The sequence below is a fragment of the Mobula birostris genome, chromosome 1 (genome assembly GCF_030028105.1).
Source record: "Mobula birostris isolate sMobBir1 chromosome 1, sMobBir1.hap1, whole genome shotgun sequence".
Lineage (NCBI taxonomy): Eukaryota > Metazoa > Chordata > Chondrichthyes > Myliobatiformes > Myliobatidae > Mobula > Mobula birostris.
In genome coordinates, this window is record NC_092370.1 from 115713941 (window position 1) to 116271559 (window position 557619).

The following is a 557619-nucleotide window of genomic DNA, read 5'->3' on the forward strand; positions in this document are numbered from 1 at the left end:
TGTTTAGCAAGCTGCTCACCTGCCATTCTAGCTTCCTCCTGGAAGCTGTGCTAGTTTCTCGAGTATTTCATCCCTCAGCCATAATATTTGAGGTGAAGCAAACTGTTTGCATAATGTTCACAGCAGAGCCTTCTGCAGATTCCTCACCTACACACACCTACTGATCAAATTGATCACAAACCAACCCCTTCCATTTCTGTTATCTCTTATCCTACCCCTGTTGTCTCCTCCACCCTGGACAAACTATTATTTCTCCAGCAACACACACAAAATGCTGGAGGAACTCAGCAGGCCAAGCAGCATCTGAACAGTAGATTGTTTTTCTCCAGTCCTGATGAAGGCTTTTGGCTTGAAACATCAATTACTTTTTTCCATAAACGTTGCCTGGCTTGCTGAGTTCCTCCAGCAGTTTGTGTGTGTTACTCGAATTTCCAGCATCTGTAGACTTTCTCTTGTTTATTATATTCCCAGAGTACTTTTTCCCTACTAGCAATCCTGAACTCACTCCTTCAGTCCACCAAATATCCTGCTGTGCCGGATCTCAATCCCTGAATGAATCATTTTTCAAATCATCTTTTACCTTGCAATCCATTTCTGGTTTTCCCCCTTTCCTCGCTTGTGACATCCTACAAACTATCTCCCAAACTGTTCTGGCTCAAGTTATGTGGGCTCTGAGCTTTGGAAGCTGCTTTATCTCTCCTTCAAACCCACTTCCCTGACTACGCTCTACTGGTATCTTCTTGGTTTATGTATTGTTGGTCCAGCACCATTGGTCTAAAATAAAAGCAACACACACAAAGGAACTCAGCAGGCCAGGCAGCATATATGGAAAAATAATTACAGTTGACATTTCCGGCTGAAACTCTTTGGCAGGACCAGGGATGATGAGGAAATTCTATATCCAGAGGGCAGTGAATCGATGAAATTCATTGCTACAGACAGTTGTAGAGGCCAAATCATTGGGTGTATTTAAAGTGGAGATTGAGAAGTTCTTGATGGGTAAAGACTACTGGGAGAAGGCAGGAAAATAATGAGAGGGACAATAAATCAGCCATGATGGAAGGGCAGAGCAGACTCGATGGGCTGAATGGCCTAATTCTGCTCTTATACTGTAGACTGGTAGAGGGTGATGGGTTATTGATAATGTTTGTACTGTTCTCTCCCAAGTATTCCTTACACTCATTAGATAAGACGTTTATCAGTGTAGTTCACTGCAGGATATTTGGAACTGCTGCTGGCAACTTACCACAAGTACTTCCTTCCTCTTGGCAGTTCTGTGAGATATTTTAGTTCAAAGTTGCTGCCCATCGCTTAACTCTATCATAAGCTTATTTGATGAATTATTTTCTGCTGTTGGGAGGATCCAATAAACTGTCAAGTATTTTTGGGAAGTTTAGCTAATTACTAACCCATTACAATTAGCATTAATTATTGCCTGTGCCTGTTGTTCTGTCAGCAAACTAACAAATTGGTTAAATTTGAAAACAACTCTAAATATTTTATTTGACATTTTAATTGAACTCTTCACTTAGAAGCAAGTTCTTTAAGTTTTTAAAAAAACAGAAAAGATAAAATGTGAGGAATTTTACTGGAGGATGAGAATGGGAGGAACAGGCAGACTTCATGTCTGGATCCTGTCTTAATTCAGTATTTCCTGTCTCGGCAGATAGCCTCCCTCCCCAGTGTCCAGATGTGGAGAGACCAGATGACTGAGATACCAGGAAAACAAGGCTGCTTCGCTAAACGCTGAAAGGAGCAAAGTTTCATACTCTGCACAAGGTATTCTATGGTCATGGGGGAACAGTTGCGGTTATTGGTGAATACAGATATGACAATGAGCTTCAAAATATTTAACCTGTTTAAAAAAAAAGTCACAATTACTGTGATGTCCTCAGATTGTCCATGATTGTTAAAGCTCTGAGAAATTTCAGATGTTCTGTATCAGGTAATCTTGTTGGCATATTGTCCCAAAATCTGATGTACAGTACTGTGCAAAAGTCATGGGCACATGTATATAGCTAGGGTGCCTAAGACTTTTGCACAAAATAATTCATGACATGAGAGTGATGCTAAAGCTGATTCTGATATGGGACTCTATCGTGGACTGAGGGCGAGAAGGGGGCTGTGAAAGGGGAATCATGGTTGGGATAAGGGAAGGGAGAGGGGAAGGAGCAGGAAGCGCCAGAGAGACATTCTGTAATGATCAATCAGCTAATTGTTTGGAATCAAATGACATTGCCTGGTGTCTCAGGGCTGGGTCTGTATGCACCTGTGTCACCCTCCACCCTGTCATTCCTCCTCCGCCACTGTCCACCTCGGCACTCCTTCTCCACCACCTATCCCACACCCCTCACACGGTGCTCCACCCTCACCATTCCCAACATCCTGTGCTCCTGTCAGATTTGCAGTTTTGCTCTCTGCTGCACATTGACAAATACAGTACTGCGCAAAGGTCTTGGGCATCCTAGCTATATATATGTTTCTAAGACTTTTGCACAGTACTGTATTTACATGTTATTCCTGTTTGTGCCTTCTCCTCTGATGTAAAGCAACTCAGAGTCAAATGTTCCTCACTTCATCTTCAGTAGACACTGAGGTTTGGTGAGGAATTTCTGAAGTCTGGCATTCCTGGGTCTACTGTTTGCATTAAGTTACACAGCTGTAATCTGCCAACAGATCTGGTCATTTATTTGAAGTATTCTTTTACTGGATCTTGGGTCTGAATTTGCCATCTGTCTTTCTCAAATGGTTGATGGCAGAAGACTAACTGGGGAAAAAATTGGAACTGGTGGATTATTGTTGGGTAAAGAATATCAAAGGGTTGTGGATACAGACTTAACATTCAGCTTTGCCACAGTTCAGTTATATGTGGAACAGGGTTACAGGTTCACTGTGATTATGCTGCTCTGTTGTGAAAACTGTATATATAGATCTTGTGAAATGTCACAAACCTGTTACAGCTGCCAGTGTCACGTTCATTTACCCAGAAGAGTTTTATTTATTTATTTGGAGATAACGTGTGGACAGGCCCTTCCAACCCACACCGCCCAGCGACCCACCTACTTAACCATAGCCTAGTCGCAGGACAATTTACAATGACCAACTAACCTAGTGTTTGCTGTGTGGGAGGAGACCGGAGCACCTGGAGGGAACCCACACAGTCACGGGGAGAACGTACAAACTCTTTACAGCTGGCACTGGATTTGAGCTCCAAACTATGGCGCCCTGAGCTGTAATAGCATCATGCTAACCGCTACGCTGCTATGGCACCCGTAACTGCTCAGCTACTGTGGCACCCATGCCTTGTGATGTAATGATAAGACAAGACTCCTAGCACAGAACAGGGTATTCACTGCTCTTCCCCAAGCTGGAGTGTCTCTTCCACTCATATGTCCCTCCTATTCTCCTTGGGTACATTAATGCTGCTTGTCTGGGCTGTTCCCCGCTTTCCCCTTCTGTGGGTGAGGCAGTTTCCCTTGAATTCCCTTTGGATTTATGGGTGACTGCCTTTCGCTAGCGGTGTACTTATGGCAGCAGTTGGAGGATCCTGCCTATATCTGGACCATCAAAACTCCCATAACTCTGCAAAGGTTTATCAGGGAGCCCACAGGGACCCTTTTTATTTTTGAGAGGGATCTTTCTTGCCTTCTTGGAGTCAGCCTTGTGTTCTAAAAAGAAGCTCCAGAGGTCCTGAGTAGCTGGGGAAAAGGGTGAGAAGAACTGATGCACCTGCAGAGCGTGAGAAATCCCTCGAGTACGTGAGGTAGATAGAAGGTTTAATTTCTGCTTGAGGCGTAACATGGATTGGAAGTTCAAAGAGAATTTTACAAGTGTGAATTCTGTAAGCCACCGGATCATACAGCACAGAAACTATCAACCACCCATTTACCCTAAACCTGCATGTATTTGGAATATGGGAGTAAAACCAGAACATCCTGGGATCACAGGCAGAACATGTCAACTCCATGCTGAGTGGAACCTAAGGTCAAGCCTGAACCAGAATCTCCAGAGCTGTGAGGTAGCAGCTCCACCTGCTGTGCCACAGAGCTGCCCAGGTCAGTTCACAGATTTAAAATACTCCTCCGTTTGTTGTATCTCTCTAGCTAGCTCTTTCACCAGACCTCTTTCAAAACGCAACAATCCTAAAAGAGATTCCCTTTCCCCTGTCCATCCCTTCCCCACGATTCATTTCACTTTAAAATCGTTTTTATTAATTATTGTTGAAGATCAACAAAAAATACATTAATCAAGTCGACATGTCAATATGTATAATGAGAAATTAAATTGTCAAATAACTGATTAACAAAGCTAAACAATATATCAATAATAATAAGAAAAAATAAAACGTTAAAACTATTTTTTTGGAAAAAAGAAAGAAGGAAAAAAAGAACCCCTACTAACTAAAGCAAAAAAAACCCCTACTAACAAAAAAAAACTGGAAAAAAAACCCATTGGGAGCACAATCCCGGAGTTATATGCCATACAAACTTCCATAAAAGAAAAACATCAATTCACCAACTCAACTCCATTTAAACAAGAATCAGAAGGGAACCATCTTAATTAACTCAAATCAAATGACAGTAAGTGGGCAAAAGAACCCCACCTTTTCTCAAAGTCAAATCGAGGATCAAAAGTTCGACTTCTGATTTTCTCCAAACTAAGACATAACATCACCTGAGAGAACCATTGTATCAAAGTGGGAGCAGAGGCATCTTTCCATTTCAATAAAATAGCCCTTCTGGCCAATAATGTAACAAATGCAATTACATGTTGATCTGATATAGAAATACCATGAATATATTGAGGTATTATACTGAACAAAACTGTCAATTTATTAGGTTGTAAATTAATTTTTAAAGCTTTAGAAATTGTAGAGAAAATAGATTTCCAAAACTGTTTCAATACAGAACACGACCAAAACATAAGTGTCAATGTAGCTGTCTCAGTTTTAAATCTATCACACTGACTATCAACATTAGGAAATATTTCAGACAGGTTCTCCTTTGTCAAATAGTAACAATGTACAATTTTAAATTGTATTAAAGAGTGACTGGCACAAATCAAAGAAGAGTTAACCAACTTCAAAATTCGCAACCAATCCTCTGTTATCAAGGTCATGTTAAGCTCTCTTTCCCAATCTTGCTTAATCATAAATAAAGGATAATTGTACTGTTGTAATAGTAAATTATAAATTTTCCCAATAAAACCTTTCACGAAAGGATTCATTTTTAAAATAACGTCTAACAGGTCAGAATCTTGTGTATATATGGAAAATTACTTAAATATTCTTGTTAGAAATGTCTGACCTGAAGATATTGCAAGAAATGTGAGCACGAGAGAGAGTCTCAAAAAACATCAATTGGCCTTCTTGGAACAGATCCATGAGGGAATAGACTCCTTTAATCCTCCAAAGAAAAAAGGTAGGATCACTAAGTGAAGGTTTAAATAAATAATTTCGATAAATTAAACTAAGAAGGTTAAATTTTTTGAGATTAAAAAAATTACAAAACTGGTACCAAATTCGTAATGACTGCTTAATCGTAGGATGTAAATTTAGATTAGAAATTTTGGCCAGTTGTACAGGTAAAGAAGCTCCTAATAACGAAGTTAAGTAAAATTGTTTCACAGCTTTCAATTCCAAATCAACCCAAGGTGGCTTGTTCATTTTTATCAGTCCAATATAACCAAGAACACACATAACGTATATTAACAGCCCAATAATACATTCTTAAATTAGGCAGAGCAAGACCTCCATCCTTTTTTAATTTTTGTAAATGATATTTTCCAATTCTTGGTCTTTTATTATTCCAAACAAAAGATGAAATAATAGTGTCAACCTGATCAAAAAAACTTCTTAGTTTAAAAAAAATAGGAATATTTTGAAATACATATAAAAATTTTGGTAAAATCATCATTTTAACTGCATGAATTCGGCCAGCTAACGAAAGTGTAAGTGGATTCCATCTACAAAATAATTGCTTCATAAAATCCACTAAAGGAACCAAATTAGCTCTATAAAGGTCTCTGTAATTTTTAGTGATGATAATACCTAAATATTTAAGAGTCTGTAACTTTAAAAGGAGTGTCATCATATATAGAAGCAGAATCATTTAGAGGAAATAATTCACTTTTATAAAGGTTTAGTTTATATCCTGAAAACTTTCCAAATTCACTTAATAATTTCAATAAATTAGGAATAGATTCTTCAGGATTCGAAACATAAACAAAGATATCATCAGCATAAAGGGAGATCTTATGAATAGTCCCATTTATGGAAATTCCATGGATATCTTCAGCTTCATGAAGTGCAATGGCCAAGGGTTCCAACACAAAATTAAATAACAGGAGACTTAATGGACATCCTTGTCTTGTACCCCGCGAAAGTCGAAAAAAGGAGATCTGCAATTATTAGCAATAACAGTAGCAATAGGGCTTTTATATATCATTCTAATCCACTTATTAAAATTAGTACCAAAGTTGAATTTCTCTAAAACGTTAAATAAGTATTTCCATTCAACTCTATCAAATGCCTTTTCAGCTTCAAGAAACTCCCCCACAATTAATACAATTTGCAATTCATTTGCTGTTGGTTCAATTCCCTGTTCTGGAGAAGGGTCGTTGACCTGAGAGTTTAACTGTTTCTCTCTCCACAGATGAGCTGACCGTTTACAGCATTTCTGCTTTGCTATCTCTTTGTTGCTTCCTTATCTTCCTTTCATAATGCACTTTCCAACCTCTCTGTGTATAGTGGGAAATTTAGCAACCATACCTTTGGTTTCTCATCCAAACATTTCTGTCAGTTATGGGCCAACACTGACCCCTCAGGTTCACTGCTTGTTACCTGTTGCCATCCAGTAGCAGTCACATTTATGCCCGGTCTCCAGTTCCTGTTAGCCAGCCAGTCTCCACTCCACATGTCACCAACAACACTATGAGCTTTTAGATTCCCAATAACCTTTGACACTGCACCTTATCACACACCTGGGAATCCAAGTACCGAAACTGGCCACTTCCTTTTATCCACAGCACAGTTACTTCTTCAAACATCCCTCTTTCACAAAACCACATTGATATTGCCCGGGTGCCTTGAATTCTTCCTAGAGTAAAGTCTTTAAAAACAGAGTCTAACACTTTCCCAATGATGGTCATTGTCCTAGCTGGCCTGTAGTTTCTTGCTTTCTCCCTATTTGAATGAGGAAGTTACATTTGCTGCTTTCTAGTGAAATGGATCATTTCCAGAAGGTAGGGAATTTAAAAAATTAAATTTAATTATCTCTCCAGTCACTTCTGTCCAGACCCAGGGATGAAGTCTTGTCAGCTCCCAGAGTGTGGGCAGCTCCTAGCACTTCCAGTCATTTCTGACATCTCCAAACCTGAATGCTTGAAACCGCAGCGAGCAAAACCGCTCTGAGTTGCCTACTGATTATTTCTCACCCAATATCAATGACAAAAATCACCGCTTTTTGAACACAAACATATGCTATTTAAAAACTGTTCACCTTGAAGCACAGTGTTGTGTCTGGCAGCCACACGACCGACACTAGTTAGAAACTGTTCAGCAATAGACTCCTGCCCCAGTTAAGTGGCTTTGTGTCCCAAGTAAACAAAGGGAATTCCAGCTATTTTCTCGGGGTTTTTTTGCTCTTTAAGAATTGCTCCAAATAAGTGTCTGTCCCTATTACCCGATGGCACAATTAACTGGAATTGACTGTATTTTATATTCAGTGTTGTCTGTACCTATGTGCTGTGATGCAGCTCCAAGCAAATCTTCCATTGTTCCCGTGTACCTATACCTCACCATACTTGTGTACATGACAGTCAATTCTATTTCTTCCAGCCAGTTGTACATGAGACTGCGAGACTGTGTAACCACCTCTTACTTCATGGCTGCATTGCTTAAAGAGGAAGTATGCGGTATAGACTCGTACCAATAATTCAATACATTCTCTTACAATGAACAAAGAGGAAGACTGCTGTCCTGGCTGCAGTTACTGTGCAGATATTGTGAACAAGGTATATTTCTGAAACACACAGGTTAGGTAGGTTTTACATTCTGTCTTAATCTTGTTGGCTTGTTCTCAAACGTGAAGATTACCAGTTATAAAGCAACGTTGAAAAGGAAATTGCTTAGGGTGCAAAGTGCAGCTGAACATCCTGTGGTCTGTGCAATGTTCTGCAGACTCCAAACATCAGTTCATCGTTACAAAACTGCTGTGGATGAAGCACTCTCACTGTCTCACAGTGAGTAGTTGGTTTGTGAAGAGTCTGCAAACTCAGACAACCGTGCTCGGTAACTGACGGGACACAGTTATGGTTCCGGCTTTCTAACCTCAGGGACACAGCTGTCTAATGGCAACTCAGCTTGCAGTGACAACTACTAATGGTGAAGGAAGTTTGTCTGTTCTCTATTCTGCAAGTTCACTGTTGTAGACTGGTGCTTTTCTTTAAAGAGGTGACCAAAGTGAGGAGCGGGGTTAGGCAAATAAAGACACTGCTTACAGGGGAGAAGTTAATTTGGTCCAGTTGCCTCTTCTGTTCAACAGCTTATGTGACCTGTTCAGACTGCAGAGTCCTTTTTCAGCTCAAGGCACCTGTTCTTTGTCCTCCGCTCTCTGGGGTGGGATTGAAATCTACAGTCACTGTGAGGCTGAGAATGAGTGCAGCACAGTTGGATGCTGAGAACCCCTACGGGTGTTCAGAGCCTGGGCCTGCTTGTGTTGAAGATGGCTCAGCACAGGTGGTGAGGACACCACCTCCTGCCTCTGGAGGGTTGGCTTCTCTGCAACATCTGTCATTGCACAGTGATGACGAAGGGGAATGAGGCCAGGGAGAGGTTTCATGAATACATTGATTCTACATCTGTATCCCCATCCATCCAATCTTTGCAACCATTTCAACACAGCATCAAAATCTTCAGAAAATTTATTTATCAGAGCTGTTGCTATGACATTGAACATTGATATAGATATATAATATTACACTACAATTATTTTGATTTAATTAATGCATTTTAACATAATAGCTAGTTATTACTCGTAATGAAAGTCTGAAATGGTGAGAAGTATGGGAAGTGAGTTCTTGGTCTGTGGACTGCACTCAGGATGAAATTAAAATGAATGTATTTTAATTTGTCTTGCGCCATAAAATGCATGAGATTGTTTTGGATTTGTGTTTCACAGAAGTTGTGAGCACTAGGTGAAGGTTGAATCTAAACCAAGAATGTCCAACATATCTGGTACTAAATAGTTAATGATAGTTTACTTTAAACTGACAATGAATTCTGGAAATACCTTTCATTTGTGTTTTACTCTCAACAGGTCTGCATGATCTCATGAGCTTGAACCAGTTTTGCCTTTCTTGCTGCTCTTTTGCAGGATGTAAAAGGTTGGAAAAGTGTGGAAGACCATAACTAGTAGGTATCAGTCAAAGCGCTGGATCACGAGCAGGCTTGGGATAAGGTTAAACTGGTGGATATCTCCATTGTCTTTGGTTCCACTGAACTCAATAATTACTGGCTGTTGGTACAGGGAACAAGACACCAGGAATGTGAGGGGGCTTCAAAGTAGAAGAGCTGTTTGTGTGAAGGGTCAGCGTGGGAAGTCTATGCCACAGACCGACGAAGCAGACTTTATTGAAGTAATGTGATCAGGCAGCACCCTCAGCAGCTCTGTGAAGTTGTATGGAGTGAGAAGAGAATGGGATTAGACTAGGAAGGATATTAAAGTTTTTGAGAAGAGAGTGGATATTATGGAACACGGAGAAATATTAGAGGAGTAATTAATACAGAGGCTAAAATATCAGGATGTAGCCTCTTTGCCAGAGCATTCAATAAATCTGTATTAATATTACTGTGGCACATTGTCTAGAAATAGCTCAAATTCACATCATCTGACCAGTGTACTCAACATATAGAACATTACCAATTGAAACGTAATCCAGAACTGAGGAAAGATTTAATCATCATTTAGGATTTTGCATTCAAGGAAAATCACATTGAAAATCATTGTCAGGCCGCATCTTCATTCAGCACAGTTGCTCATTCGTCCTGAGTTCTATCCAAATTCAAAACCCGTCATCTCTACTTCAGCAATGGGAGCGACTTCCACCTGTAAAACTATTGGTTATTTCACTTCACCATTAATTCACATCACCAAAAATACTCGAGTAGGAGGAGAACTTCTGGTCACAAGTGGTCTGAATGAGTCCCGTGAGGTTCACACAAACGCAGGCAGATGACAGATGGTGGATTTAGTGTTTCTGAAGAAAGTTTTAGTTGCTACTTCCATTGCCCTTTGAAGGAAGGAGTTTTGAAGGCTCCAAGAGTTGAAATGTAGATACAATAAGCAAGGTAAATGAGATGTGACAGGGATGGAATACAGAAGGGAGGAAGTGTATGGGGCTGTGGTGAAATCAGATACTGAGGGCGATTAGCCCTGCACTTGAGGAAGTGTTTTTAAGTCTGGGATGAATGCATTGTGGATTTACCAGCGGTTGTACGAAGAGTAGGGTGGGAAGCTCATATTGTACACACTTCTGTGAAGTGGTTTGGTGGTGCCAGACAACTGAGGTCACCAGTGGACAGGGCAGTGAGGAGAGAGTCTCCGCAATCTCTGGCATTCTCGTCTCAGGCTATACAGACTCAGTTGTTGAGAAAATGCTTGGTTCCAGATGAAAAGGTTCTGGAAGGTGCAGGGAATGTAACTAATTGGGGATTGAGTGGGAAGTTTAGAGCACAGGATCATCCAAATGCAGTACTGACTATTCACCCACCTGCTCCAGACTGAGAGGTATGGTCCACATGAAGATTGTCAGTTCATCCAACCCTACACCTCTCCCAGACAGGCCCACACTTATCTTCATAGAGAGACACAGCATGAAAACAGACCCTCTGGTCCACTGAATCTGTGCCGAACATCACCCACCCACCCACCTCTCTCACCCTTTGGGTAAACCCTCAGACTGCTCCTGTCTGTCTGTGGAAGATCCTTGCTGACGCTGGGTATGTTATTGGTCAGTGTGTGTGGGGAAAATGTAATAAAAGTTGGTAACTCAGAACAGGGAATAATTACCGTTCCGAGATCGGTGAGCTGTTAGCTGTGCACAGGGGGCAGGGTGGGGGCTGTTCTGGCGACAGCTGCGATTCTTCTGCTCTGCTCTGCCCATTTTCCTGAAAGCGAGGCAACTTTTGACCTGTTGGCTGCAGGTAAGATAGTCAGGGTCAGGAAACAAAGGGAGGGAGCCTGTGCTCAATAACCCCCACCCCCCCATCCCAATCTCATCTCCTGCCCGATTCACCACTACCTGTTCCTCCCCCTCCCACTGGTCTCCGTCCCACGCACTTCCCAACGCTGCTCTCTATACGGAGGGGGTAAGTGTACACGCTGGCAGGATCGAAGAGAACAACTGGAGTAAACATTGACTGAAACCATTCATGTCCTAATCATCAATCCTACCACCACTATGGGGACTTGCCCAGGTTAGTCCTACAGCACCTCCCCCACCAAGGTAGCAGCATAAAAGACACCACCACCTGCATGTAGCCCCCTCCCCACCCAACACATCATCATGACGGGAATATACTGGTCGTTCCTCCACCGTCAGTGGGTCCAGACCCTGGAACTCCCTCCCCAGCAGCTCTATAGGAGAATTTCTCCGGGAGGGAGACAGCGGCTCAACAGGCACTGAAGGAGTAGAAGGCAACAGGGCCCCGAACACTGTGCTGGTGGTGCCTGGCAGCCAGCATTTGCCCCGGGGAATCCCATGCTCCCACCTGTCACTTTCCAGGTTACAGCCACAGCGATGCTGATGAGCAGGAGGCCTCCCAACGTGGCACCTGCAATTATTCCGCTGCGTGAGTCAAGACTGGGGCTAGAGTCGGAATCAGGATCTTCTGGAGATTTGTGTTCTGAGCCCACCGAGAACTCATGGGACTGGGCCTCCAACGACCTCAACTGGAACCTCAGTCTGTAATTGGTGCCTGTCACACAATGGTACAGCAGAGGCCTCAGATAATGCACGAGAGTCACTCCCCAATCATCACAGCCTAGTGCTGTCTGCGTATTCCACCCCACCCAGCCCCTCTGTCCACACTCCAACCCTACCAGGTCTCTGGAACCTAAGCTTCACATTCTCTCCACTCGTCTGGTGAGAGGAGCAGACAACTGAGGAGCATGGATTCCTATCCTCTCCCTCACCCTTGCCAACACTAACCTTAAACCAAAATCTCACCCACACAAGCTCAAATACTAACTTAAACTAACCCGAAGCCTAAACCTCGTCCTTGCCAACCCTAACACTGAACATAAGCTTAACTCTCACCAGTTCTAAAATTGAACTTGTCCTCATGCTGACCTGAACCAGCTCTAGCCCCAAACTTTGCCCATACCAACCCCCACCCTGCCACTCACCAAACCTAAACTTCACTCCAACCTTTTCCCTCACTTCATCCACACCCTCCCCAGGACAGCCATGGGAAGAACACACAATTCATGGGCAGTTGGCAAACTTGAGGTGTCGCAGACAGTGTGTGAGTGAGTGTCACACAGAACAAATTCAAGGAGGAAAGTTTCTGATCATCATTTGGGACCAAACATCCATCACCCCCGCCCCCAAAGACCCTGGGGTCCCAATCTAGCTGGACTTTGGGGGAAATTAACTGCAAGAGATTTCACCATTTTGAGAAACTTCATGTTTTTTGTGGAGCTGTGCTTTGACCGGCTCTGCCATGGAGGCATCATGTCTCACCACAGATAATTACCATGGCAACTGTCCCAGTGGCTCAGACTGACAACCTCCTCTGGCCCAACCTCTTTCTCATGTCATGGTCCAGTTTCACATCCCAACACCTTGGTTTAAAAGCATCCACAAGTGATTCACTCACTTGCAGACAAAGCCCAGCCAGGCCAGGTGATGAAATATTGTCAGTTCTTGCTGATCACTGAGCTCCAGGCACCTTTAACATTCACAGCTAAATTTGAGCAGAAATACATCTGGAAAAACCACAGAACCACCCTGGCTGTGAACTCCACCCTTTGTGAATTTTCAAACCCATGTGGAAAACATTTGAAGTGAGAGATGACCAAATGTTCAGTGACATCACAACACAGCAACTAAAGGTGTGCCTGAAGAAAACATGTGCAACTGGGCTGCCCGGCACTGCACACTGGCTCGGGAACAAATGGCTGAGATTCCACAGAGGTGACTAATCGTTTTTGATCCATTTAGGGAGCGTGCTATCTGTTGAAAGATCTCTATCTTCACTTTTCTTTGTCCTATTATTATTCCCCATCTCCAGGGCAAGCAAACTCGAGACATTGTCTCACTAATGTTTATCTACGGATTCCACTCCAGTAAAACAAATGATAGCATTATTTCAACCGACACATACAAAAAATGCTGGTGAACGCAGCAGGCCAAGCAGCATCTCTAGGAAGAGGTACAGTCGACGTTTCGGGCCAGGAGTAACTGAAAGCTGTGTACATACATCTATTGACGCTTCTGGACGCATCTTCAGTGAAGTTCCGGGAATCATCGGGTGTTTCGGGTCTTTCAACATCATACAACCTCCTCCAGGTGACCCAGCCGGGGCCGATCAGACCCCAGCTTGTGTCCAGATGGCTAGCTACTTATGACTCCATGGCTCCCCTCTTTTGAGCCACAGCCATCTTGAGGCCCTCTCTGCCGCATCGGTGGTACTGCGGATGGCTCTCCTCTGCCTCTCTCCCTCGATGCCGAAGATGGCTGTGGCTCAAAAGAGGGGAGCCATGGAGTCATAAGTAGCTAGCCATCTGGACACAAGCTGGGGTCTGATCAGCCCCGGCTGGGTCACCTGGAGGAGGTTGTATGATGTTGAAAGACCCGAAACACCCGATGATTCCAGGAACTTCACTGAAGATGTGTCCAGAAGCATCAATAGATGTATGTACACAGCTTTCAGTTACTCCTGGCCCGAAACGTCGACTGTACCTCTTCCTAGAGATGCTGCCTGGCCTGCTGCGTTCACCAGCATTTTGTGTGTGTGTTGCTTGAATTTCCAGCACCTGCAGATTTCCTCGTGTCTGATAACATTATCTATCAGTTTCTCATCCAGTGACCGATTTCCATGCACATCTCAAACTTCTATCACAGGGAGGAATTTTCCATCTGCGTTAATAACAGGTGAGGTACAAGACGACTGGAGGATAGCGAATGTTGTTCCTATATTTAAGGACAGCAGAGCCGAGCTAGGGAACTACAGGCTGATGAGATTTACATCAGTGGGAGAGGAAGTAGTGAGATAGTGTTCACGGGTTCAATGGCCCTTCAGAAATCTGATGGTGGAGGGGAAGAAGTGCCCTCTTCCACTTGTTTCACTTTAAGTCACATGTCAGTTTCACACTGCACACCGACTCTAGTGTGAGGACATGGAACAGTGATGATGCTTAAAACTGTGATTCGGTAGGTTCGAGCCTCACTCTGGAGATTTGAGTACCCAATGCGGACTGGTACTGCTGAAGAAATGCTGTGTTGTTTCTGACAGTGACTTAAGTAAGGACCGGACCACTTCCAGACAGCAGTACAGGAGGATGCCTTTGCTGTAGATTTCACTCACCATTGATGCTGATGGAGAGATCAGTGAATTTAGCCCAACAACCCTCGAACAAGATCCTGGTTGTTCCATTGAGACCTGGGACTGGCATACCCTGGGAATTCACCAGCACAGCGACCAGCTCCCACGAGGTAACTCCCACTGACACACATTTCCCCTGGGACACAAAACAAGGCAATCAGGATAACATCCTGGGCCCAAACCTCACTGACCATCTTACACTGTATCCCCTGGCAGATTTGGCTCTACACGAAGGATCAGACAGGCACTCCACTGCACCAGGCTTCCAACTCAATGGGACAGGACACACCAATCCTCAGGCACTAGCTATTGTGGAGAAAGGAGGGAATGAGGTTATATAAATGATGGATCAGCTTCAGGAATGTGGGAAAATTTGACTGGCTGGATCACTGAACAAAAGAGCTAGTAGGTCCAATGACCTTTGCAAATGCAGAGTATAGGAGACTGGGAGGTGTACAACATCACAAGGGGCATAGATAGGGGGAATGCACTCCCCAGGGTTGCAGAATCAAGAACTAGAGGGCTTAACTTAAGGTGAGAGGGAAAGGTTTAATAGAAAATTGAAGAGCAACTTTTTTTCCCCCACGGAGAGTGGTACCTCTGTGAAATAAACTACTAGAGAAAGCAGTTGAGGTAGCTATAATAACTTAAAGAAAGACAGTTGGGTAAGTATATGGATTGGAAATGGTTGGGTTAGGTATGAGGCAAAGTTGGGCAACTGGGACTAGCCGGATGGGCCATCTTAGTTGGTATGGGCTAGACGAGCCAAAGAGCCTCTTTCCTTGCTAGATAGGTTTGGAATTCTATGGCTGCAGATTCTTGAATTTTTTTTTCCAAGCGGTGTTCCTGTATCCCAATAAAATACAAATAAAGACATACAAATCACACCAGTAATTGTTTTTGGACAGAGCAATTTCATCTGCTTGCAAACTTACATCGAAGTCCACTGCCACGAGACTGGGCTGCTGTCTGAGCACTTGCCCGGGGTCTCCAGCTATCGGTTCAGTCACCACGACTAGGCCTGCCACAGTGGCCACGTGGTTCTTACTCACTTTCTCTCTCTGCACTGGTTGTGTGGCCACCTACAACAATTGAGATTACAGAGTGAAGCACAAATTGGCAAATGCTGGAAATACTCAGCAGGTTAAGCAGTGTCTGTGGAGAGAGAAAGAGAGAATATGCTGATTTTAACAGTTTTACACAAACTGGAATGGCTAGTTATCTTAAATTGTTAAATTCAGTGTTGCACATGAGGGCTGTGAAGAAATATTGTTGCTCAAGCTTACAAAGGAATTCATTGGAGCAGCACAGGGATCATAGGGGTGAACAACAGGAAACTCAGGGTCACCCTTGGGAAAGTACTGGTGCTTCACGGAAAGAAGTCACCCAAAATACGTTTTGCTTCTCCGGTGCAGAAGAGGTCACATTGTGAACATCACACTAGATTGGAAGAAGTGCAAGTGAAAGCTGCTCTTCTGGAGGGACTCTCTACACCCCTGCTTGAAAGGAAGGGGTGTTGCACATCTCAAGGGTGCATGGGAGAGTTGTGAGAAAGACAGCGACTGGTGGGGACAGTCAAACAAACCAGGGAGTCACAGACAGAAGTTTCACCTCAAAGCTGTGTGGCAAAGGTGTGCCCGGTGTGTTTATATGGCACTGTAAATGGAACACAAGCTAAGACACTGCCACAGTGTTAATGAACACTGATCCACATAAAAGGCTATTTAGAAGGTGACCAAAACCTCAATCAAGAGGTTGGGGAGGGATCTCCAGAGATTGGAGGTGGAGCTACCTTGCGTTTGAGATTGGCTGAAAGACAGAAAGGGGGGTAGGCAGAGCAGGTGGAATGTACAGAGGCTCTGAGTATTATCACCAGCACTGATAAGGTGGAACATCCAGTCAACAACAACTTGCATTTATATAGCCAGCCGAACCATTTGTTTGCAGGGTGCGATACTCAGAGCAGAATGCAGGAGCATTACCTGGGACCACTCTGGATCATCTGGAGTTGGAAATGGGCCAGAGATGCCCAGGCCAGAGATCTCAAAGCCCAAGGAAGAATTCAAGTTTCCAGTTAACATGGCATCACCAAGGCTGCTGGCAATTTCCTTCAGGTCAGAGTATTTCAGTGTACCTATACGAGGCGAAGTGAACAGTGGTCAGTTCAGGAGTAACACTTTGACCATTTCACGCACTGATGTGTTGCTTCATCTAGAGAGCAATCCGAGCAACACGTGTCCTGGTCTATGGTAAGATACTTGCCCTTCACTGAAGTGACAACACCCATAACTTTGGTGCAAAGCCACAACACCGCCACCTGCAGGTTCCCTCATACACCACACTCCATCATCATCGAATCTACACCCCAGCACTGCAGGTGCACCTTTACTGGGGTCTGCAGCTCACCCCCTCCCTCTCATGGGAATTCAGGACAGGCAATAACTGCTAGCATTTCAATGATGACCACGCCTGGAGTACTGTGTGCGGTTTTGGTCTCCAAATTTGAGGAAGGACATTCTTGCTATTGAGGGAGTGCAGTGTAGGTTCACAAGGTTAATTCCCGGGATGGTGGGACTGTCATATGTCAAAAGATTGGGAGCGAATGAGGGTTGTATACTCTGGAAGTTAGAAGGCTGAGAGGGGATCCTATTGAAACATATAAGATTATTAAGGGATTGGACACGCTGGAGGCAGGAAGCATGTTCCCGCTGATGGGTGAGTCCAGAACCAGAGGCCACAGTTTAAGAATAAGGGTTAGGCCATTTAGAACGGAGTTGAGGAAAAACTTTTTCACCCAGAGAGTGGTGGATCTGTGGAATGCTTTGCCCCAGAAAGCTGTGGAGGCCAAGTCTCTGGATGCTTTCAAGAAAGAGATGGATAGAGCTCTTAAAGATAGCAGAATCAAAGGTTATGGGGATAAGGCAGGAACTGGATACTGATTTTGTGGATGATCAGCCATGATCACAGTGAATGGCGGTGCTGGTTTGAAGGGCCGAATGGCTTACCTCTGCACCTATTGTCTATTACTTGGAAATGAATTTTTAAAAACTGCATTAAGGACAGATTCATACTGGGTGTGGTGGGGGGTGCATTTTGGAAATGTTTCCAGTAACATTGGATACTGGCAACTATTTCACCATGGGAAATGAAAAAAAGATGGGTAAAAGGCCGAGATAAGATGCGGCCAGTTAGATTGGTGGAAGGACTTGAGCGATTGCTGTTTGTCCCCACATTCTGGGCATATTGGGGGATTGCAAGCCTCAACTCCAGCCAACCAATCACCACACAAATTGTGTAGCCAGCCTTGCATGGTTAGTGATCCATCACAGTCTGGATTATGGGTCTAACATCAATCTGTCATGTTTTATACGTACAGATCAAAGCCACAGCTCCTGAGTTTGTAACAGAGCTGCAACAAGAAAGGCTTGACACGACTAGTAAAAGTTCATCCATTTAATTATAATCTTGGATGAAACAGCTGGTCCAGAGACTTGGGTTCAATCCCGACCTCAGCTGCTGTCTGTTTCGAGTTTGCATGCCCATCCTGTGACCATGTAGGTTCCCTCCACGTCAACATAGACATAGACCAGTTCAACCCAGTTCGACACAAGGTCAGGTCCTTGCAGTGACACCTTCGCAAGGGCATCCAGCTTCCTCTGAACATTTCTCAATCTCTCATTTGTTTCCTCTACGTCACTTTTCCATATTATGCTCCATTTGTCATGCTCTTCTCTGCTCACTCTCTGTACACCCTTTTCATTACTTATGCTCCCACGCAGTAGACTAGGGAATAGGATATTCGGTCCCCTCAGCCAAATCAATGAATCAGTTTGCGAACTGCTGAGGTTCAAGCACCAATCCCTGCAGGAGCCCACCTGCCGACCCAGTACAGTCCAGTTTATTCCCACTTTGTGGTTTCTTTCCGTGAACCAGCTCTAAGTCCACACTGGTGTCTTACCCAAATTCTGTGTCCTCCCATCCTGTTCACAGTCTCCTGAGTGGGACCTTATCAAGTGCCTTCTGATTATCCAAATCCACCCTACCACTAGATCTGCATGATCTATGCTACCAGTAACAACCCAACAAACTCCAATAAGTTTATCAAACTTGATATCCCTGTTGACTCTGATCCATAGTAGTGTAACTGTCCTTCCTTAACAACTCAGGATTCAAGATTGTTTAATGTCATTTCCAGTACACAAGCGTAAAGGAGAATGAAATAATTGTTACTCCGATCCAATGCAGCACAAAAAAAAACACAATAAATATAAATACACAAAATAGCTTGTATACATCGATTGATTGTATGTCCATAAAATGACACTAGGCACTGGGTTGTCTGTACATAAGCTGACTCTGACAGGAAATGATAAAGTAGTGGTGGTGGGACTTGTGGAGGGGTGTGTTAATGAGAGAGGGTGTTGATCAGCTTTTCTGCTTTGGGAAAGTAACTCATTTTGAGCCTGGTGGTCCTGGTGTAGATACTACATGGCCTCCTCACTGACGGGAGAGGGGAGGGGGGCAAGAAGTCCAGGATGGGTGGGATCCTCCATGATGTTACTGGTGCTTTTCCAGCATCTTTCTGTATACATGTTCTTAATAACGGTAGGGTGCACCATGCCAGGAGTATGTACTGCAGTATGTTCCCAGTGTCAAAGTCAACCTAACAAGCCTGTTGTTTCCTGCTCTCTGCCTCAACTTTCTCTTTCTTTTCAAATCTTTTTATTACTATTATCCAAAATTAACATGAGTACATTGAAGTAAGCAACACTTACAATGTCTCAAGAAAAAAACATTATTTTAAAGATTGAAAAATTTTGGTGATAATAAAAAAAACACTACTAAGCAAGGAAAAGTGGGGGAAAAAACCCCATTAGGTGTTCAACCCCGGAGCCATGCGTCATACAAACAGCTTCTAAAGACAAACATCAAACCACCAGCAAGAAAAAAAATGTACCAAAAATTTACAATTAGATCATGGAGGAAATCTATCAATTAACTCAAATGATAATAACGCGCAAATGAACCCCATCTTTTCTCAAAATCAAATATAGGTCCAAAGGTTTGACTTCTAATTTTCTCCAAACTAAGACATAGCATCACTTGAGAGAACCATTGTGACAAAATGGGAGCTGATGTATCCTTCCATTTTAACAAATGCAATAACATGTTGGTCAGACACAGTGATACCAAGGATATTTTGAGGAATTATTCCAAAAAGCACAGTTAATTTGTTAGGTTGTAAATTAATTTTAAGTGCTTTAGAAATTGTCAAAAAAACTAACTTCCAGAACTGTTCCAGTACAGGAAACTTTCTCCAATATTAAAGTTAATGGGTGATCACCGTGGGAGCATCAGTGACTTCACTGGGCTTCCACCTTTCCGTGAAATGACATTCAGTTTCATAACTTCCACTGGAGGGGCTCGAGCCCAGGACACTAACACATACCATCACACTTGGATAGCGAGAGGCGAAAGTACAAAGCGGTACTGGGTGATGTTCTGTGGGATATGAAGACGAAAGACTTTGTTACCTGCAGAGGTGCTTGTACTGTTCTTTGACGATAACTGCCCATATGGAGGGTCTCCGATCTCCACTTCCACCGTGATCGACCTAGCCCGCCTCCTGAGCCACGCATCCTCCCGCACAATCTTGGTGATGCGGATTTTATTTGCCGGCACGTCCAGGAATAGGGCGAGGTTGTTTGCTAGGTCTGGGCCGTAGAACTCATCCACTGTCATTGAGGGTAAATCAAAGGAAATGAAGAGTGTGGGGGCTGTGTGGATCTCAACTGGAATCGAACCCCTCAGTAAAACATTCAGCATCTGGTATTTTCTGTCAAAATAGTTTGCTCCATGGACCGGGGATTTTAACTTGGGAACAAACTCTCCTGTGAAGACACAACGAAAACCGCCAAGAAAACAGCGTGTTAAACTTGTGCAAAGCATCGTTTGTGCACAGTCGCAGTCTTTACATCAATGGGTTAGACTGCACTGGAGCACTATGCACTGTTTCAGTCTCCATATCCCTAGGTAAGACCATACTGGGAACATCGTGCACCGTTCCAGTCACCCTATCCCTGGGTTAGATCACATTAGGGGCACCGTGTACAAGTCCAGTCCCCATATCCCTGGTTAAACCAGACTGAGAGCACTGCGCATGTTTCTATCATCCTTATTAAAAGGCACACATAGTAGCATTGGGCCATTGAGAACATTCATTAACCTGAGAGGTTTCACCCTTCGGATAGGCTAAGCAGGCTGGGCTTAAGTTCTCTTGTTGAGTATACCGAGGGGTGGCCTCAATGAGACTTGACCAAGTGGGGCACCAGACCAAAGAATCAGGAGAAAGTCCTTCTCCCAGAGAGTGGAGGTGGAGTGAGAATTGGAGTTGTTCCCATGGGTGATTCCTGTTTTCCCTGAAATGGGGGAGGTGTGTGGTGGGGACGGTAGAAATTATTGAACATTGAGCAGATGAACGGCAGGGAAAGGTACCGCTGCTGGTTTACCTGGGTAGGTGGGTGCCCTCAGGGTGTAATCTGTGTGTGCACTGTTCCATTCTGCATTGGTTGGAGGAACAAAGGTGCCATTGATATACACATCCAGGCGTTGTGGTAATGAGTAATAGATCAACAAGCGGAGGGCCTTTATGGGAAAGATAAAGAATCTTAGCTGCAGAATTTCACTCCGAGATCTCAGCCGAGAACCAAGTCAGCCAAGCGTACACCAATGATAACTTACTTTTATCTGGCCCCTCTAATACAGTTAAACGTTCCCCAGTTACTTGGCAGGAACATTACCATCCGAGCAGGTGAGGAAGCATTTGTTCAGGTGAGCAAAGCTGGTCACTGAGGCAAAGCAAGAGTTAACGGAGAAATGTGGGCAACTTTCGGGAATGAATCACAGAGTATAGAATCCAGCAGAGGGGGAGCACAGCGGGAACCACGTGCGTTCTAGTGTGGAGGAGATTTTGGAGGCACTGAGGCCATGGATAGATTGGAAACTTAGGACTAGGAGCTGGTGTAGGTCAGTGAGTACGGTGGTGAGATGTGAATTTGATTGTGAACTCGTCAAATCAGACTATTCCTCTCTCAATATCCGGTCTAGCTGTGACACAGACAAAGCTGTAGAGCAGGTGAATCATAATGTCATCGCTGTCGGCGCATAGAGGCAGAAACTTGGCAGAACTCCTACCCCCAAGTTCAGCACAGAAACAGACTCATCTTGTGACTTTAGTCTTTGCACTGAGCTGCTGCCTGCAGAGTAGAACAAGCTGCTCGGGTTAACCAAACTTCCTGCAGACTAACAACAATTGCTTCAGAGTTATACCAGCAAGAAGGCTGCAGTTTCCTGATTAGCGCCAGAGATACCACCAGTCTGTAAGGCAAACCCTTTGGCCATTGAACTCACTTGCTCTGAGGCTCTTCTCCCACGTGCTGCTCATTTTAGAGGGGACCAACCTGGTCTTCCTCCATCCTACCATTCACAAAGTCCCCTGCGAGGCTGTGACCTTCAGTCCTTCACCAGACATCTCAAGTAATAGATACAAAAACAAATTAAAAATCCAGCCCCTACCTCTGTGTTCGTGGAGCCAGCGTTTTGCTGTGTTTGTGGAGCTCACGTCTGGTGCGGGCAGCTCATTAGCTTGGGGACAATTGGTCTAACTGGGAAATTAGACCTTTACACAAACACCATCTCCGGCTTTGCTCCCTCACTCTGCTCACCAACTGTTTGATCACATTCTTTTCTCTCCCTGGGAGAAATGGAGCTTGGTCACCAGGCAAGAACCCCATAGGAAGGTGTGTTTTCCCTTCAGTCGGAGTAATTTAACTGCCCGATTCACGGGCGGTGGATTCGGTTTGAGTAATACCTCACCGTTTCATTGGTTTGTTTCTGAATCCTACACACCACCACCATCTAGCCACCTCTCTCTGCCTGCCCACCAACAAGCTCAATGGGCAGTTACTGTTCCAGTGAAGTCAGAATAGACCGATAATTGTGGGGAGCGGTGTGGAGAGAGGATCTGCGAACGGCTGGGTATGGTATGGGCACTTCCTTACCCTGCTGGCATTAGCGATGGGCATCAGCAGACGCAGACTCTGCGGACTGGTGCTAGTGAAGTAAATGTCACATGACTTGTTGGTGGCCACGATCCCGAAGAAAAGCGAAATCCTCTTATGGCACGTATATCCAGTGCACCAACCATGGTCCTGGGGTCCTGTCACAGCAAGACACAAGGCCAGGTATAGAGTCAGAAACAGGTGCAAAGCAAATCCCAGAGTGGACTTAACCATACTGGCACAGCAGCAGCTTTTTTTGGTGAGAGTAGTTTGAACTCCCAGCAACTAGTGTCTCCAGAATGAATCATTCACTTTCAGTTTATCTTTATCAGTGACAGAGAATAATGCCTACACTTTGGGTCAAGACATTCTGAACAGAGCAGAGCTCCCTCATCTCCCTCACTAACCAGTTTCTGTCAGAGTCCAGAGGAGTTCCTGGCCCTTGATGTCAGATAAACCATAGAAACTACAGCACAGAAACAGGCCTTTTGGCCCTCCTTGGCTGTGCCGAACCATTTTCTGCCTAGTCCCACTGACCTGCACATGGACCATATCCCTCCATACACCTCCCATCCATGTATCTGTCCAATTTATTCTTAAATGTTAAAAAAGAACCCGCATTTACCACCTCATCTGGCAGCTCATTCCATACTCCCACCACTCTCTGTGTGAAGAAGCCCCCCCAATGTTCCCTTTAAACTTTTCCCCCCTCACCCTTAACCCATGTCCTCTGGTTTTTTTCTCCCCTTGCCTCAGTGGAAAAAGCCTGCTTGCATTCACTCTATCTATACCCATCATAATTATATATACCTCTATCAAATTTCCCCTCATTCTTTTACGCTCCAGGGAATAAAGTCCTAACCTATTCAATCTTTCTCTGTAACTGAGTTTCTCAAGTCCTGGCAACATCCTTGTAAACCTTCTCTGCACTCTTTCAACCTTATTTATATCCTTCCTGTAATTGGGTGACCAAAACTGAACACAATATTCCAGATTCGGCCTCACCAATGCCTTATACAATCTCATCATAACATTCCAGCTCTTATACTCAATACTTTGATTAATAAAGGCCAATGTACCAAAAGCTCTCTTTACGACCCTACCTACTTGTGACGCCACTTTTAGGGAATTTTGTATCTGTATTCCCAGATCCCTCTGTTCTACTGCACTCCTCAGTGCCTTACCATTAACCCTGTATGTTCTACCTTGGTTTGTCCTAACAACGTGCAATACCTCACACTTGTCTGTATTAAGCTCCATCTGCCATTTTTCAGCCCATGTTTCCAGCTGGTCCAAGTCCCTCTGCAGGCTCTGAAAACCTTCCTCACTGTCTACTACACCTCCAATCTTTGTATCATCAGCAAATTTGCTGATTTAATTTACCACATTATCATCCAGATCATTGAAATAGATGACAAATAACAATGGACCCAGCACTGATCCCTGTGGCACACCACTAGTCACAGGCCTCCACTCAGAGAAGCAATTCTCTACCATCACTCTTTGGCTTCTTCCATTGAGCCAATGTCTAATCCAATTTACCACCTCTCCATGTATACCTAGCGACTGAATTTTCCTAACTAACCTCCCATGCAGGACCTTGTCAAAGGCCTTACTGAAATCCATGTAGACAATATCCACTGCCTTCCCTTCATCCACTTTCCTGGTAATCTCCTCGAAAAACTCCAATAGATTGGTCAAACATGACCTACCAAGCACAAAGCCATGTTGACTCTCCCTAATAAGTCCCTGTCTATCCAAATGCTTGTAGATTCTGTCCCTTAGTACTCCCTCCAATAACTTACCTACTACCGACGTTAAACCCACCGGCCTATAATTTCCCAGATTACTTTTCGATCCTTTTTTAAACAACTGAACAACATGAGCCACTCTCCAATCCTCTGGCACCTCACCCGTCGACAGCGACATTTTAAATATTTCTGCCAGGGCCCCCGCAATTCCAACACTAGTCTCCTTCAAGGTCCCAGGGAACACTCTGTCAGGTCCCGGGGATTTATCCACTTTAATTTTCCTCAAGACAGCAAGCACCTCCTCCTTTTCAATCTGTACAGTTTCCATGATCTCACTACTTGATTCCCTCAATTCCATGGACTTCATGCCAGTTTCCTTAGTAAATACAGACACAAAAAACCTATTTAAGATCTCCCCCATTTCCTTTGGTTCCGCACATAGCCGACCACTCTGATCTTCAAGAGGACCAATTTTATCCCTTACAATCCTTTTGCTCTTAATATACCTGTAAAAGCTCTTTGGATTATCCTTCACTTTGACTGCCAAGGCAACCTCATGTCTTCTTTTAGCCCTCCTGATTACTTTCTTAAGTATTTTCTTGCACTTCTTATACTCCTCAAGCACCTGATTTACTCCCTGTTTCCTATACATTTCATACAACTCCCTCTTCTTCTTTATCAGAGTTGCAATATTCCTTGAGAAACAAGGTTCCTTATTCCTATTCAATTTGCCTTTAATCCTGACAGGAACATACAAACTCTGCACTCTCAAAATTTCCCCTTTGAAGGCTTCCCACCTACCAATCACATCTTTGCCAGAGAACAACCTGTCCCAATCCACGCTTTTTAGATCCTTTCTCATTTCTTCAAATTTGGCCTTCTTCCAGTTCAGAACCTCAACCCTAGGACCAGATCTATCCTTGTCCATGATCAAATTGAAACTAATGGTGTTATGATCACTGGAACCAAAGTGCTCCCTTACACAGACTTCTGTCACTTGTCCTAACTCGTTTCCTAACAGGAGATCCAATATTGCATCCCCTCTAGTTGGTCCCTCTATATATTGATTTAGAAAACTTTCCTGAACACATTTTACAAACTCTAAACCATCTAGACCCCTAACAGTATGGGAGTCCCAATCAATGTATGGAAAATTAAAATTCCCTACCACCGCAACTTTATGTTTCCTGCAGTTGCCTGCTATCTCTCTGCAGATTTGCTCTTCCGAGTCTCGTTGACTATTGGGTGGTCTGTAATACAATCCCACTAATGTGGCCATACCTTTCCTGTTTCTCAGCTCCACCCATAAGGACTCAGTAGACAAGCCCTCTAATCTGTCCAGCCTGAGCACTGCTGTAATATTTTCCCTAACAAGCAATGCTACTCCCCCACTCTGCCTCGACCACATCTGAAACATCGGAACCCTGGAATATTAAGCTGCCAGTCCTGCCCCTCCTGTAGCCAAGTTTCACTAATTGCTATAACGTCATAATTCCGGGTACAGTTTCCCCTGCAAGGCAGTCGAAAACCAGGGACACTCAGGATAAAGTCGGGGGATGTGGGATTGTGCAGGAAGGGGGTCCCAGAATCGCTGCTGCAGTGGGTTCAAGGACAAGGGTAGCCTTGCCTGCAATAAGACCCGAGTTACAGGAAAGTGGTCGAATAGGTTCGGACTTTATTCCCTAGCAGAGTGAGGGGAGATTTGATAGAGGTAAACAAAATTACGAGAGGCATAGATAGGGTAAAATGCAAGCAGCCTTTTCCATTGAGGTTGGGTGATTCTAGAACTAGAAGTCATAGGTCATGTTCCATTGTTCAAGTAGGAATGTTACTGGAGAGAATTCTTAGGGAAAGGATTTATAAGATTTGGAAAACAGTGGCTTAATTAGGGAGAGCCAAAATAGCTTTGTGCAGGGCAAGTCGTGTTTTACTAACTAGATTGAGTTTTTTTGACAAGGTGACGAGGGTGATTGATGAAGGTAGAGCTGTGGATTACATGGATTTTAGTAAGGCATTTGACAAGGTCCTTCATGGGAGGCTCATCCGGAAGATTAAGATGCAGAGTTGGCTGTTTGGATTCAGTAATGAGCTTGCCCATAGAAGGCAGAAGGTGGTGATCGAAGGGACTTTTCTAGCTGGAGGTCTGTGAGTAGTGGTGTTCCACAGGGATCTGTACTGGGATCTCTGCAGTTCGTAATGTATATAAATGACTCGAATGAAATTGTGGATGGGTGGGTTAGTAAGTTTCCAGATGATACAAAAGTTGGTGGTGTTGTGAATAGCATTGAAGACTGGCAAAGAAAACAACAGATATAGATTAGTTTCAGATGTGGGCAGAGAAATAGCAGATGGAGTTTAACCCAGCCAAAAGTGAAGTGTTCTGCATTGGTAGGTCAAATGTAAAGAGACAGTACACTGTTAAGGGCAAGATCCTTAATGGTGTCAATGAGCTTGGTGTTCAAGTTCATAGCTCCATGAAAGTGGCTGGACAGGTTGATAGGGTGGTTAAGAAGGCATATGGCATGGCTGACTTTATTAGTTGAGGCATTGAGTTCAAATGTCAGGAAATTTTGTTGCAACTTTATAAAACTCTAGTTAGGGTGCATCTGGAGTATTGCATACTGTTCTGGTCTCCCCATTATAGGGAGGATGTTGAGGTTTTGGAGACGTTTCAGAAAGTTTTACCGGGATGTTGCCAGCATGTGCTATGAGAGGTTGGACAAGCTTGGATTGTTCTCTCTGGAGTGGTGAAGGGGAGATTTGATAAGAGGTTTGTAAGGTCTTCAGAGGTATAGATAGAGTAGACAGACAGTATCTTTATTTCAGAGTTGAAATGTACAATACCAGAGGGCATGCATTTAAACTGAGAGAGGGCAATTTCGAAGGAGATGTGAGGGGCAAGTTTTTTTTACACAGAGAGTGGAGTGTACCTGGAATGCACTGGCTGGTGTGGAGGTAGAGGCAGGTACATTAGGGACTTTTAAGAGACATTTAGATAGGTAAATGAATGTGAGGAAAATGGAGAGATATGGGCTTTATGCAGGCAGAAGAGATTAGTTTAGTTGGCCATTTGATTACCAGTTTAACTGGTTCGGCACAACGTTGTGGGGCTAAGGCCCTGTTCCTGTACTGCACTGTCCTATGTCCTTTGTTCTAAGGAAGAAAAGTAATTTCAGGCCGTATATTGTATACACTTCTCTAACATTAAATGTACCTATTGAAAAGTGTGAAAAGTGGAATGTTTAAGGGGCACATGATGGAAAACTCCTTCATTCAGGGGGCGGTGAAAGTGTGGCCTGAGATGTCAGCGGTAGTGGTGGATGTGGGTTTGATTTCAACTGTTAGAAGAAATTTGGACAGGTATACGGATGAGCGGGTTATGGTCCGGAAGCAGGTTGATGAAACTGAGCAGAATACGAGTTCAGCATGAACTAGGTGGGCTGAAGGGCCTGTTTCTGTGCCGTAATACTCTATAACTTTAAGACCATTCAGATTCCAACTCCCACTTAAGCAAACTGTTAATTGATTGTTTTCAGGGATTTCTGGATATACTAATCACTCTGAATGCAAAGGAAACATGGCAGCTGGGGCATCAGGGTACGGGAGGAAGATGATTGGGGGAAATATTGCAAAGCTCTTGAAAGAACCTTTGACATGAGATGGTTACATGAACACTGAAAACTGGTCAACACAAACTGTATGATGACCGTTGTTAGATTGTCACCAGTGAGAAGGCAAAGACAAGATGTGCCCCAAACACAAGACTTCCCTCCATCTTGGAATTCTTGCAGCTCCTTTAAACCTTATCAGGGGTGATGATGACTTAGTATTGACTGGACACAGCTTACACACAAAGCTGTAATAACGCTGAAGAAAACCCTGAGCTGCTGGAGAGTCATACAGTACGGAAACAGGCCCTTCAGTCCATCTCATCCATGCTGGCCGAGATGCCCACCTGAGCTAGCCCCATTTGCCTGCGTTTGGCCCATGTTCCTCTAAACCTTTCCTATCCTTACACCTGTCCAAGTGTCTTTTAAATGATGTTAATGTATAAGACCATAAGATATAGGAGCAGAATTAGGCCATTTGGCCTATTGAGTCTGCTACGCCACCTTATCACCTTTCCCTCACAACCCCATTCTCCTGCCTTCTCCCTGGAACTTTACACACCCTGACTAATGAAGAATCTATCAACTTTGGCCTTAAATACACCCAATGACCTGGCCTCCATAGCCACCTGTGACAATGAATTCTACAGATTCACCACCCTCTGACTAAAGAAATTTTCCTTATCTCCATTCTAAATGGACGTCCCTCTATTCAGAGGCTGTGCCCTCTGAACCTAGACTCCCCCACCATAGGAAACGTCCTCTCCACATCCACTCTATCTAGGCCTTACAACATTCAATTGGTTTCAATGACATATTGGCCGAGAGCCGTCAATCAGTTCTCGTACCCGGAATCATTCTTGTGAACCTTCTCTGAACCCTCTCCAATATCAGCACATCCTTTCTTAAGTAAGGGGCCCAAAACTGCTCTCAATACTCCAAGGGGAGCCTCACCAGTGTCTTATGAAGCCTCAGCATGACATCCTTGTTTTTATATTCTAGTCCTTATGAAATAAATGGTAACATTGCCTTTGCCTTTCTCAACACAGACTCAACCTGCAAATTAACCTTTAGGGAATCCTGCACCAAGACTCCCAAGTTCCTTTCCACCTCAGAATTTTGAATATTTTCCCTGTTTAGAAAATAGTCTACGCTTTAATTCCTTCTACTAAAGTGCATGACCATACACTTCCCAGCACTGTGTTCCATTTACCACTTTGCCAATTCTCCTAATCTGTCCAAGTCCATCTGCATCCTTCCTGCTTTCTCAACACCACCTTTCTTTTTATCATCTGCACACTTGACCACAAAACCATCAATTCTGTCCTCCAAATCATTGACATACATTATCAGAAGAAATGGTCTCAACACCGACCCCTACAGAACACTACTAGTCACCAACAGCCATTCAGAAAAGGCTCCCTTTATTCTCATTCTTTGCTTCCTGCCAGTCAGCCAATTTTCTACCCATGCTAGTATCCTTCCTGTAATACCATGGGCTCTTATCTTGTTAAGCAGCCTCATCTGTGGCACCTTGTCAAAAGCTTTCTGGAAATTCAAGCACACAATATCCACTGATTCTCCCTTGATTATCCTGCTTGTTATTTCCTGAAAGAATTCTAACAGACTTGTCAGGCAAGATTTTCCTTTAAGGAAACAATACTGACTTTGGCCTATTTTGTCATGTGCCTTGAAGTACCCTGAAACCACGTGCTTAACATTGACTCCAACATCTTCCCAGCTACTAAGATCAGGCTAACTGGCCTATAATTTCCTTTCTTTTGCCTCCCTCCCTCCTTGAAGAGTGGAGTGACATTTGCAATTTTCCAATCCTCTGAAACCATGCCAGAATCAACTGATCCTTGGCAGATCATTACTAATGCCTCCACAATCCCCTTAGCCACCTCTTTCAGAACCCTCAGGTGTAGTCGATTGGTCCAGATGACTTATCTACCTTCAGACCTTTCAGTTTCTCAAGCACTTTCTCACTAGTAATAGGAACTGCACTCACTTCTGCCCCCAACATTCTTGAACTTCTGCCATTCTGCTAGTGTCTTCCACAGTGAATAATGATGCAAAATACTTATTCAGTTCACCCATTACTACCTCTCCAGCATCATTTCCCAGTGGTCTATTATCTATTCTCACTTCTCTTTTACTCTTTATATACCTGAAAAGACTTTTGGTATCCTCTTTGATATCATTTGCTAACTTACCTTCCAATTTAATCTCATCTCCCCCCCACATCTTATTTAGTTGCTTCTGGTGGTTTTTAAAAGTTTCCCAATCTTCTAACTTCCCACTAATTTTTGCTCCATTATATGCCCTCTCTTTTGCTTTTACGTTGGGTTTGACTTCCCTTGTCAGCCATGATTGCATCATCCTGTCTTTAGAATACTACTTATTTGGGATGTATCTCTCCAGTGCCTTCTGAATTGCTCCCAGAAATTGCAGACATTGCTGGTCTGTTGTAATTCCTGCTACTGTCCCCTTCCAATCATCTATGGTCATCTCCTGTCATGCCTCTGTAATCCTCTGTATTCCACTGTAATACTGATACATCTGACTTTAGCTTCTCCCTTTCAAGTTGGAGGGTAAATTTTATCATATTATGATCACTGCCTCCTAAGGGTTCCTTTACCTTAAGCTTCATAATCAAATCCAGTTCATTACACAACATCCAATCCAGAATAGCTGATCTCCTCATGGGCTCAAGCACAAGCTGCTCTAAAAAGTCATCTTATTGCCAATTTACAAATTCTCTCTCTCGGGATCCAGCACCAACCTAATTTTCACAATCTATCTGCATACTGAAATCGCCCATGACTGTTATAACATTGATCTTCTGACATGCATTTTCTATCTCCCATTGTAATTTGTAGCCCACATCCTCGCTACTGTTCAGTAAGGTCTTTTTACCCTTTCAGTTTCTTAACTTGGATGTGTATCCTTGGATATTGAGCTCCCAACTGTAAACTTCTTTCAGCCGTGACTCAGTAATGCCCACAACCTCATAGCTACCAATCTAACTGAACTATAAAATCATCTGCTTCATTCTCTATACTGCGTCCATTTGAATATAACACCTTCAGTCCTGTCATCATCACCTCTTCTGATTTTGTTCCCCTTTTACACTACAACTCATCCCACTTGTTGCAATTTTGCCTGTCCTTCCTGACAGTCTCACTGCACACTGCCTCTGCTTGTAAACCAAGAGCCATATCCTCAAGCCTATCACTCTGGTTCCCATCCCCCTCAGTCTGCCTCAATCACTTCCCCTGGCAGCTTGTTCCATATAGAGATGGTCCTTGATGGTGAAGGAGTTGCACCTCAGGTTCCTTTTAAGTCTTTCCCCAACCTGGGGTCCACAGACCTTTTGCTAAATGGTCCATGTCATTAAAAAAAGGTTGGGGATCCCTGCCTTAAACCTATACCCTCTATTTTTTGGTTCCCTTTCCGTGGGGAAAAGACTGTGTGCATTCACCCTATCCACGCCCCTCTACAAGGTCTGCCCTTACAGAGCTACATTACCGACAGAAAACATTGGAAACACTTTGCAGCTCAGGTAGTGTGTGTGGTGGGAGAAGCGGTGAGTTCAGGTGCTGGGATCTCTGGAGGTACACAGTGAGGACCGGATGCAGGAGTCTCTGCCACAGGCAAGGAGTGAGATGACCGGCTGATGACTGGATCGGATGTCAGGACTGAATTCTTGGCTTCCACCACTGATGAAAGAAAGCAGACGCACCATTGATGAGGTCCAAGTAGCCATCGCAGAGCAGGGCCACCGGGGACAGTCTCCTGCGTTCAGTATCGGAGTCCAGGCTCTCAATAACCAGCAACTCATAGTTCAGCCCAAAGCACTTGTAACTTTGCCAGTCAGGTATGTAGGTACAGGTGGAATCTCTGATAATCCCTGTGGGAACAAAATCAGAGGCATTAAAGGCAGTTTCTGAAAGGGAAGGAACAAAATCTAATTGTTTCAACACTTCCACATCATACCATCTCCAAATGCAACCTCCACTCTTTACACAGGGGTTATAATCTATTACATCATAGATAGAGGCCATTTATCACATCCAAATGGCCCCCCCATGCTCATCCTCCACAGCTCATGGGTCCCAGCACTTGTCAGTATGTCCCCAGTTTCCTGAACCCCCTTGACTGCTCTTCTGTCACCAGAAATAAATTCTCTCTCAAAACTGTTTGTAACTGAAGCACTGTTCTCCCTGCAGCTCGGCACGGAAGAACTGGCCCAGATTTAGACGGCTGCTTTGTCAGTGACCTGACTTCTGCCCACAGATGTGGTGCGCCTGTCATGGGTGGAGGGGAAACACCTGAATCCTGACTCTTCTGTCACCTGTAGAAGAAGGAGGAGAAAGCCCTTAACTCCGAGTGGAGTCATCGGGATGCCGTCATGATGGCGTTTTTCTTTTATCAGGCTTTCTTATTTTTACGAGGCCGAATTGCTACCTCGACGCTCAACCCAGCATGGATGGAAAGTGTGCAAGGGGGCCGGCTGGATTCGAACTCGGGAGCCTTTGCTCTGAAGTCCGGCGCTGATGCTACTACGCCACCAGCCGGCTTTCTGTCACCTGTACCGAGGTAAAATGTCATTGACTTCAGTGGTTGGTATGTGGAACTTGCTGCCAGAGAATGTGGAATCGGATAGAGTCACAGAATCACTCTATGGAAAAACAGGCCCTTCGGCCCATTGTCCCATCCAAGCAAGTCCCACTTGCCATCGTTTGGCCCAAAACCTTGCAAACCTTCGCTATCCATGTACCTGTCTGTCTGCCTTTTAGTAATTATTATTGTACCTGCCTCAACCACCTCCTCCGGCAAAGCATTGTGTAAGACCAGTTTCCCCTCAAGTTCCTGTTAAATCTCTCCCCTTTCACTTTAAACGTATCCCCTCTAATTCTTGATTCTCCCACCATGAGGAAGAAGATTGAGTTCATTCACCCTCCCTGTGCTCTTCATGGTTTTATACACTGTAAGATCACCTCTCAGTCTCCATGCTCCAAGGAAGAAAGTCCTAACCTGTCCAACCTCTCACTTCAGTTCAGTCCCCCAATCCATGGCAACATCCTTATAAATCTTCTTGAACTCGCTCTAGTTTAATAACAGTTTTTTATAGCAGGATGACCAAATCTGAAGACAACACATCGAGTGCAGCCTCAGCAGCATCCTATACAATCTGATCATGACTTCCTAGACCGCTGCGTCCTCCTCTGTCTCCCCCAGCACATGGTTCTGACCTTTCTGTGGCGCCACTTGGGATACAGGAATACGGCTCCCGTTCAAATATGTCAGCAGAACTTTTGGGATCCGGTAATCACCGAGCCCACGGCGTTTGTCTCCATTCCACTCATACTCCGACTGTGGGATGACAGCTCCCACTCCCCCCAGGAATGAGCCATCGAGGTCTTTCAGCAGGGCTTTCTTCTTGCCATCACAGTCCATGTCCACACAGTCATTGGGGTTCACCTTACTGGAACAGAGACAGGGGTGATAGGAGGGGCTTTCCCAGCAACAGTAGATCCCAGGAGCACAGAAGGCTCCTGAAGAAGGACTTTCAGCCGGGAACATTGTCTCCGTTTCTCTCCCCACAGATGCTATCTGGCCTGCTAAGTGATTCCAGTATTTTGTTTTTTTTTTAATTTCAGATTTCCAGCGTCTGCAGCTTTCCTGAGAACCTGAGACTCAGTCAGGGTTTGTTTGGGGACGGAGGAGAGAGGGAGGAGTTCCACTTTGGGATGTCTAGCTCCGGATGAAATAACAGGAAATAGAACCATAGGGACAGGGAGGAATGTTAGATATACACATACACTGCCAAGTATGTGCACAAACTCAGACATAGCCACAGCCGGGCATACAGGTGCATAGTCACACAGGTATGTAACCCCAACACACAGGTGCCCCTTTGGTGAGGGAAGAGCAGGGGCAATATTACTTGATCAGTTGTTGAGAGTGGGTGCTTTGCTGGCCGAGGTCACACTGGGGGAAGAAGGAGTCTTTGTCCCAAGAGCCACAGAGGGGGAGATTAATTGAGAACAACCCCCTGTTGGATGTATGAGGAGGAGGAAAGGGGGCTGACAGCAAAATCCTGCAAATGCCTGAAATCTGAAAGAAAGACGACGTGGAGAGAATACTCGGCAGATCAGACAGCAGTTGTAGAGAGGAAACTGAGGCTGATCGGCCTTCATCAGAATGAGTGACTTGTAATTGAACTGGTTCGCTACCCACCATCACACCCCCTCTCGCCCCACCCACCAGTCAGTGGGAAGGCTCCCCGGGTTCGAGCCTCCACAGTGACAGTCCCTAACTCACGTGACATCAGGCCTGTGTATGAAGACCTTCCCTCGCTCCTCACTCTGGTCGATGGTGATCCCCTCCACCAGCACAGGGTGTTGCATGTCCTCGTTGTTAGGGTTACTGATAAACATGGTGTTCAGCTCCTTGGAACACACACCCCGGAAGCCCACAAACGTTGTGTCTTTGGGGAAAGGAAAAGCAGGAATGTCACTGAAGTAACAAACGTCTAATTAAACAGCATTAACATCTCAGCTTGTCCAAAATATCTCTCTGGATGCCTCAGGGGACCCAGAGAACAAATGCTCCTTCTGATCCCAACCCCTCCCTCCCTTCCCACCCCCTCTCCCATCCTCCCACCCCTTCAAGCACAAGCTCGCTCACTCAAACCCCTCCTTGTCACCCCACCCCTCCCCATTTCTCTAGCCACCACCCATGATGACACATTCCCTCCTATCATCTACCCAGGACGCAGTTGCCCCTCTCCTGGCGGTTTAGACTGGAATAACTGAGGATGTTCTATGAACCGAGACCACATTCTCAGCTCAAAGACATCCCATGGGGTTACGGAGATGACAGAAACAGAAACAAGCCCTTTGACCCATCAAGTGCGATCGTCATCCCTCAGATAAACTAAACTCATTTTATTCTCCCTGCATACCCATCCACTGCCTGCAATTCTACTACTCACCAAAACTCCATGGGCAATTTATGGTGCTAATTAACTTACCAATCATTGGTACATGGGAGGAAACCCACACATATACAGGAAGAACATGCAAACTCCACAGGCAGTACCCGAGGTTGGGACTTAACCCGGGTCTCTGGGTCTGTAAGACTGTGGCTCTACCCACTGCTTCACTGTGTCACTGGTCACTCACACCTGCAGCCTCTGACACGATCCCTTCACTTACTCTGCACCATCATTAGCCCACTAATGGCTGGGTAGCTGACCAGCACAGAGTGCTGGTGTCGAGGTGCAAAGTTGCTCGCCGAGGCAAATGTTGGCCAACAGATCCCGCTCCTTCCTGTGGCAGGGAGAGAGCACACTGATTAGACCGAGGCCTCCCACAAAAAAAAAACACACTTTCACTGTTCTTTGAAAGGACTGTTCTTACCCCAAGGCTGTCTGGAACTCCACTTGTTCCCTGCATCGGTTGAATCAGAATTGTTTTGCAGAGTATCTGAGCAATTGAAGCCGGGGCTAACACCAACAATCAGGGCATTCTTTCGGGAAAAAAAATCAACATGGAAATTAACAAAAAATTACTGCGATTATCTGTATGTTCTGCATAGAATACCTCTGGATAATTTTCCCATTTCTTGAAGAAATACCAAGGTCTATCTAATCCCATCCTACTAAAATTGTCAAGGGCTGCTCATTGATCAGTGCACCCAGCAGACACAGCCTTGGGGGCAAGGGGTCATTGAGGGGTGCGGATGAAAACTCTGGTTGGGAGAACTTTGGAACTGGAGGTCCATGGCTTAAGTTTTCAAACAATGCATCCCAAAGGGTGATGTATAATTTTAAGTGATTGGAGGAAACTTTAGAGGGGAAGTTAGAGGCAAGTTCTTTACTAAGAGACTGGTGAGTGGTGGTCGAGGCAGATACATTAGGGACATTTAAAAAACTCTTAGACGGGCACATAGATGATAGGAAAATGGAGGGCTCTGCGGGAGGGAAGGGTCAGATTGATCTTAGAGAAGGTTATAAGGATAGCACAACATAGTGGGCCAAAGGGCCTATGCTGTGCTGTGCTGTGCTGTAGTGCTCTATGTTCTATAAGTGAACCAACATTACCTGCTTCCCCCCATCTTACTGGGGAGCCAGTTCTGACCTTGCACTGAGTTATTCTCTCCATGCATTTGACCTGATTTGTTACAAACCATGTTCTACAGTGTGTATAAAACCAGACACAGGGAGCTTCGTAACCTCTCAACAAGAGCGAACCAACTCAATTAGCACTCAGTATGTTGAGCAAGAATGAGCAAAGCTTCACTTTGGCAACCTATGCCATGGCTCTGGACAGATTAATGCAGCGGAGTGAGAGCACTTACAGTAACATGAACAGTTTTATTGGATATCTGATGTGAGAGTGCAGGAGGTCCATAAATCATTGGAAAAATACCCAGTCCGTTGTCCACCAGAGTCACGTTAGAGACTTGCACAGAACCTTTTACCTGTAACAAGGACAAGTTAGTTTTCAAGCTGAACAGAAACTGATACACACTCTCCAACTGGAGGACATTTCTCACTCTGACCTGCCCTTGCAGCTGTCACCCTCAGGTTCAGCTGGCCGCGTTAGTCAAGGGGAAGACAGTCTCTGAAATCTCGTTTGTGTGGATGCTGCATGATGTGTTACCCTGTTACAGATCAGTACCATGAAATATCAGACAGTACACCATATGCAATTAAACAATTTATCTTTACAATTCTTAATTTGACCAGAGGGTTAGTAAAGAAAAGCAAAAAGAAAAAGGGCCCATTTTAGTGAAACAGTCTAATGTGCACGTTGGAGCTCACGGTTTCCCGTCCCTCAGTCCTCCATCGATTTCCCCTGGGCGTCGTCGACCCCAGCACCCTCACTCCAAGTCCACTCCGTCCTACAGTCTACAGCCTCTCCTTTCTTGCGTCTTCTCCCTTCATCTCTCACCGAACAAAAGACCGCGAATACCTCGTTCTCAGGTACACAAGAAGAAAAAACACTCCCCTCATTGGACGCCGCACATTCCAAAGTCCCCGGTAGCTCTAGTCATAACCCAAACACTGCTGCTACAGTGAAACCCTTACATTGGCAGTGAATCCTTTCCCAGGGCATTACACAGCCATGGCTGGTACATGTGAGTTTCTAGTCCCTGGTTGGTCAAGGCATGAAATGTCAAGGGTAGGTATTAGACAGTCTGTGTTTGGAGCTAGACACTGTTTGGCACTTATGTGGCCTGAATGTTACTTGTCATTTATTAGCCATGCCCGAGTGTTGTCTAAATTTTGCAGAATGCAGACATTTGTTATTTCACTTGGGAATGGAAATGATCATTGTGCATCATTAGGGGACATTTCCATATTGGATCTTATAATAAAAGCAAGGAAACAGTGGAGAGGACAGGGCTAAGAACATTGACTGCATTGGCACTGCTTCCTGCATGCATGCAGAACTCGTTGACTTTATTAACTTTGCCTCCAACTTTCACCCTGCCCTCAAGTTTACCTGGTCCATTTCCGACACCCCCCTCTGCTTTCTAGATCTTTCTGTCTCTGTCTCTGGAGACAGCTTATCCACTGATGTCTACTATAAGCCTACTGACTCTCACAGCTATCTGGACTATTCCTCTTCTCACCCTGTCTCTTGCAAAAACGCCATCCCCTTCTCGCAATTCCTCTGTCTCCGCCGCATCTGCTCTCAGGATGAGGCTTTTCAGTCTAGGATGAGGGAGATGTCTTCCTTTTTTAAAGAAAGGGGCTTCCCTTCCTCCACTATCAACTCTGCTCTTAAACGCATCTCCCCCATTTCACGTACATCTGCTCTCACTCCATCCTCCCGCCACCCCACTAGGAATAAGGTTCCCCTGGTCCTCACCTACCACCCCACCAGCCTCCGGGTCCAACATATTATTCTCCGTAACTTCCGCCACCTCCAACGGGATCCCACCACTAAGCACATCTTTCCCTCCCCCACTCTCTCTGCATTCCACAGGGATCGTTCCCTACACAACTCCCTTGTCCATTCGTCCCCCCCATCCCTCCCCACTGATCTCCCTCCTGGCACTTATCCGTGTAAGCGGAACAAGTGCTACACATGCCCTTACACTTCCTCCCTTACCACCATTCAGGGCCCCAAACAGTTCTTCCAGGTTCCAGGTGAGGCAACACTTCACCTGTGAGTCGACTGGGGTGATATACTGCGTCTGGTGCTCCTGATGTGGCCTTTTATATATTGGCGAGACCTGACGCAGACTGGGAGACCGCTTTGCTGAACATCTACGCTTTGTCCGCCAGAGAAAGCAGGATCTCCCAGTGGCCACACATTTTAATTCCACATCCCATTCCCATTCTGACATGTCCATCCACGGCCTCCTCTACTGTAAAGATGAAGCCACACTCAGGTTGGAGGAACAACACCTTATATTCCGTCTGGGTAGCCTCCAACCTGATGGCATGAACATCGACTTCTCTAACGTCCGCTAAGACCCCACCTCCCCCTCGTACCCCATCTGTTACTTATTTTTATGCACATATTCTTTCTCTCACTCTCCTTTTTCTCCCTCTGTCCCTCTGAATATACCTCTTGCCCATCCTCTGGGTCCCCCCCCACCCCCTTGTCTTTCTTCCCGGACCTCCTGTCCCATGATCCTCTCGTATCCCCTTTTGCCTATCACCTGTCCAGCTCTTGGCTCTATCCCTCCCCCTCCTGTCTTCTCCTATCATTTTGGATCTCCCCCTCCCCCTCCCCCTCCAACTTTCAAATCCCTTACTCACTCTTCCTTCAGTTAGTCCTGACGAAGGGTCTCGGCCTGAAACGTCGACTGCACCTCTTCCTACAGATGCTGCCTGGCCTGCTGCGTTCACCAGCAACTTTGATGTGTGTAACTAAAAGTTCATCCTCATTTGCCTGTGCTAATCACTCAATTAATGAAAGCTGCACCTACTTCAACTGGGAAATTTAGTTCTGTTGTTACTGGAGGCTCTTGCATTTAGCACAGCGGACCAAAGGTGAGATTCATCAGTCTCTGTAGACCAGCAGCATGGTCCATACAGGCAGCCATTACCTCAGGTCAATCACCGTACACTTCCAAAGCTACAGGTGAGGTGAAGTGTAAATAGTCAAACGTTACCTGGGTGGTCACTCAACTGACTCAAGGCAGTGACTTCCTGGTCAGTCCCTGGCACCAGTGAGTGGACTGAGGAACAGGGAACAAGCGTCCTTTGAGTAAGAGGAACTCAAGGGCCTGAAAGTGAAAGGTGACTTCTTACCTGGAAGTAGATGCCAAAGTCCTGGCATTTCCAGACGATGAAACCTTGGATAAGGGAGCATTTGGGGAATCCATCTCCATTCATGTAAACACCAATCCGTCCTCCACGGACCTCGTTATTAGCCCAAGGTTCAGCAAGGTTTGGTTGTCCTGCAGACAATGGCCAGTGGTTACATCATGCACGTGTTCCCTAACCCCGTTCAGCAGAGGTCTCGTCTGAAAACTCCACTCTTGTTTCAACCTAGAAGCTTCTTCCGGGTCTGAAACATCTCCTTTTGGTGACTTGTAGCTCCCACTCTCACCCCACTCACTATTCACCAGCTCCTTGTTCTCCCTAGCCCAGATGAAGGCTATTCTTCCCCTTCAGCCGGTCCCAGGTTTAGGGTAGATGCTGACTTCAAGCCACAGATCCACCAGTTCTCTCCCTTCATTGTACCTTGTAGGCCCACCGAGTGAAATTGACTCCTTCAGATATCATAGAGACACAGGTAGTGGCTAGCTCCCAACACTGCTTGAAACACTGATCATACTTGAAAATGGACAGGCTGTAAATCTGTTCCTCCTTTGCTCCTAATCCTCCCAACCAAGGAACAATACCCCTCTATTCATTCCCAGAGTCAGTTTCACACCAATACCCGAGCCTTTGAGGTCTCACAGTGTTTCTGCAGCTTCTCGCCGTAATTCAGCCCTTTGAGCCAAGTGGAGGCTTTGGGAATTTTCAGAGCAGTCCGCTGGTTGAGATCACAGATGCTGGGTTCCTCGTGCAGCCCTGTGGGCTTGCTTTCCGAAGGTCTGGATGACAACGGTAATGTGTGCACATCCAAGGCAGTTATGCTGGGGACTCACCGGGACATGGCTCTCCATTAATGTGATAACCAATCTGCTCAAAGCCGACAATGATGTTCTCCCGTAGCACAACCTCAGAATCTTTATTCACCTGGAAAATGAGAATCACCGACATGTTGACACGGGGAGTAAGGTGGAGGGGTCAAATGTAAGAACCCCAGCAGGGAATGCCTTCCAGACCCAATGTGTGTCACTAACTACAGCAGTCAAACACCATCCACCAACGTACCCCCCTCCTCAACCCACCACTCAACTCAGACTCCCGGCTTGGCACTCCCTTCTCAGTGTTGAGGCAGGACTCTGAATGAAAACATTGGTAATTCATTTTCCCCAACAGATGCTCCCAGATCCTCTGAGTTCAGCAGGTTGTTTGTTGCTATCACTTGCAGGTTGTGCAGACTGTAGGCTGGGTCTTGGAGTCAGGAGAGAGTGGGCCGCAGATTTGACAGAATAGGATTGGGGAGGGGGAACCAGAGCGGCTTCAGAACTGAGCAGAGATGGGTAGATGTTACCATGCCCTTGACCATGAGGAAATGCCTATGAGTTGATAAGAGGTAGGTACTCCTGGTTAGTCAGCCTGAACCCACAGAGGACACTCCCCAGAGGGCAGTGAAATGAGAGACTAAGAGAGATAGAGAGTGAGAAACTCCCTCCACTGCCCCTCCACAGATTTGATCAGAGAGTGCTGCCATCATGAACCCTGGGATGAGGGTATGTCTGGGGTTGGGTGGTCTACAGATTGGAGCAGAGTTTGGGGTGGAGGTGGGACATGTCTTGTCTCTTGTACCAGAGGACCTAGGTCATTTCAGAGTACGATACGATGGGGAAGCTCGGGGAGGTACTGAAACCCCTCCCCTCCCACGTACTTCGATAGCTGCTGTCCAAGAGTTGAGAGTTGCTGTCGACTTGCTGAGGACCACCAGATTCCTCCTCACTCGGTTCCGGCTCCCCCACACTTTGATACCTGGAGAAGGTGAGAGGATGCACGAGTTATGCAGGATTTCTCTGGAGAGAACACATAAATCATACATGGGCATTCCTGGGAGAAATGGTAAAGGGCACCTCCACTCGGCGAGGACGATTTCATTACAAACAGTTCCTCACGCCCACCCTGCTATTCATCTGTCCTGATTGATTACTTCATCCAAATCCCAAACATCTGTCAGTACCAGCCTTGAGCACACAGCGACTGAACTCCACAGCTTTGTGAGGGAGAGAATTATGCAGTCATTTCCCTCAGCTTTGTCCTGAATGACAATTTCATATTCTGGCAATGTGACACCCAGGCAGGAATTTCTAAGTTTCAGTAAGATCATCTCTCATTTTAATATGTAGATATGCAATCTCTCCTCGCGGCTCCAATGGATCTTGTGAACTTTCATTTGTTCAAGAACAGCTGCATGTTTTCATCCTTTCATTTCTAGCACCGATCTGAAAACGCTGATCACAATATCAGTCCAGCAACACTCTGATCACCTTGCACTACAGTCGACCTCGTTTCTGTTCTGTGTTCTTTCCTATAAAAAAGCTCTATGTAATAGAGGTTTCTGTGAATGATGCTTACAGTGGCATGCAAAAGTTTGGGCACCCCTGGTCAAAATTTCTGTTATTGTGAATAGCTAAGTGAGTAAAAGATGAACTGATTTCCAAAAGGCATAACATTAAAGATGACACATTTCTTTAATATTTTAAGCAAGAAAACATTTTTATTTCCATCTTTTACAGTTTCAAAATAACAAAAAAAGGTTGGAGAGGGGTTCTTTTCATGAAATTCTGCACCCTTATTTCTCTAAACATACCTTTGCTCATTTGGCCAAAAAGTTCTATTCAAAAGGTTCAAAGGAACATCTGAAGAAGCCTGATGCATTTTGGAAACAAGTCCTGTGGACTGATGAAGTTAAAATAGAACTTTTTGGCTGCAATGAGCAAAGGTATGTTTGGAGAAAAAAGGGTGCAGAATTTCAAGAACCCCTCTCCAACTGTTAAGCACAGGGGTGGATCGATCATGCTTTGGGTTTGTGTTGCAGCCAGTGGCACGGGGAACATTTACTGGCAGAGGGAAGAATGAATTAAATTAAATACCAGCAAATTCTGGAAGCAAACATCACACCATCTGTAAAAAAGCCGAAGATGAAAAGAGGATGGCTTCTACCACAGGATAATGAACCTAAACACACTTCAAAATCCACAATGGACTACCTCAAGAGGTGCAAGCTGAAGGTTTTGCCATGGGCCTCACAGTACCCTGACCTAAACATCATTGAGAATCTGTGGATAGACCTCAAAAGAGCAGTGCATGCAAGATGGCTCACGAATCTCACAGAACTAGAAGCCTTTTGCAAGGAAGAATGGGCGAAAATCCCCCAAACAAGAATTGAAAGACCCTTAGCTGGCTACAAAAAGCGTTTACAAGCTGTGATACTTGCCAAAGGGGGTGTTACTAAGTACTGACCATGCAGGGTGCCCAAACATTTGCTTCGGGCCCTTTTCCTTTTTTGTTATTTTGAAACGGTAAAAGGTGAAAATAAAAAAAAGTTTTCTTGCTTAAAATATTAAAAAAATGTGTCATCGATAACTTTACGCCTTTTGAAAAACAGGTCATCTTTTACTCGCTTAGCTATTCACAATAACAGAAATTTTGACCGGGATGCCCAAACTTTTGCATGCCACTGTACATGATGCTATATGCCTGTGATGTTACTGCAAGTTAGATTTTTTTATTGCATCCCTCCAGACACATTTTGTCTATATGACAGCAGACTTGACTTTGATTTCATTGCAGTTATCTATCCAGCCCTACACATAATATTCTAGATGCCATCTCGCCAGATACCAGTATAATTGGAACAGAATTTCTCTACACTTCTACTCAAATCCACTTGCCAACACTGTTCTCTCGCCGAACAGTGTGGTATACCCACAGTCCGACCCCTCTCACAGTCTGACACTCCCTTAACCTGCACTACCACAGTGTGACACTCCCTCTGTACTGTCCATCCCACAGTGTGACAAACCATCAGTACTGTCCATCCTACAGTGTCCTCAGTACTGTCCATCCCACAGAGTGACACTCCCTCAGTACAGTCCCTTAGCACCGTCCATCCCAAGGTGTGACATTCCCTCAGTACCGTCCATTCCAGTGTGACACTCCCTCTGTACAGTCCATCCCACAGTGTGACACTCCCTCAGTACTGTCCCTCCCACAGTGTGACACTACCTCAGTACTGTCCCTCCCACAGTGTGACACTCCCTCAGCGCCGTCCATCACACAGTGTGACACTCCCTCAGTACTGTCCATCCCAAAGTGTGACACTCCCTCAGCACCGTCCATCCCACGGTGTGACACTCCCTCAGTACCGTCCATCCCAGTGTCACACTTCCCCAGTACCGTCCATCCCACAGTGTGACATTCCCCCAGCACCGTCCATCCCACGGTGTGACACTCCCTCAGTATTGTCCATCCCACAGTGTGACACTCCCTCAGTACTGTCCCTCCCACAGTGTGACACTCCCTCAGCGCCGTCCATCCCACAGTGTGACACTCCCTCAGTACTGTCCATCCCAAAGTGTGACACTCCCTCCGTACCGTCCATCCCCCGGTGTGACACTCCCTCAGCACCGTCCATCCCACGGTGTGACACTCCCTCAGTACTGTCCATCCCACGGTGTGACACTCCCTCAGTACCGTCCATCTCAGTGTGACACTCCCTCAGCACCGTCCATCCCACGGTGTGACACTCCCTCCGTACTGTCCATCCCCCGGTGTGACACTCCCTCAGCGCTGTCCATCCCACAGTGTGACACTCTCTCAGTGCCGACGATCCCACGGTGTGACACTCCCTCAGTACCGTCCATCCCAGTGTGACACTTCCCCAGTACCATCCATCCCACAGTGTGACACTCCATCAGTACTGTCCATCCCACAGTGTCCTCAGTACTGTCCCTCCCACAGTGTGACACTCCCTCAGTACTCTCCCTCCCACAGTGTGACACTCCCTCAGTACTGTCCATCCCACAGTATGAAACTCCCTCAGTACTGTCCATCCCACAGTGTGACACTCCCTCCATACCATCCATCCCACGGTGTGACACTCCCTCAGCACCGTCCATCCCACGGTGTGACACTCCCTCCGTACCGTCCATCCCCCAGTGTGAAACTCCCTCAGCGCCGTCCATCCCACGGTGTGACACTCCCTCAGCACCGTCCATCCCACGGTGTGACACTCCCTCAGCACCGTCCATCCCAAGGTGTGACACTCCCTCAGCACTGTCCATCCCACAGTGTGACACTCCCTCAGTACTGTCCATCCCACAGTGTGACACTCCCTCAGTACCGTCCATCCCACAGTGTGACACTTCCTCAGTACTGTCCACCCCACAGAATGACATTACCTCTGTACTGCCTCAAAAGCTGAAGATCAGCCCCTGCTCTGTGTCTGGAGATAGGGCCCCACATACCTTCTCCCAGGGTGTTATAAATGATATTGTCATCGATATTGAGGCCATCTGTTCCAAAGACTCCGATCGCAGGAGCAAATCCATTGTGTATAGCACAACCCTGTATATACGAGTTATTCCCTTGAATCTGAGAGAGAAAATTCCAGCTAATCTCAGGAATGAAGTCCTAATGCTTCAGTCACAAAACCAAACATATCAATTTCTACCAGTAATTGTGTTTTCTTCCCCACTCTGTCTCCCTCTGCCCCTAGCTGGACTTCACACCCATGGGGTGGCCAAGTCTCTCGGCCAAGATTTCCTCCGCAGCAGGAGGAGCAGATCTCAGATCCTGCTGGGGTGGAACATCAGTCTCAGTGCATTCAGTGGCTGCCATCAGTGCAATCATTGTGTGTCTCCTCTCCTCACCAAGGTGGATTGGAGGTTGGCTAACGTTGTCCCTCTCTTCAAGAAGGGAGGAAGAGAGAAAACAGGGAATTATAGACCGGTTAGCCCAACGTTGGTGGTGGGAAAGATGCTGGAGTCAATTATAAAAGATGAAATTACGACACATCTGGATAGCAGTAACAGGATTGGTCCGAGTCAGCATGGATTTACAAAGGGGAAATCATGCTTGACTAATATTCTGGAAATTTTTGAGGATGTAACTATGAAAATGGACAAGGGAGAGCCAGTGGATGTAGTGTACCTGGACCTTCAGAAAGCCTTTGATAAAGTCCCACATAGGAGATTAGTGGGCAAAATTAGGGCACATGGTATTGGGGGCAGAATATTGACATGGATTGAAAATTGGCTGGCTGACAGAAAACAAAGAGTAGCGATTAACGAGTCCCTTTTGGAATGGCAGGCGGTGACCAGTGGGGTACCGCAGGGTTCAGTGCTGGGACCGCAGCTGTTTACAATATATATTAATGATTTAGATGAGGGAATTAAAAGTAACATTAGCAAATTTGCCGATGACACAAAGCTGGGAGGCAGTGTGAAATGTGAGGAGGATGTTATGAGAATGCAGTGTGACTTGGACGGGTTGGGTGAGTGGGCAGATGCATGGCAGATACAGTTTAATGTGGATAAATGTGAGGTTATCCACTTTGGTGGTAAGAACAGGAAGGCAGATTATTATTTAAATGGAGTCAAGTTAGGAAAAGGGGAAGCACGACGAGATTTAGGTGTTCTTGTGCATCAGTCACTGAAAGCAAGCATGCAAGTACAGCAGGCAGTGAAGAAAGCTAATGGCATGCTGGCCTTCATAACAAGGGGAATTGAGTATAAGAGCAAAGAGGTCCTTCTGCAGCTGTACAGGGCCCTGGTGAGACCACAGCTGGAGTACTGTGTGCAGTTTTGGTCTCCAAATTTGAGGAAGGACATTCTTGCTATTGAGGGAGTGCAGCGTAGGTTCACAAGGTTAATTACCGGGATGGCGGGACTGTCATATGTCGAAAGATTGGAGCGACTGGGCTTGTATACTCTGGAATTTAGAAGGCTAAGAGGGGATCTTATTGAAACATATAAGATTATTAAGGGATTGGACATGCTGCAGGCAGGAAACATGTTCCTGCTGATGGGTAAGTCCAGAACCAGAGGCCACAGTTTAAGAATAAGGGGTAGGCCATTTAGAACAGAGCTGAGGAAAAACTTTTTCACCCAGAGAGTGGTGGATATATGGAATGCTCTGCCCTAGAAGGCAGTGGAGGCCAAGTCTCTGGATGCCTTCAAGAAAGAGATGGATAGAGTTCTTAAAGATAGTGGAATCAAAGGTTATGGGGATAAGGCAGGAACTGGATACTGATTGTGGATGATCAGCCATGATCACAGTGAATAGCGGTGCTGGCTCCAAGGGCTGAATGACCTACTTCTGCACCTACTGTCTATTGTCTATTGTAGCAGCCAGAGACCCTGCCTACTTAGATCAAAACGCAAAATCGTCTCAGTGCTGGAGATGGAATATACTCAGAATACACAGTGAGTCAGGCAGCATTGGTGGAAGGAGATTACCATTGATCACTCTGAACCTGGGGTGAAGATGTTTCCCACCCAAGGGAGGGATGTTGACATTTACAACAGGCACATTACCTGTGCCTGAACCTTTTCACCTGATAGTTGAAGGAAGAAAGGCAAAGGTGTTAACATAAGGGCAGATAAGCCCACCTGTAATCCCAAACATCCCTCTCCTGAGACCTCCTCGAGGAAAGGAGATGAGGCATAAACACAACTGTGGCATGGAATGATTGGGTCATAGGGAACCTGTGCAGGTAGGCTGGGCTGCACAAGGACGTACTGTGTCCAAATTCCTAACATTCACACCCAGAGAAATTCTGGAGCACAGGTTTTCCAGTGTGATCTCCTGGAAAACCTACGCTCTTAAAGGAAAACTGGAAAGATGTCCAAAATCTTCCCACAAACCTGGCCAAGATTGAGAAATGCCACAGAGTAACGTGGATCGAAGTAATCCCAGTATCCATTCTGTCCACTGTGGTAGAATTCAACATCCTTTATCCTGGCGTAACCTAGGCAACAAATACAGTGTGCATGGAATATATCATAAGACATTGGAGCAGAATTAGGCCATTCAGCCCATTGAATCTAATCCACCACTTAATCATGGCTGGTCCATTTCCCTCTCAACCCCATTCTGCTGCCTTCTTCCCATAACCTTTCACTCCCAGACTGATCAAGACTTTATCAGCATCCGCCTTAAATATACTCTTTGACACGACCTCCACAGCTAAAAAAAAATTCCTCCTCATTTCCATTCTAAATGGAAGCTCCTCTATTCTGAGGGTATGCCCTCTGGTCCAAGACCCCCACCACTAAAGCAAACATCTTCTCTACATCCACTCTGTCTAGGCTTTTCAACAGTCAATAGGTTTCAATGAGATCCTCCTTCATTCTTCTAAGTTCCAGCAAGTACAGGCCCAGAGCTGACAAATGCTCCTGATATGATAAGCCATTCAATTTTGGGATAATTTTCATGAAACTCCTTTTAATCTTCTCCAATATCAGCACATCCTTTTTTAGATAAGGGGCCCAAAAATGTTCACAATACTCCAAGTGAGGCCTCACCAGTGCCTTAAATCTCTATTTTTATATTCTAATCCTTTCAAAATGAATTGTAACATCCGATTTGCCCTCCTTACCATTGACTCAACCTGCAAATTAATCTTTAGGGAATCTTGCATGAGAGCTCCCAAACCCATTTGCACATTGAAATTTAAAATCTTCTCCCCATTTAGGAAATAGTCTATGCTTTTATTTCTTCTACCAAAGTGCATGACCATACACTTCCTGATACTGTATTCCATCAGTCGCTTCTTTGACTATTCTCCTGATCTGTCTATATCCTTCTGCAGCCTTCCTACTTCAACACTTATCTTCAGATCATCCCCAAACTTGGCCACAAAGCCATCAATTCCATCATCCAAATCATTGACATATAATGTAAAAAGAAGCAGGCCCAATACCAACCCCTGTGGAACAACACCAGTCTCCAGCAGCCAATCAAAAAAGGCTCCCTTTAATCCCACTTCTTGCCTCCCGTCAAGCAGCCAATGCTTTATCCATGTTAGTATCTTTCCTGTAATACCATGGGCTCTTATTTTGCTCAGCAGCCTCAGGTATGGCATCTTCTCAAAGGCCTTTTGAAAATCTGAGTGTGCAACATCCTCTGATTCTCCTTTGTGTATCCTGCTTGTTATTTCCTCACATAATTCCAACAGATTTTTCAGGCAAGATTATCCCTTATGAAAACCATGCTGACTTTGGCCTATTTTATCATGTGCCTGCAAGTCCCCTAAATCTCATCCTTAATAATCAACTCTAAGAGCTTCTCAACCACTGAGGTTAGGCTAAACGGCCTGTAGTTTCCTTTCTTCTGCCTCCCTTCCTTCTTGAAGAATAGAGTGACATTTGCAATTTTCCACTCCGGAACCATGCCCAAGTCTGGTGATTCTTGAAAGATCATTATTAATGCCTGCACAATCTCTTTAAGAGTCCTGGGGTGTAGTCCATCTGGTTCAGGTGATTTATCTACATTTAACCTTCCAGCTCCCCAGCACCATCTCACTAGTGATAGCAACTGCACTCACTCTGTCACCGACACACTCAAATCTCTGGCATACTGCTAGTGTATTCCACAGTGAAGACTGATGCAAAATACCTATTCATTTTGTTGGAAAAATTAATTTCCTAAGAAAATTAATTAAAGTTGGTCACAAGTAAACTGAACATGAACTTTGAAGTGATGAGAAAATACCTTTATTCATGAATAAGGGAAGAGTGGCTCACTAGCAGTGCGATCGCCAGGTCTTCCAAAAAGCAATAGTCATAGCCTTTTTTATACATTTTCACAGAAAGGTGCTTACGTCAGCCATAGTTTAAAAAAATCAGTCCTGTGTCTTATTGCATCCTAAAATTTGAAAGATAGCCTGTCCTGTCTCACAGTTTCTTATACCTACAACTCAGAGATAGGTTGTTACTCATCCATGAGGCTAAGGTAGATTATTGCAAGTATAAGAACCCAAGGCTGAATTGTGAATCTTTATTTATGATATATATTATAGGAAGTTCATTACATCCTTAAATCCATTAAGTTCATTAACGTACAAAGGTACGATTTGTTTTACATGTTAGCAACTGACATGTGAAGGAAAACCTGGATACCCCTTATTGGTCAGAGTCTTGAGAGCCCACAGAGTCTTCCCCACAATTTATGACCTTCACTGTCTTCATCTTGTTTATGTTGGTGTGTTATGCACTAAGGCTTAGGCAGATGGTTTGTTAATTAAAGGTGGGAGGTGTTAGCAACTCAGATACTGGTTAAAATATCTGAGTTGCTAACTCAGAATTTTCTTCCACACAGTTCATCTGCCATCTCCTTGTCCCCCATTACTGTCCCCACAGCATCATTTTCCAGTGGTCCGATATCTACTTTTGCATCTTTTACTCTTTATATATCTGAAAAAAACTTTTGGTGTCCTCTTTGATATTATTGGCTGGCTTAAGTTCATAATTCATCTTTATGTTCATAATTCCTTGTGGCCTTTTTAGTTGCCTTTTGTGGTTTTTTTTAAAAGTTTCCCAGTCCTCTAACTTCCCATTAATTTTTGCTCAATTATATGCCTTCTCTTTTGCTTTTATGTTGGCTTTGTCTCCCTTTGTCAACCACAATTGTATCATCCTGCCTCTTGAATACAACTTTTTTTGGGATGTATCTATCCTGCACTTTCTGAAGTGATGCTGAGGATGTTCTATGAGTCTGTGGTGGTCAGTGCTATCATGTTTGCTGTTGTGTGCTGGGGCAGCAGGCTGAGTAGCAGACACCAACAGAATCAACAAACTCATTCGTAAGGCCAGTGATGTTGTGGGGATAGAACTGGACTCTCTGATGGTGGTGTCTGAAAAGAGGATGCTGTCCAAGTTGCATGCCATCTTGGACAATGTCTCCCATCCACTACATAATGCACTGGGTGGGCACAGGAGTACATTCAGCCAGAGACCAACACAGAGCGTCATAGGAAGTCATTCCTGCCTGTGGCCATCAAACTTCACAACTCCTCCCTTGGAGGGTCAGACACCCTGAGCCAATAGGCTGGTCCTGGACTTATTTCCTGGCATAATTTACATATTACTATTTAACTATTTATGGTTTTATTACTATTTATTATTTATGGTGCAACTGTAACAAAAACCAATTTCTCCTGAGATCAATAAAGTATGAGTATGACTACGACAATGAATTGCTCCCAGAAACTCCAGCCATTGCTACTCTGGCCATCATCCCTGCTAGTGTCCCCTTCCAATCAACTTTGGCCTGCTCCTCTCTCAAGCCTCTGTAATTCCCTTTAATCCATTGTAATATTGATACATCCGACTTTAACTTCCCTCTCTCTCAAATTGCAGGGCTAATTCTATCATATTATGGTCACTGTCTCCCCAAGGTTCCTTTACCTTAGGCTCCTTAATCAAATCCAGTTCATTACATAATCCAGAATAATTTATCCCAGTCTACCTGCATATTGAAAGCCCCCATGACTATTTATAACATTGCCCTTTTGACATGCATTTTCTATTTCCTGTTGTAATTGTAGCCCACATTCTGGCTACTGTTCGGTTATTTAACTCCTATCAGGGTATTTTCGCCCTTGCAGTTCCTTAACTCTACTCACAATGATTTTACATCTTCTGATCCTATGCCATCTCTTTCTAAAGATTTGATTTCAATTTTTACCAACAGAGCCACCCCACTCCCTCTGCCTCTCTTCCTGTCCTTTCGATATAACATGTATCCTTGGATTTTAAGCTCCCAGCTATGATCTTCTTTTAGCCACAACTCAATGGTGCCCAGAACATAAACAACAGGAATTCTGCAGACGCTGGAAATTCAAGCAACACACATCAAAGTTGCTGGTGAACGCAGCAGGCCAGGCAACATTCGTAGGAAGAGGTGCAGTCGACGTTTCAGGCCGAGACCCTTCGTCAGGACTAACTGAAGGAAGAGTGAGTAAGGGATTTGAAAGTTGGAGGGGGAGGGGGAGGGGGAGATCCAAAATGATAGGAGAAGACAGGAGGGGGAGGGATGGAGCCAAGAGCTGGACAGGTGATTGGCAAAAGGGGATACGAGAGGATCATGGGACAGGAGGTCCGGGAAGAAAGAGAAGGGAGGGGGGGAACCCAGAGGATGGGCAAGAGGTATATTCAGAGGGACAAAAAGGAGAGCGAGAGAAAGAATGTGTGCATAAAAATAAGTAACAGATGGGGTACGAGGGGGAGGTGGGGCCTTAGCGGAAGTTAGAGAAGTCGACGTTCATGCCATCAGGTTGGAGGCTACCCAGACGGAATATAAGGTGTTGTTCCTCCAACCTGAGTGTGGCTTCATCTTTACAGTAGAGGAGGCCGTGGATAGACATGTCAGAATGGGAATGGGATGTCATTCTGACATGTCTATCATACCTGCCAATGTCTAACTGTGCTACACAGTCATTTACCTTATTCTGTTATCCACGTGTATTGAAATATACTCCCTTCAGTCCTGCATTCATCACCCCTATCTATTTTGTCCCTGTTACACTGAAACTCATCCCACTCACTGCAACTTTGCCTTATCATCTGCCTGACCTTCCTGACAGTCTCACTACCCATTGCCTCTGCTTGTATACCAACCGCCGCATCCTCAGTCCTATCACTCAGTTGTTCGTCCCCATGACAAACTAGTTTAAAAAACCTTCCCCAACAGTTTTAGCAAACCTGCCCACAAGGTTATTGGGCCCCATTGGGTTCAGGTGTAAACCGTCCCTTTTGTACATGTCATACCTTCTCTAGAAGAGATTCCATGATCCACAATTCTGAAACCCAGCCCCCTGCACCAGTTCCTCAGCCATGCATTCATCTGCCAAATCCGCATGGCACAGGTGGCAATCCTGGAGGTCCCACTGTTCAGTTTTCTACCTAGTTCCCAAAGTTCTCTCTTCAGTATCCCTCCCTTTTGCTACCTATGTCATTGGTGCCAATACGTACCAGGACTTCTGGCTACTCACCCTCTCCTTTTAGAATACTATGGAGCCAAGCTGAGACATCCCTGACCCTAGCACCTGGGAGATAACGTACCATCCGGGGTCTGTATCACGTCCACAGAATCTTGTGTCTACTTTGCTAACTATGGAATCCCCTTTCACCACTCCAGTCCTCTTCTTCCCCACTTCCCTTCTGAGCTACAGCACTAGTCTCAGTGCCGGAGACCCAGTGAGTGCAGCTTCCCCCAGTAGGTCATCCCGTCAAACAGTATCCAAAGCGAGGGGAATGGCTACAGGGGTACTCTGCGCTGGCTGCCCATTTCCTTTCCCTCTCTCGACAGTCACGCATTCACCTGCCTCCTGCAACTTAGGGGTGACTACCTCTCTGCGGCTCCTATCTATCATCTCATCAGTTTTCCGTATCAACCCAAGGTCAGGAGCTGCAGTTCCTTAACGTGTTCTCTGAGGAGCTGCAACCCAATACACTCGGTGCAGGTATTTATCTGAGAGGCAGGAGGTCTCCTAGAATTCCAACATCTCTCACAAAGAACACAACACAGCCCCTGGAGCCATCCTCACTGCTCTAACTATGCACTAACAGATGAAGAATGAAGAAGAAACTTACCAGATACTTATCTTGCCCAAGCCTGATGAGCCAAGGCCTCCCCATTCCAACATTGGTCCACTCCGACAATGGCTGTTCCACCTGTTGATATTATTTTTATTTGCCCTTGCTCATGAATCATGATTTGATTGGACCTCCTGAAAACACCACTAGTCCATGAGTGCTCCTTTTCAAATCTCACTCATGGACCTGTGAGTTGCTTCCTCTCTCGCTCCCAATAGGACTGGGCCACCAGAAGCTGCTTGTCCCCTCTGCACCCAGCATGATTATGGTGAGACATTCAGAGGGCCACGATGGTGACAAATTCACTGGTGATAATTGAATCCTTGAAGAGCCACAACATTGGAGGGTGGCACTGTGGGAGCGTCCGTACAGACCTCATACCCAGCACCTCCCACACCGCCCACAGTCCCTCTACACTGCCTGTCTCAGGGCGTAGTCCTCTGCAGTGTGAAGGGGAAGGTGTCAATAAGAGGTAGGGATACCTTTGATCTCCAGGTCATTGTAGAAGAAGGAACTGATGAGCACGCGGGCTCCGAACTTCTGCCGCTGCCAGCCCAGGAAGTCCTGGCCCACGATCTTGATGTTTCTGCTGAGGAGAGCAACGTCTGCTGCCAGGCTGTAGCGCCAGTCTCTTCCCTTCATTTCCTGTGTGTCCACTGGAACCAGAAGAAAACCTTGGTCACATTGGTTCACAGATTCCAAAGCAGCCCAATCGCACCGACCGGGTACACCTCCCCCGGCAGCTCACACCACCTGGGGGTGCATGGGCTACACACCGACTGGGGGTACATCCTCCCACACACACTCACCAGTGACACATCCATTTGACCTACACACCAACCAGAGGTACACACCCTTGCATCTCCCCCTGCGCCCCCACACACATGTACACACCCCCCAAACACCAGCCAGGGGTACACCAAAGGTGCACAGATGTACCTCTGGCCTCCCGCGCTGTGCAGGAAGGTGCCGTGTGAGCGGTACACTCACCCACGTGCGCGAACGAGAGTGGCCGGTCCAGGAGCAGAGACATCCTGTCGTGCGAGATGGAACAGATCCTCCGAGATTCTGTCTGCTGGGAATCATAGCTGGTGCTCGTCACCAGGATTTCATCACCCTCCTGGCACAGAGAACAGGCGTGTGTCATGTCAGTGGAAGTGAACAGCAGACACTGGGCATGTATGAACGCAGTCATACGTGATGCATACACTGAGTGTGCATGCACACAGCCCCAAGTAACACAGACACCAGATGTGTGTGTACACAGTCCCGCGTAATACAAGTACTGGGTGTGTGCTGATGGAGCCGAGGGGAGTCAGGCTGCAGTTAAGAGTGTGGAAGGATGAAGTATGAAATGGAATTGAATGTATCTCAGTATAATTCACAACACGGATGCACAATGAACATCAGGGAGCTTGTGTCAATCAGGAGTCAATACTGTGGTCAACAAGTGCCCAGGATGATGTCATTATTAGCCAAGGCACTGCGTACAAGAGTGGCAAGTCTGTGCCCACCTACAGTAGTGAGGCCACAGCTGGACGACTGAACACAGGGCAGATGTGACTGCTGAGAGGATGCAGAGGACATTCACCAAGATATCGGCAGGATTAGATTAGAAAACCAATGTCATAAAGGAAGACTGGTGAGAACTCTCTAGAACAGAGAAGACCATGGGAAGACTTATGGTGGGCAACATTATAAGATCCTCAGACAGAGTGGACAGAAAAGGCCCCTGTGTCAGCAGAGGATCAAGTATCAAGGGTGTGAATGTGGAGGGAGAAGGGTTTCGCCCCTTGTGTTGGAGTTTCTAACCCTGACACCAACCCTACTATTGATCCCACCCCGTCTACCCCCTGAGCCCTGATACCAGCATGTCTGCATATTGGGAATTCACTGTTGTCGGAGCATAGAGTGGCTGAGGCTTTATAAAACCACATTTGAAGTATTTTGAGTGGTTTGGTCTCGTACCTAAAAAATGGATGTGTTTGCCTTGGAGAGCAGAGGACGTTCATGAGAATGATTTTAGAAATGAAAGGATTAATGTATGAGGAGCATTTTATAGCTCTGGCTTTGTACTTGTTGGGAGTCTAGAAGAATGGGGGGCGGGGAGGATCTAATGAATATTGTTAGATGTAGATAGAGTGGATGTGGAAAGGATGTTTCCATAGTGAGAGTGTCTCGGACCAAAGGTTTCAGCCTCAGAATAGAAGGATATCCCTTTAGAACAGAGAAGGAATTTCTTTAGCCAGATGGTGGTGAATCTGTGGAATTCATTTCTACAGACAGCTGTCGTGGCCAAGATGCTGGGTATATTTAAAGTGGTCGACAGGTTCTTGATTAGTAAGGGTGTCAAAAGTTACAGGGAGGAGGCAGGAGAATGGGGTTGAGAGCAAAGATAAATCAGCACGATTGAATAACAGAGCAGACTAATACTGTTCCGATTCTGGTCTTATGGGCAGTGTCAGCACCATCCCAGGCGTAATGTTTGAAAGCCCCATGAGCTCACTCCCACACCCACTGAGGCCCCACATCACAGGAAGAAGGGTATGGGAGTCGCTGACGTTCCCGCCCTAATCCATCATCACCCCCGCCTTGTGTGGGATCTTGCTCTGCATAAAGGGTCTTGTATTTTCTATATTATGATGGTGAGCACACTCTCCATTAGAGCCAAGTCACCTCTTCTCCCTCCCCTCTGCCCACAGCAGAGTTCCCCTAATTCCCTGCACAGGACCCCGGCCTGTACCTGCCAGTCGACGACGGCTGCCAACGTTAGGTTGAGGGAACCGGCCGGTGCTGTCTGCCCTAGCTTGGTCCTGTAGAGCCGGTGAGGGATCCCGTGCAGATCCAGTCCTCCGAACACACCTGCAGAACAGGAGAGGGGAGGGAAGCCACGGTCACCTGGGGCTGCAGGCCCACTGAAACAGGCATGAGATGTTGGGGTGGGGGACACAAAGTGAAGCCAGGAGGATGGTGTGAGTGTGGGACTGTTCCCCCAAGGCACTGGACCCTGAGGCTGGTCGGACCATCCTTCTGTGTAGCTTGTGGGGTGAGGCAGAAGGGACGTCATTGCCACGGGCCTTCTTGGTAGAAGCTGGAGGACAGGCAGAACATCCAGCCTCCCGGCTGCTGGGTTACCCCAAGGCTACATGGAACCTCAGTTCGCTCACTGTGGGCTGCCTTTGGCCGTCAAGTATCGGATTGCCCATCTCAGAGATTGATGTATTTGTTTAGGGATCCAGCCCCTCCAGCCCAACAAGTCCACACTGCCCAAGCACACCCACGTGACCAATTCACACCTTTGCAATTTGGGGGGAAAGTGGACAACCCAAAGGCACTGGGAGAAGAAACTCCCGACAGACAGTGGAGGGAGCTGAACCCAGGTCAGCGGCACCACGATAGCAATCTGCTGATTATCTCACTACCATGTTGCCCCCCCCCCCCCCCAGTGAACTCTGTGGGAACTCCATAATTCTGATGACAGGTGGAGGGTCAGCTGTGAAGAAACAGCCTTGAGGGGTTGAGGGATGTCGTGTTCCTGTTCTCTGTACGAGCTGTGACAGAGCGAGGTGGCAAGAGGATGCACAGCACCGGGACTATGTTTCACTCGGTGCTCTCACTGACCCACTCACCCAGCACCTTGGCCCCCTGGTTAGGGCCATCCGGTAAAGGCCAGTCCGGGGTCAGATGGTCTCCTCGCAGAACGATCAGGAGCTCTCCTCTGAACGGTTTCTCCGGCATTCCTGCGATGAGCCTGCCTCCCTGCCAACAACACGCCTCAGTCAGGGCACCAGAGCAAGGCCGGAGAGCAATCTGCATTCTAGCTGCACAAACAGCACCCTCCTCCCTCCCTGTCCTTCCCCACTCTCTCCCTGTCCAACCCCACTCTCCCCTCACTCTCTCCTTGTCTGTACCCACTCTCCCCTTACTCCCTCCCTGTCCAACCCCACTCTCCCTCTGTCCAACCCAACTCTCCCCTCACTCTCTCCCTGTCCGACCCCACTCTTCTGCTCCATCCCTATCTGACACCACTCTTATTTCACTTTCTGTGTCTAACCTCACTGTCCCACTCCATCCTTATCTAACCCCAGTGTCTCATTCCATCCTTATCTGACCCGTGTCCCATTCCATCCCTATCTGACCCCACTGTCCCACTCCATCCCTATCTGACCTCACTGTCCCACTCCATCCCTATCTGACCTCACTGTCCCATTCCCTCCCTATCTGACCCCAGTATCCCGCTCCATCCCTATCTGACCCCAGTATCCCGCTCCATCCCTATCTGACCCCAGTATCCCGCTCCATCCCTATCTGACCCCAGTATCCCGCTCCATCTCTATCTGACCCCAGTATCCCGCTCCATCCCTATCTGACCCCAGTATCCCACTCCATCCCTATCTGACCCCAGTATCCCACTCCATCCCTATCTGACCTCACTGCCCCATTCCATCCCTATCTGACCCCAGTATCCCGCTCCATCCCTATCTGACCCCAGTGTCCCGCTCCATCCCTATCTGACCTCATTGTCCCACTCCATCCCTATCTGACCACAGTATCCCACTCCATCCCTATCTGATCCCAGTATCCCGCTCCATCCCTATCTGACCCCAGTGTCCCGCTCCATCCCTATCTGACCCCGGTGTCCCACTCCATCCCTATCTGTCCCCAGTGTCCCACTCCATCCCTATCTGACCCCAGTGTCCCGCTCCATCCCTATCTGACCCCAGTATCCCACTCCATCTCTATCTGACCCCAGTGTCCCACTCCATCCCTATCTGACCCCACTCTCCTTCCCATTGTGACCATTGTGCAGATCTTACCACCCACACATTCAATTTCTTAGACGCCCTTGGGTGCCCGGCTTCAGCAGGAACAGCTGGCCTGTTTACTGCTTCTAACCCTGAGTGCCCAAGACAACAGTCAGCCTCAGACCAGTCAACCTCGACCAGCTCCCTAAGTGTCGTGTTACCTGGACTGAGATGTAGGTAGCATTGAGGACAATGCTCATGTAGGGTGAGGAATTGTGGTCCGATGTTGTATTCTCGTCCTGAACTTCCAAAGTGCCATAGATGGTAAGTTTGAAGAGCGGTGGAATCTTTATGTCGACCAGAAGCCAGACCCCTACAACAAGAATGCATTTACAGAAGAACTATCAGCTGCCAGGTTCCTTAAGGTTGTCATAGCCAGAGGGGGTAGTGGGGATAAGCTCCCTCTACCTATTAAATGCTCCCAATATCGTGCATCTCAAATAGCCTTTGGCACCCAAGTCCAGCTCCTGCCTTCATGTGTGGCTTAGCTTCCAAGTCCAGTGGAACCATTCCTACTGACAGGAGAAGGGGCAACGGCGGGTTATTGGTGCCTTAAAACCAGTTGCTTCGGGCAAGTGGGGCTTGTCAGTTGTGGTTGGCAGCTCATCTGGGAGAGGGAAAACTCTGACATCAAACCTCCACTGCCTTGTGGCTAAACCCACTGATGAGGAATGGTTCAGGAGTAAACCCCGAGGAAAAATCCTCAGCTGGAGCCCTTAAGGCAGTCTTATGTTGAGTTCAACGCTGACTGGCAACTCCTGTGATGCCACTGGTGCCAAACTCTACCCGTCTCCGCCATTCCTTTGAATTCATCAGTTGCGTAGAGAGAGGGAGCTTGCGGCGTGGGCAACAGCTTGCTCTCCATGTCGCACTGGCTTGTGCTTCACGCAGACAGCTGGGATGCAACATCCGTGGTCAATACCAAAGGGGGGCCTCTGCATAAGCTGAAATTCACCAACTTGCCTTAACAAGAAGGCACATATAGGAAATATATTCATTTTTACAACATTGACTCTACCTACTAATGTTATTGGTAGTATCATCCATTGTCAAAATCTTCTTGAATTTTTTTCAATAGTGGTAAACAATTAAATTTATATAAATTCTTTACATCATTATCAAGTCTTATACCTAAATACTTTATACCATTTACCGGCCATCTAAATTGGGTTACTAATCAACATTGACTATAGACTCCTTTAGTAGAGGTAAAATTTCACTTTTAACCCAATTTATTTTATAACCTGATACCTTCCCATATTCATCCAATCTAGAAGATAATTTATGTAACGAATGTTGTGGGTTTGTTAAGTAAATCAAAACATCATCAGCAAAAAGATTAATTTTATATTCCTCCTGATTAACTCTAAAACCCGTAATATCTGGATCAATTCTGATTAGTTCTGCGAATGGCTCTATCGCCAGTACAAATAAAGCAGGTGATAATGGACAACCTTGTGCTTTCGGTGTAATCAAGAAATTGGTACTTTTTTACATTCTACTTGGTCTTGTTTTAAAATTCAACCCTTTTGGATAAATTTAAGAGTCTTATTGGAACAAATTACTGGAACTCAACTTCCACATAACCCTGTATTATTTCTATTAGGTGATATTGAAGGGATAAAGCCGAAACTTAAATTGAATAAATATCAGAAAGGATTTATAAAAACTGCATTGGCAGTAGCTAAGAAGACTATAGCAGTTACTTGGAAATCTGATTCGTATTTAAGCATGGATCGTTGGAATAATGAAATGGCTAGTTCTATTCCACTCGAAAAAATTACTTATAATTTAAGAGATAAATATGTAACATTTTTGAATATTTGGCGCCCTTATTTACAAAAGATAGGATGGCATATTTAAGTGCTCCGATAAAGGTCTTGGTCCCTTGGGGAAAGTAACGAATAATTATACCAAATTTATTTTGAATCCCATGAATCCCATTCCAATACCCAGGCGGCTCTTCTTTTATTTTCTCTTCTTTCTTTTAGGTAGGACTATATATGGGGGGGGGGGTTAAGGGGAGGGGGGGAGGGTAGATTTTATCTTTTCATGTATTCTTTTTGAAAACTCAATAAAAGTTATATTATATATAAAAAACCAAGAAGGCACATAACTTTTCACACCTTCTTGGATAAGATAATGGATGGGAAAGGATCGGAGGGCTTCTGGCCAAACACGGGCAAATGCCACCAGCTTAGATGGGCACCCTGGTTGATACAGTTGGGCCACAGCACGTGTTTCCCTGCTGCATTTCTCCTTGGTGCTATGAGATTAAATTTTTCAAAACCTACCTCATCCTTTACACAGAGCCTACATCTGATCTGATCTTACTATCCTCAAACAGTCTCTCAGATGTGTGTGCAAACGATAGTGTTAATGCCTCCTCATCCCTGGGATCTCCTTAAACCATGAAGATTCTGACATTAGAAGGCCATTGCCAGTGAGCTCCATCGCGGGAAATCGCTTTGACCAGCTTGGATCGTACCTTGGGCTATGACCACACTGTCACCTTCTCTGGGAACTGTGAAGTTGTTTTCCGGAGAGGATTCCCAGAAGGAGTTGTTCGACCACAGACTGCAAAGGAGAAATTTTGGGAGTCAGTGATATACACAAGAGGTAAATGAGAGGTCGATTTCAGATGCAGAAGGAACGATTCACTTACAACCAAGGGAGCCATGGAGTGGATTCTCAGGGTGATCGGTGGATGCCTTTACCATAGCGAGGGTCAAAGGGAATCAGAAGCACAAGGACGAGTAGTGTACAGAGAACAACTGGGGGGTTTGGGAGGGGTGGACTGGAGAAAGGTGGGAATAGTGGGTGGGAAGGAGGTGTGGGGGAGGGTGAAAGGACATGGGGGAGCTAGAGGGTTGGGAGAGTGAGGGAGAGATCCATAGTTATGGGGAAGGGTGGGTGGGCTGGCAGGCAGAAGCCAGACCACAGGGGAGGTAGAAAGACTCATGCATTGGTTAGGACCTATTAGGAATTCTAAAAGAGCTGGCAAAGTAAGGTCAGGCCAAATACCCCGTGTTGTTGTGCACCTTGAGTTCTGTGTGACGGCTAACAAGAAATGGTGCCTAGTTGGGCAGAGCTGATGTCCAAAGGGACGTGCTTGTGTCTGTACAGACGGGCACTGAGTGGTTACAAATGCAGGTGGTATGTTGCCTTAATTCTGAGGAGAAGAGCAGAGGTTTCTCCTGGGCCTTGATGAGGCCCCGTCAGGATGAAGAGAATTTTCGTCTCCTCGTGTAAGACTGGTAGGTTTTCCACATGGAAAACCCACCCTTTCCACATGAGGCTGGGACTGTGTTCTCTGGAGTTTGGAAAATTATTTTTAGGGTCTAAAATGGGAAGGATGCTGCCCCAGGCAGCTATTTGCATATTCTTCCTGTGACTGGGTGAGAGGCAGAAATTTAAAGGAGATTCACGAGACAAGATGGTGTCAGTGACCAACGGTGACATTTTTCAGACACCTCACAAAGTTACTAGAATCTGTAAAATATATACTTCTTTTGAACTGCAATCGCTGCAGTCTGCAGCCTATAATTTCCCTTTTAAGGATGTTCACTTGAACTGACTAAACAATCTGGTGCTTTTGTGATCTCCCAGGGGATTTGGCGAACTAGACTCTCAAGAGTGCAGGTCTGGTCAGGGTGGACATTACCAGGGGTGGAGTTTGTGTCAAGGCTTGATGGCAGGAGGTATCATCAGCAGCAGGCAGAGGTGACCCTTCAGATAGTTAACGGACCCTCCTTCTCCATTTCTTCTTTTACTTCTTCTTCCAAATATGATTCTTCTCCTACTGGAACCTGTGACTTACATTTTGATGGCGTACTTTCGGGCCGTTTGAGTGATCTGGTGCTTCGCTGTCTCTGAGGGAGTGTGGTGAGCTTTCGAGCGGAGTGTGCGAGCCCATGACAGACTCCATTTCTTGCTGATCTCGCCGATTAAAGCGTTGAACAAGATTAAAATCAAGGAGCATAAGAGCAGACGGTGAGTGGGTGTTCAGCTCAGCCTGCCTGCGTTTGACTGGTCTCTCACTCTCCTTCTCACTTGATACTGCTGGAGTCTTGGGTCTTGGACAAGGTTTAATCGATGTATCCACATGGTTTGTGGACTGGACACTGCAGTTCATGTTATATGTGTTTCTGGTCTCTGGTTACCCCTTTTATTTGTTGCTATTTTGTGCAATTTTGATCAGGGCAGATTGGCTCTGCACCCTGCAGTCAATGAACGACACACGATAAATTGAAATGAACTGAACTAAACCAAACACTCAGACAGTTTCAATGGCTCTGTGATTTGAAATGTAATACTCTGTGTTTTTTGCTTATTTCTTGACACTTGCATGATTTGTTCTTTTTCTTAACGTGTTTTGGGTGTTTGACGTTTCCTTTGAACGGGTTCCATGGTGTTTCTTTGTTTTGTGACTGCCTGCAGGAAGACAAATCTCAGGGTTGTATATTGCATACATACTTTGATAATAAATGTACTTTGAACTTTGGTAGACGAACTTGTGGTCAGCGCCATTACTCTGCGCTGATTAAAGTGTCGTGCAAGATTAAAATCATCAAGGATGAAAGCAGAAAATGAAGAGGTATTCAGTGCCTTCTGCCTGCATTTACCGGTGTCCTTCTCTTCTCCCTACTACCATTAGGCAGGAGTTACAGGTATCTTGGGTCGCGTGCCGCCAGGTTTGGGAGCCGTTGTTACCCTGCAGACATCGGGTTCCTGGATGGGTTTCACTCCCCTCAGCGCCGAACGGGCTCTGCAGCTGTGGACTCACTTCTGCAATTCTGCAGTTCATGCTCATTGTGTTTTTGTTTCATTTGCTTTTGCTATTTGCGCAGTTTGATCAAGGTGTCAAGTCAGCGGGTGAAAGATGAACCACTGTTCTGTTCACCACCCTGCGAGGTTTTCACACGTCAGTGCTGAACTGCCTCTGATTCTGTGCAGTCCCTGCGGTTCATATTCTATGTGTTACTTGTTTGCACAATGTGTTCTTTTTTTAATCACATTTGGTGTCTGGTGGTGCGTGTGTGTTTGTTTGTTTTAGATAGGTTATATTGTGTTTCTTTGTATTGTGACTGCCTGCAAGAGGACATATCTCAAGTTGTATACTGTATACATACTTAGATAACAGATGTACCTCGAACTTTTGCTTTTGCACAGAGAGTGGAACAGGCTGTCAGGGGAGTTGGTGGAAGTAGAGACAACAGTAACATCTCAGAGTCACTGAGACAGGCACGTGACAGGTAAGGAATGGAGGGATGTAGACCATGAGACTAGTTTGATTTGGCACAGAGTGATGGGTGAAAGGGCCTGTGTCTTTGTGGTATTGATTTGTGTTGGTTTTGGATGTGGGGAGGATGTTTCCTATAGTGGAGGAGTCTTGGAACAGAGGCTACAGCCACAGAGTAGAAAGATGTCTCTTTAGATCATAGATGAGGAAGAATTCCTTTAGCCAGTGGGTAGTGAATCTGTGGAATTCATTGCTACTGGTGGCTCTGGAGGCCAAGTCATTGGGTATATTTAAAGCGGAGGTTGATGGGTTTTGGATTAGTAAGAGCATCAAAGGTTATGGAGAGAATTGGGTTGGAAGGGATAATAAATCAGCCATAATGGAATGGTGTAGCTGACTCACAGAACATAGAAATTTAAAGCACATTACAGGCCCTTCAGCCCACAATGTTGTGCCAACCATGTAACCTACTATAGAGGCTGCCTAGAATTTCCCTAGCTCATAGCCCTCTATATTTCTAAGCTCCATGTACCTATCTAAGAGGCCCTTAAAAGACCCTATTGTATCCGCCTCCACCACTGTTGCCAGCAGTGCATTCCACGCACTCACCACTTACCCCTGACATCCTCTCGGTACCTATTTAACTTAATGGGTCGAATGGCCTAATCCTGCTCCTATGTCTTCTAATCTTATGACAAAGATGAAGATCAGATCTTTCACTCAGGGCGTGTTGAACCTTAGAAATGCTCCAGCCCCAGGAGGGTATGGAGGCTGATAGATCTCTCCACAAAGGATCTCGAGACAGACTCAAAGGGTCGGCTCCTGCTTCTTCATGAAACTTTCCATACAGATGAGCAGGTTCAGATCCTCTCTCACAGCTCCAGTGACCTGACTGTGTGGAGTATGCACGTCCTCCCTGTGACCAAGTGGGCTTCCGTATCACACAGGTGTGTGGGACTGGCGGGTTAACCTAGTGCCCCCAGTGTGTAGGTGAGGGGGAGAATATTGGGGGAGTTGGCTGGAATGCTGAGAGAACAGGTTACAGGGAGATGTTAATTGGGGAACGGGTTTGATGTGGGCCAGCACAAACTAAAGCAGCTGAAGGGCCTCCCCTATACTGAACATATAGCCAGCATGAGGTGAAATGGGCCAGTCCACACGTGCCACTCCTGTAGGTGAACCGCTGTTACCTGTATTGGGAAGCTGAGCTGACGAAGGGCGGCAGAGTAGACTGGGGAGGAGACGAGCAGTTCTGGTAAAAGCAGCGGAAGACACGGAGGTGAACGTTTACATCGACCATGGTCGGGTCCAGACTTGGATAATGAGGGGCACCTTTCCCTGAAACTGGAACAGTAAATTCTGTTAATAGCTGCTGCGCTCTAGCTTGACAATGGCCAAGAGGAATAAAATAAAATCAGAAATAAAACTCATTTGTAAATGCTGAAGTATACATTTTCTTACCATTAAGCAAAGCTGTTTCTAAGTTGAAAGGCGTGCAGAGGAGATAGAGGAGGAGGATGTTGCTGGGACTCAAGAGACTGAGTTATGGAGAGAGGTTGGGCAAGTTGGGAGTTTTCTTTCAGGAGAATGAAGAGTGATCTTTTCAAGCTACATAAAATTTTGAAGGGCATAGATAGGAGGAAGGTACAGACTGTTGTCCAGGACTTTGGGGGGGGGGGGCAGAATCAAGAAGTAGAGAGCACAGATTTAAGTTGTGAGGGAGGAGATGTAAAATTACCTGACTGCCAAACTTTTTCCACCCAGAGAGTGGTCAGTAAGTGGAAGTGGTTGAGGCAGGTATATTAACAACTTTTAAAAGATACTTGGACAGGTTCGAGGATAGAAAAGGCTTCGAGGGATATTGGCTAAACGGGAATAAATGGGAATCTTGGTCGCATGGATAAGTTGGGCTGAAGGGCTGGTTTCCATGCAGAGTGACATCTAATGACTGGTGCTTTCCTTTTCTCTCCAGTCCTGATGAAGGGTCTCGGCTCGAAACGTCAACCGTACTCTTTTCCATAGATGCTGCCTGGCCTGCTGAGTTCCTCCAGCATTTTGTGTGCGCTGCTTTCAAATGGAATCAACTTTTAGTTGCAGTACCACTAATGTTCCCAAGGTGGCAACAACGAGCCACTGTATAGGTGGGTGAGCAGCAAACTTCCTCTCCTGATACAGTATCAGGCCAGGATACAGTTCCAAAATAGAGGACAGAAGGTTACTCCCAGTGAAGTAAGTCACATCTGGGGGCTATCAGTGATCTGAAACTCAGACACATACACTATGCCTAGAGCAGGTCACTGACTGGGAATCACTTGTCTGCCAACACCCCAGGTCTCTCCACCAGTCAGGAGTATGATGGAGATAAATATTGAAAGACCTAGAGAAAGTGGACATAGAGGGGATGTTTCCTATAGGAGGGGAGACTTGGAATGGAGGACACACTCTCAGAGTACAAGACTGTCTCTTCGGAACAGAGGTGAGGAGGAATTTCTTTAGCCAGAGGGAGGTGAATTTGTGGAATTCATTGCTACAAACGGCTGTGGAGGCTGTCATAGGGTATATTTGAAGTGGAAGTTGATGGGTTTTTGATTAGTAAGGGTGTCAAAGGTTACAGGGAGAAGGCAGGAGAATGGGGTTGAGTGGGATAGTAAATCAGCAAATGATGGAATTGCGGAGACTCAATGGGCTGAATGGCCTAATTCTGCTCCTATGTCTTATGGAACAGGCTCCACTTGCTTAAGCTCTTTCAATGCCAACCGGGACAAAGCAGCCCACTCGCTCTGCACCCCAGCCACCCTCTTGAACACTCACTCCCTCTACGACCAGCACACGGTGTGCACCAACTACAAGGCACAATGCTGTTACTCGGCAAACTACTCTGACAGTACCTGCCAAACCAGAAGGACAAAGTGTAAAGGAACACTTCTCCTGCAGATCCCCCAGATCTAGCACCCTGACAGAATTACATCAGCAATCCTTCATAATCCCTGGGTGTAAACCCTCCTTAACAGTTCTGTGGGAGACCTTCACCAGGACTGCAGACTTCTCAGTGAGGTAGTGAATGAACTGATCTCTCCGTTCTGCCACAAAAGTTAAACAGATGGGTGTCTTGACTGTGGTTACCAAGGAGACATTAGGATAGAGTTGGATTACATTGGCCTGCTAAAGCACTGAATGGAAGATATTTCAGAACTCAGCAGAGGGCCAACAGAGTAATAGAACACGGTGGCAGGGACCATTAAAACTGACTGTAAACCCTTCTGTAGATATGTGAAAAGATTACTGAGGAAAAATTAATGTCAACCATGGGGGGGGGGGACCTTTGGATGGAGAAGAAAGTGATTGACAGACAATTGAACAAATGGTTCACTCAGTCATCAGAAAGGTCACAGTAACCTCCCAGGAATGACAGTAAGATGAAGGAGCTGAGTGAAATCAGTATTAGTAGGAAGAGCTGTTAGGGAGAGTAATGGATTGAAAAATAAATCCCAGGGCTGGGCAGTCCGCATCCCAGGAAGTGTAGGAAGACAATCCCGGAAAGAGTGCTGGTCACTTTCCAACATTCTTTGGATCTGGGATGAGTTCCAGTGGATTGGAGGATAGCTAATGTAACCCTAATGTTTTAAAAAGGGAGTTACTGCTGAGTTAGCCTGACCTCCGTCATGGGGAAATGCTCCCGTTCAGTTTGAATGCTGCAAACGGAGAATGGTGGCAGGATCTGAGTCAGCGTGGATTTAGGAAAAGGAAATCAAACCCTAATGCTTGAATTGGGTCGCCCCTCCCCTGGGAGTCACTCCTGCTGCATCCACCCCCCACCCGTCAACCTGGGAGTCACTTCCATCCACCACCTTCACCTTTCAACCTGTGGCTCATCCACAATCAACCCCCCACCATTACACGGGGGTGGGGGTGTTGCCTTCACTCCCACCCTCCATCCCATTCTTTATCCCAAAACTGAGGTGCTCTGTGTCATCCACTGCAGCCCTCTGTCTCGGCAGCCTCCTCCAGTCCCATTGAGCCCCCAGGCCAGTGGAAGCCTGGAGCATGTGTAACCATGCCGACTTACTTACCCAGGTAGTACAAGGTCCTGTTGCCTGCGTCAAAGTACCAGTCACCATTCTGGTTGTGGGCCCACCCCAGGGGTTGGAGGGAGGCGGTCCGTTGTAGATCTGTCACCTGGACATGGTCGGGGTGTTGTGTCAGGTTGTGGGATATTACAACATGGTCACTGTCCTGTAAAACATCACGGGCAAAGCTTAGTGTGGCCAGAATATGTGACCAGTCTCCTTACCCAGGACTGGACATGCGACTGCTCTCCCACCCGGGACTGGTCACGTGACCCCGCCTCCCACCCGGGGCTGGTCACGTGACCCTGCCTCCCAATGACCGGGCCTCCCACCCAGGACTGGTCACGTGACCCAGCCTCCCACCCGGGACTGGTTACGTGACCTGGCCTCCCACCTGGGACTGGACAAGTGACCTGCCCTCCCATATGATCTAGTTTCTACTATTTCCCCTTGCCCAGAGGGGAGGGACCATGCTGAGGATGATGGCTGGGGACTGGGATAAGGAGCCTGTTTTTGGGCTCCTCAGTTGCAGGAAGTGATGTCTTGATGCACTTGGAAATGGAAGTGCTTAGAGTGTTGGAACGTTTCCCTGGTGCTGCATCAGCCGAGCTCTCGACTACTGGGAAGTATTGTTTCTCCTCTTCTCCTCTCCCTCTGTCCTCCACTGACTTCTCCTGTGATCAAGTTTCCAAAACTTCTCTGACCCATTCTGTCAGAAGGTAACACAGAAACAGACCCTTTGGCCCATCAAGTTCATGCCGACCAATAACTCATTTACAAAACTCTCATGTTATTCTCTCCACATTCCCAACAACTACCCCCTGCCACGGAGCCACACATGAGGGGCAATTAACCCAGCAACCCATGTGTCTTTGGGAGGTGGGAGGAACCTGGAGCACCTGGGGGAAACTGACGTAGTCATGGGGAGAACATGCAGACTCCACACAGACAGCATGGTAACTCAGGAAATAAGTTCAGCCACAACAGAGTGTTCCTGGAAGGAACCAAAACGATATCAGTCTGGACCTATCTGTCCTTCTCAAGCTCCTGCCACAACTTCTGACTCCTTCCCATCAGTCCCGGGCTATACTTGCCGGCTGGTGACCCAGGTCCCATCCCATCCTATTCTACCTCATTCCCTCAGCTCCAGGCTGGAGCGGGACGTGAAGCCCTGACCTTGTTGACCAAGCCAACCCCTAGTCTCCCTGCACCCTCCCCACCTCTTTGTCCTGCTTGAGCCTAGGCCTAACCCCGAACCCAGGCAATGTGTCCCATTTACACCAGGTCCCTTACAACGTCCTGCCAGTACCATGAAATGATAAAAGGTGGCCCTGTAGGAGATCTCCGTGATGTGATCCATGTCCTTGAAGTGCCAATTAACAGTCTGATTGTTAGGTATGAGGGCCATCCAGCCTGGTCCATGGTTTAGCCTTTCATGCCAAAAGGAGAGACTGCTGCTTCCTGTGTGAACACACATCAAAACATGTCAGGCTATCATTTGGTTTAACCATGCAAAACAGTTGAATCCTCCTCTCTTCCACTGACAACTTCTTTTCCAGCTACAATGCTCTGTAAAGCAGCAATTTAGAAGCCTCACTTTGCGATGGCTTTCAGTAACTAGAGGATATTCTACCTGGGCAGTGTACAACATGCTTCCTTAAGGCTATTGTAGCCAGGGGAGGTAGTGTGAATAAGCTCCTGTGATCAATTAAATGCTCCTGATGGTGTGTGTCTCAAATCGCCTCTGTCAACTGGCTCCTAGCCTTCACGTGTGGCTTAGCTACTAAGCCCGGCAGAACCGTTTCTACGGAGAGGAGAAGGGGCAAAGGTGGGTGACTGGCACCTTAAAACCAGTTGCTACGGGCAGATGGGGCTTATTGTCCGTAGTTGGCAGCTCATCCAAGAGAAGGGAATCTCTGATCCCTGTCCTCTGCTACCTTGCGGCTATACCCACTCATGGGGAGGGCTTCGGGTGCAGACCCTGAGGAAAAATCCTGAGCTGAAGACAGTCCTACACTGAGTTCAACGCTGACTGGCAACTCCTGCAATGCCAGTGGTGCCAAACTGCATCGGTGCCTGCTGTTCCTTTGGATTCATCAGCTGCTTGGAGAGGGGGAGCTGCTACATGGGCACCAGCATATCATGTGGACAGCTGGGATGGAGTATCCATGGGCAGCCCTGACCAGTGGAGGAGAAGTCTACAACAGAATGACATCGAGGAGATCCTCAAGAGCAGGTGGCATCCATCATTAAAGACCCCACCGTCTGGGACTTGCCTTCATGTTACTACCAGCAGGGAGATGGTACGGAGGCCTGAAGGTCCATGCCGAGCTTTTTAGAAAGTTTCCTCCCCTCCGTCATCAGATTTCTGATCAACCCATGAACACTACCTCCTCATTTGTCTTTTGCACTCTTTACATATTTTTCTAATTTATAGCAAAATTTATGTCTTGCTCCGTATTCTGCTGCAAAACAACACATTTCATGACTGATGTCAGGTGATAATAAAGATGATACTGATTCACTGAATTCTCCATTTTTCAGGTAAACTGCTACCACTCCATCACTTTTCTCTCTCCTCTTGATTCACCCAGTTCCTCCTACACTCACCCCAGTTTCCCATCACCCGGTTTCTTCCCCCTTCACCTCTCACCTTGCAACCTCTGTCACTCCTCCTTCCTGCAGCTGCCCATCCTGCCTTGTCAGCTCACATGCCAGCTCTCTCTCACCTCTTTAAACTGGCTACTTCCCTCTACCTTTCAATGCAGATAAAATGTCTAAACCTGGTCTATCAACTGTCCCCTTCCCTTTACAGACGCTGCCTGACCTACTGATCCTTCCAGCAGTGTGCTCATTGGCAACAGCTCATATAGTGCCCGACTATGAAACACCTTTCAAAGCAATTTCCAATATAAGCAACTGTGAGATACGAGGTGGTGATAAAACCCTAATCGTGTTTCTGATGGAGGAGGAAGGAGCATCAGAAATTTGTGACATTCAGAATAAAACAATTCTATAAAGATACACACTCATCAGAGTCAGGGTATCTTCCCAAGCAAATTTCCCAAAACCTTGTTGAGTTCACCAGTTGTATACTCTGCAGGCTTTAGCAGGAGGCCACCGGCTTGGAAGGTTGTGCTTTCCATGCAAGGAGCTAGATGGAGAAGGATGATGCCTGTGAGTCTAACCTTTCCTTATCCTATCGGAGACTCTAGTCTGCTGGCAGGTCCCATCACTCCACCAGTACTCATTCCACCGACTGGGGAGGTTAACATGCTGGGAACGGCCCTCGTAGAGCCTCTTCCACTCATTCTACCACAACCCTCTCCCATCCTCTCTCTTACTAAAAAACAACCTGCATCTCATTCTTTTGAGAAAAGGAGGCCAAGAGACGACTTGATAGGGGCGCACGAGATGATAAGAGGCGTGGATCGAGTGGAAGCCAGAGAGGGTGGAAATGGCTTATATCAGGGGGGCATACTTCTAAGGAGATTGGAAAGTATAGGGGGATGCTGGAGGTAAGTTTTGGTTTTCTCACACAGAGAGTGGTGAGCACATGGGATTCCTGCCAGCTGTGGTGTAAAAAGAAATACAATAGGGGGACTTGAGAGAATCTTTTATAGGCACATGGATGATAGAAAAATGGAGGATCATGGTGGAGGGAAGGGTTAGATTGATTTTAGGTTTAAAGGTCAGTGCAACATTGTGGATCTAAGGTCCTGTACTGTGCTGTAGGGCTCCTTGTTCTTTTTCAGTGTTGACACACGTGTGTGAACCTGATACTCGGACACTCTCTCTCTATCTTCCTATCTCCCTCCCTCTCTCCAGATGCTGAGAGTTTGTGTTTTTATTTCAGCTGCTCTATTTCTGATTCCTCATTCTGCTCAGTTTGCACAGGGCTCTGAGCCACGTTCAACAGAACTGGTCAGGGGACAAGTCCATACGATAGTTATAATCCTATCTAGGCCATCTTCTCCGGCAGCTGCAGCCACGTAGATTCCTCATGCTCTCACCCTGGGGAAGTGCCTGAACACCAAACCGCTCCACTCAAACCCGCCTGAGCACACTGCTCTTCACCTGAGAGTAACTGATATGTTGGTGGAGGAGGGGGTGAAAGGGAGAGAGTGGGAGGGGGCGTACCGTAAGCGTTGGACAGGATGAGCTGACGCCCCCACAGGGCAGATGGAGAGGGGCTGTGAATAGAGACATGATGAAAGCTGACAGTGGAGTCGCACACAACACCCGGAAATTGCTGGCTCCATTCTTCTGACTGCTGGCACCGTGCAGGGTCCAATAACCGACTGTAAGGAACCACCTTGTACCCAGCACCACCTGCAAAAGCAGCCCGAGTTATAGTTAACGCATCCCGCTGTGCGGTATTCCCTCGGTACTGTCCCGCCTACTGTGTCCCGTTCCCTCGGTACCGTCCCTCCCGCCGTGTGGTGTTCCCTCCCACCATGCGCTGTTCCCTCGGTACCGTCCCTCCCACGGTATGGTGTTCCTTCGGCGCCGTCCCTCCCGCTGTGCGGCGTTCCCTCGGTACTGCCCCGCCTACCGTGTGGTGTTCCCTCGGCCCCGTCCCTCCCGCCGTCACCAGTAACATTCAGGGGCAATATTCCCCAGTGAACGGGGATGTGAGAATTACTCCCAGTAGGAGGGGTTGAGGGAAAGTCCAGTGATGGAGCATATGGGGTAGCTTGATAGACCTACAAGGCAGGGACATTATCTTGGTGCCCACCCCCCACTCAACATGGTTTCTGTATGTTCTTCCAACATCAGTTACAGTGAGTAGGTAACTACAGTCATTTCAAACCTCCTCCCACCCCGAGGCATTCTCGAGTTCACAAGTGCCCTCCCATCTCCCTGCCCCTTTTCCACACTACCCACCCTGTTCCCTTTTCCAACCATCTTCTCTCCGGGTCCCCATTTACCTCCCACTCCTTGCCCCCATGTCGTTGAGCTCCCCTCGTCACTTCTCCCGTCTCACTGACCTCCCTTTCCTTCACCCACCACCTTTCCTTCCAGTAACCCTCCCATCTCCCTCTCCCCATCTCCCAGTTCTGACGCGCTCTGCCGCTCAGTTTCCAAACTCCTCCCACTGTTCGAACCCCACCCTCCTGTCCACTCCACTCATCACCCACTCAACCTCTTCCTCCTAATGGGAACCCCCACTGCCCTTTTCCTCATCCTGGGTAACCAGTCACCCAGTCCCACCACCTTCTCCGCAGGGTCACCATCCTGCCGGTTAGAACCATTCCCTTCCCCTCCCCAACACCCAGTTCCACCTCTCTTCTCACCTGCAAGGGAGCCATCGGTGTCATGCAGCACAATCTCATGCTCCAAGTGGAAGGCGGCCTTGTTGGAGACATTGGAGTAGTGGACTCGATTGAACCTGACACTCCAGCCCCCGCAGCCCTTTCTGCAGCTCCCAGTGATAGATGCCAGCCCCAGAGCCGCGCAGCCAGGCTGGTCAAAGTTCACCAAGCGGAGCCCATCCACGGTCAGCCCCTCGTCCAGGGGCAGGAGCAGGCCAGTGCGTGTGCAGAGCCGGGGGTCCAGACCCCGGGCATGACCCACCACAGTGAGGTTGCTGAGCAGGGCCCCTGCAGCCAGGCCCCAACCACCGACGTGGGCCCTCAGCACCCGGCGGATGTCCACTCCCACCTCCTCGTTGTTGACCAGCAGGAAGTCGTGGAACTGGAGGGCCCCTGCCTCCGTCCACTCGGCCCCCTTCCTGCAGTTCCAGACAGTGAGAGAGTAAAAGGCCGCCGGCTGGGAGTTCCCGCCCGAGCACCTGCCCTCCCTGTTCGGGTGATAGGCCGGGAATATCCAGAGACCGTACCAGCCCTGGGAATGGACCGAGTTGTTGAGGAAAAGCCCGAGGGGGAGGCTACGCGGGCACAGGTTCTGGTCCCACGAGGCCCCATCTGGGTGCTCTAGCAGCCGGTACCAGAAGCCAAAGTGGGTGCCACCCACCGCGGTGTTGCCCTGCAGGGTGTTGCTGGGGTGGGTCACCCAGAAGGCGGCCGGGGTGAGGTCGTCGTTCAGCAGGCTGGTGCTCTGGCGCACCCGCACGGCCAAGTTGTGGCGCAACACGTTGTCCTGCTCCACTCCATCGTCCAGGAAGAAGGCCCCTCCCTTCACGTTGAAGGCCACAGTGTCCTCCACCAGCAGCTGGTGCGTGCCATGGATGGTGACGGCGCGGTTAAAGGTCTGGTGGATCGAGCAGCCTCGCATGTACGAGCCGAAGGACAGGTCCCCCAACAGGTGCCAGTGGACGGGATAACGGCCCACGCGGAAGGCCTGTCCAGCATGGTACACCTGGGGAGGGGACAGAAGGGTAGGGATGGAGGGGAGGGGAAGGGGAAAAGTTCTGTTACGTGTATGATTCAAAAATCTCAGATAACCAGTTTTTCCAGTTTGGAATGGGGGATTGGTGACTGAACGAGGCAGGGTTGGTGTTGTATGGTGTGGACACGATTGACTGTGAGGATGGGGAAGGAGGGTGAGGAGAGATAGTGTGGGGTAAATTAGGGGATGGAGGGAAAGATGGGATAGCGTGGGGTGAGTTGGGTGGGGTAGGATAGGGTGAGGACGGATGAGGAGGGCGAGGTAGGATAGGGTGAGGGTGGAGTAGGCTGGGAGTGGAGGTTGAGATATGATACAATGGGTTGATGTGGACAGGAGAGGTGGGGAGATTAGGGTGAATTACCTCAACGTATTCTATCCGGCCCTGCACCAGCCCCTGGTCAGGATGTGGGGAGTGGAACATGATGCAGCCTCCATACTCGTCGCTTCCGATTTCCTCTCCCAGCCGCCCCTGGAAGCAGGTCTGGGTGGTAAACTCACCTGCAGAGAGAGAGGTGGGCCTTAGAGTGGTGGGAGAGTGTGTGTGTGAGTGAGAGAGAGAGTGTGCGTGCGTGTGCTTGTGTGCGGGTGTGTTTGTGTGTGTGTGTGTGTGTGTGTGTGTGTGTGTCTGTCTGTGGGATTTGGTGTGGGCAGGCTGGATTGGGTCAGGTAGGTTGGGGGAGGCTTTGCAGTGGGGGGATGGGAACTAACGTTCAGATTTCTCCCCCCATGGGCTGAGGGGGTGTGATGTGTGAACACTCCCTCACCCACTCTACCATGCTGCCCAGCAAGATGACATCCCCCCATGTTGGGACTCCCTCCGTACCAGTGTCAAACCCGTCCGGACACCGCTCGATGCGGTCATTCCACTCCACGTTGTTGGAGCCTCTCACCACCACGTTCCGAGTCAGCAGCCCCACCTCAGCCCGAGCCTCCAGCACAGTCCCAGGGAGGGGCAGCACTGTGCCCAGGTGTCTGTATCTCAGCCCCTCCGTCAGGTACAGAGTCCGCCCGTCCATTGACACGTTCCCGACCGTTCTCTGCTCGCTCTCGCCCTGGCTGTGTCTGCAGATTGAAAGGTGGGGTTAAAGGTTGTAAATGTGGGGAGGGGAGGTGGAGGGTGAGGGGTGGAAGGAGGTGGAGGGTTGGGAGTGGGGTGGGGTAGAGGTTGATGTAACCCAGGAGTCACAGCCGCACTTCAAGGTCTCAGTACAAGTGAACATCTTCTTGTATTGAAACATTGGAACAAGCAGAACCAAGCTCCTCCCAGTGACACTCCCTCAGTACTGTCCATCCCACAGTGTGACACTCCCTCAGTACTGTCCATCCCTCAGTGTGACACTCCCTCAGTACCGTCCCTCCCACGGTGTGGCACTCCCTCAGTACCGTCCATCCCACAGTGTGACACTCCCTCAGTACCGTCCGTCCCACGGTGTGACACTCCCTCAGTACCGTCCATCCCACGGTGTGACACTCCCTCAGTACCGTCCGTCCCACAGCGTGACACTCCCTCAGTACCGTCCGTCCCACAGCGTGACAGTCCCTCAGTACCGTCCGTCCCACAGTGTGACAGTCCCTCAGTACCGTCCGTCCCACAGTGTGACACTCCCTCAGTACCGTCCATCCCACAGTGTGACACTCCCTCAATACTGTCCATCCATAGTGTTATGCTCTCTTAATTTTGGTCCTCCCTGAGTTTGATGCTCCCTCCGTACCACCCGTCCTACAGTGCAACAGATTCCCTCATTTCAGCCTATGAGGTCCCAGTGGTGGGCTGAGGTCCAGCTCTGGACCTTGGTGACCCTGACGAGGTTTCACATGTCCTGCCCAGCCTTAGCTACCCAAGTACAACAACACCATGGACTTACCTGTTTCCAGTTGTTGCAATGACAATCTGGTCCCCTGCCTGCCAGCTCACAGGTTTCTGTAGTGTTATTGTTGAAGTGCCCGCCTCTGCTGTCTCAGACAGGTGAGTCCACGTTACAGGGACTGGCTGACCTGAACGAGGAGAATGGGAAGCACAGCAGTCAGAAGAGCAAATCCAAAACCTACAAGTGTGTACGGACATCCCCTCAAAGGATTGGGATAGATGCCATCTAAAGGACGAACTTACATTCCTTATACCTACATATTTCTGTGGGAATGAACTGTTCTGAATTTCTGAGGATGTCCTTTACCTGCACTGCATTTCTCTGAAACTGTAATATTCTATTCTGCATTCTGTTTTCTTTTTACTATCTTGATGTAATTACGTTTGGCATGATCTGTTTGGATGGCACCAAAGCAAAAGCTGCTCACTGTATCTCAGCGCAATATACCAATTCCAGACAAATTTCGCAGTGTCCCACTTGGTCACCTCTCTGAGAGGTCTTCACTCTAGGTTTGAATATCGTTCTGTAAAGGGCCCTGTGATGTTTAATTGGGGTTAGGGTTCTGCTGGGGTGCAGGGTGTTCACTGGAGTGTATTGTGGAAGCTGCTGTGTGCACTCATCTCCTGCAGGCTTACCGTGGAGCTCCAGTGTGCCCTCTCGAACAGCCAGCGTCTTGGATCCGTACAGGGGCAATTCCCTGGAGCGCAGGTGGCCGTGAAGGGTGATGGTGGCTTTGTGTTGGAAAGGAGTGGAACTTGTTCCCACCTAGCCCAGGAAAAAAGGGGGAAATAGTTTAATTGATGAGCACACCCCCACCTGTCGCTCAGTATCTCAGGCAGGGATACTGGGGACAACTCTCCTGTGGCTGGACTCCCAAATGTGTGTCCCGAAGGGGGGACCAGTAGAATCCCCTTGATTTGTCCGGGAGCTTTTACTTTCCATCTCTTGGAGTGTAGGACCTGAGAGCATGGGCCTGTGTCTAGAACCTTCCAGCAGATCGGAATGTAACGGTGTGATAAAGTGACTGCGGAGACATTCGGACTGAGCCACAGCTGAGGGGATGTTCATTCCGTCTCCACACAGCAATCCGTGGTGACCAGACCCACCCCCACTTGGTCTGACTGCATGTTCCCACTGGTCTGGCACCCGTGGTCAGCAGATGGCCAGACAGAGTGAGAGCCTCTTTGTACTGCGATTGCCCGTGACTCAAGCCACTTCAGCAGAGAAACTGGGAGCCACAACGGTGGTGGTGGTGGTGATGTTGTGTGAGGTGGAGCTTCCAGGTTCCTGCAATGGACCACTCACACCGAGATAAGTCCTTTCATCCGGACGGGGGAGCACCCAGGATTTCCCTCCTTGGTGAGGGGGAATCCTCAGGTTGTTCCACCTTGGTGGCTGCAAGTCTTGACCAAGTAGATTCAGGGCTAATGTCCGTGCATTGCTGCAGATGAGGGAGTCAGGAAATGAAGCCCAGCAGTCGTCATGGTCACTGAGTTGGTGAAGGGCGGAATGGCCTCCCTTGGCGTTCACCTGCTCCAGCTCAAGGCTCTTCGAGAGTGCTGGGCTGGTGCATCCAGCTGGGTGCATTCCTGATGTGCCGTCACACGACAGAAGAGTTCCCAATCTTTAACTGTTTCTCCCTCCACACGCACTGTCTGTCCTGCTGGGTGTTTCCAACATTTTCTGTTTTCAATTTATCTGCAAGTTTTAATTGATTTACATCCTATTGGTTGGGAATACGTCCATCTCTGTGATGGACAACCCAATTAGCCAGCAGTGAATCAGAGGACCCGCAGTCAGGAGGAAGTCACAGCCACTTGGCCAGGAGGAGCACCTACACCAGTCGCAGATCTCTCTTCACATTGCGCACATGCTTTACCCTGTATCACTGAGCCGTGGATCTGAGTTCTCCCAATCCCCCCAGTATCCTGACACCTTCCTTCCCCAGTACCCTGAAACCATGCTGTCCCCAGTACCCTGACACCATTCTCCTCCAATACTCTGACACCATCCTCCCGCAACCTGCATTACCTGGAGTAGCCCACCGTCCGTGATCAGAATGTTCTCGGCCTGGAATTCAATGTCGACCTCATCGAAGATGAGAGAACCACCTGCAAACAGGTTAAGGGCAATGATCTCAGTGATCTCTAACCTCCTCCACAGCCCCACCCTCCTGCCCGCACACAGCCTCTTTGAGTAAATACACAGGAGAGGGGGTGGTGGTGGCAGAAGATGGAGACACACACCAACATGGAGCAGAAGGCCAAGTCCACCTGTCCTGGTGTGGTCTTGTACAGTGTGCTTTTCTGAGGACACACACACACACACACACACACACAGGTGCTGGGGGAACTCGCAGGCCAGTCAGCATCCATGGAGGAAAACCAGCAGTTGATGCTCTGGGCTGAGACTGGAAAGGAAGAGTGGTTGAAATAGAGGGCTATGGGTAACCCTGGGTAATTTCTAAGGTAAGGACATGTTCGGCACAGCTTTGTGGGCCGAAGGGCCTGTATTGTGCTGTAGGTTTTCTATGTTTCTATGAATTTAGAACATAAAGGTGTGGAGGAATGGGGGAAGGGGAATGAAAGGGAATGATGTGGGAAGCTCGAAGGTGACAGGTGGATGAGCCAGAGGATTGAAGAAGGAATCTGATAAGAGAGAACAGAAGACCTTGGAATAAGGGGAAGGAGGTGGGGAACTAGAGGGAAGTGACAGGCAAGTCATGAGGATGGAGAGGGGAAGAGAAAGGGTGAGAGGGCTACTGGAATGATGGAAAACAAAAGGGTGTGTGTGCGTGTGTGTGTGTGTGTGTGGAAAACAGAGGGGAGTGGTTACTGGAAGCAGACAAATCAATGTTCATGCTGTCAGGTTGAGATCAGCGAGACAGAATATGAAGTGTTGCTCCTCCGGCCTGTCTCTGGGCTCACCATGGCCGTGGACAAACGTGTTAGTGTGGGAATGGGAAGTGGTCTCCTGGAGATCCTGCCTTTTGCAGTGGGTAGAGTGAAGGGACTTGGCAAAGCAGTCCCCCAGTGCTCCAGCATTCTGTGTGTGTCGCTCCACTGTCGAAATACACGTGATTCAAGGGTCTGTGCCTGTTTTAGGAGCTCCTGCCAAATGGTACACGGGAGTCTGGGCAGCTTCAAATGACTCCGGTAGGCCCCTGAGTTGCCAGCACTGTGACTGCTGTGTCCCCATTCCCTCGAGCCCAACTCCATTTCACTCTGCGTCGGCAGCAGGAGGGCTCTGAGTGCGGTCACCTTGAATAAGCAGCATCTTTAGCACGGGCGTGCTTTGGTCCAACAGGATGGTTTGGCCCTTGGTGATGACCACCAGGGAGCCCTTCTCAGGGGGTGGCTGACCTCCCCACGTGTACCGTGATGACCACACATCGACATAGTAGTAATCCGCAAAGTCCTGCCAAAAATAACGAACAGAAGGTGAGGAAAGGAAAAAGGCCATTCAGCCCATTCAGCTTGTTCTGCCATTTCTACCTCAATAGCATTTCCTGTGACTCCCATTAAGATATCAACCAGAATCAGGTTTATTATCACCAGCCTGTGTCATGAAATTTGTTAACTTAGTAAGCGTAGTTCAATGCAATACATAATACGGAAGAAAAAAGTAAAAATAAATAAGTAAACCAATTGCAGTATATGTATATTGAATAGATTAAAAATCATGCAAAACCAGAAATAATATATATTTAAAAGGTGAGATAGTGTCCAAAGTTTAAGTGTCCATTTAGGAATCAGATGGCAGAGGGGAAGAAGCTGAGTGTGTGCCTTCAGGCTTCTGTACCTCCTAGCTGATGGTAACAGTGAGAAAAGGGCATGCCCTGGGTGCTGGAGGTCCTTAATAATCGACGCTGCCTATCTGAGACACCACTCCTTGAAGATATCCTGGGTACTTTGTAGGCTAGTACCCAAGATGGAGCTGACTAAATTTACATCCCTCTGCAGCTTCTTTCGGTCCTGTGCAGTAGCCCCCTCCCCCATACCAGGCAGTGATGCAGCCTGTCAGAATGCTCTCCACAGTACATCTATAGAAGGATCACCTCTCATTCCTTTAGACTTCAACTGGCTTTTTACACCGAAGCTATTGTCTCCTAATACGGCCCACTTCCATCTCAAAATTTCCAGCCCCCTTGCACTGGGACAACATCATCTTACATTAGGATATTACTGATCCCTGTGTCCCATCCACCCTTCTCACATTCTCACTCTTCCAGATCCCATCCATACTTCTTGCATTCCATCTCCTCATGTCTCGTGTTGGGCCCCTCCCCACATTCCTACCCGCCCCCCGCCGGACAACTCTCTTTCTTTCAAAGACCATGAGTCCCTCACCAGTTTGGCGATGCCATTTCCCTTTACGTTGACCTTGACCTTGGTCTTCTGGGAGGGTGATTGTGCACCGGTGATGCAAACAATGTTGGTTTCATTCACAGACTGGATCTCACAGGCAGCTTCAGCCACAGTGACAGAAGTCTCATTTATGCTGGAAGTACAAGAGGAACCATCATTGTGGGAGGTGCGCAGGTCTACAGGTGAGCATAACTGCAGAAAGGTAGGAGTGCTGGGTGCTCTACTTGCACCTATTTCTTGGGATCTGAATATCACTGGCAAGCCCAGCATTTACTGCATGTCGCATCCCAATTGCCCTTGAGAAGGTCTAGTGAAGGTGCACCTGTAGTCCTGTTGGGAGGGAGATCCAAGAGTTAGACAGTGGTGAGGATGAAACGAGGAACATTTCCAAGGTGGGACAGTGAGTAACAGGAGGGCAATCTGTGCTTGCTGCCCTTGTTCTCTTGGTGGTAGCTGTCAAGGATTTGGGAGGTGCTGTTGGTGGAATCTGGGTGAGAAATTGCAATGCATTGGAAGAGGGTGAACACTGTGTGTTGGTGGTGGAGAGAGTGTGTGTTTAGGGTGGTGGATGGTGTATGGGGAGAAGGCAGGAGATTAGGGTTGAGAGGGATAATAAATTAGCCATGAGTGAATGGCAGAGCAAATTCAATGGGCCAAATAGCCTATTTCTGCTCCAATGTCTTCTGGTGATAGGCAGGAGGAGAGAAAGCAGTGCACCGCGCGTGTGCAGTCCTCCAGTGAAAAATGATATTGTATCTGTTAAACAGGGGCTGTGGACAATTCTGATTTGATAGAGAGGGGTGTGAAAGCACAGAGGAACATCTGGAAAAATTTCTGAAACACTCGTTCGCTGCTGTCGTTACTGCGCGGTCGGGAATCTTTCTGAGGGAAGGCCTCAAAATCCCCGGCTTTGCCTGCTGTTGGCGACCGAGAAGGAGGTCGATTCGTTTGGATAGTGATGGCGCTCAGTACTCGGTGTTGGAGAGCTGATCAGAGCTCGAAGTTTTCGGATGAATCAGAGTCAGGTATGGCAGGGAGAGTTTTTCTCCCTTCACCCGTCTGCGTGAGATATGGGACATTTGAGAGACTTTGAACTTTTACTGTGCTCATGGACTTTTTCATCAAGTTATGGTACTGTTGCATTGTTGTAACTATATGTTATAATTATGTGGTTTTGTTTTTTTTTTCCAGTCTTGGTCTGTCCTGTGTTTTGTGATATCACACCGGAGGAAATATTGTATCATTTCTTAATGCATGCATTACTAAATGACAATAAAAGACGACTACGTGTCTTCATAACCTAATCAACTGGGCTGCTCTGAACTGGTTGGGGTTGAGTGTCTTGACTGTTGCTGGAGCTGCGCTCAGTGGGCACTGAACGTTCCTTCACACTCTCCACATGGGGGGGTGGGGGCACTGGAAAATACCCTGTCTCTGGCCTGCCCCTGCAGCCGCAGTCTTTGTGTTCCTGGTTCAGTTGTGCTTCTGGGCAATAGTGACTCCCTGAATCACTATTCAGGGGCAGATTATTGCAAGAGCTGGAGGTCCACTAACTCCTCTCCTTGTTTAGGGTTCACTCTCCACACAACATGGATCAAATTTCTCAGGGATGAGAGTAGAAACCTAAACTGGCATTGCCAGACTCCCTACAGATATTGTTCAGAGAGTGATGCAGAGATGGCAGTATAAGTTTGATCTGCCTATCTCACGCCTACAAGTGAGAGCTTGTGTGAGGACTGGTCAGGCTAAGGATACTCACACTGAGGCACTGGGTAGCAAAGTGGAAACGTATCACAGCAACAAGATAGTTAGTGGGAACAGTCGTTCCATAATACATGATATCCCTTTTGTTCCATACAACAAAAGTATGCTGTTTAAGAATAATTATTATACCTGGAAATGAAAAGTAACATGTCTCCTGAGAATGACACAAAAGTGGACAGGTTCTTCCGAACGTGATATCCAATTGGATTGGAACCTACACTCACCTGAAGCCTGATCCCGTGATGGTCAGTTTGGTGCCTCCTGCTGTTCCTCCTCGCCTGGGCTCAACGGCGGTCACCACGGGGGTCAAAGCTGACGTGTAGGTAAAGGCGTTGAGCAGCTGGATTGAATTTTCACTGTTTACAACAGTCATGCTGCATTGCTGCTGAGACCCAGTCCCTGGACAGGCAGGTGACATGGGGTCAGTCCACATCACTGTACCCAACCTCATTGATCACTGGTATTCTCATCTTCTCTAAATAACCAAAACTACCCCGTCGACATCCGCAGCCACATTTGTGGCTTCCCAGAACATGCTGCTGTTCTGTGACGTGTTGGGAGAATTGAGTGTAAACCTCCTCCCTTCATCGGAGGTTGATGCGGTGTGACCTGTGCCTGTGCTCTCAGCGGCTGTGCAGGAAGAAGCTGATCCAACACAGATTGGCAATGTTGACAAACGAGCTTATTTCTGCTGAACCCTCCACCCCACACACCACACTCTGCACCAGTGAAACACTTGGTGCACTGTGGACACAGACCTTCTGTGGGAAATAAGGGATGTTAACAGTGCTGGCAGAGACATGAAGTGTTTGGATCAGTAGATCTTGCATTCTCCAAGGTCTGAACCAGAGGGTCATGCCACAGCTAACCCCAGAGCATTAAGTGCAATACTTAGACTTTCTGGTGTGATATTGAGGGAGTGCCATACTGAGGTGTGGCACTAATGGGAATGCCACGCTCTGGGAGGGGTGTCACTGAGGGAACGGCACACCATGGCACAGGTGGCACTGAGAGAATGCCACGCTGTGGGAGGGGCAGTACTTGAGGAAGTGTCACAAATGAATGGACAATTTCCAGATTTGTGTCCAACCAGAACTGATAATGCAGCTGCGGAAGCAGATTGATTGGTGTGGGGATGGGGGGAGGGACGGAGGGAGTGAATCCACTACCCCTCCCCTCCTCAGAAGTGCAAGAGGCCAGTCTGTGGTGGGATTCCCAGTCTGAAGTGGACCAAACCCAGGGCATCTTTCTGAACTGTGGTGTGTGGGTCCTCACCATTATTCAGAGGCAGGTGGCAGTGTAGGCTGCTGGAACTGGAGGTTGCTGGCTCCACCCTGCATTCACTGTCGCACACAAACACTCGCGATTTCTGTATGTCAAATCCAGTGCCCTTCACCATCAAGATCAGGCCCCCACCGAAGCTGCCTGGGAACCGGGAGAATGTGCATGGTTAAAATGAGGCTCCAGAAACAAGATCTATTGTCACTGCTGTGTCCAACCCTAGAGAGGGTGCAGGAACAGAGACTCACAGGGCAGGGTGGGTTCACAGAGCAGTGCGAGAGTGCTGGTCTTTGTAATTCAGGGCAGCACAGAGCAAGGATACCCTGAACAAACTCTTGGTTTAGCTGCAGATGGAGAACGGGTGCTCAGCAGCATCAGGACGTGAAGCTCTGGAGGAGGTGCGGAACGGAATCACTGGGTTGGCTCAGGGACGGGCAGACAGACATCTCCATTGGTGTTAGAGCCACCGTCTCATAGCCCCAGCTCAATCCTGACCCCTGGTGCTGGCTGTGTGGAGTTGGGATGTTCTCCATCTGACTACATGGGTTATTTGGTATCCAAGGAATACAAGGGTAAGTGGGCCATTGATTGAAACAAATAATCTGAGAGACATTTGGAAAGGAAGTTTCACCTTGTTAGATGGAAGACTTAAGAAATCACCTTAAAAAAGAAGGGATCATCTATACAGGGCAAATGTTCTCTTGGGGAGTCTTGAGTCTTTGGAGCTCTCTCCCTGAGTGGGTGGTGGAAGTCTGCTTTGGATAATTTTCAGCAGTGACAGGATCTTGATGAACAAGGGATGAAGGATAACTGGGTGTACACAGAAACGTGGAACTGAAGTTACCAAATAATCAGCCACGATCTTATGAGATAGGATTGAGGGGCAGAATAGCCTCCTTCTGCTTTTAGTTTACCTGTTCAAAGCATTAAAAGGATTCAAGTATCTATACATGCCTTCAGCTGGAGAGACAGAAGTTATGTTGAGCTGGTACTGAAACGAGAAGCCAGAGTTTGCGTATCCTCTCCTGACATGTTCCAGCAGGATTGGGAAGTTGCCCCCAGCGTGATGTCCTACAGTGCACTCCACACAGCTCTCATTAGCCATGGTCACACTGCACAGGACGCCATCGATTGACACCATGACCTCAGAGACAACAGATCCCAAGCTTTGCCCAAGAATGGTGAGTCTTGTTCCACTTACACCTAAAACAAATGACGGAGTTGTTAAAACATCTCCTGGGTTCAGTTTGATCTAGGGGATGTAGAATGATCATTAGGAACAGGCTGTGAGGAGCTTGGAGATGGGTTGTGAGGAAGGAGAGTGGTGGTGAGCTCATGCAGAGCATTGGGCAGGATGGTCTAATTCTGTGTGCAAACTCAATGTAATTCTAACCAACCCCATCATCCTGCATTGGGCAGGATTGCCTAATTCTGTGTGTAAGTTCTATGTAATTCTAACCAACCCCATTGTCCTGCACTGGGCAGGATGGTCTAATTCTGTGTGTAACCTCTATGTAATTCTAACCAACCCCAACACCCTGCACTGGGCAGTATGGTCTAATTCTGTGTGTAAACTCGATGTAATTCTAACCAACCCCATCATCCTGCACTGGGCAGGATGGTCTAATTCTGTGTGTAACCTCTATGTAATTCTAACTAGCCCCATCATCCTGCACTGGGCATGATGGTGTAATTCTGTGTGTAACCTCTATGTAATTCTAACCAACCCCATCATCTTGCACTGGGCAGGATGGTCTAATTCTGTGTGAAAACTTGATGTAATTCTAACCAACCCCATCATCCTGCACTGGGCAGGATGGTCTAATTCTGTGTGTAACCTCGATGTAATTCTAACCAGCCCCATCATCCTGCACTGGGCAGGATGGTCTAATTCCGTGTGAAAACTTGATGTAATTCTAACCAACCCCATCATCCTGCATTGGGCAAGATGGTCTAATTCTGTGTGTAACTTCTACGTAATTCTAACCAACCCCATCATACTGCACTGGGCAGGATGGTCTAATTCTGTGTGTAACCTCTATGTAATTCTAACCAACCCCAACACCCTGCACTGGGCAGGATGGTCTAATTCTGTGTGTAAACTCGATGTAATTCTAACCAACCCCATCATCCTGCATTGGGCAAGATGGTCTAATTCTGTGTGTAACTTCTACGTAATTCTAACCAACCCCATCATACTGCACTGGGCAGGATGGTCTAATTCTGTGTGTAACCTCTATGTAATTCTAACCAACCCCAACACCCTGCACTGGGCAGGATGGTCTAATTCTGTGTGTAAACTCGATGTAATTCTAACCAACCCCATCATCCTGCACTGGGCAGGATGGTCTAATTCTGTGTGTAACCTCTATGTAATTCTAACTAGCCCCATCATCCTGCACTGGGCATGATGGTGTAATTCTGTGTGTAACCTCTATGTAATTCTAACCAACCCCATCATCTTGCACTGGGCAGGATGGTCTAATTCTGTGTGAAAACTTGATGTAATTCTAACCAACCCCATCATCCTGCACTGGGCAGGATGGTCTAATTCTGTGTGTAACCTCGATGTAATTCTAACCAGCCCCATCATCCTGCACTGGGCAGGATGGTCTAATTCTGTGTGTAAACTCGATGTAATTCTAACCAACCCCATCATCCTGCACTGGGCAGGATGGTCTAATTCTGTGTGTAACCTCTATGTAATTCTAACTAGCCCCATCATCCTGCACTGGGCATGATGGTGTAATTCTGTGTGTAACCTCTATGTAATTCTAACCAACCCCATCATCTTGCACTGGGCAGGATGGTCTAATTCTGTGTGAAAACTTGATGTAATTCTAACCAACCCCATCATCCTGCACTGGGCAGGATGGTCTAATTCTGTGTGTAACCTCGATGTAATTCTAACCAGCCCCATCATCCTGCACTGGGCAGGATGGTCTAATTCCGTGTGAAAACTTGATGTAATTCTAACCAACCCCATCATCCTGCATTGGGCAAGATGGTCTAATTCTGTGTGTAACTTCTACGTAATTCTAACCAACCCCATCATACTGCACTGGGCAGGATGGTCTAATTCTGTGTGTAACCTCTATGTAATTCTAACCAACCCCAACACCCTGCACTGGGCAGGATGGTCTAATTCTGTGTGTAAACTCGATGTAATTCTAACCAACCCCATCATCCTGCATTGGGCAAGATGGTCTAATTCTGTGTGTAACTTCTACGTAATTCTAACCAACCCCATCATACTGCACTGGGCAGGATGGTCTAATTCTGTGTGTAACCTCTATGTAATTCTAACCAACCCCAACACCCTGCACTGGGCAGGATGGTCTAATTCTGTGTGTAAACTCGATGTAATTCTAACCAACCCCATCATCCTGCACTGGGCAGGATGGTCTAATTCTGTGTGTAACCTCTATGTAATTCTAACTAGCCCCATCATCCTGCACTGGGCATGATGGTGTAATTCTGTGTGTAACCTCTATGTAATTCTAACCAACCCCATCATCTTGCACTGGGCAGGATGGTCTAATTCTGTGTGAAAACTTGATGTAATTCTAACCAACCCCATCATCCTGCACTGGGCAGGATGGTCTAATTCTGTGTGTAACCTCGATGTAATTCTAACCAGCCCCATCATCCTGCACTGGGCAGGATGGTCTAATTCCGTGTGAAAACTTGATGTAATTCTAACCAACCCCATCATCCTGCATTGGGCAAGATGGTCTAATTCTGTGTGTAACTTCTACGTAATTCTAACCAACCCCATCATACTGCATTGGGCAGGATGGTCTAATTCTGTGTGTAAACTTTATGTAATTCTAACCAATCCCATCGTTCTGCACTGGGCATGATGGTCTAATTCCGTGTGAAAACTTGATGTAATTCTAACCAACTCCATCATCCTGCATTGGGCAAGATGATCTAATTCTGTGTGTAAACTCAATGTAATTCTAACCAACCCCATCACCCTGCATAGCTTCTGCCTCCTCCAGTTCATACCTCCAGCTAGGTCCTCGAGGGCGAGTTCAAGTTCTAGAGTGAAAGGCCACTGACAGCAAAGATCTGACCGTCGTCACATCCAGGGCAATGAATTGGGTGGGTATTGGGGAAAGGCGAGAATGGGGTGAACGGGTGTTGAGGATGGTTGGAGAAAGGTTGTACTTTATTGGGATGGATGGTTTGGGATCAGGTGGGATGGCGTGGATTGGATGGGAGAGTGTTGGCTAAGGGTGGGATGGTTGTGAATGGAAGGGGGTGGTGTGGAATGGGTGCAGTGTACTGGGCTGGTATTGAACTGGGCACTGGAGGAAGATGTTCCAATGAGCACTCACCGGTGGTTGGAGAGGCAGCGAGAATAGCGGGCGTCTCCGTTTGGTTGCAGGTGAAGGTCAGGAGTGGATACACCGTGGAATGAACTGTAACCTTTACTTGGACGATGCCTGGGCCGCAGGCCGGGGAGACACACTTGACTTCTCCCGGGGTGCTGGTGAGAATGCGGCAAGTGGAGCCATCAACCGTCACAGTGGTGGCACCCCGGACAAAACCGTTCCCCGTGATGGACAACGTGGTGCCTCCGTTAATCCCTCCTGAGGCTGGGAGCAGAGAAGCTGTGGCAGCACTGGTGAGCCACAGAGTCTCGGCAGATAAACCCTTGTCCAAGATCAAGACCCTGAGGGGGTGTTGACCAACAGGCAGGGGTCCCACAGTCGTGTTCAGACTAGTGTCTGAAACATCAGTGGGTCTATAGCTGGCAGTTCCAACTAAAATAAGAACCATCTCGACTTGGCTGCCAAATCCTCGGCCACTTATGGTCACATCAGTGTAGACAGTGTCCAGGACATCTGAGGAGACAGTCAGCACGCTTGGTGTGATGCTCTCAGTGTAGGTGAAGTTACAGGAGCCTGTACACGTGGCCAAGAGACCTCGTACCCAAATGCTGACAATCCCACTGGAGACAACGGAGGCGGATGAATCACAGGAGATATGCGTGTAATTCACAGATACAACCGTGCAGGGCACAGATGCCAGCTGCACCTGGATGGTACTGGGGGACTTTCCAAAGCCTGAGCCGGTGAGGGTGACCCTGGTCCGTCCTGTGGTGGAGCCCAGGCTGGGGGTCACCCTGTCCAGGTGAGGGAGCAGCACAAAGTGGCGGCTGAATTCGTCAGAAGGCGTGGAGATGGCAGAACCATGATTGTGGACATTCACTGACACCAGAGCTGCCACTCCAACTTCCATCCCTTCCTCCACATCCACATGGCATAGGATCTCCCACTCCGTGCTATGTTCAATGATGCAACGGTGCTGCCCAACTCTCACCTGAAACAAGACAGAACAGCTGAATGAGGGCTCACGCCGGGCAACAAACTTCCAACCTGCACTGTCCGACTGAACTCAATGCTGGTATCTTCCAATCTGCAATTGCCTGACCCAAGGAAATGTTAAAGGCAGGGAGGAGAAAGAGAAGTGGGGAGACACAGTGAGATGAACAGTATGGAGAAATGGAGCGGGGAGGGCAAAAACATTGACAGATAGAGAGAGAATTATTTTACCGACTGTAAAAGATTCTGGATGTTTCCTTCAGTACAATATAATTAAAGAGATAAACGCCCTGGTAGTTACATTGATAAATAGGGGCTAAATTAAAATTTTGCTGTGAATGGTTGTACATTAAAACACAACATTGGCACCGAATTGAAAGTGTGGAACTCTGTTCCCAGCATACCATGGAAATATCATCAGCAGCAGGTCACACGTTTGAGAAGGTGACCCACCCAGTGTGGACGGACAATAGATGTTGGTCTGGCCTACAATGCCGAGGAAGGAGTGAGGGTGAAACGATATTGAATTACCTCATTAGCACAGGTGACGTTGCTGAATCCAGTGCCCACGATGGTGAGTTTGTCGTATATAGTACCATTAGATGGCGTGAAGCTGTTGATGGTGGGGGAGTAGCAGGGAGACAGGAGAAACGTGAATCCATCGCTGTCTGAAGTGCTGTTGCCCGACTGGGGACAGGTGGGCTTGGCTGCTGTACAGTCACCACCATGATCTTGTTGTGACTGTGCCGTCTCCAGGTGTCCTGGGGACGGAAGAATATGTTGTCAGCCCAGGGAATGGGGTACAAGGAAAGCAATACGTCGAGACCAGTACCTCCAGCTGGATTCCTGGACAGCAGTTGTCCAGAATGGTTCCATTTCCTCAGTCTGCTGGTGTCCTTTCTAGAAGTTTGCTGGGTGAACTCTACCTGCCCTAGTCTGGCAAGTCCTTGTTTCTACAATTCTCAGTGCAGCTGAAATCTTGACCTGCAACTGTCCATTTCCCTCTACAGGTGCTGCCTGTCCTGTTGACTCCTTCCCTCAATCTCCCATCTCCATAGCACCCTGCAGCTCCTCTGACCTGGCAACAAGAAATAGCAAAAAACTGGAGCACCAGAAGACAATTGGCCTTTGAATCTTCTGCACCATTCAATATGATCATGGGTAATCCTCTTATCTCAACATCCAAGACCTTGAGTCCAAAGCTCTATCACCTCCTTATGTATATAAACTGACCTGGCCAAATGTGAGAGAGAACTCTAAGTGTACCGCACTCTGGTGAAGAAATCCTCTAGGTACGAAATTCTGAGACCATGACCCAGCCACCCTCCACCTCTACCAGCTCTCTTCTCCAGGCGGGAAACCATTCTCCCCACATCCAAACTATTGAGCCCTGTCAAGTATTTTAATGAGAGTCAAATTATCCTTCTGATCTCTAATGTATGCAATTTGAGTCAACCCAATTTCTCCTCATACAAAAGTCCCATCATCCCACGAACCAGTCTGGTGAACCTTCACTGTACTCCCTCCATGGCAAGGTTATTCTTCCTTCAATAAGGAGACCAAAGCTGTGCACCGTACTCCAGGTGTCAAGCCTCTGCATAACTGTAGAAGCACATCTTTACTCCTGAGCTCAAGGCTTCTGGAAGTCAACATGCCATTTACCTCTCTCAACTATTTTCTTCACTGCATAGTTGCTTTCAAAGAAGCTAGTTAAATTCAGAGATGATTACAAACCTTGGTTCAGAAAGATCACATTCACACACAGATTTCAAAGAATCTGAGGAAGTGGTAGCAAGTGTTTCAGTGCATTTATTGAATAATTTGTTCGCAGTGGCAGAGACAGAGGACTGGTGGATAGCTGAGGTAGTACCTGTGCTTCAGAAAGGGGACAGAATATGTCCAAAGAATTATTGACCCTTCAGCAAACATTGGTGATGGAAAAGATAACAGAGTGCCACTAAAGAGTAGAAGAATGTCTGGGGATGAAAAGTATAATAATCAATAGATTTCAAGGTGGGAAGTTTTGGTCTACCATATTATGTTCTCAAAGTAACAGAAGGTGAAACAGTAGATGGAACTTATCTAGGTTTTTAAGATTAGACAAATGATCATGAATATTAAGTTAGAAGAAGCAGCAGAAAAGATTGCTGACTGTCAGAACAGAGAGTTGGGAGTATAGGATAGCTCATCATAGAACTATAGAAACATAGACATCTACAGCACATTACAGGCCTTTGGCCCTCAATGTTCTGCCGACCATGAAACCTAGTCTAGAAACTGCCTAGAGTTTCCCTACCGCATAGCCCTCTATTTTTCTAAGCTCCATGTTCCTATCTAAGAGTCTCTTAAAGACCCCATTGTATCCACCTCCACCACTGTTGCTGGCAGTGCATTCTACGCACCCACTACTCTCTGTGTGAAAACTTACCCCTGACATCCCCTCGTACCTATTTCCATACATCTTAAAACTGTGCCCCCTCATGTTAGCCATTTCAGCCCTGGGAAAAAGCCTCTGGCTATCCACATGATCAATGCCTCTCATCATCTTACACACCTCTATCAGGTCACTTTTCATCCTCTGTCGCTCCAAGGAGAAAAGGCCAAGTTCACTCAACCTATTCTCATAAGGCATGCTCCCCAATCTAGGAAACATCCTTGTAAATCTCCTCTGCACTCCTTCTATAGTATCCACACCCTTCCTGTGGTGAGATGACCAGAACTGAACACGGTACTCCAAGAATCATGGAAGATTCTAAAGGAGGGGATGTAGAGAGCAAGTTTCTACGTGTCAGAAAGTGCTGAACTGCAGGGTGGCATTGTCAGATGATCACCACAAAATCCCACAGGGAATTCAGGAGAAACTTCTCCATCCAAAGATCAGTGAGAACATGGGACACGCTCCTATTGGGAGGGATCAAGATAAATGGTCACATACATGAGTGGGGAGGAACACTTACAGATTTAGATGCGGAAAGGCAGGAGGAAGTTCAAATGGATCACAAATGAAAGTATCAACTGGCAGGGCCCAATGGCTTTGGAGCTGTGGCTCATACAGAAACTTGACCTGTAGCAGTTGGGCCTCTTGATCACCCTGGATTTCAGTCACTGGTGGCTGCAGCTTCAGCTGCCTGGGTCTACAGTTCTGAAATTGTCTTCCAAAATGTTATGCCAATCTAGTAAATGATGTGAGAATGTTCCTCTTTGCTCTGGGGGATCTCATACTACAGATAAATTTACAATACACAGGATTCCAGTTAATAGGGACACATTGAGACCAATACATTTTGGCCCATTTAAACAGCTGTCCCAATTAGCCGAAGCTTCACGGAAAAAGTAACAAATTTATGTACTTAAGTGAAATACAGAACAAATTAAAGCACCATCAATACTAGTATGGTACTATAAAGCTGTGTATTAATTCCCAATTGTTATCGACGGAGGAATCGTAAATTCTAAATTCAACCAGTATATCTGTATGCTGCATACGCCTTGTGTAGGTAATGGATTGCCTTCACACAATGCAATTTGATGATTGCATCCTCCAAATCATCACTTTCATTGTAGCGTTCAAGGTGATTGTTAATACCTTCAAATTATTTATAGTTTGTAATCTGCTGAAGTAATGAAATTGTTTCATTTTCACTCCCGGCCTAAATGCTTGAAACCTGCACTGAGCAAAGCAGCTCTGAATTGTCTTATTGCTTATTTCTTGCCAACTATCAGTGACAAAAATCACTGCTTTTTGAACACGTGTATCCAACCGACACTATTTAAAATCTGTTCATTCTAAGGTAGGTGTAGTATCTAATGGCCACATTAGTGCAGTCGTCTGACACTAGTTAGAAACTGCTTAGTAGCAATCTTCTACCCCAATTAAGTGGCATAGCATTCCAAATAAATGAAAGGAATCCCAGCTATTTTCTAGATTATTTTTGTTCTTTAAGAGTTGTCCCAAATAAATGGCTAACCAATGGCCCAATTAACCAGAATCCACTGCATTTACATTTATTACAGATATTCTATGCAAGAGACACATCCATTACCTTCTTTAACCTTGCACAAAGTTACACCAAGCTATAAAAGGAAAGGTAATATGGGAGAATTTTGTTTAAAGTTTCTTATTGTTTAATTGCTTTCGACGGTTATGCTGTCTCAGTCTTATACAGTATGGTAACACTTGTCTACTGAGTCCACACCAACACTTTAAACACTATTTACTCTAATTCTATACTAATCCCATTTTTTGATTCCCATATTCCCATCAGCTCCCCATGACCCAGGATTTCAGCTCTCGCCCCCACACCAGGTGCAATTTACTGTGAACAATTAACTCACCAACCCACACGCCTTCAGGGTGAGAGAAAGTGGAGCGGCTGAGAGAAGTCACAGGGAGAACCTGCAAACTCCACAGAGACAGCACCTGAGTTTGGGACTGAAACCGGAATCCATCAGCGCTCAATATCCTTGTGGGGGACACAATCCACTGGTGGTGGAAGGCCCCACCTCTCATCCAGGGCTTGAGCTACCGAGTCTGTGAGGCAGTGTCACCCACCTTATGTGCTTAATGCCGAATAAGGGTCAGCAGATATTTGAAAAAGGAAGACTCTGTTTGAAGCCCTACTTCACAGGTTACACCCTTTGTTCTCACCCAGACACTCTCTGGAAAAATCATTGACTGACAGATTACAGTGAGGGGCCTGTCATCCCCATCCCTAGATTCACTCATGCTTGGTTGTGTACTCTGAGATTTCTTTCTGCTTCATTGCGTTTCCTATTAATGGTAAAACACAGCAGATACAATGGATGCAAATACGTGTTGATAATTGTTTGCCACTATCTTGGTCACTGAACAGCTGTAATGACAGGGAACTTCATGATTGGAGAACATTGGTCCCCGTATCTACAATGTGTACTCTCCCGAAGTTAGCATTTTTTGCTCAAAGAAGTTTTAGCCACATCTTGAACAAGCAATGATGTCTATTGGGCAATACTAGTGCCTCACTTAATGGGTGACCTCTTTAATAGCAACAAACCTAACCCAGCCAGGGAGCTGAGAGGATCTGGGACATGTCCTCTTCTCACTACTAGCATTAGGGAGCCAGAAGACCCCCACTCAATGATTTAGGAACACCTTCTTCCCCTCCACCATCAGATTTCTGAATGGTCCATGAATCCATGAAGATGACCTCATTAGTTTTTGCACCATTGATTTATTTTGTAATTTATAGTAATTTTATGTCTTTGCTCTGCTGTAAGATAACAAATTTCATATCATATAAGACATATAAACCTGATTTGGATTTCTGTTAACCTGGTCCTGGTACTGCCTGAAAATCTGCAGACTGAAAGTGGATGAGCTCACCAGATAGGTATTCTGCCTCACTTGCAGCCACGGAAACGCGCAGGTTTAAGGAGTTCTCCTCTGCTGCCCTCACATGCACTGTGCCTTGTAGGAAGATCTTTTTGTTCTGGTCGATGTAACCACTGCTGTAGAAAAACGAGCCAGGGGAGGTGAAGCGGTGGGAGAAAAAGCCTACATGGAAAAAGGGAGATTTCTTGGTCAGCTTAACCAGCATAAAGAAAGGAAAACTCGGGCATTTATGTATAACCTTCTGTGATCTCGGGATCTCCACAAGCAATTGACAGCCAGTGAAGGTCTTCTGGCAGTAGACATTGTGATAATGTGGGAAGCAGGGTAGAAAAGTTTAGGAGACCCTAAGGACTGTAGGAGTTGATTGGGAACATGAAGAGAATAAAAGGAAATGAGTGTAGGATTGGTGCAGAGACTAAGTGCTTGAAGAGGAGCAGGAGAGTTCTCCCCATGCTCTGATTCCCCGTCCAACATCACTTCAACTGATCATCAACTCACTTCCACAACAACCTTTGAGAGATTTTTCTGTTCTCTACAGTGATTACACTTCAGAAGGACCCTGTGGGCTGGAAAGTTCTTTGGGACATCCCGAGGCTATGTTAGGTGCTGGAGAAAGGCCAGTCCCTGCTGAAACATTTCCCCATGTCCGAGCTCAGTTTTGTTCCACAGTGTGAATGAAATTATTAGAACACCCAGAAGAAATGCTGTTAAATCTGAAAAAGTAACCAAGGTGAGCACAAGAGATTTTGAGGCTGCTGGAGATCCAGAGCAACACACATAAAATGCTGAAGGGAACGTCTGCCAGAACAGGCAGGACTTCCTGGTGGCCACCCATTTTAATTTGACTTCCTATTCTGATGCGTCGGTCCATGGACTTTTCCACTGCCACAATGAGGCCGCACTCGGGTTGGAATAGCAACACTTCATATTCTGTCTGATATCAACCTGATGGCATGAACATCAATTTCTCTCACTTCTAGTATTTCTATCCCCTCAGCATTCTCCCTTTTTCTGTTTCCCATTCTGGCTCCCCTCTTACCCTTTGTCTTCTCACCTGCCCAACAGCTACCCCTGGAGTCCTCCTCCTTCCCTTTCTCCCTCTCCTATCAGATTCCTTCATCTTTAGCCCTTTACCTTCTCCTCCTCTCACCTGCTAGCTTCTCACTTCATCCCCTTCCCCTGGCTTTACCTATCACCTGCCAGCTTGTACTCCTTCCCCTCCCCCATCTTCACATTCTGGCTTTCTGTGCATCCCCCCTTCTTTCCAGTCCCAATGAAGGGTGTCAGCCTGAAATGTTGACTGTTTGTTTCCCTCCATAGATGCTGCCTGACCTGCTGAGTTCCTCCAGAATTTTGTGTGTGTAACAAAGATGAACTTTAGACATATGACAAGGCCCTATCAGCTGGGTTATACCAGTTAAATTAAATGCACAGATGGGGTACTTGCCTGATGGAGTGCCAGTATTTCCACTTATAAAGCCCCTGCCTTTGTAATCCACATCACTGGATTTGGAGACACTGAAGACTCGGTAGCTCAAGCCCTGGATGAGAGGTGGGGCCTCCCACCGCCAGTGGATTGTGTCCCCTACAAGGATATTGAGCGCTGATGGATTCCAGCTGTACCCAACTCCTAGGGCTGTTCAAAAGGAAAGCAGTCAGCAGAGTAGCTCAAGAGATAAAACCAATTTGAATAATAGGATTAGCAAATCAGAATTTGCATAATTTTAACCTTAATCTCTAACTTTCTTTCAGTAGAGAGAACTATATAAACTCTCAGTGCAAGGGCTCTCTCCCTAAACAGAACACACCACATTAAACAGATTACACATTTTTTTTGACACTTGTCACCAAGCTGATTTTATGGAATCCAGAAGATGAAGGGATGGTCTTTGAATTTGATTCAAACCTTTACTCAGGTAGGGGAGAATGCAAATCTGGAGCCCTTCTACTCATGGAAGGAAGGAGAGAGAGTTACCAACCAGTTGGCTGATTCAGTAGAAGAGAGAATGTTGTTAAGGAAGTGATTTCAGGGCACTTGGAAAATAATAGCAGGATTAAGCAAAGTCAACACGGCTTGATAGAAGGGAAATAATGTTTGACTGATCTGAGCTTCTAGAGGTTGTAACTAGCAGAATAGATACATGGGAAGCTTGTGGATAGGGTGTAACTGCGCTTTCAGAAAGTCTTTGACAAGGTGCCACACAGAGCACATGACATCGGAGTGGCACAGGGTGAGGACTGGTTAAAGGATAGAAAGCTGAGAGTGTGGATGAATGGGTCACTTTCTGGCTGGGAGGCTGGGAGCAGGTGTCACAGATTCATGCTGAATGCTCGGCTCTCATAGATTCACAGAGTCACAGTTCAATGCAGCCAGTCAACCCGACCAGTCCATGTTGACCATGGTGCCCAACAGCTAGACCCAATTTTCTGCACTTGGTCCCTTCAGCCTGCCGTTCCATGTACAGTACCTATCCAAGTGTTTCCCAAATCATACCGTTGGACCTGCCTCAGCCACTTCCTGTGGCGGCTCAGTCCATATGCTCACTACTCTTTGCATGAAAAAATTGCCCCTCAGGTCTCTCTTAAATATGTTCCCTCTTACCCTAAGCCTGTGCCTAGGACCCCCTACCCTGGGGGAAAGATGGGTATCATGCACCTTATCTATGCCTCTTAATTTTAACTGTTCACAATCAATGAGATGAAATGATGGGGCCAGGTGTGGTGTCTCTAGATTTACAATGTTATAGAGCAGAGTGAAGACAGGGCTTGTGAGGAAAATAGGCGGTGAATAGCTAAATTCACGGAGGCGGAAAATAATCTGAAAATGTAAATCTTTGGTAGAGGAACATTGAAGAACAGTGCACATTTAAAGTGAGAGGTTGCAAGGTGCTGGTTTTCAAAGGGATCCAGGTGTCTTTGTACACAAATCACAGGGAGTTAACGCACAGATACGCCAAGCAGCTGGGGAGGTAAATGGACTATAGCAGATGATTGAGTACAAGAGGAGAAAGTTCTTGCTCCGATTATATTGAGTCCAAGTGAAACTGTTCCAACGACATTGTGTACAGATGAGCTGTCCCTACCTGAAGAAGGATACGTTTGTGATAGAGGGAGAGTCATGAAGGTGCACCAGATTGATTCCTGAGCTATCTGATTCGTCATGTAAGCACGCATTAACCAGACCCTGATCCAGTTTTCTATAGAAGTCTGAGAGGAAATCTCACTGAAGTACACAAAGCTCTTAAGGAGCTCGAGAATGTAGGTGCAAGGATGGTATTTACCCTCGCAGGGATGTCAGATCAGAGACCTTTCAGGTGGTGAGAAGACATTTCTGTACCCAGAGGTTGGTGAATTCTTTGGAATTCTCTCCCACAGAAGGCGGCAGAGACTCAGTCGCTGAGTAAGTTCTAGACTGAGATCGTTAGGTTTTCGGATATTCAGGGAACCAAAGTGAAGAGAGTGATGTTGAGAAAGAGAATCGGGAGATCTGAATGAGGCGGCGGCTCTGGGGGCTGAAAGGCCAACTCCTGCTTCTGTTTCTAATGTTGTTCTGTGTTCTCTCCCCAATGGGTTGTCAGTCCAGGCGACCAGCGGGAGTCAACGTTATTAGGCTCTTGTAAATTAACTGCTGCAGAACTAAGGCAGATCAGTGGCGTCAACAGGACAAGTTATTAGAGTCAGTGGAGTCAACGAGGCAGGCTAGTGGAGTTAAGATTTAGATCCGCCAGAACCTAATTGAATTACAGAATAGGGTGAAGGTGGAGTGACCTGTTGCACTGCTCCTAGTTAGAACATGGAGAGACGGTGGGCTAGACAGGAACCCTCGCGACGTTACTACCTACTTGGATGGCTGCCATTGTTGGTGATGATGAAAGTTCTTCCAGTTGGACCAAGAACACACTCAATCACATTGGGTGAAGCAAAGGTAACGGGACATTGAATGGAGCCTGTAAACATCAGCGATGCAGAACAAAACAAAACAATGAGATTAGGTTTTATCAGAACAGGGTTAAAGTGGAAATTCAGGTTAACAGAATAAAAACAGCCCGGTGAGAAGCTTTCACTGAGAAATAGAGCAGCTTCTCACAAACTTACCAAGCTGGACAGTGTTCTCTTCTGGGGTGGCACTGAAACCAGCCCCAGAGATGGTGATTGCTGTGCCCCCATAGAGCGAACCCAGCCAGGGTGTCATTCCTGTTACGCGCAGGATGTACTTAATGGAAACATTTGTAACGCTACTGTGGAGAAAGATAGAGACCTTAAGACATGGAGCAGAATTAGGCCATTTGGCCCTTTGAGTCTTAAAAGACAAAGGGGTAGTATTCATGTTTCATGTGTACTGGTGGTGGAGAGGAACAGTACCTGAATTCTGAAATTTGTTTCCACTGACATGGTACAACACACAATTACTCCTGTGTCACACATTCAATATTTTGCACCCCAGGGTGAGGTTCTACCTTGATTTGTGTGAAGGTGCTAATCCTGTGCTGTGTGAACCGCAAAAAGGCTCGTCACAAACACGCCAGTCTCAGTCAAAGTGTCAATCAGCACTTGGGGGAGGGGGTAATTTGAACTCAAAATTGGTGAAAATGAGTATAAAACCAAATGGAAGTATTCTGCTGGGATACAGAAGCCAGGTTCAGGAGGTTTCGAACCATTCTTGCTTGTGTCCTTGCAGCCAAAGGCTGTGATGAATTAGCTTATCTATAGTCGAGTAAAGGGTCTCATCCCTCTGAAGGAGGGCTGGATGTTGTTGGGAGGGGGGAATGTGAGAGATAGGGGAGACAGGAATTGCAGAGGCTGGGTATCTAGAGGATCAAGAAGATGGGAGGGGAGAGAGTGGGAAGGAAGGAAGTGTATGCAGGGATGGAGACGGAAGGTGAGAGTATGTGTTTGGGGTTGGAGATGAAGGGGATTCTAAATGCACCGTGTGTAGAATGTGTCTGATATTTTGCTTATCTCCTACAGAGAATCCGAAGGCCTGACCTACCTGTCAGGGGCATGTGTCTGTACGGTGTACACTCCGGGGGGCAGGCTGGGCAGCCGACAGGTGATGTTGTTGGTCCACCACTGGAGGATCGGACACTCAGAGTTCCCAATGAATACACGACTGGCTCCAGATCGGTTGCCAAAGTTCGACCCATGGATCGTCAGACTAGAACCACCTATCAAGGCAATTTTTAATGTGGTTAGGCTGCTCTTTTTCACCTGGTTCAAAGATGATCAGTCCATCAGCGACCCCTGAGATCACTGCACCTATTGACCGCAGTTTGATGTCCTCCTTCCGCAGTCTCCTGGCCTGATCCCCTCTTCCTCCCAGACCCCCAAGCCTATCCCAGTTTGATGTCTTCCTTCCGCAGTCTCCTGGCCTGCTCCCTTCTTCCTCCCAGACCTCTGACCCTATCCCAGGCCCCTCACTTTGATTTATTTCATTTAGTGATACAGCACGGTGTCTTTCTGACCACCGATCTGCGCCTCCCAGCAACCCACTGATGTAACCCCTAGCCTAATCACAGGACGACTTACAACAACCGGCTAGCCTTCGAACTGATATGTCTTTGGACTGTGAGAGGGAACTGGAGTATGCAGAGGAAACCCACATGCACACGTACAAACTTTCTAACAGAGGGCACTGGAATTGAACTCTGAACTCCGACACCGAGGTGTAATAGTGGCACCCTATTAGAGTTAAGATGGCGCTAAACAGTGACTCCTTTACTTGCATCTTTGCAAACAGCTCTATTTCCATCTTTAATATCTTTATTTTGCCCTTTCAGGGTTCTTTTGAAGACCCTGACCTGGAGTTACATGCAGACTTCAGCACTTTGCGGGAATTGGACCCATTCTCAGGGTTTCAGGACCGGCCGATGTTTGGCAAGCCAAGCGTTTGGCCTGAGAGGCGGCCTACTGTTTGGAAGCCTAAGATCTTGGGGACGGGCGGATCGAGGGTGGGTGTCACGGCAGGAGACTCATGTGTCATCGGGGAGATTGGAAAATCTTTCGCTGTGGGCCCGAAGACCTGAGATTTTTGTGATCTTCGGGCACAGAGCTTGAAAAAGAGATAAAATGGGCTTTTTAACATCGTAAATCAGTGGGTTGTTGTTATGTCTCCTGCTCACTGTGAAAATGGGGGTCACCTCCCTCTTCCTTATTAGGGAGAGAGAGAACCTGTGGGTTGCCGAATGCCAAATGAAATGCACTAGTCTTTGGGATAACTGCAAGGGCTGTGTCTTTGCTATCGCTCAGCTCACGCTTGTGCTCGGTAACGGGTGCACGTTTTTTTTGCTGGAGGAGGGGGGATTCGTTGCCTTGCTGCCACTTACACGCGGGGGGGGGAAACTGGGGGAGACTCTGGAGTTCTCACATTTAACTTTGGTTCATTCTTTGGAGCATTTCTCTGTTTTCATGGATGTTTTGCAAAGAAAAAGCATTTCAGGATGTATATTGTATACATTTCTCTGACATTAAATTGAGGCTTTGAACCCTACTCCTGGCTTTCTGCTCTCACCTCAACCTCCCACTCTGCAGCCTCCCGCCCTCGGCTCCTTGCTCCCTCTTAAGGTAAAAACTCAAATTCATTGGAGAGCAGACAAAATTGATTGCAAGCATGAGTCATGGGATACAGAATAGAGAGAGGACATTTGGCCCATCCACACGATCCTCGCACACAGAGAGAGGACCTTCGGCCCATCTACACTATCCTCGCACAAAGAGAGGACCTTTGGCCCATCCACACTATCCTTACCTGTCTGCATTAGGACAATACACAAATATGCCTCGCCCACTTAACTCTGTGCTTGACTGCCTCTTAAACGTCTTATTCCTCAGCCTCCTCTGGTAGCAAATTCCCGATAGCAACCACAGTAAATCTGTGCAAAACAAATATACCCATCAAATCCCCTTTAAATCTCCTTCCTCTCAACTTCAATCCACACCTCTTGTTTTTGATATCCCTACAATGGGAAAATGACTATCTGCCCTATCTCCTTCCTTACCTTCTACCTCCTACCTAAGATCCACAAACCGGACTATCCGGATAGGCCTATTGTTTCTGCCTGCTCCTGCCAACTGAACTCGTGTCCACTTACCTTGATTCCATTTTGTCCCCCTTGGTTCACTTCCTTCCTACCTACATCCATGACACTTCACATGTTCTCAATCACTTCAAGCACTTTAAGTTCTCTGGCCCTGATTGCCTAATGTTCATGATGGACATCCAGTCCCTATGCACCTCTATCCCCCATTAGAAAGGCCTTAAAACTCCCCGCTTCTCTCTGTACAACAATCTCACAAGTTCCCCTCCACCACCACCCTCCTCTGTCTGCCAGAACTGGTACTCACGTTCAACAATTTCCCTTTTGGCTCCTCTCAATTTCTCCAAACCCAAGGTATAGCCGTGGGCACCTGCATGGCCCTAGCTATGCCTGCCTTTTTGTTGGCTTTGTGAAACAGTCCATGTACAAGCCTACACTGGTAATGCTCCCCAATTCTTTCTAAGGTACATTGACAACTGCATTGGTGTTGCTTCCTGCACCCATGCAGAGTTATTCAATTTCGTCAACTTTTCCCTCAACTTCCACCCAGCCCTTAAATTTACTTGGTGCATCTCTGAGATCCCTCTTCCTTTTCTTGATCATCTCAGGAGACAGACTATTTATTGATATCTTTTATAAACTTACTGATCCTCACAGCTATCTTGACTATACCTCCTCCCATCCTGTCACTTGTAAAAATGCAATTCCCTTTTCTTTGTTCCTCTGTCTCCACGGCATCTGTTCTCAGGATGAGGTTTTCCATTCTAGAACATCTGAGATGTCCTCGTCCTTGAAAGAATGGGGTTTCCACACCACCATCAGTGGTGCTCTTGCCCACATCTCTTCCATTTCCCACACATCTGTCCTGAACCCATCATCCTCCTGCCGTAACAGGGATAAGATTCCTCTTGTCCTTACCTAGTCACCCACAAGCCTCTGTATCCAGCACACCATTCGCTGTAACATCTGCCACCTGCAATGGGTCCCTACCACAAAGCACATCATCCTCTCCCCTACCACTCTCCGTTTTCCATAGGGACTTCTCTCTACATGTCTCCCTCTTTCCTCCCTCCTGGCGTTACTGAACCCTGCAAGTGGAGCAAGTGCCACATCTACCCCTACAGCGGTCACCTGCTTATTCCCATCTTGCAGTATTCTTTGTGTGTGTTAACTACCCGATCCATGCCTTTCACCAGCTCATACACCTTTGTCAAATCAGCCCACTTCTTCCTTTGCTCCAGGGAAAACAAGGCTAGCCTATCCCGTCTTTCCCCATAACGAAAGTCCTCCAGTCGAGGCAACAACCTCCTGAAGACACAAGAGGCTGCGGATGCTGGAATGTGAAGGAACAATCTGCCGGGGGGACTCAGTGGGTTAGGCAGCATCTGTGGGGATGGGAGAATTGTTGATTGTTCAGGTGAAGACACTGCCTCAGGCCACACTCTTTATTACTGAATGCCCTGGCGATTCTCCTCTGCCACCTCTTCAGAGCTCCTGAAACATTTAAGGCCAGCCACCGACAGACCTCGGACCCTATGCAAGTGACAGACGTACCTGCCACACTGCTCGCTGTGGGAGTTACTTTCAAGATTGCCGGCATTTTCACCTCGGTGTAAGTGAAATTGAAGGGCAACGTGCTATGTGTTTCATTGGTGAACACAGAGATATTGGCCACTCCAGCCGCTGCCTGCAGAGAAAAAGGAAGGACAGGGAATTAAAAGCTCTCTCGTCATTTTCCCCGAGCAGATGAAATGTAATCAAAATGGCAAGATTAGTAAGCTTCAATAAAACCCTGAATAACTTCAACTACCACACGAAGTCATGTTGCATTATAATTAACATGAAGCCTACACCAGGAAATTTGATCCTAGGATTAGTGCTGGCACCTAATTTGAAACCAGGGCTGTGCGCATTAGTCAGTCTACCTGGTAATTGTTCTCATGAATCTTACATAAGGTAGAACTCCAGCAGAACCTGTAATTCACACTATTAAATATTTATACCTCCTCTGAGCATGCTTTCAGGGATTGTGTGTTCGGGTGAAGTTAAGGACCAGCAGATGGGTTGTGACTGTAATTTATGACATCCAACAGAATTAGTTCCCCTTGCAGCTCCCCACGAGAGCTAACATTTATTATGCCTCGACACAATTATATCATTCCAGACATTTTCTAACAGGGCTGAAACTAGCTATTACAGAGAGTCATCCTGAGATGACGGGGCTCTTTATCCAAGGCATTCTCTGTCCTTGTGTAACACTGAGTGAATGCCAGGTAAATGTCAGTGTGAAATTCCACGTACGCCGGTTACAGGAAGTAGAGCTACGAGGACTTGATGTTTCAATCCCTATGGTAAATTGGCACTCTCGATGTTGGCAGTGGGTTTGGAGTGGTGACAAGGAGGGAGGGTAGGCACGTCATCGGGGTCATCAGGTGGGCACCCTCCTTCTTTGACGTTTTGTTGATAAGTGGAGTATCCCCCAAAAATAAATGGGTTCATTTCATTGCTAAAATCGCAATCATTCGATATAATTACATAGACAGGAATGTGTCTATTGTGTTCCAGAATGACATCAATAAATTACAGTTAGATATGCACTCTTAGTAAGTAAAAGGATGTAAACAATGGGGTTGCTATATCTGCATCCCAGTGGGATTGTGAACTCGCAAGGTTGCTCTATTTGGAGGAGGGATGCTGTAGGGGCTTGGAGCCGGTTTACACCCAACATTCACTTGTACATAGCAGGCGAGGGGGAAAGGGGAGCAGGCATAGTGAGACCCAGAAGCCAGTCACACTCCAGCACACACATATTCCTCCACTCAATCCAGACCCACTCCTCCACTCCCTCCAGGGGCCACGGACCACTCACAGCCGGCGTACTGCAGGTCACCTCACTGGGGCTCAGCGTGAGGAGGCGGCAGGGCTTCTTTCCGACGAGAACTGTTGCACCGGGAGGGAAACCGGAGCCGGATATCGTCAGGACGGTCCCACCTGGAGCAGAAACAGAAAGGCCAGCAGAGTTGATGGTAGCCTGGGCTCAAATACCAGTGCTGCCACTCACGGCCCACCCAGGGGTTGGTGCTGTAGGGAGCATTCAGCCCTTTGAGCTATCCTGTCATCGTACTGGACCCACTCCAGTGATCCACTCTCCGGCTGTGTTCCAATCTCCACATGTAACAAACAAATTACCAACCTAACACCCAGACATGCATCACTCTGACCCTCAGCTCCCATTAATTAACCGTCACTTCGGGACTGTCCAGATGTCCACCACCTTGGAGTGAAGGCCAACACTGAGAAGGGTCTGCAGTGGAAAGAGTGAGCTGCCTCATGTGCCTGGGGGTGGGTCAGAACTTCAGAGCATCTGTCTTAGTCAGCCATGAAGATGGCACATCAGCATCTCCACTTCCTTAGAGGTTTCGTTGGCATTGGAACTGGTTCCTTATTGTCCACGTGCCGGGATACAGCGAGCAGCTTTTCTTGCACACTGTTCATACAGACACATTCATTGCACAGTGTGTTGTAAACAAGGTAATCGACTGACAATGCTGAGTAAATGGATAGGGAGGGAGTGCAGTACGGGCGGACAATAAGGTGTAGGCTCATAATGAGGTAGCTTGTGAGGTCAGGTTTCTCATTTAAAATTTACCAGGGAACTAACTAAAACTTTTATAACAGCAGGGCAGACCTGTCCTTGAGTCCGGTGTTATGTGCTTTCAGGCTTTTACATCTACTTTCCAATGGAAGGGGAAAATGAAAATGGCTGGGGTGGGTGGGTCTTTGATTAAGTTGACTGCTTTACTGAGGCAGAGAGAAGTATGGATATGGAGGGTTTCAATGATGCACTCAGCTGTGTCCACAACTCTCTGTGGTCACTTGCAGAGTAGTTGCCACACCAAGACATTAATCATCCAGAACTTGAATTGATCTGTATGAATAGTGTGCAAGAAAAGCTGCTCACAGTATCTCAGTACATGGACAATAAGGAACCAACTCCAATGCCAATGAGACTTTCTATGGCGCGTCAATAAAAATTTGTAAGGGTCGACAGGGATGTGCCAAATTTCTTCAGCCTTCTAAGGAATTAGAGGCATTAGAGAGCTTTCTTGGCTGTGGTGTCTACATGGTTAGATCAGGACAGGCAATTGGTAATGTTTACTCCTTGGAACGTGAAGCTCTCAACCCTCTCAACTTCAATGGAGACAGGAGCACATGCACCACCCCTTTTCCTAAAGTCAATGACCACTTCTTTAGTTTTTCTGACATTAAGGGAAATGTTGCTTAAGGAGATCCAGTTGTCGTTGAGGACTCTGACAAAATGTACAGTGGAAAGCATTCTGACTGGCTGCACCACAGCTTGGCATGGGTACTCCAATGTACAGGAATGCAAGAGGCTACAGAGAGTGGTGGACATGACCAGTTCAACCATTGGTACAGATCTCCCCACCAACAGGAACATCTGCAAGAGCCAACGTCTCAGAGAGGCACCATCCAGACCACGCCCTCTTCTCAATGCTGCCATCAGGCAGAAGGTGCAGCAGCCTGAAGACTCACACAGGATAGTTCAACAATAGCTTCTTCCTCATCACCACCTGTTTCTGGAACCAACTTGAAAAACCTTAACACTAGCTCGGTCTATATTTCTTTCTTCCCTGCCTCAGTCTTACACAAGTGTGATTGTTTATTATATCATTAAGTTATGTGTATAATTTATGTTAACATCTGTTTGCTGTGTTTATAATGTTCTGCAAAAGCTAATTTTCACAGCATTTATACACCTGGGTCTGTATGCCATGGAGATAAAGTTAAACTTGATCTTAGTCTTCCCTGACATCAGTGTGAGTAACCCCAGGCTGGAGTTGATGGGACAGGCTGCACATCAAAGCACTAAGATCACATCTTTCTCTGCACAGTGAGTTTGCTATACTGTGGTGTCTGCAGAGTTCACTTGAGATCTGGAGGCCAGTAATGACTCTGTAAAGGACAGGTCTTTGTGAGCTTTATTCATGATTGGGAAAACAATCTACGTGTTAAAAAAAAATCACTTTTTTGGGTCAGGGCCTGGGCCTCAGTGGATAAGAGCCATTAATGGCAGTTATTCAAGTGGAGGAACCAGGAGCCACACACAGGTTAGGCTAGGTACAGGCATTTGTAGTCATTGACAGGGCAGGCAGATACAGACATCCAGGAGTCATAGAAAGACCAACACTCTGATTGTACCTTTCTGCTGCCTGTAATTAATCACCTGTACCCTGTACACCTAAATCCACAATTAAAAAGGCCGTCCATTTAAAGCACGTTTACTACAGTAGAATCTGAGGCAGGGTCTCAACACAAAACTTTGACAATTCATTTCCCAACTCTCACCCCCACAGATGCTGCTCAACCCTCTGAGTTCCTCGTTTTTGTATTCAATAAAGTGTTAATGGATGAGTAAATATTAGCTGGAGTGAAACTGGTTGTATACAGCAAGACAACACTGAGGTTTCTGAAGTTCATCCTCTGGAAGATTTATTACAATGTCTAGCATGGTTTGATCCTTGGCACACTTGGTAACTACATGTATCACACACTAAATGCTGGAGAGACTCAATGGGTGAGACAGCACCTCTGGAGGGAAATAGACAGTTGACTTTATAGGTTGAGATGAAAGGTCCCTATCCAAGACATCAATTGTCCACTTTTTGGCTATTTGTTGCAAGTTTAGCCACCTTGTTAAATTGCTGCTCTGTTTCACAGTGAAATCTGATGCCCAAGTGAAAGCAACTCACATGTCCTTGTTATCTTAGAATTATGCCTCAATCAGAATGAAATAAAAAGCTCGTGTTATCGAAATTTTTATACAAAAGCTGCCAGAGGCCATATATACTTCCAGCAAGTCCAATGAAAACAGGTGAACCTCACACAAAATGTAGTCCGCTGGAAACTTCAAACTCAATATTAATAATTTTTGGTCAACTTAAGTAGCTGTGCACCACTCATGCAGAGGTATAAGTATTGATGAACAGTGAATTAATTGGCTGCTCATTTATTTTACTGTCACTACCTTCAGCACTGCCTGTGGAAGGGGAAATGCCGGCAACCTCCAGCTCATAGGTGAAAGTGAATGTCTGGTTGCCTGAGTGCTTTGCCAAGCCAAGTGCGGCGATGTAGACAGTAACTGGAGCCACTGTGATGTTGGGTGGCCCGATCAGACAGGTCATTTCAGTATCTGATGGTAAAACAAAAGAGCAATCAGGTCATCAAAATCAATCAACAAGAGGTGATTCTTCCCATTACTATAACCCTCCAGAGTGAATTTAAGTGCTACTCCAGCTACTTAATTGCCCAGTCTGATTTCCAACACTACTGCCCCCTTAGCACCTTCCTCTGAGCTGTCTCTACCTTGTCTTCTAGCCTATAACAGAACTCCCCTTGTGCTCTTCCCTAACTTCTTTCTCTGCATGTTAATCTCCAATTTAGCTCTAGTTCTGATGAGAAGTCATTGACGTGAAACGGTAATTCTCTGTCTCAGCAGACACCCTGTCTGGTCTGCAAGCATTCCCAACATTTTCTGGCTTCACTTCAGATTTACAGAAAGTGCAGGACTTTGCTTTCATGTTTGAATAAGCCACAAGTCTCTATTAATATCCACAATGCGTCTTGGGATCGCATCGTATCTGGCTTAGCCTCTCTGGTATGTCTTGCTCAGTTGCAATCCTGTATATTCACTGTTTGTTGATGAAGTGTGCTGTCATACCACATAAAAAGTCACTTGTTTAAGTCATGAACCAATTATAAAAGGACCTCCAAGAATGGCTGAATAAGTGAGTTGAAGAGCATCACCAACCTGTCCAGTGACCCACTCCACAATTTCAAACCCAAATGATCCACTCCTCAGACCCAGTAATCCACCTGCCTGATCCCATACCCAAAGATCCACCCCTCAGTCACAGCGATCCACTCCCAATCCAGGTGATCCACTTGCCCAATCCCAAACCCAATAATGCACTCCTCAATCCCAGTGTTCCGCTCACCTGATCCTGAGCTCACCAATACACACAGAGGGGGAGTGGGGGAACACTGTTACTCACAGGCCGAGTGTGAATGGTGTGATCTGCCACAGAGAGAGTCAGGGACAATCACACCTTCAATGGGAATTTGAAAACATTTGGGGTTCAATGAGATGCAGACAGCATAGGGGCATGGGATCACTAAAGGCAGCTGACTGATGGAAATGTGGCCTCTTCCTAAGCTTCTAAAGAAACCCAGGAACAATTCCTTCCAGAGCTGCCTAGAGTTCACCATCCCAGACTTGCACCTGTCCCACAGGAGGAAGGATCCACTGTACTGACTCCTGTATGTGGCGAGACACCGGTTCCAGGATTTACCCCCACTCACCCCAGTGGCTTCATTGGCTTTAAGCACCAGCTCACCAGTCAGTCCTGTGATTGGACATTTGGCTCCTCCAACCAGAATGCGGGTGGTGTCAGTCTTTGAACTGTTGGTGAATCGGAAGCCTGATATAGTCAGGACTGTGCCTGAAACAGAGGAACCTGCGGGAGCAAAGGGCAAAATTACTCTTTGGTCACAGTCACTGCAGGCTTGAGGGGGCGTACTGAGGGCTGTGCCCACGGTGGAAAGCGACGAACCTGGAGCTGGAACATAATAAGAGGAAACACGACAGGAGTAGTCTATTCAGCCCCCCAAGTCTGCTCCAGTGACCTGGTCATGACTGCAATGCCAGTCTCCCCTCACAGTCCCCCAGAACGTCAGTCACTGGCCCCTCCTCCGTAGTTCTCTGGGCAGAGGATTCACAACCCTTTTGAGACGAGAAATTCCACCTCCTCTCCAGCTGAAATAGGTGATTTCTTCGGCTGACATCCTGCCCCTAGTTCGAGAGGCACAGGGCCGAACGGCCTGTGCTGTGCTGTACTGTTCCACGTCCTGTATGCTCATCGCACAGAGTAGGGCCGAAATCTGGGGTAACCCACTGGGACAGGTGCAAGAGGCAGATTATTGATCAGAAAGGGTGTTAGTGCTGTGAGACAATAGCGGTATCCGACAGATTAGCCATGGTTTAATTGAGTGGTGGAATCTACAGGGGAAAATTGGCCTCTCCCACCCCCATCCCTTGTGACAGTCACCAGTGTTTTAAGGGTACACCTGCTGCGAGTAGCTCAGACACAACAGGCCTTCGGACAGTCCCTGAATTTACACATACCTCTGCTGGGGCTGATGCCTGTAATGACGGGGGTTTTCGCAGAAGTCCATCTGTATCCACAATCTCCAGAGCATTTGCTGGGAATGCTGTTGATGAAAACTTGAACCTGTGGGGAAGGAAAGGACATGAACGACCAGGTGGTCCTGATAGTTTGCGTCACTGCACCGTGAAGCCCACAGGCGCCAGCTGTTGTGAAGAGACACAAGAGATTCTGCAGATGCTGGGAACCTTGAGCAAAACACTCAAAGTGCCGGAGGAACTCAGACTCTATGCAGGAAAATGAACAAGTGACGGTTCAGGCCGAAACCCTTCATCGACTGTTTATTAACCTCCAGAGATGCTACCTGGCCTGCTGAGATCCTCCAGGAATTTCTGTGTGTTAGTTGTTATGAAGCTGGCATTCCTGTGGGGCAGCTGCGTTCACCACTGATCCACACTGTGACGGTGAGCACTGCTGTCTCACAGCTCAGACACTTGGGTCTGATCCCAACCTCTGGTGGTGCCTGTGTGGAGATTACAAGTTCTCCCTGAGTTTTCCTCTAGGTGCTCCCATTTTCTCCCACATGTCAACAACATGTTGGTGGGTTAATGTGCCCTAGTGTACAGGTGGGTGATAGAACCCACCAGTTAGGCCAAGCTCTTCTCACTGCTGCCTTTGGGAAGAAGTTACAGGAGCTTTAGGTCCCACACCACCAGGTTCAGGAAAAGCTCCTTCATCCTGAATCAGCATGGATAACTTCACTCATCTCAACTCTGACCAATGGACCTACTTTCGAAGGCTCTGCAACTCATGTTCTCAGTATTATTTCCTGTATTTACTTAATTACTTATTATTAGTGTTGTTGCTTTTTACAGTTTGCCTTCTTTTGCACATTGTTTCTTTGTCAGTTTGTGTGTGTAGTTTCTATTGTTTTCCTTTGTTCTAATGCCTACGAGAAAATGAATCTCAAGGTAATACATGGTGACATATACAAACTTTGATAATAAATTTACTTTGAACTTTAAATCTGGGAGGAGTTGATAGAAGTGAAGGGAAAATAATTCACAGGGATAATTAATAGGAATGTGATTGCTCTGGGTATTGTCGTGTGTTTATTGGACCAAATGGGCTTTTCTGCTTTGTAAAGAGCTATGGAGTATTCTCTGTGAGACTGGAAGGTGAGCTGGTCATGGTGAATGTTCAGAGATGGGTAGAACTGGTGAACTCCCCTGCAGGGACTGAAAACCTCTGCTTCCCAACTCAGAAACCTGATTTGTAGATCTAACACAGACCTTGTCAGTTTGGGATGAGGATTATTTCTAACAGTTAAAACTACGATCCACCAGATCATCCAGGAAATGTAACCCAAAGCAGACCCTGCAGCTGCTGGCAATCTGAAAGAGAAAAGAACACTGAAAACATACAGCGGGTCAGGCAGTGTTTGTGGAGAGACAAAGACCTTTCGTAGAACTTGAAACGTCAGCTCATTCTTCCTTTCCAAAATTGCTGCCGGTCTGTTGAGTGTTTCTGAATTCTCTGTATATTTGAGAGAAGGACAAAGTGTGTGCACGTGGATGTTCTTGTTCATTGCTGGAGACCTCAGAGCATTATTAGAACCCTGCAGTTTTAGAGGACACTGACCTAGTTCGTGGTAAGGCGACACATGCTTTCTGCACTATGGGAAACAATGGCAACAAATGGAAGTGAAATGCTCAGCTCCCAGTTGCTTCGGGTGTGAGGTGTGTACAGCTGTATGGCGCTGTGCTTTGCATCTTCGAAGGGTGAAGGGATTTGATGGTTAGGTGGGGATGGTGTGCGACGAGAGGATGTATGGAGAGGATGCACAAATATACGTATATCCATATCTCCTTACAAAGCAGGCTTGAAGGGCAATACAACTCTAACCCTACCTCAGCAACAGAACACTACAGACCACTCACTGCATTACCAAGGACTTGCCTGCTTTTTGTTGCACTAATACTTTGTTTTTCTCTTTACTGCTTGGTACGGTTTACGTTCTGTGTGTGGTCTACACCTCTGTGCCTGTGGTGTTGCTGCAAGCAGGTTTTCCACTGTACCTGTACCTCCCTATGTCTGCACACACGACAATAAACTCAACTTGCCGAGGTTCCCTGCCTTTGTGTGGCGAGGTTGCTGAGCTTACCTGGGGCAGAGCGTGTGGTGTGCGGAACAGGTCTCCAATCAGCCGCTGACTAAACTGACCTCCGCGCTTATTCTCAGTGACGGTGATTCTTGCATCGACGCCATGAACATTTGAATCATTAACCTGCAACACAGGATCAGCAGATATTTCAACATCTGACACTTTTAGTGTCGCGATCCAATTGTGGTTATTTGATTTTATCCAAGAAATTCCACCAGGAGTTCCTGGCAGCAGCCCCATACATTCCCATAATCAGGATCTGGGGATTTATGGTGAGGCCAGCATTGACTCCCATTCTTGACGCCTTTGAGAAGGTGAGGGTGAGTTGCCTCCTGGAACTGCTGGAACCCTTCAGGTGAAGGTGCTCCCACAATGTCATCAGGTAGGGAATCCCAAGATTTCGACTCAGTGATGGTGAAGGAATGGCCAACATGCAGAAGGACTCGGAGGGAACGGGATACCTGAGCACCAGCTGTCTTGTTCTCCAAGTGGGAGAACCATGGATCAAGAGGTGACACATGATAGGATGGAGAACCACGATTGAGAAGTGACAGTGGAGTGACTCACTTAAAGTGAACAGGGGCCAAATAGGACCCTCACAGTTATGGCCAGTGTTTAAAAACCTATCCCCACCCTCCCGCCTCAATCACATCCAATACATCTGGTCAGACCAGTTGCAACATTGGGCAGTGTTGAGAAGCTCATGAACTGGGCTTGTATACACTGGAATTTAGAAGGATGAGAGGGGATCTGATTGAAACATATAAGGTTATTAAGGGATTGGACACGCTGGAGGCAGGAAGCATGTTCCCGCTGATGGGTGAGTCCAGAACCAGAGGCTACAGTTTAAGAATAAGGGGTAGACAATTTAGAACGGAGTTGAGAAAAAACTTTTTCACACAGAGGGTTGTAGTTCTGTGGAATGCTCTGCCTCAGAAGGCAGTGGAGGCCTATTCTCTGGATTCTTTCAAGAAAGAGTTAGATAGAGCTTTTAAAGATAGCAGAGTCAAGGGATATGGGAAGAAGGCAGGAAAAGGGTACTGATTGTGGATGATCAGCCATGAACACAGTGAATGGCAGTGCTGGCTCGAAGGGCTGAATGGCCTACTCCTGCACCTATTGTCTATTGAACACAACAGGGATGTGACAAGGGTGAAGCCACTCAGACCCTTGTCCAGATCTGCCTGTCACCTGGTTCCACTGTAGTCAGAACAGGAGATTGGACGATGTGTTGTTTTTGTCCCACCTGGGTCTGCCTCTCACCTGGAGCAAGCGCTGATTTCCAACCTTGTTCAGCCACGTCACTATCCAGTCGTAACTGGAGCAGCTGCCTCCCCCCTGCACGGCCACAGTCCCAACCTCAGGAATGCTTTGCAAGCTGTACTGCATTTCCAGGGTAGAGATATTGACTGGCAATCCTTCAAAACCAAAAACAGACATCAGAGTGGTACAGAGGTCCAGGAGTGTATGGCAATGCATCTCCTCTACAGCCCAGTATTTTCTCCTCCAGTATCTCTCCAGCTCCCCAGTGACCAGCACCCTCTCCTCCAGTCACTCCCTCACTGTGGAAGTGTCTGTTCTGGTCCTGGCAGCTGGTGAGCTGGGGTTTGCCGTTGGAAATGTTCTTCTCCCCCTCACCTTGTCTTACTTACTACTTTCTCAGGAACAGCAAAGGTCCTCATGGTTGTTAGTGCTAACCGTTCAATCCTAAAATGATACCTAACACAGGTTCTATCCATCCAATCACCTGCTAGAATATCTTCCCATTCCCAGGGGGCTGAGCACTCTTTCTCTCTCGATTCCACCTGATTCCTCTGGTAACTCCAGTAGGTGGGTTGGTGGCTCGGGTATCTGTTGAGACTGTGGCCCCACCTATTCCCTCTTTCATGGCAAAGGACTGACTGGACAGTTTGTCATGCTGTTTGTCCAGGCTGAGGGTTCTCTGGTGTGCTGGGGGTGGGTGCTCACTCTGTAGTCTTAGCTGGGTTATAGTCTGACTAGTCTGCAAGCACTGACCACAACCTGCCTGGACAGCAACCACAAGTTTCAGGAGTACGAATTGAACTAACAATGCACAGGCTCAGACGTCAGGGAACAGGATCAGATTCCAAGCCTGAACCCCAGCAGGTGATAGAGACGGGCAAGGCTGTACTGAAGTGAGGCAGAAGGTAAAACTGAAGCCAATAACTCTGAGGTTTTACCAGGAAACAAAGCAAATAGACCTTGTTTGCTGTTCCTTTGTAAACTGCTGTGTGTGTCCCGGTTTCGTCCACAAGACATAAACATTGCCAGCTGGGTGTGACAGGACACACCTCCCACAGGCCCAGAGGATGATAGGTACGTGGAATGAACTGCCAGGGGTAGTGGCTGAGACAGATACAATAACTTTTAAAAGACAGTTGCACAGGTATATGGACAGAGAAGGTTTAGAAAGTTATAGCCTAATGTTGGGAAATAAGGTGAGCTTGAAGGAGGCACTTTGGTCAGAGCGGACCAGTTGGACTAAAGGCTTGTCTTCATGCTGTATGACCCTGTAACTCCACTACGCCAGTTTACCTGCAGATCCAGAACTATCCCAGGGTGTGGGACTTTACCAATGGAACATCCCAGATTTAACCATGTGACAAAGTTTCCCAGCAGGTAAGCAGATTCAGAGCTGGTGTCCAAAGCCTTCCAGCCCTCATAACTCACCCTTCAGCAGCTGACCGTAGGCCTGAATGTCCATGGTGCCAGTGATGGGAGGAGATGCTGCCTCTCTTCTCCACACTCTTATAATGGACTCGCTGGGCCAGGTGGATCCCCTGTAGGCAGCCCTGTCCTTAGAGCTGTTGAATGCGATCTAGACAAACAGTAACTGCATGCGTTATACTTCCTAGCACAGAATTCTGACCCTGTCCAGGGCTTCTCCCAATCTCCACTCAAACAGAGGTGGGAAAACCTGAGAGCCGCAGTCTGTCACAGCCAAAAATACCAGTGTTGCACAGATCCACAGGGGGGCAGTAAGATAATAGGGAATGTCCTGGGAATTTTTGCTTGGAGGGAGGATGCAATGAAACACTGGAATCAGAACGGAACTCTTACACCAACATGTCATGCACACCATCAGTGGCTGGCAGACACATTTTACGGTTCCTGTCCCAAAATGCACCTTGTATCCACCAGCTCCAGGATAATCCCAGCAGTCCGCTGCAGAGAACTGTCTCACAGTTGCAACTCTCCTCCACCTTTGCCAGTGCAACTCAGAGCCCTCTGGCAGAAGGAGAGGAGTGTAAAATGGTGCACTCTGTGGTGTACAATGTAGGCCTGGCCCTGTTAGGTCTCCTGTGCTCACCCAGGTGTCTCCACCTTACAGGGGTTAGCTGGGAGATTGGGATCATAGAGGATTACAGTATGTCATGGTCCACCCTGCCACGTTAATTCTGGAGGTGAGTAGACAAGAAGAGTATAATGTGGAAACCTGCTCAGAGATTTAACAGCTTCATAGCCATGGAAATTTTGTTCATAAAACAACTTCTCTTGGAAATGAGATTGATAGGGAAGCAGTTCATAGGAAAGAGGAAAGGTAGGACTAATTTTAGTGAAAAAGATGATTACCAGCTGCGGATGGAATAATGAGAAGTCCATGGCAGTGCTTAGAAGGAGCTGGGATAAAATGGAGTTTGCAGATGGGAAGGTGGTTCTGGAGCTGTCAACTCCAATAGCAAACAGGAGAGTTGCCCTAGACCCACCAACTCCAGTAATGGTCATGAGCGAGGTTCTCGTCCCATCATCTCCAGTAACGGTCATGAGTGAGGTTCTCGTCCCATCATCTCCAGTAACGGTCATGAGTGAGGTTCTCGTCCCATCATCTCCAGTAATGGTCATGAGCGAGGTTCTTGACCCATCAATTCCAATAACAGACAGGACTGAGTTTCTAGTCCCATTGACTCTAGTATCAGCTACTTCAGGAGCACATGGATCTACTGCCTTGGGTTATGCAGTGCAGGTGAAGGTGCTCCCACATGCTGTGGAGCAGAGTTCAGATCAGTAACAATGAAGGATGATATACTTGCATGGGTTGGTGGTGGTGGTGGGGGTTGGGGGGGGGGGAGATCCCTGCAGGTGATGATATTCCCTTTACCTAACAGAGGCAGCAGGTCTGGGAGGTGTTCCTGCTGTGTCTGCACTTTCTGCAACCCAGTGTTGGCGAAGTAAGTTACGATTATGTGCGCTGTAGGTGTAACACAGTATAGCCACTGAGCGGAAGTTTTGGGTGTAAATGCAGCTGCTGTGTTAGAGTGTTAGAGCTACACTTAGAAGCAAGTAGGAAGTATCCCTCATCTTAAACCTGAGCTTTGTGGTTTCCATAGGGTCCATGTCAAACTCACCTGAGCAAAGCCAATCTCTAGCAAAGGAAAGTTGAAGCTACAGTTGAAGGGAACCATAGTTATCTCATATTCAGTGGATGAACCGTCATTCATGTTTCTATTCTCTGTCACGATGAACTTCTGAATAATAATCCCTCCGGCAATCAGTGGTGGGAGTGTTCTCATCGGAGAATCTGCAAGTTAAAAATGGCACTCACCAACAGCACAGTATACCAACAGAAACATGGTAACAGCACAACTGGGAGCACATGGTGAAACATCGTCAGTAGTCCGGCTATCTCACAGCACCAGAGGACCAGGTTCATTCCGGACTTCTGGTGCTGTGTGTGGCTTGCAAGTTCTTCACCTTCACCCCTGAGATCGCATGGGCTTTTCTTGGCTGCTTGAATTTCTTCCCACATCTCATGGAAGTTGAAAGGTTCATTGGCTGCTGTAAGTTGCCTCTTGAGAATAGATGAGGGGTAGAATTTGGGGAAGTTGATGGGAATGTGGAGTAAATTTAGGGTTGGGGGGCTAATGGTCAGTAGAGACTGGTTGGGTTGAAGGGCCAGCCTCTGCACCCGATGATGTTTCACCTCAATCATGAAACTGTGAATTGGGTACTTCAGACAAGATAGCTCGCGAAGTGTGGGCCTCCGTACAGGAACAGTATATGGCAGCCGTGAGCACCATGGTCTGTGCTCACCCAACACAGACAGGACTCAACAGTCCACAAACCGCACCGTGGCAGCAGCTGGTGGATAGCAGGAGGCCATTCAGCCCCTTGAGCTTGCTTCAACACTCTATTAGACCATGCCTGATGTTAAGGTATATTCCATTCACCCACCTTTAGTATAATTCCTGGGAAACTCTGACCCAACACCACAGGGTCAGTTCCTCATCCTGTACCATGGGATGCATGGATGATGGAACTGTGCCTTAGCTGAAGAACCATGCACATGGCAGAGAGCAACAGGACTCTCTGTATTTGAAGCTCCTGTTGTGTGTTTCTAAGGTCAGGGTTTGTTATTAACATTAACTATACTAGTAAAATTCTGCATTATGTGGCTACTCTGTCCAGCATTAGTTTGTCACTCAGGTTTGTAAATACAAAATACCAGTACCTTCTTGACTGCTGGTCGTAGCATGCTGCCCGATGTAAACAGTATCCACAAAGAAATCCTGGCCTGATTCCCTCCCCAGATGGATCGTTCTCAGCAAGAAGTTGCTCCCTTTCGGAAACATGGCTTGTACAGACGTGAGCAAATTGATGCAGGTATAGGACCACCTGTAAGCAGGAGCACTCTGTTATGAGTCTCACTGTTAGACTTAAAATCCACCCCTACCCAGTATCACAGCCGCAACGATAAGCGGGCAGTCTCCAACCGGTCGATAGGGCACAAAGTGATATTAACGAACAGAGGGTTTAGCGCAAGGGGGAAGATTTAAGAGGGTCCTGAGGAGCAATCTATTCCACACAGAGGCTGGTGAATAGATGGAAAGGGCTGCCAGAGGAAGTGGTATAGGCGGGCACAATTACGACATTTAAAAGGCATTTGGATGGGTACCTGAATAGTAAAACTTTAATCTGATATTCAGAGATGTTCTTCTGCACACCACTGTTGTAACAGATGGTTATTTGGGTTACAGTCACCTTCCTGTCAGCTTGAACCAATCTGGCCATCCTCCTCTCCTCCTCTGACTTCTCTCATTAACAAGGTGTTTACGCCCATAGAATAACCTCTCATTGACTTTTGTTTTTTTGCATCGTGCTCTATAAATTGCAGAGGCTGATGTGCATAAAAAAATTCCAGGAAATCAGCATTTTCTGAGATACTCAAATCACCCTTTCTGGTACTAACAATCATTTTACAGACAAAGTCACTTAGATCACATCTCTTCTTCATTCTGATGTTGGGTTGGAACAGTAACTGAATCTCTTGACCAAGTCTTTATGCATTGAAGTCCCTCATGATTGACTGGTGAGAAATTTGCATTAATGAGCAGGTATACAGAATAAAGAAGCTCAGTTAAGCAACTTGGTCAGCACAGACTTCGTCAAAGGGCATGCTTCTGTGATTTACAACTCTAAGAAAGACTGTATAAGAAAGATCAGGGAGAGTCCTTCATCTGGAGATTGATGGCCTATCCAATGAGTTTTTCAAGTGATTATTCAGGAAGCATTCTCTACAGTTGGAGGAATACAAGGCTATTTGAAATGGATTCTGTTCTGAATCTTTTTCACAGACTCAGGTTGTCCTGGAGAACTTTACAGCTGATAATGTTTTCCACAGTAGTCATTGTATAGAGAGCATGCTCACTCACACAGTGCCTTGGTACACAACCAAAAGCCCAGGTCAGTTTTATGATCATTTTTGGGATCTGGCCAGCATTTATTGCCCTTCCTTAACTGTCCTGGAACTCCACCATGGATGATCCCAAGCCCAGCGGTGAAAGGAGGAGGTTTGGGCACAGGGTTAGCAACACCATCCCGTAAAAACCCAGAACTATAGAAACAGCAACAAGAGCTCCAAAGACCTCATCCCTGGAAGAGGAAGGATGCATCAAAAAGATGGGCTACTGCTGGGGATAAATTGAAAGACTGGCCCAGGATAGAGAGCTCCTGTGAACTGTTGTCAACGGCCTTTGCCCCAATAGGAATGACGGATTTAAGGAAAAGAACTGTCTGGAGGAGTTAGGTCTAATGGTGCATTTTAGAAACTCTGCAGCTCAGAGTTTGTAGATGAAGTTCAAGGAGTTAGACCTGGCCTTTATTTCCATGTCAGTTTGGGATGGGTTTACTTGGCTGAGGCATAATATTGGCTGGGAATCCAGGAGGGCAGCAGCTGCTGTTCACTGATCAAGGCCATGGGAGTTGGGCAAGGCTTCAATTCAATGACACATCTGAAGAACAGCATCTCTGAAAGTGTGCTACCCCTTCTGCACCGGTTATAGACTGCAGTTTCCTGAGGGGAACCGGTATCTTTAGTGCTCATGTGGTCTGGGATGCTCTGAAGATTTGAGAAAACTGAAGGTGTAAACAATCTCCACCACCTTTTTTTTTTATAACTGTTGGTTTTGTTATGGTGCATTTCCCAGTGAGAAAGAGTAACTAATTGTCAATAAGTCTTTAATGTCAATGGGTCTAATGCTGAGTCTATCAGGAATCCTCCTGTGTGGGCCTTCATGCTAATAGGGTTGTTGTAAACTTACCTGTACTCAATGACCCCACCCACCACAGACATTCTCACTTCTTCCCCTTCTATCAGACTAAAGACAGAAATGATTGAAAGCATGTACCACCAGGCTCAAGGACAGTCAATCCCACTATTATAAGATGGTCCCCATACACTAAGATGGACTCCTCACATCACAATTTACCTTTCACCTTATTGTCTGCCTGCACTGCATTTTCTCTGCAACTGTAACACTTCATTCTGCATTGTTATTGTTTCCCCTTGTTCTACCTCAATGCACAGTTGTAATGATAAGATGTTTAGATGTTTAAATGTTTAGGTGACATGCAAATAAAGTTTTTCACTGTCTATCAATACCCATGGCGATTTCAACCCAATTATAAAAATAATAACTTTGTTTCTCAATGGCTGGACAACAATCTCAAATCATTTTACTGTTTGTAAATAGCATTTAGAACATGCAATTTATTAAATGATTAGTTATGTTATTACCTGTAACACTTAATGTGTAAAATTAATCTCAAATTATTAAAATTTAAGAAATACTTACTGATACCCTTGAGCAAAGCTGTACGATACCAAAAAATATTTGGTTAGTGTTTTGCTTTCTTCTTCATAACTCAATGAGAGCCAAATATAATTTCTCAAGATTCCTTTGTATGCAAAACAAAGCTGAAAGCATAGTTAAACTCACATTAGCTACACTTCTATTTTCGCTATTTCTTATCTCAGAATCTGCTTTTTAAATGTGAAATAAATTACTATGTGCATCTGGTAATTGGTACTTAACCCTAGAGTAGAATATAGATCTGTCACCTGATTAAATTAATTCATAATTAAAATCATACATAGTTTGCAAGCATTTAACTGCAGAGTCTTGAAATTTTTCCTTTGGAAATACATCCACATTGACCCTAGTTCAGAGCTACAGCTGAATACCTTTCTAATCTCTTTAGAACACTTGCAGAAGGGGAATTATCTTCAACAAGAGTGTGAAGTAAGAGCCGGAAACACAGACATCAATTCTGGCTCAGAATTTTCCTCCATTTCTCTCAAACTCCTTTCTTCTTCTCCAGTCCTTGCCCTTCCCCATGGCACTTACATTTTTCTCCATGTGAGAGACTGGACATCAAACACTGATGGGGTGTTTACAAGAGATGATCTCAACTCCTCAGCAATTATTAGGAATCCAGTTACAGAGTAAACAGTGACCCAGTTTCCAAGAATTCAGTGTATTCCAGCAGACAAAACACAGAACTACTTAGTCAGGCTACAATATATTAAACATAAAATGAATCCAATTACTGTGGAGTTTGGAATCATTTTGCTGATGTGCAATCTTCTCAGAAGGGTAGAAGATGAGAAGACATTAAGCCTAGCTGGAGATCTTGGAATGGCAGATTTAAGATGCTGATGAGGAGAAATTTCTATGTTCACATGGCAGCATATCAATGTGATTCCTATCCCAGATGCTATTTGTTCTCATTTGTTAAATGGATCAAAGGTATAGGGACAGTGTGGGAGAGAAGAGTTATTGAGATCAACCATGACATTAGGAAATGCAAGAGCAGAAGGGAGCAGCATGACCTGCTCCTAAGCTGGGCTGAACCCTCACACTACCAAGGACCAATGATTTTGAAGCTCTACAAATCAAATGGAAGGAGATTAAGTAGCTGTGGTCTCACCTGCTTGTAGGTGTTTAACAGGACAGGTCGATGGGATTGAGCAAAGTCAAACAGATAATACGGGTTTTTGACAGAGTGTCGTCCGCAGAAGGCATCAGTCTCCACCGTCACCTGGCCACTATGATAGCTGTAGCCCTGCAAGGGGAAGAGCAAATTATATTCTATTAACTGACCAGGGTGAGAATCTGGAGCATGTGGATTCAAAGTTGGTGGGGATAAATGTTCAGGCCTTGGGTAGAATCAGGTCAGGCCCGGGAGAAAGGGTGACGTCAGCCTTGGGGGCTGCTAGCTATGGTGAAGATCCAGCCATCTAAGAGCATACTGTCCTTGGCCACTCTGGGCCAACTTGAACTCCAGACCATGTCAGTGGTGTTGTCTTCTGTGTGTGGAGCACTCGTTGGGAGATTCACCTGCTTTCCTGACCAGGCAAGCTGTGCCTCAGACAAACACACAACTCTGGGACTAAGAGACCAGTATTCTGCCTGGAAGCTACAAGAAAGTTATGTTCAGCATGAAGTGAAACTTACTGAAATTGCAATTCGATTGGCTGATGATTCTTATTAGGATACGTACCCCATCTTCAAAATCATCAAAGTACTTGACTGCATACCCGCGGCTATAGCCAGCAATGTGTTCAGGACACTTCACACCCACCAGTCCTTCTAACGCAGCTTTCACCTGTGGGGAAGAGACTGATGAAACTCCTTTCCTTGACCTATTGGCAAACCACCCTTAGTCTCTCTGCTTCTTTTCTGAGTATACATAGTTACCACATCGTTTCAGGCAAGTTATTTCCAAAAAAACCTGGTTTAGTTCTTCACAAATGCACACACTGGTGACCAAATTCAAAAAGAGCTTTAAGGTGTTGGCTGTTACCACATACAATTGTCCAAGAATTAGGACAAAGGATGGGACTGCCATGATTTCCAAATTTTCGCTATTTGCAGCACGAGTTATATTGGTTGGTAAGCAATATGTTAACCCCCTATGAAAATCTCCACTCTGTACCCAGTCAGTCCAAGCCTGTGTTCCCACTTCCCCACATGGCAGATCTCTTCCATCCATAGCAACGACCGCAGTGGAATAATACACAGACAAATACAAGCGTACTGAACGAGATGTGACACACCTCATCAGCAGTAGCTGCACTTGGAAGGGGCCTGGAATTGATCCCGTCCAGCCTCAGTGTGAAAGTGTCCATACTGGGTCTCCCCTTGACTTGTTCCACCACTTCGATGGTGATTTTGCTTCCTACCAACGCCTCGTGCTGGAGTAAATCAAAATCCCCTTCACAGGAACAATGAGAAAGCAATGTTAAAGAGGCAAGAGATTCCATAACATTGATTGGATTCCACTGCTCTGCATTCTCCCTGTAGAAGTATGAGTGCACAGAATTAGAGGTGTGTAAACGACTGTGTGTGCCCATGTATAGAGATGTGTATTTGTGCCTGTGTGGGCATGAGTGTAGGGAAGGGTATGTGGAGCAGGAATATGTTTGTGCATGCATCCATGTGTGTGCTGTGGCTGTGTTGGACCAGCGTCAATATATGTTTACGTGCACGTGTATGTATGGGTGTGTGGTGCATGAGTGTGTTTGTGGACATGGTCATAAATTAGTTCGAGGGGAAGGTGGTCACTCAGACCTGGGAGTAAAGCAGCTTTAGGTTGGAGGAGGTGGGCAGGATGAGGGATGCTTCCAGGACAATACCTCTCAGCCAACACGGGAGTGTTCTCAACGAGGAGTGGGCAAGAAATTTGTCAGCTGGGCTGGGCCAGTTTACTCACCACCGAGAACGTGTGTGCATGTTGAAGCATTGTTTACCTCTTGTGGAGATGAAAGTCACTGTGTGGGCAAAGCCCTGGCTGATTGCTGTGCTTGACACTTTCACTGTATCAGGTTTAATCGACCACAGATCATTTAAAGCCTGCTCAATCTGTTCACCCGAAGCATCTGCGGGAAGAAGTCCTGGGGGGGGGGAATAGTCAAGAGTCAATAACTCAAAGTAAGGAAATGATCCCCAAACCATTGTCCCTGACCTAAATCTTGTTCAAGGAAAGGCATTGTTACACTCAGCATATGTAAAGAAAAAAAATGACCATTTATTCATATTTCCAGAATATCCCAAAGCACGTCACAACACACAAATCACTTTCAGGTGTTGTTCTGGCAAATATGACAACTCGTACAGCGCAAGTTTTCACAGAGGATGAACGGGATCTGTGACTAGATACAGAAATTAAAAACTCTGCAACCACTGGAAATCTGAATTAGACAGGAAACGTGGAGATACTCAGCATCTGTGGCGAAAGAAACAGAGTGACCCAAAACAGCACGTCCAGAAAGGTCACAACTTCTGACGAAAGCTCACCAACCTGAATCTGCTTCACTCACCGCAGTTGCTGCCTGAGCCAGATTATATTTTAGCTATGACCAAATGGGCATGACTGGAGGCTGATTAGTGAGCAGGACATGGGGTGAATACTGCCCTGCTCCCCCAGTCTATAAGTAAACCTGCTTATACAACACATATACAAGAGAGACACTAATTCACGTGTTGGATTAGAATACTGTACCCACAACTTCTACCAGAGAGCCAGACATGTGGAGTGCAGCCTCCAGTACCTGCCGCAAGAGTCCTTAAATATGGGCAATGAAATTGAGATGGGTCTATTGATTACCACCACAACATGACCAGAGGATAACTAATCAATGCATCATTTGAAATCTACAGTCTATATAATTTGTCCTCAGTAATTATGCAATTATTTAGGATTTGATCTATTAACAGTGACATTAACAGTTGGAAGCATTTGACAATGCTTACTGGCAAGGTCATACAGATGTAAAAGGATTAATTTGGACCAGAATCTGGATAGGAAATAGTTAAACCCCAGATATCAGAGAAACAACTATGGGCGTTTCACTGGGCTTCTTCTATAAAAATGCACAAAGACATATTCTGGAGGTTGCTGGTGGAAGAGTCCAACTGGACTCAAATAATATCTAGCTCCATGTGATAATGGTTACACTGTTCCAATCAAGACAGTTAACTCCAAACAGGGATGAATTTAAAAAATGAGAATCACAGAGGCTATCCAATGGCTCACCTTTGGAATGATTTACCTGACTGTGGGCTGCTTCTAGTTCATTTGTAACCTACAAAAACAGATACACAATGGAGAACAATTTGCAGGGACTTGGAGAAAGCTGCTGAGTTGGATTAGCTGTGTTACTCTCTGAAAGAGGAGACAGATTCAATGGGCTGAATACCCTCCTCCACTAAAGGTATTGATTTATTGAAATAACTTCCCCATCCCTAGAGTCTCGTAATTATTCCTTTTCCACAATTTTTCTAGTTCTCACTTGAACGTTCCTGCTGGCATACCTGTGAGCTCCTGGTTGTAGATGAGCCGAAACCAGTGGAATGAGCAGGAGTCAGAGTCCCAGCAAGGACTGGTGATGGTGACCAGCTGAACCTCACTGACCGCTCTTCCTATTGTCCAGTTCTCCAAGGTTACAACCTAAAATTGCAAGATAAAATAGTGTTAAATCAAATCCTGTCAGATGAACTTGTACAAAGTGCTTCAACAAATGAATACTAGACTATAATTTGCTTCCATTCTGTCTCCATAAAATACACATTGCCAGAATCTAGTTTGGCACTAGTTTGCAAAATGTTTGTAAAAACCAATTGCCAAACAACTCAATTTTCCTGATACAATGAAATCCTCTTTATCCAGGACTACTGAGATACACTGGTGCAAGGCAGTGATTTCAGCATCACTCCAGAGCGAGGACTGAACCCTCACCCTGGAGTGACCGAGTGACCACGACTGGAGATGACAACTTAGCTTTGTTAGTGCAGTCCACTATCGAATGATCCTTGCTGGGTGGCTCACTTTGTAAAGATGCCTACTGCTCTCCAGCCTCGGAGTACAGCCCACTTGGGAGAGGGTTCTCCAAAGTGACAGGGGGTGCAGAGGGGAACAGTTCAGCTACCGTTGAGAGAGCTGAGAAACCTTTATGATCAGCACTTATCAAGTCAAGTCAGGTCACTTTTTATTGTCATTTCAACCATAACTGCTGGTACAGAACATAGTAAAAATGATACAATGTTTTCCAGGACCATGGTGCTACATGAAACAACACAAAAACCACACTGAACTATGCAAGAAAACACCCCACAAAAACTACACTAGACTACATACCTATCCAGGACTGCATAGAGTGCACAAAACATTGCAGGCATTACAATAAATAATAAACAAGACAGTAGGCACAGTAGAAGGTATAGTACGTTGGTGTCAAGCCAGGCTCTGGGTATTGAGGAGTCTGGTGGCTTGGGGGAAGAAACTGTTACATAGTCTTGTCGTGAGAGTCCAAATGCTTCGGTGCCTTTTTCCAGATGTCAGGAGGGAGAAGAGTTTATATGAGGGGTGCGTGGGGTCCTTCATTATGCTGTTTGCTTTGCCGATGCAGCGTGTGGTGTAAATGTCTGTGATGGCGGGAAGAGAGACCCCGATGATCTTCTCAGCTGACCTCACTATCCACTGTAGGGTCTTGCAATCCGAGATGGTACAATTTCCAAACCAGGCTGTGATGCAGCTGCTCAGGATGGTTGGGCTGAGTGAACAGACTGAATTCAGACCTGTGGGTGGACCTCTCCCACACTGATATAACACAACTTGCTTGCCCCTTCACTGCATGATAGCCCAACCATTACAGACCCATGCAAAAACTAGGGGCCCGTTAGAGTGATTTTTTTGGGTTTAGGTCATTTACATTTAGCAAATGGCTTTGGCTACCAGTCTTCTGTTCCTTGACAATGTATTGTGGATTTAATTTGGAGCAATGCATTTCCTAAATGCTGTGAATCCCAATCCAGATGCTGCTGGCATCTGTGGGATGGATGCGAACCAGAAGGTGTGAAGTTTGCATGTAGCTTCAAAAGAAAGCATTGTCTATACTTTGTAAATATGGAATTGTCCTTTGTGTTTACCAAATTAATATCAAGCCCCAGGTTGGGCCAGCAGACCTTAACACTGAAAGCGTCTCCGTATGATGCCAGTTGTACCTTGTTTTGTCAAACAAAGAAGCTGCTTTGTATCTACCAGTAATTTTCTCCAGCGATTTCATTCACATAACAACATTTTGTGTCAGAAGTGGGATACCTTTCTGACCAACCGTGTGGCCAACCTTCTTAGCACTCTAAGTGGGTGAGTATTTTCTAATATAGCACTCACACTTGGATCTGTTCGGGTCGGTGGTACACGGGAACATGAGGTATCACAAACGCAGAGAGCTGAACTGGTAGATATAAAAGTAGTGTGTGCGCGTGCATGTGTGTTTATGTAAGCAAGGAAACTTTGAGTGTTAATTTGCTCAGACGGAGCCACCAGTTGCGAAGGGTAGTTGCTGACTGTTCGGGTCGTCAGAGTGGGGGTGTGTATACCATTCGGGGAGCTGCAGTTTAGCGTACACGTTTTGCCAGTGTGATGCAAAGGAAAACCGCAGGCATCATGAGTTCAGGTGCTCAGAAGTGGCAGATTGCGGAGTACATACTCTGCGGTTTTAAGTATGTGCTGTTTAACTGGTATTTTGCGTAGTGTGGGAATTAATGTGAGGTATTTCAGGGAGAGGTTTTACCTGGATATATATGTCGCGATGGCACCTATTGAGATCAAGAAACGTCAGGCTGAGAACCCTGATGATCCAAGCCAGCCCTTGACAATGATTACAACTATTCATAAGCCCTTCACTGCGGGGAGAAACAGAGCATTTTGTCAGAGTTGCCCTCACTTAAAGTCGCATGTGGGAATTCAGAATTCTGGTGTAAGCTCGAGGAAATGGTGGAGATCCACCAGATACACCCTAAAGATATACACGTGTTGGTAAAAGCGAAGTGCCTGAGGAATATGTGGGACAGTATGGCCCAGGGGATGCGGGATGGTACATGGGCAACTACTGGGAAAGCCAGCAATGAAGAAAGATATTGCTTTTTTCAAGGAGAAGTGAGGCAGTGACTGGGGGGAGGTGAGAGTAATTGGGGAATGATAATGGCAATGATTCAAAAAGCTAATGAGACAGCCATGGATTATGCAGAACATAAATATCAAGTGTATGAAGAGTATTCTGGGTTGGATAATCCAGGGAGGGACGACCAAGTCTTCCTGAAAATGCTGAAGGAAGGCCTGAGCTCAGCCCACCAGGAAGTTTTAGATTTAGGCATAACAGTGGGGTCGAATCACTCTGTGATAGTTTCATGGGCTTGTGAGGTAGACCAAAGAAGGTACAAGAGAGATCACAAAGTGACTATAGTGGATGCAGCAGCTGTGATGTCCCAGACAGTTCGTTTTGTTTGCCGGCGACCACGGCTCGAAGCAAGGAACTGCTGAAATAGACGTGGGAGGGTCAAGGAGTTGATATGCTACAGGTGCGGCCTACTGGGACCTGGTTGGAGGCACTGTCCAAAAAAAAAAAAGACGGAAGAAAAACAGGTGAACATCACAGCAGACACACAATCTCCCACCCCACCGGTGCCCAGTCTGAACAATCTGGCTGCCGATCAGATTATAGAGCTAGTAAATATGGCTCCTAGGACAGGAAGACGATGTGGCAGCAAGCCCCACTGCCAGCGCTGGTGACCCACGGATGTACACAACAGCATTGTTGGGGGGGGTGGGCAATGCAGTATGTTAGTGGACACAGGGGCATCGGTATCAATAGCAGACCTACCCTTGACAATAACCAGACAGGCCATTTTTATTAGGGGTGTAGGAGGAAAAAGTGAAAAGCAGAAAGAAGCAAGTCGCAAATACTCGAAATTGGGGGAGTGCAGCTTCCAGTGTATTTCTGGGTATTTCCAAATAATGAGGGCACCGTCCTTGGAATTGACATCCTAAGGGAAGCAGGGGCCATAATCGATTTGGGAAAGGGAGAAATCACATGGACAGTCAGGGGCAGCGAATGGGTACAACCAACAGAATACACAACCTGACTAGCATAGTCGCAGCTGCCCCAATCACCAAGATTGTGGTGGAACCAGCAGTTCCCAGTTGTGTGGGCTAGACACAAGCAATATTGTAGTGAAGTAAACATAAACACAATTAAAATAAATGGGGACCTGCATAAACTCCATAAGCAGTAGCCTATAAAATCTGACACTCTGACAGCTGTCCAGGGTATAGTGAAGGAACAAAAACATCAGGGGATACTCAGAGAGACTGCAGCCACTGCTAACTCGCCTATATGGCCAGTTAAGCCCAGTGGATCATATCCCTTAACAACAGCCTATACCGCCCTTAAGACCATGCTGAGACTGCTTTAACCTGAGTCCAGTGTTTCCACTGGCTGCCTCGCCGAGTCCACACGCAGTCACGAGTATCAGTGGTTGATTGCCTGGTCTAATGGGAGCTGTGCCCCAGGATACTCATGGTTCAGAACTGACCTGCTTCTCGTAGACAACCTGGGAGAGTGACCTGATGTACTGCTGTTCATTGATGGAGTCAGCTGTCTGCTGCTCGGTGTAAGAGGTAGTGTTGCGGTACACAGCAACAGATACAAAGGATGATGATGTGGTTTCCTGCAGGAGCACTTCCATGTAATATCTGTGAAGCAAACAGTTCCTCCTGTCAATCTATTGCACATTGGATGCTTGCCAGTCTGTGGTCGTGTATAGTTTGTCATAAATTCTATTGTATTTCTTTATTTTGCTGCAAGAAAACAAATCTGAGTGTAGAAAAAGGTAAAATACATGGTCTTTGACAATAAATTTACTTTGACTTGATAGCCCCTCAGCTACTGCTGAGAAGCAATGAAAATGGACCAATCTTTAACAGGCCACACTACTTCCCCCAATTCCACTACTATTATAGGTTGGTTGGGCTTCCCCACAGGACTGAAAACTATCACCTTTGTGCATAGACATAGGAGAGAGAATTCTGATTCTTCGATCTCCTCCTCCCTCCAACCGCCACCCCCCACCTCCCCCCACGACCCCTCCATCAACCCTTGGGCTCATCATCCAGGCTGACATTCCAATGCAGCACCTAGAATTGTGGTTGTGGCTGTAGTTTCTTTGTTGGGAGAGTCTCAACAGGGGATACAACCACAGGGGATCGGTCATTTCAAACTGGGAAATGTAGAACTTACTTCTTTGAGAGTGGCTGGTGGCAGGTCTCGAGATCAGCGGTCCCCAACCACCGGGCCGCGGACCGGTGCCGGGCCGCAAAGCATGTGCTACCGGGCCGCAAGGAAACAATATGATTTGGCGATAGGAGTCAGATGCACCTTTCCTCATTCCCTGTCACACCCACTGTTGAGCTTGAACGCACGCGAGGTCATTACCCACGCGTCATCCACGTCAGCGCAGGAAGGAGATCAACTCCTCGAGCTTGCAAATGACAGCGGGCTGAAAAGTATGTTTGACATAACATCTCTGCCGGCATTCTGGATCAAAGTCAAGGCTAAATATCCTGAGATAGCCACGAAAGCACTGAAAATGTTGCTTCCATTTCCAACATATCTCTGCAATGAATGCAACGAAAACTAAATTGCAGAATAGACTGGACATAAGGAACCCCCTTCGAGTATCGCTGTCTCCCATCACCCCTCGATGGGACCGTGTTGTCGCAGGAAAACAAGCCCAGGGCTCCCACTGATTCAGCAATATTGGTGTGTTGCAATATTTTATATGTTCATACGGGGAAAATATGTGCTGTGTGTTTAATATCCAAACGTTACTTAAAATGTTACGATGCTATTGACTTATAAGTGACTTATATAACCATATAACAATTACAGCATGGAAACAGACAATCTCTGCCCTTCTAGTCCGTGGTGAACGCTACTCTCACCTAGTCCCACCGACCTGCACTCAGCCTATAACCCTGCATTCCTTTCCTGTCCATATACCCATCCAATTTTTCTTTAAATGACAAGATCGAACCTGCCTCTACCACTTCTACTGGAAGTTCATTCAACACTTACTTCAAGCTCCCCTGTCCTCCCCTGATAATTGACTTATCACTATATTCATGCGTGGAAAATATGCGCTATGTGTTTAATATTAAATTCGTTAGATAAACCCTTTTAGAAACGAAATTGAGTGTATTAGCCATTTATCACCTATACAGTACTGTCTTCCGGTCGTGATTAACACCGCCCCCTGCCCCCCCCCCCCGCAACCAGAATCGCAAAAGACGATTTGTAGAAAAAAATGGGCATGTACACACATGCACAAGGCACGCATGCGCACTGGTGCCCGCGCAAGGCTTCATGGTCATTGTAGTCTTACTTTGGGTAAACCCAACGTATTTGACAGCTACTCTTGTCTGTTGGCAACCCCCCCCCACCGGTCGGCCGGTCCGCAAGAATATTGTCAATAATAAACCGGTCCGCAGTGCAAAAAAGGTTGGGGACCCCTGCTCTAGATTCTCTGTCTCAGAGGGTGGTGGGCAGATCATTAGAAATATTTATGGTGGGGGTAGACAAACCGAGAAAGGAAGATCAGGAATTGAGGGTGATGGACAGCTGGCACAGAAGAGTTGAGGTCAGCATAGATCAGAATGTCAGAACAGCTGTGAGGGATTGAGTAGCCTCTCTCACTCCCAGTCACACATTTCTGCTCAGCTCTTGAGGACCTTGCAGGCAGAGCAGTTTATGTTCACTGGGATGGGGGCTCTCACTTTAAATCCCGCTTCCTGTGGCCAGTTCTCCCACAGCAAAAAGAAGTTCTGATCGACATTCTGTTTATTCAAAAGTTAGGCTTGATGTAGACTTGTAAACTATATCATCCTTTGGCCTCAATTTTGGGAGAGTGATGTTGTATTGAAATGTCCCTGCACCTCTCAGTATATGATCAGCATGAAAGTGTTGGGCCAAAGGGCTGGTTTCTTTGCTGTATGACTATTATTCTTTCATGAGTGAGATCTCAAGGACTGTTTCTAACATGTGTTGTGGGATCTTACTTACTCAGGCCCAAGCTCATTGACCCACTGAGGAGCACAACCAGCTAGCGACCGTGTGAAGCAGCTAGAAACAATTATCAACAATTTTAATATCCCAGGACCAAAATCTGATGACAGCTTTGCCCAGTTTTTAATCACAGAATGGCACAGTGGAGTGGGGTGGGGGGATACATGATGTGGTGAGAGTGAGACAAATACATTCTGCTGTTTTGAACTTTGCATCAGCTGATGGTTTTATAGGTTGAAGTATACTCAACTCCTCTCCTTGGTATGCTGTGATTCCTTAGCATTCTCAACAAGATTTCAGAGTTATTATTTCCAAAGAAATTTTAATTTCCTATTTCTTAATTTTAATCTTAAAATAGACTATATACAAATTTTCAGTTAAACATGGAAAATACACATGTAAATATGTAATCCAACAATTCATTGATGTAAATTTTATGAAGTATGCATAAGTTATGAGGGCAAATGATTAGCTAAATGTGATCAATGCACCACTTGCAAATTGGCAGATATAAATTGTATTCACTATTTTAATTGTGTGAATATATTTTGTTTGTAATTTCACAATTGTTAATATAGAAGTTTTAGAAGACTTGAAGAGTTAGATACCCACTCTTTACTTTCTTCTAGTTGCAGTATATCAGAGGCTTGGCTGGAGAACCATGTGTAACTCCAGGTCTTCCTGGAGCCATAGGCAATTTTAACCTAGGGAATGATGCAAAGGTGGAACATATGTTATTAGTCTACACAAGTTCCTTCTTTATTTTTAATTAGAGGCAGCATCTACTAGTTCTCAAATGTTGTCAAAGTGACCAGTTTGTGTGCATGCAACTTATCAGACGTCATTATTTGAAGTCATTCTTTTCCAGTGAAACAGGGATGTGCCCCCTCCCCCTCACTGTCAGATTACTGCTGGGCTCAAAGAAACATCACGTATGGCTTTACTGCAGAGTACTCAGGAACATGTAAAATGTGACTCTCTAACTAGATCAAGGCAGACCTCAAGCTGCTCAGCATCACACGAAGATGCAGAACAAAACAGGCCCTTCAGCCCATCAAGTCCCTGCTGACATTGGATCATCCATTTGCACTAATCCTAAAAAAAATCCCACTTTTATTCTCCCCACATTCCCACCAACTCCTCCCAGACTGTACCCCTCACATACACACTAGCAACCAATGAATCCACTAACCTGCTTGTCCTTGGGAAGTGGGAGGAAGCTCGAGCACCTGGAAGAGGCCCCCATGGTCACGTGGAGAACATCCATGTTGCACACAGACAGTGCCAGAGGTCAGGATTGAACCCAGGTCTCTCTTGCTTTGAGGCAAATGCTCAGATGCATCACTGCTACGGATTTCAGAGCCCTCACTGCTCCTGTATTTTATGCAGTCATTCCACAATCTAACTATCTGCAATCTCACAATCTAGCACTCTATATCAATCTGTTACCATCCTTGTCCACTCTGTCTCTCAATAGCATCCCGGTGAAGATATTTTCCCAAAATACAGATTCAACTCCACTCGATACATGCTTCTAAATTACTTGCTCAGGATTGGAAGTGCTTCATTTTAAAATTTATTTTCCACAAATATACACATTTATCAGGATACCTGAGGGACAAAATTCTGTAACCCCATTCCCAGTCACGCACATCTGAAGCAACTTACTGAAGACCTGCATTGTTATTGAATATGACTCTGTCCCACTGGTGTCAGGGAGACTCACCCATTCTCACAGCTATAGTCACATTGTTAAAACTGATAGCAGTTCTCATCACTATCGTTCACATGTATGAAACCTCAACATTCACAAGGATCTATTGGCTGTTGTTAAATTCATACGAAAGCCAACAGAATCGGTGAACATTCAAGCATGATTACAAAATATCTCTTTATATACCTTATCCTGAGGATGCCCGGTTAAGCTAAGGAAAAGTTCGTATACACCGCTCCCTCTGATGTAGAAACGGTAATCATCAGTCACTGGAGCAACAAAGAATCCACTAAGACGGGTAACAGATGGACTCCATGCTGTGGAGGATTTATAAAAGGCCTCATCAACCCATGATGCTGAGTATCCCACACTACTTTCATTGTAGTTTGGCAAGTCACTCAGGGTACCACCCTTCCAAGTTTCCACCTTCAAACCTCTTCCTCCTAAACAACAGATAATTGACAAAGTCAATACTTGCAAAGAAAGACTGATTTTAATTTGTGTCCTACTAGTAGCAGTACTGTAAACAGTTATTGGCCCTGTAGAGTTCATACCACAAACATCAGAGTACAAATGTACAATTCTGAGGCCGGATGCACTTCACACATGGCTCCTCAGCTTTATTGTAACTTAGGGAACGTACGTTTCCAGGTGAAAATACTCAGAAAAGTGTCTGAATTTATTTATATACTTCATTTTAATGTTAAAATATGGCACATTAAAGTGTTTAAATTACATACATTTAATTTTCTTTAATTACTGAAGCCTAGATGGACTGTTATTAAATATCTCTGGGTCATGTTACAATGGCTCAAAAGCCTCCTGTAGCGGTGAACTGGGCCAGTTTCAGAATTCACAGTGTCTGATGACAAATGTTTTACTTGTTCCAAGTGTCACTGAAGCAACCAAAGTCAAGTTTATGGCCGTATACATAGGTGCAATGAAACACTTACTTGCCACAGCATCACAGGCACATTGCATCATATAAGCAGCAGTCACAAGAGAAACAAATTATACAGAAGGTTTACAAAGAAGTACACAATTAAAAAAAAAGTCCCTTGTCATGCAAACTGTAGTGATTAGAGCTTGGCCTGTTGGTTCAAGAGCCGAATATTTGAAAGAATGTAGCTGTTCTTGAACGTGGCAGTGTGGGACTTCAGGCCTCTGTACATTCTGCCCAATAGAAGATGTAAAAAGATGGCGTAGTTCATTTAGTGGGGTCTTTGATATGGACGTTGGCATTTTGAGGCAGCACCTCTTGTAGCTACTACCAACGGTGGGGAGAGATGTATCCTTAATGTATTGGGCAGGGTCTACTACTCTCTACAGCTTAAAGCCCTACACATCCAATTGCTATACCAGGCCATGAAGCAACCAGTATACTTTCAACAGTATATCTACAGAAGTCTGTTACAGTGTTTGGTGATGACACCAAACCTCCTAAGACACTGGCACACTTTGCTTATGACTGCAACTGTATGCTGGGCCCAGGATAGTCACCCAACATATTAAGCTGTGTGTGCTTACAATAAAAACAGCCACCTTGCCTCAAAGCTTCCAATCAGAGGAGATTGTAGTAACTAGGCAGGATAACTAGTACATAGTAATAGCAGCAGAGAGAAAATAATTTAACTCAAGGGTCTATGCAAATCTCCACCTACTTCCCTTTTTCCAATGAATATTTTGCCCATATGTGCCTCCCTCATTCATCTCACATTGTGGCAGCAAGTCCACTCCTGCCCATTGACTAAAGGTGCAGAATTGTAGTTGATTTAGAAGTAACTACCTTATGCTTATGCCTCATATGTTTTTATTCCCCAGAAATAAAAACTTCAGCATGTGTACTCCTAATTCTAAAGAACTCCATCAAGGCAGTCTTCAATGATCCCTTTCATTCAAGAATATATAAACAGAGGCAGTTGGCCACTCAGCCCCTCCAGTCTAATCTGCTGTTCAATAAGGCCATGAGAGATCCAATATTGGCCTCAACCCTCACCTTCCCACTCTCTCCCCATCCCTCAATTCCTATTTAGTTGAAATGTATGTCAATCACTATTATCAATATATTCACTAATTCCACTGCCACACTCAAATTTAAAGATTCACACCTCAGAAAAAAATTCCTTCTTCTCAGTCTTAAATGGGTGACCATTATTTTGAAACCATGCCCTTCCAGATGTAACCATTCTCTCAACACCCAGCCTGCTGATCCACCTCAGAATACTAAAAGTTCCAATACAAATAACTTCCATTCTTCTAATCTCCAATAAACATCTCAAAGGCGTGCCTATTCTTTCTCCCCAGAAATAAACCAGTTGAACCTTCTTGGCACCATATCCAATGTAAGCATGGAGACAATATCATACAGTTGCATCAAAATATCCCCATTTTCAATCCCCCATTGCATTAGAGCCAACACCCAGTTAACCTCCCTAACAACTTCTTTGCAGAATGGATAACTTTACATCTTGCCACATTGTATTTCATTTGCAAATTTCATAACCACTCACTTAGCTTACCCCTATCCTTTTGTATCTCCTCACAACTTACTACCTTTATACCACCAGAATGTTCACCACAGTACGCTCAATCCCTTTATCCAATTTATTTTCATGCATTGTGTGTTCCTGAGGATCTAGTACTGATTCTTCTGGCATCCCAGTAATGACTGGTCTACAGGTTACAAATAATCAACTTCCCCTGAATCCATTTTCTCCTTGTTAGCCACTCTTCTTGTATTGTACCAACTTTGCCATCTTATCTTAACTTTCATGTGGCAATTTATCAAATACTTTCTAAAATCCAAGAAGATTGCTACAATGGGATCATCTTTATGCCCCCTCTCAGTTGTTACAATGTTCAAAGACCTCTAGAACATTTTATCAAACACCATTTTGCTTTCATAAAGCTGCATTTACTCTGTTTAATCCAAGAGCACACATGTTGTTCAGAACAGAAGCATAATTAGCTTGTGTGCTGCTGCCCTTGTTGTTTCCAGATACAGAAGAAGCTAACTGACCCACCTACATGTTCTCAGTCCTGAAATCTCATGGGTTTGTTCCATCATACTTTCCCCAACTAATTGACTAGTTCAGATTGAAACCAATGAATGAATCCCTACACTAGACTGGAGAGCAGCTGCCACACTTAGTTTGATACCACTTAACTGCAGGAAGAGAGTGCATTGTGGTAACAACAACAAGGGACTGGTGTGATTAATTAGATTGTTGATTGATTCCTGCTTGCTCCCTTGGAATTCCTTGTTAAACAAACCACATGAAATAGCTTTGTGTCTTATTTTCTCCTTTCAGCGAATTGTTTAGAATTTTTTTTTTGTCATCTTTGTTAATTGGTAGAGGCACCTATAAATGTTTGTTTGGAGCTAGACTCAGAAATATCTGATTGAATCCATATTTCTTTGGGACATCGTAAGGCTAGGAAAGGTACTGCAGAGAAGCTTGTTTTCCTTTAGGGTTTATAGAAGAAACTTTGAATTGGTCTAATAGAAGACTCCTTTCCCCACCGTGCATGTGAGACAGCATTAGTCAAGGTGAGGAGGTTGTTCAGGGACTCACAGATCAGAATTTATAATTTTAATTTGTACTCATGATGGTAAAATCAATCCCTGTTGTCCAACGTAAGCTATATCTGAATGTAAGATGTGATTCTGATTAATAAAGTTTATCTAATGGAAAATGTTGTGAAGCCTTGTTATTCAAGGGACTGAACTGAATTCTGCCCACTTACCATAAGGATAGTCTACAAATCAGTCTGACAAGCCTACTATGCAAGTGGCACTTTAGCTCATAGGCAACACATGATTCAGAAGGTCAGGTTACTCCAGAAACATGAATATAGGCCTATAGTTGAAGGAAGGTCAGGTTGTCTGAGATGCTAAACTAACGACCTATTCAATAAGATGGACTTGAATGATTCAGAGGATTATATTAAGCAATTGGTTACACCATTAATCAGATCACTTATGGCACAGTCACCTCTGGGATTGTTCTCTGAATAGGTTTGTTGTTATGTATGTCTCCGTTACAAAAACATCCAGAGCCTTTACTAGCGTCAAACTCCCCAAAGCATCTCACTGGAGACATATGAGACTAAATAGTATCCCATGCAAGGAGATGAGGATGAGTGACCAAAGGCTCGGCCAATCAGGGATTAAGCAATGTCTTGAAGCAGAGCTGAAGGTATTGCCATCAATGGTGGAGGAAAGGGAAGTTGCTATGACATTGAAAATATTAAGTTGGCCATAAAACACTCCATCTCTTGATAATATACAGATTGCTCCTAGACATGTCTTTTTTTGTCATACCATTTGAATTACCAGATGATTGGAGATTGGCAAATGTTATGCATTTGTTTAAGAAAGATAATAGGGATCATTTTGGGAATGGATGAATGTAGAACAGTGGATGTGGTGTATATGGATTTTAGTAAGACGTTGGACAAGATTACCCTCATTAAATTGATTCAGAAAGTCAGGAGGCATGGAATCCAGGGATACATCACTGCGTGGATTGAGAATTGGCTTGCCTACAGAAAGCAGAGGGTGGTAGAAGATGGAGGAAGGATATGCCTGTGTATGCTGGAAAATGTTAACTATTTCTGAGGAAGAGTATTTGCAGGTTAGATGCACTTGAACCACCCGGCTCTTCTCTTTAGTTAATTTGTCCAACATAAGCTCGAGCCAAGTAGTTGGGGTTTGTGTAGGATTGTGTGCCATGGTGACTGAGATTAAGTGTGCTGATATAATTAATATTATAGAATTAATCTAGTTTAGGATACCAACCACATGAACTAGATTAGAAATAAGTGGCCAGTTATAGTACCATGAATATCTAACACATTGTCCTGTTTATGCTTAATGCAATCATATCTACTGTCATTAACCAATACTTTAATATTTATGTCATTTAACATCATCTAAGAATATATTAATAATTTGATATACTTACCATATTACATTTTTGATGAAAATATGTTAATTAAAATAAACTACCTGGGAAAACTGTTCTGGAAAAATTGCTTTCTTTTGGCACCTGGCAGATTATTTGACTTGCGTTGAGCCTGAGAATCTCACAGGTTTGGTCTGCTTAAGACAAAGAATAAAACAAAAATAACTCAAAAATATCAGAAAGATTTTAAATCTAAATTCAGCTTGAATGCACTTTGCTGAACAGTACAGTGGATGATAGGTTGAGCACACAGGACGGATATTTTCAAATGAATGGAGGTTAACATCACTAGCTATAAATTGCCCTCTCTGTAACTGTATATATTATAATTTTCAAATTGTGAAAGGTGTTAAAACAATGCTAGATTTAAGAAATGAAGCTTGCACAATAGAATAGATTGTGGACTGAGTCAATAGGGTCAAGTTTAATATGCAGTTGGTTTCAGAAGTCTATGACTCCTTCCATTGGATGCAAACTCCCAGGTACGTTGATCTGTCTACCACAGTCACTTGTCAATAAATGGAACATATGCCATTGCTCTCATTTGTCTCTCTGAGCCAGAAGGTTATGGAATCTTCCCTGTTCAGACAATTCAGCATTACAGCGATGCTTCAGTGTGGTACTGGGGGAGCACTACACCTCCGTTCCACATCGAAGTATCATTTTGATGGTGATGTATACCATCTTTCAAGGGTTCTGTTTTTCTGACGAGTTATTAGTCAAGCATCATCTGCTCACTGAATTACCCCAGAGAACAGAAGGAGCAGGGTTCCCCTTAATCACTAACTATTCCTGAACCAATGTTACATGGCTGCTTGTGGGAGCTTGTTCTGCAAAACTGGCTGCCGTATTTTATGTATTTTTATTTAGCGATATGGTCCTTCCAGCCCCTCGAGCCATGCTGGCCTAGCAACCCCCGAGAAACCTGATTAACCCCAGCCTAATCATGAAACAATTTACAATGACCAACATCTTTGGACTGTGGAGGAAAGCAGAGAACCTGGAGAAAACCCACACATTCCACAGGGAGGATGTACACAGACTTCTCACACTGTAAGGCTTACAGGATGACAGTGGAATTGAACTCCGAACTCCGGAACACCCCAAGCTGTAATGGCATCACACTAACCGCTATGTGACTGTGGCACCCAAAAAGCTGGAAAAGGGTTTTGTGTGGTTCTGAGGTTGTCAAGGGCACTGTAGGTAGCGTCTCGGCACTGTTCTGGCTTCCCCAGTACATACCTGCCACAGTAACTCTGGCTGGGGCATCCGTTTCATCAAAGAACCTCCCTTTCACTGTCAGCTGAGTGCCTCCTTCCATACTCCCTTCAGACGGGTAGATGCCAGTCATCTCTTCGAAGGAAGAAATGCAGCATTTAACATCACCAACACATATCAAATCTTCTTTCATTCTAAACTATAAATGATATAATTAAAACAAAAACATATCTTGCTCTTTAGATTTAGCAATCATATGAAAACTGAACTCTGGAAATACTTAACAGGTCAGGCAGCAGCAGTGGAGAAAGAAGAAGCATCAACATTTCAGGTTACTGACCTTTCATTAGAGAGTTATTATTTCAGACTACCAGCATTTGCAGAATTTTGTTCTGTTTATATTGTATTTAATTGGCTTCGGCCTCAGTTCAGGAACTAACTTATCCAGAAGGAGACTGAGATTGACAAAAATCACAGTGTTACAAACGCTAAGATCCTGAAATCAACAGAGAAACTTCCGGAAACATTCCAAGATAGGTGAACAGCAGCACAAAAGACAGACACAGAAACACATGGTCTGCTTGATGTGGCAGATAATTTCCTCTCATAGAATAATTGCAAATGGCCTTTCCTCTGGCCTGATGCTTGGAGATGGATTAGCCACAGCTATCCATTGATGCAAGAACACCTGCGGCATATTTGGCTTTCAGTATTGGGATTGGGAGACATATTGGGCCTTGTGGAGGAAGATGCACAGGAACAGGCCACCTAGCTCAAACTGTACTCACCTTTCATATGGTGTGGCTCACATTCACTGATCCTGTCCTTCAAACATCCAGCCAGTTCTGAGTTTCAATGTAAACTGGTCAGTATTTGGACATTATCTTCATACCACTGCCTCTCCTGTTCTCAGTCCTGATGTTCTGCTATTTGGTCATATATCTATGCTCACTACTCTTGATTCCTACTCTCAGCCTATTGCTTCCTAATTTCAGACTCCTCCACCAAGCTCCCTACTTCAACGCTTGCAAGGATCGCTGTGACTTTGGGATTTAGATCTGCCTTTGGAAAGCTACTGAAGTTTCCAGAGAGAAAAGTAAGCAAACTTCAGCAGTTGAGATGCTGTCCCAACTATCACATAGGAAGACCAAAACTCCTCTTCCAAAAGCCCTTGGCCTACTTATGGTATACCGTGATTCTATCTTCAGCTCTGTTTTTAGATTCAATAATAATGTGAAGGTTGGAAGTGTAGTGCTTATTGAGAAACAACTTGATTTCATGTTAGTTTGCCGGAAGGAGGCAGCCTAGAATGTTGCTGCTCACAGCTCAGAACCTCAGTGGATGACATTGGGGGAGAAGTTATAAAATTTTGGTTCTTTGAATAGATCAATGTTAATCAGATCCTGCCTGAGCCTCACACGTTCTGATATCGAACACAAGATTGACTTTGGATACCAGTCCCAATTCAGTGGGTTTTTGGGGATAAATTAGCTACTTTAAACAGGAGTTGATAAAACATTCTCTGTGGATCCTGAGAGAAAGGGGAATGATGCAGTGAACTAGATCTTTGTAGGTTTGTATTTCTTTATCAGCAGTGACTGACATGGAACCACATCTCTGCCTGCAGGCTCAGATACCATTAACTACAGCAGCTGCTTCAATCCAATTACCCAGATGACATTTTTACCACTAGTTATATTTCTGCTGGAATTTTTCTGACTCTTGATGCTATTTCACAAACAAAACCTCTGTACCTTCAACCAATAAGTATTTTTATAGCTGCCTAATAAATCTGCCAAACTTGAAGTAAATTAAGGAAGCTAATAACCTTTCCCAAATATATGTCTGCATATTTAGTTACGCATAACCTCCAGAGCACTCCCACATTTTGAGGTCTCTCAGGAGCATCCCTTGTCCTTCCTCTTCCCGCCTCCACCTCCCATTTTCATCCCTTTCTGTGTCCCAGCTGCACTCTCGCCCCAGATCTTCCTCGAAGCCCAATGGCAGAGCAGGAGCCTGCCGAGATTCCCAGCACTCACTGGGAGCTCAGGCCTGGATCCTGCAGCTGGTTATACCGGGCAGGGGATTCACAAGTCCATTCATTTGGGGGAGTGACAGGTCGAAGGGAGTAGAGCAGTAAAATGGTGCAGGAGGTAGTGCTGCCCTCTCACATCCCCAGGGCTCCAGGTTCAACCCTGACCTAGGACACTGCCCACGTGGGGTTTGCACTTTCTCCCTGAGTTAGTTCTGTGTGTTTGTTCCCCCACCCCATAACTCAAAGACTTAGGTTGATAAGTTAATTTACCATTGTAAATGACCTCTTACTGTGGGGAGAGGGTTTGCAGCAGAACTGAGATGGAGTTGGTGAGCAGCTGAGAGAGAATGAGTGATGGGTGGCCACAGGGAGAGGAACTAATGGAATTGTCCTGTTGGGAATCAGCATGGACCCAATGTACAGAATAGCCTCCTTCTGTGTTAATCAGTAAGTAACAAAGGGATAAAGGCCAATTATACATACTAAATTATTTACTGTTGTTTGTTTTAATTTATTATTTAAAGTGCTTTAGCTAATTTTGTTTTAAGGGTTAATAATGTTCGAGTCAGGATTTGCAAGCTGCAGAAAGCCGCAGATGTTCCGGTGGGGGATCTTGTGCTCTCGACTAGCTACATTCCACAACATTGTTCCAGACACTGTCACTGCCCCCGCACTGCCCCGTGCCAATCCTGGGAAGAGAAGAGAAGGTGGGTGGGAGAAAGGGGCTCCAGAAGGGATCTGGGAACCTCAGATGTGGAGTAGGGATTTGATCAGTTTCCTTCCTCTTGCATGTGTGTAATTAGTCCAATAAACAGTTCATCATTTCACCGCCCAGTGGCTGGGACTGCATGGGAAAGACTCCACATTGTACCCAGACTCTTCCTTGTCAAGCAGTGTGCATGTATACCCATGTATCTGGACTGGAAACTGTGAACCAATCTACACTGAGTATGACTCTTGAAGGAGGTTGGGATGACTGAATTCACCTTCTAATGATCACAATCTCATCCTGATTTACAAATCGCTCCTTGACCCACCATTCCCTATCACAAACTTGTCCGATACCGTAAAATTCTAACATCTCTGCTCCTTTCTCATCCCAGAATTTAATTACTACTCCATTCATTTTCCAGACTCCTGGAGTTCCCTCCCAGAACCTTCTCCTTAAAGCCAACCCTCTTGACTTTATGGTCATTGGACCTACCATTTCCTGGATGACAGTATGCTTGATATCACTTGTATGAAACAGCTGTTGAGTAATGAGGGTAAGGTCCGCCCCAGGATCACAGAGATGAAGGCAATGGAAAAGACTGTCACTCCTTAACTCACTAATCCTAATGAACGGTGGTGTCCTTACCTGCGTAGGTTTGGAACATGCTGAGTTTATTGAGAGAGGAGACAAAATAAGCTTTCGCAGTAGGTAGAGACCTGCAGTGGGAGTAACAGGGAACACACAATTTTGATCTAAAGGTGAAAACTGCACCATAAAAGTAATGTATTTTGGAATATAGTGCTTGAAAATTTACTTAATAAATGTAATATTTACATACAACATACAAATATGTTATGCTGAGAGAGTTGTGTGCATGGGTGCTCAAGATGCGACATACTCATTTAAGCATGCTATGTGAAAAATTCCCACCTAGCCCAAAAATATCAAGTCTGCTCTAAAAATTACAAAACATTAGAAGTTTGATTCAGAGTTTATTTGAAGTACATGAAAACCAAATAGCAAATTAATGCTATGTAATTATCAGCGGATAATTGCACAGAAACCAATACTTGGTGTGCACACATGAAGCCTCCCTCAGTGACATTGGCTCTACAGCTTCCACTGTGTGATTTTAAGTTAATTGGTTGAAATGTCTTACCTTCCATAGCCATTATCCAAAATGAAGCTCATATTATGGTGACCTGAAATCGGCAATGAGAAATTGAAATGCTATGCCTGTTCCAGCTTTGACAATGTCTTATAGATCATTAATGAATCTTACCTATGTATGTACCAGTCATTCTGCATGTCATAGTGCCTTTATTCCCGGAGTTAAGTTTCAAACCATACCTGCAAGTTTAAAATCTTTCATTGTATTCAACAAAAATATTAATATTGCAATCAGTTTACAGGAAGGTGAAATCTACATGGGAAAATAGTTCTCCCAGGGCAATATGAAACTTCAGAGTGATCTCAATGAGGCAGAAAGTTTCTTGGCAAGGTTCCTTCCATGACCAGCCACCAGTCACGAAGTTTCAAAACTTCAGAGTCAAAATAAACCTGAGGGATGAAGTCCAAAGTTGATGATGGTAAAGCAGCTCTTCAGATGATGGTAGACTGTGGATTTGAAGCTGTTACCTTGCTCCACTACCCAAGACCAGTTCACCTGCATTTGTTGAAGGGTGTAAAATATAAGGTAGGGCAGCTTGTGGTGTAGGCCGGAGTCCTAAGTGGAGTGCTGAGGAGTACTGAGTGTCAGTAGTCCTCCAGTCACCAGGTCCTGGATCTTACCATCAGTAGCGGTGCAGCAATGCGGGTTGCTAACTTTGGAAGAAGCAACCTCAAAGATCCAGTGACGGCTAACCACTGGGAATTTAATTACAAACACAAAAGTCACACCAATAGGTTATGTGTATAAACAAAGGGACAACTTTTCAGATTGGATTAAGCGAGGACTACCTCCAGAATTGTAGAAAGCAACTAAGAAAGTTCAGAATGAGTTGGTCCAAATTTGGGAAGAAAATGACTGAGTCACTTTAAGCAGATATCACAGTGGGCCAGACTGAACCAAAACAGACTCAACGAAACATCCTCACTCACAACCTCATTACATTTAGATAAACTCACAAGTTATCGGAGTCCGGATGAAGTAAGTCACAGAGCTTTCCTCCAGCATAGACTCTAGGATTAGAAAGATGTCACATAATTAATCAGTCAGGGTTAATGGTATTTGTAATCTCTGCTTACAACTAGACTTTAAAAGATATCCATTGTAGATTCAATAAGTTTTACAAGGCAGATAAATATGCAGTGCTTGCTACATTACCAAGCTACAAATGCAATCATACCCAGTGTACCTTCAAAGGGAGGACATGGTCAGGACAAAAAGAGGATCTTCTTGAGAAAGATCTGGTTGAGTGATCATGGATGGATGCACTGCAAAAGCTTTGTCTTGTTTTCCCTTCCCCTCCCCTCCCCGTGGTATTAGATGTTTGAAAGTCTCAGAAAACTACAAAACATGGAATTCCTTTTCTTCACCATGAGCTCTGACCACACATAATCATCAGCTCCAGAATTAAGATTCATTCAATTTTCAAGATTGCTTAATACCGTTTCCAGTACTCAAGTGTAAAGGAGAAGAAAATACAGTAATTGTTACTCTGGATCCAATGCAGCACAACAAAAAAAACACAATAAGGTAAAGAACATAATAATAAAAAGCACACAATAAATATAAATACATAAGATAGCTTATATATATAGATTGATTGCATGTCCATGAAGTGATGCTAGGCATAGGAGTCTGCACATAAGATAAAGTAGTGGTGGTTGGGGGTTTGGAGGGGTGGGTTAGTGGGTTGAGGTGTTGATCAGCCTTACTGTTTTGAGCCTGGGATGAATGCGACATAGCCTCCTTTCTGATAGGAGTGGGACAAACAACCCACAAACAGGGTGGGTGGAATGCTTCCTGATGTTACTGGCCCTTTTCTGGCACCTTTCTGTAGATACATATGCCCTTGATGGCAAATGGGCTGGTGCCGGTGACGCGTTGGGTAGTTTTGACTAGCCGTTGTAGAATCTCACTGTCTGCTGCAGTTTCTGTACTATGCAGTGATACAGCATGTTGCTGTTGTTGTTGAGTGACTCATGGCAACCCTATGGACACTGTATTTCGTGACATGGAAGTAGATCGTCAGGCCTTTCTGCTGCCTAAGTTGGAACCCGGCTGGATTCGAACTCAGGACCATCTGTCTCGGAGTCCAGTGCTGATGCCACTACACCACTGGCCGGTAACAGCATGTTAGGATGCGCTGTTGTGCATCTGTAGAATGAGGTGAGCATAGACGTGCATTGTCCAGCTCTTTTTAGACTCCTCAGAAGGTAGACGCTTTGGTGAGCTTTCCTGATTGTTCTGGGACCATAAGAAGTTGTGCGAGTTGTGCAGTCCCAGAAGTTTGAAACTACTCAGTTTCCACCGCTGTGCTGCTGATGTAAAAAAGGCCCATGAAGGTAAAAAATTACAGATCAAACTGTGCCTCATCCTAATTATTGTCAAGAGAACACCTCATCTCAGTCTAAGCCTGATGGCTAAGCAGTTTTCATTTAAAAGACAAGAGAGGAACACCAAAGCAGTTCCAAGCTGTGCTGTGTTTTACTGGGCTGACCTACACAGTTGATTCACTCATCTATGTTACCTTACAATCTTGGTGTTGCTGTGACTGGAATCCATTGGTTTATTACTGCCATAGACATCAGTGAAAATTTTCCCTCGGATAGTAATCAGTTGGCCTAGGAACCAAAGGAAATCAGAAATTGTTGGAGAGGTAAAGAGCTGGAACAATGACCTACAATTTGCAAAGTTAGAAGAATGTAATGCAGGAACTACTCTTAGAGATGTTGGTTCAAGTCTCACTCCAGAAACTTGATCACACAATCTTGGTCAATGCTCTAGTGAAATACAGAGAGAGCGCAGCACTGTCAGAAGTGCAACTTTCCTGTTAAAGTGCCGTCGAACATAGAACAGAACAGCACAATACAGGCCCTTCAGTCCACAATGTTGTGCTGACCTTAGAACCTGCTCCAAAATCATTCTAGCCCTCCCCTCCCACAGTTTTTCTTTTAACCATGTACCTATCCAAGCATCTCCTATATGTCCCTAATGTATCTGCCTCTTACACCACCCCTGGAAGTGTGTTCTAGGCACTTAACACTTTAAAAAAAAACACTGACATCCTCCCTATATTTTCCTTCAATCTCTTTAAGAAGATGTCCACTCATGTTAGCCATTGCCAGCCTTGGATAAAGATGGTGGCTGTCCACTCTGTCTATGCCTCTTATCATTTTAACATCTTATGCATCTCTATCAAGTCTCTTCTCAACAGAGTCTTCTCTCAAGTTTTCTCTCCAAAGAGCAAAGCCCCAACTCACTCAAGCTCTCCTCATAAGACATACTCTCTAATCTAGGCAGCATCTTGGTAAACCTCTTCTGCACGCTCTCTAAAGCTTCCACATCCTTTCTATAATGAGATGACCTAAACTGAACACAGTACTCTAAGTGCGGTCTATTCAGGATTTTATAGAGCTGCAACATTATCTCGCAGCTCTTGAACTCAATGCCCTGACTAGTGAAGGCTTTCACACTGTACACCTTCTTAACCACTTGCTGTGGACTTGGACTCCAAGATCCCTCTGTCCCTCCACACTGCCAAGAATCTTGCCATTAACTTTGTACTGTGCGATCAAGTTCAGCCTTTCAAAGTGTATCACTTCACACTTTTCTGCACTGAACCTCATCTGCCACTCCTCCACCCAGCTTTGCACCCTGTCAATGTCTTGTTCCACACTACATTATCCACAACACCACCGACCTTTGTGTCACCTGCAAACTTACTAACCCAGCGTTCCACTTTCTATTTAGGTAATTTATAAAAATCACAAAGAGCAAGGGGTCACAGAACAGATCCTTTCAGAATACATTCCATCTACTGCCACCCTCTGCTTTCTGTATGAATCAACACAGCCAAGCTTCCCTTGATCCCATAACTGCCGACTTTATGAATGAGCCTTCAAAAGGAGGATCCTTTTGGCCTCTCAAGTTGATACAAAGGACCCAGGACTGGAAATGAAAGATGGGCCAATTGTGACATGTTGAATCAGCAAGTTGCTTTGGATAGTACATAATGGTCTTAAACAGACTGTCATGAAACAGGAACGGCACCAATATGGCAGGAGTTTGGTAAGAACTTGCAATACATGGAATAATGGAATTACCATGTAACTCCTAGATTTCTGAGTTTAACTATGACTGAGCAGATTCCTGAAGTTGCTGCTGGGTTTGTTCATGTTAACAATGAGCACAGAAGACATTCCAATCTCAGAGAGGCCATTTTTCATGAAAAGCACAAGGAACCGGTAATGTGAGCAGAATCTCAGGATAGGAAAGACAATAGTCATCTCCCAGTTGGCTAAACCTGAACATGAAGATTTAGAAGATTGAGGGGGATCTTATTGAAACGTATAAAATTCTAAAGGGATTGGACGGGCTAGATGCAGGAAGATTGTTCCCGATGTTGGGGAAGTCCAGAACGAGGGGTCACAGTTTGAGGATAAAGGGGAAGCCTTTTAGGATCGAGATGAGGTAAAACTTCTTCACACAGAGAGTGGTGAATCTGTGGAATTCTCTGCCACAGGAAACAGTTGAGGCCAGTTCATTGGCTATATTTAAGAAGGAGTTAGATATGGCCCTTGTGGCTAAAGGGATCGGGGTATGGAGAGAAGGCAGGTACAGGGTTCTGAGTTGGATGATCAGCCATGATCATACCAAATGGCGGTGCAGGCTCGAAGGGCCGAATGGCCTACTCCTGCACCTATTTTCTATGTTTCTATGGGCCAATGAGATCATCAGTTTCTGTGTTTAGGGACAGGCTAGTGGCTATCTTCTCTTTAGTTCAAACTTGGTCCTGATTAAATGCCGTTCCCATGGGAAAGTGGACATGTATGATATTGTTGTGGTAAGATTTTGCTGTCTGACTGGCTGTGAAACTAGGAATACGTTGATGCACAGACCTGGCAATCCAGACATCGGTGAAATCTCCTCAATGGTTGGGGTACGGTAGTTGCGTGCCTGCGAAAGGAAACATCATAAATTAGCAATGGTGTTGAACTTCAGCTGGAATGAGTGATTTTGCTTTTACTTCTGACACCCAGTCTTTCTTGGGACGCAATGGGGAAGGAACGGTTCCTATTACTGGTAAATGAGACCCCTTTTAAAACACTGCCCAGGCAGTGAAGGTAGAGACCTGCCCTTTATTCCTTCCACAAGAAGATGCCCAATGTCTGACCACTGAAGGTTTACTTCCACTAAGATGGGAAAATGTTTTTCATAGAATGTACATGGAACAGTACATCACTGGACAAACCATTCAGCCCACAAGATTATGCTGATTCTGATACCAATTTATACTAAATGTTCTTTTCCTGCATGTAATCCATATCCCTCTACTCCCTGCACATTCATGTTTCTATCCAAAAGCCTCTTAGACTCCATCAAACTGCTTGTTTCCATAGCCATTCCAGGCATCTACTGCTCTTTGCTTATAAAGCTTGTCGTCAGACCGCCTTCCCTCTAACCTTAAAATTGCATCCTCTGGTGTTTGACATTTCTAACCTACGGGAAATGTTCTGACTTGTCTACCTCATCTATGCCTCTAATAACTTGAAGAAACTCTATCAGATCTCCCCCAGCCAGCCTTTGATACTTTAGGGTGAACAACCCAGGTCTGTCCGATCTTTCCTTATAGCTCATACCCTCTAATCCAGGCAGCTTGCTGGTAAACCTCTTCTGTAACCCCTCCACAGTCTCTGCAAGCTTCCCATAGTGGGGCAATCAGAACCACACTCAATACCCCACGTGCAGTCTGACTGAAGTTTTATATACAGTAGCTGCAGTGTTATTTCCTTACCCTCTCACAGAACACCCCTACCAATCGACTTTCTAAAGACAATAGTCCCAAACCATGATTCATTGTTATTAATTTGGATTCATTGTTACTGATTAAGATCTCTGCTTCAAATTTTCCCTTCTCTTGGCTGATGTGCTGTAAGCAGTACGTGAGAGTAAAAAGTTTTCACTCACATAAAACTTTATCCATCGGTTAACAATAGGAACCCCATCCACACTCACTACAACAACATAGGTGTCATATGGAAGAGGCCTGTAACAAGGAAGAACATTCATTGAAATCGGAGTAACAGCTTCTTCAAGGATCACCAATGCAAATACTTCAAAACAAATTTTTTAAAAATATTGAAAATGTTTCAAATCAGAAACAAAGCACATTAGCCATAGAGTACCGGAACAGTTCCTTTAGTACTGTGAGTCTGTACTGACCATCAAACACCCACTAGCACCAATCGGACACTAATCCCATTTTATTCTCCTTACATTCCCATCTAACTCCCCCAGATTCTATCTGCCACCAGAGGCAATCTAGTTGTCAATTAACCTTGCAACCCACTGTCTCAAGGAGCTGCAAGGAAAGTGGAATACTTGGAGGAAATCTACAGGGAGAATGTGCGAACTCCACAGAAACAGCACCGGAGGTCAGGGTAAACCTCACGTTGATGAAGCTGTGGGGTAGTTGCTCTACCAGCTGTGCCACTATGTCACCATAGAAATACTGAGCATACCCCTCCCCCCCATCCCCTCCCTCCATCTTATCATTAGCTTTTATAAGGTTCCAGTGAATGGGTATCAAACTGAAATGTTAACTGGTTCTTCCTCCAGAGCTGCTGCTTGGAGAACACGCTATTTCCAGATTTGCTTTGACCACCTGGTTCCTAAATCTCCAAATTGTGTGCCAGAGCAAATCCACCCAGGGAAAACTAATCGGAGTAAGGATCCTGCACCTCGGTGGTTTCGGACTGGCTGTAGACTGTGGCTCTGCACCTTCTCCTGCCCTGGTTAAAGGGAACTGCAGAAAGACAGAGACACATTGGCTGAATATGCTTCCTGTACTTTGTAGGGATTTAACCTGATGGAAGATGTCTGCTGAAATGGGTCGTAATTGATATTAAAATACAAGCAGGGACAAATCATACAAGACAGCATTTGTGAGGAAGGAGATGCTGAGAAGCAGTTAAACCCAGCGTGAAGTATTGAACAGATAGTTACCACCACATGCCCATGGGTAGGAATTTGATGTGACCCAGCAGTGTATGTCTGTTGGGTATAAACCTAGCAAGGTCAAAGTGCACATATCAGAGTTCACTAAGTCTTGGATACAACAATCTAAGGGAATGTGATTATCAAGATGATACCATTCTAGATAGGATAAACTCCCTCAAGGGCTCTAGCTGACAGGAAATAGAGATTGAAGGTGAATAGTTGGAGTTCCCTCAGTAAAGCAACCAACATAATCAAAGATCCAACCCAATCCCGGACATTCTGTCTTCTCCCTCCCATTGAGCAGAAGATACAAAGCCAGCAAGCATGTATCACCAGGCTCAAGGACAGCTTCAGTTCCACTGTTACATTGAATGGTCCAATATAGAATGAGATGGACTCTTGACTTCAGAATCTACCTCCTGTGGCTTTGTACCTTATTGTCTGCCTGCACTACACTTTCTATGTAACTGTAACACTTCATTCTGCTGTCTTTTATTGCTTTTCCCCTGTACTACCTAATGTACTGTTATAACAAAATGATCTGTGTAGATAGACCAAAAGACCATCAGATATAGGAGCAGAATTAGGCCATTTGGCCCATCATCTGCTCCGTCATTTCATCATGGCTGATCCATTTTCCCTCTCAGCATCAATCTCCTGCCTTCTCCATGTCTCTTCAGGCCCTGACTGGTCAAGAATCTATCAACCTCTGTCTTAAATATACCCAATGACTCAGCCCCCACAGCTGCCTGTTCCAACGAATTGCGCAGATTCACCACCCTCTGGCTAAAGAAACTCCATTCTAAAAGGACACCCCTCTATTCTGAGGCTGTGTCCTGTGATCTTAGACTCTCCCACCACTGGAAACATCCTCTCCACATCTATTCTATCGAGGCCTTTCAACATTCAGTAGGTTTCAATATGTTTCTGAATTCCAGTGAGTAGAGTCCCAAAGCCATCAAATGCTCTTCATATGACAAGCAAACATAGAAACATAGAAAATAGGTGCTGGAGTAGGCCATTCGGCCCTTCGAGCCTGCACCACCATTCAGTATGATCATGGCTGATCATCCAACTCAGAACCCTGTACCTGCCTTCTCTCCATACCCCCGATCCCTTTAGCCACAAGGGCCATATCTAACTCCCTCTTAAATAAAGCTAATGAACTGGCCTCAACTGTCTCCTGTGGCAGAGAATTCCACAGATTCACCACTCTCTGTGTGAAGAAGTTTTTCCTAATCTCGGTCCTAAAAGGCTTCCCCTTTATCCTCAAACTGTGACCCCTCGTTCTGGACTTCCCCAACATCGGGAACAATCTTCCTGCATCTAGCCTGTCCAATCCCTTTAGGATTTTATACATTTCAATAAGATCCCCCCTCAATCTTCTAAATTCCAATGAGTATAAGCCTAGTCGATCCAGTATTTCATCATATGAAAGTCCTGCCAACCCAGGAATCAATCTGGTGAACCTTCTTTGTACTCCCTCTATGGCAAGAATGTCTTTCCTCAGATTAGGGGACCAAAACTGCACACAATACTCCAGGTGTGGTCTCACTAAGGCCTTGTACAACTGCAGCAGTACTTCCCTGCTCCTGTACTCGAATCCTCTTGCTTTTTAGCCTTTTAATCCTGGAACCATTTTCGTGAACCTCCTTTGAACCCTCTCCAATGTTAGCACATCCTTTCTTAGAGCTGCTCACGATACTCCAAGCAAGGCCTCACCAGTGCTTTATAAAGCCTCAACATTACTTTCTTGCTTTTACAGCAGGCAAAACAATGTTTTTCAGTGCAGCTTCGTACATGTGACAATAATAAACCAATTTACATTTGCAATTTTAACCTGTAGCACCCTAAGTTACTGTTGAGTTTATGCCAGATGTGATAGTGCCTCGGGAAGCAGTCTCTCAGATTTCAGAGAGATTGTCTTCCCACTGGAAGAATACTTGAGACTTGGCCACAAGATCTCATCGTGAGTCTTGGCATAAGATACTCCACTCACTATCCTGATGCAGTTTTTTGACCCAAAGTATTGACAATTGTTTTCCTCCACAGATGGTCTTTGGCAATGCACCCACCCCACCCGAGTTCCTTTGTTTGACTCTTTGTTGCTCCAGATTCCAGCATCTGCAGTCTCCTATGCCTCAATTAAACTATTTTCTTGTTCCATATTTGCAGAGTGAGTCAAGTCACTCTAATGAGTTGAAGTCAAGTACCTGGTGTAACAGATAATCTGTGTTTCATGGCTGGATTCCCTCTCCACATCACAAGGGATGGACCTGGTATCCGATACCAGCTGCACGCTGTTGCCCAACTTTTCATCTTCTGCTCCAAAGTCAAATTGATGCCCCACTGAGAACCCTGCCAAGACATCCATAGTGGATTAGAAGCAGTGAGGCGGGGGTATAAGCTAGCTCAGTGAGAAGGAAGAGACCCTTTCTTACCTTGCCCTTTGATTGTCAGCCTTGTTGCTCCATTCTGGCCTCCATGGTTAGGATAGACACTAAGAACTTTTCGAACAACTTGGGAACCTACAAAATAAATAAGTATGTCAATACACAGGGAAAGTTAAAAAAAAGTTAGAGAGAAGGGCAGTGATATTAGTTTATTATTGTCTCATGTACCAAAATACAGTGAAAAGCTATTGTTTGTGTACAATCCAGACAGATCTACATAAGTACATTGTTCAAAAGCAAAACAGAATGCAGAATATACAGTTGTGTTACAGTTATTGAGAAAATTAAACAGAAGTTAAACAGAGACGGACAAAATAGGAAATAAAATGGGGAGAATGATGACGAAGAGACAGAAGGGGAGAGTGAAAGTGAGAAAGAGGCAATTTATGGAGGAAGAGGGGAATTCGAAACAGAGATGAGCAGATGATAAGTTAGATAAGGTGAGGTGCGGAATTGGGAAAAGATACATGTGGAGAGAGACAGTAGTTAATAAAAGTTCAAAGTAAAATTTATTACCAGACTACATACATGTCACTACATACAACTCTGAGATTCTTTTTCCTGCAGGCAAACTCAGCAAATCGATAGTAAGCAGGATCAATGAGCAAAGAAATAAATAGCAATAAATAACGAGAGCATGAAATAACAGGATAAAGTGTTCTTAAAGTGAGATCATTGGTTGTGGGAAACCAGAAATAGAATGGGTGTAGTTAACCTCTTTTGTTCAAGAGCCTGATGGTTGAAGGGTAGTAACTGTTCTTGGAGCTGGTGGTGTGAGTCCTGAGGCATCTGTACCTTCTACTTGATGGCAGCAGCTTGGCCTGGGTGGTGAGGATCTTTGATGATGGATGCTGCTTTTCTACAACAACGCTTCATGTAGACGTGCTCTATGGTTGGGAGGGTTGTACTTGTCATGCACTGGGCCGGATCCACTACCTTTTGTAGAATTTTCCACTCAAAGGCATTGGTGTTCCCATATGAAGCCAGTCAATACACTTTCCACCTCACATCTATAGAATACATCCTTTAATAAACGTTTCATATTGCCTTGATAAGAGTGCAGCTTGACACTCAATAAATGTGATTTGGTTTTTTTTTGCTTTATTAAGATACAGCACACAATAGGCACTTCCAGCCCTTCCAGCCAAGCTGCCCAGCAATCCCCTGATTCAATCCCAGCCTAATCGTGGGACAATTTGCAGTGATCAATTAACCTACCAACCAGTACGCCTTCGGACTGTGAGAGGAAACCGGAGCACACGGAGGAAACCCATGCGGTCACAGGGAGAACGTACAAACTCCTTACGGGCAGCGGTGGGAATTGAACCTGGGTTGCCTGCACTGCAAAGCGTTGTGCTAACCACTACACTGCAGTACCACCCACTATGTTTTGATAACACTTACGACACAGAGACGAGTAAGATCTTGTGCTCACCTGCCAACTGCCATGAGCAGAGATGGAGTGATATCAGCAGGCTCCAGGGCATGAGCCAGCCAATCATTCTGCCCCACGGTTCCCGATCTTTCAGCTTCGGAATACTGCAAGTAGAGAACGCATTAAGCACATCATTCAAGAGTCAAGCACTGTAGATTTTACCCATCTGAATATAAGCAGAACATAATTCGCTATCCTGATGCAGGGTTTTGACCCGAGGTGTTGACCGTTCCTTTTCCTTCACAGATGTGCTCGAGCTGCTGAGTCAGAGATGAGATACAGACAAGGCAAAGGCAGAGAAGAAAAATACCCTCTGCACAGTCACTGTGTGTTTTTAATCAATGAACTGTGTATTCAAGTGTCTTTAATTAATATCAAGCAATATTAAGCTGCAATTAGTGACAAAATGCATAAAACAACACCTCTTAAATGAACAAGGACTAGTGAGAAGTACAAACAGAACAAATAGAAAGATTTGGGATGGGATAGACGCTGTAAAGATGAATTAACAAAAAGAAAAATCATGTCATGTGACAGGGATTGGGAGAAGAGATAAAACAAAGGCTAAGCCCAGAGGATGAGTCAATCAAAAACACAGATTTCTTTTTCCTGGTAGATGTTAAATTAGAAGTAACTAAAACTGAAACTGTTGAACTTGGGAAGACTTCTAATATCAAAATAAAATCAGAAAATGCTGGAAACACTCAATAGATCAGACAATACCTATGGAGAGAGAAAAATAGTGTTTCAGGTCAAAACAAAAGAAGTGATTCTTCATTTTGATTAAAGGACTTCAACTTGAAATATTAACTCTGTTTCTCTTTTCGCAGATGCAGACCGACTTGTTGAGTATTTCTAACATGTAAAAGCTCTGAAATGCAGGTCAGAATTGTAGGGTAAATGACAAGCAAATCTGACAATCTAAATGGAACGGGTAAATCTGAGTTAATATTACAGATGGATAAAAGTCAGTCAGTCCAGATAAAAACTAAAAAAAAAAATAGGTGAGTCACCTAAAATTGTGGAAATGACTATTCAGTTTGAAGTTTGCAGCTCTCCGGACTGAATATCAGGTGCTGTTCCTTGAGTTACACTGGGTTTTCTTAAAATTGTGCAGAAAAATCCAAGTGAGCATGTGAGGAGAATTAAAGTGATAGGCATCACTTTAATTTCAGAGGAAATCAATTTTTGAATCTCCTTTGTTCCTAGCTTTGCTCCAAATTACAAGACTTAGATCTATGACTTCTTGCTCAAAAAAGGGATTAGCTTTCTGAAAACATAACTTAAGAAGTTATGCTCTTAACAAACATTGACCACAAATCTTAACTCAGTTTCTGTCTCCACAGGTGCTGAGTATCTCCAGCATTTTCCATTTCTATTTCAGAATAACAGCATCTGTGACTTTTTTTTCCACCTAGAGTTGTTTTCTTCTTTTTCAATCTAAAGTAAACCAGTGAGGAATAATGTTAAATGGTGACCTGGTCAGTCCTTTCAGGTAATTATAAAAAGACCTCAATAGAATTATTTTGAAGAAGAGCAGGTTTTTTCTCTCTAGAGTTCTGTGCCCAACATTTATCCCTGAACCAAAATAAAAAAACTGAATGGGTCCAAGTAGGAGCTTGCTGGCATAAATCGAAGGATAAACTTTGTCCTTTACTCTCTTTTCCAAAAGTACTGACTTGATTGAACAAATTTTGAAGCTTCCATACTTTGTAAATATAATATTTCTTTATATTAATTGTATATCCATATAATACAGATTTGCTTCATATTTACGATCACACTTAATTTCTTCTACCTTCAAGCTTATTATAGATCTTTTCTTTTGTTCTTACCTCCCCCTTTCCCCGTGTTCGCACCTGCATAAAACACGTTCTGTAAAATTTTTCACTGCTCTGTTGAATAATCCCTGAGCTATTCCTCTCTGTACAGATGCTGTCAGACCTGTGAGCATGGTCCAGCAATCTCTGTTTATAATATGGTCTTGAGTTGTCACACAATAGATTCAGCTAATTCACTTCTGGATTACAAGTACAGACATGTTTGGAGTTGAGGACAATAAAAACTATGCAAATTATATCCAGGAATACAGCTACTCATTACAGTAGTTCTTGCTGGTTATAACATTATATCAATAGCTAGCATGTTTAGACCTGATTCACTTCCTGTAATTAATACAAATTGCCGTTTATGATGGTTTTCCTATTCTCAGCTGCTATTGGTGCTTGTTACAAGAAAGAATAACTGGAGGAATGAAGAAATGAAACTGGATATCTGCTTCCACACCTTCAGACTCGACATAAGATTACAACATCAACAACTGACAATAATATCCCATCACAATGAAATTGCTCAAAAGTGTATTTTTTGGGAATATCCCCAAATTAAATGTGGAAGAACCCCAGCTACTGGGTGAATTTCATCCATATTGATCAGTCAACATCAATAAAAAGTTATACTGTTGTCATCTCATTACTAGCAAAGTTCTTCCAGGAGAACGCCTTTGACCACAAGGCCATCAGGCAGTGGTCGGCACGAAGTGTCCTGCAGGCACTGCAGGAGAAGGACGTGATGGACACAGTGGGGTGGTTCCCTGAGCAGACTGTCCAGTTCATCTGGCAAAATGCCTCATCGCCAGATCTCACCAACAGGCACCAAGACCTCGCCTGGCTGGCGGTGAGAGGGGCCCTCCCAGTCAGAGCCCTCCTGTACGCCCGGAACGTCGTCTCCGCACCCCACTGCCCACGGGAGGACTGCAGTGAGGAGGAGTCTGTGACCCACCTCTTTGCACACTGCCAGTTCGCAAAGAGGGTGTGGAGGAGGATGGACGGGCTAGTGTCACGTTTCATCCCCAGCAGCTGCGTGACAGAGGACTCTCTGATCTACGGGCTGTTCCCGGGGACGCACACGGAGACCAATATCCGGTGCTGCTGGCAGATCATCAACTCGGTGAAAGACGCTCTTTGGTCAGCCCGAAACTTGATCATCTACCAGCACATGGAGATGTCCGTGGGAGAATGCTGCCGACTGGCACACTCCCGGCTGCAGGAGTACGTGCTGAGGGACGCACTGAAACTGGGTGCAGCCACCGCAAGGGCCCGGTGGGGAAGGACCACAGTATAGGTTTCTCCACCCGTGGGAGTGGGAGGGGTCGGTGGGCGAGGAGTATACCCCTCAACAATGAGATGCTAAGCTGAACTACTGGAGTGCCACGTGGGTGGCTATAAACACGGGTATTTTACTGAGTATAATGGAAACGTATGTAAAGGATGAAAAGTTATTGAATGGTTTACTGTATATATTTATTTTTGAATAAAGTATATTTTGAAATAAAAAAAAAAAAAAATTACTATTTGGATGCTATTGTGAAGATGTAGCAGCACAATTTGGATATAGTGCTTAAAGGGGATACCGGCACTCCATCCTAAAAAAAGGGCATAACCCTCCTTCATAGATTACTCAGCCATATTTTTACATTGAATCTTGTTGGATGACACAGACATTCCTCCCAAATAAAATGACGATTAGATCAAAAATTGAATTCGTTTGATGGACATTGCATTTTTATAATTGTATGGTGACTCTCTGCTCAAGTTCCTCATAGAAACTTACAATATGTTCTTAATTCTGGATTCCAATGATTTGCCAGAAGTGTTGGGTTAGCAAGTCTATACTTTCTTTGATTTCTTTTGTATTCACTGCACCTAAATAAAGGACTTGTTTTTGTAATTTTTCAATTTAAAGGAAGATCTCTGATAGATAATGTTAAGTATAGACCAGGTCTCTAAGAGTGGTCAGTTGTCCCTCTCCTGCCTCTGTTTTTTATGTTCTTAGTTTGTCTTGAGCAATTAGACACCAGAAGAGAGCAACCTACCAAAGAGGGAAACTGTACCTTCACAATGACCACACTCACCTGCCTGCACTGTTCTCGTGTGACCACCTCACTCAACTCTAATATCAAACAGCAGCTACAAGCAGTCAGATTAATCCTTGCAATTTCAGCCAGGGTGACTGGATACCAAAAGTGACAGAATATGCTCATCAGGTCAAGTAGCATCTATCAAGCATTAATGTTTTATATTAATCACCTTCTGCTAGAATTAGGAAACAAGAAAATGAATTTCAAAATGATATCTTTTTGGTCTGAAACATTCCTTAAACATCAAAATGAAAAATTAAGAAGAATGTGTTGAACTGACACTTCAGATTGTGAGCATTTCCATTCACAGGAGTGGAATGCTTCCTGTGTGAGGGAACAAATCATTCAAAATATCAATACCATGGCAACACTTGTGGAGGCCTGGGAGGAAACCCTGGGCATTTAACACCCAGAGTCGTTTATTAGTACTACTATCTCTCCCACCTCTGCCAATCTGTTCAGGTTAGATTTCTATTAACTTGAACGAATATACAGTAAATTCAAGGGCAACCATTTTATTTGTTTGTAAAATGGATTGTGTGTTGATGCTGAAATGGAGAAAGTCAACTGACCAGTAAAGAAGTGGAATAATTCATTAACAATGATGGTTTAATAAACTTCTGTTCTTTGTGGATTAATAATCCATTCCCAATACCTGCAATAACCCATTAATGGCATTGTAAAATAAACTGAGAAATTAAGTCAACAAAACTGTTGAAATAGAAATAACCTATAAACGTTTATTTAAAGTTCAAAGTAAATGTATTATCAATGCACATATATATATTACCATGTACATCCCTGAGATTCATTTCTTGTAGACATTCACAGTAGATACAAAGAAATACCATAGCCATGAAAAACAGCACCCAAAGACAAACAACCCATGTGCAAAAGACCACAAACGGCAAATACAAAACAAATACAGTAATAAAAAAAAATAAGAAATAAATATCAAAAATATAGGTTGTGGGAATAGTTCAGTGCTGGTGAGTGAAGTTGAGTGAAGTTATCCTCTCTGGTGGTTGAGAGGTAATAACTGTAACTAAACCTGGTGATGTGGGTCCTGAGGCTCCTGTACTTCCTTCATGATTGCAACAGCGAGAAGAGAGCATTGCCTGCATGGTGGGCATCCTTGATGATGGATGCTGCTTTCCTGCAACAATGCTCCTTGTACATGTGCTCAATGGTGGGGAGGGCTTTATTCGTGATGGACTGGGCTGTACACATTTTGTAGGCTTTTCTGTTCAAGGGCATTGGTGTTTCCATACCAGGCCGTGACACAACCAGTCAGTATACCCTCCACAGCACATCTATAAAAATTTGTCAGAATTATAGAAGACATGCTGAATTTTCACAAACTTCTAAGAAAGTAAGGGCACTGTTGTGCTTTCTTTGTAATGGCACTTATGTGCTGGACCCAGGACAGATTCCCTGAAATGGTAACGCCGGGGAATATAAAGTTGCTGACCCTCTTCACCCCTGATCCCCCGATGATTACTGGCTCATGGACCTCTGGTTTCCTCCTCCTGTAGTCAATAATCAGCTCTTTGGTCTTGCCAAGCCTTGCCTTGGTGTAGCCATCGGGCACAGCACTCAGTACAATGTCTTCATCATTCTCCACAAAGACAAGACAGATCAATCTTTTAAAGGGAGAGGAGCTGGAGTATGCTTTATGATTAACTCATCGAGGTGCACAAACGTGGCAGAACTGTCTCAGTCCTGCTCACCTGATCTGAAACATCCAGTGGTCAAATATTGTCCATTTGATTTGTTGAGGGAGATTTCTGCCATCGTCCTAGTAGTGGGAAGGCAAACATCAGGCAGGCACTGGAGGAGCTGAGCAACATAATCAGCAGGCATGAAACTGCACACCCTGATACCTTCCCTGTCATTGCAAGAGCTTTCAACCAGGACAGTTTGAAGAAGTCCCTGAACAACTACCACCGTATGAGGAGCCAACACATTTGACCACTGTCACACCACCATCAAGAAAGCTCATTGTGCTATCCCACACCCACACTTTGGGATGTTCGATCACCTGGCTGTAATTCTACTCCCAGCATATAGGCAGAGACTGAAAACGGCAGCAGCATCAGTGGTAAGGACCAAGAAGGTCTGGCCAAGGGGTAGGCAATGCCTCAAAAAGGTGGCATGCGTCATTAAGGACCCATCACCCAGGACGTGCCCTATTCTCATTGCTGCTATAAAGAATGAGGTACAAAAGCTGAAGACACATACTCAGTGTTTCAGAAACAGATTCCTCCCCTCCACCATCGGAATGGACAATGAACCCATGAACAATGAACCAATGAAACCAAGTACTTTTTTTCTCTTTTTTTTAAACGACATATGCCAGTGATTTAAATCTGATTCTGATTGTGACATTGAAAGAGAGGTTGTTGTGGCACCATTCAGCCAGATTTTCAATCTCCCTCTTGTATGCCGATTCATCACCACCTCTAATTCGGCCGATGACAGTGGTGACGTCACAATCTTAAATGTGGCATTGGATCTGTGCTTAGCTTTACAGTCATAAGTATAAAGTGAGTAGAGCAGGGAGCCAAGCACACAGCCTCGTGGTATATCTGTGCCGACGGAGATCGTGGAGGAGATGTTGTTGCCAATCTGAAATGATTTGGGCCTGCAAGTGAGAGGATCGAGGATCCAGTTGCACAAGCAGATATTGAGGCCTTGGACTAGGAGTTACTGATTAATTTTGAGGGGATGATAGTATTGAATGCAGAGCTGTATTCAATGAAGAGCATCCTGATGTATGCATCTTCACTGTCCAGATGTCCCAGAGTTGACTAAAAAGCCAATGAAATGGCATCTGCTGATGAACTGTTGTGATGGTAGGCAAGTTGGGTTGGATCCAAGTCACTCATCAGGCAGGAGTTGATCACCAACCTTTCAAAGCACTTCATCACAGTGGATGTTGGTACTGTCGGATGATAATCATGGAGGCAGGTTGCCACGTTCTTCTTGGACACCGGTATAATTGAAGTCTCCTTGAAGCAGGTGGGTACCTCAGACTGCTGAAGCAAGAGGTTGAAAGCATCATTGAATGCTTGAGTTTACTGCTAACAATGGGTTCAGAATCAAAGTTGGGTCTAATATCACCAGCATATAGTACGTCATGAAATTTGTTGTTTTGTGGCAGCAGTACATTACAATAGATAATAATAAAAACTTTAACTTACAATAATTATATATATATATATATATATAAAATAAATCAAACAAGTTGTGCAAAAAGAGAGCGAAAAAATAGTGAGGTAGTGTTCATGGGTTCTTTGTCTGTTGAGAAATCTGATGGTGAAGGGGAAGAAGCTGTTCCTGAAACATTGAATGTGTTCCTTCAGGCTCCTAACCAGCACCTCCTCCTTGATGGTAGCAATGGGAAGGGCGCATGTCCTGGATATTGGGAGTCCTTAATGATGAATACTGCCATTGTACATCTATTATGGCAATTGGCAAATTGCATCAGGTCCAGGTCTATGCTTAGGCATAAGATGATTCTAGCCAAGACCAACCTCTCAAAGCACTTCATCACAGTAGATGTAAGTCACTAGGCAATGGTCATTGAAACAGATCACACTGCTCTTCTTGGACACTAGTATGATTGTTGACCTTTTGAAGCAGGTGGGGACCTCCAACTGTGGCAGTGAAAGACTGAACACACCTGCCAGTTAGTTGGCACAGGTTTTTACAGTCCTACCAGATACACATTAAGACCTGACGACTTGCAAGGTTCACTCTCTTGAAAGACATTCTAGTGTCAGCTGCCGAGACAGAGATCACAGAGTCACCATATGCTGCCAAGACTTGCACAGATGAAGTTTTATTCTCTCTTTCATAGCATGAATAAAAGGTGTTGAGCTCATCTGGGAGTGAAACAACACAGTCATTCATGATGTTAATTTTGCTTCATAGGAAGTAACGTCCTTAAACCCTGCCATGCAGACATGCATCTAATTCTGCCTCTAGCCAGTTGTTTTGTTGCCCTTAGAATAGCCTTTCATAGGTTGTAGTTGGATGTCTTGTATCATTTTGGATAACTGGTTTGAAATGCTATGGATCTAGCCCTCAGCAGGCTACAAATCTCCTGGTTCATCCACAACTTTTGGTTTGGGTATATGTAGTCTGTTTTTGAAAGCACACAGTCATCCACATAGGTCTTGATTAAATCGGTGACAACTGTGGGAACTTCCTTCAGACTTGAAGATGAATCCCTGAATATTTCCCAGTTCCTGACCCAAACCAGTACTGTAAGTGTTCCTCTGCCTCCCTTGACTACATCTTCTTCATCTTCCCCACTGGCGCTGTGGTCTTTAGTCTTTGTCTATATGTTGGGAGAAAATGTACAGCCAGGTGATCAGACTTCTCATTGTTAACAAACCCAAGATGTGTCCGATGAGGCAGACATCTACACAAACTTCACTGTTGTATAGTGGTGTTAAGGTACTTTACATGTCACATGAACTGCTGCTCTGAATGAACTATGCGCAGTGTGAGGTCAGGTCTCAGGGCAACCAGAAAAATTTAATTTGGTTAAAAAGCTCGAAAGTGGAGGTGAAAATGTTTCCATTCGTAGGAGGTTCAAACAGCAGAGGACACAGAAAAATGAACTATTTCAGTCATGGAAAGATGCTTCTAAGCAGTGGTGAGTTGTAGTCTAGAATAAACTACCTGGAAATAAAGTGGATAAGGATTCTGTCAGAAATTTTCAAAGGAGAATAGAATACATATCTAAATAGAAATTAAAAGGACGTGACTTTAATCTCTTGACCGGGGTTCAGCAAGAGGTCATTTAGGGGTTCCGCGAGGGATCATGATTAAGAAAAACATTGTTTATTGAACTTCACATGATGCATGATGCTAGCATTTGCAGTGGTGGGCAGTGAGCAAGCAGCCCCATTAGCAATCTCGTTGCAGGTCTCTCACGCAGTAGGACCATCTTTATTTGGTTGAGTTTTCTCCCTCCCAAATTAACTCCCCCAACTTTCCCTTACATGCCACCTACTGACTTATGGGAGAGAACAAACTCATCAGTGTAGCAGAAAATAGGAAGGAAATTTTCATTTTAAAGACAACCCAATATGGTGATATTTGAAGAGGAGATTACAATCTTCTGAGTTATTTCACTGCATTAGTGCAACAACGGACACAAAAAAAATCTGTCCTTACAATGAAAGCTACTTATCAATGTATTTTACATGGACTGGTGATCCAAATTGTCCTATTCCATTGTGTCTAGACTGTGGCAAACAATTTCCATGTGTAGCAATGACTCCAGCAAAATTGAAAAGACATTTAACTACAACTCACAGCCATATAACATGTAAAAGTGCTGATTGCTTTAAACGACTATTGGAATCTCAAAACAAACAAAGTAAAGATTTTGTTAATAAAATCACAGTCAGTAAATCAGTAAGCAAGTTATTTAGTGGCAGAACTTATTCAGAAAAGAAAAAGTCACATAGTTGGTGAGAATTTAATAATGCCAGCATGTAAAATTATAGTGGACAAAATGCTAGGACAAGATGCATTACCAGAAATTGAAAAGGTTTCACTTTCAAACCGTACGATAAACCAACATATTGATGACATGTCACATGATGCTGAAGAGGTTTTGTATAATAAACTGAAAAACAAGAGCTTCTCTATCCTGGTTGATGAGTCAACAGTTTTCGCCAGTAAGTGTCACATTGTAGCATTGTAAGATTTGTAAATGATGGCGAAATTCAAAAAAACTTTTTTCTGTTCCAAAGGGCAAAGGCCAAAATATATTTAATGTTTTGTCTTCATATCTGTAAACAAAAGGTCTGTCTTGAAGGAACTGTGTTGGCATCGATACTGATGGTGCCCCATCAATGGCTGGCTCCATGAGAGGTTTTATTTCTATAGTAAAAAAGGAAAACCCTGACATTGTCACAACACACTGCTTTCTTCACAGAGAGGTGCTGATGTCAAAAACTCTTGGAGATGAAATGAAAAAAGTTCTGGATGATGCTACAAAAATGGCTAACTTTAACAAAGACCAGTTCACGCGAGAATGTTTAAAAAAAAAACTGTGTGAAAACCTGGACAAAGAGCACACCAATCTCCTGCTACATACAGAACTCCAGTGGCGTAGCAGAGGAAGAGTTCTTAACAGGGTGTTCAAGCTGAAAGGTAAATTGCAGGAGTACTTTCAAGAAAATAGTACACCAGATTTTGCTGAGTATTTTTAAGATGAAGAATGGCTGCAGAAATGAGCCTACTTAGCAGATTTTTTTTTATTTATATGAACTAGTCTCTGCAAGCCCTGGAGAAAATGTTTTGACTTCAAGTGACAAAATTCTTGGATTTAAAAGGAAACTGAATCATTGGAAAAAATCATATTACATAAGGAAATCTTAAAACGTTTCCACTGCTGCTTGGGCTTGAGAATGAGGAAGGATATCAGAAAGTCTCGAGTCTTATTGAAAATCACCTGGAAGAATTTCAGAACAAAATTGAACAGTATTTTTCCTCTCTTTCAACACAAGTGTATGACTGAGTGAGGGACCCTTTCTCTGAGTCTTCTGCTCAGCCTGAAAACTTTACTTTGAGAGAAGAGGAAGAACTTTGTGAGCTGCAGTCTGATCGTGCATTCAAGATGAGATATACTGACTTGCCCCTGGACAAGTTCTGGATTTCAGTGAAAGAAAGGTTTTCTGCTGTTCATGAGAAAGCAATGAACATTTTGCTGCACTTTTCAACTTCTTACAAGTGTGAGCAAGCTTTTTGTTGTTTAACAAGCATCAAGAGCAAGGATAGGAATCGCTGAAGATGAAACCTGTATTTGCTTATCTCAAGTTCAACCCAGAAATGAGTATTTGTGTAGCAAAAAACAAGCACAGCTTTTACATGCTTGGCCTGTTTTTTCAACGCCTTGTATAAAACTGTGTCTTAGGCTATATTTTTATTCATATTGCTTTGGCTTATGCTTTGTAGTAACTTTACTATTCAACATTGTCAATAAGTTTTCATGTTGTAAATAGCATCAATTAAGATCAGTTTACAACCTTTATTTAAATTGAATCTATTCAGCCTACCTTTAGAAAGATTAATTTCAAGAAAGATAAGCTAAGCTTAACTACAAGTTTTTTCAAGAAAGGTAGGCTGAAAATTCAGACTCTACTCAAGAGAGCATTGACAATTATTTCAAGGGTTCCTTCAGGGCAAAGAGTTTGAGAAAGGCTGCTCTAGAGTGTGTAAGTATCTCCATTCTAAAAACTTTTCAAATTTAACATCAATACATTTAACTGAGGAACAATATTTGAACACTCCGATGGTCAATATCTTGAAAAGCTGTACAGTATGCTCTCTAAAATTTCAATATACTTTCTAAAATTAGTTAAAAGTTTCTTTCCGAACTCCAACTAACCACAGGTTTATCAGTGTTTTTGTATTCTTGTACAGTTTCATTGATCAATGTTATTTCAACAAATATGTCTTAAAAAGAAATATGAGTAGATACTATGGTTTTGAGCATGCATCAATTTTCCAGCTGCATGCAAAACCAAAGTCAAACACTATTAACGCAAACACGAGGAATTCTGCAGATGCTGGAAATTCGAGCAACACACATCAAAGTTGCTGGTGAACGCAGCAGGCCAGGCAGCATCTCTAGGAAGAGGTACAGTCGACGTTTTGGGTTCTCGGCCCGAAACATCGAATGTACCTCCTCCTAGAGATGCTGCCTGGCCTGCTGTGTTCACCAGCAACTTTGATGTGTGTTGTTCAAACACTATTAATATCTCCTACTCAAAGCTTTGCAGCAATTTATTATTCACATATAAAATGTCCTCCCAGTTTCTTTTCTGGAAGTATCTTATAGGATACAGAACTAGTATATAATTTAAAATATGTGAATTAATTTTTCGGAGAATATTAAAAATATCCCCAGGGACTAACAGCTTTCAAATATAACCATTACAAAATTGCCGTGAAAGATCTTATTGCACTCCATAGAACCCAGGAGGGAATTGTTCATGGATTCTCTGAAGATTTCTTGAATCTACAAAATGATTTATCGAAATGAATGAAAAAGACTAGAGAATTTTCCATTCTCAAACAATTCTTAAATGTCGATTATACGGAAAAGTTTGCCCTGAGCTCTGTAAGATTCTGCCAAACAATTTTGCTAAGATATTAAAAGGTTAACAACTTTGCAATGTAGGTCAGATGGGTCAGTATTTCAGTAGTAACATTCACAAGAAATAAAGGCGCAGCCAGATCTCTGGGCCAATGTGCCTACTCCAACATTCATTCAGACCTTGGCTGATTTTTTACCTCCTGCACTAATCCCATATCCCCTGAACTTCTTAAAACCCAGAAGTCACCAAGCCTCTGAAACTCAGCAAAACATCCTCTCCTCTATAAAATTTATGTTTCCTGCTGCCTCAGGAAAGCAGCCAACATAATCAAGGACTCCTTCCACCATGGTCACTTTCTGCTCTCCACTCCCTCGCCAGGTAGAAGGCACAAAAGCTTGAAGGCACATACCACAGGCTCAAGGACATCTTCTGTCCCATTGTTATCCAGACTCTTGAATGCTAAACAATGAACTCTTGATCTTCCAGTCTACATCACCATGGTCCTTGCATTGCATTTGTCTATCTGCACTGCACTTTCTCCACTTTGCCTCATTGTAAAGTCATAGAGCACTACAGCACAGAAAGATCACTCAGCCCATTTATTTTGTGTCAAACTGTTTTTCTCCCCAGTCCCATTGTCCCTCACCTGCACTATAGTCCTCCATACCCTTCCCATTCATTCCCTAAACTTCTCCGAAATGTTGCAATCAAGTACACGTACACTACATCTGCTGGCAGCTCGTTCCATACTCGCACTGCCCCGAATGAAGTTCCCCCTCATGTTCTTCCTAGATATTTCACCTTTTACCCTTTACTTATGATCACCATTTCTAGTCTGTTGGATTAGTCTCTATAATTGTTATTTTCTTTGCACTTTAACTTTCCCATGCCTACTTATATCCACATAATTACCAATGTAGATGCAACTGTTCAGTGTGTCTCCTAATGGTTACAGGTATAAGAAGAGCAGAGCATGTTGGATTGCTATCTTTCCTTTCTTCTTTGTTTTTAGACTCTCATTATTCTTCCTTTCTGATCTCCTCCTTATTCTCTTAACATTTAATGAAATGATCATGAAAGAACAAGTTTCATGCCTCTTTTTTGACTTCCAAAAGAACCTAGGTTCAAAAACATCAGAATCCGACAATTTGGCACAGTCAGCAAGGATGGTTGCAAAAATTTAAGGACTCTGAAGAATCAGAATCAGGTTTATTATCACCGGCATGTGACGTGAAATTTGTTAACTTAGCAGCAGCAGTTCAATGCAATACATAATCTAGCAGAGAAAAAGTAATAATAATCATAAATGAATAAAAATAATAATGATAAATAAACAAGTAAATCAATTACGTCTATTGAATAGATTTGAAAAAACAGAAATATTGTATATTAAAAGTGAGATAGCGTCCAAAGATTCAATGTCCATTTAGGAATTGGATGGCAGAGGGGAAGAAGCTGTTCCTCAATTGCTGAGTGTGTGCCTTCAGGCTTCTGTACCTCCTACCTGATGGTAACAGTGAGAAAAGAGCATGCCCTGGGTGCTGGAGGTCCTTAATAATGGACGCTGCCTTTCTGAGACACCGTCCCCTGAAGATGTCCTGGTTACTTTGTAGGCTAGTACCCAAGATGGAGCTGACTAGATTTACAACCTTCTGCAGCTTCTTTCGGTCCTGTGCAGTAGCCCCCCCCCCCCCCCACATACCAGACAGTGATGTAGCCTGTCAGGATGCTCTCCACGTTACATCTATAGAAGTTTTTGGGAGTATTTGTTGACATGCCAAATCTGGACCACGGTCCTGGAGGAACATTGTTTCATTTTTACTGTGTACTGTACCAGCAGCTTATGGTCGAAATGACAATAAACTTCACTTGACTTGACTCTTCAAACTCCTGATAAAGTATAGCCGCTGTCTTACCTTCTTTATAACTACATCGATATGTTGGGACCAAGTTAGATCGTCAGAGATCTTGACACCCAGGAACTTGAAGCTGCTCACTCTCCCCACTTCTGATCCCTCTGTGAGGATTGGTATGTGCTCCTTTGTCTTACCCTTCCTGAAGTCCACAATCAGCTCTTTCATCTTACTGACGTTGAGTGCCAGGTTGTTACTGTGGCACTACTCCACTAGTTGGCATATCTCATTCCTGTACATCCTCTCATCACCACCTGAGATTCTACCAACAAGGGTTGTATTGTCAGCAAATTTATAGATGGTATTTGAGCTACGCCTAGCCACACAGTCATGGGTATATAGAGAGTAGAGCAGTGGGCTCAGCACACACCCCTGAGGTGCACCAGTGTTGATCGTCAACGAAGAGGATATGTTATCACCTATCCGCACAGACTGTGGTCTTACGGTTAGGAAGTCAAGGATCCAATTGCAAAGGGAGGTATAGAGGCCCAGGATCTGCAACTTCTCAATCAGGATTGTAGGAATGATGGTACTAACTGCTGAAAGTGGAAACATTAGTGCACATACAAAAGGAGGTAAGAGTCTCTTCTATAATTCCAAATCATCCAAGATAACCCACCTAGATCTGCTTCAATACAACACCTGGTGGGTTTAAGAGTGAGGAAACTATATGTTGCTATTCTGGAAAAAAACCAGATCTGTAACAACCTAATGAAATTTCATTTGCAATCTAGCGATGTTTGGGTTACAATCTATTTATACTTCCGTTGCACTCAAGTGGCAATATTTTGTTTGCAATCCAAAAATATTTTGGATTGCAGTCAAAGTGATAAAAAGTGCATACAAATTAAGTGTTACATACGACTGAATTAAGACATTGGCCAAAGCTCTTACCTGAATATAAATATCTCAGTTTAATAAGATTAATGGAAAAACCTGGATAAGTAATCAATGTTAAGTTTATTAGGAAGGTATGTGAAAGGATCCAGAGAATGTTTGAGGGAAAGGGAAAAGCTGGAATATGTGAGTTACAGATAAGAACATCTGGTCAGTTTGATTGAATGTGTGATCAAGTGAAAAAGTTAGCAAAGCAAAGTCAAGAAGTTAATTAAACAATAGGGAAAGAAACAGGAAATTTGTGATAACTACAAAAGCAGTATGTTAGACAGTAAAAAGCCTAAAGAGCAAATTTCTACATTCATTGAAGGAGTGAAAAAACAACATAATGAGTGTAATTGAATTGACGTGCTTTGCGCAGAACTTTGACAAACTGAAGCAATATGAGAAAGCTCAGGAGGGTCATCAGGGGGACGGTCCTGCCAGTGAACACTTCTTGGGGAAAAACCCTGACATTGGTCAGTCCATTGAGATAACGCCACCATCTGAACTGTGAGGAATTGCAACCTACTTTGGACAATAGTCCGAGGCATCAACACCATCTGAACACCAAGGAATTACAGCAGAGATATCACAGGCACTCTGCACTGGCCTCTAGTGACTCAAGTGAGGATGACAGTGATGAAGCAATAGGTTGCTCCAATAAAGACCAAGGAAGTGAAGACACGCAGGATTGAAGATGAAACCAATGAAAGGAGACTGACAGTGAATTACTGGGCTGTTAATCAATATATTGACAAGCTAGCCCTGCGAGTGGCAGATCCATCAACTATTTTTAATGTCATGAAGCCATCACACAAGTTGTTTACAGTTATTGACATGGCCAATGGATTCTAGACTGTACACCTGGCGTCTGAATATCAACCGTGGTTAGCTTTCACAGTTGATGGTCAACAATACCAGTGGATGAGGCTACCACAAGGGCTCCACAACAATCCCACTGTCTATCACATGGCTTTGAGACAACATCTGAGGGACTTATCAGCCATTGATTTGACTATCGTACAATATGTGGACGATGTCCTGATTGTATCCGAAGTTGCAGACCAGCATGAACATGCGATTTATTTGCTCAATTTTCTACCCTCCAAGGATCATAAAGCAAATCTAGGCAAGGAGAAGTATTTTGGATGGGGCAGAAAATTTCCCAAGATAAGCAGGAAATCACTGAGGGTCATGCAAAAGCCAATAAGACAGCAACACCACCTGTAATAGTCCAGCAACTCTGATCATTTTTGGGTTTGTGTAAATACGGCATAGCATGGATCAATTCATATGCTGAAATTGTCCAACCATTCAACGATCTGCTGAAAGGCAGTAAGTGCTCAGACCACCCTATGATCTTAATAAAGAACAACTTTCAAGATGCATTTCAAACTTTAAAGGTGATATTGAGTACTGCACCTGCATTATGAATCCCTGATACAGGCAAACCATTTACCCTGTATGTCAATGAGAGACAGATGATGGCAGTTTTAACTCAATAACAAGGAGACCAACATTGTTTTTGTTGGTTATTACTTTGCCAAAGATCTGATTTTGTACACCGATGGCTCCTCAATGATTGGGAGGGAACTTGAATGGCTGGATGCCCAATCAAGAATGGTCAACTAGTATAAGAGCACATGAATGTCATAGAATTGTCTTCAGGAATAGCTGTATTAAAATGAAAAAGCCACTCCAAAATGATTTCAATGAAAAGTTATGGAAATGCATTTGTGGATGAGATTGCCAAAAGGACAGCACGGGAAGGGGTAAAAGAAATAAAAGAAATTTTAAAAAGTTCAAATAATTAAATGAAGTACTGAAAACATATGCAGTAAATTTGACAACTGAAATTATGGAAGCTAAGTTACAAGATATTTGAGAGATGCAAGCTCAATTCTCCAAACAAGAAATTTCGTTCTGGATGGAAAATGGTGGAAGGTTCAACTGTGATGGAGCACGGAGATGTGGCACTATCATAGTCTAGTAGCTCCAACTACATTGCTTCCTTATCTGGCACAGCAGGTACAATACACTGCCTAGGGACACGTTGGAGAGGAAAAGATTATCAACAGGTTCTCCCAATGGTGGTGGAATCCAAAATGCAGAGCACGAGCTCGATAAATGTTTGAAAGATGCATGACATGCCAGAAAACAAATCCTGGAGAAGTGGGAATGCTACCACAATTAACTATTCTTGTCCAACCTGGTCCATTTATATACTTAGAAATGGACTACGTTATTTTTCCTAAGTGTCAAGGATACTCTGATGCACTGGTAATAGTGGACAAGTTGACAAGTTTTCAAGATAGGTGAAAGCTATTCCAGAAAGTTACACACAGCAAAAACTCTGATCAAGGACTCTATTCCTGGATGGGGATTGCTATGTCACATCAGCTCTGATCAAAGAACACATTACACTGGGAATGTTTGTCAGGAATTATGTTGAATGATGAACATTGAATGGTCTTTTCATTGTCCACATCATCTAGAATCATGAGGACAAGTTGAACAAATGAATGGAACCATCAAACAATGGCTAATTACCATGAAGAAGGCGTACCATGGCCTATGACTCTTCCTATGGTCTTATATAGCATCAGAGCAACCCCAACAGGAAAACTAAATTAAGTCCATTCAATAAAGTAACAGGGCATTCTATGACACTGCCGGGAGCTCTTGATCTCAGGGAGGCTGATATACACAGTACGCAGACAGTTTATCAACTGTTGTGTGAAATTAACCCTAGATGTCCAGTCTGCTTCTCAACAGGTTTCCATCACTTGGAGTGATCCAAGAGGAGGAGGACACACCCTGGGTCCTGAGTAGGAAACTGCATAAGTAACCAATGGAAGGCTGATGGGAAGGTCCTTATCAAGTGCTGTTAATGACTAACTCGGTGGTGAAAGTATAAGGTAAAAATAAGTGAATACATAACAGCCACTACAAGCGAGCTAAGGTTGTATCCAATAAGGATAATTAACCTGTGGTTAATGTGCCAGTAACCTTCAACTCAGTGTCTATACAGTGAGCAAATCACTAACCAGCCAGAAGACCTCAAACAGAGTCCACAACTACAGGACATTATGAAGTTTATTCTAATATTATTTGTTGTTATATTTTTGCCAATTTCTCCCATTCACAATGTGCCAATTGAGATCACTCATAATGTATACTTACAAAATATCATATGAATTTGCTGATGCTGTTAATGCCTCTAGCTGTTGGGTATGTCAATATATACCACACACTTCTAGTCATATAAACACTTTGGCTACCAGAGCAGGTCAAAGGCTAGGAATCCTGCAGCATGTTACTTACCTCCTGACTCCCCAAAGCCTGTTCACCATCTACAAGGTTCAGGTCAGGAGTGCAATTGAATACTCACCACTCACCTGGATGAGTGCAGTTCCATCAAGACTCAAGAAGCTTGACACCATCCAGTCCAAGGCAACATACTTGATTGATATCTCTTCCACAAGCATCCAATCCCACCAACGACAAACAGTTGCAGCAGTGTCTACTATCTACAAGATGTACTGCAACAACACACAAAAGTTCCTAAGCTAGCACCTTCCAGACCCACGACCATTACCATCTAGAAGGATGAGAACAGCAGATACTTGGGAACACCACCACTTTGAAATCCCCTTCCAAGTCACTCACCATCCTGACTTGGAAACATATTGCCTACACCTCAGGGACTGCAGCAGTTATGGGCAATAAATGCTGGCTTATCTGGCGATACCCATATCCCCTAAATGAAAAAAAAAATAAATCACCAATGCTAAGCATTCCTACAGATCCAGAACATGCACCCTCTTTCTTAAGCAAAGTTCATTATCATAATCCAGTAATGGCAATATTAGTATTAAGATGATTAATTACTCTCAAGGGAGTCACAATTATACGTTGATTATGCCCCCTATATACTGTCTTGAACGATCATTTATGTAAATATAATCAGCATGATTTAGGGAATCATATCATATCTCACCCTACTGTTTGCGATAAAGCTATTCAGGTATTCGCTATAAAAGTTACCTTTTGCTTGAGTTCAGTAGGTACCATTCCAGTAGGACATAGTTCATGCAATTATACTTTACATTGTACTAAATGAGGTAATGACTCTGGAATATTCATTGACAATATCCATCAGAAAAATATTTCAATTCAACAAGGCTTCTGTCAAGTAATAACAAATGGTATAAATTCATGAAATAATATTCTTTATGTGTGGAAATGAGGTTGATTCCTCTCTACCACATAATTAGTTAGGATCTTATTATTTGGGGTATGTCTTTCCTGCTTTGAGATATATACAGACTTCATCTTTACCTCCTAAGTCTAGAAATAAACAAGACATTTCAGAAGAAGCTAGTTTGCAAGGAGTATAAGAGAGGTTAAAAATGTTGTTGTGGCTTTAGAAAGGGGAACGAATGACTTCTGATGACTTCAGAAAGTAGCAACAGAAATAGTCACCATGCGCAAGATGGTTCTTTAAAATTGTAGGGCATTAGATCTTCTCTTAGAAGTTATGGGGGAGAGGAACATGTGCAAGGAGTGTTGTACTTACATAACTGATGAGTCTGAAGACATAACTGATTTGGCTGATCATATTTGTAAAGAAGCAGCTAAAATACATCAATCTGGTGGAAGGGATTTCTTTGGCTAGATTCATTTAAATCTAGGAAACTGGGGCTACTCATTATTGCAAGTCATATTATTTGTCTTGATATGCTTTATCATAATTTACATCTTTTTTACTTGTAAAGGGTGATCATTAATAGCGTAGTTCAAACTCATGTGAGTGTGCTTACTAATCAACCGAACGACATAACCCTATGAATACACTTCAATATTTCCATAAGTGATGTAGTTTTTGATTACAAACAAGCGAAAATCCACAAATGCTGGAAATCCAAGTAACACACATAAGATGCTGGAGGAACACAGCAGGCCAGGTGGCATCTATGGAAAAAGAGTATAGCTGATGTTTCAGGCCGGGACCCTTCATCAGGACTGATTATTATAAACTTTCCGTAAATACCACAAGTTTATTTGCCTCTGAGTGTTCAAATTCTAAATGTGTGATTTAGAATCGGGAGTGGAGGGGGTGGTACTGGGGAAAGAATTGGATTAGACTCTATAATTGCTTTCTTTCCAGTTGACCTTTCCTATGTTTCCTTGTGTCTATCACCTGTGCATATGCAATTGTTTAGTGCATCCCCTAGTGGTTACAGTTTTGTGTCTTTCTGGAAACTTCTTCAGTATCGCAATATTTGAATAGGGTCTATCTTATTGGTTAACTCTTATCTACAAATCTGAATGGAATGCCTGTTATCTCTGGTTTTCAGAAGAGCAGAGCGTGTTGGCTCGCCATCTTTTTTTTCCCCCTTTCTTCTTTGTTCTTAGATTCTCACTACCTTTTCTTCCCGATCTTTGTTTTTTTTAGTGCTTAATAAACTATTGTGAAGCAACAAGTTCTATGCCTCATTCTTGACTTCCAAAAGAACCTTGGATCAAAAATATCAGCATCCAACAAGTCACACCCAACCTTAATGGAAAAAGCCTGCTTGCATATACCCTATCTATACTCCTCATAATTTTGTATACCTCTATCAAATCTCCCCTCATTCTCCTACACTCCAGAGAATAAAGACCTAACCTATTAATCTATCCCTATAACTGAAGTCCTCAAGTCCCAATGACATCATTGTAAATGTTCTCTGTATTTTTTTCAATCTTATTAATATTTTTTCTGTAGGTAGGTGGCCAGAACAGCACACAATACTCCTAATTTTGCCTCACCGTCATTTACTGTAGAACTTCAACATAACATCCCAACACCTGTACTCAATACTCTATTTGACAACAACACAATAAAAGCTGTCCTTAAACCCGGTGTTATGTGCTTTCAGGCTTTTGTATCTTCTACCTGATGGGAGTGGGGAACAAAAACGAATGTCCAGCATGGTTGGGGTCTGTGATTATGCTGGCTTCTTTACTGAGGCAGCGAGAAGTATAGACAAAGTCCATGTACAGGAGGCTGGTTCCAATCTAAGCTAGTCTGCATTTGGCCCATAAACCCTTCCTATCCATGCATCTGTCCAAATATCTATTAAATGTTATTATTGTACCTACTTCAAGTAATCCCTAAGCAGCTTATTTTGTATATACACACCACTCTCTGTAGTTGCTCCTTGGTCTTCTTTAAACCTTTCTTCTTTGACCTTAGAACTATGCCTTCTACAAATGTAGTTTGGGAATTTTTTTCCCTGGGAATTGCTATGTACTTTTTTATTTTCTCTTCAATCTACAATGCTACTTTTAAAAGCAAATGTGATGGTGTAGATAAATTTGTTAGATTAAAACCAACATACTACTTCTTCTTCCCATCTTCTCCTCTCTGCACCATAAAACAAGCTTCTTTTCTCACTTTTCAGTTCTAATGAAGTGAGTGCTTCCAAGATTTTCAGGCTTGAAACAGATCCTTTACACAGCAACAACTTTACAGATTAAAAACCTAGTGTGATAGGAACACCTAACTATACTTACCTGAACAAAAAGTTTTGCAAGATTAAAGCATATCACAGCAATAATTGTGTCAAAATAATTTTATTTCAACAAACATTTTTAAACATTGTCAGGAAAATTCATGAGGGTGTGTAGAAAACCTACTTAGCTGAGAACGTAAAAAATGAAACATATCAAAAATTGACATGAAAGCACGTCACAAAAATAAAGATGTGAAACCTTAATTGGGAGCCATTTTAATGACTTATTTAATTCATGTTCTGAAATTAAAAAGAAATGGCAATGTAATTTGGTCATTTTAAGCTTAGAGACTGGCATGCTGAGAAAGGAAGGTCCTTATCCTCTGCAAAAGCTCCTTCTTCACACTGTCTGGCACCAGGGCTGAAAGAAAAACAAGCACGTCTGAAACAGAGATCTTTTAAATAAAGGCCAAACCAACGAACGAGTCGTCACGGTTTTATCTTGGAATCAAATTATTTTAAATTTTAGAAGTAGAAACCTTTGAAATATCTATATTTGACTGTCATAACATAAATGTGGACAGCAGGGAATTATTGTGCACTATCTCACCCATCATCTGTAGGCTCTAGAGTGATAATGGAATTGGCTGCAATGTTTGATTCAAAACCAATGCAGCAATGGATTAAGACTAGGTTCCTTTAACCGTGTAACATTAATTCAAATTCAAGTTTATTACCATGCAATAGGGTTTTTTAAGAGACTCTTGGATAGGTACCCTGAGCCAAAGACTCTGAATGACATGGCCTGATGATTGACAAGTATGTGTCGCATGTTTATGTAAGACAGTATAATGTTACTGACACTATAAAAAATAGTATAGATGTGTGAAGCAGCAAAGTTCAAAGTACAAAGTATATACAACCTTGCTATCATCTCCTTACAAACAGCACAAAACAAAGAAACCCACATGGACCCATTACAAAGACCGACAAATACCCAATGTGCCCCAAAAAAGAACAAATTGTGCAAATAAAAAGTAACATTCAGAACTAGAGTTCATGAAGGTGAGTTCACAGCCGTGAACCAATAAAAGGTGAAAAGTGACCAGTGCAGGAGAGTGTGTCTTTGAGTTGGGCAGTGAGGGTGGGGTATGTGGCAGAACATTCATTCAGATAACTCAAGAGCACGGGCTCTCATATGTTTGGCTTTGAGATGGGAATGGAAATCAATTAATTAGGCAGGGTCATCCAAAAAATTGTGAGCAGCATTATTTAGAGAAAAGGAGTTGCGTTAATGTCAATCATGCAATAGATCCAGAATGAAAACTGTAAGCTCCCTGCTTCTTTTCTCAAATTACCCTCCTTCTTCCTACCACTGTGAAAGACAGCAGCAACAGGCCAGAAGTTCAAGGGCCATGGACAGGCATGTTAGTATGGTAATTGAAATCGGTGGCTATTGGGAGGTCCTGGCTGTTCTGGTGGATGGAGTCAGGAGGCAGAAACGAGTATAGTCGCCATTACTGAGGTGAAGGTACTTGGAGGCTGAAAGGTCTGAAGGTAGATAAGCAACCTGGACTGGAAGGACTATAGCCCAGGGTTGTGAAAGACGTAGATGAAGAGATTGCAGAGGCATTAGTAGTAATCTTTCGAGAATCACCAGATTCTGCAATAGTTATAGAGGACTACAAAGCTGTAAATGTCATCCCACTTTTTAAAGAAAGTAAGAAGTTGGTATTCCATTACTTTTCATGTTATCTGGTTGAAGGAATTGATGGCTTTGTGGCCAAGTTTGCAGATGACACAAAGATAGGGAGAGGGGCAGGTAGTGTCAATGGAGCAAAGAGTTTGCAGAAGGACTTAGGCAGATTAGGAGGATGAGCAAAGAAGCGGCAGATGGAATACAGTGTAGGCAAATGCATGGTCATTCACTTTGGTAGAAGGAATAAAAGCATAGCATATTTTCTAAATAGGTAACAAATTCTGAAATCAGAGGTGCAAAGGGACTTGGGAGTTCTAGTGCAGAATTCGCTAAAGGTTAACATAAGCTGAGTTGGCAGTAAGGAAGGCAAATGCAATGTTAGCATTCATTTCTAGAGGACTAGAATATAATAATAAAGGTGTAACATTATAGTTGATAAGCCATTGGTCAGACCATATTTGAAGTATTATAGGTGGTTGTGAGCCCCATGTCTCAGGAAGGATTTCTGTCGGCATTGGAGAGTCCAGAGGTTTATGAGAATGATCCTGGAAATGAAAGGGTTAATGAATGAAGAGCATTTGATGGCTCTGAGACTGTACTCACTGGAGTTTAAAAGAATGAAGGGTATTGCATTGAAAACTATGGAATATTGAAAGGTCTGGATAGAATGGACATGGAGTAAAAATTCTCAGTACTGTAGTTGGAGTCTAGGATCAGATGGTATAGCCTCAGAATAGAAAGGCACCCCTCTGGAACAGAGATGAGGAGGAACTTCTTCTAAAAAAAATTTTTAAAAATCTGACCTAACCTTGATCAGCATACATTTTCATCATTTAGTATTGGAACATAGTGACCCAAGACAAATTAAAAGCTCTGTTCCTCTATGGATAAAAACGTTGCTAAGTCTCAAAGAAGGGGTGGATTAATAACTTTCATAGAAAGCAGAGCAGTAGCATTCCCAAGGATCTTAATGATTTGATTTATGTAAATAGTTTTGGTCATTGTCATGAGATTGTTTAAATTGAATTTTGCTGATTTCTACCAGATATAGCATATTAATCAATTTATAGGATACAGCAAGCTGATTAGCAATGTACAGATTCAATTCAATGTATGGAGCAATTATGTAGTATACAAAGAGAAAATTAAAAAAAAAAATCGAAATTATTCATAAATAGTACATTTTAAGTAGTCACCAGAGTACAGGCATGTTTTGCAACTCGATATGCGCAGTGGGTGGGGCTATGTACAGCATAACTATGTTGAAGCTATGACAAGACCACCGTAGAGAATAGAATGCTGCAGCATCCTGAGGCAGGAAGGGCACAATCAGGATATCTAAAAGAGGGGTAGGTTTCCTAGGGGTCAAAAATAGTACAGTAGAAGGGTTTTACACACTCAGTGCGTAAAGGCTTATCAAATGGAACTCTGTTCTACTTGTGTTATTTATATTTTTTGTGTAAATATTGCTCATATGATGTGATGTGCCCATGATGCTGCTGAAAGTAAGTTTCTCATTGCACCTGTGCATATGACAATAAACTTGCCTTTGACTATAAATTATAATTGGATGAACGACCTATTTACTCTGCGAGTTAATATCCAGCTCACCCATCACTCATTGGCGTCACAAAGCAAATTTGGCATTCTGCCTCCCTGACTTTCATTGAAAAGTTTGATACATCTGGGTAAAGTCCTTAATGGCTTCACCTACTCACCTTTATCTATCAGGCAAACAGCTCTAGGACACAAAACTTGTATCCAAATATTTTTATTTCATTGATAGCCAGCTTGCTAGCTGGCTTAGTCCTACATTTTACAATTCTCTCCTTAAACTTCTCTACCTCTTTATCTTGCATCACCTGGCACAGGGAGATTTAGGTCTCATTCATTTTTATTCTGAATGAAGTTTGGACTTTTGGTTCCTACATTAAAATATACAATATCGATGCTATTAATTGTCATTGTTGATGTACTCAATTTGTTTCAAATTAGATTTGCAAAGCTAAAGAAAGAATACATTTTTATAACCTTCTAGGAAAAGGGCATTTTAGGCATTGTCACAGTACAGTACCATGTGGCTAGCGTACACCATTACAGCTCGGCTGTTGGAGTACAGTTCCAGACTTCAAACGTCCTCTGAAGTGAATGTGTGGGTATCCTCTGGGTGTTCCGATTTTCTCCCACAGTCCAAAGACCTATCAGTTAGTAAGTTAATTGGTCATTGTAAATTGCTCTGTGATTAGGCTAGTGTTACATAGATGTGTTGCTGGGCGCTGTTGCTCTTGGGGCCGAAATGGCCTATTCCATGCTGTGTCTCTAAACAAAATAAAATAAATAAATACAACTATTCCAAAGAATGAATCCCAAAACAGATCCACAGACTAAATCAGGAAGTGATGTTGTAGATTTGCTTATACTTGTGATTAATCTTGCTCCATATAAATGAACACATACAGACCTCTTCCTTTTGGAGTTATTTCTGCCACCAAATCATCTACCGTCACGTGTTCCAGTCCTTTTTCCCTGATCACATCTACAACAGATGAGGAAAGCAATTTCAAAATCACGACAGAAAGCTTTTGTCAAAATTAGGTTGCAAATGAGTCTCTCAACATTCATCTCAAAGCTTCAGACTTTACACTACTGAAATCCAATGGGTTGATTACAATTACTTCACATTACTGAGCATCTGTATATGACAGGAAAGGTTTAAGGGGGATAGGCGCCAAATGCAGATAAATGGGATTAACACAAATATATTAGCACCTTGGTTGGCAGGGATGAGTTAGGCCGGAGGGCCAGTTCCATGTTGTATAACTCTATGACTGTACGTTCTAGTTTAGTTTCTAAAATTCTATAATATTCCCTGTTGTTTTACATTACAGCAATTTATCACTGATTTTGCTCATCAAATGGATCCAACAATGGCAAATTTCGTAACGAAAATTATAAGTGCATATGGTAATAAATTCCAGTAACAGATCCAGCAAACCTGCTTTTAGAACTGAACCTAGTAAAACCCTGGCATATCTGAAAAACAGCCCATAATGGTAATATCTTTCTACAGTCAAGAAGAGCTACTGCTCTGCCAAAAATTCCCTTAAAGAAAACTGCTCTGATGGGATATTATGCTCAAACAGCCCACGTGTTCGCTGAGACCACCAAGTGGTCTCTTTTGTGCTTTGAAGTTTTGGTTGATCTTGAATTTAAATCTTACCCTCAGTACAAGTCCTCTCCCTATTAATTACAGAATTTAGATACATTACCACTGATTAAGATGCATTTAGACAGGCATGTGAACAGGCAAGGAATGGAGGAATATATTGTACTGTAGCTCATGTTCAGGCAGATAGGATTTGCTTAAATTGGCATCATGGACGGCGCAGACTGAAGGGTCTTTTCGTGCGTTGTACTGCTTTATTCAATACGCGATAAAATAGACTCTTCACAACATTGCTATCACAGAAACATACAAAGTCTACTGGAGTGCATTTCTGGCACCATCTGTGGAGGCAAAGGCAGAATCAACATGTTGGGTTTTGAGCCTCCATTAGAGTTGAGAGTATAAAGGGGAGACAGCCAGTATAAGGTGTTTTGTCGGGGCGGGGGGGGAAACAGCTAGGTATCCATGTGAGGAGGAGTTGATGTGCAAATGGAGCCAGGTGGATGGGGTGGGGGAGTTGGAGATAGTGACAAAGGCTGGGATGTGATAGTGGAGATTTTGAGGGGCTGGAGATTAGGAAATCTGAAAAGAAAAGAAGGTGGTGATTGGGTCCAGAGAAGTGAAGGATGTTGAGCAGTTGGGGAAGGGGGAGGGAAAGAGGTATTGTGTAGGTAAAGTGTGTGCGTGGTAGACAGAGGAACTAGGTGGAGGAGGAAACACAGGGAGCTGGGATAGGGGAAAGAAGGGGATGAGTGAGAGGACCTGGGTGGATTAAAAGGATATAGAAAGGAATGGAGGGGTGTGTGGGTTACCAGAAATTGATTGATTCAATGTTCATACGATTAAGTTACTGTCCAGACTACCTGCAGGGGACAGAAAGAAAAGAACAAATCAGGGATCACAGAGAGTGCCCCCAGCTCAAAGCAGAAAGGTCTGGGGAGGGGAAGACGTGGCTGGTGGCGGCGGCATCATATGCAGCTGACAGAAATAATGAAGAATGACTAAGCTTTTGCCTCTTCACAAACAGGAGAAAATCTGCAGAAGCTGGAAATCCAAGCAACACACACACACAAAATGCTGGAGGAACTCAGTAGGCCAGGCAGCACCTATGGAAAAGAGTACAGTTGATGTTCCGGGCTGAGACCCTTCAGCAGGAGAGAAAAAAAAGCTGAGTAAATTTAAAAGGTGGTGGGAGGGGAGAGAGAAACACAAGGTGATAGGTGAAACCTGAAGGGGGAGGGATGAAGTAAAGAACTAGAAAGTTGATTGGTGAAAGAGCTACAGGGCTGGAGAAGGGGGAGACTGATAGGACAGATGGCCATGGAAGAAAGTGGGTGGGAGAAGCATCAGAGGGAGGCTATGAGTGGGCAAGGAAATAAGGTGAGAGAGGGAAAGGAGATGGTGAAGGAGAGGAACAGGGCATTATCGGAAGTTTGAGAAATCGATGTTTATGCCATCAGGTTCAAATAAAGTTGTTCTTCCTCCAACCTGATGGCCCCATCACGACAGTGGAGGAGGCCATGGATAGACATATCAGAATGGGAAGTGGAATTAAAATGAGTGGACACAGAGAGATCCCGCTTTTCCTGGCGGATGGAGCGTAGGTGCTCTGCGAAGCGATCTCCCAATCTATATCAGGTCTCTCCGATATACAGGAGACCACAATGGGTGCACCAGACACAGAATATGACCCCAACAGACTCACAAGTGAAGTGTCGCCTCACTTGGAAGGACTGTTTGGGGCCCTGAATAGTAGTGAGGGAGGAGGTTTTAGGGCAGGTGTAGCACTTGTTCCGCTTGCAAGGATAAGTGCCAGGAGGGAGATCATTGCGGAGAGATGAATCGTCTCTCCCCAGTGATCTCCCTCCTGGCACTTATCCTTGCAAGTGGAACAAATGCTACACCTGTCTCTACCTCTTTTCCATAGATGCTACCTGGCTTGCTGAGTTCCTCCGGCATTGTGTGTGTGAAGCTTTTGCCTATGGCCTGAAGCTAAGGCCTGACCCACTGAATTCCTAGAGCAGCTTTTTGTTTTGCTCCAGATCCTATTATCTGCTATTTCCTCTGTCTCCACTGGTATCACAAGGCTACATTAAATTGTTAAACATATACGTGTCATCATTACAGAAGCTTCATATCAACGGATTTCACATGAATGCTCTCCAAGTTCCCCTATGTCCATGAACATTTGAGAACAGGCCAATCAGAAACAGTGCCCCATTGTGATCCCAGACGTCCTCATTTCTTGGTCTATGTCTCCCCACCTTCTTCTACTGATAGCATTAACTCAGTGTTGACATGAACTCTGTCAGCTGTAGAATCACAGTGTTGTAGGACACGGAAAAAGGCCCTTCAACCCATTACATCCATGACAGCCCATCTACACAAATCCTATTTGCTAGCTTTAGGTTTGTATCCTTAGTGAAGAATAAAGTTCTGCTTAGCAGATACAAATTATAAGAAACAATGATCATCTTTAAAACCAATTTAAAATGCAGGTCACAGAGTTGAGACACTGATATTTTGGCCCACGCCCTTTCTTTCAAGAACGTAAGAAATAAAAGAGAATTAGTCAATCTGCCCTTGATCTAGCACCACCATTGTAATATCAGGGGTGATCTTCCTAAGCAGCAGTCCCACATGATTCTTGATTTTCCTTGGTTCAAACATCCAAGATTTTTCATTTTCAAGATTTAATACACTCAACAACTGAGCCTCGCTAGTCATCTGTGATAATGAAATTATTGCTCATCGCTAAAATAGCTGACCCCTACCAAGAAATGGTCCTGTTTCCTGCTACTCTCACTTACTCTGGCTTTTCCATTTTTCTTCAATTTCCCTATATTCCTTTATCTTTTCCTAATCAATGCGTACCTTTACAGTGTGCTTTCAACTGATCTTTCCATCCACATTCAGTGAGTTTTGCTCTGAGCAGCTCCTTCAGACTGGAGGCAAAAAGGACAAGATTAGAATAAAATGATATTCTACTTATTTAGAACATCTGAAATACATCCACAATGGAAATTCTCTTACCGTTCACGCTCGCCTGTTTCTATCAACTTCTGATTTATAGTTGCTCGGAGTTGTGCGTCTTTATTCATTTCAGAAAGCTAGCAGATAAAATCGCAAGAAAACACTAACATATACGAGTAGAAAAAATGAGGCTTTTTATTTTTACAGCTATGATTCCCCAAGGCTTAGTCATGCAAGCTTGTTATTGACTTTTAGGACATCTGAATATTTCATGATTGGTTGGAACCCAGGGTATAAATGACAGGTGAGAATGTAACTGAGAAATGTCAGAAACTTCAAAGGTGTCAGCCAAAGAATTTATGTCATGAATAAAGTGTACACCTTTTGGCTAGGCACATTGGAAACCATCTACACAAAACTAATGAGCAGATATGTGAGTGGGATAGGAGATAAACAAGCTGCAAGTTAATCAGAAAAATAGTTCCCCACTTTGAGGAAATGCCCATTTTCAATTTGTTTCAAGGTACCTAGATATAATTATTGGGCTTTCGTTATTCTTCAGCCTTCTTTCATTCTTACTTCACATAAAGCATGATGTAGGTAGAAGGCAGTAACAAAGCAGATTGAGGAAAAAATACTGTGACTTGTTGGTGGATATGAGGTTTTGTTTTTCTCTTCCAGTATGTTGTAGTTCCCAACTGTCAGTGGCTTCCAGGGTACAGTGTTAGGGCCATAGTTCAATACCCTAACACTAATATCAGAATACTTCATACAGCTTTACTTAGTATTCACAAACATTGAGGATATTAATGTAACAGATTGACGTACGAGTGCCAGAAGGAATTTAACAAACAGAAGTGCAAGATGACACACTTTGCCAAAAAGGATAAGGAGAGTAAATAAAAATTCAATGGCATAACTCTAAGGAGTTGTTAGTAATGTACCAATGATGCTGAGGTAGGGATAGTAGAAAGCTGCAATTTCCTTGATGTAAATATCACCAACAATATGTCCTGGTCCAGGCGCATGGACACTATAGCCAAGAAAGCACATTAATGTCTCTACTTCCTCAGAAGGGTAAGGAAACTCAGTATGACCCCGATAACTCTTATAATTTTTTTTCCAATAAATGCATGCTTAACTCACTGCTCTACTCTCACGAGAATAATGGGCAAGCATAGTTGAAATGCCATCTATAAATTCACAGATAACACCACTGTTGTTGGTAAAATCTCAGATGGCGATGAGGAGGCAAATAGTAATGAGACTGATTGGTTGGTTGAATGACCTCACAATAGCAGCCTTGCACACAATGGTGGCAAAATCAATGAATTGATTGTGGACTTCAGGAAGGGGAAGATCAGGAGAACATGCACAAGTCCTCATTGAGGGATCTGCAGTGGAAAGGGTGAGCACCTCCATTTCTTGAGTGTCAACATCATGAAGGATCTCTCCCGGGTCCAACACATCGATGCAGTCATGAAGACAACATGGCAGCGGCTCTACTTCATTAGGAGTTTGAAGAGATTTCATATGTCACAAAAGACTTGCAAATTTGGAGATGTACGGTGGAGGATTCTGACTGGTTGCAACACAGCCTCGTGTGGAGGCTCCAATGTACAGGATTGCAAGAGACTGTGAAGAGTTCCAGCCAGCTCCATCACAGGCACCTCCTTCCTTCCATCAAGGACATCTTCAAGAAATGTTGCCTCAGGAAGGCAGCATCCATTACTATGGACTCTTACCATTCTGTTACACCCTCTTCACATTCTTACCTTCAGGGAAAAGGCACAGGAGCCTGAAGACCCTCACTCAATGATTCAGAAACAGCTTCTTCGCCTCCATTATATTTCTGAACTGCCCATAAATGTTACCACATCATTCCAATTATTTTGCACTAGTTACTTTGTAACTTATAGTAATTTTGTTATTGCACTGTACTGTTGCTGCAAAGCAACAAAATTCCTGTCAGATAAGACAGTGATAAACTGCATTCTGATAGTATTCTACCTGGATGCATCGCAACTTGAGTGAGCAGCCAACTAACTGAGGAACCTACCACCCCCCCATTCTCTCTTCTCCCCGCTTCCATTTTGAACAACTGTTATATGCTGATAGATAAACTTTTGAAAATCTCCTAATCTACCTTATCATGACCCTTGCCTTTTATATGCCTACCTCCACTGCATTTTCCTTGTAACTGTAACACCATAATTCTGCATTCTATTTGCCTTTTTCCCTAACTTGCTGTGTCTGGAATGTCTTTTCTGGATAGCATACAAACAAAATTACAGTGCACTTCAGTACATGGGACAATAACAAACAAATTCCTTTTCTAGTAAAAACACTTGGACATAACATAGATCTTATGGACAGTAATTCAAACAAATAGGATCATAGAATTCACCAAAGCAGAGAAGTCTGCCTAGCTCTTATAAGGTCTTATTTATTTCACGACCATAATATGGCACTCGCACTGTTGGAAGGATGCAATGACCCTTGAAAGGGTGCAGGGAGACTTTACAGAAGGGTTCCAGGGATGAGCCATTTTATCTGCAAGGTATGATTGAGAAAGGAGGTTATGCACCCTGCAAGAGTTGAAGGGTGACTGAAAGATTATGACAGTTTATATAGGGCATATAAAAACGATAATTCCCATTTGCTGGCGATATAAAGGACACGGATTTAGGGTTTTCGGTGGGAGATACAGGAAGTAAGAGAACATTTTTAAATGCAGTGATTAGTAATAACCTGGAACTTATTGTTTAGAGAAGAACGTACAACAAAAGAAAATTGGAGATGCACTTGCCTACCCTCGTCCTCTCCCACATCACCTCATAACCACACTCTATTCCCTACTCATAACCCTTTACCTGCAGTCCTCTTCATGCCTCACTCATCCCACCTTTAACTATAATCAGCTGATCCAACCCTCCAACTCACCTCCTCCCAGTTCCCGGTGCCCTTCCTCCTTCGCCGTCCTCACTTCCTCGGCCCCAACAGCTCGGATCCAAGGAGACGGTGTTCAGCCGTACAACTCCCCCAGCACCCACGCTCCTACACGACAGTTCCCAGGCCAGTAATCAACCGATCCACGGCTCACGGCTTGAACGAAGACAAAATATATCAGAAGGGGAAAAGGAGAGAAAACAAATGAAATAATTCTCTTAAGTTGTGTCTCTTAATTTATTTTTACGACCGGGGTAACCGGTGCACTGTTACTAATCTTCCCCTTTACTAACAACCACAAAGAACCTAACCGAGGAAACAACATAGGTTTAAAATAGCAGAAATAATCTTAAATTCAATAATACGTCATTAAGATAAGTGGAATGGTTTGTGGTTAGTAAATAAACGGAGTATTCTTTGGGAACTACAACTCCCGGGAAACCCTCTACCTTGCGCATGTGCCTGGGCGGGAGTGATGACGGAGCGCGATGGCGGCGGCGAACTGCTCTCTCCGTGTGGACAGGCGATTGATCGACGCCAACTTCGACAGTTACCGGCTGTCGCTGGAGCCGCTGCCCACCTACGCCGTGGAGCTGGATGGCGGTGAGTCCTGGGCGTGATACGGGCGGCTGCGCACAGGCAGGAGTTGGATCCCTCTAGCACCCACCTCTGCCCCGTGCAGCGGGATGGGTCAAGGATCCCACCGGCAGCATGGTGACTGGCCGCGCCGCCTCTGCACTGATGCCGGCTATGAGTACGCTCCCCTTACTCCTCCAAATGGACACGGAAATTGCTGTAAACACTCAGCAGGGACGGCAACATCTGTGGAGAAAGTGCAGTTTGGCTTGTATGTTGGAAAGATTGTGGCAGCTAGAGTGTTTCTCTTTGGAGCGGCTGGGATAAGAGGTGATTTGATAAAGGTGTACGATGATAAAGATGGATTGGACAACCAGTGTCTTTTTCCCACTGTGGTTGTAGCTAATAAGAGAGGACATAATTTTAGGGTGACTGGAGGATGGGGGAATGTCAGAGGTTTATTTTTTTTACACACAGGGAGTGATAAGTGTGCATGGAACGCACTGCCAGTGGTGGTAGTAGAAGCAGATAAATTCGGGAGATTTACGAGTCTAACATACGCACATGGATGAAAGCTATATGGGAGGGAAGGGTTAGATTGATTGATCTTGGAGTAAGTAGTATAAGAAGTTGGCACAACATCGTGGAGTGAAGGGCCTGTACTGTTCTATGTTCTAGGTGGAGTACAGGGTCGTTTGCATCACGGTAGACAGACAAGGGGCTTCTGTTTAACGGATCGAATAATAGAAGAAACCACACATTGTTAAAAACCGCCTTGGTGCTGCCCCCTGGGTGTATGTAACAAGCAAGTTTTGCAAGTTTGCTTGCTTAAACTTAGCAGGTCCTCTTAAGCAGGGGTCCCCAACCTTTTTTGCACTGCGAACCAGTTTAATATTGCCAATATTCTTGCGGACCGGCCGACCCGGGTGGCGGGTGTAGGGTTGCCAACGGACACAAGTAGCAGTCAAATACTTTGTGTTTATCCAGATAAAGACTACAATGACCATGAAGCCTTGCGCGGGCACAAGTGCGCATGCGCAACCTTTCCATGCATGTACCTGCCGATTTTTTTGCTCTGCAAATCGTTTTTGGCGATTCTGCTGGGTGGTGCGGGGTTGTACGACCGGAATATAGGTGAGAAGTGGCTAATACATTCAATTTCGTTTCTAAAAGGGTTTATCTAACGAATTTAATATTAAACACACAGCGCATATTTTCCTCACATGAATATAGTGAGAAGTCAATTATCAGGGGAACTTGAAGTAAGTGTCGAATGAACTTCCAGTAGAAGTGATAGAGGCAGGTTCGATATTATTACTTAAAGTTAAACTGGACAGCTATATGGACAGGAAAGGAATGGACAGTTATGGGTTGAGTGCAGGTCGGTGGGACGAGGTGAGAGAAGCGTTCGGCACGGACTAGAAGGGCCGAGATGGCCTGTTTCTATGCTGTAATTGTTATGATTCCCTGAATACAAGTCCAGTCCACTGATTCAAAGCAGTCCTGTAAGCGCTTCTGTGCTTCCTTTGCCCTTGCTTTCTTGGTCCTCACTACTGGTGCTGCAGTCTTCAGTCTCTGCCTCTACTTGGAGTAGAAGCACAGCCAGGTGATCAGACTTTCCGAAGTGGGGGCGTGAAGTAGCACGGTAGGCATTCTTGATGGTGTAACAGTGGTCCAGTGTGTTGTTTCCTCTGGTACTACAAGTGATATTTGATGATAATTATTTAGTGACTTTGTCAGGCTGGCCTGGTTAAAATCCCCCAAAATGATGGTCATGATGGTACCGGTCTTGATCCTTGATCTATGTTGACTTTTTCAAACATTGCTGATCATTTCTTATGAGGCAGCCTCCTGATTTATTGTACCAATAATATACTGTGGTGCAGAAAACAGACCATTTATGAGAACTTATCTATGTGATATCTGTGTCATTCTCTACTTGAATTACTTGTGGAAAATATTTCAAGCTTTATCATCAACTCTGCATTAAAAAGTTTAAACATTGGGAAATCTGCAGATGCTGGAAATTCAAGCAACACACACAAAATGCTGGTGGAACACAGCAGGCCATGCAGCACCCATAGGAAGAAGTACAGTCGATGTTTCAGGCTGAGACCCTTGTTATGTAACTGGCAACAATGAATATTAATCGAGACAGGTTTTATAAAAACAACCAAACATTTATTAAACACATAAATGATAAGGGGAAAAAAAAGGGAAAACTTTGACTGGAGGTTAAACAGGTACGCAGCCGTTCATCAACTCCACTCGGCTCTGGTTCTTAAAGCGTTAAATGCGAAAACAGTTCTTAAAGTGATACAGTCAGATACAGTTCTTAAAGCGATAGCTTCAAAAGTCCAGCAGTTTTACGCATTCAATTGGGAGAGACTTCTCTGGAGAACGATTTCTTCACCGACGCACCTTTACTACTGGTTCTGTCCGCAGGATTCCCGATGCCGAAAATAAACAGTTTAAATCAACTGACCTTAAATTGTTTAGAGAGAGAGCCTTTTGGTGCATGAATTCATTGCTTTATTGCAAGAGTTATTTCAATGCAGCTTCTCTTCAACGAAGACTCAATAAGGTCGATCCGTTATTAAACTGCCAACCGATGCCGACTTCTCTCGATCCTTCACTTTGATGAATTCTTCACTCTCCCTTCAAAACTGTTCGGAGTTGAGTGAATTGGCACTTCCAGCCACAAATTTCCAGTTCAACAATACAAATCTTGTAAGAGAATGCACCTTCCGTTTTAAAAATGAAACTGCGTCACGAAACCAAATACGCAACAGAACCGGAGGCACAACACGTTCTACCGGGAAATCTACAAACTCAGAAACCCTACTGCGTCACCCGAGTTGACCCTTATATAGTCACGGGGCACATGTCATCACGTGACCTCACATCGGCGGGAAAATCACATCAGGTGACCTCCAAAAGACCATTACAGCATTCTCACAAAAAAAAAACAGATCTCCTTGAGCATGTAACACCCTTCATCAGGATTGAAGAAGGGTCTCGGCCTGAAACGTCGACTGTGCTCCTTCCTATGGATGCTGCCTGCCCTGCTGTGTTCCACCAGCATTTTGTGTGTGTTGCGTTAAGAAATTTATTTTGAATTCTCTTCAAATCCTGATGATTTTGAATTTAATGAGCTGCCATCGCAGGTGGTAAAGGCATGGTAGTATAGCAGTTAGTTCAATCACTTTACGGCACCAGCAATCACTGATCAGGGTTTGATTCTGGCCACTCTGTAAGGAGTGTACATTCTCCCTGTCACCTTGTGGATTTCCTCCAGGTGCTCTGGTTTCCTCCCACATTCCAAAAATGTACAATTAGTGTTAGTGAATTGTGGGCATGCTATGTAGGTGCCGAAAGCGCAATTTCACTTGTGGGCTGTGCCCAGCATAATCCTTGGATGGTGTTGGTCATTGAATCAAAACAACGCATTTCACTGTATGCTTTGATGTGCATGTGACAAATAAAGCTAATCTCAAAATCAGATAAAATTACAATGGTGTAAAAACCATTTGAACGGGTACTTGGAAAGGAGTTGGGAGATAATTGATCTAATACAGACAAATGGGGTTAGCATACTCAAACATTGGAGTCGATATGAATGAGTTGGACAAAGAGGCATTTTTCTGTGCTATGACTCCTTTTCATTGACTTGATCAGAAGGAAGTAACTATCTCCTATTTGCTGCATAACCATTTCGAAAGTCTTGAATGTCTCCTATGCAGCAAGATATAGACAAGGTCCAGTAAATTGATGATAATATCCCAAGTGACAGTCCTGAGGAGACACCGGATTGCATAGATGGAGAGTTTAAAAGAAATGAGTGGGGCCAGGCAGCACCTTTTGTGCCACAGCCCCAAGGAGACACCAGATTGCATAAAGGGCGATAGAGTGCAAAAGAAGCGAGTGGGGGCAGTCAGCACTTACTGCACGCCACAGTCCTGAGGCGACACTGGATTATGTAGAGGGTGAGAAATTTAAAAGAAGTGAGCAGAGGCTGTTGGCACTATTTGTGCACCACAGTTTCTGAGGAGAGATTGGATTGCATGTATTTAGGCATTTGGCAGGGACTAATAAAATTAAGTTAGGTGTAAGTGGAGCGGTCATTGTGTGAGTGGGCTAGTGTTGGACTGGGGAGTTGAGGGTTTGGCTGATCAAGGAGAGGCATAGGTGTAGATAGATTTTTTGTTACTTATTTTCTTTCTTTCGTATTGCACATTTGGAGCAGTGGGTTTGCTAGACAGGATAATGAAATACTTCTCTTGCAGGACGTGGGAAGGCGGGGTCCCTGACGACTATACTTGCAAGAAGGCAATCCAGCTGCAGTTTCTAACAGACCTCTTAAGGAGTTGGAGCTGGAACTGAATGAATCCTAAATCATTTGGGAAACTGAGGGTTAATAGACACGATATACAGGAAAGTAGGTACACCCCAGGTACAGGACACATACAACTGGGTGACCGTCAGGAGGAGGAAAGGGGATAGGCAGCCAGTGCAGAGTATCCCTGTGGCTGTACTCCTTAACAACAGGTATACCACTTTGGATACTGTTGGGGGTGGAGGAGGATGACCTAGCAGGGGAAAGACACAGAGGTCAGGTTTCTGGCCCTGAGTCTGGTTTTGAAGCTCAGTAGGGAAGGATAACTGTAATGATAGGGGATTTGTTGGTTCAGGGACCAGAAAGGAAGTTCTGTGGACAAAATCAAGATTCCCTGCTGACTTGTTGCTTCCTGGTTGCCAGGGTCAGGGACATCTTGGATCATGTCCACAGCATTCTTAAATGGGAGGGTGAGCAGCCAAGATTGTGATCCATGTTTGTGCCAATGACATGGGTGGGATGGGTGCTCAGGTCCTGCCAAGTGAGTTCAGAGAGTTAGATGCTAAGTTAAAGAACAGGACCTCCTTGGTTGTGATCTCAGGATTGCTATCCCTGCTATGTGTTAGTGAGGCCAGCAATTGGAAGATCTTACAGTTTAACATGTGGCAAAGCAGTTGGGTGTAGGAGGAAGGGTTTCAGAATTTTGGATCATTGGGCTGTCTTCCAGGGAAGGTGGGACCTGTATAGAAGGGACGTTTTGTACCTGAACTGGAGGGGGATTAATATCCCAGTGGGAAGGTTTGCTGTGATGCACGGGGGCTGGGGCTTTAAACTGGAGTTGCAGGGAAATGCGAAACAGAGTGCCAGAACAGATAGTGGAGAAGCATGTTGCTAAGCCTACATACAAATCAGGAATCAAAACATTGAGCATGGCGGGAATAATGCTCCGAGCTACAAGTATTTCAGTGCTAGGTGTATTGTAGTTGGTGGCTGAGCTTAAGGCATTAGTGAGACTTGATTGCAGGAGGAGCGGACTGGCAGTTCAATGTTCCGGGGTTGGGTGTTATAGACATGATAGAGTGGGACGGATTAAAGGCGGAGGTGTGGCATTACTAATCAGGGAAAGTATCATGGCAGTGCTCAGTCAGGACAGACTGGAGAGCTCGTTTAGTGAGACTTTATGGGGAGAATTGAGTAATATGAAAGGTAATGCAATTATATTATAGACCACCCAACAGCGCATGGGATTTAAAGGAGCAAATTTGTAGAGATAGCAGACTGTTGCAAGAAACATACACTTATGATAGGTGATCTTAACCTTTCACATACTAACTGTAAAACGGCTGGATGAGAAAGAGTTTGTCGAATGTGTTCAGGAAATTTCCTTAATCAGCATACAGAAATCCCAACTAGAGAGTGTGTGATACTAGATCTTCTATAAAGAAATGAGACAAGGAAGGTGACAAAAATTTTTGTGGGGAACACTTTGCATCTAGTGCTCATAATATCATTAGCTTGAAGGTAATTATGGAAGAGGATAGGTCTGGTCCTCGGGTTGAAATTCTAAATTGGAGCAAGTCCTATTTTGATGGTATCAGAAAGGATCTGGCGAGTGTGGATTGGGACAGGTTGTTTTCTAGCAATGGTGTACTTGTTAGTTGGGAAGCCTGAAAAGTGAAATTTTGAGAGTACAGAGTTTGTATGTTCCTGTCAGAGTTAAGGCAAGGGTAACAAGTTAGGGAACCTTGGTTGTCAAGGGATACTGAGGCCCTGGTTAAGGAAAAGAAGGAGACAGGTCTTGGTGGGTAGGAACAAATGAAGTACTTGAGTATAATAAATACAAGATAACACTTAAGGAAATCAGTAGGGCTAAAAGAATGCACGAGGTTGTTCCAGGTGAAGGAGAATACTAAGGACCTCTACAGATATATTGGGAGAAAAAGGATAGCAAGGGACGGAATTGATCCTCGGAAGATCAGAGTAGTTATCTATGCACGGAGCCGAATGAGATGAGGAATATCTTAAATAGATTTTTTCATCTGTATTTACTGGGGAGATGGGCACAGAGTCTATAGCTGTGAGGCAATGCAACAGCGAGGTCATAGACACTATACAGATTACAGAGGAGGAGGTAGTTGCTGTCTTGAGGCAAATTAGAATGGATAAAATCCCAGGGCTTGACAGGGTGTTCCCCTGGACTCTGTGGAAAGCTAGTGCAGAAATTACAGGAGTCCTAGCAGAGATACTTAAAATATCCTTAACCACGGGTGAGGTGCTGGATGATTGGAGGATAGCTAATGTTATTCCATTGTTTAAGAAGGGCTCTAAGAGCAAGTCAGGAAATTGTAGACCTGTGGGCCTGACATCAGCAGTGGGAACATTATTGAAAGGTATTCGAAGTTAAGTGGTGTCTAACCAATTTTATAGAGTTTTTCAAAGAAGATAATAGGAAAGTTAATGGGCCGGCTGGTGGCGCAATGGCATCAGTGCCGGACTCTGGAACAGAGGTTCCCGGGTTCAAACCCAGCCGGGTCTGCTCCCGAGTACACTTTCCATCCGTGCCGGGTTGCGTGTTGAGAGCGCAACTCGACCTTGTAAAATAAAAGGGAAAAATACTGCGAAATGTCTGCGTGAGGAGTGGCGCACCACAGTCTCTCTCTCTCTCTCTCTCTCTCACTCTGCGCCTTGTAAAGGCATGAAAAAGACATCGTCCCGCCAACATCGCACATGCATGCATGCACCAAAAAAAAAGGAAAGTTGATGAAGGCAAGGCAGTGGTTGTTTTGTATATGGACTTTAGCAAGGCCTTTAACAGGCCCTACATGTGAGTTTGTCAAGTAGTATCAGTTGCTGTCAAGTAGTATCAGTTGCTTGGCATGGAAGATGAGGTAGTAAATTGGATTAAACGTTGGCTTTGCAGAAGAAGCCAGAGAATGGTTGTAGATGGTGCCTCTCTGGAGGCCTGTGACTCATGGTGTGCTGCAGGTATCAGTGTTGGGTCTGTTGTTGTTTGTCGTTTATGATCAACAAGCTGCATGATAACGTGCTTAACTGCATCAGCAAGTTTGTGGATGACATCAAGATTGGGGGTGTAGTGGACAGTGAAGAAGACTATCAGAGCTTGCAGAGGGATCTGGACCAGCTAGAAAAATGGACTGAAAAATGGCAAATGGAATTTAATACAGGCAAGTATGAGGTGTTGTACTTTGGGTAGGAACAACCAGGGTGTGTCTTACACAGTGAAGAGTAGGGCACTGAGGAGTGCGCTATGTCAGAGGGATTTAGGAATACAGGTCCATAATTCCTTGAAAGTAGCACCACAGGTAGACAGTCATAAAGAAAACCTGGTACATTAGCCTTCATAAATCAATGTATTGAGTACAGGAGTTAGGATGTTGTGTTGAAATTGTAGAAGATGCTCGTGAGGCCTAATTTGGAATATTGTGTCCAGTTTTGATCACCTACCTGAAGAAAGATGTAAATAAGATTGAAAAAGGAGTGCAGAGAAAATTTACAAGGGTGTGACCATGTCTATAGGGGAAGGTTGAACAGGTTAGGCTTTATTCCCTACAATGTAGAAGATTGAGGGGAGATTTGATATACAGAATTATGAGAAGCTGAGTGAGACTACAGCTAGATGTTATGGATTAAGTGTGAAAGGTGAAATATTTAAGAGGAACGTGAGGGGAAACTTCTTCACGTAGGGTGGTGAAAGTGTGGAATGAGCTGCCTGCAGAAGTGGTAGATGCGGGGTCAATTTCAACATTTAAGAGATATTTGGATAGATACATGGATGGGAGTGGTATGGAGGGGATTATCCGGGTGCTGGTCGATGGGACTAGGCAGAGACTAGATGGGCTAAAGGGCCTCTTTCTGTGTTGCAGTGTTTTATGTCACTATGACTGACGGATTCCACACACAATGGCTGTGTAATGAGAAAATCTAATCAGCAAGGTTTAACATTAATTAAAATTGCTATGAACATTATGGATGGGCACCATCAAACTCAGATTCAAATGAACCAGATGAAATAGACAATGTTTATAAAAACTCAACAGTCAATCAGCATCTGTTAATTGTGAAGCAGTTGATGTTTCAGGTCTAAGGCCATTTTACTTTCCTTTCACTTCTGATATAGACTCCCAAGCCTGAAACGTTATCTCTTTTTCCTCAGATGCTGCCCGACTAGCTCAGTGTTTCTGCAGTTTTTTGTTTATATTTTGGATTTTCAGCATCTGCTTTTTCATTTTCACAAAAAACTAAATACTGTGTATATAGCAGTGGGAAACTTAGTTTTTAATGAATTTACCAAACGTTTCCGCCATTTATAAAGTGGATATAAATTAGGAGTGTAATGGAAGCTCTCCAGTCACTTGGATAAATGCTCAATGTCACTCAAGAATCTCAAAACCAACTACAGTAAAGCAGCTGTCTGAGTTGCCCCACTTCCACTTGTCTTAAAAACCTTTAATTCCCTAAACTACTACACATTATTGCTACCATGTCCACTGTCATCATCACTCTCATCAAGAACCATTTGATAGCTTCACGCAACCAGAATATAAATGGTAGTGTGGACCATTATAACTTAATTGTTTGTTTGTTCCATGTCATCTTTGTGCAGCTTGCATGCTAACTTAAGGCTAGTCATTAATTTCCTTGTGTAGGTATTCCATTTTAATTGCTGATTTATAAACAGAGATTATGTAGTCATGATGGCGCCAAGCTGTAGTCTCCATTGCGGTTGTGGCTTAGCCTTAGTTTCTTTTGGGTTGGCTTTTAGAATCGTAGAGATGGTTTTTGTGACATACAGGGGAGTTAGGGGTCAGGTTAGGGCTTAAGGATAGAGATGTGGGGGAACTGGAGGACAGGCCGGAGTCTAAGCCTCTGCTCTACGTTTGAAGGCCAGTGGCACTGGCGTGGTTGGATGTTGGGCCTGTTTGGGTGTCGTCATTGGCGGGACTGGAATTCAAGGGCTAGCTTTCAGGGCCCCATCATTTGGTGAGTCTGGAATTTGAGGTCTGGAATTCTGGTCCTCATCCAGGGTACTCATAAAACCATAAGGCGTAGGAGCAGAATCTGCTCTGCAGTTCCATTATGGCAGATTTATTTTCCCTCTCAACTCCACTTTCCTGCCTTCTCCCTGTAACCTTTGAAACCTTTGACATCCTTACTAATCAAGAACCTATCAGCCTCTGCTTTAAATATACCCAATGATTGGCCTACACAGCTATCTGTAGCCAATGAATTCCATAGGTTCACCACTGTCTGACTATAGAAATTCCTCATCATTTCTGTTCTAAATGGACGTCCTGAAATTCTGAGGCTTTGCTCTCTGGTCCTAGACTTCCCCACTATTGGAAACATCCTCCCATGTCTGTTCGATCTCGGCCTTTCAATATTTGGTAGTTTCCATCAGATACCCCTCACTCTTCTAAACTCAAGCATGCACAGGCTCTGAGCCGGCATCATTGATTCCTGGGTCAATACTGAAGGTCAAAGCCCGAAGGTTGAACGGAAGTTCAGATCGAAGCCCTGGGGACAAACGGAGTTCTAGATTGAAGCTCGAAGGTAGAGAACAATTCCGATAAGATGGAGGCAGTCTCGATGCAGTGCCTCTCTGGGTCCAACCGAAGATGCAATTGTTCATCCCTTGTCTTTTTCTTGATCAGAAGACACTGCTGGTTATCAGGAATATCAAGTATCGCAGGTTTATCCCACTGGCGACTTGCTGGATAGTGGTGAAACTGGACTTTTTGCGCGCTATGTTACAGACTGCTTCAGCCACCCAGCGGAAAAGGCGTCATAGGTGCTGCATGTGTGGGTAATTGTCTTGGATGTGCCTGCTGTGATCGCAAGAACCTGTTGGACGTTGGTAATGTAGAATACCGGTTCATTGGTGAGACAGTCAGCAGCGGAGCTGTGTGGCTTTGGTTGTGGTGTAGACCAGGTTGCATTCATGCTTCAGAGCTGCCTGTTGTGGCCGCCGAGGAAGGAGCAGCTGGATTCTGCATTGGGTTGGAGGCTACCCTTCAGTGCTACCCTGCAGTGTACATTCAGTGGAAGAAAGAATGAATCAAGAATGAATCAAACTGGGTTGCATTAGATTGTGGCTGGACTGCACAACATGAGGAACTGTTGCAGGCTGTTTGTGCAGAAGCTTGGCTCCAGGACAACATTCATCCATCATCAATCTGCAGGCTGTGACCCTCAGGGACTTGGGCTATCTTATTTAAATTTTTATTGTAACTATGTTTGATTGATGGTAGAGGACAGTTCTGATAAGATGGCAGCACCATTGGATGCAGTGGCCTCTCTGGTACAATTGTTCATTCTTCATGTCTTCTCGGAAAAGACGTCCAGCTTGATAGAGTCGCTAAATAATTATTATCAACATCACCTGTAGTACCAGAGGAAATAACACACATAACAATGTTACACTAAGACCCCACTAAGATGCCTACTGTGCTATCCCATGCCCTCACTTTGCTAAGTCTAATCACCTGGCTGTACTTCTACACCCTGAGTATAGGCAGAGATTGAAGACGGCAGCACCAGTAGTGAGGACTAAGAAAGAATGGACCAGGGAAGCACTGGAGTGCTTACAGGACTGCTTTGAATTGGTGGGCTGGACTGTGTTCAGGAAGTCATCTTCAAGCCTGGATGAGTATGCCACAGTTGTCACTGACTTAATTAAAAACTGTGGGACTGTGTATGTGCGAAGGTGGGTGGGTAAGAGGGAGTAATGGTGTTTATTTGGCCGTCATTACTTTCTTGCTTTGTATGTTCGGTGTTGTTAGCATGCAATGTTGGTGCTTAAATGTGTGATGACACTTGTGGGCTGTCCCCAGCACATCCTTGGGTGTGTTGGTTGTTTATGCACATGACACATTTCACTGTATGTTTTGATCTACACGTGATAAATTTGAATCTGAATGTCAATGACCTTGGAAAACAGTTATCAATTTACAGAACTCAATAGTATATTTTGAGCAAAACTTCTTTGCCAGTTTTATATTTTAGAATCTGTGATATGGTATACTGCAAATACATTTCCAGATTTACAATAGGTTGACTATTGGAGATAATGTAAACAAGTTTTCTTGTTAGTTTACAACATAGAATAGTACATCACAGGAAGAGGTTCTTTGGAATGTGATGTTCTACCAAACTAATTAAATGCCTATCTGAACTAGTCCAGTCTGCCGCTACAAGATTCATCGATGTACCTGTATAAGAGACTGTTAAATGCCTCTATCGTATTTGCCTCTACTAGCAACCCTGGAAGTGTAATCCAGGAACTCACCACTCTGGGTCTGTGTTGAACTTGCACCCTTTCACCAGAAATGCAGGTTCTTTAGTATTAGATGTTTTGACCTATGGGGGAGATGTTGGATATTTTTCTGTATGTGCCTCTCATAATCTTAAAGGTTCTATCAGGTCTCCACTCAGCTTCCACCACTCAAGAGTAAACAATCCAAGTTTGTTTAACCTCTCCTTGTAGCAAATGGCCGCTAATCTAAGCTGCCTGGTGTACCTCTTCTACAATCTCTACAGAGCCTTGACATCCTACCTATGATGGGTTGGCCAGTATTTTATAAAGCTGCAACATAACTTCCCGAGTCTTGGACTAATGATGGCAAGCATGCCACACATGTTCCTTACTCCCCTGTCAACTTGTGCAGTCACTTTCAGGAAGCTATGGACTTGGACAACCATCCCAGGGCGAGTACTTAGGATGTGTGCAGCACAACTGGCAGGTGTGTTTACAGACATTTTTAATCTTTTCCCTCTCCCAGTGTAGAGTGCCCTCCTGCTTCAAATTATCCACCATTGTCCCTGTACCAAAAAAGACCAAGGTAACATACCTGAACAACTGGCGCCCTGTCACACTCACCTCAATAATAAGCAAATGCTTTGAGAGGCTGGTCAAGGATTACATCTGCAGCTTGCTACCACCCAAACTGGACCCCAAACAATTCACCTGCTGACACAACCAGTCGACAGATAACGCGATACCCACTGCTCTACATGCCATCCTTACACATATGGAGAAGGAGGATGCTTATGTGAGAATGCTGTTCTTGGACTACAGTTCAGCATTCAACACCATTGTTCCATCCAGGCTTGACAAGAAGCTCAGAGACCTCTGCCTTGACCCTACCTTGTGCAGCTGGATCCTGGACTTCCTGTTGGATCGCCAGCAGGTTGTAAGAGTGGGCTCCCTCACCTCCAACCTCTGACTCTCAATACAGGAGCCCCTCAGGGCTGCATACTGAGTCCCCTCCTTTACTCTCTGTATACCCATGACTGTCACCACCCACAGCTCTAATCTAATTAAATTTGCTACATTGATTGGCCTTATCTCAAACAATAACGAGGTGGCCTACAGGGAAGAAGTCATTTCTCTGACACAGTGGTATCAAAAAAAAAAACAACCTCTCCCTCAATGTCACAAAAACAAAGGAGCTGGTTGTGGATTACAGGAGGAATGGAGATGGGCTAACCCCTATTGACATCAATGGGTCTAGGGTTGAGAAGGTGAACAGCTTTAAGTTCCTCGGCATCCATATCACTGAGGACCTCATGTGGCCTGTACAAACCAGCTGTGTGGTGAAAAAGGCACAACAGCGCCTCTTTCACCTCAGACAGTTGAAGAAGTTTGGTATGGGTGCCCAAATCCTAAGAACTTTCTGCAGGGGCACAATTGAGAGCATCCTGACTGGCTGCATCACTGCCTGGTATGGGAAATGTACCTCCTTTAATCGCAGGACCCTGCAGAGAGTAGTGAGGACAGTCCAGCGTATCTGTAGAAACAGAAACATAGAAAATAGGTGCAGAAGTAGGCCGTTTGGCCCTTCGAGCCTGCACCGCCATTCAGTACGATCATGGCTGATCATCCAACTCAGAACCCTATACCTGCCTTCTCTCCATACCCCCCGATCCCTTTAGCCACAAGGGCCTTATCTAACTCCCTCTTAAATATAGCCAATGTACTGGCCTCAACTGTTTCCTGTGGCAGAGAATTCCACAGATTCACCACTCTCTGTGTGAAGTAGTTTTTTCTCATCTCGGTCCTAAAAGGCTTCCCCTCTATCCTCAAACTGTGACCCCTCGTTCTGAACTTCCCCCACATCGGGAACAATCTTCCTGCATCTAGCCTGTCCAATCCCTTTAGAATTTTATACGTTTCAATCAGATCCCCCCTCAGTCTTCTAAATTCCATGGAATATAAGCCTAGTCGATCCAGTCTTTCATCATATGAAAGTCCTGCCATCCCAGGAATCAACCTGGTGAACCTTCTTTGTACCGCCTCTATGGCAAAAATGTCTTTCCTCAGATTAGGGGACCAAAACTGCACACAATACTTTACCTGTGGTCTCACCAAGGCCTTGTACAACTGCAGTAGTACCTCCCTGCTCTTGTACTCGAATCCTCTTGCTATGAATGCCAGCATTCCATTCGCCTTTTTCACCGCCTGCTGTAGCTGCATGCCCACTTTCAATGACTGGTGTACAATGACACCCAGGTCACGTTGCACCTCCCCTTTTCCTAATCGGCCACCATTCAGATAATAATCTGTTTTCCTGTTCTTGCCACCAAAGTGGATAACCTCACATTTATCCACATTAAATTGCATCTGCCATGAATTTGCCCACTCACCTAACCTATCCAAGTCACCCTGCATCCTCTTAGCATCCCCCTCACAGCTAACACTGCCGCCCAGCTTCGTGTCATCTGCAAACTTGGAGATGCTGCATTTAATTCCCTCATCTAAGTCATTACTATATATTGTAAACAGCTGGGGTCCCAGCACTGAGCCTTGTGGTACCCCACTAGTCACTGCCTGCCATTCTGAAAAGGTCCAGTTTATTCCCACTCTTTGCTTCCTGTCTGCCAACCAATTCTCTATCCACATCAATACCATACTCCCAATACCATGTGCTTTAAGTTTGCACACTAATCTGTTGTGTGGGACCTTGTCAAGAGCCTTTTGAAAATCCAAATATACCACATCCACTGGTTCTCCCCTATCCACTCTACTAGTTACATCCTCAAAAATTCTATGAGATTCGTCAGACATGATTTTCCTTTCACAAATCCATGCTGACTTTGTCCGATGATTTCACCGCTTTCCAAATGTGCTGTTATCACATCTTTGATAACTGACTCTAGCATTTTCCCCACCACCGATGTCAGTCTTACCGGTCTATAATTCCCCGGTTTCTCTCTCCCTCCTTTTTTAAAAAGCGGGGTTACATTAGCCACCCTCCAATCCTCAGGAACTAATCCAGAATCGAAAGAGTTTTGAAAATTATCACTAATGCGTCCACTATTGCTTGGGCTACTTCCTTAAGCACTATAGTTGTGAACTTCCCATGATTCAGGACACTTACAAGGACAGGTGTGTAAAAAGGGCCCGTAGGATTGTTGGGGACCCAAACCATCCCAACCACAATCTATTCCATCTGCTACCATCCGGGAAGCGGTACCACAGCATAAAAGCCAGGACCAACAGGCTCCGGGACAGCTTCTTCACCAGGCCATCAACTGATGAACTCATGCTAATTTGAGTGTACTCTATATTACATTGACTGTTCTATTTATTATAAACTATTATTGCTATGATTGCACATTTAGATGGAGATGTAACGTAAAGATTTTTACTCGTCACATATGTGAAGGATGTAAGAAATAAAGTCAATTCACTTCAGGGTTGTGCCTTTAACTGTGTGCTGTCCCTTTATATTTGGTGTTCCAAAAGTGTAGGAATTCACATTTGGATGGATTATACGCCATGTGCCATTTCTTTGACAATATCTGCAATACATCTATATCCTGCTGTATACTTTGGCAGTCCTTATGCTGTGTGTAGTACCAGCAATCTCTGTATTGTCTGCAAGCTTATTATTCCACACAGCCATGTTTTCATCCAAGTTATTTATATTTATTATAAACAACAGAGGTCCCACCCAGTATAATCCTTGCAGAACACAGCCAGTCATGGTCTTCTAGCAAAACTAAGCACTATCGACCACTACCCTCCATCTTTTAATCCGAACAGCCACGTCACTATGCACCTCTGTCTTGCCGATGAGCCTCCCATGTAGGATCTTGTCAAATGCATTACAATCCAGATTCAGATTTATTTATTACATGTACATCAAAACATACAATGAAGTACACAGTCAACGACCAACACAGTCCGGAGACCCTATCCTGTATGTCTTTGGACTGTGGGGAGGGACCTGAGAACCCCGAGGAAATCCACGCTCCTCCAGTTTAATGTGGGAATTCAGGATACCTGGTTGTTTCCCTGATGACTACATCTGCGGGAAGTGCACTTGACTAATCGGGTCAAGAAGTTTGAGTTGGATGTACTCAATTATTTGGGAGGCTGAAGATGTTACAGAGGGAACTTTTGAGGAGGTGGTCACAGCCAGAGTACAGGCTTCGGACTGTACACTTAGGGGAGATAAGGAGATTAAGAAGTCAGTGCAGGGTTCCTCTGTGGCCATTCCTGTCAGTAACCAGTACGTACACCTCTTTGGATGCTTCTGGGGGGAGATCAGATCACAGCAGCAGCAGCCAGGATAGTGAGACTGTGACCAGCTCTGGGGCTCAACAGGGAATGGTAAAGTCAGGCAGGGCGGTAGTTGTAGGGTACTCGATGGACTGAAGGGAAATTCTGGGCTGCAAAAGAGACACCAGGTTGGTGTGTTTCCTCCCAGGTGCTAAGGTCCAGCATGTATCAGAGTGGCTGTAGTATATTCTAAAGGAGGAGGGGAACAGCAGAGGTCGTGGTTCACATTGGCACCAATGACAGAAAAGTGGAAGAGGTCCTACACAGTGAGTATATACAATTAGGAAAGGGGCTGAAGAGAAGGACCTCCAAGGTTGTAATCTCCTGATTACTCCCTATGGCACAGGCTAGTGCAGATAGGAATGGGGTATTAGCGCAATGAATGAGTGGCTGAAGAGATGGTACAGCGGGTAGGGTTTCATGTTCTTGGATCATTGGAACCTTTTCTGGGGAAGGGGTGACCTGTACAAGAGGGACAGGTTGAACCTGAACTGGAACAAGTATCCTGGCAGGGAAGTTTGCTGATGCTATTTGGAAGAGTTCAAACTAGTTTTGCAGAGGGCTGGAAACTGGAGCCCCAGGTCAGTAAGGGAAGGATTAGACCAGAAGGTAGGTGTCAGGGAAAGTATTGAAAGGCAAAATCAAAATAGCAGGTATGATGGGTTGGATAGTTTGAAGAGTGTATATTTTAATACTAGGAATGTTATGGATAAAGGTGATGAACTTAGAGCATGGATCAGTACATGGGACTATGATTTTGTAGCCATTATTGAAACATGGTTGAGAGAGGAGCAGGAATGGGTGATTAATTTACCAGTTTTTCAAAGTTTAAGAAAAGATAGAGGAGGAGGTAAGGTGGGGGGGGGAGGAGTTGTACTACTAATCGGGGACAATATCTCAGCTGCACTCACAGGAGACAGTGGAAAGACCAGACCGAGTCCATTTGGGTGGAACTTGGGAATAGGAAGGGTGAAGGGTGAAATCACACTGATGGGATTATACTCCAGACCACCTAATAGCCACCAGGATATTGAGGAACAGATAGATAATCAGATTAAGGAAATGTGTAAAAATAATCGGGTTGTTGTCATTGGAGATTTCAACTTCTGTAATATAAACTGCGACCTTCTTAGTGCAAGGGACTTAGATGGGAAAGTATTTGTTAGGTGTATCCAGGAAGGCTTCTTAAATCAATATGTGGATGGTCCAACGAGAGGAGGGGCATGCTGGTCCTGATGTTTGCTTCAGTATTTACCAAGGAAAAGGATATGGAGGACTAGGAGATCAGTGCTGAGTGTGTAAATAGGGTGTTTAGACGTCAAGGAGAAGGAGGTGTTGGACCTCCTAATGAGTATTAGGGTGGATAAGTCCACAGCGCCTGATGGGATTTGCCCCAGGTTATTTAAAGAAGTAGATGTCGAGATTGTTGGACCCTTGACCAGTATCTTGGTGACCTCTTGAGCCACGAGCGAGGTGCAGGAGCACTGGCGAGTGGCTAAAGTTGTACCTCTATTTAGGAAGGGAGCAAGGGAAAATCTTGGGAACTATAGACCAGTGTTGTTTGCAGCAAAATTGATAGAGAAAATTCATGGGGATAGGATACATGAGCATTTGGAAACCCATGGCCTAATTAGAGAGAACCAGCATGGCATTGTGCATGGCAGGTCATGTCTTACCAACTTGACTGAGTTTTTTGACAAGATGCTGAGAGAAATTGATGAGGGTAGGGCAGTGGATATTGTTTACATGTATTTCAGAATGGTGTTTGACAAAGTCCCTCATAGAAGGCTAATCCAGAAGATTAAAGTGGATGGGGTCCATGGTAAATTGCATAGAAGACAGAGGGTACTGGTTGAAGGGACTTATTCGAGCTGGAGGTCTATAATAAGTGGAGTTCTGCAAGGATTTGTGCGGGGATCTCTGCTGCCTGTGATCTATATAAATGACCTGGATGAAAATGTCGATGGGTGGATTAGTAAATTTGCAAGGTTAGTGGAGTTGTGGATAGTGTAGAAGACTGGCAAAGAATATAGAACAATGTAGATCAGTTGCAGGTATGGGCTGAGAAATGGCAGATGGAGATTAACCCAGATACATATGAGGTGTTGAGCCTCAAAAGGGCAAATGCAGTTCAGGGAAGATCCTTCCCCCTACAGAACTGATGAAGGGTTCCGGCCCGAAACGTCGACCGATCTTTTCCATGGATGCTGCCCAACCTGCTGAGTTCCTCCAGTGTGATGGACTACAGATGCCTAGATACTATGATTACAGTACCTCAGATGAACACAGTGTGGTGTACATGTTCTGGAAATAAAAGTGGAGCACAGGCCTGAGAAACGCAGCCTGCTTTTACTGGAACAATGCCTGTTACAGTTATATTTGATATATGTTGCATGCAACCGGTTATTTGTTTCAAAAATTATAAAAGTATTTCCCAGCTTTCTTACCGGAGAGTACTGAAGTTCTCTGACAGAAAAGGGGTGAAATTAGGTGAAATTTGATCTTGACTGGGCTCCCTTGAAAGAGTATAGAAATAGATTCAATATTTTGAGATGAGTTGGATAAATGCTTTGAGAGATTTGAGCGGCAACCAATCAGTGATCCAAAGCATGAGATGATGTAAGTCACTCAGGTTCATCAATTGAGCATGTATGGCATCAATTTACAGTAGTTTGGTGTTTTGAGCATCAGCCAATCAGCGATCAGACTGATTGGCAAGAACAAATTAAAATTAGGCCGGCGCAAGTGGAGTGGCCTTTGTTGGAGTGGACAGTGTTAGAATGGGGATTTTTGAGGCTTTAGCTCTTCGAGACTTCAGCATGGAGAGGCTTGAGTGAGAGTGGCATAAAAGCTGTAGGTAGATTTTGCTTTCAGTTTATTTATTGTTTTCCTTCTTTATATTTGCACTGTTAGAGCAGTAGGGATGCCAGGCAGGAAAGTTGAATGCTCTTCTTGAGGGATGTGGGAAGGCAGGGAGTCTGCCAGTATCTTTAACAACTACACCTGCGAGAAATGCATCCAGCGACAGCTGCTGCTACTCTGTCTTAGGGAGTGGAACTGAATAAACTCCGGATCATTTGGGAGGAAGAGGCAGTGATAGATAGGGCATGTAGAGATGTAGTTACACCCAAGATGCAGGACACAGGTGACTGGGTGACAGGAAGGGGAAAGGGGTTAAACAGCCAGTGCAGAGTACTCCTGCGGCCATCCCTCTCAACAACAGGTATAATGCTCTGGATACTTTCGGCCGGGGGGGGGTGGGGGGGAGGTTGGTGGTATGACCTAGCAGAAGAAGGACACAGTGGTCTGGTCTCTGGTACTGAATCTGGTTCTGAGGCTCAGAAGGGAAGGAGGGAGAAGAGGTGAACTGTAGTGATAAGGGATTTGTTGATTAGGGGAACAGAAAAAGAGTTCTGTGGACAAGAACACGATTCCCCAAAGGTATTTTGTCTCCCGGGTGCTAGGGTTCGGGATATCTCGCATCGGGTCCTCAGCATTCTTAAATAGGAAGGTGAGCAGCCAGAGGTTGTGGTCTATGTAGGTACCAGTAACATAGGTAGGAAGAGTGACAAGCTTCTGAGAGTATGTTCAGGGAGTTAAGGCACTAAGTTAAAGGCTAGGATCTCCAGAGTTGTGATCTCCGGTTTGCTACCCATGCCACGTGCTTCTGACGTCAGAGGTAGTAAGATCATACAGTTTAACATGTTGCTAAGGAGTTGTTATAGAAGGGAGGACGATAGATTTTTGGATCATTGGGCTCTCTTCCAGGGAAGGTGTGACCTGTACAGAAGAGACAGTTTGCACCTGAACTGGAGGGATCTAATATCTTAGCGGGAAGGTTTGCTAGTGCTGCATGGGCGGTTGGTGGGGGGGTTCAACTAGAGTTGCAGGGGAATGATAAGCTTACATATAAAGTCAGGAATCAGAAGATTGTGTATGGTGGGACTAATGTTCTGAGCTGTGTATATTTCAATGCAAGAAGCATTGTTAAAAGAGCAGATGAGCTCAAGGTATGGGTCAACTTGGAATTATGATATCATAGTCATTAATGAAATGGTTGCAGGAGAGGCTGGAGTCGTAGCTTAATATTCCAGGGTTCTGTTATTTTAGATGCGACAGAGTGGGAGGGATTAAAGGGGAGGAGGTGGCATTACTAGTCAGGGAAAATGTCACGACAGTACTCAGGACAGACTGGAGAACTGTCTAGTGAGGCTTAATGTGTGGAACTAAGGAATAAAATAAGTATGACCATATTAATGGGGCTTTATATAGACTACCCAATAGTCCTTGTGATTTAGAGGAATAAATTTGCAGAGATCGCAGAAACATAAGGTTGTTATAACTAATCAGTAAACTCCAAGACCTGGGCAATCTCCCTTATGTACAAACCCCATTTCCAGAGAAGTCGGGATATTTTCCAAAATGCAATAAAAACAAAAATCTGTTTTATGTTAATTCACGTGAACCTTTATTTAACTGACAAAAGTACAAAGAAAAGATTTTTAATAGTTTTACTGACCAACTTAATTGTATTTTGTAAACATACAAAACCTGACAGCGATGCAGGTGGATGCTTCCCTGGTATCATGGATTCTTGATTACCTGTCGGGCAGACCACAGTACGTGTGCTTGCAACACTGTGTGTCCGACAGAGTGATCAGCAGCACTGGGGCTTGACAGGGGACTGTCTTGTCTCCCTTTCTCTTCACCATTTACACCTCGGACTTCAACTACTGCACAGAGTCTTGTCATCTTCAGAAGTTTTCTGATGACTCTGCCATAGTTGGATGCATCAGGAAGGGAGATGAGGCTGAGTACAGGGCTACGGTAGGAAACTTTGTCACATGGTGTGAGCAGAATTATCTGCAGCTTAATGTGAAAAAGACTAAGGAGCTGGTGGTAGACCTGAGGAGAGCTAAGGTACCGGTGACCCCTGTTTCCATCCAGGGGGTCAGTGTGGACATGGTGGAGGATTACAAATATCTGGGGATACGAATTGACAATAAACTGGACTGGTCAAAGAACACTGAGGCTGTCTACAAGAAGGGTCAGAGCTGTCTCTACTTCCTGAGGAGACTGAGGTCCTTTAACATCTGTCGGACGATGCTGAGGATGTTCTACGAGTCTGTGGTGGCCAGTGCTATCATGTTTGCTGTTGTGTGCTGGGGCAGCAGGCTGAGGGTAGCAGACACCAACAGAATCAACAAACTCATCCGTAAGGCCAGTGATGTTGTGCGGATGGAACTGGACTCTTTCACGGTGGTGTCTGAAAGGAGGATGCTGTCTAAGTTGCATGCCATCTTGGTCAATGTTTCCCATCCACTACATAATGTACTGGGTGGCCATAGGAGTACATTCAGCCAGAGACTCATTCCACCGAGATGCAGCACAGAGCGTCATAGGAAGTCATTCCTGCCTGTGGCCATCAAACTTTACAACTCCTCCCTTGGAGGGTCAGACACCCTGAGCCGATAGGCTGGTCCTAGACTTATTTCATAATTTACTGGCATAATTTACATAGTACTATTTAACTATTTATGGTTCTATTACTATTTATTATTTATGGTGCAACTGTAACGAAAACCAATTTCTCCCTGGGATCAATAAAGTATGACTATGACATACACAAATTTAGAATTTGATGGCTGCAACACACTCAACAAAAGTTGGGACAGAGGCATGTTTACCATTGTGTTACATCACCTTTCCTTTTAATAACACTTTTTAATCATTTTGGAACTGAGGATACTAATTGTGGTAGATTTGCAATTGGAAATTTTGTCCATTCTTGCTTGATAGAAGACTTCAGCTGCTCAACAGTCCGTGATCTCCGTTGTCTGATTCTCCTCTTCATGATGTGCCATACATTTTCAATAGGAGGTAGATCTGGACTGGCAGCAGGCCAGTCAAGCACACGCACTCTGTGTCTACAAAGCCACGCTGTTGTAGCCTGTGCAGAATGTGGTCTGGCATTGTCCTGCTGAAATAAGCATGGATGTCCCGGGAAGAGAAGTCGCCTTGATAGCAACATATGTCTCTCCAAAATCCTAATATACGCCTCAGAGTCAATGGTACCTTCACATACATGCAACTCACCCATGCCATGGGCACTGATGTACCCCCATACCATCACAGATGCTGGCTTTTGCACCTTTGGCTGATAACAACCTGGATGGTCGTTTTCATCTTTGGCACGGAGAACTCGATGCCCGTTTTTTTCCGAAAACTAGCTGAAATGTGGACTCATCTGACCACAGCACACGGTTCCACAGTCTTTCGGTCCATCTGAGATGAGCTCGGGCCCAGAGAACTCGCCGGTGTTTCTGCATAGAGTTGATGTATGGCTTCCTCCTTGCGTAATAGAGTTTCAAGTTGCATTTCTGGATGCAGCGACGGACTGTGTTGAGTGACAATGGTTTTCCGAAGTACTCCCGAGCCCAGGTGGCTATAATTGTCACAGTAGCATGACTTTTCTGTGCACCTTTCAATCTTATTTTAACTCTGTCCCAACTTTTGTTGAGTATGTTGCAGCCATCAAATTCTAAATTTGTGTATATTTACAAAATACAATTAAGTTGGTCAGTAAAACTATAGAAAATCTTTTCTTTGTACTTTTGTCAGTTAAATAAAGGTTCACGTGAATTAACATATCACAGATTATTGTTTTTATTGCATTTTGGAAAATATCCCAACTTTTCTGGAAATGGGGTTTGTAATTGGATTCTCACTTGTAGAGCCCAGCCAGTTCGGATTGGGAAAAAACATCTCCTCCACAATGTCCATCAGCACAGGAGCACCATAGGGATGTGTGCTTAGCCCCCTGCTCTACTTGCTTTATACTTATGGCTGTGTGTCTAAGTATACTGTTGTGGGCTGTATCAAAGGTGATGATAAATCAGCATACAGGAGGGAGACTGAAAATCTGGCAGAGTGGTGCAATAGCAGCAACTCTCACTCAATGTTAATGAGTCCAAAGAACTGATTGTAGACTTCAGGAGAGGGAAACCAGAGGTCCATGAGCCAGTAATCATTGGAGGATCAGAGGTATAGAGGGTCAGTAACTTTAAATTCCTGGGTGTTACTATCTCAGAGGACCTGTCCTGGACCCATCATATAAATATATTTGCGAAGAAAGCATGGCAGCACCTCTACTTCCTCGGGAGTCTGCAGAGGTTCAGCATGTTATTGAAAACCTTCGCAAACTTTTATAGATGTGTGGTGGGAAGTGTGCTGACTGGCTGCAACATGGCCTGGCATGGGAACACCAATGCCGTTGAGTGGAAAATCCTACAAAATGTAGTGGATTCAGCCCAGTATATCACAGGTAAAACCCTCCCAACCATCGAGCACATCTACATGAAATGTTGCAGTGGAAAAGCAGCATCCATCATCAAAGATCCTCACCACCCAGGCCATGCCTCCCACACCTTTCACTTACCAAGTACACCTTTGCCAGAAAACAGCCTGACCCAATCTACACTTGCCAGGTCCAATCTACACTTGCCAGGTCATTTCTGCTCATAGCATCATATGAGCAGCATTCATAAGGAAAACATAAGTGGGACAATAATTATACATAATTTTTACAAGAACAAAAGTCTCAAACACAAAGTATAAAGTGGAAAGTTATCACATTGCTACTAAACTTTTGTGGTTTAGGGTTGTGCCAATTGGCCCAGGAGGTGAATGGTTTAAGGGAAGTAGCTGTTCTTGAAACTAGTGGTGTGGGAATTCAGGTCTCTATACTGCTAGCCTGTGGAGCTGAAGCAGATGGCATGGTCCAGATGGGCATGGTTGGAATCTTTGATAATTGTTGCTTTCTTGAGGTAATGCCTCCTATAGAACACCAACATCTTTACTTTGTTAAGCTGAGGAGGTTTGACTTGTCAATGGACAACAATAAACCTCTACAGATGTAACCTGTTGAAAATATTCTGACCCATTTCGTTATAGTCTGGTACAGCAGTTTGTGCAGGAATGCAAGAAGCTGCAGAATGTATTATACTCACTACAGAACATCACAGATAAGTTAGAGTCATGTGTTATATGACTATAATTCTGTCAAAAGAGTTAAGTAGCTAATATTGACCTTAAGAATGTAAGAGATAGTAGCAGGAGTGGACTGGTTATTGAAACACCATTCGATAAGACCAATGCTGATCTTTTTAGCTCAATTCCATTTATACTGTACTAAACACCAATATCCCTTGATATATTTAAAGTATAAAAATCTTTAAATTATTAGTGTAGGTATAGCATCATGATTTATGATGCAAATTAATTTCTACAGAACTTAATTCCTTACATACTGCCTTTCTTTTCATCTTATAAAGGTTATTTTAATAGTATTTTCTTTACCACCTTAATTCTTTTGTAGAAGTGTTGACTTTCTAGCTTGCTCTATTAAATAAGGTTTTAATTATGGCTCATAAATAAATGTCCAGGGTCAAGTGTGTTAATCTTAAGCATTTTTATGATATATTTAGAGAAGAAATACAATAGCAAGTTCAACTTCTGTTGATTAATTGTTACTGCCCACTACAACACAGGAAAATTGAGGTTGCCTACTTAATGCCAATCTGTCAGCTTTTGTCACTGTCCCTAAATTGGGAATAAATTTCTATAATAACCATATCTTAGAAAAGTGTATATTTAATGCTTAGGCAATATAAATTCACAATCAAAATCTAAATCCATGTTACTTTGCATCCTCTAAGTTCCTTGTACCCATTGGAACAGGGCAGCCAGTAAGATCTTCGTCCTTGATTAAAGCAAAGTATAGAAATCTTGGCTGCTGATGGGAGATAGTGGTTCAGTTTTAAAAATAAGAAATAAGGAAGCTAGTTTGCTTCTTTAACTCTGTAGTAATTGAAAAGCAAATTTATTGCCTCGTGGGTGAAGCCAGGCTTCCCAGGGTGAATTTAAAATTGAAGACTGCCTAGCATGAAAGCCAAGTTTAAGATTAGCAGTTGAATTAAAGATTTCCCCTTTGTGGTTTCTGTTGCTCATTAAAACCTTAGCATTTCTTGCCTGTTGCCAACCTTTGTGTAAATCTTCCTGGTTTAGTCAAGTTGTCAAGTGGACTATCATTTAACTATATACATGTATACCATTAAATGGACCTATACATCTATAGGTCCATTTAAAGGGAGAATGTACATTCTGTGAAGGGAACACGTCTGAGTGGATTCCCCAGTAACTTGCTTCAAAGACGCTTTGTCATGGTGATAATTATGATACATAATTATACAATGAAAAGCTATGCAAAAATAAATTTTTTATATAAGAGTCACATGCTCATCCTTTAATGGGTATACCTATACACAATCACAACACACCTGATCTCAATGCCTTCTATGCTCGCTTTGACCATCAAAACACAGAGGAGCCATCACAAACTCCCTTAGTCCTCGAAGATTCTGTGATTTCTGTCGCTGAGGCCAATGCACGAGCATCCTTCAGGAGGGTGAACCCATGGAAAGCATCCGTCCCAGATGATGTACCTGTCTGACTGCTAAAGTATAGAATACACAGACTGTGCTGACCAACTAGCTGAAGTGTTCACTGAGATCTTGAAACTCTTGTTTCAGCGGTCTGATGTACCCACTTGATTCAAGGTCCTGGACAGTAGTCATCGAGGCAGATTACCGTGTTCTTGGGCTTCAATTATACCAATGACTTAAGAAGGACATGGTAACCTGCCTCCGTGACTGTCGTCCAGTAACACTTGCTGTACATCCACAGTAATGAAGTGTTTTGGGAGGTTGGAGATTAAATATATCAACTCTTGCCTGAGAAGCGACTTGGATCTGCGCCAATTTGCTTATTGGCACAACAGGTCTACAACAGATGCCATCTCATTGGCTCTTCACTCAATACTGGGCCATCTGGACTGCAAAGATGCATAGTTCAGGATGTTCTTTATCAACTACAGCTCAGCATTCAATGTTACCATCCCCTCAGAACTGATCAGTAAGCTTCAAGACCTTGGTCTCAATATGTCCTTGTGCAATTTGATCCTCAGTTTCCTCACTTGCAGATCCCAGTTAGTTCAGATTGGCAGCAACATCTCCACATCTCCATCAACACGGGTGCACCACAAGATTGTGTGCTTAGTCCCCTGCTGTATTCACTTTACACTTATGATAGTGGCAAAGCACAGCTCCAAGGCCATATTTAAGTTTGCTGATGACACTGCTATACAGGTTTCCCCCGCCATCCGAAGGTAGAGCTCCCTATGAAACGGTTCGTAAGCCGGAATGTCGTAAAGCGAAGAAGCAATTACCATTTATTTATATGGGAAAATTTTGTGAGCGTTCACAGACCCAAAAATAACCTACCAAATTATGCCAAATAACACATAAAACCTAAAATAATAGTAACATATAGTAAAAGCAGGAATGATATGATAAATACACAGCCTATATAAAGTAGAAATACTTCTCTACAACGATTGCCTGCACAGATCTCCGTAGTGAAAATCTCACGCAAGCGCTGTTGGCATAAACGCGCTCTCCAGTAACCTTTAAGATATGAAGCTGCCAAATCTACCAAATTATACATAAAAATACACAGGCTGCAGGACCGGATGGTGTCAGTACCAGGGTGCTCAAAGCCTGTGCCCCTCAGCTATGTGGAGTACTTCGCCATGTATTCAACCTGAGCCTGAGGCTCCGGAGGGTTCCTGTACTGTGGAAAACGTCCTGCCTCGTCCCTGTGCCGAAGACGCAGCGCCCCAGCGGCCTCAATGACTACAGACCGGCGACATTGACCTCCCACATCATGAAGACCCTGGAGAGACTTGTTCTGGAGCTGCTCCGGCCTATGGTCAGGCCACACTTAGATCCCCTCCAGTTCGCCTACCAGTCCCGACTAGGAGTTGAGGATGCCATCGTCTACCTGCTGAACCGTGTCTACGCCCACTTGGACGAGCCAGCAAGCACTGTGAGGGTCACGTTTTTTGACTTCTCCAGTGCGTTCAACACCATCCGCCCTGCTCTGCTGGGGGAGAAGCTGTCAGCGATGCAGGTGGATGCTTCCCTGGTGTCATGGATTCTTGATTACCTGACTGGCAGACCACAGTACGTGTGCTTGCAACACTGTGTGTCCGACAGAGTGATTAGCAGCACTGGGGCTCCACAGGGGACTGTCTTGTCTCCCTTTCTCTTCACCATTTACACCTCGGACTTCAACTACTGCATAGAGTCTTGTCATCTTCAGAAGTTTTCGGATGACTCTGCCATAGTTGGATGCATCAGCAAGGGAGATGAGGTTGAGTACAGGGCTACTGTAGGAAACTTTGTCACATGGTGTGAGCAGAATTATCTGCAGCTTAATGTGAAAAAGACTAAGGAACTGGTGGTAGACCTGAGGAGAGCTAATGTACCGGCGACCCCTGTTTCCATCCAGGGGGTCAGTGTGGACATGGTGGAGGATTACAAATACCTGGGGATACGAATTGACAATAAACTGGACTGGTCAAAGAACACTGAGGCTGTCTACAAGAAGGGTCAGAGCCATCTCTACTTCCTGAGGAGACTGAGGTACTTTAACATCTGCCGGACGATGCTGAGGATGTTCTACGAGTCTGTGGTGGCCAGTGCTATCATGTTTGCTGTTGTGTGCTGGGGCAGCAGGCTGAGGGTAGCAGACACCAACAGAATCAACAAACTTATTCGTAAAGCCAGTGATGTTGTGGGGATGGAACTGGACTCTCTCACGGTGGTGTCTGAAAAGAGGATGCTGTCTAAGTTGCATGCCATCTTGGTCAATGTCTCCCATCCACTACATAATATACTGGGTGGGCACAGGAGTACATTCCGCCAGAAACTCATTCCTCCAAGATACAGCACAGAGCGTCATAGGATGTCATTCCTGCCTGTGGCCATCAAACTTTACAACTCCTCCCTTGGAGGGTCAGACACCCTGTGCTGATAGGCTGGTCCTGGACTTATTTCATAATTTACTGGCATAATTTACATATTATTATTTAACTATTTATGGTTCTATGACTACTTATTATTTATGGTGCAACTGTAACGAAAACCAATTTCTCCCTGGGATCAATAAAGTATGACTATGACTATATAAAGTAGAAATAATGTATGTACAATGTAGTATCACTTACCGGAATTGGGAAAACAGCGCCAAGCACACTGATGATTGTATGTTAGACTTGAGTCGTCGCAGGTTGGGTAGCGCAGTGGCCCCCACCCTCCGGGCCGCCGACCGATACATTGCCGCGAAGAACGCAGTGGTAGCCGGGAGGCACACAGCAAATCTTTAAGAAAATAGCTGAAATAAACATGTTAATTAATTAGGTGCTGCCTCGCACGTAAATGTCAGCGCAGATCAGAGGGGATTGCCGATTGCATCGCCTCTGGTCTGAGCCGACAATTATGTGCTAGGCGGCACCTAATTAATTAGCATGTTCATTTCGGCTTTTTTCTTAAAGATGTGCTGTGTGCCTCCCAGCTACCGGTGCATTCTCCGCGAATCGGTACAGTATCTGTCGGTGGCCCGGGGGTTGGGGTGGTGGGACATGAGGGTGTCATCTCATCGTTGATCAGGGCAGGCAGCTCATCTTCTTCTATGACTGCCTGCCTCGATGTTGAAGGTTGAGGTTCATCGTCTGCTGTGGCTGATGTGGAAGGCTTGCTTGACTGCTGAACCTTGCGCATTTTTCTATCACACAGTTCTTTGTAAGCACTCAAACCATCCTGCAAATATCCCCTAAACCTATGTACCCTTTCAAAATTAAAGTCGTACTTTATCATTGCAGAGAAAATCTCACGCATTTGCTTCACTTTCGCTACTGCATTCGGTTTTGATTGTTATCCTTTCCTCTTCCAATTGCATCAGCTCTTCATCTATCTTATCTTGGTCATGGGATGCCAAAACCTTTTCAACATCATCTTCTGGTCTTCTGCCTGCTCTGGAACACCCCGCTCTGGTCTTCTGCCTGCTCTGGAACACCCCGCTCTGGTCTTCTGCCTGCTCTGGATCTCTTTATCGCTACCTGCCGACGGGACATCAACCGTCTCGACTTCACCGCACCTTGTCCCCATTCCAACCTCACTCCTTCAGAATGCTCTGCTCTCCACTCCCTCCGCACTAATCCTAACCTTATTATTTAACCCACCGATAAGGGGGATGCTGTTGTAGTCTGGCGTACTGACCTCTACCTTGCCGAGGCACAGCGACAACTCGCGGATACCTCCTCTTATTTACCCCTCGATCGAGACCCCACTAAGGAGCACCAGGCCATTGTCTCCCACACCATCACCGACTTTATCCGCTCAGGAGATCTCCCATCCACTGCTACCAACCTTATAGTTCACACACCTCGCACTTCCCGTTTCTACCTCCCACCCAAGATCCACAAACCTGCCTGTCCTGGTCGACCTATTGTTTTATCCCCCCTTGTTCAATCCCTTCCTACCTATGTTCGTGACACTTCTCACGCTCTTGAACTTTTCGATGATTTTAAGTTCCCTGGCCCCCACCGCTTTATTTTCACCATGGATGTCCAGTCCCTATATACTTCCATCCCCCATCAGGAAGGTCTCAAAGCTCTACGCTTCTTTTTGGATTCCAGACCTAATCAGTTCCCCTCTACCACCACTCTGCTCCGTCTAGCGGAATTAGTCATTACTCTTAATAATTTCTCCTTTGGCTCCTCCCACTTCCTCCAAACTAAAGGTGTAGCTATGGGCACCCGTATGGGTCCTAGCTATGCCTGCCTTTTTGTTGGCTTTGTGGAACAATCTCTGTTCTGTGCCTATTCTGGTATCAGTCCCCCACTTTTCCTTCGCTACATCGACGACTGCATTGGCGCCGCTTCCTGCATGCATGCAGAGCTCGTTGACTTTATTAACTTTGCCTCCAACTTTCACCCTGCCCTCAAGTTTACCTGGTCCATTTCCGACACCTCCCTCCCCTTTCTAGATCTTTCTGTCTCTGTCTCTGGAGACAGCTTATTCACCGATGTCTACTATAAACCTACTGACTCTCACAGCTATCTGGACTATTCCTCTTCTCACCCTGTCTCTTGCAAAAACGCCATCCCCTTTTCGCAATTCCTCCGTCTCCGCCACATCTGCTCTCAGGATGAGGCTTTTCATTCTAGGACGAGGGAGATGTCTTCCTTTTTTAAAGAAAGGGGCTTCCCTTCCTCCACTATCAACTCTGCTCTTAAATGCATCTCCCTCATTTCACGTGCATCTGCTCTCACTCCATCCTCCCGCCACTTCACTAGGAATAGGGTTCCCCTGGTCCTCACCTACCACCCCACCAGCCTCCGGGTCCAACATATTATTCTCCGTAACTTCCGCCACCTCCAACGGGATCCCACCACTAAGCACATCTTTCCCTCCCCCCCCCCCCCCGCATTCCGCAGGGATCGCTCCCTACGCGACTCCGTTGTCCATTCGTCCCCCCCCATCCCTCCCCACTGATCTCCCTCCTGGCACTTATCCGTGTATGCGGAACAAGTGCTACACATGCCCTTACACTTCCTCCCTTACCACCATTCAGGGCCCCAAACAGTCCTTCCAGGTGAGGCAACACTTCACCTGTGAGTCAGCTGGGGTGATATACTGCGTCCGGTGCTCCCGATGTGGCCTTTTATATATTGGCGAGACCCGACGCAGACTGGGAGACCGCTTTGCTGAACACCTACGCTCTGTCCGCCAGAGAAAGCAGGATCTCCCAGTGGCCACACATTTTAATTCCACATCCCATTCCTATTCTGACATGTCTATCCACGGCCTCCTCTACTGTAAAGATGAAGCCACACTCAGGTTGGAGGAACAACACCTTATATTCCGTCTGGGTAGCCTCCAACCTGATGGCATGAACATCGACTTCTCTAACTTCCGCTAATGCCCCACCTCCCCCTCGTACCCCATCTGTTACTTATTTTTACACACACATTCTTTCTCTCACTCTCCTTTTTCTCCCTCTGTCCCTCTGAATATACCCCTTGCCCATCCTCTGGGTCCCCCCCAACCCCTTGTCTTTCTTCCCGGACCTCCTGTCCCATGATCCTCTCGTATCCCTTTTGCCTAACACCTGTCCAGCTCTTGGCTCCATCCCTCCCTCTCCTGTCTTCTCCTATCATTTTGGATCTCCCCCTCCCCCTCTAACTTTCAAATCCCTTACTCACTCTTCCTTCAGTTAGTCGACTGCACCTCTTCCTAGAGATGCTGCCTGGCCTGCTGCGTTCACCAGCAACTTTTATGTGTGTTGCTTGAATTTCCAGCATCTGCAGAATTCCTTTTGTCAACATCATCTTCGTCGGCTTCCATAAGCCAAACTCACTTTGTCCTTGCTTCGTTCACCAAGATCGAAATGCTTAATTATGTCTAGTTTTACGCTAAGTGTAACACCCTTACGAGCTCTTTCAGGCTCTTCCGACACCTTAGAACTCATCTTGCTAATGGCTGCTCAGTGTAACGTGTTTAAGCAATGCCAGCGAGATTGCAGTTCTGAATCTGGTGGAGAGCGGCTGCTCGGGGTGCCTGCTGCGTTTCATCGCGCACTGCCTTTCTTCGTAACAGTGAAAACACCTTCTGAAAGTGAAAACAGGGTACTAATGTAGGTCTTTGGTAACAGTGAGGTTTCGTAAAGCAAACGTTCGAAAAGCAGGGGACACCTGTAGTAGGTGATGATGAATCAGCACATAGGAAGGAGATTGAAAATCTGGATGAGTGTAGCCACGACTACAACCTCTTACCAAATGTCAACAAGACGAAGGACCTAATTTTTGACTTTCAGAGGAGAAAACCAGAGGTCCATGAGCTAGTCCTCATCAGGGGATTTGAGGTGGAGAGCATCAGCAACTTCTGATTCCTCGGTGTTATCATTTCAGAGGACCTGCCCTAGGCCTAGCAGGTTATTGTAATTATGAAGAAAGCACGACAAAGCCTTTACTTCTTTAGGATTTGTGAAGATTCAGCATGACATCTAAAGCTTTGCTAAACTTTATAGATGTGTGGTGGAGCATATGTTGACTGGCTGCATCACAGCCTAGTATGGAAGCATCAGTGCCCTTGTCCATCACAGGGAAAGCCCTCCCCACCATTGAGCCCACCTATATGGAATTTTGTTGCAGGAAAGCAGCATCCATCATCAGTGACTCCCACCACGTATGTCATGCTCTCTTCTTGTTGCTGCCATCAGGAAGGAGGTACAGGAGCCTCAGGACTTAACACCACCAGGTTCAGGAACAGTTACTGCCCCTCAAACTTCAGGCTTTTGAACAAAGGAGTTAACTTCACACATTTGCCCCATCACTGACATGTTCCCACATTCTATGGACTCAATTTCTAGGAACCTTCATTTCATGTTCTTGATATTTATTAGTTGTTGTGATTATTATGATTATTTCTTTCTTTTTGTATTTGCACAGTTTATTGTCTTTTGCACACTGGAGGTATGCCCTGTTGGTGTGGTCTTTCATTGATTTTATTATGAATTTGGATGTATTGGGTATGCTTGTAACAAATCTCGGGTGTTTGTGTGTGTGTGTGTGTGGTTGCTCATGTCGACCAAATTGTACTTTGTCTGAAAATGATTATGCAAGTGCTTCTTTTTTGATTTTGATTGTTAATATATAATCCAAAGACTGAATTGAGATGAATAAGTATGATGTCTGTATTGGTTTGATAACCCATTGGGGACCCATTTTCTGTAATATATATTTTTATGGACTGGTGCACTGGATGGCGATTTGCAATCACTCCACTTAAGTTTTTGAGTTGCTTTATCTTATTGTATTGTCAGCAAACTGCCTAATCAATCTCATTGACATGGGATGTGGAAATTGTTAACAAACAGTACTTGCTGTTTAATCTTTGCTATTCAGTACATATCCAAATTCTGTTTAAAATTGTCTGCTTTGTTCAAACCAACAGAATGGCACTGTGCTCCTTTATTGCCACAAAATAACTTGTACATACGCAGCACTTTGTGAGGAGGGAGCTACTAAAGCAATTCATCTTTTACTGACAGAGGTGTGAAATTAATCATGCAGGAATCTGACAGGTGACATTTGGGTCATTATACAGATGTTAACAATTTTCTGTGCTTAGAGGTGGGTGACAGAACAGCAGATTAAAAAACAGGTGATTTGCTCTCTCGTGGGATAACCATGTTTCTGATTGAATGTCTAGATGTGCAACTTTTAGGAATATCACCTTTTTTTTTGCAAGTCTTTTAACCATTTTGTTTCTGATATTCCCCTTCACATCAGTTTTTATTTCATTAGATCTTTTGTCCCCTTACTATTGATTACTCTGTCTTCTGCCAGTTTTTTCTTTCCCATCTCCCCCCACCCACCCCATAGTAGAGCAGTTAGAGAACCAGCACAGAAACCGATCTCTTTAGCTGTTCTTCCTGATCCTGTATGATTATAAAAATAGGATTGCACAGCACAGGAGGAGACCAATCTTCCCACTCTCGTGTTGTTGGCTGCAAAATTAATGTGAGTCTGTTCTCTCACCAACCTTGTGCGTTTCTGATTTTCATGTATTTAGCCAGTTTCCTTTTGAAATTCTCGATTAAATCTGCTTCCATGCAGTGGACATCAGTCACGCTATTTTTTTTGATATTTTAAAAAAAACCTCCCCCTTGTCCTCTGGCAACTGAAACAATATATGTACAACACAGGATTTTAGTCGTTGCTTAAAAAAATAGATGGAAGCTGGTAATATTCAATTGACTTCCAGAATGTAGGAATTTTGTATGAGTAGAGATTAAGTAAATAAAGTATTTACTTTAAAGGAATGGGACTGATACAGGATTATATATTTCACCTTTCTACAATCCAACAATGACCACTTTTCCAATGTACTTCATTGAGTACTTGTATTTTATGATATCATCAGGTCATGAAAGACGCTACCTAAGTTTTCTTTCTTTTACCACTGATATCAGTGTAGCATTGTGCAAATACTAGTTACAGAAATTGTCAAATAGCACCTCATATTTGTATTAGAACTTTGTAGTTGGATATAATTCTTTGCAGTTGGGGCTGGAGGTATGGGAGAAACTGGAACATCTGGGAAACCCAGATAGTTAGGGGCAGAATGTGCAAATTCCACATGGATGACACTGGATGTCAGGATGAAACCTGTGTCATCAGAGCCGTGCTTCAGCAGCTCTGCTACCTACACCATAATGCCATAATGAAATGGTGTGCGCGTTATTCATGAGCATATGGATAAAATGGAGACAGCGGTACATCCTAAATAGTTTGTGCCATTGTAGGTTATACTTGTGATACAAAAGGAATACTTTGTGTGTTTATTGGCAATCACTCATTCTACAGGTTTGCAGTGAAGGATCATTTGCCATCTATAGAACCTTATGCCATAGAAACAGGAATTACTGTTTCAGACAAAGGATCTCCAATCTGAAATATTCACTTTGTTTCCCTTTCAACTGATAACGGAGGACGAGCTTGCTCCCAGTTAGGCTTTACAATGCCTCCTGAGACGGTGATGTGCCTCTCATGTGAGATGTGGCAGTCTTGGGGGAACGCCCCTCTCCCGCATAGTCACATCTGCCAGAAGTGCGTGAGGCTTGGCGATATGGAAGACCATGTAAGGGATCTGGAGCAGCAGCTGGATGACCTTCGACTCGTAAGGGAGAATGAGGCAGTCATAGATGAGAGCTACAGGGAGGTAGTCACACCTAGGCTGCCGGAAGCAGGTCGTTGGGTGACAGTCGGGGTGGGGTGGGGAGTGAAGGTGAGCAGACAGGTAGTGCAGAGCACCCCTGTAGCCATTCCCCTGAATAATAAGTATACCGTCCTGGATGCAGTTGGCGGGGACAACCAACCAGGGGTGAGCCATGGTGGCAGGGCCTCTGGCACTGAGTCTGACCCTGTGGTGCAGAAGGGTGGGACGGAGAAGAGGAGAGCTGTCGTCATTGGAGACTCTAGAGTCAGGGGAGCAGACAGGAGGTTTTGTGGATGTGAGAAGGACACCTGTGGGTGACATCCTGGTACGAGAGGGAAAGCAACCAGAAGTCGTGATAGATGTTGGTACCAACAACCTAGGCAGGAAGAGGGATAAGGTCCTGAAGTGTGAGTAGCGGGAAATAGGCAGAAGGCTGAAGAACAGGACCTCAAGGATGGTGTTCTCAGGATTGCTGCCAGCGCACGTGATAGTGATGGTAAGAATTGGAGGAGAGGGCAGTTGAATGTGTGGCTGAGGAGTTGGTGCAGGGAGCAGGGTTTTAGATTTTTAGATCATTGGGATCTGTTCTGGGGAAGGAGGGACCAGTACAGATTGGATGGGTTGCACCTGAACTCGAGGGGGAAGCAATAGCCTTGCAGGTAGGTTTGTGAGCATGGTTCGGGAGGGTTTAAACTAATTTGCAAGGGGGATGGGGCCCAGAGCGATAGAGCAGTGGAAAAAGTGCATGGAGTAAAGCCAGATCTAACATATAGAGAGGCTTTGAGGAAAGAGAAGCAGAATAAAGGGTGTAAAGGTAGTAAGGTAGAAGGGCTAAAGTGCATGTACTTCAATGCACGAAGCATCAGGAACAAAGGTGATGAACTGAGAGCTTGGATACATACATGGAATTATGATGTTGTGGCCATTACAGAGACTTGGCTGGCACCAGGGCAGGAATGGATTCTCAATATTCCTGGATTTTGGTGCTTTAAAAGGGACAGAGAGGGTGGAAAAAGGGGAGGAGGGGTGGCATTACTGGCCAGGGATACTATTACAGCTACAGAAAAGGTGGGTAATGTAGCAGGATCCTCTTTTGAGTCAGTATGGGTGGAAGTCAGAAACAGGAAGGGAGCAGTTACTCTGTTGGGAGTATTCCATAGGCCCCCTGGTAGCAGCAGAGATACAGAGGAGCAGATTGGGAGGCAGGTTTTGGAAAGGTGGAAAAATAACAGGGTTGTTATCATGGGTGACTTTAACCTCCCTAATATTGATTGGCACGTGATTCGTTCCAATGGTTTAGACGGAGCAGAGTTTGTTAAGTGTGTCCAGGATGGATTCCTGTCACAGTATGTTGACAGGCCAGCTGGGGGAATGCCATACTAGATCTAGTATTAGGTAACGAACCGGGGCAGGTCACAGATCTCTCAGTGGGTGAGCATCTGGGGGAGAGTGACCACCGCTCCCTGGCCTTTAGCATTATCATGGAAAAGGATAGAATCAGAGAGGACAGGAAAATTTTATAATTGGGGAAAGGCAAATTATGAGGCTATAAGGCTAGAACTTGCGGGTGTGAATTTGGATGTTGTTTTTGCAAGGAAATTTACAATGGACATGTGGTCAATGTTCAGGGATCTCTTGCAGGATGTTAGGGATAAATTTGTCCCGGTGAGGAAGATAAAGAATGGTAGGGTGAAGAAACCATGGGTGACAAGTGAGGTGGAAAATCTAGTCAGGTGGAAGAAGGCAGCATACATGAGGTTTAGGAAGCAAGGATCAGATGGGTCTACTGAGGAATATAGGGTAGCAAGAAAGAGCTTAAGAAGGGGCTGAGGAGAGCAAGAAGGGGGCACGAGAAGACCTTGGCGAGTAGGGTAAAGGAAAACTCCAAGGCATTCTTCAATTATGTGAAGAACAAAAGGATGACCGGAGTGAAGGTAGGATCGATTAGAGATAAAGGTGGGAAGATGTGCCTGGAGGCTGTGGAAGTGAGCGAGGTCCTCAATGAATACTTCTCTTTGGTATTCACCAATGAGAGGAAACTTGATGATGGTGAGGACAATATGAGTGAGGTTGATGTTCTGGAGCATGTTGATATTAAGGGAGAGGAGTTGTTGGAGTTGTTAAAATACATTAGGATGGGTAAGTCCCCGGGGCCTGACGGAATATTCCCCAGGCTGCTTCACGAGGCGAGGGAAGAGATTGCTGAGCTTCTGGCTGGGATCTTTATGTCCTCGTTGTCCACGGGAATGGTACCGGAGGACTGGAGGGAGGCGAATGTTGTCCCCCTGTTCAAAAATGGTAGTAGGGATAGTCCAGGTAATTATAGAACAGTGAGCATTGTGTCTGTGGTGGGAAAGCTGTTGGAAAAGATTCTTAGAGATAGGATCTATAGGCATTTAGAGAATCATGGTCTGATCAGAGACAGTCACCATGGCTTTGTGAAGGGCAGATGGTGTCTAACAAGCCTGACAGAGCTCTTTGAGGAGGTGACCAGGCATATAGATGAGGGTAGTGCAGTGGATGTGATCTACATGGATTTTAGTAAGAAGGCGTTTGACAAGGTTCCACACGGTAGGCTTATTCAGAAAATCAGAAGGCATGGGATCCAGGGAAGTTTGGCCAAGTGGATGCAGAATTGGCTTGCCTGCAGGAAGCAGAGGGTCGTGGTGGAGGGAGTACATTCGGATTGGAGGGTTGTGACTAGTGGTGTCCCACAAGGATCGGTTCTGGGACCTCTACTTTTCGTGATTTTTAATAACAACCAGGATGTGGGGGTAGAAGGGTAGGTTGGCAAGTTTGCAGATGACACAAAGGTTGGTGGTGTTGTGGATAGTGTAGAAGATTGTTGAAGGTTGCAGAGAGACATTGATAGGATGTAGAAGTGGGCTGAGAAGTGGCAGATGGAGTTCAACCCGGAGAAGTGTGAGGCAATACACTTTGAAAGGACAAACTCCAAGGCAGAGTACAAAGTAAATGGCAGGATACTTGGTAGTGTGGAGGAGCGGAAGGATCTGGGGGTACATGTCCACAGAACCTTGAAAGTTGCCTCACAGGTAGATAGGGTAGTTAAGAAAGCTTATAGGGTGTTAGCTTTCATAAGTCGAGGGATAGAGTTTAAGAGTTGTGAGGTAATGATGCAGCTCTATAAAACTCTGGTTAGGCCACACTTGGAGTACTGTGTCCAGTTCTGGTCGCCTCCCTATAGGAAGGATGTGGAAACATTGGAAAGGGTACAGAGGAGATTTACCAGGATGCTTCCTGGTTTAGAGAGTATGGATTATGATCAGAGATTAAGGGACCTAGGGCTTTACTCTTTGGAGAGAAGGAGGGTGAGAGGAGACATGATAGAGGTATACAAGATATTAAAAGGAATAGATAGAGTGGACAACCAGCGCCTCTTCCCCAGGGCACCACTGCTCAATACAAGAGGACATGGTGTTAAGGTAAGGGGTGGGAAGTTCAAAGGGGACATTAGAGGAAGGTTTTTTATTTGGTGCGTAGAATGCACTGCCTGAGTCAGTGGTGGAGGCAGATACACTAGTGGAATTTAAGAGATTACTAGACAGGTATATGGAGGAATTTAAGGTGGGGGGGCTATTTGGGAGGCAGAGTTTGAGGGTCGGCACAACATTGTGGACCGAAAGGCCTGTACTGTACTGTTCTGTGTTCTATAATGCCTGACCTGAGTATTAGTAGCATTATCTGTTTTTATTTTGAATTCTCAGTTTCTGCATTTTTATAAAAAATTCCATGCTCCATGATATTTAGTGTATGAGCAAGTCTGATATTGATAGACTATCGTATACCAAGGGAATTGAAGCTGATGGGGATTAAGGGAAAAGTAAAGTAGATGATCATCCAGGATCTCAATGTATGAAGCAATAGAACTGAATGTTTATTAATCTCCTTGCATCAATATTGGCAAGTTTACTTCCTCCTGCTACTGTACCTGTAGACAAGGAAAGGGCAAATCATTCTGGATCCCATTACTTAATTGCTCTGCAGTTCCCTTCTGAGGCTTACATATGTCTGGTTATCAGGAAGGGATGTTGTTATGCTTGGTGTGCTTCTATAATGTGCACATGTTTGGTGGTCAAGCTCCAAGGCATTAACAATTTGTTCACCAACATTAGTGGGAGAAGTAGCTTTGGATTTAACATCCACAAAACAAAGATCCTTTAGCAAATTCCACGACACAACAGCGCACATTTAGGATAGCACTTGAGAGTCTCAAGTTCCTGAAGGAGCACGAAACAATTCAGTGTAGCACGTGAAAGAAGCACACCAACTACCTCCCAAGTCAGGTATTTCTTACCTCACCTGTGAAAGGAACTGCAATTCCGTCATCAGCCACCACAGAAGCTACAGAACTCGAGTGGATGTCAGTCATTCTTGACCCTGATGAACTTCCAAAGGAGCTGCTGCTCCCATAGTTGTAAAGAAAAGCTATAAAACTCCATCACTAGTCTCCCATTTTCTTGATTCTTTATCATCTACGTGTTGTAGGTACCCCATGGCATTGTTAGGTAGGAAGTTAATAAAACAGTGTGCTTGAAGAGGAGGAGAAAGATTGTCCTCGTGTGCCTCTGGGTGTGTTTGTATTGTAACAGCTGTTGAAATGAGTCTAGCTTACCTAGCAGCACTCCTGATGTATAAATGATCTAATCTGCCATATTCTAACTACAGCAGGGACTCGCTCATGCTATCCTGCCGTCTGCTGTCGGAAACATGGCCATTACTTGTGCTGAGCAAGAATCAAAATTGCTTATAAGCCATGAAATAATTTGAACATATTCTGTGCAGAAGTAGTCTTTCTACATTCAGTTATCCTCCAGTGGGTTTGGAAGAAGCCTGTAGCAGGCCTGAAATCTTAAAAATGGGGCAGCGGCATGGGGAAATCATCTTTCCCTTGCTCTCCGCTCCCTCCTCGCCCTCCCCCTCAGAGAGCCAAACTTGTTAAAGGCACTTTCTATTGATATTGAAGATTTATAGCTCATGATTTTTTTTACTTTGTTCAAGATGTTTCCTCCCCCCCCAACACTTATTTGCACGCATGTTTATTTTCAGTGCTGTGATGTTGCAAGTCTTTTGTGATGGTGTCAACTTTCTGCCTCCTCATTTTTTGTCTCTAATGCCTTTGTCATTCTCTTTTTAATAAGCTATCTATCTTCTCTAGCATAATTTGTTTTCTTTTCTCTTTGCTCCCCTGCCAAAAGAAGTTACTGAAAGCAGAATTACACTAGAATGTTCTGTCCAGTTCTAATACATAATGTCTAATGTACTGCTGCCATGCCAGTTCTTTCCCCACAGTTGCACTGAAAAAAAATCACACGCAGAGTTTAAGAATTTAGAATAAAAAGTAGGCATAAATAAACCTGGAACTTCCTACCTAAAAATGCCATGAAGTAACTTCAACACATTGACTACACAGAATCAAGAAGATGGGAGATTAGTAATGAACAATAAATGCCTGCTTTGGCAATGATGTATATGCTCATCCCAAAAATAACCCACCTGCCCCATCCAGTAGGGTTTAAAAGATTTTTTTATTTATCACTTCTTTGACCAAATAGAAAAAAAATCAGTTTTATTTTGTTTATTGATGTGAAGTTTAGACCATTCCAGTGCAAATTAGTTGAATATGCCCATATAAAATCAAATATGAATCATAATTGGTCTTGGGTACCCAATATTGGCATTGGTTTATTATTGCCACATGTACAGTGAAAATCGTGTATTGAAAACTGGTTATACAGATCAAGTCATTGCTGACTGCATTAAGCTAGAATAAGGTAAAACAGTAACAATACAGAATAAAGTGTGAAGCCATTGAGAAAGCACAGCGCGGGTAAGCAGTAAAGTGCAAGATCATGATGAGATAGATTGTGAGGTCAGGAGTCCATCTTATTGTACAAGACTTCCATTCAAGAATCCAATAACAGTAGTACAAAGCTGGCCTTGAGCCTGCTGGTACGTGCTTTCAGGTTTCTGTATCTTCTGCCTGATGTGAGAAATGACAAGAATGCCTTGTCTTGGAAAATGAAGCATTAACACCATTGATGTAGACAAGAGCATGTGCACCACTCCCCCTCCCCCACCCCTTCCAAAATCAATGACCAACATGACTATTGGTTTGCAGTACCCATTCTGGTTGTTACTCTATTCTGTGGGTTCTTGTAAGGGACTGCCAATGGTTTTGCATGTTTTGTGCTTTGGTGTTGTCACACCAGTAATTCAATCAGTGTCACAAGACTGGAGTAAGTTTTGTTCAGCCAGTAGGGCAAGCAATCACAACCAGACTGCTGGTGCTGCCAGTGCCTAATGTTCTTCTTCAACTCAGTCACTCTACTAAATAATGCCTAAGCACCTAGTTATCTTGATGTAAACTATGATTTAATAGAAAGGCCTCCTGAATAAAACATTGCACAAAATCTTTACCGTGGCTTAATGGCAAAAAATGAGTTGTATCTGATGAATAAAAATTGCAGCCTGCATTTGGGGATAAAAATCATTGCTTTATTCTTTGCAGTAAGTTTGAACAGTTAAGTTGTATTGCCAACTGGTTTTGTATATTTTACTATGTTAAAGTTACCAATTAATGCAATTTATTTTGTTTGCTTAGTAGGTAATTAGTTTTATTCAGTGCAATGGCAAGTTTTCTTTGTTTTGAATGTACCAGCTTCAAAGCCAATTCAGATTACTGTTGACAAATTAGGTGAGTGGGCAAAGAAAGGGTAGAAAAATAGCTCTTGAAACAGCCCTAATGGGTCCGGAGGAGTAGGTGTGGTTATTATCATAAATCCATACCAAGGCTCCTCAAGTTCTCAGTGAGATACTTTGAGCATCTGCTCTCTTGACTTTGCTTATCCATTTGCTGTTGGAGCCAATAGTTAAAGCTGAGAACTATAATCTAGATAGATATCAACCCACTTCTTCTCAGGCATACGCAAACTATTTTGAAGAAGTGTAATATTTCGGTTCAGGTATTTGAGCATATACCTTTCAATGATGAAATGATTGAATTCCAAAATATTCAAGTTGAGCCTGTATTTATCCCCTACAGTCTTGATTTTTGTAACTAACCATGTCACGATTTATAGGAATGTCTTCAATTATCTGAATTCTGGAGCTTCTAAACCTCCTTGCCTCCTTCACTTAAACATGATATCTGATTAATTTCACATTATTTTTCTGAGAACTTGCTATATTTTATAGATTAGGAAGTAACTGGGCTTCAAAAGTTATTCATTGATTTTAATGTGCTATGGGATGTCCTGGAGTATTGAAACTCACTGGAAAAATACAAATTCATTCATTCTATATTCAGCATATTCCTTCCAATGCCCAGGTATTGTTTCTTGAAAAATGTTTCACCATCTCTTTACTTTTTTTGCTTTTTGAAACATTCATTACAGAGTAAAAATTAATTGTAGATGCCTAAGTATTCTTGGAGTGGGCACTTGCATTCCATGAAGCTTTAGGCATTTCTTCATTATAGCTTTTAAGTTATAGCTCTGTGCTAATTAGTGCCTGTTACTGATTACCGCAATAATTACTACTTAGCAACATGATATGTGCATTAAAATTTGATTTGAGATAGCCTGATAACTTTTCAGTTCATATTCATCGAAACTCTGTGAAAAGTTGTAAAACTTTTATTGAGATGAAGATGTAAAGAGGACAGAAAATGCGTTAAGAGAATTAAAGTCTTTTCAAGTTGCACATAGTCTGTGTTTTAAATTTGGCATAACAATTTTGGGAAGTGATCTGAATCTGTTCTTGACCACTGAAACGGTAAATGAACAGCAGCAAGAACTTCTATTTGTATCTGTGTTCTTGATGTATTGGGAGAGTTATTGTGGAAAATCTAGTACTAAACAAGTAAAGGGAATATCTGGGTAGATAACCTGGCTCACGGAGGAAAAATAGAGAGGGTTTATGAAGTATCTTAAAGAAAGAGAAGCAGGGAGTTTTGATATCCTGGAATTTTAGCATTAAGGCAGGTGATGACTTGACTGCTGGTGATTCAGTTAATTGTTTCATCAGACTTGATTCTCCTGCTGCACAGAAAAAGACAGAAAGGCAGAGGTAAGGTCATAGATTTGCACATGTGTGTGAGAATTTTAAAATCGGGCGAACGTTTGATTGAGACCTGATGAATGTCCTAAAATGATGATGGTAGGTGAACGGAGTTTTTTTTTGCATTAGAACTTGCCAAATGCAAGGCCCACATTGATGGCCCTTGAGAAAGTATTGCTGAGCTTCTGCCTTGAGTTCCTGCATTTCTGCTGAAGGTACTCCTACCATGCCTTTGGATTTGGAGTTAAAAGATTTGGGCCCAGTGACATATTTTAAAATCAGGAAGGACTGTGAGGAGAAATTGTAGAGTTTCAGTACATGGCATCCTCAAATACCAGCTGAACATGCCTTTGGTGGTTGAGGTTTCAGGTTTGGGAGATATTGTAGGAGTAATCACAGAGGCTTATATGGGTGATTCCTGGTTTGAGGGAATTGCTTTTGGGGAAAGATAGGGTAACGTAGGCTTGTTTTCTCTGTTGCAAAGGTTGCTTGTGGGCTGATTTGATATGCAGTGCTTATAAGAAGTATTCACCCCCCTTGGAAGTTTTCATGTTCTATAGTTTTATAACATTGATTCACAGTGGATTTAATTTGGCCTTTTTTGACACTGATCAACAGAAAAAGACTTGTGTCAAAGTAAAAATAGATCTCTACAAAGTGATCTAAATTAATTACAATGATCAAACACAAAGTAATTGATTGCATAAGTATTCACTCCTTTCAGGTCAGTATTTTGTAGATGCATCTTTGGTAGCAATTACAGCCTTGAGTCTGTGGATCGGTCTCTTTCGGCTTTGCACATCTGGAGACTGTAATTTTTCCCCTTTCCGTTTTACAAAACTACCTTCAAGCCTTCCAGGGCCTGCTGCAGTGAAGTATCCCCACAGCGTAATGCAATCATCAACAAGATTCATGATAGGGATAGTCAATTTTTGATGATGTGCAGTGTTAGGTTTATGCCCAACGTAGGATTTAGTCTGATGGCCGAAGAGCTCAATTTTGGTTTCATCAGACCATAGAACCTTCTTCCAGCTGAGTTCAGAGTCTCTGACATACCTTCTGGCAAACTCTAGCTGACATTTCATGTGAGTTTCAAAGTATGTGGCTGAATTGACGAGATTGTCTGAACATGGTCAGTTCAGTGATGAGCTTAATGATGCACTGAGAGATTGTTTAGTTTGTGGAATCTTACAAGAAAGCATTCAAAAATAGCTCCTAACTGAAGCATGATTCTCATTTAAAAGAGCAGTTGAGATTGCTGTATCAATGGAAACAGCAGATAGAAATGCAATTGAGTTGCAGTCAAGAATGAAAGTGAACATAAACAAATTTGCAACATCTCAGCAGAAAACGGTCTGGCCGAATAAATTGTGTTACAGTTGTCGCAGGGGCTCTCATACAACCAGACCAATAAAGGTTTAAAGGTGCAACTTGCAGAGAATGCAATGAAGTAGGACAGATACAAATAACATATCAGGAAGACAAAAATAAATAGACTGCACAGGGAAAAAAATGATTAAAATGTCAAGTTGCAGTTTCAGAAACAGCTCTAACCTGCATGCTGTTGATGAAAAATCTGACAGCGATGTGAGTGACACAGGGCTAGGTAGCCTTGAGATTTATAATATGAAAACTAACATGAAATAAGCAATATGGTTTACACCAGAAACGATCAGCAAATTAATTAAAGTGGAATTGCAAACTGCCTTGGTTGTTTTAGTCATTCCACAAAATGAGTTTGAATGACATTTCAAAGATACTGAACTAAAGCCTGCAGATATCCATTTAAGAACTTATAACACAGAAAAGGTAACTCCTATGGGAATGACATTTATGAAAGTGAAATACAGACCAACAAGCCACGTTGTATGATAAAACAGGAGGGCCAGCATTGTCGAGCTGTGAGTGGTTAAAACAACTAGAAGTTGATTGGAGATCCATCCACTATTTGCATGCCATGTCCCCTGCAATAGAGTCAACAGAAAGCAAATCAAAAAGGTACTGGAAGATGCCACAGCAGTGTTCAAGAATGGCATTGGAAAACTCAAACATCTCAAGGGTAGAATAGTGTTAAATGAAAATGTGTCACCCAAGGTGTACAAAGCCCATCCAGTTCCTTATACTATCCGTGATAAAGTAGCCAGAGAGCTGGGTTGCACAGAGGCTGAAGGAATTCTTTCCAAGGTTAAGTGTTGCCCATGGGCAATGCCAGTAGTTCCAGTAGCTAAGAAGAATGGGTCTTTAGGATCTGTGGTGACTTTAAGGTCACCATCACCCCAGTATGGAAAGTATTCCCTGCCAGGTTAGATTTTATCTTTGCAAGCCTTGCTGGAGGAAAACACTTAAGCAGAGTGGATTTAGCTGAGGCCTACCTACAGATGGAGATGGAAGAAGATTCCTAAGTGTTTTTCACCGTAAACACTCACAAAGGGCTTCATCACTGTAATAGGCTTATTTCTGAAGTAGCATCTGTACCTGCACTCTGGCAGAAAGTTATTGACCAGGTGTTGCAATGTTTCCCAGGCACTCAATGTTACTTGGATGATGTTACCTGGATGACATCGTTGTTACTGGTAAGGATCACAAGAGACATCTCCAAAATCTCAAAACAGTGTTAAAAAGATTAAAAGATTGTGGGCTCAGAGCACGACACAACGTGTGATTCTTGAAACCAAGCATCACATACTGTGGTCACGCTATTGACGCACAAGAATTACACAAGTGTGCTGAGAAAATTCTAGCAGTGGTAGATGTTGCAAGGTCAAATGACGCGTCACAGTTGCAGTCCTTTTTAGGATTTGTCAATTGCAATAACAGGTTCCAGCCAAACATGGCTACTGTGCTTCACCTCTTGAACTCATTACTACAGATCAGGAAGAAATGGCGATTGTTGAAGCAGTGTGAGGAGGCTTTTCAAAAGTAAAGCAAAGGTGATGTGCAACACGGTATTCACACATTATGATCCACATCGTCCAGGGAAGCTTGCCTGTGCTGCCTCACCTTATGCTATAGGTGCAATCATGTTATGAGTGATGGAAGAGGGCATATCCTGGGTGATGGGAGTTCTATGCATCTCATTTCCTTACTGCTGCAGTGAAAAAATATGCATAGTTTGACAGAGGCTTTGAGTCTGGTTTTGTGTGTAAAATGTTTCAACCAATAATTGTATGGGAGTGTGTTTACCCTTATTACCGATCATCAGCCACTGCTGCCCATTTTCAACCCACAGAAGGACAAATGCAGGGATGGGCTCTGTTTCTTAGAGGACACCATTACAAGATCAAATTCAAGAGAACAACTAATCATGGAAATGCTGATGGATTGTCTTGTTTGCCGTTGGAAAAGGAATTACCTGGAAATTTTACAAATGAGAAAATTCCTCTTGGTGTATTCTCCCTAATGCAAATTGAAAGTCTGCTTATTACTGCAGAGATGATCCTAAGGGAAATCAGAAAAGACTCCACACTCTGGTCTACATCAGGGGTCCCCAACCATTTTTGCAACACGGGCCAGTTTATTATTGACAATATTCTTGCGGACCGGCCGACCCCGGGGGTGGGGGTGGGGGTGGGTGGTAGGGTTGCCAATGGACAAGAGTAGCAGTCAAATATGTTGTGTTTAACCCGAGAAAGACTACAGTGACCATGAAGCCTTGTGCGGGCACCAGTGCGCATGCGTGTACCTGCCGATTTTTTTTTTTCCCCCTGCAAATCGTTTTTGGCGATTCTGTTCGGGGGTGTTGGGGGTGTTAATCACGACTGGAATATAGGTGATAAGTGGCTAATACACTCAATTTCGTTTCTAAAAGGGTTTATCTAACAAATTTAATATTAAACACACAGCGCATATTTTCCTTGCATGAATATAGTGATAAGTCAATTATCAGGGGAGGACAGGGGAGCTTGAAGTAAGTGTTGAACGAACTTCCAGTAGAAGTGGCAGAAGCAAGTTCGATATTATCATTTAAAAAAAAATTGGATAGGTATATGGACAGGAGAGGAATGGAGGGTTATGGGCTGAGCGCAGGTCGGTGGGACTAGGTGACAGTAGCGTTTGGCACGGACTAGAAGGGCCGAGATGGCCTGTTTCTGTGCTGTAATTGTTATATGGTTATATAAGTCACTTATAAGTCAATAGCATCATAACATTTTAAGTAACGTTTGGATATTAAACACACAGCACATACTTTCCTCGTAAGAACATATAAAATCATTGCAACACACCAATATCGCAGAATCAGTGGGAGCCCTGGGCTTGTTTTCCTGCAACAAGACGGTCCTATCGAGGGGTGATGGGGGACAGTGATAGTCGAAGGGGCTTCCTTATGTCCAGTCTATTCCGCAATTTAGTTTTCATTGCGTTCAGTCCAGAAAACTCCACTTTGCAGAAAAATATTGGAAATGGAACCAATGTTTTCAGTGCTTTCGTGGCTATCTCGAGATATTTAGCCTTGACTTTGATCCAGAATGCCGGCAGAGATGTTATGTCAAGCATACTTTTCAGCCCGTCCTCATTTGCAAGCTCGAGGAGTTGATCTCCTTCCTGCGCTGACGCGGATGATGCGTGGGTAATGACCTGGCATGCGTAATGGCTCAACAGTGGGTGTGACAGGGAATGAGGAAAGGTGCAGCTGACTCATATCGCCGAATCATATCGTTTCCTCACGGCCCGGTAGCGCATACTTTGCGGCCTGGCCCTGGTCTGCAGCCCGGTGGTTGGGGACCGCTGGTCTACACGGTCACCTAATGTGCAGCAGAAATTCCTGTTACCCTATTTTTACCAGCACCGGAATGTTCAAAGGAGGTTCACTAAAACGATTCCAGGATTGAATGGTTTGTCATATGAAGAGTCTTTGATGGCTCTGGACCTGTATTCACTAGAATTTAGGAGAATGAAGGGTGACCTCAATAAAATCTATCGAATGGTGAAAGGCCTTGATAAAATAGATGTGGAGAGGATGTTCCCTATCGTGGGAGAGTCTAAGACCAGGAGACGCAGCCTCAGAATAGAGGGGTGTCCTTTTAGAATGGAGGTAAGGAATTTCTTTAGCCTGAGAGTGGTGAATCTGTGAAATTCTTTGCCATAAGCAGCTGTGGAGGCTGTCTTTATGTATATTTATGGGGTACAGTGTCCAGTTCTGGTCGCCTCACTATAGGAAGGATGTGGAAACACTGGAAAGGGTACAGAGGAGATTTACCAGAATGCTGCCTGGTTTAGAGAGTATGCATTATGATCAGAGATTAAGGGACCTAGGGCTTTACTCTTTGGAGAGAAGGAGGATGAGAGGAGACATGATAGAGGTGTACAAGATAATAAGAGGAATAGGTAGAGTGGATAGCCAGCGCCTCTTCCCCAGGGCACCACTGCTCAATACAAGAGGACATGGCTTTAAGATAAGGGGTGGGAAGTTCAACGGGGATATTAGAGGAAGGTTTTTTACTCAGAGAGTGGTTGGTGCGTGGAATGCACTGCCTGAGTCAGTGGTGGAGGCAGATACACTAGTGAAGTTTAAGAAACTACTAGACAGGTATATGGAGGAATTTAAGGTGGGGGCTTATATGGGAGGCAGGGTTTGAGGGTCGGCACAACCTTGTGTGCTGTACTATTCTATGTTCTATATTCTATGTATATTTAAGGCAGAGGTTGATAGATTCTTGATTGTTCAGAGCATGAAGGGATACAGGGAGAAGGCAGGAGATTAGGGCTGAGAGGAAAATTGGATCAGCCATGACGAAATGGTAGTGCAGACTTGATGGGCCAAATGGCCTAATTCTGTTCCTATGTCTTATGATCTTATGTGTGAGTAGTGGAAAATTGGTGACATCCATAAACATACTGAAATATGCTTCAGCATCTTTTGGAAGGAGTGATGAATAGAAGTTAGCATTAAAGAAAAACCCTGTGAAGAGCTAGATGCTCCATTATCATCAGAACAATTAAACAAATGAACTGGTGCAGGAAAGTTTAGTTAACCCATCTGGCTACACTTTTCAACAAGTGGAAGAATGGAAGATTCTCCAGACATGTTCAATATACAGTGTTGCATTATGTTATGTCACATGCAGTAATCACAAGAACTGTAGTGTTTTTTTTGTGCAGTAGACATTTTTTTCATTGTCATTGCATTCTGTAATTTAGCTATGGCCAGTATTCCATTTATTAGCTGATCAGAAACAAAATCTTTTAAGAAAAGAATTTGAGTTGTCACTAGTTATTCTGATTATACCTCTGATTTATCTTTTTAGCTGTAGCCGAGGTGAAACTGCGAGAGGACCAGTATACTTTGGACCATATGCGTGTTTTTGGCATGTACAATTATCTGCACTGTGATAGGTGGTATCAAGATAGTGTCTATTATGTTGATCAACATGAGAGAGTAATGCACTTGGCTGTCACGTTGGTAAGTTCCTCTTAATTATGTTTGTTTTTAATGTCTAGGAAATATGTATGTTGTAAGTTTGTGAAGGATGAGAAACTTAACCTCCGTAAAGGGACCTGTCAATTCTAATAACTCTTTCGTAGGATAGATAACAATGAGATAGATATCTGATTGAAAATGAATTGTTATAACTTTAAGCCAATAATTTTCCATCTCTGGGCAGGAAGGAAAAACTACAGCATTAGTTTTAAGGTAAAAGTATTACCTTTTAGCTTTTTGTATAGCTTTATTAATGTTGTGCCAGGATTTTTTTTCCCTTTTCATTCTCATATGAGAGAACTGTGACATCTTAAACTATTTAATCATCATCAGAGAACCTCAGTTAATTCAGAAATGAGACTGAACTTTATCCTGTTCCTTAACCTTCGCTCTTATGTGAACATTCTGCCATCCCAGGAGTCATTCTGGGTGAACTTTAATGCACTCCCTCAATGGCAAGTATATCTTTTTATAGTGAGGACTGCCAGCAGTACTCCTAATGTGGTCTCACTAAGGCTCTGAATAACTGTACAAGTCATCTTTCCTCCAGTAGTAAAACAGAAAATGCTGAAATCCTCAGCAGGTCTGCCGAAATCTGTGAAAAGAGAAGCAGAGTTAATACTATTCTTTGATTTCTAACTTTGTAGTTTAATTTTTCACCTTTGCTGCCACACTTGAATCCTGTCACTATGAAGTGACCATTTGTCACTTTAACTGTTTTGTCTGCAAATTGCTTTTGGTGACTGGTATACAAGGACATATGTTGGTATGCATGGAGTGTATTAGAAATGTTTTCTCTTACACTTTCCATAAGATTGTCCTCCTAACTATGCTGCCAATTTGGCTAAGCACTGTATATGTGGATTAAAGTTTCTGTTAGATCTGATGATGTGTCCATAAGGTTTTTCAGAAGTCAAGAATGAGTTGCAAAACTTATGGTTACAGGTGCTTTATTAGATGCTGATGAAAGTATGGGTCAGACAGTGTCAGCTTGTACCAAAAAGTGAAACGAAGCAACAAAGAACTTGACCTCATGCTCTCCCTTTATAGTGCAAACTGGTCTAAATTCATTCGATAAGGGAATCTGTGAGAAGGGTGCACACCACTAATCACCAGCCTCCATTCTTTGAAACAACCTTCAACCACCACTATCTGTTTCCTACCTTCGAGCTAATTTTGAATATTAATTTTGTTAAATGCTCTTCCAGTTTCTCTGATATTTAGTTTCATAATTTTTCTGCTATTTTTAAATCAGAAAATTTATCAGATCATGGAACTGTTAGAATTGTGTGTGCCAGGCATTCATCATTTTATTTCTACATTCCCAGCTGTTGCTCTTTTTCCTCCTTTACAGGATTTTGATTTTCTGTTTTTTTCATTATTTGGTCCGATGTCCATGGATCTGTTCCCTCCCATATGTATCTTTTGAATAAGACGTTCTGAAATTTCAAATAGATTTCACTGTGGGGTTTTGCTGTGGTTTAGTGGCTGTAGTTTGTTATGCAAGGTCATTCCCCTGCCACATCTGTAAGCTATTTCAAGTTCAAGCTCCATCCAGTCTGCCCTAGCATTACTAAGCCCTTGCTCATCATTTTCTAGAAAGATTATCTGATCATGATTGCATTGTTTATTGGAGCTTGCTGAGTGCAATTTGACTGCTGTGGATTCCACCTTATAATATTAACTCTGAAGTATGTGGGGATCAATGCTGACCTTTAGGTTGCATTATTTGCACAACGTCTTGAGGTCTTGGCCTTTAGATACCCTTACCTAAAATGATCAAAGGTTGTGCTAGTATATTAAAGACAATTGTGAATCTCATCATAGATATCTGCCTTTGCTGAGAGATGACTCCTGAAATATGGGAAGTGGTCTACATTTTTTGTTATATGCAGTGTAGTGGTACAAGGACAAATTGGGAAAGAATGTTTGAACACTCACTGGAAGGATAGGCAAACAAGTGTCAGCATCCTGTTGAGGCCAGCGGCCCTAGGGTTAAAGCCCTAATTGAACTTAGCTGAACTCAACTGGCTGTGCTTAGGGCGGCCACATTATTTGTATGCTTGACTTCTGAAACAAATATTTCTTTTTGAGCTGCCTTGGGAAGAAGATTACAGAGCAGACAGAGAAAAAGATTCAAGATGGTGCTGAATGTTTTTGCGAAGAAATGTAGCATCCTACTGACTCCAAGGAATTGCTGACACACAAATGCCCGAAGTGGAGAAAGAAGTATTCAGAAGGGTATTGAGAACCTTGAGTCTCTATACAAGTGGTGGATGGAGTGCACTTGCTCTCATCTACCATCCCATGAGCCTCCGCATCCAACAATTTCCCTATCTCCCTCCTGGCACAAGTGTCGCACCTGCCCATTCACCTCCTCCCTCATCTCCATTCAGGCTCCAAACAGTCCTTCCAGGTGAGACAACACTTCACCTGTGAACCTGTTGGGGTCGTCTATTGTATCTAGTGCTCCCTATGTGGCCTCCTCTACACTGGTGAGACCTTACCTAGACCACTTGGAGGACCACTTTGAGCACCTCAGTTCCATCTGTAAAAAGTGGAATTTCCCGGTGGCCAACTTTTTCAATTCCTGTCACCATTCCCATTCTGACATGCCGGTACAGGGCCGCCTCTTCCGCTATGATGCAGACGCACTCAGTTTGGAAGAACAACATCATATTTCATCTTGGTGGCCTCCTTGCTGTTTGCATGAACTTCGATTCTCCAACTTCCGATAGTTTTCCCCCTCCCTTTTCCTCCACTTAATTTTCCCACTTTGGCCTCTTACCTCTTCTCCCATGATCCTTTCTGCATTCCCTTTCTCCCATGATCCATTCTTCTCTCCTATCAGGTTCCTTCTCTAGCTTTTTACACTTATCACCTCCCAGCTTCTTACTTCATTCCACCCCCAACCCTCCTGGTTTTTCTCATTACCTTTTAGCTTGTCCTCCTTTCCCTCCTCTTTCTAACATTTTCTCCTTTATGAAGTGTCTTGGACCAAAATGTCAACTGTTTATTCATTTCCATAGATGTTGCCTGGCTTGCTGAGTTCCTCCAGCATTTTGTGTGTTTTGTGATGGAGTGCACGACCTCAAAAAGGACCCTTCCACCCTGTTAATAATTTCTTCATAATGGTGCCATTTTGTCCACTTTTCCTCCATCTTTCAGCACCCTACACCTACTTTGGGGGACTGAATATTTTTTTTTTCATCTTGTTAAGTGTCAATATCTGTAAGTCAATAGATCTTCACTTTCATCTGAATTTTGTGGTATGGGCTATATCAACCAAGCTTAGCAGTATTTGACTCATGAAAATTTGAGTCCAGATTCAACATGCCCCACCTTCTGCCGATGGCATCTGGCAGGTTTAGATGCTGTGTATGCCATAACTTCCAAAGAAATGCAGGGACATCTCCTTGTGGCCTGTTGAGCTTATGCCATCAGCAAATGTGGACAGGTAGTGGCTACCCAGTGTCTTTAGAACCTTACTGTCTGGCAGATTGGTCGGGTAGCTTCCCATGAAACCTCTCAACTTCTAATCAAACATTATGGAAAGGCAATAGTGCAGTAGTTCCCAAAGTTGTTGATTCTAAAATACAGGTTTCCCCCGCCATCCGAAAGTAGAGCGTTCCTATGAAACGGTTTGTAAGCTGAAATGTCGTAAAGCGAAGAAGCAATTACCATTTATTTATATGGGAAAATTTTGTGAGCGTTCGCAGACCCAAAAATAACCTACCAAATCATGCCAAATAACACATAAAACCTAAAATAACAGTAACATATAGTAAAAGCAGGAATGATATGATAAACACACAGCCTATATAAAGTAGAAATACTTTTCCACAATCATTGCCGGCACAGATCTCCGTAGCAAAAATCTCACGCAAGCACTGTTGGCAAAAACACGGAGCAAGCGCTCTCCAGTAATCTTTAAACTATGAAGCTGCCAAATCATACCAAATAACACGTAAAAATACGCAGCCGATAAGTAGAAATAATGCATGTACAGTGTAGTATCACTTACCGGAATTGAGAAAACAGCGCCGAGCACACTGATGATGGTGTGTTAGACTGAGTTGTCGCAGGCTGGGTGGTGCAGTGGCCCCCACCCTTGGGGCCACCAACCGATACATTGTTGCGAAGCACGCAAGGGTCCAGTGGTAGCCGGGAGGCACCCAGCACATCTTTAAGCAAAAAGCCGAAATAAACATGCTAATTAATTACGTGCTGCCCGACACGTAATTTTCGGCCCAGATTAGTGCCGATTGCATCGCCTCTGATCTGGGCTGACAATTATGTGTGGGGCGGCACCTAATTAATTAGCATGCTTATTTTGGCTTTTTTCTTAAAGATGTGCTGTGTGCCTCCTGGGCTACTGCTGCATTCTCCGCAAATCGGTACAGTGTCTGTCTGCGGCCTGGGTGTTGGGGTGGTGGGACACTGGGGTGTCATCTCGTCGTCTATTTCTATTAGAGCAGGCAGCTCATCTTCTCCTATGACTGCCCGCCTCAATGTCAAAGGTCGAGGTTCGTCGTCTGCTGTGGCTGATGTGGAAGGCTTGCTTGACTGCTGAGCCTCGCGCATTTTTCTATCATACAGTTCTTTGTAAGCACTCAAGGAATCTTGAAAATATCCCCTAAACCTACATACCCTTTCAGAATTAAAGTCGTACTTTAACGTTACTCATTCAGTTTCGATTGTTATCCTTTCCTCTTCCAATTGCATCAGCTCTTCATCTATCAGTTCCTGGTCATGGGATGCCAAAACCTCTTCAACATCATCTTCGTCAGCTTCCACAAGCCAAACTCACTTTGTCCTTGCTTCGTTCACCACGATCGAAACGCTTAATTATGTCTAGTTTTACACTAAGTGTAACACCCTTACGAGCTCTTTCAGGCTTTTCCAACACCATAGAACTCATCTTGCAAACGACTGCTCACAGGCTCGTGTTAAAGCAATGCTGGTGAGAATGCCGTTCCGAATCCGGGGAAAGCGGCTGCTTGGGGCGTGCGCTGCTTTTTTTATCGCGCGCTAAATTTTTTTTGTAACAGTGAAAACACCTTCCGAAAGTGAAAACAGGGTTCTAATGTAGGTCTTTTGTAACAGTGAGGTTTCGTAAAGCAAACGTTCGAAAAGCGGGGGACACCTGTATACAGTGGCATGCAAAAGTTTGGGCACCCCTAGTCAAAATTTCTGTTATTCTGAATAGCTAAGTGAGTAAAAGATGACCTGATTTCCAAAAGGCATAAAGTTAAAGATGACACATTTCTTTAGTATTTTAAGCAAGATTACTTTTTTTTAATTTCCATCTTTTACATAAGTTTCAAAATAACAAAAAAGGAAAAGGGCCTGAAGCAAATGTTTGGGCACCCTGCATGGTCAGTACTTAGTAACACCCTCTTTGACAAGTATCACAGCTTGTAAATGCTTTCTGTAGCCAGCTAAGAGTCTTTCAATTCTTCTTTGGGGGATTTTTGCCCAATCTTCCTTGCAAAAGGCTTCTAGTTCTGTGAGATTCTTGGGCCGTCTTGCATGCACTGCTCTTTTGAGGTCTATCCACAGATTTTCGATGATGTTTAGGTCGGGGGACTGTGAGGGCCATGGCAAAACCTTCAGCTTGCGCCTCTTGAGGTAGTCCATTGTGGATTCTGAGGTATGTTTAGGATCATTATCCTGTTGCAGAAGCCATCCCTCTTTTCATCTTCAGCTTTTTTACAGAGGGTGTGATGTTTGCTTCCAGAATTTGCTGGTATTTAATTGAATTCATTCGTCCCTCTACCAGTGAAATGTTCCCCGTGCCACTGGCTGCAACACAAGCCCAAAGCGTGATCGATCCACCCAGTCAAACGGGTTTTGATTTGTCTTTCCAGCAATCCTATGAGCAGTTCTCTCGGAAAGTTTTCTTGGTCTTCCAGACCTCAACTTGACCTCCACCGTTCCTGTTAACTGCCATTTCTTAATTACGTTACGAACTGAAGAAATGGCTACCTGAAAACGCTTTGCTATCTTCTTATAGCCTTCTCCTGCTTTGTGGGCATCATTTATTTCAACTTTCAGAGTGCTAGGCAGCTGCTTAGAGGAGCCCATGGCTGCTGATTGTTGGGGCAAGGTTTGAGGAGTCAGGGTATTTATAAAGCTTTGAAATTTGCATCACCTGACCTTTCCTAACGATGACTGTGAACAAGCCATGGTCCTTAAAAGCTAATTAAGATCTGAGACCTTGGTAAAAGTTATCTGAGAGCTCACATCTCTTGGGGTGCCCAAACTTTTGCATGGTTCTCCTTTCCTTTTTCTCACTCTAAAATTGTAGAAAACAAAAATAATACACTAATCTTGCTTACAATGTTGAAAAGAATGTTTCATCTTTAACTTTTTGACTTTTGGAGATCAGTTCATCTTTTACTCACTTAACTATTCACAGTAACAGAAATTTTGACCAGTGGTGCCCAAAATTTTGCATGCCAGTGTATATTCATGAGAATGTTTGAAAATGGGCATAAGACATTAGACCTGAGTAATACACTAAGTGTAACTAGGGAAATCATTAGGTCAGTGCATTTGGAAGGGCATGATTGACATGCTAATAGACTGCAATAGGTGCTGGATAAATTTAATTTGATCAATTTATTAATTATTCTGCATCCCTGAGTTCTGTTTGTCTAAAATTGTTATGAGGTAGTTTCCAAAGCTAAATTCATTTGTAGCATTTGTTGCATTAGAAGGTGAAAATATGAAAAGCTAGAGTTAAATGACATAAATAATAGACAAAACAATTAGCCTACATTACACACACTTTTCAATACTTCACATATCTCTTTGTGGCATCACTTCCACTTATCATAATATAAGCTATTTCACTTTCTTCACCCATTCAGATTTCTGTTCCTGTTCAATTCTGCTCTCTTGTTCTTCCACATTTTTAATTGCTCCACTATAATATCTACTTTCATGTGCCATAACCAATATGTTCGGGAAATTTTCCCTTCCAATATTTCTGTTTATAGATCTACATTATGAACCACTTTTTGTCATATTTGGTCATGTCCTGATGCTTTTGGTGGTACTTTCCCCAACATGTTTTATTCTTTATTAACATGAAAACCAGGCATTAAACAGTGTCCTCTGTGCAGAATTTGCTCCAAACCCAGCAAACCCCACCCATTTCAGAAGTTCTGAAGTGCCAGCAGACAAGAAGCACTGCTTTGTCACCTGGACATGATGGTAATCTATGAAATGTGGCCTTGGGTAGGACTGGATATGAATAGGCCTGCCTGTCACCTGCTGTCAGGCCACCTTGGTCAGGTACACGAGCGGAACAGTGAGGATATCTCTGCCACAATGCACTAGTACCTCCCTCCCCCTACCTACACTTGGTGACCAAAACCCATGACCAGCATTGTTGGTTTGAAGCGTACCCTGAGCTTGAGAGGCACCCCCTCCTACGTTAAATATTAATTCAGGGTTACTGAATCTCATGAGCCACAGACACCATGAAACACAGACCTGATCAGGTGGCTTGGAGTTTGTGAAACAGATGATAAATCTACTGAACATGATTACTCTACACACTGTTGTCCACCGAGCTCTCCAGTGGAAAGGGATAGGATGCCTACTTCTCTCTGCCAGAATGAACTGCAAGGCTGCAACCAGTTGGTTGGGGAGGAAAGGCAATGGAGTGTCAAATTACCCAGAAGGTCTTTCTAAGAGACAAATTACTTGAGGGTGTTTTCAGGCCAGGGCTCAATAACTAATTCTGCTAGCTGCTTTGAGATGAGTTCATGCTCACAATGCATTCCCACCCCTCTTAAGTAGACAGGGCTTCTGGAGCTACAGCTAATCCTGGGGCTGTACAGCTTGCTGCTCCACAACCAGTCCATTCTTTTGTACTTTGCTGTCCTGTTGTCGTGTGTGAGCACTCTTGACTGAAAGTGACTGGAAAAGTCTTGGTAAAAGACAGACTGGTCCCTCAGAGTTGTGAGCTCATGTTTGCAGAAGAGTCAGACTGAATGTAGTGTCCAGATGCATAAGCATGCCCTACCCACAGGGATCTCTGCAGGTTTCAAAAGTTTAGAGTTGGAACTTGGCTCACACACCAAGGGCAGTAGTTCTGCTATCACCATCACTGTGCAACTATTCTGCTGTTGCCTAACTATCACCATCATTGAGGGTGTTTGTCCTGCCATCCATGTCACTGACTGTGCACCAAAACTGATGGTATACTGTCACCATCAATCCTGTCTTTGCTACCACTGACAGGCAGTATGTTCTACTGCTGACAATGTTGATGATATTGCAGTCTTGATCATGGCAAGTGACAACTGATTTCTAAGTTTTCTTTTATGTGTCACTGTCTTTTTTGCTTGGTCTTGTTTCAGAATCAACATTTAATGGTGAAAACATTGTTCATTGAATAGCTAGATCCTTGAACTGTTTGAATTAAGAACACATGCATCAGGTTGACTGAAAAGATGTAAGCAGCTTTTGTATCTGTGAAAGTGTGCCATGGAACATATTTCTGTGATGTCCCTTGCTTTTTTGACTTGTTTGTATAATTATGTCGCATCAAGTATCTGTTCTGACAATCCCCAAGTGCCTTAGCAGATGCAGAACACTGCTGGTAACGTTACGTGCTATTACTTTAATATGGGATATGATGCTATGTTCACTGAATCCTTTGAGTGACTTCTGTTGACAGATGATCACTGTTAATTGAGTATATATACAAGGATAATGGTTCAGTATGGAATGAGCCATGTGTCTGGAGTCATGTTGGACTGCCCTTGACAGTAAGATAATGTCATCTTTTAACAAAGTAATAAGGAGAAAGGGAATTAAATGGAGGGGCTCAAAGATGATCAGCGATTTTGTGTAAAGAATATCAGCATTTAAAGGTATTCACTTTTATTGTAGGGTGAATCAGTGCACACCGGGCATATTATGCAGTTATACATGAAAATCTTTAAGTCGCCATAGGCTACAACTGGAGACAGAAAGCCTTGCATTGAAAGCTATGTAATGGCATGAAATTGGATAGTTACTGTACTTACCAAACAAATGTTACATTCAGGATCAACTGAATTTTAATGATGTTAAAGAGACAATTATTGACAATCTTTTCAATCCTAATTTTTGTCTTTTGCTTGCACCAGGGTCATCTCATATCTCTTGAAGTTAATAAGTCCTTGTGGTTCAATCTATCCCTTTCATGAGCACAAGAAATTCTGCAGATGCTGGAAATGCACGCAATCAGTGAACGGGAGCACGAGAAGAACCAGTGTTCACTCGGTCTGCAGTTGAACGTTAAAAAAGGCAGTACTTCATGGCAGGTTTTTGAGTTGGACTGAGGCCGAGAAGGAGAAATGGCGATTTTACTTAGGACTGCGATTGAAGATTTAAAAAGGCAGCGTTTCGCTGCAGTTTTCAGAGTTGGACTGTCCCCAATCAGTGAACAGGATTCATTAGAAAGGATAAATAAAAATAAGGCAGGGGTAAGTGAAGCAGCCATTGTGTGAGTAGGCCAGTGTTAAGAGTGGCTTTGGCTCATCAGGCTTGGGGAGGTTAAGTACCTGGTAAGTTTCTTCTTCTTTACTCCTTGTCTGTTAGAGCACAGTTAGTGCAGTAAGAATGGCTCCGGGGCAGTGTTGTGTTCTTTGTGTGAGATGTGGGAATTCTGGGAGACCTCCAGCTTCCTGGATAACCACATCTGCACCAGGTTCACCAAGCTGCAGCTCCTCGGAGAATGTGTTAAGGAACTGGAGCTGCAGCTCGATGACCTTCGGCTCATATGGGAGACTGAGGAAGTCATAGATGGGAACTACAGGGAGGTAGTCACCTCTAGGTTGCAAGAAGCAGGTAACTGGTGACTGTCAGGAGAAGGAAGGGAAATGGGCAGCCTGTGCAGAGTACCACTGTGGCCGTTACCTTCAGTAATAAGTATACCACTTTGGATACTGGTGAGGGAGATGATCTACTGGGGGAAGCCACAGTGAGGCAGTTGGTTTACGAACAAAGGCAGTGTGCAGTGAAACTGCTAACAAGGACAGGCTGATGATAGGGCAAAATTGCAGTCAACGGGCTGTTGCAATCTAAAAGGGGTCCAAAATCGAAAAGGGTGATGAATACAGGACTGAAGGTGTTGTATTAGAATGCATGCAATATATGAAACAAGGTAGATGAACTCGTAGCACAGTTACAGATTGGCATGCATGATGTTGTGGGCATCACTGAACTGTGGCTGAAAGAAGATTATAGCTGGGAGCTTTAACGTCCAAGGATACACATTCTGTTAAAAGGATATGCAGATAGGCGGGGATGGCTCTGTTGGTAAAAAGGTGAAATCAAATCATTAGAAGGAGGTGTTATAGGATCATAAGGTGTAGAGCTAAGAAACTGTAAGCGAAATATAGAGGCTGGACAGCAGCAAAGATGTGGTCTAGAAATTACAACAGGAGATAGAAAATGCATGTCAAAAGGGCAATGTTATGATAGACAAGGGGGATTTCAATATGCAAGTAGATTGGGAAAATCAGGTTGTTGCTGTGGAGTTTCTAGAATGCCTACAAGGTGGCTTTTTAGAGCAGCTGTGGTTGAGCCTACAAGGGGATCAGCTATACTGGATTGGATGTTGTGCAATGAACCAGAATTGATTAGAGAGCTTGAGATAAAGGAACCCTGGGGAACAGTGATCATAATGTGATAGAATTCACCCTGCAATTTGAGAAGGAGAAGCTGAAGTCAGATCTATCAATATTACAGTGGAATAAAGGGAATTACAGAGGCATGAGAAAAGAGCTGGCCAGATTGATTGGAAGGGAATGCTGGCAGGGATGATGGCAGAGCAGCAATGACTGGAGCTTCTGGGAGCAATTTGGAAGGCACAGGATAGATACATCTCAAAGAAGAAGTATTCTAAAGGCAGGATGAAGCATCTGTAGCTGACGAGAGTTAAGGCCAAGGTAAAAGCCAAAGAGAGGGCATATAATAGAGCAAAAATTAGTCGGAAGTTAGAGGATTGGGAAGTTTTTAAAAACCAGCAGAAGGCAACTCAAAAAAAAAAAGTCATTAAGAATGAAAAGATGGAATATGAAGTTAAGCTAGCCAATAATATTCAAGAGGATACCAAAAGTATCTTCAGATATATAAAGTGTAAAAGAGAGGCAAGAGTGGATATTGGACCATTGGAAAGTGATGCTGGAGAGGTAGTAATGGGGACAAGGAATTGGAGGACAAACTGAATAAATATTTTGCATCAGTCTTCTTTAGAGGACACTAGCAGTATGCCAGACGTCTAAGAGTGTCGGGGGGGAGGAGTGAGTGAATTTGTCTTTGCTAGGGAGAAGGTACTAGGGAAACTGAAAGGTCTGAAGGTAGATAAGGCACCTGAATCAGATGGTCTACACCCCAGGTTCTGAAAGAGGTGGCTGAAGAGATTGTGGAGGCATGAGTTATGATCTTTCATGAGTCAATAGATTATGGCATGGTTCCAGAGGACTGCAAAATTGTAAATCTCATTTCAGTCTTAAAGAAGGGATAGAGGCAGGAGAAAGGAAAGCGTAGGGCATGTTATTTCTTCAAAGAATTCCAGCAGTGGTTGGAAAGATGCTGGAGTCGATGGTTGAGGATGTGGTTTCGGGGTATTAGGAGGTACGTGATAAAATAGGCCGAAGTCAACGTGATTTCCTTAAGGGAAAATGTCGGTACACAAATCTATTGGAATTCTTTGAGGAAATAAGAAGCTGGATAGACGGTGGAAAATTGGATTATCAGAAGGCTTTTGACAAGCTGCCATGTATGAGGCTGCTTAACAAGTTAAGGGCCAATGGTATTACAGGAAAGATACTAGCATGGATTGAGCATTGGCTGATTGGCAAAGGGCAAAGAGTGTGAGTAAAGGGAGGCTTTTCTGGAAAACTGTTGATGACTAGTGGTGTTCTTCAGGGGTCGATGTTGGGACCGTTCCTTTTTATGATGTGTGCCAATGATTTGGATGACGGAATTGATGGCTTTTGCGGATGATATAAAGATAAGTGGAGGGGTAGGTAGTGCTGAGGATCAGGAAGCTACAGAAGGACTTAGACAAATTAGGAGAATGGGCAAAGAAGTGGCATTTGGAATACAATATTGGGAAATTTATGGTCATGCACTTTGGCTGAAGAAATGAAAGAGCTGACTATTTTCTAAATAGAGCGAAAATTCTAAATGAGTGCAAAGGGAGTTGGGAGTCTTTGTGCAGGATTCCTTAAAGGTTAATTTGCAGGTTGAGTCAATGGTGAGGAAAGCAAATGCATTATTAGCATTCAATATGAGATGAGTACAATATAAAAGCAAGGATGCAATGTTGAGGCTTTATAAAGCACTGGTGTGGCCTCACTTTTTGTGAGCAGTTCAGGGCCCCTTATCTAAGAAAAGGATGTGCTGATAGTGAAGGTTTTTCAAAGGAGGCTCAGGAAAATTGCTCTGGGATTGAAAGGCTTATCATATGTGGAGCATTCATGGCTCTGAGCCTGTACTCTCTGGAATTCAGACGAATGAGTGAGTGGTCTCATAGAAACATGTCAAATGTTGAAAGGCCTCGATGGAGAGGATCTTTCCTATGGTCAGAAAGTCTATGGTCAGAGGACAAAGCCTCAGAATAAAGGGATGCCCGTTTAGAATGGAGATGAGAAGGAATTTCTTTAGCCAGAGAATGGAGAATCTGTGGAATTCGTTGCCACAGGCCACTATGGAGGTCAAATTATTAGGTATATTTAAGGTAGAGGTTGGTAGATTCTTGATTAGTCAGGGCATGAAGGGAAATAGGAAGAAGACAGGAGATTGGGGCTGAGGTGGAAATGGATCAGCCATGATGAATTGGCAGAGCAGACTTGACGGGCCGATGGCCCAATTCTGCTTGAGGAATTTGGCAGGTTAGGCAGCGTCTATGGAAATGAGTAAACAGTTGGTGTTTCAGACCACAACCCTTCTTCAGGAAGGGGGAAGACATTATAATAAAAAGCTAGGGGGGAAAGGAAGGAAGACAGCTAGAAGGTGATGGTGAAGGCAGATAGGTAGGAACAGTGAAGGGCTGGAGAGGATTAAATCTGATCAGAGAGGAGAGTGGACGTAGGAGAAAGGGAAGGAGGAGGGAACCCGGGAGAGGTGATAGGCAAGTGAGAAGAGGTGAAAGACCAAAGTGGGGAATAGAAGAAGAGGAGAGAGGGATGGGGAATTATTAACCGGAAAAAGAAATCAACATTCATGCCATCTGTTTGGAGAATCAGAGTCCGGTTTAAGTATCACTGGCATATGTTGTGAGATTTGTTGCCTTTGCAGCAGCAGTATAACAAAATACATAATAACAGAAAAAAAATCTGTGAATTACATTAGATATACATATATTAAATAGTTAAATTTAATAAGTAATACAAAAATTGAAATAAAGAAGTCATGAGCTAAAGTTCATGGGTTCAGTGTCCATTCAGAACTTGAATGGGAAGAGGGGAAGAAACTGTTCCTGAATTGTTAAGTGAATGCCTTCAGGCTTCTGTACCTCCCTCCTGATGGTAACAATGAGAACAAGGCATGATGGGGGTTGTTCATAATGGATGTCGCCTTTTTGAGGCATCACTCCTTGAAGATGTCCTGGATGCTACAGAGGCTGGTGTTCATGATGGAGCTGACAAGTTTATGACACTCTGCAGCTTACTTTGATCCTGTGCAGTAGACCCTCTCTCCACTGCGCCCCCCCAACACCTGATGGTTATGTAGCCAGTTAGAATGTTCTCCACAATACATCTGTAGAAAATTTCAATTGTTTTTGGTAACATACAAATCTTTTCAAACTCCTAATAAAATATAGCTACAGTGCTCTATGAGATCTGGTGTGTGTTCCCTCGTCTTACCCTTTCTGAAGTCCACAATCAGTTCTTTGGTCTTACTGATGTTCAGTGCAAGGTTGTTGCTGTGACACCAGTCATCTTGATGATATACCTCACTCTTGTACGCGCTCTCATCAGCATTTAAAATTCTGCCAACAATGGTTGTATCATCAGCAAATTTATAGATGACATTTGATGGCTACCCACACGGAATATAAGGTATTGCTCTTCCACCCTGAGGGTGGCCTCATTGTGATATAAGAGGAGGCCATGGAATGACCTGTCAGAATGGGAATCGGAATTGAAATGTTTGACCACTGAGAAGTTTTGCTTTTGGCAGAGGGAGCTGAGGCGCTCAACAAAGTGATCCCCCTTTCTGTTTCGGGTCTCACCGATATAGAGGAGGCAGCATCGAGAGCACCGGACACGATAACCCACCCTAACAGATTCGCAGGTGAAGTGTTGCCTCACCTGGAAGAACTGATTGGAGCCCTGGTTGGACATGAGGGAGGAGATCAATGGCAGGTGTAGCATTTTGGCTGCCTGCAGAGATAAATGCTAGGAGGGAGATTAGTGGGGAGGGATAAATGGACAATGGAATTACAGAGGGACCGATCTCTGCAGAAAGCAGAGGGCGAAGTAAAGATAGGTTGGTAGTAGGATCCCTTTGGAGATGGCAGAAGTTGCAGAAAACTTTCATTTTCCTTTTTTAATCCTATTTGTTTCTCCTGATCTTTATTCTGCTTTCTGTGGAAAAGTTAAACCTGATTTATAGTTGTTACTTTATGCTGCTTGCTTTACATTGTGCATGTCTCTGTGTGGTAAGTCAGACTAATTGGTTGAAGGGTCCTAGCCTGCTTAGAGATGCCACAGATATCCTGCAGATGTGCCTTTCTGGATTGTGTAGATAGTGCAGGAATTCATTCTAAAGCCTATTAAAAACATCGGCCAGCTCTCAGCAAGTCTGTCTTTTCCTTGTCTGCAAATTTTGGCCAATGTAAATAGTTGGAGGGTTCCATCTTTGGTTGTAGCTGAGTAGGCTGATCCTGATTGCTCATTGTTCATTCTTGTTCTGTAAATTAAAGGAGCTGGCAGACGTAGCCAACACAACTGTTTTGTTTATTTTAAAGCATCCACAAGTTGCTGTAATTATTCTTTCATGAATTCCTTTGTGCACCGCTTGTTGTTTCTTCAGATTCCCTTGAGGGATTTTGCAATGCTGTACTGCCACTATTGATCTATTTTTCCAAAAGTAGGGAGCAGCTACTCGATTTGTTTTGCTTGAGATGTTTTGGTGCATTTGTGTTCTGGGAACAGCAAGTCAGTAACTAGACTCTGAGCCATGTAAGCTCAAAGAGGCAGCTAATTTACTATATCTAAAGGCGATGTTACTGCAGTTCTTTCATATTGAGAGTTGAATATATCAGCGATGCTGGGCTCACCAGTATTTAGTTTCTGAGGCAGTAACAGGGTGATTCTAGTATCATTTGCATAATAGTACAGATAGGGAGAGTGGTAGAGCCCTGCATTCTTGACCATGTGTACAGAATTCTCAGGTCATCACCTGTCTTGCAACATGTTTGATTTTAGCTTGGAAGGAAATGCATAGACATTTTATATGGAGCCACAAATGATTTAACACAAGAGATTCTGCAGATGGTGGAAATCCAGAGCAACACACATAAAATGCTGGAGGAACTCAGCAGGTCAGGCAGCAAATGTCTTGGCCTGAAATGTCTACTGTTTATTCTTTTCCATTGATGCTACCTGACCTGATGAGTTCATCCAGCATTTTCTGTGTTATATGGAGCCACATGCCACTTTGGTGTCAAAGGCAGTCACTTTTAATCTTGGCCCAAGCATGGACAAAAGTATATAATTACGTTTGTAGATCAGTAGTTGAGTAGTCCAGCCAAAGCCCAAACTTGAGCATTAATGTCCAAGCAATTAGTAAGTGCACTTGACAACACTATCCACCACTGATGGTTGAGAGTAAAAGAATGGGCTTCAGAGCATCCACCATCAGTATAATCAATTTTTGTCTTGTTGAATATATCCTAGACAAAGATTTAAAAATTCTTAGGTACTTCAGGAATGTGGATGCCCTTTAGATTTGTGGTTTCATGAGGAAAAACTGACTGTTTTTCATTGCCTTTGTATATATAATAACTGAAATGACTCATCTTGTGTTTTGTAATTTCTCCACATTCGCACAATTTCCCTATCAAAAGAGTGGATGGACCGTTTGTCTAGAACTTCTGTAATCAGCCAACAATATTTGTGGGAGAAACCAATTTACTATGCACACATGAACTACTAGCTTCCACTTAAGACTATAAACCTGACTGCTGTTCTGGGAATTGGCATTACAGATTTTCAGATGTGTTCTTACCATTAAACAACTAATAAACTACCATTGCTGTAGTGTTCTATGGTTCTATTGATGACAGTTACAATATGCACAATCCTCAATGTTTTATGGAATATGTTTGCACGAGGGCTGCTCTCTATTCTGGGCATGTTGTAGTTTTGAGGCTCATTTTAGATCTGGATGGAATGAACATGAGAAGAGAATACTCCTGTAATTTATCAGCTTCTTGGTGATTATTCTTTTATTTCTTGGTATTCCTAAACCAAGCCAGAAGTGTTTCACAACCAGCATTCTGCCAATTGCACCAAGTTATACCTATAAGAAGTTTCTATCACAGGGGGCCATTCTTGCCTTGTATTAAGGTCTGTAATAGCGATTGATTGCTATGTTAAGTCAGCAACTCTGTTATTGTATGTGACTGGATGGTGGATGACAAGCCAGCTGAACCATGGTCTATTTTTCTTGAATTTATGATTTATAAGCTCTTGAAGTCCAGTATTAAGTTACTACCTTTAGTTTTATATTTCTATTTGCTTGATTGTAGCAGATACTGTATATGATGCAAGATATATGCCTTTTACAAGTGTGTATATATGTTCTAAAGTTTCTAATTTCCCGACTAAAACTTCACTGATCCCTTGACTTCTAAAAATGTGTTTATGTTCAAAGGATACAGCAATTAGCAAGCCCAGGGAGGTGTTCCGGCTCTCAGCAGAAATTAAATCATGTGACACCTTGGTCTGTGCTTCGATGCATTTTACATCACCTACATGGGCAGCCTTGTCAGATGGAACAGGAAGGCTGTACCTTCTCAAAACAAACAGTCGTGCACCAAATAACACTGACAAATGGGAGGTGAGAAAAATTTATTTAATCTGGTGACCTATGAATATTCATACACTTTTACCAGTTTGCATTACTGTTTGACATTTGTTTCTAAAGGTGGTGTAGCATTCTCTTGGAGCTGTTGTGGAAGGTGTGTATGAATAGTTACCCTTCCATTTCTTAGAAAGCATCTATGGACTGTATTTCCTCAAAGGAAACCTCTTCAAATACCCTGAGGTAGATTTTCTGTGGCATCTCCCTTCATAACAAGGCTGAAGTATCTCATTATGTCATTTCAACAGACTTCCAAATGTATAATTGATACTTCCATGAGCTGTTCTTTACTGAAAAAGGTCAAAATTGACTTTGCAAAGATGAGTTATTCAAGTTACATATTTTAATGACAGAGGCATGTCCTGGGCCACTCTCCCAGTGGTTTATTCTTTGTGCGCTGTGGTATTCCTATCGCAATGGTCAAAAACAAGATCAGGTTGTGCATGAAGAGCTTTTTAAAGTAGTTCATCACTCATACAGTCGTATGAACTGCTAACAATAAAAAACCTGAAACGTTAACTGCACTTCTCCCTCATGTGCATCCAGCTGAATATTTCTGGCATTTTCTGTTTTTATTTTTTAAAGTGCTTGCTGGTCTGATAACTTAACCCTTGCCTCACACAGTCCCTGTAATTCGCCTTGCTCTCCTATTCTTACCCAAGTACATCATGTTTCTACTTTACTAGGACGACTTCACTTTAATAATGTCCTCATCAGCAAAATGCATTATGAGTTCTGGAGATTTGAAAGATACCGTAGAAATTGAAACTCTTGGCTTTTTTTCCACCTGAAAATTCTGCATTAAGTATTTCCCTAAATCCCTTTTGAAAATTACTGCTGAATCAGCTCCCACCATAAAAGGTAGCTTGCATAAAGGTTACATTTGCAAAGATTTCATTCTTTTGGGATAGTAGCATGTTACTTACTGTGTATAGTCTGAAGAAATCTTTGCATGAGGAAGTTGCGGTTTGTGTGATTTAAAAATTTAACTTTTGAGATTCGTGAAAGTACATATTACAAATTCTTTAAAAGTGTAGCAAACGTGTACATTACATTTCATGTGTTTTCCTATGCCTTGTTTTTCTGTGGTTTCACTTTGCTTGTTTGTGGATGAAATACTGCTGTTTTAGATCCAGTATCTTTATTACACTTTATGTCAGTTATTTTCATATTGGATTATTTTATACCTTGGGAGGCTTTCTGGATCAAAATGAAACTATGAACAGATACCTGAAAATTACTGTGGAACAACTTCATTCTTGAGCTTAGAACTTAGAGTAGTACAGCACAGTACAGTTCCTTTGGCCCACAATGTTGTGCTGACCTTTTAACCCACTCCAACATTCTCACCCTTTCCTTCCATATAGCCTTCCATTTTTCTTTCATCCATATCTAAGAGTCTCTTAAATCTCCCTAATGTATCTGCCTTTACCACACCCCTGGCAGTGTGTTCAATACACTTGCTACTCTAGGGTTAATAAAATAACACCCACCTCTCCCCTATATCTTTCCTCCAATTACCTTAAAAGTAGGTCCTCTTGTATTAGCCGTTGCCACTCTGGGACAAATGCATTGGCTGTCCACTCTTGTATACGCCTCTTCCACCCAGTGGCCTCTTTATTAGGTACACCTGTACACCTGCTCGTTAATGCAAGTTTCTAATTGGCTAATCATGTGGTAGCAACTCAATGCATAAAAGCATGCAAGCATGGTCAAGAGATTTACTTGTTGTTCAGACCAAAGTTCAAAGTAAATTTTATTTTCAAAGTACATATATGTCACCATATAAAACCCTGAAAATTATTTTTTTGTGGGCACACTCAACAAGTCTATAGAATAGTGACTATAACAGAATCAATGAAAGACCAACTAGGGCATTCAACCAGAGTGCAGAAGACAACAAACTGTACAAATGCAAATTTAAATAAATACCAATAAATAACAAGAACATGAGATGAAGATCCTTGATAGTGAGTCCATTGGTTATGGACACATTTCAGTGATGGGGAGAGTGAAGTTATCCTGTTTTGATGGTTGAGGGGTAGTAACTGTTCTTGAACCTGGTAGTGCAAGTCTTGAGGATCTTGTACCTTCTACCTGATGCAGCAGCGAGAAGAGAGCATGGCCTTGGTGGTGGGTGTCCCTAATGATGGATCCTGCCCTCCTATGACAGCGCATCATTCGGTTCAAGTTTAATTATCATTCAGAGATACATGAATACAGCAAAATGAGACTGTTGTTTACAGGGTCAAGGTGCTAAAACGCATTATAGACTGTCACACACAAGAACACATTCACAGAATAGGAGTCCTGATGCAACCTCCACCCCCCCTCCCCTCCCCCCCAAAGTCCTCTCACATATATCAATAGACCTGTACAGAATATCAGTAAAATGCAACAATGCAGAATATGCATAGATACAGCCTGGACCCTCCAGCGCACCGATATCATCCGTCGACCCGACCTGACGCCTACTAGGCAACACCGCAGCTTTGAGGCCTGATCCTTTCACATACAAGTGTGTATATAGAATATTAGTAAATGTACCAGTACGCACAGATTATGCATGTGTATAGACCAGACCTCCCAGTCCATCAAGATCATCATCCGACGCCTGCTAGATGATATCACAGCTTAGGGGTCCAGACTTCACATATACAGGCCCATACACAGAATATTTGTAGAAACACAACCAGACAAATATATATGCATATAGTCCAGACCCCTCAGTTCAAGTGAAATCTTCAGTCGACCAAACCTGCACTGTGCTGCCCCTGGTAAAGCACGATGGCTTGCATGTCTCTAACCCCCCCACCACCGCCCTGCTGGCTGAAAAGCAAGAGACACTGCAGGTTGAGGCCTGAGTCGCCAAAAAATCTTTAGTCAACCACAACAGAACTTGTCTTCTGCCAAGGGAATCTCTGGAAAGGCAGTGCCAAACAATTCTGGCGCTGCATCACACCGCCCCCAGTGAAGCGCAATGGCCTCTTCCCCTCACTTGGAGGCTACAAACAGGCGAGGCCCTGGCTTCAGGCCTAGTCCTTGCTATGACCGAGGCCAGGGACCTCCCCGCCATCTGCCCCTGCTCTCATCCGATAAATCACTGAATCAAGCTTGTGGCGTACTAGATTAATAATGTCCAAAGGGGTCTTGCGATCACAAGAAAAGCAACATAACAGCCACTTGCTATTTGACTGTCAGCCTCCATCGACTTAGGCAGCAGTTCCTTCATTATCTCTGCCAGCAAGCAACTCACTGATGGTGCAGACCTGCAGTACTTTTAAGTTCTTAATATACAGTGAGATCTTACAATCATTAGAAGGACACTTAAGTAGAACGATAGCACCTTCTGTTGACCTCATAGAAGCCACTGTGACTAGTCATGCGCCATGTAGATCTGCTCAATGGTTGGGAAGTCTTTACCCATCATGAACTGGGCCAATTCCACGACTTTTTGTATATTTTTAGTTCAAGAGCATTGGTGTTCCCATACCAGGCTGTGATGCAGCCAGTCAATATGCTCACCATTACATACTTGCAGAAGTTTATCAATGGTTTAAGTGTTATAGTGAATCTCTGCATATTCTAAGGAAATAGAGCCAATGCCGTGCTTCCTTTGCAATTGCATTATTTTGCTGGACCCAGGACAGGACCTAGAAACTTAAAGTTGCTAACCCTTTCTGCCTCTGATCCTCTGAGGAATGGCTGATGGAACTCTGGTTTCCCTCTCCTGAAGTCAATAATCAGTTCCTTGGTCTTGCTGACATTGAGTAAGAGGTTGTTATGACACCACTCAGACTGATTTTCAATCTCCCTCCTGTAAGCTGACTTATTACCATTTTTGATGCGGCCCACTACAATGATATCATCAGCATACTTGAATATGGCATTGGGACTGTGCTTAGCCCACAGTCATAAGTGTAAAGTGAGTAGAGCAGAAGACTGAAGACAAAGCCTTGTGGTGCACCTGTGCTGATGGAGATCATGGTGGCGATATTGCCAATCCGAACTGACTGGAGTTTACAAGTGAAGAAATCCAGGATCCAATTTCACAAGAAGGTATTGAGGCCATGGTCTTGGAGCTTATTGATTAGTTTTGATGGAACGATGGTATTGAATGCTGACTTGAAGTCGATACAGAGCATCCTGATCTGTGCATCTTTACTGCCCAGTTGTTCCAGGATTGTGAAGAACCAATGAGATGACATCTGCCATGGACCTGTTACTCTGGTAGGCAAATTGGAGCAGAGCCAAGTTTTCTTTCAGGCAGGATCTGACCTGTTTCATTACCAACACCTCAAAACACTTCATCACTGTGGATGGTAGTGATTGAGCAGATCACCACACTCTTCTTGGACGCTGGAATAATTGAAGCTTGCTTGCAACAGATGGGTATTACACATTACCGAAGCAAGGGGTTAAAGATCTCAGTGAATACACCAGCCAGTTGATCAACACAGGTCTTTAGTAAGTTCATTCTGGATGCTTTTCGTGGGTTCATCCTCCAGAAGGCAGCCTGCATGTCTGCTTCAGAGACTGAAATTAGAGGATCAACCAGGGATGTGGGAATTTGCAATGGTTCCTCCATGTTCTGACGACCAAAGCGAGCATAGAAGGTATTGAGCTCACCTGGAAGCGAAGCCCTGATGTCTCCCATGTCGCTTGGTTTAACATTATAAGAGGTGATAGCATTCAAGCCCTGCCACAACTGTTGAGCATATCTTGTTGATTCAAGTTCGGTCCGGAATTCCCACTTCACCCGCGAGATGGGTTTCCAGAGATCATACATTATCTTCTTGTAACCTTCTTGGTTGCCAGACTTGAATGCCTCTGCTCTGGCCCTCGGCAGATTTTGGATTTCATGGTTCATCCAGGCCTTCTGATTGGGGAAGACTCTGAATGATTTAATGGGAACACACTCATCCACAGCTGTTTTACAGTGAATGGTGTATTCGTACATCTCTCTAGATGAGTGCTTGGACACACCCTAGTCCACTGACTGAAAGCAGTCCAGTAACTGCTCCTCTGCCTCCTGCAACCACCTCTTTGTTGTTCTAATCTCTGGAGCTTTGTACTTTAGCCTCTACCTTTATACAGGTAGTAGGACAGTCAAGTGATCTGATTTACCAAAATGCAGTCTCGGTGAGGAACGGTAAGCATTCCTTATCTTCGTATAACAGTGGTCTGGTATGTTGGGACCTTGCTGCTACAGGATATATACTCATGGTAATTGGGCAGGGTTTTCTTCAAGCAAGCCTGGTTGAAATCTCTGACTATGATTTGAAATGCATCGAGATGGGCTGTTTCTTGTTTCTGTAAACTGCAGTCAGAATTATGGACAAGAATTCCTTTGGTAAATAGAACTGATGGCATTTGATCGTTTGGTGTTCAAGGTCGGGGGAAGCAGGAGTTTGACAAAGCTGCCATGTCGGAGCACCAATAAGAGTTTATCACAAAACACACACTTCTTCCTCATGCTTTTCCCGAATCAGTAATTTGGTCCATTCTGTAAATCGAGAATCCTTTTGGTTTGACTGCTGAGTCTGGCATGCCCAGACAAGCCTTATTTCAATAAAGCATTCAATGAAACAGGTTCTCAGTTCTCTTTGATACAGCAGTCTTGCCCTTGGATCCACAATTTTGTTTTTCACTGACTACACATTTGCCAGCAAGATGCTGGATAGAGGAGGCCTCACCTGTCCGCGTTTCAGCATGGCTTGGGAGGCCATCTTGTATATCAGCATGAGGAAGAAATGTGATCTAAGTGACGTTGACCATGGAGTGATTGTTGGTGCTAGCTGGGGTGGTTTGAGTATCCCAGAAACTGCTAATCTCTTGGGATTTTCATGTACAACATTCTCTAGAGTTTAGGGAATGGTGCTTAAAAAAAAAAAAAAAAAATCCACTGTGACAGTTCTTTGGGCAAAAATGCCTGGTTAGAGGAGAATGGCAGACTGAGTCAAGCTGACAGGAAGGCAACAGTAACTCAGATAACCATGTGTTGAAATAGTGATGTGCTGAAGAACATCTTAACACATAACACATCAAATCTTGAAGTGGATGGGCTACAGCAGCAGAAGTTCATGAACATACACTCATTGGCCATATTATTAGGTACAGGAGGTACTAGTAAAGTGGCCACTGAGTGTACAATCTTATACAAGTCTCCTCTCATCCTTATTCACACCAAAGAGAAAAACCTTTGCTCACTTACTTTTCCTCATAAGAAATGTTCTCTACTCCAGGCAGCGCCTGGTTTAACTCCTCTATGCTCTCTCTAAATCCTTCCAGAACTGAACACGATATTCTAAGTGTGGTCTAACCAGAATTTTATAGAGCTACAACAGTACCTTGCCGCTCTTGGACTCTGTCCCCCAACTAATGAAGACCTAACTATCCTATTAGCTTGTACAGCAACTTTGAGGGGACTGTGTACTTGGACCCCAAGATCCCTCTCTTCTTCCACACTGCCAAGAATCCTGCCATTACCTTTGTACTCTGCCATCAAGTTTGATCTTCCAAAGTGTTTCACATCACACTTTTCTGAATAGAACTTCATCTGTCCCTTCTCAGTACAACTCCTATCAATGTCCCATTGTAACCTATGACAATGTTTACACTATCGACGATACCACCAACCCACCAACTTTCATGTCATCTACAAACATACTGACCCACCTTTCTACTTCCTCATCCAAGTCATTTATACAAACCATAACGAGCAGGGGCCCATAATAGATCCCTGTCGACCACTAGTCACGGACCTCCGGGCAGAATTCTCTCCATCTACCTCCACCCTCTGTCGTCTTTGGGCAAGACAATTCAGAATACATAGTCAATTTTCCTTGGATCCCATGCCTCTTTTATTTCTGAATGAGAGGGGAACACAAAGGTCGTGGCCAAAGATGCAGCAATCTCTTCCTTGCTTCCTTAACAAATCAGTAGTTTTGTACTTTGGTGATGCACCTTTTTGAGGGTGTTCAATTCTAATCTGATTATTTTTCCCTCTTACAGATAATGTTCCAACAAGAACTGGGAGAACCCTTTGTGATAATCCATAGTCATTCATTTGTAAAAGACAACACTAACTTAATAGATGTTGTTTTACTCAAGACAGAGAAAGATGAATCTAACGTCAAGGGAAGTGGATTTCATTCAGCAATTGATTGGCTAACCATTACTTGTGAGAATAATGGTGAGTTATAACCAGTACAGTAAATTGCTAGTTATTGTGGAGATTATCTTGGAGCATGTCACTGAATACTTATCTTAAAAACAATATTGAGTGGAGTGAATGAAGGTTGGGAAAGAACAATAAAGCACAGTGCAATGTTAGGAATTCATGTCCTGAAGCTCTTCCTCACTGCTGTGAAAAATGATTGATACATATTGGAAAACATTACAGAATAAAATGAAGGAATTCCAGACATTCATGGTTTACATTGATAGTTCTACTGTATATACAATTTGCATTGAATTTTAGGAATTTGAATTTGTACTTGACAAATTTGGTGTCTTGTTACTGATAACATATTAAAGGGCTTATTGGAAATAATACATTTTTGCAATTAATTTCAGATCAGACAGGTTTGATGAGCAGGTGCATTAAGCTCGGGATCAAAACAAGAGTTATTAGGCAGTATAGTCTGAAACCATTGATTAGATCAGTACCTTCTGTTGTCTCAGGGCACATTATTTAATCAAATTGGCATGTTGTGTTGGATTTATTTAGTTTTCCAGTGAATGAAAAAAATACATTTTGCATTGCACTGTACTGCTACCACAGAACACAAATTTCACAACGTATGCTAGTGATGTTAAACATTAAACATATTAATGTTGTGAAATTTGTTGTTTTGCAGCAGCAGTACATTGTGATACAAAGAATTTTTTAAATTTAACGATACAGCGTGGAGTAGGCTCTCTCGGTTCTTTGACTTGCGCTGCCGTAGCAATCCCACAACCCCGATTAACCCTAATCTAATCACGGGACAACTTACAATGACCAATTAACCTACCCAGTACTTCTTTGTACTGTGGGAGGAAACCAAAGCACTTGGGAAAAACCCACTCGTTCCATGGGGAGGATGTATAGACACTCCTTATAGAACAGTGCTGGAAATGAACTCCGAACTCTGGAACACCCCCAGCTGTAATCGCGTTGTGCTAACCACTATAGCACCATGGCACCCAGAAGTATATAAATTTATGATAAGTATATATGAGAAAAGAAAATTTAATTAAATAAGTAGTGCAAAAAGAGAGGAAAATAATACTGAGGTAGTGTTCATGGGTTCATTGACCATTCAGAAATCTGATGGCAGAAGTATCTGTTTCAGCAGATGTGAAGTGCCTGTCTATTGGGGGGCATTCAAGTTGAAGGATCAGCAATAGTTTGAATTAAGTAATGGACTTTCAAGGTTGGACAGTAGAGCATGATTTAAATTTAGATTAATGGACACATTGAATAAAATTACATCAAAGTTAAGAGTAATTGAAAATTTCTTGTATGGTGAAGTATGCCAGGATACAATTCAGCAGTGATAGCTGATTCACTTTCTAACCTTCATTTGACATATCTTGTTGAAACGCTGTGTGGAATATGCCATTTGGGTTCTTGTGGTTGTCAGGTTGGAAGAGATTTACAGCACATGTGAGGGGTGAAGTCGTAGAAATTTCAACACTAGGATAAGAAATTGTATTTCAAGGATTTGTTGGATCAGAAGCCAGTGCAGACTAATGAGCCCAAGACTCTGGTGAGATGTTGGTTTGGTATGAAACAACTTAGTTTGGGATGGGCTTACTCTTAATAGCAGGTGGAAGTGAGAAGTCTGAGCAGAAGATTCAAGATAGGTTAATGTCATTTCCCATACACAAGTTTAAAGGAGTTTGAAATAATTGTTACTCTGCATCCGATGCAACACAAAACAAACCCCAGCAAAGATAACGAGCACAATAGTAATTAAAAAAACACAAACATAAATACTTGAGATAGCTTGTATACATTGTTTGTATGTCCATAAAGTGACACTAGGCCGTACATAAAGTGACTGACAGGAAATAATTAAATAGTGGTGGAGTTAGTAGGTAGAGGTGTTGATCAGCCTTGCTGCTTGGGGAAAGTAAGAGCATTAAAGTGGCAGATTATGAATTTAAGCAAATGTATTTGGGTGTTTAAGGAAGAATAGATTCTTAGGATAAGGAGATTAGGTTTATTGAGTTGAAGGGGAGTACTGAAGTGCAAGATTCCGAAGGTTCTTGACATGATAATGGAGAGTCAGCCATTTAATGTGGATTTTTTTTCTTACATACAGTTCTAAATCTGGATTTCCCAGTACCATAGAGCAGTAAGTGCTGAGTCATTAAATGTATTTGTGGTTGAGTTCCAGTTTTGGAACTTAGTAATCAGGAGCAAAATAGAATTAAAGCAATAGGCCTCCTCGGCTATGATCTTATTGAATAGTTAATCTGTCTCAAAAGGCAATGATCTTATTACTTATGTTCCCATTGTGATTTGCAAGTTGTACATCCTCTTCATGATGAATTTACAAAGAACTCTTCTGTGTTCCTTCTCTTCTAAAATAACAGTATTTGGTACCCTCATGATTGAGCTAGTCTTAGTGTCAGATATATTAAATTTGAATGACAAATAGTTTGTTTCTGTGCTTTAATTGAATCATTTCATAAGTGTTGAATGATGACTACTCCATAGAAGAGGTCATAATTGTGCCCTATGAGAAAACAACCCCAAGAGCTGAGTGGTTAACACTCAGGCCAGACCAAACCAACAAGGAAGAGTAGACCGTAATATAAGTTATTGAGCTGATCTTCTGGGTCATCTTCATTTTCCTGCATTATCTCATATCTCTGATTGACTGAACATTCTCAGGCCTTTTGATGAAGAACTGAAAAGATTTGTAATTCTTTATGGGGGGGGGGGAGTAAGCTCCTCTCAGGTCCTTTCCAGTGCAGTTTCATTTTTATTACTAATTTAGTTGAGTTCACCATGATTTCTGGAGTGCTAATCTGTGACTCCTGTGAGGAAACAGATGTCAAGCATTCAATATTCTTGCCACTTCCACATTTCCCCACTATAATTTCTCTTGTTTCTGTCTATAAGAGGCCATTTTAATTAACTGCAGCAGTTTATATCATCATTTACATCTCTTACTGATTTGCTTTTATGTTATGCTTTCTTATGGGAGGTTCTTTGATTTGGGACTGTTCAAGTGAGTTTTTGGGTGGATGATTCATTTACACTTGAATGACTCTGGCCACCAGTCTTCTATCTGACAAAGTACTGTGGATGAGTTCACAACAATGCATTTCCTAAAAGTTGTGAATATCAGGATACTAGCCAGATGCTGCGGGTGGAAGTGTGAAGTTTACAGGTAGTTTCGAAGATAGTATTAACTATACTTTATAATATTAATTGTCCTCTATGTTAGCACGTAAAATACCAAATAAATGTGTGGTGAATTTGACTTGCACTCCTAAAGGCTATGAGTACCAACCAAGACGTGTTGGCATCGGGAGGAAAGGAGGAAGTCAGAAGGTGTGATGTTTTGTATGTAGCTTCAAAAGGAAGCATTGTCTTTGCATTGTCTATAACTTTTTAAATAGCGATTGCAATTGCCCCTTGTGTTTAGCATATAAATATCGAGCTCACATTGGGCTAGCAGACCTTTCTACCGAAAGCGTCTCCGTCCGTATGATGCCTGCTGTACCTTGTTGTGTCGAATAAAGAAGCTGCTTTGTATCTGCCAGTGACTCTGTCTCTCCGATGATTTCATCCATGCTACAACATTGATTTGGGGCAAGTTGTTGAACTCAGTCTAAGTAGAAGATGCTTCGCCACCAATGATTCGTATCTCCCAGAATTAGTGAGGAAAGAAATAGATGGGCTTCCTGATTTTGAATGAAGTATAAAATTGCTAATCATCTGGGGTTATGAATGAAGAATGAGACCTCCACCCCCCCCCCCACTGAGTTGTAGCCTATGGAAGCAAAATAAGTGAATGTTTTGTAGAACAGTTAAGGGAGCTTTGAGTTTGTAGGGAAGATAGAATTACCTACCTGTATTCAGTGCAAAAGCAGAGAGTAATGCTGTTTTTGTTAATTTGCAGAGAATAAATATGAAGTATCACGGCACAGAACTCTGATTGGAGTACAAGCTCCACACTACGCAGCTGTAGAGCAGGACGGAGCTGGCTTGGTGATAGCTTCTGACCAGCCCTTCAGGTTCATGCAGATTGATGGGAAGCCTGTAGAGGAAAAGAAAGTGGAGAAAATGGACACGAGTGAAAAGAAAGGTCAGCTTTCATGTTGGTGGGATTGGTTAGTTCCTTTCTTACTGTTTGAAACCTGATACGCATTATAATACTGACACTGTAATTTCTTTTTGGATCAATAAAGTATCTATCTATCTACCTTGAAATAAAATGAAAGTGGGAGCAGAGTGACCAGTTAGTTGCTGTTTTACTAACTTTACAGATGCTGATTGCCCTGATTGCATTTGTTCCCAGCTGTTTCTGCATTTTTTTACGTTTATGATCTACTGAACAGATTTGTTTGGCATTTATAGCACAGAGATGACCAAATAGTCCAGTTGCTCCATGCTGGTGTTTATCAGCCTTCAGTATATCATTTCAACACATCTACTCTCAATGGGTGCAAGTTCCACATTGTAGGTCATTTGAGTCAAGAAGTTTTCCTGAATTTCCCAATGAATTTATGGATTGCTATTTCTTACCATTTTTTTCCGCCCTTAGGTTAAGTTTGCAACTTTTGGAAGTTTGCTAAGAAGCTTCGAATTTATTAGACCTTCAATTGCTTTGGACGTTGTCAGTGTAAAGCAAACAGCCTCTGGTTAAGTAAGCCAACCACAGAGTATAAGCAGTGATGGTCTCAATTGGAAATGCTTCTGTGAGGAAAGTTTACTGAGAATGAATTAAGAAAGTATTTTTTTAATGAAACTTTGTAATGAATTTCTTTTGTATGAAATTAATTTTCTTGCAATGATACATTCCCAGGGATGAATTATATTGCATCCTTCTGTTTCTTTTGAAGCTGAAGGCTAAAAAGTATAGACTAATGATGATGGGAAAAGTCATGTTGTTATGAAATGCCAGAGACATGTGCCTCATGCATAGAACTTCAGACTGGAATTTCACACCTCAGAGCACTCACTCATTGTCTAATCTTATGTAGGAAGAGTACTCTGTTAAGGAATCTGTGCGATTATATTCTCGTGAGGAACGTTTCAGTGGGTGGCTGCAACCTTCCATCTTATGCTGAACTATTTTGCTTTATTATAATTCTTCCTGTAGCTTAAATAACTTTATCCTGAATTGGCATGGAGAACATAGACAATGTAAGATTTTTAACATTACTACTAGCTTTGCTGACCTTAAATGCATTTGGCATAGTAAATAGGTTTCTGTGCTCTGTTATTTTTTAATGTTTCTAAATTACTATTGATGGATGTTCTATTTTATGAGTTTCCTATAGAATTACCTCTGACATTTGTTCTTGACCGATCTTGACAGGAGACATTAGGTACAAGATAATGAGAAATGTCAATAACAAGAATAGAGTGTGCCACTTTTACACTGAATGAGCACTGAAGATGAGCTTTTTCTGCAAATAGGTTTTGCATTTGTTGCTGAAAGTGTAATGTGGAATATTGCACATTTCATTTTACTGTAATTTGAGCAAATTGATTCTCGCAGATAATTGTTCATTATAAAGTATCATGTTAACTGATCAATGTGAAGCAGAGGCAGGGAATCTTTTAGATTTTTAATTTAATGAATGAAGATTGTCAGAATTCTGCCAATCAGTTATTACAGAACGAATCTCTGAAATTATAGTTGATTTGTGGTTTAACATATCCACATTAGTATTATGGTTACCTTAGAATTAAAAAGAACTGGTGGTTCTGTATGTATCAAAAGGTATAGAGTATTTGCAATTTTACTTTGTGGTCACTTATTAAAATTAATATTGCAGATGTGTTCAGTTGAAAGCTGCTGTGACAGTAGTTCTTTTCATTTAGCTATTGTTACTAATTATGTTGTAAATTATCCAGTTATGAAACATTGTTGAGAATAGATACTGGTGTTTTGCAGTGGAAGGAATGGAATGAAAAAAAATCCAAAGGTTGGCACTACCAAAATACTCTGCATTTTTTCTTGCATCATTCAAAATTAACTAATAACTGACAGGATGCCTCAAGCTGATTAGTGCAGAAATAAATGATAGAGGAAGACCCACTAATACACTTATAACAATGAAATTATTATTTTTTGTTTTTTTTCTCTCTTGTCTGGAGATGAGTGATACATCGTGTGATTAGGAAAATAAAATAACCAGCTGTGTATCAGGGATCTCAAAAACTGTTAGCAAAGTAGCTGTTAGTGAATAACCTGCGAGACTGAGCTGCTGCAGTAACTACTAATGTCTGGTTTGAAGGCAAACCCTACATCAGTGCCAGAAATCCTAAGAGACATGGAAGTTTCGGAGAACATGTGTCAAGGCCTGTAACGTCAGATGTAGTTGTAATTATTTCAGCCAGAGAGTACACCATGTTGTTTCTCTGCAAAAAGGTTTAGCAATATTCAGTCTGGACTTGCAGTAATGGAGGAAAAGAATGAATTTTTAAAAACTAAAGGAGAACAGTTTATTCCATACGTGGTTCAGATTTGAAACATTTTGCCTTATTGCATGGTGAATGCAGATTCAATCAAAGCCTTCAAAATGGGGGAGAAAAGAAATTCAGATGTATGAGAAAAAGTTGGTCTAACTGATTTTCTCTTCCAAAAAGCCAGTAAAGATTCTGTGGGTCAAATGCCTACCTTTTGCATCATCCAAAAGAGCAAGTTTTTGTTTGTCATAAGAATTAATTTTAAATCTGAAACTGAGAATTTCGCTGTTGAGAAATGGGGGGTGGGGTGGGGGGGGTAGGCTGTATACTGTTAGGTGATAGCGAAAAAGCTGTATACGTTGTCAGCTGACAGGACAACCATGATCTCATTGAATGACAGTTAGGCTGCAGGGGCTGAATGCACTCCTCTTTTTCTAATAGTTCAGCCTAAACTGGTATTTTCTGCTTACAATGTAATGGGATGATCTATCTGTGAAATAGGGCAAGGGGAGAGTAAGCACAGGAACAAAGGAAAAAGGCTTTGAGTTTTGAAAAATGGTGGTCAACACTAGACTTTGCCACAACATGGGTAATTTGATCTGGTATTTGGCAAATCCAAAGGAATAAGATAGAAACACTGCCAGTCCTAATTTTTAGAGGATCTAATTATTATCTCCCGATAGAAAGAACTTGTTAGCCTTTCCATCCTTAAGTTACACTAACTGGAATCATTCCTGGTTTTTTAAAAGAGACCATTATGTCTGAATGCAAAATGAAATTTTGTGGATTTAGAGAATGTTGGCTGCACCTTGCATAATTCTGACCGTTTATGACCTCAACTAGGGTAATAGCTACCCATGTAACTCTTGTGCATTGCTACACACTCAGGAGCAGCAAGTCAAGATTTTTCAACTACAACAATTCTTGATATGTGAAATGGGAACCAAAACATACAGTTTGCTTTCCTCTTTATCCATAATCCAATGATCTTTGCCAGGAAATGGATTCCACCTGTTTGCCACGAGTTCCTAGGTCATGAATTCCTTCTTTCAAATCGTTATCAGATGTTTTGCTGCTAACATAGAAATATAGAAAACCTGCAGCACAGTACAAGCCCTTTGGCCCACAAAGCTGTGCCAAACATGTCCTCACCTTAGAAATTACCTGTGGTTACCCATAGCCCTCTATTTTTCTAAGCTCCCTATACCTATCCAGGAGTATCTTAAAAGACCCTTTGTAACATTACACAAAGCCTCGACAGAGGCAGACTTTTCTACTGAGATCTTTCTCCCATAATGTAAGTCATTTTAAGATGCAGCCACTGGCCACTAATATAACAGTAATTTACTTCTTCAGCAGAACACCCCAGACTTGCAATTCTGCCTCCAAGATAGGACAGCATCAACATTTGGCACACCTTCCTAATCTGTATTCTGTTCCTTCATCATCACTCAGACAGAATCCTGGCCTTTCCATAAAACAGTAGTATGAGGATATCTTTGGCAATGGCCTACGTCAGCTGAAGTCCAAGGTATTCTCAGAGGGGGCCAACAAAAGCTAAAAGCATTAGATAGCCCATAGGCCAAGAATGGAGAATTTCTTGGCTTGCTCAAATAAAGATACTTGTTAAGCTGCTTTCTTTGAGTTTCTGTTCAGTATCATTTCTAGGTTGGGAGATTTGGCATTTGCAACATAAAGGAAAGATCTCCCAAAGTCATATTTGAGCTTGTTGTCATGTGCACAGCTATAATGAAAATCTTACTTGCCACAGCATCGGAGTTCCAACAAGTGAAACACGATGGAATTTAAATTGTGCAAGAAGGAAAACAATTAGAACATACAAAAGTCCATCGTAGTGCAAAGTGGTCGTATTGTTGCTATACTGTGGTAGTGATTAGGGTTTGTACACTTCGGTTTGAGAAGCAAGTGGCTCAAGTTGTTATTGAACCAAATGGTATAGAACTTAATGCTTCTGAGAAGATGGCATAGCTTGGATGGTGGGCATCTTTGATGACAGATGTTGCTTTCTTATGGCAGCACCATGTAGAGATTTCTAGAGGTGGAGAGGGATGCTTCATGATGTTTTATGCTGCATCTGCTTCTTAAATTCTTGTGCACTTGAATTGCAGTGAAAGGCCAAAATGCATCCACTTCAGATGCTTTCAACAGTCCATCTGTAGAAGTTTGTTAGTGTTTGATGACAAGCCAGATCTCTTCAACTTTCAAAGAAAGTGTGCCTTCCATGTAATTTCATTCATTTAACTCTGTTGAAGGAAATGGTCATTGAAATGCAAATATCGCTTGCCATATTTGAGCCCAACTCTAGAAGTTGCTCAGGTCTTGTAATTTTAATTTTAAGTCTTGTAATTTTAAGTTGAATTGCTTCATTATTTGAGAAACTGAATGCCCTGCGAACATCCATGACCATCACCATTCTGACCATGTCATAGTGTGTGCATCATTAATAATGGAGTTGAAGATAGTTAAATCATGGATTCTGTCTGGAGTGTTTATGTACAATCAACAAGGACATGTTTTTCTTTTGTTTAAATAGCTTTACCTTCAACATTTCCCTTGACTACCTGAGGGCCACTGCCTTTACATCCCACAATTCCTCTCCCTCCACACACAACACACGCGCACACACACACACACACACACACACACACACACACACAACAAGGAGAGTGTGCATGCATACTAAGTATTTAGACAGTGCAACTGAACAGAACTCTTAACAATCTCCCATCCTTTTTATAGAAACATAGAAAATAGGTGCAGGAGTAGGCCATTCGGACCTTCGAGCCTGCACCGCCATTTATTATGATCATGGCTGATCATCCAACTCAGAACCCCGCCCCAGCCTTCCCTCCATACCTCCTGATCCCCGTAGCCACAAGGGCCATATCTAACTCCTTCTTAAATATAGCCAATGAGCTGGCCTCAACTGTTTCCTGTGGCAGAGAATTCCACAGATTCACCACTCTCTGTGTGAAGAAGTTTTTCCTAATCTCGGTCCAAAAAGGCTTCCCCTTTATCCTCAAACTGTGACCCCTTGTTCTGGACTTCCCCAACATCGGGAACAATCTTCCTGCATCTAGCCTGTCCAATCCCTTTAGGATTTTATACGTTTCAATCAGATCCCCCCTCAATCTTCTAAATTCCAACGAGTACAAGCCCAGTTCATCCAGTCTTTCTTCATATGAAAGTCCTGCCATTCCAGGAATCAATCTGGTGAACCTTCTTTGTACTCCCTCTATGGCAGGGATGTCTTTCCTCAGATTAGGGGACCAAAACTGCACACAATACTCCAGGTGTGGTCTCACCAAGGCCTTGTACAACTGCAGTAGTACCTCCCTGCTCCTGTATTCGAATCCTCTTGCTATAAATGCCAGCATACCATTCGCCTTTTTCACCGCCTGCTGTACCTGCATGCCCACTTTCAATGACTGGTGTATAATGACACCCAGGTCTCGTTGCACCTCCCCTTTTCCTAATCGGCCACCATTCAGATAATAATCTGTTTTCCTATTTTTGCCACCAAAGTGGATAACTTCACATTTATCCACATTAAATTGTATCTGCCATGAATTTGCCCACTCACCCAACCTATCCAAGTCACTCTGCATCCTCTTAGCATCCTCCTCACAGCTAACACTGCCACCCAGCTTCGTGTCATATTTTAATATGTATATATTAAAAAATTAAATTTGAAAAATTTAAAGATAATTCAAATTTCCATTAGGGACATAGGAATTAGTTCTAATCCTTGAAGTTAATACAATTCTTAAGCTACCAAATGCCTTCACTACGTGCCTTTAACAGCACAAGAGCTGGAGCTCCTTTCTTTGTGAGAAAGCCAGCTAGCTGTTCCTTTGTAGTTGTCCAAGCACAGAAAACTTATCACATGTTATGGTCAAGTTCCTTGATGCTGCTTATCTCTTGATGAAGCCTCTTTTCTGTAACTGGCTTGGTGGATTTAATGGCATCAACCAAAGAGTAGTTATCTGTACACAAGTGTTCTGTAGACTGTCCTTCTTTGGGTCACCATGACAAAGCTCAGAATAGACTGTGGCCAGAAAAACAGCATTGTCAATACCTTAAGACATTGCAAGTGTTTCTCCTGCAAGAGTATTCTGTACAACTCTTCGAATCCCTTTTTGATTGCCAGTAGAAGTGAAAATTTTCCCTCTTCTCCCATCAGTACAATAAAATGTTCCCCTTGAGTACCTTCATCAGGAAGATTTCTAAGTGAGACATCACTGAAGACAACAAGCCTCAGTGAATTATCTTTTCCAAGCTGTTGAAACTTCAAGACTACTTTTTCAGATTGAATTCTGCGCACTATCTTGTTTGCCTCATGTAAAGTTTGTACTGTGTTCTTTTTTGAGCTGGATACCAAGTTGCAGGCATCAAACATGATGTCAGGTCTGTTCTGCCTTGCCACTTATAGAATCTGACCCACCTTTGACCTTATTTGCTTTTCTTCAGCTTCACTGGGGGGGTGCATCCAGTTGTGTGGCAACTGAGGATTCTATGTGGTTTTCAGATGTAGCTTTCTTGGTGCAGTTGCACTGTTCTGTCAACAGCAAGGATGCCTATCCCTGCATAGCAGAATCTGTCATGTTCCTCCCGACTAACCTGAAAGACTGACTAGCTGAGAGATAACTGTTGTGGCAAAGTTTTGTGAGCCTCCCCATATGAAGTCATCTACATGATAGGCAAGTACTTCAACCACATGATATCCTGAATCTTGCCAGTAAAAAAATAGCTGGATCCACTTATGACTCTTCCCACTGGTTTTTAACATTATTTACTTGACCGTTTAACACCAGTGGAGTGCTGTATCTGCTCAACCATACGCACTTTTTGAGATTCCACAGTGTCTCTTTGCTTCTGGCTTCAGGAGGGGCATGCTCCATTCCCTGTAAGAAAGTGGATTTTATGTCTCTGCAATAGGGTTGCCAATGCCTTTAACATACCACTGAGAAAAGTAGTCAGGGAGACTCTGATGCACATGTTGGCGTGTCTTTTCTGAGTTCTTCTATGTTCAGTTCCACAAAACCACTAGCCACCAGACATGTTTTTGGTATAATTCCTGTTGGGATTTCTTTCGGGTACACGCCCAAGTTGTAGACACTGTCTTTTAGCCAATGTCTCTAGCTTCCTTAAACAGTCCATTATTTCCTCTAACTTCTGATTTCACCCTAATTTGCAGATTCAAATGACATCTCTTTAGTTACTAGGACATCTTCATCTTGATACGTCTCAGATGGTCCAGCCTGATCTATACTTGATTCAATATGAAGTCTGCCTACACATGACAAGTTGACTGACCCTGTAGTGTCAGTGACCTTGACTGGTTCTAGGTAATTCAAGTTGTACCAACTTTCATTTCTCCCAGTGGTTTTGCCTGCTCGTCCTAAGACTTCAGCTTTGTATGAGATACCAGTGTTTTGGTCTGCAAATTTCACAGTTTGACCTGTTTTAAGACTGAAACTTCCACGTTGTCTTTGCACTTGTGATAATTTCTGTTCAGGCAATTCTGTTGAATTCTCAACTGCGCTCTCTTCCACACTGTCTGTGCCACTATTGAGCAAGTCTGTTGAGTCCCAACTGCACTCTCCGCATCCCTGTCTGTGCTATGTGACCACGTGCCAGGCAAGTGCTTTTCATTTTTTTGTGTCATTCTCTGCAGAGTTCTGATGGTCTTCAGAGTGACCACAGTCACCTTGCTTTGTGCTAGGTTTAATAACACCCAGTAAAGCTTCTTTATCTCTCAACCCTATTGATATTACTGAAGTTCAGGATGTGATCCATAAGTTACGTGCATTTTCAGGAGGAGTTGTTGAACATTAATTAGAATGAAAACCCAAGAGTTCCTCACACGATTTATCCTCTTGCAGAATTCAGTGTAGTGGAGGAAGAGTTGGGGAGTATTACTGGGGAAGACTTGGAACATGGACTGTTTCACATAGCCAGTGAAAAGGCAGGCATAGCTGGGGCTCATGCAGATGCTCATGATTCCCCATCAAGTCTGGAGAAAGTGGGAGGAGACGAAGGAGAAATTGTTGATGGTGGGGGATAAAAGTGTTTAGGGACTGGGCATCCATGGTGAAAATGTTGCAATCAGGGCCAGGGAATTGAAGGTTGGTGAGGAGATGGAGAGCATGATGTAGGTGGAAAGGGACTGAACCAAGGGGGATAGAATAGAGTTGAGTAGGTTCCTTTTAAATTTGTTTTTAGCTAATTTTAATTATTCATTTTTAAAGCACCAATAAATGTTCCAACATTTCATTGATCACTGAGAAAAAGAATTTGAATTGTAAGATACTTATTTTTGAAGATATGAAGTTTATCTGACTGCAAAATCTACAATGTTATTTAGAAAAAAATATAATATTGGAGTTTCTGTAAAGTCTTGGTGAGATAATACTTTAACAATTCCATGTTTATAGGTGAATAGATAGGAGGGAAGAAGAAGAAGAAATGGATCAGCCAATATATTTTGTAATTGTCCTCAGATTTATTTGGGGGACCTTTGTCAGGATCCATCAATTCAACAAAACTATTAAAACTATGATTCAAATAGTCATTCTTCATAATCGGTGTTTACGGTACTGTTTCTTCTCTGTTGCTAAGCATTGTAAGTGTAGTTCAGTTAAATAACTGAAGCAGTGAATGTTTCTCTGAGAGCCTGTAGCTATGCTGATTTAACATATTCTCTTTAATATCTCTTATTGGGAGTAGATTTTGTGTTAGCTCCAAAGCAAGTTGCTGAGATGATTGGACTTTAAATGTCATATATGAAGCAAGTAAACACATTCTATGGAAGTTTTAAAACTATCTTTAAGGGAAAGAAATCATGAGGGAAAAAATTCCTTCAAGGAGTTGTTAGAGATTAGCAAAACATCCAAATTGCCGATAGTTCAGATCAAAATTAACATAGTAATGAATAAAGCTCAGCTGCTGAGAATACACTCAAGAGTTATACACTTGTGTTTATTTGTGCTAACTTTTATAAATTTGAATTTCAGTACCGTCCTCTTGAGTAACCAAAGTAATTGGAGAAAAGCTGTGAGCCATATTTGTAATCTATGTGTACGATAATCAGGAACTTCTGCGGGGAGCACTGCACAGCAGACTTGCATCTTAATAGTTTAAAATATTTTATTCAAGGAGCAATTATTGCTTGTTATTTGTTATTTATTTATATTTGCAATTGAACAGTTTGTTGTCCATTGTCACTGTTGATAGTTACTATTCTATAGATTCGCTAAGTATGCTCACAAAAAAAGAACCTTGGGGTTGTATGTGATGACATGTATATACTCTGATAATAAACTTTACTTGGACTTAGAATTACTATTTTTTGTGTTCCTGAATTCTGCTTTAAAAAAGAATTCAAGGAATTTATGGGAAACATTGCAAGAGGTTTGGGAAATCAGTCTTGTTTAGTAATGGTGAAAAATGGGATTTTAATTCCACAGAACCAGTGTATTATTGGCAACAAACAGATGAAGACCTGACTGTAAATATTCAGCTAAAAGAAAACACAACGAAACAGAACATCGAGTTCCAGTTGTCAGCGGATCACTTGAATGTTGGAGTAAAAGGACAAGTCGTCTTCATAGAAGGCCAGCTGTTCTCTTCAGTTGACCACAGTGAGAGCACTTGGACCATTACAGAAAATAGGCAAGTACTTTCCCTGCACTTATTCTTAATACTTGCAGTGCTACCGATATAGCTAAGTGGTTAAGGTGATACATTGCTAATCCGTTGTGCTCTGCAGATGATGGTTCAAGTTCCCTCTTCATAGCTATGGCCACTGTGGTCAGGAGTAATTCAAAAACCTCAGGGGTAGCACGATAGTGTAGTGTTGGCATAGCGCTATTACAAACATCCCACCCCGCAAAAAATCATTTCAGGGAGGTAGCACCATCAATTTGCAGGAGACTCCTGGAACTTCCAGGAGAGGTGGGATGTCTGCAATAGAGTAGCTCCTTAGCAGCTAGCCAGCTAGTTTAAATGACGTTTGCTATGCTAATGAACGAATGACACCTGTTAAACTCACCTCAACATGTCTTTTACAGTCTTAACCCACCATGGGCAATAAAAAAGTCACTGTTGCAAATAGTGCAGCGAGCAACACTGTCATTATTTTTGACCCCTATTAGGCAGAGGTACACTTTAGTGTAGTCTGGGGTGACATACGTTTTATATTTTCTTTTTTTGGAACACTCTGCCATGGCGTGTTCTCTTTCTTTCTTTCTCTCTCTCTCTCTCTCTCTCTCTCTCTCTCTCTGTGTCTCTCTCTGTCTCTCTCTCTCTCTCTGTCTCTCTCTATCTCTCTCTCTCTCATTCACTGCTTCAGTTATTTAACTGAACTACACTTACAATGCTTAGCAGCAGAGAAGAGAGAGAGATGGAATGTTTTAATTCCACATCCCATTCCCATTCTGACATGTCTATCCACGGCCTCCTCTACTGTAAAGATGAAGCCACACTCAGGTTGGAGGAACAACACCTTATATTCCGTCTGGGTACCCTCCAACCTGATGGCATGAACATCGACTTCTCTAACTTCCGCTCATGCCCCACCTCCCCCTCGTACCCCATCCGTTATTTATTTTTATACACACATTCTTTCTCTCACTCTCCTTTTTCTCCCTCTGTCCCTCTGACTATACCCCTTGCCCATCCTCTGGGTCCCCCCCCCCGTCTTTCTCCCTAGGCCTCCTGTCCCATGATCCTCTCATATCCCCTTTGCCAATCACCTGTCCAGCTCTTGGCTCCATCCCTCCCCCTCCTGCCTTCTCCTATCAGTTTGGATCTCCCCTCCCCCTCCCACTTTCAAATCTCTTACTAACTCTTCCTTCAGTTAGTCCTGACGAAGGGTCTCGGACTGAAACGTCGACTGTACCTCTTCCTAGAGATGCTGCCTGGCCTGCTGCGCTCACCAGCAACTTTGATTTCTGGTCAATGTTTTTTTTCCAGGAGAACGTTTCCCTTTTCACAGATTCTACATGAGCTGATAAGCATCTCTAGTATTTTCTGTTTTTATTTCAGATTTTCAGCACCTGCAGTTTGTTTTTTGGTTTTCATTTAGCTCTCTGCAAGAGCTCCTCGGGAGTATCCCAGAGTATCCCCCAAATATTTTTGACTGCTTTGTCAAGACCTCCCATCTCTCATGAAAGCAGAAATCAGAATGTTGGGTGATGATTGCACAATGCTCAATTCCAATTGTACAGTAACTCTTCATAGCAAATTGTAGCCATGCTGATGTTCACAATACCTGGCTAGCATTCATGCTTTTGGAAATTGTGCTGTTAGAATAAATATCAAAATATTCTTTTGGGATGTATCCTCAATGAAAAGAGGAGATTCAATGCTCTAGAGATGGTTTCATAAATTATGATCTCAGCCCAAAGCCTTTTGTTGTTTGATTTGACTATTACAGGCCTGAATTATTCAGCTTTGCTTTATACTATGGCTTTTCAATTCTGCCTCAGTTCAGGGGCAATTAGGAATGACTAATAAACCACAAGCATCAACAACAACATCCCTATCCTATGCATTTAAATAAAAACAAAGAGGAGCAAATATTTTCTGAAAGAAATCTTCCAAGAAGCACCCAGGTTTCTCGCTTCTCATTAGATTGCTGAAAGGTTCAAAGGTTTGTTTATTATCAAGCATGTAACCCTATACAACTCTGAAATTTGTATTTTCCTGATAGCCACGAAACAAAGAAAGAACATGACAGTTGTTCAGAGAGAAACATCAAACCCACTGCCCCGTACAAAAAAAAGAACGGCATCCCAATCAGCAACCCCTCTCCCCCGCACAAAACAGAACTAGAACATCGCCCCCCCCACCTGAGAAACAACCCCTCCCCCCACACAAAAAAAACAAACAGAATACTATATCCTGTTGCCTATTGCCTTCCAGTGTCAGTGCGAACAGTATATCTAGCTGGAGTTCCCAGGCTTTATCATAAAAATATGGTATCTTAGATAAAAGTATTCCCCCTGTCTGGCTACTGTACAACTTTTGCTCTTAAGTGCAGGAGAATGTTCATTCTTTTGAGTTAATTAATGGTCACACTGTTGGTAAATGTACTTTCATAAAATTTGTTTTTTTTAATGTTTTAAAGATTGATTATGTTTCTGCATTTCTTTTTCCTGAGACCAAATTTCTACTCCTGTATTCATTTCATCCTCATGTCTCCTTTTCTTTCTATTTGCCATATTATTTATTTAACCTGGCTACCAGCTTTCTTTTCTGTGTACTTTTGAGAACCACCCTGAATATGGAGTGAATCTTCAGTGATCTACCGTTCCAGTCAATTCATATGCCCATGAAAATTAAATATGATAAATGTTATTACAGTAACTACATTCTTCTGAGTAAATTGAAAATTATGGTTTTGTTGTTGTATGTATTCGGTGTATACACTTGACCAGACATTCTTTTTCTTGGTGCATTTTGCTGTTTGGTTTAAATATTAAAACATACTGATCGAAATTCAAGTCTTGTAGTTAGGGCAGATTAACCAGTTAGTTTGGAGATGGACTTGACAGTAGAAAGAGCAATATGAATAAGGTCCTGTCACTATTTACTGACAATGGAAATCAAGATTTCTGCCAGCTTCTCTCATAGCGAGCTGACGGATATGCTGTTTTATAACAACAGGAACAGGCGTCATCAGGATTGGACTCAATTAAAATAGAAAAGGCAATTTTTGAAGAAAATGTTGAAAGGACAAAGACATTTCAAGTGCTTTGAAGGTGTAAACTGTCCATAAGACTATGTTTTTCAAAATGTAATCACTAAAATGCTTCATATATGTTAAGAACACAAGAAATAGGAAGAGGAGTCAACCACTCAGCCCATCAAGCCTATTTCATCATGGCTTATCTGATATTTGCCTCAACACCATTTTCTTTCTTGTTCCTCATATTCCTTAATACTGCTTTAGTCAAAATTCTGCCTGCCTCAGCGTATGTCTTCACAGCTCTTGGGGTAGAGAACTCCAAAGGTATGCATCCCTTGGAGAAGCATCCCTTCTCAGACTCTGAATTATGTGGGCTGTTCCTTTTAACATAGCCATTCCCCTAGTTCTAGATACCTCAACGAGGAGAGTCTTCCTCTAAGTGCCTACCACTTTAGAACATAGAATAATGCAGCACAGTATGGGCTATTTGGCCCACGTTGTGCCAATCTATATAAACCTACTCCATCATCAATCTAACCCTTCACTCTTTCACAGGCCATAACCTTACATTCTTCTTATACCCATGTCATTAGTCCAAGAATCTATTAAATGTTCCTTTTGTATCAGCTTCTACCAGCCCCAGCATTGTGTCCCGGCCACCCAAGCTGTGTCCAGGAAGAAATCCTGACCTGACACAATATATAGTAAGGTCAACTAGAGGACAGGCCATACGGGATCCTGTGCTAGCTAATGAACCAGGTCAGGTGGAAGATCTCTCGATGGGCGAACATTCCAGAGATAGTGACCACAACTCTCTGATCTTTACCATAGCCTTGGAGAGGGGTAGGAGCAGATGGTATAGGAAAGTATTTAATTAGGCGGGGGGGATTATAATGCTATTAGGCAAAAATTTGAAAGTATAAATTGGGAAAGGGAGTACTTAGGGAAATGCACAATGGAAATATGGAGGTTATTGAGGGAGAACTTGCACTGGGTTCTGGATAGGTTTGTTCCATTGAGGTAGGGTAAGTCTGGTAAAATGAAGGGAGCAAGGTTGACAAAAGATCAAGAGGAAGAAGGAAGCATCCTTGTGGTTTAGGAAGCAAGGATCAGAGAGGGCTCTGGAGAATTACAGGGTAGCCAGGAAGGAGCTTAAGAGTGGACTTGGGGGAGCTAGAAGGGGGCATGAAAAGGTCTTGGCAAATGGAATGAAGGAAAATCCCAAGATGTTCTACACATATGTGAAGAACAGGAGGATGACTAAAGTGAAGGTAGGACAGATCAGAGACAGAAGGAATCATATGCCTGGAGTTGGAGTAGGTTGAGGAGGTCCTTTATGAATACCATTGAGAGGGACCATGATGTTTGTGAGGACAGCGTAAAACAGGCTGATATGCTAGAACATGTTGATGTTAAGAAAGAGGATGTGCTGGAACCTTTGAAAATCATAAGGATTAATAAGTCCTTGGGACCTGATGGGATATACCCTAGGTTACTATAAGAGGCGAGGGAAGAGATTGCTGCATCTTTGGCATTGAACTTTGTGTTCTCACTGGTCACAGGATTAGTACCAAATAATTGGAGGGTGGCAAATGGTATTAATTTGCTTAAAAAAGATCTGTGAGTGTACACTCCCTATCTAATACCATTATAATTAGTTATCCCCCAATTAAATACTTTGCCATACTGATTGCTGCTGTCTTGTCCATGGCTCTGCTCACTATCTTCGAAATGCTTGCCCACTGAGAGGTCTGTCACTTGTCAGGTTCATAGCCAAGTAGCAGATGCAGTGTGGCCTCTGCTCTAATTGGCCAGTATACCTACTGCATTAGAAATCTTTCCTGGACACACCCAACGAGTTCTGCCCCAGCTGAATCTTTTGCACTAAGGAAATGCCAGTTAATATTAGGGAAGTTGAAGTCACCCATGACAACCACATTGATATTTTTGCACCTTTCTAAAATCAGCCTACTTACCTGCACCTCAGTGTCACAGTTAACATCAGGAGACCTATAGAATACCTATAGAATCCTTTCCTGTCTCTTACTTCAACTCACACAGACTCAGTAAGTGATCCCTCCTTGACTTCCTCACTTTCTGAAGCTGTGATACTATCCTTGATTAGTAATGCCACTTCTTTCTGCCCTCCTCTCTCCCCCACCCCCCTACCTCCCTTCTTCTCCATTTTGAAACATTTGAACGCTGGAACATCAAGTAGCTAATCCTGCCCTTGTGACAGCCAAGTCTGTCTGATGGCCACAGCATCATAAATTCATGTCCTGATCCATGCTCTCGGTTCATCACGCTTATTTTTAATACTTCTACATTGAAGTAAATACATTTCAATCCATCTAACTGACTGCGTTTATGCCCTGTCCAATGCCTGTCCTTCCTCACAGTCTCTCTACACATTGCATTTAGCTTTACACCAACTGTTCCATCATCTGGCCCATCCTGCCAACCTAGTTTAAATCTTTCCAAACATTAAGCCCCCTTTATATATTTTCACATTTAGACCTACAGCACAGTACAGGCCCTTCTGGCCCAACTACATCCATGTGACCAAAAGACTGAGTAATCCTTGTGCCTTTTGGAATGTGTGAAGAAACCAGAGCACCAGGAGGAAACCCATATCGTAACAGGAAGAACATAAAACTCCTGACAGATGGTGGTGGAATTGAATTGGTTGTTGGTGCTGTATAGCATTACGCTAACTGCTACACTACACTGTCCTCACTCCCCATCCCCCAAATCTTTTTAGTAAGATCTTCTCAATCATCTTTCGGTGAGAATAAATCAAACCTGCTTAATTTCCCCCTTCATTCCAGGAGTAAAGCTTCCGAACTTTCTCTGAACTGTTACCAGTGCAAGAATAACCCTGATCATATTTTATTTTATTTAGAGATACAATGTGAAGTAGTCCCTTCCAATCCCTTGAGCAGCACCGCCCCGCAATCTCACGACAACCCCGACTTAACCCTAACCTAAAGTGTGATTGTTAATGCCTGATTTTCAGTCATTTTGGACCTCATTGCCTCTGATCCCTGTTCATCAAATCCGTTTGATGACTGGCTGGATTGGCCAGCCTATGTAAATGCAGTTATACATTGGCAACTTCTGCTCTTCAGTATGAAATCCAGTATGTCAGGACCATTGTTGCTAGACCCCAGTAGCAGCAGACAAGAACGTTGTTGTATTTTTATAGCCTAAGAACTCAGAAGGCTTGACATTGTCATTGCTGCCCTGAATGAGATGCAATAGGAAAGAAATGATCTTTAAAAAAAAAATGGCATAGGGTACAGCAGAAAAGAAATTGGATTCTCTTGATGTGAGCTGTTCCACCAAGAATGAGATAATGGAGAATGTCAGCAACTCCCCCTTTAGAGTAAGTGAATGCCTCAAGCTTCTTTGGCTCATGTTAATGGGGAGCTAGCAGATGGCGATCATCATCCTGAATTCCTTATTCCTGGCAGTGGCCAAGGGAGAACTCTACATCGACCTTCGTGTGTGTGGGGGGTGGGGGGTGGTGGCTGGGAAAGGTGGAAACGGTGCCTAGCTCCCAAAGGAGGATGAATTGATATTCCTGAGCAACTCCAATGCCAGGGTCAAAAAAATGCAATCCTCTCTGGCAAGGCAAAATCTAAAAAGGTTGGAGTTGAGAAAGTTCACACCAACAGAGTCCTGGCCTGATGAAGTACTCAGAATGTAATCTTGTCACGACCACCTCCCTGATCACAAAGGGACTTGGTCCTTGCATTAGAACAAGACTCCTTATTTGGTTTCATACTACCAAAAAATATTACTGTTGACAGAAGTAATTACCAGGTAATCTGGCAAGCCACTTAATCAACTGTGCCACTGTCACCAATAGGCAGCTTGTTTGCCACTGGCAAAGAAACAGTGCAAGAATAACCCTGATCATATTTTATTTTATTTTATTCAGAGATTCACCATGGAATAGGCTCTTTCAGCCCTTCAAAACTGCGGGTCAGGGTGATGTTAAGTGGATTGCTAAATTCAAGACTTGGATAAAGCTAATAAAGTAATCAATTCTTAAACCTCCCACACCGAATTCCACGTTTCATTCTCTGGAGAATCAGTAATCTGTGGAGGTGAGGTCTGTTCTACTGGCTTCTGTTCCACTTATTTTAATATTATAGCAGCTGCAGGTAATTGCAGATGAAGGTGAGGAAATCACATCATAGATTAACACTGGTCAAAGGAGTTATTCCAAAAACACATTAATTCCTAAAAATCATAAAACCAGCTTGTCAAGTATTAGGAAACCTCCAAACAGGCCCTACCTTTCCCAGGAGGTGCATTTTTGCCCTTAAGGATACAGAAGCACTTTTCAGAGAGACTCTTTATCAGGACCGAGTCTTGATGAAGGGTCTTGCCCCTAAAGCTCAACAGTTCATTTCTGTCCATTGATGCTGTTTGACCTTGCTGAGTTTCCCCAGAAGTTTGTATGTGTTGCTAAAGCCATTTTCATCTGACTTGTATCTACTTTAGGTGCTGCCTGTCCCCACCATATTTTTATTAGTTTGGCCACTTTAGAAAGCAGATCCACAAATGTAATCATGGCTTTATAATCTGTTTAGTGGTATTGCTTGAGGGGTATCTATGGGTTGGGACACTAGAGAGCTCCCGTGCTCTCCTTACATCATGGAATAGTTTCTGCTTATGTTATGCTTCTCCTATATAGATCAAGGTATGTTGTTACTTTAATACCAAGCTTACACTATTTTAGATTTGCAACATTGAAAGAACAGTTTTGAGACATTTAATTTTTAAAATCTAATAGTTAGTATTTCTGCACAAAATGTTATTCTCAGACCTGTACTTCAAAACCTTGGTCTGTATTCCTCCTCTGCAACTGGATCCTTCCATTCCTCTTTGGGAGCCTACAGTCAGTGCAGATCAGTAATAACATTTTCTCCTTGCTGGTAGTCAACACAGTTGTACCTCCAGGATCTGTGCTTAACTCAGTGCTTTACACCCTCTACCCTTGTAGCTGTATGGTTAGGCACAGCTCAAACGCTATAAGAAGAAGTAGCAAATGAAATATAGTGTAGGGAAGTGTATGGTCATGCACTTTGGTAGAATGAATGAAGGCATAGATTATTTTCTTATTGGGGGAAAATTCAAAAATACAAGGTACAAAGGGACTTACGCAGGATATATCTTGCAGGTTGAGTTGGTGGTAAGGAAGGCAAATGCAATGTTTCATTTTGAAAGACTAGAATAAAAGATGCTGAGGCTTTATAAGACATTGGTCAGACGGAACATGGAGTATTGTGAGCAGTTTTATGTCCCTTTTATAAGAAGAGATGTGCTGGAATTTGAGAGGGTCTAGAGGAGATTGACGAGAATGATTCCAGGAATGAAAGGTTCACATATGAGGGGTGTTTGATACTTCTGGGCCTGTACTGTATTGGAATTCAGAAGAATGAGAGGAGACTTCATTGAAACCTGTTGAATATTGAAAGCCCTAGACAAGCTAGATGTGGAGAGGATGTTTCCTATAGTGGGTGAGTCTAGGAACAGGGAGCACAGCCACAGAGTAGAGGGCCACCCATTTAGAACAGAGGTGAAAAGGAATTTCTTAAGTCAGAGGGAGACGAATCTGTGGACTTCTTTGCTGTGGACGGCTGTGGGGGCCATGTTATTGAGTATATTTAAAGTACAGTTTGATGGGTTCTTGGATAGTGAGTGTGTCAAAGAATACGGGGATAAGGCAGAAGAATAGGGTTGAGAGGGATAATAAATCAATCGTGATGGAATGGCGGAACAGACTTGTGGTTTTATTCTTTTGCCAATGACACCACTGTTCTAGTTAGAACAGACAGCCACGAAGAGGTATAGAGGAGTAAGATAGAATGGCTGGTTGAATGGTGTCCCAGAAACAACAATGCACTCAACAGCAGCAACAACAAGGAATTGGTTGTGGACTTAATGAAGGGGAAGTTGAGAGAACACACACCAGTCCTTATTGAGGGGTCAGTGGTGGAAAGGATGGGTAGCTTCAAGCTCTTGGGTGTCAACATTTCAGAGTATCTATCTTGGATCAAACACATTGACTCAATCATGAAGGAGGCACACCTACAGCTTTACTACTTTAGGAGTTTGAGAAGATTTGTGTGTTAGCAAAGACTCTTGCTAATTTCTATAGATGTATTGTAGAGAGCATTCTGTTTGGTTGTGTCATAGGCTGGTTTGGAGGCTCCAATGCAGAGGGTTGTAGACTCAGCCAACTATAATGGGCACACGCTTCCTCATCAAGGACATCTTCACTAGGTGGTGCCTCAAGAACGTGGTGTCTGTCACTAAGTGCCCTCACCATCTGCAAATGCCCTCTTATTATTCCCATTGGGTAGATTCAGGAGCCTGAAGACTCACTCAATGTTTTAGTAACATCTTTGGAATGGTCCATGAACAGAATTTCACTATTCTTCTTTTGCGCTATTTATTTATTTTGTAACTTGTAATAATTTTTAAGTCTTGCCATTTTTATGTCATTATATGCTGCTGCCACAAAACAAATTTTTCTGACATATATCAGTGATTATAAATCTGATTCTGACATTCTCCATCATTTAGCTTCAAGTCTAGTGGCATATGTACCTGCTTAGTATTTCATTATAATTTTATTCAGTATTTGGAATATTAATTTTATTGGTAGTTTCAATGTAGCAAATTAATATGCCATTTTCACCCACTTTCTTTGCTAGCTGCTGACATTATTCTTCGATTACTGGTTATACATTGTTCATCCAGCCCATTCCTCACGCCCAGTGTCTAGAGAACTTTTGAATCAAACTCTCATTCCAAAATGGAGACGAGCTATTAGTGGCTTGTCAGCTTGACTGTCCTCATATATTAGTTGACTGGTATACCAGACTGAGAAACTAAAGATCAGAGTAATTCATGGAATGGAAATGATTATTGGATTTTGGCCAGAAGCCATTCTCTGGCATAACATTGATAAATACTTCATTACTGAACTGAAGTATCACTGTATATAATACATTGTAAATCAGTGCTGCATCATAGTAATTGCCTAATAGTATATAATCTATACTGAGCTCAGAGCAGTGAAGTAATTAATTAAAAGATGTCACATAATGCAACGCAAGACAGGTGAAGCAATTATCTAATAGCTTACTATTGGAATAATCTAGGTCTGTACATTGTGCTACCATATCAGCCGGCTTCATACACCACACCTTCAAGGCAAAAATTTGTATTCACTTTCCATCTTGCTGTCACAGGAGATGGACTGGCACATCTGAAACAGGAAAAACTTGCATAGAAAATGTTGCTTTTATGGGTTGTGACAAGGAAAATAGATGCCAGATAATAGGTTTTGCTTAGCCATGTATTTCACAGAGCTATAAACAAAATAATTTCATAGTTGCAATGCTTAAATATCTAAAAATAATTTAGAATTTATTATTTTGTACTTCACAGTTGAATTTTCTCTATATTTTGGAGGAGAAAATTGCAGGAAATGCTGAGAGTTGAGGTGATGGTGGAGTGGGATGTGATCAGCTCCAAATTTGACTAAGTGGGGCAGGGCAGTGGATGTAGATGGGAGCTTGCATATCGTGTTCCAGAATGACTGCAGAGTTAAATTTACATTCTCAATAAAGTGAACAAAGGGATCTTAGGTTACAAATCTGTATCTCCCTAAAAATGACTATGCAAGTAGATAGAGTGCTAAAGAATTGAATTGAGTTGACTTTATTTCTTACATCCTTCACATACATGAAGATTAAAGATCTTTACCTTACGTCTCCATCTAAATGTGCAATGTGCAATCATAGTAATTTATAATAAATAGAACAGTCAATGTAATATAGAATACACTCAAATCAGCATGAGTTCATCAGTCTGAAGGCCTGGTGGAAGAAGCTGTCCTGGAGCCTTTTGGTCCTGGCTTTTATGCTGCGGTACCACTTCCCGGATGGTAGCAGCTGGAATAGTCATAGTCATACTTTATTGATCCCGAGGGAAATTTGGTTTCGTTACAGTTGTACCAACCAAGAACAGAGTATAAATACAAGTTTCCCCCGCCATCCGAAGGTAGAGTGTTCCTATGAAACAGTTCGTAAGCCAAAACGTCCTAAAGCAAAGAGGCAATTACCATTTATTTATATGCGAAAAATTTTGTGAGCGTTCGCAGACCCAAAAATAACCTCCCAAATCATGCCAAATACAGGTTTCCTCTGCCATCCAAAGGTACAGCGTTCCTATGAAATGGTTCGTAAACCGAAATGTCGTAAAGCAAAGAAACAATTACCATTTATTTATATGGTAAAATTTTGTGAGCGTTCGCAGACCAAAAAATAACCTACCAAATCATGCCAAATAACACATAAAACCTAAAATAACAGTAACATATAGTAAAAGCAGGAATGATATGATAAATACACGGCCTATATAAAGTAGAAATACTTTTCCACAATCATTACTGCACTGTTCTCCGTAGCGAAATTCTCACGCAAGCGCCGTCGGCAGAAAATCTCACGCAAGCGCTGTTGGCAAAAACACGTGCAAGTGCTCTCCAGTAACCTTGAAGCTATGAAGCTGCCAAATCATACCAAATAACACGTAAAAATACACAGCCTGTATAAAGTAGAAATAATGTATGTACCATGTAGTACCACTTACCGGAATCGGGACAGCGCCGAGCACACTGATGATGGTGTGTTAGGCTGAGTCATCGCAGGTTGGGTGGTGCAGTGGCCCTCACCCTCCGGGCCACCAACCAATACCAAACCGCGAAGCATGCAGGGGTCCAGCGGTAGCCGGGAGGCACACAGCACATCTTTAAGAAAAAAGCCGAAACAAACATGCTAATTAATTTGGTGCCGCCGGGCACATAATTGTCGGCTCAGATCAGTGCCAATTTCTGATTACGTCGTCTCTGATCTCGGCTGACAACTAGGTGTCAGGCGGCACCTAATTAATTAGCATGTTTATTTCGGCTTTTTTCTTAAAGATGTGCTGTGTGTCTCCCAGCTACTGCTGCATTCACCGCGAATTAGTATCTGTCCGTGGCCTGGGGGTTGGGGTGGTGGGACATCTGGGTGTCATCTCGTCATCGTCTGTTTCCATTAGGGCAGGCAGGTCATCTTCTATCTCTGCCCACCTCGATGTCGAAGGTCGAGGTTCGTCGTCTGCTGTGGCTGATGTGGAAGGCTTGCTTGACTGCTGAGCCTCGCGCATTTTTCTATCACACAGTTCTTTGTAAGGACTCAAACCATCCTGCAAATATCCCCTAAACCAACGTACCCTTTCAAAATTAAAGTTGTACTTTATCATTACTCATTCAGTTTTGATTGTTATCCTTTTTTCTTCCAATTGCATCAGCTCTTCATCTATCAGTTCTTGGTCATGGGATGCCAAAACCTCTTCAACATCATCTTCGTCAGCTTCCACAAGCCAAACTCACTTTGTCCTTACTTCATTCACCACGATCGAAACGCTTAATTATGTCTAGTTTTACACTAAGTGTAACACCTTATGAGCTCTTTCAGGCTTTTCCGATACCTTAGAACTCATCTTGCAAATGACTGCTCACAGGCACGTGTTTAAGCATTGTTGGCGAGAATGCAGTTCCGAATCTGGGGGAGAGCGGCTGCTCAGGGTGCACGCTGCCTTTTATCGCGCGCTGCTTTTTTTCCATAACAGTGAAAACACCTTCTGAAAGCGAAAACGGTACTAATGTAGGTCTTTCGTAACAGTGAGGTTTCGTAAAGCGAATGTTCAAAAAGCGGGGGACACCTGTAACACATAAAACCTAAAATAACAGTAACATATGGTAAAAGCGGGATTGATATGATAAATACACAGCCTATATAAAGTAGAAATACTTTTCCACAATCATTACTGCACTGTTCTCCGTAGCGAAAATCTCACGCAAGTGCTGTTGGCAAAAACACTCTCTCCAGTAACCTTTAAGCTATGAAGCTGCCAAATTATACCAAATAACACATAAAAATACACAGCCTATATAAAGTAGAAATAATGTATGTACAGTGTAGTATCACTTACCGGAATTGGTTCAGCGCTGAGCACACTGATGATGGTGTGTTAGACTGAGTTGTCACAGGTTGGGTGGTGCAGTGGCCCCCACGCTCCAGGCCGCCGATCGATATATTGTCGCGAAGCATGCAGGGGTGCAGCAGTAGCCGGGAGGTACACAGCACATCTTTAAGGAAAAAGCCGAAATAAACATGCTAATTAATTAGGTGCCGCCCGACACGTAATTGCCGGCCCAGATCGGTGCCGATTTCCGATTGCATCCTCTCTGATCTGGGCCGACAATTACGTGTCGGACTGCACCTAATTAATTAGCATGTTTATTTCGGCTTTTTTCTTAAAGGTGTGCTGTGTACCTCCCGGCTACCGCTGTATTCTCCGCGAATCGGTTATCTGTCTGTGGCCTGGGGGTTGGGGTGGTGGGACACTAGGTGTCATCTCGTCGTCTCTTTCCATTCAAGCAGGCAGCTCATCTTCTCCTATGACTGCCCGCCTAGATGCGAGGTCGAGGTTCGTCGGCTGATGTGGAAGGCTTGCTTGACTGCTGAGCCTCGCACATTTTTCTATCATATAGTTCTTCATAAGGACTCAAACCATCTTGCAAATATCCCCTAGACCTACGTACCCTTTCAAAATCAAAGTCGTACTTTATCACTGCAGCAAAAATCTCACGCAGTTGCTTCACGTTCAGTTCACTACTGCATTCGGTTTTGATTGTTATCCTTTCTTCTTCCAATTGCATCAGCTCTCCATCTATCAATTCTTGGTCATGGGATGCCAAAACCTCTTCAACATAATCTTTGTCAGCTTCCACAAGCCAAACTCACTTCGTCCTTACTTTGTTCACCACAATCGAAATGCTTAATTATGGCTGGTTTTACGCTAAGTGTAACACCCATACGAGCTCTTTTAGGCTTTTCCAATACCTTAGGACTCATCTTGTAAACAGCTGCTCACGGGCACGTGTTTAAGCAATGCTGGTGAGAATGCTGTTCTGAATCCGGGGGGAGAGCGGCTGCTCGGGGTGCGCGCTGATTTTCTTGCACGCTGATTTTTTATCGTGTTGCTTTTTTTCCGTAACAGTGAAAACACCTTCTGAAAGCGAAAACGGAACTAATGTACGTCTTTTGTAACAGTGAGGTTTCGTAAAGCGAACGTTCGAAAGCAGGGGACACCTTTTATAGCCATATACAACCATAAATAATTAACTAATAATATGTAAATGATGCCAGGAAATGAGTCCAGTGTCTGACCCTCCAAGGGAGGAGTTGTAAAGTTTGATGGCCACAGGCAGGAATGACTTCCTATGATGCTCAGTGTTGCATCTCGGTGGAATGAGTTTCTGGCTGAATGTACTCCTGTGCCCAACCAGTACATTATGTAGTGGATGGGACACATTGTCCAAGTTGGCATGCAACTTGGACAGCATCCTCTTTTCAGACACCACTGTCAGAGAGTCCAGTTCCATCCCCACAACATCACTGGCCTTACGAATGAGTTTGTTGATTCTGTTGGTGTCTGCTACCCTCAGCCTGCTGCCCCAGCACACAACAGCAAACATGATAGCACTGGCCACCACAGACTCGTACAACATCCTCAGCATCGTCCAACAGATGTTAAAGGACCTCAGTCTCCTCAGGAAATAGAGATGGCTCTGACTCTTCTTGTAGACAGCCTCAGTGTTCTTTGACCAGTCCAGTTTATTGTCAATTCGTATCCCCAGGTATTTGTAATCCTCCACCATGTCCACACTGACCCCCTGGATGGAAACAGGGGTCACCGGTGCCTTAGCCCTCCTCAGGTCCACCACCAGCTCCTTAGTCTTTTTCACATTAAGCTGCAGATAATTCTGCTCACACCATGTGACAAAGTTTCCTACCATAGCCCTGTACTCAGCCTCACCTCCCTTGCTGATGCATCCAACTATGGCAGAGTCATCAGAAAACTTCTGAAGATGACAAGAGTCTGTGCAGTAGTTGTGCAATAGGTTGTGGTTGGGATGGCTTGGGTCCTCAATAATCCTATGGACCCTTTTTACACACCTGTCCTTGTAAATGTCCTGAATCGTGGGAAGTTCACAACTACAGATGCGGTGGACTGTCCGCACCACTCTCTGCAGAGTCCTGCGATTAAGGGAGGTACAGTTCCCATTCCAGGTAGTGATGCAGCCAGTCAGGATGTTCTCAATTGCACCCCTGTAGAAAGTTCTTGCATTCATTGCTTGAGGCATTGAGTGTAAGAGTCAGGAAGTCATGTTGCGGTTTTGGTTTCTGCATTACAGGAAGGATGTTGTGGAGGCTTTGGAGAGGGGAAGAAGTTGCTCACTAGCTGCTGGGATTAGAGGGCATTGGCTATAAATAGAGGTTAGACAAACCTGGATTGTTTTGTCGGAGCTTTGGAGGCTGAGGAAGATAGTTGGACTTTTTTCTCTGCCCTGCCCCACCCCCCCAGACAGGCATATCAAATACTAAAGGACATAGCTTTAAGGTGAGAGGAGGAATGTTTAAAGGGTATGTGTGGTGTATAGGTGTCTTGCACAGGCTGCCAAGGGAGGTGGTGAGACAGACATGATAGTGCCACTTAAGAGGCATTTTGACAGGCACATGAACCTGTAGAAAATGAATGAAAATAGATCAGAGTTAGTTTAATTTGGGATAACGACCAGTACAAAGATGGTCGGCCAAAGGGCCTGTTCCTGTGTTTTGCTGTTCTATGTTTTATATTTGAAATAAATGAAAAGGTAGAAATGATGAGTTCCCAGTTCTGATAACAGCTTATCGGTTAGAGTACATACCTCTTAAAATTCTTACCTGTTTACAAGAAAAAATCTGCAGATGCTAGAAAACCGCTTTGTCGAGCACCTGCGCTCCATCCACCAGATAAAGCGGGATCTGCCAGTGGCACCCATTTTAATTCCACTTCCCATTCCCATTCCGACATGTCTGTCCATGGCCCCCTGTACTGTCACTATGAGGCCACACTCAGATTGGAGGAACAACACTTTATATTCCGTCTGGGTAGCCTCCAAAGTGATGGCATGAACATTGATTTCTCAAACTTCAGGTCATTCCCCCCTCCCCACCTGCTTCACCATTTTCCATCCCCTTTCCTTCTCTCACCTATCTCCTTGCCTGCCTGTTGCCTCCCTGTGGTGCTTCTTGCTCTCTTTTCTTTCTTCCATAGCCTTCTGTCCTCTCCTATCAGATTCCTCCTTCTCTAGCCCTGTATCTTTCACCAATCAATTTCCCAGCTCTTTACTTCATTCCTCTCCCTCCCAGTTTCACCTTGCACCTTATGTTTCTCTCTCCCCTCGCCAAACTTTTAAATCCACTCCTCACCATTTTTTTCAGTCCTGCCTAAGGATCTCAGGCCGAAGCATTTGACTGTACTTTTTTCCAGAGATGCTGCCTGGCCTGCTGAGTTCCTCCAGCACTTTGTGTTACCCGTTTACCATCCTATTTTTTTTCTGTTTATGTATTGGTTATTTATAAATGTATCTGGAAACACTGAACTTCTAAATGATAACAGTTCTTGCTTAATTGATGACTTGGCAATGATTGCAGGCAAGCTAGCACACATTGAATGAGGTTGTAAACCATTATGCTGATGCTTAGTTAACATTTTCTTTCAAATCGCTAATTAAGCGAGGGGATGTTAATACAAGATAAAATTGCCAGACAGAGCCGAACTGATATGGTACTGCAGGTGCATCGCTCTGCATTCTGTAATGCTTGCCAAATAATTGTCCGATTGACTACTGTCTTGGCTTCTTTAACACATTTCCTGGCATTTTTCTCAACCTTTTTGATAAATCTGAAGGGAGTCATGAAATTTATATCTTCTCCACACAATTCCTGCTTTCCCACCTCAACAGAAATATTGAATGAATACAGTGATTATGCTGTGGGAGGCAAACCTTGTGATCTACGTGTGAGCACATTCCCCCACTCTTCTGTGATTTTGTTTTTAACGTGGGTTGACTAAGTAAGTACAAACAGCAACTATCAGTCTCCGAATGCAATTTAATGCAGAAGCATTTTAAATTGTGATTCGGGTTTGAAATGTTCTGAAACTCTTAATATCACTGAGAAAAAATATTGTTTGACAACTTCTATCAGATTTGTTGTTGTGTCTTTTCACCTCTTCCCCCACCCCCATCTTCCAAGTGTGCGGGATCATCCTCAGCATTGTGCAAATAACAGTACCCTCTAGCCCAGTCTTCAAGAGATTTCTGCTCTCTGTGATTAACTTTTCAAAACACTCTTTTCTTTACATATTCTTTTGCTTGAACTCCTGAATCTGTTAATACTGCAGAATATAATTACATTTTAGCACACATATCTTGCCTGTCACAATGCATTTCCACTGTGTTATACTTCAGATACTACACTATCTTATTATCCTGCACCTATTTTCCCCATTTAGTAAATTATGTTTTTAAAAATCTGCAAATAGCTAATCAAAAATCAAGATTAAATGAGTCAAACCAAAAGCTCTTAGTAACATGAAAATATTTAAAACTGGATAATTTTTGAAGCATTTACCCCCTCCCCATAAAAATTATTTACATCAATACTTAACTTCTTGAAGTCTGTTTCACTGAATGGCATCAATTTCAGTCAATAGCCCAGGGATTGAAGCTGTTGTTCTTTTTTTTTTGCCCCCTATACTGTGACTGAAAGAAGCTGAATAGTCTTGAGGAATGTGGATATAATTCTTCAAAATTGATCAGTAAAAATTCTTTTCCATTGAAATACAAACTATCCCCCTGGTTGAAGGGATTTCCATGCACTGTTGCCTTTCTAAATAGAGAAGATTATCAGCTTTTAGATGTTTGATTTTTCATCAGGAGTTGACTACTATTTCGCTTTTATATTAATGAAAACAACCACTTAATTTGCATTGTAATTGCTGCTTGTGATACCGGCTGATCAGGTGTACAAATAGTTTAACCATTGATAATTGGAATTCAGTGATGCAGTTGCATCTTATTATACAGTTTTTTAAGCTTTACCTTATCACCACACAGATCCAAGCTTGAAAAGTGCAATTATTTGCAAGCAGTAGAAATTGTTTTGTAGCTCTGATGAGCTTTTAAAATTTTTTACCTCTATCTCTGTTCAATAGGAGTTGGGTTCATCCAAGGTCCTGCTGTATGTGTCTTACCTTGTACCAGGTCTCATTTCCCATTACCCATTAGATTTGTTGACCTGCATTGCTTTCTAGGCATTGTCTTGACCTTAATAAAGCTAACTACTGGAAGACCTTAGTAAACTGCGCAACATCTGTGGAAGTAAACAGATGGTTGATGTTTTGGGCAACAGGCATAAAATGCCCGAGGAACTCAGGCCAGGTAGCATATATGGAAAAAAGTACAGTCAATGTTTTGTGCCAAAACCCTTCAGCAGGACTGGAGAAAAGAGGCTGAGGAATAGATTTGAAAGGTGGAGGGAGGGGAAGAGAGAAACACCAGGCATAAGTGAAATTTGGAGGAGGAGGGATGAAGCAAAGAGCTAGGAAGTTGATTGGTGAAGGAGATAGAAGGCCATGGAAGAAAAAAAAGGGAAGAGGAGAAGCACCTGAGGGAGGCAATGGGGGGGGGGGCAAGGAGATAATACGAGAGAGGGAAAAAGGGATGGGAAATTATGAGGGGGGGGGTGGAAGCATAACTGGAAGTTTGAGAAATCGACATGTATGCCATCAGGTTGGAGCCTACCCAAACAGAATGTAAGGTGTTGTTCCTCCAACTTAAACGTAGCCTTATCTCAACAGTGGAGGAGGACGTGGATGGACATATCAGAATGGGAATGGGAAGTGGAATTAAACTGAGTGGCCACTGGGAGATCCTGCTTGTTTTGGCGGATGAGCGTAGATGCTCAGCGATGTGGTCTCCCAGTCTATGTCAGGTCTCACTGACACACAAGAGGCCAACCGGGAGCACTGAATACAGTATATGACCCCAACAGACTGACAGGTGAAGTGTTGCCTCACCTGGAAGGACTGTTTGGGGCCTGAATGTTAGTTAGGGAGGAGGTGTAGGGGCATGTGTAGCACTTGTTCCGCTTGCAATGATAAGTGCCAGGAGGGAGATCAGTGGGGAGGGATGAATGGACAAGGGAGTTGTGTAGGGAGTGATCCCCGCAGAAAGGCGAAGTTGGGGCCGGGGGGGAGGGAAGGATGTGTTTGGTGGTGGGATCCAGTTTGAGATGGCGGTAGTTTCAGAGAATTATGTGCTAGATGCGGAGGCTGGTGGGTGGTAGGTGAGGACAAAGGAACCCTATCCCTGGTAGCTTGGCGGGAGGATGGGGTAAGAGCAGACCTGCGTGAAATGGAAGAGATATGGTTGAAGCAGCGTAGACGGCGGAGGAAGGGAAGCCCCTTTCTTTGAAAAAGGAGGACATGTCTATCGTTCTAGAATGAAAAGCCTCATCCTGAGAGCAGATGCGGTGGAGATAGAGGAATTGAGAGAAGGGGGATGGCATTTTTTACAAGTAGGGTGGAACAAGATATAGTCTAGGTAGCTGTGACAGTCCATTGGTTTATAATAGACATCGGTGGATAAGCTGTCTCTGGAGATAGAGCCAGTGAGATCGAGAAAGGGGAGGTGTCGGAAATGGACCGGGTGAATTTGAGGGCAGGCTGAAAGTTGGAGGCAAAATGGATGAAATTGACGAGTTCAGCGTTGGTGCGAGAAGCAACAATAATGCAGTCATCGATGTAGCGTAGGAAAAGTAGGGGATGGTCACCAGTGTCGGCTTGGCACATAGACTGTTCTACGTAGCCAATAAACAGGCAGGCATAGCTGGGACCCATGCTAGTGCCCGTGGCTACCCCTTTTGTTTGAAGGAAGTGGGAGGACTCAGAGGAGAAATTATTTATAGTGAGGATAAGTTCCGCTAGACGGAGGAGAGTAGTGGTGGAGGGGAACTGGTTGGGTCTGGTGTCCAGAAAGAAATAGAGAGCTTTGAGGCCTTCCTGGTGGGGAATGGAGATGTATAGAAAAAACACTGCACCGGTTGATGTTTTGGGTTGAGACCCTGTCAAAAAGAAGAGAACTTCATGGTTCTCCATCTGTTGTTTCAACTATTTTTCAACAATATTCTTATAAGACTGTACAAGGTTTAGTACCAGGTCCATGTGTTCTTCCTTTGTACACTTGATCGAACCTACCAACCTCTCTGTTTAACCCCTCCCTCTCATTACTGTATGCTGGTAATCTTCTCTATACTCAACAATCCAGATGCATGGTCTTCAATCCAGATACATGGTCTTGATCTAATACTTTGACCATCCCTAGCCTCTACAATCAAAAATAAATATTGCCACCAACAATCCTAAATAATGTATTTAGTACTTAGTTGGCGTGTGTATAATTGTTATCATTTTGAATACCAATTACTATAATAGGTATTTAAAATTTTTAGGGCATCATTGTTGGGCAAAGTTTTATGCTGAGTTTAAGTAAGGAGGTTTGATGGGGGACAAAGAAATGGCAGATGAACTTAATGGGTACTTTGCATCTGACTTCGCTGTGGAAGACACTAGTAGTGTGCCAGAGGTCGGTGAGTGTCAGGGAGCAGGAATGAGTGATATTGCTATTACAAAGGAAAAAGTGCTAGTCAAACTCAATGGTCTGAAGGTGGATAAGTCACCTGGACCTGATGGACTACATCCCAGAGTCCTGAAAGAAGTTGCAGAAGAGATAATGGATAAGGATGAGGGGTAGGATAATTGAGATAATTGGTCATGATCTTTCAAGAATCACTTGATTCTGGCACGGTCCTGGAGGACTGGAAAATTCCAAGTGTCAGTGCTCTCTTTAAGAAGGGAGGAAGACAAAAGAAAGGAAATTATAGGCCAGTTAGCCTAACCTCAGTGGTTTGGAAAGTGTTGGAGTCTATTTAAGGATGAGTTTTTGAGGTACCTGGAGACTAATGGTAAAATAAGTCAAAATCAGCATAGTTTTTGTAAAAGGAAATCTTACATGACAAATCAGTTCTTTGAGGAGGTAGCAAACAGAGTGGACAAAGGAGAGGCAGTGGATATCATTAACTTGGATTTTCAGTAGGCCATTGATAAGGTGCCACACATGAGGCTGCTTAACAGGATAAAATCCTATGGCGTTACAGGAAAGATATGAGCATGGATAACAGAATGGCTAACAGGCAGGAGGCAGCGAGTGGGAATATAAGGGCCCTTTTCAGGTTGGCTGCCGGTGACTAGTGGTGTTCCTCAGGGGTCAGTATTGGGACTGCTGCTTTTCACATTGTTTGTCAGTGATTCAGATAATGGAATTGATGGCTTTGTGGCAAAGTTTGTGGATGATATGAAGATAGGTGGAGGAGTAGGTTTGCTGAGGAAGCAATGAGATTGCAGCGTGACTGAGACAAATTGGAAGAATGGACAAAAAAGTGGTAGATGGGATACAATGTAGAGAAGTGTATGATAATGCATTTTGGTAAAAGGAACAATAGTGTGGACTATTATCCAAATAGAGAGAATGTTCAAACATCAGATGTGCAGAGGGACTTAGGAGTCCTCGTGCAAGACTCCCAGAAGGTAAATTTACAGGTTGAGTCCACGGTAAGGAAGGCAAATGCAATGTTGGTATTTATTTCAAGGTGAATAGAATATAAAAGTAAGGACATAATGCTGAGCCTTTATAAGACGCTAGTCAGGCTGCACTTGGAGTATTGTCAACAGTTTTGGGTCCCATATCTCAGAAAAGATGTGTTGTCATTGGAGAGTGTCCAAAGGATGTTCACGAGGATGATTCCAGGAATGAAGTGGTTAACATATGAACTGTGTTTGGCAGCTTTAGGCCCGTACTCACTGGAATTTAGAAGAATGTGAAGGGATCTCATTGAAACCTACCGAATGTTGAAAGAACTAGATAGGGTGGATGTGGAGAGGATGTTTCCTATGATGTGGGTATCCAGAACTAGAGGGCACAGCCTCAAAATTGAGAGGCAACCCTTTAGAACAAAGGTAAGGAGGTACTCTTTTAACCAGAGTAGTAAATTTGAAGCATGTACTGCCACAGACTGCAGGGGAGGCCAAGCCCATGCATATATTTAAAGTGCAAGTTGATCATTTCCTGATCAGTCAGGGCATCAAAGAATGTGGCATGAAGACAGGTGTATGGGATGGAGTGGAATCTGGGGTCAGCCATGATGGAATGGTGGAGTGGACTCGATAGGCTGAATGGCTTAATTCTGCTCCTCCATCTTAAGGTCTTGTGTTCTGTTAGGCAGAGACTAAATTCTTCAACACAGACTGATTTTATGAACAACTTAAAGAAGGAAAGGGTGATGAGGTTTAGGGAGGGAATTGTGAGCACTGCTTAGGCAAAAAGAAACCTTTCCTTTTTAAATTATACTACTTTGGCAAAATATTTAAGATGGAGTTCATAGTCTTGGAGCTAAACAGCATAGAAACAGGCCCTTTGGGCCAACTCACCCAAGCTGACTGAGATGCCTACTTAAAAGCTAGTCCGATTTGCCTGTGTTTGATCCATATCCCTCTAAATATTTTCTATCTGTATACCTGTCCCTGGATGGTGGTGACTGGTTTAAATGCCATGGGAGGGGATGTTGGATGTGGAGGGCTCACCAAATCAATGAGCTGCGAAGAAACTGGATCTTGCGGAAAGCAAAAACAAATGTGGAGGAGAAGAGGTGGTGAGACTACGTTGCAGCCGGCAGAAATGACGATGAAAGACAAACTAGAGGAACAGCACCGTGTATTCCACCTTGGTAGAATACAGTCCAGCGGCATGGACATTGTATTCTCCAATTTCAGGTAATTCTGTTCCTTTATCTCCCCCAACCTACCCAGGGCCTCTTGCACACCTGTTCTTTCCCACAGCCACCCTCCTCCAACTCCTTCCAGGTGAAGTGTTGCCTCAGTTGCTCTTCCTACAGATGCAGCCTGTCCTGCTGAGTGTTTCCAGTGTTTTCTGTTTTTATTTTAGATTTCCAGTGTCTGTAGTTATTGATTTTCAGATTCTGATATCGTTTGGCCTCTGTTGTTAATGAGGATTTTTGGTGACTTTTGGCTGTAATAACTGAAATTTAATGTTTCATGAAACATTATGAAGTAATGTGTAAAAGGATTCATCATATACTAAAATACTTCAGTTTTGTAAATGAAGTTTTTACAGCTCATTTCTAGTGTTATATATCATGGTGATGTAAATCATCCCAGTTTTTAGCTACCTTTTAACGAGTTGATTATCTGATCGAATACTTGTCCGTGCCGCAGCTCCGACAGCTGTAATAAAAGTTATTTATCGTTTTTCTTTCTCTCACGCAGTATCTGCTAGATGTAGTTTTAAGGAATTATAGTAAGAAAGTAATGCTCATAACCTGGTTGATTATCAATGCTCATTCTAGGGCTTGCATTTATGTATGAATTCTGTTACTTTATATCCTGGAGTATATTCGAAGGTTATATTGGGCTTTTGCAGTATATGTCTCCACAAACATAAGAGTCCTAGAATTAGAAGCGATGATTTAATGTACAACTCATATACTTCTGGTTTTATATTGGAGAATATGAGCCCTTAAAAGCAACAAACTGCATTGATTACATTCATTCACACTTATCTTCAATTGACAAGCTCATCTCTGAGTGAAAAGTTTGTAGATTCAAGATTGAATGCAAAAATGTATGAAGGCTTCACTCAGAGATGGCATCCTCCAGACTAGATGTCAAACCAAGTCCCACCTCATTCTTAGGTGAATATCACTTTTAGGTGAGGGGTATGTGGTTAATGCAGGTGCTCTGACACACTACTGATGTGCAAGTGATGTGATTATTGGTCTTGAAAGTAAACTGCATGATGACTCAATTGCAAAGCCTGCTGTCAACTTCTTTTAGAGTTTTGTTGCCCAATTTTACTGGAGTCCTCACTCAAAGGTGAGCTAATTGCAGTTAAATTTTGCATGGTATATTAGAAGGTGTTTGATTTTAATTTGTGGCGTTAAAATAAGCTTTAGCTTCAGGAGGAAGACCCATTTCAATACTGAATGTTAGACTACACTTGGCTTTTCTTTTGATACACCACTTAGCTTTCGTGGCTACTGTGGAGGACTCCAGGTAAAGCTGAAGTGCAGGATCTCAGGTTCCTTCTCCCTAATGTACTCCTGGCTAATGTCCAGTTTCTGGAAAATAACACTGAGGACCTCAGAGAAAGGCTGAATTACCAGACGGTCATTAGGAACTGTAGTGTACTGTGCTTTGCAGTCATGTAGCTTGCTCTCAGAATTCTGGACAGAGCACTGCAGCCCGAGAGCTTCACCATCCACCATGTGGACCAATGGCATCAAGTAAAGGAAGATGCTGAGGCACTTGCTTCATGATTAACTCCTCATGGGGATCATACGTAACAGTTTGTCTCAGTACTGCTCTCACGACCTGGAACATCTGGCAGTGTAATGCTGTCCATTCTACCTGCTGATGGATTTCTCTGTTGCCATTGTGGTAATGGTGTACATTGCACCCCTGGCAAATGTCAAACTGGTACTGGAAGAGCTGAGAACTGTGATCAACAGTCACTAGATAGTGAACCCTGACACCTTTCTGATCATTATGGGGACATCTATCAGGCCAGCTTTAAGAAGTCTCTGATAAGCTGCCACCAACGTGTCACTTGTAGAATCTGAGAAGCCAACACACTCGATCAAGTGCACTGGTGTCCACATTTTGGCACGTCCAATCACACGGCTGTACTTCTACTCTCAGCTCATAGGCAGAGAGTGAGGACCACAGCACCAGTGGCGAGGACTGCTAACATATCATCAAGGGTAGGCAGCAAAGGATTTATAGGACCGCATTGAATTGATGGACTTAGCCATACTCGGGAATTGATTTTCAGATCTTAATATCCCACGACTGTCACTGACTTCATCAAGGCCTGCGTGGGTGAGTATTTACCTTTGAGAACGTACCAAGTTTTTCCCAAACCAGAAGCCCTGGATGCATCAAGGAATTCGCAGTATGTTGAGGACTAGACCTGTGGTGTTCAAGACCAGAATCCTACAAGGAGGAGTCTAGGTACAACCCCTAGAAGGCTATTGTGAGAACAAAGACGATTGTGTGGGACACAGTTGAATGTAAAATGGCTATTGCAGGATTTGCATGTCATTACATTTTATAAGGATTCTTCACTCCCTGATGAGCTCAATGCCTTTAATACCCGCTTTGAAAGGGAAAATAACACCACACCTGTGTGAATCCTACAGCATTCAATGACCCTATAATATTTATCTCCAAGGCCAATGTCAGAACATTCTTCTAAGGGGTGAACTCTTACGAAGTGTCAGGCTCAAAGGTGTACCAGGTCAGGTACTGAAAATCGGTGCTGACCAACTGCTGGAGTGTTCGAAGAAACTTCAGTCTCTCACTGCTGCGGTTTGAGGTTCCCACCTGCTTCAAAAGGGCAGCAATCATTCCAGTGCCCAAGAAGAGCAAAGTGAGCTGCCTGGATGATTATGGAGATATAGCGCTCACATCTAGCATAATGATGTGCTTTGAGAGGTTGGTTATAACTGGAGTTAACTCCTGCCTCTCAGGATCTACTTTGATTCTTGCTTCTCCCCTGGTCCTGGCTTCTTTCTCTCTCTTTATCCTGCACACAATCTTTCTTTTTCTTTCTCGCATTTCTTCTCTCCTCCTCTTACTCCCTTCTCTTCTCACTCATGTTCTTTCTATCTCTTCTCTCCTTTTCAACTTCTTGTCTTTCTTTTTCCCATCTTTTTTCTTTTAGTTTCTTGTGAATATCTCTGAATTTGCTAATTTCTTGAGAAATTGGGTGTTTATCCTCTTCCATTTCTATAGCACTTATGTCATTCTCCTCTTTCTTTTCCTTTATCTTCTTTTTGGGATGTCCATCTTGGTCTTAAGAAGGTGCATTTAGTTCACTGAAGTAATTTCTTATTAATCCTTTTATTTCTCCCTTTTCGATCTGATTTCTCTTAATTTCCTCATCCGCAACATCACCTGATGAATCACTTATTTACATCTCTCCATTGTCTCCTTTTCTTTTTAGTCTTTGCATCTACTTTTACAGTTTTTCGTCTCCCACTTGAAGTTTATGTAATAACTTTAATGCACGCAGAGTAGAATCTGGTTCTTTATACTCACAAAAGCTAAATGCTTGCAACCTTCCTGAAGCTCCTTGAATTCTCATCCAACTTAAAACCTAGCCACATTTTGTAAGTAACTACCTAATTAACATATCATGAACTTTTTCAGATATGTTGCCTACAAAAACTGTTGTAGTTGGTTCATTGCTTTTGTTACTTTCACAATTCTTCTAAGCACCATCGTCCGTCCTTGGTCCAATATGCTTTCCAACCAGAGGCACAGAGGTTGGCAGCAGTACCTGTTGGCTCACTGTTGGGCAACGGTTCCTGGTGTACAGCTTGGAGACAGCTTTGATATCATCCAGTACCTTTCTTAATTTGCTTTCAGCTCACTCTAATAGAGGGGATGTGGCATGCAAATGGTGGAAAGATTTCCAATGAAATTGTAGTTGTTTCAGCCACTCATGTCTCCACAATGTTGTCCCTCCTGTTTTTACCACATACAAGTTGGTTGTTATATTTTACTTTTATAGATGTCATTCCTATAGGAGTTATCTTTTCTCCATTATAAGTTATTAATTGGATTTATTTCACTGTCTTTGAAATACAGTTCAAACTCATTTTGTGGAATGACTGAAGCAGTTGAGCCAATGTCCCAATTCTATTTTAATTAATTTGCTTTTCACTTCTAGTGTAAGTTGTATTGTTGGTCTATTGTTACTTTTTACATTATAAATCTCAAGATTACCGAGTCATGTGTCTCTCTAATCATTATTAGATTTTTTTTATCAACAGCACACAAATTGGTACTCTTTAAAACTGCGTCTTGATTTTTTCTTTTTCTCTTCCCTACGCAGTCCATTTATTTTTGTCTGTCTAACATGCTCTTCATATGTGACCTATTCTGTTGCATTTTCTGCATTCTGCTTTAAACCTGCATTGGTCTGGTGTATGTGAGCCCTTGCCACAATGGTAACACAAGTTGTTCAGCCAGGCGGTTTCTGTTTAGATATTGCAATTTTGTTTACGTTCACTCTCAATCCTGACTGCATTTCAATTGCACCTCTGTCTGCTGTTTGCATTGATAGAGTTTCAACTCTTTTAAATGTGAGTTAGGGCTGTTTTTGTATGCTTTCTTGTAAGATTCCACAAACTAAATGATCTCTCAGTGCATCATTAAGCCCATTATTCAGTTGACAATGCTCAGACAATCTCTTCATTTCAGCCACATACTCCCCTTCCTTTCGATCCGCTTATGAAACTTAAAGCTTTTTGCAATCAACAATGGCTTCGGTTCTAAGTGTTCTTGTATTACTTTCTCAATATCAGCAAGCTCATTTTGGCTGGTTTGGTTGGAGCAATTAAACTTTGCAATAAACTGTATGCCTTTAAAGCCAATGCACACAGCAGAACTGGTACTTCTCATTGGCTACTCCATGTATTTTAAAATACTGCTCAATCTATTCTGTATACAATATCCAGTTATCTGTTGTGTAATCCTTCTGACATAGCTAGCATTTTCTGCTCTTTTTTAAAATTATCACCTGGTACTTACTTTCCCCCTCCCCCCTCTTTCCCCCTCCCCTCTCTATTCTTCTATCTTCTGCTTTTTAAAAAAACTTATTTGTCATTCCTTTTGCGAAGGAAATGTGTTGCACTTTTTTTTTAACTCAACTGTTTCTCGTCGTGCTCTTTTTTTAAACTTGAGCATCCTGTTGTGCTTCAACAGGTAGTAGTCACCTCAGGTTCATTTAAAGCTTATTCGTCACCACTGTTATGTTTTGTAATTCCAAAACAAAAACTAATTGAAAGGAAGACAAGAGAGCTGGGAATGGGAGTCTAACTTTACTTTTAGCAAACAAGAATGCTTTATCAAACAACATGTTTACAATATTGCTGAAACATTAAATACACGGCACCCTCCACCATCAGATTTCATGATTGCTGCTTCGTTATTCCTTACTTCATAGTAATATTATGTCTTTGCATTGTTCTACTGCTACAAAACAGCAAATTTCATATTATCTAAGACAGTGATAATCAATCTGATTCTGAACTGCAGAGGACTGCATTCACATCATAGTCAGTAATCTATTGTCCAATACACAAGTCTGAGGTGTTATTATCATCTTGATCTGCAGTACATAATACTGACTCCCTGTTAGTCACCTTTAGCACTGTAACAAATTGGAGGCTACTTAGTAGTGACGTAGAAGATGTGGGTAAATGCTGCCTTGGGAAATGTGCTATTAATGATTTAATTATGCTACAAAATATGGATGAGAGCTGCTGTTGTTTGAGCAAAGGAAATGATTATTGATGCCAACAATGAAGTGAATAGATCTTTAAAAAAAATGGTTTGCTACTTTGGTGCAGTCGGCTGGGTTGGGCAATGTGCATCTGTAAAAATGCAAAAATATGCATGTATGTCTATCTACAATGCCCGTTTAAGTTACTACTGAGTCACAAAACCACTGAAACCGATGGCAAAAAATAGCCTCCAGTGAGTGCAGCTACATGTCACCTAGAAAATGGAAATAGTTACTGGCTTGACAGAGTTGATGCATGATTATATCGAGAATTTATTAAATCCATTTTAAGGTTCTTGCAGGAGTGCTTGGAAGTCTTGAATTCATTCCCTCTAGAGAATACTTAAAACTGAATAAACTGGCAGAAGATGATTGCAATGAAAAGCTGAATTTTGCAGGTTTCTTCACCTGCTTTGTATTTTAGTTATAGATAGATCACACTCCATAATTTGTGCAAAATATCTATTATATAGTTCCTTTTATTGTTATTATTTTTGTGATCTATGGCTCATAAGAAATGAAGCCATTCAACTCTCTGGCCTGCTCTACCATTCGGTAAGTTATGGCTGATCTTTTGCTTCACTGCTACTTTCCCAGACTGACTCTATTTCCCCGATGCCCTAAATATCAAAAAATCTAGGGATCTTTGTATTTAATGTGCATAGTTAACAACTGAACCTCCATTGTCTTTTTGGTTGTGAAGTAAAACTTGAACGCAAAGTGTTTTCATTCTCCAGAATAGCACCATGGGAGAGCTGCTCTCAGAAATGTTGTCTTCCAGAGCAGAAGTAAAACCACCCTCCTTGGGTGTCCTAGGTCAATGTGACGTGGTGAGAGGATACAAAAGATTGAAAATACTAGAATCTGCATCAGCAGTTTGTGGTGAGGGTGGTGTGGTTGTTGCAAGTGCCCTGCAGCATTGTTGATGTGGAAGAGTTTATGGTAACTTTGATTCTGAGACCACCTAAGCTCTTTCATAATTCATTCCAGCCTCGTTTTAAGATAGTGACTAAAGATTCATCACCCTGTGAAGAAATTTCTGATCACCTCTTTTCTGAATGCGGACTGCATGTTTTAAAACTATAATGTCTCGATACTTGATACCCCAGCTTGGGGAAACAACAAATTTACATCTTCCCTGTCAGATATGTTTCAATGTGCTCGATTCTCATTCTTCTGCATGTAGGTTTGATGTGCATAATCGCTCTGCAAATGACAAATCCACAATCCCTGGAATCTCTCTAGTGACATTTCATTTCTTGGTTCAAATTTTTATCGTTACTAAATGTATTTTTCAATTTGTTTGTGTGTGTTTTTGGTTTTTTTTCTGCCTAACCACTGTTCATGATTTACTGTGAGCATGATACTTAATTTTACTGCCATTTGAACTTTTAAATGTATGTTGTACTTTCTGCAGTTTAGTCTCTTATGCTGGTGTTTACCTTGTTCTTATTAATTTCTTCATTCTGACCTGCACTTTTGAATTAAAATTATTAATCACTTATCTATGTGATCCCTGTAGGTTAGAAATTTTCATGATAAAGAAGAATAAAGGAGTGATGTGGCCAGAAGTTGTCATTGGTGACAGAGGAGGTGAATGCATCGTGAATCCTAGTCAAACGTCTGAACTGAATGAACGTTTATTAAACCTAACCTCTGAAGAACTGGTAAATAAATCACTTCAAAACTTTGTTGTAATCTCCAACATGTATGTCTATCTGGTAAGGTGGTGTAACCCTGTTTCTTTAAGCACACCATTGTTCGTGATTTTCAAGTTTAGAATGGTCCTTTCTAAGTAAAACCCTTGGACTAATTTGCATTCTTACCATTTATGCATTATTATTCCAAGTTTTAGGTTGATTCATGCTTTTACTAATGAAGAATACATTTACTACGTAGATCGCAAGTGAGACTATCAGAATCTAATTATAATCTTGCATGGATTTATTGGGTGATGTGGATCTTGAAGCATGCAGTAGAACACACTATAGCAGCTTAATATATTAAAAAAGCTTTGTATTCTTAGTACAGGACAGGAAGTTGTACATAAAAGTTATTCTTGCTGATAAAGCAAAGGGCAAATGGTAGCAGAATGGGTTGTGGCTTTGCAAAAATAGTTTTAAGCTTGTAATTTAGCTACAAACAGTCCTTCACAGAGCCACAGGTACTTACAGTGGAAGAAAGAAGATTAGAAAATGAACAATGTTTAAAAGCGGCCAAAGTGCTGCACCTGCCCATTCACCTTCTCCCTCACCTCCATCCACGGCCCCAGACAGTCCTTTCAGGTGAGGCAACACTTCACCTGTGAATCTATTGGGGTCGTCTTATTGTATCCGGTACTCCTAATGCGGGCTGCTCTATTTTGATGAGACTGGTCATAAATTGGGGGGCCACTTTGTCGAGCACCTCTGCTCTATCCACCAAAAGCAGAATTTCCCAGTGGCCAACCATTTTAATTCCTATTTCTATTCCCATTCCCATTCCAACATGTCATTCCATGGCCTGCACTTGTGCCTCAATGTGGCCATTCTCAGGGTGGAGGAGCAGCACCTTATATTTCATCTGGGTAGCCTCCAACCTGATGGCATAAACACAGATTTCTCCTTCTGGTAAACTTTTTTTTCCTCTCCCTTTCCATGTTCTATTCCCCACTCTGCCCTCTTACCCCTTTTCACTTGCCCATCACCTCCCCCGGTGCCTCTCCTTCTTCCTTACTCCTATGGTCCACTCTCCTCTCTGATTCCTTCCTGTGCAGTCCTTTCATCTTTCATACCCTCATGGCTTCACCTGTTATCCTCTAGTTATCCTCCTCCTCCCCCCCCACAACTTTTTATTCTTGTGTCTTCCCCCTTCTTTTCTTGTCCTGAAGAAGGTTCTCATCCCAAAATGCTGACTGTTCATTTCTATAGATGCTGTCTGACCTGCTGAGTTCCTCCAGCATTTTCCGTGTGGTTTTGATCTCCAGCTTCTGCACAATTTCGTGTGTAAACAATGTTTAAAGGTGTTTCATAAGAAGAACAGAAATTGGAACATTTGGCTTATATTTTTATATTTGATAGTTATACTGAAGACATAGTAGTAGGTGTAAAATTTCTTTATCAACATGATCTAGTTTAATCACTGATTGTTGGCATAACAATTTTTCTCATGAGGAAGTGAGCTGTGTCCTGTTAACAAGCACCAGTTTCTGTACTGTGGCTTTACAAGTGTGGATTTATTATTTGTTCTAATTCTATCAATGCATCAAGGTCTGTGTCTTCTGTAAAATGACTGTTTCTATGAATGAGTTCACAGTCATTTTTAAGAGTAATTGCAAGGTGAGTCTCTTAATGTCTGAAGACGGGATTGAGGTGTAAAAGACTGAGCTTTTGTTTCCTACAAACATTGCAGTTAGAGCACAGATTCAACAAATCTTACAGCCTCACTGCTGTCTCCCACCCAAAACCAGGTTTGTGCCCTCTTTTATCACAAGCCTCATAAACTGAGCAACTGTTTGTAAACAGTGTTTTAAAAAGTAAGCTACTGTATTAACATATCCTGCTTTAGCCTTTAATACCTTGGTAAAATTTTTATATAAGATTGATTCCTATGGTAGTATCCAGAAACTGAAGGTACAATATATAATCAGCCTAGATTTAAAAAGGAAAAGTTGGGGTTGATCAACCTTGGTGAATTTGTTGAAGATGCACTGACAAGTAAGAATAAATAATGCAGTAGATGTGATATAGCCAGATATTAAATAAGGTAAAATAAACTCCTTAAAGTTACATTCTCAGTACAGCGTTGGCACAATATCTTTAAATTACCCGATCCACCAGTGTGATTTACTCTGTGGTAACTAGCAAGCTAATCAGTTGAAGGGTAATTCAGGGTAGACAGTAAATGCTGGCATTGCCTCTAATGCACAGATTCTCCCTAAAAATACAATAAAGATGAGGTAGAATGGGTAGCAGGTAGCAACAAAACAAAGCAAGAATAACATTTAAATGGGCTAAGGATAAATTTGCAGTTGGGATAGTGATTGTTCACCACTGGATTTTTCATTGAGAATTTTGGTACAAGGGCAATGATGTCTGCAACAATTACTATATTGACAGTGCCCAGTGGTACTGATGCCAATCAGCATGAAGTGCTTTGAACTGCTCCTGGTAATGGCACATATCAAAAGCTTCACTGCTGCCACACTGGACACTCGCCAATGTGCTTACCGAGAGAACCATTCTCTTGACAGATGCTGTAGCATCCGTCTTGCACCTGGTCCAAACACCCTGAGAAAATAAGGATGCTTATGTCAAAATGCTGTTTCTGGATTTCAGTTTGGCATTCAACACTGTTGTCCCACAGACCTTGGTGATCAAACTCCTGCTCCTCAGTCTCAATACACCACTGTGCAACTGGGTGTTGGACTTCCTAACGAACAGGCCTCAGGATGCATAACCGCTCCTTCCTCTCCATCATCCTCAACACGGGTGCCCCCTCAGGGATGTGTGCTGAGCCCACTGCTGTACACTCTGCTCACACGTATTTGCATGACCAAACACCTGAGCAATCACATCGTCAAGTTTGCCGATGACACGGTGATGGTGGGGCTCATCACCAATAATGATGAGACAACCTACAGAGAGAAGGTGGAAGAGCTCGAGGTCTGGTGCCAGGCAAATACCCTCTTTCTCAGTGTCAACAGGACAAAGGAGATGGTTATTGAATTCAGGAGAACGTGCATCACTCACACCCCTCTTTACCTTGGTGACACAGCAGTGGAAACTGCAAGCAGTTTTAAACTTCTGGAACTGCACATCACACTCAACCTCTCATGGTCCCGGAACACATCATACACAGTCAAGAAAGCTCACCAATGCCTTTACTTTCTGAGGAGGGTGCAGAGTCATAGAGAACTGCAGGTAGAAATGGGCCTTTTGGCCCATCTAGCTCATGCCAAATCATTTAAACTGCCCAGTTCCATCGACCTGCACCCAGACCGCAGCCCTTCATTTCCCCCCCATCCAAACTCCTCTTAAACCTTGCAATCAAAATTGCATCCCGCACTCTCACCACCCTCTGAGTGAACCAAATTGTTGTTGTAGATGACAAGCAGCAACAGACCCGGCACCGATCCCTGTGGCTCTTCACTAGTCACAAGCCTCTAGTCAGAGAGGCAACCATCTGCTACCACTCTCTGGCTTCTCCCTCAAAGCCAATGCCTCATCCATTTTACTACCACATCTTGAGTGCCAGTCGACTGAACCTTCTTAAATGCCTTGCTGAAGTCCATGTAGACAAGTCCACTGCCTTGCTTCCAGGTAATATCTTCAAAAGACTCTGGAAGATTGGTTAGGCATGACATATCATGCACAAAGCTCTGCTGATGATCCTTAATCAATCCCTATCTAAATACTCATATCTGGTCCCTTCGAATACCTTCCAATAACTTTCCCACTACTGGTGTCGGGCTCACCAGCCTGTAATTTCATAGTTTATTCTTAGAGCCTTTTTTAAACAGTGGAACAACATTAGCTATCCTCCAACCCTCGGATACCTCACCTGCCACTAAGGATGATTTAAATATCACTGCTCTGGCCCCTGCATTTCTGGATTTGCCTCCCACAGAGTCCGAGGGAACATCTTGTCAGACCTTGGGGATTTGTCCACCCCAATTTAACTCAAGACAGCAAACACATCCTCCTCTGTAATCTGTATGGGGTCCATGAAGTCGATGCCACTTTGCCTTACTTTTATAGACTCTGTGTCTGCTTCCTGAGTAAATACAGATGCAAAAAATTCACTTAAGGTCTCCCCCATCTCTTGGCTCCACACATAGATTACCATTCTGATCTTCTAGAGGACCAATTTTGTCCCTTGCAATCCTTTTGCTCCTAACATAATTGTAGAATCCCTTAGGATTCTCCTTCAGCTTGTCTGCTAGGGCAATCTCATGCCTTCATTTAGCCCTCCTGATTCCTTTAGCTGTTCTCTTGCATTTCTTATGCTCCTCATGTACCTTATTTGTTCCTACCTGCCTCTATCAACTATGCATCTCCTTTTTTTTTCTTAACCAGGGCCTTAATATCTCCCGAAAACCAAGGTTCCCTCAACCTGTTCTCCTAGTCTTTTATTCTGACGGGCACATACAAGCTTTGTACTCTCAAAATTTCACTTTTGAAGGCCTCCCACTTACCAAGTACACCTTTGCCAGAAGGCAACCTGTCCAAGCGCACACTTGCCAGATCCTTTCTGATACAATCAAATTGAGCTTTCTCAATTGTCTGCACCCTGCAAACCCATGTGTATGACTATTTACAATCAATGGTATGTGTGATGCTTTCTTAACTACTCTTCCTCCTTACAGTCCAGCAGTTCTGCAAATGTTATGCATCCTATTCACTGGATAGATGTTAACAGAAATGTCCTTCTACTCTTAAAATCTACCTCCCCTGTTGCACCACTCCAAGCTACGCTGTTTAAGCTGGCTTGTTTAAATGTGAGATCCCTTTCAAATAAGACTTCTTTCTTAACCAATTTTATTACCTCTACAGACCTTGATTTTATGTTCTTAACTGAGACCTGGTTAAAACCAAATGAACACAGCCAGTTATCTGAACTGTGTCCCTCTGACTGTGACAGTTTGTACCAAGGCCTAGTGGGCGAGGTGGTGGGCTTGCCATCATGTTCAAAAAGCATTTTAGGTGCAATCTACTGTCTGTCAAAATTTTTTTCAAGTTTTGAGATGAATACGCTTAGAATTTGAGGTACAGATCCTGTCCTCTGTGTTATCATTTATTGCCAGTGCCTGTTTTCACTTGGAATCCTCAGAGCTCTTATCCTCTCTTCAAAGGTTCATTTATTATCAAAGTATTCAACTCTGCCATTCTTCTTCCCCAGGTAGCCACAAAACAGAAAAAAGAAAAGAAAGGCAGCATGATCATCAACCCCCAAATGCCCCCTCCCTGCAGTTTAAAAAAAAAACGAGAAAGATTGGGTGAAAAACACAGAATATAAAAAAAAACCCATAAGATTTTAAATAAGTCTGTAGTCCATGTCCTTGCCAAAAACCGGGCTAACATTCTCTGGGCACAGAGGCAGGGTTTTCCTCTCTGGTAGCAGAGCAAAAGACAGGCAATTGGCATTGCCTGGATGTTACAGTCTCCCTCATCGCTTTAATTGGCGCACATTGAAAGCTATAATCGGCGAAATGAAGTCAAACGTCGGCTTGTGCTGGTCCCACGATTTGCCTGCCACGAGATTCTCGTATGCTGCCTCTGCCTTCTAGAATCCTCTCAGAGACTGCAGCGTGCTGGAACACCCAAACAATCTCCAAACAGAAAATCACAGACTCCAATAGTTCCAAAATCACATCCAAGACGAAAAACACACATAAATTATATTATGTAAACTCTATTACATTGAACAATGACAGGATTCTCATCTCTAGTGATTTTAGTATTCAAATTAATTATTTCTCAAATATGACCTCTATGGCAGCTGAATTCATGAGCTTACTAAGCAGGCTAGATCTTACCTAGCATGTCTCTGAGCCCATCAATCGACTTGGAAATGCACTTGATTTAGTAATGACAAAAGGGTTAAATATTATTATTGTCTTTCTGTCTGATACCGCTTTCTCTGATCTTTTTTGTGTACTTTTTGATGCCCTCCTGCCTGGAACCAAGACCACGAAACAAATTACAGTTATAAAAGTAGTTTCTTAATGCTGCAATGCAGCTTAAATTCTCTGAGCTGGCTAGTTTATCTAACCCATGTGACTTAAACTTAGTAAATAAAATGGGTGATTCTTTCAACAATAATTTGGCAAGGATATTAAACACAGTGGCCCCACTTAGGGTTAAATAGAAATTGCTTCACAAAACATCACCGTGATTTGCAGGGGGATGGGAACCAGAGTGCCAGAGCTGACAGTGTGGCTGGGGTGAAAATAAATGATGTTGAAAGTTTAAGCAAATCCGCTGATAGAAAGGTTGTGAGTGGTGGTAAAAATCTTCTGAGGTGTATATATTGCTAGGAGTATTGCGGGGAAGGCGGATGAGTTGAGGGCGTGGATTAACACGTGGAATTATGATGTTGTAGCAATTAGTGAAACTTGGCTACAGGAGGGGCAGGACTGGCAGCTTAATATTCCAGGGTTCCGATGTTTCAGATGTGATCGAGGCAGAGGAATGAAAGGTGGGGGAGTAGCATTGCTTGTTAGGGAAAATATTACAGCAGTGCTCAGACAGGACAGATTAGAGGGCTTGTCTACTGAGTCCTTATGGGTGGAGCTGAGAAACAGGAAAGGAATGGCCACATTAGTGGGATTGTATTACAGACCACCCCAATAGTCAACGAGACTCGGAAGAGCAAATCTGCAGAGAGATAGCAGGCAACTGCAGGAAACATAAAGTTGTGGTGGTAGGGGATTTTAATTTTCCATACATTGATTGGGACTCCCATACTGTTAGGGGTCTAGATGGTTTAGAGTTTGTAAAATGTGTTCAGGAAAGTTTTCTAAATCAATATATAGAGGGACCAACTAGAGGGGATGCAATATTGGATCTCCTGTTAGGAAACGAATTAGGGCAAGTGACAGAAGTCTGTGTAGGGGAGCACTTTGGTTCCAGTGATCATAACACCATTAGTTTCAATTTGATCATGGATTAAGGATAGATCTGGTCCTAGGGTTGAGGTTCTGAACTGGAAGAAGGCCAAATTTGAAGAAATGAGAAAGGATCTAAAAAGTGTGGATTGGGACAGGTTGTTCTCTGGCAAAGATGTGATTGGTAGGTGGGAAGCCTTCAAAGGGGAAATTTTGAGAGTGCAGAGTTTGTATGTTCCTGTCAGGATTAAAGGCAAATTGAATAGGAATAAGGAACCTTGGTTCTCAAGGGATATTGCAACTCTGATAAAGAAGAAGAGGGAGTTGTATGAAATGTATAGGAAACAGGGGGTAAATCAGGTGCTTGAGGAGTATAAGAAGTGCAAGAAAATACTTGAGAAAGAAATCAGGAGGGCTAAAAGAAGACATGAGGTTGCCTTGGCAGTCAAAGTGAAGGATAATCCAAAGAGCTTTTACAAGTATATTAAGAGCAAAAGGATTATAAGGGATAAAATTGGTCCTCTTGAAGATCAGAGTGGTGGGCTTTGTGTGGAACCAAAAGAAATGGGGGAGATCTTAAATAGGTTTTTTGTGTCTGTATTTACTAAGGAAGCTGGCATGAAATCTATGGAATTGAGGGAATCAAGTAGTGAGACCATGGAAACTGTACAGATTGAAAAGGAGGAGGTGCTTGCTGTCTTGAGGAAGATTAAAGTGGATAAATCCCGGGACCTGACAGAGTGTTCCCTCGGACCTTGAAGGAGACTAGTGTTGAAATTGCGGGGGCCCTGGCAGAAATATTTAAAATGTCGCTGTCTACGGGTGAAGTGCTGGAGGATTGGAAAGTGGCTCATGTTGTTCCGTTGTTTAAAAAAGGATCAAAAAGTAATCCGGGAAATTATAGGCCGGTGAGTTTAACGTCAGTAGTAGGTAAGTTATTGGAAGGAGTACTAAGAGACAGAATCTACAAGCATTTGGATAGACAGGGGCTTATTAGGGAGAGTCAACATGGCTTTGTGCGTGGTAGGTCATGTTTGACCAATCTGTTGGAGTTTTTCGAGGAGGTTACCAGGAAAGTGGATGAAGGGAAGGCAGTGGATATTGTCTACATGGACTTCAGTAAGGCCTTTGACAAGGTCCCGCATGGGAGGTTAGTTAGGAAAATTCAGTTGCTAGGTATACATGGAGAGGTGGTAAATTGGATTAGAAATTGGCTCGATGGAAGAAGCCAGAGAGTGGTGGTAGGGAATTGCTTCTCTGAGTGGAGGCCTGTGACTAGTGGTGTGCCACAGGGATCAGTGCTGGGTCCATTGTTATTTGTCATCTATTTCAATGATCTGGATGATAATGTGGTAAATTGGATCAGCAAGTTTGCTGATGATACAAAGATTGGAGGTGTAGCAGACAGTGAGGAAGGTTTTCAGAGCCTGCAGAGGGACTTGGACCAGCTGGAAAAATGGGCTGAAAAATGGCAGATGGAGTTTAATACTGACAAGTGTGAGGTATTGCAAGTTGGAAGGACAAACCAAGGTAGAACATACAGGGTTAATGGTAAGGCACTGAGGAGTGCAGTGGAACAGAGGGATCTGGGAATACAGATACAAAATTCCCTAAAAGTGTCGTCACAGGTAGATAGGGTCGTAAAGAGAGCTTTTGGTACATTGGCCTTTATTAATCAAAGTATTGAGTATAAGAGCTGGAAGGTTATGATGAGGTTGTATAAGGCATTGGTGAGGCCGAATCTAGAGTATTGTGTTCAGTTTTGATCACCAAATTACAGGAAGGATATAAATAAGGTTGAAAGAGTGCAGAGAAGGTTTACAAGGATGTTGCCGGGACTTGAGAAACTCAGTTACAGAGAAAGGTTGAATAGGTTAGGACTTTATTCCCTGGAGCATAGAAGAATGAGGGGAGATTTGATAGAGGTATATAAAATTATGATGGGTATAGATAGAGTGAATGCAAGCAGGCTTTTTCCACTGAGGCAAGGGGAGAAAAAAACCAGAGGACATGGGTTAAGGGTGAGGGGGGAAAAGTTTAAAGGGAACATTGGTGGGGGGCTTCTTCACAAAGAGAATGGTGGGGGTATGGAATGAGCTGCCAGATGAGGTGGTAAATGCGGGTTCTTTTTTAACATTTAAGAATAAATTGGACAGATACATGGATGGGAGGTGTATGGAGGGATATGGTCCGTGTGCAGGTCAGTGGGACTAGGCAGAAAATGGTTCGGCACAGCCAAGAAGGGCGAAAGGGCCAGTTTCTGTGCTGTAGTTTCTATGGTTCTATGGTTAAACAATTCTGTACATGAATTCTGATCATGCAGAGTAGCTGAGAGAAAATGAAGTAAAACTGAACTAGAAGTCCACTATAATATTTTAAAGGAAAACGTAGGCACCTCTCTGCAAGAAAAGCCTATTTCTCCAAGATTATTATGGAGAATAGTGGTCATTCAAGAATATTGTTCTCAACTATAAACCAACTGTTCAACCGTGCCCAACCTATGATGTTCCCAGTCGACCATCTGCCACAAAATGTGAGGATTTTGCAATTTATCAATAAAATTACTTCCATTAGGGAGAGAATAGCTACAGATACTGGTAACTCTACAACCAACCTCTTAAAAAGATGGTAACCATGTCAAAATTTAGAAATATTTCTGATTCAGAACTCTTTAAGATTGTAACAAAGAGCAAGCCATCTACTTGTTGTCTCAACTCTGTGTCTACTAAACTTTTTAAGGACTCTTTTAATAGTGTTTTCAATTCTGTTAGGAAAATTATTAACATGTCCCTTGAAACTGGAGTTTCCAGCTGCCTTCAAAACTGCGGCTGTCAAACTCCTAATTAAAAAGTCAAACCTTGATAGTGAAGTACTAACTAACTACAGGCCTATATCCAATCTTCCCTTCCTGGGCAAGATTCTTGAGAATGTAATTTTCAACTAACTCAATAATTTTCTGAATGAGAACAATATTCCAGAATAATTTCAGTCTGATTGTAGGGCAAGCCATGGCACAGAGATGGCCCTGACCAACATTGTCAGCAACCTAGGCTCAGCACTGATACCAACAGAGTTTCAATTCTAATTCTTCTAGATCTAAGTTCAGCTCTTGACACAATTGACCACTACATTCTCCTTAATCACCTTGAGAAATGCATTGGCCTCACTGGTAGTGCCATAAATTGGTTTTGTTCAGATATCTTAGAGAAATTTATTTTTGTGTCTTGGAGACCAGTTTTCTAAGAGATACAATGTACCTGATGTTGTGGTATTAGCCAAGCTTGGCAGTTAGCTTGTAGATGTTTCATCAGAAGTCGAGGTGCCATCCGCAATGTGTAGTTGTTGTTTCTCTCTGGGAGTGCTCGCGTTTATATAGCCCCCCTCCTGTTTGCTTGTTTCAGTCCTGATTGGCTGTCCCTTCAGTTGACCTTTAAATTCTATTACCTCGTGTTTTTTTGGCCCTTAGGGGTTTAACTGGGACACTGCGGACATTCTGGCAAACGCAAAGCAGGCACAAGAATTGTTAGAAGCATGGCTCTGTTCAGATAACTCCATAAACAAACATGTCAAAATAGACACCATCTATGAACCCCTTCCAAAGCAATCTATTGACAAACTTCAACTCATTCCGAATGCTGTTGCTGGACTTTAAACCAAAGCCAGGATGATGGAACATATCACTCCCATAACTAGTGTACTAGCTACTCTGCATTGGCTTCCTGTACCTTTTTAAGAACTGATTTTAAATTTTTTTAAAATTCATTTTTAAAGCACTTAATGATCTGGGACTGAAGTACGTCACAGAATCATTTTTGTTTTATAATCCTTCTCAAACTCTCAGGTCTTCCTCTGGACTCTTAAATTTAAAGTCTCCCTCAAGAGATAATTGGCAGGTCAGCTTTTCAAACTATGCTCCTAAGCCTTGGAATTCAATACCTCAAACTATAAGGAATGCAGTCTCAGTTGACACTTTTAAATGCCAACTCAAAACCTTGCTTTTAACTAGCATATTTTTGTCTTGTGTTTTCTTGTTTGTACTTTTATCCCATTGTAAAACTACATCATCTATGAAAAGTGCTTTATAAATAAAGTTATTGCTATTATTTTATTCTCCCCATTTTCACATTAATGTCCCGCACATTTTACCACTCACCTACCCACTGGGGGCAATTATCAGTAGCCAGTTAACCTCCCAACCTGAAACATTTTTGGATATGGAATGCAAGCTCCTGTGCAATGCTCCTGGCCCCACAAACAATGGGAAAACCCCATGCAGACAGCACCTAAGGTCACAATCTAATCTGGTCCACCAGCACCGTGTGGCAATGGCTCTTCTACCTGTGCAGCTGTTCAGTTTACATGAAATTGTTTCTGGGTGCTAGTGCAACCACTCCATGGTGCTTGTAAGACTGCCCTTGGAGTAATATGTATAGCTTTTATCTCCTTGCCTAAAGAAAAAAGCGTAGACTCTCCAGAGAAGAAGTTCATCAGACTGGTACCTGGGATGAAAGTTTTACTGTTTGAGAACAGATTGACTGGGCGTGGTGTCTACAGCCTACAGTTTAGATGAAGGAGAAGTAATCTAATGGAAACTTGCAAAACTGTTACCGGCTTGAACGGGCGGATGCAGAGAGAGTATTTCCTGGGGCTTCGGGATCTAGAACTCGGAGTTATTCTCAAAATGAGGGATTGGCCATTTAGACTAAAATGAGGTGAATCTTTGGAACTCTTTACCCAAGGAAGCTAAAGAGGCTCGGTCATTGTGTAAGTTCAAAGCAAAGATCGATAGCTTTCTGGTTTTTAAGGGAGTTAAGTAAGTTGGTTAATGAATGGAGCAGAGGCTGAAGATCAACCATTTCTTATGTCCTTATTTACATAAACAGGAAATGCAATTTCCTGATTTATCCACCCTGCGTCATTCATTGTAATCCGATTTTAATTCAGCCTTTGTTAAAATGTGGGAATAACTTTGTCATTATATTTCAAAAAATTTAATGCTTACGGTGTTTTAAGGATACATACTAGAATCCTACTCCATTGCGTCTTCAATATTGCTCACTGCATGAGGTGGTTTTGAGTCATACAGACCTGGAGATCCTGCTTTTGACTGAAATCTAAATGGGGGAGAATTTGCAAGCAGTCCTTCACCACTCTAGAGTGAATAAAAAAACAACCATCATTAGACAGGTATATGGAAGAATCTAAGGTGGGGGCTTATATGGGAGGCAGGGTTTGAGGGTCGGCACAACATTGTGGGCCGAAGGACCTGTACTGTGCTGTACTATTCTATGTCTATCTATGTAAAGTGGCTCAACATGCTAGATGCAGGAAGATGCAACTGCTATAAACTGTGTATGTGGCGCTTTGACAGTGTGATAGAGTGGTGATGCATCAGTGACTGATTGCCCATTAAAACTCACTGCTTGGCATTACCCAGCAATAGTCAGCACCATCTGTAGAAGAGTAAGGTGTTAAGAGCATGGCAGTATATATCTGCAGACTCTGGAGCCTTGATATTATGTTCTTGTGTATAATTGATTGACAGAATGCAGATCCTGAAAGAGGCAAGCAAGCCTGCAATGCTCAGGAGCTGGAAGAATGTGACCGCTTCCCCGAGGATACCTCCAGTTTAACACGATTTGATAGCAACACCTTGAAAGCAACACATGTGGTAAGAGACACCTACCTGTTTTATAACTGGTGGAACTGGGAGTTGTTGCTGCCCTTAACCGCTTCATTACACATGAACTACTAAATCTTTCACAAAGTCATCGAATGCCACGTGCATTTTAAAAAGTGGTCTGCATTGAATGACAGATATGTTTTCTCTATGATATTATTATTCATGAGTTGTATATCAAATACCAGAATGAAATGTATCACAGAAGCCATTGCATTCAGAATTCCCACACTGAAGCAGTACTTTTAGACCTGGGGCCAGGCCCAGTTCTAATGCTATTTTCAGCCTTTCTGGAAAAAATTTGCTGCTGATCTTTAGATCTTTCTGCAGTCCCAACTTCAGAATGAGCACTAGGGATGGAAGGATAGAATATAGTTGGTAAGTTTGTTTAGAATAAGCTCATACAAAGTGGTTTAAAAAAAATTCATCTGTATCCTAAGCAGTTTCTCTGTTTCTACCAGTGTTACCCTGCCTCACAGATTTTGCCAAACATTTACCATTATTTGGTAAACATTAACCATTTCCTCCTCGCCAATTGCGACATCTTCTGTTCCTATTTCCTTAGCTCTGAAGAAATTATCTGAGATTACTGATTAACATTTGATATATTTTGATATCCTCCCTTACTCTGAAGCTTGGCCTTCTCTAATCCTTTCTATAACTCGTCCCTTTACACCTGGGCTATTCTTGATTTTATCGATCAATTCTGCCGCACTGATATTGCAGATTTTCAGTCTTTGAGCTGTAGTCCAGATGAATATTCTTTGTTCACTATGTTCTAGTGAGGTTATCTCAAGTATTCTTTCAGTCATTTTGTAGCTAAGTTTGACCATTTTTCTCCTGTTCTGAATCCTATTACTACCTTTAGCAATTGCCAGATAATTTTCCAGCAACAAACCTTTCTGATTCTTGGCTGGAAGCCTAGCCTGTGTTGCATATTTTCACATATGTCAGTGTTGAATTGCCAGGACTTTACTAATTCATTAACTTTGGTCAGTTTCAAAGTACTCTATAACCTATAAGTGCTTTAGAGGTCCAGTCTTTGTTGCAGAAACATGACAAATAATTTGCACAGAGGAAACTCCCACAAACAGCCCAACAATCTGTTTTAGTGATGAGGGTTTAGGGTGAATATTAAGCAGGGCACTCAGAGACTAACTCCTAAAGTTAACACCTTTGACAGTCTGGTGTAGTTCTTATGGCCTTGAGGTATCAGCCTAGAATAGATCTTTGCATTAATGTTTGGAACACACTTGCATGTGCAGCCGGCTGACTCAGAGCCATACATGCTGCCCTTTGAAGCATTCTGGGCCAATTATATTGCGTAGTCTGGAGCAGATAGTTGGTTTGATGGCACTGGCAAAGCTCTTTAGCAGGGACAGCATATACTCTTCCCTGGCTAGTCTAAAAAAAATGACATAAACACAAAAGAAATAGAAGGCCATCTGGCCCATCGAGTCTGCTGTGCCGTTCAGTAAGATTGTGATTCAGCTGATTGTGGTCTCAGTTCCACCAACCTGTCATTTCCCCATAACACTTACTTCTCCTACTATGTAAAAATCAACCTAACTATGTCTTAAATATATTTAGAGGGGCAGCCATTACTGCATCCTTAGATAGGGAAATCTACAGATTCTTTACTTTCTGGAAAAATCAGTTCTTCCTTATCTCTGTCCAAGATCTTTGATCTAATATCTTAAGACTATGTACCTTAGTTCTACTCTTACCTACCAGTGTAAACAACTTCCAGCTTTGATCATATCTATCGGTTTTCGTAATTGTGTCTGCTTCTATAAGATCCCCTCTCATTATTCTGAATTCTATCGCATATCATCACAAGAGATTCAGTCTCTTCTTATAGACGAACCCCCTCATCTCCGGGATTAGCCTGGTGGGCCTCCTTTACACTGCCTCTAAAGCCAGTATATAATTTCTTAAATAAGGTGACCAGAACTGTATGCTGCTTCAGGTGTAGCCTCACCAGTACACTGTATAGCTGCAGCATAATCTTCCTGCTCTTAAATTCAATCCCTCTTGCAATGAAGGCTGCCATTTCATTTGCCTTCTTGATAGCCTGTCATACATGCCAGCCAACTTCTTGTGATTCATGCATCAGTGCACCCAAGTGCCTCTGCACTATTTAAATAATTACCTGATTTTCTCTTTTTTTTTCCCTTCCAAAATGAATGAACTCACATGTGCTAACTTTGTACTCCATCTGCCGGACCCTTGCCCATTCACTTAACCTATCTGATTCTCCCTGCAGATTATCAGCATCCTGTCCACAATTTGCTTTTCCACTCAATTTAGAGTCATTAGCAAACCTGGATATGTGACATTTGGATCCCTTTTCCAAATCATGAATGTGTATTGTGAACAGTAGAGGGATTAGCATTGAGCCTGTGGCACTACGCTCACCACTGATTGCCAGCCAGAGAAACACTGACTTTTCCTAATTCTCTGCTTTCTGATGGCCTTGATGATCAGGGTCGACCATAGATGTTGAAGTCAACATGCAAGCCAGGGCAGTACGATATGGAGAACAAGTTGTTGCCCATCCAGCAGGCTCCCCCTCACCACGCAACTGATGAATCCAAAGGAACATTTAAGACCATAAGTTATAGGAGAAAATTGGACCTTTTAGCTCCTCCATTTCATACAAAATGCTGGTGGAACGCAGCAGGCCAGGCAGCATCTATAGGAAGAAGTACAGTCGACGTTTCGGGCCGAGACCCTTCGTCAGGACTAACTGAAAGAAGAGATAGTAAGAGATTTGAAAGTGGGAGGGGGAGACCCGAAATGATAGGAGAAGACAGGAGTGGGAGGGATAGAGCTAAGAGCTAGGAAGTTGATTGGCAAAAAAGGATACAGAGCTGGAGAAGGGAACAAGAGGCCTAGGGAGAAAGAAAGGGGTAGGGGAGAGCAAGAGGAAGATGGACAGTAGGCGAGGAGTGATTGTGAGAGGGACAGAGAGAGAAAAAAAGTGAGAGGAAATAAGGTGGGGGGGGGAATAAATAAATAAATAAGGGATGGGGTAAGAAGGGGAGGAGGGCCCTTCCAGCTGAGGTGACACTTCACCTGTGAGTCGGCTGGGGTGATATACTGCGTCCAGTGCTCCCAATGCGGCCTTCTATATATTGGTGAGACCCGACGCAGACTGGGAGACCGTTTTGCTGAACACCTGCGCTCTGTCCGCCAGAGAAAGCAGGATCTCCCAGTGGCCACACATTTTAATTCCACGTCCCATTCCCATTCTGATATGTCAATCGATGGCCGCCTCTACTGTAAAGATGAAGCCACACTCAGGTTGGAGGAACAACACCTTGTATTCCATCTGGGTAGCCTCTAACCTGATGGCATGAACAATTTGATTTCTCTAACTTCTGCTAGGCCCCACCTCCCCTTCTTACCCCATCCCTTATTTACTTATTAATTATCCCCCCCCCCCTTTTTCTTCTCTCTCTGTCTCTCTCACTATAACTCCTTGCCTGCTCTCCATCTTCTTCTGGGCTCCCCTCCCCCTTTCTTTCTCCCTAGGCCTCCCGTCCCATGATCCTCTCCCGTCTCCAGCCTTGTATCTCTTTTGCCAATCAACTTTCCAGCTCTTAGCTCCACCCCCCGTCTTCTCCTATCATTTCAGATCTCCACCCCCCCCCCCACTTTCAAATCTCTTACTATCTCTTCTTTCAGTTAGTCCTGACGAAGGGTCTCGGCCCGAAACGTCGACTGTACTTCTTCCTATAGATGCTGCCTGGCCTGCTGCGTTCCACCAGCATTTTGTGTGTGTGTGTTGCTTGAATTTCCAGCATCTGCAGATTTCCTCGTGTTTCCTCCATTTTGTCATGGCTAATTCATTTTCCCTCTCAGCCCCAGTCTCCTGCCTCTCCATCCCACCCCGCACCCCCAACCCTTCATGCCATGACCAGTCAAGAACCTATTAACCTCTGTCATAAATATACATAAAGGCTTGGCCTCCATAGCTGCCTGTGGGAATGAATTCCACAGATTCACTATCCTCTTGTTAAAGCAATTCCTCCTCATCTCCATTCTAAAAGGATGCCCCTCTACTCTGACGCTGTGTCCACTGATCTTAGGCATTCCCACCATAGAAAACATCCTCTCCATATCCACTCTATCAAGGCCTTTCAGCATTCGAAAAGTTTCAATTAGGTCACCCCCCATTCTTCTGAATTCCAGTGAATACAGGCCCAGAGCCATCGCACACTCTTCATATGACAAGCCATTCAATCCTGGAATCAGTTTTGTGGACCTCCTTTGAATCCTCTCCAGTTTCAGCACATCCTTTCTATGATAAGGAGCCCAAAACTGCTCACAATAGTCCAAGTGAGGCCTCACTAGTACTTTATAAATTCTCAATATTACATCCTTGCTTTCATGTTCTAGTCCTCTTGAAATGAATGAGAGGAGATCTTATAGAGGTATACAAAATTATGAGGGGTATAGATTGGGTGAGTAGGGTTGATAGATACTTAATTGGTCAGGGCAAGAAGGGATATGGGGAGAAGGCAGGCGATGGGGCTGAGAGGAAAATTGAATTAGCCATGATGAAATGGTGGAGCAGACTTGATGGGCCAAATGGCCTATAATTCTTCTATATCTTATGGAATGCATGCAGGCTTTTTCCCTTAAGATTGGTGAGGTTAGAACAAGAGGTCATAGGTTTAAGGTGAAGGTGAAATATTTAAGGGGAACCTGAGGCAGAACTTCTTTATTCAGAGGATGGTGCAAGTGTGAAACAAACTGCCAGCTAAAGTGCTTAGATGCGAGTTCAGTTGTAATATTTGTTACGTACCCCGTAACTGGGTTGCCAAACCAGCAGAAATGGACCACTCGTTGGAGTCTGGATTACTAGGTACTAATAACATTTTATTAAAGAAATAAGTAACACAGTACTCTAATCGCAAGGATATAATTGCAACAGGTTAGCAATGATATACACGCATGTACACAGAACTAGGGTAATAGGAATGAAACCAAGCTCTATCGCAGTCTAGGGGTAAAATGATCAGTCTTAAGTGACGCAGAGTTCAGTTCAGCTTAGTACAGTTCGCAGTTGTGCCGTTGGAGAGAGAGAGAGAAAGAGATGCAATTTGGTTTCAGGCAGACCCTTTGATGTCTTCTATCCCGCTGTGGTCACCGACTGTGACCCCTCCGTTCCGGATACAACCGTTCTTCCGCGGTGAACCCGGCACCCAGGCAAGGGCGGACACACACACCAGGTTCCCACCGATCGTACCTTTACACCCTGTGAGTCTATGGTCGGTTTCCGCGAACCGGACCTCCAAACTCGCACCAACTTGTGGGGGCACACTGCTCTTCCAGGGTCTCGTTATCTCGTGATCTCGTGGTCTGTCCCGTGCCTTAGTGAATCTGTTCTTTTTATCCCCCTGCTGGGGTATCGCCTGTCCATCAAGCTTCAAACAGTTCAGGTTCAAAGCAACCAGTCTGTCAATATCCTGAATTGTGTTTCTTTTCCGTTAAGCTCTCTCTCCTCTCTCATTAACATTTTGAATGTTTCTCCATTGTCTCCCTTATCTCTCTCATTAGCATCAATCGTCTGATAACTTGGTTTGACGTCACATATTTAAGAGAGGTTTTGGTAGGTACATGGATGTGAAGTGTACAGAGGGCTATGATCTAAATGCAGGCAGATGGGACTAGACTGAAGACCAGGCCAGCATGAACCTGATGGGCCAAAGCACCTGTTTCTGTAATGTAGTACTCTATGATTCTAAAATAGTTGTTCGAAGTCTGCCATTTCCACATTACCCAAAATTAGTTTCCCTTCTCATCTTCCAAAGAACCTATATTCACTTCAGCCATCCTTTTCTGCTTTATATAATAGAATTTCCTGATATCTTTTTATTTGATGCAAGTCCCAGCACACATTAGCACTTTAAATAGACTCATTAACACTCCTTGGACTGCAGCTGTAACATACAAAGGAACATTGTGGAATGACATCTCCACCTTATGACAGCAGGGGACCTGAAAATGAGTTTGTGAGTAATGCCTTGCAGGAGTGGAGACCAGATATTATTGAACAGGGAGAGAGGTCCACTCAGGCCACTAAATTACTATGTACGAGGAGACCCAGAGGCTGATCATGGGGTCTTTTGAAAGAAAAAGTAGCAGTGGAACACTTGTTTCATTACTTGGGTCAAAGCACCAGATAACGAGTAATAGATAACATCCGAAGTGTGATCTTTGCTGGTAATCAAAGTATATTTGCACATCACCAGCTGGAGCTGGAGTTCTAAACTGGAATTATTAGCTGTGTTTTGATTTTTACGGGAGTTTTTAACTGTTATTCTGGTAAAACATCCAAATATTCTGAGGTTGTTTATTTCTGAATTGCAAATCAAGCAGTTATATCACCATGGTCAATGTGACTGATTTAATCCTACCTCCTTTTACACCAGTAATTGAACTGTAGGGGTTTGTAACAGAAAAGGTGACAATTTGGTTCCTGAAAACTCTAATGTACTAAAATTTGATTAACTTTTAAAAAGAACACGTGCTACTGCTTTGGTATTGTATGTAAACATTTCCACATGCTCCAACAGGTCCTTGTCTATTGTTTCTTTATTTCCAGTCTGGGAGAGTGGGGGACTCCTAGCACAACCCACCAGAGGCAGTTTGTCATGGCACAGTGCTTCCAGATTAGTAGCAAACCAGCAAGTGATTTCCTCATTCATCTTTGCTTTGAGGTTGTTTCAGAACTTTGGAACGATCATCTATGCAAGGAGCTTGATTGTTTCTTCTTGCTGAACCTGAGCCACAAAATACACAAGGGACTTATTTAACTGTTTTGAAATAAACATTGTACCTGTAGCCAGAAGAGCTGCAAGCTTCGTTAATTTTTCATTGGAAAACATCACTGTAACTTGAAAACCAAGGGAATCTTTTTTAAGGAAAGCCAATGTTATTGAGAACCTTTGGCTGTAGAATCAGATAATTTGTGATGACCAGTATTGCACTTGAAAATCTTATATAGCCTGGAGTGTTTTAGAAATGTTTTGCTAATGAAATTTATCAGAAAAATATATTCTGACAAAATTATGTCAATTTAATGCCATTCCCAGCACATTGAGTGGCGTCTTCGGCTGTGTGTTTAGATAGTATAGTGTCCTCTCCTGATGGGGTGAACCTTCGTCTAGCAGAGCACACTGGTGAGATGCTGAGTTTTACATAACTGGAGAATGCCAAAGCACTGAAAATAAAAAAGATTGAAAACTGTAAACCTTATTCTGTTCATTTTTACCTTGAGATATCAAATGAAATTATTTATCAACTTGTTGAGATTGACCTGGAATAGAGCAGTCCTGAAGCTAATCGATATCTGCATGCAGAAGCATTATGTCATATGAAAGCTAATCATTTTTGCTGCCAGTTATGAAGGTTCATGTGATGGAGTGTAGAGAAGCCGCATTTCACTGAAATATCACCCTACAGAGATTCAAAAATGATTTTATCAAACATATTAAGATTGTACAATAGAAGCAGTGCAAGAAAACTATTAATGCCTTGTCTTGCAGAGGGAAAACTGATCATAGAATATGCAGAATAGAATATTTATTCATTGATACAATGCAATGTTTTGGTTGTTCAAATGAATTCCTTTCTGGTTCATTAACACAATTCTATTTCATTGAAGTGCCTTTGGACATGTGTGATATCAAATATTGCAATAGCTGAAACTTAATTCTCATGAATTAAAATAGTTGTTTGAATATTCATGGCTTGTTGGTCACAAATCAGTTGCCTAAGTAGAACTGTAATGTTGTGATATGAGTATAAATGACTATTTGTTTTAATTTGAACTGTTTGGAAATCGTCATGTTTTAAGGTCGAATGTAATGAAGTTCATGCATTTAGCTTGTATTGCTACTTGATGAACATTTTTGGGTCTAAATTAAATTATCTTTCTAATTCCAGTGGTAATTTTGCCCAAACCAAGGAGGAATATCTGTTAAGTTCTGCTGTTGCATGCACTGTGTCTTAGCATTGAATATTGTCTCTGGCATTTTAATGTTTGGTTTAAATCAAGTGGTGGAGTTAGTCTGTGCTAATTTAACATGTCTCCAAATAGTTGGTGAATAATAATACTTCTAAAAGCACTCCTCAAAACTATTAAGTAAAATTAGGAGTTTAGTTTTCAAGCTGCGTATACCAGCACCAGTAATTATCTTCAAAATCAATTATCAAATTATTTAGCAAACACAAGATATACAGTACTGTACACAAGTCTTAGGTACATATATTTAGCTAGGGTGCCTAAGACTTTTGCACAGTACTTTAGTAATTTTATGTATTGCACTGTACAGCTACCGCAAAAAAAATTCACAATGTATGTGAGTGATGAAGAACCTGATTCTGATATGGGTCTCTAATGTGGACTGAGAGTGGGAAGAGGGCAGAGAGAGAGCAATCATGGTTGGGAAAAGGGGAAGGGAGAGGGAATGGAGTGGGAAGCGCCAGAGAGGCATTCTGTAATGATCAACATATCATTTGGAATCAAATGACCTTGTCTGCTGTCTCAGGGCTGAGTGTGTCTGTGTCTGTACCTGCACCACCCATTTCCAGCATCCTTTGCTCCCGCCAGATTTACAAACTGGCTGTCTGCTCCACGGTACTGTGCAAAAATCTTAGGTACCCTGCCTAAAACTTTTGCACAGTACTATATATAAAAATGTTTTTTTACCATAGTGTTGCCTTCTAATGGATTTGAAGATTTGACTAATGTCTATTAAAGGCTAATATAGGAAAAGAGAGTTGTTGCATTTTGACCTGCCTGGGGTAGATTAGTGCTGCTGTCTGTGTTCCTGTGTTGTTGTGTCCCCTTCTAGAGGTCTCACACCAGTCATCTCTACTTAGATATTTGCACTTGGTGCCTTTGAATCAAGGTTGGGGGTTTGCATGCCGCTCCTGGTTGGTACACTGGGGCATGCTAACGGAGTCCTGCTCCATCAATGAGGAATATCCAGAGAGCAGTATCTGAACTGAAGCCTTTTGGATCACAAATGCAGCCACTGTCTTGTGTAAGTTCAGACATCCCACCTCTCCCGGGAGTTCTAGGAGTCTCCCGCATATCGATAGCGGCTCCCTGATGCCCGCAAATTATATACAATATCCTGGAAATCGATTTTTTTAGAGAGGGAGAGGGGGGAAAAAAGAAAGAAAGAAAATGAATGAATCCTGCTTGATCCCTCTTTGTGCTAAGTAGACCTATTAATTTTCTTTATGGGTAGGCTTTACAGTTGACCTCTCTCTCTCTTCCATATTCCATCAATTCAGTTACTGTCATCTGTAATGACGCTGAAATGATCCGGACAACTGTTGGTGATGAAGTACAAAAGCCTGGCGGAGAAATTCCCAAGGCTGGCGATGACAACCTGACTACGCGAGGCTGTCCTATACAGGCGGGGTGCGTTGGCATCTTAAAGGGGATTAGAGCGGGGTTTAAATTGGAGCAAAATTCCAAAGTCGTCTGCTAAGACATCTTTAAAAACGTGCTCGCAGCAAGCAAATTCTTCAGGGTTTTTTTCCTGAAGGCTGGGTTTAAGCACAGCCGTTTTCAGAAGAAAAACTGATTTTAATAAATACCCGGCCCCCACCGAGGTCTCGTCATTAGGACAGCAAACTGTTTACCTGTGCTGCACACTTTATATGCATTTTGAATTACACTTTATTAAATAATATGGTACTATATTGTTTTATGTGGTGTGCGTGATATATGTATTGTGGCTACACCGTGGTCCGGACAGAGGTTGTTTCGTGTGTGGACCATCAGCCAGATAACAATAAACTTGAACTTGAAGATACAGAACTTCTAAATCACTCATTTAAAATCCCCCATTTCGATGTAAAAATGTAAGCTCTGATCCCGACTATCGCAGGGTGGGTGTGTGGGTGGGTGTGAGAGAGATACACTATGGACATATACACGATGGGATGTTGTCTGAATGGCCGTTAAGCGGCACACACCTGTAATAAGGATACACCTTATGCTTTTATTTCTTTTAGGGAGGCTAAGCGCAGAGAAGGCTGCTCAAGTATTTCACAGTTCTTTTCAGCAGAAAACCAAAGTCTGACAGAGAAGGTCACTAGAGCTGAGATGTACTTTATATCTTTAATCGTTGAGCATAACCTGCCATTCCAAGTGTGTAAGCCCACAGGCAAGCTGTTCAGGAAAATGTTTTCTGATTCAGAAATATCAAAACACTATGCCTGCTTATCAACCAAGACAGCAGCTATTGTGAATGTGCACATTAAGACAGAATTCAGAAGTCAGCTGTCTCATAAAACACTTGTGAATTTGATGTCTTGCAAAATTAACGAATTCATTGACACAGACTGCTATGAGGTTGAGACTTCCGGTTGAGACCTCCCTGAAATGAGTTTTTGCAGGGCGGGATGTCTGTGTAAGGTTCCAGAGTACTGATCTAAAGAAGAGCTGCACAGGAGCTGGTCAATGTTTAATCCTCAATTAACATCACCAAAGCAGATTGTTCAGTCATTGTGATCACTGTTTGTGAGTGCTTGCTGTGCACAAATTGTCTTGTGTTTGCATAATGACATCAACTTCAGTAATTTTTCTTTGACTGTAAAGTGCTTTGTGACATCCTGACGGGCAGGAAAGATCAGTGGAAATCCAAGTCTATCTTTTGTCTTCCCGCATATTATTGCTCAGCTACTTGCTGACACCTTGAAGGTGAGCCCAGATAATGGTGATTTTGTTTTGAGCTGTTTATTTGCATTACCTCTGCAAGCACTGACTCATGGACACCCTGTTCATTTTGGAGAACAGCAGGTTTAAATGGGGATGGATTTGGTGGGTCTGCAGGCATCTTGAACCGGTGGGAATGGAGTATTTATGCATACCTTTTATGTATGCAGACCCCTCCCAGCAACCCCCCCCCCCCATCCCCCATCCTAAACTGCAAAACTTAGGGGTTTGGTTGGGCCAAGAACAGCCGGGATTGCTGAGCAGATGCACTCGTTCCCTCACTGACTCAGTGAGGCTCTCTTCCCGAGCCTACTCACTCTCCCATCTCAGCTGTTTCTGTGATCCTCTCCCACACTGTATTTTTTTAATTTCTGATTTACAAACAGCTGTCAGAAGTGGAACCCTATTGAAACCTGCGGACTAACTTGTACACTTCCTCACCCTCACAAGTCCATCTGTGTTCCTCCCTTGGTCACTTGCCAAAGAAAGGGGAAAAAGAAAGAACTGGCAATCCTCTATTGTCTTTCACAGGCTCTGAACGTGCCTGAAGTACTGTGGGACCAATGTATGACTGCTGATGCAATTACTGTTGTAGTATCAGAAACAGTGCAATTAATCTAAGCACAGAAATATGCCAAAAACAGCAATGTACTGCTTCAATAGGTACATTTAATGTCAGAGAAATGTATACAATTTACATCCTGAGATTATTTTTCTTCGCAAACATCCATGAAAACAGAGGAGTGCCCCCAAAGAATGAATGACAGTTAAAACTTTAGAACTCCAAAGCCCCCCCCCCCCAGCTTCCCCCTCCCACACACAAGCAGCAGCAAGGCAATGACCGACCCTCCGGTCCCCTCCAGCAAAAATCATCAGCACCTTCCACCGAGCACTCAAACGTGCAGCAAAGCATCAATAAAGACACAGACTTGCTGTACCCCAATAACTACTTGTTCACCAGATAATTCGACACACAGACTCTCTCTCCCTAATAAGGGAAAAAGAGGTGTCCCCATTTCACAGCGAAAGGGGAGATGTAACAAACAACTCGCTGATTTACGATGTTAAAAGTCTGTTGCATCGCTTTTTTCAAGCTCTGCACCCAGAGATTCAGCACCAAAAAGCCGCAGCTCTCCGGACAGACACCCACTACTCCCGATGTTCTGTGTTCTCTTGCGACGCTTCAGTCTGGGGCACTGGCCCAGGATCATTCCCAGAGCCACAAAATTCCAGAACTCTGAAGGCACACTCATCTTCTAGGCTGCGTCCTTGCGATATCAAAAAGCGGTTGGTCGTGAGGCCCTGTGAGCAGATCCCATTCCCACAAAGAACTGAAGTCAGAGTGTAACTCCAGGTCAGGGTCTTCAAAAGAACCTTGAAAAGGACAAAAAGAGATATCAAAGTGAGAAATAGAGCTGTTGCCAAAGATGCAAGCGAAAGAGTCGCCGTTTAACGCCATCTTGACTTGCCCCACCTCCAGGTGACCATATCATCTTTCATGTGGTTACTAAAGAGATAAATATTGGCCAGGACACATGGAATAATTTTTCTTCTCTTTGAAATGTTGCTACAGAGCCATTTTATGTGTGTCTGAGAGAGCAGTTCAACAGACAGCAAAGACCAGTGCAGAGTTTAATGATGCACCAGAGTATCTGTTGTGGTCTTTGTCCTGAAAATTTCAGGCCATGGTTTGGACCCACAATCTTCTAATCCAGAAGCTGAAGTGAAGCACATCTGTCACTTGGGCCTCAGGAATATAGCACTGGCACAAATATCTGATGAATTATTCAGAGGAGTCCACTGCCACTCATTCTTCAAACCAGAATTATTTGTATAAGAAAAAAGATACAACATAGAATAAGATTCAAGTCTTTTTTTTATGAATTTAAAGAGGACTAAGGATGGTTGAGAGGAGATTAAAGAGAAGTGTTCAAAATCATGGTGTTTTGATAAAATAAGGGGAAATAGACTGAAAGGACAGAGCTCTGTTAAATGGTAGAAACACCTCATGGCAAGATAAAAATCTTTTTGTATATCGATTGGTTATAATCTGAAAGAATCGTGGGAGCCGATACAATAGTAATTTTCAACAGGGAATAGGATAAATACTTAATGAAGGATTAATACTATGGTGTCTTTCAAACTTACATTCTGCTGACGTGAAGTTCTTTTAAGTGAAGACACTTTAATAATGTAGAAACATATTCCAGTGAGATGTGAATAGGAGATTGTTGGAATCAGTTGTTTTTTTTTAAATACATTTTATAAGATAGTTGTTGATTTAATGCAAGTCTAAAATCGCAGTTTTAATTGTAGTTTCCTTTTTTACTGGGACTGGTATAACTTGTATTTTTAATAATTTGTATCTTTAACAAACTCGTATTTTTCAGTGTTTCATCTAAACGTACTGGCGGAAGCACAGTATAACGGTTTGTTGTCTTTTCAGTTAGTTTGGCTAAGTGTTACTCACATGCTATGATAGTGCAACTGTTGATTGGATTTTGTTATCTGGACAATAAAGGTGATCAATTTTTCTAAGACGCCATCTCTTTTTCTTCTGTATCTTTCATTTGCTTTGTATTATTGTTCCTCAGTCTGTTTAGTATTTGTTTCTTTGTTTAAACTTTAAATAAGCAATCATGAAGAATCAAAGTTTTTTTACCCATTCTTGAACTCCTAAAAGAACCTTGGGATCGAAAATTATCAAGTTCCAACAAGGGAGACACTAATTGCAGAGGCTGTGGTAGGACAAGGGTTTAATTAGTAGATTGACTTCCATCGAGAAACCCATTTTCTGTTAATAATCTGAAAATTGTTTCCTAACATAAAGTCTTTACTCATGGTAACCATATAGCTACTAGATTTTTGCAAGAAAAAAGTCTGATTTACAGATGCCCATTCTGCCTGGACTAAGTGCGACTGTGGACCCACAGCAAAGTAGCTGATTCTGAAATGGTTTTGCTATAGTGTTGTCACATGTGCTGAGATACTGTGAGTGCCATCCAAACTGATCATTCCATATATAACTGCATCAAGGAAATTGCAAAAGGGAAAACAATGCAGAGTACAGTATTGTAGTTACAGGGAACAGGTAAACAAATAAAGTGCAAGGGCCATGAGGAACTAAGCACGGAGGTCACGAGTTGATCTTTTAGTGTATGAGAGGTATGTTCAAGAGCCTATAAGTAGAAAGGTGGAAGCTGCCTTTGAGCCTGGTGGTTTGTACTTTCAAGCTTTTAGCTTCTCCCCAATGGTAGGCAGGAGAAGAGAGAATGAGTGATGTGAGAGGGTCCTTGATTATTGTTGGATGTATTCCCATGGCAGCAGGAAGTGTGGACAGGGTCAAAGGAGGGGAGACTAGTTTGTGTGATTGGTAAACAAAACACTCATTTAAGGGCAGTTGGGGATGGACAATAAATGTTGTTGGCCTTGTCAGTGATTCCTATAGCCTGAAAATTAGTTTTTTATGGCTTTTTGAGAAAATTGATTTGGGTGTGCTGGATTGAAAGACTGCCTCCTCTGCTGTCAGATTCCATGAAGCCAATTTCTTTGGTTGTAATATGAAAGAATGTAATCCACTTGGTATATGATACCTTGAATACTGATGTCAATAAAAATCCCAGTGAATAAAAGGAACTTTGCTTCAAATAATCCTTTAGGATTTGGCATCATTGACAAGATATGCCTGTATTGTGTTCCTAAGTGCTTTTGAGAACATATTGCTGAACAGCCCTTTTTTTTTGGTGAAGCTACTTCTGTTGGAGAAGGGAGTTCCAGATGTTAGTTCAGTGACCCAGAAGGATTAGTAGTACATTTCTAAATCAGGAAGATGCATGTTTTGGTGGGGAATGCAGACATGGAGGTGATTTCAAAAGCCTGCTTCCCTATTCCTCCTTTTTGGTGGTAGCCATGTGTTTGGCAGGTGTTCATGGAGTAGCTTGGGCAAGTACCTGCAGAACATTTTGTAGATGGTACACACTTACGGCCACAGTGCTCTGGTGTTGTTTGAAATATAGGATGTTTTTAGGTGCCAGTTATTCAAGCTACTTTGTCCTGGATGGTTCAACACAGTCTACGAGAAGTCAGCAAGTGGGGGATATTTGTTTATTTAGAAATTTCTTTACAATTTTTTTTACTTTCAGGTTGTGCGTTGTTCCAGATTACAGCATCCACAATCTCTTGTGCCTCCTTTGCCCTGGATAGTGTATAGCTTGAAGACTGTTCAAGCTGTACTCTTCCAGGCAAGTGAAAGTTGAATCATAATCAGATTTATTATCACTGACGTACTATATGCCATGAAATTTGCTGTTTTGTGGCAACAGTACAGTGCAAGACATCAAAAAATTGCTATAAGTTACAATAAAGAATGAAAAGAAATTGTGCAAAAGAGGAATAATGAGGTAGTGTTCATGGACTGTTTAGAAATCTGATGGCAGAGGGAAAGAAGCTGTTACTAAAATGTTGAGTGTGCATCTTCAGGCTCCTGCACCTCTTCCCTGATGATGGTAATGAGAAGGGGGCAAGTCCTGATGGTGAAAGTCCTTAATGATGAATAGTGCCTTCTGAAAGCACTGCCTTTCGAGGGTCTCCTCAGTGGTGGGGAGTCCTGTGTCCATGACGAGGCTGTCTGCATCCACAATCCTCTGCTGCCTCTTTTGATCCTGTTCACTGGAGCCTCCATACCAGGCCGTTCAAAATGCCCTCAGTCATATATCTGTCAAAATTCGTTAGTGACATAGCAAATCTCCCCTACCTCCTGCTGTAGTATAGTCACTGGAGTGATTTTTTTGTGATTTGTGGATATGTATTTGTAGTAACAAAGTGGCATTTTTGTCTAACAAAATGGAACCTGTACTGCAGGGGTCCCCAACCTTTTTTGCGCTGCGGACAGGTTTAATATTGACAATATTCTTGCGGACCGGCCGACCCGGGGCGGGGGGTCTGGGTAGGGTTGCCAACGGACAAGAGTAGTAGTCAAAAATACGTTGTGTTTACCCCGAGAAAGACTACAATGCCCATGAAGCCTTGCACGGGCACCAGTGCGCATGCGTGTACCTGCCGATATTATTCTCTGCAAATCGTTTTTGGCGATTCTGTTCCGGGGGGGGCGGTGGGGGTTGTTAATCACGACTGGAATATTGGTAATAAGGGGCTAATACACTCAATTTCATTTCTAAAAGGGTTTATCTAACGAATTTAATATTAAACACACAGCGCATATTTTCCTTGCATGAATATAGTGATAAGTCAATCATCAGGGGAGGACAGGGGAGCTTGAAGTAAGTGTTGAATGAACTTCCAGTAGAAGTGGTAGAGGCAGGTTCGATATTATTTAAAGAAAAATTGGATAGGTATATGGACAGGAAAGGAATGGAGGGTTATGGGCTGAGTGCAGGTCAGTGGGACTAGGTGAGAGTAGCTTTCGGCACGGACTAGAAGGGCCGAGATTGCCTATTTCCGTGCTGTAATTGTTATATGGTTATATAAGTCACTTATCAGTCAATAGCATCATAACATTTTAAGTAATGTTTGGATATTAAACACACGGCACAGTTTCCCTGTATGAACATGCGTCATTGCAACACACCAATATCGCTGAATCAGTGGGAGCCCTGGGCTTGTTTTCCTGCAACAAGACGGTCCTATCGCGGGGTGATGGGAGACAGCGATACTCGAAGGGGCTTCCTTATGTCCAATCTATTCCGCAATTTTGTTTCTGTTGCATTCATTGCAGAGATATGTTGGAAATGGAAGCAACATTTTCAGTGCTTTCGTGGCTATCTCAGGATATTTAGCCTTGACTTTGATCCAGAATGCCGGCAGAGATGTTATGTCAAACATACTTTTCAGCCCGCCGTCATTTGCAAGCTCGAGGAGTTGATCTCCTTCCCGCGCTGACATGGATGACGCGCGGGTAATGACCTCGCGTGTGTTCAAGCTCAACAGTGGGGGTGGCAGGGAATGAGGAAAGGTGCAGCTGACTCATATCGCCAAATCATATTGTTTCCTCGCAGCCCGGTAGCAAATGCTCTGCAGCCCGGTACCGGTCCGTGGCCTGGTGGTTGGGGACCGCTGCTGTACTGTACCAGAAAGCTTTGGTAATAGTATTCATGCAACATAATGCCAGTGAAGCCTGACCCCCGACAAACTGCAGACCCAGCATATGTATTACTGGAAGAATGCCAAATATACTGATTAAGCAGGTGAACAGGATGCATCCTGACCTTGAACTGATGCGCCGTAGCTGACACTTGGGTGTATCACTTGACTATACAAGGCTCCTATGCAGTGATGGTCTTCCCTTGCAGCAAGTAAAATAAATGTGCTTATGATTGATCCACTTTGAGTTAATTGTTTGTTATAAGATGTAGCAAAAAGGTGCTTGATAGAACTTGGAGATCCCACCAAGATCACTTGTTTAGGTATGGAAGCAGACCAAGAGAAATCCTGGTGACCATCTGCTCCCGGGAAAACTCCGACAGAGGATGATCACCAACAAATAAGTCAGCTTTTTGTTCTGTGTGACCTTTCCAGGCAAGTAGTAAGTATCGGGTTCTGCCCCGCACCCATTCTGTACACTGCAATCTGTGCTACTGTATATTGAGTGGATTAGTTTCTCTCTCTGTGATTCTGATGCGTCTGGCATGGCGCTTGGCATATGTTGTACAGCACTGTTGCTTTAAAAGTACCAGAGTTTTGGGAGTAAAATGCCATCACTTAGTTCGTGCAAGCTGAGGCTCAATTTGCTCTGCAAGGAATCTCCACCGATGACATCAAATTGTACTCTGTGGCAGCGTTGCTCAGCAACTCCACGACTGCAAGAGTGATGAGTCTGCCTGAAAACCAGCCTGAACACAATAAATACCGATGACTGAAAACTTGTACTTTACAGACTTTTGGAGTATTGGAGTCTGAGCGTGCCAAACAGTTGCTCTCCATGCCCTACATCAGCAAGGGTAAGCCTTTGGAGCTAATAGATCACATGCTGTCTCTCCTGGGAAATGATCATCCTTGTTTTATTTTTAAAGAACTCTTTATGCAGCAAATGCCTGATCAAGTTCACATTGCCCTCACTAACGTACCAGTGATGGACTATAGGGAGCTTGCTAAACTGGCTAATAGTCTACACTCAGCTGGGCAGTGATGCATCATCCCTCCTCCTTTCTCTACCTCAATTAGCACGGTCAGCAAGGCCCTCAACATAAGGATGCCTGCAGCTACAAACCATACATAGCGGGCCTGTGTGCTTTTACCATGAGCTCTTTGGTATGAACGTTCAAAATTGATGATTGCCTTGCAGCTTTGACGGTGCCAGTGCATCAGGACGTCAGAGGTCTGTGAACATCGTGGGTTCCAGCTGCCAGAGTTGTCTACTGTTCATTGCAGATGCCCTTTCAGGGTGACAAGTCCTGTGCGACACAGGTGCTCGAGTGAGTGTGCTGCCGGCATCGCCTATTGATGAGAAGGCAAAGAGCCACTAAACCTCGCTGGAGGCTGCAAGCTGCGGCAAGATACAGACCTACAGGACACGACAGGTGACGCTACACATGGGATTTTGTCCTGGCTAAACTATTGTTCTGTGTCACAAACCTAGTATTATTGATTTGAAAACCTTAATGAAGGTATGCTTAGGTTCTAAATTTGAATCTTATGGGGTTAAATTTCAGGGCTTTCAAGACCACCGTAACAGTGCCAGGCCAGGATCCGTCACTATGCCAAATGAAGAATATGTATGATGCATTACATGCTGCCTTTCCTAAAAAGACTAATTGGTCTAAGATTGTAGAGACACAGTGAGGTAGAGGTGAGTCTGTAGAAGAAGACAGTACAGAAAATGGAACTATATTCAGGACTGCCGAAAGAGCAGGCTATGGGAGCTACAATTAGTATTATTGCAAATAGTCTTTGGTCCAAATTTCATCCTGTCCTTCCCAAACAGGACAGCCTATTAATGTCCCAAAATCAGACCCAAACGAAGTTAGCATAGGGAACCAGGATTTGTATCATACCTTTCTATTTTCTCCAGATGTGCCTTTAAACGTATCTGGAAGAGATTTATTATGTAAAACATGAGCTACTTTTACCTGCACTCCTGAGGGACTTAAGGTGCGTACACCAGAGAGCCATTGGACTATACTATTTCAGTAGTGGTCAGCCTATTTTGTATCAGTGGCAGTTACTCACTACCCACTTAACAAGGAGTTTGGAACATTTTCACAAAGTGTGTCTTGAAAGCCTCCGGTGATTTCTCTGGACTTTGTTTAGATTTACAACTCAAAAGTGGCATTGTTACCTTCACTTAGCTGGAAATGACCATTCCATGCAGCAGAAGTTGGACACCTATATTAGTAAGAAATTGTTCTGAAATATATGTGGGTAACTCAGGTATATGGTGGTAGCGCAACTCCCCCACAAGGTTCAGTGGACAATACGAGGTCAGGAGAATAGGCAACTCCATCTAACTCTAGCAGTTTCCAGAGGTAAGGCGGCAAAGGACCTTGGACCAACGGTCAAGGGTCTGCAAGGACTGCCACGACGGAAGGTTCTGGAAATGACTGAATGGAGTAGAGAGGTAAGGGCTTGCTTCTGACGCTCTCTAATACATTAGGAGTAGCGGCAACCTTCGAACAGGAAGTTGTAGGAGGGTGGTTGTTCTGTGCTTTACTCTCCAAAGTCCCACTTCAGCCTAATGAAACAGGTAACTTGCTCACAGTTGAGCCGCATAAAGTGACCATCAACCCAAATGCTCCACTGCCCCACAGGGTGTACAGTACCCTCTTTCTCCAGAGGCTAAAGAGGGAATTGATAGATCAAACAAATCAAATGTGGTATGCACCTGATGTATCGCAAGCTGTAAATGAAGTTTGTGAACAATGTATATTTCTTTACTCTCCTGTTTTAGCCAGTTTTCAGGTTATAAATTAAACCTACATAAAAGTAAACCTTTCCCTTTGAACAATTTGATAGCAATAAATTCTAACTTTCCTTATAAAATTGTAAGAAACCAATTTACCTATTTAGTTGTAACAATCACTAAAAATTATAACTGTCTATTTAAAGAAAATTTTCTTACTCTATTGAATCATGTAAGTAGAATACTATCAAATTGGTCGCCTCTTTCGTTATCATTAATTGGTCGAATTAACTCTTATCAAAATGAATATATTACCTAAATTTATATATCTTTTTCAGGCATTGCCGGTTTTCATTCCTAAATCCTTTTTTGATTCTCTTGACTATTATATCTTCTCATATATGAAAGAATAAGCATTCTAGATTAAATAAAATTCATCTTCAGAAATGTAAAAAGAATGGAGGATTAGCCTTACCAAACTTTAGATTTTATTATTGGGCAGTTAATATAAGAAATCTTACATTTTGGTTATATTATATAAATCGTGAGGATTGCCCGATGTGGGCATTTTTAAGAAGCTAATTCTGTTAATAAATTCTCTATTATTTCTCTTCTTGGATCCTCACTTCCTTTGTCTTTGAGTAAGTTAACTGATAATCTGGTAGTTAAACACACTATGACGATTTGGATACAATTCCGAAAATATTTTGGCTTATTGAGATTTTCTCTTTCAAGTCCCATTTTTTCTAATTTTTTTTAAACCCTATGATTGATGTGGCTTTTAAAGAATGGGACAGATTAGGTATTAAATGCTTTCAGGACTTGTTTGTAGAGGGAAGTCTTTTTTCGTTTGAACAATTGTCAACTAAATATGGTTTCCCCAAATTGCATTTTTTTCGATATCTACAAATAAGAGATTTTTTATGGTCTCAAGTAAGTACATTTTCTAAAAGTCCTGATAAGAATCTACTAGATGTAATTTTTAATCTGAAACCTTTTTATAATGGATCTATATCTAATATTTATAATATGCAGTTAGGAATGAGAAGTGTTCCTTTAGATAAAATTAAAAATCCTTGGGAACAAGATTTACAGACTTCAGTTTCTGAGGAAACTTGGAATCAAATTTTTAAATTGGTCAACACTTCATAGTTATGTGCCCGTCACTCTCTCCTTCAATTTAAAGTGGTCCATAGGGCCCATATGACTAAGGATAAGTTGTCTAGTTTTTATTTAGATATATCTCCGTATTGTGATAAATGTAATAATGGAGAAGCTTCACTTATTCATATGTTTTGGACATGTCCGAGTCTTGGAAAATATTGGAAAGAAGTATTTCAAACCTTTTTGATACTTTTTAAAGTAAATTTCAAGCCTAATCCTTTGACTACTTTATTTGGTATTGTTGGAGGAAAGGATATTATTTTGGAGCCATCTGATTTGTACATTTTGGCTTTTATGTCTCTTATGGCCAGAAGGACGCTTTTGCTTAAATGGAAGGATGTGGCCCCTCCTATTTACGCCCAATGGTTACACGATGTGATGTCATGTTTAAATTTAGAGAAGATTTGATGTTCAATTTTTGAATTTAATCAAGACTTTCAAACATTGTGGGGACCTTTTCTGAATTATTTTCAAAACCTTTGATTTGCTGTTAAAGCACAGATGATGACTAACAATCCTTTTTCTTTTTTTTTCTACTAATGAGCTTCAGTCTTGGTAGTGGGTTAGATTTTTTTTATATAATAAAATTATTATTTTTCGATGTTACAAACTAATTGACTTGTACGAATATAGGGTAAGGAGTCCTTTTTTTGTAATTTATTTTTTATTGAATTTCATCAAACAAACATTTCCATAAGATGTATTTCAGACACTGTACATATATCATATAATCATATTTGTCACAAATCTCCACATAATATTCATCTGAGGTATACACTTATAGAAAGGAGAGGAAAGAAAGAATAATCAAAAGAAGAAAACTATGTACAGAGTAGGGAGTGATCTTTTTTTAACAACATATTCATTGATTGTGAGAATAAAATCAGGCCTATGAGGTGTTATGTAGTTAAACCATTTTTTCCAGTATGAATAAAATTGATCCACTTATGATTAACAGATGCTGTTATCTTCTCCAGTTTGTAAATGTCCATTGTAATTTCCATCCATACATTTAAAGTTGGGCTCTCCTGAGATAACCATTTCCTAGTAAGGGTCTTTTTTACCAGCCACCAGCAGTACATTCATTAAATATTTATCTCTTTTCAACCATTCTTGAGGTATAAGCCCAAAATATATGGTCTTGCTCTCTAAGGGTATTTCACATTTAAAGATGTCTTGTAGGGCTTTATGTATCTCACTCCAATACTCTTAGATAACGGGGCATTCCTAGAAAATGTGATAATGGTTTGCATTTTGATTTCCACAATTTCTCCAGCAAACAGAGGGGGTTACTATCATAATGGGATTTCTGAGAGGGTGTAATAAAATATTTTATCAAGTTTTTCCACCTGAACTCCCTCCATTTCTGTGAACTGGTACACTTCCATTGATACCTCCATATTATTGTCCAGTCTTCCTCACATTATTAGCCCTCCTTCCTTCTCCCATTTTGTTTTAATGTATGAAGTCGAAGGGTAAGGAGTCTTTATATGCGATTTACTTTAATGTATTGACATATATATTTTCTGTACTCTGTATTCTTATATTAATAAAAATATTGGAAAAGATAAAGACAATGTATATGTATTTGCCAAAATCTAGGGAAATTAGTGAAGGTGGAAGGATCTTGTATGCCACTCTGATGGACTGTTAGTGAGTGCATTTATAGGTGGAATTTATACAATTACCTTCCTGTGAAAGATATTAATATGTATTGCTCATTACTGATTTTTTTTTAACAATGGGATGAAGCATTTCCTTGTAGGAAAGAATGATGCAGTTACAGTAGCTATATATTTATTGCAGGAAATGAAATTGAGGTTTTGGATCCCTTGGAAACTGTTGAGTAACAATGGTACCCACTTTACTGGGAAGGTAATAAAAGAACTATATAAGGCGTTACAGAATGACCAACATTTCCATTGTAGATACCATCCTCAGTCAGCAGGCTTAGTAGAAAGGAAGAATGGCACTATTAAAAACAAGATCAGTAAAAATTGTGAGCAATTGAAAGTTAACAAGGTGAGCTAAGTTTTTTACTAAAGAAAAGGTGAAGATGCGATAAGCTACAAGACTGCGTGATAGAAACAATGAAAAGTCTAAAGAGTAAATCTTTGCATTAACCAAATAAGCAAAAGAACACTAGTTCAATCGATATGCATTGCATGAAGTTTCAAAGCGAAGTAAAACAAAATAGAAAAGTGCCGACGTGACTTCAAGTGGGTGATCCTGCTAGTGACAGTACTGCTGGTGCTCCGCCCTGGGAAACACCTACTCTACACAGCCGGCATCTGAACACAGGACTCTGGGAACAGCTGAACATGACATGGACTCTACAGTGGCCCCTACTGATCTATGTGAGAATGACAGTAATGGCCATGTCAAAGTGCTAATTACTGTTTTGAGAAGCTAGTGGCAGATTATTCAACTGTTGCTCAGCCGCTCAACAATCAGCTGAAGGACAAGAAGTGCTCAAACAACTCTGTGACTCTTAATGTAGAACAATTCAAAGCATTATGAACTTTAAAGGTAACATTGTGTACTATACCTGCATTAAGAATCCCTGATACAGCTGGACAATTCACCCTGTATATCAATGAGAACCACATGATAGTAGTCTTAACTCAAGAAAATGGAGACCAACAGTATCCTCTTGGTTATTACTCTGCCAAAGATTGTATTCTATGCACTGATGTCTCCCCAATGATTGAGAGAGGGATTCAAATGGTTGTTTGTGGAACCAAAGTGTTGATATTAATTCAATTCAAATGTAATTATCAGAATCAGGTTTATTATCACCAGCATGTGACACGAAATTTGTTAACTTAGCAGCAGTAGTTCAATGCAATACATAATATAGAAGAGAAAAAAATAATAAATAAGTAAATCAATTACAGTATACATGTATCGAATAGATTAAAAAATGTGCAAAAATGGAAATACTGTATATTTTAAAAAGTGAGGTGGTGTTCAAGGGTTCACTGTCCATTTAGGAATCGGATGGCAAAGGGGAAGAAGGTGTAAACGCGAGGAAATCTGCAGATGCTGAAATTTCAAGCAACACACATAAAAGTTGCTGGTGAACGCAGCAGACCAGGCAGCATCTCTAGGAAGAGGTACAGTCGACGTTTCGGGCCGAGACTCTTTGTCAGGACTAACTGAAAGAAGATCTAGTAAGAGATTTGAAAGTTTGGGGGGGGGGGGTGGCGGAGAAGGTATTCCTGAATCACTGAGTGTGTGCCTTCAGGCTTCTGTACCTCCTTCCTGATGGTAATAGTGAGAAAAGGGCATGCCCTGGGTGCTGGAAGTCCTTAATAATGGGTGCTGCCTTTTTGAGACACCACCCCCTGAAGATGTCCTGCATACTTTGTAGGCTAGTACCCAAGATGGAGCTGACTGGATTTTCAACCCCCTGCAGCTTCTTTCGGTCCTGAGCAGTAGCCCCCCCATCCCCCATACCAGACAATGATGCAGCCTGTCAGAATGCTCTCCACGGTACATCTATAGAAGTTTTTGAGTGTATTTGTTGACGTGCTAAATCTCTTCAAACTCCTAATAAAGTGTAGCCACTGTCTTGCTTTCTTTATAACTACATTGATATGTTGGGACCGGGTTAGATCCTCAGAGATCTTGACACCCAGGAACTTGAAACTGCTCACTCTTTCCACTTCTGATCCCTCTATGAGGATTGGTATGTGTTCCTTTGTCTTACCCTTCCTGAAGTCCATAATCAGCTCTTTCATCTTACTGACGTTGAGTGCCAGGTTGTTGCTGCAGCACCACTTCAGTAGTTGGCATATCTCACTCCTGTACGCTCTCTCGTCACCACCTGAGATTCTACCAACAATGGTTGTATCATCAGCAAATTTATGGATGTATTTGAGCTATGCCTAGCCACACAGTCATATGTATATAGAGAGTAGAGCAGTGGGCAAAGCACACACCCCTGAGGTGCACTAGTGTTGATCATCAACGAGGAGGATATGTTATTACCAATCCGCACAGATTTTGGTCTTCAGGTTAGGAAGTCAAGAATCCAATTGTGGATGGAGGTACAGTGGCTCAGGATCTGCAACTTCTCAATCAGGACTGTGGGAGTGATGGTATTAAATGCTGAGCTGTAGTTGATGAACAGCATCCTGACGTAGGTGTTTGTGTTGTCCAGGCGGTCTAAAGCTGTGTAGCATTCAACCGTACATGAATACCCATGATTACAGCCAAATAAGACAGCATTACTCCGGGGCTGAGGTGCAAAACATAGTACCAACAGTTATACAGCACAAAGCACACATAGCAAGTACCTGTACAAGATAGCAAGCATATAAAGACATAAGTAAGATACAGCCACACAATAAAGAATTCTAGACCCAATCCATGAATGCCACAGAAATATGCAGTCAACCACAATACTACTTGTCTTCTGCTGAGTAATCACTTGGGTGGGGTGGGGCAGCAGTGGCTCCAGTCTGGGCACCGCACCATACAGGTAACACATCTGTGCAACTGAAAGAGCCAGGGCCCCTATCAGGGAGCAGTTAAGGTACACGTACGGAGCTGACAAATCTCAGTCCTCACTGTCCGCTGAATGGCATTTATTGGGTATGTGGTTCCTGGGCCTACCGCTTGCTGCAGCACATATTCCTTAAGTATGAGGGGACGTGGAGAGAGTCACAGCCTTGGAAGTGTCCCAAATGTGAAACTTGGTGTCACTACCTCACCACCCACTGGTATAGCGGCACGTCATTACAGAGGATGAGAGTTTCTGAATGATTGCCTTTCCGGGATATGGCACTGAGATTTTCCTGGGAACTGATTAATATGGCACTGGCTTTGGAGAAAATAGTGAATGAAACTGCATAAGCCTTTGATCAAACCCAACAAGTATTGACCAAGTTGTCAGCAAACTGATGGCTGTTTGTACAGGAGCATTACAGAACAGGATGGCTTTGGATGTTATTAGAAAGAGGGAGCATTTGTATTGGTGTACTTGCATGCATACTTGACGAATCATAAAATACAACTAATTTGGCAAATCACATCCATGAAGCTACCAAAGAAATTAAGAAAGTCAGGGATCAGTATCACAACCATTACACTCCAGGAGATGGATGGTGGGCAACTATTCTGTATTATGGTACAACTATTGGTATTATAATGGCTATCATTTCTTGTGCGATTGTTGCATGAAATAACAGGACGAAGGAGAGGATATTAAGGAAAGGAATGGGTATTCATTGAAGTGGACGGATAAAAGAGGAATTTTGTGGTTGGGTTTGAAACTGCATCATTTATATGCATATTTCAATGACTATACGGTGAAATGTAGTGTTGTCATGAAGTGACAAAAGGGAGGGAATGTATTTTACTTGTAACAAAATGGCAATTTTATCTCTGTGTTTAAAAAAAATAGAATCTGTATGGTACCAAAACGATTTGCTAATAGCGTTAGTGCAATATTATGCCAATGGAACCTGATCCCTTGACAAACTGCAGACCCAGCAGCTTCATTACTGGAAGAATGCCAAGTACATTGATTAAACATGTGAACGGAATGCACCCTGACTTTAAACTGATGTGCAATAGCGAACATTTGGGTATAAAGGAGTGACTATGCTGTCTGTGTTTTGGATGCTATCTCTGCCTCTTGTGTGGTGATGGTCTTCCCTTGCAGCAAGTAAAATAAATGTGCTTATGATTAATCCACTCTGAGTTAATTGTTTTTTTTATAGACATAGCAAAAAGGTGCTCAATAGATTACATCAATATGTGGGCCTAGAATAGATCCTCTGAGCTATTGTTGCCCAGGAACTTGATGCTGCTCATGCTTTCCACTGCTGACCCATCAATCAGTACCATTGTGTGTTCTCCTTTCTGTTTTAATCTCCTGACTCGTGTCTTACAGATTGTAGAAAGGCTTTTGAGGGTCTTGTTGCAGGAGCCCCTCCTTCTGCTGTTGTAGTTAAAATATACAAGTCTAGCTGATCTTCTGATATTTGGTGTTGATTCCCCTACTCACACACACCCACACCCCGAGGAATGCCCAAATCATTCTGTAGGAATCTACATTAATAACCTTGTTAAAGAACACAGTAACCTGAATGCTAAGCAGATCTAAACATATGAAATATTACACTAGTATATCAGTTTTTATGTTTATGGGAAAGTAAGACAGATGATTGTTGTACCTATGAATTATTAAACATGTCACGTTTGTACCCATCTAATTTTCCCTCTAGAAGGCCTCATATTTCTTAATTTTAAAGCATATGGTTTGTCAACTATTGCCTTGAAACCGAATGAAATTTAAGTTGGACTTCATTTTGTCTGCATGGATCTGCCCAACAAATCCAATCAACTGACGATGTGGACCAAGGGCAATTTATAATTTAATCTATGAAAGACCTATAATAGACTTAACTCAGTGAAGAGTTGTGCCTATATCAAATGTGTTTTATCTAATAAGCAGTGAAATATATTCTCAGGCTGTTTGCCAACCAATGAATATTTCTGTACTTGCAACTAAATTAAAAAGAATCTTTTAGACAGGGACCCAGCTACTACAGCTAGTCCAAGCTGTCATATCTGGTACTTTCTGCGGTAAATCCATTGCTTTGAAATCAATGGTGAGCCCCCATTCTGGAAAGACGACTACTCCAGTATTAATAGCTTTAATGATTAGAGAAAGATGTCATAAGTTATAATCTGTCAGTAATTTGTCATAAAGACCATGTACCCAGTAAAATACACTCAGACCCTACATAACACTACCCCGCTTAGCGCTGGTCCATTACAAAGCGCTTATTCAGTTTTTTACTGAAATTTTTAAAAATGACAAAAATTCATTCTAAACAACACTTAAAACTTCTCAAGAGCATTACAGTAAACATTCAATCAGCCAATCAGAGCATGCTCTTCCTCCCCCGTGTGTGTAAATGTTCTTGCTCCCTTGTCAAGTTATTCCATTTTTTTCACCCAGAATGTCTGGAAAATGGCCTGCAACTTCCAGAGAGGGTGGTACATCTACACATGTCTAGGAAAAGGTTGATGTTGGTGCCTCTTTGAAATTGGCTACATCAACGATCAGAATGGCCCTGAATGGGAGTGAAGCAATAAGACAAAGCAAGGTGTTTGCGACATGATTTCCTGCTACCCAGAACTGCTTCATGAGAGAAAACTTAGGAAAAGGCAGTCAAATTTCGACGTCTGCTTCAAGAAGAAGCCAACGTTAGAGGAGGACCCACAGCCTGGTCCCTTCTCTAAGATGTAGCCACCACCTGATTCCCTCCGCTGCTACTGCGATGTGTTGCTGCTCCACTGATGTACAGGGTTGGCCTATTTCGTGTTTGTTTCTCCATGAATTACTTTGTGTACATAAAATGATATATATCTGGAGTTTAGTTTTGTTTTATCAGGCACACATGTTCATTTATGTAATGTTATAATGACCCCGCACAGCACTGATTTACATAGCGCTCCACCTCTAAGTAGCACATCCTCAGCGTTAAGCGGGGTCTGAGTGTATAGCTAACTTAATCAACACACACAAAATGCTGGTGGAACGCAGCAGGCAAGGCAGCACCTATAGGAAGAAGTACAGTTGACGTTTCGGGCCGAGACCCTTCGTCCTGACTGTACTTCTTCCTATAGGTGCTGCCTTGCCTGCTGCATTCCACCAGCATTTTGTGTGTGTTGCTTGAATTTCCAGAATCTGCAGATTTCCTTGTGTTTGTGTAGCTAACTTAGTATTCACTTTGTTATGTGCATAGTTTGTCATGTGTACTTCAAGTGTTTCAGGCAATTATCAACATGTTAGCTTCTGTATTAACGCAATTTCTCAGCTGTTGTGTTTCTTCCAGATGCCCTAATCTGTTTCTTACAACTTCTAATGAGCGCATTCATAAGCAAGATACGTCGTACTTTGTTCAGAAATGAATTATCATCTTAGGTACTTTATTTTATCTGTGCATATATTTTGTTTATTCCTTCAAGAGGCATGAATGCCCCTGGCAAGACCATTATTTAATGCTATCCCTGGAGGTAAGCCACCTTCCTGAACCATTGCCGTTTGTCTGGTAATGATAGACCCACAATACTTTTGGGTTGAGAGTCTTAGCTTTGGCCCCAGTGTTGCTGAAGTGACTAATTTCATCAACAGAATGGTGTGTGACTAGAAGAGAACATGCAGTGGCTGGTGTTCCTTTGTGCCTACTGACTATGTCCTTCGAGGTGATAGAAGTTGCGGGTTGGGAGATGATGGAACAGCCTATCCTCTCAGCTGGAATACAGTTTTTAAATGGTGCATGCTGCAAACTTGATGCTGTGATGATGGATGTGTTCATTTGTTAATGTGGAGACTAAGGTGTTGATGAAGTGAGCCACCTTTTCAGGCTGTTTTAGGAGCTGCATTTATTCATGTTGCATATTTGCTGGGTGGCTGTTGTTATGGATTTGCTGTCCATAATTTAATTGTAGGGACGGGAAGGTCCAGTGGCCAGTGAACAGACTCAGAGCATTATACTTCACAAGTTATTAACTAAAGCACATTGCTTCACATAGCTAGTCAAGAGAAAACTCTCCTTAGACCTCTAACTTCTATATTTGGTTCAGTTGTAAGGTTCTAGTGGGGAATAATACACACAGAAGGGAAATATTTAAACCTGGGGAAAGCACAAATAAAGAACATCAATCAGAAATTAATGGTTGGTGTACTGTACCTTATTGGTTAAATCATTATTTGTTGCTAGGTGTAAAAAAAAATCTATATTGTGATGTATTGTTTCTTAAAGAAAAACATTGAACTGTTATCCTGAAGGTGAAAATGCTTTACACTCTTTAATTCTGAGGGATAGCTAAAAACCCATTGATTGGTAATGCATCAGAAACAGTTGCTGTTTGCTCTTTGTGGTTGTGTGCAGACTCCTTCTCTCAATCAACTTTGTTATCTCAATATTTCATGTTTTCAAAATCAGCCTCATCCTTGATATTAATTGATAAGTGAGATTTTCATTGTGCAGTTCCTATGAGTACTTCACTTGGTTGTTCTTTGGTGGGAGGCTCTTCTCAGAATTACCTGTTTTGTAGCCCTGGTGACTGTTATTGCAGAGAAAGGGAATAGGCAGTCAGAGAAGGGTACCCCTATGGCTGTTCCCCTCAATAACAAGTGTATCGTTTTGGATACTGTTGGTGGGGAATGACCTTGCAAGGGAAAGTCAGAGACTGGTTGGGTCTCTGGCTCTGTGGCTCAGAAGGGAAAGGGCGGGGTGGGGGGAGTTGAGGCAGGCAGTAGCGATAGGAGATTTACTGATTAAAGCAATAGACACGAGATTCTGTGGATGAGAACGAGACTCCCGGATGATATGTGCCTCCCATGCCCACACTTTAGAAAGTCTGATCATCTGACTGTACTACTTCTGCTTGTGTACGGGCAGAGACTAAAGACTGCAGCACCAGTGGTGAGGACTAAGAACGTATGTTCCAGGAAAGCAGAAGTGTGCTGATAGGATTACCTTGAGTCGGAGACAAATTCAAGGATTCGTCTTCGATTCTGAATGAATGCACTACAGTAGTCACCAACTTCAAGACCTGTGTGGATGAGTGTGTCCCTTTGAGAACATACAGGACATACTCAACCCAAAAGCTGTGGATGAACCAGCAGATTCATAGTCTGCTGACGGCTAGATCTGTGGCATTGAAGACCGGTGACCCAGAACCGGGTCCAGGTACGACCTATAGACAACCAAGAGCGAGAAGACAATTCTGATTGAAGTTAGAGACAGAATTGGATGCATGTCAGCTCTGGCAGGGTTTGCGAGCCATTACTTCCTACAAGGTGAAACCTGACGCCATAAACAGCTGCATGCTTCACTGCCGGCTGAACCTAATACCTTTTATGCACGCTTTGAAATACCTTTTATGCACGCTTTGTGCGAATCCTTGCAGCATCCAGTGACTGCCTTGGAAGCCAACGTCAGGACATCTTTCAAGAGGGTGAAATCCTCGCAAAGCACCAGGTGCTGGTGGTGTACCTGGTAGGGCACTGAAACCCTGTGCCAACCAACAGGCATTTGCTTTCAAGGACCAACTTCAATTTCTCGCCGCTGCAGTAAAGGGTTCCCACTGTCTTCAAAAAGCTGACGATCATACCAGTGCCCAAGAACAGTAGGGCAAGTTTCCTCAATGACTATCGCACAGTGGCACTCATACCTGTGATGAAATGCTTTCTGAGGTTGGTCATGCTAGGCAAAGAGCTGGACCTGCTTGGCGTCGGATCACTTGGACAATAGCAATATCTATGTCATGCTGCTGTTTATTGATTACATCTCAGCGTTCAACACAGTTAAGTGTGTAGTGGAAATAAAATTTTCTCGCTGACAATCAACACTGGCACAGCTCAAACATTATCTATAAATTTGCTGATGACACAATTATTTTTGGTAGAATATCAGATGGTGATGAGAAGATGTACAGGATTGGTTGATTGGTGTCACAACAACCTTGCACTCAATGTCAGTAAGACCAAGGAATTGATTGTGGGCTTTAGGAAGGGGAGATCGAGGGAACACACATCAGTCCTCATTGAGGGATCAGCAGTGGAAGGGTGAGCAGTTTCAAGTTCCTGGGTGTCAGCATCTCTGAAGATCTATCCTGGACCCAACATTATTGATGCAATTACAAAGAAGACACAACAGTGGTCTTATTTCATTTGGAATTTTAAGATAATTGGTACGTCACCAAAGATTCTCGCAAGTTTCTACAGATGTACCATGGAGAGCATACTAACTGGTGGCATCACTGTCTGGGATGATGGGGTCACTGCACAGGACCAGAAAAAGCTGCAGAAATTTATAAGTTCAGCCAGCTCCATCAGGGCTAATAACCTCCCTAGCATCAAGAACATCTTCAAAAAGAGATGTCTCAAAAAAGCAGTATCCGTCATTAAGGACTGCCATCACTCAGAACATGCCCTCTTGTCATTGCTATTATCGAGGAGGAGGTACAGGAGCCTGAAGACACACACTCAACGTTTCAGGAACAGTTTCTTCCCATCCGCCATCAGCTTTCTGAGTGGACAATGAATTTATGTACACTACCTCAGAATTTTGCTTTTTATTGCTCTCTTTTTACACCACTTACTGTAATTTTTTATTTATATTTCTTATTGTAACATGTGGATTTTTAAATTTATATGTCTTGCTATGTACTGCTGCCACAAAACAACAAATTTCATGACATATGCCAGTGATATTAAACCTGATTCTGATACAAGCAATTAAGTTCAAACGATGCAAGTGAGTATGAGAAATGCAAGGGAACACTTGAGGGAGTTTACTAGCTCCCTCAGATTCCCCTGAGGCCCATCTCAGTAGGATAGATTCTCCAACTCAATACCTCGCTAAGCATTGAGCCTGGGTTGCCTGTACTATAAAAGACTGCTAACCACTATGCTACCATACTGCTGTCAATGTGTCCTCAGCAAATTTAGCAGCCGTGTTTCCACCTGAGGCACTTGCATCAGTTGAAATGAGGTCTCAGCAAAGATATCTGTGACACATCTTTCCTGCATCTTGTCAACTAGGAAAAGACTCATTTAACCCTACTCTCTATTTCCTATTAACCAGCCAACTCTCCAATTAATATGCTTTTCTTAAACCATAACCCTTTATTTTACCCAATAACCTTTGCTGTGAAGCCTTATCAAGTATGATCTGATAATCTAGCGTGCCTTATCCACGTTCTGCTTTATCTATGGCACACGTTTCTTCCAAGGGTCTCCAGTATATTTTAAAACATCATTTCCATTTCACAGAATAGTAGTTAATTTTGACTGATTACCTTTCAGTTTTCTGAGTCCCCTTTTATAACACCTTCTAATATTTTTCCTATTACAGATGTTGAACTACCTAACTTATGTATGTTTACTTTCTGGTTCCCCTCCCTCACTGAATACAGAACTTCAGCATATAGTTTTGCCTGAAGCCACAGTGCTCAATTGGGGAATTGCTGAATTGGTAAATGAGAATTTTCTTTCAGATGGGACATTAAACAGAGGCCTTATCTATTCTTTTGGGACATCAATGATTCCCTGCCATTATTTTGAAAAGCAGCAGGCATGTTCTTCTCCCTGTCCTTAGGGCAATATTTATCCCTTACACATGACTGAAATTATCTTATTTTGTTCTTTTTTATGGAATTTGTTCTGTGCAAACTGATTGCTGTGCATTCTGCATTTCAATGGAATCTACACTACATGGCAGTGAAAGGTGCAAACGCATGCAAATCTTTCTTTCCAGGTTTTGTACTCTGAATTGGGACTGCAATAGTTTAGATATGAGCAGTAAGTATTTGATAATGTATCCCATCAGATTCCTTCTCCAGCCCTTACCATTTCCATTCACCGAGCTTCACCTATCACCTTCTAGTTAGTCTTCTTTCTCCTCCTCTTTATTCTGGTGTTTCCACCCTTCCTTTCCAGTCCAACATTTTGTGTGTGTGTGTGTATTGTTTTATAATGTATTTTACTATCTTAAAAAGGAACTGGATAATAGTATATGCATTTCCTATTCATTAATATTTCTGCTTCATCATTTAATGGAGCATTTAATTGTTGGAGGAATCCCAAGCAAAGTTCATGTTTATATGTATTGATCATTAATTTATTCTTGTTACATGGCTTTTCAGATTGTGAGATAGAGTCATAGCAATTACTTTTGTTTTTGTTTCATATTTGTTTTTTGTAATGGAAGGTGTTGTGCAGAAAAGTACTTTAATTAATGTTTAGGCTGTGATATTGTTGGTGATTGGGAAGAATAAGGTGTTTATCCTCTTCCCTTACTCTCTGATAATTGGCATCTATGAGCTTACATTTGTTTCCTTTCTGCCTTTGGTCTAATTTATTTCTGCAGTTGCTAACGTCATAACCCAAATGCTTGTGACTTGCCTGATCATCTTCAGTTTCACTGCCTATCTCTGCAACCTCCAGAGAAAATTAATGATTTCCTGCCACCTTGCCCAAGCAGACTGAGCTCACCAGTGCCATTGCTGGCTGCTTCATAGTCATAGTCATACTTTATTGATCCCGGGGGAAATTGGTTTTCGTTACAGTTGCACCATAAATAATAGATAGTAATAAAACCATAAATAGTTAAATAGTAATATGTAAAATATGCCAGGAAATAAGTCCAGGACCAGCCTATTGGCTCAGGGTGTCTGACCCTCCAAGGGAGGAGTTGTAAAGTTTGATGGCCACAGGCAGAAATGACTTCCTATGACGCTCTGTGTTGCATCTCGGTGGAATGAGTCTCTGGCTGAATGTACTCCTGTGCCCACCCAGTACATTATGTAGTGGATGGGAGACATTGTCCAAGATGGCATGCAACTTGGACAGCATCCTCTTTTCAGACACCACCGTCAGAGAGTCCAGTTCCATCCCCACAACATCACTAGCCTTACGAATGAGTTTGTTGATTCTGTTGGTGATTGCTACCCTCAGCCTGCTGCCCCAGCACACAACAGCAAACATGATAGCACTGGCCACCACAGACTCGTAGAACATCCTCAGCGTCGTCTGGCAGATGTTAAAGGACCTCAGTCTCCTCAGGAAATAGAGACGGCTCTGACCCTTCTTGTAGACAGCCTCAGTGTTCTTTGACCAGTCCAGTTTATTGTCAACTCGTATTCCCAGGTATTTGGAATCCTCCACCATGTCCACACTGACCCCCTGGATGGAAACAGGGGTCACCGGTACCTTAGCTCTCCTCAGGTCTACCACCAGCTCCTTAGTCTTTTTCACATTAAGCTGCAGATAATTCTGCTCACACCATGTGACAAAGTTTCCTACCGTAGCCCTGTACTCAGCCTCATCTCCCTTGCTGATGCATCCAACTATGGCAGAGTCATCCGAAAACTTCTGAAGATGACAAGACTCTATGCAGTAGTTGAAGTCCAAGGTGTAAATGGTGAAGAGAAAGGAAGACAAGACAGTCCCCTGTGGAGCCCCAGTGCTGCTGATCACTCTGTCGGACACACACTGTTGCAAGCACACGTACTGTGGTCTGCCAGTCAGGTAATCAAGAATCCATGACACTAGGGAAGCATCCACCTGCATCGCTGTCAGCTTCTCCCCCAGCAGAGCAGGGCGGATGGTGTTGAACGCACTGGAGAAGTCAAAAAACATGACCCTCACAGTGCTCGCTGGCTTGTCCAGGTGGGCATAGACACGGTTCAGCAGGTAGGCAATGGCATCCTCAACTCCTAGTCGGGGCTGGTAGGCGAACTGGAGGGGATCTAAGTGTGGCCTGACCATAGGCCGGAGCAGCTCCAGAACAAGTCTCTCCAGGGTCTTCATGATGTGGGAGGTCAATGCCGCCGGTCTGTAGTCATTGAGGCCACTGGGGCGCTGCGTCTTCGGCACAGGGACAAGGCAGGACGTCTTCCACAGCACAGGAACCCTCCGGAGCCCCAGGCTCAGGTTGAATACATGGCGAAGTACTCCACATAGCTGAGGGGCACAGGCTTTGAGCACCCTGGTACTGACACCATCCAGTCCTGCAGCCTTGCTTGGGTTGAGACGTTTCAGCTGTCTTCTCACCTGTTCAGCTGTGAAGCCCACTGTGGTGGTTTCATCATGTTCCTCTTCCAGCAAAGCCAGGGCTTGTCTCCTCTATCACCTCAGTTCAGCTCCTGTAACTCACTTCTCCAACCCTGCAGCCTCCTCACTACCCCTGACTTTTCGCCGTGACCTTCCATAAAACAAACAGGCAGCACTGAGGATGGTTGCTTTAAAGCTAATTCCACTCAACTATAGTGATTTGTTATTTGTACTTGAGTTCAGTGTCCTTCCTAATCTCAGATACTTGTCACTGATTTTGCTGTTCTCTCTCTGAACTAAAGATTGTGGCAGTTTACTTTAGATTTTCTTTCTCCTTCACATGGTTTATAAATTATCCTCCAGGTAATGGTGTTAAAGCTATTAACTCTTATCAGTCAATTTGATTTCAAACAGCTGTTTCTGGGGAATATATAGTGAACATTTTGGCAAAAGTACATTCATTCACATATCTTGGTGTGTCGACAGAGCAAAGTGAATCATCTGATCACAGTTATTTCTGTTTGATACCTGCTAAAATATGCTTTAGGCAAAGTGAACCATCCACTATGAAGCTTCTGCAGTGGCAGAATGGCAGCTTAGGATGCAACATTGCCAGTATTTTCCTTTACAAATTAATTTCCAGTAGCTAATTGTCTACCAGAGGAATACTGGAGATTCAAGGTACATTTATTATCAAAGTATGAATGTACGAGGAGCGATTGATAAGTTCGTGGCCTAGGGTAGAAGGAGTCAATTTTAGAAAACCTAGCACGTTTATTTTTCAACATAGTCCCCTCCTACATTTACACACTTAGTCCAGCGGTCATGAAGCGTACGGATCTTGGACCTCCAGAAAGTATCCACAGCAGGGGTGATTGATAAGTTTGTGGCCTAAGGTAGAAGGCGATGAGTTATTAACTTCAAACTTTCTGCATAATCACTCAAAGAGTTGAACTGCACGTGCATGTAATGAGAGCTGTATAACTCATCTCCTTGTACCTTAGGCCACGAACTTATCAATCACCCCTCGTATGTACCCTGAAATTTGTTTTCCCCACAGCCATGAAACAAATAAAACTATGGAACCCATTCAAAGAAAAACACCAAACCACCTCCAGAGCGCAAAAAAAAAATTGTGCAAACAGCACCAAGAAGATGAGCAAAAAACACAATGTGAAATATAGAATCAAAAGAGTCCAGGCATATTCAGTTCAGCTGAGTGTTCACTATGTGCCGGCTGCAGCGATCAAAAACCACCCAAACTAGCAAAAAAAAGCAACCAGAAGCTCATCATATCATGAACCACAGAGTGCAATCCACAAACTGCGCAAATTAAAACTTGCTGAAGACCCAGTTGCCTGGCACCATCCTCCGACAGCATCGTGGGAGAGAGAGAGAGTTTGAATGCAGGAATCTTCCTTTGGGAACAGCAAGCGTAAGGGAGAGAGAGGCTGGCAGACGGCGCTGAACACCTGCTCCCGTCTCGATGGAATCAATCTTCCCCAGTGCTTTAATTGGTGAGATTGGTGACAAATGGAGTCAATCATGCACTCACACCCTGTCTCTAGGCTTCTTGGCCTCAAGGCTGCATGCTTTATTCAATGCTTCCTGGAACCTTCACAGAGACAGTAAAGCACCAGATTGCTCAATCGACCAGCAAAATTTAGATCTCAGGCTCCAACAGCAGCAGAACCACACTTGAAAGAAAAAGGAGATGTGGAAGGAGTAGATTTGTGAACCGTATGGAGGATGTCACCATTGGTCACGTTGTTCACTGGCACCATCTTCTTCTGGACTTAGCAACATCTCTGGCCCTTGATGTAATATGCAAGGTTTTCTTTAGTCAATTACTTTCAAATCAGATTCTCACAACCCATTTTGCTGGAAACTGGTCTCCTGGCTTTGAAGGGCCATGGTTTTTCAGCTGAATTTGAACATATTACTTTGGGAGCAATTTGGCCAAGTGAGATATCGTATGTGAGGACTTCTTCCAGTATACTCACTGACTGATCTAGCAGAATAATTATTACTCCATGCACCATTATTATGCTGCTCCACAGCATTTTAACACCTTCACTAATGATTCTTATCTGCCTTGATCCGATTCTGTTTCACCTACACTGTACTTGTGGTACTTGGTTTGTCTTTCAGTGGCTAGCAGCCTGAGCTCAATCAGTGATGAATTTCAGCTGCCTTTGACTTATTTTATTGCAGATTATATTTGACTCTTGTGAAGGCCTCTGGTAGCTGCTTTGTTTGCTGTACTAGTTTAATATCATTTGTGTGTATCACTTGTTTGTATTGGGTTTCAATACCTAAATCATTTTCATAGAATCATAGAAATCTACAGCACATTACAGGCCCATTTTTGTAGAAAAGAAACGGTAACATTACATATTATCAGTTGCAATTATGTTAAAGCACTTTGCTGTGGTCATACTGCCTTTTGGGTTCTGCTGGTCGTATGGAACAGGTAGTTAAGTGGAAAATGCAACCAGTACAGTTTCCTTTTGAATGTGTTTAGCAAAATATGTAAGTCATTGTTAACTGATAGTACCTCAGAGATATAGACACACCAGTACAAAAACAGAAATTATTGCTTTGCTTAGGAGAACTGGTTACTCATTTTTACATTTCCCTACATAAATTCTATAGAACAAATTTTATTCCGTATCTCACATTTTTAGGGGGTAATTTTGTGAAATCTGCAAAGACAAATTTCCATTAACTGGATTGGTGCAACGCCTGTATCAGCATAAAACATAAGCTCTTTAATTTTCCTGAGAACTCTTGCTGTTTGCAGCTAAGCCACCTCTCCCTTCCTATTACCAAGGTAGTAATGTTTAAGCGTGTTTTTAATTTTGGGTTTCAGGTGAATCTGAGCAGTCATCAGTACCTGTTCACGGCTGTGGTGAATCCAGCCGAAATGCCATGCTTGTGCCTGCGCCATGATGTCGATGCACTTCTGTGGCAGCCGCACACAAAACAAGAGGACATGTGGGAGCACATTGGGACGTTCAATGCACTGGGTAAGTGAAGAACAGTCACTAGTGCACCAGCCCTTTCATACCCAGCTTGTGTTACAAGGTATAAGTGATTTTTAGGAAGGATATGTCAGGAGGCATCTATGGAGAGGAAGAAACAGTTGATGTTCATTGGGACTGCAAAGGGAAGGATCAGAAGCTAGAAATAAGAATGGTGGGGAAGGGGTAGGAGTACAAGTTGACAGGTGATTGGTGAAGTGGGAAGCTGGGAGGTGAAAGGAAAGGAGGAGGGGTACCGGGGGAAGTGATGGGCGGGTGAGGAGAAGAGAAGGGGTAAGAAGGGTACCAGAATGGGGAATAGAAAAGGAGAAGAAAGGGTTTGGTGGGGGAAGATGTAACTGGGAATCAGAGAAGTTAATGTTCATGTCATCAGGTTGGAAGTTACTCAGATGGAATGAGGTTTTACTCTTCCAAACTGAGAGTAACCTCATTGTGACATGTCAGAATGGGTGTGGGAATCAAATTGAAATGGATGGTCACTGGGAAATCCTGCCTTTTGTGGCGGATGGAGAGAAGGTGCTTGATGAAATGGTCCTGCAATCTACACTGCGTCTCACCAAAGCAGAGGATGCTGCACCGGGAGCACTGGATGCAGTAGATAAACCCAACAGTCACAGGTGAAGTGTCACCATACCTGGAGGACTTTTTTTTTCCCTCCAGTAAGATAGTGGCCACTTCATGGTCAATCAAAGTTGTTTTTACCTTTTTTAAATGTCGTTTTTACAATTGCAAGGCAATGCTGGGCATGAAACATTTTGAGTACTGCAGTTCTGCCACATCAGTGAGCTGCTTGTTGCTGGAGGAGTGGAGGAGATATACTTGGCACGCATCATATTACTGTCTGCTACAGAGAAGCATCGCAGTTCGTAACTGTAGACTGTGTGTGTTCTAACAGCGAGTGGTTGTGTTGGATGTTTCTCTTGTGATCACAAGGCCCTGTTGGACATTGGTAATGTAAAATGCTACAAATCCGTTTACTTTGTTTATTGGAGAGACAGACAGCGGAAAGCTGTGTGGTCTGGGTTATAGCAGGGACTAGGCATCAAGTCGCGGGCTTGCCTGTTATAGCAGTCCGGGAGAGGAGATGCCAGAGGTGTTGTAGTGTGGTGTCCATGCTGATTGGGGGCTGCCCTCTCCCACTGGTGCTGCTCTCTAGTGTTTGGTCAGGGGAAGGCAAGCTGGATTGAGTGCATGGTACATTTGTCTATGGATTGCTGAGAACTGCTTGTTCTTGCAGATAACACGAAGCACCATCAATTTGCAGAATGTGTCACTCAGGGACTTAGGATATATATGTATTTTTTGTGAGACTGTATGTTTACTTGCTCTGTTATATCTGCTATATGAACCTTGTACTGTGCAGGATTGCTGATACTGTGTGTTGCACCTTGGCCCTGGAGGAACACTGTTTCGTGTAGCTGTATTCATGGGTGTTCATGTATGGTTGAATGATGATTGAACTTGAACTTTTAACTTGTTTGGAACCTTGAATGGTGGTGAGGGAGGAGATGCAGGGGCAGGTGTGACACCTGACCTGCTTGCCAGGGTAAGTGCCAGGAAGGAAATTAGTAAAGAGGGATGAGTAAACAAGGGAGTCATGTGGAAATCGATCCCAGTAGAAACCGAAGTGTGGGAAGGAGGAAAAGATGAGGTTAGTGATAGCATTCCATTGAAGATAGCAGAAGTTAGTGAGAATGATGTGCTGGATATGGAGGCTCGTAGGGTGGTAGGTAAGGAAACAGAAAACCTACAGCACAATACAGGCCCTTCGACCCACAAAGCTGTGCCGAACATGTCCTTACCTTAGAAATTATCTAGGGTTACTTATAGTCCACGATTTTTCTAAGCTTCATGTACCTATCCAGGAGTCTTATCGTATCCACCTCCACCACCGTTGCTGGCAGCCTATTCCATGCACTCACCACTCTCTGCGTAAAAAAACTTACCCCTGACATCTCTGTACCTACTTCCAAGCACCTTAAAACTGTGCCCTCCTGTGCTAGCCATTTCAGCCCTGGGAAAAAGCCTCTGACTATCCACACGATCAATGCCTCTCATCATCTTATACACCTCTATCAGGTCACCTCTCATCCTCCATCGCTCCAAGGAGAAAAGACCGAGTTCACTCAACCTGTTCTCATAAGGCACGCCCCTCAATCCAGGCAACATCCTTGTAAATCTCCTTTGCACCCATTCTATGGTTTCCACATCCTTACTATAGTGGGGCAACCAGAACTGAGCACAGTACTCCAAGTGGGGTCTGACCAGGGTCCAATGTAGCTGCAACATTACCTGTCAGCTCCTAAACTAAATCCCACGGTTGATGAAGGCCAATACACCGTATTCCTTCTTAACCACAGAGTCAACCTGCGCAGCAGCTTTAAGTGTCCTATGGACTCGGACCCCAAGATCCCTCTGATCCTCCACACTGCCAAGAGTCTTACTATCAATACTATATTCTGCCATTAAATTTGACCTACCAAAATGAACCACCTCACGTTTATCTGGATTGAACTCCATCTGCCACTTCTCAGCCCAGTTTTCCATCCTATCAATGTTCCGCTGTAACCTCTGACAGCCTCCACACTATCCACAACACCCCCAACCTTCGTGTCAGGACAAAGGGAACTTTGTCATGCTGGCAGGAAGATGGGGAGAGGCCAGATTCTCTGCATTGATGTTGCATGACCTGTTCAGTTCCTCCAGCTGTGTGTGTGTGTGTTGCGTGTTGCTTTGGATTTCTAGCATTTTCAGAATCTCTTGTGTTTAGAAAGGTATGTGTTAGTTTATATCAAGAACATAAGTTGATGACATCTAAGGCAACCATGTTGATTGGTTCAATTCCTCTGTGTAATGAGTCCATGGCAGGTTTACTTTGTCTAGCTCATTGGCTATATTTCTCCCCATGAGCAGTTCAGCAATGCATAGTATTTCATTTCAATCATCCATAAACCCAAGAGCCTGCTCTAGAAGAAGAATGCAATTCATGATTTTATTTATTCAGTTTTATATGTTGGATTAGTTTTGCATTAAGGTTGCCATCTCAAGTACATAGTGAATTTGGTGGTGCAGCTTGATACAACATTGGTTAAGGCACATTCGGAGTACCGTGTGCTGATATGGTTGTTGCACTGCGGGGCAGATGTAATGGCATTGGAGAGGGTGGAGTGGCGATTCATCAAAGTCTTACCTGTGGTGAAGCATTTCCACTATGAAGAGAGATAGGATAGACAGGGCTTGTTTTCATTGGTGTAGAGGAGGTTGAGGGGACACCTGTTAAGAAGTATAAAACATTCTGAGGGGTATAGCTAATGCAGATAGCAGGAAATGTTTCCCTATAGCAGAAGTGACTAAGACAAGAGGACGCGAGTACTGAGTAGAGTTTAGATGGGATTTGAGATGAACCTTTTTGGCCCAGAGGGTAGTTGTAATGTAGACACACTGCCTGAGAGGCTGGTGCAAGTAGGTACTGTCAAATGTTAACTACCTGAATAAGCACTGAAAAACCAAATATGCTACAGACCAAATAGTGGCTAATGTGATTAGCATGAACGGGTACTAGATGGTCAGATTGGACATAGTAGCCCAAACGGCCAGTTTCTGTACCGTTTGATTCCATGAATGTAAAATGGAATATATATCAGATTAGTGACCCATCAGCAAGAAGAGCTGTTTTTGGGAAAGGGGTAATTATAATGAATATATATTGTGTGTTTATTTTTACTGTTGGATTGAGAACAACCCCATGGAAAATATTCCCTGTCCCCACTTTCATAATATTGTCTGACTCGGCCTCTGTTGCATCCCACCTGTTGCTAAAACGCTCACCTTTGTTTTTGTTACATCATGAGATGACATTCCACTCAGACACCTGCATATCCATTATCTCAAGGTCATCTAAAACTCTGAAGCCTATGTCCAAGTTGTACCCACCATACCTCTGTGCAGAAAACTTGGGAAGCAGTACTGAGATTTTTAATTTTGTCTTTGTTTTCAAATCCCTTATAGCTGGGCTCTTTATTCATGATATCTGCTCTTTCAATTCCAGACTGCTAAGCATTTCGTAACTATTTTGCTTTTTTCTTTCCCCATCTTGGTTCCAACTGTGAGCCTGCAGATCTGTGTGTTTATTCTAGAAACTGTCTGATCTTTAAAGCTTGACCTTCAAACCAGACGAAGCCCCAGATTTGGTATTAGCACTTCATGGGTCCTTCCTTTGATAGTATCAATTCCAAAGAAGAAGCATACAAATTATCCAGAAAAAGTGGCTCACCTGAGGACTGGGAGAAATTCAGAGTCCAGCAGAGGAGGACAAAGGGCTTAATTAGGAAGGGGAAAAAAGATTATGAGAGAAAACTGGCAGGCAACATAAAAACTGACTGTAAAAGCTTTTATAGATATGTGAAAAGAAAAAGATTGGTTAAGACAAATGTAGGTCCCCTACAGACAGAAACAGGTGAATTGATTATGGAGAGCAAGGACATGGCTGACCAATTGAATAATTACTTTGGTTCTGTCTTCACTAAGGAGGACATAAATAATCTTCCGGAAATAGTAGAGGGTCCAGTGAGATGGAGGAACTGAGGGAAATACATGTTAGTAGGGAAGTGGTGTTAGGTAAATTGAAGGGATTAAAGGCGGATAAATCCCCAGGGCCAGATGGTCTGCATCCCAGAGTGCTTAAGGAAGTAGCCCAAGAAATAGTGGATGCATTAGTGATAATTTTTCAAAACTCTTTAGATTCTGGACTAGTTCCTGAGGATTGGAGGGTGGCTAATGTAACCCCACTTTTTAAAAAAGGAGGGAGAGAGAAACCAGGGAATTATAGACCGGTTAGCCTAACATTAGTGGTGGGGAAACTGCTAGAGTCAGTTATCAAAGATGTGATAACAGCACAATTGGAAAGCGGTGATATCATCGGACAAAGTCAGCATGGATTTGTGAAAGGAAAACCATGTCTGACGAATCTCATAGAATTTTTTGAGGATGTAACTAGTAGATTGGATAGGGGAGAACCAGTGGATGTGGTATATTTGGATTTTCAAAAGGCTTTTGACAAGGTCCCACACAGGAGATTAGTGTGCAAACTTAAAGCACACGGTATTGGGGGTAAGGTATTGATGTGGATAGAGAGTTGGTTGGCAGACAGGAAGTAAAGAGTGGGAATAAACGGGACCTTTTCAGAATGGCAGGCAGTGACTAGTGGGGTACCGCAAGGCTCAGTGCTGGGACCCCAGTTGTTTACAATATATATTAATGACTTGGATGAGGGAATTAAATGCAGCATCTCCAAGTTTGCGGATGACATGAAGCTGGGCGGCAGTGTTAGCTGTGAGGAGGATGCTAAAAGGATGCAGGGTGACTTGGATAGGTTAGGTGAGTGGGCAAATTCATGGCAGATGCAATTTTATGTGGATAAATGTGAAGTTATCCACTTTGGTGGCAAAAACAGGAAAACAGATTATTATCTGAATGGTGGCCGATTAGGAAAAGGGGAGGTGCAACGAGACCTGGGTGTCATTATACACCAGTCATTGAAAGTGGGCATGCAGGTACAGCAGGCAGTGAAAAAGACGAATGGTATGCTGGCATTTATAGCGAGAGGATTCAAGTACAGGAGCAGGGAGGTACTACTGCAGTTGTACAAGGCCTTGGAGAGACCACACCTGGAGTATTGTGTGCAGTTTTGGTCCCCTAATCTGAGGAAAGACATGCTTGCCATAGAGGGAGTACAAAGAAGGTTCACCAGATTGATTCCTAGGATGGCAGGACTTTCATATGATGAAAGACTAGATGAACTAGGCTTATACTCGTTGGAATTTAGAAGATTGAGGGGGGATCTGATTGAAACGTATAAAATCCTAAAGGAATTGGACAGGCTAGATGCAGGAAGATTTTTCCCGATGTTGGGGAAGTCCAGAACAAGGGGTCACAGTTTGAGGATAAAGGGGAAGCCTTTGAGGACCGAGATTAGAAAAACTTCTTCACACAGAGAGTGGTGAATCTGTGGAATTCTCTGCCACAGGAAACAGTTGAGGCCAGTTCATTGGCTATATTTAAGAGGGAGTTAGATATGGCCCTTGTGGCTAAAGGGATCAGAGGGTATGGAGGGAAGGCTGGTGCAGGGTTCTGCGTTGGATGATCAGCCACGATCATACTGAATGGTGGTGCAGGCTCGAAGGGCCGAATGGCCTACTCCTGCACCTATTTTCTATGTTTCCTTCAATCAGTGTTGATCTGTGGCAGCAAATCTGCTTCACCTCAGTAAAAAGAATTGCTATTTCAATTCCTACCCTAAGATTCAAACATCTCCAGAATTTTTCAGGTACTGAAAATTGTAACTCATTTTTCTTTAGGCTGGAATAGTGTTCTGTTTTGATTTCTGTGTTCAACTGAAAGCTGGACTAGTTTTTAGATGAGCTGACAACAGCAGCTTTTCCTTCATATGTTGAATAATCTCAAAAATGTGCACATTCTTTTCTGGCCTAATAATTCATTAAATTACTTAGAAATGTTGCCCACTTTTGGTCTTTCTTCACAGATGGCCTGGGATTAATTGCTGTTAATTTCCCTTCCATTGATTATCCAACTACAACAACATAAATGAATATAGCATCTTTAATGTAGTAAAATTTCCAAGCTCTAACACAAGATCATTATCAAGCAAAATTGCCACCAACTACTCAAACCAACATTAGAAACTGTGACCTAAAACTATTGCTTCCTAAAGGGCAGGAGGAAAGATGGAAAGACAAGTGGAATCTAATGTGGAAGAATGCGAGGGTGTGCACCTTGGTAGAAAAAAAATTAAAAGGTGGAAGATTTATTTTTAAAGGTCTGAGAGGGCTGTTGTGAAGGATGTGGGTGTCCTGTCCTGTACATGAATCACTGCAAGTTTAGCAAGCAGTTGGAATGGCAAATGACATATTGGCTTTGGAGACACAAGATTGCAGATGCTGGAATCTGGAGAAACCATTGAACTGCTGTAGTAACTTAGTGGGTCGAGCAACATCTGGGAGATGGAAGAAACTATTAATGTTTCAGTTTGAAACACTGCATTAGGACTGGAGGAGAGGCGAGATGGCCAGTATAAAGAGAGAATATCGCAAGAGGATTTGATAACAAATAAGGAGACCTTGTTTAGAGACTTGGTCATATTTGAAATTGTGTGTCTAATTTCCCTGCTTAATGAACAATATACTTGTGATAAATGAAGTGCAATAAAATTCATTAGAGTGGTAACTAGCATGGGCATTTGACCTTTCAAGAAAGATTAAATGGTCTGGGTCTTTGCTCTAGATTTTAGAAGAATGATCTCTTGCCAAAATATGTAACATCTATAGAGGGTCTGACAGGGTAAATGAGGATTTGAAATTTCCTAAAGCTGCAATGTATAGAACCAGGGACTTTTCATCTCTAAATAATGGTTTGGTCTCAGGATAGAGATAAGATTTATTTTTTCACCCAGAGGAGAGCAAATCCCCTGAAATTCTCTGCTTGAGTTGGCTATGAATTCCCATTTGTTCACTTTATCCAAAATAGTTCCAAAGACTTTTGAGTATTTAGGAAATCATGCAGATATGGGGTTAGTGTGGAGAAACAGTACTGAAGTAAAAGATAACCCATAATGTTTTTGAAAGGCAGAGCAGATAGGAAGAAATGAATTACATAGACCTGCCATTTCCTATATTTTTGTTTTTAGCAGGATTAGGGATGGACTTCCTGAGTTTGAGGCCTAATAGGTTCCTCCTGGGATCCCCAAAAACTCCAGACTTCAGCCAGTTCAGTGCACCTTCATTTTATCAAAAATGGCTTGACACCATTATCTTGAGGATAATAAATGAAGAACGTGCCAGCAACAGTTTTAAAGCTGAAGACATGAAAGCTGTTGGTGGAGTATTTAAAACTGGGAGTATATAATCAGCCACATTTAAAAGATCACCAAATTCTGATGGAGACATAAGAGACTGCAGAAGCTGGAATCTGGAGCAAAACGCAAGATGCTGGATGAACTTGGTAGGTCAGGCAGCATCTGTGGAGGAAAATGTGGAGTCAACATTTCAAGTCAAGGCTCTGCCTTTGGCCTGGATCTGTGATGAAAGAGAAAGATTTTGAGGAGCTTCTATAAAGCAGCTGGAAAGGCAGATGGAATATAAGGTGGAAGAATGTGAGTTTATGCATTTTGTAGAAAATTCCAGATGTAGAGTCTTGTCTTGAAGCATTGACTGTCCATTTCCCTCCATAGATACTGCCTGAACTGCTGAATTCCTTCTACTCTTACAGAATTCTAATGATTGCTGTTCAAGGAATTTTAAACCATGAATGAAAACTAACTTTAGAAACAAGCTGTACTTGAAAATAGTATCCTATTGTTTGGTAGTATCACTTCTTTCCATTGGATCCAGTGCTGCACCTTGGTTAAGTTTTCTTTGCTGGTCTGCTCTCACACATAAAAAACATTGCCTGTCACATCTTTTGGCATGATTGATATGACATTTCCCAAGCCTAGATTCATCCTTGCCCAGACATTTGGAAATCTGTCTGCCTGAATGGGTAAATGCGATTTCACAAGTGTCAGCTTCTTTCTTCCTGCTTCTCTGATTTTTACACTAATCACTCCCTTCCCTGACTGTCTTTTTCTGCCAATGGTGACTCCCTTTTCCATCCCTTGTGTATGCCTCTGGAGAAGAGAGCTGAGTTTAATAGTTAGAGTCATAAAATACTACAGCACAGGAACAGGCCTTTCAGCTTATACAGTTCATACTGAACTGTTATTCTGCCTAGTCCCATCAACCCGCATCTGGAACATAGTCCGCAATATCCTTCCCATCCATATACCTATCCAAATTTCTCTCGCTTTGCAATTGAATTCACATCCACCATTTCCTCCGGCAGCTCGTTCCACACTCACACTCGTGAAGAAGTTTCCCTTCAGGTTCTCCTTAAATATTTCACCTTTCATCCATAACCTGCGTATGACCTCCAGATCTAGTCTCACCCAACCTGAGTGGAAAGAGCCTGCGTGCAATTATCCTGTCTATACCCCTCATAATTTTGTATATATCTATCAAATCTCTTCTCATTCTCCTACACTGCAGGGAGTAAAGTTCTAACCTATTCAACCTTTCCCTATAACTCAGATCCTTAAGTCCTGGAAGCATACTTGTAAATTTCCTCTGTACTCTTTCAGTCTTATTGATGTATTTCCTGTGAGTAGGTGAGCAGAACTGAACACAATACTCCAAATTTGGCCTGACCAACGTCTTAAACCACTTCAACATAACAACCCAATGCTGTACTCAATACCCTGATTTATGAAGACTGATTGGTGAAAGGCTCTTTGCAATCCTATCTACCCGTGATGCTACTGTCAACAAATTATGGATCTGTATTTGCAGATCCCTTTCTTCTATCACATTCCTCTGTATCCTTCTCACTGTGTAAGTCCTTATCTGGTTTGTCCTCCCTAAGTGCACCAGTGGTGGATATATGGAATGCTCTGCCCCAGAAGGCTGTGGAGGCTAAGTCTCTGGATGCTTTCAAGAAAGAGATGGATAGAACTCTTAAAGATAGCAGAATCAAAGGTTATGGAGCTAAAGCAGGAACTGGCTACTGATTGTGGCTGATCAGCCATGATCACAGTGAATGGCGGTGCTGGCTCGAAGGGCCGAATGGCCTACTCCTGCACCTATTGTCTATTTCACACTGATTTGCATTAAATTCCATCTGGCATTTTTCAGCCCATTTTTTTTTCAGCTGATCTCACTGTGAGTTTTGATAACCTTTCTCACTGTCAACTGCATCCCTTACCCCTTCTTGATGCCACCCACAAATTTGCTGATCCATTTCACCACATTATAATGCAAATCATTAATATAACTGACAAACAATGGACCAGCACCAGTCTCTGCAATGCTGTGTTTATCTCCCACCTAATCATGCTTTCAATAAAGGTCGTACTCATCAAGCTGATTAAATTATTAGGACTGAGAGGAGAAAAGATTTTTCATTGTCTTGACTACCAAAGAGCTCAATTCTTCGGTGTATTCAAGATTAAGTTTGTCTGGGCCTGACCAAATAAGTCACCAATGGTACAAGAGATTGAATTTGGATCATTGTCTCAGCTAATTTAGAAGTTTACTGGGTGCACATTGGCTGCTATGATTCGCTCATTGCAACAGAGCCTAGACATCAAAGAATGCATGTTGGATATGCTGAAGATATGTAAGTCTTTTCAGTTCAATGTTTAATCAAAGTAAAACCTTTCCCTGTTTCAGGCTATGTCCAAGCATCCAAGCGTGAGAAGAAGTTTGCCACTTGTGCTCCTGACCACTCGTATGCTGCTCTGTGTGAATGCTTCCGACGGGTCTTCATCTATCGTCAGCCCTCACCTGTCCAAACCGTGCTGTACAACCGAAAGGAAGCCAGGCATGTAGGGCAGGTTGCCAAGCAGCAGGTTGCAAACTTGGAAACCAATGACCCAGTATTGGGCTTTCAAGCTACAAATGAGAGGCTGTTTGTTTTAACAACAAAAACTTTGTTTGTAATTAAAGTAAATGCTGATGGCCCTCAGTAAAACCATTGCGATAATTCACAGGCTTTGGGACTATGTAAAGCCATTTGTTACAGTTCTAATTTAGATAAGCTTTCCATAATTACAAAACACATGCTGTTATCTGTTCATGTAGCTCTGGTTGTCTGAATTATTACAGGCTTTATTCCTTTCAGCAGATCACTGCACAAATGCAGCAGATTGTGTTACTTAAATTGCACATTTTAGTGATGCATAATTAAAAGTGGTTTCACACTTTGAAATGCAAATATGAAGTTTCAGTTTGTGCACCAAAAATGCTATGTGTACAACCCTGCTGCCTCAGAGTAGAGAATAATGTATCTGTGGAGTCTGTACCTCTTCAAAGTATGATGTATGGCCTCTCAAGACCCAGAGATTAGTCTAGCTACTACTTGAGGCTGAAAATTTAAAAAAAACAAACTGCAGATGCTGGAAATCTGAAATAAAACCAGAAAATGCTAAAAATTCTTAGTAGGTCAGGGAGAAACTCGTGAAAGAGAAACAGAATTAACAACGGAACTTTTATAAAGATAATGCTGCACCTGTGCGTGCAAATGTTGCCTGACTTGCTTAGTATTACCAATATTTTCTGGTATTCCTATACTACTTGGAGCTCCTAACAACTGGTATACATCACAGATCCTTGATTTTGCAAAAACTGCGACCCTGGTGCCCATTAAGGACTATGTCAGTGTCAAGCACCTTTCGCTACTTTTTATAGCAAACAACAATTAACTCAGATTGGATCAATCAGAAGTGCGCTTATTTTACTTGCTGAAAGGGAAGACCATCACCGCAGAAGAGCTGGTGATAGCTTTGGGGGGGAAAAGGACCACATAATCACTCCTTTATACCTAAACGTTAGCTTCAGTTCAAAGACATCTGCATAATCAGTGTTCTTGGCATTCTTCCATTAACATAATCTGCTTGTCTTTCTGCATTTTGTCATATACTCAAGATCCATCAGTATAATGTTGCATGAACACAATTAGCAAAGCACTCTGGTACAATACAGGTTCCATTTTGTTACTACAAGTAAAATACATTTTCACATTCCCTCCTTTTTGTCATTTCATGACAACTCTACATTTCACCAAATACAGTAATTGAAATATGTATATACATATATAGCAATGATGCGGTTTCAAAGCTCTTAAGTGTCTAATAATTCTCTAATAATTCTCTAAGAATAATTCTCTAAGGTAATTCTCTAAGAATTATCTCTCTTTATCTGTCCACTTCAATGAATACCCATTCCTTTCTTTAATATTCTCTCCTTCATCCTGTTATTTCACACAAAACTCGTAAAAGAATTATCAAACATTATTATAATACCAATAGTTATACCTTTTGCCCTCCCTGGGCCTCCTTTCCCATGATCCTCTCATATCCCTTTTGCCCTCCCTGGGCCTCCTGTCCCATGATCCTCTCATATCCCTTTTGTCCTCCCTGGGCCTCCTGTCCCATGATCCTCTCATATCTTTTTTGCCCTCCCTGGGCCTCCTGTCCCATGATCCTCTCATATCTCTTTTGCCAATCACCTGTCCAGCTCTTGGCTCCATCCCTCCCCCTCCTGTCTTCTCCTATCATTTTGGATCTCCCCCTCCCCCTCCCACTTTCAAATCTCTTACTAACTCTTCCTTCAGTTAGTCCTGACAAAGGGTCTCGGCCCGAAACGTCGACTGTACCTCTTCCTAGAGATGCTGCCTGGCCTGCTGCGTTCACCTGCAACTTTGATGTGTGTTGCTTGAATTTCCAGCATCTGCAGAATTCCTCGTGTTTAAGTTATACCATAATACAGAATAGTTGCCCACCATCCTCCCAGCGCTTTGAATGGTCACTATCCTCCTCGCTGAGTATAATAGCATTCTTTCTGCATTGCTACTGTACAAACAGCCATTAGTTCTGCCGGCATCTTGGACGTAATCAAGGGCAAATGTAGTTTCATTCGCTAACTTCTCCAAAGCTGAAGTTATGTTAATCAGTTCCCAGGGCAATCTCACAGTCCCACATTCCAGAAAGGCCATCATTCAGAACCTCTCTGCCTCTGTAATGGATCTTTGGTGCTGAGGATGGTGAGGTAATGATGCCAACTGTCATTTGTGGGGGACTAATTAGGCAAGATAACCAGCAGCCCTCCACTTCCCCTCCTACTCGGGAAACATGCCCGGCAACCACATACCCAATAAGTGCCATTCAGCAGACTTGGAGTAGTGAGATTTGTCAATTCTATGCATGTGCCTTTACTGCTGCTCAGATAGAGGTCCTTGCCCTTTCAAGTGCAGTGACGGGTTATCTGATCAATGCCCTTGGCCACTGTGCTGGACAGTTTCATACCTATTCTGGCTATACCAATCATGCTTAAAGTGGGGAACGTGCCATCCATTAAAGCGCTCATAATGGCAATCCGTGTCTGTCCTGTCCTGCCCATGCTGCAAGTCTCCCCTCTCCACGCTACTGATGTTGTCCAAGGGAAGGGCATTAGGACCCATACAGCTTGGCACCGGTGTCGTCGCAGAGCAATGTGTGGTTAAGTGCCTTGCTCAAGGACACAACATCCTGCCTCAGCCAAGGCTCGAACTAGCAACCTTCAAATCACTAGACAAACACCTTAACCACTTGGCCATGCCAAGTATATACCAAGACATCAGTTAGTTCCAGCATTGCCAGTACGAACAGGGCGATCAGTGCGGTGTTGAGGGTTCTTGTTTTTATTGGCTCACAGTGCGAGATGTGTATCCACGATGGTTTCCCTCTTACCTTGATAGCTATATTAGTCACCACCAGTACCCAGAATGGTCCTTGAAACCAAGATTTCAAATAATTCTTCCTCTTAAATGTCCAGACAGCCATGTAATATCCAGGCTCTACGTTGCGACACTTTGTGTCAGCCATCAGTTATTGTGCTTCCTTCACCTGTTGATACTTGGTGCTACTTTTTGTCAAGAATACACATTAGGCCAACATCCTTTCATCCAAGTTATGTATGACAGTTTACTTAACTCCTCGTGGTGCATCAAACGTCAGGCACAATGACTGTCCCATTATGATTTTGTGGGGGAACAATTGAGTGGATCTATTGGCTGTGGCCCTAATTGTCATAAGGACCAAAGGTAATATGTTTCCACCTTAATAAAGTTTCCTCATACATTTTACCAAGCTTGTTTTTAATCATTCCATTCATCTATTAAGGTTGCCGACTGAGGATGGTAGCTACAATGGAAATGTTGGCCAATCTATAAGGCCTTGCATACTACTGTTACTTTCCCAGTAAAGTGTGTACTGTTGTCGCCAGACAGTGTCCAAGGGATCCCAAACCTTGGGGTGATTTCCTTCAATAAATATTTAGCTACTGTAATTGCATCATTCTTTCTACAAGGAAATGCTTCAACCCATCATGGAATAAAAATATCAATAATGAGCAATACATATTTCTATCCTTCACACGGAGGTAATTCTACAAAGTCCACCTGTAAATACAAGAACGGTCATCAGGGGGTGGAGTAAGATCTGTCCACCTTCACTAGTTTCCTTGGATTTTAATAAAATACATATCATACATTGTTCACAAACTTGATTTACAGCTTCCGATAAACCAGGGGCATACCATGTTTGATTTGTACGATCTATCAATCTCTTCAACCTCCAGGAAAAGATTTCCAGCTGAGTCACAAGAAGCCGTACATTGAAGATAACAGTGCCAGTTACCAAGTTTTAGATCTAAACAGATGTTAGAGAAATTTATGGGGGCTGTCAAGACACTCTTGTGAAAATGTTCCAACCTTCTTCATAAGTGAGTAGTGAGTAACTGTCACTTCTACAAAATGGCTTGACTACTACTGAAATAGTATAGTCTACAATGGCTCACTGGTGTACGCACATTAAGTCCCTCAGGAGTGCAGTAATAGTAGCTTGCATTTTTGCACAGTTAGTCTCTTGCACTTAAGTTTGTCGACACATCCGGAGAAAGTAGAAAGGTATGATGTAAATCCTGGTCTCCTATCCTAACCTCTATCGGGTCTGATTTCGGGACATTAATAGGCTATTACAAACTATTACATCACAATAACTTCAGGAGTTCAAAAGGGTTTGTACATAAAATGATGTCAAACAATAATGAGGTGCTTCTGAAATGTAATTACTGTATATATTACATAGCTAAATGGAAGCAGCAGGTGCTGTATAATTGAAATTTAAAAAGCTTGAAATCTTCAGGTTAGCATCTGAAGAAACAGAACATAACATTCCAGCCAATGACCTGTCATCATATGAAAACTCTTTGGCTTGAACTATTAACCTTTCCAACACACTCATGTGGCCTGGGTGCTATTGATGTTTATTCCTGCATTGCAGCATCTTACAGGGCTGTGAAGGTGCATGAGACCCACAAGCCACTGAACCAGACACATGAACCTGACAATAAATGGTTGGCAGTTTCCCTTGGGTGAGGATTGTAGCTCAGAGAAAGCACATACATATATGAGTCAGAAGATATGCATGCTCTACTTCCACCCTACAGGCAAACACTAACTGGTCCTGTAGTGTGTTTAGTCCTATAGTGTAGTAAAACTGGCTGTATTATTGGAAGGAAGAAGATGCTGTGTTGTAAGGTAGTCTAGAAGAAGGCACTACTGTGAGAGTATTGCATTGTGAAAGAGGCAACACTGGGAGGGAGAGTGCTGAAGAATGTACATTGGGTACAGCACAATCAGTGCATTGATGCGGAAGCAGTACCACAAGGAGACAACATTGGCAATGCCTTGGGAGTACTGCAATGATGGATGGACGGTACTTCAGGACGATTTCACTGATGAAGATGCCAAGTTTAGGTGAAATTATTAAATAAAGGTCTCGTTTGTCCCTCAGGTGGAGGAGAAAGATATAATGGTACTTTTTAAAGAGCAGAGGAGTTCTACTCAGTGATCTGGGACAAAATTGGCTTCTCAATCAATAGCTAAGTATGGATTATCTGTCAATATTTCACATTGCTGTTTGTGGGAGCTTGCTATGTACAAATTTGTCACTATGCTTCCTACATTAGGAGACTACACTTCAAAGATACTTCATTAGCTGTAACCTCTTTGGGACATAGTATGGTCATCAATGACAATAAGTAAAAATTATTTGAATCTCAGCACAAAATGATACATACACATCCCACATATTTGAATGTTGCATGACTTAACCTACTAAAGTATCCAGGGCTTTATGCTTCAGGTGAGGTTGTTCTTAGATCATCATGTACATAGTTTAAATAGATGCAATTTATTCTTTGTCACAGTGGTAAGAATCTGTAATATGTTTGGAAATATTGTCCTATCATTTTGATGTTAAATTCTGTGTAATGTGCCCATGCTTGCTCCATGAATAGACATGAAAGCTCTTAAAATTTCTTCCTCTAACCAATATCCACCAATCCCAATAGGCTTTATTTTCATTTCTCTTTTAATCTTGCCTCTCCAATTAGATCTCACTGTGCAGTACCCTGCCAAAGTAGCTGAATGAAATAAAATCAAAATGACTCGTAAATGCCCTGTGTCAAAAGAAATGCATATTTTTTCCTAAATTGAGCATCAACATTGGGACAGCATATGTCTCAATTTCACAACATTGTTGTCTCTTAAGTGCCCTTTGCTGTATCTTGTCAAGCCACTGTAGCTTGGATGTGTGGGACTGATTGTCACATGCTCATAATGGGTTAAAATAATAAGGAATGTTGTCAGTGTTGCTGAAATGTCTGTATTTAATACAGTCTGTGTGAATGTAGACAGCCTCCACACTCTTATGTTTTCAAAGAAAAATTGGCAAGACAAAAACTTAATTGACTTTTGTTCATGTAAACCAACTGTTTTTGTGCCCTGGTGAAACATCAATCCTAGTTCATAGGTGCCATTCATTTTGGTGTGGTACTGAATCACCTTTGGTCTCACACTGTGGAAATCACCATGACCACACTAGCCAGTGATTATTGGAATGGTTTGGCACATTTGGAGTCTGCCATTTTATTACCTGGCTTGTGTTTCATTCCACCCCTTCAGTTCTTGCAGGAGTGCTTTGCATGGTTTTAATCATTTGGGTTTATGTTGTGATTTGTTTTCAATCAGTAAGCCTTCTTCAGTTTGCACCACAAGAGCCGCTTCTGCATTTGCAAGACACAGTCATCAATGTATTTGCTTGATGGAGTCAGAGTTCCAACTGTCTTAAATTTGGAGGTTTGGGCAGCTCCTGCAGTGGTGATAATCAAATGTAGTGGGCATGGATCATGGAGGTCAGACTAACATTTGAGAAATGAAAATCTAAGTGGAGTAGAGGCACAGAGTCATCTGGTAGTGCTCTTCACAGATCTCACTTGAACTCAGGCTGCAAATAAGCTGGTCCATAAGAAAAGGATTTGAGTGAGTTCTTTGCAGACATGTGAGAATGTGGAAGGTTGGGGTGACTGATGGAGTATCAATGGAGAAGAATAAGGGGAAGCTCATCTGCATATATAAGAGAAGAAGGAAGCAAGGATGTACTGGGAGACTGCATTCATATCATAGAGCTTACGTAGTAGATTCATTCTTGGAGGACCTGGTTATTACTGAGAAGGCCAGTGTTTGTTGCCCATCCTTAGTTTATGCTTGAGGAGGTGGGGTGAGTGATTGCTGTGAGTTCTTGATTGCTGTGTCAGATGGAGATTAAGGTTATTGGAAATCTGGACACTTAAGTTGATGCACACTGCAGCCAGGAGGGCATGAATGGTGGATGGTGTAATCCTTAGGTAGGCCATTCTGGGTGGTGTTGAGCACCTTGAGAGTTTTGGAGCTGCACTCATCCAGGCAAATGGAGGCTATTCCATCACATCTGATTTGTGCTGTGCGGATGGGGAAACAGCTTTGAACTGTTCAGATAGTCATTCACAAGAAACCTAGACTCTAAGCTGTTCTTGCAGCCACTTATTTAAATTGCTTGTCAAGTTATGCTTATGGTCAATGATAACTCTCAGAATATTAATAGCAAGGGACTTGTCAATTATATATATTTTTTGGATGCCAAGACTAGGTTGCCTGATTCACTTGTTGGAGATGTCTGTTGCCTGGCACTTCTTGACTCTTATTTACTCCTTATCAGCCTGTGCTTGAATGCTGTCTTGGTGTTGCTGCATAGCGATGTGCGCTGCTTTACTTGCTGAGGAGCTGTTGATGCACAATCATTACTGAACGGCTGATGTTTTGATAGAAGGAAGGTCATTGCTGAGGGTGAGTGAAGTCGTGTAGTAATGTCCTGAGCATGTCCTAAGATTCTAAGAAGAACATGATAACCTGCCTCAATGACTATCATCCAGTAGCACTTGCATCCACTGTGATGAAGTGCTTTGAGAGGTAGGTTATGAAAAATATCAACTCCTACCTGAAAAGTGACTTGGATCCACTCCAGTTTGCCTAATGTCACAACAGCAGATGCCTTTACATTGGCTCTTCTCTCAGTCCTGGAAAATCTGGACAGGAAGGTGCATACATCAGGAAGCTCTTCATTGACTACAGCTCTGTATTCAATACTATCATCCCCTCAAAACTAATCAATAAGCTTCAAGTCCTAGGCTTCAATACCTCCTTATGCAACTGGGTGCTCTATTTCCTCACTTGTCAATCCCAGTCAGTTCAGATTGGCAACAACATCTTCTCCACAATCTCCCTCAGCACAGATGCACCACAAGCTTGTGTGCTTAGTCCACTGTCGTCACTTTATACATTTGTGCTTACGACTGGAAGAAAGCACATTCTTGCTATTGAGGGAGTGCAGTGTAGGTTCACAAGGTTAATTCCTGGGATGGCGGGACTGTCATATATCGAAAGATTGGAGCGACTGGGCTTGTATACTCTGGAATTTAGAAGGCTGAGAGGGGATCTTATTGAAACATATAAGATTATTAAGGGATTGGACATGCTGGAGGCAGGAAGCATGTTCCCGCTGATGGGTGAGTCCAGAGCCAGAGGCCACAGTTTAAGAATAAGGGGTAGGCCACTTAGAACGAAATTGAGGAAAAACTTTTTCATCCAGAGAGTGGTGGATGTATGGAACGCTTTGCCCCAGAAGGCTGTGGAGACCAAGTCTCTGGATGCTTTCAAGAAAGAGATGGATAGAGCTCTTAAAGATAGCTGAATCAAAGGTTATGGGGATAAGGCAGGAACTGGATACTGATTGTGTATGATCAGCCATGATCACAGTGAATGTCGAAGCTGGCTCGAAGGGCCGAATGGCCTACTCCTGCACCTATTGTCTATTGTCTATTGACTGTGAGGCTAAGCACAGCACCAATGACATATTTGTCAACAACACTACTGTCGTTGGCCAAAATCAAAGGGTGGTGATGAATCAGCATATAAGAGGGAGATTGAAAATCTGGCTGAATAGTGCCACAACAACTTCTCACTCAATGTCAGCAAACCCAAGGAGAAAATTATTGACTTCAGAAAGAGGAAGTGGAAGTTTGATGTGCCATTCCACATGGGGGAATCAGAGTTGGAGGGGGTCAACAACTTTAAGTTTCACAGTACTATTATTTCAGAGGATCTGTCCTGGGTCCTGTATGTAAGTGCCATTGCGAAGAAAGCATGGCAGCACCTCTACTTCCTTAGAAGTCTGTGAAGACTTGGCATGTAATCTAAAACTTTGACGAACTTCTATAAATGTGTGGTGGAGAGTATATTGCTGGTTGCATCACAGCCTGTTAAGGAAACACCAATGTCCCTTTATAGAAATGCCTTCAAAAAGTAGTGGATATAGCCGGTCCATCACAGGTAAAGGCCTCCCCATCACTGCGCTCACCTACACTGAGTCCCAGGAAAGCATTCATTATCAAAGACCCCCACCATCCAGGCTATGAATTATTCACGCTGCTGCCATCAGGAAGAAGATACAGGAACCTCAGGGCCTGCACCATCAAGTTCAGAAATTGTTACTACCCTTCAAACAAAATGTTTTCGAACCAGAGTCGATTACTTCACTCGTCCCATTGCTGATCTAGACTCACTTTCGAGGACTCATCATCTCATGTTCTCGATAATGATTACTTATTTGTTTATTATTATTGGGTTTTTTTCTTCTCTTTTTGTATTTGCACAGTTTATTGGGTTTTATCTGTACACATTTATCAAGAGCTTGGCTTGAGGCACAGCTAGTTACAGATTGTAGATCTTCAGTTCTGCAATAGGATGTCTGTTCCCATTAGCCTTTCCTGTACCCAGTGTTCTAGATGTCATGTTAGATGAACAGAATTGGCTGGAGACTAGCTCCTATAATGATGGAGAATTCCAGAGGAAGCTGAGACCAATCATCAATTCAACACTCCTGGCTGGATTGTGTTGCAAATTTTCAGCTTTGTCTCTAGCGCTTATATGTTAAACCCTCTGTGACAGCAGTGCAGAGTAGTTGAGTGGTGTCTCAACAACAATCTTGCACTCATTGTCAGTAAGACCATGGAATTGATTGTGGACTTCAGGAAGAGGAAATTGAGAGGACACATACCAGACCTCATGGTGGGATCAATAATAGAAAGGACGAGCAGTTTCAAGTTTCTGGGTGTCAATATTTCTGAAGATCTATCCTGGGCCCAACACATTGATGCAGTTACAAAGAAAGCATGGCAGTGGCTATATTTAATTGGGAGTTTTAAGAGAATTGGTATATCACCAAAGATTCTCGCAAGTTTCTACAGATGTACCATGGAGAGTACTCTAACCGGTGGCATCACCTTTTGGTATGATGGGGCCACTGCACAGGATCGGAAAGAGCTGCAGAAAGTTGTCCACTCAGCCAGCTCCATCATGAGCACTAGCCTCCCTAATATCGAGAATATCTTCAAAAGGTGATGCCTCAAAAAGGTGGCATCCATCATTAAGGACTCCCATCATCGAGGACATATCCTCTTCTCACTGTTACCATCAAGGAGGAAGTCCTTGATGGTATTACAGGAAGCATACAGGAAATATTGAGAGGGATAATAAATCAGCCATGATGGAATGGCAAAGGAGACTTGATGGGCTGAATAGCCTAATTCTGTGTGTTAGGGTCATTAATATCGACCCAGTGTTAATAATTATGGAGATTTGTGTAATCTCCCCAATCTAGCCTCGCCCACCCTGAAAAGGTGCTACAGATTAACTGATTTTCCTCCATCCAAATACTGGGAATTTGAAGCCTTTGGACGCAGTCATGAACTTCCTGCTCAATCCAATGACACCTTCCCTCTGACAGCTGTTTGCTCATTCACCAGTTAGCTCTGTCTTGACCCATTAAGAAATGCCTCAACTTCTCATGATTTTCTGTTGTTGATTCCTCCCTATCTCTGTGATATTAGTTAGCTTTATCATCATGAAGGTACCTGCACTCCTCTATCTCAAGCCTCCTGGTTACCCTTGGATCCTTGGATTTGGTGGGTGTGCCGTCAACTCAGCAGATTCTCAACTTTGGGATTCTGTCCACAAATGTCTTTCTTTTTGAAATATCTCCCTTTCTTTCTGCCTGTCTGGAAAAGCTCTTTAAAATCTGCTTTTTGAATCTGTTTATACTAAATCTTCTTAAACCTTACTGGATGCAGTCAAATTTTGTTTCATGACACTCCTACAAAGCATGAGCGGAATTGTTAACTCAATGCAAATAGATGTTGTTCTGTTGAGCAGGTCCTACCTCTGCCTTGTGTAGTGAATTATAATTAGATAATTTGGTTGTATTTATGTAGCAGGTAATTTTTTTTCAACAGGAACTATAAGAAAAGAAATCCTGAATGCATGTCTGCTTTCTATTACATTTCTATACATTAATTGAAAGGACATTCCCAACAAAAGCCTTAGCTGAAAACAACTAGATTAAGGTTAAGATAATTTTTCATTTTTAATAAGTTCATCCTTAAAAAAAAAAAACAACTTTCTAAATGTTAACTGCTGGTACAGAGGTACGTGTTCCTAGGAGCACGTTTCTGAGAATTGCACACCTCCCCTCGCACTGAGATCACTAGGTGGAAACTGTTGGATCTGCAGTTTTCTGATATGAGCTCTTAAAGCAGGACATTCAGCTTTGTGAAGAACAATTTGTAGATTTATTCCTGCGTTTGCCATATTTCAGATTTCCCTTGGGGGTTTCTGGCTGATCCAGAGTTGTGAGAGTTCTAGTCACTCACAACTGACTGCTGAGGTCCAAATAAGCAATCAGCATTAGAGAAACTTTGATCTTCAGTTTTTTTCTTTCAACTTCCTCCCCATCTTTCCATTTTCCTGTAGGTGTAGTGAAAACATAGGGTGTAATTCTTCAATGATGCCAAATTATCTATGAAGTATTGAAGGGCTGTATGCTCACAGTGGGTGTCTGGAGATCTGACTCCCTGTTCAGATGCTTCCTGTCCTTTGGACCCCAGTGTTCTATTTGCCACAGAAACCCATTACATTTCCTAGCGCTCATTATTTCTTGGTGCCATTTCATCAAACAAGACTGCTTCCTGTTGTAATTTCTTACTGTTCCAGGAACAAGGAAATAATATGTCTGCCAGAGTTGCCTGGATTTTTCCTCATGCTGGCATTAAGCCAGTAATGGTAACTGTAAAATCCCTGTGCCTGACACATCACAATTAACTACCCTGCTAATATATAACCTTCAGTACATTACATTCCTCTTTGAAATTATTGTAAATGCAGTTTTCTACCTTTGGTATAAAAGCTGCTTCTTACTTTTCAACAAAAAATGTTTGCCTAAGGTATAAAATAAAAGTGGAGAGAATATAAGGAGTGTGGAGTTAATGAAAGTAACAGAAGGTACATGGAAATTTTGAAAGCAGTGGGTGGAGGATGAGTACAATTAATCTCAGTGGTCAGGAAAAGTATGCTTAAAGCTATAATGCAAGTGAGCTGATAAACTGTATATCATTCTGTTTTACCAAAGACCCTTCAGTGAGAAGTTAGTTAGTCTATTGAAGAAGAGCAAGGCAGTTTTCAGCTGTGTACTGGATCCAAAATTTACCGCATGCTTGTTGTGCTTTAATTAACCACTGCATGAAGGTGGTTGCTGTTTTCAGCTGTGAAGTGCTTAGGGACATACTGAAGTTACCAAAGACACTGGAGAAAAGCAGGTCTGTGTTTTTGGCCATAAAATAACAAAGATCTCTTCACTCCGAGGAGGTGTTATAATGAGCAAACAGAGGCATGTCCTATCAAAACCATTTCTTTATCATAATTGGGAACTTGCTGCTAAATATTTCCAAACTCTTTCAGACTGTGCACATCACTGAAATCCTTTGTTCATGTGCATAAAACATCAATCTCAACTACGCTAGAACTTTGGAAAAAGTGCTGAGCCTCACGTGCAGTGGGAGAAAGCAATTTCAACATGCTGACTAGTGTTACCCCTTCCACCAAATGGCAATGTCTGCTGTCTAGTGTGTTAGCACCACATTCTTGGAGAAGGAATTTATTTGGAATGCGACTATACAGAGATACAAATTCAGTGCAATTGTTGAGTCGCAATGCATAGGGCAATTATGTAGGTTGGAAGAAACAGACGTCATTCCCTGCCTGATGTGTTAGTACATCACTACATTCAGAGCATGGCATAAGCTGTCACCCTACTTGGGTGAATGGGTTACTGGATTATCTCATGGCTTGTATATTTGCCAATAGAAGACCAAGATATGATTTGCCTGACATCATAATGTTGTCAAGGGAACATTGACTGAGAATAATATATTTCTGAAAATGCTGGCATTCCTGTTGGTTGTGACTGTGACTGTGGGCTTTGGAGTCAAAACTTGGTGAGGAGGGTCTCTAGTTCTGGCTCTCCGATGGATGTTACAATATCATTGAGGAGCCTGGAGATAGGCTAATCTTCAGTCATCATCAGTGAACATTGTTGTTCAGCTGAATGTGCAAAGCCTACCTACTATCTGTCCTACATTGAAACAGTGATTGCACTTCAAACATGTCTTTCCTAACATATTCAAAGGCACCTTTTCTTCACACAATGTACACACAATCTCCTACTTAAGTGAGACTGCAGTGTGATTCTGAATATTGTAGACACCGACTTCATGGAGAAAGATGGTGAACCAGGAGGATGTAGAGGTCATATTTAGAGGCAGAAAGGAAAAATACATTTTTTTAAAATTTTGCTGCATTAAAATATGTAATAATAGACTGATCAGTTGAACTTGAGTTTGGTGGACATAACATTCCACTGGTACAAGAGACCTTGTGCTGTTAATTAGGGGCACTGCCACTATCTGGTGAGATAATGTGATAGTTAATTAAAAAATCCAAAATAATGATGATGTTGAGGTGAAGGGGTTATTTCTGCTGAGGAAACTGTTCAGCAGAATAATTTGACTGCAAGCTCCAAAGCAATACTACTTGTTGTATCTGCATTGCTTAATGTGCAAACCACTCAGTAAGTTTAGTAATGGTGTGCATGGTAAGCGCTTTGATGCTCCAGCAAGATGTGTTTTATTGTTTTCTGTTTAGCTCTGTCAGAGAAGTTCCAGACCCCTTCCCCTGTCAGCACCAGAGGAGAATTTCTGCTTTCCTTGTGTTACGTTAATATCTTCCTCCCACACACCAACACTCATTTAAGATATCGTTTCTCTGTGGAAAGGCACTTCTTTCCACTGACACTGAACGTGTCACATCTACTAATCCAGCCAAGGTCACTGAAATAAACTATTGTTGATCTGAATTGATACGTTAGTGGAGGGGAAATGTCTCATTTTATAAACCTGAATTATATGGATTAGGCACTCTCCAATGATGTGCCTCACATTCCCACATTGAAGAAGAGCTGCTGGTGACACTGGGACTGACAAGATGATGTAGAGTGAGAGAGAGCCAATTCACAATTCTCAATCTGCAGGCAGGAGTAGAATTTAAAAGAAATCTGGGATGGTACAGTGCCATAGGGTGTCTCGGAGCCCTATTAATACCAACAGATTCTACAGATTAGTTCAGAAACATTGCTTCAGTGATGGATCTTGCTCAGTGCTTATCTCTGTGCAGTTCAAATGATAGCTCTTACCCAAGAGAGCAGATGAAGCGTTGATTTAACGTCTCATTGAAACGGACAACACTTACAGTTCTGCAGCACTCCCTCAGTACCAACCCTCCCAAACACAGTGCAACACTGCCTCAGTACTGCCCCTCTGGCGCAGCACTCTCTGTACTGTCCCTACTGTCACCCTGATGGTGCAGCACTCTCTGTACTGCTCTGCCACCAGTGAGACACTCTGTACTGACTTTCTGAGATCTGGTGCTCTATCAGTACCACCCCTTAGTCAGTCCTGCATCATGATTGTCAGTGAATATACTGTATCCCTAATGGTTTCTAATAACAGGTAAATTTAATGGTCAACATTTCTGGGAAAGTGGGTCAATATGTGCATTGGTGAATTTCCTGCTTCATTACAAAACTTTGACAGAAACTCATTGCTCTCTGGAGTCAGATAAAATCTGAGCAGCAGAATTTGCTCTTGGGGCGATTCCCCAGAAGTTTTTGCTGCTTCATTACAAGATACAGGGATGTCAGTATTAATCCCATAACAGGGCTGTCTGTCTTACTGCTGCCAGTGCACTAGGTTACATTAGTTCCAAAAAAATTGTGCATGCTTCATTTTTCTTCAGTAAGTTGATCCACCTGTGAGGAGGCTGCAGGATGATTGCTTTATGATAAAGTTAACAAAACACCAAGGACAGCTGTAATAGTTTAAAACTGAATTCTGTAGGTTGGGAACAGATTGCTGAATTTAATTTACCCCACAGTAGCACAGGCTTTGTACAGAATGAACATTTTCAGGCCAACACTGAAAACAATGCCATGATTTCATAGGCAGTTTCAGCATTCCCACATCGCACATAATGAATGTTTCAGTCAAATTTTCACTCCTCACCGTCACCCGCACACTCAGAAGGTAGGAAGTAGGGAATGAGGTATGGGTGGTGGAGTGGGTTGAAGGTAAAGGGACAGGGTACCGAGTGAGAGGTGGGGAATGAGTGCAGGATGGGACGTGGTGTAGGGGTTCGTAACTACAATGGCGTGGGTATGGGAGTGTTTGTGTTAGAGAAAGCAAGTATTCACAGTACTGGCAAATAGAATGTACATTTGGTAATTTATTGCTACACTCTGCTCCTGTAATGTATTCTAGAAGCTCCACAGGAATTGTAGAAATTCATCACCTAAAGCTGATCATGCTGTGAGACAGCAGGGATACCAGATCAGTAACCAGGAAACCAACAACAAAAACAAAATGAGCTGAGCCCTATGAAGTTATCATTATAGGGTTCTGGTGTGTACTGGGCGTGTCTAATTCATAAATCAGTCTACACTGAGGAAATTATTTCCCAAAGTTAATAATGATGTCTTAAAACATTCATTGATGCTCATTGATGTCTGGTTTTCCTGAGTCATACCACTAAAGCACAGAGAAATTACCTGTGTGATTAAGGTTCAAGTTCAGGGGACTTATTTCATCTCCCTTAGGGTGAATGTCCTTCAAACATCGATTAATGGAGATCATAAAACATCCTGTCTGGTTTAGCTCTCATACAGGAGGAGTATTCTGATGGACAGCTGAAAACACAGTTGTTGAATATGGAACTGGTCAAAGAGCCAGAATTAACAGAAGATGGAGTGTTGTAGGGCAGGGGTTACTGAGCAAAGAAAAGGCCAGGCCGAGGAGAGATTTGAAAGCAAGAATGAGAATTTTAATCTTAACCTAACGTGGGGCTGAGGGGCAACTGAGACTCTGAAGTAAAGATGAAAGGCAGCAGAACTGTCCGGAAGGGAGCTCAGCCAGGAGTTAGGCTGCTTGCTCCTGCAGGCCTCCCTTACACTGTATCACCCCTCTTCCCCTGGATTTCAGGAACCGTTCTCTCCCTGCACACCCGTCACTTAGCAAGTGAATCTAGAATCACCAGCTACAAGCACTAACTAGAGAAAGACTAATGTTAGAGAATTCACATTTCCAGTTCCATATTTACAGACAAAATTACAGGATTGGGAGGCATTTATTAACCTTCATGGGAATTAAATGCACTCTGATAATGATTACCATCTACAACCACACATAAACAGCCATTACTGTTGTTTGCAAGAACATTAATCATTATAGATATGCAATCATAACAGTTTCATTCCATTGTTATTAATAATAATCAGGTTATACTCAAGGTCATATAGGAAGTAACTGGAGGATTCACTTTATCACATTCTCCAGCTGGAGAGGATGTCAAAATCTAAGTAATCTAGCCTAGCATACCCCTCCCCTGCCTCTCTTAATACCTCTGACACTGACCACATTAGACTCATTGTTTCATAATATTACCTCTGCCAATTAGCTGCAGATTTAGTAGAATAATTCATCAAAACTTGACCAGCTACGTCATTTCCTTCAATCTCTTTCAGAAGCTTTTTCGTTTAACAAAAATTTAATATGTCTTTGAAATCTCTGTCAGCCAAGCCTTTACAGTGAGGTCAGCTTATCGTCTTACACCTCTGTGGCTGATCTTCTTTCTCTCTGAAATTTATCACAGAAACTTCTGTCATGGGTAAAAACTGAAAGATGGGTATGAACTGTTTTCTTCCAATCTTCCTGCAGTCATACAAATAAAAGGCATCACTTAATTATCAATATAACAGCACATGATGGTAAAATTACAAAAGAGAAACAGCACCACTTAGAATACTGAGGCTTTTGGAGGAGGTACAAGTAAATCTGTGATGAGAGGTGATCATCGCTGGGAGAGGAATAGAGGCTGGACTGTGGTTTTCAACATGGATGACCCCATCTACAAACAGTGGGAAGAACCTTTGTGGATATCTGTTTAGGGAAGTCACATTGCCAGTAATGAAATTAGTCAGTGGTGAATTGTGACCGTGCTTTAGTGCTGATGCATTTCCACCCTACAGCAGTATCAGGATGGATGAATCTCACTGATTGCATACTAATGGAAAGGTAAGAATAGAATGGAGAGGTATCAAAACAGGTCAGATCACCTACCTCAGTCATTTCCAGCCTTCCTCAATCCTAAGATTTCCCTAGAGCCTAAACCAAAATAAAAGGGCGTCAGTCTGAATATGTTCTTATAATTTCTTCCCTCCACTGGGCTGGCGCTGGAGCTGAGTCAAAGCAGGTGGTAAAGTGATCACTAGGGGGGCTGCCCCTTCTTCTAAAGGCCTGGCCTGCGTCATCATACAAGGTCGTTGTGATACTTTGAGAAAGTGCTCCAAACTGATGCTGACATTTAGGAGCTTTCTCCATTCTGCCAGGTGAGCAGCACGTGTAGGAGAGCATAACTCTGCTGATAGGGGCTTCAAAACTTCACACGTGAATTCTGACAAGACCTACGTTTTAACATCAGTTCCAGAACATGGCACCCACCAGTGCAACACTGGAGTGCTCTAGTCTCAGCTGGGATGCCTTCAAGTGTCTGGAACAGTCTAAATATTCCACTGTGTTGAATTGCCTTTGTCATGGGGCGGTAGCAGCCACTTCTGCCCGCATTCTAGGGTTCAGTTGAAGGGACACTCTTCATTTTGGTGCTAAGGCTAGTTAGGGAGTGATGGAGACCTGGTGGCCAGGAATAAGGATCAGATAATTAGGCAAGTGTTACCTGGATTGGAAGATGGTCTGGAAGGATGGAGGTCTGGTTCCGGGATTGTGGAAGCTACGGCAGGAGGACTGGAGCTTGAAGTAGAGATAAGGGGATGGGATTATAGAGGACTAGAACTGTTTGTCCTACAACAAATACAGCTAAACACAAGGAATTAAAGTGTAGAGGGTAGAAATTCATTGCTCTAATTGCACAGTTGAATTTTTATTTTGCTAATGAAGGATTGCATCTTTGTTCAAAAAGATTGGGAAAAGACTATTGCCATGCAGTGAACAGATTGTGTCTCTGTGACTTTCTTCTTGACTTGACAAAAGGGACATGATTAGGTCACCACCGGATGTGTTCTGCTGAGGCAGAAGACCCGTGAAGGAGAGTAGTTGGTGAAGGTGGCATGGAATAGAGGGAACAGGAGATCACTACGACTACCAAACACATCAGAGGTCAAGGACTGTGCTTGTGGAATTGTCAGGCAGTCCTCGAGCACTCTGTATCTGTGTGTAAAGGGGTGGGCCCAGAGGACAAATGAATTACAGTAGCCCTACCCCAGCAGTGTGCTAGGAGAGACAGCCAATCTTTGCTCAGGTCTGCACTCTAATTTCTCCTGTATGGCTCTGGAAACAAAGTAGCAATGTGTCCAGAATAATGAGGGGTCATATAAAATTGTATAAGATCATGAGGAATATAGATAGGGTCAATGTGTGCAATCTTTTTCCCAGGGTTATAGAATCAAGAACTAAATGGAAAGGTGGGAAATTTAATAGGAACCTGAAGGGCAACTCTTTCACCCAGAAGTTAGTCACGATAAAGAATGAACTGCCAGAGGCAGCGGTTGAACCATGTACTGTATATTAACAATATTAAAAGGCTCTAGGACAGATACATGGTTACAAAGGGTTAAAGATATGGAACTAGCTTGGATGAGCATCTTTGTCAGCAAGGACCAATTAGACCGAATAGCTTGTTTTCCATTCTGTGTGACTGCACAACTGTATAACTCAGAGCTCATTTGTTGGGCAGATGCAGTCCCATTTAGAAGTACATGGTTCAATTTCTGGGAGTGATCCAAAACAACCTCATACAATATCATTGTGCCATATCATTGTTGTTGAGGGGTGGAGGTGAATCAGTTGTATAACGCTGGACAAAACCCTGCCTCTGGCACATTTCAAATGATAATGCGTCCCTTAATGGTCATAGCTGCTCATTTATGGAACTCAAGAACACTAAGCCAATTTAATCAATTTAATATTAACAGCCCCTGGTGAAGGAACGTTCTGTCCACGAAAAAATAATTGTTGGAAGTCAAGCAGTCTTGTTTTTCTTAAAATATATATATCTATATTTTTAAAGGAATTACAGTGATTTAGGAAAAAAAAGATGATAATGAGTTGGATGTTTTTGAGTGTTAGAGATTCTTTACCTGTTAGGTCTATGATAATAATTACATTAGAAAGAGATTTGGAAAAGTTTATGGAAAGGGAAGGTTTAAAGGGTTATGTGCCAAATGCAGTCAAATGGGACTAGCTCAGGTAGGCATCTTAGACAGCATGGACGCGTTGTCTGAAAGGCCTGATTCTGCACTGATTCTGTGACTCTATGACTAGCTGCTGGACATCAAACGCTGAGATTTCTGTGAGGGATTCCTTTCAGACATGCAATATATCGATGCAGCGCGTGTGGCTACTCCGAAATGATATCGTATTTGTTAAGTAGGTACCGTGCACAATCCTGATTTGATGGAGACAGACATGAGAAGCGCAGAGGAACATCTGGAGAAACTTCTGAAATGCCTGCTTCGTTGCTGTTGCTACTGTGTGATCGAGAATCTCCAGAGGGGAAGGCCTCAAATCCTCGGCTTTGCCTATTGCCTGTTGCCTGTTGCTGGGGCTGGGGTCGAAGCGCTCGGCAGAGATGGTGCTCGGTGTCGGAGGGCTGGTCGGAGGCTCGAAGTTTTCGGACGGACTCAAGAGTCGGCTGTGGTCGGGTGCTGCATTGGCAAGTTTGCGGCGCTGGAGGTTCATGGCAGGGAGAGAGTTTCTCTTCCTTCTACCATCTGTGTGAGATGATGGGACTTTCGAGAGACTTTAAGACTTTTTTTTACCGTGCCCATGGTCTGTTCTTTATCAAATTACGGTATTGCTTTGCACTGTTGTAACTATATGTTATAATTATGTGGTTTTTGTCAGTTTTTTTAGTCTTGGTTTGTCTTCTGTTTCTGTGATATCATACTGGAGGAACATTGTATCATTTCTTAATGCATGCATTAGTAAATAACAGTAAAAGAGGACTGTGTGTCCTCATAATCTAATCTAATATCAATTATGACTGCATCATTTTTAAAAAATGAAATGTTTGATTTTTCAAATCCACAGATCTCTAGTGAGCATACTGTATATCATGCTTTTGACATGTTTCTCAATTGCAAAGGGAGGACGTTAATGCACATGACAAAATTCACATGGACTACAAACATGACAGAAAAGGTGAAGTAACTCAGGAATGTCACTTCCAGGTCATAGCGTCATAGAGAATTACAGCACAGAAGCAGGCCCTACTGCCCATCTAGTCCATGCCGAAAAACCATTTAAACTGCCTACTCCCAACAACCTCCACCAGGACCATAGACCGCCATATCCCTACTGTCCACGTACCTATCCAAAATTCTCTTAAGTATTGAATTCGAGCTTGCATGGACCACTTGTGCTGGCAGATCATTCCACATTCTCACAAGCCTCTGAGTGAAGAAGCGTCCCCTGTTCTCCTTAAACTTCTTACCTTTCACCCTTAAGCCATGACCTCTGGTTGTCATCCCAACCAACCTCAGTGGAAAAAGCCTGCTTCTATTTACCCTATCTATACCCCTCATGAGTTTGTATGCCTCTATCAAATCTCCTCTCAATCTTCTACGGTCTAAAGAATATAGTCCTAACCTATTCAATCTTCCCTTATAGCTCAGGTCCTCCAGACCTGGCAACATACTTATAAATTTTCTCTCTATTCTTTTAACCTTGTTTACATCCTTTTTATAGGTAGGTGACCAAAACCGCAAACAATGCTCCAAATTCGGCCTCACCAACATCTTATGCAATTTCAGCCGAACATCTCAACTCCTGTACTTAAAACATTAATTTATGAAAGCTAATGTGTCAAAAGCTTTCTTAAAAGCATTACCTACCCCTGACTCCACGTTCAACGAATTATGTACCTCTATTCCCAGATCCCTTTGTTCTACAACACTCCTCAGTGCTCTACCATTCACTGTGTAAGACCCACTCTGGTTGGTCCTACTGAAGTAAAAAACCTTGCACTTGCCTGCATTAAATTCCATCTTCCATTTCTCAGCCCATTTTTCCAGCTGATACAGATCCCTCTTCAGGCTAGGATAGCCTTCCTCACTGTCCACAACACTCCGAATTTTGGTGCCATCTGCAAATTTGCTGATCCAGTTCACCACATTATTCTCCAGATTGTTGATATAACTTAGAATACCTTTCCCACAACTGATGACAGACTCACTGGCCTATAACTTCCTGGTTTCTGTTTAGAGCCTTTTTTAAACAGCAGAAAAACATCGGCTATCCTCCGAGTCTCTGGTACCTCACCTGACACTAAGGATGTTGCAAATATCTCTGCTAGGGTCCCGGCAATTTCTGCACTTGCCTCCCGTGGGATCTGAGGAAACACCTGTCAGGTCCTGGGGACTTATTCACCCTGATCTGCCTCAGGGTAGCAAACACCTCCTCCTCTGTAATATCTACAGGAGCCATAAAGGTGATGTCGCTTTGCCTCACTCTATAGACTCTGTATCTATCTCCCAAGTAAATACAGACGCAAAGAATACATTTAAGATCTCCCTCATCTGTTTTGGTTCCACACACAGATTACCTTTCTGATCTTCCAGAGGACCAGTTTTGTCCCTTGCTCTTAACATACCCATAGAATCTCTTAGGATTCTCCTTCATCTTGTCTGCTAGAGCAACCTCATGCCTTCCTGATTTCTTAAGTGTTCTTTTGCATTTCTTGCACTCCGTAAGCACCTCACTTGTTCCTACTTGCTAGACCTGCCATGCACCTCCTCTTTTTTCCTCTTAACCAGGGTCTCTCTCAATATCTCTTGAAAACCAAGGTTCCCTACACTTGTTTGCTTTATCTTTTATTCTGACAGGCACCTACAAGCTTTGTACTCTCAAAATTTTGTTTTTGAAAGCCTCCCACTTTCCAAGTACATCTTTGCCAGAAAACAGCCTGTCCCAATCCACACTTGTCAGATAATTTCTGATACCATCAAAACTGACCTTTCTCCAATTTAGAATCTCAACCCACAGATCAGACCCATCTCTTTGCATATTTACTTTGAAACTAATGGCATTGTGGTCACTGGATGCAAAGTGTTCTCCAACACAAACTTCTGTCACTTGCCCTGTCTTATTTCCTAAAAGCAGATCCAGTATCACATGCTCTCTAGTTGGGACTTCGACATACTAATGAAGGAAACTTTCCTGAACACATTTGACAAATTCTACCCCATCTAGTCCTTTTATGGTATGGGATTCTCAGTCAATATGTGGAAAGTTAAAATCACCTACTTTAACAACCTTATGTTTCTTGCAACAGTCTGAGTTCTCTTGACAAATCTGTTCCTCTAAATTCCTAGAACTGTTGGATGGTCCGTAATGTAGCCCCATTAACATGGTCATACTTTTCTTATTTCTCAGTTCCACCCATAACGCCTCACTAGTCGAGTTCTCTGGTCTGTCCTGACAGGGCGCTGCTGTGACATTTTTCCTGACTAACAATGCTATCCCTCCTCTTTTGATCCTTATTGCTCTGTCACGTCTAATACAAATGAACCCCAGAATATTGAGCTACCAGTCCTGCAATCAAGTCTCACTAATGCTGTTATCCATGTCCTGAGCTCATTTGCCTTTCCTATGATACTCCTTGCATTGAAATATATGCAGCTCAGGTCACTAGTCGCACCATGTTCAACCTTCTGATTCCTGACTTTGTTTGAGGTCTTAGCAACATCTGCCTCCACAATAACTCCACTAAGTGTCTGGCGCTCCAGTTTAAACCTGGCCCATGAAGCATTAACAAACATTCCTGCATGGATATTAGTCCTCCTCCAGTTCAGCTGAAAACCGTCAATCTGTACAGGTCCCACATTCCCTGGAAGAGAAGTCATAATCCAAAACTCTCATGCCCTTGCTCAATACCAACTCCTTAGCCACATATTAAATTGTATTATCTTCCTAGTTCTGGCCTCACCAGCACATGACACAGGTAGCAGTCCTGAGATCACAACCTTGGAGATCCTGCCCTTTAACTCAGCACCTAACTCCCTGAACTCCCAATGCAGAACTCATCACTCATCCTACCTATGTCATTGGTACCTACATGGACCATGACCTCTGGCTGTTTGCCCTCCTACTTGAGAATGCTGAGGACTCGATTCGAGATGCCAGGGGCCCTGGCACCACCTGGGAATCTCATTCTTGCCCAGAAGACCTCCTGTCCATTCCACTAACTAACAAATCCCCTATCACAGCAGCATGCCTCTTCTCCCTTGCTTCCTTACTGTGTCACAGAGCCACATTCAGAGACCTGACCACTGTGACTTTCCTCTGTTAGGTCAACCACACCCAACAGTACCCAAAGGGATATACCTGTTGTTGAGAGGTTTGGCCACAGGGGTGCTCTGCACTGGCACCTTATATGTCCTGTCTATCACTCCCTCAACCCCCTGAATGATCCAGAGTTCATCCAGCTTCCACTCCAACTCCTTTGCGCGGATTTTTAGAAGCTGCAACTGGATGCACTTCTCGCAGTTGTAGTCATCGGGGACACTGGAGGTCTCCCTGCCTTCCCTCATCTCGCAAGAGGAACATTGTACTATCCTGCCTGACATCTCTACTGCCCTAACTGAGCAGATATAAAGAAGGGAAGAAAAAAAAACAACCTAGAGCAGCTGAAGCAGCGGCTTCTCGTCCAGCGAGCTCTTTTCTGGTGCTGTGACTTGTCCTGTGATTCCAAAGCTCTCGTTATAGTGGAAGATGAGGAGTCACTTGTAAACGTTGCCCCAACTCCATTGCAGGTTGCGTATCCACTGCCCTACATTAATGAGAAAACCTCACTATAATCTCTTTTCCTCAATGACCACAACTCCCACTTCCAGTAGCAAACACCAGAGCCTTACAACTTATAATTTATAAAGTTCTCAACTTAATTCTAAATCATTCCCTGGCTGCCACATTATCAAGATTCAGCTCCAGACCCTCATCTAGTGCTTCCAATCTTTCAACCTGCTTCTTCGCGCTCTTCACCTGTCCATTGACAGCAAGTGTCTTACTCACCCACCCAGCTCTGAGAAACATCTCTCTCACCTATCTCTCCTTGCTTAAAGGCCTCCTCAGGGACCCTACTCTAGATTCCAATTTCCCACTTGCCTGATGTCCTTTGTCTGTGTACTACACTGAGGTCCATCTGCTTTCTCAGTTGAATGTGAATGATCTCAAGGCACTATGTTATTTATATAGAGATACAGCATGCCCTTCCCGCCCAAAAAGACTATGCAGCCCAATTACAACCATGTGACCTGTTAACATACTACCACATACTATACATCTTTGGAATGTGGGATGAAACCAGAGAACCTGGAGGAAACCCACGAGGTCACAGGGAGAATGTACAAACTCCTTAGAAACAGCAGCGGGAAATGAACGTGGGTCAGTTGCACTCTAAAAAGATTGCACAAACCACTACACTACCACGTATTTAATCAAGAAGAGGTTTGGAGAATTTTCACTGTTTGATATTTGATATTTATCACCTATCAAACTTTACCTGTGAGCTGATTTTTCTGATCATTGTTACATTGTGATTTGTGAGAATTATTGTGTGTATCCTGGCTGCCGGCTGGTACCATCCAGGACATGTTCTCTTCTCATTGTTACCAGCAAGGAGAGGGTGCAGAACCTGAAAACGCACACTCAGCAATTCAGGAACAGCTTCTTCCCCTCTGCCATCCAATTCCTAAATGGACATTGAACCCATGAACACTACCTCACTACTTTTTTAAATTTCTATTTTTGCGCGAATTATTTTAATTCTTTTTCAATATTTTTATTGATTTCTTAGACAAAAGAATACAGAGTACAGTAGGATATATAATATATATCGATTGAAAAGAGATAATTTTATTATACAAAAAAATCTAAACCCACTACCAGAGGAAAAAAAAACAGCTGTTTGGTTAAAAAAAGAGGAAAAAATCCTTATCGTATAATAAAACATATTGTTAGCCAACATCTGTGCTTAATAGCAAATCAAAGATTTTGAAAATAATTCAAAAAAGGTCCCCACGAAATTGAACAGCGAATCTTCTCTAAATTTAAACAAGACATAACATCGTGTAACCAATGCATATGAGTAGGCGGAGTGGCATCTTTCCACTTAAGCAACAATGTCCTCCTGGCTATGAGAGAAATAAAGGCCAAAATATGCAAACCATGTGACTCCAAATAATATAATTTCCTCTAACAATACCAAATAAGGCAGTCAAAGGATTAGGTTTAAAATTTACTTTAAAAAGCACTGAAAAAGTTTGGAATACTTCCTTCCAATATTTTTCAAGACTCAGACAAGTCCAAAACATATGAATTAGTGAAGCTTCTCCATTGTTACATCTATCACAATAGGGAGATATATCCGAATAAAAATAAGACAGCTTATCTTTAGTCATGTGGGCCATTTGAACCACTTTAAATTGAAGAAGGGAATGACAGGCACATAACGATGAGGTAATAACCAATTTAAAAAATTCATTCCAAGTATCCTCAGAAATTGGAATCTGCAAATCTTGTTCCCAGAGATTTTGAATTTTGTCTAAAGGAATATTTCTCATTCCTAACAACATATCATAAATATTAGATATAGATCCATTATGGAAGGGTTTCAAATTAAAAATAGTATCAAGTAAATTCTTATCTGGACTTATAGGAAATGTATGTACTTGAGAACGTAAAAAGTCTCTAATTTGTAAAGATTGAAAAAAGTGGGTTTTGGGTAGGCTATACTTAGCTGACAGTTGTTCAAATGAAGAGAGACTATCTCCAACAAGCACATCCTGGAAACATTTAATACCCAATCTATTCCACTCTTTAAAAACTACATCAGTCATAGAAGGTTTAAAAAAAAGTTAGAAAAAATGGGACTGGAAAGTGAAAAACTCAATAAACCAAAATATTTTCTAAATTGTACCCAAATCCTCAAGGTGTGTTTAACTACAAAATTATCAGTTAAATTACTTCAAGATAAAGGAATTGAGGATCTGAGAAGAGAAATGATAGAAAATTTATTAACAGAATTAGCTTCTAAAGAAACCCAGACCAGACAGTCCTCTCAATTAATATAATATAGCCAAAATGTAAGATTCCGTATATTGACTGCGCAGTAATAAAACCTAAAATTGGGTAAGGCTAAACCTCCACTCTTTTTAGCTTTTTGAAGATGAACTTTAATTGAGAAATTTTATTTTTCCATATATAAGAAGATATAATAGAATCCAGAGAATCAAAAAAGGATTTAGGAGTAAAAACAGGTACGGCCTGAAATAAATATAAAAATTTAGGCAGAATATTCATTTTAATAGACTTAATTCGGCCAATCAATGATAAAGAGAGGGGTGACCAATTTGATAGTGCCTTCTTAACATAATTCAGAAGTGTAAAAAAAAATTCTTTAAAAAGGAATTTATAAGTAAATAGATTTTGTACAATTTTAAAAGGAAGGTTAGTATTAACTAATACCAACCTATTCAAAGGAAAAAGTTCACTCTTCTGAAAGTTAAGTTTATACCCTGAAAACTGATTAAGGCAGGAGAGTAAAGAAACTACGGAAGGTAAAGAAGACTCCACATTAGAAATGTAGAGCAAAATGTCATCAGCATAAAGCGAAACTTTGTGGGTAATACCCCTCCTTAAAATACCAGTAATATCATTAGATTTCCGGAAAGCAATAGCTAAAGGTTCTGAGACCAAATCAAAAAGCAAAGGACTCAAAGAACGACCTTGTCTGGTTCCACATTGAAGTTTAAATGGTTTAGAATTCTGAGAGTTAGAAAGAACCTGAGCGGAGGGAGATAAATAAAGTAATTTAATCCATTGAATAAAATCAGGTTCAAAGTTAAATTTTTCTAAAGTTTTAAAGAAATAATTCCATTCAACCCCATCAAAGGCTTTCTCTGCATCTAAGGATATCACACATTCCGACATCTCTTCAGAAGGGGAATAAATAACATTCAATAAACAACGAATATTGAAGTGGGAGTATCGATTTTTGATAAATCCGGTCTGATCATCAGAAATAATAGATGGCAAAATATTTTCAATCCTACAAGCCAAAAGTTTAGATAAAATTTTAGTATCAACATTAAGTAAGGATATTGGTCTATAAGAAGAATATTCAGTTGGATCCTTATTCTTTTGAAGAATAAGCGAAATAGAGGCTTCATAAAAAGATTGTGGCAACCTACCTAATTTAAAGGACTGAGGGGGGATCTGATTGAAACGTATAAAATCCTAAAGGAATTGGACAGGCTAGATGCAGGAAGATTGTTCCCGATGTTGGGGAAGTCCAGAACGAGGGGTCACAGTTTGAGGATAAGGGGGAAGCCTTTTAGGACTGAGATTAGGAAAAACTTCTTCACACAGAGAGTGGTGAATCTGTGGAATTCTCTGCCACAGGAAACAGTTGAGGCCAGTTCATTGGCTATATTTAAGAGGGAGTTAGATATGGCCCTTGTGGCTACGGGGATCAGAGGGTATGGAGGGAAGGCTGGTGCAGGGTTCTGAGTTGGATGATCAGCCATGATCATAATAAATGGCGGTGCAGGCTCGAAGGGCCAAATGGCCTACTCCTGCACCTATTTTCTATGTTTCTATGTTTCTATGTTTCAACTGATTGGCTAATTCAATTCTCTCCTTATTAGATTTTTTCTTAACACTTGCGGTAAAAGAAATAATTTGACCTCTAATATAAGCCTTAAAAGCATCCCTTAAAATAGACAAAAAACAATAGACAATAGGGGCAGGAGTAGGCCATTCGGCCCTTTGAGCCAGCACCACCATTCACTGTGATCATGGCTGATCATCCACAATCAGTACCCCATTCCTGCCTTCTCCCCATATCCCTTGACTCTGCTATCATTAAAAGCTCTATCTAACTCTTTCTTGAAAACATCCAGAGAATTGGCCTCCACTGCCTTCTGAGGCAGAGCATTCCACAGATCCACAACTCTCCGGGTGAAAAAGTTTTTCCTCAACTCCGTTCTAAATGGCCTACCCCTTATTCTCAGATTGTGCCCTCTGGTTCTGGACTCCCCCAACATCAGGAACATGTTTCCTGCCTCTAGCGCGTCCAATCCCTTAATAATCTTATATGTTTCAATCAGATCCCCTCTCATCCTTCTAAATTCCAGTGTATACAAGCCCAGTCGCTCCAATCTTTCAACATATGACAATCCCGCCATCTCGGAAATTAACCTCATGAACCTCCACTGCACTCCCTCAATAGCAAGAATGTCCTTCCTCAAATTTGGAGACCAAAACTGTACACAATACTCCAGGTGTGTGGTCTCACCAGGATCCTGTACAACTGCAGAAGGATCTCTTTGCTCCTATACTCAACTCCCCTTGTTATGAAGGCCAGCATGCCATTAGCTTTCTTCACTGTCTGCTGTATCTGCATGCTTACTTTCAGTGACTGATGAATAAGGACACTTAGATATCATTGTACTTCCCCTTTTCCTAACTTGACGCCATTCAAATAGTAGTCTGCCTTCCTGTTCTTGCCACCAAAGTGGATAACCTCACATTTATCCACATTGAACTGCGTCTGCCATTCATCTGCCCACTCACCCAACCTGTCCAAGTCATCCTGCATTATCTCAACATCCTCCGCACATTTCACACTGCCACCCAGCTTTGTGTCATCTGCAAATTTGCTAATGTTACTTTTAATTCCTTCATCTAAATCATTAATGTATATTGTAAATAGCTGCGGTCCCAGCACCGAGCCTTGCGGTACCCCACTAGTCACCGCCTGCCATTCTGAAAGTTTCCTGTCTGCCAACCAATTTACGATCCATGTCAGTACCCTACCCCCAATACCATGTGCTCTAATTTTGCCCACTAATCTCCTATGTGGGACCTTATCAAAGGCTTTCTGGAAGTCCAGGTACATTACATCCACTGGCTCTCCCATGTCCAATTTCATAGTTACATCCTCAAAAAATTCCAGAAGATTAGTCAAGCATGATTTCTCCTTCATAAATCCATGCTAACTTGGACCGATCCTGTTACAGCTATCCAGATGCGCCGCTATTTCATCCTTTATAATTGACTCCAGCATCTTCCCCACCACTGATGTCAGGCTAACTGGTCTATAATTCCCTGTTTTCTCTCTCCCTCCTTTCTTAAAAATAAGACTAGAAGTCTCTTATAGGGTATTCTCTTAAAAAAAAGAGTAATTTGTCTCTCCAAAAATTAAAAGAAATCCTTATCAGATAACAGAGTTGGATTAAAATGCTAGAATCTGTTTACTTGGGAGACACCCGGAAGATTTAAAGATAAAAACACAGGAGCATGATCTGAAACAGCAATTTCTTTATATTCACAGGATCGAACCAATGGAATCAATTGACTATCAACAAAAAAAAATCAATCCTGGAATACATATGACGAACATGAGGAAAAAATGAATACTCTTTATCTGTTGGATGCAAAATACGCCAAACATCAACAATATCACTTTTCATTAGAAAAGATTGGATAAAGGAGGCAGATCTACTACAAGTCAATTGTTTAGAAGAAGAACGATCTAAAACAGGATCTAAACAACAGTTGAAGTCTCCTCCTAAAACCAAAGAATATAAACTTAAATCTGGTAAAAGCAAAAAAAAAGTTCAAAAAAGCCTCGATCATCTATATTCCGGGCATACAAATGAGCAAAAGCCAGTAATATATTATCTAATTTCACTGAGACCATAAAAAAATGCCCATTGGTATCAGACACTACATTATGCTGAACAAAAGAAATTGAATTATCTAGAAGAATCAAAACTCCTCTTGCCTTAGCCTAAAAGGAGGAATAGAAAGATAAGCCCTTCCGATGGCTGAAAAGAGGTAAATTATCACATTTACAAACATGTGTATCTTGCAAATAAATAATTGAGACATTCAATTTCTTGATATAATTAAATATCTTATTACGTTTCACAGGATGGTTTAATCCTTTCACATTAAAACTAAGTAAATTAAAAATATGGTCCATTTTAAATATTGCTTAAAGAAGATGTTTGAATAAAAACCACTGGAATATATATTAAATCCAAACAATGAGCTTTAAGAAAAAGTAACCAAGCAACAAATGAAGCTAAGAGAGCCAAACAGCTGATAGGAAAAAAGAAAACTACCCTCCACCCCTTACCCAAAGAGAGAAAATAGACCAAAGGGCAGTCGCCAGCTAAACCTACTATTCCCTTCCAAAACAATCTACTGGCTGAGCTCCAAAAAAGAATAATTTACAAGGCAAAACTGCGTTGCAACAAGACACAACAAAAAAAAGAGCACAATTAAATATATTTAAAAAAACATTATAAAATTATAGTATAAAAATATTAGAACAAAATATGAAAGTTCAAAACATATTAACTTAGAAAGTATTAACGCAAAGAAAACTTACTGATATTAAATCCTTAATTTTCTAAACAAAGAAATAAGAGTATGAAAAAAATTAGATTCAAAGGTATACCAAAAGTAAAAAAAAACAATTGTTCATAAAAGAAAGTAATGAACAGTTATACTGCTAGTTCTAAAAAAAAGGATCCATCAGGCAGATGCAACAAAAATTTGTGTGAAGAGTTATCGAACAGTTAAACTTCTGAAATTGATTCGGCACTCAAGAAATCCTGCACCTCTTGAGTCGAATGGAACCACCTCTGAGAGCCATTTTTCAAAATGATTCTAAGACAAGCGGGGTAATGAAGAGAGGGTTTAAAGCCTTCATTATACAACTCAGACATGACATTTTTAAACCTGAAGCGTTCATTCAACACCTCGGGTGAAAAATCTTCCACAATTCTGAACTTCTGGTCTTCATTATCAATCATACCTTTCCGATGAGATTCACAAATTAAAAGTTCCTTTGTTTGAAAGTCATGAAGACAAATTATCACTGAATAGGGTCGTCCTCCTGGAGGAGGTCTTGGTACAGGCGATCTATGACCTTGGTCTATTTTAGGTGGGGTTTTAAAAATATTTGGAAATAAGTTAGCCAAAAGGTTTGCAAACAAAATCTGAAGGCTGATTGCCTTCCATTAACTCTTTAAAACCCAGAATTCGTAAATTATTTCCTCTGCTTCTATTTTCTAAGTCGATAATCTTCTGTCTTAATTTTTCATTAACCTTTGACTGTTTATCACAGATCTTTTCCAGAAGAAATTCCACAATCTTCGCATCCAACATCGTCAAAGTGTCTTCTTTCTCTTTTATCCGTTTATCGTGTTCACTTAAAGTTTTTTGAATAGAATCCAATTTTACATCCGTTCGTTTATATTCAGCGCTTAGTTGCCAGAAGTTCTGCTGGAACTCCTCCGAAAGTTCATTTTTATGCTTCCAAAGTGTCTCCGTAATAGATTCCAAAATTATTGGAGGGTCCTCTTCTTTTTTAGTAGCTTTGGCACCCCTCATTGTAAAACAATATTGCGTTTAAAAGCAAGTTTTCAAAACAAGTTGGAAACAGTAAATTAAGTCGAGTAGGAGCAACTATAAAAACGCTACTACTCCATTGACAGCCAGTAGGTTTCTCCTATTTTAATTTAATAATTAAATTAAATTATATAGTAAATATTCATATTTACTATAGTTCAGTATTTTCTATATTTATCATGTATTGCGTTGTACTGCTGCCGCAAAGTTAACAAATTTCACCACATATACCGGTGATATTAAATCTGATTCTGATTCTGATCTTAGATGAGAATTGGTCAGTCTCACGTATACAGGAAAGGCTGAACATCTGGACTGGACATGTAGATTGAGACTTTATCAGTTGATAAGATTCATTCAATGTCATTGTAAGATCCAACAAACAAGTAATTCTTCATACATGCAAATTAGAATTCCCCACTCTGGTACAAAAAAAATCAATGTTACTTCAAAGGATATGAAAACAAAAGATAAAATCTTAGAAGTTGACGTTGGGCCCTTATTGTTGAATGCTGAAGGCTTCAGAGTGAATTTTCAGATACCTGCTTCTGTGCCCTGCAGTTATTACAGCTTCAATATGTTCACGGACTCCAGCTACACACTGGAAGCAGCACAATGAACACATCACCTCGGAAAGGAGCTGAAGGGGCAGGGTGTGCATGGGCTGGAGTTTCCACAGGGCTACTGAAGTCCCCACAACTTGTGATGCTGAAAGCAGAAAATGTTTGCCCCTCAAGTTTGTGAAAGGGGGGTTGTTGTGTCTGGGACAGTAGTCCCTTGTAAGCTGGACAAGCACCACCTCAACCGCTGGGAGTGTCAGAGGAGAACTGGAGTCCCACAATCCTCCAATTATCCACGAACCTGTCACTGGACAGGAAGCGGGTGACTGTGCTTGGGGACCATGGGTCACCATAGAACAGGCTGCATTATGTCAGCACATAAGAGACTGCAAATGCTGGAACCTGAATCAATACACAAAACCTTGGATCAGGTGGAGGGACATGGACAGTCAACATTTCAGGAGAAGACCCATCATCTGGACTGAAAGATAGATGGAAGATGCCAGTGTAAAGAGCATTGGGGGATGGTGGAGCAAGAGCTAGTAGGTGATAGACAGAAGGAGGGGAGGGTGGGAATGACATCAGAAATTGGGAGGGAATAGGTAGAAGTAACACAGGCTTGAAGATGATAGAATCAGAAAAGAGAGGAAGGTAGAGTATTGAGTAAAGAGAGGGCAGGGGTGAGGGTAGTTGGGAATTGTTGGATAGGAGAGCCAGTAGGAGGAATGTATGGGTGAAGGGCAGATGCAGAGAGTAAAAGGGTGGGAAGAAACTTGGAGATGGGAGCCATGAAGGTCTGGAGGAGAGGGAAACTGGACACTAGGGGATCAAATTAACAAAAGTTGGAGAATTCAGTGTTAATGCTGTCAGGATGTGGACTACCTAGACAGAATATGAGCTGCCATTCATCTTGTTTGCATTTAGCCTCAGTACAGGCTATCTCCGCCTCTATCTCATTCCAGTCTCAACCCAAAGCATCAGTTGTCTATTTCTCTCCATTGATGCTGCCTGGCTGATTGAGTTCGGATGCCACATTATGTGGACGGTGGTTTTATTATTTCCTCTAAACCAGAGCCCAAACTATAACTGAAGATGCTGGCCAGGCAGTGCACCGCCTTCCCGTTTAGAGTTATCGAGGGTCTAGGCATCCTCACTTAAATCATCTACACTGATTTAAACAAAGAAAGTATCAAAGTTAAAAGTAAATTTATTATCAGTGTACATGCATATGTCACCAGATACTATCCTGAGGTTCATTTTGCTGTGGACATTCACAGTAGAACAAAGAAATACAATAGAATCAATGAAAAATCTACACACAGAGACTGAGAAACAACCAATGTGCAGAAGAAGACAAACAGCAAATATAAAGAAAACAATGATGAATAAGTGATATTAAGAGCATGAGTTGTCGAGTCCTTGAAAGTGAGTTTATTGGTTGTGGAATCAGTTCAGTGTTGAGATGAGTGAAAATATCCACACTATTTCAGGATTTAGATTTAGGACATCCTACAATTCTAATGTTGCTTGACATGAGTTATTTAATGCCAGTACCTCTGTCTTTTTGTGTGTTTCGCCCTAGCTGTCAGTCTGTGGTTTTGTGTTGCCATGTGCTCCTGTCCCTGCTCCTGCTCCACTCCGGCCCCTGTATTACTGAGTACTCCGTCTCTCACCTGTTTCTCATTGTTACCTGTACTGCTGCCACCTGTGTCTCATTGTGCTCCACCTATCATCTGCCTCTCTGTTTATTGCTCAGTGTATTTCAGTCCTGTGTTTTCACATGTTTGTTGCCAGATTACTCCAGTGAATTTTCCTGAGCCTGTCCAGCATTCAAATCTGTACTCTATCCATCTGAATAGCGACTCTGCCTGTTCCCCGATTCTGGTTTTTGGATTTCTCTTGATGTTTTGATCTTTGCCTGAACTTTGACGCAGACTTTGTTTGCACCTTGGGATTTGTTACTCAATTAATATCACTGTATGAACAGTACTGGGTCTGCGATTGGATCCCTGCTCCAGTGCCCTGACATTTAAATTCATCAACTCCATTCCTTCAAACTACGGATGCTAACAGTTGCTCTGGGCAGGTTTCTGAACAACCTGGGGCCGATACCCAATACTGTAGTTTAGTCCGCAGCCAAGTCTCTGAACTCTTTTGCCAATAGCTTCCAGATTAGATGGCAGAGCTCCAATCCCACTGAACGTGTTCTCTCTCAGTGACCAGTGAACTGAAGCAGGAGTAAGTGAGTTAACTTGCAGGCCTGGAGCACTGACTCAGAGTGAAGAGTTCAAATCCCTCGCTGGTAGATACATTTACTTAATTAAATCCACTCAGTTAATCAAGGCTACAATGTAGCTGCTGGCTTATGATAAAAGCCCACCTGCTACTGCCATCCTTCAGGGCCCCTGTCTCGTCCTCCCAGGCCAGTGTGCGACTCCATCACAGGCCAGACTCAAGGAAATACGTTCATATCCAGTAATCACTAGGATAAACAATGAAAATCGAAAAACTGCAGAAGCTAGAAATCTAAAATAAAGACAGAAAATGCTGGGAACATTCAGGAGGTCAGGCTGAACTTTTGGTTAGAGAAGAATCACACGTGCTATTACCACAGGTGCTGCCTGGCCTGCTGGATATTTCCAGCATTTTCTGTTTTTACTTTAAAACAGAGCTTGTCAGCTTTTTTTTAATGCCATGAACCCCTACCATTAACTGAGGGATTTGTGGATCCCTGTTTAATCGGAACAAGTTTTGAAAAGAAAACTACATCAAACCAGTATATATTGCCTGCTGTATAGGTTTTCCCATTTGCAATAAGAGCAGAGTTAGATTACTTCAGAGTGGTACACATGCTGATCTTCAAACTCTGCCAACAGCCTGATTGAAATGTTTCCAGGTATTAGCAGTGGGGTTAACTACAAATGAAGACAGGATTTTTAAAAATATATCCCTTCATATAACCTTGGGACTCCACTGTGAGTATCTTCACCAATATGAACAGCTCCAGAGTGTAGCAGCACGGAGAGTAGATGAGACTGGCAATGGTCGCTGGGGTGCCAGTATCGTGGAGAACTCAGCCCCTCCGGGTAAGGTGGGTGGTCAGAGAGCACAGTAGAGGAGAGGGGCTGATGTGCCACTTACATTCATGGTGCACTTTGTGTAGCCTCCACCCTCTTGCCCATCTAGGATACTGCCCCAGCCAGACAGGGTCGTCAAAGCTGTAGCCCTGCGGCGAGTCCACGATGGCCATACGGGTACACCCACTGACGCCGCAATGGTCATCTCCCAGCCGCAGGGTCCTGTATGTGACCATAGCCGGGAAGCAGGAAAAGTAGCGGCCACCAACTCCGCACAGACAAATCCCTGGGAGCCACGCAGTGATGTCTGGACATAAAAGTTCCAATACTGTGTGAGGAACAGGTATGGGTCCAGGAAATTCATCCCAGGTGCTGGTGCAGAGCTCGCCAGTCTGTGGGTCATTTCGTGGTCGAGTAATGACTTAGGCTAACGCAATGCAGCGAGAACACAAAGCTCCCTCTTACTGCACTCAATTGTCAGCTTAGCCGGAGGGTTGAGAGTGAGATGGTTGGCCGTGAGGAGACTGCAAGTGGGATCGCTCTGCAGAGGGATGGGGCGAAAGATGGGTAAATCAGGTGTCAAGAGGGCAGGGTGGAGGGTTGCAGGGATTGGTGGGATTTGGCTGGGAGTGGAAAGGTGGAGGGATTGGTGGGATTTGGCTGGGAGTGGAGAGGTAGGGATTGGTGAGTTGGGTTGGAGGCTGAAGGTGCAATGATTGGTATTGGTTTCTTATCGTCACTTGTACCAAAGCTTTTATTTTTATTAATTTATTGAGATACAGCGCAGAATAGGTCCTCTGGCCCTCCAGCCCTACCACCCAGTAACCACTGATTTAACCATAGCCTGACCATGGGGCAATTTACAATGACCAATTAACCTGCCAACCAGTATGTCTGCCGGAAGAACCAGGAGCACCTGGAGGAAACCCATGTCCTCACAGGGAGAATGTACAAACTCCTCACAGAGAGCATCCTGCCTACTGTCCATGCAAATCAAATCATTACACAGTGCATTGAGCTAGAATAAAGTAAAACATTAACATGCAGAATGAAGTGTGAAAGCTACTGAAAAAGTTCAGTGCAGGTAAGCGATAAATGCAAGATCATAACGAGGTAGAATGTGAGACCCAGTGTCCATCTTATTACACAAGAGGTTCACTTAAGAGTTTGGCCTCTCGACTGTGCTTTTGTACAAATCAATGATGGGCTTTTTGCAGGAATAAAAATCTAATTCAGAGCCTGGCCTCTCATGTTGCTTTCTCAAATGTGGTTGAAGCCATCCACTTTGAAATTAAGCTTTCAGTTTGTACATTATTGCCAGCAAGACTCATAATCTGGAGATGAATTTCTAGCCACACATATTACAATGTTAGCCTCTGAACCAAGTTAATTGAATCTTTAAAGTTTGCAGAAAAGTGGAGTTGGTTTCCATACAGCTGACTTTCTCTGCTACCAAGCATTCTTATCTGATGCACACTGGATATCTTTGCCACTGAGGATGTTATTTGCCTCAGAACATAGCCTCCTGGATTTGCACTTAGTGTCAGTTTTTACATGGTGATTGAAACTCCCTCAGATGAAACCAGTCTTTCAGAAATTTGATTGTTTGCTTGCCAACCTTTGCAAAATACTCTGCACAGTTCTATTATGTATGTGGTTTTGTTCAGTGCTTGTTCTTGCACAAGCATGTTTGTTCAAGGGAATATTTAATGTTAAATGTTATTAATATTTTATCTCTGCTCCCTACTGCACCCAGAGTTGTTTGTCCTTGGCCTTCTCCACTGTTACAAAGAGGCCAAATGCAAGCTAGAAGAATTACATCTCGTATTTTTCTTGGTAGCTTACAACTGAATAGAACAAACATTGAAATTTTGAATTTCAGGTAACCCCACACTCCCTTTACTCTCCTCCCACAAACTCTCACCTGTCCACCTAGTTCCCTTTGCCATTTTTTCACCTTTCCTCTCCCACTCCCAGTCCCCATCTGTTCCCACTGATCACATACTACTCGCCAAGAAAAAAAACAGAGCGTCTTGAGCCCCTTCCTGCTTCTACCTCACATGTTTATTGTACTAAGTACAAAAATGTTAAAGAATAATTTAACTTTTGGGAATTCAAAGTAAAGCTCTCAGTGCAAGTTCTCCTCCCTGCCTGCTAGCTATCCAAGAGCTGCCAGTGAAGGTTAGTGCCCGTTCTCCATAAACTATTCAGTTACTGGGTGACTCTTGCTTTTATTCTCAACAATCAGTGTGAGTAATTCACATACAGTTGCAAAATATGGCTCATCCTGAAATGCTTTTTGGTTAAAATGTGAACCATTCATTAATTGAAATGAAATTACAAAAATAACATATCTAAGCAGTTGTTTTGAAATAACTTTTGAATTAATAAGCGTGAACTACATTTCTTGTTATTTAGCAGAATGTCTATTTATCAGCTTCCCTTTGTCCATCTTTCAGAAGTGTCAGCTGCAGAATGAAAGAACCATCCGAAAGAATTTGAATTAGCTTGTCTGAGATTCTAGGAAGTGACAGTTGATTTAAATTCATGTTTCCTTGAATGTGCTCTTTTTTCTATTAACACTGGAAACGTAGAACGAGCCGGGAATTCTGATGTAAAACACAACCTATCAGCCTTTATCACAGAATGACAAAACAGAAGGAGGTGGAGGGGTCGAGGTTTCAGAGTTTCTAATCACAAGTCACGGTGGCTGCGTCCTTGGAGATGAGGTCTTGATTATCCATCAGGAGGATGTACGTCACACATGGGGAAAAGGTGAAAGCCTAGAGCAGCAGCATGACCTTCGCTGTGGAAGCAGGCGGTGTGATGGAGTTAAAGATGCTCTTCCACTGGCACATGAATATGAAAGAATGGAGCAATATTGGTGATACACAGGAAGAGTAGACTGAGTATAAACAGGTATCAAGAGCAACACAACATCATACACCAAATGGCCTGTCCAGTGCTATACTGTTCTATGTTCTGGGGGATGGTGCAGAGTTTTATTGGGATAAGGATAGTAAAGTATCTCTCAATGGTGGAAGCTATGGAACATTGATCTCCTGGTTTGGCTATGGGTAACGAATGCCAAGGTAATTTACTCTTATGAATGCATAGCTAAATCAAAGGCATATGCAATACATTGTGGTAAATGTAAAATTAAACACGTTGGTAGGAAAGGCGGAACATCAGGCCTGCGCGGGCAGACTCCCAGTTCCACTCAGTTGACAGGAATCGCCTACCTCTTTTTTCCAACTCATCACCTGAAGCCTATTTCAACTCAGCTCTCATCCGCAGTTCCTTTCTTCACCCATCGTAGCAGCCAACTTCAGCCAGTTGCTCCTAGCCTTCAGTTACCTTATTGCCCTGACGTGCTAACTATCTGTCCTCTCGTGTTTTTTTTGGCCCTTCATGGCTTGTTATTTTGCAGTTTATTAACAAAGTATTGTTTACTGCTAAGCCCTCTCCACTGCTCTGCTTTTGCGTCAAGCCTCCTCCACATTTCCCAACACAGAATATTTTTTACTTGGTGAAAGTTTGGGAAATGTTGATTTACAAATGACCTGGGTGCCCTTGTACACTAGTTACTGAAAGTAAGTATGCAGGCAAGCAATTAAGAAGGCAATTGACAGGAAGTTTTGATTTCAGGAACAAGACTGTATGCCGTGTATAGTTATATAGGGTCTTGATGAGATTGCACTGGGAATATTGCGTATAGCTTTGTATTCATCAGATTTTAGAAGAATGAGAGGGATCCCATTAAAACTTACATAATTTTGATGGGTCTAGACAGGATGAATGTTGGAAGGATGTTTCATCTGGTTAGGGTCACACTTCCATGACACAGAGTAAGACACTTGGTACCGAGATGAAGAGAGAAGAGAGAGTGGTAGACCTGCAGATTCTATATCACAGACAGCTGAGGAGGGCAAGTCACTAAATGTATTTCAGGAAGTAAGTAGATCTCCAGACAAAAAAAAAGCATCAAGTGACCATGGTGAGAAAGCAGGAATGCGGTAATGATTTAAAGGATCGAACATGATCATACTGAATGGTGAAACTGTCTTGAAGGGCTGAATGGACTACTTCTGCTCCTGTTTTCTGTACTTGATAAAACTGGAGGAACCATTGAAGCAATCAGCAAAGCTCTGTACAGAGTATCAGTTTACATCATCAGTCACCAAGGTGGTGGCGTTAGAAGTGAGAGCAGGACTAGCAGTTGTCTGTTTTACAGTAATCCCACTCTATTTAACCTGACAGCTCTACTTACTAAGATCCTTTATGATTCAAGCCAACAGAGATCAAGGCTGTGGAGCCAATTAAAGGTAGAACACGACAAACCACACCAGACAATGACATTTATCATTAACTGTATTTCTTTATTAACCACAATTATTTCAAACGACTCAAAGGTTCATTACGTATTACCAGATAAATTCAGTATCTCTTTGGTTACTCATCTCTTTTTGTAGTTTTGCAGCCACAGCCTCCAAAACGCACTGATATTACCTCCTCTCGATGACCATGACAAGGGTTTGTGTGGTGAATTCCTCCCCAAGTCTGAGGTTTAGAATCTTCTGCAATTATTGGGTTTTGGAATTATTGCTGTCGATCATCTCATAAGACACCTTTTTATATATTGCTTTGTAAAGTTTTCAGGCATTGCTTTGATTTTACAGCCAGTTATGTGGCCATAGGTCAACTCCCTTTCCATTAATGTATTTGTTGTTTGATACTTTCACATTCTTGCTAGTTCTCTTAATCACTATAACCAACAGGTCCAGAGTGATCAAAATTTAAACTTGTACAGTACTGTCCCTGGTAGCTCAGAGTTGTCTGTGTCTCTCAGTATCAGGAATACTGGTGGGGTGGGGAACACAGCAATGTAAACTTAGCTCAGGTGGAGAGTTACCACAGATACATTCCTACGACATTAGCTGGATATTCAAATGTTAGTGTGACCCAATTCCCATTTTTCCTTCAGCTTCATACTGACCAAGTCTCTTCCATAGCTTTTGATTCTTCCATTTAACTCTTTCTTCTGTCCTCAACGATCTATAACTGAAAGTACAACAGCTCCTGATAAAAGTGGGTGTTTATTCAGAAAATTGCAACATGTGGATAATCCCTGTCACTTGCAATGGTGGTGACTGACAAGGCAAATTCCTGCCCCCTTAATTTCATTTGGATGTAGAAATGAATTGCTAACTTTGTGGGTATTAGAGTGGACAAGTAGGTGAGTAATCTGGGCACTTCCTGACTAGTGCCTGCATGGGGTGGGTAGAGATCAGTCAGTGGCAATGTAGACAGGAAGGGGAGGGTTACACTGTTCATATGGGAAACTGGGTGATCTCTTGATATTGGTTCCATTAGGAGTAATCTGAAAACATCAGAGGACCTTGCAACCTCTATTTTTGGTACAATCACGCACGGTCTGAAAAAAATTGCAGGCTGAACCTGTATAATTTGCTGCCTGCTATCACTACCCCATACCATTCTCTCCCAATCTCTGTCAGTTTATGTAGAATAATGAAACACCATCAGCCCCTTGCATTATGAGACAGGAGAGAAATGGAAAACTGTTAGAGTTTTAAAATAAATCTCAAACCCACTGTTTTACTCTGGCATCCACCTCCTTCCTTTCCAGTCCTGATGAAGAATCTCAGACCGAAACATCGACTGTTAATTCATTTTCATAGATGCTCTTTTTCTCCAACATTTTGTGTGTTGCTCTGGATTTCCAGCAACTGCAAAATCTTTTGTGTTTATGATTTGTGGCTCCACTGTGAAGACTCTAAGGTATGCCTACCATGAAATTTAAATCTTCTCTTTGAGTTCAGTGAGACCCTCTCTCACTGCTCCGCATCAGTGATCTCTGCAGCTCTCTGGCTCTTTGACCATGGGCTCACCCAGATTTGCTAGCACAGCCACATATCCTTCCTGGGAACATCTGCACCACCATCTTGTTCCACAAGGCCTCCCATTTTTGGCCTGCCCTTTACTTTTTCCACCTATCACCTTGTAGCATATCCTTCTTCTCTTCCCCCTGCCCCACCTTCCCCCTTCCTAGCCAGTCTTGATGATGGGTCTCAGCCTGAAACATCGACTGCTTATTCATATTCATCGATGCTGCCTGACCTGCTGCATTCCTTCGGCACTTTCAGCATCTGCAGAATCTCTTGTGTTAAATTACTTTCTCACATTAGGCCTATATCCATCTATACCTTTTCTATAACCTTCAGCCAGGTGTGGTGGTGTGTCTGGGAGTGTAAATCCAGCAGGAAAGTGTCCGAAGATTGGGAATGAACAGGACCTATTTGGAACAAACTGGAAGGGTTAGTGGTGCTGGGGTGGGATGGATGGTTGGAAGCAGTTTTTTGTCTCTCAATTCAGTACCTATGAGATTCTGGTTGAGAGGAAAACGAAACCTGGGAATGATCTTGTGTAGGACAAAGCCACCCAGTCCACTGAATTCACTGAAAAAGTCTCGGCTCCTCACTCTCTCTCTGTAATTGTCTCTACTCCCTGCTTCCCTGCTCTGTCCATACACCCCGGCAAATTCAACTCGATCAGAATTTACTCAGCTCCCTTTTGAAAGTTAGTGCTTCCATTTCCCTCTTGGACAGCAGGTATATATTCCATCAGCTATAAAAGCTGATCACCCTCTTCTAGTCTCCCACCTTAATGGGAGAGCAAGGACTTCTCAGTGTGGGCTGTATGACCAGTGAGGTTCCTGAGTGTGTGGTTGTGGGAGGGAAATACCTGAGTGCGGGCCAAGATTATAGTTCAACCAAGACATCATTCCAATTAGGTTTTGGAGCAGGATTCTAATGCAACTAGTAATCTAATGGAGGAGCAGCATCTATGGGGAGAAAGGAATTGTTGACATTTTGTGTAGAAGTGCTGTATTAGACTTCTAAAGCACTTGTCAGTATGTATGAATGTCTTCAGGTTTCAAATTCTCAGCCTTGTTTCCAATCCCCATTCTGAATTCACTGCCCCCTCTCTCTGTCACCCCCCTACAATCGTATAAGGCAGAGGTTCCGAACCTTTTTAATGCCATGGACCAATATCATTAAGCAAAGGCTCCATGGATGCCAGATCAGGAACCTCTACTCTAAGGTCTGTTCTTCAGTTCCAGCCCCTTCATCGCTCCTAATTCCCATTGTTTCACTAGAAGAAGACCATGACCTCAGGTGCCTGGGCCCCAAGCTCTGCGACTCTCTCACTTAACCCCTCTCTCTGCCTCTGAGACCCTACCTCTTTGACCAACCTGTTGAAACATCTCCTCCGTGAGCTGTATCACATGCTGTTTGATCACAGTCCTGTCAGCTGGAGAAGTTTTAATACTGCCAAAGGCAATATATAAAACTGACACAAATTCCAGCTGGAGACTTCTCAGGAATTCCAATATCCATTGGAAACTGTTCATTGCTGTAAAGGCTCACCACTTATTCTCAAAAGATGATGTTTCCAAGGCAACAGGAGCCATCATGATATTTGTTGCTACCAGTGCAATCTGATGGAACTTATTAATATCTTACTAGATTTGCATAATGCTATTTCATGATAATGAATTATTTGAAATCATTTGACCTCTTTGAAATTCTGGTCATGTTATTACTTTAATCATTTTTAAAGAACAGATTAAATTAGGGGTGATTAGCTTGTCATTTAACATTGAGTAGAACACTCACAAGGAGTGAACTGGCTTGAAATGGCATCATTTCAGAGAGGCGCTGACCCTGGCAGCAGTGAATCTCTTGAAGCTGTTGGAGAAAATAATAACAGACATTTCCATACAGGTAACTGTTTCACCTCAAGTGAACAGTTACAATACTTGGGTAGCTGTTTTAAAACTCCTTTTACAACCAACCTGTTAGGTGGACAGAAACCTTGTTCTTATCTCATTGCTGAACTCCTGGATTATAAATACATTTATTTCTTCAGCACCTCCCATAACTACATGAGCCTTATGGAAGCTCAGAATCAGAAGCATCACTGTTAATATCATGAAATTTGTGGTTTTGTGGCAGCAGTACACTGCATGATATAATAATTACTGTAAGTCTAGTAAATAAATATTGCAAACACAGAATAGCAAGGTAGTGTTTGTTACCATTCAGAAATCTGATGGCAGAGGGGAAGACACTGTTTCTAAAGCATTGAGTATGGGTCTTCAGGCTCCTGTACATCCTCCTTAATGGTAGTAATGAGAAGAAGGCATGCCCCGGATGCTGAGGGTCCTTAATGATAGATACTGCTTTCTTAAGGCATCACCTTTTGAAGATGCCCTTGGTTTAGGGAAGGCCATTGCCCATGACACAGCTGGCTGAATCCATATCCCTCTGCAACCGCTTTCAGAGCTGTGCTTTGGAACTCAGGTAACATTTTCCTATGTCTCCTCTGTCATCTGTATAGTGTAACCCCATCTTTCCAGAATGTGAGGCATAGATCTATACCCTGTGGTCTAATGACTAAGACAGTTCAGAGACGCCTGGATATAAATTCAGTAACCTGGTCAAGAAACTTAAGTGTCTTCAATGCCTTCATTACCAATTTATCCACCTGTCTATAACTTTCAGGGAGCTATAAACATGCCTCTGCCCTCCAGAATTCTCAATATAATTGCATTTATCCTGTTAACCAGAATCCGATGGCGAGGGTCTTTAATGATAGATGATATCTTCTTGAAGAACTACCTCCTGAAGATGACCTGGTTGGTGGGGAAGTTTCTGCCTGAGATAGAGCTAGCTGAGCCTACGACCCTTGCAGCTTCTTTCAATCCTGCACATACCAGGCAGTGATGCAACCCATCAAAATACTCTCAATCATACATCCATAGAAATTTGCAAGAGAGTCCTTGGTGACATATGTACCAAATCTCCTCTAACTTCTAATGGCATGCTTTCTTCATGATTGTATCAATGTGTTGGGGCAAGTTAGGTCCTCTTAGATGTTGTTGCCAAGAGATGAATTACAGCACCTAAAGATTGCACAAATAGCTTCAGTATGTGATTCCAAATAAAAATCATCTACCGTCACAACATTGACTTGAGAGATAAATGTAGGGCGTGGGTGATGTAGCTCTCCCCATAGTATGGCGCTCTCTCTGCTGCCCCTCCTGCAGTGTGATGCTCACTCCACAGTCTGGCACTCCCTCAGTTCAGCCCTTCCCACAGCAATACTCCCATACTTTATACTTTATACTTCATTGTCGCCAAACAATTGATACTAGAACATACAATAATCACAGTGATATTTGATTCTGCGCTTCCTGCTCCCTGGATTACAAATCAATAAAAAATATTAAAAATTCAAATTATAAATCATAACTAGAAAATAGAAAAATGGAAAGTAAGGTAGTGCAAAAAAAAAAAAACCGAGAGGCAGGTCCGGATATTTGGAGGGTACGGCCCAGATCCGGGTGAGGATCCGTTCAGCAGTCTTATCACAGATGGAAAGAAGCTGTTTCCAAATCTGGCTGTATGATTCTTCAAGCTCCTGAGCCTTCTCCTGGAGGCAAGAGGGACGAAAAGTGTGTTGGCTGGGTGGGTCGTGTCCTTGATTATCCTGGCAGCACTGCTCCAACAGCGTGCGGTGTAAAGTGAGTCCAAGGACAGAAGATTGGTTTGTGTGATGTGCTGCGCCGTGTTCACGATCTTCTGCAGCTTCTTTCGGTCTTGGACAGGACAACTTCCATACCAGGTTGTGATGCATCCTAGAAGAATGCTTTCTACGGTGCATCTATAAAAATTAGTGAGGGTTTTCAGAGACGGGCCAAAGTTCTTTAGCTTTCTCAGGCAGTAAAGGCACTGGTGGGCCTTCTTGGCAGTCAATTCATCAATTGATGATGAATCTCGATGCCACCAGGTCCGGTTCATCTGGAGGGAGCAGGATGCTCCTCTCTTCTTGCTGCACTGATTTGCAGGTTTCAACATGCTTACCCTCCATCACCATCTTCCATCTCACCCATCGTTGGGAAGCCTGCTGGCCCAGCCCATGCACCCCCAGCATTGTGTGGAAGGACTCCCACCTCTCACCACCACATACCTAGCTGCCAGGTGTGATGTCCCTGCCACCACTGCGGAAGCTCTTTCAAATCATTGCATTACCTCAAACAGTACAGCTGGACTCTGCTCCTCTCCCCCACACCCAACTTTTATAAATAGAGGGAATGTCACTGCATTTTACAAAGGAGACATAGGGAATGTAGGTACTGGAATCTAGAGCAAGAGACAATCTGCAGGATAGCACAATGGGCTGAATGGGTTCTTAGGTGGAGAGCCATTGTTGACATTTTGGGTGGAAATACTAGATCAGCTGTAAACCTGTGCATGTTATGGGATTTAAGAATACCTGCAAATGTAGGAAACCTTTAATGAAATGCAGAGAACACTCAGCAGGTCAGTCAGTGTCTGTCAGAAGCGTTACCTTCAGAACTGATGAAGGTTTTTGATATGAACCATTAACTGTTTCTCACGGAGATGCCCAACTTACTTAGTTGCTATTATTGCTGAATGTAGTTGTACTGCAGTGTTGTAGCACTGACAATATTTGCCATATCTTCCCATTTTGCATTTTGAAAGACAGCTGTTCCTAGGAAATAATAATCTGGAAACTACAGGTTATACTTAGTGCTGAAGCAAATGCCGCTTTTAAATATATATTTCACTAAGCAGAGTAGAGCTTCAATTGTACTATTTCAAGGAAGAACGAATCGTTGCTTTCAATATCTGTGACATTTTCATTTGATGTGTTCTTTTATTCTTCACACCAATTGGCAGTGTGCTGTTGGATCATGTAGAATGTAATGCATCAAAGCCTGTCAATGCTTCAGAACTCACATGAAGGACCCTTTGAAAATCCCATAGGTCTCCACCAGCCTTGTAGCTGCTGTACTGGAAGTCCAGACTGACAGTCGCACAGAATAATGGTCACAGTTTGCGGTGATGTTATTAACTACCTGGAGATCTGACCTGGCCCTTCACCACTCTCACTGCCTTCTTCAGCATCAATGATCTGTCATCACCATCACTGATCTCAATACTTTCTTCGCTGTCACTTCTCTACATCATCATTGTTCTTGATGATCACCACGCTTCACCAACATCGTTTTTCACCACCACTTTTCATCATCACCACTTGTCACCTTCACTACTCTTCACCAGCACCACTCTTGACATTCATTGTTCTTCACTATCATTCTTCCTTCACCAACATCGTCCTTTACCAACACCACGCTCCAACACCATTGCTCTTCACCATCACAACTCTTCACTAACACCACTCTTCACATTCACTGTTCTTCACTATCACTCTTCTTCACCAACAGCACTCTTCACCAACACCACTCTTGACATTCATTGTTCTTCACATCCTTCAATAACATCACTCTTCTCCAACATCATCCTTCAACCACACCATTGTTCAACATCACAATGCTTCACCATCGCTACTCTTCACCAACAGCACTCTTCACCATCACCACTCTTCACTATTGCCACTCTTTATCATTGCCATTCTTCTCGACCATCAGTATTCACCAACATTCTGAGCTTCTCTAGTCTATGTTCTCAGTTTCTCTGGTTTCTGTTCCAAGCTTCTCAAGTTGCAAGTGTAAACCTCAGGTTCGTCCAGCATGTGTTTGTCTTGGGGAAGTCAGCCTCCGGCCCAGCCAAACTTGAGAAATCTTGTTTGTGTGGATGTTGCGTGAGGTGTTGCCTGGTTACAAATCCATACTACAAAATATCAGACAGTACACCATATGCAATTAAACAATTGAACTTTATTATTCTTAATCTGACTATAGGGTCAGTAAAGAAAAAGGGCCCATAGTAATGAAGCCTTTTAATGTGCATGTTAGAGCTCACGATTTTCCATCCATTCGTTCCCCATCAACCTCCTCCGTGTCATCGATTCCCGGACCCTCACTCCAAGTACACTCCATCCTGCAGTTTACCAACTCCCTCCACTTGCGTCTTCTCTCTACATCTCTCGCTGACAAAAGACTGTAAAACCCTTCTCTCAGACACACAAGAAAGAAACAAAGGAAAACATGCCTCTCATTGGATGGTGCACATTCCAAAGCCCCCGTTATCTCTAGTCATAACCCAAACACTGCTGCTACAGAGAAACCATTACATTAGCAGTGAAACCTTACAGAGCATTTACACAAGTATCTGGGTTCCCATGACTTAGGTCTGCATAACAATTGAGCGCTTCAAGCAAGCTTATCAATAAAGTTTGTTTGATTCACCCCTCATGTTAATAGTGTAAATTTTGGTAGAACCCTGTGCCAAAAGCTGATCCCTGGCTGCAGTGTGTAAGGTAAAGTAACCTCTTGGTAACAGGCGTAATACAGGCTGCAAAAAGTGAGCTTTCATGTAAGAAATGAAACAAATCTGCAGAGAGCCAGCTGGCTCAGTGATATCTATGCTGTCTCAATCTGTAAAATTCAGAGTACAGCCTTCTGTATCCTAATTGCCTTTGGAAAAATAGTGAATGGTAAAACTCTGTGATCAAGGTACCTCCAGGATCCTTCCCTAGGCTTTTCCAGGCCTCAGCTTTCAAGGACTTCAAAGTTTCACAAGGTTTTGCTTTTCAATGTTCTCTTCTTATTGAGGACTCCCAAGCCTTGCCCTTGGGGTTCCCTGGCGTCACTTGAGGTTCCCCTTGAGGTCCTTCTCAAGATCCCCATAGTCTCTTGAATTGTCCTTGGATCTCGAGTTTCCCTGGGTCATCAGGTGCTGGCTTTAGGGAGGCTAGTCCTGTAATGAGTTTCTCAGGGCGCCAAAGAGCAATGGGCTCAAGGTTTTTTGTGGCACCTTGTGCTTTAGCAACAGTCAGTAATCCTTTAGAGTTCCTTGTGTTTTTCTTGAGCGATTTGCTCTTTGTAATATAGTCACTTGGCGCTTTTTATTTAACCTTATTAAGTTTATTTTGATAGGCTCAGGGATGTCATGTTACTTGTACTGTTTAAGCAGATACCTAATCTGTGCTAATCGCAAGGTTCTAGTTTTGAGAATGTTATTTCACGTGGTGTCACTCTGCTAAGTTGCCCATGTTCATCCAGAATTATTATGAATAAGGTGTCACCACCATCTTCACGTCAGAGTCTGTCTTTCCTCTGCACTTGGGTTCCAATATTGGCAGTGCACATCGTGACACCACCACTGACACCATCAGACAGTGAGGGAGGCACCCAGTGGATTGTCCCTCTATGCAGGGGTCTTTCCCCTACACCTTGGGGACCTGGGATGGAGGGTGTTCCACAGGGCAGTATCATGTAATAGATTGCTGAGCAGGTTCACTGATACCTCATCCACCTGTTTTGTCTGTGGACAGGAGGAGTCAGTGTACCATGTCCACAGGAGTGCAAGAGGCTGCAGGCCCTGTTTGGATATCTGAAGAGGGTTGCTCCTCATGGTCTGGTTACATTTCAGCCCCATGCTCTCAGTTTATGGCCATCCAGTAAGAAAGGGGGAGGATGTCCTCGTAGGCTTGCTTTTGGGCCTGGCCAAGCTAGCCATTCACAGGTCCAGGCATTGTACTGTGGAAGGATCTGTCCGAGCCAACTGCCTGTCTCTCTTCCAGGGCTACATTCATGCCAGGGTGTTCTTAGATAGAAAACATGCGATCATTGTGGGTTCAGTGGGGGATATCTGGGAATGGTGCCCACCCCAGGGAACTATGTGCATCATAGATGCTAATTACACTATTTTAATTTGAATTCAGTAACTGTATTGTAACTCCTAGCCTTTTGTATTAGACCATAAGACATAAGAGCAGAATTAGGCCATTCAGCCCATTGAGACTTCACCATCATTCCATCATGGCTAATCCCAGATCCTACTCAACCCCATTCACCTGCCTTCTCACCATATCCTTGTGCCTTGACCAATCAGGAAACAATCAATTTCTGCCTTAAATACACCTACAGACTTGGCCTCCACCGCAGACTGTGGCAGACCATTCCACAGATTCACCACCCTCTGGCTAAAAAAAGTCCTTCTTACCTCGATTCTAAAAGGTCACCCCTCAATTTTGAGGATGTGCCTTCTAGTTTTGGATACCCCCACTACAGGAAACATCCTCTCCACCTTCACTCTATCTGGTCCTTTCAACATTCGGTAGGTTTCAATGAGATCACCCCGCATTCTTCTAAATTCCAGTAAGTACAGGCCCAAAGCTGCCAAAACGTCCTCATATGTTAACCTTTTCATTCCCAGAATCAACCTCGTGACCCTCCTCAGGACTCTCCAATGACAACACATCCGTTCTGGGACCCAAAACTGTTGATAATACTTCAAGAGCAGCCTGACTAGTATCTTATAAAGCTTCAGCACTATCTCCTTGTTTTTATATTCTATTCCCCTTGAAATAAATGCCAACATTGCATTTGCCTTCTTTACCACAGACTCAACCTGTGAATTAACCTTCTGAGAGTCTTGCATGAGGACTCCTAAGTCCCTCTGCACCTCTGATGTTTGAACCTTCTCCCATTTAAATAATAGTCCACACACTATTGTTCCTCTTACTAAAATGCATTATCATACATTTTACAGCACTGTATTCTATCTGTCACTTTTTTGCCCATTCTTCCAATCTGTCTAAGTCCTGCTGCAATCGAATTGCTTCCTCAGCACGACCTACAATCCATCTATCTTCATATCATCCGCAAACTTTGCCACAAAACCATCAATTCCATTATCTAAATCACTGACAAACAATGTGCAAAGTAGCGTCCCAATACTGACCCCTGAGGAACACCGGTAGTAACCGGCAGCCAACCTGAAAAGGTCTCCTTTATTCGAACTTGCTGCCTCTTGCCTGTCAGCCATTCTGCCATCCATGCCAGTATCTTTCCTGTAACGCCATAGGATTTTATCTTGTTCAGCAGCCTCATGTGTGGCATCTTATCAAATGCCTTCTGAAAATCCAAGTTAATGACATCCACTGCCTCTCCTTTGTCCACCCTGCTTGTTACTTCCCCGAAGAACTCTTAACAGATTTGTCAGGCAAGATTTCCCTTTACATGGACTATGTTGACTTTGATTTATTTTATCATTAATCTCCAAGTACCCTGAAACCTCATCCTTAACAATAGACTTCAAAACTTTCCCAACCTCTGAGGTTGGGCTATCTGGCCTATAATTTCCTTTCTTTTGCCTTCCTCCCTTCTTAAAGAGTGGAGTGACATTTGCAATCTTCCAGTCCTCTGGGACCATGCCAGAGTCAAGTGACTCTTGAAAGATTATGACCAATGCATCAGTTATCTCTTCCGCTACCTCTCTCAGGATTCTGGGATGTGGTCCATCTGGTCCAGGTGACTTATCCACCTTAGGACCTTTGAGTCTGCCTAGCGCTTTTTCCTCTGTAATAACAATGGCACTCACTGCTGCTCCCTGACACTCATAGATGTCTGGCACACTGCTGGTGTCTTCCACAGTGAAAACAGATGCAAAGTACCAGTCAAGTTATTCTGCCATTTCTTTGTCTCCCACTACTACCTCACCAGTATCATTTTCTAGTGGTCCAATATCAACTCACCTCCCTTTTACTTTTTATGTAACTGAAAAAAAAGTTTTGGTATCCTGCTTTCTACTATTTGCTAATTTGCCCTCAATTTTCATCTTTTCCCGTCTTAAAGCTTTTTTAGTTGCCTTTAGTTGGATTTTAAGAGCTTCCCATTCATCCAACTTCCCACTCACTTTTGCTACCTTATATGTGCTTTCCTTGGCTTTTATGCAGTCCTTAACATCCCTTGTCAGCCACAGTTGTTTACCCCTGCCATTTGAGAACTTCCTCTTTCGTGGAACATATCCTGTGCCTTCTGAACTATTCCTAGAAACTTCAGCCATCTCTGCTCTGCCAACACTCCCACAAGTATCCTCCTTCAATCCACCTGTGGAAGCTTCTCTCTCTTGCCTCTGTAGTTCCCTTTATTCCATTGTGATATAGATACGTGTGACTCATGCTTCCCTCTCTCAAGCTGCAGTATGAATTCAGTCATATTATGAGCACTACCTCCCAAGAGTTCCTTTACATTAAGCTCCCGAATGAGAAATAGGTTATTACACAACACCTAATCTAAGATAGCCTTTCCCTGAGTAGGCTGTAGTACAAGCTGCTCTAAAAAGCCATCTCATAGGCATTCAACAAATTCCCTCTCTCACAATCTGACACCAACCTGTTTTTCCCAATCCCCTTACATATTGAATGCCCAATTACAATTGTTTCATTACACTTATTACATGCCTTTTCCGGCTCCCTTTGCAATCTCATCCCCACATTTTGGCTACTATTTGGAAGCCCGTATTTGATTTCCATAATGTTTTTTTTACCCTTGCAGTTTAACTGCACCCACAAAGATTCAACACTCTCTGACCTTATGTCACCTATTTCTAAAAATGTATTTCCATCTCTGACCAACAGAGCCACATTTGAATAAAGTTTTGTGCATTTGTAAAAAAAAGCAATGCTACTTTTTAGTGGCACCACTCTGCAACACTATTTCTCATTACCATCAGTTTTCACCGACACAACTCTTCACCATCATTGTTCCTCAACATCTCCACTCTTCACAACAGAACTCTTCAAAGAAACCAATTTTCATCAACACCATTCTTTACCATTCATCTTAACTGACACCATTCTTCCTCATCACAACTTTTTATTAACACCATCTTCACTGACGCAATATTCACCAATTCCATTCTTCACCACCATCAATTTTAACCAACAAGTATCCTCACCATTATTACATTTCACCAACACAATTATTCATCATCATCAGTCTTCACCAACAAAAATCCTCACCATTATTATACTTAACCAACACTAATCTTCCATCCAGGGGGTCAGTGTGGACATGGTGGAGGATTACAAATACCTGGGGATACGAATTGACAATAAACTGGACTGGTCAAAGAACACTGAGGCTGTCTACAAGAAGGGTCAGAGCCATCTCTATTTCCTGAGGAGACTGAGGTCCTTTAACATCTGCCGGACGATGTTGAGGATGTTCTACGAATCTGTGGTGGCCAGTGCTATCATGTTTGCTGTTGTGTGCTGGGGCAACAGGCTGAGGGTAGCAGACACCAACAGAATCAACAAACTTATTCGTAAGGCCAGTGATGTTGTGGGGATGGAACTGGACTCTCTGACAGTGGTGTCTGAAAAGAGGATGCTGTCTAAGTTGCATGCCATCTTGGACAATGTCTCCCATCCACTACATAATGTACTGGGTGGGCACAGGAGTACATTCAGCCAGAGACTCATTCCACTGAGATGCAACACAAAGTGTCATAGGAAGTCATTCCTGCCTGTGGCCATCAAACTTTACAACTCCTCCCTTGGAGGGTCAGACACCCTGAGCCAATAGGCTGTTCCTGGACTTATTTCATAATTTACTGGCATAATTTGCCTATTACTATTTAACTATTTATGGTTTTATTACTATTTATTATTTATGGTGCAACTGTAACTAAAACCAATTTCCCCCGGGATCAATAAAGTATGACTATGACTATGACTATCTTCACTAATACTACTCTTCATCATCACCACTCTTCTCAAACACTCCTCACCATCACCATTCTCAACCAGCATCATTCTTCACACCATCAGTCTTTCCAAACACAACTCCACATCATTGCTCTTTATCATGATGATTCTTCATCGATACCACTCTTCAACATCACCACTCTTTACCAGCACCACACTTCACTAACACCAATCTTCACTAACACCACTCTTCAGCAACACCACTCTCCCCATCACCAGACTTCACCAATACCACACTCCACCCGTACTACTGCTCAATATCATCACTGTTCACCAACACCACTCTTCACTACCACCACTCTTTAATGACACTAAACTACACTGAGATCAATTTTCACCATTAACACTCCCAACCATCGCTAACATTCACTAACAGTGCATTTCAACACCAACAATTTTTACCATCACCTCCCTTCACAAACTCTCATCATCTTCACCACTCGACACCATCACCAATGTGAATACTCAACACTCTTCACTAACAACATTTTTCATTACTGCCATTCTTCATCACCATCAATCTTTACCAGCATCACTCCTTGCCATCACAACTCTTCACCATCACCAATCTTCATGATCACCACGTTGAACTATTACCAGTCTTCACAGCCATCAATCTTCATCAACACTACATTTTATCACCAAAAGCTATCACCATCATCACTCTTCATATACACTCATCAACATCACCAGTCTGCACCAACACCACTCTTTACCATCACCAATTTTAATGCTCTCCACTCTTCACCAACACCACATTTTTTCAACATGAAAGATAAGCATAACTACTCTTCACCAACACCACAGTTCACCAATAGATTTCATTGACAATTTTCACCATGACTAATCTTCACAAACACTTGTCAACATCACCATCACCACTCTTCACCAATGCCTTTCTTCACCACCAACAGTCTCCACCAGCACGACTCTTCACAATCATTGCTCTTTGCCATCACCTTCACAAACACCGCTCTTCACCATCAACACTTTTTACCAACACTTTCTCCTCCATTAGCACCTTTCACTAATGGCACACTTCAACACAATTCCACAATATTACCATTGTTCACCAACATGATTATTCACTTTCACCACAGTGCACTGACACCTATTTTCACCATTACTAATTTTCACCAACAAAACTCTTCACTAACACCATAGTTCACTAACACCACTCTTTAGCAGTACCATTCCTCACCACTCACAGTCTCCACCAACATGTCTCCTCATCATCATTGCTCTTCACCATCACCACTCCTGACCAACAGCACTCTTCACAATATCACATTTCACCAACACAGTCCTTCACCATCAATGCCCTTCATCAATACCATTCTTTTACAACACCAGTTTTCACCATCACCATGCTTCACCGTTACCAGTGTTAACCAACACCATTCCTTATCATCAGCAGTCTTTACCAAGCCACGCTTCACCAATGCCACTCCACAACATTACCACTATTTACCAACACCTATTTTCAACGACATCACTCTTCGTCATCACCATTCTACATCACTGCAACAGTCACCTATACCACTTTTCATCAATGCTGTTGTTCACTACCACCAGTCTTCACTAACAGGACTTTTTTCATCACCATCACTAATCTTCACCAACACCAGTCTTCCCCAACACTACAATTCAACAACACAACTCTTCCCCTTCAATGCTCTTCACTAACACTACACTTTACCATCACCATATTCACCATCACCACGATTCACCATCATCACTCTTCACCAACACCACTCTTTACCAAAAACATACTTCATCAATTCTCTTCACCATCACTAATCTTCACCAACACCAGTCTTCTCCAGCACCAAAATTCACCAACACAACTCTTCCACATCAGCATTCTTCACTATCGCTACAATTTAACATCACCAAGATTCACCATCACCACTCTTCACCAACGCCACCCATCACCATCACCACTCTTTTTAAAAAAAACACACTTTACCAACTCCAGTCTTCACCATCATGAATCTTTACCATCAGCAATGTTCTTAAATACCATTGTTCAACACTACACCTCACCAACTCTATTCAGTTTAACCAACACAACTCCTTACCATCATTGCTCTTCACCAACACCACCATTAACTGACACTACATATCATGGCCAATAATTTTCACAATCACCACCCTTCACCATCACCACTCTTTACCAGCACCGCTCTTCAGCAACTTCATACTTCACTATTTTTACAATAGCCAATCTTCACAAACACTTCTCGACATAACTACTTTTCACCATTGTCACTCTTCACCATCACCATACTTCAGATCACCATGCTTCACCTTCACCAACGTTCATCATCACTAATCTTCACCATAATGACACTTCACAAAAACCAGTTTTCATCAATGTTATTCTTCACTATCACTTTTCACCACATGACTCATCACCATCTCCACATTTCACTAACGCCAGTCGTCAGCATCAATGCTCTTCTCCAACACAACTCTTCATCAACATCTCACTTCACTATTACCATTATCAACTTTCACCGTTACCACTCTTCACCAACACTACTATTCACCATCACCATGTATCAACATCACCATCGCTATGCTTCACCATCACTACTCTTCAGTATCTCCACTCTTCACTAACACACTTCGACAACACCAATTTTCACCTTCATCACTCTTCCCCAACACCAATCTTCACCATCACCATTCTTCACCATCAGCACTCTTCATCATCATCACTCTTCAACACCATCCTCACCTGCAATATTCTTCACCACCAACAGCAGTCTTCACCAGCATAACTCCTCCAGATCATTGCTCTTCACATTACAACTTTTCATCATCACTACTCTTCACCATCATCTCTCTTCACCAACATGCTCCTCACCATCTCTAATCTTCACATCACAACTTTTCACCATCACCCCCTTTCAATGCACCACCACTCACCATCACCAATCTTCACCATCACAACTTTTCACCACTATCACTCTTCATGGACACCACTCTTCATCAAAACCATCCTTTGGCACCAACATCACTCTGCACCATCAGTGCTCTTCACCATAACCACTCTTCATCATCACTTCTCTTCAGCATCTCTGTTCCCACCACCCTGCACCCCCTAACAGACAGTCCCACTTATAGTGGGTGACCTGGTTCCATGAGATTGTTGTGGCTCCTGAGGTGACTGACCAGGCCAACGTAGGTTCCCCAAACCCTTCCACAGTTTGGGGAAAAGATGGTGATGATCAGCCATTTTGGTGAGTGGCTGGGCATAGAAATGTTTAGGCCATAAGTATTCATTTGCTCTTAAAGTACCAGCAGCTGTTGGCAAAAGGAATGGTTAAATTGTTTAACGTGGTATGTGATTTCTGATATGCCATGGTAAATGCTCCATGTTTGGACAGTTCCTGAGGGAAGAGGGCTTTGAAGGTGGAGAAGGGTTTCTGACAGGGCCTTCTGAATGGTGCTACAGAAATGCAACTCTTCTGATTCATTCTTTCTCGGAGGTAATAAGCTAGACTCATGCTTACAAATCCATTCAGCTTCTCGTGAAGCCAAGCAGAAACTAGCTGGTGGTCTTTGATGTGGCTGCTTCCATGAGTCAGTCTCTGTACTTCCCTGGTATTCTGTTGAATGGCAGGTTGTAGTCATTAGAACAACATCTTCTGGATCACAGAAACTCTCCACAATTGTCCTTTTGCTGGGCCGTTCGCTCCATGTCCCTTAGAGTGGGGGTCAAAGTTGCTCTGCCTCTCTATATCACAGAGGACTTTGTCTGCTGAAGGAACTGGGCTGCTTTCCAGGCTGCAAATGTCATTCAGGCAGAGAGGGCTCTGGATCTATTTAGCTTCAGTTTGAAGAACTGCTGCTCAGGTGAGTGATGCAGTGAGATCATTAACATTCATCCTATAGGCTGGCATGAACTGCATTTATTTTTTAGCAACCCTGGAGTGACTTCACATTGGACACCAGTCAAGTCAGAATAGAAAAGAAGATCAAAGTAAGGATGCAGTGTTGTGGCGTTATAAGGCACTGGAGGCCTCACTTGCAGTATTCTGAGCAGTTTGGGGCCCTTATCTAAGAAAGGATGTGCTGATATTGGAGAGGGTTCAGAGGAGGTTCGCAAGAATGATTCCAAGAATAAAGTGTTATTGCATGAGTTTAATGGCTCTGGTCCTGTACTCATTGAAATTTAGAAGAATGGAGGGGGATCTCATTGAAACCCATAGAAGATTAAAAGGCCTAGATAGAGTGGATATTGAGAGCAACACACTCAAAATCCTGGAGGAACTCAGCAGGCTGGGAAGCATCAATAGAAAAGAGTACAGTTGATATTTCGGGCTGAGACCCTTCATCACAACTGGAAAAAAGATGGGGAGTCAGAGTAAGAAACTGAAGGGAGAGAAAGAAGAACCACAAGGTGATGGGTGAAACCAGGAGAGGTGGGGAGTGCTGAAGTAAAGAGCTGGGAAGTTGATTAGTGAAAGTGATACAGGGCTGAAGGAGAGGGAATCTGATAGGAGAGGACAGAAGGCCATGAAAGAAAGTAAAGGGGGAGGAGAACCGGAGGGAGGTGATAAGCAGGTAAGGAGAAAAGGTGATAAGGAGATAATGGGAATGGGGAAAGGTGAAGGAGAAGAGGCGGGGCTTTACCCAAAATTCAAGAAATTTACTTTCATGCCATCAGTTTGGTGGTGAGCCAAATGGAATATAAGGTGTTGTTCCTCCAACCTGAGTGTGGCCTCATCGCAACAGAAGGGGAAGCCATGGACCCTTTCATTAAGCAACTTCTCAGCTATTTACTTCACTCGCGCCCCCCCCCCCAGTTTCATCCACAACCTCGTGATTCTTCCTCCCCTCCCCACTTTTCTTAATCTGACTCCTCAGTTTTTTTCCAGTCCTGATGAAGGGTTTCCGTCTGAAATATAGGCTGTACTCTTTTCCATAGATGCTGCCTGGTCATCTGAGTTCCTCTAGCATTTCCTGAGTGTTGCGTCGTTATCGAGAGGATGTCGTATATAGTGGGGGAGTCTAGGACCAGAGGGCACAGCCTCAGAATAGAGGGATGTCCGTTTGGAACGAAGATGAGGAGGAATTTCTTTAGCCAGTGGGTGGTGAATCTGTGGAATTCGCTGCAACCGCCGGCTATGTATGTTTAAGATGGAAGTTAATAGTGTTTTTAATAGTAAGGGCGTGAAGGTTACGGGCTGAAGGCAGGAGAATGGAGTTGAGAGGGAAAATGGATCAGCCTTGATGAAATGACGGACCAGACACGATGACGCGGCATTCCAGCAGTGTCGGAAAGTGGGATTATTTTACGATTCGCAGGCCAGGTAACTTGAGGCTAGCTGCTAATTATATTAAAAATTAAAGGAATTATATAAATAACTATTTTGATTTAGCTCCACTGAGTTTACTATTCCCTCAAACTGATCGTTTGTGCTAGTAACTTCTAAAAGATTAAAAGGCTAAGAGCGGGTTAGCCGGTTTGAAGAGAAAGGAATGAATGAGGAAGGAGTGGGGGATGGTGCAGGCACATCGGACCAGGGCTGGCGCCCAACATGAAGTCCCTCGGCTTTGCTAAAAAAAACAGCAACAGACTTCTGTAGGCACTCCTCTGCTCAGGCAATATCGACGGAGGGAAATAGACAACCGACATTTCGGGTCGAGACCCGTCATCTGAACTGAAGAGTATAAAGAACGAGGTGGAAAAGTGAGACCAGGGCTGGCCACAGTGATAGATAGATGCAGCCTAGGAGGGGTTGATGCTGTCAAGTGAGGGAGAAAGGAGTGGAGATATGGACAGAGGCTGGGGAGCTATAGTGGAGATAACAAACGATCGCAGATACCCAGTCCCAGTGATCATTCCCGCATTGTCATCCCTACACATTTCTGCCTTCGACAAGCGGTGACGGGCAATCGTTCCGGCCTCGAACTCTCTTGTGTAGGCCGAGGGATGAATTTCAGCGCCTATAGCTGCTGCCTGCTCCTCGATGAGAAACAAGAGGTTGTTTGTTCATTCGAGAAGCTTCCTCTAATATTTCAGAATAAGTTCGAGGAGTTTAGTTGTGCGACAAGGAAACACATGGCACGAAATGAGAAGCAGCCCTGATGCTTGTCGGGGCAACCAGATCACGAAAAAAAATCTTCTGTGAAGGAGCATGACAAACTGAAACCGTCATACGCCTGGAAGTATTCAAAGTCTGCGCTCTTTCTATCACCATATCAAGCTACAAATCTACCGGGTCTTGACAGATCTCTTGCATTGATTTGAAAGTAAAACCCATGACATCGGGAGGATATTTACTGTAAACCTTGCTCACCCAAGCTCCCACCTTAACATCAGTGCCGATGAAGCACAAATCACAGTCGTGAACCATTCAGATCTGTGTCTGTCTCTATCCTAAAACAGTCCGAGTCTTCATAAAGAGTTATAAAGCACGGGAATGGGTCCTTCGGCCTATCGACCATGCCGCCTAAGATTCCCATCAAAGCGAGTTCCATTTCCCTGCGTTTGGCACATATCCCTAAACCTTACCTATACAGTTCTCGCAACTGTCCAAATGTCTTTAAAATGCTGTTATTAATCGCAGCTCATTTCATACAGCCACCACTCTCTGTGTGAAAAACTTGCTCCTCGGGTTCCTTTAAAATTTTTCTCCCCTCATCACATCTCCGTGATTAAATTAAAATTTTAGATCGGAGCCGAAGGAAACGTGTCGAGTGAGAAATGAAGCTCTCCGGCCCATTTATCCTTTCGCTCCCAACCAGAAGTCAGAATAAATTAGTCTGGAGCTGCGACTACTATATATCATCGGTGGAAGAGCGAGAACCATCGAAAAGAGCAAGTCTGGTTGTGTATGAGTGTCACCTTGTGCCAATGGAGGAGTGAGCGGCCACTTGGGAGAGTGAGCAACTGAGGCTTAGTTCAAGAGGCTTTGGCGAGAAGAGGCGGAGGCCAGTGTAGGAGTCTGAGATCTGAAGAGGCTTCCACAAGGATACACAGATTGAGTGGCACATAAGAACAGGTAAGGTTCTTTTTAATTAAACAAAAATATACCAAACTATATCTAATTAAATAAAGTAGGCATACAGGATCAGGTCTTATTTCATATTTTCGTGATGTAGGAATTGGTGGACACCATTGTGCTTCTTGGTAACCACATCTGCAGCAAGTGTTGGTTGCTTAATAAACTCCAGTTGAGTTGATTACCTAGAATCTGAGTTCCAAACAGTGCGATAGGTCAGGGAGGACGTAAGATGAACAGCGAAGTATTGCTGAGGGGAAATAGAACAGCCAATGACTAAATTAAAACGTGGAACCAAAAGGTAATCTTTGAATTGTTCACCAATCCACGTGCAAATTTACATAGGGTTAATAAGTTCAGAGAGCCAAGTGTGTGGCTCAGGAAAAGGTGTGGCAGAAGTGGATTTGAATTCGTGGGAGATTGTCAGCAGTATTTGGGAAGGGGAAACAGTTCTGATGAGATAGGCTCCACCCAAGCTCTGCTGGGACCAGGGTCCTAGTGAATAGTATAACTAGGTCTGTGGACAAGGCTTTAATCTATATTATACAAAGAGGGTTCAATAGTTTTGAAAAGTATGGATAAAGTAAAACGAAGGAGGGTGCAGGAGAGGTTATTGGAGTCTCCAGAATAAAGAGTAACACAAAGAGAATTCAAAAGGAACAAGAAATTAACCTCAGGGAACATGGAGACCAAATTCAAAGGAAGGGCGGTGAACACAGGACTGAAGGAGATCTGTGCGCATGCAGTATACGGAATAAAATTGATAATTTTGTAGCGCAGTTAGAAATTGATAGGAATGACCTGTGGCCTTCACAGAGTCATAGTTGAAAGAAGATCACAGCTGAAAGCTTAAAGTCGAAGGATACGCATTGTATCAAAAGGTCTGGCCAGAGGGTGGAATAACTTAATTTGTAAAAAAAAAGTCAATTCTTTAGAAAGTAGGATCAGAAGATGTAGTATCTTTGAGGGTAGAGATGAGAATCTGCAAGTCTAAAAAGGCCCTGATGGGAGTTATACATTATCCAATCTAAGGAGCAGAAGCCAGGATGTGTGGGGTATAACTCACATCAGGAGATACAAAATTAATGTAAAAAGGGCAATATTGCGATGGTCATGGAGGATTTCAAAGTGCTGGCATATTGGGAAAATCAGACATAAGAGAAGGAATTTATGGATTGCTTTCAAGGTAGCTTTTTAGAGCAGCTTGTAGTTGAGCCCATTATGGATAGGGCAATTCTGGACTGGGCATTGAGTAATGAAGCAGGTTTGATTAGAGAGCTTAAGGTAAAGGAACACTTAGGAGGCTGTGATTATTATATGATAGAATTCACCCTGCAGTTTGAGATGGAGCTGCTAAAAGTGGATGAGAATAAAATCGTACAACGCAAACAAAATTCTGGGGGATCTCAGCAGGCCAGGCAGCATCTATGAGTTGACATTTCAGGCCAAGACGACTGTACTCTTTTCTATAGATCATACCTGGCTTGCTGAGTTCTTCTAGCTGTGTGTGTGTGTGTCTATGTGTGTGTGTGTGTGTGTGTGTGTGTCTGTGTGTTGCTTGGATTTCCGATGTCTGCAGATTTCCTCTTGTTTGAGAATAAAGGCATAATCTAATTTCTAAGTAGAGAGCGAATTTAGACATTAGAGGTGCAAAGGGACTAGGGAGTCCTAGTGCAAGATGCGCTAAAGGTTAACTTGCAGGTTTAGTCGGTAGTAGGGAAGGCAATACAATGTTGGCATTCATTACAGGAGCACTAGACTATGAAAACAACGATGTAATGCTAAGACTTTATAAGGCGTTGGTCAGACAATATTTGGAATATTGCGAAGAGTTTTGGGTCCCGTATCTAATGCCTTGGAGAGGCATTGGAGAGGGTCCTGAGTAGATTTATCAGAATGATACCAGGAATTAAAGCGTTGAATTATGAGAGCGTTTGATGGATGACTCCGGGCTGTACTCGGTGGAATTTAGAAGAATGAGGGAGGATCTCATTGAAATCTATCGACAGTTGACAGATCTAGATAGCGTGAATGTGTAGAGGATATTTCCTAGAGTTGGGGAGTCTAGCACCAGAGAGCACAGCCTCAGAAGAGAGGGACGTCAATTCAGAATAGAGATGAAGAGGAATTTATTTAACCAGGGGATGTGAGTACGTGGAATTCGTTGCCACTGACGGCTATGGAAACCAAGACATTGGGTATACTTAAAGAGGAGGTTGATAGGTTCTTGAGTAGGACGGGTGTCAGAGGTTATGGGGAGAAGGGTTGAGAGGGATAATTATCAACCATGGTGAAATGGTGGAACAGACGATGAGGCGGATGGTCCAATTCCTTCTCCTATGTCTTATGGTCTTAGATATGGAGCAGTTTTAAACCCGTCGGTAGAGAAAACGCCGACATATCATTGTGCGGTTAATGCTGAAATGCACGTTGCAGAACGGCAACGTTTGAATATCGATCTCAAAATAACTCACTGGCCATAGACCAGCCGCTGGGAACATGTGCAGGGAATACGGGTTTTAATGGATTTCGCTGTGAAAACATTGGAAAAGAGGATTTGCCGTTGTTCATCGTTTTTCATTGTCTCGAGAGGTCGTAAGTAATGTAGAGAGTATTCGGTACCTCTGAAGCGTAGTTGCTGTTGTGCGATTGTGCATCCACAGAAAGTTCCCGCAGTCCGTAGTGATATCCTGACTGGATGCTAGAGCTTTGGGTACTCGTGGGATGAATATTGGTTCGGAGGTGCGGGAATTTCTATGCCTTTCAATAATGCTAGTCCTCTCGAGATTGTATTGGACCTTACCTTACCGTGTAATCTCCAAGAGTGCGGCTGTCATATGTTAACGTGGATTAGGGCTCTGAACTCCGCACCGGGTACTGAAGCTTATGGTGTAAAAATTCGGCACTGAGGTTTCTGGTCATGGAACCAGAGCTGACACCCGCTAATCAAACGTTGGACAGGTTAAGTAGCCAACTAGCTGCATGCATAATAATCCGCATCGTCTCTGTGGGCTGAATTCCCTGTTTCTACGTTCTGTAACTGTGATTCTGAGCTATGAGGTTATAGGTGAGAGGGGAGGAATTCAATAGGACAATTGAAGGGACAATTGAGGGACAATTTTGTTAGATGAAGGCGGTCAATATGTGGAACAAGATGCAGAGGAAATAGTTCCTAGGTACATTAACAGCATTTAAAATACATTTGGGTAGGTACCTGGATAGGAAATGTTGCGAGGAATATGGCTCAAAAATTGGCAAATAGGACTAGCTATAATGGGAAATCTTGGCGGGATGGACGCGTTGGGCCGAAGGGCCTTTTCCCGTGCTGCTTGATACAATGGCATGCAGAATTCCTTTTGGCCGGGACACCACATGCCACCTCCCCACTCCAACAACCACACACACACACATACTGGGAGAAGGAAGGAACAGGTTGCAATCTCTTCAGTGTTGTATGGAATAAATACAGCTGGTGCACATGGAATTTTGAGGAAGGTTGTGGGGAGATTTCCATTTGGGGTGATGGCGAGAGGAATGCACGATCGTTTGCAGGGGACATACTGGAGGATAGGGGTTAGAGAGCGACTGGGGAGCTTGGTGTATGAATAGTTCATGTCTGCCTGTCTCTGAATATCATCTTTCCTTTCTGGAATCCCTTCCCCTTGAACAATGCAATCTCTGCCATCACCAGAAAGCCGATGTCCTTCCTACCCGTTGCCAAGGTCGCCTTCTGTTCGTGACCTCAGCGCTCCTTCTCCATTCTGGAAACATGTGCTGTGTTTCTGCGGGCGGCTTCGGTTTGTTGAGCAAGACTCCAGTACCCAATCTCTCTTCTGCGCTCTCCACTGGGGAGTGCTTCGTAAATCGAGACCCAGTGACAGTCACTTTTCCTGGTGAGGGCTCTGGTCTCATCAGCTATCCAGACTTTGCTGTGATTCCCCATGAATGGTTCGGGATATCAGGAAATCGGCGCCGGCCGCAGATTAGACCCGAGTGATCGTTCTGTGCGTTTTAGCCGGACTTTCTCTTATGTTCATGCTGCCTCCCTGTTCTCTTATGTTCATGCTGCCTCCCTGTTCTGGGTTTTTCACACTCAGATTTTGACATTAGCGGGATAGAGAGAGAGGATGATAGACAGTATAATAAGTGGAAAGAAACCTACTGTGAACTGCCTGGAAAAAGCGACTCCCCGGAGTCCTTATGCCTTCTGTTCTCTGCCAGTTTCCATTGGGAAGGGCAGAAACCATTGGCATCGAAAATATCATCAGCCTCCTTCTTGACAAATCGTGAGCATTGAGCCGACTTATGACAAATGTAAGTTGTTGCCTCGTGGAGAAATCCAGTGACAAAGAAGCCAAATGTCTAGACAGGTTGAGACATTTCTGTAGTTCTGACCAACGATGCAGTTCAAAGTGCCACCAGAAAAGGGCGGTCTCTGGTCCACGATGATTAGAATAGGGGTTAGGAAGAGGAATTACGTCTGATTAACGTCTGATTCATGGTGCAGGAATGACTGGGGAAATGAGGAGAAAATGGCGAATGAAGTGTATTTGTATAAGGTCTTCGATATGATCCCACACCGGAGGTAGGTTAACATAAGAACAAATTCAGGCGCTGGGTTCTGGCGCAACACAAAGGATGCTGGAGGAACTCAGGCGGCCGGGCATAATCTGGGGAGGGAAATGTACCGTCGACGTTTCTGATTGTGACCCTTTATCGGGACTGGAAAGCAAGGGGGGAGATAGCTGGCATAAAAACGTCTGGGAAGGGGTGGGGGAAAAGCTGGCGGTGATGGGCAGGTGAGAGAGACAATAAGTCAAAGATATAGGAGCGGAATTAGGCTATTTGTCCCTTCGATTCTGCTTCACCGCGGAGGGAAAGTGGGAATCAAATCGGAAATGGGGGGGAGGGGGTGATAGGTAGAAGTCATAGTGGGCTGAAGAAGAAAGAATCCGATAGGACAGAACAGTGGACAACGGAATGAAACGAAGGAGGCGAGGAGAGGAACCAGAGAGCAAAATGTGTGGCCGGTGGGCAGATCAAGAGAGGGGCAGAGGGGAAAGAAAAAGTGTGATTGAGCAGGTGAGATAAGCAAAAGAAGGGGAGCAGGAACAGAGAAGAGTGGTTACTGGGGGAGAAATCGAAGCTCATACCATGAAAACCAAGGCAGAATATTAAATCCTGTTCTTTTAATCTGTCTAGTTTACCAGCAGCTTGGTTGATAAAGTTGGGGCACATGCATCTGTGGTTACCATCCTGACAGCGAATTGTCAATTGATTTATGGATAGAAAACAATGAGTGGGAAAAAATGGGTCTTGGTTGTGACATTTGTGATGTTGCATGGACCCAGTTATTTATGTTCCTCATCTACAGTGTGACTGAGCAAATGGAATGGTATATTTTCCTTTTATTTTATCTGTAGCGCGGATTTTCCTGCTCCGTGGATCCCATTCAGTGGATCTAGGGAAGAGATCCCTTCTGAGATTTAGCAACAAAGCTTCTGCGTGGATCGGCAATCTCCACTGTAAAATGGCTCTCCCCTATGGATTTCTGGTAGCATTGTGGGAGGGAAAGTTGATGAGAAATCGGGGAGAATTCTTTAAATAAATGAATAATGGATTCAGTTAAATGGGCGGAGGATGGTCATCCTGGGCTGTGTGCCAAAGGTTCTGGTTCTGCACTGTATCTCTCGCTGGCCCTAGCTGACTGCATTCATCTGCAGTGCAAGGCGCACCCTAGCCTCCCCAGGGTGGTGCTGTCATGGGAAACCTGCTGATGTTCCTATCATCCAAGGTTATCAACATCCCCAGATTATTCTTTCATCTTTGTGAATTAAGGATTCAAGTCCTGGCTGGAATTGTGCTGACTTGCGGTGATGAATAACGGGCTGCAAGGTTATCTGACTAGCAGAGATCTGCCATCCATTTATACATTAGAAGCCAGTTATCGAAAGAATGGGTGTCCATTACCGGAGGGTAAGTGTCGAATGGCCGGTGGAAGATCACAAGATGAAATCTCCTCGAACAGCTGGCTGCACCCAAAGTCGGCAAATTCAGCAGCCACCGGCATAATTGAAACTGATGAGTACATTCCCAAGCAACACACACAAAAGGCTGGAGGAACTCTGCAGGCCAGACAGCATCTCTGGGAAAGAGTAAACAGTCGATGTTTCAGGCTGAGACTCTTCTTCAGGACTGGAAAGGAAGAGAAGTCAGAGTTAGAAGGTGGAGGAAGCAGAGGAAGATGTACAAAGTGGCAAGTGATAGATGAATCGGGGAGAAGGGGGCGGCAGTGAAGTAAAGAGCTGAGAAGTTGATTGTTGAAAGAGTTAAAGGGCTGGAGGAAGGGGATTCTGATAGGAGAAGTTCACAAGGATGATTGCAGGAAAGAAACGGTTATCATACGAGGGACATTTGACAGCTCTGGGTTTGTACTCGCTGGAATTTAGGATGGGGGGGATCTCATTGAAACCTTTTCAATTTTAAAAGGCCTACATTGAGTAGATGTGGAAAGGATTTTCCCATGGTGGGGAAGTCTAGGACGAGAGGGCAGAGCCGCAGAATAGAGTGGCATCCATTTAAAGCCAAGATGTGGGGAGATTTCTTTAGCCAGGGGATAGTGAATTTGTGGAATTTATTACCACATGCAGCTGTGGAGGTCAAGTCGTTGGGTGTATCTAAGGCAGAGTTTCATAGCTTCCTGATTGGACATGGCATCAAAGGTTACAGGGGAAAGGCTGGGGAGTGGGGCTGAGGAGGGGAAAAAGGGGATCAGCTATGATTGAATGGCGGAGCAGACTAGACAGACCAAATGGCCCCATTCTGCCCCTATGTATTATGGTCTTATGGAATCGATGGAAGACCATGAGAGAAAGAGAAGGGTGAAGGAGAACCAGAGAGAGGTGACGGGCAGGATGAACATACCCAATATTCAAACTAGCACTAGCCAGAATAATCTATTCCCCATCTATCTCAGCAATAGGTGAGCCTAACCTTACAAACCATTGTGAACGTTTGTATTATTGCGATCCATGCTTTGCTGAATTAATCCGAATGATTGCCATGTTAACAGTCTATTAAAGCTTTAATTTCCAGTCTTCTAGCTAAACAAACATTAGTGGTAATTATCGAAAAACTGGAATAATAAAGTAATTAATATCAGATAATGGTATTCTGTCAGTGCTTGTCTGCAACAATATGAAAGAATTTATCATTTTGGATTTAATGAATATTTTATTTTAAATCGTTTAATTTCCCTGTCATACTTCCAGCAGGATGATGGATATCTTTTGGCCTTGAGGCACTGTCATTTTTGATTCTATCAGCACACAAGGGCTTCCACTGAGCCGCGGCATCATTCTGAAGGGGAGTTCCAGCGAAACAAAGCGACATTTAATCTACAGCGTAAATGCCTATAACGGAGACCAGGCAAAACACATGGATTGGAGTGTCCAATCGGCTCAGACAGCAAGTGACAGGTTTTCCCAGCTGGGACTAAAGCCCAGATCTCGTTCAATTAACAAAAAACTCAAATCACTGCAGATGCTGGAAATCCAAAACTAAAACAGAAACTCCAGGGGCTACTCAGCAGGCCAAGCGGCATCTATGAAGAATGAAACAAAACTGATGTTTCAATTCAATGACCTTTCACCGGTACACACTACTTTTTCTTCCTCAATGTTCAAAGGTTCAAATTTCTAAGGTTGAATTTAGTGTCAGAGAAATACATCCTGAAATGCTTTTTCTTCGCAAACATCCACAAACCAGAGAAGTGCCCCAAAGAATGAACGACAGTTCAACGTGAGAGCCCCAAAGTCCTCCTCCCCCGTTCCACCCTCCCGCACGTAAGCGGCAGCAAGCAACGGCCCCCCCCACCCCGTCTCCCCACCAGCAAAAAAAAGCCATCACCGAGTCCAAGCGTGTGCTACGCAATAGTGAAGACACAGACCAAAGCTGCTCCAAAGGTTTCACATTTCATCCGACAGTCGACAAACCACAGGTCTTCTCTCTCCCTGGCAAGAGAGAGGGAGGTGTCCCCCATTTTAACTGCGAGCGGGAGATAAAACAACAACCCGCTGGTTTACGATGTTAAAAGTCCGCTTCGTCGCTTCTATCGAGCTCTGTGTCCTAAGATTGCAAAGATCTCGGGTCTTTGGGCCCACAGCGAAAGATTTTCCGGTCTCCCCGACGACACACGAGTCTCCTGCCGTGATACCGACCCTCGATCTGCCCGTCTCCAGACCCCCGAGATCTTAGGCTTCTGAACACGATCGAGACTCTCAGGCCAAACGCTTGGCATGTTGAATAACGGCCAGTCGTGGAACACCGAGAACGGATCCCATTCCCGCAAAGAACCGAAACCTGCGTGTAACTCCAGGCCAGGGTCTTCAAAAGAACCCTGAAAGGGGGAAAAAACTAAAGATATTGAAGGTGGAGGTAGAGATGTTTCCGAAGACGCAGGCAAAGGAGTCGCCATTAGGCGCCATTAACCCCCCAAGCTCCGCCTTCCTTTGTTGCTTGATTTGTTGAGTGTTTATTTATCTTTATCTCAATAAATAATGCTGAAATAAAAGACACGAGCCTCTCTAATCCCACTCCCTGTGAGTGGAAGGGTCTCAGAGCTGGGCCGAAGCCGCCATCCACCCCACCCCTTTAAGATGTCCTTTATGATCAACGTGAACAACAGCATTTAGTCGAAGCGATAATTTCGATGGTCTAATTAAGTTTGCAATCTTCAGAACATCGGTAAACGTTGCACTGCGTTGGGGTAATGTATGCATGATAGCTCAGATCAGGAACGAGAACATGAAAAAGAGGAGTGTGAGATGCATAATCACTTCATCAAACCCGCACTGCCACTTAATAAGATCAGAATTCGTCTTATTGATCTCAGTTCCTTGCCTGTTCAAAAAAACCACACACTCTGACATGGAGTTTCAGTCAGAATATTTAATTGAACATGATAATGATGCTTAGAACGAAGGAGGAATGTGCTTATCATTATAGTAAAGGCCAGTTCCTGGGATGAGCAGAGGGCTGAGAAGATTGCACTTAGACTCTCTCGAGCTTAGACGAATGAGAGAATGAAACACACACAGTTCTTTACTCCTGACGAAGGGTCTCGATGCGAAACATCGACTGTACCTCTTCCTATAGATGCTGCCTGGCCTGCTGCACTCGCCAGCATCTTGTGTGTGGTGCAGTTCTTTAGGAACTTGGCAGGGCGATGATTCCACCAACGATCCTCCTACCCCGCTTGGCAATTCAGAAGCAAGCACCAAAATCTCAAAGATGCAGTCTTTTGTACACGGAGATGAGGCGGAATTTCTTCTCTCCGGGGATGAGGCATCAAACCGGCCGCGGTCTTGTTGCGTTCTGGTGCAGGTGAGAGAACAGATGGCCCAGTGCCTCTGTTTCTTAAGTAATCTACTTCATGGGGGTTTCCTTCTATTCACTAATGCACCATGGGGTGTCAGGGAGGGGTAGCACCTCTGATAGGGGAACATGTCGCGTCCTTTTCAGGGAGGTTAGTCCAGCTTTGGTCCCCACCTGGCACTCAGCTCTCACCTGTGGCTCCCCGTAGCTGTTTGCATGCGACAGCGGCCACACCCCGGGCAAGGGCTTCGACAAGCCGGCTAAACCAGGTGAGGGTATCCGACGGGTCTCAAACCCTCAGTGAGATAAAAGAGTTGCCTATCCCAGCATGTGAAGACAGGCTCCGGCTGATTGAGCAGATGAGACCAATGGTGAGGAAGGCGGTCTCTGCAAGCATCGTGGAACACGTAGAGCAGGACCAGACACAGAAGACATCCTGGTCATCCACTGTGCCTAGTCCCATCTCCAGCCGTCTCGACTCTGTCTTGCCACTGGATCCAGATGGGAATTGGGAAGAGAGAGTGAGGCTGACGCTGCGCAACGGGAACGTTAACTTGGTTTCTCTTTCTGTAGTCATCACCTGACACGTGGTAAGGTTTCAGCTGAGTCCTGTTATTTCACTGAAACAGGCGTCCTGGTCTGATTGTGCGATCTTGCTGTGAGCAGGTTGGCTGCCATCTTTGCAGCAATAGCTTACTGAGTATTACTTTAGTTGTAAAATTCTTAAGGTCACCTGACGGCGGTGAGTGGCGCTTGAGAAAAGGCTCGATCTCCGCCATCTTAATCCTGACTGAATACTTGATGTGTTCCACGATCAATGTGTTTTTGTTCCAGAGAGCTTACCATGATATATTGCATTGGTTGTTACCGTCAGACAATGCAAATTGCTTTCTAGCTACTTTACATCGGCATGATGCGTGAGCCGCAGCAATGATGGAATATCTCCGAATATTTAGTCAAGGCGAAGGTACAGTCAGAGGTAGAAGAACTTTGGAAGTGCAGCTACCGTTGTAATGGAGGGAACATGGGTTACCAAAACGCACACAACAAAATCCCACGAAACAGAAAGCAACGGCGGCCTGCTTTGAAATAAATAACCTGGGAGGATAGACATGTCTAGTGTTTCAACACAACAACTCTAAGTCTTAACTCTAGGAGAGGGCTGGACCCACAAACCTGACCTGGGATGACTAAAACAGTTTTTTGGGAGTGGGTAACAATGCCGGTCTATGGGTTTGGTGTTGAGGGACAGGATCACATCAGCCTCTCCTCCCACCTCCGGGCCTTCTTGGGCTTGCACCAGTTACTGTAACTAATAACATAAAACTGTTTTCACCAGAAACGCTGAGACCTCGCTGTGGGATGAATTCGCCATTCAGAGCCGACGCACTTCGATGTGGAAATGAACCAGCCAGAAGTTCAAAACCCAGTCAGAATCAGAATCAGATTTACTGTCGCTGACGTACGACGTGAAGATTTTCACGGGACAATAGGTCATGCAAGTGAAAATGAATAAGGAGTTCATGCATCATTCGGAAATCCGACGGGGGAGGCGAAGTAGCTGTGCCCGGATCGCCGAGTTTGGGGCTTTCTCGTGAGAGCAACACAGGAATGACTGGAGAAACACAGCGGATCAGTACTGGAATCATCAACGCGGAAAACTCGGGGACTGGGATCTCCACATCTTAACACAGTACAATCATTTTTGTGTTTAGATAAGCTAGGCTGAAATTGAAAGCAATATTTTGAATGTCTAAAAACTAAAATTAAAATCTGAAGGAACGAGGCTTCTTAAGAAAGAGGGAGCTTTTCGAGGGGTTTGGCGCCGCGATAGAGACACAACAGGTTTACTGGCCCACTCTGTCAATGCGCACTATTGGTGAAACGGGCGATGGAAACACTTCGCAGGTCGGGCAGCATCTATGGCGAGAAACTGGGTCAACGTTTCACCTCTGAAACCTTTGACCGGAGCATGGATTAAGCTTGTTTTCCCTTCTGACCTGTTGAATTAAAGGCAAAAATACAGGGGGGGGGGGGGGGACTTAGATTTTCACCGTCGTTGTGTCTGTGAATTGCTAGTTTATTTACACCAGAAGTGCCACTTTCTCTCGGCCGGATTCGTTCCTTCTGAATGAGTGGGTCGGGTCGGCCAAGGGTTGGAGAGCGGTGATCGCCGACTGTTTACCCCATGTTTTATCACCCTCGCCTATTCGGTGTGTAAGGCTGATTCAAACTGGCCTCAACTGACAATGATACAGACTGTCTGCGAAGGTTTCCCTAAGCAACAGTTCCGCGTCAGTAACCGGAGTAATTGCCCGATCTCTGTTAAAACTGTTCCGACCAGTAAAATCCTCATCATTCCAATTAGATTAATTTGCATTTACCCAGATGAAACACAGCAGGAGTTGTGCACTGAATTAACTTCATGCCTCATTAATGAACAGCTCGCCCGGCGGCGGTAACGGCCTCGACCCCCGTCGCAACGTTCGGGACGCTCGAAGGGTTGGTGGACTCTACAGGTGAGGGGCTGAGGTGATACGAGAGAATTACAGTACAGGGAGAGATTGTGCCTGCTCGGGCTGTGGGTGGTGATGTCCCATGGCCCGATTATATCGCAAATCAAATCTAAATTGGTCAATTAGTTTATCATTGCCGCATGTTGATTTGCGTTCCGTCCAATACCGATCATTTCATCACATCAGTACATTGAGGCAGTAACAAAAGGAAATCAACAGCGGAATGCATTTACAGAGAAAGTGCAAGCAGGCAATAAGGTGCAAGACCATTATGAGGTAGATTGTGAGGCCAAGAGTTCATCTTATCGCTCAGACCCCGTCTCAGAGTCCATGGAAAGCTGGTCCCTGGTCCTTGCGAATACTCAGACAGTTTCTGAGCAGATTTCTCAAAACCCCAAAGAACTGCGTCTGCTGGGACCGTCCTCCTGCTTGAGTCTCATCGACCCTCATCACCAGCTCTCCACGGGCGCTGCCTCACCAGTGCGCGGACGGAGGGCGGGGCAGGCGCCGGGGACATGCTGCATAGTCGGAGGGGATTTGCGGCTTTTTAAATGTGAACAGATCTCCGCCTCATCAGGGAAGAAGAAACGTCCTCAGCGCGGCAGACCTCAACCTAGTGTTCCGAGGCCATTAAAAAATTCTCTTCACCAATGTCACCAAAACTTTGTTAGGCTATCGTTGCTGCAGAGTTTGTGGAATCTTGCTGTGCACTCATATTCCTTGGTATCCTACAATAGCGGCTACACTTGCAAAAAATTTATTGGCCCTGAGCTACTTTGGGACGTGCCCTGAAAGATACTGTCTGTTGTGGAGGTGCTCTTGACTCTTCACGAAGTCTGTTTCTCCTAAGAAGATCCCTCAGGGTTTCATCTTTCAACCAAGCCTCTCCCGGTCTGCCGCACTCCAGTGGATACAAACCCAGCTTGTCCAACGATCCCTCGCGAGACCGCCTCTGCACTCCTGGTATCAATCCAGGAAACCTTCTCTGAACTGCTTTCAAAGCATTAACATCATTCCTCAAGTACTCCACCTATACAGTAGTCTTGTAGTGCATAATCTCCTTACTTCATATTTCAGTTTCCCTGGCATAATATGGTTAGTATTTCTAATTACCTTCACACCAGGCAGGATATCTAAGTTCTTCTGGTGGTTCAAGAAGAGTGTCAAGTCCCTGGGGAGTGTGTGGAGGAGATTTGCCAAAACAAGCCCAGGGAGGAGAGACTTCTTTGGATAGAGTAATGGAAAGCTGATGGCAGGATGTCTTTCTTGGTCCAGCAATCTTTCCCATTGTGTGGATGGATACTGAGCAAAGATGACTGAATGACTATCAAATTGATGGTTTTGATAAGATAGGGAATCCATCTGGCAAATGGCCAGAGGTGAAAACAACTGGGAGAACAAGCAGAAAACTGGAAGAAATGTTTTCATGTGGAGGGTTGCTAGCTTCTGGAAGTTATAGCTTCAGTTAGATTTCATAGCATTTGGCAGTTTATGAAGAACAGTAATTTACAAAAAGGGGAGAGACTGAAAACAGAGAGCCAGAGTGGAACAGTACACCACACTAAGTTTCTGAGATTCTGTTATTGTTGTTTCAGTATCTACTGCAGAATGCCTGGTGCTGCTGTGTGAGCTGAGGGCTACTTGTAAGAGAGTCATGTGATGTCTGTTGCAAGCTCAGACTACCCTAGACTTACAAGTCTGAATGTGAGTTTCTGCCGGGTAAGGCTGTTCAAGTGCTGCTGGCTTTTCCAGTGAAAGCGAGTTCTGTGCTGTCTGTCAGACTTCTACAGCCAGGCATTAGGTTTTACTGCTCTTCTCAACTGCTCTCAACATCCAGAAGCAATGTCTGAGCATGCCATGAATGACAGAATAGCCCATGGTTCCAGTCTGACCATCTCCAGTATTCCTGGGTCCGTCATTCAACTGTTTGCTGCCTGTCTGACTTGGAGACTATTCTATTCATTCAACATTTTCTGAATGTGCCCATACAGACTCACCTGGTAGCTTTTCAAGCTACTTTGGCCTCATCTATAACAGGCATGCTTGCATCTGACTGGAGTGCATTGCATTTAATGACCCCTATTTATTGACTCTAGGGCCTACTGAAGTTGAATGAAGGGGTTTTATTAACTGTTAGGTTGTGTCACTTTGCTGTGGAGCCACCATAGAGAGGGTCAAAGGGTGGTGAGGTTATGTGGGTGAGCTGGGCAGGCCATTGCCAGTAGAAATACCGGAAGAGAGCCAGAGAAGAGAAGATCATACAATGCAATGGATACAGGTGCCTTCACTCTCTCTGCTGCTCCTGAAGCTGGACCTCATTTACTGTGAGTCGTCTGTCAACGCACAGCCTCTCCCAGCACTGGAAGATCTACTTGAGGTGTGGTTATTGTTGAAATGTGGGAACCATAATCAAATTTGACATAACAAGATCCCTCAAACTGGAATGTGGTAATCATTGTATGATGTGGTTTTCAGTATGATTGGCCGGTAAGGGATTAATGTCATCAAGATGCTTGGAGTTCAAGCCATTTAACTTCCTTCCTGCTTCCATTATGGAATTATGGAGGTTATTCATCATACCAAGCCTGTGTTAGCTGTTTCTCCAGTTAGAGGCATCCACTACTCATTCCCCCACAGACCTGAATATTTCCCTCTCTATACCTTCCTGAAAGCTCCCATTGAATCTCTCACCATTCCTTTAGGCAGCATATTATGGATCACAACTGGCAGCTTAACCCCTTAAAAACATACCACTCTTCCTTCCAATTCTTCTGCCAGTTCCCTTCAATCTGACCCCTTTGTGCAGGAAACTGATTCACTTTAAAACTGCTCAGTGTTTTGAACTCTCCTACAACCTTTACTGCTCCTGGTAGAAGAAACCCCAGATTTGTTTTCAGGTGAGTTTCCTTTGCACCGACTGTGAGTGCAGCAAGTTTCCTTGAATTGAGAGTTGGCTACTGACAAGTCTGCCTGCCACAAGGTGTTCATTGCACTAACCGTGGGGGAGTAGAGAATTTAAACATTGCACTCTCCAAAGGGAAGAAGTTGGCATGAATCAGAGCTGTATACAGATCTAACAAAACTGGGAAGACCACTGCTCAACATATTCTGTTGTTTCAATGTCAACGATTCATGCTGTTAAAAAGCTTTAGTCATGTATAAAGTGTTCATTTATAAGCTGGTCTCTCTCCACATTGAGCTACTTGGAAACCAGCCAGAGAGTCCATTAGAGAGAGGGAGAGAGAGAGAGAGAGGGAGAGGGAGAGGGAGGGAAGGGTGTCTCTATCAAAGAGACTTTGCATTGAGTTTGATTGTATGTGGTCATCAAGACAACCTCCCTCAATACACACTGCATAGAAGTTAACTGAGAATACGCAAAGCTGTGTTGCTGCACAGGTGTAAGACTCAAGGTGACTTTGTTGATTTATAATTTATTTTGTGTTTAAGGTGTATTTCTAGATGTCCTGTCTCATTTCAAGGCAGAACCAAATTTAGCATTTAAGAGAGAAAGTGGGAAGACAACTGTTAATGAAGTAAGAGAGAATAAAACCCTTTGTCCAAGTGGATTTTGTCCATGCCTATAAGCGATTGAGCAGAAGGAAAATGAAATATTGATATAACACTTAATTAGAAAATGAATCTTCCCTCAGTTGTAAATAGAAACCCATCTAGAAACCAAAAAAACGTAATAAAAAAGTTATCAACTTAGATTATAAAAAGGATGATTATGCTCAGCTAATTATTGAATTACACAAGGATGTACTAGGAGGGCCAGATAGGAGTACCGTAAAACATGTAATATAAAGAGATTTACATTGTTTTTAGGTACCATACCACCAGGTTCAGGAGCAGTTATTATTCCTCAACCATCGGGCTCTTGATCCGGTGGGGATAACTTCATTCACCTCAAATCAGAACTGATTCACGACTTACAACTCAATTTCAAGGACTCTGCAACTCATGCACTAGAGTATTGTTTATTTGTTTATTTAATTATTTTATTGCAGTTACCTTCTTTTCCACATAGGTTGCTTGTTTGTGTGTAGTTTGTCCTTGATTCTTTTGTATTTCTGTGTTCTGCTGTGAATACCTGCAAGAAAAAGAATCTCAGTGTAGCATATGATGTATATGTACTTTGATAATAAATTTATTTTAAACTTGAACTTTGATCTTTCATGTGGAAAACCCTTATCAAAACATCCAAGATGAGGAGAGTTGTTACAAAATAGAAATCAAAAAGATGGAAATTCTCAGTGGGACAGGCAGCATCTGTGCGAAGAGAAGCAGAGTTAATGTTCGGTTCAAGACCCTCATCAGAACCGGAAAAGTGAAGGAACAAGTTAGGTTTAGGTAGCAGAGAAGCTGGGTGAGGGGTAGATCAGACAAAGGAGATGTCTCTGATAGGATGAGGCCAGAGTTATCTGAGCGATTCCAAAGTTTGGTTCATAGACTAATGAGGGAAGATGGAGATGCAGCACCCTATTCTTTGATACTCAGAATGGAAAATAAGCTGTCAACAAACAGAACAGAGTGGAGAGTAATGGTAACCACACAGAGGCAGAAGATTATTTCACAGGGATCAGGACCCCAGCATCTGAGTTTCACAAAGTGACATGGAATTGAGACATGAAGGACTTTGCACAGAATGGATGTCAATTTGAGAGCTAATATTAATAATATGGAAAACGACCATCAAAGTCTCAGAGGAAGTGAACAAATTTTGTAGCAGCAATGAGTAGCTGGCATTTGAATGCAATATAATGTATGGAGATGTTGTGTTTTGGTGAAAGAAAGTTATGCCCTTGTAAAACAAGTGTCTAAGTGGGTTAGAGATAGATTAAAAACTAAGTGCCATGAGAGTCAGTTCGGCCAGCAAATGTAATGAGTCAAGCCCATGGGTTTATTCTGGGGGAACAGCAGTGAAAAGCAGAGACTTGATAATGGACCAAACCATGGAGCACACATACACTGTTTCAGTCTTCACCCTGTTAACTGGGACATGAAAGCAAGGGAAACGGTGTATTAAAAAATAAAAACAAATAGTAGGAATGGTCTGTTCCAGCACTGTAATGTTCTATGTAGTGTTCATTCCTTTAGTAAACGTATGGCAAAGGGTAACCAAGCAGAGGTTGTTAAAATTACGAGAAAGGGGTTGATGAGGAAAATGTATAATGTTCCCACTCATGCGATGTAAACGTAAGGCAGCCACCATGTACCACAAATAGGAATGCAGGAGAAGAGTGAGAATGTGGAGCTCATTCCCTGGGGCAGCTGCTGAAGGTATGGCCATGAGGGAGAGAGGAACACAAGCATGTAGTGATGCAGTTTTGTAAAGTGACTCACAAGGATCAAATCTGACAGTATAGACTGGTTGGGCTGAGCAACTTGTCCCTCTGCCATTGACATTTGTGAGTGATGGACAGTGAAGCAGAGCTACTGAGCCCAGAGAAGAAGGCTTAGTTGGAATGTGCTAATTATATAAATGGCAAGTCTCCATCTTATGCTGTCACTAGGAACCCAGTAACTCTTTATTGCAATGTCAGAATAATTGTTGGACAAATCCAAATCAAATGATTGAGTGAGTTATTTCATGGCTGAGATATTTTATTTCACTTTATGATCTCTCATTACTTGAGCCTTAAAAGCTGCCATTTCAGCTATTTCAACCTTGTGCTTCTCTCTCCTTCATCACAGAACAAGGCAGTGTATGACTTGGGCGAGGGTGGTGGTGGTGGGCATTCTTCCCATTGAGCTTCTACCAGTCAGAAGAGTTACCCTCCCTGTTCCTTTTGCAATACTGGTAGGAGAAGAGGGAAAATTACTTTCTTTACTATGGCTCCTTCCACAACCTCATATGCAGCCATGGAAGGACTACAGACATGGAGCAACACACACAAAATGCTAGAGGAACTCAGCAGTTCAGGCAACATCTATAGAAGGGAACAAACAGTGAATCTTTCAGGCTGAGACTGGTCATCAGATCTTGGCCTGAAATGCAGACTATTTATTACCTTCCATAAACGCTGCCTGACCTGCCGTGTTCCTCCAGCACTTTGTGTGTGTTGCTCTGGATTTCCAGAATCTGCAGAATCTCTTGTGTGTAGGATTTACTGTAGCAACACGAGTCTGGCAGAGAAGGGCACAGCAAAATCCCGTAAATGATAATGTGATGACCAACAATCTTTTTAATTGATGGTGGTTAAAGAGGAAATGCTGACCCTATTTCATTGGGGAGAAATCCCCAACTGTTCCAAACAGTGCCTGGTGTTTTCATGCCTATCATAGTTTATTCTACTGTCTGTAGGATGTTCCTCTGTCAGTGCTGCAACCCTCATGTACTGCCTGGCAGTCTCAGGTGATGCTGAGAGCTTAGGTTCATGGAGTTGGAGGTTCTGAGGCAGGAGACAAAGTCTCGCCAGCAGTGTTATTAACATAATGGTTAGAATACTGAACCCAAAGACATATGTAAGAACATATATCTTTGCTGCACTTAGGGAACTGAAATTTTAATAAACCTTAAATGAAAATTAAAATATATAGTTGGGACCATGATCATGAAGCTATCAGATTGTTGTTAAAACCTACCTGTTCACCGCCAGGGAGGGAATCTGTTGTTTTATCCAGTCAGATATGTAACTCCAGATGCACCAACATTTTAGCTGCCTCTTCTGTCCTGAGCATTGACAGGTGAAATAATCTAGGATTGAATCAGCCTGTTGCTGCTTTTTCTCCCTCCCCCTGGGGGTGAGGTAGTGCAGTTACCACACCCTCTTTATCCTATCCATTACTCCTTTTTATCCAGGAAATACCTTTCAAAACTAGGATCAGAAACAAGTTGTTAGAGGTAGGCTAAAAGCAAAATACTTCAAATTTTCGAAATCTGAAATAAAAATATTAAATATTGAAAATATTCTGGAGGTTGGGCAGAATCTGTGGAGAGAGGATTAAAGTCAATGATTCAGGTCAACTAGATTCTTTCTGAAACCTATAGGCATTCTGTTTGGAGCCTCAACTATTTACACAGAATCCGCTGCTTGCTTGACGTTGTATAACTAGGGTATAAAGGTAGATTATCATTTCCATTACTGACTGACTTGGAAAAAGCAATAGAACAAGTTGTCAGTTTTGCAGTGCAGACAAGGAGATGAAGGATCAGTGAAGTACAGTAGAATGTAATTTAATAAGACAGTGCTGTGTGACAAGCTCGGTTCACCCTCTACCAGTGAACAAAACAAAACTGGGAGTCTGATCAGCTCACAGCTGACTTGTAGCTTGGCTTCATTTGCTTGATATTGGTCTGAATAACTCGGTTCCAACTAACGACTGATAGTTGCAACCTTATTGTGGGTGCTATCCCTGTGCTGCCACCATAACGAAGAGGTGTTTTCCAGTTTTAATGCGAGCACAAGCAAACAGGAGCTGGAGAAGGCCATGGGTCCATACAATCCTGCCCCTCCCCTCAATATGACCATGACTGATCTTCCCTAGGTCTCTTCTCCTTTGACAGTTTCCCATCACCCTAATTCTCCAATATTTCAAAAATGTATCTACTTCCTCTTTTAAGGACAACATTTGCAGAAGGAGAAACAAGAGGAACCAGGTTTAAATTGCAGAAAACATGGCGCATGGCTGGATAGGCCAAGTGGAATGTCTCTGACTGGATAAGACCATAAGACATAGGAGCAGAATTAAGCAATTCAGCCCATCGAATCTGCTCCACCATTCCATCATGGCTGATCCCGGATTCCACTCAACCCCATAACCTGCCTTCTAGCCATATCCTTTGATGCCCTGACCAATCAGTAAACTATCAACTTCTGCCTTAAATATACCCACAGACTTGGCCTCCACTGCAGTCTGTGGCAGAGCATTCCACAGATTCATCACTCTCTGACTAAAAAATTTCCACATTCTAAGAGGCCACCCCTCAATTTTGAGGCTGTGACCTTTAGTTCTGGATACCCTCCCCAGAGGCAACATCCTCTCCACTTCCACCTTATCGAGTCACTTCAACATTCAGCAGGTTTCAATGAGATCTACCTGCATTCTTCTAAATTCCAGTGAGTACAGGCCCAAAGCTGCCAAACGCTCCCTTAATGTTAAACAATTCATTCCTAGAATCATCCTTGTGAATCCCCTCTGGACTCTCTCCAATGACAACACATCCTTTCTGAAACACAGTCCCTAAACTATTGACAACACTCCAAGCGAGGCCTGCCTAGAGTCTTATAAAGCCTTGGCATTATCTCCTTGCTCTTATATGCTATTCCCATTGTAATAAATGCCAACATTGCATTTGCCTTCTTTACCACATGTAAATTAACCTTCTGGGAGTCTTGTTCAAGAACTCCTAAGTCCCTCTGCTCCTCTGATGTTCGAACTTTCACCCCTTTTAGATAATAGTCCACACTATTGTTCCTTTTACCAAAATGCATTATCATACATTTCCCAACACTGTTTTCTGTCTGCCACTTTTTTGCCCATTCTTCCAATTTGTCTAAGTCCTGGTGCAATGGCATAGCGTCCTCAGCACTACCTACCCCTCCAACTACCTTCGCAAATTTTTGCTACAAAACCATTATCCAAATTATTGAGAAACAATGTGAGAAGTCCCAATACTGACCCCTGACGAACACGACTAGTCACCGGCAGCCAACCAGAAAAGGCCCCCTTTTATTCCTACTCACTGCCTCCTGCCTGTCAGCCACTTCTCTATTCATGCCAGTATCTTTCCTGTAACACCATAGGATTTTATCGTGATAAGCATCTTGTTTATCATGCGTGGCACCTTATCGAGTGCCTCCTGAAAATCCAAATTAATGACATCCACTGCCTTTCCTTTAACCACTCTGTTTGTTACTTTCTCAAAGAACTCTAACAGATTTGTCAATCAAGATTTCCTTTTACAGAGACCATGCTGGTTACATTAAGCTCCCTAATAAGATCTGGGTTATTACACAACACCCAATCTAAGATAGCCTTTCCCCGAGTAGGCGCAAGCATCAGCTGCTCTAAAAAGTCATCTTGTTGGTATTCAACAAATTCCCTCCCTTGTGATCTGGCACCAACCTGATTTTCCCAAACCCCTTGTGTATTGAAGTCCCCCATTACAATTGTGACATTACCCTTATTACATGCTTTTTCCAGCTCCCTTTGCAATCTCAACCCACACTTTGCCTACTATTTGGAGGCCTAAAAATGATTCCCATAACAACATTTTCCCCTTGCATTTTCTTAACTCCACCCACAAAGAGTCCACATTTACTGACTGTATGTCACCTCTTTCTAAAGATGCAATTCCATCTCTTACCAGCAGAGCCAACAAAGAATGAGGCAGGGTTGCTTTGTTAACATGAAGCTGTCTAGTTTATTAGGTCAACAAGGCTGTTAGAGGTAGCGAGTGAGGACACACACAGAGGGGCATGTAAAGTTGTGAGGTGTACATCAGAGTTCCTGCAGAAACCTAATACCAAAAGGAGAATGCTGGAATTTCCCTATGGATCAGGTCTGATGAAAGATCTTGAACCTGGTACATCAGCTCTGTTCCTCTTCCCAGAGATGCTGGCCTACTCATTGCGTTTTCAACAATTTCTATGTTTATTACAGTGAATCACTCAGTGTCTGCGGAAAGAGAAAAACAGATCATAAGGCAGGAGCAAAGTTAGGCCATTCAGCCCATCTAGTCTGCCCTGCCATTCCACCATGACTGATTTATTATCCATTCTCTTGCCTTCCTTGCAACCATTGACACCCTTACTAATCAAGAACTTATCAACCTCTGCTTTAAATATACTCTGAGTTGGCCTCCACAGCTGTCTCACCACAGACTCACCACCCTCTGGCTAAACAAATTCCTTTTCATCTCCGTTCTAAATGTACATGCCTCTATTCTGAGGCTGTGCCCTCTAGTTCTCAACTCCCCTGCTATAGGAAACATCCTCTCTACATCCACTCTATCTGGGCATTCCGAAAGTCGATAGGTTTCAATGAGAATGCCCCTCAGTTTTCTAAACTTCAATGACTACAAACCTGACTTAATTCTGCAAACTGATGCCCTCCATCAGTCACAACACGCTGGAGGAGCTCAGCAGGTCAGGCAGCATCCGCGGAAACGATCAGTCAACATTTTGGGCTGGAACCCTCCGTCAGGACTGAAGAGGGAAGGGGCAGAGGCCCTATAAAGAAGGTGGGGGGAGGGTGGGAAGGAGAAGGCTGGTAGGTTCCAGGTGAAAAACCAGTAAGGGGAAAGATAAAAGGGTGGGGAAGGGGAAGCAGGGAGGTGATAGGCAGGAAAGGTGAAGAAGGAATAGGGGAAAGGGTAGTAGAAGGAGGCGGAACCATGAGGGAGGTAGTAGGCAGCTGAGGGGGGGGGGCAGAGTGAAACTGGGATGGGGAAGGGAGGGGGAGGGTATTGCCGGAATTGAATCTTCACACCAAGGGGCTGGAGGCTACCTAGATGGTATATGAGGTGTTGCTCCTCCAACCTGAGTTTAGCCTCATCATGGCAATAGAGGAGGCCATGCACGGACATACCTAGATGGTATATGAGGTGTTGCTCCTCCAACACCTCATATGTGTTTGCCCTCCATTAGTCCTGGCTAGTTCTAATACAGGTATCAGAGATCATGAATTAAATCTTGACTCTTAATTTGCCTTGGAACTTGTTACAACAGATGGTAGGCCACATAGAGATACACCAGAGTGGAATCAGAAAGAAAATTAAATTGATAAGTAACTGAGAGTTCAAGGTCACTACATTGGCAATAAATCCTGGCTCTGTTCTGAAAGCACCTTAATCCCATGATTTATAGAAATTGTCGTGAGCTCAGTGGACAGGTGCACCTGAGATTGCTAATTGTTGTCTTTTCTAGAGTCAGTAAGTCCTTGTGTTTAACCTTGTTAAGTTTATCTTGACTGGCATGGGTTTTCTACATACTTTGATTTTTTTAAAGCAGACTCCCCATTAGTGCTTATTGTGGGGTCCTTGTGTTTTGAGAATGATTTACTTCATGGTGTTGCCCTGTCAAGCCACTGATGTTCTCTTGGAATTCCTATGAACTAACTCTTGTTTCCATCTCTACATGGGAGGAGTCTGTTGCTCATCCACACCTGGTTTTAGTCATCTGTCAGTACACACCTTGACAAAAGGTTATTACTGTCTAGGAGCAGTTCAGTAGTATAGACCTAAATCTCAGGGACTCCGGAGCAGCAAACATTTCTGCTGGAGGAGCTCAGTGCATCAAGAGTCCAAGGGTCATAATTCTTTATTCACTTCAGTGCAACTTCTCAGCAGGCCACTCGACCCATCAAGCTCATGCAGGGTCTGTTAAAAATCTCCAAGTTGACCCCCAAAGACTGGCTCAGTCCACCCATTAGCTCTTAAGGCCTATTAGCTCACCCTATGTCTCAGGACGTTGTTGCTGAAGAGGTTCACCCTCTCCCCAGCAACAGTCCCTTTCCTTATCCCTTCCTTCCTATATAGAACGGTACAGCACTCGAACAGCCTTCCGGTTCACCGCGTCCCTGCAGACCATGTTGCCTATCCAAATTAATACGATCTGCCCGCACGTGGTCCATACTCCTCCATTCCTGTTCATGTGCCACTTTAGCGTTACTGTTGTGTCTGCATCCAGCACTTTGCCGGCAGTGCGTTCCTTCCACTGGTGTCTCCGCATTCATACTACCCAATGTCTAAAAAGAATCCAGACCAAAAAAAATGTCTACAGTCTCCTTTAAACTTACCCTTTCTCAGCAGCCTAAAGCGATAGTCTCTATTCTTCATCATCATCATCATCATCATCAGGTTTGAGCTTTGACTGCCACGGCCCACACACTCCTGTTTCAGGTGAAGTGGATCAATTCATTGGTATTCACTTCCAGTTCTCTGGCTGCTGTCTCCATCATCATTTGTCTTTGTCTTCCTCTTGCTTTCTTCCCTTTAATCTTTCCCATAATTACCGTGCATTCTAACTCCTCTTTCCTAATCACATGTCCAATGAAGTTACGTTGCCTTTTCATGATCCCATACATTATTTCCTTTTTTGTGTTTGCTCTGTTCATGACATCCTCGTTAGATATTCGTTTCGTCCATGATATTCTTTGCATTAATATTCTCTATTACAGCATTAGATTTTCCACCTTGAGTGAAAGTCTGTCTCGCTAGACTGAGACTCTATCTACCTTGATCCTGGTCACCCACTCTGACAATCTACCCTACACTGCGACCGCCCTCTCCCTCGACCTTCGACTATCTACCCTCTTTCTTTCTTCTCTGGTTTCCATAGGGAAGGAATTGACGCGGCGTGGCTACAGCGGCAACAGGAGCGATGAATAACACTGAGAGACGTAGATTAAATTTCTCCAAGGAATCCGCGGTGATTCACGCTAACCAGCGCCCCTTGGGTCGGGTAGATCATAAAACATGAAGAGGCAGTCCCGTGGCGGCACACGCGGTAAATGGGTCTCCCCGGGGGAGAAGTGAGGGGGAACTTGGAGAGCGATCGTCAGTGTTTGGGAGAGGTGCGTCCCGCTCCGTCTGCCCGAACCACCGGATTCCGAATCGCGCGGACACGGAGCTTTGTCCGACCACCGGGTCGGTTTAAATGGTCGTTCCTCTCGCCCCCAGCAACAGGTGCTCCAGTGACCCCCGTTGGCTCCGTCTCGCCGTTCTCACATCTGCTACGTGGGGTGAGATTTAACTCGGGGGGCGCCCTTCGTTCTGGGGCTGCTATCCACCACCGTCCCCCTTACCCCCATACACCCACATTCCTCGCTCCACTCCTCACGCACGCAGAGAGAGAGAGAGAGGAGTAGAGAAACCAGCTGCAGTTAACATCCGGCGCTTGAGTAACCAGGGACCGAATTACTGCCCAAGGCCTCCAACACAACAGCGTGGAAGGAGCGCATGGGGAAGTAGCACCGCGTCTGTCATGAGTTCCTGTAAACAGACACCATAGCAACTAAAGTAATTTCGCCGCGTGTCGTCATTATTGATGCGACCGTGTTGTGGACACACTAAGTCCTCTCCAATCTGAAATTTACACACACACACAAACACACACACACACACACACACACACACACACACACAATTCCTTCGGCGTCGTGGCGGGAGCTGGGACATGGAGGAAGAGATGTACCAGCACTAGAGGTTCTTTTTGGTGCTGTTTCCGATATGCGTTCACCTGAAGTTATAATTACTTAACGATGCTTATTTGAAACACGCCGAGGTATCAGAAGGTCTGATGAAGAGTCCCGGACTTGAAATGACATCTCCGTGTCCTTCTCCTTCTTATTTCAGATTTCCAGCATCAGCATTTAATTTTGGGCTTTTATAATAATTTGCCGATCGACTTAATGCGATGAACACCCATCTCCCAGTAAGCCAAACTAACCCCCACCCCGTCGGAAATCTGCCAGGCATTTCCAAGGAAGCGACGCACTTTTAATGCGAAACAAGACTGCAGATGCTGGAAAACCGCAACAAAAAGCGAGAAAGCCGGAGGAGAAAAAAAAACAGAAGGTCGGCCAGCGCCCGCGGAGAGAGAAATCGAGTTAACGTTTCAGGCCCATCTTGTGGTTCTGAAATGTGGAGTCGACGGGCCGTCAACCAGAAACGTTAACGCTGTCGACCGGTCGAACACTTTTCGACCGGTGCTGTTAGAGTGGCCCTTTGTATTGGGGATAACGCTCCGTTCCCATTTTAAGATAATACTCTTCCACTTCCCAGCCCCTCAGCAGACCATACGTATGTCCGTAGTTCTCCTCACAGCCGACCATTAAGATGAACACAGAATGTTATAACTTTGGTGTGGGGTCTAATGTGACAAACTGAACAGTGACCAGGCTCTATTAAGATACTACGCTTTGGGCTGAAAGACGCTCTGTAAAAAAAAACACAAATTGTTCTCCCCCTTAATCGATGACTTTATACGTTGTTTAATCTGAATGCAGTCGGGTTGTGAAAGCCGTTTCCTTGCGGGGCTCCAGCCTCAGGTGCTGTTCACTGTGCAGACGGTAGAGTGCGAGAAAATACTCTCGATCGGATGCTGAGACTCTAGTTCCCAGAGTCCTCCGCCCGGTGGAGATGCGAGTCCCGAGCTTCCGCTGCGATCCGCAGGACTGACACATCAGCAGCTCCGAGGAGTGGCGGAACCCGTGCGAGCACTGCTCTCGGTCAAAGTCCGGCTCGCCTTCACCACACCGTGCAGAGTGCGCCCTGAGCGACGAAACTCGGGAGCCGAGGAAGGTACGTCGGGGCAATGTCTGCAGGAATAAAAAAATGAAGGGGCTTGTTTACATTCTGATACGTTCGTGTGGTCAGTGCCAGTTCAAGATTCGTTCACTCTTATCTGTTCTACGGAGGCGGTCAGCTCCTGTACAGCCAAGTCGAGCATCTTCGCGCCGAGTGTGCCGGCGACGGGTCGCTGGCTCGGGACACTGTTGGACGTTGGTTTGAAAGCGATTACTGAAGTTTATCGCTTTGACAGGGAGATTGTTCAGGGAGAAAGTTCACTGTTCAAATTCTCTGGCTTCTTTCCAAGCCGGCGTCAGAAACCCAGCTAATTAAAGCACGCGATTTAAGTGGATGGGACCTCGCCATCTGCTAGGTTGGATTAATTTGATTCTGTGCTTCTGAAGCTGTTGTAAATCATTTGCAGAGGCGTCGCCCTGGGGCATGGGAGCTGGGGTTGACAGTTGGAGGAAGATGCGGGTGGTGATAGTGGAGTGAATGCATGGGGTCGTGGAGTTTTCAGTGAGGTGGGCGAGGTGTGAGGAGGTTGGAGTGTGGGGTAGTAAGCGAGGTGGCGAGGTGTGAAGGGGTAGAGTGTTGGGTAGTAACTGAGGTAGGCGAGGTGTGAGAGGCTGGAGTGTGGGGTTATACGTGAAGTGGGCGGGGTGTGAGGTGGGTCTGACTGTGGGGGTGAGAGCGTAGGAGCTATTGTTTTCTGCAAACATTGCCGCGATCTTGGTGCAAAATTTAACGACGTTAACTGTCCGCATTCAATGGGGTGTGCGGATCGCGGGCTGGAACTCGCGTGTTCATAGTGCACCGAAGCACTTGTGTAGAGTGACCGCCCTACCGGTCCGTCGTTTCAGCGAATGTGTCCTTTATGTCAACAGAGGCAAGTCTCGGATCGGCATATTGACAATTGTCGGAGTCTACAGACGGATAGTGAAATGCATTTCCCCAAGACGAAGTGATTTACAGACAACATTACGGTGGAGATGTGGGACGCGGCTTGTTGACTTTTAGTGGCACGGAGGGGCAGTGGCACTAGGCGATTCCTTGTCCACTGCACGGCGAGCCGCGGCTCAGTGTGCATAAAGTGCAGTTTTCGGAGATGGCTTAAAGAACGCTCTCTGCGAGTGAGAGAAGGGAGGCATTGAGGGAGATCATGACTTCAGTGGAGCTGGTGTTTCTGGGCGAAGACCGGGCTCACTCTGGACATTGGAAGGAACTAAGCTGGGGTATCCATGGCCCGGTCTCCAGTTCAGCACCTGGGACAGCGCCGATGCAGAGTGCCGGCTTTAAAGCGGAGCGCCCGGACTCCAAGGTATGCTGTCACCAGCAACTGGAAACTTCCTTCTCCTACATTGATGAAAATGTCAATCTCCAGCGCGCGTGTTCCCCGCTGTCGGACGGAAGCTGCAGCCCTCCGTGTTACCAAGGCGCCTGTGGCGACGGCAGATCGGCACCCGATGAGCTGCGAGAACTCTCGTCTCTCTCCGAGGACATCTCGCCCGATCTCTCCGACTCCCCAGTGGACTACGGCTTCATCAGCGCCCTGCTCTTTCTCTGTAGTGGCATCAGTCTGGTCATCATATCCTACGTCATCCCCCGGGATGTGAGCGTGGATCCGGACAGTGTTTCAGCCCGGGAAATGGAGCAATTGCAGCGGCAGAGTGCCCGCGTGGGAGCTCACCTGGACAGGTGTGTGATCGCTGGCCTTGGACTCCTCACTCTCGGCGGGATGCTGCTCTCCACCTTGCTGATGATATCCATCTGCAAAGGCGAGTTGTACCGGCGCCAGAGGTTCTCATTGGCTGGCAGGTCGGGGAAGATCTATGGATCCTTCAACTTCCGCCTGAGCTCCCCCAGCCATCGATTTTCACTGGGAGCAGAGGAGATGATTACTAACGACTAATGGTATGGTGCGGTGGGTCCTAAACTCGTTCTTTACACAAGGTACAACTTTAAAACAGTCGGAAAAAAACAATCAAACTGCCCAGACCCCTCCTCTGCAAAGGACAGAGAACGTGCAATTCCCAAGCAATCTCCACTTTGTCCCGTTGCCTGACGAGTAGATATAGCAAATGCTCCTCGGCCACTTCAGGTCTGCCTGAGAATCAGCATTCTAGCATTTGCGAACTTGGAAACAAATTACAAATTCAGTAATCCATTTCTCCTCCTACATAACATGTTCCTGTTGGTTCACGGCTTTCATCTATTTATTAGAACACAGGAAAGGGTGGAGGTCACTCAGTCCCTCAAATTTGTTCCATCATCAGTGATATGCACTAGATCTCCAGTTCCTGCCTTATGTTTGTTTCACAAACATGTCATCTCGTTAAATAAAATCAATCGATCTCCATAAACTACAACCTAATAATGATGTCCTTCCCCGGAAAATCTGCACTCTCCCGTTACTGCCCCAGAACGGCCTGGCTCTAGTTTTATACTCCCCTGCCAGAAAAAAATAACGTTTCTGTTTTAACAATAACAGGGGTTAGAATTTTAAACAACTTGGTGAGCTCACAAATCAGCCTTCCAAACTCACGCATGGCTGACTCCAAATTAAACTCTTCCGTTGTTTGGTTGAAACGATTTTTTCTCTCTTCTTGTTTGTCTGGACAATTGATTTATTACTGTTTCCTATAAAATCAGAAGTGAGAACATTTGGCAAGGCAGTCAACATCTTGGGTAGAACAGATGAGTTTAGGATTCAATGTGGGTCCTGGTGACCCATTTCCTCCCAGTTCCCAACCTACAGTCACTTCACTTTGCTGCCTTGTTCTAATTGAACTGAAAATCAATAACTTTCTGACACCTGATTTACAGAAGAAAAGATGGTTTAAGGTTAAATGCTTACTTAGTGATAGAAAGCCTTGGACAGATCATCCACAGAGCCAGTATGAGTCTGTTAGACTGAATGGCTTCCTATCTGTTGTAATATTCTTCTATACTGTTCCAGGCTCCATTTCTGTTTCTCCAAGTTGTGCAATAACTTGAGCAATTTGGAACCACATGTCTGTGTAGGCCCTTCAGTGAATTAACTGCAGGTTAATTTATCCCAGTCCACCATAGCTGCAACTAATACTAAATGAGATCTCTAACACACCTGATTGTATTTTATAGAGATACAGTAAGTTACACAACCTTACCCCTGAAAAACATTGTCAGCTGAGCAGAGTTGTTCAACTCCTATGTTATTTCATTTTTAAATTAAGTTTCTACTTCAGAGTTCTTTGTTTTGAACAACATGTTTCTTTAATTACATTTGTTTGTAAAAATAATACGTATTTGTTTCCAAAATGCAAACCGATGTCCAGCAACACACATTCTCCATAATCTTTACTCTATCAAATGAGACATCTTCTATTGTGAAACATGGCATTCATTAAGTGAATGTAAACATGGAAGAAGGTTAACATTCACAATGGGGAACTGTTGTAGGCAAGTATCCATTCTCATTCTGTTTTGGTCTGATTCCCTCCAAAGATTGTTCATGTCCCTTAAGCAGGCCTGCCAATGATATGGGCTCTGGAAAGGGTACCGAGATAATCTTGCATTGCTCCTTTAACAGAGGAATCTGAGTAGCATGTGTTAGGTTCCTAAAAGGAGAATAGCAATAAGGAGCAGGAACAATATTATATAAAAACCTCAAGACACATTTCATTACACCCTCGCACTGACGAGATGCTTTTTGAACCTGGTCTAATTCCTTTTTAATCACCTTGTGTACATTCCCTAACTCCTCGCAGTGCAGCTCCTGGGCCACAACAAGCAGAGTGGATCAACAGCCTCACCCCTCGTTCCCTTAATGTCAGAGCAAAGGATTCCCTCTTTCTCCATTGCCCTGACCCTGTAGTTCCTCCGCCAAGGACAGCTAAACCAGTACTCCTGAGTAAAATATTTACTTCCTTAATGACGTGATTTGAGGAGTGAATCAGGTTTGAAGTATGTGTGATTTCTAGACTATGAAGGTCATGGTCAGCATCTGTCTCTGTACCACAGGTTGTGTGTTGACAAGTGATTTATACAAGCCCTTCATAATTATAAGGGATCCATAACCCTATTTCAGTTTTGAAAAATGAACCGTGATGAGCATTTTTATTACATTATGCTCAAGTATTTATTGTATTTCAACATATTTAATGCAAATATTTAATGCCTTATTAATTGAATCCTATTTATTGTAATGACATGTTCAAATGTTTAATGAAAATAATGATTAAAATAAAATGAATTTTCAATTGCATTCAAGGTATTATCAAAACAGTAATAGTTACATTTCACCAGGCATTATTAAACATATTGTGGCCACACACATAAACAATGTGCAGTACTGTAGTTAGATTTCAGAGTTCTGCATTTTAAATCCACTGCTTTACAATCAGAGTAATAGCTTCAGGCAAAATTTCTAATAATGAAGGACTTACATTTTATGTTCTCAGAGCATAACTGAATATATTCCAGCTAATAACACACATACAAATTCGGCAAAGTTATAGGAAATACAGCCAGACTGGTTAACTGTAATGTGACACTCCATTAGAGCACAGGAAGATCCCATAAACACCTAAATTTTAAAAGCTAGGTAAACCAACTTAACCTGTTGAACAAGGTATGGCATCGGCAGGGACACAGAGAGAGCACAATTGCTGGGGGTTTTCACATCCATTCAAGGCAGAAGACAGTTCCTGATATTGAACCTTGTCTTAGAGTTGGGAGGTCAGCATGGAACACTTCATGCCCCTGGAGAGGGGCTTGACCCATGACCTTTTTTTAACTCAAAGGCTACAGCAATCCACTGAGCCATGTTTAATATTGTAATGAACACTGAAGTAAAACATTCTAAACTGCTTACAGAAGCATCTTCTATACTTATGGAGAACTATGTTGTTTAATGGAGATAAAAGCCTGGATACCTTCTCTCTAGTGTTTACCTCCAATCATAATATGGCTATACTGAATAGAAATAGATCAATTTTAAACAATTCTTCAGTATTTTCAATAATTTCAAAGTGTTTTAAACACTACAAAACATCGTCTGTCCATTTTCATAGCTAAAGAATAGCTAATAAATTTACTGCTTGTTTTACAAAATATGCATGATATTTTATAAACAAATTCACAAGCACAACACTGAGGTCTTATGAAGGATTGTCTTAACATCATATGCACATTGCTTTACAACACCAACAGATGCTCAATCCGTCCCTTCTGTGGGTAATGCGATGGGATATTCTGCCAGTCAGCATCTTTTCATCACTTTGATATCTAAATTGCATTGTACGAAACTGCAGCTATGAATAATACATCAAATAAACTGACAGTCCCCACTTGTCCCTTTCATAATGGGCTACATATGGTGGTCTGTATTATTCCAATGTTGAACTATTTTAGATATCTGTTGCACGATCAGCAGGAGCTACCAGTTTCTGAGTTTCAGACAAAAATGCTACCTTGCAATAACTTACTCATTACTTTAATATCAGCTTTCAACTATAGATATTCACTCTTTAAATTTTTAACATTCACATTTAGTTATGAATAGGAACAGGCTATTGAGAATCTCTTCTGTCACTAAGAAGAATTCCATTCCCCAGCTTAATTCCCCGGAACCTATTCTCTGCCATGCACTGATGAACTCCGTCCTAACACCCAGCAGCACTTGTGGTCATTTTAGTGAACACCTATCCAGCCAGAAACCTTTGGGATGTGAAAGCACCTAAGGGGAATGATAGACATTACCTATCTTGATTTAATAAGTACTATACAGTAGGGTGGTTCAGAGGTGAGGGCACATGGGATCTGTAGAGTGTTGACAAACTGGATCCAAAATTGGTTTGGTGATAAGGGGCTGAGGGTAGTGGTCCAAGGAAGTGTGTCTGACTGGAAGTCTGTAACCTGTGCTGTACCATAGGAATCAGTGTTGTGATCTGTGGCATATGTTTAAGTAACCTGGGTAAGAATGGTCTAATTAGTAAGTTTGCTGATGACACAAAAATGAAGTTGTAGATAGTGAGGAAGGTTGTGAAAGGATGCAGAGAGAGATTGGAAAGTTGGGCAGAACAATGGCAGATGCAGTTTAATCCAGCCAAGTATGAGGTAATTCATTTTGGGAGGTCAATAATGATTAAGGGGATTAAGGGGGAGAACATATACAGCAAATGGCAGGGACCTTAGGAATGCATCTAAAGATGTGAAGGTACATCTAAAGATGGACCTTGGTGTGCATATTCATAGCTCCTTGAAAATAGTAACATGGCTGCATAGGATAGTGTCACAAGGGCAGGAATGTCTGCTCAATGCTCCGGGTGTTAGATGTTGTAAAAAGAACAAGAAGGGAGGTAAAAAAGTTGGGATGTGGCATTGCTAATCAGGGATAGGATCACAGCTGCAGAAAGGGAGGAAGTTATTGAGGAATCATCTACTGAGACATTGAAAAGATCATGAGCGTGAGAAGTATCGTAGATGTAAGTAGGAAGGCTGTGAACCAGGGGGCATAAAACAGAGCCAAGGTATGCAGATATAAGGGGTAGGGACAAGCAGAAACAATGTGTCTAACTGGACAGGCAGGTTTCATCCCCTGGGTTCAGTCCCTTCCCACCTACATCCGTGACACTTCACATGCTCTTCATCTTTTCAATGACTTTAAAATCCCTGGCCTGATCGTCTCATTTTCACTAAGTATGGCCTACACCTATACACCTCTATCCTCCATCAGGAGGCCTTTAAAGCTCTTTGCTTCTTTCTGGACAAAAATCCCAGTTCCCATCCAACACAGCTCTCATCCGTCTGGTGGAATTGTTCCTTAGTCTCAATAATTTCTCCTTCAGCTCCTCCCTCTTCCTCCAAACCAAAGGTATAGCCATGGGTCCCGGCTATGTCTGCCTTTTTGTTGGCTATGTGGAACTGTTCATGTTCCAATCCTACACCGGTATTGCTCCCCAACTCTCCCTATGCTACATCGACGAGTGCATTAGTGCTGCTTCCTGCACCCATGCTGAGCTCATTGACTTCAATAACTTTGCCTCCAGCTTACACCCTCAAATTTACTTGGTCCATTTCTGACACCTCCCTTGCCTTTCTCTCTCTGTCCTTCTGCCTCCATCTCTGAAGACAGTCTATCTACTGATATCTTTTATAAACCCACTGATTCTTATAGCTACCTAAATTTTACCTCATCCCATTTTGTAACTTGTAAAAATACCATCCCATCTTCTCAGATCTTCTGTCTCCGCACATCTGCTCTCAGGGTGAGGCTTTTCATTCCAGAGCTAATGAGATGTCCACCTTCTTCAAAGAAAGAGGCTTCCCTTCACCACCAATGATGCCCTCACCCACATCTCTTCCATTTCATGCATGTCTGCCCTCATCCCATCCTCCCATCACCACAACAGGGATAGGTTCCTCTTGACTTCACCTACCACCCCACTAACCTCTGCACACAGCACATAATTCTTCCGCCATCTTCAACGGGATCCCACCACCAAGTACATCTTTCCCTGCCCTCACTTTCTGCTTTCCACAGGATCACTCCCTATGCTACTCCCTTGTCCGCTCGTCCATCTGCGCTGATCTCCCTCCTGATACTTATCCTTGCAAGCGGAACAAATGCTACATCTGCCCCTACACCTCCTCCCTTACTACCATTCAGGGCCCCAAACAGTCCTTCCAGGTGGGGTGACACTTCATCTGTGAGTCTGTCAGGGTCATCTATTGTATCCAATGCTCCCAGTGTGGCCTCCTATAAATTGGTGAGACCCAACGTAGATTGGAGGACTGCTTCGCCAAGCAACGACGCTCCATCCACCAAAAAAAGCAGGATCTTCCTGTAGCCACCTATTTCAATTCTGCATCCCATTCCCATTCTGATGGGCCAGTCCATGGCCTTCTCTACTGCCGTGATGTGGCCACACTCAGGTTGGAGGAGAAGCACCTTATATTCTGTCTGGGTAGCCTCCGACCTGATGGCATGAATGTCGATATTTTGAACTTCCAGTAATGCCCTCACTTCCCCAGTTCCTGTTTCCCTCTCTCACCTTATCTCCTTACCTGCCCAACACCTCCCGCTGGTGCTCCTCCCCCTTCCCTTCTTCCAGGGCCTTCTGTTCTCTTTTATCAGATTCCTCCTTCTCCAGCCCTTCATCTCTGTCACCAATCTAGTTCACCCCCTCCCCTTCTCCTAGTTTCACCTATCACCTGCCACCTTGCACTCCTTCCTCCCCTCCCTCCACCTTCTCGCTCTGACGTCTCCCCTTCCTTTCCAGTCCTGATGAAGGGCCTCGGCCTGAAACGGCGCCTGTTTACTCTTTTCCATAGATGCTGCCTGGCCTGCTGAGTTCCTCCAGCATTTTGTGTGTGTTGCTTTGGATCTCCAGCGTCCGCAGATGCTCATGGTTTTAAACAGATATGCTGGGAAATTCACAATGGAAATGAGGGGATTGTTTAGAGAATGCTTTGAGGTTGGTAAGGGTCAGAATCAACTCCTGCCTAAGCAAGGACCTGAACCAAGGATCTGAACTAAGTCGCTGCACTGATTTTGTTCATTTACAGTGAATTAAAAGAACACAGCAACGCACACGGGATAAATTCCTCCATCAGTATCTATTAGGAACTAGTTCTATAGTACTGTAGTAGTATCATTAGTGTTCTAATTTGTTCTATATTTCATTTAAATACATAACTTGTTATACGGTTAAATGGTAGTTTGTCTTTTTTATATGTTTTCAAATATTTCCATGAAACTTCAGTTATTTGGGACAGCTGCTTAATTGGGCTGAAATGAATTGACCCTGATGTGTCCCAATTAGCCAGAATCCTCCCTCCCCCCCCCCTCTCTCTCTCTCTCTCTCTCACACACACACACACACTCTCACTCTCTCTCTCTCTCACTCACACACACACACACTCTCACTCTCTCTCTCACTTCTCACTCTCACTCGCTCTGGGAAAGGATAGTAGGCTGAAGGAAGCATGATTGACAAGAGATGTGGAGCATCTAGTCAAGATGAAGAAAGAAGCATTATTAAGGTTTAGGAAGCAAGGATCAGACAGGGCTCTAGAGAATAACAGGGTAGCCAGGAATGAGCTTAATAATGGACTTAGGAGAGATAAAAGGTGGCGTGAAAAGGCTGAATGAAAGAAAACTCCAAGGCACCCTACACATACTTGATGAACTGGAGGATGATCAGAGTGAGGGTAGGACTAATTAGGGATAAAAAAGGAAATATGTGCCTGGAAGGTAGGAACGGTCCTTAATGAATATTCCCTTCAGTATTCACCACTGAGAGGGACCTTGACAAATGAGAGGACAGTGTAAAATAGGTTGATATGTTAGAAGATGTGGATGTTAAGGAAGGTATATCCCTGGAACCAGTCAGGATATACTGCAGGTTCCTCCAGGAGGTGAAGTGTTTAAAAAAGGGAGTAGGAATAATCCTGGGACTTATAGATCAGTGAAATCTTACATCGGTGGTGAGCAAATTATTGGAAAAGATTCTTAGAAACTTAAAGTGTGTGTGTTTTGATTAGGGGTTGTCAGCATGGCTTTATGAGGGGCAGGGCCTCGCTGATGAGCATGAATGATGAAACAAATTGATGAAAGCAGAGCAGTGGCTGGGGTGTACATGGATTTTGGTAAAATTCCACATGGTTCCTCATTCAGAAAGTCAGGAAGCATAGGATTCAGGAAAACATGGCTGTGTAGATTCAGAATTGAGTGACAGTTGGTTGCCAGGGCTCAGAGTAAGGTCCTCACAAGGTCTGATCAGCTGGAACTTTGTTATCACTGACACCGGCGTGTTTCTGTCCTTTACTGAGATCTTCGATACAGTCACTATGACAGTTACAAAATACACGTGGACTAAGATGTTAACTGTCCTGTGCTATCACCAGTGGGATCATCAGTTGATCTGCCACCTGTCTTCAGGAGTTTCGGCCCCCTTATGATCAAGACTCCCTCGAGGTGGTGGGCCAGCAGTGCTAAAGCACCACCTCCCACTGGTGAGCTTAAAAACTTGACATCTGCCTCTATCAGAGTTGTTGGTTACTTCCATCCAACAGATAGTCTGCTCTTCAGGTGTCTATGCAACTACTGAGGGGTTTGCGAGATATGTATACACTGTCTGACTATCTGCCCCTCTGGACATACTTGGTCCACACCCATGCTGATCCTTTCTCTGCTGCCTCAGCTACAGCCCTGCTGGTTAACTTGATCTCTCTTCTAGTGAAGCCAAGGTCACGCAGCCACTTCTGGAGAGTGAACGCAATAAACCCACGGCAGCCTACTTCGAATGGATAGCATGAGACATTTTTGAATAAAGCACAGGCCATCAGACAGACAGGCATGGCAATCATGCATCTGAACTGAAAGGTTAGACCTGAAGTCTGATTTTGAAGATAAGATCTTAGCTAAAAATAGTTCTGGCTCCTGACATGAGTCCACATTTGCATATTCCATCAATCTGTTGAGTACAGTTCTGGTTGCCGCAGTACAGGAAGGGTGTATTAGCAAAAGAGACAATGTGTAAGAGATGCAGCAGCAAGTTTCTGGAATAGAGGGTTGGAGAGATTGAATATGTTGTGTTTATTCTCACTGGAACATGAGAAGCTGATCAGTGACCTCATAGATGTTTATAAAATTATGAGGTTCAGAGTCTTACTCTGTCAGATCTGAGTTATTGTTGGAGATCTTAAAATGGTAAAAACTACCTTTTGTTTATCGTTATCTCCCTGTCATGTACAATCTTACATTTTCTCCTCACATTATTTTGTGTTCTGCGTCTGATTGTACTGTGAAATACGTTTGTAATTTACACTTTCTGATTTAAAGATGTACATCGCAGTAAGAATTGATTGAGGAGTCACACTGTGGTTCTCTTGCTCTCACATATTTACAGATCCTTTGTGGGGGAGGCTGTGCTGATTAAATTGCTGGGAATCCCAGGAAGAGATTGTGGACAGAATTCAGGGTAACAACCTCTGAGCACCAGTCCTTTGACACTGATTACTGAAATCTGTGCCACAGCCACATTCCACCCACTCTACAAAAGCCTGGAGATCAGAAACGCCCCAGCAGCAGATTACCAGGGAACACTTGCTAATGGAACATATGTGCTGAGTGCCAGCTGATTGCCAGGGCTCACAGTAATGTCCTTACAAGTCTGATCAACTAGTGCTTCATTATCACTGACAATGACATGTCGCTATTCCTCGCGGCCATTTGTTGCTGGGAGCTCCGATGCAGTCACTATGAGAGAATGAACCACAGGCCATCAGACAGACAGGCATAGCAGTGATAGATATATTAGAGCTGAATACTGATTGTGAAGATAGGACCTTAGCTAAAAATAGGTCTGGATCCTAACATGAATCCAAATTTACATAGGTGGGGAAACAGAGCCAACAGCACAGAGCTGGGGACCAAAGGAGCTACTCTGAAGGTATATACTGTGTGTGGTCACATGAAAAAATATATGAAGTCATGACAAGGGTAATACTGACTGCCCTTTTACCATGCGCCAATGAAACACCATTAACTATACTGTTACAGCACTGATATCACCATTTTCACCCATACCATTACAAGCACTAACCCCACTTTCACCCATACAATTACAAGCATTAACACACTTTCACCCATACCATTATAAGCACTAACACACTTTCACCCATACAATTACAAGCACTAACACCACTTTCACCCATACCATTACAAGCATTAACACACTGTCACCAATAGCATTACAAGCACTAACACACTGTCACCAATAGCATTACAAGCACTAACCCCTCTTTCACCCATACCATTACAAGCACTAACTCCACTTTCACCTGTACCATTACAAGCAGTAACACACTTTCAACTATACCATTACAAGCACTAACACCACTTTCAGCCATACCATTACAGCATAGCAGTGGGTCCTGCAGTCATACAGTCCATGCTGACCAAGGAGCCCATCAAAGCTCGTCTCCTTTACTTGAGTCTGACTCATACCTTTCCTCTCTGCTTACTTGACCACAAGTCCTTTAGAGACGGATGTTGTTATTGTATCTGCTTGCCTGAACTACATTCACTGGCAGCTTCTTTGGTATATTATCGCCATTCTCTGTGAAAATCTTATTCATCAGGTCCCTTCCCCTGTTAATCCTATGCCCTGCAGTTCTTGATTCGCTGCTATAGCTAAAGCATCTATGTGCATTCACCCAAACTATGACCTTCATAATTTCATATCCCGTTCCACGATGAAATCTTAGCACTGATAACACTTTTGATGACAATATATTTCTTCCTTTACTTCGGCAGTCCTTTGTGACTGAGGATGACTGGCTTCCCATATGGATCTGTGGATTCTAAGGTGACCAGTGAGACCACAGGTTCACGCACAGATGGGGCATGGGGTGCTTGAAAGGGTGGGGGAATGGCTGGTTTGCTCTTCCCACCAGGTGTGGGCCCTGTGTGTGCTCCTGATGCATGGAATCAAGGTTCTCAATGCTGTTCTGAATGTTTCGTCTCCATTTTGAATGGTCATGGGCCAGAGAGTGCCAGGAGTCAGTGAGGATGCTAAATTCATTTGAGCACATCCTTGAATCACTTCGACTCTCCTCATGGTAACCTCTTACTCGAAAAAGAGGACCAGGCACATGACTGTTGTTGCCCACCAAAGTTCAAAGTACATATACGTCACCATATACAACCCTGAGATTCATTTTCTTGTGGGCATACACAGTAAATCCAAGAAACGACAAAAGAATCAATGAAAGACTATGTCCAGCAGGACAGACAAGCAACCAATATGCAAAAGACAGCAAACTATGCAAATACAAAAGAAAAAAAGTATAATGTAAATAAATAAATAAATAAATAAATAAGCAAGCAAGCAAGCAATAATAGGATGAAGAGTTCTTGAAAGGAAGTCCATAGACTGTGGGAACAGTGGGGCGAGTGAAGTTGAACTAAGTTATCCCCTTTAGTTCAAGAGCCTGATGGTTGAGGGCTAATAACTGTTCTTGAACATGGTGGTGTAGGTTCTGAAGCTCCTGTACCTTCTTCCTGATGACAGCAGCGAGAAGAGAGTATGAACTGGGTGATGGGGTGTCCTTGATAACGGACATTGCTTTCCTGTGACAGCACTTCAATAGTGGAGTGGGCTTTACCTGTGGTGGACCAGTCAATATACTCTTCATCACACATTCATAGAAGTTTCCCTTAAAGTTTTAGATGTCATGCTGAATCTTTGCAAACCCCTCAAAAACTAGAGGCTTTACTGTGCTTTCTTCATAATAGCACTTACTGGGCGCAATACAGATCCTCTGAAATGATATCACAGAGGAATTTAACATTGCTGACCTCTCCATTTCTGATCCCCCGATAAGGACTGGCTCACAGACTTCCAGTTTCCTCCAACTGAAGTCAATAATCAACTCCTTGGTCTTGTTGACATTCAGTGAGACCAGAAGACTGTAAGACATAGGTGCATAATTGGGTCATTTTGCCCATCGAGTCTGTTCCGCCATTTCATCATGGCGGATCCATTTTTCCTCTCAGCCTCCACCTCCTGCCTCCTACTTGCCCCCTTCGCCAAATTTCTTCATTCCCTGACCAATCAAGAATCTACCAACCTCAGCCTTAAATGATACATAAAGGCTTGGCCTCCACAGCTGCCTGTGGCAACATGTTCCACAGATTCACCACTCTCCAGCTAAAGAAATTCCTTCTCATTGCCACTCTAAAATGACACTCCCCCCCCCCATCTCTATTCTGAGGCTCTGTCCTTTAGTCTTAGACACTCCCCACTCCCACCAAAGGAAACATCCTCTCTACATCCACTCTATCAATGCATTTCACCATTCAATAGTTTTCAATGTGGTCACCCCTCCTTCTTTTGAATTCTAGTGAGTACAGGCCCAGAGCCATCAAACGCTCTTCATATGACAAGCCGTTCAATCCTGGAATCATTTTTGTGAACTTCCTTTGAACTATCTCCAGTTTCAGCACATCCTTTCTCAGATAAAGGGCCCAAAACTGCTTAGAATACTCCAAGTGAGGCCTCACCAGTGCTTTATAAAGTCTCAACATTACATCCTTGTTCTTATAGAAACATAGAAAATCTACAGCACAATACAGGCCCTTTGGCCCACAGAGTTATGCCGAACATGTCCCTACCTTAGAAATTACCAGGCTTACCTATAGCCCTCTATTTTACTAAGCTTCATGTACCTATCTAAAAGTCTCTTAAAATACCCTATCATATCTGCCTCCACCACCGTTGCCAGCAGCCCATTCCACGCATTCACCACTCCTAAGTAAAAAACTTACCCCTGACATCTCCTCTGTACCTACTCCCCAGCACCTTAAACCAGTGTCCACTTGTGGCGACCATTTCAGCTCTGGGAAAAGCCTCTGACTATCCATACGATTAATGCCTCTCATCATCTTATACGCCTCTATCAGGTCACCTCTCACCCTCCGTCGCTCCAAGGAGAGAAGGCCAAGTTCACTCACCTATTCTCATAAGGCATGCTTCCCAATCCAGGCAATATCCTTGTAAATCTCCTCTGCACCCTTTCTATGGCTTCCAAATCCTTCCTGTAGTGAGATGACCAGAACTGAGCACAGTACTCCAAGTGTGGTCTGACCAGGGTCCTATATAACTGCAACATTACCTCTCAGCAAATAAATTCAATTCCATGATTGATGAAGGCCAATACACTGTACGCCTTCTTAACCACAGAGTCAACCTGCACAGCTGCTTTGAGCATCCTATGGACTCAGACCCCAAGATCCCTCTGATCCTCCACACTGCCAAGAGTCTTACCATTAATACTATATTCTGCCATCGTATTTGAGGATGTAACTATGCAAATGGACAAGGGAAAGCCAGTGGATATAGTGTACCTGGACTTTCAGAAAGCCTTTGATAAGGTCCCACATAGGAGATTAGTGGGCAAAATTAGAGCACATGGTATTGGGGGTAGGGTACTGACATGGATAGAAAATTGGTTGGCAGACAGGAAACAAAGAGAGGGATAAACAGGTCCCTTTCAGAATGGCAGGCAGTGACTTGTGGGGTACCACAAGACTCAGTGCTGGGACCGCAGCTATTTACAATTTACATTAATGATTTAGATGAGGGGATTAAAAGTAACATCAGCAAATTTGCAGATGACACAAAGCTGGGTGGCAGTGTGAAATGTGAGGAGGATGTTATGAGAATGCAGGGTGAGTGGGCAGATGTATGGCAGATGCAGTTTAATGCGGATAAATGTCAGGTTATTCACTTTGGTGGCAAGAACAGGAAGGCAGATTACTATTTGAATGATGTCAAGTTAGGAAAAGGGGAAGTACGATGAGACCTTGGTGTCCTTGTTCATCAGTCACTGAAAGTAAGCATGCAGGTACAGCAGGCAGCGAGGAAAGCTAATGGCATGTTGGCCTTCATAACAAGGGGAATTGAGTATAGGAGCAAAGAGGTCCTTCTGCAGTTGTACAGGGCCCTGGCGAGACCACACCTGGAGTATTGTGTATAGTTTTGATCTCCAAATTTGATGAAGGACATTCTTGCTATTGAGGGAGTGCAGCGGAGGTTCATGAGCTTAATTCTCAGGATGGCGGGACTGTCATATGTTGAAAGATTGGAGCGACTGGGCTTGTATACACTGGAATTTAGAAAGATGAGAGGGGATATAATTGAAACAAATAAGATTATTAAGGGATTGGACACGCTAGAGGCAGGAAACATGTTCCTGATGTTGGGGGAGTACAGAACCAGAGGCCACAATTTGAGAATAAGGGGGTAGGCCATTTAGAATGGAGTTGAGCAAAATCTTTTTTACCCAGAGAGTTGTGGATTTGTGGAATGCTCTGCCTCAGAAGGCAGTGGAGGCCAATTCTCTGGATACTTTCAAGAAAGAGTTAGATAGAGCTCTTAATGATAGCGGAGTCAAGGGATATGGGGAGAAGGCAGGAACGGGGTACTGATTGTGGATGATCAGCCATGATCACAGTGAATGGTGGTGCTGGCTCGAAGAGCCAAATGGCCTACTCCTGCACCTATTGTCTATTGTCTATTGACCTACCAAAATGAACCATGACCTACTTATATTCTAGTCCTCTTGAAATAAATACTAATATCACATTTGCCTTCCTCACCATAGACTTAAACTGAAAATTAACCTTTAGGGAATCCTGCACAAGGAATCACAAGTCCTTTTGTGCCTCAGTTTTTTGTATTTTCTCTCCATTTAGAAAATAGTCAACCTTTTCACTTCTCCTACCGAAGTGCATGACCATACATTTCCCAACACTGTATTCCACCTGCCAGTTCTTTGCCCATTCTCATCATCTGTCTAAGCCCTTCTGTAGCCTCTCTACTTCCTCAAAACAACCTGCCCTCCACCTACCTTCATACCGCCTGCAAACTTTGCAACCAAGCCATCAATACCATCATCTAAATCATTGACATATAAAGTAAAAAGAATTGGTCCCAACACAGATTGCTGTGGAACAGTACCAGTCACCAGCAGCCAACCAGAAAAGGCTCCCTTTATTTCCACCCTTTGCCTCCTGCCAATCAGCAACTACTTTATCCATTCTGGAATCTTCCCTATGATACTGAGGGCTTGTAGCATATTAACCAGCCTCATATGTGGTTCCTTGTCAAAGGCCTCTGAAAGTCCAAGAACACAAAATCAACCAATTCTCCTTTGTCTATTCTACTTGTTATTTCTTCAGAGAATGCTAACAGATTTGTCAGACAAGATTTTCCCTTGAAGAAACCATGCTGACTACAGCTTCTTTTATCACGTGCCTCCAAGCACCCCAAAACAACAACCTTAACAATTGACTCCAACACTGACAGACTAACTGGCCTATAATTTCCTTTTGTCTGTCTCTCTACCTTCCTGAAGAGTGAGAGGTTGTCGTTGTGACACCACTCGAGCAGGTTTTTAATCTCCCTCCTATATGCTGATTCACCACCTTTGCTTCAGCCAACAACACTGATGTCACCAGCAAGCTTAAACTTGGCTTTGGAGCTGCGCTTAGTCATAATTATAAAGTGAATTTCCAAGCACAGGGCCTTGTGGTGCACGTTGTGGAGAAGGTGATTATGCCAGTCCGAACTGACTGGGGTCTGCAAGTGAGGAAACCAAAGATCCAGGTGCACAAGGAGGTATTCAGGCCAAGGTCTTGAAGTTTATTGATTAGTCTTGAGGGGATGATAGTATTAAACATCGAGCTGTAGTCAATAAAGAGCATCTTGATGTACACAACTTCACCATCCTGAAGGTCCAGGGTTGTGAAAAGCCAATGAAATGTCATCTGCTCTGGACCTGTTGTGACGGCACACAAGCTGGAGTGGATCCATCTCAGGCAGAAGTTGATATGTTTCATCACCAACCTCTGAAAGCTCTTCAGCACAGTGAATGTATGTAAGTGCTGCTGGGTGATAGTCATTGAGGTAGGTAACTACATTTTCCTTAGGCACTGGTGTAAGTGAAGCCTGTTGAAACATCTGGGTCCCTCGGACTGCGAAGTGAGAGGGTGAAGTTAATGGTAAACACCCTAGTCAGTTGATAAGCACAGGCCTTTAGCCAGGTACCCCACCTGGGCCAGATACTTCCCGTGTGTTCACCCTTCTGAAGGATGCTCTCGTGCCGGCCTCAGAGACTGAAGTCATTGGAAGCTGTGGGAGTTCATGAAGATTGCCCTTTGTTTTGATGGTCAAATCGAGCGTAGAAGGCATTGAGCTCAGCTGGGAGCAAAGCCTTGTTGTCACCTAGGTCGCTTGGCTTCACTTTGTAGGAGGCAGTGGCATTCAAGCCTTTCCACAGCCGTCGAGCATCCTTCAGTGATTCAAGTTTGGTCAAGAATTGCCACTCCATATTATTGAAATGGGTTTCCAGAGATTGTACCCGAATCTTTTGTATCCATTTGGTTGCCAGACCTGAATGCCACTGATCTGGCTCTCAGCAGACTGTGAATCTCATGGTTCATCCAAGGCTTCTAGTTGGGGAAAACTCGAAATGATTTTGTGGGGTCATATGCATCTACAATTGTTTTTATAAAGTCCATGACAAACATGGTGATTTCATTCAGATTCTCTGATGAATCCTTCAACACAGCCCAGTCCACTGAATCAAAACACATAGCCATTCCTCTGTCTTCCACAACCACGCCTTTGTTGCCCTCTTGGTCTTTAGCCTCTGTCTGTATTCAGGTAGGAGAGAGACAATCAAATGATCAGATTTCACAAAATGCAGTCTTGGCTTGAAACAGTAGACATTGCTAATCGTAGTATAGAAGTAGTTGAGTGTTTTGGGATCCCTGGTCCTGCGGGTTATATTTTGATGATAACTAAGCAAAGATTTCTTCAAACAAGCCTGATTGAAGTCCCCGACTATGATTTGAAAGGTATTGGGTTGGGCTGTTACTTGATTGGTATTGGCATCGTTCACAATCACGAGTGCCTGATAATGTTGGCTTTTTGCAATATGTAAACTGTGGTTAAGATTACTGAGGAAAAATCTCTTGATAAGCAGAATGATTGGCGCTTAATCACTAGATGTTCCAGGTTTGGGGATCAAGAGTGCAACAAGACCACGGCACCCAAGTACCACAAAGAGTTTATCATGAAACACAGACCCTCACCATTTGCCTTCTCCTATTGGCAGTCCGGTCTGTCCTGTGTATAGAGAAGTTCTCAGGTCTTGCTGACATATACGACACGTTTAAAGTGAGCCATGTCTCTGTGGAACACAGAACACAACAATTCCTCATTTCCCTCTGATACAGCAATCTTGTCTTAGGTCCTCAATCTTGTTCTCCAGCAAGTGTACATTTGCTAATAAGATTCTGGGTGGGGGAGCTTTCATTCCTCTGCGTTTCAGTCTAGCTTGCAGTGCTCCCCTTCTCCCTCTCTCCTGGGCATGGTGATGCACCTTTGTCTACTTAAAAGTGCCTTGCCTGTCTGCTTGAGAGTTAATCCCACCAAGTCCTTCAGAAGATTGTGAAATCATTGATTCATTAAGATGGTTCAAAAGTATGTTGCTTAAAGGGAAATTGCAGATGGCAGATTACAGTGAGAGTGACTCAGAGGAAGTATCTTTAGAAGTTTTCTAATCCATCCAAAACATGTTGCTGTGGTTCGCCAGTGCCATCTTGACAAGTCAATGTAGGGATTCAGTGCTGGAGACATCAGAAGGGAAGGGGACACTGATTTTGGTTCACTTCCCCTCTCAGTGAATGTAGAAACAGCGTTGGTGACATCTCTCCAGTTCCTTGTGGTACCTGTATTTGGCAGTCTGGGTTTCAGGGGTATACAGGTCTTGTTGCCCAACAGACCATGTTTTGTACCAGGTCTGAGGTCTCAATATCCTAATCCTTCATCAACTCAGGGTTATAATATGAGAACACCCTTGCCTGTCCTCCTACAACATTGATAGTACCTTTAGCCATAATATTACAGAGCTATGGTACCTTACTCTTTACTGAGGCAGCACTGACACACCTTTCCCTGTATGGCTACAGAATTGTTAACACCTCCATAGAGGATGTTACACCTCTAATAACACCATCATCATACATTTACAGAAGTGTTTGCAACTGTAACACCAGAGAGGTGATGAAACCGTCACCAATCCGGATATAGTTATGTAGCACACGCAAAATGCTGGAGGAACTCAGCAAGTCAGGCAGCAGCTAGGTATACATGGAGAGGTGGCAAATTGGATTAGACATTGGCTCGATGGAAGAAGCTAGAGAGTGGTAGTGGAGGATTGCTTCTCAGAGTGGATGCCTGTGAGTAGTGGTGTGCCACAGGGATCAGTGCTGGGTCCATTGTTATTTGTCATCTATATCAATGATCTGGATGATAATGTGGTAAATTGGATCAGCAAATTTGCTGATGATACAAAGATTGGAGGTGTAGTAGACAGTGAGGAAGGTTTTCAAAGCTTGCAGAGGGATTTGGACCAGCTGGAAAAATGGGCTGAAAAATGGCAGATGGAGTTTAATACAGACAAGTGTGAGGTATTGCACTTTGGAAGGACAAACCAAGGTAGGACATATAGGATAAATGGTAAGGCACTGAGGAGTGCAGTGGAACAGAGGGATCTGAGAGTATAGATACAAAATTCCCTAAAAGTGTCGTCACAGGTAGATAGGGTCGTAAAGAGAGCTTTTGGTACATTGGCCTTTATTAATCAAAGTATTGAGTATAAGAGTTGGAATGTTATGATGAGGTTGTATAAGGCATTGGTGAGGCCGAATTTGGAGTATTGTGTGCAGATTTGGTCACCAAATGAGAGGAAGGATATTATTAAGGTTGAAAGAGTGCAGAGAAGGTTTACAAGGATGTTGCCGGGACTTGAGAAACTCAGTTACAGAGAAAGGTTGAAAAGGTTAGGACTTTATTCCCTGGAGCGTAGAAGGATGAGGGGAGATTTGATAGAGGTATATAAAATTATGATGGGTATAGATACAATGAATGCAAGCAGGCTTTTTCCACTGAGGCTAGGGGAGAAAAAAACCAGAGGACATGGGTTAAGGGTGAAGGAGGAAAAATTTGAATGGAACATCTGGGGCGGGGCGGGGAGTGGGCTTCTTCACACAGAGAGTGGTGGGAGTGTGGAATGAGCTGCCAGATGAAGTGGTAAATGCAGGCTCACTTTTAACACTTAAGAAAAACTTGGACAGGTACATGGATGAGAGGTGTATGGAGCAATATGGTCCAGGTGCAGGTCAGTGGGACTAGGCAGAAAAATGGTTCAGCACAGCCAAGAAGGGCTAAAAGGCCTGTTTCTGTGCTGTCATGTTCTATAGTTCTATGGTTCTATCTATGGAGGAAAGTAAACAGTTGACGTTTCAGCCCGAGACCCTTCATCAGGGCTGCAAAGGGAGGGTCCAGAAGGCAGAATAAGAAGATGGTGGGAGGGAAGTTGTACAAGCTGGCAGGTGATAGGTGAGACCAGATGAGAGAGATGGTTTGGCAGGGAAGGGGAATATGATTTGAGGAACTGGAAGGTGATGGTTGGAGAGGTGAGGAAGCAGGGACCCGATAGGAGGAGACAGTGGAGTTATTAAAAGTAGGCGAGAACCAGAGAGAAGTGATGGGCAAGTCATTAAGGTCAGAGAGGGGAAGGGAAGGGGTGAGAGGGCCATCAGAATGTGAGGAGAAAAATGGGAGATGGAGGGGAAACAAAGGGAAGTAACCAGATATTATAAAAATCTATGTTCATGCCCGTCAGGTTGGAGGCTATCCAGATAGGATATGAGTTGTTGTTCTCCAGCCTGTGCTTGGCCTCATCATGACAGTAGGGGAGGCTATGGACAGACATGCCACTGTGGGAAAATGAGGTGGAACTGAAATTGGTGGCCACCAGAAGATCTCGCCTTTTGTGGCAGACAGTGTAAAGGTGCTCGACAAAGCAGTCCCTCAATCTGTATCAAGTCTCACTGATGTAGAGAAGGCCACACTGGGAGCACTGGACACAATAAATGACTCTGACAGACTCACAGGTAGAGTGTCATCTGACCTCTTCTGTACCCTGCCATTAACTTCCTATCATATCCCCCCAGTTCCCCACCTCCTTCCCTTTACTGCATTGTCTTCTCCCATCAGACGCCTTCTTCCTCAGCCCCCTATCCCTTCCACCTATCACCTTCCAGCTTCTCACATCATTCCCCTCTCCAACCCACCATTCTACTGCCACGCCTGATCTCACCCATCACTTGCCAGTTTGACCTCATTCTCCTCCATCCACCTTCTTAATCTGGATTCTGTCCCCTTCCTGTCCAGACCTGGTGAAAGGTCTCAGTCCAAAACAGGAGGTGTTTATTTCCCTCCACAGATGCTGCCTGGTCTGCTGAGTTCCTCCAGCACTTTGTGTGTTGCTGAAGATTTTGAGCATCTTCAGAATCTGGTGCCTGTAACATCATATTTAGTTTAGCACTGATAATATCTTTGCCCGCTCTGTTACAACTCTGCAGCATCCTTGCCCATACTCATTACAGCACTGTTAAGGTCCTTTTACTGCACTGATAAAATCTTTGACTACACCTTTATGAATGCTTAGCTCATTGACCTATGCTTTACACAATAAGCCTTTGCACCTAATCAATCTTAATTCTAGGATTAACCAATTTTAAAATTATTTTTCCAGCCCCTTGCTGCCTTATTCTCTAAGCATAAATGGATGAGGTTTATTCCCAGCTCCAGAAATCTTCCCTTAAATGTCTGCCTTTGCCTTCAGTGTACATTCTAAAAATGCTGACAATGGGAAGAGGAGAAAGCAGAAAATTAACCTGTATCTTTTTCCGCCAGAAGTATTTGTTCTTGCCCTTCTGCTAGAATTGTTATAAAACATTGGGTTAAGCTTCAGAAGGGCTGGACACAGCTGGGATCAGAGGGGCTGTGGAAGGGATTTACTGTATCTGCTCCAGGGGTGAGGGGTTTTAGTGCTGGAGAAACCAGGGATGTGATATATTGTTTTTAACAGAGCAGAGAAGGATAAGGGAAAGGGTGGTGGTGTGTTGTGAAATCTTCCATAGAGAGCATCCAAGGGCATTGCTTAGAGTAAGTAAATATTTCCAGAGCAGGAGAGCCATTGACCAGAGGACCTGGAATGAAAGGGAAAGAACTAGTGGGGAGAGAAGAAAATGACTTTATGCAGTGTATTGTGATGTACAAGGAAACATTTAACAGAGACTTTAAAATGAATCAAATGAACTATGGGGGGAAGAAATAATTGTAGAGCTCTTTTGAAGAACTGTTATGGACAGAAAGGGCCAACTGGTTTCCTCTCGTGCTGTGAACCGGGTTTCCCTGTGGCTGTTTGCCTCAATAATAAGTATACAACTTTAGATACTGTTAAGGGAGATAACCTACCAGTAGGGAGCCACAGTGACCAGGTCTCTGGCATTGAGTCTGGTGCTGTGGCTCAAAAGAGCAGAGAGGTGAAGAGGATTGCAGGAGATTCTATAGTCAGAGGAACAGAGATGAGGTTCTGTGGGTACAATAGAGATACCTAGATGGTATGTTGCCTCCCAGGTGTCAGAGTCAGGAATGTCTTGCATTGGGTCCATGGTATACTCAAAGGGCAAGGGTGAGCAGCCAGAAGTCTTGGTACATATTCGCACCAACGACATAAGTAGACAAGGTGAGGAGGTCTTCAAGAAAGATTTTAGGGAGTCAGGTAGAAAGCTGGAAAACAAGTCCTCCAGGGTAGTAATCTCAAGCCATGCCCCAGTGAAAGGAAGAATAGGATGAATTGGCAGGTGAATGTATGGCTGAGGAACTGGTACAGGGGGCAAGGGTTCAGATTTACGGATCATCGGGATCGCTTCTGGGGAAGGTACGACCTATACAAAAGGGATGAGTTGGCCCGAACCCAAGGGGGACCAATATCCTTGCAGACATGTTTGCTGGAGTTGTTCGGGAGAATTTAAAGTAATTTGGCAGGGTGATGAAAAGCAAAGTTATAGTATTGAGGACAAGATTGCAGTTTACAAACTGAGACAGTGTGTAGTGAGACTTGGTAGCGAGGAGAGGCTGTTGATGGGCATAATTGCAGTCAACAGGGTGAGTTTCAATGTAAAAGGAGAAAATGGAAAAGGGTGAATACAGGACTGAAGGTGTTTTAAATGTGTGCAGTATACGGAATAAGGTAGATGAACTTGTAGCACAGTTACAGATTGGCATGTTTGACATTGTGGGCATCACTGAATTGTGGTGGAAAGAAGATTATAGCTGGGAGCTTAACATCCGAGGATTCACATTGTATCAAAAGGACAGGTAGGTAGGCGGGGGTGGGGGGAATGGTGGCTCTGTTGTTAAAAAATAAAATCAAATCATTAGAACAAGGTGACATAGGATCAGAAGATATTGAATCTTTGAGGGTAGAGCTAAGAAACTGCAAGGCTAAAAAAGCCCTGATGTGAATTATATATGGATCCTCAAACATTAGTTAGGATGTGGTCTACAAATTATAACAGGAAATAGAAAATGCAAGCCAAAAGGGTGATGTTACAATCATCATGGGGGGATTTCAATATGCAGGTATATTGGGAAAATCAGGTTAGTGCTGAATCCCAAGAAGGGCAATTTCTAGAATGCCTATGAGATGGCTTTTTAGGGCAGCTCGTGGCTGAGTGCACCAGGGGATTGGCTATTCTGGTTTGGACTGGAATTGATTAGAGAGCTTAAGGTAAAGAAACACAAGGGGAACAGTAACCATACTATGATAGAATGTGCCCTGCAATATGAGAAGGAGAAGCTAAAGTCAGATGTATCAGTATTACAGTGGAGCAAAGGGAATGAGAGAGCAGCTGGCCAAGATCGATTGGAAAAGAACACTGGCAGGGATGACAGCAGAGCAGCAATGGCTGGAATTTCTGGAAGCAAATTGGAAGGAGCAGGATAGATACAGTACTATTCCCAAAGAGGAAGAAGTATTCTAAAGGCAAGATGAAACACCATGGCAAATAAGGGAAGTCAAAGCCAACAAAAAGTCAAAGACAGAGAATATAATAAAGCAAAAATTAGTGGGAAGTTAGAGGATTGGGAAGCTTTTAAAAACCAACAGAAAGCAATTAAAAAGTGATTAAGAAGGAAAAGATGGAATACAAAGGTAAACTAGCCAATAATTTTAAAATTAATACTAAAAATTTCTTCAGATACATAAGGCGTAAAAGAGAGTCGAGAGTGGACATTGGACTGCTGGAGAGGTTGTAAAGAGGGACAAAGAAATGGCAGATGAACTGAATTTGTATCATGCATCAGGCTTCACTGCAGAAGGCACTAGCAGTAAGGTGGAAGTTTGGGAGTGTCAGGATGCAGAAGTGTGTGAATTTGCCATTACTAGTCAGAAGGTTCTTGGGAAACTGAAAGATTTGAAGGTAGATGAATCACCTCAACCAGATGATGTACACCCCAGGGTTCTGAAAGAGATTGTTTATGCATTAGCAATGGTCTTTCAAGAATCACTAGACTCTGGAATGGTTCCAGAAGATTGAAAAATTGCACATGTCACTTGACCCTTCAAGAAGGGTCTGTGCTGTATTGTTCTTTGGTTCTATGGTTCTAAGGGAGAGAGGCAAAAGAAAAGAAACTATAGGCCAGTTAGTCTGACCTCAGTGGTTGGGAAGATGTTGGAGTCAATTGGGAAGGATGTGGTTTTGGGGAACTTGAAGACACGTGATAATATAGGACATACACAGCATCTTTTCCTCAAAGGTAAATCTTGCAGGACAAATCTATTGGAATTCTTTGAAGAAATAACAAGCAGGATAGACAAAGGGGAATTGGTTGGATGTTGTGTACTTGGATTCTCAACACCTTTCACAAGGTTCCAGACATGGTGCTACTTAACAATTTATGAGCCAGTGGTATTACAGGAAAAATACTAGTATGGATAAAACAGTAGCTGATTGGCAGGAGGCAAAGAGTGGGAATAAAGGAAGCCTTTTCTGGTTGGCTGCCATTGACTAGTGGTGTTGGACAGGGGTCTGTGTTGGGACCTATTCTTTTGGTGTTATATGTCAATGACTTGGATGATGGAATTGATGGCATTGTGGCAACATTTGCAGATGATACAAGGATAGGTAGAGGGGCAGGGAGGTTTGAGGAAGTAAAGCAGCTATAGAAGGACTTGGTTAGATTAGGAAAATCGGCAATGAAGTGGCAGATGGAATATAGTGTCAGGAAGTGTATGGTCATGCACTTTGGTGGAAGAAATGAAAGGGTTGACTATTGTATAAATGGAGAGAAAATGCAACATCTGAGGAGAAAAGTGACTTGGATGTCCTTGTGCAAGATTCCCAAAGGTTAATTTGCAAGTTGAGTTAGTGGTGAGAAAGGCAAATGCAATGTTAGCATTCATTTCAAGAGGACTAGAATATAAAAGTAATGATGTCGTTTTGAGGCACTGTAGGGCCCCACTTGGAGTACTTTGAGCAGTTTTGGCTCCTTATCCAAAAAAGGATGTGCTAACATTGGGGAAGTTTCAAAGGGTGTTCACAGAAATGATTCTGGGATTGAAAGGCTTGTCATATGACGAGCATTTGATGGCTCTGGGCTTGTATTCACCGGAATTCAGAAGAATTAGGGGTAACCTAATTGAAAGCTATTAAATATTGATAGACCTCGAAGGAGCAGATCTGGAGAGGATGTTTACTATGGTGGGGGAGTTTAAGGCCAGAGGATATAAGTTCAGAATAGAAGGGCGTCCTTTAAAATGGAGATGAGTAGGACTTTCTTTCACCAGACAGTGGGGAATCTGTGGAATTTGTTGCCACGTGTGGCTGTGGAGGCCAAGACTTTGGGTATTTTTAAGGCAGAGGTTGACAGATTCTTGATTAGTCAGTGCATGAAGGGATATGGGGAAAAGGCAGGAGACTGGGGCTGAGAGGGAAAATGGATCAACCATGATGAATTGGCAGAGCAGATCTGATGGGTCAAATGGCCTAATTCTGCTCTTGTATTTTAAGGTCTTATAGTTTTATTATTAAGGATGAGGCTTCGAGGTACTTGGAGGCACATGATAAAATAGGCCAAAGTCTGTCATGGTCTGGTCTGTGAAGTCCGCGTTCCGGTTCACGGTCCGGTCCGTGGACTCCGGACTCCGGGTCTTCCGGCTGTCCTTTGTTTCAGTTGGGCTTCATCATAGGCACCTGATGCTCGTCTTGGGCATGGGAATATAAGTGGCCCTGGGTTCGAGTGTGGGTGCTGGTTCGTTCTGTCATATTAGGGGTGCTGGGAGCGGACCCAAATGCAAGACACAGACACTGAAGTACTAGGAACAGGACTTGACTGGAGAGCTGGGACAAGAACACAGACTTGAGCTAGGACATTGGCTAGGCAAGCGGGACCAGGACAAGGAACTGGGAACTAGGAGCCTGGGCTTGGACTCCGAGCCGGAGACTGGACTAGGACCCAGAACCTGGGTCTTGACTAGGGCTTGGACCCCGGAACTAGGCGAGGACATGACGTGGCTACGCCATGAAAGAACCCAAGCCATGTCCTGTCCTGTAGCTACGTCATGTCCTCGCCTAGTTACGGGGTCCGGGCCCTAGTCAAGACCCAGGTTCTGGGTCCTAGTCCAGTCTCCGGCTCGGAGTCCAAGCCCAGGCTCCTAGTTCCCAGTTCCTTGTCCTGGTTCCGCTTGCCTAGCCAATGTCCTAGCCCAGGTCTGTGTTCTTGTCCCAGCTCTCTAGTCAAGTCCTGTTCCTAGTACTTCAGTGTCTGTGTCTTGCACTTGGGTCCACCCTCAGCACCCCTCATATGACAAAATGAACCAGCAACCACACTCGAACCCAGGTCCACTTATATTCCCATGCCCAAGACAAGCATCAGGTGCCTATGATGAAGCCCAACTAAAACAAGGGACAGCCAGAAGACCCGGAGGCTGGAGTCAACCGACTGGACCATGAACCGGAACGCAGACTTCATGGACCGGACCATGACAAAGTCACCATAGTTTCCTTAAGGGAAAATCTTGCCTGACAAATCTGTTGGAATTCCTTGAGGAAACAATAGGCAGGATAGACAAAAGAGAATCAATGGATGTTGTTTACTTAGGTTGTCAAAAGGCTTTTGTCAATGATACCAAACTAGATATGCGCTCCATGGTATTAAAGGAAAGATACTAGCATGGATAGACTGGCCAAAGACAAAGACTGGAGATAAAGAAGACATTTTCCGGTTGGCTGTCAGTGATTAATAGTGCTCCACAGGGGTCTGTGTTGGGTTCGATTTTAGTTTCACTTTTAACTTTCCACATTATTTGTAATGATTTGGATGTTAGAGTTGTTCAAAGATAGGTTGAGCAGTAAGTCTGCAAAAGGATTTGGACAGATTAGGAGAATAAGCAAATAGGTTGCAGATGCTTTAGGAAAGGGTATGATCATGTACTTTAGTAGGAGGAATAAAGCCATAGAAGATTTTCTAAATGCAGAGCAAATACAGAAATTGGAGGTGGAAAGGGACTTGGGAATCCTATTGCGGGAATCCTTAAAGATTAACTTGCAGGATGAGTCTGTAGGAAGGAAGGCAAATGCACTGTTAACAATTATTTTGAGGGGGCTAGAATCTAAATATAATGATATAATCCTGAGGCTTTATAAGGCATTGATCAGACTATATTTGGAGTATTGTGCGCAGTTTTGGGCTCTGCATTTAAGGAATAATGTACTGGCATTTAAGAAGATTAGTGGAAATTTATAAGAACCATTCCAAGAACAAAGGAAGAACGGTGGATGGTGAACCTGTGGAATTCATTGCCACAAACATCTGTAGCAATGAATTCCACAGATTCGTGTATGTTTAAAGCAGAGTTTGATAGGTTCTTGATTAGTAAGGGGTGGTCAAAGTTTATGGGGAGAAGGCAGAATTGGGTTGAGAAGGAAAATAAATCAGCCATGATCGGATTGTGGAGCAGACTTGGTGGCCGAATAGCCTAATTCTGCACCTATGTCCTATGGTTTTACGTTTAACATCTCACCAGGAGGATGAGCTTTGTGTTCTGCACTGGAAACGCTGGTTCAGATTAGGGACTTGACTTTCATAGCACAGGGCTTGAATGACTAGAGGTATGTAGGCTACCCCCTAGCCTCTGGGGACGTTCCGTTCTTCCATGCTTCTCAAGACTGTACGGAGGCTTTCAAGACCTCCTTCCTGCTCACTTCATCATTAACAAAGGAGCAACCTGCTGAGTTCCTCTAATTGTTTTTGCTTCTCTTTGAACATTGGCCATCAATTGTTAATCATTTTAAACAGCTCCATTAGAGTATAATTTTTACATCCAAGAGGGTACACTTTCAATAAACTTTATAAAAACATATTTAAGCTGAAATAAGAAATGGGTGCTTTTATTAGTTGAGGCATTGAGTTCAAAAGTCAGGAAGTTATGCTGCAGCTTTATAAAACTCTATTCAGGCTGTATCTGGAGTATTGCGTACTGTATTACACACAGTTCTGTCTGCCCCATTTTAGGAAGGATGTCAAGGCTTTGGAGAGGGCACAGAGGAGGTTTACCAGGATGTTGCTTTGATTAGAGGGTAAGTATTATAACAAAAATGAAAACAGCTTAGACGAGCTTGGGTTGTTTTCTCTGGAGCGCCAGAGGCTGAGGTGAGATCTGATAGAGGTTTACATGATTATGAGCAGCAGAGATAGAATATCTTTCCTCAAGGGTTGAAATGCCTAATACCAGAGGGCATGCATTTAAGGTGAGAGGGCTTAATTTCAAGGGTGATGTGAGAGGCAAGTTATTAACACAGAGAGTGGTGGATACCTGGAATGCGCTCCCTGCGGTGGTGGTAGAGACAGAAACATCAGAGCCATTTAGATATGCACATGAGTGTAAGGAAAATGGAAGGATATGGTCACTGTGTAAGCAGAAGGGATTCTTTTAGTTAGCCATTTGATTATTAATTGGTTTGGCACATCATTGTGAGCAAAAGGGCTGGTTCCTGGGCTGTATGGATATATGAGAGTGGAGGCTCTAGGGCTCCAGAGCAGTGATCTGGGGAATGTCATGAACCAGAGGGATTTAGGAGTACTGGAACATAATTGACTGAAAGTGACCTCACAGGTAGACAGAGTAGTGAAGAAGACAATAGGCATTACCAGTCTTCATCAGTCAAGCCAAGGAGTATAAAAGTTGGGATGTTAAGTGACATTTCTACAAGACATTGGTGAGGCCACATTTGAATGCAGGAGCAGAAATGGGCCATTTGACCCAGTAAGTCTGCTCTGCAGGGTTGGTCACCGTTATAGGAAAGATATCATAAAGCTGGAAAGAGTACAAAGGAGACTTATGAGACTTATGAGACAGATTGGGCAGGCTAGGAATTTTTTCCTTGGAGCTTTGGATACTGAGGGGTGTCTTTACAGAGGTGCATAAAATCACAAGGGTTATATGAGGGAGAATGCGCACTATCTTTTTTTACCAGTGGAAGAGAACCAAAAACTCGAAGTTGTGGCGTTAAGGTGAAAGGGGTAAGATGTAAATGGGACCTGAGGAGCAACTTCTTCATGCAGAGGATCACGTATAGAGAGAATGAGCTGCTAGAGAAAGTAGTCGAGTGGGTATGATAACAACATTTAAGAAATATTGTCAATGGGAGAGGGTGCTGGGCTATTATTCAGATGCACCATAGGATGCATCCTATCTAGATGTATCACAACTTGATATGACAACTGTTCTGCCTGAGATAACAGAAACATGCAAAGAGTTGTAGAAATTGCTCAGCACATCACAGAAACCAGCCTCCCCTCCGACTCTTTCTGCACTCCTCAGTGGTTCAGTAAAGCAGCCAACATGATCAAAGGCCCCAGCCAACTCAGACATTCTCTCTTCTCCCTCCCCCATTGGGTAGGAGACACAAAAGCCTGAAAGCATGTACCACCAAGCTCAAGGTCAGATTCTACCCAGCTGTTATGAGACTATCATGATAAAATGGACTCTCAATCTCACAATGTACCTCATTATGACCTTGCACCTTGTTGTCTGTCTACACTGCACTTTCTCTGTAGCTGTTACACCTTAGTCTGCATCTTATTTTTTGACCTTGTACTATCTCAATGCGCTGTGTAATGGATTGATCTGTATGAACAATATGCAAGACAAGCATCTCATTGTACCTTGGTACATGTGACATGAGTAAATCCCAATTATCGTTACAATTGGCAGCTTACTGAGGGAATTTTATCAAAGTTGTGAGGAGCAAAGCTGGGAGAGATTAGGGAAAAGGGGACTGGAATCGTGATGCTGATTTATGGAATGTATGGAGTTGGGGCAACCTTGGGAGAGCCAGTAGTCCCATCTACACATTGCAGTAATGGGTCAATTCTTGGACCTGATCTCCCAGATCATGGAAATAGCCAAGACAAAACCACTTATCCTTATTAATGTTTTCAAATAAATATTTAAAGACAAATTACTGTATCCTCAGTTTCAGAGTGCAATGTTCTGGGATAAACCATTTAGGATTTAGGTGAAAAGAAATTTGTTTATTCATAGAGTCATCCAAAGCTGAAGTACGTAGGTCTAAAGCCCATCAGGCCTATGGTGAGCATCATTTACACAAATTCTCCGCACATTTTCATCAGCTCCCCCAAGATTCAACATCCACTTTCACATTGGAGACAAGTTACAGTGGTCAATTAATCTAACAACATGCATGTTTGAGGGTTGTGGGAGGGAACAAGAGCACGTGGTCACAGAGAGAATGTTTTAACTGAGCATATCCTGAGGCCAGGATCGAACCTGAGTCAGTAGCTCTACTTGGTGTGCTACTGTACTATCCCAAAACGCTGTACTTCTTTGAAACTTTGCACCCAGATAACTGTGATGGGATACTTGGACAGATCCATAGATAGAGGTTTAGAGGGATATAGTCCAAATGCAGGCATATAGATGTAGCCTAAGTGGGAATGTTGGTGAGTGTGAAACAACTAGGACAAAGGACCTATTTCAGTGCTGTATGAATCTGTGCCTGCAGTTGACAGTTGTTGATCAATGACGGAATCATAAAGAAGCAGACTTGAGCCATATAGGATAAACTTTAATCCTATCGGCTAATGGAGCAGATATGAAGGACTGAATGTTCCCTTCTGTTCCTAGTTTGTATGCTTACGTTAATTGTTAGGGCACTAAAACACTAATAATGATGAGTTCCTGTTGGTGTAGGTAATGGGCAAACTCATGTGATAGAAATCACTTCAGTTCTCAGCAGTATCAGAGCATCATGGGCTAGAAGTCTCACTTCTGAGCTGATCAATAAGTTAGATGTATTTAAACCTTGTACTCTACAGGGGCTGCCCTAACTCTATGGAGCCCAGTGTGTGAAGTTTGCATCTTGCTTGTGCTACCCATCTCTTATTAGGAAAGATTTACCAAGACATTGATCTAACCTTCTCATTCAAAGCGTTCATTCATCCTAGACTCTTTAAAGCCCTGTGTGAACCGATCAGTGTCAATGCTAATTCTTTAACATTTTATTCTGTGAGTAATTCACAATGAGAATAGAATTTTACTCTGTTCAGGGAGAAACCATGGATGTAATGGCTTTCACACAAGCTCCGGTGTGTGGGATGCCTCAGTTCTGGAGTGATTGGCCTCCAGCACAATATTCCATACATGGCATTTATAAATGCTTTGAAGAATTGAGGTTTTTCAATGTACCACATTCAGGAAAAAAGCTAAACTGCAATAGTCTGTTTTCATTTTCTAAACTGGATAACAAGTTGCTTAAAGTTTTTGAAAATATACCAGCCTCCTACCCTTTTAGCTCTCCACCAATGCAAAGGTGGAGAATGTGGTCAGTGCAGCCAGTGCCTAATTTGTCCTTCATATTTGAGATGAGGTCATGTTGAGCAAGCCTATAGAACTCTTCACTGGTTGTGAAGATGATGGAGTCATCTGAGGACCATGTTCTTTCTTTCTGTTTTCTGTGTAACAGAATTGGGGTTGAAAATCCCCATAATGTAGGGAAAGTATAATTGCAACTTTGCTCAATTCGTAGATATGCTCGTCAGGAAGAAGGGTGACGGACTAGCAACATTGAGAGTTTTCTTTGTTCATGCTTGACTGGAGATGTCTGAATAATGAACCTTTCCTTACATGGGACCAGCTTAGCCTTTGAAAGCTTGCTTTCTATTGAAAATGATGCAGCTGGCTACATCCGTCTCTTCCAGGGACACAATAATGAACTAAACAAGATAGTTTCCTAATTAAGTGTGACTTGATAGCTTGATCAGCCAACAGTTTTCCCTCCTTAGAAGAGAGATAATTGATCTCCGTAGTAGCTACAAAGTGACTGTGCTTCCATTTTAATGAGCTACTGGGCAGAATCCTCTCTCACCTCCAAGTGTTTCTCTAGCCTTTGAGATAATCAGCCTTGCTGGCTCGTTAAGCCCTGACATTTGGTTGGATGAAGTCTTGTGCTGTCACAGGGGGAAAAGCATTTTAATTGAATGTGGCGCAAAGAATATACAGTATCTTAAGCCTTGAATGAACTGTTGGGCACTTGAGTAGATTTGGTACGGATCCAGACACTGCTTTGGACGGTGGTCTGATGCTGCATTGAGCCTAGTAGGGGACTTGTCCCGCTCCAATACAACAGACAGGGGCTGATCTGCCCCTTCACTCTGCCAATTCCTTTGGTTCTAACCCACCCACCCCACTCCCTACCAGCATTCTTAGCGAAGGTAGAATAATACAGCACTGGACAGGCCAATTTATACTCCTCTTGTGCACCATCCATAGCCGTCTATACCTTTTACATTCAAGTGTCTATCTAAAAACCTCTTCAACCCCACCAAACTGCCTGCTTCCACTACAAGAGATACAGAATGCTGAGGAACACAGCAGGTCAGGCAGCATCTATCAAGAGGAATAAACAATTGTCATTTCAGGCCAAAACCCTTCACCTGGACCCCAGCCCAAAACATTGATTGATAATTCCTCTCCATAGATGGTGCCTGACCTGAGTTGCTTAAGCATTTTGTGTGTGTTGCGCTAGATTTTCAGCATCTGAAAAATCACTTTTGTGTTTACAATTTGCTGCATCCACTGTTCTTCCTGGCAATCTATTCCAGGCATCTACCATTCTCTGCATTAAAAAAAAACTTGCCTTTAAACTTTCCCCCTCTGAACTTAAAAGCATGTCCCTGGGAAAAGAATTCTGACTCTGTATGTTTATTAAGCTCATAATTGTAGAAACCTGTGTCAGGACCCCCCTCAACTCCTGATATTCTAGAGAGAACACCCAACTCTTCTTGTGCACAAAGTTAGTGAAGATGTTCAAGACTGATAGACATTTCAATTACAGGGGAGTTGAGATGGGTGAGGGAGAGGGAGAAGGTGGACATGTGGTCAAGACTGGATCATAGTTAACTAGAGCAGGTTGCGGGAGCCAAGTGGTTTCTCCTGTGGGACACCCACCCACCGGTCCTGATTGTCCGTGTAGTGCAGAGGCTATACTATTCTAACCAGTTCTCTTTACCACTTCAAACTGGAATGAAATATGTCAATGCTCTGCTAAAGAGCAGAGAACAGGTTGACGTGAGTACATTGCACATCTGGTAAACAGCAGCACGAGTCAATGCACCCAGTCTTTTATCAAGGTCCTGCATTCTCTGAACATTTAGATCACTCTACACAATCACTCCATCAGGTCAGAGAGTCAGAGTTATAGAGTCATACAGAATCAAAACTCACACATTCTGACCAAGATGCCTATCTAAGCTGGTCCCATCTGCTTGTATTATTTGGCTAAACCATATCCATCTTAACCTTTCCTATCGTGTTCAAGTACCTTTTAAATGCTGTTAATGTACCTGCCTCAGCTACTTCCTCTGCCTGCCTATTCTGTATACTGACATCCCTCCGGGTGAAAAAATTGCCCCACGTGTTCTGATTAAATCTTTCCCCTCTCACCTGAAACATGGGCCCTCTAGTTTTTGACTCCCCAGCCTTGGGTGTCCAGAGGCCCTTTGACTAGAAGGGTCCTGGAGGAAACAGGAGGCCGCCAGTGTTGGGGTCTGCCCTGATGGCCGGTTCTCAACCGAGGGCCTCTTCCAACCTGTTGGCGAGATCTAGGAGGAGGCTATTCAGCCTCTCAGGCCTGTTCACTTCACCAGGTGTCCAGACGTAAACCCCTACTACACACTCTCATAAAAAGCTAAGAGCGACATCAGTAATCACCAGCAATGTCCAAGGCCATTTTTCCCACTGGGTAACTCCGATTAATCCTCTGCCTGATGGGGAGGGAGTTCCAGATCTCTGCTGCCCTCTGGGTGAGGTGCTGCCTCAGGACTGTAGGCTCCCATTCCTCCTTCACCTCAGGAAGATCACAGGTCTGCCCTGTACTCTTGTACTCATGTCAGAAATCTACCCTGTACGCTCTACTCTTGTTCAATCTACACTGCAAGGGGGAAGCCTCTCTCCATTCTCTTCACCTCTAGAATTGTTTCTTTCCTCACGTCCCTTCTGGACACCACCTGCAGGGGTGTCACTTGCCCACACTGCAGTGACTGAGCTGCTGGCAAAGTGAGTGCGGGATGTGCCAGGAACACGACAGGGCACAAGGACAAGGCTCTGGATCCAGTGTGTCCATTCACATGAGGCCTCCCAACACCTCCTCACCTCCGTACCTGCCTATCTCACCTGAGGTACCTCACTCAGAGAACCGAGCATCACCAAGGGACACAGATGCAAAATGGTGACCGTTGCTCTTGCCACAGATGCTGCCAGCATTTTCTGTTACCGTTTTGTCCCTTCTCTCACCTGCCTGTCACATCCGTCTGCTGCCCCTCCTCTTTTCCTCTTCCCATGGTCCTCTCACCTCTCCAGATGTCTCCTTCTTCAAACATTTGCCTTTTCCACCTGTCATCTCCCAGCTTCTCACTTCATCTACCCCACGCCCACCCACCTACCTTCCCCTCACCTTGTTTCATGGGTCAGCTTGTACTCTTTCCCATCAACGCCCCCACCCACCCACCCACCCTCTTGTTCTGGCTTCTTCCTCCTTTCTTTCACGTTCTGATGAAGAGTATCAAATTGACTCTTTATTCCTCCCCATAGATGCTGCCTGATTTGTTGGGTTCCCTCAGCATTTTGTGTGCGTTGCACAGCATTTTTCTGTTTTTGTTACAGAAGTCCAGCAGCACCAACAACACACAAAGGCACTGGACGAACTCAGCAGGTCAGGCAACATTTGCAGAAGAAAATGGAGACGGTCGATGTTTTGGACCAAGGCCCTTCACCTGGGCTGGAGAGATAAAGGGGAGATGGCCAATATAAAAAGGTGGAGGGAGGGGTTGAAACAAGGCAGCAGGTGATAACTTGATCAGGTTGAGGGGTGTGAAAGTGGGAATCTCCTGAGGCACTTGGACGTCTTCATCCTATCTCTTTCCCATCCCTCATCCTCTCCATTTCCCCATCACCCACACACCCTTCACACTGGTTCCAATCTTCCCCTCCCTTTCTTTATTCTAATCCCCACCTCCCTCCCTTTACTCCATTCCACACCTTCCTCCCTTTATTCCATTCCCCACCTCCCTCCCTTTATTCCATTCCACATGTCCCTCCCTTTATTCCCATCTCCACCTGCCTCCCTTTATTCCAATCCTCACCTCCCTCCCTTTATTCCCATCTCCACCTCCCTCCCTTTATTCCATTCCCCACCTCTCTCCCTTTATCCCCATCTCCACCTCCCTCCCTTTATTCCTTTACACACCTTCCTCCCTTTATTCCATTCCCCACCTCCCTCCCTTTACTCCAATCCCCACCTCCCTTTATTCCCATCTCCACCTGCACTGAATCATGGCTGAAAGAAGATCATAGCTGGGAGCTTAATGTCAAGGGTACGCATTGTAACTTAAGGACAGGTGTTGCTCTGTTGGTAAAAAATGAAATCAAATCATTAGAAAGAGGTGACATGGGGTAGGAAGGTGTTGAATCATTGTGGATAGACCTAAGGAAATAGTCATAGTCATAGTCATACTTCATTAATCCTGGGGGAAATTGGTTTTCATTACAGTTGCTCCATAAATAATAAATAATAATAGAGCCATAAATAGTTAAATAGTAGTATGTAAATTATGCCAGTAAATTATGAAATAAGTCCAGGACCAGCCTATTGGCTCAGGATGTCTGACCCTCCAAGGGAGGAGTTGTAAAGTTTGATGGCCACAGGCAGGAATGACTTCCTATGACGCTCAGTGCTGCACCTCGGTGGAATGAGTCTCTGGCTGGATGTACTCCTGTGCCCAACCAGTACATTATGTAGTGGATGGGAGACATTGACCAAGATGGCATGCAACTTAGACAGCATCCTCTCTTCAGACACCACCGTGAGAGAATCCAATTCCATCCCCACAACATCACTGGCCTTACGAATGAGTTTGTTGATTCTGTTGGTGTCTGCCACCCTCAACCTGCTGCCCCAGCACACAACAGCAAACATGATAGCACTGGCCACCACAGACTCGTAGAACATCCTCAGCATCATCCGGCAGATGTTAAAGGACCTCAGTCTCCTCAGGAAATAGAGACGGCTCTGACCCTTCTTGTAGACAGCCTCAGTGTTCTTTGACCAGTCCAGTTTATTGTTAATTCGTATCCCCAGGTATTGGTAATCCTCCACCATGTCCACACTGACCCCCTGGATGGAAACAGGGGTCACCGGTACCTTAGCTCTCCTCAGGTCTACCACCAGCTCCTTAGTCTTTTTCACATTAAGCTGCAGATAATTCTGCTCACACCATGTGACAAATGCTTGGTAAATAGACCTTGATGGGAGTTATATACAGACCCCCAAGCAGTCACCATGAAATTTGAGAAGCAGAAGCTAAAGTCAGATGTATCAGTATTACAGTAGAGTAAAGGGAATTACTGAGGCATGAGAGAGGAGTTGGCCAGAATTGTTTGGAAAAGAACACTGGCAGGGATGATGGTAGAGCAGCAATGGCTGGAATTTCTGGGAGCAATTTGGAAGACACAGGATATGTACATTCTAAAGAGGAAGAAGTATTCTAAAGGAAACATGACACAATCGTGGCCAACAAGAATGTGAAAGCCATCATAAAAGCCAAAGAGAGGGCATATAATATTTTTCAAAAGTTAATGGGAAGTTAGAGGATTGGGAAGCTTTTAAATACCAACAGATGGCAAATAAAAAAGTCATTAAAACGGTAAAGGTGGAATACAAAAGTTAGCTGGCCAACAATATTAAAGAGGATACCAAAAGTGTATAAGGGAAGTGAGAGTGGATATCAGATTGTTGGAAAACGATCTGGAGCGGTAGTAATGGAGACAAGGAATTGGCAGATGAACTGAATAAGTATTTTCGTCAGTCTTTACTGTGGAAGACACGAGCAGTATGGTGGAAGTTCCAGGTTTCAGGTGTCATAAAGTGAGTTTACCACTACTAGAATGAAGTTTCTCAGAAAACTGAAAGATCTGAAGGTAGATAAGTCACCTGGACTAGATGGTGTACACCCAGGGTTCTGAAGTAGGTGGCTGAAGAGATTGTGGTGGCATTAGTAATGATATTTCAAGAATCACTAGATTCTGGAATGGTTTCAGAAGATTGAAAAATTACATATGTCACTCCACTCTTCAAGAAGGGAGAGAGGTAGAAGAAAGGAAACTGTTGGCCAGTTAGTCTGACCTCAGTGGTTGGGAAGATGTTGGAGTCGATTGTTAACAATGTGGTTTCAGGTACTTGGAAGCATTTGATAAAATAGGCCATAGTCAGCATGGTTTCCTCAAGGGAAGATCTTGCCTGAAAAAATCTGTCAGAATTCTTTGAAGAAATAACAAGCAGGATAGACAAAGGAGAATCGGTTGATGTGGAGTTGGATTTTCAGAAGTCCTGCGACAAGGTGCCACACATGAGACTGCTTAACAAGTTACGAGCCCATGGTATTACAGGAAAGATTCTATCATGGATAAAGCAGTGGCTGATTGGCAGGAGGAATAAAGGGAATCATTTCTGCTTGGTTGCCAGTAACTAGTGCTGTTCCACAGGGGCCTGTGTTGTATGTCATGATTTGGATGTTGGAATTGATGGCTTTTGTGCAAAGTTTGCAGATGATATGAAGATAGGTGGAGGGGCAGGTAGTTTTGAGGAAGTAGAGAGGCTACAGAAGAACTTAGCCAGATTAGAAGAATAGTCAAAGAAGTGGCAAATGGAATCTGTGCCAGGAAGTGTATGATCATACAGTTTAGTAGAAGGAATGCAAGAGTTGACTATTTTCTAAATAAAGAGAAAATACAAAAACCTGAGGTGCAAATGACTTGGGAGTCCTTGTGCAGGATTCCCTAAAGGTTAATTTGTAGGTTGAGCCTCTGGTGAGGAAGGCAAATGAGATGTTAGTATTTATTTCAAGAGGACTCGAATATAAAAGCAAGGATGTAATGTTGAGACTTTATAAAGCACTGGTGAGGCCTCACTTGGAGTATTATGAGCAGTTTTGAGCCCCTTTTCTCAGAAAGGATGTGCTGAAACTGGAGAGGGTTCAAAGGAGGTTCACGAAAATTATTCCAGGATTGAATGGCTCGTCATATGAAGGGCCTTTGATAGCTCTAGGCCTGTATTCACTGGAATTCAAAAGAATGAGGGGTGACCTAATTGAAACCTATTGAATAGTGAAGGGTCTTGATAGAGTGGATGCAGAGAGAAGATGTTTCCTGTGGTGGGAGAGCCTAAGGCCAGAGGTCACAACTTCAGAATAGAGGGTGTCCTTTTAGAATAGGGATGAGGAGGAATTTCTTTAGACCAAGAGTGGTGAATCTGTGGAACTCTTTGCCGCAGGCAGCTACGGAGGCCAAGTCTTTATGTATATTTAAGGCAGAGGCTGATAGTTTCTTGACTGGTCAGGGCATGAAGGGATAGGGAGAAGGTAGGAGATTGGGGATGGATCAGCCATCATAAAATGGCAGAGCAGTCTCAATGGACCAAATGGCCAAATTCTATATCTTATGGTCTTCTGGTCTTTCCTATCAGATTCTACTTCTTCAGCTCTTTGTCACTTTACTATCATCTCCCTTCTGACATCATCACTTCTCTCTGCCCCTCCATCTGCCTATCACCACCTTAACTGGATCCACCTATTGCCTGCCAGCTCTTGCTCCAACTGGGTAGCCTCCAAACTAAAGGCATGGACATCAATTTCTTTCTCTCTCCTTTTCTCTTTTTCCATTCCCAGAGCCAGTTACCCTCTGACTCTTTACTTTTTCCTCACCTGCCTATCACCTCTTTCTAGTTACCCACATTGTGTTGGCGCGTGGCCAAGTGGCTAAGGCATTGGTCTAGTGATCTGAAGGTCGCTGGTTCAAGCCTCAGCTAAGGCAGTGTGTTGTGTCCTTGAGCAAGGCACTTAACCACACATTGATCTGCGATGACCCTGGTGCCAAGCTGTATCGGCCCAAGTGCCCTTCCCTTGGACAACATCGGTGGCGTGGAGAGGGGAGACTTGCAGCATGGGCAACTGCCAGTCTTCCATACAACCTTGCCCAGGCCTGTGCCCTGAAAACCTTCCAAGGCACAAATCCATGGTCTCACTGACAGATGCCTATTATTAGTTACCCACATCCTTCTCTTTCTTCCATGGTCCACTGTCTTCATCTAGTAGGTTCCATATTTTTCAGCCTTTACCTTTTCCACCTATCTCCCGCTTACTTCATTCTTCACTCCCCCACCCACCACCTGGTCTCACCCTCCACCAGGAGGCTTGTGCTCCTTCCCTTACCCCACCTTCTTGTTCTGGCTTCTGACTCCTTCCTTTCCGGTTCTAACGAAGGATCGTGGCCCAAAAGGCCAACTTCTTATTCCTTCCATAAATGCTGCTTGACTTTCTGCGTTCCTTAAGATTTTTTTTCAGTATTAATCACCCTTTCCATCTATCTTTTTGTATTGGCTATCTCCGCTCTTTCTTTGCAGTCGAGGTGAAGAATCTCATCCTGAAATGTTGATTGTCCATTTCCCTTCCTTGATGCTGCCAGACCCATTGAGGTCCTCCAGTACCTTTGTGTTTTGCTTCAGATTTCCAGCAACTGCAATCTCTTGATCTCCTCCCAGCATCCTCTGCTTATTTTGTTGAGTTTCATCACCCACTTTAAAGTTTTATAGTCACTGATAGCTCCTTGTTCAACAAGAAGCCCAACTATAATTAACTACTCCATCTTCTGACTCCAAACCCATTAATGTCTGACCATCGTCCAACTCCCCTGACAATCTTCTTCCTTGGGCATGGATCATGGAGGAGGGACTTGTTTTCCCTCAGAGCAGTCTGGGATCTGACAGGCTGGGAATTTGGCTTATGGGCTATCAATAGGGTTTTCACAAATGCAGAAGTCTCCTGAGTCTATGAGTGTGCTTTAAAAGACTTCTATAGCTTCAAAGGTACATCTTAACATAGGGACTCGTGCAAGGTACCTCCCGTCACCCAGCCTCAGACCTTAACCACGCTTCCCATTTGCTGTACAGAGATTGCTGCCAATATCCATACATAGCAGCTATGGGCATCACGGTGACACTGACTAACACAGCAACAAAGAGCAATAAAACCACAGCACGTAATCATCAACAGAGCAAACCAACAATAAATCATTTTTCCTCAGTATAAATACACTACCATAGCAACACACTGAAGAGTTGGGAAGGGTCTGACTGGTGAGCTGGAGACATACCAGGCAGATTAGAATGATTTGATATTATTAATGGTATTATCCAACTCAGATCTAGGCAGCAGAAACATTGGACGTGAAAAGTTATTTAGACTTCTCAATTTCTGCTTTGTGTGGCAATGATTCATTGCACAATGTAACCATCAGCACACTGAATAATTTAACACAGCTTAGAGAAACTCACTAAAAACTAAGAAGGAGCCTTTTCTGTATATTTAGCAAAACAAACTTGCACAGGTTCACTATGTTCAGAAACAATTCCATCATCAGGTTGATGGAGTAGGGGGTGTGGGGGAGGGGTCATTGAACTCTCCCACCTGCTAGAACTAGTAGGGAGGTGTAATAAAACACAGTCAGCACTGACAAAGAGTGCGCCTCTGTACTCTGTTATAACACTTCCTACAGATCTTCCTGGAGGTGCGCCCTCAGTGAGCACTGACTTCTCACCATGTATCTCAGTCGCAGCAACTGTTTCCTGGGTATCTGGCAGAATTTTTCAAATTTCACTTAACATTAAGTCTTTTGTTTTCAGATTACTGCTGGCAATATCAATATTTATTGCCCATCCCTACTTACCTTTGAGAAAATGATGGTAAGCAGCCTTCTTGAAACACTGGAAGGAGGCAGGTCTAGAGTTTAAACCCAAATGGCAATATGGGACCAGCAGTGCATTTCCAAGGGATGATGAGGAAACCTGTTCTTGCTGAGCGAGTCTGCAGGTGCTTGGGTGAGGTGCGGGGCAGTGAGGGTTGAGCTCTTCACCAACAGGAGAGTCACAAATGTGTCAAGTTCATTTCTTAGCTGCATCATTGCCCACCCCACTCCAGTAGGGTTCACTGAGCATAGGCCTGAGCTTTCACGGTAATGATAAGTCACCTCCATTCCCTTACTACGCCCTACACACCTGTACAGCACAGTTGGGGTATACCAGTCTTAGAAGGAGTGCTATGCAAATTCACCATAAGTCCATAAGACATAGGAGCAAAATTAGTCCATTCAGCCCATCAAAACACTCCAGTCATTCTCTTGTTCTTTACTTATAGAACATAGAAAAGTACAGCACAGTACAGGCCCTTCGGCCCACAATGTTGTGCCGACCCTCAAACCCTGCCTCCCATATAAGCCCCCACCTTAGATTCCTCCATATACCTGTCTAGTAGTCTCTTAAACTTCACTAGTGTATCTGCCTCCACCACTGACTCAGGCAGTGCATTCCACGCACCAACCACTCTCTGAGTAAAAAACCTTCCTCTAATATCCCCCTTGAACTTCCCACCCCTTACCTTAAAGCCATGTCCTCTTGTATTGAGCAGTGGTGCCCTGGGGAAGAGGCGCTGGCTGTCCACTCTATCTATTCCTCTTATTATCTTGTACACCTCTATCATGTCTCCTCTCATCCTCCTTCTCTCTAAAGAGTAAAGCCCTAGCTCCCTTAATCTCTGATCATAATGCATACTTTCTAAACCAGGCAGCATCCTGGTAAATCTCCTCTGTACCCTTTCCAATGCTTCCACATCCTTCCTATGGTGAGGTGACCAGAACTGGACACAATACTCCAAGTGTGGCCTAACCAGAGTTTTACAGAGCTGCATCATTACATCGCGACTCTTAAACTCTATCCCTCGACTTCTGAAAGCTAACACCCCATAAGCTTTCTCAACTACCCTATCCACCTGTGAGGCAACTTTCAGGGATCTGTGGCCATGTACCCCGAGATCCCTCTGCTCCTCCACACTACCAAGTATCCTGCCATTTACTTTGTACTCTGCGTTGGAGTTTGTCCTTCCAAAGTGTACCACCTCACACTTCTCCGGGTTGAACTCCATCTGCCACTTCTCAGCCCACTTCTGCATCCTATCAATGTCTCCCTGCAATCTTTGAAAATCCTCTACACTATCTACAACACCACCAACCTTTGCGTCATCTGCAAACTTGCCAACACCCTTCTACCCCCACATCCAGGTCGTTAATAAAAATCACGAAAAGTAGAGGTCCCAGAACAGATCCTTGTGGGACACCACTAGTCACAATCCTCCAATCTGAATGTACTCCCTCCACCATCACCCTCTGCCTTCTGCAGGCAGGCCAATTCTGAATCCACCTGGCCAAACTTCCCTGGATCCCATGCCTTCTAACTTTCTGAATAAGCCTACCGTGTGGAACCTTGTCAAATGCCTTACTAAAATCCATATAGATCATATCCACTGCACTACCCTCATCTATATGCCTGGTCACCTCCTCAAAGAATTCTATCAGGCTTGCTAGACACGATCTGCCCTTCACAAAGCCATGCTGACTGTCCCTGATCAGACCATGATTCTCTAAATACCTATAGATCCTATCTCTAAGAATCTTTTCCAACAGCTTTCCCACCACAGACGTAAGGCTCACTGGTCTATAATTACCCGGACTATCCCTACTACCTTTTTTGAACAAGGGAACAACATTCGCCTCCCTCCAGTCCTCCGGTACCATTCCCATGGACAATGAGGACATAAAGATCCTAGCCAGAGGCTCAGCAATCTCTTCTCTCGCCTCATAGAGCAGCCTGGGGAATATTCTGTCAGGCCCCGGGGACTTATCTGTCCTAATGTATTTTAACAACTCCAACACCTCCTCTCCCTTAATAATCAGCATGCTCCAGAACATCAACCTCACTCATATTGTCCTCACCATCATCAAGTTTCCTCTCATTGGTGAATACCGAAGAGAAGTATTCATTGAGGACCTCGCTCACTTCCACAGCCTCCAGGCACATCTTCCCACCTTTATCTCTAATCGGTCCTACCTTCACTCCTGTCATCCTTTTTTTCTTCACATAATTGAAGAATGCCTTGGGGTTTTCCTTTACCCTACTCGCCAAGGCCTTCTCATGCCCCCTCTTGCTCTCCTCAGCCCCCTCTTAAGCTCCTTTCTTGCTTCCCTATATTCCTCAATAGACCCAGCTGATCCTTGCTTCCTAAACCTCATGTATGCTGCCTTCTTCCACCTGACTAGATTTTCCACCTCACTTGTCACCTATGGTTCCTTCACCCTAGCATTCTTTATCTTCCTCACCAGGACAAATTTATCCCTAACATCCTGCAAGAGATCTCTAAACATCGACCACATGTCCGTAGTACATTTCCCTGTAAAAACATCATCCCAATTCACACCCGCAAGTTCTAGCCTTATAGCCTCATAATTTGCCTTTCCCCAATTAAAAAATTTCCTGTCCTCTTTGATTCTATCCTTTTCCATGATAAATGGTTCAAATGGTTCAAATAGCTCAGTTTATTATTAGAGAATGTATACAGAACACAACCTGAAATACTTAGTCTTCACAGACATCCAGGAAAGAAAGACTAAAGAACTCTCTCTCTCTCTCTCACTCTCACCAACAAGGAACAGAAAGGTGTCACCCATTTCGCAGTGAAAGGGAAGACTAACAAACTGTTAGTCTGTCATGACGTTGCATTATGCCACATTGCTTTTTATTCCAAGATTCTCTGACTCGAGACTCGGCAGCAAACTCTCCCCAGCATCTAGAGAAAGAGAGAGTGGTCACTCAACTACAGAGACCTCTGTCTGCAGCATCCGCCACCGCAAAATCCTGGTGTTCCTTCTCCTACGGCAACTTAGTCGGTGGCACCAGTCTAGAATCTGTCTTCTTCGGAGTCGCACAGGGCCGCATCCCAGCATCTTCCATCCTGCATAGGGAATGCTTTAGTGTTTTCCAGAATCCCATCTGCCCCCTTCTAACTCCCTAAGTCCATTCTTAAATTCCTTCCTGGCTACCTTGTAACTCTCCGGAGCCCAGTTTGATTCTTGCTTCCTAAACCTTAACTAAGCTTCTTCCTTCCTCGCAACAGGATGTTCCACATTTCTTCATGGTTTCTTCACCCCCACCATCCTTTCTCTGCCTCAATGGAACAAAAGTGTCCAGAACCCCATGCAAGTACTTCTGAGTAATTTCCACATTCCCATTGTGCATTCCCCTGAATACATCTGCTCCCAATTTATGTTTTCAAATTCCTGCCTAATAGCATTATAATTTGCCCGCCCCCAATTAATGCCCCACTGCATGATGAACTGAGACTGAGGCCTTGGGCCTACTCCAGCTGCTCCAGGCTTCTGGGCTATGGGCTCATTTTGTTTCGAAATGCTGTTGCTTGCTTTTACTGTTTGCGTGAATTTTTTTTTCTCCTCGTCCACACGTTGGGTGTTGGTCTTTTTTTATTTGGGTTTTTTCCAGTTTCTTGCTTTGTGGCTGGCTGAAAGCAGACAAATTTCAAGGTTGTATAATTTTTTACATTCTTTGAATTCTTAAATACTTCCCCATACTGTCTGCTCCTATTTGTGTCCAAGGCTGTGGTGAAGATCAAGGAATTGTGATGACTGTCTCCAAAAGGCTCACCTGGTGAGAGATCTTGCACCCGATCTGCTTCACTGCCTAGCAGCAGATACAAGATGGCCTCTCCTCTGGCTGCCACATTGACATATTGTGGCAGGCATCCTTCCTGGACGTAACTACAAACTGTGTCCCATCTAAGGAGGTGCCAATCAATATTAGGGAAGTTGAAGTCACCCATGACAACAACTCTGTTATTTTTGCACCTTTCCAAAATCTGCCTCTCAATCTGTTCCTCGGTGTCTCTGTTGCTATTGGGTGCTCTATAGAATAAGCGCAATAGATTGATTCCACCCTTCCTGTTTCTGACTTCCACCCATACTAACTTAGTAGACAATTCCTCCACCACATCCTGCCTTTCTGCAGCCCTGATAAGCAATGCTACTGCCTACCTCTTTAACCTCCCTCCCTCTCTCTTTTGAAACATCCAAACCTCAGAACAGTCAGCAGCCATTTCTGCCCTATCAATAGAGAACGGGAGCAGCTGTGTTGGTCCAGTCAGATACCGAACCAGAGGTTAAACATTCAACTGGATAGAGTCTGAAGGAGACTTCAAAAATCTGTAATTTCTGGGGAGTAAATTTTTTGGAGCTATGACTTCTTGGTCTCACATTTAGCTTTCCATCTGCATGTTCGAAAGGCATACTGCCCACATACAAGTTCTGCAGTCCATTTAAGTAACACCAATCAAAAAGTAATTTATGCTGAAGTCAATTCTAGTATGTGAAACAATTAAAGCGATTATCCATCTTTAGACTCATGATGAAAGTAAATTAATAAAATAATAACTAGTGCAGAAAGTCTATTTAATAAAAGTGAATGTCACTGGAGAGAAAATAGTAAAGATCTAGAGTAAATCAGGAGATGCCAATCAGTGAGGCTAGCAACAATAACTTGCATTTATTTGTAGCCTTTAACCAAATAAAGTTCCCTATATTGCTTCACAGAAGCAACATGTGAGAATTAGGGTAGATGCTCAAAAACTGAGGCAATGTTTGGTTAAGAAGCAACTTCAAGGAGAACATGAAGTTAGCTTAGGGAGGAAATGCCAGAGCTTGGGATCTTAGTGGCTGAAAATACGGCCACCAACAAATGGAACAATTAAATTTAGAAATGATCAAGTGGTCAGCAATTTGGGAAGGGATTGGAAAACAAGAGTGCAATTTTAAACCAAGGTGTTAACTAACTGGGTCTAGTGTAGGTCAGGATGAAAGGGACTTGGTGTACTGTAAGTTTGCATATGTACAACAGTAGTCTGGACCTTATAATAAAATAGATATAAAACTTGATTAAGACATGCTCTTGCCACGTTTAACCCTTAATTAAAGTGGATATTAAGAGGTTAAACTCAATGTTCTGCAACTTGTGAGTTCTTCCCAGCTTGTTCCACCTCTATGGAGATGGGCAGGTGAGGAACGTCCTTAACTGGGGAACCAACGTATCCACATCAGTGACAGTGGTAAGGCTGGATTGTGTGGTCTGTGCAGTGCCAGTGGTCATTATCTTTATCTGAGCTCCAAAGCTGTGACTTGTTGTGACTACAAACATCCCCTCTAGGTTTCTGAGACTTTTGGCTCACCAGCCAATCATAATAATAATAATAATAGGCATTCGTTAGTCTCCTGAGACCATGGATTTGCGCCATGGAAGGTCTCCAGGGCACAGGCCTGGGCAAGGTTGTATGGAAGACCAGCAGTCGCCCATGCTGCAAGTTTCCCCTCTCCACGCCACCAATGTTGTCCAAGGGAAGGACATTAGGACCCATACAGCTTGGCACTGGTGTCGTCGCAGAGCAATGTGCGATTAAGTGCCTTGCTCAAGGACACAACACGCTGCCTCAGCCAAGGCTCAAGCTAGCGACCTTCAGATCACTAGACGAACGCCTTAATCACTTGGCCATGCGCCAACAATCAGATCTAATATTATGAGTCACAGTAGGTTCAATGCCAAATTAGAACATGAGGTTAGGAGAGAGATAGACAAATAGAATTACGAGAAAGAGAATTGAGAGGAGGAAGAGGAGATGGAGATAGAAAGCAATAGTACAAAAAAAATGACTTTTATATACATGATTGACAATAATTCAGGTGGAATGAGACTGCAGAAGGGTAATTTCTCACTTTCAGTTCCAGAAAGATAGTTCAGCAGTAATTCAGATTTGCCCTTTGCCCTGTACCCACTAACCCCAACTAAACCTTCACGTTTGGTTGGAATCCTGGAGGGAAGTACTAACTGGAGCCAGCAGGGAAATGCTTGAAGCTAAATTATTTCTGGCCTGGCTGGTACTTGGATAGAGACCAGCAGGAAAGTCAGAGGGCATAGCAGTAGAGTTGTGGGAACCTAAGAGTCAGCTCTGATACAAACCACACTGCATCTTCCACAATGCAGAGACTATAGGGTTGATTTTGACTTTTAAACTGGTCAGTACCTAGCAACCCAGCTATGCCTTCATGCCTAGTTGTGCTGATTTAGTTGGTGAGGTTTAATTGTGACTCACCTGAAAATGCCTGATGCAGACCTCTCCTGGTCTGAGCCGACGTTCCCTCCCTCCCCTCCCCACCTGGACAGAAGGACTACTGCAGCATGGGTTTGCATGTTCAGCTGGGTATGTACCGGAGCTAAAAACTTCATTTGATTTACTGTACTTGCAGCAACCCAAAGCCTACAGCTAATCTATACCCTAAATTTAGAGTCATGTAGTCTGTAGTTTGTCTATGGAATGCAGCAAATTTTCTGTAGTTTACGGTTTGTCTGTCTCCTACTATCTGTGTTCTGTCCTATTGCGTCTTCTGTAGCCTACAGTTAGTCTCCCACTGTATAGACCACAGTTAGTCTATAGCTGATTATTAGTCTCCTATATCCTATAGGTAGTCCCTATAATCTGCGGTTAGTACCCAACAGTCTACAGTTAATGCACTGTTGTCTACAGTTAGTGCACAGTTGTCTACTGTTAGTCTTTTGTAGCATGTTGGACTGAAAACCCACTTTCTGCAATCCAGATGCAGTCAGTTAGGTCTATAAGACTACCCAGGACTAACTGTAGGCTATAGTGACTAGCTGTAGGTCATAGAAGACTAGGAATGAACTTCAGACACTAGAATGGGTGGGATGGGTTGATTGGCCTCATTCTGTGCTGTATATCTGTTGTAATCCCTGCCTTACCTCCTTCCACAGCACAGCCAATCTTTTCTGCTCTGCAAGTCTTTACTTTGACTGTAATAAACATCACAAGCAGGAGTGAGCAGCTCAAAGTCAGCAAATGGTTTTGAAGAATATTATCAAACCCCAGGATGGAGCATCTTGTGCAGCTGTCCTTAATTCCCCTGAGTGTGTTTATATGTGTACTCTACAGTGAGAAATTCTCTCTCCTGCTCTCAGCTCTCTTCTAAATTCACTGCCAACAGGCTTCCTGACAATGCAGACACCTTTTATCAATATTTTTGCAGGGAACAGACCGTTTCTTTAAAGAGTGTTTCTAAGCTACAATTAGCTGGGGGATGATTGACGGTTATGATTAATGATGGCATGTTGAATCTATAAGTTTAATTCTCCCTGGCTGTGCAGAGTGCTGGCTGAGTTTAACTCTGCTACAAATTACACGGCTGATATCAGCAATAAAAAGCCTATTTGCTGTGAAATGTTCTACACACAAGAATCAAGCCAAGAACAAGTAAGGTGAAACCACACTTTCTTTCTCCCACTTGTCCTCAGTTCCAAAAGAGCCACATAATGAAGAAGCTGCAGAAAAGAGAGTCTTGTATTGTATGTGTATATGTTACTCTCAATGAAGAGGCTGGAGAAAGGAAAGGTGGAACAAACCTCAACAAATAAGACTCATTTCCTTGGCTCTGTGGGTGTGGTTGTATTCGTGTTGGGCTCTGAGAAGAAGCCAGTCTTCTCCCTGGCCCAGGGTTGGGTAGAGGAGGACTGAAGTGAGAGGGTTACTGGCATGGATGTAGTTTCTGTCATGAGCCTACTATCATGGGAGGGAAGGAGATGTAGAAAGGTTTTTGCTACCCTCACCCCAACTGGCAATTCAGTGCCATTAGTGTGGTGGCTCTGGGGTAGCATATTCAGTGCACAGTTCACACCACCTCTCAGACAGCTTTCATACAATATACAACACAGAGCAGTACAGCACAATGTCTGTGCCAAGCACAGTACTGCACAAATTGGACTAATATCTCTGCTACCTTTACATGACCCATATTCCTCCATTTTTTTGCATATTCATGTGTCGAACAGCCTCTCAACCACCTCCACCATATCTCCTTCCAGCACCTTTCCTGACAGCCCATTCCAGACACCCACCACTCTCTGTAAAAAAAAACTTGCCCTACACATCTCCTTAAGTGTTCCCTCTCTCACCATACATGTATGTCCTCTAGTATTTGACATGCCAACAGTGGAAAAGGAATTCTAACTCTGTACCCTGTCTCTATCTCTCATCGTTTCCATCAGGCCTTCCCTCAGGCCCCAACACCTCCAGAGAAAACAAAGGTAATTTGTCGAGCCTCTCCTTGTAGCTCATATCTCCTGATCCAGGCAGCACCTGGTGACCCTCTTCTGCACCCTCTCCAAACGCTCCACGTGCCTTCTGTAGCGGGGCAGCTGGAACTCCACACAATGAGTGTGGGTGAAGTGAGGTTGAACTAGTCTGTAACCTCTTCCAGGGCAAGCTGCCCTGTTCCCTTTCCAATCAGAGCCACAGGATCCTTTGTGCTCCGTCCCTTTCACTCCCGGCAGGAAGTCAGACCATCGGTGGAGAGGGCCTGTGATCACACAGCACTCCTTCAGTACTGCTCAGGGTGGGACATCCAAGGGCTTCTGACTTCAGATTCTGGGGTGAGAAGTCTGGTCTTCCTGCAATGAGAGAAGTGATTTGCTGCTGCTAAGGTTTGGGCTGATGTGAGAGTGGGAGTTCATGAGCTATCAGTATCTGTTCCCCACATATGGTGTGGACTCAAGGAGAAGAGAAGCAAGGCTCCTACACTGCAAGGGACAGAGCCCCTGAGAAGGTATCAGAGACCACGGTGCTAAGACATGGGCAGCAGATACTAGGGAGTATGCCACTGACAATCCCCCTGCATCTACCAGACCATTGCCAGACGTATACCAGAACCACCTTACCCCTACTCGACAAAGTTATTCATTATCCTGGATGGGAATCGAATGCTGATTGTGACCTCGTGAGTGAAAGCAAGGGACTCCCCTCATTCCCTCAGGTCACCACAGCGCTGGGCAAACGCGGGAGCCAAGTTTTACCCAGCAAATTCCCATGATAGTCAGCAGGCCATCACTTCCAACGGGTGTTATGGGCATTGTGCTAAGATACCAGAGACAACTCACTCGCCCTGCTGTGAGGAAGCATTGTCGGATATGTTGCATCCTACAATCAGAATGTTTAAGACACATTTAGACAGGTACACGGACAGGAAAGATTTTGAGTGATATGGGACAAATGCAGGAAGATGAGAGTAGCTCAGAGAGATATCTTGGTTGGTGTGAAAGGCCTGTCTTTCTGTTGTGTAATTCTATGAATCTATGACTCTGTCCCTTTGGGTGACCTCAGTTTAATACCTCATTCTGTAATGTATACTGTACCAGGATTACCGAACATACCCCTGGACTTTACAACTTTCACTCAGCATGGCGGAGGAAGCAGTGAATCTTCATTCACCAGATACCTTTGCTGAATTCCACGGGCAGTGCTGCACCTACTGACTTCTAGTGAGAGGTTCCGAGTTCCTGAGCATCAGCAACTCTGAGGATTTATCCAGGGCCCGACATACTGATACGTTATGAAGAAGGCACGCCCACAGCTCTACTTTGTTATAAGAGTTTGAGGACGTTTGGTACATCACCGAAGACACTAGCAAATGTCTTGGATCGGATCACAGCCTGGTGTGGAGGCTCCAGTGCACAGGATCACAAGGAGTTGAGAGTGTTTCGGAGTCAGCCAGCTCATTCATGGGTACACCATCGAGGATATCTTTGAGAGACGGTGCCTCAGGAAGGCAACATCCATCATTGAGCACCCTCACCATCTGAGCCATGTCTTCTTTTCATTAGTACCATCATGGAAGAAGTACAGGAGCCTGAAGACCCAAACTCAACGACTCAGGAACAGCTTCTTCCCCTCCGCCATCAGATTTCTGAACAGACCATGAATCCTCAAACACTACCTCATTTCGGGTAGTTGGAGCTCGTCAGCCTGGGAAGGCAGTCCATCTAAGAGAGGGAAAACTCTGATTTCAAACCTCCACTGCCTTGCGGCCATACCCGCTCATGGGAAAGGCTTCAGGAGTAAACCCTGAGGACAAATCCAGAGCTGGAGTCCCTAATGCAGTCCGATGTTGCCTTCAACCTCGTTCTGACAACTCCTGCGACGACACTGGTGCCAAGCTGTATCGGCCCTTGCCCTTCCCTTGGACAACATCAGTGTTGTGGAGAGGGGAGACTTGCTGCTTGAGCAACTGTTGGGCTTCCATACAACCTTGCCCTGGAGAGGACACTCCAGACTTACCAGGCACAGATCCATGGTCTCGCAAGACTACGGATGCCACCACCACCTCACTATTCACACTATTTATTTATTTTGTATCTTATAGATTTTATGTCTTTGCACTGTGCTGCCGTCCTGAAGCAACATATTTCACACTATAGTCAGCGATAATAAACCTGACTTGGATTCTGTGCGAGAAGAAACATCTTCATCGGTCTTCATTACATTAAAGTTCTGTGTTATCTGTCATCTGGATGTTACAGTTAGCCAGTGAAGAGAATGAGAATGTCCCCGAGGTGACCTCCTCTATTAAATGTTTCAATGGTGCTCTAACTCCACACTGCAGTCACGTATCATTGAACTCAAGAGCACCATAAAATGAACAAATTGCCACCATTGGCCCTCACAAATCGTGCAGTGTTGAATCTCTCAATAAGATTTACATAGGGAATTACACAGGGAACTGTTAGTTTATACAGTTCCCTTATACAGCAGAGGCTGACATCTCCCAAACTTGACTGGGGGTGTGAGTGAGGAGAATGGAATGGGGGAAGGAGGCTATTCAGCCCAAAGTGCTCGTCCCAGCTCTTTGGAAGAACTCCTACCAAGCCCACTCCACAGTTCTCTCCTTACTGTAAAATGCATGTGGACAAGCACACGGATGGAAAGGCTGAAGGGAATATCAGCCAAACAGGACATCACATGACACATAACACCGAACACATAAATGGGACTAACTTAGATGGACAGCTTGGTCGGCATAGGTCAGATGGGCAGAAGGGCCTGTCTTCCAGCTCTACGTCTGATTTTACAGACTGCAAATCATTTCCTTTCCTGCTACTTTTCCTTCATTTCCGGAGGTTCTTGTTGACCCTGCTTCTTTTGCTCGCTTGGGCTTGGAATTCTCCCCACCGCCCACTCTTGGTTCTTTTGAAGGAAATTCCAGGCCCCTGTTTCTTGAGCTCCTCCATGTTTGTTGTGGCTGGGGAAGTGATTCTGACTGGTCAGTGACTGGAGGACTGTTCCCATCCGACTTCTGATCCTGAAGTAGTCACACTTCCTCAGGGCTCCTGCCCAGTCCCACATACGGAGGCTCCATGTGCCTTGCTACTAAAGTTTGGAGACTGGAAGGAAAGTTTTACTGGACAGTGTTGTGACTGTCAAAGATTAAATGAGCCAGAGGCATTGAGGAGGGCTCAGGATTGTCTACATCTGGTGCCAGCACTGATAAGCTCAGTGGAGAGTTCAGGGAACATCTGTCCCTAGAGACTAGGGAGGGGCTTAATGCATTGAATCTGGCCTTTCGGCCCATTGAGTCACTGCTGTACCTCTCTATCACCCATTTACCCCAATCATACACAAATCCCATTTTATCCTCCCCACATTCCCATCCACAGCACCCTTTCCCACACTCCAGGGAGGGGTGTATTTTACAGTGGCTATAGGGCCTACCAACCTGGGGAAGAGACCTCGTGTCTCACCTAGTCCAAACTAGCTGTCCCAAGGGAGGGATAGATGGTGTCCATGATAGCTCTGTCTGACACAGAGAGCTGGTCCCACAGGCACAACGTGCCAGGTATCCACTGCAAAGGCATCACCTACAGCATTCCTGCAGAAACCCTCGCCTGTGGCTCTGTCACGTAATTCCTGCAGGGAATGTCATGAGATCCAGTCAGTGACTTCCAGTGGGCCAGAGCGATGGGGCGCACCAATCACCTGCCTAATTGCCTGCCCATTCAAGGGGTTCAAATGTGCCCATTTCACCATCGCAGCACAGAGCCTCAGGGAAAGCACTGTAAGCAACATCACAGGCAGAAAGCTAATGAAAGAGCTGGCTTTCATCAGTCAGAGCACTGACAGCGGAGTTAGGACATTATGTTTCAGTTGTACAAGATGCCAGTGAGGCCACACTACAATACTGTTTACAGCTTTGGTCACCCTTTTATAGGAAAGATGTGGTTAAGCTGGAATAGGTGCAGAGGAGATTTATGAGGATTTTTTCGAGGACTGACCAACCTGAGTTATCGAGAGAGATGGGCCAGGATTGGTCTTTATTTCCTGGAGCATAGGAGGAAGAAGGGGTAGAGAGTGGTCAGTATATAGGAAGTGGTTGAAGAAGGTATAATAATACCATTTAAGATCAGTGGGGCTTAGATAGATATGGCCCAACACAGGACATTGGGATTAGATGGCTGGGGACCATGGGTCAGCATGGACTGTTTGGGCCAAAGGGCCCATATCCTTGTTGTATTGCTCGATGACTTCATGACTGCAGAACCTTGATCAATGCATAGAAAATATTCTGTTACCATAGCGACGCCAGCCTTGGGAAACCAGAACCAGCTACTCCTTTTGGTTAGGCAAAATTGAAAATAAAGTGAAGAGTTTGAGCAGATAAAGAGGCATTCAAAGTCAGCCTGTGGAGAGATGAATCACAGAATAGAACACTTGTCTGCACAGAAAACATTGCCTACTGTCCTTCTGAAGTCATCGCTCATCACAGTCATATGTACAGATAGGGAGAAATCAATTTTGTGTTTCTGGGACTACTCCCTCCCTCACTGTTTGCACCCACTCTATTCATTCATTCACCTTTCAGGATCCGGGCATTGATGAAATTTATTGCCCATCCCTAACTGACCTTGAGAAGGTTGGGGTGATCTGCCATTTTGAATCACTGCAGTGCGACTGGTGATGGTGCTGCATCAGTACCACTGGAGAGAGAGTTCCGGGATTTAGGAAAATAAAGCCTGGAGGGAAGAATGGTGTTACGTTTCCAAATTGTCATTTGCTCTTGCTCCTGTCATTTTTGGTGGGAGAGGTGGTGGGGATGTGAGATGCTGTTGGAATAGTCTACGTGAGGAACTGTAGATCATTTTGTAGGTGGTGCACACTAATACCACTGGACATGGGTGGTGGAGGGAGGGAATGTTTAAGATGGTGGATGGGATGCCAACCATGCAGGCCACTTTGTCCTGGATGGGGTCAAACTTCTTCAGTGTTAGAATCAACAAAGTGCAAGTGATGAATATAGTGGTCAACACCACTGTGGCATGGGACAACTGTTTGCAGTTGTCAGCTGAATGTGGTGGTATGGAGATTACCTTGGAGATGCAAGAAACCTGCTGATGCTGGAATTTCGAGCAAAAACCAAAGTGCAGATGCAGACCCAAAATGCCGACTGTTCACTTCCCATCACAAATCCTGCTTGGCCCACTGAGTTGCTCCAGGGAATTGTTTGTTGTTGCCACGGCAGGAGCCCAGTAGAACAGCAGTCTGCGGGTTTGATTCCAAATGTGTCTGCTCAGAGCGTGAGGAGCAGCCCAGCAGACATGGGGAAAATGGCAAAAAAAGTATCAAAATGGCCACGGTTATGGAGGGATACAGCACTGGAAAGTCAAATTGGGAGTTGTAATGGGAAATAACTCCATAAGCAGGTTGGGACAGCCCAGAGCACAAGGTCAGGACATCATCAGACTTTGGTATAGTTCCAGTGATGATGGGCAGGACCTGCCCACCTGAGATCAGAGCAGGTTTCACACGATCTGGTAGGGGCACTGATGAGAATGTGGCAGACCCTCAGAATCATTATACAGGTCAGTCTGGATTTTGCGATCAATGTCTGGAGTGGGGTTTGGACCCACAGAGGGGGAGAGGTCATTACTCCCTGGGTTCAGGCTAACTGCCAGCATTAGGTTAATAACTGGACCAAACTCATTCAGAGCCAGAACAGAAAGAACTGTCAAACTTGTGTTATTAAATGATCACTGGTTGCAAAATGGACCCGAAGGAGCAGGTAGTTGCACAGTAATAAATTTCCCAGAATAATGTCCCAGATCCTAGACTAACAATCTAGAGAATCACAGTGTTATAAGCCCTTCAGTCCAACTGATCCAAGCTGACCAACATTCCCACCTGAGTTTGTCTCCTTTACCTGCATTTGGTCCATTTCCCACTTCACCTTTTCTATCGATGTACCTTTTAAATGTTGTTAATATACCTGCTTGACCACTTCCACTAGCAACTCATTCCATATACGGATAACCCCCTGCAGGAAGAAATTGCCCCCTGGGTTTCTATTACTATCTTCTCTCTCATCTTTAAACCTATGCCCTCTAGCTTTCAATTCGCCAATACGTGCATTCATTGCATCTATTTTGTACATCACTATATTATCACACCTCACTCAAATAAGGTCCGTGGATAAAATCCCAAAGTTTCCCTGCAACCCGGGCCCTCGATTCCTGGCAACATTCTCATACTGTGAATCTTCTTTGTATCCTTTCCAACGTATTCATGCCTTTCTGTAGGCACAAGTAGATAGTAGATGTGGAATTAGAATCTAGTTCGTTATCTGGAGTTTCAGGACTTGTCAGTGGCTGTGGGAGGGGAGGAGGGGATGGTGGGTTTTGCAGAAGGCCAGCTGGAGATTGGGGGAAAATCAGTGAAAGGGGCGGGGAAGGAGGAGGGTCAGAAGAGGAGTGGGGAGAGGTTAGAGGAGAGGTTTGCAGTGGGAGGCGTTGAGGTGAACCTTAGTGGAGAGTGGTGGCTTGGGGAGAAGTTAGATAGGGTTGTCAGGGTTCATCCTCAGGGCTGGAAATCCTCTCACTATTTTGAACTGCACTTAATCAATGGAATCTAACAGCAGAATATTGTCAACTTGGAAAACGGGAATCTAAATGGTGAGAGGTACAAGAGCAGATGCAGGGTTTTTTTAAAGGATAATTTTTAAGGACTACTCAAAACAATAAACAAAAGCATTAGACTCCTCCTAAGAAAGATGCTTCATGGTCTACATTGGACGTGGGTCAAAGTCTGATTAGAACCCACACAACACTGACACTGTCCTGGTTTCCTTAACTGTAGATGTTATATTGGTACTGGCGAGAATGCCAAAAATATTTACCAGGAGTGTACACAACTGAGAGGTCCCACCCGTCAGGAAGGACAGGTTTGCCAGTACCTTTCCATTGACTGGGAGTGAGCTATAGGGGTTTATCATTTATTTAGTGCATCAGGGGTTTAAATACACTCTGGATGGACAATCACTTCCAGCTTGACCATGTATCTCAGAATCAGGTTTACATTGGGAAATGTCAGAGCCTATGGAGGCTAGTTGTTGGGCTCAGACCCCACTGTAGTTATTCCAATAATTACACCCACAATGTACCTTCACCCCTCCTCACCACCATGTTCAACCGCTAGGGCCCAACATCTGACCTCCCAAAGATCCCACTGTCAACTCACTACTACCACAAGAACCTGATCACCTGCCCTCTAATCTCTGATGGAGCTACTGACCCAATCACATAAACTAAAACTCTCCATTCTCCAGTCACCCACTGGCTGACATCCAATGGAGCTAGTGACCTGATCACACAGCCTAAAACTCTCCACTCTCCGATCTTCAACTGGCTGACATCCATCTCTGTTTTGGCAATGAGGTAATTGGATGTGCACTTGATATGGAGTCACAACAGAGAGAAGAACATGACTCAAGAGGAGAAGTGGCAGGTTGAGTTTCCTGTGAGATGTAAACCCCAGACGTATCACACTTCACTCCAGAAATAGTACTTTATTCATGGTTTGCGCCAAAGTAAACAGTTCTTTACATTTAGTCTTGAATCAACAGCTCCGATCAGGGCAATAATCATTTGGGGAACAGCTTTTGTAATACAGATGAGACAATGAGAAGCAAAAAATTAACTCAGTTTCTACTGCAACTGTTGAAGACTTTTTCACTGGACTGATTCCTGGGATGAGAAGGGAAGAGTGGTCCATACCAAGGATTCCCAAACTGAGGTCCACGGACCCCTCAGGTAAGGTTCCATGGCATAAAAGCAGCTGGGAGCTCCTGGTCCACACGCACTAGAAAGAGCGGACATCTTCTAGAAGTGTCCAGGAATCCGGGAGGGATGGGCAGGGCAGATCCAGGGAGAGGTCCACTGGGCGCTGGACACTATACAATGGAGGGAAGTCTCAATCATGTAAAATGGAACTACTTCTTTCAGAGAGTTGGAAGCATCTGGAATTAGATAAGGGAAGTAGATGTGCAGGTGACTTCAAGGCCGAGACTCAGAGGTCATTGTGCTCGTAGTGAATGTAGGGTGGCTAGGAATGTGCTCTCAGGGTGAATGGCGGGCAGGCTCAGTGTGCTGAACTGCATGCTTGCTCTTGTCTCTGATATATGATGAGGGTGGCACTGTAGTGTATTGGTTACTGCCATGCTTTAGGACACTTGCAGTTGGGGTTCAATTCCTGTTACTGGCTGTACGAAGTCTGTATCTTCTCCCCGTGACTGCATGCGTTTTCTCACATATTCCAAAGACGTAGGCTGTGGGCGCGCTATGTTGGCACCAGAAATGTTGCAATACTTGCAGGCTGCCCCCAGTACATCCTCAGATGGTGGTGGTCATTGACAGGAAACTGTTTCAATGCTTTCGGTATACATGTGACAAATAAAGCTAATCTTTAGTCTTTTATGTCATGTATGAACCGATACTAGTCCTTGAAAGTTAGAGCAGCAGATTTTGTTTTGTATGTAAAATTCCTGGAAATGCCTTATTTAATTAAATAATTCAGATTCTGACAAGCGCAGCAGAGGGGTCCATGAACTGGTGTAGTGTTACTCACTTTCTGTTGGTTGATGATAGAGGGAAAATGCATTCAAGTCACCAGTGCTGTGATACACATGTAATATATATTATGTTGGCTATTGATTCTGTGAAGTGGATACTTGAGACTTCCGGAACAAGTGCCAACAATTTGTTTCAAGCTTTTGAGGGGAATATTAAAACACACCATAATTAATAATTTCCTGCAATTTATTCTCATACTGCCAGTAGGTTCAAGAAATTGCCGTCTCCTCAGCTAATCGGTCTGCTTCCAGATCACGTGCTGCAATTATCTTTTATGACAGAGCAGAGTTTTTAAGTGCGTCAGTCTTTAATTGTCCCCAATGGGAAGAACATTAATGTTTCTCTCCGTAATGATGTAATAAACAGCCACTGTATTGTTCGGGCAATTACCCTGACTACAACCCCACCCTCACATGCATCCCCTCCCCCTCCAAGGGCTCTGCAGCCAATGAAAATCTTTCTGGTGGAGTCACTGCTGTAAAGCACAAGACACCATGACTGCTGCCTGCACAGCAAGTTCCCACGACTTCCCTTTGCGACGTGAGCGAACGACCTATTCTGACTGCTGGCTAAAGGAAGGGTATTAACCAGGCATGCGCTGGGTTCAAGGTCTGCGACACAGGGACAGTCAGCCTCAGCCACCCTCCTCCTTGACTCCTTGGCCTTCTCTCCCTTCTGGTACTCACTGCTTAACTTAACCAATGCCCCGTGTGCCTGCTAGCTAGACACTGTAGACAAGGTCTGCAGTGGTGAGCTCCCCACATTGGAGAGCTGTGGGATGGGCCAGAAATTGGCTTAGGCTTCCAACAGAAATGCAGAAGAGCCAAAATAATAATTTCTCCACCAAAATAGTAGGAGTTCCAGGTCACAGGAAATTCTCAGTATCCGAGTCTCACCGCTGATACAGAAATCCGGAAGTCTGCACTGCAGGGCAGGATGGAAGGAGTGATGCATTGCAAGGAGTGCCATCTTTGGGCATGAAAGAATGACAGGCCTCCATTGCAAAGTAAGGCAGCACAGTAAGTCCTGGCCAATATTCATTCACCAAACAACAACTCATGTTATCACTCATATTGCGTTCAGCACCTTCTCACAGAAGAACAGTGATTTCACTTCCAATGCGGCACTGCATCATATTAAAAGGGCCGTTGAAAGTGCTTTGGAAAATGCAACTCTTTCTCCAGTGGCTGAGGAACACTGCCGGCCCTGGTGGTGGGATATATTGGATTAATAATGTTTATACATTTTAAATCTAATTTGGAAGATGTGCAGCTGAATAAATATCTTGACAGTTTGCAAAGGTTAAATGTATATTCATGTATTTGAAATCTAGAGAAAACAGGAGACATTTAAACAGAGCTGTGGATGTAAGTGTCAATTAATGGCTTTATGCAATGGATATAAGAGTTCAATAACCTTAGCCAATCTTTAAGAACAGATGACAGAGTGGATAAGGTTGTTATATCAGGTTCCAGCAAAACTCAAGCACTTCTCATTGAGTAATGACAAAGCATCAAAAGCATTAGGATAGATCTAATTTGTAAAGGGAATATTAAGCAAAGTCACAGTACACCCAGAGGCATAACCAGTATTAACAACACCTGCTCTCTCCTGTGTTCCTCTCTTGCAGAGCCTGCCGCCTCCCATCCATCTGAGACACAGTGTCAGTGATCTGGGCAATGTCTGCATGCTGCTGGTGGCTGTGCTCAAAAAGCAGAGCTTGATTAGGTCACACGCTTGCAAGATCTGCATGGGGATAATCAGCCCGGGTGGGCCCGGGGGTCAAGAAATTTATCAGGTCTTGTTACAACTAGCAGGACCTGCGAGCTTCATAGTAAACTCTATCTCCCACACCATTATGTTTCCCCCCTCCCCCCCCAAATATCAGCATCGGCTTGCATTCGGATAGCACCTTAGAAACATCTCAGTACTGTACAGCAGTGCCATTACATGCAAATCTCCTGGAGCGATAACAGGGCAGTGGGCAACTGTCTGGTCAAAGAGGAAGGTTTAAGAAGAGTGCTGAAAGGGCAGACAGGAAGATTTTGAGATTCCAGAGGGCTGGAACTGGGGGGAGCACAGAGGTTGCAGTGGCTTTAGGTTTGGAGAAAGTTCAGTAATAGGAGAGGTGACTGTGCAGAGGTCTGGAAGCCACAGAAAATATTTGAAAAGCTGGGTGTTGCTAGAAGGGGAATACAAGCCTGAAGGTCTGAATGTCCCCCTCCACAGAGCTGTGTTAAATGAGAGTGAGTGGGAGGGCTGTGTCACCAGCACCCCCTCACGCTCACAGAAGCAACCAGACTTCAACCTCCTTCTGATCATCAATATGTCAAAGCATGAGAGGAAATGAAAGAGTCAGGAAGGATCTTGCTGGGGTGGATTGATGCTCGGCGTGTCTCCGCGCTGCAGATCAGCTGTCTCCCTGACTCTGAGAAAGCATACGTCAAAGCACACTTCTGCCAAGGAGGATGCTGCAGCCTGGAAAACCCCACGTCCTTCTCTCTCGCCGCTCTGTGTTCTGTAGAAGCAGATGTGCCTCACCCCGAGAGCCTGCCCCTGCTCCTCCCACCGTGAGTCGGATGACAGGGACACTCAGACAGGAAGCAATTCATACATGGCTGTGGGAAGGAGTGGTTGTGGGGGAGGTTATTGTGTTGCTGTGACTGGGTAAGTAAACCTTACATTACTCAAACCCTTCTTTACTGTCACTTTCTAACAGAATCAGGTTTCATGTCACTGACGTACAGGTATGTTGTGAAATATGTTGTTTTACTGCAGCAATACATTGTAACACAAAATTTAAAAAAACAATAAATTACATACATACAAATATATATATATATAATTAAATTAAAGACGTAGTGCAAAACGAGAGCAAAAAAGAGAAGAAAATGGTGAGATAGTGTGCATGGTTTCATTGTCCATTCAGCAATCTGATGGTGCTGGAGAAGAAGCTGTTCCTGAAGTATTGAGTGTGTGTCTTCAGGGTCCTTTACCTCTTCCTTGATGGTAACAAGAAGAAAATGGTATGTCCTGAGTGAAGGGAGTCCTTAATGATGGACGCTGCGTTCCTGAGGCATCGCCTTTTGAAGATGTTCGCGATGCTGGGGCGGCTAGAGCCCATGATTGAGCTGGCTGAGTTTGCAACTTTCGGCAGCTTTTTCTGACCCTGTGCAGTGACCCCTCCATACCAGACACTGATGTAACCAGTCAGAATGCTCTTCAAGGTCCAACTTTAGAAATTTGTGAGAGTCTCCAGTGACATGCCAAACCTCCTCAAGCTTCTAATGAAATGTAGCTGCTGTCGTGCCTTCTTTGTAATTATGTTGGGCCCAGGATAGACCTTCAGAGATATTGGCACTCAGAATCTTGAAACTACTCACCTACTTGACTACTGATCCCTTGATAAGGACTGCAATGCTTAGGCAGGAGTTGATTCTGGCCATGATCAACCTCTCAAAGCACTTCATCACAGGAAACGTGACTGCAGCCGTAAATAGTCACTGAGACAGCTTACCCTGTTCTCCATTACTCTGTCTTCATTATAAATTCATGAATTGACATTACCAACAGAAAATAAAATCCTGCAGATACTGGGAATCTGAATTAAATGCATATGCCTGTATCTCAGGTTTTACCAGCTTGAGCTGAGAAAAATAACATAATAATATTGGTCTGAAACCGATCTGGAAAATTTAAAAAGAAAAATAAGAAATTAAATGACAAATTTCAAAATGACAAACACTATGTACACTCGAACACACTTAGCTTAACACTACCATCAAATTCAAGACGAAAAATGCAGAAAATGCCACGAGAAACCAGAAACAGTCCAACACATTACAGGATCCTGCAGCAGTTTAACTCAGTCTGATTACTTACACAGGGGCAATCAAATGGCAAACATCATTCACCAAAATCTTAATTTAAAATACAAATTTACAAAAGACTCCATACCTTACTATAAATACAAGCCTGCTCCAGTTTCAGAGTCAGAGTCCTATAAACTATATTACAACTGATCCATTATGACAAATAGGGTAATCCATAATAACCATCCGGATATAATAATACAGGATAAACAAGCAAGAACAACCTACTTAATAGATATAGTCATTTCAACCACACATAACTTACAGAAATCAATAAGTAAAAAACCACCAGAAATATCCTGAATTAAAAGAGGAAATTGAAAGACTATGGAACATGAACAGGGTTTACATTGTCCCAATAGTAATGTCGACAACTGGTATCATCCCAAAGTCACTACACAATAGCATTAAACAATTAGACCTACAAAGCAATACTTATCTCCAGAAAGCCACATTACTAAACACCACTAGAATAGTCTGAAAGTTTCTAGCAATTGAGAAATTAGTGTACTTTGCTGTGCCTGTGTCTCGGGTTTTACCAGCTTGTGCTGAGAAAAAATAAAAATACAATTATAATATGTTGTTATATTGACTACCAAATGGCATTCTGTTCCATGCTCCTGGTTAATAGAAACTCTTAATATACATAATCTACACAATGCTTGTGAAATTCCCACAACATCTGATGAAGCATTAGCTAATTAACTGAATCAGACAAAAATAGGGTATCAGAACAGAGACAACAAAACAAATTATGCCTCGACACACCTTCTATACATGGATGATTTGAAATTATACGCTCCATCGGTAAATCTAAAGCAATTAATTTAAATAATAGAATTATTTTCTAAAGATATAATCATGAACTTTGGACTTGCTAAGTGCAGAACATTAAACATAAAGAAGGTGCAATAGAGCTAGTAGAATATAAAAGAGAGTAGCAGAATAAAATACAATCAGTGGATGAATGTTAAACATAAATATATGGGATATCATCAAGCAAAGAAAATAAATCATTGTGCAATAAATGGAAAACTTTTAACAGAATCTACTTCAAGGCTTAAGAGTATTTGCCAAACAGAACTTAATAGTTAAACTAAAACAAAGGCAATAAACACTTTTGTTATACCCATATTAATGTACTCTTTTGGCATAATATATTGGTCTGAAACCAGTCTGGAAAATTTAAAAAGAAAAGTAAGAACTGAAATGACAAACTTTAGAAAACACTATGTACATTCAAACACACTTAGATTAACACTGCCTTGGACAGAAGCGGGAAGAGGAATACCAGACATTAAAAAATACACAACTGTCAGATAAAACTTCTAAGAAAAAGTTAACCCATGGAAGACCATGACCCTCCATGGAAGACATCCCCATGATCTAAACAGACTAGATGTTGACACGGAAGCATTGAATGGCTGGCTCTAAGATGGAGATCTCTTCCCATAAACAGAGGGGTTCCTTGTGGTAATACAGGACCAGGTGGTTAACACAAAAAGTATCAAAAATACATAATAAAAAGACAACAGATTCAAGACAGCAAATGCAGAAAATGCCAAGAGAAACCAGAAACAATCCAACACATTACAGGATCCTGCAGCAGTTTAACTCAATCTGATTACTTACAGAGGCACAATCAAGTAGCAAACATCATTCACTAAAATTTTGCATTAAAATATAAACTCATAAAATATACGATACCTTACTATAAATGCAAGACAGATCCAGTTTTAATGTCAGAGTCCTACAAATTATATTATGATAAATCCATTATTACAGATATTCAATCCATAATAACTATCCAGATATTATATCACAGGATAAACAAGCAAAAACAACTTAGTTAATAGATATAGCCATTCCAAACACACATAACATACAGCAATCAATAAGTGAAAAACACCAGAAATATGCTGAATTAAGAGGAAATTGAAAGACTATGGAACATGAACAGGGTATACATTGTCCCAATAGTAATATCTACACCTGGTAACATCCCAAAGTAACTACACAATAGCATTAAACAATAAGGCCTACACAGCAATATGTACATCTCCAGAAATCCACAATACTAAACACCACTAGAATAGTCCAGAAATTCCTAGCAATTGAGAAATGAGTGTCTTTGGCTATGCCCATACCTCAGGTTTTACCAGCTTGAGCTGGGAAAAAAATAAAAATAAAACTAATAAATAAATGAATAAGCAAAAACTATCAAGAACATGAGATGAAGAGTCCTTAAACATGAGTCCGTAGGTTTTGTGAACATTTCAGTGAAAGCTGAAGTTGAGTGATGTTGTCCCCTCTGTTTCAAGAACTTGATGGTTGAGGGGTAATAACTGTTCCTGAACATGGTGGTGTGGGACCTGAGGCTCCACTCTATGTAGATGTGCTCAATGGTGGAGAGGGTTTTACCCATGATTGACTGAGCTGTATCTACTACTTTTTGTAGGCATTTCCATTCAAGCGCTTTGGTGTTTCCATAAGTGGCTATGATGCAACCTGTCAATATACTCTGCACCACATACCTACAGAAGTTTGTCAAAGTTTTAGATGCCATGCTGAATCTTCAGAGACTTCTAAGGAAGTAGAGGCTTTGCTGCGCTTTCTCCATAATGCCACTGTTGTGCTGGACACAGAACAAACCCTCTGAAGTAATTGCACTAATGTTACTGATGCTCTCCACCTCTGATCCCCCGATGAGGACTGGCTCATGGGCCTCCAGTTTCCTCCTCCTGGAAGTCAGCTCCTTGATCTTGCTGACATTGAGTGAGAGGTTGATGTTGTGGCACCACTTAGCAAGATTTTTGTTCTCCCTCCTGTATGCTGATTAGTCACCACCTTTGAATCAGCAACAACAAGTGGTGTTGTCAGTGAACTGCTCCTCCCTCAAGTCCTTAGTTCTGGAGTTTCCCCCTCCAGATGGGAATGCACATCGTGAAGATGTTCTGTGGATCATTGTTGCAATCTGTGTCAATATCTTTCTGTGGTAACAAGGTGATTGACAACTGTTCTTCTGTTTACCCAGTTCATCGGTTCCCCTCATCACCAAACTTCACCCATGGGATGTCAAGAATGAGAAATGGCAGGGGGAAATGATTCTCATGTTATTTCACCTCCAATCCTCTCCAGCAGAAAGCATGGATGCAGTATCATGTATAAGGATGGATCAATTATTGTCTGTCCTGATGAAAAAAAAGCCTAAGACATGCGGCATCTCAGCCAGTAGAACATTCAAGAGCACTGTCTCCTCTCTGAAGAATATTCCCCAGTTCCTTCTGGTTTTTGACAGGTTGAAATGAGGAGTTGCTCATCCCTAACAAAGCAAGGAGGACATTATTGCCCATAATAGTTGTTACCCTTCAACCATCAGATGCCTGAACAATCATGAATAATTTCACTCCCCTCAACTCTGAACTGATTCGACAACCTGTGGAGTCTCTCTACAACTCATGTCCTCAGTATTATTTTATTTGTGTATTTAGCTATCAATTTATTTATTTATTTGTTGATTGGTAAGTTAGTTTGCACAGTTTGTCTTCTTTTGCACATTGGTTGTTCAGTCTTTGTAGTTTTTCACTGATTCTGTTGTAACACTTTGTTCTACTGCGAATGCCTGCAAGAAAACAAATTTCAGCATTATATATGGTGACATCTATGTGCTTTGATAATAAATTTACTTTGAACTTTTCTAATGTCAGCTGTTCTCCACCACCTTCTAGGCAAGAGGAAAACGCTCCAAGATTTAGGTGCACTGGCAGTGCTGTGATGCCACTACACAGTAATAGGATCAGCCCGCGGTGGGTGGAGGAGAATGCCGTATTTCATCTCATTGTCTCCCACCTCCCAAGCGCATCCAGAGCTATCATGACTAGCAGTCAAGTCAATTGCGAGATGCAGGTGCTGAATTTTGATACGAAAACTGATCAAACTCACCAGATCGTGTGGCTCTAATAAACACAGTAACACCTCAGTGAAGAAATGCAAATGACATTAAAGTTCCAGTGTTCTGTGGTTCACAGTAAACCGCATCCCAAGTAATCACACCACAAAATTACCGCATCAATAGTGGGTGGTCAGCAGAATTGTTTTGAGTCAATAACAAATTATTTAATATAATGTGGTTTAGCAGATGGATTTTTTAGTTATAATAATAATTGCAACTAGAAGATAATGATAATGAGAACCAAAGTGTGAGCAATGTTGGGATCAGTAGATAATTACAGAGTGCCCTTTCAATATCTGCAGAGTTAGATTAATTTACTCTGAAAGAAACAAGTGGCATTTCTCAAAAGGCCAGGCAGGGATGTACTGGATTTAATTTCCATTTCTCAATCACAGCTTATGCAGTTGTTATATCTAGTGTGTATTCAAACAGAATTCATTTCTTATTAATTTAAGTTTGAAGATCTTTTGTGGTATCACTCCACCCAGTGAAAAGATCCCTGGAGAATCTCCATGTGAGTGCCACATTGCCTGTCCTTTGGGTCCTGGTGATTGTCGTAGATCCCGTAGCTTTGATCAGAGTCAGGTTCTGTCTTCTCCTCACTCTGAGGGCTAGCTGTACTCCAGGACATTGCTCCTGTGCGGTCAAACACTGATGATGGCCGGCAGCTATGGCTGTCGTCAGCCTTTGTCTTTTGGGCGAGGTGTTGAAACGACACCTCCTCTCAGGCAGACCCAGTGAAAGAACAGCCAGTGAAGAAGATCGAAGGAGTTCTCACCAGGACCCATCTGCTCTGCAGTCAACATCCCTACAACAGATGATCAGGTCACCATCCTGTTTGTGGGACCTTGTTGTGCACAGAAATGCCATTGCATCAGTGAAACAGCTGTCCTGGGGGTTGTAGGAAATGTCAACTTGAGGTGCTGACGGGCATTTTAAAAGTAAGTCTTTCGCTCTCTGATTCATGATTTTTGACTGGTATTTTCCCCTGAGATCCCAGTCCTCACCATGAAGTGGGCTGTGGGCAGTAAGATGGATGTCAGACCAGCCACCCCATCACTGCACACAGACCTCAGACCAAGTCTTAATGAAGATGGGAGCAGCCTATTAGTCTGAGGAGAGGAGCAGGGATCTCAATCATATTCTGGACTGGGTCCCTAGTTAACATATTTAGGTACCTGTTTGATGTGTGGGCACCTCAAATAAAGACACCCAACAAACTGGACAATCACCTTGCAAGGTTAACTGTCCTGCAATAAACCAGCTAGCTTGGTGCATGCACATGGCATATGGTAAATCTGCCACACCCTCTGCAGCAACCACGGACCTTAGCCTCAGGTGTGGTCTCCACGCTACAGGACGGATGTGATCGCACTGGAGAGGAAAGGGAGTTTACCAGAACTGAATGTGGGTCACTGTTTTCTTTGGAGAGTGAGTCGAGATTTAATTTACACACGATTATGACACTATGTGAACAGGAAGGAGTCATTTCCCCACTCTCACCGGTAGAGTGGACAATAGGGTGAAGAAAGAGACTTAAGGTATTGGCAGAGCATTAGATGGAGTTTAAGGAAAGACTTGGTGTAATACAAACAGTGGCCCCTGTCCACAGTCCTTGGATGAGCTTCTGCAAAGCTATGGCTGGAAAGGCTGCGGCCTGCATTACTCTGTGAAAATTGAACTGAATGCTCTTTCTCTGGTTCCGTGTCGCTTGACAGCTCTCTACACTGGAAGTTCTAACTGCCTTGACTTTTGCCAGTTTTCCCTCTCACCGTTCAGCCCAGCACCCCGGAGATTATTCTGAGGTTGTTCTGCATTACGTGGCCTTCGGGCTCTGGTGAGTGTTGTAGTTAGAATCAGATTCTGTTACCGAGGTCAAATGCTCTTACTGAGACAAGTCAGCCCTTCTCGACACCCATCACACAACTCAGCGGGGAACACAACACCCTAGATATGTCACAAGCACGGAATCGGCAGCGCACCAGATTCAGCAATTGCACTCCTGAATATGCATGTGTCCACTAATTATTATTTCATTGTGATAGTATTTAAATCCATTTGCTCCGTCATAGTTTTTGTCGAGACTTGAACCCAGGATATGATAGTACTTCGCTACCTGCATTCCGCCTTGCCCGAGAACCTGGGCTATTTAGTCAACTGAATCTGAAGACTAGCGGTATTCGTTTAATTCTTCAACCATGAGAAAATCTGCAGATGCTGGAAATTCAAGCAACACACACAAAATGCTGGTAGAACACAGCAGGCCAGGTAGCATCTATAGGAAGAGGTACAGTCGACATTTCAGGCCGAGACCCTTCGTCAGGACTAACTGAAAGAAGAAATAGTAAGAGATTTGAAAGGGGGAGGGGGAGATCTGAAATGATAGGAGAAGACATCAACCATCTCGACTTCATTACACCTTGTTCCAATTCCAACCTCATTCCTTCCGAACGCTCTGCTCTCCACTCCCTCCGCACCAATCCTAATCTTACTATAAAACCCTCCGATAAGGGAGTGCTGTTGTAGTCTGGCGCACTGACCTCTACCTTGCCAAGGCATAGCGACCACTCGCTGATACCTCCTCTTATTTACCCCTCGATCATGACCCCACTAAGGAGCACCAGGCCATTGTCTCCCACACCATCACCAACCTTATCAGCTCTGGGAATCTCCCATCCACTGCCACCAACCTTATAGTTCCCACACCCTTCACTTCCCGTTTCTACCTCCTACCCAAGATCCACAAACCTGCCTGTCTAGGTAGACCTATTGTCTCAGCTTGCTCCTGCCCCACCGAACTCGACACTGTTTTATCCCCCCGGCCCCCCCGTTCAATCCCTACCCCCTTTTCTTATGACACTTCTCATGCTCTGAATTATTTCAATGATTTTAAGTTCCCTGGCCCCCACCATCTTTTTTCACCATGGATATCCAGTCCCTATATACCTCCATCCCCCACCAGGAAGGTCTCAAAGCTCTCCACTTCTTTTTGGATTCCAGATCTAACCAGTTCCCCTCTACCACCACTCTGCTCCGTCTATCGGAATTAGTCCTTACTCTTAATAATTTCTTCTTTGGCTCCTCCCACTTCCTCCAAACTAAAGGTGTAGCCATGGGCACCTGTATGGGTCCCAGCTATGCCTGCCTTTTTGTTGGCTTTCTGGAGCAGTCCATGTTCCAAGCCTATTCTGGTATCTGTCCCCCTCTTTTCCTTCGCTACATCGAAGACTGCATTGGCGCTGTTTCCTGCACGCATGCTGAGCTCATTGACTTGATTAACTTTGCCTCCAACTTCCACCCTGCCCTCAAGTTTACCTGGTCCATTTCCGACACCTCCCTCCCCTTTCTAGATCTTTCTGTCTCTATCTCTGGAGACAGCTTATCTACTGATGTCTACTATAAGCCTACGGACTCTCTCAGCTATCTGAACTATTCCTCTTCCCACCCTGTCACTTGCAAGAATGCCATCCCCTTCTTGCAATTCTTTCGTTCCACTGCATCTGTTCTCAGGATGAGGCTTTTCATTCTAGGACGAGGGAGATGTCTTCCTTTTTTAAAGAAAGCGGCTTCCCTTCCTCCACCAACAACTCTGCCCTCAAACGCATCTCTCCTATTTCATGCAAATCTGCTCTCACCCCATCCTCCCACCATCCCGCTAGGGATAGGGTTCCCCTTATCCTCACCTACCACCCCACCAGCCTCCGGGTCCAACATACAATTTTCCGTAACTTCTGCCACCTCCAACAGGATCCCACCACTAAGCACATCTTTCCCTCCCCCCCCCCCACTTTCTGCTTTCCACAGGGATTTCTCCCTTCGCGACTCCTTAGTCCAGTTGTCCCCCGGCATCCCTTCCCACTGATCTCCCTCCCAGCACTTACCCTTGTAAGCGGAACAAGTGCTACACATACCCGTACACTTCCTCCCTCACCACCATTCAGGGCCCCAGACAGTCCTTCCAGGTGAGGCGACCCTTCACCTGTGAGTCGGTTGGGGTGATATACTGTGTCCGGTGCTCCCGGTGAGACCCGACACAGGCTGGAAGACCGTTTCGCTGAACACCTACGCTCAGTCCGCCAGAGAAAGCAGGATCTCCCAGTGGCCATACATTTTAATTCCACGTCCCATTCCCATTCTGACATGTCTATCCACGGCCTCCTCTACTGTAAAGATGAAGCCACACTCAGGTTGGAGGAACAACACCTTGAATTCTGTCTGGGTAGCCTCCAACCTGATGGCATGAACATTGATTTTTCTAACTTCCGCTAATGCCCCTCCTCCCCTTCTTATCCCCATCCCCAAATAATGTACCATTTCTTAATGCATGCATTACTAAATGACAATAAAAGAGGACTACGTGTCTTCATAATCTAATCTAATCCCCTATTTTATTTCATTTATTATTCCCCCCAGCCTTTTCTCTCTCTTTCCCTCTCACAATCACTCCTTGCCTGCTCTCCATTTTCCTCTGGTGCTCCCCTCCCCCTTTCTTTCTCCCATGTTTCCAGCTTTGTTTCCCTTTAGCCACTCAACTTCTTGGTTCTTGATCCTCCAAAATATTCCGCATGGAATTTAAACTGGAGGTGGCAGAGGGTGGATTTAAGAAAGAGATTTTGAAGAAGAAAAGCTGCCTTAAACTGGAAATCCATCTTTTAGTATTGGAGCAAACACTGTAGAAGTCGAGCTTCCTAAGTAATCTTTGGTGGGGAATAACATCAAATGCTTTGGAGAAGTCGAGCACCACTAAATTATTGATGACATTGATATCAAAGTTCTTGGCCAGGTCATTTATTATCAGGATAAGGTGAGACTAGCATGATCTATGCTTCCTAAAAGCATGCTGGTTGTCAGCAAGAATATTGTCTGCTAAGGTACCTCATCAGTTTGCTGTCAATTATATGCTCCAAGAGTTGACAGCAAGTGCTTGTTAAAGAAATAGGATGATAATTTGCTGGGTTGGTGGTTGGACCCTTAAAGAGAGGAATGATGTTTGCCTTTCTCCAATCCAGGGGAAGATCACCTGAGTGGAGCAACTGCTGGAAGATAGAATGCAGAACAAGAGCTGGTTCTTCAGTTGTGATCTCAAGGGCTTGATTCTGAATCTGGTCTGGCCCAATAGCTTTGTCGTATTGATGTTGAGCAGTAACTTTTTGACACCTTCAACCTCAATTTCGATAGGAGGCATATCTGTATATGGGCTGGGCGGTAGATCAGGAAAAGATGCAGGTTCTGTATCTTCCCGGGTAAAAACATTTTGAAATTGGTTTTCAAGAGCTTCTGCTTTCTCCTGGTCCTCAGTGATCACAGTTGTTCACCTTTACCGTCTGGGCACCAGTGTTGTCTGTCCATCTGGATTTCACATATCTGCAAAAGTCCTTAGGATGAGATGCTCTCCCTCAAGAATTGAGGAAACATGTTGTGTATGAGCACTCCTAATGGTAAGGCCGACTTGCTTATGCACTCTGGTGAACTTGTCCCAACATGTAAAATTTCTTTCTTACTAAAGATGTTTTAATTTCGCTGAAAACCAAGGAGAACGAGTTTGAGGAGCATAATTTGTAACAATATCATTCAGTGAGTCTCCCAGCCACACCCAGTTGTCTTCAACAGATCTCTTGTCTGGTTGTAAGTTAAAGAAGTCTTTTCCAAGTTGTTTTGTTAAGTCCTTGAATTCCTCACTGTTCACTTTTCTCCAAAGGGGAATTTTACGAGGTGGTTTAGGGGGAACTTTAATCTTTGTGTGCAGTTTTGCTTGAATAATAAAATGATCACTGATTACAGCACTGGGGGAAACCTCCGAAATTAAATCTGGATGCGAAGTCAGCAATAAATCTGAGGTGTTTTCGGTGCCACTTGTTTCATCACGTCTGGTAGGAAAAGTGACTTTCTGAGACAGATGATTTTTCAGAATCAAATCAGCCAGGGCTTCCTGAAGAACATCTTTTGGTTCACGTTGTGTGCCGTCAGTCTAATCTACACCTGGGACATTAAAATCATCCCCCAGTGCGACGAGGCGTTTATTTTGGAAATGCTTGATTCAAGGTCTAAAAAAGGCCCGGACTTAGCATCAGGTGGACGGTAAAAACTTCCGATCCGAACCATTTGTCCCTGAAGTGTAGTTTGACACCAGATTTGCTCAGAGTCACTGCCTAAGTCAGTTCTTTCAAAACAAAGAATAGTATTGTTCACACCGATAAAAACACCGCCTCCTGGAGAGTTCCTGTCCTTTCTAAAAATTTGGAGGTGAGGAGGGAATATCTCAGCAAATTTAATTGAAGGGCCAAGCCAAGATTCAGTCCCGATTAAAATGTCAGGATTTTCAGTTTCAATAAATGAATTAATAACAGCCGATTTTCCTTTTATACTGCTGCAATTAATGATAGCAATTTTAATCCCATTACTTTTACTAATATCCATTTAACAATTCGCAATAAAGTCTGTGATCTATCGACCTGCTTCAGTGTGTCTCAGTCTGCACTTGGGCCCTATCCGAACCGAGGGTGACAGGATAGGGAGGCAAATTGATAGCACTGGCTCTTCCTGTTTTACTTCCAGTTAGATTTCAGGGGACTTCCAGTTCTGAGGAAGTTCTTCATCAGAATCTTTCTCCCCTCACCCCCTCCCCCGCATAAATGTCAATTATTGGAAAACAAGTATCTGGCCTGACCCACTGAGTATTTAAAGTCAACGTCAAGTTTATTGTTAAACGTACGAGTATGTACAAGGGCAATGAAAAACAGCATTCACAAAAAAATCAATCAAACATAAATTATACACAATCTCTACATGAAAGAACAATTAGAACAAAAACAAAATACAAAGTCCATTTTAGTGCAAATCCTAATAACGTTGCTAAAGTGAGGTAGTAATTTGGGTTGTGCATGTTGGTTCAAGAACTGACTGGCTGAAAGGGGAGTAGTTCAAATAATTTTTTTTCAGAGTACATGCATGTCACCACCTACAACCCCGTGATTGTTCTTCCTGTGGGCATACAGTACTTAGCAAATCTTTCGAACAGTAACTGTAAGCAGGATCAATGATCAATACCTATGCAAATATAAATAAATAGCAATAAATAACAAGATAAGGAGTCATTAAAGTGAGACCATCGGTTGTGGGAACACTAGAAATAAAATGAATGTGGTTTTCCCCTTTTGTTCAAGAGCCTGATGGTTGCGGGGTAGCAACTGTCCTTGAACCTGGCGGAGCAAGTCCTGAGGCTCCTGTACCTTCTACCTGATGGCAGCAGCAGAAAAGAGCATGGCCTGGGTGGTGAGGACCTTTGATGTTGTTCATGAACCTGTTGGTTATGGGACTTAAGGCTTCTGTACCTTCTGTCCAGTGGTAACTGCGACAAGATGGCACGGCCAGAGTGGTGGAGATCTGCGATGATGGATGTTGTCTCCACTAGACACTACCGATGATGGTGGGGGAGAATTAGATTGTGCCCGTATTCAGCCGAGTTCACCGTTCTCTGCGACTGCTAATGTTCCTGCGCATTGGAACTCCGTTTCCAGCACCTCCTGTTTTTAGTTTGGACTTCAGTGACTATGAGTTGATAAAGTGTCCATCCCGCAACCTCTCACTGGCAAGAAGCTCTCGAAGCCACACCCTCAGTATTTGTCCGGCAGCGGCAGGTCAGGGCCGGGCACTGTACGGCTGCCGCTGGTTTATTTGGATGGCCACGCACATCTCCGACGTTTACTTATCGTGTTGCTGTCTTTCTGTCATCGTGAGGCATTGAGGATGTAAAGACCTTCTTACTAGAGTATGCAGAATATGCCGATAGAGGATGGGGAATAGGGATTGCACGTTGATAAAGGGAAACCAGTCAGATCCCGGGGGAACGTTCCCGCTGGAATTGAAGGAGTCCGCAATTACCCCTTCAGCCAGGTTTATTTTAAAGTGTCGAAAATGCCTTTCTGGAAAGATCAGAGCGGGCTGCCGTTTGCATATTGTAATCAGGGACTGTCGTTCAAAGGCAACTCTACACACCAAGGCTTCCCTCCCCCTCTCGGGGGCTGGGCTTCTCCTGATCCGGAGTTCGCAAAGGCTAGTAATTCACAGAAGCAAAAACGGCAGCTCCGCGGGACCTACTCTCGCTACGGGCGGCGATCCATTTTACCAGAAACCCTCTGTTAACCACGTTGGTGGCTGGTAAGTTGATGGAGAAGATCCTGAGAGGTAGGATTTATGAACATTTAGAGAGGCATAATACGATTAGGAACAGCATAGCTTTGTCAAGGGCAGGTCGTGCCTTACGAGCCTGATTGAATTTTTTGAGGATGTGACTAAACACATTGATGGAGGTAGAGTAGTATATGTAGTGTATATGGATTTCAGCAAGGCATTTGACAAGGTACCCCATGCAAGGCTTATTGAGAAAGTAAGGAGGCATGGGATCCAAGGGGACATTGCTTTGTGGATCCAGAACTGGCTTGCCCACAGAAGGCAAAGAGTAGTTGTAGACGGGTCATATTATCCACGGAGGTCGGTCACCAGTGGTGTGCCTCAAGGATTTCTTCTGAGACCCCTACTCTTCGTGATTTTTATAAATGACCTGGATGAGGAAGTGGAGGGATGGGTTAGTAAATCTGCTGATGACACGAAGGTTGGAGGTGTTGTGGATAGTGTGGAGAGGATGCAAAACTGGGCTGAGAACTGGCAGATGGAGTTCAACCCAAATAAGTGTGAGGTGATTCATTTTGGTAGGTCAAATATGATGGCAGAATATAGTATTAATGGTAAGACTCTTGGCAGTGTGGAAGATCAGAGGGAACTTGGGGTTCGAGTCCATAAGATGCTTAAAGCAGCTGCACAGATTGACTCTGTGTTAAGAAAGCGTACAGTGCATTAGCCTTCATTAATCGTGGGACTGAGTTTAGGAGCCGAGAAGTAATGTTGCAGCTGTATAGGACCCTCATCTGACCCCACTTGGAGTACTGTGCTCAGTTCTGGTCACCTCACTACAGGAAAGATGTGGAAACATAGAAAGGGTGCAGAGGAGATTTACAAGGATGTTGCCTGGATTGGGGAGCATGCCTTATGAGAATAGGTTGAGTGAACTTGGCCTTTTCTCCTTGGAGCGACGGAGGATGAGAGGTGACCTGATAGAGGTGTATAAGATGATGAGAGGCATTGATCATGTGGATAGTCAGAGGTTTTTTCCCAGGGCTGAACTGGCTAGCACGAGAGGGCACAGTTTTAAGGTGCTTGGAAGTAAGTACAGAGGAGATGTCAGGGGTAAGTTTTTTATGCAGAGAGTGGTGAGTGTATGGAATGGGCTGCTGGCGACGTTGGTGGAGGTGGATACAATAGGGTCTTTTAAGAGACTCCTGGACAGGTATATGGAGCTCGGCAAAATAAAAATAGAGGGCTATGGGTAACCCTAGGTAATTTCTCAGGTAGGGACGTGTTCGGCACAGCTTTGTGGGCTGAAGGGACTGTATTGTGCTATAGGTTTTCTATGTTTCTATGAGCCCCAGTATTCATCAAATTGGAGAAGCCTACACCCAATTGTAACTCTCCTCCCCAGTCAGATTTAATGCACAGTTGTCAAGAAAGAGGGGATGAGGAAGAAAATATGACAGGAAATGATTGACCCCAAGCTGGGATAAAACTAAGCTAATGAATTTGAGGTGGGTTAGTGGAGTCCCAACATCAGTGTCACATTGTCAGAGATAGAGAAGGACAGGAGTCTACCAGGTCTACTCGTCATTGAGCCTTCTAGGGGATCAGTTATACTGGATTGGGTGTTAATTTAATGAACCGGAAATGATTGGGGAGCTCAAGGTAGTATAACCCTTAGGAGGCAGTAATTACAATATGACTGAGTTTAACTTGAAATTTGATAGGGAAAAAGTAAAGTAGCAGTATTTCAGTGGAGTAAAGGAAATTACAGTGGTATGAGAGAGGAGTTTGCCAAAGTAGATTGCAAGGACTTACTGGCAGAGATGACAGCAGAGCAGCAATGGCGTGCATTTCTGGGGAAAATGAGGAAGGTGCAGGATAGGTGTATTCCAAAAACAAAGAAATACTCAAATGGCAGAATGGTACAATTGTGGCTAACAAGGGAAGTCAAAGATCATGTAAAAGCAAAAGAGAGGGCATTCAACAAAACAAAAATTAGTGGAAAGGTAAAGGATTGGGAGGCTTTTAAAACCTTACAGAGAGCAACTAAAAGAATCATTAGGAGGGAAAAGATGAAATATGAAAGCAAGCTAGCAAGTAATATCAAAGTGAACAGTAAAAGCTTTTTCAAGTATGTAAAAAATAAAATAGAGATGAGAGTTAATATAGGACCACTAGAAAATGAAACTGGAGAAATAATAAAGGGGGCCAAGGAGATGGCAAATGAACTAAATGGGTATTTTGCATCAGTCTTCACTGTGGAAGACACGAGCAGTGAGCCAGGTGTTGAAAGTTGTAAGGGAAGAGAAGTGGGTGCAGTTACTATTACAAGACAGAAGGTGCTCAAAAAGCTGAAAGACCTAAGGATGCATAAGTCACCCTGACCAGATGAACTACACCCTAGGATTCTGAAAGAGCTAGCGGTAGAGATTGTGAAGGCATTAGTAATGATCTTTCAAAAATCATTGGACTCTGGCATGGTGTCAGAGGACTGGAAAATTGTAAATGTCACTCCACTCTTTAAGAAAGGAGGAAGGCAGCAGAGAAGAAATTATAGACCAGTTAGCCTGACAACAGTGGTTGGGAAGATGTTGGAGTCAATTTTTAAGGATGAGGTTATGAAGGACTTAGTGACACAGGAGAAGATAGGACAAAGTCAGCTTGGTTTCCTAAAGGGAAAATCTTGCCTGATGAACCTGTTGGAATTCTTTAAGGAGATTACAAGTGGGATAGATAAAGAGGATGCAGTGGATGTTGTATATTTGGATTTTCAGATGGCCTTTGACAAGGTGCTACACATGAGGCTACTTACTAAGATAACAGCCCATAGTATCACAGGAAAGTTACTAACATGGTTAGAGCATTGGCTGATTGGTAGGAGGCAGTGAATGGGAATACAAGGATCCTATTCTGGTTGGCTGCCAGTGACTAGTGGTGTTCCGCAGGGATCAGTGTTGGGACCACTTCTTTTTATGCGGTTTATCAGTGATTTAGATGATGGAATAGATGACTTTATTGCCAAGTTTGCAGATGGAGCAAGTAGAATTGAGGAAACAGGAAGGCTGCAGAAGGAGTTAGACAGATTAGGAGGATGGGCAAGAAAGTGGCCAATGAAATACGATGTTGAAAAATGCATGCTCATGCACTTTGGTAGAAGAAATAAATGTGCAGACTATTTTCTAAAAGGGGAGAAAATTCAAAAATTTAAGATGCAAAGGGACTTGGGAGTCTTTGTGCTGAACAACCTAAAGGTTAACATGCAGGTAGAATTGGTGATGAGGAAGGCAAATGCCATGCTAGCATTCATTTCAAGAGGTCTAGAAGACAAGAGCAGGGATGTGATGCTGAGGCTTTATACAGCACTGGTGAGGCCTCACCTTGAGTACTGTGAACAGTTTTAGAAACATAGAACATAGAAAACCTTCAGCACAATACAGGTCCTTTGGCCCACAAAGCAGTGCCGAACATGTCCTTACCTTAGAAATTACCTAGGGTTACCCATAGCCCTCCATTTTTCTAAGCTCCATGTACCTGTCCTGGAGTCTCTTAAAAGACCCTATCGTATCCACCTCCACCACTGTTGCTGGCAGCCCATTCCACACACTCACCACTCTCTGCATAAAAAACTTACCCCTGACATCTCCTGTACCGACTTCCAAGCACCTTAAAACTGTGCCCCCTCGTGTTAACCATTTCAGCCCTGGGGAAAAAGCCTCTGACTACCCACACGATCAATGCCTCTCATCATCTTACACACCTCTATCAGGTCACCTCTCATCCTCCGTCGCTCCGAGGAGAAAAGGCCAAGTTCACTCAACCTATTCTCATAAGGCATGCTTCCCAATCCAGGCAACATCCTTGTAAATCTCCTCTGCACCCTTTCTATGGTTTCCACATCCTTCCTGTAGTGAGGTGACCAGAACTGAGCACAGTACTCCAAGTGAGGTCAGACCAGGGTCCTATATAGCTGCAACATAACCTCTCGGCTCCTAAACTCAATCCCACGATTGATGAAGGCCAATGAGTTTTGCTCCCCTCCTCTATCTTGTCATGTGTTGGCAGATGAAGTTCACAACAATGATGCCAGGAATGAAAGTATTACATACGAGGATAGTTTGATAGCACTGGGTCTGTACTCACTGGAAGGATGGGAGGTGTGGGGGGTGGGGATCTCATTGAAACCTTTTGAATGTTAAAAGGCCTAGACAGAGTAGATGTGGAAAGGATGCTTCCCATAGTGGGGGAGTCTAGGACAAGAAGGCACAGACTCAGGATAGAGGGGTGTCCATTTAAAACAGAGATGCAGAGAAATTTCTCTAGCCAGAGGGTGGTGAAGTTGTGGAATTTGTTGCCACAGGCAGCTGTGGAGGCCAGGTTGTTGGGTGTATTTAAGACAGAGCTTGATAGGTTCTTGGTTGGACACGGCATCAAAGGTTACGGGAAGAAGGGTGGGAAGAGGGGCTGAGGAGGGGGAAAAAAGGATTAGCCATGCTTGAATGGTGGAGCAGACTTGATGGGCCAAATGGCCTAATTCTGCTCCTATGTTTTATGGTCTTATGGTCTTAGGAGTCTGGTGCTGAGTTCAGGGTGCAGATTGTAGTGGTCTCAGGGATGATAGAGGTCAGAATAGGACCTAAGCAGAGATTTTGGAATTACTGAGCAGTGTAGCAGCTGGCAGGTGAGAGATAGGGAGGTATCCAGTGATCCAAAAATCAGAGATAGGAATCGTGTAAGAGTTGGAGGGTGTTACAGAGATGGGTAGAAGAATAGGGGTTGGTGTAAGTTACCAAGATGAGGAGGCAAGTAGTGGTTTGAAGAGTTACAGGCAGAGATAGGAATAGATTGGGAGGAGAGAAGGGATTTGGGTGAATATAGAGATAGGATGTAAGGATTTGAGGAGAGCTACAGAACAAGATTGGGAAGAGATATTTTAAAGTTGTTATAGAAAAGACCAGAGATGGAGCAGTAATAAAGGTCTTAAATTAGGGGAAAGCCAGTGTCACTAACATAAAAGAAGAAATGACAAAGGTAAATTGGGGGCATCTATTTGTAGGTAAGTCTATGTTCACAGCAGAAATAGCTGGAGTTTGGGTCAACGTGTTCCTGTAAGAGTTCCGAGTGCAGGAAACAATAGATGCTGAGGGATATCGATGTCTGGATTAAAAGGGAAAAGGAAACATGCAATGAGTATCAGGAACTAATGACAGGGGAGGGGACAAGTATGAAAGTGTAGGTTGGTGTTAAGGTAAATCCAAAATGCTAGTCAGGTCTCAGCAGAAGAACTGTGAGCAATTTTGGGCTGAGGAATAATCACGTGCTGCTGGGAGTTGTAAGGTCCCAGGCAACATTAATGATCCACAACAGGACTTAGATTTCTAAGCGAACAGTGTTCCCATGCAAACACGAGGAATTCTGCAGATGCTGGAAATACTGGTAACACACATCAAAGTTGCTGGTGAACGCAGCAGGCCAGGCAGCATCTCTAGGAAGAGATACAGTCGATGTTTCGGGCCGAGACTCTTCGTCAGGATGAAGGGTCTTTCTGCCCTGACGAAGGGTCTCAGCCCGAAACGTCGACTGTACCTCTTCCTAGAGATGCTGCCTGGCCTGCTGCGTTCACCAGCAACTTTGATGTGTGTCGCAACGTTCCCATGCAGATTGACAGGACCACAGTTTGCTTGGAAATTGAAATTCTTGGCAGATGTAACCCTCTAACTTGCACTAAAATATGTGCTGATTGTGACTGTGATCTATTTGACTGTCAGTCTAATGTAAAATTAGCCATTGAGTTATTTATACCCAGGGTATTTGAATATATCCCTTCGGCTTCAAAGTGGTCACAGGGGATGCCCGTGGTCATGTGATTATTTTTAATTCATTAATTGGGGGCTTTAATTGATCACTACAGTATATCATTAAACTAATTATGGGCTGCTTTGAAAGGCATGCATTTGTAAAGGAGCGTTGAATTCTCTACAAGCCTGCTTGTTTAAGAGCTTGTGGCATTCATCAAGGAAATGGTTTAATTATGCAGAGCTGTAGATGTAAATGTAATGCACACAGGTGGGAAACCAACTTGTAATTAAAGAATTCTCCTTTACCTGGACTGGTTCTCAGATTCAAGAATGAAAGATGCAAATAGCTTCTCATTTTACTAACAAACCGGCACTGCGTCCCGTGAGATCAGCGCACTTCTGCAGAATGTTTTAACGGGCTCCCCACAGCAGCCTTCTATGTTCTGCGGGTAAACAACATCAGGGAAAGGTGAGTGGCTGTCAGTACAATTTCAACGAACTCATTACACAAAGGACCGTATTTGCATTTCTATGGAAGCCTCTGAAGTCCCAAAGAGATTTGCAACCAATGAAGCACCTTGAAGTGTAGCCACTGTTGTCACATTCGAAGCAACGTGGCCTTTTTGTTTGTGTGCACAGGAGGATTCAACAAACATCAACACGGTAGTGGCCAGAGACATTCCAGCGGTTGGAGGCACACTGTGCACCAAGGGTGATGCTTGTTGGAGGTCAGTCATTGCAGGGATTCCTCAGAGCAGAGTTCTAAGCCCACCCAACTTCCGTTGCTTCGTCAATCTGTCACAGAACCAGGTCAGTACAGCTCATAATTCCTAAGCAAATGAAGCAGACCTAGCCTGTACAGAGCAAGGCTTGGACCATATTAATGGCTGATAAATAGCAAGTAATATTTGTGTCACAAGTGTCACTTCCAACAAGAAACACCTACCCTTGAAATTGAATGGTGTGATGGATATTGACTTTCCGGGCCCCAAAAGGACTTATTAATAACCTCAGGATTTTAGCACAGCAGCAGAAACTGCCAAAGTGTCAAGAGGTTTGTTCATTAAGGTAAATTCTTTCTTGGCACAGCAGCAGAAATTGCCCAAGTTCAAGATGATTGTTGTTCAATTAGTTAAACTTCTTAATTGTTTTCTTTCCTTGCCCTCTTGACTTCTAACCAGTACACTTTATTCACCCTCTTGACTTAATCAAGAGAAACAATGCAGTCCATGTTGGCCTAGCTAAACTATGATCTAATCGAAAAGATACACATTGACCTAATTAAACATTCCATTCAGCATGATAATGTAGTTGAAAAACACCAATTAACAATGATGCCAATTAATAGAGAAAAAAACTGTATAAATGTTAAAAGGCTGTCAGGGTTGTTAAGAGCGACAGAAGGAAGATACAAAATTCATTCTTCAGCCATGGCTTCTGTAATAGATGACTTATTCATCTGAATTCTTTGGAAATTTTTCTAGTCTGTAAGAATTGTACTTGTATTTGGAAATTCTTTGCAAGTTATCCTGTACATCTCTGTTAAGAATTACTCGTCAGAAATGAAAATGTGCTTCACTTAAAAATAAACTATGTTTAATCTTCTTCCTTTCCTGGATGGTGGGGGTCCTTGATGATGGATGTTGCAGTCCTTGTAGAAGAAGAATTGATGAAGGTAAGGCAGTGCATCTTGTCTACATGGACTTTAGCAAGGCATTTAACAAGATCCTGCATGGGATGCTGGGTCAAGAAAGTTCAGTCACTCAGCATTCAAGATGAGGTACTAAATTGGATTAGACATTGGCTTTGTGGGAGAAGCCAGAGAGTGGTAGTAGATGGTTGCCTCTCTGAGATCTTTGACTAGTGGTGTGCCGTAAGGATCGGTACTGGGTCCTTTGTTGTTTGTCATCTATATCAACAAACTGCATGATAATGTGGTTAACTGGATCAGCAAGTTTGCGGGTGGCACCAAGATTGAGGGCGTAGTGGATAGGGTGGAAGACTGTTACGGCTTGTCATGGAATCTAGACTAGCTGGAAAAATGGCAGATGGAATTTAATGCAGACAAGTGCGAGGTGTTCCACTTTGGTAGGACCAGACAGGGTAGGTCTTACACAGGACACTGAGGAGTGCTTTAGAACAAAGAGATCTGGGAATACAGGTCAATAATTCAGTGAAAGTGGTGTCACGGGTTGATCGGGTCATAAAGAAAGCTTTTGACATATTGGCCTTCATAAATCAAAGTATTTACAAAAGATGGGATGTGTTGTTGAAGTTGTATAAGACATTGGTGAGGCCTAATTTGAAGTATTGTGTGCAATTTTGATCAGCTACTTACAGGAAAGATGTAAATAGTTTGAAAAAGTACAGAGAAAATTTATAAGGATGTTGCCGGGTCTGGAGGACCTGAGTTATAAGAAAAAATTGAATAGGTTTATTATCACCAGCATGTGACGTAAAATCTGTTAACTTAGCAGCAGCAGTTCAGTACAATACGTAATATAGAAGAGAAAAAAAACTTAAATAATAATAAATATGTAAATCAATTACAGTATACGTATATTGAGTAGATTTAAAAAACATGCAAAAAACAGAAATACTGTATACTAAAAAAGTGAAGTGGTGTTCAAGGGTTCAATGTCCATTTAAGAATCAGATGGCAGAGGGGAAGAAGCTGTTCCTGAATCACTGAGTGTGTGCCTTCAGGCTCCTGTACCTCCTTCCCGATGGTAATGGTGAGAAACGGGCATGCCCTGGGTGCTGGGGGTCCTTAATAATTCCTTAGTAATGGACACTGCCTTTCTGAGACACTGCTCCCTGAAGATGTCCTGGGTACTTTGTAGATTAGTACCCAAGATGGAGCTGAATAGATTTACAACCTTCTGCAGCTTCTTTCAACCCTGTGCAGTAGCCCCCCCACCCCCCATACCAGACAGTGATGCAGCCTGTCAGAATGCTCTCCATGGTACATCTATAGAAGTTTTTGAGTGTATTTGTTGGCATCCCAAATCTCTTTAAATTCTTAATGAAGTATAGCCACTGTCTTGCCTTCTTTATGACTACATCGATATGTTGGGACCATGTTAGATCCTCAGAGCTCTTGACACCCAGGAACTTGAAACTGCTCACTCTCTCCACTTCTGATCCCTCTATGAGGATTGGTATGTGTTCCTTCACCTTATCCTTCCTGAAGTCCACAATCAGCTTACTGATGTTGAGTGCCAGGTTGTTGCTGTGGCACCACTCCACCAGTTGGCATATCTTGCTCCTGAACGCCCTCTCATCACTGCCTGAGATTCTACCAACAATGGTTGTATCATCAGCAAATTTATAGATGGTACTTGAGCTATGCCTGGCCACACAGTCAGATGTATGTAGAGAGTAGAGCAGTGTGCTAAGCACACACCCCTGAGGTGCGCCAGTGTTGATCGTCAGCAAGGAGGATATGTTATCACCAATCTGCACAGACTGTGGTCTTCCAGTTAGGAAGTCAAGAATCCAATTGCAGAGGGAGGTACAGAGGTCCAGGTTCTGCAACTTCTCGATCAGGATTGTGGGAATGATGGTATTAAATGCTGAGCTGTAGTCGATGAACAACATCCTGACGTAGGTGTTTGTGTTGTCCAGGTGGTCTAAAGCCATATGGAGAGCTATTGAGATTCCTCGGAACGTAGAAGATTGAGTGGAGATTTGATAGATGTATACCAAATCATGAGGGGTATAGATAGAGTAAATGCAAGCAGGCTTTTGCACTGAGTTTGGGGGAAACTACAACTAGAGGTCATGGGTTATGGGTGAAAGGTGAAAAGTTTAAGGGGATCATGAGGGGAACTTTCTTCACTCAGAGCATCGTGAGAGCGCAGAACGAGTTGCCAGCAGAAGTGATGCATGCAAGCTTGATTTCAACATTTAAGAGAAGTTTGGATAGGCACATGGTTGGTAAGGATATTGAGAGCTATGGTCTGGGTGTAGGTTGAAAGGAGTAGTCAGATTAAATAGCTTAGCATGGACAAGATGGGCTAAAGGGCCTGTTTCTTTGCTGTACTGTTCTATGTCTCTATGACTTTATATGTACTCAATGGTGGGGAGGGCTTTTCCTGTGATGGATGAAAAAGCCCTCCCCACCACTTGAGCACCTACAATTGCAATTATGAAGAGAGCACGGCCGCGCTTCTACTTCTTTAGAAGTTTGCAAAGTTTCGGCACGACATCCAAAAATATGACAAACTTCTGTAGATGTGTGGTGGAGAGTACTGTAATTGGTTGCATCATGGTCTAGTATGGAAACACCAATACCTTTGTGAGGAAGATCTTCAAAAATGTAGTGGAAATGGCCCAGTCCATCAAGGGTAAAGCTCTCCCCACCATTGAGCATATCTACATGGAGCATTGCTGCAGGAAAGCAGCATCCATCATGATGGGACCGTCACTGCCCAGGCCATGCTCCTTCTCGCTGCTGCCATCAGGAAGAAGGTACAGGAGCCTCAGTACCCAAACCACCAGGTTCAGGAACAGTTACTACCCCTCATCCATCACCAGCTGGGATAACTTCACTCAATTTCACTTGCCCCATTACGGAACTGTTCCCACAACCAATGGACTCATTTTCAAGGGCTGTTCATCTCATGTTCTTGATAGTTACTGTTTATTTATTTATTATTATTACTTTCATTATATATGTTTCTCTTTTTATTTGCACAGTTTGCTGGCTGTTGCGCGTTGATTGTTATCTGTCCTGTTGGGTACGGTTCTATTGTGTTTCTTGGACTTACTGTGTATGCCAGCAAGAAAGTGAATCTCATGGTGGCATATATGTACTTTGTTAATAAGTTAAATCGGAACTTTGAACCCATGTTCTCACTATTATTTATTTCATTGTTGATTTGGTTATTTTTTAAAATTTGCAGTTTGTCTTGTTTTGCATGCTGTTTGTTGGTTTTTGCTTTGGTGCTGATTTTCAAACAATTCACTGCCAATACCAAGTATCAATACTCACCAACAATACTTACCATCAACCCAAACATCAATACTCACCATTAATTCCAAATGTTGATACCTACCATCGGTACCAAACATCAATGCTCACCATCGGTACCAAACATCATTACTCAACATCGATACCAAGCATCAATACTCACCATCGGTACCAAACATCAATGCTCACCATCGGTACCAAACATCATTACTCAACATCGATACCAAGCATCAATACTTACTATCAGTACCAAACATCAATGCTCACTGTTGATATCAAACATCAATACTCACCATCAATACCAAACATCATTACTCACTGTTGATACCAAACATTAATATTCACCATGGATACCAAACATCAATACTCACCATCGGTACCAAACATCGAAGCTCGCCATTGGTACCAAAAATCAATACTCACCATCGGTACCAAATTCAACATTCACCATCAATACCAAACATCAATTCTCACCATTGGTAGGGCCACAGACACGCACCACTGCTGCTACGTTACCAAGACATAGGTTTCATCTGCATTTTTTTTTGTTGTGAAGTTGTCAGTAACTTTAAGCGGACCATCTTTATTCAGCTCAGCTGTGGAATAAATTATTTCATCAACATAGCTCTTGAGAATCAGGTTCAAAGCCTCTTGAGTAGCACAATTGTGTTTTTTGAGAGACTGGCAAAAACACTGTCAGAATTAACTGAGGATAAGATTTAAAACCAAAATAAATCTGTTACCAATGGCCACAACATTTAAATTAACACTATTCCCTAATCCAGATTTTGGTGTGAGCTCTGAGCTCCTGGTACATTTGACAACAGTGAACTTAACCTCCCCAGTATGCTTCATGGGCATGGTTTCCAAGAACATATCACGCACCTTGAAGCACAGGGTGATGCCACCAGTATTGTCCCTGCAAAGTCTTCCAGTTGCACCATAAGATTAATGGCATTGTCAGAATCCCCTCTCAGGCCAACATCCCCAAAGATGAGGCTCTACTTACCTGTACACTGTCAGTTCTATTGGCCTTATATTCAACATCAGAGCCCAAAAACAGGCTCTCTATTTTGAATTCTGTTGTGATAGTGGTGTTGTGGTGGGGCATGGTGGGATTTATCGAACAGGAAGAAGGAAAGATTCAAAGTTGTGCTGTATCCTGTTCGGAAAAAAAGCCAATATCCCTGCTGTCTTTTGGGAATCCTTGTCCCATGGTTGTTCAGACTGCATAAGGAGCATTAAAGAAGGGAGAGATTACCTCAAGGCCATGCATCAGGACACACAGAGACTCTGTGTAAGTGGGAGAAGAAGTGTACCCACCCACAAAGTGAACACCTGTCCACTCCATTTGGCATCTTCTGCCCAACTGCGTGAGTCACATTTGAAACCTCAGAAGAAAGTCATCTTTAACCCAAGGAACTGCCAAAAAGGGGAGGAGTAGGAGGGAAAGGTTTTGGGGAAAGAGTAGGAAGTGGGATTGGCTGGACTGAATGGGTGAGAGGTCTACCTTTGGTTATGGGTCTGGGCTTCTCTGAGACTGCATCCTCCGTGTGTGTGTGTGTGTGTGTGTATGTATGTGTGTGTATATATATATATATATATATATATATATATATATATATATATATATATATAAAATTTGAGATGGAGTTGGAGTTTATAGCTAAGCAGGGAGGAGTGTTGTGTATTTTTGATTAAACGTTATTTGTTGTATACGTAAGGCATTACGGGTTATCTGTAGAAGTACATAAATGGCATACGTCATCACACCATCATGTGATACGTGCACACCTCACTTACAGTAAAAAACGAAGTTAGACTTGCACTCCTGGCTCTGTGTTTTGCTTCTAATTAGTTTTATGTTTTGGAGTTACACAACATAATGTAAGTTCAGAACTTGGTCCATCCCCAGGAGTTGGCACTGCAGTTCTCTTCTGGATGTCTCAAATGGTTCAAAGATTCTCCATGGTTGGAGACAGACCCCACCTCCTCTATTGACCCTTCTTTCAATGCCTTTGCCTGGTCCCAGGAACTCTGCTGCACAGCTAAGCACCTTCTGGCCAGATTAACCACGCAGAGACATGCCCCACTGACTAAATCTTATCTTATGACAACATGCAGGAACCATTGAATATTACCAGTACCTGCTGTAGAAATAAACCACGGACAGAGCAGAAGAATGAGGATTCTTCGCTCACTCACATGTCTGGAGAGAAGCGATTGAACTGACCACCTGTCTGCCTGTGAGAAAGATTTGGAAGGAGCTGTTTGCAGTGACGTTGTTGAACTGAAATGATTAATGTTCCCAGCAAGAGGCAGTATCTACCAACTTTTGTAAGATTTCACTGGTAGTGTGGGAAATGCCAGCACTGAAACATTCCTACCAGTTGTTTCATCACAGTGACCCAGGGCACCCTGTTATTTTTTAAACTAGACCAAGATCATAGACTGACATGTGCTTTTCAACACTCACTCTCTACTTCTGATTGCAGTATGTATTACTGTGAAACTGGAATAATCCTGAGGTCAGGGTTGAGTGACCAGCAAGAGACAGTTAGCTCTCTCCCAGCCCAGCCTCCCTTCCCATGACTTATACTGTGTGTGTGATGTGAGTGTGAGTGTATGAATGTATGTGTGTGTGGTGTGTGTATATGTAAGTTGTGTGCGTGACTATGTGTGTGAGTGTGTGTGAGCGAGAGAGAAAGGGAGAGGTGATTGTGCTGTCCAGGACTAGTGTACATAAAGCTGATATTGACAAGGTGGAAATTTATGAAGTGAGAATTCATAAGGCTGGTGTTTCTAAATGAAAGTGCATATAGGAAGGGTGTGTATAAGTGAAGGTTAGTATAGGAAAGGTGCCTATAGAGAGGGTATGTATAGGAAGAGTGTGTATGTATGAGGGTACGTATAGGGATTGTGTATAAACAGTACATAGGGTGCATATAAGTGAATGTGTGTATAGTGAGGGTGTTTAGGAAGTGTGCTTATAGGGTGGGTGTGTATGGGGGCGTGTATGAGTGAAGGAGTGTATAGGGTGTGTGTATAGCAAGGGTGTGTATCAGTTAGGGTGTGTACTTGGGGGATGTGTATAGAGACAGTGCATATGGTATATATAAGGAGGGTGTTTTATACAGAGGGTGTGTATAAGGAGGGTGTTTTATACAGAGGGTGTGTACAGGGTGGGTGTTTTATACAGAGGATGTGTACAGGGTGGGCGTTTTATACAGAGGGTGCGTACAGGGTGGGTGTTTTATACAGAGGGTGTGTACAGAGAAAGTGTTGTATACTGAGGGTGTGTATAGGGAGGGTGCTTTATACAGAGGGTGTGTACAGTGAGGGTGTTTAATACTGAGTGTGTGCATAGGAGGGTGTTTAATACTGAGGGTGTGTACAGGGAGGGTGTTTAATACTGAGGGTGTGTACAGGGAGGGTGTTTAACACTGCAGAGCGTGTACAGGGAGGATGTTTAATACTGAGGGTTTGTAAAGGGAGGGTGCTTTATAGTGTGTGTATAGGGAAGGTGTTTAATACTGAGTGTGTGTATAAGGAGGGTGTTTTATACTGAGTGTGTGAATAGGGAGGGTGTTTTATACTGAGTGTGTGTATAGGGAGGGTGTTTTATACTGAGTGTGTGTATAGGGAGGGTGTTTTATACTGAGTGTTTGTATAGGGAGGGTGTTATATACTGAGGGTGCGTATAGGGAGGGTGTTTAATACTGAGGGTGCATATAGGGAGGGTGTTTAATACTGAGGGTGTGTATAGGGAAGGTGTTTTATACTGTGTGTGTGTATAGGGAGGGTGTTTTATACTGAGTGTGTGTATAGGGAGGGTGTTTTATACTGAGTGTGTGTATAGGGAGGGTGTTTTATACTGAGTGTGTGTATAGGGAGGGTGTTTTATACTGAAGGTTTGTATAGGGAGGGTGTTATATACTGAGGGTGCGTATAGGGAGGGTGTTTAATACTGAGGGTGCGTATAGGGAGGGTGTTTAATACTGAGGGTGTGTATAGGGAGGGTGTTTTATACTGAGTGTGTGTATAGGGAGGGTGTTTTATACTGAGTGTGTGTATAGGGAGGGTGTTTTATACTGAGGGTGTGTATAGGGAGGGTGTTTTATACTGAGTGTGTGTATAGGGAGAGTGTTTTATACTGAGTGTGTGTATAGGGAGGGTGTTTTATACTGAGTGTGTGTATAGGGAGGGTGTTTTATACTGAGTGTGTGTATAGGGAGGATGTTTTATACTGACGGTTTGTATAGGGAGGGTGTTTTATACCAAGGGTTTGTATAGGGAGGGTGTTTTATACTGAGTGTGTGTATAGGGAGGGTGTTTTATACTGAGGGTTTGTATAGGGACTGTGTTTTATACTGAGGGTGTGTATAGGGAGAGTGTTTTATACTGAGGGTGTGTATAGGGAGGGTGTTTTATACTGAGTGTGTGTATAGGAAGGGTGTTTTATACTGAGTGTGTGTATAGGGAGGGTGTTTTATGCTGAGTGTGTGTATAGGGAGGATGTTTTATACTGAGGGTTTGTATAGGGAGGGTGTTTAATACTGATGGTGTGTTTCGGGAGGGTGTTCAATACTGAGGGTTTACATAGGGAGGGTGTTTTATACCGAGGGTTTGTATAGGGAGGGTGTTTTATGAGAGGTTTTGTATAGGGAGGGTGTTTTATACTGAGGGTTTGTATAGCGACTGTGTTTTATACTGAGTGTGTGTATAGGGAGGGTGTTTTATACTGAGTGTGTGTATAGGGAGGATGTTTTATACTGAGTGTGTGTATAGGGAGGGTGTTTTATACTGTGGGTTTGTATAAGGAGGGTGTTTTATACTGAGGTTTTGTATAGGGAGGGTGTTTTATACTGAGGGTTTGTATAGCGACTGTGTTTTATACTGAGTGTGTGTATAGGGAGGGTGTTTTATACTGTGTATAGGGAGGGTGTTTTATACTGAGTGTGTGTATAAGGAGGATGTTTTATACTGTGGGTTTGTATAAGGAGGGTGTTTTATACTGAGGGTTTGTATAGGGAGGGTGTGTACGAGTTTGGCTGTAGTTGCTGCCAAAGTTGCACCTACTAAGTACTGACTTGAAGGGGGCGAATACTTATCCAATCAATTATTTTGTGTTTTAGATTTGTAATTATTTTACACCACTGTGTAGAGATTTGTTTTCACTTTGACACGAAAGAGACTTTTTCTGTTGATCAGTATCAAAAAAAGCCAAATTAAATCAATTGTGATTCAGTGTTGTAAAACAATAAAACATGAAAACTTCCAAGCGAGGGAGGGTTGAATACTTCTTACAGGTACTGTATATTAGGAAGGGTCTCGGCCTAAAATCTCGACTGTTTTCCATAGATGCTGCCTAACCTGCTGAGTTTGTGTGTGTGTGCCTTTAGATTTCTAGCACCTGCAGACTTTCTCATATTAGGAAAGGTCATTGTTCATCCAAAACTCCTCTCCTTGTTAAGCCTTGGATGCCTGAAGTGAGTTTTAGTAAACGTAATCACTGTACATCGGTGTTTACTCCTGTGCTTCGTTCAACCCCTGTTTCTCATTCCCTGACCCTCACTGGCTCTCCCAACTAATATAGAACATAGAACAGAACAGCACAGTACAGGCCCTTCGGCCCACAATGTTGTGCCGACCCTTAAACCCTGCCTCCTATATAACCCCCCACCTTCCATATATCTGTCTAGTAGTCTCTTAAATTTCATTAGTGTATCTGCCTCCAACACTGACTCAGGCAGTGCATTCCATGCACCAACCACTCTCTGAGTAAAAAACCTTCCTCTAATATCCCCCTTGAAATTCCCACCCTTTACCTTAAAGCCATGTCCTCTTGTATTGAGCAGTGGTGCCCTGGGGAAGAGGCACTGACTGTCCACTCTATCTATTCCTGTTAATATCTTGTATACCTCTATCATGTCTCCTCTCATCCTCCTTCTCTCCAAAGAGTAAAGCCCTAACTCCCTTAATCTCTGATCATGCTTCCACATCCTTCCTATAGTGAGGCGACCAGAACTGGACACAGTACTCCAAGTGTGGCCTAACCAGAGTTTTATAGAGCTGCATCATTACATCGCGACTCTTAAACTCTATCCCTCGACTTATGAAAGCTAACACCCCATAAGCTTTCTTAACTACCCTATCTACCTGTGAGGCAGCTTTCAGGGATCTGTGGACATGTACCCCCAGATCCCTCTGCTCTTCCACACTTCTATAACTACTGTACTCTATATGGAACTCCCAGAGCCTACCAGTAGCTGTTGGCAGAACCACCAACTCCAGTGCAAGACACAGCTCACAAGCCGAAAGAAATATGCCTCATGAAGGTGTAAGTAGCTGTCCTATGCTGGCGTAGACAAGATATTGAGTCGGTTTCACTGCTTCTAAATCAACTGCACAGAGGATTTACAAGGTTCAAAGTCAAAGATGAGTTTATTGTCATATGCAGAAGTACATATGTGCACAGGTGCAATGAAAAACTTACTTTTACTGTACTACCAAGTTCGAGAATTATCATTGAGAAAAAACACTTCTCAGGATGGGCATGCTTAAACTGGAACAGAGGACGTTCAGAGAGGATTTCACTGAGATCAGTAAAATTATCAGAAGCTTACAGAGAGTGAACAGAAGGGCCCATCCCTCAGCAGAGAGATAAGTAAACGGAATCCTCTGCTGGATTGGGGTCCAGATTGTTGTTTATATTGTGATTTTTTTTCTTGTAGCTTTAGCTGTCTTTACACTATCTTTTATGTTTACTACATAGTGTATATTGTATATAGAATATTACAGCACAGAACAGGCCCTTCAGCCCACAATGTTGTGCAACCTTTTAACCTACCCTAAGATCAATCTAACCCTCCCCTCCTACATAGCCCTCCATTTTTCTATCATCCATGTGCCTATCTAAGAGTTTCTTAAATGTCCCTAATATATCTGTCTCTAACACCACCCTTGGGAGTGCTTCCCATGCACCCAGCACTCTCTTTGTAGAAAACTTTCCTCTGACATCCCACCTATACTTTCCTCCAATCACCTTAAAGTTATACCCCTTTGCATTTGCCAATTCAGCCCTGGGGAAAAGTCTCTGGCTATCCACGCCTCTTATTATCTTGTTCACCTCTCATCCTCCTTTGCTATCAAAAGTAAAGCCCTAGCTTATTCAACCTATCTTCTTAAGAAATGCCCTCTAGCTCAGGCACCATCCTGGTAAATCTCCTCTGCACCCCCTCTAAAGCTTCCACATCCTTCCTATAATGAGACAATCAGAAATGAACACAACACTCCAAGTGTGGTTTAACCAGGATTTCATAGAGTTGCAACATTACCTTGCACTTCTTGATCTCAATCCCCTCCCTAATGAACCCAACACCTCTTAACAACCCTGTCAACTTGTGTAGCAACTTCGAGGGGTCCATGGATGTGGACCACAAGATCCTGCCATTAACTCTGTATTCTGCCTTCAAATTCAACTTTCCAAAGTGAATCATTTCACACTTCCCCCGATAGAACTCCACCTGCCATTTCTCAACCCAGCTCTGTATAATCACTAATTTCTTTGTAAACTTTTAGTACCTTGTACAGGTCGACCTGCACTAATCTGACTACCTGTAATCCGGTTCCTTCAATAATCCGGCACTGATTATGCTTAATGTAATTCGACATTTTCACTAATCCGGCACTCCTCAGGTCCCAATGGTGCCAGATTAGTGAAGGTCAACCTGTAGTACCTTTGGTTCTATGCTTCTGTGTTGTTTTTTGCTGAGCTGAAGTGTGACTCAGACAGTGCTTCTTCACGGGTTTCCTTATCTAACTGATTTAGACTGGTTTACAGTATAAACTGGGAAAGCGTGGGGTCAAGTTCTTCTTTTTATTTCTTTTAATTTGTCTTGGTTGCTGGTACAGGATGACCCTATCTGACCTGTACTCTAATGAACATTTAATAAAATGGCAGTAATCATAAGATTTGTGCTTCATTCTTGACTTCCGAAGGACATAGAACATAGAATATATGACAGTACAGTACACCACAGGTCTTTTGTCCCAAAATATTGTGCTGACCTTTTAACCTACACTAATCTGACACTTCCTACCCTCGTAACCCCCCATTTTTATTTCAGCCTTGTTCCTATCTAGGGGGAGGGAACGTCGACTCAGACCATGAGAGTCCTGCGTCGGGCATTTTCATGCCTTATAAGGCGCAGATAGGAAGTCTGTGTGGGGAGCCACTCCTCACACAGACACCAGAGCAGTGTGTGGTTAAGTGCCTTGCCCAAGGACACAAACACACTGCCACAGCTGAGGCTCGAACTAGCAACCTTCAAATTATTAGACGAATGCTTTAACCACTTGGCCACGTGCCCAACAATTCCTATCTAAGGTTTCTTAAATGTCCATAATGTATCTGTCTTTACAAACAGCCCTGGCAGTGCTTTCCATGAACTTCACACTCTCTATGTAAAAAAAAGCCTGCCTCTAACATCCCTCTTTTACTTCCCTCCTTAAATTTATGGCCTCTCGTATTGGCCATTGGCACACTCTGTCTAAGCCTCTCATCATCTTATACATTTATATCAAGTCACCTCTCCTTCTTGTTCACTCAAAGAGAAAATCCTTAGCTCGCTCGGCCTTTGCTCATATGTTTTCTAATCCAGGCACCACTCTGGTAAATCTCCTCTGCACCCTCCCTAAAAACTTCATATCCTTCCTATACTGATTCAACCAGAACCGAACACAATGCTCCGAGTGTGGTTTCACCAGAATTTTATAGAACTGCAAAATTACCTCAAGGGTCTTGAATTCAGTTCCTCAACAAATGAAGGGTAACACAGCACATGCCTTCTTAATCACCCTATCAACCTTGAGGGATTTAAGGACCCGAACTCCAAGATCCTTCTCTGTTCCTCCACATTGCTAAGCATCCTGCCATTAACCTCATAATCTACCTTCAAATTTGACTTTCTAAAGTGTATCACTTCACAGGTTTCTGGATTGAATTCCACCTGCCACTTCCAAGCCAATCCCTGAATCCTGTCAATGTCCCAACGTAACCTACGATAGTCTTCTCCACTACTCCCAACACCACCAACTTTCGTTTCATCTGCAAATTTTCTAACCCAACTTTCCACCTCCTCATCTAAGTCATTTATAAAAAATTTCTAAGAGCAAGGACCCCAGAACAGATCCCTGCTGAACACCACTAGTCACAGACCACCAGGTAGAATACACTCCATTCACCTGGACACCACCTTCTCTGGACCTAACCCCTCACCTTCAGAGTGGTGACTTCTGGATCTTTTTGTCCAATGGATGGGTAGTGAATGCTGGATCATTCACTACATCCCAAGAAGTGTTGATGATTCAAAGAGATGGAAGTCTCAGGACTACAGAGGTGGGGAGCCAGCAAGTATGTAACCTTGTCTCAACGTGTCTTTATCAGATGACAGGGCATGATGGACTGGGTGGATTCTGCAACTGTGGCACATCTCCACGATTCTGAAGATACTTGGAAGAGACGGTTTGGTGACTTGCGTTTCTTTCAGTTTGGGAGATTGACGTGGAGGCAGAGGTGAGGAAGAAGAGCCCAATGAGACACTTCCTCTGTTAAATGGATTGATGATCCTGAGATTTCAGTCCCTTGGACTGATGTGTGAGCAGCCTTCAGGAGGATGAACCCACGAAAAGCATCCAGCCCAGACAGGGTACCTGGCCATGTACTAAAGACCTGTGCTGATTAACTGGTTGGACCATTCACTGAGATCTTTAACCTCTTGCTTCGGTAGTCTGAGATACCCACCTGCTTCAAGCAGACTTCACTTCTACTGGTCCCTAAGAAGACCGTGGTAACCTGCCTCGATGACTATCGTCCAGTAGCACTTGCATCCACTGTGATGAAATGTCTTGAGAGGCTGGAGGTGAAACATACCTGAGAAGCAACTTGAATTCTCTCCAAGTTGCCTACCAGAGCAACAGGTCTACAGCAGATGCCACCTCATTGGCTCTGCACTCAACCCTGGAACATCTGGACAGCAAAGGTGCATACATCAGGATGCTCTTTATCAACTACAGCTTGGCGTTCAATATCATCATCCCCTCAAAACTAATCAGTGCGCTTCAAGGGCTGAACCTCAATAACACCTTGCGCAAATGGATCCTCAATTTCCTCACTTGCAAGACCCCAGTCAGTTCAGATTGACAACAGCATCTCCTCCACAACCTCCAGGAGCACAGGTGCACCACAGAACTGTGTGCTTAGCCCCCTGCTCTACTCGCTTCACACCTATGACTATGTGGCTAAGCACAGCTCCAAAGCCATATTCGAGTTTGCTGAAAACACAGGCTGACTCAAAGGTGATGATGAATCAGCATATAGGAAGGAGATTGAAAATCAGTCTGAGTGGTGCCATAACAAAAACCTCTCAATGTCAGCAAGACCAAGGAGCTGATTATTGACTTCAGGAGGAGGACCTGTCCTTGGCCCAGCACATAAATATGAAGAAATTACTGCAGCACCTCTGCTTCCTTAGGAGTTTGCAAAGATTTGGAATGAAATCTAAAACTTTGACAAACTTCTCTAGATGTGTGGTGGAGAGTATATTAACTGGCTACATCACTACCTGATATGGAAACATCAAGGCCCTTCAGTGGAAAATCCTACAAAAAGTAATGATATAACCCAGTTGTTGCAGGAAAGCAGCATCCATCATCAGGGACCCCAACCACCCAGGCCATGCTCTCTTCTCACTTCTGCCATTAGGAATAAGGTACAGAAGCCCTAGGAATCACACCACCATCAGCCTCTTGAGCCAAAGGGGATAACTTCGCTTAACTTCCCTTGCCCCATCATTAAAATGTTCCCCCAACCTATGGACTCACTTTCAAGGACTCTTCATCTCAAGTTCTATACATCCATGTTCTATTACAATAAAGTGTTTTAACAGACTCTTAGATAGGTACGGAGCTTAGAAAAATAGAGAGCTATGCAGTAGGGGAATTCTAGGCAGTTTCTAGAGCAGGTTACATGGTCGGCACAACATTGTGGGCCGAAGGGCCTGTAATATGCTGTAGATTTCTACGTTTTCTGTTCTATGTTCACATTCTCAATATTTATTGCTTATTTATTTATTATTATTTCTTTCTTTTGTATTTACAGTTTGATGTCTTTGCACACTGGTTGAACACCCAAGCTGGCACAGTCTTTCATTGATACTATTATGATTACTATTCTATTATGGATTTATTAAGTTTTCCGTAGGAAATGAATCACAAGGTTGCATATGGTGACATGTGTACTTTGATAATAAATGCACTTTTTGGTAGAGAGAGAGAAAATTTGTTTCTATGATGTTGAACAGGATCTTAAAATCTGATCTGGGTCACTCAGATATTGCCCCCACCCTCATGAACGAGGGATGTTGGTGCTGGGACTCTAGATTTGGCAGATCTTTTATGAATTACAGTTCTGTCCATCTAACAATGTCTCATTCTTGGTGCTGCTGCGTGACTGGGTGGGAAACCAGCAGGCTTGCCTGGACGGGAGTTGGTGTCAATGAAACTGGAGGGATTGGGACTCCCATGCTTTCCCTGGCCAAGGATAGGATCTCTTGGTTGTCCTTTCAACTGAGCATTGCAGGAAACTCGGGGGCTCAAAGTGAGGAGAATTCTCCACTGAGCTGTCTGATCTTGGGTCACTACTGAAAATTCAAATTCAATTCTTAATTTCACAATGTTTTAAGTACAGGGAAAAGAAGCACTCTACACAGCTAGACCCTGGTGGTATCAAAGCACATCAGTTGTTAGCAAACTAAAATTACACTCGCAGTGTGATTTTTATTATGATAACAGGAAGCAGACTGCAAGATCACTGTTTAGCAATTAAATGAATGTTACCCATGCCATTTAGCTTGCCTTTCCTCCATAACTTGGTCACTTCCTGAATGCTCCAATACCGATATGATTGATCCTAGGAATAATATCAGCATCATGAATATATCAGTGAAGGAATATCACTGATAATTTCTTCCAACAGATATTGAAGGCACAGTGGTATAGTCTACATCTAGTATACTTTGAAATGAGGGCAAAGCAACAACAGTTTGATCTCTTCCTGATTCGTCATTCACAAATTCTCTGATCAAAAGATTTCCGTTCTAACCTGGAATATTGACTTTCATAGATTTACTGATCCGGTCACTTGATTCTCTCTGATTCCCATCGCTCCACCACTGGTGGCTGTGCCTTCAGCTGCCTGGGCCCCACCTCTGGAATCTGACCACCTCCCTGCCTCCCTTCCCCCACCCCTTTATCTTTCCCCTTACTGGTTTTTCACCTGGAACCTACCAGCCTTCTCCTTCCCACCCTCCCCCCACCTTCTTCACAGGGCCTCTGCCCCTTCCCCCTACAGTCCTGACGAAGGGTTCCGGCCCGAAATATCAACCGATCTTTTCCACGGATGCTGCCCGACCTGCTGAGTTCCTCCAGCATGTTGTGAGTGTTGCTTTGACCCCAGCATCTGCAGATTATTTTGTGTTTACTACTTACCAAATCCCGCTTTTAAAAGCCTCTAAAATCCCGCCCTTTAACCAAGTTCTTTGGTTAGTAAGTCAGCTAATTTTGTTACGAGTACTCTGTTAACCAGTATATAAATGCAGATTGCTGTCCATTGAGTGGCTTTGACATCTCTGCTTCTTATACCTGTGTATAACGACTAGGGTATCCATGCCAAGTGTTCCCTAAGTTTTAACTTAGCTCCCAGTGAATAGCAGTCAAAGCAATTACGCTGAAGAATATTCCCAATGACTCAGCCATTCCAAGTCTCTTCAATGGCACTGTTCACTTATGTACAGATCATTCTTCGGAACAGCAAGGAGATAAGTATTAGGTAGACAACTTGGGTTTATGGTAACAGTGTCATTGATCCCTGGGGCTAGTCCACTGGATGTACTAATAAGGGTTTGTAATTATTATGTGACATGGCGTGGGATCAAAAGCAACTAATGGGAAATTTTTCAATAAACAGCAATTTATTGAGAGAGATTCTAATAGCACCTCAATTCAGCAGAAGTGATTGAGCCCTAAGGTCACAGAATGGAACCCGTATGGTAAAAGTGATCGTCCTAGAACAGTGTGCTTCTCCCGAGAACTGATCAACAACATCCTTTACCCCCTTTTCTGCCTCTGAGGCCCCAGAAATTTCTTTGCTTTTATTTTTGAGGAAGTGAATTCTATCCCAATTTTATGTATCAACCTTCCCCGTCCAGGAAAGATGGATCACTGTTGGTATGAGAGTGAAATGTTTTGAGGTAACCATTTTCAAACATATAAGACCCTAAGGGAACTTGACAAGGTCAATGTTAGGATGTTTTCACTTGTGGGAGAGTCACAAGCGATAGGATATAGCTACAAAGTCAGGGCTGATCTTTTAACACAGGCGCATAGAAATTTCTTCATAGAGCAATAGAGCACAGATACTGACCCTTTGGCCCAACAAGTCCATGCTAGCCGTGGTGCTCACCCAGCTAGACCGGATTTCCTGAATTCAGCCCATACCCCTCTAAGCCCTGCTCCACCAAATCATTCTATTGTACCTGCTTCAATCACTTCCACTGACAGCTCATTTCATATTTTCACCATCCTCTGTGTGAAAATGTTGCCTCTCAGGTCACTTTTAGACCTGTTCTCTCTCACCCTAAACCTATGCCGCCTAGTTTTGGACTCCCCTGCTCTGGGAAAAGCCTTACCATCCGGCTTATCTGTGCCTGAGGGAGCAGTGGATGGTGAACCTCTGGAAATCTCTAAACCCGAGAGCGGTGGAAGCTGGATCATGAGATGTATTTAAGGTGGCGATGGATAAATATCGACAGATCAAAGGACAGATGCTGGGAAGCTGGCACAGAAGTGGAACTGAGGTTAACACAGATCAGCCATGATTGTATTGTGTTCCAGATCAGCCATGATTGTATTGTGTTCCTTGAGTTCTGAAGTCGATGAGAAGTTATTGGTAAGTAAACAGTAAATGACGACAGTATAGATGACAACTTCTATCACTGTACTGCTGACTGAAAGTGGGTTGATTGTGTGACGATGAGATGGGCTGGTTTGTGCTGCCTTCTGCAAACGGGGTGTACCTGGGATGTACCTGTGGTCAGGTAGTTACCAGTGTTGTGACTGGAGGTGCAGCTGGTTCAGAACCACAACTGGGGTGTGGCTGGTGCCCTGGCCTTTACTGTCTCTCGTGCTGTCTGTCATGGAGTGAATGGAGACCGGTTTCTGTGCCAGTGAGATCTCAGGAGGGTTAGAGACTGAGCACCCTGAACGTGGTTATATATAGGTCAGTCTTGTCCCCAGCACTCTCAGGCTGCTCCACCCTCACTGAGGGTAGGGGTCGACCCTGGAGCCCCCTCCACCCGTTACCCAGATGAGGCAGACTGCAGAGCTTGCATCCGATCCCCCGTGAGGTCACTGAGCTCTGTCTATCACCCGCTGCAGGTGATGTTGAGCAGCGTGGGGTCCAACTGCAGCTTCACTGGGCGGGGACCTCATCAGCTTCAGGTGGACAGACCTGAGGCTGCTCCCTACCTGCCCTCCTGCACAGCCCATTGACCCGAGTCTGACAGTGACGGTGTGTCGGCCGTGAGGTTACGTGTCTGACAGTGACGGTGTGTCGGCCGTGAGATTACTAGTCTGGCAGTGACGGTGGGCGAGGGCGGTGTGTCGGCCGTGAGGTTACGAGTCTGACAGTGACGGTGTGTCGGCCACGAGGTTACGAGTCTGACAGTGACGGTGTGTCGGCCGTGAGATTACTAGTCTGGCAGTGACGGTGGGCGAGGGCGGTGTGTCGGCCGTGAGGTTACGAGTCTGGCAGTGACGGTGGGCGAGGGCGGTGTGTCGGCCGTGAGGTTACGAGTCTGGCAGTGACGGTGGGCGAGGGCGGTGTGTCGGCCGTGAGGTTACGAGTCTGACAGTGACGGTGGGCGAGGGCGGTGTGTCGGCCGTGAGGTTACGAGTCTGACAGTGACGGTGGGCGAGGGCGGTGTGTCGGCCGTGAGGTTACGAGTCTGGCAGTGACGGTGGGCGAGGGCGGTGTGTCGGCCGTAAGGTTACGTGTCTGACAGTGACGGTGGGCGAGGGCGGTGTGTCGGCCGTGAGGTTACCGACTGGGGCGGCAAACACTTTTGATGAAGGACCTCAGCATCTCACGGATGCTCAGTATTGAGTGGATGCCAGATGTGCCGTGGTTCTGCCCCGTTTTGGCATAACATACTGGGGAATATCCTCTATATGAAGAGGGGCCGTGGTGCTCATGGCCAGATGCATCTGCCACAGGGAGGTTGGTGGACGGGGAATTTTCAACCCCTCAGAGCAGGTGTGGCTGTTGGCAGACTCATTCCTGAAAAGATCTCTGACCTCCAACATCTGGCTTTAAATCAGAACTTCTAAACTCCTCCATCCTTCCTACTTATACAGTGCCTATAACCATCTTGCTGCTTCCTTCAAATTCTCAATAAGAGATCAGGTTTTAACATCCAGAGATGAGAAGGAATTTCTTTGAGACCACTGGTGTTTATCAGCAGCCAAAGGACGGGCAGGAGAGATGGGAAAGGAATCAGTAAGCGGAGCAGAGATGAGCCATCCAGGAGGAGCACAGTGCAGGAGGATTTCACTTCCAGTGGATGTGCAGTATCAGCATGGATGTAAATATGGAATTAATTCACTGACACGGTGGGAGGGCAGGGAGTGGGATCAGGGTTTGTACAGGGCTGTGGGAAGAGAGCAGGGCAATACGATTAGGTTCGACTCTAATACAGGGATCTGGGCAGAGAACAGGGCAACGGGAGTAGTTTGGGGACTGATACAGGAATGTGGGGAGAGCACTGGGCGTGGAATTAGTTTAGGCACTGGTATAGGGATGTCAGGAGAGGGTGAGGCAGTGGGATTAGTTTGGGCTTGGTAAAAGGCTGGGAGAAGCAAACCGGGAGTGGGTTAAGAGTGCTGTGGGGAGAGACCAGGGCAGTGAGATTAATTTAGATTACATTAGATTAGTTTTTGTCATATTCATCAAAGTGGAATAAAATTCCTTCTTCACTTGAAGAAAACAGATGGGATTGACGCAGAGCTGTGGTGGGGGTGGGGACAGTGGGTCAGTGGTTTAGTGTGAGGACTGGAGTTTGGGTCAGTGGGCTTACTTTGAGGCCGCGGGGAGATTGTTGAATGTTTCATGTATGTCTGATGTATAAGCAAGATCTCACTTTATTCATGGTGAGACCGCAGCATTATGCACACGTTTTAATAATTTTCACACTAGGAAATGGTTCTGCATGTGGACAGTTTGGATTAAGTACTCAGCGTGGGTGTGGAATAAAACTTGTTTATTGAGGGGCAGTCTGACAGCTAGACTGGGCACACTCACTTGATGCATAATGTGTGCAGTTCCGAGGATCAGGGTGACGTTTCGTTCCTGTTACTGGCCTTGACCTGCCCGGTGTAATGCAAAGGCGGCAGACCTCAATTCTGTGGCTATCAAGGAAACTAAATTTCAATTTAGGTTTCTCATTCACCTTCCAAGCATTAAAACTATCCAGCACCGGATTCCCTTTCTGTTTCAGTGCAACTGGACCAATATACAGTCAAAAGTGAGGCAAGATTTATTTGTCCTGGATGTCAAATCTTCATCTGGCCGGCAGTGATACAAGCGGCAGCAGACTTTGGAATCTGGAGCAAAGTACAGACTGCTGAAAGAAGTCAGCCGGCTAACCATCCCTTGGCTCGACAGTTGCCGCCTGACCCACTGAGTTCTTCCGGCAGCTTGCTTCCTTGCTCCATCTGGCCAAATCTGTCTCGAATTAACTACAAACAGGTTATCTATCGTTCCGTAATTAACCCATGTAATCAGCCTATGAGTAATCACAAGGTACATTCGGTGAGTTTTTAAAAACATTTCATTATTAATGCACAAATGGAAATGAGTGTACCCGTGTGTTTGTGTCCGAGTGTGTACTTGTGTCTGCGTGGCAATGAATGTGTCGAGGTGTGCGTGCGTGCATGCTCTGCAGAATATTATTAAGATGGAGGTGGACAGATTGCTGGGAAGGAAAAGGGTAAGTGGAAATGCAGAGCTGAGCTTACAGTGACATCAGTTGTGATCGTTTGTCCATATGGAGCCCCTGCAAGCCTGAAATTACTGGGTGTCAATAGGAGATCACTCTAGTGGTTGGCCAGAGTTCTTTGGGGCATTTTCAGCCACTTCAACACCCCTCCTCCTGTCATAAGGTCAGATATGGGGATGTTCACTGATGGTTGCACAACGTTTTATTGCAAATGAAAAAGCCCATGCCGCACATAGCAAAGACTGCTAAGTGGCAAGTAACACTCTCATCACTAGGGTGCCAGCGGAGATGGTCATTGTCTGGCACTTTTGTAATGCGACTGTAACTTGACACACAGATTTGGGTTGCTTATCTACAGCATTCAATGGCATTACCACAGCACAATCTCTCGCCACCAACTTGCAGGTAGCCACCATTGCCTAGAGATTGACCTGGACCAGTCATGCAAGTACCATGGCCATGAGAACTGGTCAGAGGCTAGGTATTAAATGTCGACTGACTCACGTCCTGACAGCCCAAGGTCTTTTTACCATCTACAAGAAGGTGGTGAACTCTCTCCATATATTTATCCACACCTAACACTGAATCATTCTGTTTTCTTTTGAGCAATAGCTTCAGGATGTTAAAACATTAAATTGGGCAATAGGTTTAAAAAGTCGATTAAAAACTTTAACATAAAGAGAAATGGGCGAAAACCTTTAAAAAGAAGTGTAAATCAATGCAGTCATGGAGTGACGCTCCATAGCTATGAAGAGGTTTAAGCAAAGAGTGAACCACACTGTAAACAGTGAGCATGGTCAGACCAAGCTTAGAACAGACGCTCCATCACAGCATCACTAAGATGGTGGGATAGGGAGTTTGCACTTCTGTCAACTAATCTCTTCATGTTCTCTCTCCTCTGCCCGTTGAAGGTCAGATCTATTAACAGAGTCCTCGTGTTTTTAATTTCTGTTGCTATCAACTCTATCAAGAATGATCATCCGCCTTCCCTTTACCAGATGTTGCCCACTCTGTGGTTATCTTTTGTTGTCTCGTTATAGTAGAGAATGCTGGGAACACTCAGTAGGGCAGCAGCATCAGAGGAGGAAAACACAGTCGATGTTTGAAGTAAATGACCTTCTCTCTGTCTGGGGAAAATAGAATAAACAGATGTTACGATGCAGAGAAAAGAGAGAGAAGAAAGGGATGGAAGAGAGGTCTGTATAGGAAGATTGTGTGAAAAGGGAAGGATAGTGGGAAGGTTTGCTAGTGCTGCATGGGGTGATGGGGGGGTTTAAACTAGATTTGCAGGGGAATAGAACAGATAGTGGAGAGGTTGTGGGGACTGATATTGTTAAAATCTCGAAGTCAGGAATCCAAAGGTTGAGCATGGTGCGGCTAATGTCCTGAGCTGCAAAAAGTACTGTAGGAAAGGCAGATGAGCTCAGAGCATGGATCAAAAGCTGGGGTTATGATATTGTAGCTATAAGTGAAATGGTTGCAGAAGGGGCAGAACTGGCAGCTCAGTATTTCATGGTTCCATTGTTGTAGATGAGACAGAGTGGGAGAGATTATGGGAGGAGGGTTGGCATTACCAGTCAAGGAAAATGTCACGACAGTGCCTCTACTAATGGGGCTATATTACAGACCACCCAACAGCTTGAGGGAGATCGTAGACTGATGCAAGAAACATAAGGTTGGTATAGTAGGTGATTTTAGCTTCCCACATATAGACTGGGACTGTCATACTGTAAAAGGACTAGATGGGATAGAACTTGCTGAATGTGTTCAGGAAAGTTTTCTTAATCAGTCCATAAAGTCCCAGCAAGAGAGTGTGCGATACTTAAACTGCTACTAAGGAATGAGACAGGGCAGGTGACAGAAGTTTGTGTAGGGGAACACTTTGCATCCAGTCATCACAATGCCATTAGTTTCAAAGTAAATATGCAAATAAATAGGTCTGGTCCATGGGTTGAGATTCTAAATCGGAGAAAGACCAGATACAATGGTATCAGAAAGGATCTGGCGAGCATGGATTGGGACAGGCAGCTTTCTGGCAAGGGCGTACTTGGTAAGTGGGAGGCCTTCAAAAGTGAAATTTTGAGAGTACAAACCTTGTATGTGCCTGTCAGAATAAAAGGTAAAGATAACAGGTTTAAGGAACCTTGGTTTTCAAGAGACATTGATGCCCTGATTAAGAAATAAAAGGAAGTGTATTGCAGGCATAGCCAGGTAGGAACAATTGAGGTGCTTATGGAGTGTAAGAAATCCAAGAGGACACTTAAGAAAGAAATCAGGAGGGTTAAAAGAAGGCATGAAGTTGCCTTAGCAGACAAGGTGAAAGAGAAACTTAAGGTACGATAAGAATCCTACACATATGTTAAGAGCAAATGGATTACAAGGGACAAAATTGGACCAGAACAGTAATCCATGTATGCAAATGCAAGCAATTAATTTAAGATCTCCCCTATCAAAAAAGATAGGGGAGATCTTAAATTAATTGTTTGCATCTGTATTTACACGGAGTTAATAGAAGTGAGGGGAAATGGCGTCAACTTCAGAGAGCCTATACAGATTACAGAGGAGAAGGTGTTTGCTGCCTTGAGGCAAACTATGGTGGATAAATCCCCAGGGCCTGACAAGGTGTTCCCTTGAACCCTGTTGGAAGCAAGTGCAGAAATTGTTGGGGCCCTGATCCTTAGCAACATGTGAAGTACCAGACAATTGGAGGATAACCAATGTTGTTCCGCTGTATTAAAAAAGTCTCTAAAAATAAACCAGGAAGTTATAGGCCGATGAGCGTGATATCACTAGTGGGAAAGCTATTGGAAGGTATTCTAAGGGACTGAGTATTTGAATAGACATAGACTGGTTAAGGATAGTCAGCATGGTATGTCATATCGAACCAATTTATAGATTTTTTCAACCTAAGTTACCAGGAAAGTTGATGAAGACTGTAGTGGATGTTGGCTAAATGGACTTCAGCAAGACCTTTGACAAAATCCCACAAGGGAGATTGGCCAAGAAAGTTTAGTTGTTCAGTATTCAGGGTGAGGTAGTAAATTGGATTAGACATTGGCTTTGTGGGAGAAACCAGAGAGTGGTAGTAGATGGTTGCCTCTCTGACTGAAAGATTGTGACTAGTGGAGTGCCACAGGGATCGGTGTTGGGTCTGTTGTTGTTTGTCATCTATATCAACTATCTGGGTGATAATGTGGTTAAATGGATTGGCAAATTTGTGGATGACAACAAGATTGGTGGTGTAGTGGGCTACGAGGAAGGCTATCGTGGCTTGCAGTGGAATCTGGGCCAGCTGGAAAAATAGGCTGAAAAATGACAGATGGAATTTATTGCAGAGAAGTGTGAAGTGTTACGCTTTGGTAGGACCAACCAGGTCAGGTCTTACACAGTGAATAGTAGGGCACTGGGGAGTGTGGTAGAACAAAGGGGTCCGGGAATACAGGTGCATAATTCATTGAAAATTGCCCACAGGTCGAAAAGGTCATAAAGAATGCTTTTAGTACATTGGCCTTCATAAATCAAAGTATTGAGTACAAAAGTTGGGGTGTTATGTTGAAATTGTATAGACGTTGGAGAGGCCTAATATGGAGTATTTTGTGCAGTTTTGGTTACCTACCCATAGGAAAAATATAAATAAGATTGAAAGAATACAGAGAAAATTTACAAGGATGTTGCTGGCTGTAGAGAACCCGAGTTATATAGAAAGAATAAACAGGCTATGACTTTATTCCTTGGAATGTAGAAGATTGAGAGGAGATTTGATAAAGATATATAGAATTATGAGGAGTATAGATAGGGTAAATGCAAGCAGGCTTTTTCCACTGAGGTTGTGTGAAACTACGACTATATGTCATGGGTTAAGGGTGAAAGGTGAAAAGTTTAAGGGGAACATGAGGGGAAACTTCATCACTCAGAGTGTTGAGAGAGTGTGCATGTGAGCTTGGTTTCAATATTTAAGAGAAGTTTGGACAGGTACATGGATTGTAGTGCTATAGTCCTGGTGTAGGTCAATGGGAATAGGCAGTTTAAATGGTTCGGCACAGACTAGATGGGCCGAAGGGTCTGTTCCTGTGTTGTACTTTTCTATGACTTTACAGAGAAATGCAATGGTAGGTAAGTAATGAAACAAGAGACAGAGTGGGAGAAGTAAATGCCGGAAGCTGTTGAACTCAGTTAAATTGTCCTGGTCCCAGCACATAAATACAATCATTAAGAAGGCATGCCAGTGCCTCTACTTTATTATAAGCTTAAGGGGATTTAGCACATCACCAAATACTCAAAGAAACTTCTACCTCTACACCGTTGAACATATCCTGACTGGTGGCCTGGTACAGCTTGCCAAAACACAGGAAGGCAAGAGGCTGTAGAGAGTAGTGGGCTTCACCTAGCTCATCGAAGGCACAGACTTCCCCACCACTGACAGCGTCTACAGGAGGTGCTGCCCCAAGAAGGCAGCATCCATCAGCAACAATCCTGATCACCTGGATCATGCCATCTTCTCGCTGCTACCAGCAGGTAGGACGTACCGGAGCCTTTTGTCCCACTTTCAGGAACCAGGTTCAGGAGCAGCTGCTTTCTCCACAGCCATCAGATTCTTGAATCGGCCTGCACAATCCTAACCCTATCTCAGCAATGGAACGCTATGGAGCAGCTCTTGCGCTACCATGGACTTGTCTTGAATAGTGCCTTTGTTTCTTGTGTTAATATCCTGTGCTTGCACAGTGTATTTTTCCTTCTCTATCTTCACTATAATTCATGCATCATTTATATTCAGCGTGTTGTCTCAACATACCTGCCTGTAATTCTGCTACAAGTAAGTTTTTCATTGTGTACCTGTACTTCACCATACACGTACACATTACAATAAACTTGGCTTGAACACTT

At 43.5% G+C, this 557619-nt stretch overlaps 4 protein-coding genes across 6 annotated transcripts; 2 read left to right on the forward strand and 2 right to left on the reverse strand.

The window, feature by feature from the left end:
- Window positions 1-9998: 9998 nt before the first annotated feature.
- Window positions 9999-164965, reverse strand: pkhd1l1.1 (PKHD1 like 1, tandem duplicate 1). The gene is made up of 80 exons (XM_072247945.1): window positions 164937-164965; window positions 152483-152586; window positions 151036-151122; window positions 150808-150952; window positions 147563-147641; window positions 146494-146551; window positions 144123-144216; window positions 142555-142608; window positions 141710-141777; window positions 141587-141629; window positions 141073-141143; window positions 137705-137815; window positions 131682-131812; window positions 130394-130485; window positions 127254-127413; window positions 123192-123327; window positions 121628-121771; window positions 120935-121092; window positions 120379-120483; window positions 119806-119940; window positions 117726-117934; window positions 116048-116211; window positions 114945-115117; window positions 113269-113416; window positions 111841-111995; window positions 110578-110700; window positions 108434-108539; window positions 107646-107765; window positions 106277-106441; window positions 103100-103221; window positions 101785-101917; window positions 98187-98361; window positions 97292-97434; window positions 97039-97143; window positions 94644-94832; window positions 93188-93358; window positions 88357-88586; window positions 86836-87823; window positions 83447-83695; window positions 82487-82636; window positions 81436-81610; window positions 80536-80541; window positions 79430-79580; window positions 78341-78497; window positions 77112-77191; window positions 75716-75845; window positions 75078-75207; window positions 74036-74274; window positions 73574-73710; window positions 72159-73182; window positions 71002-71193; window positions 68171-68322; window positions 66865-67027; window positions 63985-64132; window positions 60041-60129; window positions 57714-57865; window positions 56377-56506; window positions 55491-55609; window positions 53738-53867; window positions 53230-53403; window positions 47015-47118; window positions 44615-44741; window positions 41023-41120; window positions 40157-40247; window positions 39305-39460; window positions 36398-36513; window positions 35476-35566; window positions 35254-35388; window positions 34358-34523; window positions 33286-33518; window positions 31773-31940; window positions 22669-22826; window positions 21118-21253; window positions 20143-20499; window positions 16591-16742; window positions 15544-15690; window positions 14591-14744; window positions 11771-11977; window positions 11070-11197; window positions 9999-10106 (listed from the first exon to the last, which is right to left on the reverse strand). Exons 1-79 carry the CDS (start codon window positions 164963-164965, stop codon window positions 11091-11093), a joined length of 12603 nt encoding a protein of 4200 aa, XP_072104046.1. The 3' UTR covers window positions 9999-10106; window positions 11070-11090.
- Window positions 164966-173924: 8959 nt separating this feature from the next.
- eny2 (ENY2 transcription and export complex 2 subunit) lies at window positions 173925-184708 on the reverse strand. Its single transcript, XM_072260798.1, has 5 exons — window positions 184601-184708; window positions 181718-181794; window positions 181559-181629; window positions 177980-178054; window positions 173925-174240 (listed from the first exon to the last, which is right to left on the reverse strand). The coding sequence occupies exons 2-5, from the start codon at window positions 181783-181785 to the stop codon at window positions 174164-174166; spliced, it is 291 nt and encodes a 96-aa protein (XP_072116899.1). The 5' UTR covers window positions 181786-181794; window positions 184601-184708; the 3' UTR covers window positions 173925-174163.
- Window positions 184709-185071: 363 nt separating this feature from the next.
- Window positions 185072-367585, forward strand: nudcd1 (NudC domain containing 1). Of its 3 annotated transcripts, XM_072260768.1 has the most exons (10): window positions 185072-185209; window positions 234110-234264; window positions 251179-251364; window positions 258403-258583; window positions 262515-262700; window positions 272524-272728; window positions 302714-302858; window positions 315324-315449; window positions 353686-353842; window positions 364135-367585. In XM_072260768.1, the coding sequence occupies exons 1-10, from the start codon at window positions 185095-185097 to the stop codon at window positions 364431-364433; spliced, it is 1755 nt and encodes a 584-aa protein (XP_072116869.1). In that variant the 5' UTR covers window positions 185072-185094; the 3' UTR covers window positions 364434-367585. The 3 variants fall into 3 exon arrangements, with proteins under 3 accessions (XP_072116869.1, XP_072116877.1, XP_072116886.1); XM_072260776.1 differs by lacking the exon at window positions 262515-262700; XM_072260785.1 differs by lacking the exon at window positions 234110-234264 and having other exon boundaries at window positions 185128-185209.
- An 83745-nt stretch (window positions 367586-451330) lies between these two features.
- On the forward strand, window positions 451331-452080 carry LOC140203981 (transmembrane protein 74). Its single transcript, XM_072270224.1, has one exon. The coding sequence runs from the start codon at window positions 451331-451333 to the stop codon at window positions 452078-452080; it is 750 nt and encodes a 249-aa protein (XP_072126325.1).
- Window positions 452081-557619: the final 105539 nt, after the last annotated feature.

Coding starts and splice junctions, on each gene's coding strand:
- LOC140203981 (XM_072270224.1), top strand. CDS start 451,331: ATGACTTCAGTGGAGCTGGTGTTTCTGGGCGAAGACCGGGCTCACTCT.
- nudcd1 (XM_072260768.1), top strand. CDS start 185,095: ATGGCGGCGGCGAACTGCTCTCTCCGTGTGGACAGGCGATTGATCGAC. Junction 251,365..258,402: donor ATAACACTGACAAATGGGAG/GTGAGAAAAATT, acceptor TCCCTCTTACAG/ATAATGTTCCAACAAGAACT. Junction 353,843..364,134: donor TGGGACGTTCAATGCACTGG/GTAAGTGAAGAA, acceptor TCCCTGTTTCAG/GCTATGTCCAAGCATCCAAG.
- pkhd1l1.1 (XM_072247945.1), bottom strand. CDS start 164,965: ATGGGACAGAAGATGTCCTTGAGCCTGTG. Junction 97,144..97,291: donor AGAGAACACTGTCCAGCTTG/GTAAGTTTGTGA, acceptor TGATGTTTACAG/GCTCCATTCAATGTCCCGTT. Junction 53,868..55,490: donor CAGCCGTCGTCGACTGGCAG/GTACAGGCCGGG, acceptor TCTCTGTGCCAG/GAGGGTGATGAAATCCTGGT.
- eny2 (XM_072260798.1), bottom strand. CDS start 181,785: ATGAATAAAGACGCACAACTCCGAGCAACTATAAATCAGAAGTTGATA. Junction 181,630..181,717: donor GAAACAGGCGAGCGTGAACG/GTAAGAGAATTT, acceptor TTTTGCCTCCAG/TCTGAAGGAGCTGCTCAGAG. Junction 174,241..177,979: donor AATAACTCCAAAAGGAAGAG/GTCTGTATGTGT, acceptor TTTTTCTTTCAG/CCCTGGTGCCAGACAGTGTG.